Consider the following 576,716-nt stretch of genomic DNA (forward strand, 5'->3'; position numbering starts at 1 on the left):
GGATGTTTAGTACACATACAGAGGTGGCAAGAAATGAACAGCAGTGCCCTGTGAGATCGTTGACCAAACGTTCTAATCTTACACCACGAATACAACATGCACACTGGTGGAGTGTCACTAACATTGCATGATAGTCAATGTTAAACAAGCATTCAAAAATAAACATTATTAACAAATATACACAAGAAATAATACAGTAGACGTGATTTGAGAGAAACTAAATTGAGGTTACATGATTAGTGGAGAGAAAATATGTTAAATGAAAATTGCATGATAAGTATACTTTTATAAGACTGAAGCACAATATTGTATACCATCAGTAAAGCTTGTCTTCTGTTGTACATTTCGCTATTTGAAACATGGCCTTCAGTGCAAAAACTTAGTAGAGAATCATTTTCAAGTAGTCCTCAAGTTAATAATGATAGAAAATTTAGTGGTTCACAAAATTTCTCGAAGAAAAATGTTTCTGCCCAATTTAAGAAATCCACAACACACCCAAGGGATGTTTACTAATATGTTTATTTTGCTTGAAAGTTTGCAGTGTTAAATGCAACCAAACTAACGGAAATTTAAACAAAGTAGTGAAATGCCCCTGATTCAGAACAAAGCCAATGGACTAGGAGTGTGAAAATACCTTTAATGTATACAAAGGACTGAAATGATATTGTAGTTCGGTGTCTGCTTCCCCCCCTCCTTGAACCATCACCTTATCGTGATGGAGGGGTTTGCGTGTCCCAATGATCCTAGGAGCTATGTGGTCCGGGGCTTTATGCCCCTGGTAGGGCCACCCAAGGCAAACTGGTCCTAGGTGAGGGATGAGACAAAGAGCGGTTCAACAAACCTCCAATGAAGAGCAAAAACTCTGGACAACATTTTCCTTTGCCCGGACGCGGGTCACCTGGGCCCCCCTCTGGAGCCAGGCCTGGAGGTGGGGCTCGATGGCGAGCGCCTGGTGGCCGGGCCTGCACCCATGGGGCTCGGCCAGGCACAGCCTGAAGAGGTAATGTGGGTCCTCCTTCCCATGGGCTCACCACCTATGGGAGGGGCCAAGGAGGTTGGGTGCAGTGTGAGTTGGGTGGTGGCCGAAGGCGGGACCTTGGCAGTCTGATCCTCGGCTACAGAAACTGGCTCTTGGGACATGGAATGTCACCTCTCTGAAGGGGAAGGAGCCTGAGCTAGTGCGCGAGGTCAAGAGGTTCCTGGGGGTGGGGAGGGTCCTGACTGTTGTTTGTGCGTATGTGACGAACAGCAGTATGGAGTATCCACACTTTTTGGAGTATCTGGAGGGGGTGCTAGAGGGCATACCTTCTGGGGACTCCCTCGTTCTGCTGGGAGACTTCAATGCTCACGTGGGCAATGACAGTGAGACCTGGAAGGGCGTGATTGGGAGGAATGGCCCCCCCGATCTGAACCCGAGCAGTGTTTTGTTATTGGACTTCTGTGCTCGTCACGGATTGTCCATAACGAACACCATGTTCAAGCATAAGGTTGTTCATATGTGCACTTGGCACCAGGTCACCCTAGGCCTCAGTTTGATGATCGACTTAGTGGTCGTGTCATCGGACTTGCGGCCATTTGTCTTGGACATTTGGGTGAAGAGAGGGGCGGAGCTGTCAACCTTGTGGTGAGTTGGCTTCAATGGTGGGGGAAGATGCCGGCCAGGCCTGGTAGGCCCAAACGTGTTGTGAGGGTCTGCTGGGAATGGCTGGCAGAGTCCCCTGTCAGAAGTAGCTTCAACTCCCACCTTTGGCAGAACTTCGACCATGTCCCGAGGGAGGTGGGGGACATTGAGTCCGAATGGGCCATGTTCCGTGCCTCTATTGTTGAGGCGGCTGACCGGAGCTGTGGTGGTCGGTGGTTGGTGCCTGTCGTAGTGGCAAACCCAGAACCCGTTGGTGAACACCGGCGGTGAGGGATGCAGTCAAGCTGAAGAAGGAGTCCTATAGGATCTTTTTGTCCAGTGGGTCTCTGGAGGCAGCTGATAGGTATCGGCAGGCCAAGTGGAAGGCGGCTTCGGTGGTTGCTGAGGCAAAAACTTGGGCATTAGAGGAGTTTGGAGGACAGCTTTGAGGAGATTCTGGTCCACTGTCCGGCGTCTTAGGAGGAGGAAGCAGTGCAGTGTCAACACTGTATATGGTGGGAATGGTGCGCTGCTGACCTTGACTCGGGACGTTGTGGGTCGGTGGGGGGTGTACTTTGAAGATCTCCTCAATCCCACTAACATGCCTTCCAATGAGGAAGCAGAGCCTGGGGACTCTGAGGTGGGCTCTCCCATCTCTGGGACTGAAGTCACCGAGGTGGTCAAAAAATTCCTTGGTGGCAGGGCCCCGGAGGTGGATGAGATACGCCCAGAGTTCCTCAAGGCTCTGGATGTTGTAGGACTGTCTTGGTTGACACGTCTCTGCAACATCGCATGGACATTGGGGACAGTGCCTCTGGATTGGCAGCCCGGGATGGTGGTGGTCCCCCTCTTTAAAAAGGGGGACCGGAGGGTGTGTTCCAACTACAGAGGGATCACACTCCTCAGCCTCCCTGGAAAAGTCTATTCAGGGGTTCTGGAGAAGAGGGTCCATCGGATAGTCGAATCTCGGATTCAAGAGAAACAGTGTGGTTTTCGTCCTGGTCACGGAACAGTGGACCAGCTCTACACCCTTAGCAGAATCCTGGAGGGTGCATGGGAGTTTGCCCAACCAGTCTACATGTGTTTTGTGGACTTGGAAAAGGCATTTGACCGTGTCCCTTGGGGAATCCTGTAGGGGGTGCTCCGGCAGTATGGGGTGCCGGACCCCCTGATAAGAGCTGTTTGGTCTCTATACAACCGGTGTCAGAGCTTGGTACGCATTGCGGCAGTAAGTCGAGCCCGTTTCCAGTGAGAGTTGGACTCCGCCAGGGCTGCCCTTTGTCACCGATTCTGTTCATAACTTTTATGGACATAATTTGTAAGCGCAGCCAGGGTGTTGAAGGGGTCCGGTTTGGTGGACTCAGGATTGGTCACTACTTTTTGCAGATGATGTTGTCCTGTTTGCTTCATCAGGCCGTGATCTTCAGCTCTCTCTGGAACGGTTCGCAGCTGAGTGTGAAGCGGCTGGGATGAGAATCAGCACCTCCAAATCCGAGACTATGGTCCTCAACCGGAAAAGGGTGGAGTGCCCTCTCAAGGTTGGGGGAGAAATCCTGCCCCAAGTGGAGGAGTTCAAATATCTCGGGGTCTTATTCATGAGTGAGGGAAGAATGGAGCGTGAGATTGACAGTCGGATCGGTGCGGCATCCGCAGTGATGCGGGCTCTGCATCGGTCTGTCATTGTGAAAAAAGAGCTGACCCGTAAGGCAAAGCTCTCAGTTTACCAGTCGATCTACGTTCCTACCCTCACCTATGGTCATGAGCTATGGGTAGTGACCGAAAGAACGAGATCGCGAATACAAGCGGCTGAAATGAGTTTCCTCCACAGGGTGTCTGAGCTTTCCGTTAAAGATAGGGTGACAAGCTCAGTCATCCGGGAGGGGCTCAGATTTGAGCCGCTACTCCTCCGCATCGAGAGGAGTCCGATGAGGTGACTCCGGCACCTGATCAGGATGCCTCCTGGACGCCTCCCTGGTGAGGTGTTCTGGGCACGTCCAACCGGGAGGAGGCCCCGGGGAAGACCCAGGACACACTGGAGGGACTATGTCTCCTGGCTGGCCTGGGAATGCCTTGGGATTCTTCCAGAAGAGCTGGAAGAAGTGGCCAGGGAGAGGGAAGTCTGGGCCTCTCTGCTTAAGCTGCTGCCCCCGCGACCCGATCCTGGATAAGCGGAAGAGGATAGATGGATGGATGGATGTCTGCCTCCCTCTCACACCTGTAGGGTTCAACAAAAGTTTTTAAATGAGCACATGTTACAGATGATTGAGTACAGTTGGAAAAATTAAAAGGCTCTGTCCCCTCTGCACTTAATTAGGATGAAGTGGGTTTAAGAAAAACAATGAAAGCCTTTCATATGCATCATGACATGGCTGCATCTTGTGAGTCCATCACGTTCTTTCATGAACTTGTTTTGGTTGCTGTAGTAGAAAGACTACCACAAAAAGAGATGTCAAAACTGTGTGATGAGGAGAAAAAAATGCTGGGAGGCATGAACTGTTCATGAACTGTGCTCACATGCAATTATTAGACAAACTAGGAAGCATAATTTCACCTCAATGGCTGCTTCACTGCCATTTCTGTGGAAATGTACAATTTATAAGCATAGAGAATAGTTTTAAACAGAAGGGTTTTAACAACCTCTGGCAAATGCAGGCTGTGCACCATGTGTGAATGGCACACACATATATAAAGGGTATGGACTTACAAAGGAGGGCTCATCAAAATGATTTGTGGGCATTTAGGGTACAATGATTAAAAAATAGCTCTGATCACTAAATGTTTAAAAAGAAGGAGATGCCTTCAATGTCATTTCCCCTTCAACTTTTACCCTGCATCTTTCTTTTTGGCTTCTGAAATAATCTGAGAAGCTGTGGTCCCACTGCAAGCTTCTTCCCGTCGGCTGTGTCAGAGTTAAGGCCAGAGAGCACAGGCAGGATCTTGCTTATTCTGCCTTCGCTCCCTCAGTATCGATTTTTCCTTCTTTCTTTTGTTTTTTGGCATGGAAATGCTTCACTGAGTCTTGACTGAGCCAGTGCCCAGTCAGGGAGCAAAGCAGACCTGAGGAATATGAAGCAGGAAAACAAATTACAGAACACTGTAGCTGACTGCGATTAATGATTGCTACCATGTCCGTTGTCACACAAAGCCAATTTTTACACCTCCATCTGCACTCTGAGCTAAATTTTAAACCTCTGACATTTTAATGTGTTGTGCTTTCAGAGGAAAATAAAGTTGACAAGGCACTTACAGATTGTCAGAAGCAGGTTTATTTTGCTTCCATTTTTTTAATCTCATAGTAGAACAGCAGCTGTTAGAAAATGCAGTGCTTCTGGCTTTCCAGCCTGGTTGGTTTTCATCTCCATATTTCTGCTCTGTGTAGTTATATCATTGGGGTGATGACTGTGGAGGTGGCAGGAAATGCAATGTGGCCTTGGGACCTGAAACACCTTGCTTTCAAAGTTCATATCATATAGTCAGCTCGTCCCAGTATGTGACCCTGAGGGAACTGCTTGCCCTACCTGAGCTAAGTATGGAGTGGTCTTCATAGGCTTGCACACATGCTAGTCCACAGCAGATCTCTTTTTGTGTATCTGTTTTTGACTTCCCTGTCACAGACAATCAATGTGGGTGGACAATTGTTAAAAAATCATCTTGAATATGTAGGGGGTGGGTTGGAGAATATGGCCCCACAATGTCAGCACATATACTGATGATATACAAAAACACAATAACAGGAGAGGTGAAAATAAGACTAAAGCTTTAAAGGTAACAGCAAAATCTTAAAAATTCAGTGTAAATAGCAAAAAAATCACAATAGTTAGAGATTGTGAGTGAAGGATATCAGCTCAGTAAGAGCCCTAGTTAAATGGGCTAAAATAGATGACACTTAAGGAGTGTGGCCAAGGGTGGGTTCAAATGCAACCATACTAGATTATCCCTTTCAATGTTGCTCTATTAAACAGAAATGAAAGGTTTAAACATTCTAATCCTCAATACCATAAATAACAAACCACCAGGACCAGATAATATTTATCCTTAAGTACTTACTTAAGGAGATTTGTGAGTACATATATAAACCACTTGATGCATATTTTTAGGAAGTCACTGCACACTGGGGAAAGTCCAAACGACTGGAAAACAGCAACTATTATGCCACCAGTAATGGCGCACTGCACAATAACGTGCCGTGAATACACTTGACTTGAGCATTCACAGTTTTCATACTCCTTCTCTGTACATTTAGCATTCGTTAGCTCGGAGGTTGATGCACTTGCTGTTTCCTGAGCAGCTCTTTTTTCCTCCACCCTAGCGGACGGCTTCATGGCTTCTTTCATCAGCATTTTTTCGTGTTAAAACTGATTAAGTCAGTGTTTGTTTTGCAATTACTTAGTACGTTTTCTTTCATTTTTCACTTATGCTGGCACTTAAGTCTTCAATCTGGCTCAAAAATGATTTAAGATATGAAGAGGTAGGGGAAGTGATGGCGAAGGTGGTAGGGATGAGAACGGTGCCCGTACGCATGCGCCGCATGGCCGCCCTGCTGGCCACTGCTGAGAGATGATTCTACAATAAAATAAAATAAAAAGAGGAATAATCTTGGAGGTCAATCATCTCTCTGAAAGCAGACAGTAGATGTCACATAGTATATGTGTAACAAATTTCAGGTCAATGGTTTGCGAACTGCAGGTGATTTTATTCTGGACAGACAGACAGCCAAAGTGGTGTATTATATATAAAGATTACATAAAAAGGGTGATCAGGCAGATCCAAGGAAATTACAGGCCAGTACACCTTACACAAACACACAGGCAAGTAAAAAGATCTGAAGTTAAATATGAATCTTTTAATGCAGTAGAGCAGGGGTGCACAATGTGTCTATCGCGATTGACTGGTAGATCGGAAAGGGAATGCAGGTAGATTGCGTTGCATTCAAAAAAAATTTTTTTAAACGTTTGTCTATCATATATCCTCCCTATGGCATTTGACACTTGAAATACAGGGTCTGATATCTCTTCTCTTGTAACACACTAGTCATCCTGCACGCACGATCAAACGCGCAAGCTACTGCAAAACTCCAGCTATCTAAGTGATCTAGTTAGCCTTCCAATTTATATTGACTAAAGAAGGGATTTAAAAAATAAATTGTTGGTTATGGGCTGGATGTGGAATTGGAAGAGGATTTTTTTCTGTCACAGTGTCACAATCAAAGTGCGTTTGTCTGATCTGTCAATCTATCATTGCTATTCCAAAGAAGGAAAATGTGGAAAGGCACTTTCGAACTGTTCATAAAAACTATGAAACTGACTTCCTTCCGAAAAGTGATCTGAGAAAGAGAAAGAAGGGGGAACTAAAATCTCAGTTAATCGGACAGCCGTCATTTTTCACTCGGCTGAATTCAAAAACAAATGCCGGCACACCGAAGCATTGTTCCGGGTGAGTCACTCGAACATTAAGCATAAGAAGTCCTTCCAAGATGGAGAGATGATAAAAGATGCCATCGTTGAGACAGCTGGCTAGGGAGAAATTCCTGCTGAGATTTCAAGACCCCTGGCTGGAGAAAAATGAGTTTCTCCTTGTCATTAAACATGCAGAGTACAAGCAACTTAATAACGATCAATGGCTGCTAGACTTGGCATTTTTTTCCGATCTGACCAACATGTTGAATGAGCTTAATTTACAGCTGCAAGCAAAAGAGAAAACCATGGTCAATATGATTAGCTCAGTTTCAAACAAAAAATGCAACATCTGTCCTCAAAGCTGCAGCACCTTGATTTGGGGAACATCCAAAACCTCGCTTCAGAGCTAGAGACGTAATGGAAGGCGTGTGCGCAACTTGACAGCATCCGCTACACAGAGCAGATTGTTGCCCAGTGTAGCGGAGTAAGAGTAGCATTTCTTCTTCACAAATGTACCCAAGTACAAGTAAAAGGTATGGTGCAGTAAAACTACTCTTAGAAGTACAATTTTTTAAAAAAAGTTACTCAAGTAAATGTAACGGAGTAAATGTATGTGCTATGATACTCAGCATATATGTATGTATATATTATATACCTGTATATATATATATATATATATATATATATATATATATATATATATATATATATATATATATATATATATATATATATATATAGCATTTTTAATGCACTGCAGGTAGATCATTCTGACCTGGTCATTTTTAAAAGTAGCTCGCAAGCCGAAAAAGTGTGGGCACCCCTGCAGTAGAGGCTGAAATGAGGAATCAGCATGTACGCATATCTTGACCAAATCAAAATAACAATAATAAACTCTAAAGTGATGTAGTCAAAGAGTCTTTGTACTTAGACAAACTAGTTGCAAGTCTTTTTTGAGTAAAAGTACAATCTTGAATGCAGCACAGCATACGGCATTGGCTTATCAAGTGTTATGTAAGTGACATAATGGGACAGTATTTCTGGGGCCTGTGTCCCTGGTCACTAAGCATCACTAAATGGCAACACAGTCAGAAAATGGGGCTACAGTAAGGAGAAAAAATAAAATAAATACCTGCATTGATGTGGTAAAAAGAAACAGTGAAAACATTCAAAAAATTAAATTCTTTGTGTGGTGTTCCTGCTGTGTTCAGTAAAGGGCAGTATGCATGGTTGAGAGGGAAAAGAGGAGAAACGAGAGAGAGGACTGTTTTAGTTGGTTGAGGTTGAGTTTTTCAATAAAAGCATTTGAACAAAGGAGACTATGTGTTGTTTGAACTGGCTGAATACACAACACTTTGGGTCTCAAAAGCCCCAAAAAACTGTAATAAAGAAAAACTTGTTTCAGCTTAAATAAATGATCAAATTGCAAAATCGTAACTAGATTTCACCTGGATGTTTTTGGTATGTCAACTACTGCTGGCTCCTTTTTAGTATGTTTCATCTGTCGGTCCGTCACACTTTTCTATAAATGAGATGAACACTCTCATTAATGCAGTGTCCTCGTCATTTAAGAGAAGGAGGTGTGCTGTTCAGAAACAATGCCGTGTTGTACTCCTCTTAACCATCCCTTCTTAAAGTGTTCTACTGATTAGAATTAACGGTTAGAACTTGATAACTTGTTAATACCACATAGATATTGTTAGGTTAATTAAGTGCTCTATTGGTAAATGGCACATCAATGATATCAAATTAATAACAAATCAACAAATACACCTCATCCAAGTGTGTTCATGTATACATAAGCATGTCACACAACTCTAATAATGTTTTTTAAATATTATTATTATCATTACCATTGTAGCCTGCCGACTATTAAAATGATGTTTCTGCCTTTCAGATATCTGCTTACCTTCATGGTTGTAGTCCTTGAGGTCCTTTTACTTTCTAACATACTGTTTTAAACTGCCATTTGGATGTAACATTGAAAGATATGAATTTTTTAAAGCCCTTAATTCAAAAAAAAAATATTAATTATGCTTTTATCAAAGGAATCACTGGCATCAGTGGAGGCAAAGAAAGCAAATTTCTTGTAATTGGGCTACACTGATGTCCATTCCTACAAAAGTAATTTACATGCCATTCATTCTTGCAGTAAAATGGACTCTGTATTTCTTTGTAAAGTTCCACTCTTCTGCATTTGCTTTCATGATGTCCTTGCAGGTCAAACACTTCAAATGCACAATAGAGCCTTCCTAACAAGATTATGTGAACAATGCTTTTATCCTTGAATACAGATATTCATTACACTGTTCTGGTGTCAGTTTTTCAGGGAAGTATATCAGAATGACCTACATCTTTAGTTGTTTCAGTACCACGTTACACTAAGGGAAATGTGGAAATTCTGTGGAATGAAAAGAGCTCGATGTGCTCTATTACCATATTGTTTCCCCTTTTTTTCAAATGTGGAAACATTTGATAACAGTTTGTTAATAAAAGAAAAAAACACACTGCTGGCATATGTGCTGTCTGTCAATGGAAATATGCTTTACTTTTTAGTTTATTTCAATAAGAACAGACCACATAACTGCCTACCCTCTGAATAAAACCACATGAAACTGGCCATTTGAGAAGACTGGGTCCACATCCCTTCCTTTTCTTTCTCTTCCTTTGTCCTAGATTTTTCTGAATTTGAATTAAAAATCCAGAAACCATTTCTGTCCCTTTCTTCTAAATGTTTTTGGGGTTCACTCTGCCCTTCAGTTGAGTTGTGTAGTGTATATGGTTCAGCTGACAGGTGTTCGGTGAACGGCCTTTAGCCTGAGTTTGTTTAAGCCGAATAGAAGTGCAATAAATGCTGGGAGAGTCTGAATGGCGGTTGAGCTTTCAGAATTTTTTTGCATAGTCAAGTTATTTATAAACTTGTTAGCACTGCCAGTTAATTTTTCACTATTAATTTAGTGAAGCATAGTGGTTACGATTGCTGCAAACTTCAAACCCTAGGCTATTAATCTTGATTTAGGTGTGGGATGAATGTGCTGCTTGAGACCCTGAGGTTTAATGATGTTTGCAACATTTTTTTCCTTTTGCACATACATTTAGTGTGTTTTGAGAAACTGTAAAATATCAGCACACCCTGCTAGCAAAGATGAGAACCTGTTGCCAGGCAAGCTAGGGTGTCTTATTTATGCATTTTCTGGGTAAAAAGAGAGGGGGAGCTGTCTGACAATATTCTTGACATAGTAAATTCGTCATTAAATACTGGGTTCTTCCCAGACTGTTTTAAGACTGCTGTAGTTAAACCCCTGCTCAAGAAAAATAATCTTGATCCCTCTGCTTTTGAAAATTTTAGACCCATCTCCAACCTGCCCTTCTTAAGTAAAATTCTAGAGAAGGCAGTCATAAATGACCACCTAAATAAACATGCTATTCTTGATAAATTTCAGTCAGGTTTTAGAACAAATCACAGCACAGAAACTGCACTTGTTAAAGTAGTAAATGACTTGCGGGTAAATGCAGACAGAGGCCATTTATCTGTTCTCATCCGCCTCGATCTGAGTGCCGAATTTGACACCATTGATCACATTCTTAGAAATCGCCTTAGTCAATGGGTGGGCCTCTCTGGCAATGTCTTAAATTAGTTTGAATCCTACCTGACAGGGAGAAAATTCTTTGTGAGTTGTGGTAATCACATCTCAAAGACACATGATATCCGATATATTGTTCCACAAGGCTCTATCCTGAGTCTGCTCTTCTCAATCTACATGCTTCCGTTAGGTCAGATTATCTCAGGTTAGAACGTGAGCTGCCACAGCTATGCTGATGACACACAGCTGTACTTATCAATAGCTCCTGATGACCCCGATTCTCTCGATTCACTAACACAATGTCTTACTGGTATTTCTGAATGGATGAATAGTAATTTTCTCAAACTAAATAAAGAGAAAACTGAAACCTTAGTAATTGGCAACAATGGATTCAATGAGGTTATCAGAAATAAACCTGATGCATTAGGATTAAAAGGTAACACGGAAGTAAAAAACTGTTGACTGTAATCTGAATTTTAAATCGCATATTCATCAGACCACTAGGACAGCATTTTTTCACTTAAGAAACATAGCAAAAGTTAGACCTCTTATATCATTGAAAGATGCTGAGAAATTAATTCATGCTTTTGTTTTCAGTCGACTAGATTACTGTAACGCACTCCTCTCAGGACTACCCAAAAAAGACATAAATCACTTGCAACGAGTGCAGAATGCAGCTGCTAGAATCCTAACTGGGAAAAAAAAATCCGAACACATTTCTCCAGTTTTGATGTCACTACACTGGTTACCTGTGTCATTCAGGATTGACTTTAAAATTCTGCTTATGGTTTATAAAGCCTTAAATAATCGCACTTCATCTTATATATCGGGATGCCTGACACATTATATTCCAAATCGTAACCTTAGATCTTCAAATGAATATCTCCTTAGAATTCTAAATAACTAAATAACTAAATAACTATAGGCCTATTTCAAATTTACCATTTCTCTCTAAAATACTAGAGAAAGTAGTCGCCAGTCAGCTTCAGTCACACCTTACGCATTACAATCTATTTGAGAAATTCCAGTCTGGCTTTCGCACTGGCCATAGTACAGAACGGCACTAACACGGGTTGTAAATGACATTCTGATATCCTCTGATGAAGGAAATTCCACTGTAATTATGTTGTTGGACTTAAGTGCAGCGTTTGACACCATTGACCATTCTATTTTACTGCACAGGCTAGAAAACGATGTTGGACTTACAGGCCCCGTGCTCGCTTGGTTCAGTTCTTATTTATCAAATCGATTGCAGTATGTACAGAAATGTGCTGACAGTACTCCATCATTATACACAGAAGTTGAATATGGTGTCCCGCAGGGCTCAGTACTGGGACCTTTACTGTTTTCACTTTACATGCTTCCACTGGGATCTCTCATTAGGAAACATAATGTTAATTTTCACTCGTATGCAGATGACACCCAGTTATACCTTTCATTTAAATCAAATGAAGTTTCTCCGATGTTGTCTTTAATTAGTTGTGTTAGTGAATTAAAGGAATGGATGAATGAGAACTACTTGTCTTTAAATACAGATAAAACAGAGATGTTAATTGTTGGAGGGAATGACGCTGATCACAGCAATATTTTGTCGTCATTTAACTCAGTTGGAATCCCAATTAATTTTACTGAATCAATCAATCAATCTAGGAGTTATCTTTGACTCTAGCATGTCATTTAAAGCGCATATTACAAAGTCGTCCAAAACCTGTTTTTTCCATCTTAAAAATATTAGGAAATTAAGGCGCTTTCTAAATAAACAGGATTGTGAGAAATTAATTCATGCATTTATCTCTAGTAGGATTGACTACTGCAATGCGGTGTTCACTGGCTGTTCAAACTGTTCTCTATACAGCCTCCAGTTAATCCAAAATGCGCTGCAAGAATTATTACAAGAACAAGAAAATATGAACACATAACCCCAGTTCTTAAATCTTTACACTGGCTCCCAGTTAAATTTAGGGCAGATTTCAAAATCCTCCTTTTAACATATAAAGCATTAAACGGCCAAGGTCCGGCTTACTTGTCTGAACTTATCATGACTTACAAACCTGAGCATTACATTAAGATCTCAAGATGCCGGTCTGCTTAGGATTCCAAGGATTAATAAAATAACAGTGGGAGGTCGAGCTTTTAGTTACAGGGCCCCTAAACTGTGGAATGGTCTTCCTGCTTCCATAAGAGATGCCCCTCGGTCTCAGCCTTTAAATCCCGGCTGAAGACTCACTACTTCAGTTTAGCATATCCTGACTAGAGCTGCTGATTAACTGTACATACTGCATCTCTGTTGTTAGTCATTAGCACTATAACATAAGTAACATGATAATTATATTTGAATACTAACCCTCACCTATTCTGTTTCTTTTCTCGGTACCCAAATGTGGCCATTGGTGCCACGGCCCACCTGCCAAGTTGTTTGCCTGCCTATGGTAAAGTCATCCCTGATGGAGGATCACAGGAATCATGGGAAAGAGGGGTCCTTTCATCGGAGCAATGTTTCAGCCGTGGCATGGCCAAATGGAGATGCAGCTAGATGGATGAGGTCTCCAGGACTCTAAAAATATCCAAACCTAATTATGTCATATCATCTACTGTTAAACCGTAATTCTAAAATTTTTATTATGCTGTCTTAAGGAATTGTTCTGTTGTGTATATTGTATTGTATTGACCCCCTACTTTTGACACCTACTGCACGCCCAACCTACCTGGAAAGGGGTCTCTCTTTGAACTGCCTTTCCCGAGGTTTCTTCCATTTTTCCCTACAAGGTTTTATTGGGAGTTTTTCCTTGTCTTCTCAGAGAGTCAAGGCTGGGGGGCTGTCAAAAGGCAGGGCCTGTTAAAGCCCATTGCGGCACTTCCTGTGTGATTTTGGGCTATACAAAAATAAACTGTATTGTATTGTATTGTAATTCCAAAAGCTAAACTTAAAAGAAGTGGTGAGGCGGCCTTCTGCTGTTATGCACCTAAAATCTGGAATAGCCTGCCAATATGAATTCGCCAGGCTGATACAGTAGAGCACTTTAACACACTGCTGAAAACACATTACTTTAACATGGCCTTCTCCTAACTTCACTTTAACTTAATCATGATACTCTTATGTTCAATTCATCACAATAACTATTCATAGTGGCTCTAAAATCCGTACTGACCCCAACTCTCTCTTCTGTTTCTTTTTCCGGTTTCTTTGTGGTGGCGGCCTACGCCACCACCACCTACTCAAAGCTTCATGATGCACCAACATTGATGGACTGAAAGCCAGAAGTCTACGTGACCATCATCATCAGGTCCTTCCATGAGAACCCTAAATACAAAGAGGACTGTTTCATTTATGTTAGGTAGATTGCCCAGAGGGGACTGGGCGGTCTCATGGTCTGGAACCCCTACAGATTTTTTTTTTTTTTTCCAGCCGTCTGGAGTTTTTTTTTGTTTTTTCTGTCCACCCTGGCCATTGGACCTTACTTATTCTATGTTAATTAATGTTGACTTATTTTTATTTTTTATTGTGTCTTCTATTTTTCTATTCTTCATTTTGTAAAGTACTTTGAGCTACATTTTTTTTGTATGAAAATGTGCTATATAAATAAATGTTGTTGTTGTTGTTGTTGTTTCGTCTTTCAAAAAATGACACTTTCAAAGAGCCCTGTCTCTCATCCTTGGGGAAAAAAAATCTTATTCTTCATTTTTGATGTCAATAACTTAATCTGCAACTAAAAAATTGAGCCAGCTAGGAATGTTCACCAGCATCTTGCATGATGATGTATTCCACCCAGGTTGAATGATTCTAATATCACTTCATTTTGATGCAAATAAATATAGTTTGTGAGTAAGCCAGTGTCTCTCTGACTGCTACTAGTGAGCCAGGAGCTTAGATTGTACATTTTTTGTCTAACTGTGGTCACTTAATGGCACAACGGGACAGCTTTGTTTAAAATCCTCTACTTGTGATAAACTGGGTTGAAGTAAAGGAGTGGAAATACGAAACTTTGCTTGTTAGTGAAGCAGCCTGCTAATAGAGGTCTTTAGGGTTAAATACATGGGGTACAATATGGACATTGAGACAGGTAAGAGGTTACAGATAGCTGTTGTATAGTTGGTTTTGACATTTCTTACCCCCTATTAAGAAAAGAACCTAAGAGGTAGGTTGTTCCTTTCATATTAGTTGTAAACCATTGTTGATCTGATAATATGATAAAACATGTAGTCTCTTGAGAAAGCAAAGGGGATAAATCAGCTTCTGTGTAGGAATGTAGTGCTTTGTGGTTGCAACTTTACTTGTGTTAATAGCAGTTACATGGCTGCCAAGATGACCTAGAGGTTAACCTTTTGGCTCGCAGTGCCAGGGACTGATATTTAAATGCCAGCCTAGTGACAGTCTGTATCATGTTTACCCATCCTTATGGACTTCCCCCACATCCCCTGCATGTTAGACTGGATGGCAAAGCTGTACTGGCCTGAAGTGAGTTTGAGTCATGAACTAAATTCAAATATCCTTAGAAACGTTAGTGAATATTTGAGTATCTTACAGACATCAGCTATGCCCACCATGAACACAACAACACACCAAGGCCACTTTCCTCAACATGATGCCCCATATATGTTTAGTTTTGGAAGATTCTATTCTCCCATATGAGCCATGCCATTACGTAACCTTACTGGTGAGTCAAGCGTCATTTCTCACCAGAAGAGATGGCAGTTTTCATGACAATTCAGGATAAATTGGCTGCATATGTAAAAAGCGCCCAGTGAATTAGGACAAGCACATTCCCAGCCAGCAAGCAGACACTTACAATCTCCAACACATTACTTGATGACATCTGGGCAAACATCTGAGAATTGGATTTGTTAATAGCTGGGCAAATTTGCTGTGGTGAAGTAGGTCACCATAACTGATTACCAAAAAAAAAAAAAATGATTAATTAATCAAGTGGAAGGGAAATGCTAATATTTAGCAGTGCAGAGCCCTCAACAGCTCAATTAGCAAGCAATGAAGTGAGCGGCCTGACCTACAATTACAGTATTTAGAGCAATGTCTGGAAACAAATTGTTTGCAAGGTTTTTGAAGGTAAGACTTTCTAGTGACTCAGCCAATCGGGAAAAAGAATTTGAAACTGTTGACAGCCATGGCCTAGATTCTTAACAGTCCCTAGAATATGGACTGCTTAAAATATCCAGCTACTTGCAGGAGGTCTCTAAATCTCTTAATAAATGGGGGCACTGTACAGATATAGTACTCACCTTAACTGAAACAACTTCTCACTCATTGAGCACCTTTGAGAGACGTGGGTGTTTCATGGGTAGTATGATGTTACATTTAGGTGGCATGACACATTTATTTGCTTTATAAACCTACAGCCATTTATTTTCTAACCTGATTGCACACTTTAAGGGTTTCTGGGAGCCAGTGCCCATTTTTGGTGCACCAGGTGGAAGGTGGGAAATAACTCTTAATGTGGCACCAGTCTATTGCAAGACACATGCACACACACACATACGCACACACACACTTTTTTAAAACCGCTTTGTTCAATATAAGATTGTAGGCTTATTAAAAGGGCAGGTTCAGTTATGGGATGCACTCTGGACCACCTGGAAGGAGAAAATGAAAACAATCCTGCATAGCCTCTCTCCGACACACTGATACTGAAGAGTTTCAGCCAATTAAAATTTCAAGTGTGACAGGAAACGCTACTGGGGCTCCTTTATGCAAATGGCAACACGCCTTTATAATACCTCACTGTGAATTTTCAATTTTCTTTCTTTTCAATTTTCTTTATTTTTAGTCATTACGCTGTGTGTAAAAACCATAGTATGTGTGTGTATAGAGTATCTACAGTATCTATCTATAAATGATAAGGCAGGTAGGGCCGACATCCTTTTTTACTCTAGACTAATTTAAAGACACTAACCTCCCTAATACAGAAATACAGAATAGCCCAATAACATATGTATGGACACGTTTAAACTCCCCACAGATACTGGGAAGTGGATCAAACCCAGGGCCCAGTTAAATTGTGGTGGGTAGCTTTGGCTAACATTCAAGGAAACCTACAGTTCGGCACTAGGGAAGGTGTTATCATGATGGCACCCAAGACTTTTATTCAGACAGACCCTCTTCCTTATTAAAGAGAAGCTTGAATGAAAGACACAAGTGGCTTCTCTGGAGCTTGGCTTTCATTTGGGATTTCACTGTGATTTTACTGATTCATCACCCATGTGCAGGTGTCTGAAAAACATTAAAATTGATATACAAGAAGGATGAAATGTGGCCTTGACACCTGCCTTATAAATTTTATATTAAAAAAATGAAAATATGTTATTCTTCTCTCTGGGGGCAGAACTTGGAGACAGAGAAAGTGAGTGAAAGAGAAGTACAAAAACAAATTAAAAGGAAAGCTTTAAAGGAAATGAGTATTATAGTAGGCACATGTCCAAATAGAGTGAAAACAGCCAAAATAACTATCTAGTGCAAATAGGTAAAAGGGTAGCTATAAAAACAATGACATAAGCCTTTAAGGATGTCAAATGATTCAATTCAATGGAGGGTATCTAGCAGGCCTGAAGATCTTTGTGTTACATGGGTAATGGGATGTGATTAATCAGCCCACTTTTCTTTAAAATCTCCTTAACAGAGTGTAACAGCAGTGATACTTTCACTGACAATATAGATCAACTACCTTATGATTAGTGGACTGCTTAACAGGACCTTCACATCTTGTGGGTTGGAGGGACCCAGATAACATTTTTGTACTGCTGTTTTGTATTGAGCACAGGGAGGCATGAGACTCCTATTCTCTCCCACATTTCCTTCATTCAGTCCCTTTACTTTACTCCCTACTTGACAAATTTGAATCGATCTATTCCCCAAGATGGAAAAGGTAGCCCTAGAGATAGCTGGAGCCACCTGTTCCATCTGAAGAGTGTGGCATTTCCAGCAGCACAGGTCATAGTTCATCACTAGTAAGGGAGGCCTGTGCTAATGCCTCTGGGGACTCCCCTGTTTCAGCCAGGGCATGAGCAAGCACAGCTCATTTTTTTCTGTGTGAGCCACAGGGGAGCCCACACTTTGTTCACAGTTCTATTAAATTGTAGTTTCTGAATGAGGAATCACACACCACACAGCAATAAATTTATTGACATCTGTACTCCCTTAGACTCGAAGGAGAACGTTTTGTGACTCTGCCATGGATACCTGCGTATGGGAAATGAGGGACAAGTGATGTGAATAAGGTTCATTTTTTCACCCCCAATTTAGATGCATTTTTATCAGTGAGGACTGTTAAGCCAGGTAGTACCTGTCTTCAAGGGGCAACTGATGTATTCTTTATACTAAGAGACATCACTTTGTACGGCTGAGGGACTGTGTGTCAGAAATGGTGATGTGTAATAATGGGGCACCTCAGGGAACTGTCCTGTCTCCCTTCCTGTTTACCCTCTACACAACAGACTTCCAGTAGTGCTCGCCATTTACAGAAATTCTTAGGTGCGCCTCCATCATAGTTAATACTGGAGACTAGTACAGGAGGCTTGTGGAAGGGTTCATATTGTGGGGAAGAGAGAACCACCTGCAGCTCAGCATCAACAAGACAAAAGAGTTGGTGGTGGACTTCCGGCATACTAAAAAGCCAATGAGACCAGTCACCATTCCTGGGGCTGAAGTGGAAGTGGTGCAGAACCACAAGTACCTGGTGTGATAAATGGCCCATGGTGCTTGCTCATTTTAAATAAGTAATCACTCCCTGTGAGCGCGCTTCACTCTGAGGACGGCTGGGGTGCCTGCCTGATCACAAAGACACGTGCAAGTGAGTGTGTCAGGCAGATGCTTCATTAATTCCTTGGAGGGCACAGTGCATTTGCACCTGAGAGATGGGACCAGTGTGGTCATTGGTCCCGTGAAGGAGCAAAGGATTGGTGCTCTAGGAGCAGATTGTCCCCACTGAATAGATGTGGTGGGGTGGGTGCGATTGAGGTGGTGTCCTCTCTAGGGATCTGAGGTGTGCCAGAGCGAGCATGAAGGAAGACAAGAGGACAACTGACCCTGATCAGTGTGGCCAATGCAACTCGTGGCAGCCAAGGCAGGGGTCGGGTTGGTGAGGGCAATGGCTCCTGAAGTCTCAGCCAGCTGAGTGAGCAGTGGTTGAGCTGGGGAGACGAAGAAGGAGTTGCGCTGGACTCGTCTATGAGTGGAAGGAGCATTGATCCAATTACTGTTGGTTTTTATTCTCATTTTAAGTCTTGCTTTTAAACTCACAGATTTTCACTGTTTTATTGGGTTATTTATTTATTGAACATTTTGAACACTGCACTGTTTTGGGCACTGTTTTTGGATTGTTTTTAATAAAAGCACTGCTACATTTTATGCACCTGCCTCTGGCTATGTGCGTTGTGTCTTCATCCAGTGGCTCATCCCTTACGTAGGTACGCTTTGGTGGTGGAGGGTTCAAGAGGCTCAAGGGATGCAAACGGAAGCGTGGGGCCATCCCACACTATTTCTCCTGGGGGTTCACATAAACAGCAAACTGGACTGGTCTGACAACACAGTGGCACAGTACAAGAAGGGCCAGAGCAAACTGTACTTCCCTAGTAGAATCTAGTCTTTAAATGCATGATGCAAGCTGCTGGAAATGTTCTACCAGTCTGTAATAGCCAGTGTATTGTTCTACCCTGTGATCTCTGGGAAACAACTTGAGCTCAAACACACAAAATGTCTGGTCAAACTTATCAGGACAGCCTGCTCCATCACAGGGCTAACCCTGGACACACTGGAAGCTGTTGAGGAAAAGAGAATGGTGCAAAACTGGATACTGTTTGTATCTAAATTTCTCCTTATAATTTAATTAAGTTTATCATCCTACTTCCTAGCTGTCTTCTGGCTTTTGTGCAGGGCCAGCTGTTAAACAAGCCAATTGCCACATGTTCTGGTGAAGGACGTCTCTGGGAGTGATGTTGACTTGCCACATATCCTCTATGATTCAAGCGAAGTAGCATTTTTTCTGTCTTCCTTGTGGTTGCTTGCCCTGTGGGCTAAGGAATACAGTTGTCGTCACTTCAGATGATATGGCCATACTATCAGAGCCATGCTCTATGAAGTTTCTCATCAATCAGCACCTCACACATGAGTTTCCAGACATCTTCTTTCATAACAAGGTTGAATCTGGTGAGGCACCCATCACAGCATTTGCATCTCCATAACGTGCAGCACATGGTCGTGTTTGGTGGAGGCTGGCCAGCATTCAGCCCCAAACATTGGTGTTTTTTGATTGACAGCTTTTTAGATGTTACATTTGAGACAATTTGGGATCTTGCAGTCACAGAGGACACCAATGACCTGGTACCACTGCAGGCAGGCTGCGTTGACTTGAGCTTGGGTGTCCAGGAGGGTGTCATCATCTGTACAGATGAGAAATCGTATGTATTTAAATTCGGTGACCTTCTTGAGCTTTTGTCTATCAAGTCGGATGTTTTAAGTCCTGCTTGGTTTCCTCTATAAGCACAATGCCATTGGTGTACAGGAGTGCCCACGGATGTCGTGTCTGGAGATCTGTGGCGATCATGTCGATGTATGGATTGAAAAGAATGGGCAATAGTGCTGATCCCTTGTGGACATCCATGTTGATGGTGAAGGGCGGTGAGATGCAGGATTGGACATGAGACTATACTGGTGGCTTCCACATAAAGCAGTTGTTTCCACTTGACACAGGCTGGTACATCATGAGTTTGGACGGCTTGCCATATGAGGTCTCAGGGTACTTGGTTGAATGCCTTCTTTAGGTCTAGAAAGGCCATGTGAAACTGCCTGTTCCTTTCTCTCCATAAGGACCCAAAGGGCATGTATGGCGTCTGTTGTGCCAAAGCTGCTGATGAATCTTTACTGATTGGTTGAGATAGCCATAATGTTCTGTAATCTTCTATCCAGCATGTTTTTGAAAATTTTCATGGTATGACAAAATAACAGAATCAGGCAGGAGTTCACACAATCAACGGTGTCTCCTTTCCCTTTCCATTTCATAATGTTGGTGGACCAGGCCCAGGGGGGTCTTGCCTCTAGCGATGATGCGGTTGAAGACTGTTGCCAGCAGATTTGCACCACTACTGCCAAGTAACTTCCAGACCTCTGCTGGTGTATCATCTGGTCCATTGGCTTTCACGTTTTTCATCTTCCTGACTGCCTGTTCAACATCTTTGGTGGGTTATCTGGGGAACTGGGCCTTCATTTGGGTCAGCTTCTGGGATGGGTGGGTGCAGGAACTCTTCGTTGGAGATCTTCGATAAGTAGGTGTTCCAGCGCTGTAAGATATGAGTTGGGTCCCATATGATTCTCTGATCTTCCACCTTGCATGTCCAATATCTTGGGTTGTTCGGTGACATGTGTTGGCAAGGCAGAACAGATTGTTGCCATTTCTGGGCTTGTCCAGCTGGCTATACAGTTTTTTGTAATGTTTAGCCTTCACTTTGGCCACAGCTTGCTTCACTACTGATTTGAGCATCTTATATCATTGTTGATCATCATTGTATTACGATTGATGCCATTTCTTAAGCACCATTTCCTTCTCTTTGATCCTTACATGTACTTCTTCTCTCCACCACCAGGCCTGTTTGTTGCTAAATCTAATTTTTTCCCAGTTTTGCTACGAGGCTGTTTCTTGGATCTGATCAACGATTTCTGACCAAAGTCCTTCTACAGGCTGGATGGCTCTATCTTGAGAGTTCCAACTATGTTAGTGAACTGGTCTTTCGCCTCTGCTAACTTTCACTACTTGATGCATTACACTCCCGTCTTTAGTACTAGGGTGTTGTACAGTGTTAGCCATTATGAATGTAATGAGCCAATAATAGGTGTCATTTTGCTTGACTTTTCACTACTCCTGTCTTTCAGATTCATGTAGGTCCATCGAGTTTAATCCTTAGGTCAAGAATCAGGAGGTGGTGCTGTGAGGCAACGTTGTCCAACAGGATTACCTTGTGTATCCATTGGCAGCTTGAGGTCATGCCGCTGGACGATGAAGAGTTAATTTGAGTGGACTGTCCACCGCTATTGTATGTTACTAAGTATGACATTCGCTTTTTGTAGAAAGTATTGATGATGACGAGGTAATGGGCCACAGTGCAGTCTAATATCCTATGTTCTTCGTCATTTCATGTGCCAAAACCTTGGTTGCTGTGGTGCTGCATATATCTTGGTCGATGTGCAGTGTCTGTTCAGATTACCACCGATAAGTAAGTGGTCGTCATCAGGTATAGATCCCATTAGTGTATCAACACTTTCCCAGAATTCATCCTTCTTGTCTTCTGAGCAGTTGGTTTGGGGAATATAGCATAAAATAATTCATAGCGTGGATATTCAGCAGTCAAGTTTGATGGTGATGAGATGATCAGAGATTAGTTCCACCATACTGCCCCTGAGGTGTTCGCTGACTACAATTGCCACGCCATTTCAGGTGGCAGTTTGCCTTTTGTAATAAAGCTTGTAAATGTTTCAGATCCTCTTCGCTTTGGAGTCTTTCCATGTCGTTACTTGGATGCAGGCAATGTCCACTTGTCATTTCTTCAGTACTTCAGACAGCTCATGGCTGAAGCTGGTGAGTGATCTGATGTTGGTTGTAGCCAGTCGAAACTGGTAATGATGCTTCTGTTGTTGGTGGTGTTGATTGTCTTGGACTAGGTTCTTCAGACTGTCCCATCCATGGTCAGGTGCTGCTAAGGATATGACCACGTCACTCAGGTGAGGGTAATGCCCTAGCATGACCAGATAAATGATGATTGTCCCATTCCATAAGATGTAATGAAATATTTCTGACCTGTGTGTTGCTGCACCTAATGTCAGACCCCCACCGCGGTAGAGAAGGAATTTAAAAAAGTTTATCTAATCCAATCTAATAATATGTGGTACCCACCATAAATGAATGTGCTGTGGAGCATCATCTGAGAAGTTATTTTTGCTCAGGTAAAAAAATTTCTTATCATGAAATGAAGACCAACATTTGTATTATTTAAAGATCTCCTTTAATAAAACCATGTATACTTTGATTTCTTTGTTCTCTGCTACTTATAAAAAACAGTCTTGAAATTATTACAAGATTTTCAAGGATATTGCATTAGTGATAAAAAGAACCCATTGATCACTTGCTATTCAGTCTCAAAGGCAAAGACAAACTGTCAAATTCTTGGAGTGACTGCGGTTCAGTCTGGAACCTTTCTTGACCCCCAGTTGTTTTTTGAAAGGAATGGCCTTGAACTCCACCCCCTGGCTCCTCCTTCTGGCTACACTTTGTGCCAAGCTCCTCTAATATCGATATGTTGCTGGGCAGCAGTAATTGTGCTGCAGTCACGTGATGGGAGAAGTAAGAGAGATAAAAGAGGGAGTGTGGCCACAGTTCTTTGCTTTAGTAATGTGCTTCTTTTGCCTTTCCAAAAGGCCTTTATGAGCCTAGTGCCTTCTTCTTTAGTTCATTTTAATATTTTGCCTACCTTTTTTGGATTTTCACTTTGGTTGAAAATCTTTGTCACCTGACTTATGTTTTTGATTTCTGCCTGTTCTTGCCTTTTTTGGATACTGGTTTTATTTTTACCTGGTTTTCATGGTTCATGTCTTGCCTGCTTATTCAGATTTGACTTCTTATCAGGGCTCATGTAGCTCTTTCAATGCTTAAAACCCCTCTCAGTCTTCAGATATGGAAGCTATACTGTGAGATCTAAGAATGGGACTAGCCCCCAATTATACCCAACAGGTTATGAGAAAAATAATTTGAGACATGAGAAGCTGTGGAGGGATATGCAGGCAAAAGGAGATGCTGGGGCAGCAGCCAAACCCATTTTTCAACATTTGCTAAGTGCCACACAAAATTCATTCCTCAGCTAATGCCACAGAGAAACTATGGTTTAACACAATGAGTTATTTGATCTTATTTAGCATTCATACATTTTTGAGTTTCCCTTAATAATACTCAATATTTTTAGAGTGCATAGATAAAGGTTAATGGAGAAAGTTTTCTGTTCTGTTTTAATGCTTTACAGAATGCTCCAAACAATGTCCTGAATTGTTTTCTATTAGCAAGCAGTTTACTGCTAAAATATTTATCAGTTAGAAAGATAGCTTACATGTGCAGCAAGCCCTTTAACCCATGCGTCAGTTTACAAAGAGTAATGGGTTGTCCAAATGCACCTACATCTAAAGGTTGGGATCTTTTGTAAGTGATTAATGAGTCATTTAAAGAAAAGCAAGTGATCATGGAGTTAATTTCTCCTTTATTTTATTTGTATTATATAGTTAAGTTTAGTGCACTGTCTTTCTGTATTTGTACTGCATTCAATTTTACACAAATTTTATTCTTTGTTTTTCAAGCAGATGGATTTTTCAGTAACTATTTATTCATTGCATCCATGTACTTGCACAAATCAGGATCAGCAATGGGCACAAAGCAGGAACCAGCACCAGGTTAGATGTCAATACATCACTGGGTCAGTATTGGCACATGTAGAATTTTGATTCACACATCAAGATGACGATTGGCTTATGATAGAGGTCCTCAAGCACATGAGGCAAACACCCAAACACAAACTGAACTGAAACTCCACTCAGATATACTACCTGCCAAAAACATCCCTTGTAGACTTAATAAATGGCTGATTTACAAATGTTTCCAGGTTTAAGTGATTTGGACTGATTGGCAAATCCTTCTACTGTAAGTCTTCTCAAGGATCAAGACTGGAAGTGTCTGGTTTGTAAAAAATCTTCCATGCATTTCCTAAACAATTCAGGGTCGTAGTAGGTGATGCCTCTTCCAGGACATTTAGACGCAATATGAACCAAGCCCAGATGGGGTGCCAGTGAGCCACATTGAACACTTATTCACATATGACCAATTTAGAGCCATTGAGGAACTGAATCTGCATATCTGTAGAATTAAAGTCTTGGGGAAAAAGTGACGCAGATGGGGGTAATATGAAAACTAGAAGACAGATGGGCTGTGAGCAGTGTCAACCACAGTGGTTGATAAAAAAAACAACATTATCAGTAATCCAACAATAGGTAGCTCTGCCTTCCCTTAGATCCAGTTTCCTCAATTCCAGTCCTGCAGTGGATTGCTGTCAATGTGGAGCTTGCACATTGCCCATGTTATTGAAAATATTTCAGTTTTCCTCCCTCATCCCAAAGACATGATTATAAAGATGGCTGGCGACTCCAAATTGTCCATCTGTGAGTGATCATGTAGGTGTATGCTTCAGTAGGCCCTGTCCAGAGTTGTTTTTATGTCCTGTACCTAGTGCTGCTGGGATAGGCTACATCTCCTTGTGACCCTAACACAAAAGAAAAGTTCAGATTATATTTTTGATTTGTGGCAAGCGGCTTGGAGCAGTACCCAGCCGGGATACCTGGAAGGACCGGAAGAGGAACTACGCCTCCTTGAGACCACGAGAGGGCAGCCGCGCTGGTTGGTATAGGGACCACGGGAACACGGCATGGAAGCTCAACCCTATAGGGGCCCGTGGTCACCGCCTGGGTGTGCCCGGATGCCCGAAGAGCTCTGGACGTTGGCACTTCCTCCACACCTGGAAGTGCTGGGGGAAGGAAAACCAGGGACACCCGGAGTGCTTCTTGTGCGGCACTTCTGCCACACCAGGAAGTGCCGCCGGAAGCTTATCAAGAGGCACCTGGAGCACGGCCCGGGTGAAGATAAAAGGAGTCGCCTCCCTCTATTTGTTAGCTGGACTTGGGTGGAAGAGGACGAAGCCTGGAAGAGAGGAGTGGAGGCGGTCAGGAAAAGAGAGGCATTGGAAAAGGCCTGGACTTGAGGGTGATTGGTGCAGGGCCACTGGGTTGTGTGTGCACACTTTGTAAATAGAATTATGAATAAATGTGTGCTTGGGTTTTATAAATCGGTGTCTGCCTGTCTGTGTCCGGGGCTACTTTACACAGATTGTATGGCCCCACAGTGATTTTACTTTGAATCACTTTTTTTGTTATCAGGTAAGAATAAATGCTGCAGCGAGGAAGTCAAAAAGTACTCTGCTGCCGGTTAGAAACGTGCAGATCTGTTGTTCCTTTGCCATTTCTGCATATGCAATTCTCTCCCTATTAAGTGTGATTCTTTGTTAAAAACCATTCACTACACTGATATTTTTTGAAGTGTTTTCTCTCTCTTTCTACAGCTTTCCCTCCCTTAAGGGGCTTTAATCTACTGCTGACTTGAGACAGAATGAAATGGCCACACAGGCCACTAAGCAGCCATGGTTATGGACAGGCATTGACATTTCAGCAGTCTGTGGAAGCAATAAGTGTTGTAAAAGACATAAAAAAGAAAAACATGGCTCGGAGAGCAATAGAGATTTGAAAAAATATTATATATTGTGTAAAACACAAGATATAAAGCTAGCCTTATAAAAAGAAAAGTATATAAATGAACAATGCATGCAAAAAATGTTCGGAAAAACACTACACTAGCAAAAAAAAAACCAAGAGAGATGTGGGATTTTCTACAAAAGAAAAGGACATAACAGTGTGTAATGGGAGAGCAGAATGAAGATGCTTGAAGAGAGCACACCAAGGCAACACAATACTTCTGTCATTATATAGTAGGAAAGTGACAGTCCAATTAAAATGCCATACAAGTCTAATTAGACTCAATTAGAAATCATCAAGGGGATATAATTAAAAGAGTATACATAGTCAAGATCATTAAGCCAAAGGTAGAATAGCCCATTATTATTATTATTATTATTTATTATTATAAGTAGTATTTTTATTAAGCAGGTAAAGCCTTACAGCAGGTGCATCAAAGCCTTGCACCTGAACATCTATAGGTTATTCTGGTTTTCATGACATTTAATTTGAAATGTGGCTAATGAGTTGACCGCTAGCCGTATTTTGTTTCTTTTTTTAAATGACGCAGGAAGTGAAAGGATCCTTTCTTATGAATGCTGAATCTATAGTCTTTAATCAAGTAGAGGGGGGTGTTTGCACAGCCTAATCCAATTTTCTAGTCAATGTGAACACTTCCAAATACACATTATAATATAAAATTCTCACACTTGCTTAAAACAATTTAGGGCCACTAGAGGCTGGATCCCATTTTGACAGAATAAGGTACAAGGCTGGAACAATCCCTGGACAAGCTGTGAGCCCATGACAATCCACCCTCGCAAGCCGATTTGAAAAATGCACAACTGTGGGAATGTGGGAGAAAAAAACGGAGTACACAATTGCAGTCTCACACACACAGCCGTTTAATATCAAAAACTCTATTATGTCATAGCACCTCATGTTAATTAAAACATCATATATCAAACAGAAAAGTACAGTTATGGAATAACATTAGTAAATTCTTTGCATATTCTAAATAAACTATGCACTGTTCCATGCAAAGAAGATATGATGTATGATAATATACGTAACATGTCACTTTCCCACGCAGTTGTGGAAGGTGCATTATGATTCTCAAAACAAAATGAGTTGGTGTGCTAACAATGAAATATAGGGGATACCATGAATGTGTTGCTAGATGGTCTAATACCATCTAATGTTACTCTAAATCCTGCAATAAAAGAATTGGGGTACACAAATGCAATCTCATACAGAGGTGGAAAGAACATGCAAAGCAAACCCCAAGCAAACAACAGCACAGAATTTGATGCTGGATCTGTGTGTAGGGCCGCTACTTCACCTCTACGTGATACAATGAATAAAGCAAATTTAATTGTAGGTAACACACAAAATGTGCCTTGGACTCTAAAAGAGTTATCTGACTGATATTCATTCCTCCATTAGTGAGCCATCTCAGGACAGAGGGGGGCCAAAGACTACCCCAGCCCCTTGGTGTTAGACATGAAGCAGGCCTGGACAGGGTGCCAGCTCCTGTTGATATTATGAATTTACATACACATTTATCTAACCTCTGTTGTGTTTTCTCATCTTTCTGTACAACTGCAAGGCCACTGTTTGCCACTGCTGTGAACACTTAGTCCATTGTTAGCTTTTCTTTGGTTGTAATGGCTTTGCAGTGAGGCGTTTTGTTGGATGTGCTTTATACTCTGTGTAATGGTGTGAAGTGCTTGACTATTGTACTGACAATGTTAACTGAAACTGAGGAAATGTAGCAGATGTTTCCCAGTAGGTTTCTGTTGCATATCTAACCACTAAAGTGGATTTGCTGACAGAATTTTATCATTCATCTGAATAAAAAAAGAAAGAAAGAAAGAAAGAAAGAAAAAATGCCTATCACAGATTTACTGGTTCCCCAAATTAAAACTTAGTTGAGCCTGAAGCAAAGAAAAACATATGTAAATAAACCCACAGAAACTGGCGGAAACGTTTTTTTACCATTCTGTGACATTCAGGCGAAACTGAAATATATTGCATTAAAATGCCTTGAAAAACAGAGAAAGGAAGGGAAATTAAAATACTCATTAAAAAGCAGGAGCTAAAAATTAAGAACACGCTGAGGAATTACTGAAAAGACGGCAGCCTTGGTGTGCTCTGGAGCAATAGCACAGGCTCTCTTCGTTCTTAAAGCTACAGTACAATAAAAGGCAGAGATCAAGCAATGGCTGCCACTCAGACCCTTCCCAGCATACGGGCTATCCACCAATTGCATGGCATGATAATTCTGCAGATAACTCTGCCCCCCTGGTAGTAGTATGGGTAAGGCATGTAGCCTCTGAGGGGCTCGAAGTATCTCTGGCAGAAGCGAACTCCCTGTCGGCAGTACTGGCAGCAGATCCCTCTTTCATCCAGCCTGTGGTCCAGTTCAACACCATTCTCTCTCTGTTAGGGGCAAGAAAAATAAAACAGGCATTAGGATTACCTGCATTTATATAAGAAATGTCTGTTTGTTGACACGATTTTGCCACAGACTCCAGTTACACATTTTCACACCAGAAGTTGGCTATTGCGTATTTTCTGATGTTTTAGATTTTGAACACATATTGAACTTTATTGACCACCGAACCATTAAAGCTAATAAACACAATAATAGAGTGCATATATGGTTAGTTCTAGAAGTTGAATACTACTTTTTTATTTTATTATAAAAGATCAATCAAACATTTAAGCTACAGTACATCAATCACAATCACCACAGAAACCCCATCCTTACCCAGCAGTACAGACAGCCATTTAATATCAAAAAAGTTCATTACATCATAGCGCCTCAAAGTAATTAAAACTCCAGCTATCAAACACAAAAGTACACTTATGGGATAACATTGGTAAGTTCTTTACATATTCTGAATAAACTATGCGCTGTTCCATGCAAAGAAAATATTCATCCATTCATCCATTATCCAACCCACTATATCCTAAATACAGGGTCACGGGGGTCTGGTGGACCCAATCCCAGCCAACACAGGGCACAAGGCAGGAAACAAGCCTCAGGCAGGGTGCCAGCCCACCGCAGGGCACACAAACCCACACAAGAAGCACACACTAGGGACAATTTTAGGATCGCCAATGCACTTAACCTGCATGTCTTTGGACTGTGGGAGGAACCTGGAGCACCCGGAAGAAACCCACGCAGACACAGGGAGAACATGCAAACTCCACGCAGGAAAGCGAACACTAGTCTCCTAACTGCGAGGCAGCGCTACCACTGCGCCACCATGCCGTCCCAAAGAAAATATAATGTATGATAATATAACATGTCACTTTCCCACGGAGGGTGTGGAGAGTGCATTATGCTTCTCAAAAGAAAATGAGTCGGCTTGATAACAATGAAGTATAGGATAGGATAGAATACCATAAATGTTTTGCTAGATGGTCTAATATCATCTAATGGTACTCTGAATCCTGCAATAATAGAATTAGGACTTATTTGAAATTCAATATTACCTGACAGAAAACAAATATCTTCCCCAAAATGGAAGTAATTTAGGACTCTTCTTAAACATAGGACTTAGCAAGGCTGAAGCCTCATGGCATCAGTCATTTGAGCTAGTCTTTGATATATTGTGGATATTTTTTTCTAGAAATATGTCTATGATGTATAGCTTTAAAATTATTTGTAGCATGTTGAGTATAGGCTGATGAAGCACACAAATAATGAATAGCTGAAGTCCACTACTTGCCTAGGATATTAATAGAGAGGTCAGTTTCTGAAAGCATTGCATACCATGACATTAATTTGTAAAAATCTACAAATATTTGCCTCATTACTTGCTAAGCTAACTAGATACCAAATATTACTGCTTAAAAGAGCTCACCTTACTTTGATGGAAGTTTAGAACAATGCACTTTTGAAACCTCCAAGACAGTAAAGCAAAAACAGCGTGGCATCAAAGTCTAGAGGTGGTACAGTGATTAATAAACCCTTAAGATGAACCAAAGAAAGGGTCATATCCATAATTACATCCAGAGAACAAACTGTTCAGGTTGCCTCTATGTAAGCAACATTAACACCAGTCCTTCAATGTGAAGGTTTTAGCATGGAACACCTGCTCTAGGAAGGATGCTGGGGATTATGGTGTCTATAAGAAAGCAGAGTGGGAAAGACATCTAAATACAGTGTGGTGAATCTGCTGGAGAGACATTGCTTAGGGGCAACACATGTGCCAGTATGAAAAATGTTGACTTCATGATATCCTGAAGAGTTTCAGCAGCACATGACTGGCACAAGAAGGTCGGTCTGCAGAAAGAAAGGGAATGTATATTGCAGACATTTAGTTTTAGGTGAAGGCTATCCCAGATGTTTTAGCATTTTATTGTACCCTCTCTAATTTCTCACTAACTAGTGTGTACCATATTTTATGAGTAAATTAAAAAGAAGGTGAAGTGTGGATCGTGAGAGTGCAATTTATCGACTGTATGATGCAATATGCTGTACTACTACGTTTGTGCTTAAATCAGTTTGGTTTATTTCGTTGTCACTATTGCTTTAGAGTGCAATGAAATATGCTTGTTGCTAATGCCACTGGGGCAGAAACATTGAATATGCAGAGGGAATACAAAAAATGTTACAGTGACACAGCACACACACCAATTACCTAACAGTCCAGACTCTTATCATGTGTAGCTCCTGTCTGGTGGGAAGAGCTGGCCACCTCCATTCAAAACTGTGAGTCCCTTAATGTTCAAGAAGTGTTTGAAGACACTCTTGTCTGGTGAATTTCTAAGTGACAGCTGTTAGGTTTTGTAAATCTAGGAATTGTAACTAGCTTATACATTGTTTTGATCTTTCCACTCATGCAAATCAATTTTCTAACATTCTCCTGTTACATTTTTCCTTAAACTGTGCCTAGACTGATGTTACTTGAGTATGTTCACCTCTTTTGTAAGTTGCTTTGGATAAAAGCATTGTAAATGTAAATTTAAGGAAATGAAAAAATAAAGCAGTAAATAAAATTACTGTGCATCTATAATAAATTAAAATAAATAAATATGAGATATTAACATGCAAAGTGTATGCAAGGGAAGCAGTAACAAACAGATAATATATTGTAGGAAGCCAAGTTACTCCAGAGGATTTGTAACAGGAGTGAAGGAGAAGGAAGCCATACTCCTGCTGTCCTTTGCTTACACTTACACCTTATACAGTACAAATACCACACATTGTAACATGAAAAAAGAAACACGACTAAAGGCAGTTCCAAAACCAGCCTCTGCTATAACCTACCCTAGAGAAACACCTACTGCATTTCCCATGTGGTTAGAGTAATTCAGAATATATCTTCTATTAATGGATGTTATACAGGTACAGTAGGAGACCATTCACCAATATGCTTTTTCTGCAAAAAATTACATGTTTTTCTAAAGTATAGAGACAGCAGTCACACTACTATTAACATAATATATGTGCACTTGTTATTAAAATGCTTGTTGGAAGGCATAAATTAAGAATGTAAGGCTAAAAGATTGATCAGGGTATTGAAAAGTTTATAAAGACAGAACACAACTTTTAGCATTTGAGTGAGTTCGGTGCATTGAAAGATCAAATTCTTCTAAGCCAAACTGAACAAATGCTTCCATAATATTCCATCTGAAAACTTCTCTTTGACAGCTGGAGGCAGCACTGGTGACAGAATCTCACAATAAGATTTTCAGATAATGAAGGGAAGTCAACCAATATATTTTTAGTTCATCTGTAAGTCAATTACAGCTATTTAACAGAAGCATGTGCTCCGTGGCAATGAGGAATAAGATGCACAATACCAAGCCTTTAAAACCATAGCATTACCAATTAACCTTAGGCCACATTCACTATTCCTTCAGCTGCAGTGTAATTCACCTTACAACTGTCTATCGTATAGATCCTTCTTGACACAAACTGTCAAAATCGCCCCCTGAATTAGACCTATTACTTGTCAGTGATGCTTTTAAAGTCAGCCATTTTCATTATGCACTCTACTCTACTCTGCTGCACACCTACTGTACTATCATTTTTGGGATGACAATAAATCCTATTTCTTTAAATTTTGTCTGCACTGATTTTTTTCCCGGCTTTGCTTCCACCCCAAAGGCATGTGGTTGAGGTTGACTGGAAACTGTAAATTGGCCCTGTATGAATGGGTGTAGGTGTCTCCATGAGTGGGCTCTGTGATGGGCTCTCAGCATGGACAGATGGTGTTAGATTAATTTTCTGAATACCTCTTTCCAACTCTTCCCACAGATATTTAGCTACAGATTTGTAATGCCTCTGTAATAATCCCAGCACACTGTTGCATTATCCTGCTAAAAATGAAATTGTACACCTGACTAGCAACAACATTCATGCCTTCAAAAATCATCCCACATCATTTTTGTTACAGTCACCTTGTGTTGACAACAATAGACAGAATGGCTTCTCCAAATCCTGGAACTTCTACCAGTGTGCAGGAAGAAGAACTGAGACTTAACTGATCTGGTTCTAGTCCTCCGGCGTTTGCATTTCTTAGCCTAATCAGTAACACTGAGTCATTATTAGAAGTTGGTGGTGGCTCGGATTTTTAGAAAAGCACATGCAGATGCGTATGGTTTCGGCCAGTTTCCTCATAGCACGCCAGAGTGTGTAATTAAACACTTATGCATGTCAACATTTAAAAAGTGAGTCCGAGGAGGACAGTACCAGAAGAAACAACAATTCAATATTGGAGGAGTGAGTAAGTGTGGTGGTGAGGAGGCAGTAGAGTGGTCGGGCCCCGTAAGGGAGCACTCTGGGGGAGTGTCCCTGCTGAACAGTTGTATAGGAGTGGGGACTTGCACTGACCCTCCCATGGATCCAGGAAACATGGGCAGAGTGTAAGGGCTGGCTCAACTGATGCCAATAAGGGTAGGCATGACGGAAGTTGGGAGAAAGTGACCGCAGCTGTTGACGTCATTGCCAGCCTGGTAGTCCTGCTTGGGTGAGCTGGGGAGACGGAGAGACATAGGGTTGTGTCAGACTTGCTGATGAGCCTAACCTAATGCCTTGGACTGTTTCATTTTAAAGTATTATTCATTTTAACCTACATATTGTGCACTGATTTTTTTATTGTATGATTTATTGACCATAGTTATTGTTATCTTCACTGCACTTTATGGTTTGGATTTTGATTTAATAAACATAAACATTTCACTTTGGACAATTAAACCTGGTTGGTGCTCTCACTTGCCGCTGTGATCATCTCGGTTACAAACTACTAGAGGGTCAAGTGAACACATTAGTGATGGGTAAGCATCCTGGACATTGACCACTAACACACTGCAAAACTCATTTGGGCTGTCAGCTTCTATACCGTAGTGGTCATGCCCAGTTCTACTAGGAGCAGCTCTGACCATGATATGAATTAAGGGGCTTAGAAAGTTTGACTATTCATTTAATCATGACTGACGTTTTAAGACTAGCTTCTTTTAGATCTTTTATATTCATTCCTGAGTCAATGTTGATGGTGTCAATCCACTGACCATACCTTATATTACTGCTTTTACTGCTGTCTGAAAATAGATGGATGGTTAGTACAATGTCAGGAGACACACTGACACACTGCTGTTGCCGCAGGGTTTTTGAGACCCAAGTTTGATTTCTAGCAGAGTCATTGCCTTTGTGGAGTTTATATGTTCTGCTCTTTGTCATCATTTTTTTCTCCTGGTACTCTGGATTCTTCTTTAATATTAAAGATGTGCATATTAAATTATTTGGTTACTCTAAATTTGGCCCAAATGAGTCAGTGTGGGTGGGTGTGTGTGTAAACACACCCAATGATGAACTAGCGTTCCATGCAGCAAGGTTTCCTTCCATCCCCAAAGCTGCCAAAACAGATTTTAGTCCCACTGGCCCTGGCCTGGATTAAGCAGGTCCAATAATGGAGGGATGTGTCTTAGGGTTAACACATTTGGCTATAAAGTAGATCTAACTGAGCACTTGCTCTAAGAATACACTCCTGTAGAAATGAGTTCACTGTGCTGACAAATCATGGGCATATACATCCATGTGACCAGTGTATTCACATTTAATTCTTATTGATCTGCAAAGCAGTCTAAGGTCTTATTTGTGGATGACGTACACACTTTCATGGTCTCCCAATGTCTCCATGACCTGTCTTATATAATAATAAATAAATGGCTATATTAATTGACACCACAATGCATTAATGGTTGGTTATATCTCTCTTCTGGCATGGATAATTTGGAAGCTCCGGCTTCATGCACACTACGCTCCAGACTGGCGCTGGGCTCCCATTGACTCTGATCAGTATAAATAAAAAATGGATGGATTTCATGCCACACAAGCTCATTGCAAAGGATTACTATGCACTTTTTCCTCTACTGCTGCATGAATATTTTATTCATGCAGGTGGCAAGCAGCCAAAAAGAAACCCACTGCTATGGCAGCTTTTTCTGCAGGCAGTATGCTTTGAAATGATTCGCAGCTAGTGAGGTTCGGTAAAATAGCACCTTGCCCTGCTGCTTCCTTCTCTTACTTACAAGTCTTACTTTCTACATTTCCTTTTCTTTCTGCCTCTCTGTCTGAGATGTCTGAATCTCTTAGATTGGAGGTACTGCAGTATACATTTTGTGGTAAGTACAGTTGTTTATAATGATATCACAAGGCAGTTTCAAAACAGCTTTTTCGGAAGGTATTATTTTTCTAACTTATTTTTGTCACTGAAATAACATTTGCTGCAATTAATGTGAAATCCTTACACTTCTCACTCTGACTTGCTTCATACAACAGGCACTTGTTGCATGAGGTCAGCTTAAAGACAGCTGCTGTCAGTTTTTGTCATCTCTGCTTGAATGTATGAACAGGCAACCATTTTACAAAGACACTCCAGTGCTATTTCGGTAACTCATTGTAATGCACAAGTTCAAAAACAAGATGTGTGCTGTGCAGTGTAGCACACCAGGGGCCTGTTGGGCTCTTCTTGGTTATTTTTTAGAGACGCTAGGTGAACAGCAATGGATGTCACAGTCTGTTGTTGATACAGATGTTCATAAACCCCAGGAGTATCAGTAGTGGGCAGTGAACAGAGATGGATGTTGTTTTCTGCATGCCTGTTCCCTGGGTAATTTGTGGCCTCTCGAGGTATGGCCAACGCAGCAGAGCAAGTCAGCTTAACCAAAGGAGCCTGTCTGTTTTTTACAATATGTCAGAGCAGCTGCACAACAGGTCACCATTTGCTGCTTCATTTATACTACACTGTATGTGAATGTGTGTGTATGTTCCTATTCAAGTACATGCTCCTTTGTTGCTATTAACAATGTAAACACAAAATAAATAAAATCCTAAAGAAATAATGAAGGTGCAAAAAATTAGGACAATTAGGAAAATAGAAATTCATCAGGGGGACTGGAATACAACAGCAGTACTTATGAGGTACATGCTGAATATTTTAGCCACTCTCACTTTCAAAGACACATCCATTAAGCAACATGAGCATTGCTGTTATAAATCTACTTCCTGAGTTTATTTTTTTTGTCACGTCTTTTCTGTTTCAGGGTCATAAAGATTTATAAAACTTAGGGTTAGATGCCTGAAATGTATGTATGCAAAGGGTGATGAGGGAATTTCAGTAAATTTATGGCACCCCTAACCCATCTCTCTGAAACATTTTGGAGAAACTGGGATGTGATTATACCTTTGATAAAGTAGGGAAATGCAGCCAAACCAGCTAAATGATGACTCACATGTACAGTATAATAATTCATATCACCAGGCAGTTACTAAAATGCGCTTTGACGTGACAAACATTAAACTCAATTAAACAGACTCTGTTTTTGTTGCCTGAAAATGGCAAATGCTGTATGAGGTCTTGCATTTATGCAAGAACTTCCTTGGGTTTTTCCACAGTTTGTATCAGCTATCTCTTTTCACTTCCCAGAATTACAAACAAATGCCATCATTTGTTGTCAATAGTGTCCAAATGAAATGCTGGGTTGCCAGCCTGGTTACCTTATTCAAGCGAAATAACAAGTAGAATCAAAATAACAGGCACACGACGGAACAATAAGGAACAAAAAGCTATGCTAAGCCATTGACTGCAGTTAGAAAGCTCTAGAGAGAAAGGCAGATGGCTCATCTCTCAAATGAAGCGCTTCAATGTGGGTGCACCCTGATTTTATAGCTCATGGACCATAAAGGGGCAGAATCAGTTGCCCTCTGTGGTCATCTTCTCAGAGCTGAGACAAGAGTCAGTGATTGTGTCCCCTAGTGTTCTGGGGTGGTGTTGCTTACCTCTGAGAAGTCCAGAAGGTGACACTCCAATGTGCATGTGTGACACTGAAGTTAAGTGATTCACTCCCTGCATACAGAAAGCTACAGATCTCATCCCCTACAGCCTATTCATAGCCTGAAGTTTTAACACAGTTGACACTACTTGTAGACTATGCAAGCAATCACATTTGAAAGAAATGAGTTTTTAAAGACTGGTAGGCTTTTTATTTTTGCCTGTGATGATGACAAGAATATGAGCCAATTTAGGCTCCTAAAAGCCACTCTCTTGGAATGATGTGCTGAAGTGGGACCAGAATTAGAAAGATAGACGGCCTGAAATTGGACTGTATTAGTTCATATCCGGGTGCTAACAATGGTTGGCTGTCTGAGCAACAGGTCAGGAATATTTCAATTAAGCTTCAGCTTCCTCATTCCTGCATGCTGGAAGCAAACTAATGAGGTACAATATTCAGTTTTTGTATCATGTGGGTCTATTTGTGAATTTGTGAATTTCCCCTTGGGATTAATAAAGTATCTATCTTTCTATCTACAGGCCAACATGAATAGGCAATTTACATTTTTCAATTTTTGCTAATGTAATCAGAGCAATTCAATGAACTCATATTGCAAAAAGGACACCTGGCAAGAATGATGCTGCTTTTATTAACCATAACCAGTCACCTGTTGATGTCAAAATGAGACTGACAAACATTGTGGCTCTGTGGTCTGGGAAAACCCATGATTCATTTATTTTGAGGTGAAGTAGCAGTGGCAGATGACTTTCTTGTAGGTATGGTAACTGGCTGAACCCTCAGTTTTTCATAATGATTATATCATTCATTGTAACAGCAATCATGTGATTACAAGTCTCAAATGACAGTGGCTACCCCCTCAGACACTGGCTCTATACGCCCTTCCCCAACCCCAGAGCACAGAGGACAGGTGCTATAATGCTATGCATGCTCTTACCTACTCAGTTGTGAAGTGCACCATGGGACTCCTCAAATGCAGCTGGCAATGTCTAGATGCGTCAGGTGAGAGGCTGCACAACCAGCCAATAAAGATCTGCCACATCGTGATTGCATATGTAGGAGACTGATTAGCATAGTCCATATTTGGTTGTTTCAGGGTGGCAATTGGGTGAGGTTATAAGGGCATTCACATACACACATTTATAAGATGGTTGTGATTTATAAAAAGTAAATTGTTTACGGGATTTTTAAATGAGTTTTTTTGGCGTATGCATATTTTTACACTAGGATCCACAGAATGTTTTAAAAAAGGAAACCCTTGAAGCCTTTGATGGTAGCACTAAGCACAAAACAGGAAATAAAGACATCTATTTCAGGACAGTGTCATACACACAACGACTCTCACTCACCTACTCACAGCAAACTCATTTATAAAAAGCAGCTAACCTGTCAGGCATTTCTGTCAAAGGTGAGAAAAAGAAAAAGAAAATATCCAGGAAAAACACATGTAAACACATGAAAATAAAATGAGCGATGGCACAGCATCCCTAAACACTTAACCATCATGTCACCAAGTATTAAAATAAAATCTTATCAAACAAACCCTATGGAAAAGAATTTGAGAGTGAAACACTAAAAGGGTTGTTATAAATAAAATAAGATTTGTCGTTACTTAAAGTGGACATTTAAGAAACGATTTGACTAACACACAGCATATTTGTCCAACACAGCATCAGCACCTACTCCCTTCATTCACTGAGTCTAGAAACACTACTACATGTAAATTGTTACTAGTGATGAATGAAACTGGCAAGTTTTGAGTTGTAGAAAGTTTCACGAAACTGATACTAAAATTAATTTCACAGTAAATTGTGAAATGCAAAAGTTATTAAAATTTTTGATGGGGTTCAAAGTTGTTCTTGAAGTAAAGTCTCATTCACACCTCTGTGTTTACTTTTGTTCTTTTCCACAGCTACATAATGTATGTAATCTGTATCACACCTGTCAGATAAATTCTTTTATTCATGACACTGCAGGGAAGCACATAGTTTATTTTTGAAACTATGACTCTCTGCAAATTTTCCAAATGAAGACACACCAAAACACACTACCGTGCACATTACTGTTGTTACTTTGCAAATGCTCTTTCTTGTTCCTTGATTCCTGCATAGGCGGTTGAGGATCTGCACACTACAAGTACTATGGAGTTTATAATGATGGGCATTTCAATGCACTTTACTAATTCACTTCTTTCACCCTACACCTTTATGTGAATGGATCCATTGATTTATTTGGTTTTTCTTATTCATCAGTAGGATCTGGGGATGGTCGCAGTAAGGTATGTGTTCATATGGGCCTTAACCGGCTCTGGGTGCTGTCAATAAGCTATAAAAAGGTGTGCATTAACGTTGAAATCAAATAACTGTTAGAAATTAGAAAAATATTTTTATAAGGTCAAATTTTGTGTAACTAATTTGTTAACTGTGCAAAGAGACATGCATAAATAGGTTTAATACTATAAGTATATTCTATTTAAAATAATTCTACTAACAAATTGTACAAAGCAATTAATTAAGAGGTTCTAATACAAATGTGTTGTTCATGTAATGCACTTGTATAATGAAGAAGAGAATCATTAGTGACAAAGTTCTAGATAAAATAATCGTAAGTGAAGTGAACGAGAATCATGAATCAGATAGACAGTACCTGCTCATGTGCTTTAAACAACTTCCTGTGACACAGAACACGCTGACGCCATCACACATGATCTTCATCAATCTGCTGAATCGATTTGTTTGTGCTTGTGAATCAATTTGTATGACTCATTGAAAACAGTCATGTAAAAAATTCTTTGTAAATTGGACCATCAACTAGGAACTTTGAGTTTCTTCTCTGTCTCTGATGCATCTTTAGGATTGTGATTGCCAAGACTGTCATCATCAAGCACAAAGTGGGAGATCGTGCTAACAGGCGGTTCAAAAAAATGTCTACACGTGATATGAGACTGGTGATTATTTTTTTTAGTACAGATGTTTATTTAAATACTAGAAATGCAGAATTAATGCATATAAATGCTTCTAGAGTGAAACTACTGTAAATGCCTTCCTTTTTGTGTCAATGGCATGAACTTTGCTGGAAGCCAAACACCATTTCTTTTGTGAATTTTGTTGCAAAGCAAAATGCCATGTTTTGCCTGAAATTCAATTTTTCACTCATCACTATTATTACACATGTCTATTATTCTTTCTGCAAAGAAACATTTTGTAACCTTTATGCAAAATTTATACTTAACCTGCATCCATTTGTGCCTTTATGTTTCTTAGTTGAGAAACTAATTTTAAAGTAATGATTCCTTTTCTAATTTTGAACATCTCAGTCATATCACTGTCATGGATATTTGTTATTTCTTTCAGTATTAATTTCATTTGTTTTGATTATTATATCACAGCTCCATTTTGTTTCTACTTTGATATGCTGTTCTCCATTTTGTTAATGGTTTTTATGGTCGCAGTCATGCCTTTTCTTGGTTGTTATTCCTGTTGCTTAGTCATGATGTCATGCCAGTGTTGGTGCACTAATTAAGATGGAGGCATACACCATTTGTTGTCCACGTTTTTTGGATTCTGTATCAAACTTCACAGCAATAGTAGTCTTTATGTAGGAACAAGACCAACATTGCACAGCATATTTCAGATAAACTCTCACAATGTCTTTTTTATAATAATGATAACATTTTTTGACATGAACTAGACACATGAATATAATGTAATCTAACATCCTTAGTCTGAAAATGGATGGGTGTGTTAATAATGAACAGAGAAACTATTGGAGTTTTTATCTCCTGGCAAGTTTGAATTTAGAACTCACTTTGCTTGTGGTTTGCATATTATTGCAATGTTTTTATTCTGTCTATCTATCTATCTATCCATCCATCCATCCCATCAAGGCCAGTTTGGACACAAGCCCTCTGTTTCCCATAGCACAGGCTTTAGGAAGAAACTGCTGTGACTTGCCTATCAGCCATACTGAATAGTGCTAACAGGTAGTAATAAAGCAATAAAACTCCATCTGATAGTTTGAATTTGTGTTGCTGTGGATGACTAACATTTGACCAGTACTTATTTTCATAAAATATATTTTCAATCCTCTTTCCATAACACTGACTCCCTGCCTTTGGCCATAGACATTGAAAGTAAGTGCATTTATATGATCTGCACAATCAATCCAATAAGCTAATTTTGAGCAGGCAATTTGTATTCAGCTATTGAATGGCAAGTTGTCATGATTATCAGTGTACTTGCAATGAAAATTCCTGGCACCATTTTTCCAGGAATGCAGAAAATAATAGCTTTTTATACCTTATTTGTCTGAAGTGTTAATGGTGGCTTTTGTGATTAAAATTACTGACAGTGCGCTGAGATCAAGATCTGGGCTGTTGCAAAACTGTAAATTTATTGATCTCCTGCCACTTGGTTCATATCATGCCAAATGCTGAAAGTATTCTTTATTTTTTTCTGACTCTCATCAGAGAGTTTTGTGTATATTAAGGTCTTCTTGTATACATACGAGCTGAGACCTTTTCTGGGTTTGTAATAATTGTTTAGAGGACTTTGAAACGATTCAACGCATTTAATGATTGCATCTAATTTACACTATGAGTGAAAGCATCAACGTGTATGAGTATTGGGAAATGAGGCTGTTTTTACATAATATTAGAAATGGAACCTGCTATGAACAAATGAATAGTGAATAGTGATTCAGCCACATTATTCAATCCATTATTTCCTTCTGATTTAAAAGATTGCCTTCACATTCAAAGATGCCTGACAATGCTTTAATGTTGCCAGCCATATTTTTATTTAATTTATTTAATATAAAGATCCATTAAATGTTTGAGTCAATGGGTACAGTTGCTTTCCCTATCACTACTTATGTCTCCTGATTCCCTATGGTGGACTCATTCACGTATTGTTTTCTTGTTGAAATGCAGCTTAAATAAACAAATGAGGCACTGGAATGAGCTTTGATACATTAAAGAAATATCCCATCCAAAACTTACTTTTTTAAAACATATGTTTTTAGTGAATCTGTTACAAATTACTTTCTGTTGCCTAATTACAGTTCACATCTTTTGATTTGGCCCCCGTTTCTTGATCCTCATTGGTTTTTGTCACTTTAACTACACTCTTTCATTACGACTTTGATTTCTGATCCTAACCTTGCTCTTTAAATCGCTGTCTTCCTGGTTACAACCCTTTCTTTATTTTGTTTCCACTCTTCATTCTTGTGACCTTTTTTGTGATCTCAATAAAAAAATCAAAAAAGTTTTTCCTCAGCCATTAATACCAACAACAGGGTAGTTAACAGAGAATAAAGGTTACAGTGCAGAAGAATGGTACAAAGTGAAAGAGGCAGCTTCACTGAGGGAGTGGCACCGTTAGTACACACATGGGGCAAGAAATTCATTTTAGACAGGGTAGGTGCATACAGAGAAATTAATCTTGTGCAAAATCTGTGATGATTTTCAGGAACAGAAGACAACATTTTTCTGACAAAATATCAGTTTTAAGAAATATTTGGTCATACCAGAAGCTTAAACATGCTAGGGAAACAAAACAAGCTCACATAAAAGTGTATTCAATAATCTGAATTTTAACCACAGAAATGTGCTGCCAATTGATTGAAGATTTAACTTGGATAAGATGATTTTTAAAAACAACAAAACCCAAGGCAGCTGTGGCTCAGTTTCAATTAGTCAGTTAAGTTATATATATTTAATTAGTCAGTTAAGTTATATATATTTAAAGGACAACAGATTACACTAGAAAATGATTTTGCTTTCTAAACACTTTTAGGTGTATCATATGGATTTTGGCCTGAGTATCACTAAAATCCTGAACAAGGAAGCTGAAGGATTTCAATATTAGGATGTTTCCATGATTAACTGATACTAAGATTAAGGAATTGTCCAGAAATCTGCCATGTCATCAATGACAAGCAAACTGAAAATCTGCTCCTGCGACAGGAGGAAATCACATGGAAAGCATTCAAGGGTGTTGTTGAGAATTTTCCTGGTGACTACAGAGCACCAAACTACATCCCACTGGCTGACATCCTTCGGTCATACAAAACCATTAGGTGCAACACGTTGCTAAACAGTCATTTTCTGCTTCTTTGTTTGGACTTCTTCGCTGCTAAACTTGGTACAGTCAGAGGCGTTTGACCAGGATATTGTAATGATGAAAAAGAGACATGAAGGCAGATGAAATCCATCATTCTGGGACATTGAAAAGAGAAGGATTAGATGCTGAGTACAAATGAAAATCAGCAGTAATACATTGAGCTCAATTGAACTAATGCAATGTGCCAACATCATTAAGTGATTAAACACCCTATTCAAATACCTGTGTGACACAATCAATCTTTAATTATATTTGTGTTAATTTTGAAACTGTCTATAATCACCAAAATTTTTCAAGAAGCAAAACTTTTGAAGAAGAATTGTTGTCTATGTGTTATGTTCTATAAGAAATGTTTGACAGTTTAAGCATGTGTAGATCAAGAGGAAATGGGGCAAACACATTTAAATGTATGATGAATGCATGTATGGTGAATAAAAATGGTTACTTTAGAATAATGTGAAGGTTAGTAAGGCAGTGGGGAAAGGGGAGAATATGGATCTGATCCTGTTCTCCCTTTCTTCTTGTAGTATGTACATGCCTTACAATCCTTTTACTCTAAAAGAAGTTCTTTGGGAACAGCATAGAAGCTAAAATGGAAGTTGGTTTTGGTTACATTTTGCAGAAGTGTCATAAAATATTCCTTAATAAAGAAGCTTTTACATACAAACAACCTACTTGTCTGACTGAAAGTGCAGCAGCCCTCAATATTACTTCAGAAGTGTTATACGACTAGTATCTGAATGCCCTGCTTTTCTCATATGTTTTCCTAAGCTCCTGTGTCTTTGATGGACAGGTTTCTATCTTGCAATTCTGCCAATATACACTCTGACTATCAGAGATTAATAATGACTGGATTGATGTTTTTATTTTCAGAATATAGTTAGAAACCTATGTCGACTTGCCATTTGGATTTTGTTACTGAACATATGTTGGGTTTTCCTTCACTGCTGGCTTGAAAGTCCAGAAAGTCTTCCAAATATGTGGTTCCACAGCCAGCGAAAATGAGTTTAATTTTATTTGCTTTCTGTTTCTGTTGCATTTCTTATTTTCATTTTATCCAAGCTGCCATGAAATAATTTGAATGATTCATGCATTCAAATCATTGTTGCATAGTTTTCAAGAACTAGTAGTTTTTACTTTTGTTTTAAAGTTTGTTTATAATTCTACCATAGCATTATCCATCCATCCATCCATGATCCAACACGCTATATCCTAACTACAGGGTCACGGGGGTCTGCTGGAGCAAATCCCAGACAGCACAGGGTGCAGGGCAGGAAACAAACCCTGGGCAGGGTGCCAGCCCACCACAGCCATAGCATTATATTTTAATATTATTTTTTTTATGGAAATTGCCATTTTAAGTGTGTGGTTTTCATCGACACCACAATTTTGTGTGTTTTTTTTTCTCTAAAATGCCTCATGACTGCTAGTCACATTACACATATGCCATTAGGACAGAGACATCATGGCGACAGTATTATATACAGTAAGATGGCTGTACTGTTTTTAGAAGTGTCCAAACATTGTGAAAATAAAGGGAAGACATTATTGGAGACTTGTGCTTGATCAAAATGCTATAATATTCAGATTTTGGTTTTGACCTAACTTTATAATTGTACCTAAAGATTAGTATAGCTCAGTAAACTTTAGTAATATGTTTTAACTTTTAGTGTAGCAAAGTCAATAATACACACCAAAAAGTAATTTAACAAAAGGTTTCTGTTACTATTCTTACTTGTCTAAGATGACTTTAATTAAAGGTTGTTGTTTGTCATGATAGTCATGTTCAGTATGCATGCGCTGGTGTATAACATTAAAGTGGAAATTTTTTCAAAAAGGATCTAATATGTTGAGGTTAGATTTCAACAATTACTTATACTAGCCATGTGCGCCCAACTACGTTGCGCGTGTTAAAGTTGTCTGTGAAGGGCTCCCTGTTTAAATGTGGCTGCCAGTCGTGAACTGGGCCCTTCGTCGCACAGCATTATGATATTTTATAAGGGAAACAAAATTACAAAAGAAAACCCTTGGACATTGATTAGATAGGAACGGCCTACTCGGAATCACTGTCCGAATAGTAATTATGTGGTGGTGTGGGAGCATTTCTGCTTCTGTCCGTTCACAGTCCATCTTGTTTTCACAATGCTATCGTTTCCTCTCACAATGTCTTCTCAACTTTTCTCCAATCTCGCAGGTTGCTTTGTGGCAATCCAAAGAGTAAGGCAATATACACGGAGCAATGGTTATAAAAGGGGGACACATAGGTATCCAGGCTCTTTAAAGCATAAATAGGGATCACTTCACTGACATTTGAGCAAGCCACGGTACAACTGTGAGACGCGCAGCACTCGCCGGCTACAACATAACGTGCTATTACGTTGTCATTCATTTTACCCACTATCTTTCTTTCATTCATATTTTACGTAGGCACGTACTTTTTATCTTCGGCAATCTCATTCTCTAACCAGGCTTCAGGAGCTAACCAGCGTAACACTGTCCACCACCCCTTTCGTTATTCCGGCACATTGTTGACATTCGTGAGTAACAACAACATACTAAACTGGAAGGTGGTCTACGCATGTGTGGAATTCACGGACAAACAAAGATTAAGATCTAAATGAAGATCTCTTTAGTTAATGTAAAGCACAACAATTTGTTTAGTTTGAATGTCTGTGTTTTGAGGTGTGACTGGAGTACTACAGTCTTCAGTAGTATAAGCCTGGAGGAGATTCTTAATGCAATGCCTATGTTTTAGCTGTCTCTCTACTACCATCTAGTGCTTCTACTTCTAATTCATATGTGGACAAACAAAGATCAAGATCCAAATGAAGATTATATATAGAGACTAGCAAAACACCCGCTTCGCAGCGCCGAAGTACTGCATTAAAATTTTTATTAAGAAGAAAATTTTACCTTTTTAAAGTGAGGGAAAATATTCCAATAATTATTTGTTAAGGATCTCTTTGTATACCATGTTGTCAGTTTGGCCCTCCGGTTGTAACATGACCAAGCTGTGCGCTGAGCTTACTCTTGAGCATGCAACTTACAGTTGGCCATGTGAACAGTAATCTTGTCTCAGATCTCACAGCTTGGATTGCTGCTGTCATAATCGGTTTGAGTTTCATGGTTTGTTTCAATTATGACAGTATTTGCAGGATTTGTTATATTGAAGTGACATTCGGCATCTGTCAAGCGTTGTAAGCACACAACCGGTTTCATCGATAACTTCACATCCAGCTTCTGATAGTTTAAACATTCATAAACATCAAAGTGTCCACTACTGAAATCGTCACCTGTGAATCTAAGATGTTTAAGAGGCATTGGCGGTTGTCGAAAGGTGTAAAATATTTGGTCATTTCGATACACTTGAAAGCGACAACCGAACAATTCAGCGGCAGCCATCAACTCACATGCAGAACCATAGGTGAAGGGCTTAAGCATTTCACTCTTATAGTGCTCTTGTGTAGTATAATTATCTCCTGTACCGTCATCAGTCCACACCTTGAACATGTCCCAGTCATTCAAAACATAAGACACAATGTTCCTCTGGATATCAAGAGTGAGCCTGATATGGCCGTGCAATATGTAACAAAGAGAATGGAAAAGGTAGGTGGTATCTCCGGGCATGGAAACCACTCGGTAAGTGATAGTTCTTTGATCGATAGTGATCATCTCGATAGACATGGTAATGGGGGTTGGAATGATAAAGGAAATGGGTACCTGAGCAATGTAAAGTAAGTGTAAAATACCTATACAATAACTATAATTGTAATAAACAAACAATAAAACAGAGGAGAAGCTGTGGATTAAACAAAAAGGCTGTAGTTATCAGTAGGGAGACGTGAATCCCCGTGGCGAAGCAAGGAAGGGAATGTAGAGACCGGAGCGACGGACGGCCTTATATAGGCAGGCAGCTAACAACGTGGGAGGCATTGTGATGGGGGACCACACACAGTGACAAATGGTGACCGAGCTGCAGGCTCGTATATATGTACGTAAGTAGGATTCAGTTAGCGTTGGGAACCCGTGTACCAAATTTCTTGAAGATGGGCAACAAAGACTGTTGAAAAGTTCAATATGGCGGCCGACAGTGGCATCATACCACGAAATAAGTACGTACATTGGTTTCGGTTAGTGCAGGGAAGCCGCCTACCAAATTTCGAGAAGATGGGGCCATAAATAAGAAAGTTCAACATGGCGGACGTTGTTGACCGTTATGACCATTACGAGTAGAATTTCAAAATGAAACCTGCTTAACTTTTGTAAGTAAGCTGTAAAGAATGGGCCTGCCAAATTTCAGCCTTCTACCTATATGGGAAGTTGGAGAATTAGTGACGTTGGAAAGTTCAATATGGCGGCCAACAGTGGTGTCATACCAACGAAATAAGTATGGACATCGGTTTCCGTTAAAAGTTCAATATGGCGGCTGACAGTGACGTCATACCACCGAAATAAGTATGTACATTGGTTTCGGTTAGCGCAGGGAAGCCGCCTACCAAATTTCGTGAAGATGGGGCCATGAATAAGAAAGTTCAATATGGCGGATGTTGTTGATCGTTATGACCGTTATGCCTAGAATTTCGAAATGAAACCTGCTTAACTTTTGTAAGTAAGCTGTAAGGAATGGGCCTGCCAAATATCAACCTTCTACCTACACGGGAAGTTGGAGAATTAGTGACGTTTGGAAAATTCAATATGGCGGGAGACAGTGGCATCATACCACCGAAATAAGTATGTACATCAGTTTTGGTTAGCGCAGGGAAGCCACCTACCAAATTTTGTGAAGATGGGGTCAGCCTTCTACCTACACGAGAAGTTTGAAAATTGGTGACGTTGGAAATTTCAATATTGCGACCGACAGTGGCGTTATACTATCGAAATAAGTAAGTACATCGGTTTCGGTTAGCGCAGGGAAGCCGCCTACCAAATTTCGTGAAGATGGGGCCATAAATAAGAAAGTTCAACATGGCGGACGTTGTTGACCGTTATGACCATTACGTGTAGAATTTCGAAATGAAACCTGCTTAACTTTTGTAAGTAAGCTGTAAGGAATAAGCCTGCCAAATTTCAGCTTTCTACCTACATGGGAAGTTGGAGAATTAGTGATGAGTCAGTGAGTCAATCAGTCAGTGAGTTAGTCAGTCAGTCAGTCAGTGAGGGCTTTGCCTTTTATTATTATAGATATTTTTTTGTTTGATCACCTTTACCATTTTTCTGCCAATTTTTTGGTTAATACTGCAAATTAATCAGATGCCTATTTTGGCTGCAAAGAACTGATTGGCTGAAGTGAACCCTTGCGGGTTCCACTTATGGTGTCTATTTAGTACCTCTTTTTGGTATTTTTACTTGTAGAATATTTTTTTGTTTACCACATGTGATGTTTAATTTTCTCCAACACTAGAATCACAGCAGGATATCATACCATTATTTTTTTTATGATTTTACCAGCATGTGCACTACCAGGCCCACAATAATTAAACAACCAAGATTTCAAATTACATTTATCAAATCCTCAATGTTATTTTATATATACTTATTTTCTATTACGATAAAAACAATATCTAAGTACAGTTCAAGATTGGTGATTGGTTTGAAACCATAATACTGTATAATTAAAGAGCTTAGTTTTGCAAAATTGGAATAACAATTAGAAATGTGTACTGCGGTGCCTAGGAAAATTCCCATAAAGTAACTGTGGAGCTATTGCCCCTGTATAACATTTTTTTCATGATTAATGATTGATAAGTGGATATCAATATATGTCAAGGTGCAATAATTTGAGCATTTATAAAATTCTAATTATTAGGAACACACAAAAAAAGATCTTAGAATTCCAGTGTATCAACAAAGTTTCTGTTCCATTATCAGCAGGAACAGCAACTACTGTGTGACCTTTATATTTATCAGGAAGGAAAAACACCACATTAATGACAATCAGTATGTCAACCATTCATTTTTGGCACATTAGTTAACCATGCACTGCTCATGCAATGTTAAAACTTTTTATGAAAAAGGCTTTAATATCCCAGATTTATAACAAAGTATTAATTTTTCTGAACTCAGCAACAACGGTTAGGAGTAATGTCTTATATCAGCCAGACATATCCACCCTGAGCTTCATGAGGCTGGCTTAGTATTGAGTGGCCCTACACAAAAAAGGAAAATGGGACCCCTGCTATCTCTATGTATAATGAAAGGCTCAGTTCAGTAGTAGAAAGGTCCTTTGCATCTAACAAAACAATGATAAAAATGTACTTTCCATTTTTTTGTACCATAAAACCAAGTATTTCTATTACCATAGCTAAGTAAAAATAAGAATACATCAAGGCAGAAATCTAATTCATTAGGAGCTGAACGTACACAGCTTTCCCTGAAGACTCAAGTCAGATCTTGTACGGGTAAAGTATAAATGCAGACATAAACCATTAAAACAATAAAGCTGTAATTTATTTTCATTTGCAGGTACACACACAACATTGCATAAATACTAATTTGCTGACATGCTATCACTGCCATGCAGACTAGGAGTTTTATCGTTAATGTTTTACCACTGTAGTGTTCTTAGTTTCAGTGTTATCTATACAACTTATGGAAATCTGTGTGTTACACCGTACATTTTTAAAAAATAAATGAGATAGCTTCCTTCAGAAATACGAGATCTGCAGCAAATGAGTAACAACATCAAAGCAGAAAGGGTGTCCACCACATTAATATCTCACAAATAACTGTGACGTGCCCTTGTGTGTGATTAAGACTGTGTGCTGCCCGGAATGGATTGGCATGCCCATTCAAGGTGAGATCCTGACACTGCTACTGCAATATGGATAAACGATTTGCAAAATGGACAGAAGAATGAATAAGTTTAAAATTACAGTTGTTTGCAAGGTAACCAAAAGTTATCATATTATTCAGGAAGGAACAGTGTGAATGGTGACAGTAAAAAAAGTGCTACACATTGAAGAGTAAGAAAACCAGAGATACAGTATGTCACTTCACATTAAATTTTATAACACCAATGCTTTAGGCAGTCAAGTCATAATGTCGCTCCTGCAAATATGGAGTCCAGGGTTTGCCCCCTGAAGAAGTATCTAATGGTGTCTGTGTGAACTGACTTCTGGACTAGCTACTTCCCCGTTTCATATGTGTCATGTCTCTATGCTAAAGACCCTATAAATAGAGCAGGCAACCTGCTCGCCTGGCAGATCATTGCTCACTGGAAGCTTTTCAGTGTTGGCACATCTTATGAGCTTTGGCTTGGCTGAGAACTCAAAAATAAAGTCATTGCATCTTGCACCCTTATTTGCAGTTTACTCAACCTTCACCATATTATGCCTTCTTGTAAAAATTGCTTGTTTTAAAAGGTTAAATACTCAGAGTGTTACATACAGTACAGGAATAGTAGTCTCAATGTCTTTATGTTTTTACTGGCATCCTAGATTTATTACATCTGTTTTTCTCAAAAAATTTAAATACTTTTTTGGAATGCTCTTTCTTGCAGGTTAGTTTTGTTTTTGTTTACATGATGAGTCTTAGATTAACATAATCATCTCCCACTTTAGTAGATGGGTGACATGGTGGCTCAGTGGTAGTGCTGCTGCCTTGCCGTCAGGACACCCAGATTCACATCCTGGTCCTCCCTGCATGGAGTTTACTTGTTCTCTCCCTGTCTATATGGGTTTCCTCTGAATACTTGGATTTCCTCCCACTGTAATGGACTGGCACCTTGTCTAGGGTTTGTTGCTGCCTTGCACCCTATGGTAGGTGGGTTAGGCTGTGACCCTGGTCTGGATTAAGCAGGTTAGAAAATAACACAACTTTAGTAGTGTGGCCACCAGGGGGTGCCCCAGTTCCCCAAACACCTGACTACAGGCAGGCTTGGATACAAGTGTAAAGCACAAAGAGTTTTTATTGTGTGAAATTCTTCTCTGTAAGCGTTTCCCACACTGCAGCCACCATACAACACAGCACAAAGTAACAATAAAACACTCTGTCTTCTTCTGTCTGACACTGCCTCCTCCACTCCTCCAGAAAACTTTGTCTCCTTACAACTGACTCTGGCTCAATGAGCTATGGCAGGCAGCTCCTTTTATATTATCCATGGAAATACCTCTAGTGTTCCCAAGGCTTGGCCCTGGAGTACTTCTGCGATAGGCTGGAGCTTCACGAAGTAGGGCAACCCCCCCACTCCCCGGCAGAACCCACAGAAACCAAACAAGATGAGCTGACAAACTCCAAGTCCCATGATGCCCTGTGAGAATCTGTGGCAATGCCACAATTCAGGGGGGCTGCCATCTAGCTTCCTGGGGGAGGCAAAACAGTGTGCAAGTTGTCCCCCCTATCCTTCCACATTGTGGGTGTCATGGCCAGGAATTGGGTGCCCTTCCCAGTAGATAACTCCTTATTGAATTATTTACTTTATGAATCATCAAATCAGGAAGGCTAAACTCCACAACCAGAACCATTACTCTGCCAAAAAAATGTCAAACTATGTGAGATCTGCTCTTCACTGGTATTGTCTCTGACATTTTTTTTGATTATTATTTTAATTATTATTTTAATATTGGTGATCTCCAAAGTGGTATGTTACAGCCCAACTGTTATCCATCCCTCGAAAGAAATATCTGGACGGAAGGATGGAATGTGTCAGTTGATCCCCAGGGCATAGAGGAGGAGTCTCCTCTGAACTTTCCAGAGCCTTCTTCAAAGTTAGAAAGCGTGTGGGGGATATAATGCAAATTGAAATACTGAAAATGACTACTCCTTCCAGGACTAACCGAGTCTTCTGTCTGTAGGGGAATTGGGTAAAGGAGTCTTAGAAGGCTGGTAGTACTGGTAGGGAAAGGATGTGTGAAAGGAAGTATTAATCAGCATTTTAATTGGTAATCTGAACAAGTCATACCCTTTCATTGCTGGTCTTCCTAGCCTATGCACTATTTGTCCCAGTCAATTAGATACAAATTGCAATTTCTATGTGTGATTTTATTACTAATCATATTTACTAGTTTGTCTAAACACATTTACTACTATGTTGCTCTCACCCTTTCGTTATGATTTGCAACAAGTGGTTAGTCACATCCTAAGTCCAGTATACCAGTGACATTAGACTTTAATCATCTTTCCTAATTTGCAAACAGATCCTCAGGGTACATCAAATCCACACCATTTAAAATTACATTATTGGAATACTGTTTATAGTCTTCAGTTTGACTTTTAACTACATACTGTAACAAGAATGTAAGTTTAATGGCACTGTGCTCTGTAAAAGAAATTATTTTATAAATCTATTCACATGCATAGGCCAGGCCAAAAGAGGCTCTCAGCATTTAGAAGTTGTCACGCATGTGCGAGTAGGAGGCCGCGGGCGGACCCGAAATCGCTTCGAAGGACGTTTGTCGGTAGGGAATGGCGGGTACTAACCTTTCTGCTCTCTCTTTCAGGAAAAAAGACGCTCCGCCATCATAACCTGACCGCACCACGTCCACTTCCGCCCTTCCTCCGCCATCTTCACTGACGTCACGAATCCCGTCATCCCTCACGCCTCCTTCCCAGCTTTCCTCCACTTCCGGCTCCTCCTATATAAAAATGGCCGCCGGCGCATGTGAAGGCGTCGCGCGCATAAGCAAAGTTTTTGTTTATATCTGTGACCTTGTACGAAAAGAAATTTATTTTGTTTACAGTATACGGGGCCGGAAACCCCAACTCTTTACGCTGTGTTGTCTCTTTTCTTTTTACAAAGTGCTTAGCCAAGCATAGGATAAGATGGACAGAGACAGCTTGAGGAATGCGTAGTCAACCTAAAGAGAGGTGTATGCTATTTTGTCCTCTGTTAGAGATGAAATTGAATCCTTTTCTTTCCTTGTTTGGAAGCCAAGGAAGGGCCTACACGTGAAGAAGGCAGTATAAATACTTGGAGTGCAGCCAAACATTTCAAAGCCAATGGACGAACGAATGGGTGATATCGTCATTTGTCCCGAAAAGCCTTCCAGCGCAACAACGAAAAATGGCAGACTTTAAAGATCAAGATCCCACAAATTGATATTGTCATGCTATTATGGCTTCCTGTCTGTAATGCCACGTAAATCGTCAGTAAAGAAAGCTAAGTTATTTTCTCTTATGTGATTTGTACCGCCATATCACTATGGGAGGGATATCGCCTTTTAATGTCATATCTCTATATTTTTCATTTTTCAACACAGCAATAATGAAGGAACTTATTTCAATTAGGGAGCTATATCACCCCCTAAAGGAAACACATACACCTTAGTTTCAGTTGCCCAGGGTGGCATTTAACCCGTCTTGTTGACTACAGGCCACCAGGCACAGAAAGGCTTAAAAAGCACACACCAAGCACCCTCATTCTAATCACTTGTCCCTTGAGAATTATGTACTAAACAAGCATAGCATTGATTTCATTGATGACACGTTAGTGGTACTGATACTCGCCAAAGACAAGACAACCTACAGGTAGGAAGAAGAGGAGGAGAAGGGTAGATTTCTAAGGGCAGGGGTTTTTCAACCTGTATGCCGTGGCATGCTGTATGGGGGCCATGAACTGTTGCAACTGTAAAAGGCTTGTTAAAATATTAGTAATAAAAATGACAAAAGTAACAAACCCAACATTATACAAATATTCTATACTGTATGCTATGGTCATTTTTAAAAATTATCTAATAAAAATGTGGATTGGCTTAGCATACAGCACAATGAACATTTGCACCTTTTAGCACCATGCATGTGATGTACAGTAGTATACCTGCCAAATTACACAGCACATGCCTAGCTCTGGTTCTCTTGCAAGAAAAGACACATAAGCAGGTCCATCTTCAAGCACAGAAGTCACTTTATTGTCTAATACTGATAACTCAAAACCCAAACCCAAAAAGAGAAAATGTAGAAGTGAGTATCTGGCTCTGGGCTTTACTTGTCAGAACTGGAAATGAGCCAGTGCCTCCATGTAATGTGTGTTCTGAAGTTCTATCAAATGAAGCCTTAAAGTCCAACAAAGTATGGCAACACTTATCGCTGAGTTAATGCCCAAACCTATTTAAAACAAACTTTAAAAAATGCCAGAGAAAGAAAAAAAAACTTTTTATCAATCTGAACAGGAAGAAAACATATTAAAGCATTGAAGCATTTTACCATGTAGCACATATTATAACAAAGGTTGGAAAGTCTTGTACAGTTGGGGAGAATTTGATTTTACCTGCTTGAAAGAATAGGTCTGCAGGCAGTTAAATCGCTTACCACTATCAGACAGCATTGTTAGACAAAGAATTAATGAAATGGGACATAACATAACTCAGCAGCAGTTACTAAGAGTGTGAAAGAGTTGAAATTTGGGCGATTCTATTAATATAACCAACCTTTCCAATCTCCATGAATATGTTAAATATGAAAATAGCAGAAAAGTGTTTTCTGTAAGCCTCTACCCACATTTTCAATACCACAGACATTTGTGGAGTTTTGAAAGAGTTTATTATGTAAAAAAAGATAGAATGGACAAAATGTGTGGGTCTGATGGAGGATGAGCAATGATATGACATTTCAGTGTGCTCCTTACATCTGTCAGAGCTGTGGCCCATCTGTGACATTTGTACACTGCAGTTTACACAAGTAAGCACTGGCTGACACAAAATATTACCCAATCTTAAGAGTGCACTGGTAGCACTAAAGACTAAACTCTAGAGTAATCTTATTGAGGAACCAGTGTTATGTTTGCAATATCTATATTTTGTCACAGCGTGTGCTTGTTTGCCATAAAGTGTTTTGGATTTGAGAAAGATCTTTGAAGTGAATGTGGGTAGTTGAATAAATGCCTCTCTGAGACAAACTTCCTCTCTCTGATCTCTTACTGTACGCAATGGCCAGATGTTCATCTGCAGAGTTCCTCTTTGCATGATCAGCAAGAGTGGTATTTGGGGTGGCAAGTGGGGCAAGTGGGGCAACTGCCCCAGGCCCCACACCTAAGGGAGCCCCACTTTTGAGGTCCATGTGTTCAGTTTGAGCGGATTTGTCAAGTTATATTCTCCAGTTATATTTTGATAAAGTCTGAGTGTTATCTTGCAAAAATTTAGATGAATACTGTAATAAGAAAATCTGGTGTATGTTAACATTATTTTAATTAAATTCTGTGCGCAAGTTTATACGGTCCACACATACCAGTAATAGCGTTTGACGTAACCGCCACCGTGTGGAGTTGGTCAGCCCTAGGCCCCACACACCCCTAAGGCCGCCTCTGATGATCAGCATTTGGTATATGATAAAACGCAAAAACATCCTACTCACTGAATATTCAAGCATATATTTCTCACAAGAAAACCTACATTTGGACCACTGTACTGGTGAATAGGGCCTCCTTTTACACATGAAAATGGCCTCAATCCTTCACAGAAGCTTGGAAACATTCCTTTGAAAGTCTGGTCCATGTTGTCGTGATTTCATCACACAATTCTGCAGATTAGTCAACTCCATATTCATGGTGTGACTATATCACTCTACCAAATCCCAATGGTATTCTATTGCATTCAGGTCTGGTGACTGAAGAGGCCACTGAAGAACACTGAACTCATTGTCATGTTCATGAAACCAGTTTGAGACAACTTTTGCTTTGTGACATGGTGCATTATCATGCTGAAAGTCACCATTAGAAGGTGGATAAATTATCATTATGGAAGGGGATCTGTAGCACATAGTCAGCACATAGTCAGCAATAAAACCCAAATAGGCAGTGGCATTCAAACAATACTTGATTGGAATTAACAGGCCCAAAGTGTGGCACAAAAACATTCCCCACACCATTACATCACAACCACCAGCCTGGACAGTTGATACAAGACAGGTTGGGTGCATGGATTCATGTTGTTGGTGCCAAAGTCTGACCATACCATCTGTGTGCCTCAGCAGAAATTAATATTCATCAGAACAGGCTATATTTTTCCAGTCTTCAGCTGTTCAGGTTTGGTAAGCCTGTGTCCACTTTAACCTCAGCTTTCTGTTTTAGGCTGATGGGCGTTGGACTTGACATGGTCTTTTGCTGTTGTAGCCCATCTGCATCAACGTTCAAGGTGCTTTTCTGCCCACCACTGTTGTATAAAGTGGTTATCTGAGTTACTAATTTTGGTGCTTATTATAAACATTATCTGGAGTTCCTGACCTGAATTTGCCTGAATTTATGTATTGTGCTAGTGTCACAATTAGATAATTGATAGATGACTAAGCAGTACAGCTGTTCCTAAAAAAAATGTTCACTATTGCATAAATAGGCAACGCTGGCCCACCACACTTCTGAACATTTTTCAGTTAATTTTTTTAAAAAGACTAACATTCTGTGTGAGATACCAAGATAATGAGAGCAGCTTTTATGAAATGATTCTATCCATGTCTGTAGCTTGCATATTTGTATTTTCTTAGATTATCCACGTTGACTACTAATGATGTAAGTTTTTAGAATGTTTCCAGATTGTCCTTGCATGAACCACAGAAGTCTTTATGGTTGGTTATGAAGACCCTAATCTGTAAAAGGATAAAAACCTCTGTCTTACTAAATGGTGCATTGATAATAATATGTCTCTCAGGGTTAACAAAACCAGTCAGGTCACATTGGACTTCAGGAGACTTGAGGAACATTAACAAAAATTTTGATAAAAATAATCCTAGTCACCTAATTTCTCCAAGATAACATCAAGTTGAGATCTGAAGGTCCCTAAAGTCCTACACTTCACAACACGGGTTTGTAATTTATTCCAGTTGTCTATGGTTTTCCGTGAGAATGAAAAATCTTCTAACATCTGTGTGAAAATTACCCTTAACACGTTTCCAACTGTGTTCCTGTGTATTTGTTGAACCTATTTTAAAATAACACTGTAATAATCACTTTCATAATTTTAAAAACTTCACTCATGTCATTTCTTAATGTTTGAACTCCTGTTGTCTTTCCTCATGACTCATACCTCTCAGTCCTGGAATCAGATCAGCTTCTCCTCTTGGGACTTTTTCTAGTGCTGAAATGTCTTTTTTTTAGCCTGGAGACTAAAACTGCACACAACTCCAGGTAAGGCCTCAACAGAGCTTCATAAAGCTTAACCATAACTTTCTGTAAAAGTCGTTTAACTCTTTCAGGGCTGATGTCGACTTTTGTCAAAATTCAGGGGTAGAGGACAGTAATCAGCTGTAAATTACAACAGAACTCGCTCTTACGTTTTAGTTCGAAGGGAAGTTACATAGCTTTGTTGATTTGACCTCGATTCCAAACGCATGCGTGAGTAGCGAAGAGCAAACAGCCTCTAAAATGGCATCGATATCTGGTGAGAGACCAAAGCGAATGTGCAAAGCCTGGACATTTTACATAATTTCGTTGAATAGGACTTGTCGGACTCAGAGTTTAATGCAAGTGATCTGGAGATGGATATCGAAAACGAAAGTGAGGTACTGGCATCAGCTGATCATGGTTCTGAACACTTTCATGTAGCTGATGCGCCTATAGCAGTGTTCGCTTGGGAGGACCACCACTTATGATGACAACAGGTACAAACCGTATGCATCACACTGCGACTGCCACCACCAGCCACCTGCTGTGCGAAGACAGCCAGGCATCCGGCCCACCGTGCATTCCTGCTGACCATCGAGGTGCCCTTGTACAGACACTACCGCCAGAGATGCCAAACATGCACCAACAGCAGCCACGGCACATAGCAACAGACGTTTTATCTTGATTTATGTGTAAAAGCATTGCTTTGTGTGCTTTTCAGAACAATGAGATTTTTGGAAAAAATATTCAGCCCTCTTAAAAAGTTAAGATTGAGTGAAGGGAGCCCACTACTTTCAACTTTCCAACAGTTCATTGTTGGTTATTTTTTGGCTCTTGAATGACCTTGGAAGCATAGCAGAGAATTAATTGAGATATAGAAATGTACAAAGATATTGTCACCCAGTTTGTGGGCTACTTTTTAATAAGACACTTGTGAAAATACAACGTGGAGCTACACCAACTACTTGCTGTACTTACTCCAACCGTCCACTCCTTTTCTCACCAGTTGCTCCTCTTTCCTTTTTAATTTATCTCTAAAACATTTTTAACATTACAACATGAAGCACTGCATATACTTCTTTGACTTCTACTTTAAATATCAGGCTATATAACCTAACATTCTGTTGGCTTTCTTAATGGCTTCTGAACACCATCTGGATGCTGAGATTGACAAGTCCACTATGACTCCTAGTTCATTCTCTTAAAGGGTACTTTCAAGTTTCAGATCAACCATTGTGTATTCAAATCTAAAATTTCTACATCCTATGTTTATTACATTAATCTTTTTTTCATTTTATTTCTACATTTCTTTTTGGAGTATGAAAAACATTTCTTTGTATCTGGCACCACTACACTGGATCCATAGTGTTCTGGACATACCTTTTCCTCTTGTGTGCATAAGTGCGGTTTGAACGGTTCAGTTCTGCCTTGTGGTTTGTTTTATACTAGTCATGAAAACTACAAAACAGTTCAAAAACCTACATTGTCAACACTGACTCTCCATCACCTTTTCCAAACTGACAGCCCACCTCCATTTCCAAATCAATTGCTCCAGGTTTTCCACTGCCACAATGTTTTATGAAGCTGTATGGGTAATGCAGGTTTACTTCAGAAACAATATACAGGTAAAATTCCGTTATAACGAATACCTTTACAATGAAATTTTCATTACAACAAAGTATTTTTATGGTCCCGACAGTTTGCCCATATGACGCGAGTCTATAGAAATCTTGTTACTACAAAATACATTCAGCAGATACTTTCATTATAAAGAAGTGCCCAAAAGACCTTGAAATGCCTAAATTAATCATCCACAGAGCAGCTAGTTCTGTGGCCGCAGCTCAGTTGTGCACAATGATCCCCCAAACAAAAACATTGTAATTTTTTTTTCTTTCTTTGAACTTTACTGGTACTGTTTTTTTTTTTTTTTTTGCCTTTTTTGTTTCCTGCAGTTTTCAGTGATATCTTTTGCTTATTGCTCATCAACATTTGAAAAACATCCATTGGAATTTAACTCATTGTCACCGTCCTATAGAAACAGCAGACACGAGAAAACGATAACAGTTCATATTAGAAAAAAAATCTTTACATTTTTGCAGCTCTCGATTGCAGCAAAAAGAAAAAAAGACGTTGCCAGTGAATTCGGAATTTCGCCATCAACTCTGTCAACTTTCTTGAAAGGCCGAGCAAAAAAAGAAGAAAAATCTCGGGTTGCAAACGTATTTGAAAAAGCAGGTTTTATGTGGTTCAGTGATGCTCGTTCAAGATACATTCCTATTAATGCGCCAATCATTCAAAAATTTGTGAGGTTTGTAAACTCTCGTGGGACCTCCCCCAACAAGACAGCATGCTGAAGAGTGTCCCGAAGTCAGATCTCTGCGTCTATAGAAGACTGTTTATCTGTTGCCAGGGCAGCAGCAGGCTCAAAGCTATGCTGCATCTCTCAGCTCTGCTGTGTCTCTCTGCCAAAGGAAACAGAAAAGATATCGGTTGGTGATGCAAGGAAAATTACTTGATCACTGATCTGGCCACGACCCTGCCTGACTGCTGTGTCTGTGTATAGCAGAGTGGCAGATCACGTACAATGAATAAGTGCGCCGTTCCTGTTTCAAGCTGAATAAAGCTGGTTTTGCTAAAGTACTGAGACTAAGCCTTGTGTTTTGGGATGCAAGGCGGGGACTTATAGTGCGACCCCAATCTTTTATGATTTGCTTCTGTGTCGCTTCACTGCAGCACTATGAGCCTGTTGTTGACCTGCCCGGAAGCGGACAAACAATCTTCCACAAATGCTGCAATCACGCTTCAGGGCGCACTTCAGCGTGTTGATCCCGTTGGATGGGAAGTTTGGTGGTCTCAAAGAGTTCGGAAACCTCACAATATGAAGAAAAAAAGGATGATTCGGCTTCTGATTGATAACTGTGCTGCCCACAACATGCTTCCACATTTAGATAATGTTCACATTGAATTCCTCCCACCCAATTGCACAGCAGTGCTTCAGCCATTGGATTTGAGAATCATTCGCACCATGAAAGTGTATTATTGCAAGGAAATACTGGGAAAAATTCTCATCAGCATAACTTGTAGGCAGGAGTAGATTAAAATTAACACGAAAGAAGCTATTAAAATGATTGCAAACGCCTGGGCGCAAGTTAAAGAAAGCACTATAGTAACAAATACAGAATCTCATTTCAACAGAATTTTCATTACAACAACATATTTTTTAGGTCTCTGGGAGTTCATTCTAATGGAATTTTACCTGTAAAATAATTTCTTTTACTTGAAGAGTAAGAAATAAAATACAAAACAAAAGACAAACTTTTCAAAGTACAAAACTACTTTTTCTAACCAAAATTGTTTAACTATTATCGTAGTCAGAATAAAATTGAAAAATCCTTTTAAATAACCAGAGGCAAAACACTAAGATGAAAACTTAGTCAAGACAAAAGACAGAGAGTCAAACCCAGAACGTTGAATACTGAACTTTCCACAAGAACTAGTTCACTGGTCTAATCCACACCTTGGACAAAACAGCTGATGCCACTGCATCATAATTTATCACCTTGTATCAGGAGGATGGTCCCTAGCAATCAGGCAAGGTCCCAGAGGAACTCATTACTTGCTTGCAGCAGCTTTGAACGTGAGGATGTGATGCACTTAGTTATGAAATGAAAAATAATTAAAAACTCTTCCATACAAACAAAGAAAAAAACAATGTACAAACTAATACATAAAAGTAAATTTTGAAAATGTAACCTTTCAAAATATATAACTCTTGTAAACTAAATAAATTTTTCAAAGCACAAAAAAAATCTAAACGAACAAGACATAGTTGAAGGATGGAGTTCTTTTACATGGCCAGTTAATTGATTTTATGACACAATTTAAAGTGTGTGTGACATCTCGTTATTTTGGAAAGGCCATTCTCCATTATCAGCAGTCATATCATTACTTATGCACAACACAAATTACCACTTTACCCAATGAAAAATTGTTTAAAATCTATGAATATTTACAGTATACAGTATATGCTTCTGCCTTTGGTATCACATATTCAATACAGGTAAAATTCCATTATAATGAATATCTTTGTAACAAAATTTTCATTATAATAAAATATTTTTTAGGTCCCTGGGAGTTTGTTGTAATGGAATTTTACCTGTATTTATTGATAACTGGCAAAATACCCACGCTTCGCAGTGGAGAAGTAGTGTGTCAAAGAAGTTATGAAAAAGAAAAGGAAACATTTTAAAAATAACGTAACATGATTGTTAATGTAATTGTTTTGTCACTGTTATGAGTGTTGCTGTCATCAAGGATTTGATTATCATTATTTCTTTCAATCAGGTTCGTATTTGGAGGACGTATTGTGTTCAAGTTACATTCCGTGTATGTCAACCGTTGTAAAGATAACAGGTTTCATTCATTGAAGTGTTCACTACCCAAATTGGTATTTGTGAATCTAAGATGTTTAACAGCCATTCCCGGTATTAACTTGTGGATTTGCCTGCGGATATTGAGCAGCAGCTTGTCTATGAACTTGTGGATTTGCCTGCGAGTATTTAGCGGCAGCATCTCTATTAAGTTGTGATTTTGCCTGCGAGTATTTAGCGACAGCGTGTCTTAACTTGTGGATTTTTCTGCGAGTATTTGGCAGCAGCATCACAAAGTTGTTTTCATCTAGCTGCATCAGAAAATGTACCACAACGTCTGACACGCCTCCTTTTTACTGTTTTCTCACAGCTTGGATTGCTGCTGTCATAATCGGTTTGAGTTTCATGTTTTTTTTTAATTACGTTAGTATTTGCAGGACTTGTGTTGAAGTGACATTCGGCATCTCTCAAGCATTGTAAGCATACAACCGGCTTCATCCATAACTTCACATCCAGTTTTTGAGAGTTGAAACATTCATTAACATCAAAGTGTCCACTATTCAAATTGTCACCTGTGAATCTAAGATGTTTAAGAGGCATTGGCGGTTGTCGAAAGGTGTAAAATATTTGGCCATTTCGGTGCACTTGAAAGCGACAATCGAACAATTCAGCGGCAGTCATCAACTCACATGCAGAACCATAGGTGAAGGGCTTAAGCATTTCACTCTTATAGTCGCCCTGTGTAGTATAATTATCTCCTGTACCGTCATCAGTCCACACCTTGAACCTGTCCCAGTCACTCAATACATAAGACACAATGTTCCTCCGGATATTAAGATTGAGCCTGATATGACCGTGCAATATGCAACACAGAGAATGGAAAAGGCAGGTGGCATTTACGGGCATGGAAACCACTCGGTAAGTGACAGTTCTTTGATCGATGATGATCACCTCGATAGACATGTTAATGGGGGTACGGTTGGAATGATAACGGAAATGGGTACCTGAACAGTAAACTAAGTCTAAAATACCTACACAATAACTATAATCGTAATAAACGAACAATTAAACAGCAGAGAAGCTGTGGATTAAATAAAAAGGCTGCAGTTATCAGCAGGGAGATGTAAATACCGTGGCGAACCAAGGAAGGGAATGAAAAGACCGGAGTGAAGGGCAGCCTTATATGGGCAGGCAGTCAATTAGGTGGGAGGCGTGGGGATGGGGAACGCAATGCCGCCTCACACAGTGACCGAGCTGCAGGCTATGAATGTATATATGTACGTAAGTAGGATTCAGTTATGACCGTTACACATAGAATTTCGAAATGAAACCTGCTTAACTTTTGTAAGTAACCTGTAAGGAATGAGCCTGCTAAATGTCAGCCTTCTACCTACATGGGAAGTTGGAGAATTAGTGATGAGTGAGTGAGTGAGTGAGTGAGTCAGTCAGTGAGTCAGTCAGTGAGTCAGTGAGGGCTTTGCCTTTTATTAGTATAGATGAGATATCTTTTAATACTATCATATGGTGACAAAAAATATAATGATAGCTCTTCATTGTGTGTGTTTTTATTTTTTATACTATTATTCAGGTGAGAGTTTATCATCACTAGGGCTGTATGCCTGACATATTGTGAAACACTGTGTCTCTCCCTTGCTCCTACAATGGTTCGTTCCATATGGCTCAAGTAGTCTTTTTTGTGCTGAGAGTCCTTCCTGCACATTCATGCCACCAGCTCCACCACACTGCTTACTTGGGTTCAGAGGTGAAACTGTTTGTGCTCACTTTCCCCAACTCCATGAGATGAACTGATCCAAGCCAGGATCCTCCCTGTGATCGGCAGCAGCCTTTAGATTTAAGTGGAGGAGCGAGTCTTGAAAGTTCCTCTTTTTAAGTGCTTGATCATCTCACTCCCTCTTTCATTCTTTCTCTGATATTCAGTCACACTCATGCATGCACACAAACACAAACTCCTTTTGTATTGCTCCTCAGGATGGCTCTGCCCTATCTGATAGTATTTTACTGTCTCAGGTCTTTGTGGTCCACCAGAATTTACATGCCAAAAATGCCACTGCTGTGCATCCTTTAAGTTAACCAGTTCTGCAGATTGATAATGCATTTGATTTTTAACAAGTGGAAATTTTAAATTACACCTTTTCTAGTAATAATGCCAGACAGTATCCTAAAATTACTGCCCAGTCCAGGGCAGCAAGATTTAAATCATTACAAGATAAGAAGCAGAGCTTTCAATATACTTGCTTTTGCTGTGAGAGCCAGATTCATATTTTGATGCTGGAAATAAACCTCACTCACTCAGTCTTATGTCAGTACGTTAGATGCAGAGCTGGGCAGGTTTCCTTCAACTCAACATTGAAGCCAGCAGACAGCAGACTGGCCTCTTGGCAGTCAAATGTTTATCAGAAGGGACTCTGATTATTACAGACAGAAGGATGGGCAAAGATGGGCACACAGACAAAACTGAATGGCAGGTTAATTGGCTCTTTGGCTGAACTGTAACTAGAAGAGAAAAGAACAAAGATCTTAGAAGTCAGATAAAAAGGGGAAAGAGCAGATGAACAGATGGAAAATGGGTTGTAGGGCTAGAATGTCCCTAGTAAGTGCTGGCAGCTGTGACGACAGGAGCAAAGCTGTAACAGATTTAAAATGAACTACAAAGGTTTGTTCAGCTTTGCCAAGTGAAAGTTACAAACACCCCCGTTCATTCAGAAATGTCTGTTCATATTCCTCCCACAGCTTCCCCTACACAGTACCTTAAAAGTTTGCAATTTTCTAAACACATGTATGACCAGCACACAGTGACACAGCACAATTTGGAATGCATGTCCAAATTGAGATATGTGAGCAGGTGCTCCACTGGCAAGGGATTGCCAGGAGCATGGGCTCCATCTGGGTGATGAAAGGATGGAGGTTCGACAGAGAGAGCCTGTATGACAAACTGACAATCACTCTGATGGCAGGAGAGGCCATGCACACACCAGCATGGAACACAGGAACCGCAAAGGGTATATTCTACATTTTGACATGTGTCTTAGAAGGTAGCATGAGAGAGAAGTTCATACCTGGGTCACAATGTGCAGGGCTCCACTCAAACATGCCAGAGTTTCTAATAACAGTGAGCTCCTCCTGGTTGATAGGTATCATCAGTACACTGTTAAAATCTGAAGATGCTCCAGCAGGGAGGCTGCCCATTTCAGAATGAGTTCAGGGAAGACTGAGAGGTGGCCACTACTCTTTCATCAATCTAGAGGGCAAACAGTCAACACTGGAAAAATATTGGATAATGCTTTCTCTTTAAGTGAATGAGCAATTGAATGGATTGAATCTTTAAGGAAGAAAAAAGAGGTCAGTGGTGCTTTGGCGACAGGCTGTTCAAATGGATGTTCATCTTTTTTCCCTATAACAAATGCAGGGATGCTACTGACCTCAGCAATACTTCCACAGATTGTTCGGAAGTAACCCCAGAATGAGATTTAAGGCTATCACAATTGAAAGGAAAACTGAGACTGTACCTGGATGGTGATGACTCAAATCATGAGAGGAACAGGGGCCATGGTTGATAGAGACAGAAATGGAAGCTGAAAAGGGGAATACATTTGTGTAGAACTGTGGTGGTCAAGTAGGCAAGCCACACTTTATAGTTAGTCCTAGGGAGGAACAAGGTTAACTGTTTTGATCTTTTCATTTTCCCTGTGTTGTATTTAACAAAGTATCTTTTTATTTATTTGGCCTCTTTAGTGTCTGCCCTGTTTGCCAACCAGGATCCCGAATTGTTTCGTCGTGTAGTGGATGTGGCAACGCACACAAACACAAACGCATCAGTGCATGCTCTCCAACTTGACTTTACTTGGCCTCTTTAGTATTCTTCAGTGTGTAATCTTATGAATGCTAACAAGGTATTAATACAAATGTAACAGGAATTAGTTATAGGTAATTGACAAAGTGTAATTATTTACTAATGGTAAAGTGATTAAAATTGTATGTACTCATGGGTTACAAACTCACAGTATAGGATTTCAGTCATTGGCACATTGTATTGGCATAGTATGTTGAACATAGCATCATTGTTAAGATGTCTGCGAGACCTGCTGAGTACCATTCAGCACAAGGAACAACACCACCTGAGCCGAAGGGAGACTCATTATAGAATCAACCTCACAAAGCACTCTTTGGAGCAACGTAGTTGTCTCAAGCTTTTATTAAATATGCTCCCATGTTTAGCCAAAATCTCATATAGAGTATGAGAGTCATTTTCCTGGATAGTAAGCAGCTTCCTGTTTGACCTCTGTTCTACAACTTTCTCTGGTGAGTCCAACATGACTACCAAGATTGAACTAGTCTGTTTAATCAATTTATTTAGACTGTTGGCATCACCTGTACTAATGCCATTTCCCAGGAACACTACTACACAGAAAAGAGCACTGATCAGTACAGATTGGTAGAAAACATAAAAGGTATGAGTGGTCTGCATACATCAAACCACCACAACCTCCTCAGGAAAAAGAGGCAACTCTGACCCTTGTATAAAAACCTTTGTGTTGGTACTCCCCTCAAGCCCCTCATTCAACTACACCCTGAGGTATTTATGTCTTCACCACCCTCACATGTTCTCTATCAATGAATACTGGGGGAAGAGTGGGTTTGACCCTCCTGAAGTATACGATTATCTCCTTTGTCTTACTGATGTTGAGATACAGGTGGTTCAATTTTCATTCAACAAAGTCTTTCACTGCTGCTGTTAGTTGAGTATATATAAGAAAACATATGACAAAGAGATCTTGTTATAGCATTAAGCCATTCAGCATTTAAGGTTGTATATACTGTATATACTGTATAAGGTGGTATTATATTTTATATATCCATCCATCCATCATCCAACCTGCTATATCCTAACGACAGGGTCACGGGGGTCTGCTGGAGCCAATCCCAGCCAACACAGGGCACAAGGAAGGAAACAACCCCGGGCAGGGCGCCAGCCCACCGCAGACTATATATATATATATATACTGCTCAAAAGAATTAAAGGAACACTTTTTAATCAGAGTATAGCATAAAGTCAATGAAACTTATGGGATATTAATCTGGTCAGTTAAGTAGCAGAGGGGGTTGTTAATCAGTTTCAGCTGCTGTGGTGTTAATGAAATTAACAACAGATGCACGAGAGGGGCAACAATGAGATGACCCCAAAACAGGAATGGTTTAACAGGTGGAGGCCACTGACATTTTTCCCTCCTCATCTTTTCTGACTGTTTCTTCACTAGTTTTGCATTTGGCTACAGTCAGTGTCACTACTGGTAGCATGAGGCGATACCTGGACCCTACAGAGGTTGCACAGGTAGTCCAACTTCTCCAGGATGGCACATCAATACGTGTCATTGCCAGAAGGTTTGCTGTGTCTCCCTGCACAGTCTCAAGGGCATGGAGGAGATTCTAGGAGACAAGCAGTTACTCTAGGAGAGCTGGAGAGGGCCATAGAAGGTCCATAACCCATCAGCAGGACCAGTATCTGCTCCTTTGGGCAAGGAGGAACAGGATGAGCACTGCCAGAGCCCTACAAAATGACCTCCAGCAGGCCACTGGTGTGAATGTCTCTGACCAAACAACCAGAAAGACTTCATGAGGGTGACCCAAGGGCCCCATGTCCTCTAATGGGCCCTGAGCTCACTGCCCAGCAGCATGCAGCTCGATTGGCATTCGCCATAGAATACCAGAATTGGCAGATGCACCACTGGTGCCCTGTGCTTTTACAGATGAGAGCAGGTTCACCCTGAGCACGTGACAGAAGTGAAAGGGTCTGGAGAAGCCATGGAGAACATTATGCTGCCTGTAACATCATTCAGCATGAGCAGTTTGGTGGTGGGTTAATGATTGTCTGGGGAGGCATATCCATGGAGGGTCACACAGACCGCTACAGGCTTGACAAAGGCACCTTGGCTGCCATTAGGTATCAGGATGAAATCCTTGGACCCATTGTCAGACCCTATGCTGGTACAGTGGCTCCTGGTGCATGACAATTCCTGGCCTCATGTGGTGAGAGTATGCAGGCAGTTCCTGGAGGATGAAGGAATTGATACCATTGACTGGCCACCACACTTTCCTGACCTAAATCCAATAGAACACCTCTGGGACATTATGTTTTGGTCCATCCAATGCCACCAGGTTGCACCTCAGACTGTCCAGGAGCTCAGTGATGCCCTGGTCCAGATCTGGGAGGAGATCCCCCACAGCACCATCTGTCACCTCATTAGAAGCATGCACCGATGTTGTCAGACATGTATACAAGAACACAGGGGCCATACAAAGTGCTGCGTACAATTTTGAGTTGCTGCAATTAAATTTTGGCAAAATGGACTAGCCTGCCACATAATTTTTTCACTCTGATTTTTGGGGCGTCTTTGAATTCAGGGCTCTGTAGGTTGATCATTTTCATTTCCATCAAACGATGTGGCATCCTTTCGTTCCTAACACATTACCCAGTCTATATCAGTATAGATATCCAGGAGGATTTCTTTTTCCCATTGAGATCTGATGTGTTTTCAAAGTGTTCCTTTAATTTTTTTGAGCAGTTTTTATATATATATTCAGGGGGAGCAGCCCTAGACAGTGCAATACCTCCCCCTGGATGCTAGATGGCTGCCCCCCCTGGGGTGGATTGGTGCCTCGGTTTCTCACAGGGCTCCCTGAGAATTGGAGTTGGGTGCAGCCCTGTAGGGTCCCGCAGGCACCGCCAGAGGGTGCTGTGTTTGGGACTTCTGAGCCCGTGTGGGCCGCAAATTCATCACACCTAAAAGTGCATCTGGAATTCGGTGATCAAACACTTGGAGCACTTCCAGGTGAACTATAAAAAGAGCCAGTAACCACCACTCAGTGGCCAGTGTCGGGTGGAGGAGGACAAGTTTGCTTGGGAGGAGTGGTGGTGCCAAGGAGAGGAAAATGCTTGTTGTACTGGTGTGATTAGTGCTGGGACTGTGTATTACCTGTAGGTCACGGGGATGACGTGTGTCCACAGGGGAAAAAAATGAATAGTTTATTTTATTCCACATGTGCCTCTGTGTCAATCTATGTCGGGTCAGGTGCTATACTGTGTATATATATATATATATATATAAAGAAAGACACAAACACAGATATATATAAAGCATGCCCCCAACACAGACAGACAGACACCAGAATGTCCAAAATGCACACTTTTATTAAGTACACAGTACCACAATATCAACAGTCTCAGTCTTTCTCTCTCTCTTTCTCTTCACAATGATCTCTTTTCCACTCCTCACAAACTTCGTCTCCTTCCTACCAGCTCTGGGTCAGCTTCTGGAAGGAGGCGCCCCCTTTTATAATAACCCAGATGGGCTCCAGGTGCTCCATCTGATGTCACTTCCTGGTGTGGCGGAAGTGTCATGAGAGCATCCATAAGCACTCCAGGTGTCTCTGGAATTTTTTCCGGCAGCACTTCCTGCTGTGGCGGAAATGCTGCCATCCAAGGTTCCAACCACATCCGGACGCCCCCTGGCAGTAAATCCGTCTTCGCAAAGGGTTGCGCTTTGCAGCTCTGTGACCCCCATGCATTCCAGGGCGGCCGCCCACCTGCGCTCAAGGGAAAATATTGTCCCATTTCTGGTCCCCTGCTTCATCCAGCATCCCGGCGGCGTCTATGACTATATATATATATATATATATATATATGCACATACATACATGTTTTATTTTAAGGTTTGCAGCTCATGAGGCATACAGGAAAGATCTTTTGAAAGGATACTGCTTATATACAAACACAAATTCCAAATAAAGCCCGAAGGCAACAATAGGCCTCCCTTAAAGTGTTTCATGACTTTCTCTATAATATTGGAAATGCTACTTGCTGCCCAGTATCTATGTAGTGCTACTGACCTCTTGACAGAGTGTCTCACAATCTAAATATCTGGCATTCATTTCATGGCCTAACCTTCATGGCCTTATCACTTATGACCTCTCATTGGGCAGGACAACCCTTCCAGCATCTTCTATGCCTTGTGAACCCTGCAACTCTCCTGACACCAAATAGTAATATTAGTTCTTGGATTATTGCATCGCCCAAGGCCAAAGAAAACAAGAAAAAACACAGAGCCAAAATATTCTTCACAGCAGTGCAAAAAAGTTGACTTGCTCTATGTGGTATCATAACCTTAGCAGTAAAGCTGATGTGATTTTTAACAGTTGCCAGAAAAGTACCTTAGCTCTATTGGCTATTTAAATACCATTGCAGCTAGTTGAAAGCATTCCTATGCTTTTTTTTTTTAAATTATGTTTCAATTTTATATTTTCTGCATATATTCCTTTCTTTATACATTCTTTTTTATTTCCCTGTCAATCTACTACTGTTTCCTGGAATCCATTTTATTAGGCATGATAACGTGCATTGAGTTGTGTCATCATTGCAGCAATATTGACAATAAAAGCACACCTGAGGACACTGTTAAGACCACCATGTCTTCTGACTCCTATTGGAAAACAGGGCTCTGTCACTCTAACATTGTTTTTCAGTTTTATTCTTATATTCTTTCATTTTTACCACACTAGGTTTTGATCTTTTGAGTATTAAATATTGTTGTGTCCTGAATCCTGTTTTTTTTCTTCTTTTATCATTTATGTCCACTGTTGAAGCTTAATATTTTCTTTTCTACATATTTTTTGGTTTTCATTTTTATGAAGACAATGTCATTTCAAAACCACCTTTATCTATCATAGCCACCACCATTTTGTGCATATCTTTCATAGCCACAGCCATGTTGTTTAGAACTACATGTTGCATTCCACTTAAACTGGAAAGTCAGAATTTCTGAGTTCCTAGATGGAAATTTCAACCTGAACACCCCCACAAGTTGGATTTCCTACTCAGAAACTCAGGGTTCATCTGTCAAGTTGTAGTTTGTCTGATTTCAGAATATGACGGTGATCTAAAATGTCGATGTACACTGCAAACTTTACTGGAAGCTGTAGTATTATACTGTTTATTAGCACTTCTGTCTATTTGTGTCTCAATAAATTTGTCGTACACACAGTACTGTCCCACTGTCTATCTATGGACATGTAAAATACAGCTAAATGCATTGTTCAGTAGTAGTCTGCGTTCCGAAACAGCAAGCTCAACAAAGGTTTTCTTGGAGTTGTCCAAATTGTTTTTCCAAATGTTTAACTGGAACATTTCCAGTGTTGGTGTGACGTCATTCCCAGCTCTGACATCTCAGTTCTGAGGTAAATGAAATGCATCAACAGTTCTGTGTTATGACACAGAAACCACGTGACTTGTTGCATCATCACTCTTCACCTGTTTATGAGCTTAGCCTGCAGGATCTGCCATTCTAGCCGTGGGTTCATTTAAGAACTAATGTGTTTTTTTTTGGTTAGGGAGCCTCATTTATTAGTTTGGCTTTTTAAACTTTTGTTCCCGGTGGACCACAGATTTTACCTTAATGCTTTATGAAATTTGAAATGAATTTTGTCTATATTGTTACCGAGCCTAGCGTGGCCATACTCTTCAAATTCTTCCTGCTCTATTTACCTTTCATCCTCTGTCCTCTACTTTCCCCTCACCTCCTCCTAGTGATCCATTATGTTTGAAATACGGTATTCACAACAATTTGTATCCGTTTTTGTCATTTTTCAAATCTTAGTGCATTTCATTCAGATGTAGTTGGTTGACAAAGCTCTCATGTCTGATCACATAGGATCAGCTGAGCCAAACAAACCCTTGAGGACTCTACAATATGGTTTCTATCATTGCTACTTTATTTCACTATAGCATTATGGACTTCAAAAGGATTTTATACCAAATAACATTCTATTTTTACTCCCACTTTAATCAAATTTTGCTGGCTCATAAAATGTGATTGTGTAGCTTATGCCATCTCAAGCATAACATTTTTGGGACATCTCAGATTCTGAGAGGTAATATTTCTGCAGCCTGTATACCACATGAGACCTTAAGCTCATAATTTAACACCTTTTTAAAATATAAAGCATTTTAGGATGGGGTTCATGTATGCTGCTAAATAAGCAGAGCAGTGGTGCCACTTATCATAGCTGTTTTATTACGAGAGAGAGATATTATGGGTTTACATGGAAGAAGGATGGATGGATGGATGTTTTTAACAGTTTCTTGAGGGCAGATGCCAAGTGAAGGAATAAAAAGATTCAGGAGACCTTTTTACCTTTTATAGTGTTCTCCGGGCTCTTTTCAGCTAAACACTCAGTGTATTTGGAAACTTCATTTTTAAAAGTTAACTGAAGATCTGACAGGGACAAAGCCTTATGCTACATTTTGGAATGAAAAGGTGATGGACAGTTTGGATTAAAGAGCCACAGGAACTCTTGTGAAGGCTAACTGACACTGATAGAGAAAACACCTTAACAGCAGTGTGAGGCAAACATAAGGTAAAAAAAAACAAACTATTGAAGTTAAAGAATTTAAATAAAGATAAAGTGAATGCAACTGTTAATGCCTGCTTTGCAAGCATGTGGTCACAACTGATTGGCTTTACCTTTTACTCAGCATTACCAGGTTGGCTGTTTTGTATTTTCTATTAAGTACAATGGACATACTGTAGGTATTCAATACATTCCTGGCTATCAGCATCTGAGTATGGCGTTTTGTTGCATGTTGGTCAGACATTGAGGTAAGAACTTTACTGTACTCTACAACTAGAAACTTAATTTTCTTTAAATATGTTACTGCTGGCCATTATGACATATCATTAATATTTAGCTGGATTTAAACTATAACTAGGGGTAGATCAGATAGAGAAGGTACAAAAAGCTTGATTTGTCCTTACAAAAACGTTCCATGGATATCATGATATCCGTCAAAGAATTTGTGCTACATAATCTTGGAATGAATGACTGTGGTACCAAAGTGCTACACCATGTAAACATGTGTAATTGTATAATAGTAACTAGGGGGCTTACCCCCTGCTCGTTTTGCTCGCCAACCTTCCTTTTCTGCGCTACGCGCCAGCCACTTTGCATCTCTGCTGCTCGTGTTGTGAAGGAGATGTGGTCATTCCTCTGAAGCCCACTCTTAAATGGTGATACAAAATAAAGTTTTTTTTTTTTATCTCCTCTTTGCTTGATCAGCTGCTGGCTTGCTGCTGCTGTGCCGTGTGATCTGCATCTCATGCGGTGCTTCGAACATTTAAAAGCCTGTACAGCAGCTGTCTTTGTCATCTACTCTTTGTCTTTTGTTTCCAGCCCCGGGCATAGTTAAGTCACTTGGCATAAAGTCTCATCTCACGGGACGGGAGTTCTTGATATTTTTTAGTTTATAATTTAAAATCAGAATAAGAATCTGAAAATCTAACAACATCACATTAAAGATATATTCTGAAAAGAATGATACGAAACATATATATTGTGAGCTGGAGGGCTAATCGCACCCCAAGAAGATACAGACGCCCCTGGGAAAACCACAACCCCTGAAACACTGACTACCCTCACAATGCTCCTTATCCTTGCGATATAACGCATAATATAAACCTTGCGCGGTACTCCGCCGACTTAAAAGCCTTGTGCAGCGCCTGTCAGTTTTGGAATTGATTGTTTGCTTTTATCTCTCTTTCTCTCTCTCTGACATTCTCTGCTCCTAGCGGAACTGTCATCTCTGACTTGTCATGGAGCACGGCTAAGCTTTTGAAAAAAGAAACAAATGTTTGTTTGCAGTGTTTGAATAAAATTCCTGTTTTCTACAACCACCTGTGTCTCTGTGCAAATCTGTGACCCAAGTGTGACAATATGCAGGTTTTAAAATAAGCCTGATTTAAAATGCGACAAAAAAAGTCACATAAAATCGTTTCACTTTTAGGCTTAGGATTTTATATATATAAAAGTATATAATAGTAACACAAAATAGTAAAATCTGTAACACAAAATTTTTAAATACGTACAAATTAAGGTACTACAATACCAGGGAACGTGTGCATTATGATGTCAGGAAACTAATGTCAGTATTACGCAGACAGAAAAACAGGGAAGGTTCCAACAAGGTCCAACCTTGGAATTCACAACAGTAAGTGTAGAGACCCTCCACCTGTCAGAACAGACAGACTGTTATCAGGTTGAACTTGCTGTAAATGTAATGTAAAGGGAGGTTTACACTACACCGAAAATGGGTAAAGGCTCCACAATTTAAATCAAGGAAATTATGAAAAACTGCCTAATACCAGAATACACCTCAAGTTAGGAAGTAGTTAAAAAAAACATTACTGACATCTAGGAACTGAAAACCATCCCAAAAAATTGCAAAATTGTTATAAACCGAACAATACTTATTTTGGGGCTGCAGGCACTATATTAAAATCACCCTGCAGTTTGTTTACAAGTTTGTGCTCAGATGGACTGTGACAATCTGTAGATAAAATAGATACTGTATTAAGCCCAAGGGGAAATTCACAATGTAAATGTAAACTGTAAATGAACTCTGCTGGAAAACTCTGAGACGAGCAATGCTGAGAGTTGCAACAGGAGAAGCACTGTTTTAATTCAATGTACTTTGTATATTTTCCTTCTTAAATCTAGGCACATTTTGTCTCAAAGTTATCTACGTTAGAATCTTAGATTAAAATGACTAGACATTCAACTCAAATAGTAGATGGGAGAATTTCTTTTTTTAAGGCAGCTTGAGAAAAAAAAAACAGAAAAAACAGATGAAGTACCCTTGACAAGATGAAGTGATTTTCACTTACTTTAGAGATCAAAGCTTTTAGGCAAAGCTGCCCATCACCAGAGTTGCCAGCCAGTTACCTGTGTGTAACATCACAAGTTACAGAATCCCACGTCTGCCTTTTGGCGTAAAGAATATCCCACCCAAGAGACAAAGAGAGACATCAAAAAGACTTTCCATTCCATCCAAGAAAGCCCATTACTTGTATATCAAAGATGCCATCCATACATCAGCCTGACTGTGTAATCTAAAAGCCTCAAAAGATGACTCCTCTTCTGACACAGATGTTACTTTTATCTTTATGGGAAGTATCATCTAAGCTTTTGTGACTTTTAAGCAAGGGTGTATTTTTATTAGGGTTCTACATTAAGACTTTACTATTAGTCACTATTTTCTATCATTTATTTAATTTAGTTCTTTTTTTTTGTCCTATTGTTTTACATTAATTTTGTTTATACACATTGAATGACTGAAGTAATAAAGTAATTTTAGGGCACCTTGTGTGGAGAGATTGTCACTTTCTTTTCCTGAAATTCCAACAGAAGACCATTCCAGTGAGGTTGCGTATCGTTGGTTGGTAAGTGGTATTAGCCAAGTGTGATGTGGCCTATGGTATAAGGGTAGTGGTGTCTCACAGCTACACCAAATTGGGCCATATAAAAAGGAGCCTGCACAACGGGCAGGGAAGAACAAACAGAAAGATTATTTGGCTGGTGCCTTTATTCAAGGCAACTTGCAACATTTATGATACAATTTGTCTCATTTCTTTTGCTTTTCCAACTGGAGCACTGGAAAGTCAAGTGATTTGCTCATGGCCAGTGTCAGTACTGGGACTTGAACCCACAATTTCAGGATTTGAAGTTCCAAGCCTTAACCACTACAATACACTACCTGCCTAAAAGAGCAGAAAGAGAAAGAAATGAGAATGACAACAGAGGTTGAAATAATAAAAAGAATGAAAGACCTGGAGAAGAGAACCAGTGTGGAAGATGCTGTTTTTTGTTTTGGTTTTGTGTTTTGTGTTTTTGTTTTTCATCTTCTCTACAGTGCACAAATGCCTTGCACTACTATCAGACAGGCATGGCTGGACATACCAACTCACACAGTCCCCTGGAATTTACTGGTTTTATACCATCTGAGCTACAGTTCATTGTTCGCTCCCGCAGCCAACACCACAACCACACCCAGGAAGACCCTGTAGCACTGAGCTTGAGTGAGCAAGCTGACCCCAAGAGAGTGCTTTAGAGACAGCGACGTAAGTGAGGAAAGAAGGCAGGGCTCCACGCTAGGCTGACAGCCCACCTAGCCAACCACTGCTACCCAGCTTCTTTCTAGCCAACGTGTGGTCTCTGGAAAACAAACTGGATGAGCTAATAGCCAGGATTACAGCGCAGAGTGCAGAAATAAGAGAGTGCTGCACTCTAATTTTCACAGAGATCTGGCTTTCGGACAGAAAGTCCCAGAATGTGCTGTTCAGCTACAGACTCACACCATGCACCGAGGAGATCGCACTGCAGCCTCCGCTAAGGCTAAAGGGGTGTGTGTGTGTGTGTGTGTTTATTAACAACTCGTTGTGTGGAGATGTATGGACTGCTTATAAGCACTGCTCACAAGATGGGGAGTTTTTATTACTGAAATGCTGACCCTATTACCTACCGAGGGAATTCACTGCTGTATTTTTGGCCGCTGTTTACATTCCCCACAAGCTAACATTGCGGCAGCGCTCGGAAACTCCATGACATCATCAGCACCTTAGAGATCACTCATCCTAATGCTGTTTTTATTGCAGCTGCCGACTTTAATCAGTGCAATTTACGGACTGTACTTCCTAAATACCACCAACACGTGAACATTCCCACCCGTGAGAAGAACACATTGGATCATGTTTACAGCAACCAAACCATCGCAGCAGCCAAGAGGCAGTACAGAGAGAAGCTGGAGGGCTTCTATTCTACTGCTGACTCTGGATGTACATATGTGGCAGGGCCTACAGCACATCACAGACTACAGGACCACCACCAGCACAATCAGCTCCAAAGACAGTCTGCCAGATGATCTCAACACTTTCTATACCCGCTTTGAGACATCTAGCAACAGCACAGAGTGCAGGCACACACACACACCTTGACCACACAACCCCCCTCCCCTCCCCCAATGGTCTCATCAGGTCAGGTACACAAAGAACTAAGGAAGATCAACCCCCATAAGGCAGTTGGACCAGACAACATCCCTGGGTGGGCTCTCAAAGCATGTGCCAATGAACTGGCTGATGTTCTCTGCTCCATCTTCAACCTTTCCCTCAGTCAGCGCATCATTCCGTCCTGCTTTAAGACTACGATCATCATCCTCCTTGCTAAAAAAGCCCACCCACTTGTCTTAATGATTACAAGCCGGTAGCACTCACTCCAATCATCATGAAGTGTTTTGAGACAGTGGTGCTGGCCCACATTCAGAGGAGCATGCCGGACACTCTGGACCCCCTGCAGTATGCCTACTGGCCCAACAGGTCCACCTCAGATGCCATCACAGCCACACTACATTATTCCCTCTCCCATCTGGAAAACAAAGACTCCTACATCAGGATGCTCTTTGTTGACTACTGCTCTGCCTTTAACACGGTTATCTCCCATATATTCACCCATAAACTGTCTGCACTTGCCCTGTACCCCACCCTCTGTGTCTGGCTCCTAGACTTTCTGACTGGCAGGCCCCAGTCTGTCAGGATTGGTAATAGGATTTCAGCCACCATTATCACAAACACAGGCACGCCACAGGGATGTGTCCTCAGCCCCATCCTCTACACCCAGTTCACCCACAACTGTGGCCTGCCACAAAGATAACATCATCCTAAGTTCGCAGACGACACTGCAGTGATTGGACGCATCACTGGCGGGGATGAGGCGGCCTACAGGAGGGAGGTGGACAGTCTGACGTCATGGTGTGAGGACAAAAACTTCAACCTCAACACAGACAAGACGAAGGAGATGATAGTGGACATGAGGAAGGAGAGGAGACCTCACCAACCACTGTTCATCCAAGGGCTTGAAGTGGAGAGGGTGAGCAGCATTAAATACATGGGCGTCTATATCAGTGAGGACCTCACTTGGACACTTAACACCACACAGCTGGTCAAGAGGGCTCAACGGCGGCTGTACTTTCTGAGTAGGCTGAGGAAGTTTGGTATGTCGACTAAGATCCTTTGCAACTTTTACAGCTGCATTGTTGAGAGCATCTTGACCAACTGCATCACTGTGTGGTACGGCAACACTACTGCACAAACGCCTGCAGAGAGTGGTAAAGACTGCTGAGAAGATCACCAGGACCCCATTGCCCTCTCTGCAGAGCATCTACAACTGCAGAGTCCGCAGAAGAACTGCCTTGATCCTCAGGGACCCCACCCATCCCCAACACGAACTGTTCACACTTCTACCCTCAGGCAGGAGGTATAGAAGTATGAAATACAGGACGTCCAGGTTAAAGAACTCTTTCTTTCCCAAGGCCAATGACTCCTGTATAACTGACTGGAGTTTATAACCATGGTTCACCTCATTCTATCTACCTCACACACCTACCTGCACAATTACACTTTATACTTCTATTCTGTTTTTATACTTACGCTGCCTCTGCTACTTATTATCTATCTGCTACTTATTATTTATGTTTATCTTTATATGTTGGTTTTGTCATTTGGTGTGGGCAGCAAAGAAAGAATTTCATTGTACAGGGAAATGTGTTTCCTTACTGTGCATATGACAATAAACTTTGATTTTAACCTTAGTTTTATGGATTATTTATAGCATATTTATGGATTGATTTTAACCTCCACATTCTCATGGATTTTATGGATTGTTTATTTATTTATTGAAGATTATGATGCACTGCACTATTTATTTAAGCACTGTTTGGGTTTTTGTTTTTAATAAATCGATCAATTTTTTGCACCTACCCCTTGCTGCATGTGTGTATGTCCTCATTTGTCTGGCTCATCTTGGTTTGTGCCTATCAACAGTTTGGGCTCGAGAGGTTCTCAGAAGCAAGGAGGGAGTATGGAAATAACCTGGACCGTCACACTAAGGTGTATCATCCTCCATGTGTCTAAGTGACCAAGCCTTTAGGTTTAGGTAATATCCAGGGACACCTGTGTGCTGTTCATGCTAAAGTTAGTGTATCCTTATACAGAGTACTGAGGAGTGGTAGGCTGCATGCATCATTTATATTCAGTACTTAAGTGGATAGAGTCTGTGTGTGCATTTGTTAATCTTAGTGTGGGAGAGCAGGCCAACCCATAACGAACTTGGTAAGCTCCATTAACCATAGCAATACTACACTTGGTGCAGCGACCATGATAATACAAATAGAAAACATTTTAGACAAACTATATAATGCTAAGTTTAATTGGGTATACCATTTGGCACATCTGTGATTTTATTACACATGGGGAAGAGACAAGTAAGTACCAAACTTGCTAGATTCTTTGGATAATTGTATCATCTGCTCTGCTCTTCTTTTTAAGAGTATACGGTACATTACTGGCTAGTGACTATTTAGTATATGTTTATGACAGTTGTTCTCATACTGAGACCTGGGGTTCCCATGTGGCTGCAGGTGTTTGTTCCAGCCAACTTCAGCTTTTAATTGGACTTCTACCCTAATTAAGCAGCAGAGTTGTGTTTCTGGACTACACCATTTATGCTGATTGGTGTGTTTGAAATGCTTCAGAGTAACTATATGTAAATGAAAATAGCTGAAAAAGAAAGCTTTCTTCAGTCTGCCATGCTGCATTAACAAGAGCATGTGGGACTCCACCTGTTGGTGTAAATACAGGACGCCCAAATTTGGGGCTCATATATAATGATGGTTCAAAACTGAAAAAAACAGGAGTTTGCTGATACTTTTCAAATTTGTTTTTTTTTATGTCACACATATGAAAAAAATGTGAATGATTGTATGCGTGACATTTTTTGTTGATTATTTTATAGTACCTGCTGAAGACCGACAGCATTTCACATCTGGGAAACAATGCTCAGTAATGTTAGCAAAAGTGATTTGTTGAGGCTAAAACTATGTGCAAATGCAGTCAAATGCATAATTGCAAAATGAGGAGAGAAACAACAATTCACCCCTGGGTACCAACGTTCAATGATATTGCCTGTGGTGGTAATAGGGGTTCTTTTGTGTAAAAAATAAAAAAGACAAGAAAAATATCAGTCACATTTTCTAAAAAGAATTTCAGAGTTGCAACAAAACTGGCTTTGAACTGCAGCAATTTAGGAAAAGTAAAAGAAGGACAGGAATGTTACATGCACACTATCAAAATCATTAAACATTTTAAAAGAACACGCCAATTAGCTATCACGCTTCTAGTGTTAAAGAAGCAAACTACACAGAAAAAGGAAATTAATAAGAAAGCAAAAAAGAGAGTTAAGCATTTAAACCTATAGCAAAATATAAGCAGATCTAAGTGAGTTATAAATGTAAAAGTCATACTGCTTTTCTGATTGCACAATAAGAGAGGAAAAAAAGCACCACTAATTAAATGAGATAAATGAGTGGTATAATGATGGTGATGATAGTGAAACTGGTTGGAACCAAAACCTGGAAACTCGTGGGGTCTCAGGACTGAGTTTGAGAACCACTGATCTAGCAAATCTGCTGCACTATACTTGGTATATCATTTTCTATTGTTTCTAGATGTGTTTATTTTGTACTACTTATTAAATTTAATATTATATTTTTGAATATCACTTTATTTGAATATATGTTGGGTTTTTAGTTCTTGAAACTTGAAATGTTTATTAAGTAGAACATACAATGAATTCTGATGTGCCTTTTAGTTTTTCCATTCTGGGAGGTAATGAGGCCAGAAATATTGAGAGAAAAAAAAATGTTGGTTTGGGACAAGGAAAATTAGGAATGCCACTACACTGAACAGTTGTCTTGGAAGAACCCAGTGTGGCTGAACTGTTTGATTATTTATTGGTTTATTTATGGGTTTTTACATTGTCCATTTGCTCATCATTGCATGATTTGTTTTTTATACTATGGGACTTATTTATAAATTTGTAAAAGAGATAGCCACAGCTAGGAATTACTCATTCAACACTGTGTAGTCGGCAGGATATACTTATAAATGAAACAGTTTAATGTAATGGTTGTGTATTATATATGGTTGTGCTTTATTCACCAGTGTTGTGTATGTATACTGAATGTACCAGAAATATACAATACATTGCCATATACAATATACACTCACCTAAAGGATTATTAGGAACACCATACTAATACGGTGTTTGACCCCCTTTCGCCTTCAGAACTGCCTTAATTCTACGTGGCATTGATTCAACAAGGTGCTGAAAGCATTCTTTAGAAATGTTGGCCCATATTGATAGGATAGCATCTTGCAGTTGATGGAGATTTGTGGGATGCACATCCAGGGCACGAAGCTCCCGTTCCACCACATCCCAAAGATGCTCTATTGGGTGAGATCTGATGACTTTAGTTTTATGGATTATTTATAGCCATTTTAGTACAGTGAACTCATTGTCATGTTCAAGAAACCAATTTGAAATGATTCGAGCTTTGTGACATGGTGCATTATCCTGCTGGAAGTAGCCATCAGAGGATGGGTACATGGTGGTCATGAAGGGATGGACATGGTCAGAAACAATGCTCAGGTAGCCCGTGGCATTTAAATGATGCCCAATTGGCACTAAGGGGCCTAAAGTGTGCCAAGAAAACATCCCCCACACCATTACACCACCACCAGCCTGCACAGTGGTAACAAGGCATGATGGATCCATGTTCTCATTCTGTTTACGCCAAATTCTGACTCTACCATTTGAATGTCTCAACAGAAATCGAAACTCGTCAGACCAGGCAACATTTTTCCAGTCTTCCAACTGTCCAAGTTTGGTGAGCTTGTGCAAATTGTAGCCTCTTTTTCCTATTTGTAGTGGAGATGAGTGGTGCCCGGTGGGGTCTTCTGCTGTTGTAGCCCATCCGCCTCAAGGTTGTGCGTGTTGTGGCTTCACAAATGCTTTGCTGCATACCTCGGTTGTAACGAGTGGTTATTTCAGTCAAAGTTGCTCTTCTATCAGCTTGAATCAGTCGGCCCATTCTCCTCTGACCTCTAGCATCAACAAGGCATTTTCGCCCACAGGACTGCCACATACTGGATGTTTTTCCCTTTTCACACCATTCTTTGTAAACCCTAGAAATGGTTGTGCGTGAAAATCCCAGTAACTGAGCAGATTGTGAAATACTCAGACCGGCCCGTCTGGCACCAACAACCATGCCACGCTCAAAATTGCTTAAATCACCTTTCTTTCCCATTCTGACATTCAGTTTGGAGTTCAGGAGATTGTCTTGACCAGGACCACACCCCTAAATGCATTGAAGCAACTGCCATGTGATTGGTTGATTAGATAATTGCATTAATGAGAAATTGAACAGGTGTTCCTAATAATCCTTTAGGTGAGTGTATATATATATAACACATAGATAATCATGTCATAAACCATAACATAGACAAAATGACAGAAAGACACATTAATCAATGAATGATTGAAAACATTTGAAAATATATTCCTCAGCATCCACAAGAAGTCAGGGAGGAACAACACCAACACAGGTTTCAGGAGTTTAGAATCACTTTATGAGACTTTATTAACTGCCTTATAATTAAACTTTCACTGTTGTAGCTGTGGGAGACACCTCAGCTTTTAATCACAATCAGACTCCTTTAACTCTTTTACCGTCTGTTTCAGTGTTGTGGCCCACAAGTACTCCACTCTTTCGTTCTTGTTCCCCTCTACTTGCTTGTTCACTCTGTGCTGTTCCCACCCATCATGCTGCTCCTTCTTATCCGCACACATGCCACTCCAACAAAGTGGGTTCTTCTGCTCCCCGCCCCTAAAGCCTAACAAGAGCTCATCCAATCCAGTGCCTTTTAACCTCAATCTTGTCTCTTGTGCTCCTTCCACCCTTCTTCCCTGGACCTCCTCCACTTGCTGAGATGTTTCATTTGTATAACACACTGCATCTTCCGAATGCACAGTCCTCAGTTGCTGTCCAGCCACATGGCCATCTGAATCTCCAGCCTGATCATTGCAATACTGTTAATAAGAGGGCACAATCTGCATCACTAAACTAAGTGGTCTTTTTTGACCAACACTTCCAACTTTGTGGAAGAGTATTCAACATTACCATCCAGACGCGGACAGTGGCTTGGCTGTGTAGATTTCAGAATCACAGATGAAATTGCAAACATAATCTATGCACTGTGGATTCCACTGACAATTACTTTTTGTAGTTCAGTGCTTTTTGCACATTTGTTTTGATATAAATATTATAGAACTGCATGGTTTATTTATTTATAAAATGTTGTTCCACACTTTATCAGAAGTTGTTTTGATACTAATATTTAAGTGTGAATTGTATGAGTGAAATCTGAATCTACTGTCTCCTCATTCATAACAAATTCCAAGACAAAATGGTGTTTCTTGGCTTTTTGAGTCTGTGCCTGTACATGAAAACTGGTGTATATTGTGTGGCCTGGGTTAGACTTGAGATTCCCAGCCTGAATAAGCTTCCCAGTCTGGCCCTGCTGTCGGCATCATAGAAACCAGGATGGATGTGATGTATTGCACTCTTACAAACACACTTACAATCTCACTCATTCATGAAAATATTACAGATATTGAAATGGTGGGGCAATCCAAAACACTGGAAAACGACCCACATAACTGCACACGGAACTGAACCCAGGACTGTAAACATCTGGGTTGTCTGTCCTAACCACTGCTCTCACCATCTTGCTCCTTTAATAAGAAAGTATAGAGAATGGACAAATCAATATCCTGTCATGGCTTTTAACTCATAAAACTCTTAAATTAATAGTTCATTCATTTCCTTTTAATTATAAAAATAACCCACTCTCAAGTGTAGTATATGTAGAAAGAGCACCATTATTTTTACATTTTCCAATCCTTCATCTTCATCTGTTTAGAAGGGGTTTTTGTTGCTTCTCCATGATATTGCAGAATAAAAATTTTAGCAACACGACTTACTACTTTCAGCAGGGGAGTTTGTAAAGTAAAGTTTTTCAATCAGACCAGAGGTCAGTGCTTGCATGCCAGCCATTTTCTCACTTAACCCCTTAATCCAATAGTGGGTCCCTTATGATAACTGATTGTTTTCAGACTCTTACCAGGAGATTATTTTATCCTATCAGCCTACCATCCACAAAATCAGTGATGTCCATTAACCTGCAATCTCTGGCTACATAGGTTAATCTCGGTATCACATGTGGCAGTACAAAAATCATTCAGTATCTGCAAGGATTTTCAGGTTACGCTTTGAACAAATCACTTTTGGGAAAGGAAGACTTCAGATGTTTCAAAGTAAGGTGCATGTTTAACTATTATTATTTGGTGATCATGGTGCACTCTGGACTCGAAACAATAAACATCAAAACTACAGGTCAAGACCAGTGCGCAAGAGATCGTTTCTGACCCATCCTACCTTACATTGTATTTATTTTCATTTATAGAATCAGGAGAACTGCAATGGGCAGCAGACCATCCACCCATTTTCTAGGCTTTCATTGAAGCTGGAACCTATTCCAACCAGCATTGGGCAGAATGGAGGGACAATCCAAGGGCAATGAGTTAGTCCATCACAGGATGAAATCACACACACACACACCAGGGGACAATATAGCATGTGTGGTCTGTGGTTGGCAGACCTTTGAATTCATTTCCCATCATGATTTCATTTTTACTTCAGATATAAAATCACCCCAGTTTTCTGCAACACTCAGTTTGATTTCTGTTTTCAGATACAAATAAACAAAACAAGTGGTGATATTGCAATTGCAGAGCACCATATTATTGAATAACCTCATAAGGAAGTCAAGGTGATATTTCTTTCATTGACAAAATGTAAAAATAAAAACACAGTGCTAATAAAATGCAAAAAATGAAGAATAAATAAAGCACTGTATTTCTGTTCAGCAATAAAACTACATTTTGTGCTTAAAGGAGAGTGTGGAGACTGAACCACTTGTCATATTAAACAATATGGCCTTGGTGAAGAATGGTGCCCTCTCATGTTTTATGTTAGTATAAACTGCTTGATACTTTGAAGTTATTGGTGTCAGGACACACTTTATGTAAATGTCCAAAAGGCACTGAAAGGTCTCATTTTATAGCAAAACCTGCAGAACTGTGTTTAGATCTTATATACAGAAAACACAGGGAAGAGTACAATTAATAAAATAAGACTAATTTATTGATTCTTTTTTCATTTTATCTATGGAAAAGTCGCAAGTTGGATATCATGAAGGCATCTCAAACTCCTCAGCATATTTTCCCCTTTTTATTTATCTTGCAGTCTCTTCCAAATCTGCAAGGGCATTCACATGACGGTCTTTTTATTTCAACAATAAACAACACTGAAAAGTAATAATATTCCTTGTGTGGGGTTTTTATACTGGGTAGTAGAGTTGGGAGGATTACAATCAACCAATACTAGAATCACAATTGAATAAAGTGTAAACCCTATTAAAACAAACTTTAAACGCCATTCACTTGGAATTGGCCATCAATCAATCATGCTATTCTTGATAAACCGGACATTGTGCCATCTTTTATCTAAGTTTTTGTTTATTTTGATGAGCAGTTCGTATTGATGAAACATTAATCTTTGTGGAAATAGATATTTCATGGAAGTAGATATTAGACCTTGGAATGTTTAAGTATTTTGTGATAACATAGTGAAGAACAATAGTGGAAATGAAGGGAAAATCACTGAAGATGAAATCCATAAAGCACCATTTCACACAAAGGGTTGAAGGAGTCCGGAACAAACTAATAAGTCATGAAGTAGAAGTGGAAACTTTGACAACTTTTAAAAAGTATCTGGATGATATATTGGGATACCTGACCAATTGAGTGTGTTAGACCTTAGGTACTCTCCTTTATATGCCACAGTCAAGAGGTGGGCTGCAAAATGTCAGTGTGGTGGGACATGTTTTGAAGATTCCTATTTTGAACTATTCTCTGTAGATCTGTCGATACCTGTAGCTTTTATTGGTGGTCTTCTCTTCACTAAAGGATAAGGTGTTTTTTGCAAATAAATAATTTTTGTCCTCTAAGTATCACCCTAATTTGTTTAATTTATAATTGGCTAATAAGAAAAAATCTGTGTCTTTGCTCCCATACAGTTTGCAAATACCTATTTTGGAGTAGTTAGCTTACAAGTATTTCAGTAAAGTCTAGTATATTTTATAACAATAGTTTTGAACTGAAGTAAATATACACAATCAACGCTTACATGACATAAAGACAGATTTCAGTATATTATGGGTAAATGGTGGTCTAGTTGGAAAAAAGTTGAAGTATAGATGGTGGCAGGGCAACAAGGAACAGGGAAAGTGCCAACTAAAGACCATACAGAAATTTGGAAACCCAAAGTGGCAGATAGAAACAAACATACCTTTCATGTAAGTGTGGGCACCTAAGATCTTGGTGGCCACTCCAGAAGAGGATCCTCTGTGGACATTTATAAGAGACAGAGAATGAGACAGCAAATGTGAGAACATTGGGTGCAGGTGGAGAGGCTTCCACCATTCCCTTATCATAGCTAACGGCAGCAGGCTTCTTTACAGGAGACAGTTGGTGTTCCTTTATTTATGTAAGTGAGGTGAGGTTGGCTAATTACTTTTGGGTGGGTCAAGACTTGCTAGTGCAGTGGTCCCATGCACCAAACACAAACACATTTAGCTGACAGTAAACAGCTTATTTTTAAAATCTGTTAAGCTTTTTATAATAATTCTTTGCATTTATATAGCTCTTTTCTCACTACTCAAAGCACTCAGCAATTGCAGGTTAAGGGCCTTACTCAAGGGCTGAACAGAGCAGAGTCCCCTTTGGCATTTACAGGATTTGAACCGGCAACCTTCCGATTGCCAGTGCAGATCCCTAGCCTCAGAGCCACCACTGTGTGTTTATGTATTAATGCTGCACGTAGTGTTTAATTTATTTGTTTGCTTGGGCTTACATTATTATTATTAGCTTTTAGATTCTGGAAACTGTGTTTTTACGGTAAAGCGCTTAGGTAAACCTGTAGTTCTGTTAAATGTGTTATATAACTAAAACTGACTTGACTAAATTTGGCCACTAAAGGACACTGTGGGCAGTTGTCCCTGGTACTTCATACACTCACCACAATCCTAAATGTGATTCCGGGAACTTCTCTAGGAACTATCTCATGGATAAGACAGGTAGTATTGGTCCCACTAGAATCAGGTGGTAAGTGGCTCACTGGTCTGCCTGAAAAGAGGTCAGCAGAGACAGAAAGAGAGTAAGAATTTGTAGTGTTAAGAGCTGGAAAAGTGGGGAACAAATCCATCTGGCAGACAAGACAACTACTTACAAATGTAGACCCACCTGAGCTGTAAGATTTCTTTGTATCTGATGTTGCATTAAGATGTCATTTTTTTCTTTGTTCCTTGTGTTTGTTATTTAAATAAAGTGATTATCTTAAATTAATGATCTCTGAATTTATGTACTAAGTTTAGATTTATCCTTGACTGTACTCCCTGCCATATAAAGAATGTGGGAGAAATTAATTATTAAAATGTAATAGCACTCTAAAATGTTATTTTTTAGTTCATATCCCCTACATGTTAACAGGACATGTTACAGGAGTACAGTATGTTGTTTATCAAATCTGTACCTTCTTTTGTTTGACCTCAAGGTTGTTTCAGGGCATTTTGTGCTGAAGGAAGTAAACAGCATGATTTTAAGTAAAAAGAAAATTTTGATTCAAGTGATCCTACAGCAAAGGAAATTAATATTCACTCGTGAAGTGTTTACTCAGTGACTCATTATGCTTTTCTCCTTAATGATTAGCAGGGCCTGGCAGAATTGCAGAGAAGTAGGAAAAACAAGTGCAATTATGCTACGCTGAAACTGGCCTCTGTATTTTATACAATAAAAAGGAGTCGTTTCAGCATGAGGCATGTATTTTGTAGCTATCCAAGCAGTTCTTTATGAAATATATAATTGCCGATGAACACAGTCGGCGATGCTACAGGTGCGAGTGACAGAGCATCCGTCTTATTAAACACTAATAGAGTGACATCTGCACTTGTCTATTGTCTCGCTTTCCAGAATGATTAGGATTGCAGCCTTGGGTGAAAAATGAAATCAGGATAATCAAAAGAGAAAAGAGTATTCTCTTTAAAAGCTGGCTTGAATAACAGGAAATGCAATAATGTGCAGTATATATTCAAAAATGCCTTGCAGTGACTGAAAAATAAAAAATGCAATTTTTAGAAAATAAAAAGTAATCGTTTTCCACATCTCCTTCTTCTTTTTGGGCTTATGTTCTGCACTGATGTGCTTTATTTTATGTCAATACTTGCTTTTCCAGCATCGTAGCTGATTCAGAATTATAATGTGGTTTGGGATTGGCCAGTAATATCTAAAGGTAAGGCAACATATGGCAATGTCTGAAGCACTGTTTTATTTGCAATATACCTGAAGATTAAAATATTTAGTCTCTCACAAGCAAAAAGGCACATATAAATGAAGGAAAAAAAGAAAGTGACTACTGTTTTGTAAATTAGTTGAAAGAATTCAGCATTAAAATGTTTTCTTACATGATTTCACTCTAATATGCTTTTTAGATCACTGTTGTGATGGTGCTGTGGTTGGAAGTACTGCAAAAAAGCTCCTGGGTTAATCAGACCTGGTCACTTCTGTGTGGAATTTGCACCTTTTCCATTTGTACACAAGGCACTCTCTACTTTGGTTTCTTTATACGTCTCAAAAAACTGATGTTTTTAATTGGCAATTTTAAATTGGTCTGGGATGAGTCAGTGTGGGTTTGAGTTTCATCAGCTCATCTACTACTGTGTCTTCTACCTTGTGCCTGTTGCTGTCAGATTATGCCCTAGGTACCCATGGCCATATAATGGAAAAAATGGGATTAGTGAATGGTTGAATGCATAGATCAATAATAATTTTACAGTTGCGTATCTGTTACATTTTCTATACACAATAACTCAATTCCTGTTACTGAACTTTTCTATCCAAGTGAAGCAAAGTATTCCTTATGATGACAATAAATATTAAGGCATGGCTTTGTGCTTGAGATCCCCTTCGTCTGTTGTAACATTGAAGAGATTAAATGTACTTGGTCATGCATAGAAAGAGGGATTTTTTTTTTCATTGCTTAAAACAATGACCTTTTAAGTTTTGAGGTATTATAGCATGGATTTGCCCATCTGACAAGTGGTTGCCAAGGAGCAGGAGCGACACCACAGTGACATATGACAGGTGGAGGACTCTTTGAAGGTGAAAGGGAGAAGTAAAGTCCTGCATTAGCAAATGAAGCACTTCTTTGGATGCAGGAAGGGACTTTTCATCAAGAGAATGCTCTGAGAACACCCCAGAGAGAGAGGAACAGATTATGGCACCCCATGAGGAAATCTATTAGATTATTTTAGAGATTAGAGACATTACATACACTGTGAGGGCATATCGCAGTTCATGCGCCATAGTTATAGGGAGTGAGGAATGGTTTAGATGGGAAGTATAAACAGGTAATATTAATAATAATAGTGGCAATAATACTGTATATAATAAGAGCAAGATGTTTAAATAAATACACTAAATAAATAAGAGTAGCAGAAGGCAAATAAATGTAGAAAATAAGAGAAGAAAAAGAATACCTTAATGTACAACGTTCAAAACAGGACTGTACATACTGTATATATCGATTGAATTAAAGACAAGAAAAACACAAAATGTAGATGGCAGTACACATGTAACATACAGTAAAAATAAATATAAATCAGCTGGAGAGTACAGAAGAAAACATCTACAAAGAGGTTACTGAATGTTCAGTGATCTTATAGTCTGGGGGATGAAGCTGTCCCTGAAGTGAGTGGAGCGAGTGGTGAGGCTCCGGTAGCGCTTACGAGAAGGTGTAAGAGAAAACGGGATGAGCTGGATGGTTGTAATCAGAGATGATGGAGTACATGATATGAAGTTGTTGAAGGTCAGCCTCAATGATTTTAGAAGCTGTATGGACAGTCCTTTGGAGGAGTTTGTGATCCTGGCAAGTCAGGTGACCAAACCACACCATGAGGCATCCAGTCAGAACAATTCCAATAGTGCAGCAGTAGAAGATTACTAGTGTTTTGCTTCCTACTCCAAAGCTCTTTAGCCTTTATAGAAATTTGTATTCTCATGAGAAAAGTAGACACTATATTTTACTAAGCATTAAGATGTAAGAGTTAGAATTAAAAATACTTCTGTCTACATATTTTTTTATTATTCTGTATGAGCTAGAAACAACCCATAGTTTATTAAGCCAAAGGTTAGACGTGCAAGAGAGTTGGAGAAAGGTGGGCCCCTCGCTTAGAGAATGTGAACTCTTTGGCTGTATATTATAGGAGCAAGCAAGAACAGTCCTTATCAAACAGATAAGATATACAGAGCGGGGCTTGACACCCCCTTAACTAAGAATTATTGGTGGAATCAATTAGAGGCAGGACTAGAGCAATGGAATGCTAGGAGTCAGATGAGGATGATTGATGACTTGTGTGATAAGAATTGTAATAAATGCTTTTAGTTTTTTGCTCATTATTCCATCTGAGATGAGTCTATATGTGTGCCATACAATAAAGTTTAATTCTGTTCTGAAGTCTCCGAGTGCCTTCATTGGGGCTGAGGACACCCGTGCTGCTAATCTGCTTCAACACCTTCCCCAGAAAAAGAGCATTTTTGAGGATGCAGGTGGTGTTGACAAACTGAGAGAGGCTGCTGGTGATGTGGACACCCAGGGAACTGAAATTGCTAACTGTCTGCACAGGGGAGCCATTGATGTGGAGTGGAGTGTGACTGCCTTTGATCCTTCTGAAGTAAACAATTAAATCCTTTGTTTTGTCAACATTCAGGAAAAGGTTGCTGTTATGGCACCATGCAGTCGTTTCTTTTATCTCCCTTCTGTAGGTAGCCTCATCATTATTGCTGATGAGGCCAATCACAAAGGTGTCATCCCTTCAGGTCAGGGTGTTCTGAGGAGAGGTATCAAAGAAGCCAAAGAGGCCTTTAAAAGGAAAATAAAAGACTACCTCAAAGAGCATAATCCATGGCAGCTGTGGCAAGGATTTCAACATAGTATAAACTGCAAGGGCAGTAACCCCAGGTCGGTCAGTTCCATTGCCTTGCTGACAGAGGAACTGAACCAGGTTTGAGGTATGGATGCCCAACATGACCACACTGTTCATACCATACACCAGAACCCACACACTCATTCTGCAAGAACATGAGGTGAAACATGCTCAAAATGGTGAACCCAAGGAAGACCACTGGCCCTGATGGAGTATCTGGGAATATACTTAAAGCATGTGTGGACCAGCTTGCCTTAATTTTTCTCTGGCATCAGCTACTATTCCACCCTGCCTAAAATCATCAATCATCATTCCTGTCCCTAAAAAAATAGCCACAAGATCTCAAATGATCAGAGACCAGCTGTACTCATGACGGTAGTAATGAAGTGCTTCGAGACATTGGTCTTACAGCACATTAAATCCTGCCTTCCATCCACTTTTGACCAGCATCAGTTTGCTTACAGATCCAAGAGATCCACAGAAGATGCCATTACTTCTGCTCTACATACTGTACAGAGGCATGTAGACCAAAGAGGGAGCTATGTAAGGCTGCTCTTCGTAGACTACAGTTCTGCATTTAATTCATTAATTTCTTGACATACTGGTAATCAAGCTAACAGACAAAGGCACCCCTTTCTCTACCTACACCTGGATAAAGGACTTTCTGACAAGCCATCCACAAAGGGTTAAACTCGGTCCTCATCTTCCCTCTTCTGTTTTGTTTTATGTGTTAAGCTTACTGCTTTACTCTTTGTACACACATAACTGCACTCCAATCCATCCCACAAATACTATCATTAAATTTGCAGATGACGACATTGTAATAGGACTCATATTATAAGGAGCTGAGTCGGCCTACAGAGAAGATGTCCAGAGACTGGCAAAATGATGCTCAGTAAATAACTAAACACTGAACACCACAAAAACCAAGGAACTCATTCTAGACATCAGAAAGCACAGCACAGAACCAGATCCTCTCTACATCAATGAACACCATGTGAAAAGGGGGCAGATCTTCAAATTCTTGGGAGCCCACATTTCAGAGAACCCTTCTTGGTCTGAGAACACCACAGCAATGGTACAACAGAGACTGCACTTTGTGAGAGTGCTCAGGAAAAACAACTTGGAGCAAAACCTGTTGGTGGCTTTTTATTGTTCAACCATCAAGAGCCTCCTCGCATACTGTATCACAGTATAGTATGCTGGAAGTATGGAAACAGACAAGAAGGCTCTCCAGAGAGTCATAAACACAGCACAAAAAAATCACAGGCTGTTGTCTACCCTCTCTGGAAGATATTACCCACTCCTGCCGTCTCAAAAGTGCTACCAACATCATTAAGGATCCTTCACACCCTGGTCAACACCTGTTTGAACTGTTGCTCTCTGGTCAGCAAGTATGGACCGATAGATTCAGAAACAATTTCTATCCAATGGCTATAAATAAAATGAACAAAAATAAGCAAAATAAGACAGTTTAAATAATTTTTGGTTGGTGCTTGGAATAGACTTATACATACTGCTGCTGCTCTCATGTAACTACTCTCCAGTGAAATGGTATTATTTATTGTATTACTACTGGTTTTATTGTTATTTTATCAAATTTCTTTTTAAGTATATTTTTACATATAATATTGTTTTTTTGTTCTTCTTGTTTGGATTATGTGTTGTAGCATTGGTTTGTTTTTTTCACAAAAGTAGTTGCTTTTGTACCCAGTTGGAGAGGCTCTCATAATTTCATTGTAAATGATTTTATAATGACAATAAAGGCTTTCTATTCTATTCTCTTCTATGATACAGTTGCTCTCATGCTTTGCTACACAGTCATACTGTAGATGAATAGATTTTAGAGCAGTGGGCTGAGGTAGCAGCCAATGAACACCATGAACAGTGTGATGGAGTACTTGTTGCCAAGCCTCACTGACTGGGTGTGATGCCCGGGTTGCCCACAGTTGAAATTACCTCGTTCAACCTGGGTCATCGATTGTCACAAAAACCGAGATGGACTGGGCAATGAAGACACAGAGCAGCAAGGGAGGTGCAAACCAAACATAAAGTGCAGTGTCATCTTCATAATAAGCAATCCAAAATAAAAACAGTGATCAAGTGTAGGTTGAAATGCAATTAAATAAATATACCTTAAATAGGTTAAAAGCAAGAATAAAACACAGTCAGTATCTATCCAAAAAAACCCCACAAGTGCATCCCTCTAAAACCAACATCCCTCCTGCTCTCCCTCTATGGTCTGCTGAGTGAGGAGAGATGTTCTCTGCTCCTTTCTCCCACCACCTTTCCTCAGTGTTCTGTGGGGGGCTTCTTGAAATGGCTGGTCCCTCCTGCTCTGTTGATGCTCAGCAGGAGCAAACCTACCCCATGTGTGCCATCTGCTCACTCTATACGGGTCATCATTCCCAATCACTTGCCCCTAGTATTGGCTATGCTACAGTCCAGTTGCTCTTTTCTTTTTCATAAAATGTTCTGATGTTCTCTCCTTTTTTTCTCCATTTATTTTCTGACCAGGCATTTTCATTTTACTGAGGGTGCAGCATCCAATTACGATCCACAGAGTGCTGATGTGGAACCAGTAACCTAATTAAGCAATCAGCTCACCTCAACATTGAACATTCTGTGGCTGCACCCACGAAACCCATAATACACTTTTTCAATTTATTTTGTAAATTTAAAAATCTGTGCACCTGCCATCATTTCCACACATGCATTACCACACTGGGGTCGTTTGTAAGGAAGTTAAACACCCAGCAACAGATGGAGCTGTTCAGACAAATGTTCCTGAGCTACAACTCCACCATGGAGGTCACAATGGTGTTAAAAGTAGAGCCATAGTCAATGAACAGCATCCTGACCTAGGTGTTTTATCTGACCCATTCCCAAGGCCACTAGAGGACACTGAGTCCACAGTAAGGACCCCTGATGCTCCATCTAAGAGACAAAATCCATAGAAGACTGTTTCTCCACTACATCCATGTTAGATTGGTATCTATGTAATCACTGAAATTGTATGAATTATTGTATGTGTGTTTGTAAGCTGCCTTGGATAAACAATTACAAAAAATAATAAATAATGCGGATGTGAGTTGGTCAAAGGTTTGTTGGTGGGTGGGAGAATGGTCAGAATTTTAATGTTACAGAGAGAAAGTGCTTGGTAGTATTTGAGAAGGTTAAAAAAGTAAGGAAACCACCCCACCAGACAGTCAAGCATGCTCACCGTGTTTTGTCTCCTTCCGGTACTACCTTCTGTGCGCCTTATGTTCATCCTTATATTGTGAATATTATAAAACATACATAACTTATAATAATCATGTAGTTGTCTTTGTACTATTTTGGGTTTTTGTGACATACAGTAGTGTTCTTTTTATATATGAGGTGAATTAGCAGAAAGCATTTCCTATGTCTTCTCCAATCATATTTTACTCTGTGCTGAATTATGCAAAAGTGGAAAAACAAATAATTGTGATTACAACCTTTCAACCCTGTCTTTACAACCTTCTGGAGCAACAAAACTTGAAAGATAAGGTGATAGAGGCTAATTGCAAGGCAATTACATAGACAACAGGCACACAAAGGCAGGCCGTGTTCTAAGAAATGTAAACACATCCTTTAAAATGTTTTATTTTTTAAAGGATTTCATTGTTAATGTTATGTTAACAGTCATATCACTTTGCTAGTTTCATGATGTGAAATTTGTGCCCGTCTTCTTACTCCAGCCAACTCATTTAGTCCCGTACACTTGCTCCCGTGCTCACACTGAGTGCTGTTTGCAGCCTGCTTTTGTCATTTTCCTCTACTCTTGACACATTCACAGTTTTTAAGGAGGACATTACTGCAGGAATTGGGTCACAGCTCACTCTTCCTCCTCATAACATGAGTTTCAAGCACAGGGAAAACCCAGAGAATCAGATGAGGAACTCTTGATGCTTTCAAAGCCTTTCCAAGCTGAAGACTGGAAGCCAGCTAAAGAAGAACACACACACTTGAAGGACGTTGGAAACCCAGGGCATGGAGGACACTCAGTGAGGGCAGCCAGGGTACCATGTTGCCCAACCTGTTCTGGTGACATGACTTAAGGGACCAAAGATTAGAGAAATGAAAATAAAACACCCTTGTGTAAAAGGACAATATCGGAACATGCAACTTTGAAATGCATTTGTTTTGTTTATAAAGGTAAGCTATGTAGCTCACTGTGGCCATAATACATAGTACAAAAAAAAAAAACATCCATGTAAATGCCTATCAGAATTTGCACACTCAAGCAGCCCTGGACACAAAAAAGGAAACAGCCTTGGGTGGGATTACAGTTCACCACATTCACCAAATGAACATTCACAAGGGCGCATTCACAAAAAGAAAGCCATTGTTAGAAACTCTGCATAGACATAAACTGAAACCAGGTGCCTGGACATTTGAGACAGCAGCATCTTTATATCCTTAAAAGTGTATTTTTGTGGTAATTTAGGTTTTTGTATGTGCAAAATCTTCTGCCATATAAAAACTGATTTTTCATTGCTTGCATGATGCATTAGTTTTGATTATGTGACCAAGACTGGCTCACCTTTGATGTCACTATGCATTATGTATAAATAGGACAGTGATTACATTTTAAAGTTGTCCCTCAGTGGATACAAAGTCTCAACTTCTTTAGTGTCAGTTAGCTTCATATCTACTGTAAATAGGCAATAGCATCAGGCTTTGAATTTTCTCAATTTGAACTTTACTAACTTTTGATATCAACTTTCATTATCCCCTCTAGTTTTGGTTGCTTATTATTGTTCTGTCTCCTGTCCTTTTACCCATACTTTCTCCTTTTTGACCACATGTGCACAGCATTCAGATCATCTTATTCTTTGTTCAGCAATCCTCGGACACTCTGTTTGTACATAACAAAACTGCACAATGCACCATTCCATAAAAACGTTTTAATCAAGCAAAATTTCACAGTACAGAATTTAAATGGGGTGGTACGCAGGCTAGTGTTGCTGCTTTGCATGCTCAATATTTTCCTTTTAAATTGAACACTTGGCCTTAAATTTTCTTCCTATGCATTTCTTAGTTCCACATGGTCCAGTCTTCTTCACAGTTGTCAAAGGACAACTAAGGACACATGAGCTTTTGTCTTTTTTCACTTGTATGTAACTTTTTAAAGTATATCCATTGGAAGCAGATGTTGCTTCTTTGTACTTTTCACAGAATTAGAATATGCCATTAGGATGACTGGTAATGGGCAAATTGGCCAATCATCATTGGTCAATCGTAGGAAGAGAAGGGTCCAACCAGAAACTAAACTTTTAAAAAATGGTACAGCATCTTAAGAAGCAAGGAAAGTGTGACACTGTGGCTAAATCTAGTGGCCTACGTGAGCAGTAAACACCCATTGATGTCAACAGGACTGTCTACTTCAGTCATCTTCAGCCGGTCAGGTAGTGGGCATGGCTAGACCTGAAGACGCCTACTGCTTACTTACAAAACTAGAGATTCTTACATTGTACTACTTTTGTAGCTTTAATTTTTCTTTTATCCTTTGTAAAGCACATTTAGCCACATTCAAGTGTACATATGGGCTATATATTGAACTCATGGATGGCCAATTTTTTTTTTTCAGTGTTGGCCCAAGGCTGAATATTTTTTCCAAACAACTTGGTTTTCTGAAAAGCACACAAAACAATGGTTTCACAAATAAATCTATCTTCTTATATAATACGTGGGTGTTCATTTGTCTGTCCAGGATTTTAAATCACCTGTAGCTTGCAAACCGTTTGAACTGTTGACCTGAAATTTGGTACACATATACTATGTGACGTCTACTATCCGGTGTCGGGTGATGATTGACCTCCAAAGTTATTTTCTCTTTTTATTTTTATTTTATTGTAGAATCAACTCTCGGCAGCGGCCAGCAGAGTTGATTCTACAATAAATAATGCGTATGGGTGCCGTTCTCATCCCTACCACCTTCGCTGTCACTTCCCTGCCTCTTCATTTCTTAAATCATTTTTTAGGCAGATTGAAGACTTATGTGCCAGCTTAAGTGAAAAATGAAGGAAAACATACTAAGTAATTGAAACACAAACACTGACTTAATCAGTTTTAATGCTAAAAGATGCTGACAAAAGAAGTGAAGAAGCGGGCCGCTAGCATGGAGAAAAGAAGAGCTGCTCAGAAAGCAGCAAGCGCATCAAACTCTGAGCAAACGATTGCTAAACATAGAGAGAAAGATTATGAAAACTATAACTCAAGTGTATTCACTGCACGTTATTGTGCAGTGCGCCATTACTGGTATAAAATATTTATTCATGACAAATGTCACTGTGTCACTATTAAATAGCATAGTCCTGCAAGGTATGGTAACATTAGTAGCAGCCAATGGCGTACACTGCCACATCACACTGTTGGCAGAATCTGTTACACAGGTGTCGTGGTATCAGGCGTCTGTTGCTGCATACTTTGACCACTTTCACCACAAGAGGGCAGCTGGCAGTGGCTGCTGACCACCACAAAGACAGCTGCCCATAGCTCAGGCTGGCGAGAGAGTTTGCAGCAACAGAGGGCTGAAACAGCGGCACCTGTGTAACACGTTCTTCAAGCAGCATACTGCGAGCAAAGCTGAGCTATAACGTAATGGTGTGTTTCATCGACGTTTATAGCTGATTACCCCAGATGTTGACTAATGTTGACATCCGTCTCAACCCTACGTGTCGACATAAGTCAACACCCGCACTCAAAGAGATTACATAGCTACTGTTGATGACATGAAATGGAGAATTTCAGTGCTGTGAGGCAGCAACACCAAATATGTGTCCCAAAATCATTTAGGTTGGATTTTTTATTTCCTTTTTATTGTCAAAAATGTAAATAGATTATGTGTAATGGGCAAATTGTTCCCAGTGCTGACAGCATATGCCCCGGCGCTCACTGTAAGAATTTTACTGGATTACACATTCTGTGAAAAAAGGTGGGTGTCTAGATTTAAAGAAGTTAATGTGTTGCTCATAGATTTTATTTTTTCTGTTTTTGTTTTGTATTTGCAGACCCCTGTGACCCTGTAGTTAGGATGTAGCGTGTTGGATAATCGATGGATTTGTAAGCTTGTGCACAGAGTCCATCTTTAATGGTGACTGGTATATATGAATTTATTAGGTGAAAGGATCTCATCTGAAAAATGTAATGATAATCTAATGTATATTTTGATGACACTGAAATGTATATAGTTTGGTTCAGAAATACATATCAGGATAATTAGAGTGCAGTTTATGCTAAATTGTTTTTATACACAAAATATGTGAATAATAAGTAGTGACAAAAATAGATTATGGACAAAGCAGTGGTAACAATTTTCATTAATCGCTTACTTCAATCCTGGGAATGTAATATTTAAAATCAAAGAAAAAATGGAAAAATATTACTAGTGTTATTCTTAGAACACAAGATTAATATGAAATTGCCTATACTGAAATTCACACAAAGAATGGGCAGAGTTGTTAGTTTCCCTGATCCTGGCTACCAAGACATAAAATATAATAATAAAATGTCCTTGACCTTTTCCTTGTACAAGTGACGCAAATCATTCTTTCCTCTCTCCTTTGACAGCTCTGTTGAGTTGTATTGGGGGGGTCCCCCATCAATTAAAATGAGGTATTCACCTTGAATATAGTGATAATAGCACCATTTTTCTTTGAACATACAAATGAAGACTTTCTTTTCCACCTTTAAAGCCTGTCTTGGCGACCTTGGCGTTAACTGAAGAGGACAATCCTAAACCAATTAGTGGAATAATCATCAGATAACCAGACTTCTTTTATTTGCACTTACGGAAAGGTCTGTAAATTTACACAGGGTGAAGGAAACCCACATAAAAGTAAACTTGCCTAATAGATCATCGTTTTTTATTTTATTTAATGTTATGCTTTTAATTGTCTCTAGCCTATAAAACCTTCATTAGATTAAACTCGGCTAGCTATGAGGCCTTTCATCAAAAGAAGTCACACTCTCGAGAGGAGAATGTGGTCCTGCCTCATTTTCCAGCGAGCAGATGGTGTATTGAGAAGGGAAACACCATTAATACAAAAACAAACGCGAACAAGGAACAAAAAGAACAGGTGCCAGCAAGAGAGTTGTGAGTGCAGAGGGGATTGGCTCTCATCTTTAACTGGCTTAATAACACTGCATTCATGATATTCATTTCTTTCTGGCAATATTACATTGCCTTTCAATGCACTGCAAAATGCATGTACATTAATTATACTAAAACTACAAAGCAAAATGCTTGTGGGGCATGCCAGGTTCATTATGTGCAACAGTAATAAGAAAATCATATACAGTATCTCCAAATGAAGCTACTGTATGTTGCCTCATTGCAGTTTAAGTATAACAACCACTGAAACGAAAATCTTTATTAAGAAGTCTATCAAACACAAGGACAAATTAAAAGCTGTTTAAGCATTCCTTGTTGAAATAAAATAGTATAGATGCTATTGAAGAGGGTGATAATATAATAAACCTTACCGAAGTGATTTTATTTTCCTCATGATCACAAAACACTGTTAAAAGAACAGTACAATAAATCTGTAAAAATGACCACGAAAAGATATACTTACATGATGGATGCTGCATACTATAGTAAAATGATATCATACTTAAAGTTGAAAGCATCTTTAACAAGGAAGACCAACCCAAAGGCAAACCATAGCATTTCCATTTAGACTGAGTGCCTCCTAAACTCCAATATTTGTTCAGAACCTTCATTTTTGCAGTTACACCCTTAGTAAAGATTAGTGACATAATTGATCCAGGCGTACTAAAGTGCATTCTCTCCATTCCAACCAACTATTCCATGTTGAACCAAACAAGCGTTAAATCAGTTAATGTTTCAGATAGCTTTAGTAACCATGCTGATTGATACATGTGCTTTTCAAATTGTTGAACTTCTCTATTATGCGCTTCCATGCTAATAAATAACTGAAGAATAAATAGCAAAAACTGACTCACTCCACTAAGTTGGTAGTTGGGGGCCAACAGAGAGAAAGAGAATCAGAGTGAATCCAGAGCTGAGAACAGAAGTACTGTGGTGTGCCTAGTGGGTGCACTCTTAGAAATAATGGTACTAAAATGAATCTTTATTGGGTTCTGTGGTTCCTTGTGGAACCCTTGCTTGACAAAGAACAGTTTCATTCTAGAAACCTTTCTTTGCATATGGAATTGGTTCTTTGGGCTTTGAATATGTCCCTAATATGTGGACAAAACAGAACTCTTCTGTATAATAAGCTATCTAGCAGGACATTAACAGATCAAGAAAACCTCAACTTAGCCTGGTGCTATGGTATACATCACAAGTCATCTTAATATCATGAACCCACTGGTACAGTATTTTACAAATCGGTTATCATCTATTCATTATTATTACTGTAGCCTGTTACACAGACCTTAAAAAAGATCATTTCTGGAGATTTCATGTGGATGGTTCTTTTGGAAACCAAAAATGGTTCCCCTATGGCATCTGTATGAGGAATCCCTTTGGCACCAAGGTGTGCAGTTAAGCCACCATGCCAGGCAGACAGGGACATGAGATTCATACAGTTGGATCCAAGGTGCTAGCTGTGTTCTGTTTTGTCGTCTCCCTCATGTATCCTTCCTTTCACATTTTATTTTGCTTTTCAGGATTCCAAGCTTTGCTTATTTTCACTGTATTCTAGAAACAGAGTGCTGCCACTAAGGTCCCTCTGGTCATATAATATTCACACTTCTATACTTGGTCACTCTATTCCCAGTTACCCTTCACACAGGCTTTATGATGTGGAAGATCACCAGACTACCTGGAAAAGGCCCAAATGAATGTGACAAGAATGTATAAGTGCTACTCAGATGGTGTGTAGGCCTGTATTTAAACCTAGGACTTGGAACCATGAGACATTAGCATTAACTGTTACAGACTTGTACTACCAGAAATACACTCTATCTAATGTAAAATACTAATACTGCAAGGTCAAAACAATAGTTCAATTTCTTTTTTTTATTAGAATTCCCTCTAGCAATCCCTGGTGCCCATAATTCTATTGCCCCTAAGGAATGAAATCTCAAAGGCAGCTACCCAAGCAACCTGCTCTGTTTGAGAGTCTGCACACCATGTATCAGCAAAAGGTACAGGCCTCCTAGCCCACTGGTGAGTAGTCTTGATTTAACTTGTCAAGGATGGTTTTCTTCTCTCTCTAGTATCTTGGAGTAGTATTGGATGCTTCCACCCAGGCTGTTTACTTGTCACACTTGTGCTAGTATCCCTGTGTCATTACCTTTTGGGGAAAACCACACACACAGCCCTATATGCTGGACCTTCCCTGTGTTTGCCTCTTCCTGTCCACACAGCTCTGTCCTCTGCCATCCTGGAGCTGACCTTGCCCTGGTAACCTCAGTCCAACTGTGCCCCACTCTCATACCTGGTCACACTTAACAGGATGCAAAATTTTATGGGATTTCTCAGTCAGGCAAGAGAGAGAAAGCAACCTCAAGGTCAGAGATATCCATTGTGTAACAGAGATGTTTATCATCCTTGTAAGAAGTAATGGAGGTAACTGAAATTAAAGGAGGTCAGGGCCTCTGTTGAGAACCACAGGTACTATTCATTCAGTCATTTTAACATTTATCTTTTTCAAAAGATACACATTAAATATTAACTTAAAAATGACTTTATGTTATAACAGACATTCTGCATTATAATTTCTTCTTAATGCATACTAAAGTGTTCATGAACAACAACAAAGCTGAAGTGAATATCCCATCAGTTGTAAATAAAAGGTCATTATGTGGCAAAGAACAACAAGACTCCTTATCCATTTAGCTGTCATCTTTATTCATACACAATACAAATATGCCAGGCAGTTTACTCCTTTTTATAACACCTTAAATCAATCCTCCACTTCTGTGTTTGCACCTGTGCTGAAAGAAACTACTTAGAAAATTCAAACTCTTCAAATTATGTAGTCTTCAATTTTGCTGTAAACAATTAGTTAAACTTTTTAAATGAAGCCTTTCTAAACACTGGCACCCCGTCCAATGTTTGCTCTTACTTTGTGCCTGATGCTGCCAAGATAGGTTACGCCCCCTGCAGCCTTGGATGGGTTTAAGCTTTTCAGAAGAAGGACAGATGAATTCTTTTCTAAAAATAAAAAAGCTAATCACTCTGAGCAATATATCTGGCATCTGAGATGGTAGACCAACCAGACTTAGTGCATTTTATCTTGTTCCTCATGTGTTGTCCTTTTCAACTGCTTTGTTTATTTCAATAAATAATATCAATTTTTAAGGTGCCAACTGGTGTGGCTGGCCGTCTGCTCATCTCTCTAGTCTATGTTTTAACTTTGTTTTTATGTTTTATTTCATCCCAACGATCACTGTCCTATGATCGGGACATCCATCCATCCATCCATTTTCCAACCCGCTGATATCTTTATTAAACATATGTTCTGGCCTACTTTCCTCTCAATTTTCATCTTCTGATTGGATTTTTTGTGATCCTCCACCTTTGTTTTATTCATCTCCTGACTTCTTCACCTGGACGCCGGTGTTCACCTGTATCAGTGAGTTAAATGCCCCTCGGAGATGCAACACAGCCGCCGCCGTCGTGGGAAAAGAGCCGGAATTGCTGTTAAAAAACGCCGGCTCAAGTCCCAGAGATTTGTTTCCTGATGCCTGCGAGTTGTCTATGACCCATCATCTCCTGCTCAGGAATCCATCACAGATTCATGGGCGCTGGACATTGAATTTAATTTCTCCATTTCAAGGCGGCATCACTCTTCCTCGGTGTGCTCTCGGGGAATAAACGCTGCTAATCTTCGCACGCTCACCCATGCTCATCCCGCAGTAAACTCTTCTACTTCTATCAAGGCTGCTGTCTTGAATGTGAAATCGGTGTCTAATAAAACTTTTATTCTGCAAGACTTTATTCCTCAAATAATCTGGATTTCTTTTTCATCACTGAGACCTGTATTTTAAATTGTGACTCTTCATGTTTTACTGACTTGGTACCATCAGGTTATTCATTTTTAAACTCTCCGCGGCTGACTCGTCGAGGTGGGGGCATTGCCACTGTTTTTAATAGTATGTTCTTGTATCAGAGCCTTACAAAGGGTCCATTTAGCAGCTTTAAACTGCAACTTTTCAAAGTGTGCAGCTCCCCTTCTTTGTTGTTTGCCGTGGTTTATAGACCTCCTGTAGTTAATGACACTTTCATTTCTGAATTCTCTGATCTCCTGGCTGATATCACCCTCTCCCATGACAAAATATTTATTGTTGGTGATTTCAACATTCACGTTTGTTGTCAATCGAAACCTTTGGTCAAAGACTTTTTATCACTATTGGACTCATTTGATTTTATACAGCATATTAATACGCCAACTCACTCTCTTGGTCACACCCTTGATCTCATTCTTACTCGTGATATTTCAGTGAATATTATTGATTTATGTGATGTTTCTTTCACTGATCACTTTTCTGTAATGATGGATCTGCATATTACTGTTGATCTCCCGACTAATAGCCATCCACCACGCTGCTCGCGCTTTTTAAATTCTTCCATTCTATCCATTATATCTGATTTTAAAACCATTTTCTCTAGTCTTTATATGCATGACCAAAATAATGACATCGATAATTCTGTCGTAAAATTTAATTCCTCCTGTAAAACGGTTTTAGATGCAATTGCTCCACCCAAGATACACAGTAATAAGGTAAGACCTGCTCCCTGGCTAAATGAAACTACGCAATCACTGTGCTGCGCCTGTCGAACTGCTGAACGGCGTTGGAAAAAAGATGGACTGACTATCTCTAAACAGATTTTCAGGACTTCTCTTTTCAATTTCCAGGCTGAAGTTAAGAAATCGAAACATGACTTCTTTGCCGATTTAGTATCCCGTCATTCAAACAATCCTAGGGTTTTATTTAATTCAATTAATGCGGCCATTCACCCTCATTCTAAGATGGGATTAAATAGTACTGTTCATTCAGGTGAGCAGTTTCTATCATTCTTTGTCAGCAAAATTGAAACTATCCGCCATGGCTTTGTTCAAACTGGCTATGAACTTCCTACTGTTAATCATGAAATTGTTCTAGATTCCTTTGATCAAGTCTCACTTTCAATGCTAAAAAGAACTATTGACACCCTTAAACCAGCTTCCAGCCCCCTCGATATTGTACCACCACGTCTCTTAGTGGAAGCCTTTGATATGTTGGGCCCATCTTTACTAGCCATTATAAATGATTCTGTTAATTCGGGGGTTGTGCTCTCATTTTTTAAACATGCTGCAGACAGTCCATCCCCATCTAAAAAAGGCAGCTTTCGTCCAATTTCCCAGCTGCCCTTTTATTATTATTTATAATCAATTGGTCAATCACCTTAACTCCAATAATTTATTTGAGATCTACCAATCTGGTTTTAGGCATTATCATGGTGTTGAAATGGCACTCCTGAAAGTGTTCAACAACATCTCTCTTATTACTGACTCAGGTGATGCAGCAGTCCTTGTCCTCCTTGACCTGTCCGCTGCCTTTGACACCATTGACTATGAAATATTGCTGATGCGGCTCGAACATCTTGTTGGGCTTAAAGGGGCTGATCTTAACTGGTTCAGGTCATATCTAACTGGTAGACACTTTTCAGTGACTTTAAATTCCTCTTTTTCATCTACTGCTAATCTCAAATATGGTGTTCCTCAGGGATCCATTTTGGGTCCTATTTTATTCTATATACCTTCACCCTATTGGAGCGATTTTTAGGAAATGTAACATTTCTTTTCACTGCTATGCTGATGATACTCAGGTTTATATTCCCGTCTGCAACTCTGCAACAAATCAACTCCACAACTGTCTGTCTGAACTAAGATCCTGGATGGCTAATAATTTTCTTGATCTAAATCAAAATAAAACAAAGGTGCTTATAGTGGATCCACCAGCTAAAGCCTTTGGACTTCTCGGCTCTTTCTCTGTCTTTTCCAAACCTCAAGTACGCAGTCTTGGTGTTACCTTTGATAGTAACCTCTCTTTTGAGAAACAAGTAAATTCTGTAGTAAAGAGTTGCTTTTTCCAACTTCGTCTATTAGGTAGGGTAAAGCCTTTTTTATCTTCTAAAGATCTTGAGAAAGCTACACATGCTTTTATTTTCTCTCGCCTCGATTATTGCAATTCGCTGTATTCTGGGATTAACAAATCTCTGATTCACAGGTTACAGCTGGTCCAAAATGCTGCCGCTCGCTTTCTGGTTGGGGCAAGAAAGTATGACTTTGTTTCTCCTATTTTAGCTTCTTTACACTGTCTGCCTGTCAGTTTTCAAATTGATTTTAAAATCTTGCTGCTAGTTTTTAAATCTTTACATGGGCTTGCTCCTGCCTATTTATCTGAACTGTGTGTTTTACACCAGCCATCTAGAGTGCTTAGATCTTCTGGTCAGTTGTCTCTTGTTGTCCCTCGTACCAAATGAAAAACCAAGGGGGACAGGGTCTTTGCAGCTGCTGCCCCTCGCCTGTGGAACTCTCTACCTCATTATATAAAGGAGTCGTCTACAATTGAACTGTTCAAAACAAGATTAAAAACTCACTTCTTTTCACTTGCATTCAGTGATCTTCAGTAATACTGATGTTTTCCTGTTTGTGATCATATAACATTATTTCTATTTATTGTCTATCTAATTTATGTTCATATATTTTATTACTATTTATGTTTTATTGTTTATTGTTTTTGTTTTTTCTTTTATTCTATTATTGTAAAGCACTTTGGCCGCAGCATTACTATGTTGTTTTAAATGTGCTATATAAATAAATTGACATTGACATTGACATCAAGGTGGTACAGTGGTTAGGGCTGTGGCCACCTCGAAGCGGGACAGGCCCACATTTACATCTTCTGTATGTATGGACTTTGAATGCTTTCCACCTGTCTGTATTTATCTGCTCAGGGTACATTCCAAAAGCAAGCATGATACATTCAATGACAACTCTAAACTGGCCAGTGTATACAAGAAAGAGGGAAACTAACACCCTGTCCAACATCAGTTCCTGCCTTGAACTAAAAGTGCTCAGCTACCTTGAATTGCTTAGGATGGGTTTAAAATGACATAGACTGATACAATTGTGCTAACTAAAAACAGACTTGGTTTGCAATATTGAAAGCTACAAAGGTGTAATAGCCAGAATTATTCCAAGCACATGATCATAAATACTGTAAATGCTAGCATCATAATGAAAACAAATATGCATGCAAATAAACTGAATATATGAGATTATTCACTAGAAGGAAGAGTTTTGTGCTGTTTTTTGAGTAGCAAGCAGCTGCGAGTGTAAGTAAATTCCATTTATTTTGGCAGATGAACAACATGTAACAGTAAACATTCATTTTATAGATTATAAAGATGTGTGACATTAATTATGGCATAAGGAAGCTTCATGACAAAAATTCTCATGATGACACTGGAATAATCGAGGAGAGCCTATTACTGTTGTGCAACCAATAAAGGAAATAAAGACAGCCACTGATTGTCTTTTTTATAATTTAACATGAAACATTAATACTTCTTAAAGTGCTTTTTAAAATTCAAATCTCTTTGGCTATACTCTAAGCTATCTATGTTACGTAAATTGTGACTTTCTACCTTGCTTTTTTTCTTGTTCTTGCTGGCTTTAAACACATTGCATGTCTAGATGTTTCCAGAGTTGGCCAACCACATTTCCATCACATACTTGAGTATGTCCTGGGAGAAGCTAGACATTACCATAATTTCAGTGTTACATGTCTGTGATGGGAAAACTTTGATTGAAAAACTAAGTAGGAAGCTGCTAATGGACCAGATGCTAAATCTGATCAAGCTAATTTAATTTATCAAGGACAGTTTCATTCTTTCAGCATTTGTGAAATTTACCTTAAATATTGTGGGGCTTAAAGATCATTTCAATTTCATCTTGACACATAATGATGTTGCATTGAACGACTGACTTGATCCTTCCCCTTTAGATGCATATGTAGTGCCTTTTACAATGAGCTCTATCATAAAGAACTTCCTGTGATCAAAATAATCTTGTGATTTCTAAGCAAAGTTTAAGCGTTTGTTTGATTTATTGTTTCCATTTACCATATTGTATTTTTTTAAACACAAAAACATGTTTGTAAGTAGGAAGTTTTAAAGAATGACTAACCCTAATGGGCGCTGGACAAATCTCTTCAGTACTTTCTGATACTGCCAATGTTTATCTTTATAACTTAACTAGCAGACCACGTGCGCTTGGCTGCAGTCGCTGTAGTTGGAATAATTATGTATCTACATGCGACTTATAGAGCTTCTTTATATACAACATTTTTGATTTGTCCTCCTGGAGCCAAAATATATAAATTTTCTCTATGACTAATTCGTGAACATGCTACATAAAAATAGAAACGGGAAAAATGGCAACACCACCGGGAACAACAGTAAATGAGATAAAGTAAAAGTCTACCAAACACTAAATGAGATAAAGTAAAAAAGGGCAACAGCGCCGGGAATAAACAACAGTAAATGAGATAAAGTAAAAGTCTACTAAAAACTAAAGTACAAAAACGAAATAGAAAGTAACAGTAAACCGCAACACCGTTGGGAACACCGGTACACCACATCTACTAAACACTAAGAAACACTAAGTAGAAACACTAAAGGAAAAAATACTATTCAGTAAGTACTGCGTCTAGTAAACAGTAAATCAGAAGAGAGGACTACACACTAAGGAAAAAGAATGGCAAGACCACGTCAGCTGCAGACCTCAGCTCGGAGCGAAACGAAGTGAATGAAATAAGGTGAATGGGAGGGGAGATGATCACATGACTCTCCCACCTGCCTTAACTCTCCATCCCTCCACAATCACACAAACACAGTCTCTCGGATCCCAACTCTCCATTATGTGTATAGATTTGTGAGCTGACATTTATAAGATTTTTGTGCCATATTCTGAGTATTTCAAAAGACTGAAGACTCAAATGTAAAATGGTATGTGAAATCCCTATCTAGGGTGTAGTAGGATGCTTTGCCTATTTTTTTAACATAGAAATTTGTCCCACATAGATGACAAAGCTAGATTTGTTCCAAAATATGTCTGGAGCAAAAATATTAACATAGCTATTCTATGTTTATTGTAAAAATTCTCAGACACATATTGTGGTTCACTTTGCCCCACCTTCCTTACATTAAATTTAGAATTTCTCTCTTATCATATTCTTTCAATGCATTGTAAACCTGAGAAATTGTTATCTTCCAAAAATAAAACTCAAAACCTTTACTTTTTAAAAAATACAAAGTTGACCTTAATACAGTCCTGGAGTAAACAAACTTTCATGTAATGTTGAAAAATAACACACACCTTTGGGACAAATCAGAAAGCATTGTAAAATTCAGTGTATGTATGTTCAATGTGTGAAAATAACGCAAATGTGCATGGGTAGCCAGAGGTGTCTCATCGCATTTTATGTAAACTGGAATTCTGGCCCTACAACATTTGCATATTATTTCCTTAAAAACATTATGCGTGATGCAAGCTACAAAATTCTAACTGTAACTGTAATGTGATTACAAGAAATTACACTGCAATGCATTGTACTACTTAATTACTGGGAAATGTAATTACTTTGTATCATATTGCACTCAACTCTGTCCTTGACAATGAATTAATTAAAATGCATTAGTGTTATTGGCTGCTGATCATGAAACACAAGAAAAAATAAAATACTTGGTATATCTTAAACTATATAATAAAATGCTAAGGTTTGTGTGTGTCTGGTTCCTCAGAGCAATCCTATTGGTTCGTCTAGCTTTGGTGTGATTGGTCAGTTTGGCTTTGGTGATGTAATCAAAAGAGAAAGTGCAAGTGTGGGACACACGAGGAGGAGTGAAGGTATTGGAGGCACACTGAGTGTCAGCTTCAAAGACAGGAAGTATAAAAGCGAATGGGAAGCAAGCAAGACAACTAGAAGTGACACAATCTGTGAAGCAGGTTTTGCAGAAACACGCTCGACACACTCAAATCATCAGTCAATAGTGGTTCAGTCAGACATAGAGAAAAGGTGCAGAAGGTAAACAATGGGCAAGAGATATTAAATATTTTTAAATTTATCCCATTACCTGCAATGTCCATCCATCCACTATCCAACCTGCTATAACCTAACTACAGGATCACGGGGGTCTGCTGGAGAAAATCCCAGCCAACACAGGGTCCAAGCCAGGAAACAAACCCCGGGCAGGGCGCCAGCCCAACACAGGACACACACACACACACACACACATACTGGTAAATGTGGTTTATGACGAAGCACACACACTAGGGACAATTTAGAATCGCCAATGCACCTAACCTGCATGTCTTTGGACTGTGGGAGGATACCGGAGCACCCAGAGAAAACCCACGCAGACACAGGGAGAACATGCAAACTCCACACAGGGAGGACCCGGAAAGCGAACCCAGGTCTCCTAACTTTGAGGCAGCAGCGCTACCCACCATGCCACCATGCCACCGTGCCACCCTACCTGCAATGTATATATACATATATATATATATATATACACCCCTCTATTATATTAAAAAACTTTTGCGTTGTGTCTGTGATATTCAGCCTTGACCACTTCCCTTCACACCATTCACCCAATCATACTCCTACTGTGCACATCTCTCTCCATTCCACCCCATGACACTCTCAGTTCTAACTTGCTCTTCAATGCAGTCGGTTATAATGGCAAGGCAGAAAAGCAAATGATCTATTCAAGAACATAAAATTTTGGAGTGATAAGAGCTGATAATGAACATTAAAAAAAACCTGCATTTAATAAAAAGAAGAAAAAAGAGAATTGTCCACTGCACGAAAAGAGAAAAATATTCCAAACAATATCCATCCATTCATCCTCTTCCGCTTATCCGAGATCGTGGGGGCAGCAGCTTGAGCAGAGTTGCCCAGACTTTACTCTTCCCGGCCACTTCTTCTAGCCCTTCTGGGGGAATCCCAAGGCGTTCCCAGGCCAGCCGAGAGACATAGTCCTTGCAGTGTGTCCTGGGTCTTCCCTGGGGCCTCCACCCGGTTACACGTGCCCAAAACACTTCACCAGGGTGACGTCCAAGAGGCATCCTGATCAGACGCCTGAGCCACCTCATCTGACTCCTCTTGATGCGAAGGAGAAGCGGCTCTACTCTGAGCCCCTCCCGGATGACCAAGCTTCTCACCCTATCTTTAAGGGAAAGCCCAGACACCCTGCAGAGGAAACTCATTTCAGCTGCTTGTATTCGCGATCTCGTTCTTTCGGTCACTACCCATAGCTCATGACCATAGGTGAGGGAAGGAACGTAGATTGACTTGTAAATTGAGAGCTTTACCTTACAGCTCAGCTCCTTTTTCACCACGACAGACCGGTGCAGACTCTACATCACTGCGGACAACACACCAATCCGCCTGTCGATCTCACACTTCATACATCCCTCACTCGTGAACAAGACCCCGAGATAATTGAACTCCACCACTTGGGGCAGGATCTCGCTCCCAACCCTGAGAGGCCACTCCACACTTTTCTGGCTGAGGACCATGGTCTTGGATTTGGAGGTGCTGATTCCCATCCCAGCCGCTTCACACTCGGCTGTGAACCGATCCAGAGAGAGCTGAAGATCATGGCCTGATGAAGCAAACAGGACAACATCATCTACAAAATGCAGTGACCCAATCCTGAGTCCACCAGACGGGACCCCCTCAACACCCTGGCTTCGCCTAGAAATTCTGTCCATAAAAGTTATGAACAGAATCGGTGACAAAGGGCAGCCCTGGCGGAGTCCAACTCTCACTGGAAATGGGTTCGACTTACTGCAGGCAATGCGGACCAAGCTCTGACACCGGTTGTACAGGGACCGAACAGCCCTTATCAGGGGGTCAGTACCCCATACTCTCGGAGCACCCCCACAGGATTCCCCGAGGGACACGGTCGAATGCCTTTTCCAAGTCCACAAAACACATGTAGAATGGTTGGGCAAACTCCCATGCATCCTCCAGGACCCTGCCAAGGGGGTAGAGCTGGTCCATTGTTCCTCAACCACTACGAAAACCACACTGTTTCTCCTGAAACCAAGGTTCAGCTATCTGATGGACCCTCCTCTCCAAGACCCCTTTATAGACTTTTCCAGGGAGATGTCTCAGGAGGGGGAAGCAGTGCAGTGTAAACACTGTATATGGAGGGGATGGTGCGCTGCTGACCTCAACTCGGGACATTGTGGGTCGGTGGGGGGAGTACTTCAAAGACCTCCTCAATCCCACAAACAAGCCTTCCAATGAGGAAGCAGAGCCTGGGGACTCGGAGGTGGGCTCCCTCATCTCTGGGACTGAGGTCACCAAGGTGGTCAAAAAACTCCTTGGTGGCAGGGCCCTGGGGGTGGATGAGATACGCCCGGAGTTGCTCAAGGCTCTGGATGTTGTTGGACTGTCTTTGTTGACATGCCTCTGCAACATCGCATGGACATCAGGGACAGTGCCTCTGGATTGGCAGACCGGGGTGGTGGTCCCCCTCTTTAAGAAGGGGGGCCGGAGGGTGTGTTCCAACTACAGAGGGATCACACTCCTCAGCCTCCCTGGAAAAGTCTATCCCAAACAATATGTGAACACAAATACAAAAAAGCAACATTTATTGAATGTAAGTTAGAGGATAAAGTAATTCATAATATTGTTTTTGAAGAGGCATTAATGTAAGTTTTTATTTAATTTTATCACACTTTATTATGTTTTACTTTCTAAATTCTACTTTTTACTACATTTGATTTTGATTTGATATTTAAAATAGACAGTTGTAGTGAAATACTCAAGTAAAGGATTTTCTGTGTATAATAACTAAGGACCAAACCGTCTTCCTCTCGTACCCCGCATACTCTTCTACAGTATATGCCATCACTTTAAATACAATCGATTTCTCTAAGGAAGGAGCGCCCTGATGCCCTTCGAGTGGCTCAGCTGCAAGATAGCAGTACCTATTGCACCTTACTATACATAGATAAATATATATTTATTTATAAATATAATATATATAGGGCGGCACAGTGCTGCAGTGGGTAGCGCTGCTGCCTCACAGTTAGCAGACCTGGGTTCGCTTCCCAGGTCCTCCCTGTGTGGACTTTGCATGTTCTCCCCATGTCTGCATGGGTTTCCTCTGGGTGCTCCGGTTTCCTCCCACAGTCCAAAGACATACAGGTTAGGTCCATTGGCGATTCTAAATTGTCCTGTGTGTGTGTGTGTGTGCTCTGTGGTGGGCTGGTGCTGGTGCCTGGGAGGCGGCCGCTTTTATGTTCACCTGGACGTGCTCCAGGTGCATCCTGATGAGCTTCCTGCGGAAGCACTCCGGGTGTCCCTGGTAATCCTTCCGCCAGCACCCCTGGGTGAGGTGGAAGTGCTGACGTCCAGGGCTGCAAAGTCTTCAGGGGCAACCCCTAGCAGTGGCCACGGGCCCCATATAGGGTTGAGCTTCCATGCTCAGTTCCCATGGCCCCCAGACAAACCAGGGCGGCTGCCCTCTCGTGGTCTGGGGGAGGTATAGTCCCTCTCCCGGTCCTTCTCGGCGTCCCGGCTGGGTATAGCCCCCAGCCACCTGCCACAATATATATAGTTGAATTATTCTTCATTATTAAAAGCAAAAAAAAAACAAAAGTAATATATTGTATTTTGTAAAGATTTTTATGTTAAGAAAGAGTATCCTCCAACTACTATTTTGCTTTTGTTTCACTGTATACTTAACAATAATTGCCACTGCAAATGCATATGTAGAGTTGAAGGCCGTTGCATTTTAGTCTGGATTTTCTCTTGTAGCGTGACGACTATAAAATGGCCTGTTACAAGAGCGTGCAAATGTGGGTGTGGGCCAGGGCTGTCCTATGTTTGATTGGGATTCCATCCTGGATAGCTCCAAGCTTCCATGATAGGCACCAGCTTTTTCTTTAAACTGTAAACTGTATTATCAAATATTTTCATTCACCATTACTGTAAGATTTAAAGGCTGAACCTTTATGAAACACATTGATATTTACTATATGGGTGGCAAAAATTGTCATGGTGAGCATAACAGAAACTTAAGGTACTCCAGTTTTCCTCTAACATCCCAAGGAAGTGCAGGGTAGGATGACTGGTAACTCTAAAATACAGTATGACCTGCGATGTATATTGTTTTCTCTTCTGCGTGTATTACATTTGTAAATTATTACAGCTGCCTGCAATAGAAAAATGAGATAGATAAGCATCAATTAAATGTAATGTGTTGTGAAGGAAACTGGGGAATGAAATGTTTTCATTTTCTTTTTTTCTTAATTTAGATGTTATGATTGCTCATCACGAACATCACCAACTGACTTTTTAAAACTTCAGATGTCCTTTTGACAGAGACTGCTATACAGAAATAATATTTTGACTTTTGAGTTACTTTGAAAAGAAAACACCATGTTGTTGAAAGTGAAAAATGGTAGTCACATTCAAGATATTCAGAGAGTTAAATTCCTGTTTGTGACAATTTTTCACTTGGGAGGGTGTGGGCTTAGGGGGCTGTCTCGAAAAAAGGCCCAATCATCTCTAAGGCTTAACTGTAGAATCTAGGTCAAGGACCATGGTGTAATTTCTCTAAAGTGTCTCACTGATAGTTATTCACTTTGAAAGATGTCCAGGACCGCTCTGCAGCTCTACGCTTCAACATGGCAATGATGGCAAAAGGTCAGCTTTATATTTCCAGCAACCTCTGTCACCGCAGCTTTAATGATTATTTATGAAAAGCACACAGCAGGGGAAAATATTTCAAAGTTCTAATACCTCAAGGCAGGCCACAGTGATGAAGGCGACTGAGGGGAATACTTAGCTGTTTTAAAAAAATACACTAAATTTTGTTATTTGTACATTCGTACCAGACCTTTGGCACATAGGGGCACATTCATTGTTTTGCCTTTGTGATTTGTGAATCACAGTGAGGTTTTTCTTCTATGTCAAATGTAATATTTATAATCAAGAAATATCCGAGAAAGAAAAATTGACCTTTTTTTTTTCTTTTTGTCACTTTTGTGGGCAGTATTAGAAAGTGAACATGAAGCCAGGGCAGATTTATAGATATCGAGAATGTAAATGTTTAGACTGCTCTGTGGAGAAGTTTTACTCATCAGCTTACAGAAACAAAAGAACACAACACAAAGGCTTAGCAAGATGTTGACTTTCACTATTTATGAAATGTTCAAGAAGTTCTTAATATTTTCATTTTCGTCAGATGATGGCCGTGTCTAGCAATTTATTTATTATTAATGTACAGTATGTGTGCATGTATTTCTGTTTATCTCAATGTTACATCTTGTTTGCATTCAGTTTGTTTTTTTACTTAGTGCCCAGCGTGACACTGTCACTTCCCCACTGGGTTCAATAATCCTGCAGTTTGAACCCCGAATCCAAAACAACATTAATTTGGTCCACTGAGGAGCTGTGTGTTTTCATGAATTGACTGATGAGTTATTTCATTTGAGATCCTTTCATTCTCTTGTTGCCATTACAACCAACACTAAATGGGCTGAAGCAGTTTTGAAAATGTCTAATTGAATGCATTGACTCAGAAGATCATTTATAAAGAATCTATAATGTCAATCTATGCAGAGAGCATTTTGGGGGGTGGATGTTCAGAATCTGAAAAAGGACACATCCAGCACATGCTTTCTGCTATGCTGACATCTATTTTCTTGTCGCATATTCAAAACACATCAATTAAATTCATGCAAAATGCAGTATGTGAAGTACTAAAAATAGCAGTTTCCAAATCATTTTATTCAGCTTGTTTATTAACACATCTTCATATTTTCTGCCTGAAATGAATGTTTTAATGTCAAATTAAAAGCTGAAAGTGCTACAACTGTTAAAAGAACTTTAAGTAATATTTGCATGTCTATACATTTTCAGATTTTCTGGATGAAATTATTTTTGTCAAAATAAATGGTCAAAATAACAACATATTTACACATGAAAATGTTACTCATATATTCAATTACATGAATATAAGAACAGCGTGGTTAATGTATTCAGTGGTGAAATGGGCATATTTTTTGAAAAACACACCACGATTTAAAGTATAAAGATATGAATCACTTGACTGATTTTGATCTGACATTACAAATAAACAGTACTGAGTGTCTTGGAGTAAATATGAAAAGAATCTTATTGACCCATCTTGCAGTAACCACAATACTGTGATGTAACATAACATTCATTGTTGTCTCTTCAGCAAAATCTTCTCATCTGTCAAACAACTGTTTAAGGTTCCGGCTGAATGAAGACCACAATTGTACTTTAGGTCAAAATCTGTTGATGTCAGTTTTTGTTAATTATTTCTCGTGGTTAGTTCTATCACTGGCGTGTGTACAATTTGTATATTCTTACTTTGTCTATGTGAATCTGTCTCTGTTTTCTTCCTACATCAATAAAACATACCATGTCTGATAAAATTGGCAGTTCTGAATGAGGAAGTGTGAGTATGCCCACTGGTGTTCCAAACTGCACCGACAGCTTCGGGCTATGGCCCCAAGGTGTCTGGAATGGATACTGTAGGGAATTTAGAAAACGGATGGAGGTTTTCTTCAAACATGATTTCACTTCTTAAAATTGTTGTTTGTGATTCACAGGTAAAAAATTGGAATAAGCACATGGGAAAATGAAAGGATGGGCAGACAGATGTAGGCGTTGCCTAGAAGACATTTTTAAACAGACTAATAAAACAAATGGAGCAGACTCCTTTGTGTATAACAAACAGACCTTAGATTATTTTTCAGTAATCCAACACAAACCGGACATTTCCTTAATGTAAACTCTTTCTAGTTTTTTCTGGACTTGTCTATCTAAACCAGAGGTGCTTACATTTGATCCTAGAAGGCAGCAGTGGCTTTGGGTTTTTGTTTCAAGTCATTTATTGCTATTGAAACTATTATTGCCTAAGGGGAATTATTGTGTACAAGTTTAGTTAATTTGCTTGTTAAGATTGTGTATTCATTATGAAGCATCAGTAAACATAAAATATGCGTAAAGAAATGGAGAAAATTGAAGGAGTGAGAATTTCTAACCTGCTCCAGTCTGATATGATCAGAAAAGTTAAAATCTACAATATAAGAATGGCATAATGTGGAAGAATTCAACAGTAAGTTCTGTTGTCAGCAACAATTCCTTCTAATTCAGAAATTGAATTGGAACAAAAACCTGCAGCCACTGTGATCGTCCAGGACCAAACATAAGGACCTAGAAGGGGACATCAAGAAGCATACTTGGGTTTCTGGCACATTAAATGATTTTTATAATTTATTAATAATTAATTATTCTTTAAAATGAGTTAAGTTTAAGTAGAGCGTAACTTCTTTATCCAGTTTTACCAGTTGGTGTTGGATAACTTTGTTTATTACTGTGAGGGACGGCCGGGAACCCTTACACAGACAGTATGCCCATGAAGTGAAAGGATAGGGAAAGGCAGCTTCTGTAGAGCATTGCCTCCCCCAAACTGCCAAGTGGAAGCCCTTCTGGGTTGCAGCGGTGCCATGAATTCCCACAGGGCATCATGGGACTTGAAGTTTGTCGACTCGGCCCTGTTGGGTTCCGTGGGTGCCACCAGAGGGTCCTTTTGGGACTGGGGAATCCTACCTTGTCGGGCTCCCACTTCACCAGGAAGTGCTCCTGGGCCAATTGGGACACCGGAAGTTCTCCCGGGTGCTGCATGAAAGAAGCCGGCTACCTCAGCTCCAGGAGCCAGAGTTGGAAGGAAAGAGGATGAAGGTTGTGAGGAGGTGTGGAGTCAACGGTGGCAGAGAGAGGAAGAAAAAACAATGAGAGTTGCAGAGAGCTGTACTGTGCTTTCTTTATTGCTGTGATTTGTGACTGTGGCTGTGGCATAGGAAATGCTTAAAAGAAGAGTTTCCCACAAACAAAACTCTCTTGTGCTTTTATACTTGTGTCTGAGCCTGTTTGTGTTGGGTGTTTGGGGAGCTTTTGGCAATTTTAGATAAATAAAATAAGTTAAAATGTGTCTTTATTACTTATTCAGATGTCCTTTTTCTAACATTAGACTTTGGTTGAAGATCTGAAAACATTCAGTGTTAAAAATTTGCAATAACATGAAATCAGCAAAGGAGCAAAGACATTTGTTCATGACTATCTTTAAAATGCCTTTATCTATCTAATATTTTGCTGGGTGCTTTGTGGAAAAAAGGTGGAATGTAAAAGACTGATAAAATTCAATCAACTGATAGAATGAGTGAGCAAAATAAAATAGCAGCATTTATTTTTTTTACAAATAAAATTTTTGTTGTAGTTATTCTGTGAACTCAGCCCATTCAGTTTTATTTTCTAAATGGGCTTTGGCCATAATTTTTTTTATATGGGGTCAGGAACTATGCTGGCATCAAGAGCCAGTTCTGGATGGGATGCCATTCCATCATAAGGCACACTCACTCAGCTAATTTAGAGTTTCTTAATAACCTTGCATGTACATTATTGGAATGATGAAGAAAACTGAAATAGACTCATAGGTAAAGTATGAACACCACACGGACAGTAGGCAGGTCGTGAATCGATGATCACTGGAGCTGTTAGGAAGTAGTGCTAGTGGTCATCTGGAAAAGGGGAAAATTCAGGGTGATGACTGAACTTGTGGTACCCAGACTCTTGAAGCACAAGTTCTAATCACCATGCTAACATAATATCTGATTTTAGGTAAACACATGAAAGACATGTGCACTCTTTAAAGCACAATGACTTTTGAACTGTCAGATTACTTCTCCAGGAAGTCTTGCACTGAAGCGTTAAAGTGTTTATATTTATTAACACAAAACATTGTTCCTAACGCAGCACTATTCTTCAGGCTGCTCTGTTACAGTTTACCATACCGTTTTACTCCACAGGAATGCACAGAAGCTCTCCTAGCTACCTAACGCCAGGTTTATTTTACATTAAGGAGACCCCTGTGTTTAATATTTTTAGTAGGTATTATGCTTTGAGCTGTTTTTTTCGCAGTCTTTTTCTCAATGGACTAAGCACAGCAGGGATGACAAACCTGTTAAGATTCTAGAATATTCTGAAGTGATTTTTAATAGTCTATGCTTGAGCTCCTGCTACAAACAGCAGTTTTAGGAGAGAGAAAAAAAAAGGAAGAAGCTTTGATGAGAAAAAAAATCACATCAAGGCTTCAAAAAGCAATATTAATTAACTTGTGTTTTGGATCTAGCCAGTGGAGGCATCAGATAAAATAGATGAAACCTTCACTCTCCATCGTCACTTTCTTTTTATTTTAGAAGCACCAGATTTCCATTTCCAACAACATTGTGTGCCAGCATACATTTGGAATGCAGATGTTTCTTCTTTACAGTGTTTACTGAAAATGTTAAATTTTAACATAGTAGGCTGATGGCCTGTGTGTGTTTTTCTGTGTGTGTGTGTGTGTGTGTGTGTACACATTTGGGGGTTCAGAGCCAGAGGCTGGGCCAGGCAGCAGGTCACTGATTTTGAGTTTGCTATTTAGACTGCACTCGGAGAAGTGAGGTTTCCTCTTGAGATAACAACTACATCCCCAGTTAATGCTGATTTATTTAAAAATTCACTTTTTAATTGGATTTGCTATGCAGGTAGAAAGGGCTCATTAATATGGTAAATGCTCTTTTGTAGCGTATGTGTGAGTGACTGGATTGATTTCTTGAATGCTCATGTTTAAGCCTTTGTGTACAATGCCACATCCAGTGCCAGTCCTCTGTGCAAATTAAGCAATTTCTCTCCAAAAGATTTCGACTCATTAATTAACAAATATAATTCAATAAGATTTGTGTACTCATAGATTTGTGGTCAGCTAAAGACTCAAACTAGAGATGCTCATTCAGCTACTTGGAAATTAGAGGACCCATTAATGTTAACGTGTTAACATCACATCGAACAACATAGCAATTTATGTAATTGCCATTTATTTTTAAATGATTACTGAGTGATGTTGCAACATCAACAAACAAAACCTGTCTGGTTGCTTACTTCTCTTTTTATGTGATCTCATATATCTGTGAGCTGCTAAAAACAATTCAACTTGATCTCTGAAAGAGAGTGGAGGTGAATAACATCCACAAGCAAAGCACTGAATATGAGCAATTAATGGTTACTGAACGGAATGTGCACAAGCCTTATTCACTATCTATCTATCTATCTATCTATCTATCTATCTATCTATCTATCTATCTATCTATCTATCTATCTATCTATCTATCTATCTATCTATCTATCTACAGTTCATTTAAATTAATAATCACCTATATTTTATTCTTCGCTTCATTCATTTTCATAGCCCACTTAATTCAGTTCAGAGTTGATGCGGGCAGAGCCTATCCTGGCAGTATCTAGCATCAGGCATGAACCAGACTTGGAAGAGGTTCAAGTCCAGGGTACATTCATGTGCACACCATCAGTATTTAATATGAAACAATATATTTTGTATAATATCTATTCTTGCATAATTTTGCATTTTTGTTTTTTTTTCAGGCATATGCTCCCTCTATAAGAAAGATTTTAGTCTAATATTCTTCAAAGCAGTAATCCATAGTAACCTCCCAATGTAACAACTGAAATCCGAGCAGAGGACTGCAAAAAATAAAAACAACAGACAGATACCAGGAGGTGAATGTGCTGTAAATCGCATTACACCTACAAAATAGTGGAGCTTAGAGTTGAAGGCAATATTCAGGCACCAGCATGGTGTGATGGGTTAATTTTGCAATGGCCTCATCAAGACTTGAGGATTTAGTTAGATCTTCGCAGTTGGGGTCTTACAAACTGAAGTGAAGTATGCAATTTAACCATAAATCAAATCCATGACAACAAATAAATGATATTGGCTTTTAATATGAAATTTCAGGATGGGCTTATTAGTAGATTCAAATTCTAATTAATGTACATTGAGATGTTGCCTTAAAACTGAATAAAAGAGCAGTTAAGGCAGTTTAGTGGAAAAAATGGATTACTGGCTGCACACATAGATTTTTTTAATCAACATTTACCTAGTAGGCCTCTTTCTGTTTTTTTTTATTTATTAGCACTAGGCTTAAAACACTTAAGGGACTTTTCTTGGAATGCATAATGCTGTGTACATCTCTAATCTTAAAGCAGAATGCAGCTTAGAAAATAGCAGCACAGCGTGTTTTCTGATTTTCTCTTATGCAGATCAGCTTGCCATCACCAGAAATCATTCACTGTTACACTAGTTGAGCCTCAGGAATGTATTTTCTTTCGTTAAATTCATGAGTTTTTTTACCTTGCTGACTTCAGTATTAAAATGTAACCCCTCCACTTGTTTAGTAGAGGTATTTCACATAAAATGAATTTACAAGTAACACAGAAAACATTTGACAATTGGCGCCTTTTAATATATTTTAAATTCAAGTCAGAACCCTGTTGGTGTGGTATATTTCAGCTATAGCATTACTTGTATCTTAAAGTAATGCTTATACCTTTTCATCCATCAGTGCTGACCACTTTCTTATTTATTGAACAAATGGTTCCTCTTTTTCAATTTTTTAGCTTTCTGCCCACCTATTTTTCTCCATCAAGATAACCTTTCTTACATCCTGTGGACCCCAGCCATGCGTTGAACTGCACCCTCTCATTTAACAGTGCTTTTATTTCCTTTTGCATGTATATCATGTTGTAATATCAAAGGCTGCCATATAATTGTGTTTCCTGATGGATTGAGGCATTTGAAATTCACTATAAAGCTAACTAATTTAAAAGTTCAAGTGTGCTGCAAGTTGTCATATCCTTTGCCAACAGAACCCTTGTCTTTCGTGAGAGGACAGAAAAAACTAAAGATCCCAGCATCAATCCTTTAGTGAAACCAGCAGGAGTCCACTTCTGTGCACACATTAGTATTGGAAGATCTCCCCATAGGCCATTACTGCATTTCTTGAAGATTCTCTTAAGGTAGCATGATATTTAAATATAGGTTTTAAGCTATGATAGCTCCCAGTCAAGGCAGCTTATATAGTTTTATGCAGAAATCACTCAAATAATGGCTACTTCTCATTGGGCCGAGAGTTTGACTTGTAAATGAAAAAGCTTTCTCTTCAGTTTCCACCACATTCAGAAAGTAACTTAATGTATTAGATCTGCAGTAAGTGATCACGATGAGGAAGCAGTCTACTTTAGGCTAGTAACCAACACAGAAATGCTTTATAAAAAGAATTTAAGAATTTAATAAGAACAGTTTTTAAATCTTTATCTATGAGGTCCACCAATCCATTTTCTAACCTGCCTATACAGCTGAGGGAAAGGTGAGAACCAGTCCTAGACAGGGTTACATCCATTGCAGAGGGCACTCATATTTAATCAGCTATCAGCACAATTTAGATTTCACCAATTAACCTAACCAGCATGTACTTGGGATATAAATAACAAGAATAGCTGGAGAAAAAAACAAAAACATGTCAACATGTGGAGAGCATGTAGACTCCACATTGACCAGGCTGGCCCTAACACTAACCCTAATCTGATTCCCAGATTTAGGTGCTTTTAGATGCTAAATCACCACAAGTCTTATGAAGTCTTTTGTGGTTATTAAATACCTAAACTGGAAACACTTTGGAATGCAGATTGCATAAGATAACTTTTATTAGGTGTCAGTGGAATTTCTACATTCAGGACCTGATAAGTTGTGCAAAGTAAATAATACGTTTGCTTCAGTGATTTAACTTATTATTAAAATGTTTATAACAACCCTCAGCTTTGTCTGCTTAAACATTTGTCTTTCCAAATATCTATGTTGTTCTGTATTATGATTAATGCAACTACTTATCTTGGAAAATTTTAGTTTTTGTAGTATGTAAAATTGTCTTCATAAAAGCTCTTGAAAGCCTGTTTCCGACTGAAGGGTTAGACCAATTAGTGCTGCAGTGTTCTCTGTGCCCATAGGAATGTGTTTTAGTGTCCAACCAGAACTTTTCAGTTTAATGACGGGGTTTGAAGGTCACCATACATATTAAAATTAGGGCTGCCTGTTGTTGTTGCTATCATTTAATCTTGTGTTTGCACTTCTGCCTCAATCTTTTCCCACCTTTTGCTCACTTAAAGGTAGTTACATTAATCTAGGAAAAAAAGAAAGAAGATCAATATTGGTAAAGTATTATTCAAAAATATATCCTGATTTTCTCTCACCACTAAAGAGAACCGAAAGAGCCAAAAAGGAACCCTACAGAATGTGTGCTCCTTCCACTTCATGGAAAAGAAGCCAGCAATATGCTGCTCCTGTTTAAACGAAGCAAGGAATCCTGGTGCAGAAATAAATAGAATGTATGCAGAAAACTAATATTTCAATTGTTTGCTGTCCTTACGCTGATCAGCAAACACCTGCCTGCATGGTGGTTAGCAATGCTGCCAGATGTTCAGTCATGCAGAGTGTGTAGTCTGTATATTCTTTCCATGTTATTGTGGCTCATCCTTTTTACCTCAAAGCAATTCATCTCAAAACCTGCTTCTGAGCAGCGGGAAGTTATGAGACTCCCATTTTTCTTAGCTTTTAAATGTATATTTCTGTATTTTTCCAGATGATGACAATGTCAAAGGACATCACAATAATCTGATTCACTGGTCACCAGTTACCACAGTTCTGTTTGGTTATGTATTTTTTTTTTTTTATTGTGATGGAACCTTGCTTGAATCTTTTTGGATGGCTTTAGAATATTGAGGTTTCAAACATTAAATTATGAATAAAATTTGTTATATCACAGTATTTATTTTTTGCATCTTCCCACAATGCCATTTCATTTTTTCCATGGATGTCATCATTTTATCTCAATTGCCATTTTGTGATGACATTGACATGATGGTGTAAAGGTCCATCGTTTTACATTTGCAGTATCCGAGACTGAAGTACAAACCTAAAGACTACGGTATGTGTGTTTCACTGTGATTATTCACTCTTTGGCTCCAAGAACTCTGAATGATTTTTTTTAGGGTTTCATTTTGGGCTTGGCTATTTGGAATGTTTGATTTTTTGTTTTATGATCTTTTGTATATTTTTTTTTCACCCATCTCTTTTCCTAATCAATTCTTTAAAATACTGTTTTGTTAATTTTTTGAGACAGTACACCAGCATTAACTGTTTGATTGATTTTTTTATGACACGAAAGGTGTATGAACTTGCATGTTTCTTTAGTTACTATCACAAGAAGGACTGGTATTATTAGTTAGTTAAGTTAATATTTACATTACAGATGTCTATACACATTAAGAAAAATTAATTATGTCCCCACCAAACTTTCCATGTAAAAAATGTGAATGTTAATATATTAATATCTAAAATATTAGTAGGAGAACAGTACCTTAGGATGTCTTTAAGTGGTTACACACAAATAAAGATATGTAAGGGGATGTTATAAGGATATGTTATGTAAGTGCACATTTTATTTATTTATTTATTTATTTATTTATTTATATAAGACTATCTATTTCTAACTTGCTGTTTTTTTCTGATGTAACTCTTCTTTTATATTGTGTAAAACACTTTGAGCTACATTCCTCTTATGAAAACGTGCTATAGAAATAATAATGTTCTTGTTAATATAATAATTACCTATAAATGCAGACTGCATTCTACAACATTATCCAATGTATGTAAGCCTTATTATCAGTGTCTACATCAAGACAGACACTTTAACCTTAATGTCAAATTTGTACTTCTTTTATGACTAAGACTAAATGAGCTGCAGAAAAATATGAAAAGAAATTACAGTAAATATTTTAGTGTAGACAGAATAAAAACATTTTCTTTCACCCAGACAACTGAATTAAGCTTTGTCTTGCCCTTCAGAACTTATAAAATAGTACAGTCAGTAAAAAAGGAAACTTTATTAAGAGAGGTTTTAAACTGTTGGGTCTTGGAAAAAAGGTATGACATGGAAATTGTTTTATTTAGTAAGGAAATAAAAAATGCCTAACAATGATAGGCGTCATAATGCACAAAACATGACTGTGGTGTTATTCCATCCATCCATTATCCTAACTACAGGGTCACAGGGGTCTGCTGGAGCCAATCCCAGCCAACACAGGACACAAGGCAGGAAACAAACCCCAGGCAGGGCACCAGCCCACCGCAGGGTGCGCACACACACACACACACACACCCAGTACACACTAGGGATAATTTAGAATCGCCAATGCACCTAACCTGCATGTCTTTGGACTGTGGGAGGAAACCGGAGTACCCGGAGGAAACCCATGCAGACACGGGGAGAACATGCAAACTCCACGCAGGGAGGACCCAGGAAGTGAACCCCGGTCTCCTAACTGCGAGGCAGCAGTGCTACCCACTGCACGACTGTGATAATAATAATAATAATAATAATAATAATAATAATACATTTTATTTATATAGCACCTTTCCCATGCTCAAGGCACTTACAGAATATAAGAAAGAACGGCAGGGGATACATTATATAGCATAGTATAAACTAAATAAATAAAGAAGATTAAGACAGTAAACTCAGAGAAAGCCTAACAGACAACAGAACTGATGGTCTAGCACACACACACAGGTTACATGAGCATCTTGACAGAGAGGTAAACTGAGAGAAGGGAATGAAGTCAATAGAGCTAAAAGCCTTCCTGAACAGATGAGTTTTGAGTTGTTTTTAAAAGAATTCATGGAGTCAGCTGACCTGATTAATTTGGTAGGTCATTCCAGAGTCTGGGCTATACAGCTGAAGGCCCTGTCACCCATGGAGTGTAGATTAGTGTGGGGCACAACAAGATTGCCAGAATCAGAGGACCTTAGTGGCGGCAGGCACATAATGATGGAGAAGGTCACTGATGTAGTTTGGCGCGAGGTTATTTAAGGCTTTGTAGGTTATTAGTAAGATTTTATATTCGATTCTGTAAGACACAGGGAGCCAGTGAAGACGAGCAGGATGGGTGTGATGTGCTGCTGCTGCTGGTTCGAGTAAGGACTCTTGCAGCTGAGTTTTGAATAAGCTGGAGCTGTGATATAAGATTAGAAGGGGCACCTGCCAGCAGCGAGTTACAATAATCTATGCGGGATGTGATAAAAGCATGGACAAGTTTCTCAGCATTAGAAAAGGAGAGGAAGGAGCGAACACAGGATATGTTACAGAGGTGAAAGTAAGAAAGTTTCTTAATGTGATTTATGTGGGCGGAGTAAGAAAGGGAGGAATCAAAAATGACACCAAGATTCTTTGCAGTAGAGGCAGGTCTGATGAGATCACCACCAAGATGGACTGGGAAGGAGCTCATTTTATTAAGTTGCATTTTAGTCCCAATTTGCAGGAGTTCAGTTTTGTTGCAATTTAATTTTAAAGAGTTCTGCTCCATCCAGGTTTTAATTTCACTAAGGCAGGTTGTGAGCTGAGAAAGCTCTGATGAAGTTCCACTTTTAACATTGAAGTAGAGTTGAGTATCATCTGCATAAAATGATAGCCCAGTCCATAGCTACGAATAATATGGCCAAGGGAAGCATATAAATACAGAAGAGAAGAGGGCCGAGGACAGAGCCCTGAGGAACTCCTTGTGTGACTGGGCCAGCTGGATCTGCTGTTGCCAAGACTAACAAACTCTTGCCTATCAGTCAGATAGGACTTGAACCACTGGAGGGCAGTGCCAGAGATACCCAGCATGTTCTCCATTCTGACAGTAGAATGTCATGTCTGACAGTGTCAAATGCTGCACTGAGGTCTAACAGAATTAATATGCTGGTTTGTCCAGAGTCTGCTGCCATAAGCAAATCATTGGTTACCCGTAGCAGAGCAGTTTCACAGCTGTGCTGCACCCTGAAACCAGACTGAAAGGGTTCCATCAAATTATTAGTGGTTAAGTAATTGGTGAGCTGGGAGGCTACAACACGCTCAAGAGCTTTTGACAGGAAAGGTAAGTGGGAAATAGGCGGAAATTGTTAAGATTGTCAGCATCAAGACCAGACTTTTTAACATTGGGGTTACAGAAGCGATTTTAAAAGTGAGCGCACAGAGCCAGTGTCAAGGGATGAGTTTATTATTGTTGTAACAGTCGGGATTATGGCATGAAGGCAGGATTTAAGTAGTGTGCTGGGGATGGGGTCCAGTACACAAGTAGTCGGCCTCATCTTACAAAGCAGGTCATTAACAAACGCAGATGTGACTGGTGAGAACTTAGAGAAGGAGCTGGATGGAGTGGGAAAACAGGGAGAGATATAAACAGATGATGTATTTATGTTAGTTGAATTATTTAGATCTTTAATTTTGTTACGGAAAAGTGGAGGAAATCCTCACAGACTTCAGTAGAAGAGGTAGTTGGGCCAGATGCAGGTTGAGTAGTTTATTAACTACAGAAAACAAAACCCTTGGGTTATGTGGCCACTTTCTATTATTCTGCCATAGTGGGTGTTCTTAGCAGCAGTTAGTGCTTCTCTGTAAGCTCTTTGGTGGTCAGAGAAAGCCTGGATGTGCACAGTGAGGCCAGTCTTACGTGACATTCTCTCAAGGGTCGGCCAGCTGCTTTCATAGATCACAATTCTGAATTATACCAAGGAGCTGAACGTTTAAAGGAAACCTCCTTATGTTTTAAAGGAGCTGTTTTATCTAATGCTGAATGAAGGGCTGAGTTATAGTGGTCAACAAGACTATCTAGTGTTGACGGAATAGGTGCAGACAGTAAAAGATCAGAAATGGATCCAGAAAGGATAGAGGGACAGATATTTTTAAGGTTTCTGTAAGAAATTTGTCGTTTACAGGTAAGAGGAGGTAAAGGCAGTGAGACAGTGAAAAATACTGCTTTATGGTCAGAGAGTCCCAAATCAGTGCTGTAAATGTTGGCAACAGATAGTCCAGAAGTGCAGATCAGATCCAATATATGACCACCAGAGTGGGTGGGAAAATCAACATGTTGTGTCAAGTCAAAACAGTCCAGTAAGGATAGGAATTCATTTCTCAGTTTAGATGTAGTAGTGTCAATATGGATGTTGAAATCACCAAGAAGGATAATTCTCTGAGAGTAAGAGCTTAGGTGGGTTAAAAGTTCAATCAGATCAGATAAGAAGGATGCATTGTATTTTGGGGGACGATAAAGAACAATGAGTGAGACAGGACCTGTTTCCGTTATTAGTTTAAGAGCCAGGCACTCAAAAGACAGTGGACAGTCAATTGGGATTCGTTTGATATTTAAGTCTGCTCTGATAATTACCTCTAGCCCACCTCCTTGTCTAGAGCTGGAGGTTCTGTATGGAAAGTGAAACCAGGTGGAGTCGCCTCCGTGAGAGACGTCAATTCGTTTGGTTTTTGCCAAGTCTCCGTTAAACACAGTATATCAAGTTTGGTGTCAGTGATGAGTTCTGACAGCACCAATGCTTTGCCATTAAGAGATCTCGAGTTAAACAGTGCAATATTAGTTAATGAGACTTCTTTTTGCACAGAGCCATGATCAGGGTTTATTTCCACACAATGTAAATTTGGCACACTGACACTTCTATTTCCAGGGCCATGAGAAGGAAGGCTTATTCCTGAGCAAATGCTGCTGGTTGTCTTTTCATTTGCAGCCCGGCGGTGGCGGCAACCTGACCCGCGATGTATATATTTCGGGCGCTGCAAAATACCGGCGTCTTTTAGGATGTTCCAGTCAGACCATTTGCTCTGGACAAACTGTTTAATAAGAAGGAGTTTGTCATGAGAGTATTTTAACATGATACTGGGCAATACTTATCTGAAAAGCAGTGGAGAAGCAGCACAGCGGAACCGGTAGGGCAGGCAGGGTGTGCTAGCGTAGATGAGATGAGTGGCAATAGCAAAGCAGCAGAAAGCATAGCAAGAGGAAGTAGCAGGATTTGGAGGTTCCAATACACAGCCACAAACAGTAACGCTTAGTAATTTCATGCATGATCGCCCCGGACCCATACGCCAGGTTAGTATAAACATCAGATCAGATCCCAGTCGTAGAGTACTGTAAAATGAATCGGGAGCAGATGAGCATAGCGAATATAATCACGGAGGCAGATCATCCCGAGGTCATAGATCGCCAGTTACAAAGAAATGTTTGTAGGTCTCGTCCTGCGATCCACAGACTCAGCTGTTCCCAGTCAAAGTAGAGTCCATAAAATCTGTAAATATTAAGCCAAATCCATGCAATTCAAGTTGGCTGTATCCACAAACTATATGTACAATAAAAGAAATAAAACAAACGTGAGAAGTGTAGAATTAAGGCGAATTTTGCGGAAAGTGTTGTTAACGGGGAGGAGCGGCAGCAACTTGCGTGCGCCAGCGTCCCCTCACCTGTCATACTGTGCCGCCACTCTTGGTGTTATTAATTTTTTAATTCAAATGTGGAACAACATGGTGACACAATGGTTACTGTTGTAACCACAAAACTCCAAGGACATTGGACGATCAGACTATATAAGGAGTTATTACATTGTCCTTAGGACCAGGTTGGCTTTCTCTGCAGATTTCGCTTTTCTATCCCAAACACAAGCATAAACACGTATGAGTGATTGTGGGTGTGTGCTTGAGTTTGTTATGGATGGACATTCCATCCATGTTTGTGTTCCGTCTTGTGTCTAGTGTTGTAGGGATAGGCTCCTACACCTTATGATCATAAAATGGAATTCAAACATATGTAGAAAGTGGAAGAAGGCATGAAATTAAAATTTGTGATATTTGTCAATTTATATTTAAGAAAATGATGTTCAATGCAAAATTAAGCCTTTATTTGACAATTAATGGACAATTAGCAAACATGAAATGCAAAAATGGGTGTTAATTTCAAGTCATTTTTTAATAATGCGTTTGGTGCTGTGAGAAATCAATCAGCTCATGATTCAGACTGTTACACAGCAAATGCAAATAGTTTAATGCTAAACTCACTGCCTCTCTTCTTTTCCCTCCTTATATAGTGCTATAAGTGTCTTGATTTGGCTAGGTCTGAGAGAACTAAAGTAAGTTGAATACATTAGGGGTTTTGTGAAAAAGGCAGGGAAAGTCAAGTTTTCATCTGATTTATCTGCAGTCAGGAAGCTGCTGATCTGGATGAAGAGTAGACACCCTGACCAAACTTCATGCAGATAGCTCTGTCTTCTGTATAATCCTGAAAACCCGCAGTATAAAACATCCCCTATGTTCTTCCACATGTTAGAAACTGATGATCCATACAAGCACAGCAAAAGAAAAGACCACAAAATTAAATGTAATCAAGAAGTGGAAAAAGTTTTAAATCCGGAAGACTTAACGATCATTTATCAAATCCAAAGATGCTATACAACACTCATACTCAAAAAGAGAGCAAATGTTTAGAAACTTGAACCAAAACTTCTAGTAAAAAGGCTAACAATTAAGCTTTTCTTCTGGCTACTGACTTAAATAATGTTGCACTAGTGAATTGACATGCTCTGATTTCTGGGATACACGATCTTACCAACCTATGTCTTGATAATGGGACAAAAAAAAAAATCAAAATACACTAAAAAATCCAATATGGTGCTGCCAAATAATACCAATTAAATAAACAACAGCCCAAAATCAGCATACCATCAAGCATCAGGTGACCATCTTGCCTGAAGAAGGGGCCTGAGTTGCCTCGAAAGCTTGCATATTGTAATCTTTTTAGTTAGCCAATAAAAGGTGTCATTTTGCTTGGCTTTTCTCTATGGTCACCAGAAAAAATTCTCAAACTAACAAAAAAATAACACAATAACTGGAATCATAACCCTCTGTTCCTTCTCAACTTCATCTTATGACTGGATGGAAGTGGGACTGTTCTACAAGGTGTCTGTGCAACAAGCATTGCTGTTAGTATACTATACTATTTGAAATTAGAAAAAGTCTAATTCTCACTTAAAACTATTTTAAAACCTAGCAGGATCAATATTTTTTTAGAATAAGCATTTAAATTGGGGAAAATGATTTTCTCAGCCTTTTTTCTACTCTTAAAATTTTACTCTGGCTGTTGGCCTTGTCCTCTTTCTCATGGATGGAGGTTGATTTGAACTTAGTTTTGTCAAGTTTGACTTGCTCGTATGGAATGTTATTTCCTTTTAATAAATTCAACAAAATGTAAAAAAAAAACACAAATGTGCAATATAATATAAAATTAAATGCAAAACCAAATGTTGCTGTATCTTTCTTCCTGTACACCTCTATAAATGGCATGGAAGTTACATAAATGTCTTGCAAAATAAAGTGTCCGCCTTTCTTTAACTAAACACATGTGGTTTAACTTAAAAATCTTTTAAAAGATTCCAGAAGTAAACAAAATTTAAAAAATGGCATAATCAGTGTATAAACAATTCGCTATGCATCTGTACCAACCCGTCATAAACACTGGGGGGGTGATGGGGAATAATTGTAGGATACAACATAGATAATAATACAGCAAAAACATCAACAATAATAATAATGCAGCAATAATCCTCAAATTGGTGTAGCAAAGAAGAAATAGACGTATCAAAGTAACAGCAAATAACTACACTTAGAATTTAAATGCATTGCTAAAATATTAATTTAATTCAATGTATAAGCATTTATGAAATGGGCTTATGTTAAAACTGAACCTAAAATTACACAAATGCCATTGTCTCTTGTTAGCCACCATCAGAGACTTGATATTGCACTCTTCACAGCCTCTCTGGCTCCTGGCACTTTAAAAGCTCTCCATATCTAAAAGACACTGTGCATTAATTGGATGGAAATATTGCATTATTTGCATACATTGCAGAGGAAACAGTAAGTACCATAAATGTTAAGAGATAATCATCATACAGTACTTCAATTTGATTGAATTTTGTGATTACATTAGGCTAATTAGTTTAGCTCAAAGGCCTAAATGTAATTTATAAGGCTACATTTTATATTATTGTTACTATTAGTGTAAGCTACCTGGGAGGCTGATGGATTAAATAGAGAGCTAACCCTACCAATACTTGGTTGTGCTGCTATGCAAAGACAAGTTAATTTTCATTCATGTAACATAGATATTGGAACACAATCATATCCGATTAGAATCACTTGCAAAACAGAACTACAGTCTGAATATCGCCTTAGTGGGTAGTAGAGTCAAACACAGTCAGTTTAGATTTTTCAATGCGTTTTAACCATTGCAACTTTACTCTAGCAATGCTACAGCTGGTTTGCCTCCATTCCTCCCAACCCCCTTAAAGACTGAACCTATATTGATATGTAAAGATCAGGAAAATGAGCACCAGGACCTTGTACTAACGTGTGCCTTCAAAATATAAATGCACTGTTATTGTGATTCCTAGAGTTCACAGTATGGCATTGCAAACTATGTTATGTGAAATTTGAAACTTTTAAAGTGAGAATATTTTTTACAGTGTCTAAAGGTAGTACAGCACTTTTAATTATTAAGGTTCACACTTAACATTTTTGTATTGTCATTTCCTAATGTTAAAAAAAAAAGTGCCATGATAATGCTGCCCTGATGTGTGCCATCCAAGTCAATCACTTTGTCACCTCACCCTACATGCCAGCCCAGATTCCATGCAAAGCCATAACAAAAATAAACAAGAACTTACATAATCATTTACTGGGACATCAACCATGACATCTCTCACTCTACGTTTTCCTTCTTGGTTGGCTTCAGTGCCTTTCTGAAACTGGCTTAAGTCTTCATCGGTGTTGTCCTCATTGGATAGGCTTATGTCTTCAATGTCATGAAAATCAGCATCTATAACAGAAACATGTTGTAATTCTTGTTCTTTTAATTCATGCAATTCACACAAAACGATCAAAGGTTCTAAATGCCAACCCTTTTGTGCCCTGCATCTACCTTTTTGCTCTCTTCCAGGTAATAATAAGATTTCTACCTTAATCAACATTGTCATTTTGCCTATTCTGCATTACGTAATCATTTTAAGCTGGTTGGCCTCACAGCTTTATAGGCTTAGTATCAAATCCAGGGCCTGTGTAGGGTATGCACACTCTTCCTGCTTCCTACCTGATCTGAGGACTAAGCCACCTCAGGAAGTACCCTCAGCTGTGGCCCTATTTGTATATGACATCTGTGTTTGTAGCCCAATCCTTCAGTCTGCTCTTGTGAACCCCAGGTACCTTTATATCTGGACCACCTAAAATTCTACACTGGATGAAGATTAGAGCACAATATCCAGTACAGGAAGGCTGAGTTTTTTTCTGCAGACCATTTTGGTAGCTTGGATAGTGCAGATTCCAGTGTAATAACACTATGCAATCAATTCACATCTTAGCAAATTTAATAGGGCACAGCACACAATAAAACTAAATAATTGCAGAAGCATTCACCTCCTTCATGTCAGTATTTAGTAGATGCACCTTTTGCAAAAATTCTAGCCTTGAGACTGTGTCTCTCTCTAACAACTGTGCACATCTGAACTCTGTCATTTTTCTCCATTCTTTTTTGCCAAACTGTTCAAGCTCTGTCAGTTGCACAAGGATTGAGATGGAACAGCCCTGTTCAAGTCCAGCCACAAATCGATTAGATTGAATACTTTTTATAGCAACTCTATCCATCTGTCGCTCTATTGCCAATACTCTTTTTCTTTTTTGATTGTATCCTGTGAAGTTTTAAATTTCCTACCTGCACACATGCAGAAATGGTTAGGTTTCCTCCACTAATCCAAAGCCATACTGCCAGGGTGTGATGTAAGACAACTTATTTATTTGCACCTAGATGGGCTTTTAATAGTATAGTCCCTACTGCCCAAACATCTGATGGTTCCTTAATTCTGTTCTCTATAAAAGTCATCAACCTTTCCTGTTGTTTACATGAAGTTAAAGTGAATTGCTATTCAAAGTTCATGTTTTCATTAACCATTCTTTGCTTTTCTGAAGTTGTGTTTTAAAAAGCAGTCATGGGGTTCTGGATCCAGTTTTGACCAACCTGGACTTGATCACAGTCAATCAGGCAATAACAGGGAACACCTCAATACTCAACTACAGTGGACCATTCAAAGTCTTTGCTGGCCTTAACAGAAGTTGATTTGAATGTAACATGGAATCAAGGGCAACATGCAAATCCTCACTGGAATTGATCAAGCCAGGCACTGAACCCATGTCTCCATTACTGGGATGCAGCAGCAGTAACCTTTCAGCCCACTTGTCTCAGATGTTGTAATTAGCTGCATTAAATTATGCATTTTTGAATATGAATTGATTAATTCAAGAAATTTATATTATTGTTAATTTTCCTTTTTTCATATGCGTTGCACAGTAAATGTAAAAAGAGCATTTTGTCTATAGGACAAGATGAACAAAGTACCATTTGATCCTTCTTGGCTTTTCCATACTTAGTTCAGTTGCTGTCATGTAGTCTTATTCATTGGTACAAAACTTAGAGTTACACTTGACAATAAACAGCATGGGAAGTGTGTGGCTTAGTTGCCTTAGAAGGAGACAGAGACATAGTACAGACTTTAGATTATAACAAAGTTAAAGCTTATTCAATGTGCAGTAAACAATTAATGACTGGAAAAAGTATAGATTGCTACAACTGACTTAACAATGGAATCAGCTTTACCAACTGAAAGATGTAAGGTTTAAGTAAAATCATTGTCAATAGTAGAAACAATAATTAACAACTATTAATGTGATTGACTTTCACTATGCCATCATCCTTCAAACTACAACAGTCCAAATATTCCATGAATCTGCATTAACTTGTTTATCAGTTATATGGGTTGCTCTAACCCATACCCTCTCACCAAGCCTCTTTAAAGACATCTTCAAGCAGTTGTTCGGTTTCAGTATTGCCTGCTTGTGGCCTTTTTTTTTAAAAGTAGAGCAAACATGTCTCCAAAGATATTAGGGTATATGAATGAGTGAGCCTAATTAGCTTTAGAGATATATGGTATTGAACCACCATGTACTTTTACACCCTGGCCCACTATGTTGAAAATTTGACCAGAAGTTGATATGGGAGTTAGGTCCACAAAGAAGCAGACCAGCATTGTAGTTTCCTCTTGTTGCTTCTGCTTTGTTCATTACAATCCATAAATGTTTAATTATACATTATCAAATGAAGAACCTGGAGTAGCAAAAAATTTCCTTGTACTCTAAGGTCACTCTAAGTGTTATGTGTAGGCACTGAGCAAATAAACAATATTTACAATATGTAAACAGTAGATGTAACCAGTGACACCACTGAGCCCCCAACCTCAGACACAATCACACCCAAACCAGTCGCGGGTTCAAATATGGGCCTTTTATTAAAGTGGCTTCAATTATCTCTAAATCAGCAGTACTTCCAGGGACAGAGCATGGTCCATAGGAAGCACTTCCAGGTCACAAAGGAGGCCCATAAAGTAGGAACCATATCCCCTTGCATGGCTCCACAGAACCAAATAGGGCTGTATTCCAGAACTCCAATTCCCATGATTCCCTGGGGGAATGCCTTGAATGCTGTGGGGGACATAGTACTCAGATGCTGGTGTCTCAAAATACTGGCCACCTTGCTAGGTAAGAATTATCATTCCCATCCAGTCAAAGAGGCTGTCCTTTCACCTTCTTTACTTAAATAAATATATATTTAAATAATTATAAACACATACACCCATCAATACATCATTTTTCAAATCTGCTTATTGTAGGCTGCATCAGGTGTCAGGCAGGTACCAGCCTTGAGCAGGGATTCCACACTCATACTGGAACAATGAAAAATCAGGGTGCTCTGTATTTTAATATTCATTTTATTAAAATTATGTATAACAAAGACACCTGAACCAGTATCAAGGATGACAACAGTTTTTATGAAATTACTCTTTTGCAAAATACCACTGAAAGATGTAATATGAAGATGAATCACTGCCGCTTGGGTGGTACTTTTGTTTTATCATCACTGAATGTTTGCCCAATGCCTCTTCATAAAAATGAAGTGGTCCTTTCATTTTTTGATTTTTCTATTTAGCAAAATTCTGGATTACACTATTTCACACACATTTTAGTCAGAATGTGAATAATTAAATTGAACACTTTTATGAGAGGAAGACATTAAATGTAAATCAATCAATTCTTTAATTTATACAGAAGAATCAAAAGGCTTTTGTCAGTCTAGGCTGAAAAGCAAATTTAAAAACTAAATTATGTTGATTGCATAAGTGGATTGCCCCGCTGACTCAAAAGCTGCACAGTCCAAGGTTGAAATCCTGGCTTTATCAGTATCTTTGCAGAAGTTTATTTTCCCAAGATACTTTAATTTACCTCCCCCAATGTTAAGGTCTGTATTATAAGCTAAATGGTGTTAGTAGGCCCCATATGAGAGTTTGGATGTGTGGAAAAATAAACCTTATGATGAACTAGTAACATCTCTATAGGTTGATTCCTGACTTTTGTCTAATGCAACTGGAATTTAGTTCCACTCCTATAACCCTGAACTGGAACAGGTGAGCTTGAAGATAGACAGATGAATGTTGCTCATGTTCATATCCATAATCATAGATACCAATAGTTAAACAAGCCCACCATAACCTCTCTGCTACTCTCTTATTAGTCTGAACAATTATCTGCTAGCCTTACATTCATTCCATACAGCTTAGTGACCCTCCTTGGGTTACAGGATTCATCTGCTCCACAATGATCCTTAATCTTACACTAAAAATCAAGTCAATCTTTAATCATGCTCACCTTCCTACTCTTACATGAAACAAGCAGAATTTCCAAGAAGACCACCATAATTGAAAGGTGTACCTTAGTTTAGCATCTAGCTGTTTAAATTGGAGTTGCAGGAATGGCAGCTTACCTCCATCTATGTCATTTTTACAATATTCTCAATGCCAAATGGATACAGACCAATTCTGACCAGAAACTTTTCCACATGCCCAAAGGGGTCTCATCATCATCCAGGACATACAGTAAGTACAAACTCATGCAAACGTGTATAAATCTCTAAAAATTGATGCAAATGGGGTTTGGTAAAAAGTGATCCAGACACTACTCAGTCCTTCTGAGAACTTCTTCTTCATCTCCTAGTGTTGAGGCGCCTGGACAGTACAAACAATATTGCCCCATCTATTTGTATTTCTCTGGTTTGGAGTCCCTGCTTGCACACTATTTTTGCAGTGCACACTATGTTTCATATTAGACCATGCAGCACAGACCGTACAGTAGAATTTCCAAGAGAAGGCGGGCTGCCAGTTTGCCAAAGTTTCCAGAACTCTGACAGTGTCTGACTTTGTCTTTTGACTTTGCCTGTTATTACTGACTAGAGATCCCCCAGAGGTTTGTCTGGTATTTTTATTTTCTTTTCCTTCAGTGTCAACTGGCCATAGCTCATCAGTTAATTAGTGGACACATTTTGCTGGGCTGCATTTATGTTAATCACTTTGGAACTGTTTTGTTTTCCTGTGTTTTTCAACAAATCTGTGTCTTTATGTGAACTCATTATGTAAGTAGTGATTTGTTAAGTGTGTAATGGCATTTACCAGTGAACATATTAGAAAGGTCTGAAGCTACACTCACTGAGGTGCTCTATAGAAAAATAAGACTAAATTGAATTAAAAGCACATCTGGGTCAGGTGCTCCATTTCTTTAATCATCCTCATCTTAAAGCTCAGAGACCTTCATCTTGAGATGGTGTGTTAGTTTGTTCCTAAAGCCCTGCTTCCTTGGCCCTTTAAACTCAGCTCTATTGTTTTGAGCCCACCATTGGGACTGAACAATAATGCAATTGTTTTTAAAAACTGCATAACAACATTAATTTCCTTATTGCTATAATTAAAATACAGTATTCTGGTATTAAAATGACATGTTATACACCCTGATACCACACTGCAATAATTTTCTTTCAGCCCTTAACCCTACCTCCTTGGCTGTCTTGAATGTCCTGATTCAATTGCATTCAGTTTTGATGGACAGACTATTATCTGCTAAATGAGAGGAGTGTTTCAACTTTCAAATAGGTCCATATTTCTCTTTCCATGTTTTCCATTTTCTGTATTTCAGAATATTATTTTTGTAATGATGTCTTTGAAGCGTGTGACTATTGGTTTGGTAATTTAGATACATAGCATAATTTCTTTACCAGCTTTATATATTCTGACAGAATAAAGCCTACTCTTCAAAATGATACATAGGCCATGGGTTTTCAATAATAAATATATGGACACTATGGATACTTATTTGAAGACATTAAAAGCGGAGAAAAAGAATTCTGTTTTTTGTACTGCTTCAAAGCAGTAAAACTAGAAATATTTCTTGTAGATATTTCATAACAGTTTTTTTTTTTCTTTTCTGGGTGTTCCTGCCACATTCACTGACATTTTTATAGTGCTTATTCTGACACCTATGAAAATCAGAATAACATTCACAGTGCATTTTTGGTAAACATGTTACTGAATTTTGAGACTTATTCTGCTGCAACATAAGTATAAAACGTGTCTAATTCTACAGGTTTAAAAATTCTGAAAGATAGACATCTGACCTTTATTTTGAGGGTTAGAACATGAATATTGAATAAAGGATGATGACGTTATAGTCAGTTGAATCGAAATAGCAGAAAACAGACATACTGTAAATGAGGCAGAGTTTAAAGGGTTACATCTAAACATTAAATAGAACTGGCCTTGCAATGGCCTCAGTTTTTAGAATTGTTGGGTAAATATTTTGTGCTCAGCTATACAGAATCTATGTAGTATTTTAAATAATTTAAGTCCAGCAGTTATTCTTTCCTAAGTAGCTTCATCTTCTGCTAATGGCATGTTCACAAGTCTTAGGCTTTCCTTCACTTTTATAAAAGTCTGGTAACTTGAAGATATCACTGTGTCTTTGCACACTTCCACATGTGACTTTATTTAACTTTAACTTGAGAGCTGGCTACTGAACATCTGACAGATGTTTTTTATGCTGGATTTAATAAATTACATTTTGTTATTTGTAGGTTAATTTTTCAAATGGTGTCTTGTTTACTTTCTGCTTCAGCCTTTCTAGGATTGACCTCTTATGAGTCCCTAATTTAACCATCAACTAACATTTACTGTATCTACTATCTTTTTATTTAATTTCTTTACACTTTCTAATTTTCCATCTTCTCTATGCTGTTGCTTCTGTGATTTTTAAGCAATGACAAATGAAGATGAACTTAATAACCTGCAGTTTCATTGGCTGACAAAGGGATAGGAAGAATCGCAAAGCAAAATTATAAACACCCTTCAGTCTCTCAGGAAATGAAGGTTGTGTCTGTTTGTAAGTCAAGGCATATAGAAATTATCAGATGACATAACTTTTCCTAATCTGTCTAATGAAATTCAGGACTGTGAAAGACCAGAGAGTCTGTCTTGGTAGCATGAGGTGCGAGGCAGAAACCGACTCTAGTGGAACAAGTCCACTGCACTGGCCACTCATGCACTCACTCACAAAGGTTAGTTCCTGATTCCCAAGTGACCATAACCTGCACACCTTTATCTTGAACCCTAGGAAAAGCTTACACAGATGGCAATCTGATGTGGAATTCGAACCCTGGATGCCTGATCCATGGGGTAGCACTTCTAACCACCATGCTGAAGTAAATATAGCAATTAATAATACTACATAACTTCTGAAAATAAGTATGATGTTATTAATAATTAACTGCTTTGTGATTGTGTATGGCACAAACAGAGCTATATGAAAAATATTCATTTTATTAAAATTACTAGGCTCATGATCCTAGTTGTAAGAGATAATTAGAATGTTTGACTTTCTCTTAGTATTTCTTGTAATTGTTTATTTTTCACACTTAAAAGAGAGGAACTAAGTGTCTTATCATTAATCTTTACACGTTCCATTTCAAAAACCATCCTTTACATCTTACACAGTACACAACTGGAAAAAAAAAAATCTGAAACACTACACAGAATAACTTGAGCAGATTTTTGCCTCAGCGGACTTAATCTTTTTCATTTTTCACATTCACTGAAATCGACTGAAGTGCCGGTTTCCCCAGAAGTTATTTTTTCCTTAACAGTGCTGCATGGTTTAATTATTCCCTGTATGTCATTTCTAATAAAGCTGTAACGGAAAACTGAACGTACTGTGTAGAGGTTCAAGTTTCTGTTTGAACAATTCCAGTCTTAAAAGTTAGTACCCTGGCTCCATTTGCATCATCTCTGGAATTGCTGTCAGTTTTGCTGATATTTTTCAGATCTTTCAGGAAATAAAATGTAAGTTCTTTATTTCTATTAGAATAGACCTGTTGGGAAATAACATAATCTTGGCAAGAAGTACATTTTACACCCCTCTAGAAATGTTTTGAAAAGTTACATAGAGAAATGGTTATTAGTACTTGGGCATATATTAAATAAATATAAAACAATGGTCATAATTGATTTTCTTATCCATTTGTGTATGTAAAGGTTAATGGTGAATAATGAAAAAATATTCATAATGGAAACAGCACTGTACACATGAGAACTGCATTACACAGTTGGCATTGAGTATCTAACAGATGTTTTTTTTTTTTATAAAACGCAATTATTTTTTTCAGATATTAGTGGCCCTGTAATCTTTGCTGTCTTCTTGGGGTGCTGCATATTTTTTAAGTGAAACACCTGGTAACATACTTTACATTCGAGAATCATAATATTCAAATTTGAATACTCTGGTTCAGAGACATTACAGCATCATTGGGTACAAGGGACCAAAATCAGCCTGGATGGCACAATGGTTGACAACAGGGTACCTTAAGCCGAAAAATAAACTAAACACACAATCATTTGGGGATCTGTGAGGAAAATCTGTGTACCCAAATGAAAACCCATGTAGATATGAGCAGAATGTTGAGATTCCCGCCAGACAATGACCGGGTACGGGATTCAAAGCCACAATGCTGGATCCATGAAGCAGCAACATTTCAACATGAAGCAGTGAAAAAAATTTTAATCAAAGTATCAGGAGATTAAATGTGGTCCAAAATTACAAGAAGTGTTGATACAGAACAAACAAACCAATGTTTTGCCAAGCCTGAAACGCAAGAAAAAAATGAACAAATGCTGAATAAAAACAAAGTCATAATTCCAAGATCAGAAAAAGGCAGAGAATCGCATGTAAATTCTATTTATGCAAAATACAGATAAAATACAATCACCCAGTATGTTGCTGTTAATGGTTTTGATGCAAATAAATATGGATTTTAACCTAAAAGCCTCTATCTGACTGCAGTTCTTATGGGCACAAGGGGGCACTCTTATAAAGCTTTCCAATGGCAGCAAACTGGGTTGAAGTAAAGGACTGAAAGCAAAGGCAATACTACAGAGCAACACAGCTGGTTAAAAGAAGTCCCCAGGGTTAAATATGTGGGGTACAGCATGGACAGTGATACAGGTAGTTGGTTTTCACATTTCTTCCTGTTCCACACTGAGAAAAGAACCAAAGAGGTTAGTTGATACCTTTCATGTTAGGTGATTTGAGAAAACAATAAAACAAGTGCCCAATTCTGTTAGAAAATGCTCTGACTCCTACACACCCAGTCACTGAAATATAAGTGTAGCATTTCATGTTTCCTTATTGACATTTTATGATTTTTAATTTTCTTTATTTTTATACTGTTTATTTACACTGCATCATGTGACCGTGATTAGTGTACCGATGATGTCAGTGGAAGTTCTGCTATAAATCTTTTGATGACTCCAAGCAGCATTACCCCTCATTTGGATAAAACTCTAAATACTTAGCAATATTTAGTTTATTAGTTAAGCCAAGTGTTAGGTTTCATTTTGGGCTTTTCAATTTGATTTTTCATTTACCCCGGTATTAATTTGCTTGTGGTCTTTGATTCTTGTCTTGCATTATAATCTCTCAGTTTTTTTCTCTTACTTGGATTAATCTGTGGTAACTGAGTCTTAAAACAATAAGGCTCAGAGAATGGATGGAGGGAGGAATTAATCTGTTTAAACTATTTTTGTGCATTTTTATGTGTCCACACATGACTTTGTGTATACACTTTCAATCAATCAGGCTTGCATTACAGTTAGGAATATACCAGACATGCTATATTTGTATTAATGAATAAAAATGGCAAATTCTTTGGACAAATCTATGACACTGTGTCCACTGCTGTTCAATAGGGAGTGAGTAATGTATCACTCTGCGTTACACTGTGGAGTGTTGACGTCACCTTTGGATGATTGTACTAGTTTGTTTTCAATGTGGCATGGTGCTGCAATGCTTTTACAAGCAAAGATAAATAGACAAAGTTAGGGAGAAGGACAAAGGACCATACCAGAAAAATATTGATAAAGACACAAAGCAAGCCTATTTTAAATAATTTGAATTTAAAGGAAAAAAAAAACAAATGTTTAAAAAAATAATGATAAAGAAGGTGTTTGGCCAAGCATTTTATGATATTCAGCCTTGGCTTCATTCAAGAATTTTCATTTTGGTGCATCACTAATTAAAATAGCTGTGCTTTGAAAATAAATGACTTACTGTAGATGATAACATCCAAATTAACAGCTTAGTATTTCTTAAAGCAGAGTGTTTAGCTATCTATATAATAAAAGCCCAGCGCGGTGTCCGGGTCGGGTCCGCGTTCCTTTTGGCTGTATAGCCGCCCCGTAGAAAAGCCCCAGTCCGTCCCCTCTCAGAATTCCTGCTTACCCCCCTCCGTTCTTTCCCCTTTGCTTTTATTTTTCCTGTTCGAAAATCTTTTCAAAACAAAAGTAAAGAAATAGACAGAGCGTCACATTAACGTCTTCTCCCCTCTGCCTATTAAATAATCAAGAAAATGAAATAAAAAAATCACGAAAGAAACAGAAACCACAACCTACCCTTACAGCGTCCACCGCGCTTCTGGTGTTACAGCCAAACACGTGGTGTATGCAGGTTATGAGGTGTGATGCTAATTAACGCCCGTACTACAACAGATTATATTGTTCATATACTATTTACTATTAACTATTTACAGGGATCAACTCTTTTGGGGAAGTTCATAACAAAAAAAAAAATTCAATTATAAATAACATGTGCGTCTGAGTCGGATGGTTCCCCTGGTCACCAATTCGTGTGTTTCACTATGCCCACTATGCCTTTCCGTCTTCAGCTACCCATGTGCACTTGTACGGAGGAGACCTTACGGAACAATGCGGAAAGCGAAACGCAACTAAACCTGCTGCTGCGAGAGGACACATTACAGCGTGATCACGAAGCAAAGAGGCAAAGGCATGACAGTCGCTCGCAAGAAACGGACACTCAGCATTCACACAGATTAGCTCAACGACGCGTCTCTGCCGCACAACGAAAGGCAACTGAAACCCCTACAGAGAGAGAAGACAGATTACGCCATGATCGCGAAAGAAAGAGGCAAAAGCGTGCCAATGAGACACCCGATGAGAGGTCCTTGCGATTAAGTCCTTCAACTGTGGTCATCCAACACGCAGCGTAGCGCGCGCGCCAAGTTGCTAGTCTGGGAATAAAGAACAATAAAGCAAATACATGACTGCCCAGAGTAGGATGCTGGGATTATTGTTAATCTTATAGTCTGAAATTATTTTGTTTAATATTCAGTAACTAGCCATGTGCGCCCAACTACGCTGCCCGTGTTAAAGTTGTCTGTAAAGGGCTCCCTGTTTAAACGTGGCTGCCAGTCGTGAACTGGACCTTTCGTCGCACAGCATTATAATTTTTTATAAGGGAAACAAAATTACAAAAGAAAACCCTTGGATATTGATTTGATAGGAACGGCCAACTCGGAATCATTGTCCAAATAGTAATTATGTGGTGGTGTAGGAGCATTTCTGCTTCTGTCCATTCACAGTCCGTCTCGTTTTCAGGACGTTGTCGTTTCCTCTCACGATATCTTCTCAACCTTTCTCCAATCTCGCAGGTTGCTTTGTGGCAATCCAAAGAGTAAGGCAATATACACGGAGCAATGGTTATAAAAGGGGGACACATAGGTATCCAGGCTCTTTAAAGCATAAATAGGGATCACTTCACTGACATGTGAGCAAGCCACAGTACAACTGTGAGATGCGCAGCACTCGCCAGCTACAATGTAACAGTAATAATTTCCGGAAGGTGCTGTTACGTTGTCATTCATTGTACCCACTGTCTTTCTTTCACTTATATGTTATGTAGGCACGTACCTTTTATCTTCGGCAATCTCATTCTCTAACCAGGCCTCAGGAGCTAACCAGCGTAACACTGTCCACCACCTCTTTTGTTATTCCGGCACATTGTTGACATCCGTGAGTAACAACAACGTACTAAATTGGAAAGTGGTCTGCGCATGCGTGGAATTCGCGGACAAACAAAGATCAAGATCTAAATGAAGATCTCTTTAGTTAATTTAAAGCACAACAATTTGTTTAGTTTGAATGTCTGTGTTTTGAGGTGTGACTGGAGTACTACAGTCTTCAGTAGTATAAGCCTGGAGGAGATTCTTAATGCAATGCCTATGTTTTAGCTGTCTCTCTACTGCCATCTAGTGCTTCTTCTCCTAATTCATTCGCGGACAAACAAAGATCAAGATCCAAATGAAGATTATATATAGAGATTGCTGCCTGGTACAACATGCAGTGAGTGTTCTGTGAACATCACATTTACATGTTGCCAGACATGCTACTGCCTCCTGCACTACCTGATAACTTATGTCATATCTATTGCTTTTTGTGTGAAGAAATACTTCTTAACATTTGTGTAAAATGTACACATATCAAACTCTTCCATCTCTGCCCCCTGTTCTTTCTGAAGATTTCACTTTAAATTAAAACCTGGCAACTTCTTTTTGACTACCTACATAATTTCAGGCGCTTTCTATGTCATCTCTTAATCACTATTTGTTTAGAGTAAAATGGTTAAACTTTCTTAACCGTGCCTCAGAGCACATCTCCTGCACTTCTGCAAGCAGTCTAGTAATTCTTTTTTGTACTTTCTATGCACTGTTATGTTTTTTTTGTAATATGGGGACTGCACACAATATTCCAGGTGAGCCACCATAAGGGTGCTGCATAGATTCATGGTAAGCAACCTTGACTTCCATACAAGTTGATATTGTGGAATGGGACCCGGACACAGACAGGTGGACAACGTTTGTTCACCCAACAAACCCATTTATTCACCACAACTATATACAATATTTACAAGTCCAGTGCACAACCCAGTGCCCCCAGCACTGATTCCCCAAAAGTCCAGGCCTTTCACACAGTCCTTTAAGCCTTCCTTCTGGCCGCCTCCAGTCCTCTCTCCAGCTCCGTCCTCTTCCACCCAACTTCCGCTCTCGAATGCAGGGAGGTGGCCCCTTTTATACCACCCGAGATGGGCTCCAGCTGCTTCCGGGCACTCCTCCTTGGACACGTCCCCGTGTGGCGGAAGTGCTGGCTGCGCACCCGGAAGCCCTCCGGGTGTCCCCATTCTTCTTCCCCTCAGCACTTCCTGGTGTGGCGGAAGTGCAGGGCTCCAGGGTTCTTCAGGCACCGGGGCGTCGCCTGACGGTGGCCACGGGCCCCTACAGGGTTGGGCTTCCAAGCCCCCTACCCGAGGCCACCAACAAAACCAGGGCGGTTGCCCCCTTGCGGTCGGGAGGAGGCACCAGCCCTCCTCCGGTCCCCTCGGGCGTCCCGGCTGGGTCCACCCCCAGCCGCATGCGACAATATGTAACTAAACATCCTATCATCCTTCTTAATCTCATTGTTTGATTATTATGTTTCTCATTTTTTATGTTCATTATGTTTCTCTAAATATTTTTTCTACTCTCTCTCTCTCTCTCTCTCTCTCTCTCTCTCTCTCTATATATATATATATATATATACCGTATAAAATCCTAAGCCTAAAAGTGCAACGGTGACGTTTTTAATGTCACATTTTTTGTCACACTTTAAATCGGGCTTATTTTAAAACCTACATATATATGTTTGGTAACATTCTTTTCAGAATATATTTATCTTTAATGTGATGTTGTTAGATTTTCAGATTCTTATTCCGTATTTAAATTATAAAGTAAAAAATATCAAGAACTCACATTTTGTGAGATGGTACTTTGTGCCAAAAGATTTAACCACGCCCGGGGCCGGAAATAAGAGACAAAGAGTAGGACAGCTGCTGTACAGGCTTTTAAATGTTGAAGTGCCGCACGAGATGCAGATTACACAGCACAGCAGCAGCAGCAAGCCAGCAGCTGATCGAGCACAGAGGAGGTAAAAAAAAAATGTATCTGTTTCCCATTGTATCACCATTTAAGAGGGGGTTTCGGAGGAGCGACCATGTCTCCTTGGAGTGCGTTCAGCCCCCTCTTCACAATGTGAGCGGCAGAGACACAAAGTGGCTGGCGAGCGAAGCGAGCGGGGGGAACCCCGTAGTTTAATTTATATATACATTAAACTTTATGTGCTACATATCTATCCCAGTCTGAATTCTGTCCTGGTCAATCTGTTATGACTTATGAAATCTGACTATCCACTTAATTTAGTATCATCTAACCCAGCTAGTTACACATTTATATAGATAACTTACATAAATTAAAAATTGTTTATGTATAAACATATCTAATGTATAATAAGACGCTAAGGTGCATGTCCAGTCTCTCATAGCAACTTGATTGGCCAGTTTGGCATTGGTGATACGATGAAAGAGCAAGCACGAGTGTGAGATGCACAAAGAGGAGTACAATGAGAGAATCGCCTTCAAAAACAGAAAGTACAAAACTGGACAGGAGGCAAAAAAAGCTCCCGAGTCTAAGAAGGAAGCTATACGCAAACAGGAAGGGAGATGGAGCGCCACTGAAGAAAGGTTGACACGCACACACGAATACAGTGGGAAGGTGCTGAAAGTACATATACGGCAAGAGATAGCAAATATTTATAAATTGTTCTATTGCCCGTTTTTAACAGGTACAGTCGCTAGTATTTATATAGTTACATATTATAGGCATACACACATTTTAGAATTTTTGCTACCTTCCATTAGTTAGCAATTTCCCCAGTATGCAGTCATTTCCAAAAAAACACACATTAAAGATTGAATTACAATATTTAATAACTAGCGACCTTTACCTTTTTATTTTTATTATTACAATCACTCTGTATACTACAGATGGTTAGTATAACATGAATATTTCCAGTAGATACTTGGATGTTTTCTATATCTTCACAAGTGAATTTATGTATATTTCACAGTATTTCCCTATTATTAATACACTTCACTTCTTATTATACTGTCCTTTAACTGCTAAAATTCTGTAAAATGTCAAAAACACCTGATAAGGTTAAAATTCTTCAGTTTCAGCTTCTTTTGTAACAGACATTTAACATTCACAACTTTCATTTCAACTTTGCTTTCAAGTGCCTAAAAACGCTCTTTAAACTGAAGTTATTTGTGTTGTTGGCATTATTCATTTGATTTTCTTTCTTAATTTACTTCTGAACTCCTTCCTTATCCATTGTGAAGATTATTAAATTTCATTTTACTTTTAAAGCTTCAGGTAAAACTGTCCTGCATTGTATAAATTATATCTTTCTGTACACTCCATTGCTCTTCAACCAACTTCACACCTTCAGATCAAATCAAAAAAAGATGAGAGACTCTCAACGCTTTGAAGCTAAGTCTTTGTTACTCTCCACTTTCAGAAAGCAATAGATTTAAGGCACATTACATTCTGTTTCCTCTGCTACATTTGGCCAAAATGGTCAAGAACAACAATTTTCTGCACCTCAGTTAGCTTTAATCCTTCTGTGACAATCAACTGAGATCTTGACATTTTTGGGTTAATGTCTCTCTGTTATTCAGGAAAAGGAGGGTTTTCGATGGTAAGAAATATAAAAAATAGATAAAGGAAAAACAGTGACTATTTTAGTGGAAGCTGCAAAAGTTCAGTCAGACCTTCTTATTGAAATTCAAATTGATTTACCAAAAATAATGGATTGGGTTGACTCAATGGAGAATACATGGCAGTGTTCTATGATCTATTTTAAGGTTGCATTTTCCCCTAACAAAAGATGACATTTTTTTTCTGACAAGACACTTCACCAATTATCTTTTATGTAAACATTTACTTTGCTGTTTCATGGAGATTAACATTTGGCTCAAATAATTAGTAAAAGAACAGTTAAGGAGGAGGTGAAGTGCATCAGGAATAGTAAAAGGGAATTAAACATACAAACAGTGAAATAGCAGATGATCTATACTTGCACTTTTCTGAGGTCTTCACATCTGTGGAAGCAGATAACCTCCAAGCAATAAAAGGGACTACTAAGGAGGTACTGAGTGATTTGGAAATTGTAGAGTTAGAAGTACCGCTCAGATTAAATAGGCTAAGGTCAAACAAATCACCAGGACCAGATAATATTTACCCTCGAGTTCTTAAGGAGGCTAGTGAATACATACAGTATATAAACCTTTGACACATATTTAGAAAGTCACTATGCACGGAGGAGATTTCCCAAAGAACTGGAAAATGGCAAATATCATCCCATTATATAAAAGGGTGACCGGGCAGATCCAAGCAACTATAGGCCAGTAAGCTTAACATGCCTAACTGGTGAATTTATGGAAGGAGTTATTAACAATAAGATTGAGCAACATATGGCAAGAACAGAAGTTTTACTGAAGAGTCAGCACAGATTCAGAAGAGGGAGGTCCTGTTTTACTAAAATGCTGGAATTCTTGGAGGAAGCAACAAAAGGATATGATCTAAGTAGAGCATATGGTATTTATCTTGACTTTCCGAATGCATTTGATAAGGTGCAACATGAGAGGCAGGGCATCAAACTAAAAAAGTGGGAGTTCAGGGTGTTGTTTGTAGATGGGTGTAGAATTGGCTCAGACACAGGAAGCAGAGGGTGCGAGGAACCTCATCAGAATTGGCTAACGTTTTAAGAGTGGTGTTCCACAGGGGATGGTGTTAGGGCCACTGCTATTTTTAATATATATAATTTATTTGGACAGGAATGTAAGTAACAAGTTGGTTAAGTTTGCAGATGACACCAAGCTAGGTGGTAGATAATCTAGAATAAATTGAATGATTACAGAGGGACTTGGACAGCATACAGGCTTGTGTAGATTTGTGGTACCTGAAATTTAATGTAATTGTAAAGTATTATACGTAGGAAGTAAAAATGTTAGGTTTGAATACACAATGAGAGGTCTGAAAATCGAAAGTACGCTTTATGAGAAGGATTTCGGAGTCATAGTGGGTTCTGTGCTATCAACTTCCAGACAGTGTTCAGAAGCCATTAAGAAGGTTAGGAGAATGTTAGGTTATATAGCACGATCTGTGGAGTACAAGTCCAAGGAGGTTATGCTCAACCTTTATAATGCACTGGTGAGACCACATCTGGAGTACTGTGTGAAGCTTTGGTCTCCAGGCTACAAAAAGGACATAGCAGCACTAGAAAAAGTCCAGAGAAGAGTGACTAGGCTGATTCCAGGGCTACAGGGGATGATTATAAAGAAAAGATTAAAAGAGAATTAAAAGATTAAAAGCCTTTTCTGCTTAAGCAAATAACGACTAAGAGGAGCCATGACTGAAGTGTTTAAAATTCTGAAAGGAATTTGTACAATGGATTGAGGCTGTTATTTTAAAATGAGTTCAACAACCATAACGTGGGGGCACATTTGAAAACTTGATAAGGGTAAATTTTGCACAGACATTCTGAAGTTTTTCTTTATACAGAGAACCATAGACACATGGAATAACCTACCAAGTATTGTGGTAGTCAGTAAGACTTTAGGGACTTTCAAAACTCAACTTGATGTTTTTTTCGAAGAATTAAGTGGATAGGGCTGGCGAGCTTTTACTTGACCTTTTTCTTTCTACCGTTATCTTTTTTTTAGCAGCTTGTGCATTTTATAAGCCCTTGCCTGTAACTACTGTGCATGAATGCTTTCAGCAATCACTGAATTTGTCTTTTTTGTTGGATATGACTATTTTGTTTTGCTGGAAATTTGTGCATTATTTTTATAGACTGTTTATCTCTTTATGACACATTTATTTGCAGATTGTTGTTCTTTATCTCACCAACAAATACTGGATTATGATTCTTCCCGCAATAAACATCGGTGATTTTGGTTTGGTGTGCTTTATCAGTGTTTTGGGGTATCTTAGGCGCTGTTCAGCTACTACTACTACTAGCAGGCATTGACTTAAGACAGTGTATCATGACACAATATTAAAAGAGAACACTATTAAATATCCAAGCAGGAAGTGATAATGAGTGAAATGTCAGAGTCAAAAATCTTCTCCAAAATGGATGCCTCTCATGGGTTTTGGCAAATTAGATTGGATGACTCAAGTGCTAAACTCCTTTTGGGCAGTACTTTTTTCTACATCCTCCATTTGGCATCAGCTCCACTCCAGAGATATTGCATAAGGCAATGGAGCAGACTGTTGAAGGCCTTGAGGGGGTGTATGTTTTTTGTTGATGATATTATTGTTTGGGGTTCATCAGAGCAGAGACGTAATCTTAGATTGGAGAATGCGCTTTAAAAAATTAAAGAGTATGGTCTCAAAATAAATAGAGACAAATGTAAGTTTGCAGTGAAAGAAATGACCTTTCTTGGAGTTAAATTATCAGCTAATGAAGCTGAACCAGACAGAGACAAAGTTCAGGCTATTCAGTTAGGTCCATAGATATTTGGACAGAGACAACTTTTTTCTAATTTTGGTTCTGTACATTACCACAATGAATTTTAATTGAAACAACTCAGATGCAGTTGAAGTGCAGACTTTCAGCTTAAATTCAGTGGGTTGAAGAAAAAGATTGCATAAAAATGTGAAGCAACTAAAGCATTTTTTAACAAAATCCCTTTATTTCAAGGGCTCAGACCAAATATTTATGGACCTAACTGTATTAGAAATGCAGAGGCCCACTGATAAAAAGGGGATACAGTGTACCCTAGGCATACCCAATTATCGGGGGAAAATTTAAATCAAACATGTCTGTAAAGACCACACATTTGAGAGGTCTACTTCAGCAGCAGGCAGAGTTCCAGTGGGATTATGAACATGAGAAAGAATGGGAAGTTTTCTGCATCACTCTGCACTGTCCGTGCAATGCAGCCACAGAGAGCTTAAACAACTCGGCACATCCACAAGGCTTTTACTGGACGTACTTCGTTGTAAACTGAAATATATACAAAAGAAACATACAGGCATTTATATGTGTACAATCAAAGACAATAAAGAATGATTTACAAAGCAGTACATATCAGACAGTGTACATTAAACAATAAAGCTTTAAAAGACACTTACAAGGCGAGTGATTCCCACGGATGAATCAAGACAAAGAGAAGCGCGTAGACAGAGGTTCATATTGCTGCGTACCACAACTAACCAGACCCAGGGGCTTATATACCCTAAGGATACGTTTTGGACGTGACTGAAACAAGAGATAAAGGGGTGCCTACGTGAGAGACATGGGGTGTATTGTATTCAAATGTTTATTATGGGACCTACTTGCATTATGCGAGTTTCATAGATTTTTATAGTACCACTCTGAGTGTGGGACGTGACTGACTGGTGTGTTAATAAATAACAAGATGAAGGGGGAGCACAGCTCAACAAATAACAGTCTCAACTAACAAGATGTTGGGCAGAACAGGAAGGATTGTTAAGCATTCTAGCTGAGGATCCATTATTAATATTTTACTATCCTGAAAGACCAGCAAAGTACTGGTCTACTGATGTTTCACAAAATGGCTTAAGTGCCGTTCTCCTTCAGCAGTATGGGGCAATATTGATGCCCAGTGGCATATGCCTCCCATTTAATGATATCAGATGAATGCCGGTATGCCCAAATAGAGAAGGAGTGCCTGGGTTTAGCTTTTGAGTGTGAGATATTTCATAATGATATCTATGGGCTGTTAGGTGTGATTGTGGAGACTGATCATAAATCATTGCTCACCATTATGAAAAGGAATGACATGATATGTCCCTAAGTATACTGTGGTTCATGATGAGGCTGCAAAGATGTGTTTTATGAGCCCACCTATGTTCCTGGAATGCACATGGTTCTAGCAGATGCTATTTCTCGGACTGTACTTCTGACAGCTGAAACTCAGAATGAATTGGAAAAAGATGTTTCACTCCATGTAGATATGGACTATGATGTTCTGCCAGCATGTCAAAAACAGCTATGGAGACATCTAAGGAGCAGGCCCTATCAAAGGTCATTGAGAACAGTTTTTATCCTATACAAGCAGAGCTGTCAGTTGTGGATGGTTTGCTTCTTTTAGGAGAAAGGATTGTAATATCTACCTCCATGAGGAGTGAAATACTTGCAAGAATACATGAGAGGCACTTAGCTGATGAAAAACCCAAAACGCAAGCAAGAACAGTTCTCTTCTGGCCCAACAAGAATTCTGATATTGATCAGTTGATAAGTAAGTGTAGTACATGTGTGAAATATCACTATAAACAACCAAAAGATATGATGATGATACATGATGAACCTGCAGGGCCTTCCTTTGTAGAAGGTGGAAATAGATCTGTTTCATTTTAATAATAAAGACTACATGCTCATCATTGATTGTTTTTCTAATTACCATGAAACAGAGCTCCTGCCCAACACGTTAACCAGCACCATCATCATGCATATGAATTTCATATTTGCCAGACATGGTATTCCAAAGATAATGGTGTCAGACAACTGGCCTCAGTTTAGTATCCTGGAATTTAAACAGTTTGCATTGTGTTATGAGTTATATAATTTCCAACCCTCTGTATCCTCATTTAAATGGAAAGCTGTCCAGATTATTACAAGTGCTGAAAAAAGCAACACACAGTAATATTGATCTTTATCTTGCAATGTTGGCTTATAGATCAGCTCCAGTTGAGTGTGGGAAGTCACCAGCCGAACTCTTGATGAGATGCAAACTTTGTACAAGACTTCCCAGTAACTGCTGTTACAAAGGATAATACTTACATTGGCCATACAAAAAGCTCTATATGATCGGACAGCTCTGGCCCTGGAGTCACTGTTCAAGAATGATGTGGTCTGGATTTAAGGGTTGAAGAAGACTGCAGTGCTTGAACAAGTAACTTTACGATCATACAAAAGTTCTGACTGAGGAAGGTGATGTTGAAGATATAGCGATATAGAAGAAACTGAAGGAAACTTTGGAGCACAGAGGAGACATGAAGCTTAGTTAATGACCATGGGCAAGTTTGTGATGGGCTCTTTGATAAAAAAGACAGGAACTGCACAGAGTAGTGCACCACTGGAAAGTGGTACAGCAGGTGTGACAAAGCAGCCAGCAGCCACTTTGTGTAGATCCCAGTGTACTAGGAAGTCACCAGAAAGGCTTGATCTTTGATTAAATAAGTAGTAGATTTTACTACAGGTTTTGAATAGTTTTAAAGAAAAATCTTTTCTATTTAACTGTTTCTTGTTTGAATTACCGTAATGGGGAAGATGTAATGATATAAGCAACTATAACTTGTTGATACTACATATGAGTATTGTCGTTACTATTGAGTGTGAAAAGAAGCAAGTAGCAATTCACTTGACACTGTCTTATACACACGATTTAAAACGACTCTGTCCTAGGCATCGAACTGCAACTACTGGTTCCTTTATATGTAAAAATCACCATCAGCTTTCAGTTTCACAGATCAATGTCAAAAAATAATTTTATCTTCCTTTCTTAACAAATTCAAAATGTTTCAATTGCTATCAATATATTTGACAGTTTTCTTCAACCCACTGTACTGCACAATAGCTGGCACCCAATAATATGTATGCATCATTTTCTAATTGATGTTCAGACATGATTCAATTAGTCTTCCTAGACATTTCTTTCAACAAGTAGATTTTTTGAGTTACATTTGCTGATATTCACTTGATCTTTCTCCAACTTCCTTGTCCTGTTCATTATATGAATGTCCCTCTTGAGAACTAGCTGTTTCTTTCAAGAGACTATTTCAACTCATCACAGTGCCATGTTCTATTTGTATGCGATATGACTTTGTTTACACTTCTTTAATGGCAGAAATTTTCTTTGTTTGAAATTTGCCTTGTCTTTGTACATTACTTTATCCCCTTTGCACAGTTCAGGTAAAGCTTTTTAACAATTCAAACAGACTTTCCAACCAGACCACTAGATTGTGAAAAATAAAAAGTAGAAGGAATGTGATTAATTCCGAGAAGCTATTGAAACTTGTATTTGATTATTTGGGACCTTTATCTGTAAAACTTTCTTTGTCACACCATGTCTCAAGAAAATGGACTTCATACACATAATGACATTCTCAGCTATTATTGTACTCAAACTGAATACTTCTGTATACAGGCAGCTGCAATCAGTGTCTATAAGATAATCTTTTTGGTTACAAGTGAAAAGGTCAATGCCAACTGATAACATTTGATAATATCTCTGGGGGGTGCTTGGTGTCATTTTTGTGGGTCACTTGAATTGTTAGGTCGATAATAAATGTGTTAGGCAATTTGACACATTGTCTGTGATGTCCAGGTTTATTCTTGGGTAACATATTATTTTTTGGGCCCTTCTCTTACATTTTTCAACTCTATTGTTACCCTCATGAATTTTTAAATCACTTCGTTTCTATGTGCCCTGTGCAAAAATTGTTTATCTGACCATGTTTATAATACCATCAATAATGGTGAGTTCAACTCAATACTTACAGTATTCACAAGTATCTAAACTGCAGCCTTGTTTCATATTAGGCTTTACTATGACAATGTCAATGAAATGCATTTATGTCTGTTTCCATCATTTGGCAGTATCTGTTATTCAGCTGTACAGTCAATTGACTTTCACTGGTATGCTATACTCATAACAATGTGACATTTCTCAAAACGTGATGTAAGACTTTTCACGTAATCTCAGCCTGGCAGCTTTAGCTCTTCACAAACTATACCTTATTCTGTTTGCTAAGATGTATATTTGGTAGTTTTCTCTAACTTTTGTTTATTACTGACTCCCATTCACATGAGATTTCCCGTTTCCTGATCTATTCTGAGTCAAAAATGTTAGTGCATTACCTTGTGGCCTGCAGCATCTTACTTTCATTTACGCCTTTGATGAGTTATTCACCTTGAAGCTTGTAGCTCCTTGCATTCACTCTTACCATCATTAAATCTCTCTCTCCACAGCCTGGTTAGAATTGTCTCAAGGATGGGGCATACAGGAAAATCATTTTTCAGCTCATCTTGTTGATGAAATATTTTCTTCTTAAATATTTGCTTAAATACTGAAATTGCACATTTTCTTAACTTCAGAAACACAGACTGCAAGTTTCCTTTAATTCCCTGTTATAGAGGCTACTGCAACGAGTTCATCTATCTATCTATCTATCTATCTATCTATCTATCTATCTATCTATCTATCTATCTATCTATCTATCTATCTATCTATCTATCTATCTGTAATCCTTAAAAAGGAATTCATTCATTTAAAACTATACTTTGGATATTGCCAAAACTCCTTAGACACAAAATAAAAATTATACATTTTCTGATGAAACTAAGAGGGCACCTGTATTAGTTAGGTTGAAGTAGTGAAAGAAAATGTCTCACTTCATTGACCTGGGTCTTTGCAAATAGTCTGAATGCCCGCTTATTTAAACTTCTACTAACAGATACAGTAGCAGAGCCAGCAGGAGGCATTTGGGGGCTGGCAGGCTGGTCAGGGTCAGTCAACCAGGGCCCATCCTAATGTGGGGCCCACAAACAGTAAAAAAAGTCTATTTAATAACAGTCTGGTACATCCTAATGTAAAGTCTCATATAAATATTATAAAGTATATTAAATATTATATACTATATTACAGAATACAGTTTCAAAGTTTAAAGGAATACTTCACACAAAAATTATATATTTTTTAAGTTAGTTACGTCATGTTCTTTGGACTTAAAAATATTTGAATGTCATTTTTTCATCCAGAATGAAGAGAAAGAAGTTTATGACATAATTGAACTCAATGGTGTCCATTACTGTACTAGGGCAAATGATGTGAAAAACGTCCATGAAAAATAAATAAATATGTATTAAAAAAATCACATTACTTGTGCCATATAATTGACATGTTTGTTATCTAGTCTTTTACTCAAAATGTGCAGTGAATGGTTTCTTTGCTAAAATACTATTAAATAGTTACCTCCAGAATTTGAATCAGCATGTAAATACACAGTAAAGCCAAAGCCTCACAGGATCTGTCTTTTCCCCTCATTCACTGGTCAAGAATCCTATCTTCAATTCAAATGCACAGTATTATGGAAATATGGCTCTTCTGTTTATCGTTCATGCTGAGTTCTGGAATTAAGTTTTAATATTTTATCAAAAAAGCATGTATTTTGCACATTCTGAGAATAGGTGAGAATTTTGTTTCTTATATCCATAGACATTTTTCACATCTTTTGCTCTTGGGTTCCATTCAAATAAAATTTTTGTTATGAAATTATGAGATTCTGGCCACCATTGCAAACTACAAACTATGCATACTACACAAACTACACATACTATACCACATAATATTTGTCACGTAACATGGATGAATGGATATATTATTACCAGTAGGTCTGTTCTAAATTATTTTAAACAATGCCTAAAGGCTGCCACATATATAAAAGATTTTATCAAAACCAGCATTTTAAAACGATTTCCTCAACTGGCTCATTTTGTAACAAGCACCTGCAAATAATAATCAAACAAATCCATTTCATTCACTACAATGCAACATACTTTAATTAAAATAGTTACAGTAGGATTCAAGTAATTGACATTAAACATGAGGCAGATATCATCTCTGTGTGGGGTGCCAGTAGGCTGCATTATTAAATGCTTTTCTTTTACATATTATGTTAATTTCTTTGAATATTTGTATAAAGAATAGTTGCATAATTTAGAGTAAGTGTTGAGTAATGTATTAGTGTGATGGGCTAATGCCTCAATCAGGGTTAGTTCCTGCCTAAAGCCCACTGCAGCTTGGAAAGGCTCTGCATTCTAGAAACCCTGGAATTGAAATGTAAGACTTGGAAGATGGATGAATCGATACATATAATTATAATTTAATATATAATATATATATATACATATATATAATATATATATATACATACATATATATATATATATATATATATATATATATATATATATATATATATATATATATATATATATATATATATATATATAATTTATGTGCACACTTGAATCATTGTGCACAGGTTTTGATTAATCAGGTTTCCATTACAGTAGCTCTGAAATGTAAAGTAGTTACTTACGGCAGATGGTAGTGCCCAATGAGACACCTGAAGAAGACAGCTTAGTATTTGTTCAAGCAGATTGCTTGGATATGCGGGAGTAAAATAAAGACAAAGAAAATAAATGCTCATTGACTGTAATGGCTATAGGAGGATGATGGGAATAATGTTAATCATACATTCTGAATTTACACAGCTTTACAATATAAACTTTCGAAATGTTAGTCTATTAAAACTCCTGGGGGTTTTATCTTTTTAGAAAAGAAGTTCTTTATTATAAGGTGAGAGTTACTGTATGTGAGGGGAAAAAACTTGAAGGCTCTTTAATTTCTGTGCTGTTACTACAAATGCACTGAAATGTTTTAGAACATTCTAGCACTGTAAAATCTTCAGCAGTTGTGTAGACTATAATATTGGGTTTTGTAATCAAAGTAAATTCTGCAGTCTCAGGCATCAAATTTTAATTTGTGCACCATGGGATACATGGGTGACAAGTTAGAATGTTTGCTTCCTATGTTAGTACAGAGTTTTTGAAAGTACATTGCTTTGCTTCATACTGCATTTCACATTTACATTGTAGTGTATGGCCTGAATTGAGAGTATATTGTTAGAAAAACATTTTGTTATATTTTGTTTTCACTATTTTCATACCTTCTGTAAATTAATGTTGCATTATGCATTATGTAGTCTAGAAACATTGAAATAAGTGATAATATACTATATATTAATGTAAACTGAAAATTAACAAAGGTGTAATTGCTTATTTTGCTACATATATAATTGAGGACTTTGCAGAATTTTGTAATGATTTGAACATATTTCACACTTAATAGAAATTAATTAAAATGTTGAATTTACCACAGAAGTGTATAGACAGTGGAACTATATAAGAAAGTGGGTAGTGCCATCCCATTAATGTTCTATAACTCTGTGGTGGCCTCTGCAAGTTTCTATACTGTAGTGTGCTGGGCTGCTAAAATCACTTCAAGAGAGGCCTGCCAAATCAAGAAACTAATTAAAAAGGCAGGCTCAGTTACGGGGGCTTCTCACGACCTGCTGGAGGTAGTAGTGGAGAAGAGAATGCAGATAAAACTGATGGCCATTATGAACAATTCTGCACATCCTCTCTGTGGCACACTAGCACTGAGTTCTTTGAGCCTATTTTTCATAAGTGTGTCAAGAAATGCTACTGGGGCTCTGTTACTGTGACTGCTCTTTTATCTTTAAGTTAGAAATTATTATTATTTGTTATAATATTTCTTGAGCTTCTGTAAAACGTTTATTATCTATCTATCTATCTATCTATCTATCTATCTATCTATCTATCTATCTATCTATCTATCTATCTATCTATCTATCTATCTATCTATCTATCTATCTATCTATCTATCTATCTGTACAATTCAGCTAAGCCCAAAACCACTTGGCAAGAGAAACAAAGGCAAAAATGAAACATAATTAGCAGACTTTTGCAAGGCAGATGCAAATTTTATGTTAAGGCTACATTTTCTTCAAGCAGTCTGTTTCTTATCAACAATAAAATGAGAGTTTTCATTTCTTATCAGTGTAATACAAATAGGCCAATAGTTACCTAGTGAGGTTATTAGTAGTTTTAAGCTGTTCATTTTCTGCTATTTAATGATTATACACTAAAAGGGCCAAGCATGTAACCAATCTCAAGCATGCATTCTTGGAGACCATCCTGAATGCTCAGATAAGCCAAGTAATACCATCGGCACAGAGGACGGGTTGCTTTCACAAACCATGTCTCTTCTTACCTCAACAATATGGAACCGCTGGCAGTACACAACGCCTTGGCCTGCCCTTTCCGTGAAAGGGCTGATATAACCTGGAAGTTGAGGCTGTTTGGTATTTATGTATATTTTTGTGTTTTATTGTTGGTTTTCCTAATTATGAATAATTATTTGTCATGCTTATTGTTTTTCTAGTTGTGCACTATGTCTTTAAATGTCCTTATGTTCCATGTATTTTGGGGTGAAGCCAAAAGAGGCTCGGCCACCATGTCCTCACAAGATGCCTACTTTTACCTAGTTTTATTGCGGGGGAATAAAAGAGCATTCAGTAGTTTGCTTTTGTTTTTTCCCTTTTTCTTTGTATTTTCTGGTTTGGCTAACTACTGCTTCTGTTTAAGGATTACAGATATTGGACTTGGGTTTTGGGACTTTTTGTCTTCTGGCAACGTCTTTTGCCTCATTTTTGCTCTTTTGCTTGTTCTTGCATTTTTCTTATTTTGTTAATAATTATTATGTTTTATTTAAAGTTTATTTATCTGCCTTTTACACACAGGAATTTTTTTAGATGGTTCTTCCCTCTAGTGGAATGTTTTTGTTAAAAATATTGAGCTTTTCCACTGTAGGCCTGATAGGCTAAGAAGCTGGCCTCTAGTGTGGAGATAAAGCCTAGGAAGGCCTACTGGCCAGCAAAGTCTGTTTTGAGGAGAATCAGCTATTTATTACTATGGGTCAGCCTCCAGTTCACAACGTGAGTGTGACTGGTGTCTTATGTACCAGAGACAGCAGAGGAGACAGGGCTCTCTGAAGATGTAGCTTGTGACACATGTGAGGAGCACGATTTTGTTTTTGTTTTGTGTCCTGCAGGTTGTTTTTGGTGGTAATGAGGCTCGTGAAATGGATTTGTGGCCAGCTTGGCACCCCAAATATTACACCCGTGTCCAGTGATTTTCTCATCTAGAGTTGACAACAAGAATAAACCAAAAAAAAATTAATTTTGATTGTTCTGGTTAGAATATACAGTAACACTTCATGAATTATTGAAATTTTAAGGACTAACTGTAACTCAGCCGTAAACATTTTTTAAAATGCAACATATTAAAGAAAAGTATGTTTTTGAGAGAGAGAACAAAAACTGTGGAATGTTCAACTTCTGCAAAACTTTCCAAAATTACATTCATTTGCACTTGTGATTTCACTGAATAGTATTTTAATGTAGGCACGTCCTGCAATCAAAACATTTTGTTATTACAGTAGTTATCACATATTAAATCACATGTAGACCTTCCAGAACAGCCATGGCAATGTATTTACAAGCTAAGGATTGCCTGAGTATTCTGCACACAATATTGGCCAAACTAGATAAAGGCCGTAATGTTTATTATTTTAATTAATATGGCAAATGTGTATTAGACCATCCCCAAAAGGAAAAAAAGTAATAATCATACTGCATTATCAAACCTGTTTAATCTGGTTCAGCTACCAGAAACCAATTCCAAGTCAGATACCCATAATAATAATAATAATAATAATAATAGAGAAATATCTAACAACCATATGACTCATTTTTTCTTCATACAGAACAATAGAAAGACCACTTGTTTTGGTTGTATCCCACTTTAGAAATTACCTCAAAAGAATTCCACTTTTACGTAATTAGCAAACCTTTGCAAGCCAGATGCAAAATTTATGTTGAAAGATTAAGACTACATTTTCTTCAACTAGTCAGTTTCTTATCAACAACAGAATGAGCGTTTTCAGTTCTTATCAGTGTAATAAATGGGCCAAAAAGGTCAATAGTTTCCCTTGTGAGGTTACTAGTGCAGACAATATTTATTAAAAAAAAAAATCAGTACCAAAGACAAAATACTTTTTATTGCAGTCCATTGCCAGAGACCAGAGTTGTTGCACAAAACAGGATTAAGGAGCCATTCATTTAAAATCCTGACCCACTTTTATTTCATTAATGATGAGGGACCAACATTTACACATACCATGTATTACTTCAGTAAAAAATTATTTTTCAACAGATTCCCTATGTGTGTGTGTGACATGCAACAGTTTGCAAATATAATAATTAAAAAGTTAATAAAAAATGATGTACGAAGAATAAAATTGCACCCTCTTTAAGTCCTTGGTACAGTAAGTGCATTGATGTTCTTGCAGTATGCAGTGCGTTTCTATGGACTTTAATGAAAGTGCTATGAGTTTAAAAAAAATCTTAACTATAAGTTTAATATATGTTTTACTATCTACTTGCCATGGTACCTGTCAAATTGGTTTAAAAATATTTGCTATCTCTTACCCTACTGTACTTTCAGCACCATTCCCCTGTACTTGCGTGCGTCTGAACTTCTCTTCACCAGTGCTTTCTTTCTTGAATGTGTTCCTGTAAAGCCTGATTCTCAGACGCTGTCATTACTTTCGAGGCTTCTTTCTCGCCTCTTGTCTGGTTGTATATTTCCGTCTTTGAAGGCGACTCTCTCAGTGTGTGCCTTTACTCCTCTTTGTGAGTCTCACACTTCCTCTTTCTTCATGTCACCAAACCCAAACTAACCAATCACATCAAAGCTAAACCTATCAGTAAGATCGATCTGTGGGACTCGACACACAGACCTTCGTGTTTTAGCATGTAGTACATTCTACAAAATGGCCATTTTGAACATTTTTCAAAAATTAGAAACACATTTTTGTAATTCATCATATAATTTTTGATTGTAACATACTACAAAAAATAAAATCAATTAAATTTGACACTTTGACAGATTTTTTTGCTAAATACAAACAAAACAATTCCCATTTAAAGTTTTTTGTCTTTTTTTTGCATATGTATGTTTTGCAGTGCACTTGGACATCTGTTGTTTTTTTTATATATAGTGCAACATAATTTCTGTAATACCCTTGTTAAATTACATTATGCACACTTATGAATATATATTTTTTTTAGGTTAAATTTCCATAGATAAGAACAACTGATTCTTTTGTATTCATTTTTCTCACTGTCCAATATATAATACCTTTTCAACAAGGTCCTTGCCTTTTCCACAGTGCATTTAATCTTAATGCTTCTGAAATGCAATTAACATGTAAATCATGCATTAAAGGCAGTGATGACAATGATGACAGATTTTCCTAAAGCTGCCTAATAGAGACCTCAAAAGCCATTAGGCTGACCTTCTTGACAGATATTTAGCTGCTGCTGACTGAATGATGGTGTCACATACAAGGTTTCGGGTTATTGCCCACACCGCTCAGCCTCTTATAAGAATAAGCCTTGTTTACACCTCCCTCTGTGGTTTTTTACTATTAGATATAAATCATCTAATAACTAAATTAAATAAAGGAACGTGGATATGATCTGCGTTTCCATTGAATGTGCAGACTATGGCAGACAGAAAATAGCTGGTATCATCCTTCCTTTTTTCTGCTGGCCCCCTGCTAACCTTTATGTTGTCTCAATATCTTTCAGCATCATCTTTATGTTAGTTTATTTGATCACATATCTCTCCAGTTTGGGCAAGGCATGTGTATTGGGAAAGATTTAAAATAAAAATGTATTTAATTTAATACTGATTGCCTCCTTGCTTTAATAGTCTGCTATTTCCTGTAATTTGATTTTACAAAATCAATAGAAAACTATATAAAAATAGAAAACTGGTGAACTGATGGATAGATGGAAGACCACTCTTGTCACATCACATCATTAATGGCAATAGATACTCAAATATCAAGAACAGAATGTTTATTACAAAATTTAATTACACAACTGAATCATCATTAGGAAAATGGGCAGGTCTTCATTCCTGCAGCAAAACATCTCTTCTCTCCTCCCACCTCTGTCACACATCCACACACCCACCAAAACACAACCATGGCTTCTCTTTCACTTAGCAGTGAGCCTTTAAAACTTTTAGATTTTTTTAAATCATAAAAATCATACCTCCAAGGCAGATTTCATATTAGGTTTTTTTCAGTGAGCTTATGGTTATTCAAGCGACTTTTATTTATCAATTTAGTCTTATGGCTGTGTCCATGTTCATGTTAAATATCCCTGATGGGAGCTATGATGAATAAATATAAATACAATGAAAAAGGAGGTGCAAATAATGGTAGTAGCACTAGGAACCAGATGGACCTAATCTAAAACTGGCTTCTGTCTTGTTTCAATTAAAATTTTTCCAAATATTCCTGGAACCAGTCATGAATTTTTTGGCTCTGATGGTTTCTCCCCTGTGTGTAAAACTCATGCCAACCTAAGAAGGTCTTAATAAGGCCGAATTGATGTCATGATCGCTGATTGATTACAGACTGCACCACCATGCAGGTGAAAATCTTGCACTCTAAGAATTATTACTGCGATCTCTGCTTTTAAACTCTGACTTTAATTTTAACTTGAGTTAGGCCTGCCTTGTACATTACAGGCCTATTATTACTACATACAATACATCCTGGCTGAGGTGGCAGGTGTTGCCTTGCCCGGCTGGGAGACCATGATAATGGACAGTGCAAGCAGATGGAAGATTAGATTGAGGAAGAAGGGTAGCACTCCTTCACACAGCCTTGAGCCTGGCATATAACGACAATATAAGAGATGGACATACACCCCTTGTGGCTTGCATGGTATTCCCTTGACTAGCCAGGAGGCTCAGTGAGGTGGTGGATTGGTGTCCCAGCCTGGATGGGCACTTAATATGGTGGCAGGAGTAGTAAATTGACAAAGAGAGGCTGCCTCAGAAAGATAGTTGTTTCTCCCATATGCAAGATGGCAGTGTTCCTCTGGTGTAGCTCCGTTTTGGATACTTGCAAGGCTGCATGGGACTTGTAGTCCTGGAGGGTAGCCCTGTTGGTTTTCTTACTTTAAAGCAGATCTACTTGAACTGGAATATGCTTACACAGGAAATACTCTACCATTTCTGACATAAAAGCAGCCACTCAGTCATATTCAGGTGATTTAGATTTGATAGGATGGGGACAAAGCGTGCCTGGGAGGAGTGGAGGAATTGAAAGAAAGAGATGACATTGTGTATTGTTTTGTTATTATATTGAGTCTGTAACAATCTGTCTATTTTGGAGTCTTTTAGTTATATAATAAAAGAGTTGCTTTAAAGCCATGACTGGTGTGTATGAAGATATGTCAAAGATTTGGAGCTCTTCTACATCCCCTAGTGGACACAACATATATGTCAACATTTTTAAAACACCTCCATTTGTATTGACATTTATGCAGTTTAAACATTTATGCAAGGTGAATCACCACCATACTTCAAAGTCGTTTCTGTAAATTGCAATAAACCCACAACTGAAAAGCAACAATGGTTTTATTATTAAAATTTGCAATCTGCACACGTATATACTGGGGTGAGCAGTACATCACAGCTGAGTGAATCTGCTTTTATCAAAGATCCCACCTATGTCATGCCACATACTGTCAAAAAATCCTTACAATTGGATATCTGAGTTTCAGACCTTTTCTGTAATTCAAAATAGTCTATGATGGGTCACTTGTACTATATGTCCTATCCATGCATAAAAGGCAAGAAAGATATTGATTATGTGACAGCTTATCTTTAGGCATTTTCTCACACTGTTATGCACAAACCTCTGTGAAACTACATGGGAATTGTTTGTTTGATGTGAAATAAGACTAAAATGTGTACTGGATAAATTTTTTCATCTTAAAAAAAAAAAATAGTTACAGTTGAAGAAGTCCTGGAAATTTTATAGAATGTTAGTGAAACAGAAAATGAAGATCTTGAGTCACAATTTGACTCTTTCGAGAACCCGAGGTACCTGCCAGTACCCCTTCATGTAATCTAGGATGCAAATATACAAGGCTTTCCCATCAATACATGGCATTGGGTATGCATCAAACTTGGAAATCTTAAGCAATTGTCTAAAATCTATACAAAACAGAATGGAGCCATCCAGTTTTAGCACCAGAACAACTGAACTGCGCCGTTTGCTTTGACTTTCATGAATCACACCCAATCTAAGAATGTGCTTCAACTCATCAATTACTACAGTCCTCTTTGCTTCCAGTATACTATACGGGTGTATCTGTACCTTAACATTAGGGTCAGTCACAATCTTGTGTTCAGTAATTTCAGTCCGGCCAGGTAAGGAAAAAAACACATTAGATTTCCTTCCAACCAGTGACAGTAACTCAGCCTTCTGAGTGTCCGTCAAATCATCACCAATACCAACCTCAGTCTGAGAGACTTCAGCGGCATTAGGATCATGTCAATGCTTCAAAAGATTAACACATATGATTTCAACAGGCTTTCTCTGGCCAGGAATCCTAACCTTACTGTTTACAGAACCCATTTGTTTTCTCTGCTACCATAGGACCTAGTCATTTCACCAGAAACATATGTAGGTAAGACAGACAAAACAAGTACCTGATAGTCTTTTATGAAATAGCGCAGTTTACTTTTCTTTTGAAAATTATGTTTTTGTGTCTCCTGTTTGCACTGCTGATGCTCCCCAGCAATAGAGGACAATTTAAAAATTTGTTCCTGGAGTGAAACAACCCAATCGACAAATCTCACCCCATGAGTTTCTGCGTGAAGCCCTATCTATTCTTCATGAAAATGATCCAACAACTGTTGTTGTCACCTCCCAAATAACAGTTCAGCCAGTAGATGCATGAGGAGATTCACAAACAGTGAAAATGCCAAAGGTAAACACTGTGCCCCAGGATTTTGGGTTGTCATGAGCCACACGCTTAACTAATCATTCTGCTTTAAAATCTTGTTAAATCATTCAGTCAGGCTATTCGTCTGAGGATAACAAACAGCAGTGCTCAATTGTTTAATTGCAAGGTTCTCACTAGCAGTTTCATGATGCAGGAAGTAAAGGGAGTACCTTGATCAATTAAAATCCCTCATGCAATGCCAATACTAGTGAAAACCTCAGACAGACCCTTTGCTACAACCTGCTCATCAGCCGTCCACAAAGCGGACACCTTGGGATATTTTGTTGTGTAATCAACCAACACAAGCATATACTGATATCCATTCTTACTCTTGAGAAGTGGACCGACAATTTTTAACCCAACTATCCTGAAAGGGACATCCAAAATAAGCATTAGTGAAAGGGGAACCTTGGCAGATATATGAGAAGAAACAACTTGACAGTCAGGGCAAGTCCTACAAAACTGCTCCACATCTCTGCCCATATTCAGTCAATAGATGACCCCCAAGACGTGTGTGGGCAATTTGCAACACCGTCTTTCTGTGACCGCTTAGGACCACCAACAGTTCGTTCAACCAATTCTCCCGATATGAGATGCCATTCTTAACTAAAAAGTGTGGAGTTTTGAAACTAGGGCCCTCCTGCTCAAATACAAAATCTAAGCTGCAGTCAGCTTGTTGCAAGCATGCAAACTTTCTCTGTGTGTCAGCCTCTGCTTCCTCAGAGCCCAATGCAGTACCCCCCTCTTCCTAGCCATTAGTTCTCCAGTGCCTGCATGAAGTGCAGGGTTGCTCACTTCTGCATCTCTCTCTGAAACTTCTCTCACCACACTGCCATGCCCCACCCGAAGATACGACTTGCCAACCAGCCATGGACCGCACTTTACTATAAGGCCCTTTACCCTCTACTGGATGCCACCAAATTGGGACCCCATCCCTTCTCCAGCTCCCGTAGCCTCTCTCTCCCTCTCCACAGTTCCTCATCTGAGCTCATCAGCTGCTGAGAGCAGATCCACCTCTCAGAGCTCCTTCAGCCCTCCATCCTGCTCTTCTCAAACTAATCAGCAGTCTGGATGCTACCCAACTTATCTTCATCATGCTTTACCTTTCACAACCAGCAATGGATTTCTTTTTTACTTTCCTTCTATTTTTGTTCTCTGTCCCCTATATGCACTAACCTAGTCCCTTTAGCGCATCTGTTTGTGCTCAGCCAGTCCCTCCTGATTATTGCCCAGCTGCTGTCTGGCAATCGACAATTAACATCAGCACCCACCAGCATATGTGCCCCCACACCAACCTGGACAACAATGATGTGCCGCAACCACTAAAATGATTAAAACAAAGTAATAACTGAAATAATTCATACCCTGTCTGACTACAGGGTGGAAAATAAGAAAACCCCCAAAGAGACACAAGGAAAAGGTACAATGGTGTACAGACTCTAACTGGAAGGCATTCAGTGTTAGTGTTCTGGGGTTGTAAGAGAGTGACACTAACCATAGCAGTTTAAGGCCACATATTCTTTATTTACCTGTGGCATTATTTGTACCTGTGATTATCATTTTGAAAATAAATCACAAACAAGCTTAGGAGTCCCATGTTTTGTTTAACAAAAAAGAGAAATAACTTTAAATGGTCACACCAACAAAATTTAATTCATATACAGAAATTCTAACCCATTCAAGAGAGGAGTTTCATACCTTTGAGATACAATGGATGGATCCAGTGAATAGGCATGTTCTTGCAGACCTCAAAAATTTTGGAGTCCAAGAGAAAAGCCCGGTTCTCAATTGGTTCTTCAGCTGGAACCCACACTTCTGAATTGTCCAAGTTCATTTTGGAATTTTCCTCTTCCTGTTAATATTGATACATAAAAGTAAAATATGTAACAGCATAACCATGTTACATATATGAAGCCAAACAAAAAAAAAACTGGTTCACATTGACTTTCTTGTTTTCCCTCAGCGATGATCTATGCAAAACTAAGAACATGAAAAAAAGGAGGCCAAAAATAAATAAAAGTGTTTTCAGGAATTTCTGTATTCCATTACCAATTGTGATGCCCAGGAAACACACTGAGCTATACTGTACAGTATATAATCATATATAATTAGTGCCTCAAAGCTACAGGAACTTGCTAAAAATAAAAACAATAGTCTAACAATGCAGCAGCAAAATATAATGTTTTATATTGAGGGATGCAATGCATTTGGAAGAAATAAAACATTAACCGAGGTTTCCATTCTAACACCTACAAGTGTTTCACCACTTGCTTAAATCAATATTAAGTAAGAGCGTCAACCATAGTATGGATCATGTAATGCATTATAATTGATCCATTATCTGTACATCAGGGTCTTTAGAAATCAACAAAATGTATCCAGACAAAAACAATTTTGTGCCCAAAACATGTTTGAAATGTTAATTTCATGTTAGGAATTGAATGTTCATACTCCTACATATAAGAGTAATATCGGAGGCCCCCATGATCAAATATCATGCCTTTTGATTTGCCAGCACACTTTCTCTGCTCACTTTCCAGAGACATCACTGTTTTTGAACTGCTTTCTGCACCATGCACATCATCAAAGTGATACATTTCTTCTAACTCTATTAAAGATGATACCATGTCCACCTTGACCTTATTATCTCTGTGCCATTTTAAGTGTTGCCATTGTGAGAATTGCTGCAACAACAATAAAAACTTTGACTTTATTCCAATACCAGTTAACATTTTCATTCATACAATTACAGTATGTTTGGCATTATCTACACACACTGAAAAGCTAACATGTCGAAAGTTGATTCTTAATGATTGAGTCAGCATTTATTTAAGAACTCTTGTCATCCAAATTGTAAATACAGCACCCTATACCTCATTTCACCATGTCCCCTTGAAACAGGCGGGGGTTGTATGTGAAAGAAAGCAGGTGAGTTTATCTCATGAGGCAGATGGAGTCCTTTAATACGGGAGTTTCCTCAATCTATTGACCTGGTCAGGAAACACTTTTTAATGAGGTACTGTATAACTGGACTTGATTTACCTAGCATTTTATTATTTTGGCTTACTCTTAGCCTTCACACAAATTTCTGACTAGCTGTCTTTAATTAACTATTTCTGTATAGTTGTGGAGAATTAGGCCATTTAGGCCTACTCCCAGAATTAGGCCAATTAGACTAATTAGGCCTACTCCCAGAATCTTTATTGAAAACCAAATAAGTACATCTACTTGTTGCTGTACATGCATTTTTTGCAAAATTATTATTTTTGAAATAAAGATCAGCCTCCTCTCCTCATTTATTAGATAAGAACATTAGAACAAGCTTGACGAGAGCAGGTCATTCAGTCCAACAAAGTTCGCCAGTGTTGTCCACTTAATTCTTCTAAAAAAGATCAAGTCGAGTTTTGAAAGTCCCTAAAGTCTTACTCTCTACCACAGTACTTGGTAGATTATTCCAAGTGTGATGGTTCTCTGTGTAAAGAAAAACCTCCAAATGTTTGTGCAAAATATACCCTCAACAAGTTTCTGTGTCCCCTTGTTCTTGATGAACTCCTTTTAAAATAACAGTCCACTGTACTAATTCCCTTCATAATTTTAAACACTTCAATCATGTCATGTCTTAATCTTCTTTTGCTTAAACCAAAAAGGCTCATCTCTTTAAATCTTTCTTCATAATTCATCCCCTGTTGTCCTGAAATCAGCCTAGTTGCTCTTCTCTGGACCTTTTCTAGCTGTGCTATGTCCTTCTTGTAGCCTGGATACCAAAACTACATACAGTACTTTAGATGAGGCCTCACATAAGTGTTATAAAGTTTGAGCAAAAAACCTCCTTGGATTTGCACAATACATATTGTGCTATATAACCTAACATTCTGTTAGCCTTCTTAATGGCTTCTGAACACTGTCAGGAAGTCAATAGCTTAGAGTCCACTATGACTCCTAAATCCTTCTCATAAGGTGTCATCTCGATTTTTAGACCTCCCATTGCGTATTCAAACCTAACATTTTTACTTCCTATATGTAATACCTTACATTTACTGAGAATAAATTTCATCTGACACAAATCTGCCCAAGCCTGTATGCTGTCCAAGTTCTTCTATAATGATTCAATGGATTCCAGATCATCCACCAATCCACCAGTCTTGGTATCATCTGCAAAGTTAACCAATTTGTTACTTATATTCCTATCCAAATCATTTATATATATTTAAAATAGCAGAGGCCCTAGCACTGAACCCTGTGGAACACCACTCTTAATATCAGCCAATTCTGATAAGGTTCCTCACATCATCACCCTCTGCTTCCTATGTCTGAGCCAATTCTGCAGCCATCTAAAAACATCACCCTGAACATCCACTTCTTTTAGTTTGATGCCCAACCTCTCATGTGGCACCTTATCAAATGATTTCTGGAAGTGCATATAAATAATATCAAAAGCTCCACTTTGATTGTATCCTTTAGTTGCTTCCTCATAGAATTCCAGCATGCTGGTAAAACATGACCTCCCTCTTTTGAACCCATGTTGACTGTTCAGAAAAACACCTGTAATTGCCATGTGCTGCTCAATCTCATCCTTAATAGTTCCTTCAAACTATTAATTAATTTTCCTGTGATGCACATTAAGCCTACTGGCCTTTAGTTGCTTAGATCTGCCCGATCACCCTTTTTATGTAATGGGATAACATTTGCCATTTTCTAGTCCTTCGGAATTTCCCCAGTGTGCAGTGACTTCATAAAAATATGTGTGAAGGGTTTATATATGTACTCACTAACCTCCTTAAGAACTTGAGGGTAAATATTATATGGTCCTGAGGCCTCATGTATAAACGGTATGTACGCACAGAAATGTTGCGTAAGAACTTTTCCACGTTCAAATCGCGATGTATAAAACCTACACATTTCCATGGTACCTCATACCTTGTTGTATGCAAGTTCTCCGCTCGGTTTTGCAGACTGGCGGCACCCAGCGTCAAAGCAGTGCTACTGTTCCTGTGTGGTTACTCTTTATTTTCCTGACACGGCTTTATAAATATACTGGAACTAACCGCATATTGTTTATTAGTGTAATGCATCTGATTGTAATTAACTTGTAACAATATAATGGTCCAGGGAATAGCCATAGTATTCCAAATACCATAACTGCTTTAGCATTGTTACTCTAACTGCACCTTCTTCTTCTTTCAGCTGCTCCCGTTAGGAGTTGCCACAGCGGATCATCTTTTTCCATATTACTCTCACTGCAGCACTCGGAGTATTTATATCACTGTATCTTCAAACTGTACGTTTTGAAAAATTGGCGCTCTAAGCTTACAGATGGCTTAACATCTATTACAGAGCTGATTGTGTGGGGATCGGTTACTTGGAGAAAGAAAAGCAAGGACTGCAGGGCGGCCATGCCAATATATATTGAATATAAAACAGAAAGAGAAAATAACGACACAGCTAAAAACGCAGCGGCAAATTTCAACAAAAGTTAAACGCTTGTGTCATGAGCACGAGGCGGCTATGCAGTGTCCGCAACGGATGTGGCCATCCACCGTGCATAAGATACCATATTGACATTGAACTTTCTCTATTGGACAGTTCCGCCCATTAGTACTGCTGCAATAAATAATTTCATCGAAGGTCGCACACAATCAATAACATGCTTTAACTATCATCATGAAAATAATATCATGTATACAGTACATCTCAATATTTTAGTTGTTCAGAGAGCTGTAATATCACAGATGTCATGGATTCTGTGTCCAGTTGGAGGAAGAGAGCCGGTTTAAGAAGCACTTAGTGATTCACACACATAGAGCACATAGAAGATCACATACAAAACAAAGCATTTAACGTGCTATACTTTAATTACGATGTGATTTGAGAAACTGGTTAATTAAACAATTTTAAGATGAAGTTTATGATGTTCTATTTTAATGACAAAATAAACTACGTGATTAAAGTGTAAATTTCGAGATTGAAGTTGACATTTCGTGCTTTTTTCCCACGTTTGCCTTTTTTTTTCTCTGTATCCTAATAAGCTTTCATATGACCCTCAGATGGTGGGCTACAACTCGCCTTTTCACGGCAACTTTGATATGTGACTTCTTTTTTATTTCCGGCACTGTGTGATTTTGTGAACACGCTATGTCACTCGATCAACTTCCTTTTGTTGATTATACCACGGTTTAATTAAACAAATAGTATGTATTTCCTTTGCCTCCACTTGGTATTCGCTGAAATTCTTATATTTTACCCCATGCTTTTCCCATTGTCTTTTCATAGAAGGCTGCGCTTAAGGGCGATTTATATTGATTTGCATATTCAAAGAGGCGTAATTCTGGGAGGAGTTGGGGCGTTACATAAAGCACGTACACAAGCGTTACTTTTCACGCTGATCAGGATATATGTAGCGGAAGAACGTAGAAGTTGGAGTACGCACAGATTCCTGCATCTGGATTTTTCTGTGCGTAAGCACATTTCGGCTTTTGTGCTTATGCCATGTTATAGTGCGAATTCTACGCACGGCGTTATACATGAGGCCCCTGGTGATTTGTTTGATTTCAGCCTATTTAATCTGAGCACTACTTCTCCGTCTACAATTTCCAAATCAATCAATACCTCCTTTTGCAATCCCATTTACTGCTGGGAGGTTATCCACTTTCTCACTTGTGAAGACCTCAGAAAAATGCTTATTTGGAGCATCCACTATTTCACTTACTGTATTGTTTTTAAATTCATCTTTACTATTCCTGATTCACTTGACCACCTCCTTGACTATTCTTTTACTAGTAAAATACTGAAAGAATCTCTTTGGGCCATCTTTCGCCTTATCTGCTATATTCCACCCCAACAATCTTTTAGCCTTCCTAATATCCTTTTTAATTGTTGCCACTACATGTGGTAAGTAACATATTAAAAAATCACTTTTAGGTGGAATAATCTTTCAAATTTCACTCAGGTCTCTTCCTGTGAAAAATTGTTATATACAGCTGTGTTTCGCTTAATTATAGCAAATAATTCTGGCCAATGTGTCAGTAGTCGATTTTATTGTTAAGCATGGTGACATACAGTATATTGGGGGCATGCCTCTGTGTCTGATGTTATTTTCACGGTGCTGACTTTGGATACAAGGCACCACATCTGCATTGCTGCATTCCATGTGCAGTGTAGAGAGAAAACCTAGTCACACGTCAGTAGCACACAGGGACATGCCTGTCATTTTAATCTACCCTAAGATAACCTAACCTCAAATAGCCTAATCTAACATTAGCATAATATATGAAACACATAAATTAATAACAATTAATGAAATAATATCATAATAATAATACATTAATAGCAATATTAATACTCTAATATGACCTTGTTTTCATGTATTGTGCCTCTATGGAAGCTCTGTTTTTAAAGAGCTACATCATTAGTCAGGATGTGGTTAATTTCAAAAGTAAGAGTAACTTAACAATTGTTAGAATTTCAGGCTGGAACATACTGTTTAAGAAAAGCGTTAAAGTATAAAAGAGGAATATTTACGTACTGTATTAGAAGAAAAAATCTTTTTTCCTGAATTTTAACTAATTCCTGATATGAACAGTACAATGGTGCAGTGGTTAGCATTGTTGTCTTTTAATCCGTAACCACTTACTGACTGTGTGGTGTTTACATGTTCTTCTTTCTTTTACTTGGGTTTCTCTAGGTGCTAATCTTTTGCTCTTGCATTCCAAAGACAGACATCTAAGGATATTTGATGACTAATTTGAGTAGGAACTGTGAAGGTTTTGTGAAAATTGCAGCTGTGATCTGTTTCCCTCTAGTCTATAATTGGATTAAGGTTTCAAAATGAGATGGATAAAAAGGTCCTACCAAAACAATGATTGAAAAGTGTTAGCATTGTTTGCTTGTTATACATCAGTAAAGTAGTGCCACTCATAATCATAGCAGTCTCCAGTTTATCCATCCACAAAGGGATGGACAGACCTGCTTAATCCACTTCAGGTTCACATTGGTCCAAACCTTATCCTAATAGCACGCCCACACTTCTGTTACTGAGAAATCTGAGATCCCATTACCCACATTTATTGTTAAAAGCATCTTTTCTAATAAAGGTTTCCACTAATCTAGGACTAAGTAACTCACAGCTGCTATAAAGCTACATTCTGAACTACCTCTGTGAAATGCACTATATAATGTAAAGCCTGGATATTCACCAGTATAATAATTATAGTGGAGCTTTCCTCAGAGCTTTTTTCCACAAGATTTAATGTATTTGGGACATAGAGACAGGAGTAAGGTGTACATCAGGTAAACATATTTGTGTTGTCTATTAAATGAAATTAAGTTATGCATTTTAATACATTCTTGTTTACTATGGCAACAGGCACAGTGTGGCATGTTTGTTGAACATGAAAGTATGAGTTTCACAGTATTTTGTAACTAGTATCACTGCTGCACTCATTCACACCCAAACTAACCTGCATAACCTTTGGGATGAATACTGGACAATCAAGCTGTCTTTCCACCTTTCTATCATTTTTCTAATCTTCTTCACAAGTTAAGAGTTGTGGATGGCTAGCAACACTGGACACAAGTTGAAGACAAACCCTTGACAGGTGAAAACTCAATGATAGGATGCACTTTCACGCTGACTTACACACACTCTAACTACTCTACACATCTTAGGGATGAAAGCTGAACTACTTACAGAAACACCTATGTAGATGAGGAAGAACATTCAAGGTCCACACAAACAGTAACCAGGCAGGGGTCTGAAAGCAGTGCTAAGCAACACATCAATGTGCTGTCAGTTTATGTAAACCCATAGTCATTTCAAATACATTTTAAAACATGTTTTAAAGATTGATGGTGGAATGAGAGCTCACTACTTCCCATTTAATTAAGCACAGAAGTGGAAACTGCTGCTAGTAAACATTAAAAAATGAATAGCATAGATTTTTTTTCAGTATAGACTATTCTTAAATTTTTTGGAACCCTACAGAATACTAGAAAAATAACTTTTGAATAAATAACAAAGGAATCAAGAAGAATTTTATCCCAGAGTGAAGCAGTAAAGATGAAGATTGCATAGGCTGTGAGCAGTTTCTGACGGTTGATTTATGCTGTCAGAATTAAGAGTGCACTTTTAAGCTTCCCCTAAATAATTAAAGTACTTTATAATACAGTTCACCCAAAACTCAAAGGAAAAGTGAATGTGGAAAAAAACTAATGACAATGAAAGTGCATTCAGGAATGTTGAAGTGCAAGAAATTAAGTCAAGTACAGGAAATTAACCTCAGACAGGTTTGTGCAATAAATTGTTCCATACTGTATACTTATTCACACGGACTTTTCACGCTCCTTCCTTCTGGCAGACGCTTCCGCAGCATCAGGTCTCGGTCTTCCAGGATGCGTGATAGCTTCTTCCCACAAGCCATAAGACTCATGAACTCACTCCCAGCCATCACACTTCCTCTTCCTACCTCTTCGTCTTTTTCTAGTTCTAACTTTATTTAAAAACTCTTAAACTTTATTTAAATGCATATTGCACATTCTCTAGTTTAAAATGTGTCACTTATTTATTGTCTATTTCATATGCCTATTTATTCTATATCCTCTGTTATGCTGTTCTATGTTTGTCTATACTGGAAACCTGGAGCCACGTCGTCTCGTCTCTCTATGTACCTGTACAGTGTATAGCAGAGATGACAATAAAGTTGACTTTGACTTTGACTTTGACTTTTATTATTTAATGTAATGTTAAACAGGAAGTAGAAAGCATTAGGCTGAAATCCAGTCAGGAGACGGTGCTTTGTGTATATAAAATGAGCACCAGCCCACCCAACATGTTTTGACTTCTAAAATATTTACATCATTCTGACCACAAATCTGGGCTACTTAGTTTAAAATTGGCAACATCACACCTATACAAATCATCTTCTTCTTCTTTTGGCTGCTCCCATTAGGGATTGCGGCAGCGGATCATCTTCTTCCATTTTTTCCTGTCCTGTACATCTTGCTCTGTTATACCCATCACCCGCATTTCCTTTCTCACCACATCTATAAACCTTCTCTTAGGTCTTCCTCTTTTCATCTTGCCTGGTAGCTCTTTAACATCCTTCTCCCAATATACCCACATGTCCAAACCAACGCAATCTCGCCTCTCTGACTTTGTCTCCCAACCGTCGGACCTGAATTGACTCTCTAAAGTACTTGTTTCTAATCCTGTACATCCTCATCATATCCAATGCAAATCTTAGCATCTTTAACTCTGCCACTTCCAGCTCTGTCTCCTGCTTTCTGGTCAGTGCCACCGTCTCCAATTCATATAACAAAGCTGGTCTCACTACCGTCCTTTAGACCTTCTCTTTCACTCTTGCTGATACCCGTCTGTTACAAATTACTCCTGACACTCTTCTCCACCCATTCCATCCTGCCTGCACTCTCTTTTTCACCTCTCTTCCACAATCCCTGTTACTCTGTACTCTGTACTGTACCCTGTTACTCACACCTATGTAAATACATATAGTATATTCACTCAGAAACCTGCGTGAGGGTCACTGGGGACAGAGTCTCACTTGAAAGCTCAGGTGCAAAGGAGAAATCAATCATTGATCGAAGTGCCATTATTAAAATGGCTATAATATAATTTAGAAGGGTAAGGGTCAGAGACTATCTAGGTAGGGAAAGAGTGAATTCTAGATGGGATGCATGCTTAATCATTTAAACATCCACATTCACACAGGGCTAATTTGGAATCATTAATTAACTTAAAGCATACATCTTTGATATATGGGAGAAAAATCCACACACAGGGAGAAAATACCAAATCAACACAGACATGGGATTTGATTTCCTGCATGTTGGATGGATCCAACCCCTGCACCACCATACCACTCATTAGAGAAAGTTATTATATAGAATTGTTAGTGAGTAGAATATTACAAGGTGAAAATGTACCTTTCACAGTATCAACATTGTCTTAGGAATTATAGTACACGAACAATATGGAATTGAATAATCTTGTCAAATTATGTTTTGCTTGTTAATATTAGTTTGTCTTCTCTAATTCAAAAAACTTTATATTATTTGGAATAAAAACATGTAGAGGTGAGCTATTCTTATATGTTTAGAATAAAAGCGTCAGAGCACTACTGATGCAATTGGGTTATAACTGAAAACCACCAAAATTAACTTTTGACTAATCTTCAGTAATGAAAGGTACAAGTTTACAATGATGTTTTTTAAATGTTGAAAGGTTAAGAGCCACACTAATCCACTATTCAGAGTGAACGATGCCAGACCTGCAGGTTCAGATCCCATACTTTCATATTGCACCCTTCCGAAACATATTTAATTTGCCTGATCTTTAACTATTAAAATAAAAACAATGAAAGTTGGAAAAAGATCTGTAATTCAGTGGTTGTCAAACTCAGACCTGGGGACCAACTGTAGCTACAGGATTTTGTCCCAAGTAAAATCTGTTTTTAATAGGACCCCTACCTTAATTAAACAGTCTATTGTTTTCCTGGTTACATTGATTTGGTGTCAATCCAGATATTACAAAATTTGGTTTGTTAATTTTTTTATTGGAATTCAGGAAGCATTTATGTAGAGGGAGAATTTAGTGTTTTTTTGTTTTGGGTTTTATAATTTTAATCATGATTTTCATTCTGCTTTTCTGGGTATTCTGGTTATTTAAACTGTTATTTACTAATGAGCAGATTAGTGGGTCTGACACTTAAATACTGTGGCTGTGGCATTCCAGCTGTTATCCTTAAATGCTATTATTATTCTACAATGAAGAGTGCAAAGTCCACAAAAAGGTCAATCAATAAGAAAATGACTAAAGGCAGTTATTCATTTAAAGCTATGGCAAAATACAAATATTTCTCATAAACGTAAATCTTGTACTTCTGAGCTAATCAAAATGCAGACTAAGAAAATAACTAAAGCCCAGATTATGGGAATAGATAGAGGTAAATGGCTCAATAATTGCGAAGCTGGTTGGAAAGAAAACTTTCATCCACAATGCGCTCCCAGGACTAGGCTTGACAACCACCATTGTAACCAATTCTCATGCGTTCTCGATGATCTAATAATTGCGTTATTCCTGTCAGTGTTTTTAAATAAGATAAACTTTTTTGTCTTCCTGACCAAGAAACACACCCTGTCTGCTAACTCTGTTTGTTGGTAATCTTGCTAATATAAAGAAAAGTGCTACATAAAGAAAAATATGATCGACTTAATATACTGTACTGTCCAAGGGAAAATGGTAAATCCTATTATCAAAGTAAAATGCAGTGCTGCTGCACAGTACAAGTAGTCACCTAATGAGAAAATCGTTCAGTTACTTGCAGCAATTCGTAGCAAATGTCAGCAAACTGCTAGGTGTTGTGGCAATGAGTATTGACTTGAGCTTAGATGTAGAATGTAGCCGACACTGGCAATGTCAGAGAAACATTCAAGGGAATCGGAAAGGTTTATGGCCACAGGCCAGAGTAAACCAACTTTATTTAAACTTGACAATGAAGGAAATGATTATTGATGTCAACAAAAAGATGGAGTGCAAAGTTTTGCACTCTTCAGTGCTTTATATGAGATAGAATATTGTGTCAGCTCAGCATTAAGCGTAGACTAAAGTCTTCTGAGTATGGAAGAACTGGATGTATGGCCAGCTCATAGGAAACTCATCAAAGCTATAGATCTTAAAGGCTCAGGAAATGTACTTTGAAAGTGATTGTGTTGCCCCAGAGCTGATGAAGTGCTGTAAAACACAGTTTGTTCTCTGCATAAACTGTCCTGTTAATGCTAGAAAGAAGGGGGGTTTGGAAAAAAACATGAGAAATGCCAGAATTGTTATGTTATACAAAGCCTAGTGACACAAGTAATTGTAGAAACTACGGAGTGTCACACACAAGCGCATGGGGAGCAGTTTAAGGACCCGAGACGCACAGTGACAATTCGTGCCAGGGGACAACGGCAGCGTACTAACCTTTCTCTTCTTATTTTCTCTGCAAGAATGGTGGAGCCTCTGCCATAATACTGCCCAGACGATCCAAAAAGCCGCAACACTTCCGGGTCCCTTTCTTCCTTCTGGTCCCCATGTGATGATGTCAACCACCCATCCAGCACTATGATTTTCCCAGCATCCCACTGTTTAATTTCCGGTCCATACAAATAAATTGTCTGTCCCCCCATCCTTCTATGTCTTTTGAGTTTTGTAAAGCAAAAAACGATTGACCTTGATTCTGCTACAGTATACGGGGCTAAGAACCCCAAATCTTTGTGCTTTGTCTGTTTCTCTGTTACAAGAGTTAGTTAAAACCTATTATCAACTGCAAGATTTGGGGATATTTCATACAGGTCAGACTTCAGTTAACAGCTGAACAACTCTACTCTGAGATATAGCTGTATGTACTGAACTCATCAAAGTCTTTGACTTGGCTCGCTTACAAAATCTGTGTGCAACAATAGAATAATTGTGAGAATAATAGACCATCTGGCCCATTTACCTAGATTGTCCAATATAACATCATGTTGAGATATGAAGGTCCATAAAGCCCTACTCTTTATTAGACTACTTGGTTTTGAGGCAACTCAGGCCCCTTCTTCAGGCAAAATGTAATCACAAGATGTAATGATTACATCTTGCCTGAAGAAGGGGCCTGGGTTGCCTCGAAAGCTTACATATTGTAATCTTTTTAGTTAGCCAATAAAAGGTGTCATTTCACTTGATTTCTCACTAGATTCAAATCTTCAGCTATTTTTGTAGATGAAATCACCCTTTTGGGATATTTTGGCTCTATTTATTAAAACATACATATAACAACTAAAGGCATCACATTCCATGCAAAGTATGATGGGAAACTGTTAAATCTGCTGTCCAAGAGCAAGAACTAGGGCTCATGTAGGCCTAATGAGGAACTTGCATTTTGAATGTGATATCAGCGGGTATAAATGAACTGCTTCTTTCAGGCCTATAAAGACTTTGAGCTGACCATAATCCTGACAAAAAAACAATTTAATGAAACAGAATGTTAGTATGCCTCCAACTGAAAATCATTCTGCAGTTCATTCTCAATCTTAGTGTGTGCTAAGATGGCAGTGTTATCATCACACCCAGGTAAGACAGTGCATCCAACACTAAAAATGCTAAGTGGGAAAAAACAAAATCGTTTTAGCTTGTGATGCTTTCAAAGAAACCTCAGCATTTGCTTGGCTGAGTTACCAACAGAGAGATCTCCTCACATACTTATATATTGTGCCATGTAATGTTTACCTTGCTAAGGAAATGCTTCCTCCAATAGCTGGGAGGCTTTGACATATTCAAGATAGCTGAATTCCAAAAGCTATAGTTTATTGAGAATTTTTCACTTGATCAGGTTAGTAAGTTGACTAATGTGAACACCAAACATATTTAAGGCGTTGCAGCAAACCTTACCAGGTGAATACTCGATCTGCATAACAACCTCAAAAAAGGAAAAAAGAAGCTTCAGTGTTTGTCTTGAAGAAAGTGCGCTTGCACTCATAGTCAATTATAATCACCTTATAAATCATCTTCCTACCTGTCTCACTATCAGCTTACAGTATAACACTCTTTCATGACTTCTGACAAAAAAGTTATTTTAGCAACCAATATATAACCCACATTTACAAAATAATTACATTTCATGCTATATATCCAAAACATTTACCACTAAATGCAGTTTACACAACTTTGCGAGCCCAATAAGAGTGTGCTCACTTTGTAGGTTTTTGCAGAACTTAATTTTTCCATTTTAGACTGTTCAGCCATACCATAGTTTTATATATATTGTCATATAATGGGCTCTTCAACTTCCTAAAAAAATCAATTTGTCCTCCCAAAGCTGTGAGCTCAGTGGAAGTCATATAATTCAATACAATAATGTTTTGATAAATGACCACCCTATTAGCACATTGCAGTCTTATTATTTTTGCAGTTCTTATTTAAATTTCACCTTGCTTTTTAAAATACTGCCAACATAAAAGATAAATGTGGTTTTGTGTCTGTAGAGTGCATGTAGTTAAGTTATTGAAATCATGAATCCAACCAAATTAATAATTTTTCCCTGTGGTCCATTTTTTAAAATTATTAGTAGTAACCTCTTAGAGCACAAACACAGAGCTTAGGCTGCATTCATTATTTGTACATAGTTATGTAGAACATTAGTGTTTTATTGCCTTTAATAAATTATGTAGGATTACAGAAACATAACAAAACAATAAGTACCCGATTGCTTTCTGTGCACTGCCATCAACTCGGGAGCAGAAGTTTTAGGTGACTTGTTTTTTCCTTCAGCCCAGTAAATGGGCTCCGAAACCATTTTTTTTTTGCCAGAGATCTCATACACCTCCCTAAAAGTTCACTTGTCTCTGTTTTTGACATACGGGGTGTCATCTATGGTACCGCCAACTAAAGCAGTCTCCTGGCAGCCTCATGCCAAGCATGTTTTTAAAGGTCAAGTTGACTGCAATCAGTTCACAAAGTGGAGAGCTTAGCCAAATGATCTGACTTAAAAATTGTCAGTGCTCTCTCTGCTGCCATCTGCATATGAGGTAGATTAACACTAATCTTGACATAAGACCCCAGAACCTTTCTGTCCAAAGTCTATTAACTCAAAAAGGTACAAATATCCAGTCATGCCTACAGAACCAATGAATTATGGGTTTGTTCAAGAATATGATGAGTTTAATCATGTAACATCACATCAGGTTGCTCCCTCCATCTACATCTACATACTGTATATACTAAAAAAATTAAGGAAGCATATCGGATCTCAGTAAACATAATATTCTAATGGAAACGTTTGACTGAGTAATACTGTGGACCTCTTTCAGAACAAAATGATGTAACAAGAGTCAATGGCAACCAAAATCACTGGATTTCACTGGATTCATTAAACCAGAAATAAAAGTCAAAAACCGAAATCAAAGGCTGATCTAACTTTCTTGAATTTCATCACAGCAACTCAAAATGTGACTCCGTAGTAGGAATGCTCCCATGTATGCACTCCTGACAATGTTTGGGTATGCTGGTCATGGAAAAATCCTTCACAAGATTTCAGTGAAAGAACCTCAATGGAAATAGTTATAGTCCCGGACTCATTAATGTGGGGCAGGCACAGTACAGGCGAGAGTGGGATGCTGCATCACCATTACCAAAATACTATTTAACAGACCACCCAGCAGTGTCCCGGGATGTGTGACTTTTGAATCTCAGGCAAAAGAAGGTCAGAAAAGGCTAGCAAGAAGATAAAACCTCCCCCTGGCCAGTGTACAGTTTTCCTAAGAGACGTTATCCTTTAATGGCTGCTGACGGCTCAGTGAGACACTAAGGGCTAACAAATGGAGTGCTAGCCTGCTTGTTTGCAAAGTCTCTGATGTCACAGTTGATTGCAGTGATTGGAAGAGATTCTAGCTGGGAGGTTTAAATCTGTGTAGACCAAAGAGGAGACTCGGAAGAAAAATTACTTTTAACCGAAAAAGAAAAATAGGGAGAAAGGTCGGAGATATGAAAGGAAGTGGTTTGGTGATAATTTGGAAGACACAATTGGATGAGCCATTCCATTAGGCAGACAGGGCTACAAGGCCAGAAAGAAGGCCCAGAGTGTCAGCAGGGTTCACTTTTCCCCCTTTGCTTTGTACTCTGTGTTTTTAGTCATTTACACTTTGTTCCCCTTTTTGAGGTTTATGCCAAACAAGTGCATCATTTTGGTACTTTTGGTTACCTTGTTAATATTTTCGATATAAAAAGACGCCCTTAGATTGCTGACTTTTGTTACAACAGCAACAAATTAATTAATGGAAAGTTTATGAGCAGTAGGTTCTTCTTCTCAGATAAATGGCCAATATCGATTTAGTTGCTTAGTCCTTATTGTGCACACTACTGGTTACATTTAATGACATATACAAACAAAACTACAAAATGACTGAAGATGGTAACAAAATGTGTACTGTATTGCACTGTATTATGCCTCAGCATTAGTAACAGGTAATCACTCATTGTCAAAACTAGTTTTCTTCATTAATAAGTAAAAACGTAACTCACTGGAAGAACATTAGTTGAAGTTCAGTTAAGAACATTTAGGGATGTTTATGTGTACGTTCTTATCTGAAATTGCCACAGCCTAAAGCCTGCCTATAGCATATATGGTATTTGTCATTTTCTTTTTATATGGGAATTTCTTTTTACTGTAAACTAACACATGGTGTAACTTAAATCATGTGATAAGCTGTATACTTTATGTTTCTCACTTTCCTACTAATTTGCAATATGTACAGGATAATTTACTACTTTTTAGAAGTATTTCTTATCAATGTCTATGAATCTAGAAATCTCTTTGTCTAGATTAACTCGAGAAAGTACAACAGAGAGTTCACTTTCTGCACTCCAGTAGAGCTACTGAATAAATAAATATACTGAACCCATTGTACTGTAGATTTACTTCAGAACATTTATTTAAAAATAATTCTTAACAGTGGTTTATATATTTTTCATTACTGCCATGACATTTGAACCATTAACTGACCATTGACCTGAGTAAGGGCATCGTCATTCTGCAATATTTTACTACCAGCAAGCTAAAAATTCTTCTCCATATGAAGAACATGATCACACAAAATGTCTTTGTGCTTATTGACTTTTCCCTTGTTCTCTAATGGAATCAGAAGATCTACTGTACACTGTGCCCGAAAAATAAATCTAATGCTATAACAGAATCATCTGAACCTTCACTGTAGGAAACATAACACGTGCACAACACTTGACTTTTTTCCACTGCTCAGTAGACCTCTTCTTGTGTTCTTTGCATAACTTTACTTCCAATACACCTTTTTTTAAGGATAATAAGGGGTATTTACATAACAAATCAATCCTGACATTTCTCTGTCAAGTCCTGCTTCCCCCTTCTTTGACTTACCTTGCATCTCAAAACAAACTCAAGTTTTCATTTTCTCCCATATTTAACATGGAACGTTTTTTTTTTCTCCAGTTTCCATGTCACCATCACCTTAACAATTCCTTCTTTTAAAGTTCATCAATAAAGCTCTTGCTTCATGTCTCCACAACTCATTCCTCTATCGGAGTCAGAGATAATCTCTTTAGAAACATGCTAGCCAACATAATGAGCAACTTCATTCACTCAGCTTTTGTGTACATGTACTTAAGCATGATGGGATGTCAATTGCTAATGAAAAAATCTATTCACACTTGTCTTTATATTTACACCAATCAAACATACTATATTATAAAATAATTGCTATGAAAGTAAGAATTTGGAACACACACAGGTTTGTTCTCCAACATATTACTGCAAACTATTTGATATGAAATCTTCTTGTGTCAATGTTTCATGGTGTTTTTCACTTTACAATGTATCACCTGCTTCGGTGTAGATTAAAAAGTCAGATGTTTTCAGTAAACAAATGTTTAATAAAAGAAAAGTTATATGCTAATACTGAAGTAGAATCAAAAATACATGCAACAAATTAAAAGCAAATTCTGAAATTCTCTGAATAAGAGTGCCTCGAGGTTTTTGAAATCTTCACGATTCTGACCTTGTTAAATACTTCATACGTTTCAGCAGCAATTTTGTGACAGGCTTAGATAAACTGACTTGAGGTTATGTGGCATCGTTCCCATAAATACTGATATTCCTTCTTAGCCAGACAAGATAATTTTCTTTAATAAACATTTTGCTCCAAAGGAAAACACATTTAATATATATGTTTCCAAGAAAGGTTCAAACTGATAAATTCTATTTCCACAAACAATGAAACAGTTCAGATAGGAGCTTCATGATTCTAGGAGAGGAGCAAGGAGGCACTGAAAAATTAGTGAGCCTTTAGCTATGAAAGGAAGGTCCTCAGTAAATGAACTGAAGCCAATCACAACACCAAATGGAGCATCAAGACGGTGTGATTCATGAAATGGTCCATTTCACTTTCTCTTGCTACATGTAATTCATGGTAGTGAGTGGTGATCAAGTATACTTTAACTTATTGTTTTCTATGTGTGTTCTGCCCAAAGAAGCACTTTATACTATAATGAAATGCTGACGTTTTGGACGTTTTTGGAAATGTTGATGCTAACTCCAGCACTAGCTTATGTAAACTTTCTAATCATGGGTTTTACATAAGACACTGCAATTCTGATTGCTTGGCAATTATTGATTTATAGTATTGCAATTTATGATGCCCACCCTCATCTGTTATGGTATATACTGGAGCACCTGAGCATGCTATCAAATGCAGATGTGTGTGACATGTGTGCATGGGGACTGGGATCTCGCAGGACTTTTCACTGACATTTGGACAAAAATTGTAAGTTGGCATTGACAAATGTGTGACTATAAATTACCAATGAAGTTCCAATAAATATGCTGCGTTATAAAAAGTCATTTAACTATTAAAAATGGTGTCATTTTTTAGCATACTATTTCTAAGGATTCAAGGTATCTTGAGAAAATGGAGTAAGCAGACATGGAAAGGACCGTCAAAACTGGCTAGTATATCACAGTAAGAAGATGGCTAACTCTGACATCTGGAGCAGGTTTTCACTGATTTTAGATTCAGACAGAATGGAGCTGAGCTGAACTCTCTGAGCTGTCTCTCATTGTCCCCAGGCAAACCAAATTGTGTTCTAAAAAGAAGCAATACGAGCTCTCTGCTAACATTAATGTGCACATTGTTTTGAGCCTGTGTGTAAAGACTTTTGTCTCTGTGATTTTGTCATTGGTAAAGGCTTTATACAGCTTTCTTGATACTTTGTTGACATGACTGTAGAAGAAGGCAGATTTATTTTCATTAAGATAACGATTCTTCATTAATAGATTATGAATTATTTTTATTTGTCACTGGGGGATTGGACTGAACTCATTAGAAAACAGTGTTGTGGATAGGAGCTGTTAGGACATATGTGGGAAATAAAAGACAGTCCTGAACACAGATTTAATCTTTATATATAATACGCTACTATGGCTGATCGTTTGTCTGTCCAGGATTTTAAATCACTGGTAGCTCGCAAACTGTTTGAACTATTGACCTGAAATTTGGTACACATATACTACGTGACATCTACTATTCGCTTTCACGGTGATGATTGACCTCCAAGGTTATTCCTCTTTTTATTTTTATTGTAGAATCAACTATCGGCAGCATCACCGTTTTCATCCCTTCCACCTTTACTGTCACTTCCTCTACGTCTTCATATCTTAAATCATTCTTGAGGCAGATTGAAGACTTAAGTGCCAGCTTAAGTGAAAAATTAAGAAAAACATACTAAGTAATTGCAATACAAATGCTGACTTAATCAATTTTAACACAAAAAGATGCCGACGAAAGAAGAGAAGAAGCGGGCCACTAGGGTGGAGAAAAGAAAAGCTGCTCAGGAAGCAGCAAGCACATCAACCTCTGAGCAAACGAATGCTAAGCGTACAGAGAAAGAGGATGAAAACTACGAATGCTCAAATCAAGTGTATTCACTGCACATTATTGTGCAATGCACCGTTACTGGTGTACCTATAATACACATACTGTATGTCACATAACTGCACTGGCACTCACTGTCACTCCGTAACTTTAATTTAATTAGACTTAAATGACTTTCTGTTTGTAGTTTCCATGTTAATTCACCAAGACCATACTGGCTTTATTCATTCTTACCAGGAAACAGACAATTTGAGATGTCTTCTCCATGTCATCGAGCACAGAACCTTGCCCAGGCACCAGCTTTGCTCTCTTTAGATGCTGAAAAGGCATTTGACCAATTGAACTGGTCTTTGCTATGGTAAGTCATGTATCATATGGGGCTTTATGAGGCCTTTAAAACTAATGTCAAGACAATTTACACAACTCAACTCAACTCTTTCACCTTTCTTCCTCAATCTCTCTCACTTCCTCAAGCCTTTAAATATTGCTATTGCAATTCATAAATCAAACCCAATCTCCCAATTTAGCTTTAATGGTACACTCCATACCGATCATATCCTGCTGTTTCTCAGTGACACCCCTTCTGGTCTCTTGTATCTCCTTAACTTATTTTGCTCCTACAAATGTGTATCTGGTTAAAAAATCAGTTGGTTTAAGTTAGATCTTCTTTTCCCTTAATTTGTGCAGTAGTCAAGTCCTGATCTTCCTTAGCAGTTACACTTTCAAAGTGTATTAAATATCTGAGTACTAATTTCTTTTCTTCCCTGTGTGTCATTGTCTCACATTATAAACACTCCTTTAATAATGAAAGTATTCTCTCTTCACTTGGTCCTCTTTACCTCTCTTTTTTTGGTTCAGGCTGGCTATTATAAAAATGAACATTTCCATTCAGTTTAATTTTGTTATGAGTATTCCTCTTTCTCCTTCAATTAAATTTCAGCCTGATGTCAGGGCCCATATTTATCAAGCATTTTAGAGTAAGAAAATGGCCCTAACTAGCTCAAAATTCTCAGTGACACAATTTTGGTACTACTCTTAGCAGTAGTTGTAAAAACAATTGATTAATTTTGCTAACTTAACTAGGATGTAGGAGAGCTTGTGAGCTGTCCTAACTCGCTAGGAGTGACCAGAAAGTGTTGAAGCAGAGATCGACACACACACATCCAGGGAAAGGCAGAATGCTTTGGAAATGCTGGACAACAATTAACTTGTAAAAAGATATTGATATGAGATTGAATAATATTCATAACAAATCTTGTACATTATGTTATCATTAGTAATTTTACATGTAAAATTCACCTTTGCAGTATCAATGATTTGTCACAACCAAGCATTTCTCAAGTTTTGCACAAATCTTTGAATGTGCGCTGACAACGCATGAGGTAAAAATGCAGATTTATACATTTACCCAGCTCTCCACGTGAGGTAATGTTAAAGCAAGAATGCACATTAAGATCATTATCTCAAATGTGGAAGAGAACACATTTGTGAATCACAGGCGATATCATAATACCAGGTGGTCATGGATGCAAATTGTACAGCAGTACCCAGCATATTACCATGAAGATAAACAGGGCTGAAAAAAAGGAAGGCAGAGACTCTCAGCGCATTGGATAAATGCAATCTTGCACAAAAAAGGGTGTTCACGGAGAGAGGTATGGCCCAATGGAAGATGATAGGAACTTTGAAAAATGAAGGCGGCTTCAGAAGCAGAAAAAGAATAGCTGTGGCTAATTTCAGTAAAACTATTGCTTTACGAGGTGTTTTCTGTTGACATAACCACATGGCAGGAGGGCACAAGGCAGGAACATGCCTGGAGGATTCACTGTTAAACGAATATGCCTGTTATCGGGCTTTACTCTCATTCTGTGCACCTGTCTTGGACTTTGCATCACAGTGTTCATTACAATACTCTTTATGATGTTGCAAAGTGGTAACAATTCAGTGCAGTTGAGCACAATATTCTACCTTATTATATTGTCCTTCATCTTCTTCATTATTATTATTATTATTACATTTTTATGCTAGAGTGACTTTTAGAGCAATTCCTAGGAGTAAATCTGAGACAGGCATACATCTCCTCTGTCAAAAATTCTTTAGAATGGTAGAAGGCCTTTGTGACGGTGCAGGTTGGCTCCTTGTTCCCTCCTCATTTTTGGAAGCCTCTTGAACCTGGGACCATCGATATCATATCCAGTGGAGAGCTTGGCAGATGACGACAAAACATACATGAAGCAAGGGGATGGTGAAAAGTGCTCAAGTGCTTTCATTAAAACCAGTTCAAAAATCACAAGTGTTCAAAAGTGCAGTGCTTCAAAAAAGTTGAGTAAATAAATAATCCATAAAAAGAAGGTAACTGTGGAAGTCAAAATTAAAATAAATAAAGTCTCTAAAACGAGGTTAACACCAACCGACAGGAAACTGTCTTCTCCTAAAAGCCACGTGCCTTGTTTCTCAATAGCAGCCGCCCTGCTTATCCCTTACAGGCCTTGAAGGAGAGGAGTCGCTCTACTGACAGACACACAGCTGACCTTCCTCAGGTCCAGGTCCCTGTTGTCCCATGGCTATGGTAAGTCTCCCACCCCAGACCTAGGTTTGGATCCCCAAATGCCATTAGGCTCACATTGGAGCTCTCCTCCCAAGCCTCCTCGACCCCACTGCCTTTCCGCTCTTCTGCAATGAGCCGTTCATGCTCCTGGTCACTCCTACTCCTCAGACATGTTCAGCTGGAGTGACCCAATTTAACCCCTGCAAGTGTTGACCACACACTCCTGTTCAGGGGCTCTCTTCCCAGCTGCCTGCCTTCTCTCTCCTGATCCTGCTCTCTTCAGCTCACTCACATTGGCTCCTTCTGTCTCATGCTTTCTGCTTTCTCTTTCACTTTAACCCCTTATTCTCTTCTCTGCTTGTTTTCTTCCTCTCTCCCCTCCCTCACACTCCTGCTTCCTTTTTAAAATGGGGGGGGGGGCACACTGCTGCATCAATCAACAGCACCAGGTGTCAATTAGGGTCACAGACGATCCTGTACCTGTACTCTAAGTGCAGGACCATCCACACCTGTATCACGTTTGGGAACTGCTCTCGCCATTTTGCCATGCCCCCTCACCCAGTCACCACTCAAAGACGCGAATGCAGCAATCATTTATTTAAAATGCCAATCAGCCGTGGACTTCACTTTACCACAGCCTTCAATTAAACGTTCCAAATTAACACAATATAGGTTGGATAGGGATGTTGCCTTACCAGATTTATAGCTGTATTATGCTTAGATTGATTTGAGGTTGGTTGGAACCCCCCAGTTTTTCTCAATCTAGGCTCCTAAATGAAGTCAAATTGTTTTTACAAGATTTCTCTCACTCTTCCTTTTTACTTCACTACTGACTGGGCCCACTAATTACAAATTAGATTGGATTAGATTATATAAACTTTTTTAATCCCATGAGGAAATTTAGATGCATACATCAGCAGAAACACAAAAACAAGGATACAGATTACTTATAGGAAAAATAATACAGCCAATCAATTTTTCAGTAAATAAATAAATAAACGTATGAGGTCCTACACATTTCTGTCCACCCTGGCCACTGGACCTTACTCTTATTCTATGTTAATTAATGTTGACTTATTTTATTTTCTTACTGTGTCTTTTATTTTTCTATTCTTCATTATGTAAAGCATTTTGAGCTACTGTTTGTATGAAAATGTGCTTTATAAATAAATGTTGTTGTTACACAAAAAAGGAATCAAGAGTGTTCTAAGGCTTAACTCGATTGCTTCACTAAGTACGAGTGGATGTATTTTCAAATACAGACGTTTATCGATTGATCATGAAAAATCCCACCCATCCCCTCCAGGATGCACTCTCTCAGAGCACTTTTAGCCACAGGCTAATTGTACCATGGTGTGCTAAGAAGGGGTCTTTTCTGCCCACTGATATCAAGTAATTCAATGCTTCCTCCAGATGTCCTCTTTTTAAGTTTATTTTGAAATATATGTACAATATGTGAGGTCCGACACAAAAAAAAATAAGATTGTGCCTGAAAATCTTTTTATATAACAATCAAAAAAAGTAGCTATGATCTCCTTCAAATCAGTTCCTTACTGAGTCCACACACAGCTGCATACTATACTGCCAATGTTCAAAGCAATTTCGCAGATCTTTTTCTGAAATGCTGCTGAGGGTCTGCATCGTTTTTGCTTTTACATCTTCTGCTGGCAGAAAATGGATTCCTTTTAGCACCAACTTGTGCCATTATAAAATCTATGCACGCGACATGCACTGCTCAACATTAGCCTCAGTCAATAATTGAAAAATTGTTGTTAACTCACTGTTCACTTTTGCACTCCGACATTTTTCAGATGAGGCCTCCTGGAGGGGATGGAAGGGATTTTTCATGATGGCTTCCTTTTTTGCCACCATCTTCTTTTCCACAACAGCTTCCAGTGTTTGCAGAGTCCACACTGTGATGGAGCAGGCTTTCCTGATACAATTGTTCAGGCATTGTGCTTCTTTTGAGCTTAGGTTGCTGCCCCAGAAGACTGCAGCGTTGAACACCACACTGGCTACTATGGACTGGTAGATCGTTTCCAGCAGCTTGCTGCACACATCAAAAGAGCGGAGTCTCCTTAGCAAGCAGAGTCTGTTCTGGCCCTTCTTGTACAGCACAACTGTGTTGTCAGATCAGTCCAGTTTGTTGTTTACTTGACCCCCCAGGTACTTGCAGCTCTTCACCACTTTCAAGTCATCCCCCTGAATGTTGACTGGTCTCAGAGGCTCTTTGGTATGCCAGAAATCCACCACAAGCTATTTTATGTGAGCTGATGTTGAGCTGCTGGTTGTTGTCCCTGCACCACAAGATGAAGTCTTCCACAACTTTCCTGTACTTTTACTCATCTTCATTATTAATGCAGTCTATAATGGAGGAGTCATCTGAAAATTTCTGTAGATGGCAAGTGTTTGTATTGTGCTGGAAGTCTGTTGTGTAGAGGGTGAACAGGAATGCAGGTGCTGGATGCACTATTAATCCATGCCACAAATAATTCAAACAATATAAGATTAAAATTGGAGGCTTGACATAAATTAAAGGATAGTGAACTAGGAGATTTCCAACAGGACTCTAAGGCCAATTTAGTGGCAATCATGACAAGAGAGAATAGCCTTTCCTGGACACCTGTATATGCACTTAATAGAAGGCATAAGATGGAGAAACATTTAGACCCCTGCCCAAGTCTGTATTCCCTTACTCCCATCTCTCATAATCTAGCTTCCCTCACTGAGGGAAACCCTGTTTCGTTTCTTGTCTGGAGGCACTATCATCACCATGTTTGACATTTTTTAGAAAATTCATATCACTAAGGTCTGAGTTCTCCGTTCTTTCCTCTTCCTTTTTATTTCATCTCCAAATTTGGTCTGTCTTCTCCTCTGCACTCTTAATTTTTGCTCTGCTTTATTTAATCTCTATGGCCTAAAACAAAGCTTGTCTCTGCATTATACACAGTCCTGTAAAAAGACCACTCTTAAAACATTATCAGCTCAGTTGGCTTGGGAGTGCAACTTTCCTTCTCTCATTATTCTTGATCACAGTATGATTTTTAAGAACATTACTTTCGCATCTAAGAACCCTAATTATTAACATACTCAATTAAAATGTGTTCACCACTTATGCTTAGCACTCCACAGTTGCTTTGCTGTGGGCTTTTCAACTGATTCCTTGTGTTCCCTTTTTCTTCTCTAGGTATGGTCTGTGAGTGCCTCCCGGTTATGGTTTTCTCAGAGCATCTCTCATGTACATTTTTGGAGAAAATTTTTCTTTCACCACAAAATCGTATTTCTTTTGAAAACAACTCTGTGGAAACAGGGGAAGTACTCCAGATATCTCAGAAGGTGTTCCTCTCTTTTCGTAGGTGGGCACTGGGAATGACCCATGAAAGACATAACCAATAAGAAAACTGGAGGTACCTGGGAGCAACAACAGGCCAGTGAAATCAAGAACAGCTCTGCCCTTCTGGTCAACTATCACATGCAAAACCTCATAAAAGGAGAAGCTGAATGTAAAGCAGGAAGTTCATTTCATCAAATGAGAAAAAAAGGGAACTTCTTTTGGTACCAGATGATTTTCATGGAAACAGGACCCTCATCATGTAAACCAGGAATCTTTTGCAATTATTAACATTTTTAAAGGGCCAAGTGTCCAGCGTTGTGGAGTCAATGAAAAAACTTTGCCTCCAGAAAAAATAAAAATTTACAACTTGGCAATTTAGGAATGCCAAGTTTCTAGCAGTAGTTTAGTAGGATTAATTATTATTTTAATTAGTTTGTAATTATTAATTTTTAGTACTGTAAATCACAATGCACAACCTTGTCTTATATAGAATTTGGGGAAATGAGGGTGCTAGCTAGTAAAAATATGCAGCGTGACTCAGTATTAAAAGTTATGGGTGTAGGACCTTTTTAGTCACATGTCAGTATGAATTGGCAGTTATCATTGAGAAATATGGAGTGACAAATCACTTATGATGTGTAATAAAAATCCAGCAAAATGTTATTACTTTGAACAAGAACAAAAACCATTATAAAAAAAATCTTGGTAAAGTTTTTAAAAATCCAATCATAACTTTTTTATGTTATTTCCAAGCATCATTTATTGAAATCATATTGAGAAAATGGAGCAGGCAGGTGTCCAAAGGACCATCACAACCAGCCAGTATCAGTCAATAAAAACGACTGAAGTGAGACATCTGGAGCGAGTCTTCAATGGTTTTAATTTTAGATGAAAGTATCTATGCTCTCTGAGCCATTATAATACTCACTGGCCAAACCAAACTGTGTTTCACAGTGAAGCAAAATGTGCTCTTTGCTAACATAAATCAAGAAAAAAACTGCAAGCTTGTGTGCGACGAAGCTTGTACCTGGTAACGGCTTTGCACAGCCTGCTCAATACTGTATTGACAGTGCTGCGAAATACAGCAGATTTGACATACCCATGTGAACAGTGCTTTGAAACACAATGTATGTCAAAGTATAATAACTAGGCACATTTTGTTTTTTCTCGTTTAATTCTGAGCTGCTCCAAAGTGCAGTTGTTACTTTATAAGTAACACTTGACAAGTCTTTGACAAACATGTGTTCAAGATGAGTACGGCATGGGTCACAGTTTCCGTATCAACCTTATGTAAATTAAAGTGAGACTTGTTGCCTCGGCCAAACAAATGCTTTTCAGTAAGTAAAAATGGTCCTTCTTGTCAAAAGCACATGTCTACATTGTAAATTTTAAATCAAAATAACCCATGTGTCCTCATGTACCAAAATGCAGCATTTCTTGCCATTTTTCGAACAAGAGTTCTAAAGAAGCCAAGTTGCCTTGCTCTTTTTTTTTCTCTTCAAGCAGCTTATAGCAGATATTCCTTTGTAAAGTTTAAGCTTCCAGTGTGTCCCTGTTTATTTCATGAAAGTAGAAATCCTCTGTTATCAGATTTTAAATTACTTTGCAGCAAACAGAAGCAGTCGGAGTATTAGTGGGAAAAGGATTAAAAAGCATCCCCGCATACAGCTCTAATGTGCATACGCCATCTCTATACTTTGGAGTTGCACTGGCACTGAAGTTTGAATCATAACGTTATTTGCGTCTTTCTTGCGCTACGTTACTAAAGTCATGTTACATTCCCTGTGCAACTGTTGCATCACAGCTTTGTGTGGGTGTCAACATTGTTGGACTAAATTTAACCAAATTATATTTGCAGTTGGCATGACAGTGTTTTTATTAGTGTATTAGGCACTTAAAAGTGTTTGTTGAAGCAGTTGAGACTCAAATTGTGGAGTCAAATATTAAATTTGGTGTCTCTGACTCTGACTCCAAATTCGATAAAAAAAATAGTCGACTCCACTTCTCCAACTCCACTGTTCTGCATGTACCTTTAGATATAGATTGAGAACTATTGAATTTATGAAGGAAACTACGCCTCTGTTGACCCTAGGGTGTTCTAATAGCCATTTACTACCTCTTGGACTAGTCTACATTATTTTAATAGATCTACTAAAGTTTTATAATGGAAAATCATTTTTATGGTTTTATGCCTTGATTAGTTAGATGTGCCACCATGGTCACTACACATACTGTAAATGGTCAATTTAGATTAAAAACACAGTGGAGTGTATTTGAAGGCTTGATGGGCATTTCTCTTTTCTGTCACAATTTGTAAATGAGATCAAGATCTTGAATTTTATATATGAAAGAAATGCTTGTCTGCGGTGGGTTGGCACCCTGCCCAGGATTGGTTCCTGCCTTGTGCCCTGTGTTGGCTGGGATTGGCACCAGCAGACCCCCGTGACCCTGTGTTCGGATTCAGCGGGTTGGAAAATGGATGGATGGATGGATGGATGGATGGATGGATGGATGAAAATGCTTGTTATATTGTCCAATATAAGTGTTCAAACTATATGCCTATGCGTAAAGAGCTTACATCGAAATCCCTGTCATACTAAGTATTAAGTGCAACGTCTTCTATAAGTCAATCGCCTAATCTATCTTACGATAACCTTCACTCTTTTTGCACTTCATGCTTCCAGTAGTTTTAATGTGATTGACTCGGTAATTACCTATATTTTGTTACTTATTGTCTGTGAACAATGGCATCTGTTCTTTGATGATAAATCATCCTGCAAATTAGAATGCACATTTTTTGAAATATAATTGGCAGAATGTCCTTCTCTTTCAGTCTTTTGAAGAATTTGTCTTTTTGCAATCAATATTGTATATTGTTGTCCAAGTTTATTGCAGGTTTTGAGCTTGCCGGACTGAATGATTTTCGTTAGTCTGTCAACCTCCTGATGGTCTGATGTCAAACCTGCAGTATCTGTTCCATTAAATTGCTTACTGTAGCCAGGAGCCATTTCATGTTTCTTTATCTGAGTTCCATCTAAAAGCAGTTTGCAAGCATAATTTGGTGTTCTGTCATTTTATGAAGTCAAGTTCATGTCATTTTTTTTGATCTGTAGAATTTCTAACGTATCAGATTTTAGCATAGTTTCCTCAGCGACAATTCTGGAATCTCCCTTGAAAAACCATTTATGAATCCTGCCTGAATCTGAGCACATCTCTATCATATTTGATAGTTAAAGCTCCAGCAGACACAGTTTTTCAGAAGATGATTATTCACCACCTCCAATATCAAAGAAATGATGGTAAGCATTGCACTAGAGGCTGGAATGAAAGAGTGGGTTATTGCCCTACACGGAAGTCCAAAAAGCTTCTGAAGAGAAAATGAATTAATAGATTTTTCAAAGTCTCCACAGTGTTGAGAAAAAAAACGCTTGCATTTTGGTTATGTAATTAGCTTGCTTGACAAGCCCCCTGTGTCACTTCTCCAAGGTGCAAAGCCGATACTAGCCCATCTCATTGTCAGGACATCTCTGTCTACTTCTGTTTTTTTTATTAACAATGAAACACTATCTCTCTCATAGCTCTTAGGTTTCATTATTAAATTCAGGGTAAATTCATGTAAAGTAAGTATGCTTGACCTCCGTTAGTGATCAGTCATTTTGATTATTTAGAGGTAATATCAAACTGCCTCAGTGTGAGTAGGAGTGCTTGCACACATTAGAATGAACTAAAATAGATTCATAGTAATATGCTATTTTGTGTGCATTTCTACTTTGGGTGTTCCCTGTTCCTTTAAACCTATAATGAGATTAAGAAAATGTTAAACAGATATACAGTTGGATGTGTGTACCCCACATAGTTTACGAAAGTATTAATATTCTGATTCCCAAACTGAGCTTTTGAGAGAAAATAAATGGTTAAAATTGGGTTGGTGCCATGGATGGAGTTAATGGGGTAGCCAGGGGGCCCTGGCCCACCAATGAATACACTATGTTACTAAAGTAAATCTCAAATAACGGTTAGTTTTTGCTCAAGAATATTTTTAAGGCCACAGCTAATGTAAATGTATTATCAACAAATGCACATGTTGCCCTAAGCAACTCTCTCTTTCACGTCGCCTATCCTTAAAATTGACAGAGAAACTTTCTTAATTACAGGTTAGCGTACTATTTCAGATTTAGCCTGCGAGAGGTTGTTTCATATTGTATATTTTCAGTATCTCCCCCTTTTACACATCAGATGGTCGCCTCTGTCAACAAACATCCTCATTAGTCAGTGCAAACGACTGAAGCAGAAGCACATATGCCGGTGGTTTATGCATGAATGTGCTGCCTATACAAGCAGCAGTGTGGTGGTCTGAGCAAATCTCAAAAACAGGTTCTATACACCGTGTTGCAAAATATTTCAAAAAGAAAAATGTGATGTTTGACTCTTTGATGAAACAAGTAAAGAATTATAAACACTCCAGCTTTTAAATCAGTTAACTAAGTCCCTGAATACAGTGGAATGTTTTCTGACTTGTAAAACAATAGGAAAGTGCTTATTTAACCATAATTAAGATAAGTTGGCATAAAAATTAAAAAAAAAACTATTTTCAGTCATTTAAATATCATTAACGGTATTTGTGTACTTTTCATAATTTCAAAGTTTTAAATGTTAATATAAGTTGGCCATTCTTTATGTTTTACGTTATTTTTATAACATGGTAGGTGATAGTTGTGACTCTAAAAAATGAATTTATTTTTAATAGCTCATCTGGCCCCCGGTGGCACAGTGGGTAGCGCTGCTGCCTCGCAGTTAGGAGACCAGCGTTCGCTTCCCGGGTCCTCCCTGCATGGAGTTTGCATGTTCTCCCTGTGTCTGTGTGGGTTTCCTCTGGGTGCTCCGGTTTCCTCCCACCGTCCAAAGACATGCAAGTTAGGTGCATTTGCTGTTCCTAAATTGTCCCTAGTGTGTGCGCGCCCTGCGGTGGGCTGGCACCCTGCCTGGGGTTTGTTTCCTGCCTTGCACCCTGGGATTGGCTCCCGTGACCCTGTAGTTAGGATATAGCGGGTTGGATAATGGATGGATGGATCTGGCCCCACAAGCCTAATGTCAAACTCTACACATGGTTGATGGAGCTGCAGGACAATGCATTTATGCACTTCATTTAATTTGCAGGAGATGCTTCAAGGATGAAGAAAGACATTAAATATTTTGGAGTTTAAATGTTCAAACACATAATTCTCTGGATCAGATGGAGAAGATTATAAAGAAATATGCAGTACATGCATACAGTCCAACTTGGTTATTCCAGTTCAAGGTCTCAGGGGAAACACGTCTAACAAGGCATCTTTGAAAGCAAGGCAGAAACCAACAGTAGTTATGGCAGTAGTCCATTACAGGACCAGTCCAACAAACACAGCCACACACACACACACACACTGGTCCTGTTTAAAATAACTAGTTAACTTAACCTAATCTTTTGGGAAAATGGGAGGAAAACCTAAGAAATAAGGGGAAACTTGCAGACTCCATTCAGACAACAACCAGTTGCATCATTTGAAACCCAGGGTGGTGGATACATGAGGCCACTATAAGGAAATATAAGGAGAACATATGTTACCCTGGGTAGAATAGTCTAAGGCTTATTGTTTCATTCACAGACATATTCATATAAAAGTGACTACCTTTCTAATAACTAAGAGCCATTCACAAGATGTACATATATCACTAAAAAATTTTTTATACAGCTCAGCTCAAGGTGAAGTCCTTCCTAATACACTTGTCACAACACAGATGGGAAATTTTTACAAGCAGAGGATGGGCAAGTGACATGATTTACACGAGGTTTAATTCAGAGACAGCAGTGGGACTCAGACCGACAATATTACGGTCAAAGAGTAAAACTGCTCTGGCACAAGTCTCCAGTTCCATAACATTTAGAGCTTATTTCATTCTCACTGGGATTTTTTATCCTCACTGCCTGTCTTATTGATTGAGTACATTTTTCAGTGAAAGGTGCTATATTGAAGATGGATTGATTGATTGATAATGAATCACCTGAAGTCAGCCTCACAGCTTGCTGCACAGACCAGGAGTTAAAAATAAAATGACAAATGTATGACAATAGGATATGAGTCAGAATTGAATTTGTGCCTCTTGGATGAAAGTTAACGTGCCTGCAAGCCATCGACAAGTTCCTCTCAGGCCCACACGACAGCACAATGATAAATGATAGTGTACAAATTTGAGCTCATTTACACGCTTTAAACATCCCACCTCCCTGATTCAAAACGCTAGCAAACCTCCATTGATTAAACTAAGTGACAGTGAAACTGTCAGGCTGATTGACTTGTGAGAAAAGCAGCTGTCTTCAATATGCGCACACAGCTTGCACTAATCCTCCCCACTGCCTTTTCATCAGTGCCAGAACACCACCCTTTGCAGCCTTGCTACCTTGCTGAAACGTACGTTGATTGATTTCACAGCTGTGAATTAAGGCTAAACAGCAAAATCTAATTAGGTGGTACAGCACACAAAAATTGGTTGGGACATATGGAGCTAAGAAATAGGCATTTGTTAACATGGATTAAGCACTAAAGATTGCAAGAGAAAAAATGAGGTAAAGATCAGCATCTATGATGTTTCAATAACAGTAGCAAAAACACCAAACTCTTATTTCTTATTTCTCATCTCTATTGCAGAATACAGAATTAGACTCTTGTAAAAGCTTTACTGCTAATGACTTCTATATTTTTCAGCTCACTGCAATAAATGTTATACGTGGCAGGTCACTAAAGAGCAAAAGAAACATCTAATTCACTGCTATTTAATACGAAATGGGTTGTTAAATAAGAAAATAATACAGTGCCTTATAGCTCAAAGAAGAGTCTAAAGAAGGATATTCATTGTAGCTTTCATAAACCATCAAAAAGAAAGGACAGATAAAAGTCAAAGTGTGAAATTTAGGAAGCATCTTTCTAGGGTTTGGTCTAATCCAGGACCAGCTCTGTCTGTCTATCTGTCCTTCTTTTCTTGTCAGATGGCACGTGGAAAGTCAAACTTCACAAAGGGTAGGGGGTGTCGCATGAATGGATTTGAACAGACTACACTATAACTCTCATGATTTTGCTGTATTCTTTTGCTTGTTTAAAACCTAAAAAAAATTACAGATGCAAGCAGATTGTCCTCATTAAATAAAGGTATTTTCATTTCCTGCTGGTCAAAGCCCACCCAAAAGTGATGCATACAGTTGAAGCCACTCAGTTTTGTTCATACAATTTAATGGGCCCAAGTGCAAAAAAACAAATTAGTCCCCCATGCGAAATTCAGTCAGTCAGTCATTGTCCAACACGCTATATCCTAACACAGGCTCACGGGGGTCTGCTGGAGCCAATCCCAGCCAGCACAGTGCACAAGGCAGGAACAAACCTCGGGCAGGGCACCAGCCCACCGCAGGGAACACACACACACCAAGCACACACTAGGGACAATTTAGGATTGCCAATGCACCTAACCTGCATGTCTTTGGACTGTGGGAGGAAACCCACACAGACACAGGGAGAACATGCAATCTCCACACAGGCAGGACCCAGGAAGTGAACCCAGGTCTCCTTACTGCGAGGCAGCAGTGCTACCACTGCGCCACCATAATGCCCATGTGAAATTCAATTAAATCCATTTAAAAATTATCACTATCAATGAGATACATCAAACAGATAAGCAAACTACAAAGTCAATAGTCATAATCAAGTTTGATGTCATTTTGGGAATCATAACACCATTAACCTTTGCATTCTGATGCCAAGTAGGTATGTTAATAATTAACACTTGTGAAATAAACAACAATATGATCACAGTGGGCCCCCAAGCACAATGAACCCCACCCACAGTTCCTATAGTTATGCCATTCAAACCTCTACCCTGACTTGTCTTCAGTATATGTAACTTTTCACTAGAAGAAACAACCATGGCTCAGTCCTCCTTTATCATGATAAGCATTAGTGAAGCAAGCCATCTTCTTAAATAATACTCTACCGTGGCCGTCTGTTTGTCTGTCTAGGATTTCAAATCACCTGTAGCTCACAAACCATTTGACCTGAAATTTGGTACATATACAATGTGACGTCTACTATCAACTTTTGGGGTGATGATTGACCTCCAAGGTTATTCTTTTTTTTTATTTTTATTTTATTTTATTGTAGAATCAACTCTCGGCAGCAGCCAGCAAGGTGGCCGTGCAGTACATGCGTACAGGTGCCAATCTTATCCCTACCACCTTCGCCATCACTTCCCCTACCTCTTCATATCTTAAATCACTCTTGAGGCAGATTGAAGACTTAAGTGCCAGCTTAAAGGAAAAATTAAGGAAAACGTACTAAGTAATTGCAACACAAACACTGACTTAATCAGTTTTAATACGAAGCACCAAGCGCATCAACGTCTGAGCAGACAAATGCTAAACATACAGAGAAAGAGTACGAAAACTATAAGTCAAGTGTATTCACTGCATGTTATCATGCAGTGCCCCTTATTGGTGTTAAATAAACAAGTTTATTACTGCAGTATGTAATCACAAAGTAAAAAGCCAAATAACAATCAAGGTCAAGTAAATATAAAGCAATAATAATTAGCTGGGTATATCTTGAGAATAAATAACTAAAGTTCATTAAACTGATTTGATAATTAAGCAGGGAGTCTTTCAATATGCAGGTCATTATGCACTTGAAATCATTAATATCTAAAGAACGATCAAGTAACACAATAATGTCCAAATCCAACGAGCACTCAATTGTTAAAAATACGTTTCAAAGATTTTAAAATAACATGATAATTTTTCAGATTCTCATCAATGACATATGACGCTTATCAAATAAACCAAAATGAATTTCATATTGTTTACAAATTTAATTCACTTGATTGTAACCATTCTGTAACAAGAAATGGCCAAACTATTTCAACTACCATAGCTGCTTTAGCGTTGTTAGAAGACATTACAAATAGATGAATTAGAAGAAGTGCGTATTTATAGGTGATAATGATGACTGGCTTCTAAGTCGATTTCGATTTCCAAGAGCTATTGAGCTGTGTGCTGAACTGGTGCCGGCTTTACAAAGGCAGACTTTAAGGAATTGTGCTCTACCTGCTCCTTTGCAAGTTTTGTCCGCTCTTGGGTTTTTAGCCACAGGAGTTTTTAACGTGAACTTGCTGACCGATCTGATATTTCACAAACATCACTGAGTTGCGCCATACCAGCTGTATGGGATGGTATTATCTGCTTGTTATCCAGATATATAAGATTTCCTTACACTGTGGATGACCTGGCAAATACGAAAGTGAAATTCGCAGCAATGTCCGGTTTTACTATGTGGTCAACTGAATGCACATTGCTATCGCAGTGATGCTGGACAAGTTATATTAGCCAGGGAAGAATCATTAAAATTTGATCTAGCATTACCTCAAAGAGCCATGTAAAGAGCAGAGAATTGATCCATTGTGGCGCTCTGTGCCAACAATACACTATAAAGGTGCCTTCACCTTATGTAAATAGACAACATTTCTACTCTATTAATGTGCTGCCCTATAGTCCCCAGAAAGTCTGCAAGCATGTAGTGTGCTGCATAATGTGGCACACAATCGTGACTTGCTCGTATCTGAAGAAATGTGCTATGATGAACCTGAACCTGACCCTAACCCCTACCAAATGATCAGCAAAATTGGATAGCGTTACAACTTTGTTTGAATGTAATTAGCAGAATTTAAAAACAGGTAATCAAATGCAGCATTTATTTTTTAACCATATCATATAATTTAGGGTCAGTATTACATAGTACAGCACTTATATTATTTAGTTCATTGACCACATATCTTACAGCATCCATTATTGCATTTTGTGACTCCAGAGCAGCATCTGTCAGCACACAGTCAGATAGTCACCCAGCGGTTTCCAAGGCAGAGGTGTGTGAGCAGCCAGCAGCTGAAGATGTGCTGGGCATAGCAGCATCATTACTGCCTGGAGTTGTGTCCTCAGCACGGAGGTCAGCTTTAATAATAATGTCTGAAACAGAATAAACAGATGGTGGGCTATGACTCAACTTTTCACATCGACTTTGATATCTGACCACTTCTTTTTTATTTCAGGCAACTTTCTGAACTTGAATGATCGAGTGTCTCCACCATACTGTATTACTCCATAATTTCCTTTTGTTGCTTATACCACTGCTTATGCCAACAAGTAGCACGTTTTTCCTTGCCTCTACTTCACATTTGCTGAACGGAAGGGGCTATTTATATTGATTTGCATATTCAAATATGCAAAATTCAGGGAGGAACCAAGGTGGGACTTTGGGATTTATAAAGGGGAAGTGCCTAGAACTTGGCATACACACAGTTTTATGCATCTGGATTTTTTTGTGTGTATTTACATTTCCAGTTTTGTCCCCACACCATATTTTAGTGTGAATTCAATGCATAGAATTATACATGATGCCCCTACTTTCTAACCAAAAGTCAAAAGTCAAGAAACAAGCAAGGATTAGAAAGCCAGTAAGTGCAGAAACAAAAGTAATCACACAAAAAGGATTTAGTTTATCCAATCTCAGATAAAGTAAATTCATACATGGTGATCTAAAATATGTCAAACATCACGCTTTCCCAGAGGCTAATGGGAGAACTGCAATAACAATGGGAAACAGTGCCCAAGCAAAACAAATAAACAAAAAAATGTATAAACTTTTATTTGAACAGATGTAAAAAATCACAAATTAGTTTGACAGGGTACACAACCCTGGAAGTGATATGAACAAAGTCTCTAAAGACTCCTTGAAAGGAATAATAAATTAACAAAAATCATAAATCAGGACACTTTGTATGGCTGTAGCTAAAATTAATACCCAGTCTATGTTTATTTCCAGCCATATGTATAGCATGAAAGCCACAAGACATTTTGTGGTATTAGTTAAAGGGTATTAGAATAGTTGAAGATAGTGACACTTCTAAAGAAGATTTTAATTTGAACTTCTTTGTCCTAGCTTTAACTTTTAAATTTGTGTTTTTGGCTTTGATGGTTCATTGTGTTTATTGGTATTCTAACCCCTGCCTGTTTAAACACCTCTATTTCTCCTGCTCCTATTTGCTTCTGTCCATCTCCTGCTTTTGGCCACTGCTCCTCTCTAGATAACTATACTAACATAATGTTTGAAGCAGTAGCCCCTCCATCTTTTTTATAACACAAGCTATCATGGACTATAATTACCAATGTTTAAGCACATCTTAAAACTGCTAAGGACAAAACATAATAAATCCAGAATGGAGCTCCAATTAGGTTCAGCCTGAAGTGGTTTAGAAAATGAGAATTGAGAAGAGTAATCAGGGCTAAAACACAAGCAAATATTCAAGCAAAAACAGAGTAATCGGCAAAGAAATGTCACATTGGAGGTCCCATGGGTGGTGTTCAGGCCACATTATGATAGTTGTGTTCCTGTGGGTTGAGGGCAGAACAGGGAGCTTCCTAAGATATCACTGACTCAGTGTTGACACATCAGAGTGTGTCTTAAATGTGAATTTGAACAGGGGAAAATGTCTGCAGGAAAACTCAGACACAATAGTTAGAGATGTACAACTTAAACAGGGATGAAGACATGAGTTAAAAATATGGTGTCTCCAGCACATCACTTTATGTACAGAAATCTGTGTTTTTAGTAGTAAAATATTGAAGACTATGTACTTTAAAAACATGTAATTATTACTTCTGTACAGTGAACTCCATTGAAGTTAAAATCTTTTAAGCCATTTTAATACTATCATACATACGGTACATAAAAATATATTTTTATTCATTCCATATACTGTATACAATAAATTCTACAAATTTTGTACAAACAAAATTACTTTACCATTTCAAATTTTAATGACTTTCCTTCAGATATATACACAATTTTAGGAGAATTCATTTAATTAAAAATGCCATTCATTTGAGTGCCACCTATTCCTGTACTGTTTAGGCAAGAATTCAAAAATCATTAGTATGTTGTGTTATTTTTCTTAATTGTACTGTTTTTAATGTTGACATCACAGTTGCCATGATTTTGTGTACTGGTTGTTATGAGCCACATGAGCTATTTCTTACATGATGTTTGACATTATTGCAGCTGGCTATTTAAGATTGAATCACGATCAATGTTTAAAATTCTTCTGAAGAAATCAGTTTCAAAAGCACAACAAATCTCTACAAAATTATTTCAGGCTTTGACCAAAATTTCCTCTTCAATTTAGAATGTACTTTCACCCTTTGAACAAATTAGATCTTTATCTCAGATCTTTAGTGTTTCAGTCCCTCCTTTACCTAGGGTATTCTTTTCGGTTTGTCCTTAAATTTCTGCTGTTGAGATTTCATAGTTCATGTTAATCATTTATTAGCTTGGGGAATGCCAGTGTAAATTTACACATGCCCCTACTAAATATGGAGTCTCCTGTGAGTCTAAAATTCATACATGTTTTTAGAATGTGAAAAGAAACAACAATAGGCATGGAGGTATGGTGTGTGCAAAGTTCACATAGACAGTATTACAACATCAATCCAACCATTCATCCATTTTCCAAACTTGCTTATCCTGGACAAGATTGTGGGAAAGTTAGTGTTATCTAACAAGCATTGAACACAAGGCAGGAACAATTGCTGTACAAGGTGCCAGTCAACTACAGGGTGAACATACACACAAACTCAAACTAGGGCCAACTTGACAACACCAATTTACCAAACTTCATTTATTTGTTCTGTGGAAAGAAACTGGAGAACCAGGAGGAAACTTACACAAATAAATGGAGAACATGCAACTTATACACTGAGAACACACATAATATGAATCTTGGCCTTCTTGGAGTAAGGAACCAGCTTTCCTGTTCCACCTTATATTACAACTTGACATTATAAAACCCATTTCTTTCAATGGAGGTTTCCCTTGTGCTACAAATGGAGTATTTGGTACAAGGCAGGAATTATCCCAAGTCATTTCTGATGCATGCCCATGGAAATTGCCAGCATATAAGTGCCTGTTGGTTGAATCATGCATGCACACAAGCATATATTTAACATGTGGGGGGGAAAACCAATGCAGCCCCGGGGAACATTAGAACATTTGAAAAGTCTAGATGATGTCACAGACACCCACTGTTCCTGCCTGGCCAGGACACCAAGATTATGGAAGGTACTGGGGGAGAGACAGTGGCCAGGGCATTATCTCCTCCAGGTCACTAGATGGCAGCCCCCATGGATTACTCTGGTGCCATGGATTCCCACAGGGTTTCATGGTAGTTGGAGTTCAGGACAGCCCTGTTGGGTTTCAGGGGTGCTGCCAGGGGTTGCTGCAGGGGCTGTGGTGCCCTATTTTGTTGGGCGTCTGCCTTACCCAGAAGTGCTTTCAGACCATGATGTAGGGACTCTGGAAGTACTCCAGGGTACTTGAATAAAAGGAGCCAGCTGCCACTACTCCAGGTGTTAGAGTCGGGAGGGAGGTGGACAAAGCTTGCCAGAGGAGGAATGGAGGCAAAGAAGAAAGAGAGAGAGCACTGTGCTGTATTGTGCTATTGGTGCTTGATTGTACTGTGCTGGTGTGGAGAGCGAGGGAAAGCACTTCCCCATTTGAATAAGACGTGTGCTGTGCTGGGACCTGTGTCCTGGTGTCTGTTTGTGTTGGGTTTGGGTGGCTGGAACAACTCAACCAGGTCACAACGAGAACATGTCATTGAGCCCAACAAAGCTCACTGATTCTTCAAGTCAAATATCATCAAGTTCCCTAAAAATCTTTTGTCTACCACACTACTTGGCAACTTATTCCATTTGTTTACCAACTTATTCCATGTGTATACTCCATACAGACCACAAACCCGATATAGAATTCAAACCAAGGATGATGGGTCTGTGAGTCAGGAGCATCATACACTGCTTTCTTTTATTTTGAGGAACTCAAAGAAATTCACTAGTCTACTTTCCCAAAAAATCTTTTTTTGTACTTCTCCTTATGTCCTCACAGTACGTCTGAAGTATGGCATATGTCCCTTGTCAGTATTTTTCATAAAGCTTGTAGAGGGGCATCAGTTTAGAAAAAGAACTTCAGGCATCAAGGGTACTCCATTCATTATCCCTCGCTCCCAAAGATACCATTACAAAAAAAAAAAAAACACACATAAACCTAATTTGTTTTCTTTGCCCCTAAGTAGTCAAATTTTGGAGGTTTTGTTCCAGAACCCCCTGCGAAAGGTGAAAATCTGCGAAGTAAAAACCATACATTTATATTGTTATTTTATATTGTCATGCTTGGATCACAGATTTGCACAGAGACACAGGAGGTTGTAGAGACAGGGACTTTAAAACACTGCAAACAAACATTTGTCTCTTTTTCAAAAGTTTAAACTGTGCTCCATGACAAGACAGAGATGACAGTTCCTTCTCACAATTAAAAGAATGCAAACATATCTTCCTCTTCAAAGGAGTGCGCGTCAGGAACAGAGAATGTCAGAGAGAGAGAGAGACAGAGAGAGAAATGCAAACAATCAAAAATCAATAAGTGCTTTTAAGTATGCGAAGCACCGGCCAACAAAGCAGCCGCAAGTAAGGGAGCAATGTGAAGGTAGCCTTTCAGCATTTTTTAGAGGAGCGTCCGTATACTCTAGGCCAGTGTGAGAACAGCCCCTCTGCTCACACCCCCTCCGTCAGGAGCAAAGAATGCCAGAGAGAGAGACAGAAAAAAGCAAACAATCAAAAATCAATAGGTGCTGTTAGAGCTTTTAAGTATCGGCACGCGGAAGCATATCGTATATCATTGAGGAGTTTTATTTAATACATAATATGTGCTCTGATTGGGTAGCTTCTCAGCCATCCGCCAATAGCATCCCTTGTATGAAATCAACTGGGCAAACCAACTGAGGAAGCATGTACCATAAATTAAAAGACCCATTGTCCGCAGAAATCTGCGAACCAACGAAAAATCCATGATATATATTTAGATATGCTTACATACAAAATCCGTGATGGAGTGAAGCCGCGAAAGTCGAAGAGCGATATAGTGAGGGATCACTGTACCGCCATCCTATATAGGTGAAGCATGATTACTTGGTGCAATATGTAACTGGCAATGGCCACAGAAACAATAAGCAATATGGCCTCAGCCATCAAAAATTATACAAAATGGGAGTGCTTGTGAAAACCAGCCATGCCCACAATGTATAGATGATATCACTGTCAGGATGAAAAAAAAAATTAAAAGTGTTAATAATGGTTGGACTTCTTCCATAAAGGATGAATACAATATGATGAAGTGCAATAACAAGGATTCTCCATATAAAGGATATTTGTGATTACACGCTCACATAAGTAGTGGACCAGCTACACCTTTGTATATAGGGAACTTGTTTGTTTTGTTAAGCTGGTACGGTTCTTTCCCTCTTGTGACGTCCCTAAGGTCGTTTTCAAGACTCCTCCCCATTATTCACCAAATATTTGGTTAAATACCTTAGGTTTTTGTCTTTTATCTGGATTTGAAAATGGCTTAAAAGTGCCCCTAGGACCACATGTTTGTACTGCATTCAAATGTGCAATTAACACAATTAAATTTACAGATTTACTGAATAATATTCCTAATTCTTAGTCAATCTTAGCGCTTTCCATCTGAATTAGCAATACATTATGTAAAATTAATTTTGCAGGGCAAGTTAACTATACAGAATAATGTGAATATCTACACACTCAGTAATGGGTATCATAATGGTATGATAATGTGGGGTTTGACAAAGCGGGGTTTCGCCCAATTGCACAAGGTCTGACTCACTTTCATAATCATATATTGTTGAAACTATTTCATATCATTACTTTATTTTGATCAGCTCCAGGCCTTGATGAAGAGTGATCAAATAAGAACCAAAATTAGGTAGCAACAAAATGGCACCACTTTAAGATGTATTAATATTCCAAAAATCCTCCACCTGGGCATGGTGACTAATAATACTGTTACATCTATTTGAAATGGTCATTGAATAAACCAGTTCCCATCAAGAACAAAAAAAAAAAAATTAAAGGGAAAGGGGGAATTCAAAGAACAAAACTGCAAGTTTACAAGTGTTTATGAATTGACACTGTTCAACACCAGAAGAAATAAGGCATGTGTGTAGAGCTGTAGTAACTACTGTAGTAACACTGTCCACCCCTAATTAATACATGAAAATATTACTAACACACACACGTTTTATTCTGAACAACTCGCCTAGTGAGAGGGTGGATAGAGGATAGTGCTGCTGAGTCACCCCTTCAAAGTTCTGTTTTCATATATCTATATGGGAATAGCCAAGGGGGAGTTCGTTCTCTGCCTTTTTCTCAGTTTTCTGTGAGTGCTTTGACTTCCTCTAAAAATATGCAGGTCAAGTTGATTGAAAACTCTCAATTATCGCCATCTAAGAGTGTGTGGCTGAACCGTGTTTGTTGAACTGGAGCTGTCTAGGACTGATTTCTGCCTTGTGCCAAGTGCTATAATTATAGACATTAGCTTCCAGTAACTCTGGATTGGAATTACAAATTCAGTTATTTATGTGTGTTTAAGGTTATTCTGCTCCTGATGTACTACTTTGTGAATGTTTTTTAGCAAGCAAACCAAGACAAATTAAGTTTTGTGACTTTGTCTTGCTCTTATAAAGAGTCTATGCCACACAGTTGGCAGTCGCCCCATACAAAATGGCAAATTGACTTCCAAAATGATTTATACACAGAATAAATACAAATTAGTCAAAAACGCAATAAAATGCAGCTGCTGGCAATGCCACACAAGTAGTAACACACTTGCTCGATTATGCTAATGAAGCACAATGCCATTTGGTCCGGCAGAGAATGAAGTTGTTATGGCAGGCATGTGACATTTGTGTTTTCATTGATGGGAGAGCCAGTGGGATCAGGTGCTGCCTTGGCACTGATGTATTGTGCCCAATCCCAATCCTGCCCCCAAGATAAACATGAAAAGACAGCAGCACAGGGAAAGCTCCTCTGTAGTTGTAACACTGAACATTCACTACTGACATAGTTATGAAGAAAAACCCAAGAAGATATCAGCTTCATGTACAATGCAGCCGGAACTGAATTTGTACCTTATACTTTAGTCATGGTCTCTTTATCCATTGCCATTTGAAATAATGACTTCACATGATGTTGACATTAGATAAAGTGACACTTTTTATTGCAGCGGTAAGTGCTTTAATGCTATAAATCTTGTCAAAGTATGAATTTTTACCTTCTTGATTCATTCATGAACAAACTTAAATACTCAACCATTTAATAACAATAATTAATAATGACTCGTTGCCGTACAATATAGTTACTTGTTATTTGTGCTGGTTTTATAGCGTTAAATATATAGAAAGTAAAACAAAACAGACAGTACAATATACTATATTCCATATCAACACTTTACTATATTGAAAGCAGCAAACAAAAAAAATACAAACATAAAATATAAATACAGTATAATTAAGTCTAGAATTGTACTTATGCTTCATCTTTAATTATAAAGTAAAGTACAATTTTGTGGGCTGTGAGTTTAGAACACTAGGGAAAAAGAAGTGTATTAAACTTTTTGATTGACTAGAGTAACAGTTGTAAGAATGAAACAATTGATGTCAGAGTTTCTCATTTTGAGTGACCCGTAACGTTTTCCCAATGGAAATATCTGTGGCTGTGGTCTCCAGTTATATGTCCTGCTTGTTTCTTGATCTAAGCTGTGTATGGGTCCTGCCTGGAGTTAATATTTACTTATCTGCCTCAAATTATTTCTCATTCAAATAGAGAAAAAAGGAGATAAAGGTTCAGGACTGTTTGTCATAATTTGTGATAGTACAGTACAGGTCAAAAATATAACATTGTGGAATGTAAAAACCTTGTGATAGGCGTCAAACAAAATCATTAAAGGCTGACACATTTCATTCTGGTCACTTATCTCTTTTAACCGTCAGAAACTGATGATTTTTAGAATCACAGGCCCGGACCTCAACTTGTGCCAAAGCATGCAGTTTATGTCTTTTTTCATTTTGTTATCTTTATTTATGATCCCTCTTTGGCAGTGACCTTCAGCTCAACCTTTGCCGTTTGCAGTGTTGATAAAAACAGCAATATGGTTGATAATATTATTTGAGTAATGACTTTAAATGAAAATCTGATGCCCTCCATAAAATGAAATGTTATTTGTTCCCCGTTGAACAATATGCTTTGATGCTAAACATGTTTTAGAATTCTGATTGGAGGTAACTTCACATTTTAGTGTTTACTTTTATCTGCTCAAGAATAAGCCATTGCCTGAATACAGTACACTGCAATCTACCAAATCTTCTTTTTTGTTCCAGAAAGGGCTGCCTATTGAATGTAAATGCTGAACTTGAGTAGAATGAAAAATATGAAGATACCAGCAAGCTGTGGTTAAAGAACTTGACCCAGACATGGAAGGTCAAATTCCCATTTTGGCTGATTCTATGGCCTTAACAAAGTCATTTATTGCTTGCAAATTACCCTATGATTTTTGGAAGCTAATATAATAACTATTTATAAAAATGTGAGACTCAAAAGAAGGCAATTTTGTGTATTTTTTGCAAGAATATTTACAGAGATCTCATTGAGATAAGTACATATGTTAGTCAAAAGTTAACTTTATTTAACAATATTTTTGATGGCTATTCTATCCTCTTTCTTTTTCTTTTAACTCCTGCTCCAGTGTGTTATCAGGTCTTGTGATATTCCTTTGTCTTCTCCACGCTCCTCTTATCCTCTTTTAACTTTTTTGCATTCTCTGTCCACTTAGACAAAATCTGTCTCTGTTACTTATGTCTAATTATGAAAGACTGCCTTCAAGTCCCTGCCCATTCAGTCAGTCTGGGGAGATGATCTATCAAACAAGATGGAAGTAAAAAACATAGGGGTAACTGTTGACTGTAATCTGAATTTTAAATCACATATTCATCAGACCACTAAGACAGCATTTTTTCACTTAAGAAACATAGCTAAAGTTAGACCTCTTATATCATTGAAAGATGCGGAGAAATTAATTCACGCTTTTGTTTTCAGTAGACTAGATTACTGTAACGCACTCCTCTCAGGACTACCCAAAAAAGACATAAATCGTTTGAAACGAGTGCAGAATGCAGCTGCTAGAATCCTAACTAGGAAAAGAAAATCCAAACACATTTCTCCAGTTTTAATGTCACTACACTGGTTACCTGTGTCATTCAGGATTGACATTAAAATTCTGCTTATGGTTTATAAAGCCTTAAATAATCTCGCTACATCTTATATATAAGAATGTCTGACACCTTATATTCCAAATTGTAACTTTAGATCTTCAAATGAGTGCCTCCTTATAATTCCAAGAACAAAACTTAAAAGAAGTGGTGAGGCGGCCTTCTGCTGTTATGCACCTAAAATCTGGATTAGCCTGCCAATAGGAATTCGCCAGGCTAATACAGTGGAGCACTTTAAAACACTGCTGAAAACACATTACTTTAACATGGCCTTCTCATAACTTCACTTTAACTTAATACTGATACTCTGTATGTTCAATTCATCATAATAACTATTCATAGTGGCTCCAAAATCCGTACTAACCCCAACTCTCTCTTCTGTTTCTTTTTCCGGTTTCTTTGTGGTGGCGGCCTGCGCCACCACCACCTACTCAAAGCATCATGATGCACCAACATTGATGGACTGAAAGCCAGAAGTCTACGTGACCATCATCATCAAGTCCTTCCATAAGAACCCTAAATACAAAGAGGATTGTTTCATTTATGTTAGGTAGATTGCCCAGAGGGGACTGGGTGGTCTCATGGTCTGGAATCCTTACAGATTTTATTTTTTTCTCCAGCTGTCTGGAGTTTTATTTTGTTTTTTCTGTCCCCCCTGGCCATTGGACCTTACTCTTATTCTAAGTTAATTAATGTTGACTTATTTTGTTTTCTTATTGTGTCTTCTATTTTTCTATTCTTCATTTTGTAAAGCACTTTGAGCTACATTTTTTTATATGAAAATGTGCTATATAAATAAATGTTGTTTTTGTCTGTTCACCTTAATTGGGACCTGATTTTTAAAACATCACTTTTGCTTCTATAAATTAGTGCCATGGGATGAGTGTTTTATTTTGTATTGACATTTTAATGTTTATGTTTGATTTACTGTACTGAATTTCAGGTTTGCATATTTATTTAATACAAATCTGTAGTATTAGAGTATTGTACCATGTTCCATGTTAGCCATTATTAGCTAACTAAAAAGATCTACAATATACAAGCTTTGTTAAATTTATGTGAATTTCTAATTGAATTTTTTGGAGAAGCACAAAGACTCCGCTGATTTGCTATTTCAATTATACAAAAAGTATTTAAAGATAAGCTAATTTTTAATGTAAATGTAAAGAGCAGAATCATTCCTGAACATTTTGCTTATAAATGCAATTTATGATTAATAAGGTTGTTTTTTCATTTTCATTTTTTTTAATTATTGACTGACGTGAAAACTATTTTGTTACAACTTGGGTTCAGTTAGTATTCAGTTAGTATTGTTTTCTCCAAGTTGTCTGACTCGGAGCTCCCACTTCAAAGGATGTTTACATAAAATTTCTGATGGCTTAACTCATATTTCCCATCTGTCCAATAGTATGTGAACACAAAATTAAAACTGAGGGTTGTAACAGAAAGAAGAACAATAGGCTCTTCTCCACCTACTCCACCCTGCCTGCACATAAGAAAGGGCTCAGAGCCGATACCTGATGTAATCCCATCTCCACGTTAAATGCATCTGTCGCTCCTACCGCAGACCTCACCACTTTAACTCTTCCCTCGTATCTATCCTGTACAACTCTTACATACATCTCTGCCACTCTGGACTTCCTCATACAGTACCAGAGCTCCTCTCGAGGCACCCTGTCATATTCTTTCCCCAGGTCCATAAAGACGCAAGACAACTCCTTCTGGCCTGCTCTAAAGTTCTCCATTAACACCCTCAGAGCAAACATCGCAGCTATGGTGTTCTTTCCTGGCATGAAACCATATTACTGCTTGCTAATCATCACCTCCCTTATTTAACCTAACTTCCACTACTTTTTCCCATAACTTCCCTCTATAGTTACTACAGCTCTACACACACCCCTTATTCTTAAAAATGGCACCAGTACACTTCTTCTCCACTCTTCAGGCATCCTCTCTCTTATCAAGATTCCATTAGACAATCTGGTTAAATACTCCTCTGCCATATCTCCTAAACACCCCGTTGCATACACAGTTATGTCATCTGGACCAATAACCTTTCCATTCTTCATCCTCTTCATAGCTGTACTTACTTCCTCCTTGCTAATCCGTTGCACTTCCTAGTTCACTATCACCATATCATCCAACCTTGTCTATCTCTCACTGTCTTCATTCATCAGCCTCTCAAAGTACTCTTTCCCTCTTCTCAACACACCCTCTTCACTTGTGAGTATGTTTCCATCTTTATCCTTTAACCAAACCTAACCTGTTTCACATCTTTCCCAGCTTGGTCCCTCTGTCTAGCCAATCGTTACAGGTCCTTTTCTTCCTCCTTAGTGTCCAACCTCTCATATAAGCTTATCATATGCCATTTCTTTAGTCTTTGTCACCACTCTCTTCACCTATCTTCTTTGCCAACCTCTTCCACTGTATACTCTCCTGTACTTCCCCATTCCACCACCAGGTTTTCTTATCCTCCTTTCCTCCTTACTCTGGCAAGATGTCATGCCAAGCACCCTTCTTGCTGTCACCCTTACTACTTCTGCTGTAGTTGCCCAGCTGTCTGGTTACTCTTCACTACCACCTAGTGCCTGTCTCACCTTCTCTCTGAAGTCAACTTTGCAGTCTTCCTTTTTCAACTTCCACCATTTGATCCTTGGCTCTGCCCTCACTCTCTTCCTGTTCTTGATATCTCACGTCATCCTACAGACCACCATCCTATGCTGTCTAACTATGCTACCTAACCATGTTACACTCTGTTTTCAACAACTATTAACCTTGGTTGTGCTCATCACCAAAAATGTTTTTAAAACTTCTTGTGTATTCTTTTTACAATGGATAATTAGACAGTTTATTTGATTCATTCACTTTTTGAATCTGCTTAGCCCAAATGAAACTTGTGTCTACTAGCAATGGCTGGAGGGTGGAAGCCAGATGTGGACAAGACGCTAGTCCATCGCAGGGCACACTCAGGTATATATCTACCATCATTTACATTAATTTAACATCCAAATCTTTTCGATATTGGTAGAAAGGGGAGTACCTGGAGAAAACTCTCAGGGATTTGAGGAGGAGACATTCAAACTTCAATGAAAAATTAGGAGATGAAAAATCTATCCCCAAACTTATAGTTGACTTTGCCTAACAATGACATAACAACTGTCAACAAAAATTCTTCAGAATAGTGGTGCTCAAAGGAAAACAAAATGGTGTCTCAGGAGAATGCTAAATATTTTAACATTATGAAATATTAATCTAAAACCAAAAAACAAATGTCAGATACAGATTCAGTGGGCTTCTAAATCCTGTTGTACATGTAGAGCTTTAGATCAAAGCCTGTGGAAAACTCAGAAAATTATAAAAAAAGCAGCTGGTCATAACAGTGGGATTCAAAGCCAAGCCTCTTCAGATATGAGGAAGCTGTGCTAACCATTGCACCACCACAACACACTGTGCATACACCCAGTAAATGAATAGTTTTCATTAAAGTCTGTATAGAGTTTGAGACCGCATCTTTATTTAAATAAATTTGATAATTTAATGACTTGATGGCTTTGGTCAACTCCATGATAGTTGATGACACATGATTTTTGACAGTTCATTCAGGAGACCGGATAAAATAAATGCTCTTATTTCTGACCCCAGGAAGGTGAGTGGTTTATAGGCTATAAGTACACCTCTGTCTTTGGTTAAATTGGTCTCAGAAGGAGGTTAACAAGGAGAGTGATGGTCAAGGTAATACAAACAATATATGACATAATGGCAGCAACAATGGGAAACCCATGTGCTTATCCCATTTGGCCAGTGTGTAAGGCAGCTTAGACTCTGCTGCTGATGTGCATTTTAGTGGAGGATATAAGTGAGGGATCTGGAGGACCTACTTAGTATGGGTAAATTTGAGAGGCTAACAAACTGGGTTGGTCCCAAAGCTACAGCAGTTATACCAAAGTTTTATCACTCACTGTGCCAATGCCGCTTCAAACGTAGACAGCATGCTTTGTGTCACAACTTCCACTGGAACTCTATGCCCTCTCTGACATTTGCAATGGCTGCCTACAGCCATACTCTCATTAGGTCTTTTCTCTCTGTCATCTGTACTTCTCCCTTGTGCTTAATTTAAAAGAAGCGGTACTACACGGTCTCAAAGCACCTAAATGCTTCTTGCATGTGAAAAGGCAGAAAAATAATTAAACAGTCAAATATTCAAAAAGGCAACTGCAGTATGACAGCCCCTGCAGCTCCTGTGGCAATATATAATAAATCCTAATATCGAGTTTTATTTAAAACACTCACCAGCTCGACATTTTCAGGAATCTCTGGAGAAGTGACATTAGGCAGAACTTTAGTTTGGGTTCTAATGTAGCATTTTTGATTCTTGGAAAAGCGTATTCCAGTTATTCCCTGAAAGGTAAAAGTGAGAGACGTGGTGTTAATTTTTAGGTCAGAAGGTCTGCTTAGAATCTGTTGTTAAAAATCCTTAAAAAGCTAATTCAGGTTACAAATTTCAGAAAGTGAGGTGAAATATAGTCAGTAAAAGTGAGCCATAAACAAGAAAAATACTGCAGGAACCAAGCCTTCCTTATGTGTCACCTTGTTTTAAGTGTGCAAGTGTATACTGCACATACTGTATTTCCTTTAGTATGGTATGCTTTTTATGAATGATTTTAATTAAAAGGACAAACAGAGACAGTGACTTAGTATTTGACCACACAGTAGAGAACATAAAGGGTTACATATAAATTCCATATTTATTCATCCATATATATCTGAAAATTCTTGTATGTGCTCAGTACCAGTTAGATGATTTTCTCCAGGGCTTAAATATTTCAGATATATTTCTTTTGGTTCCCCGCCAGCTGGAATGCATTTTCATTGCAGCAGTATACAAAAATGTTGGATGCTAAAACGTTTCACTAAATTCTTTTCCAAAGGCATTTTCCATTTTCACTCTCAGACTCTGCTTTTACATTATAAGAGGAACCTATATGTGCATTAGCAAATGTCAGGGATGAAAATACCTGTATATAGAAAGTAAAATAAAAAGATAAACTACTGGATTGCACAATACTAGAACCCCAGCCTGGGAACTGTCTGTTTGCAGTCTGCACGTTCTTCCTGTTTGTACGATGTGACTCCACTTTCATTCCATATCCCAAAAATGAGCAGGTCAGATTTATCCATCCAAGGTTGGCAGTTGATGATGCCATCATAGGGCTCCAAATTCATATGCCCTTAAATTTAATAAAGAGGTAGATAATGGATAGATACAATTTTTAGTATATATGACAAAATGCCACACTTTTTTGCATTCAGGTTTATTCTTGCTTTTTCCTCTTTTAAGATGTGAGTACATATTGCAAAAAAATGGGACCAAGCAAGAACTGTGAATAAAATGACAGCGTATTGCATAGCACACACACATGTATACTGTAGTGGTGTGAAGCCAGGCAAGGTAAAAATATTTTTTGAACTATGGTAGGAAGGCCATACAAACAGGTGATGAAGTTGCAAATAGTACATAGAAAACAAAATGGAATTAAACTAGTGTGAAGTGGGAAGAACAGCAGCTGATCCCCAAGCTGCCATACTTAACATTATAAGAACTATGGAACTGCAAAGGATGCATAAGACAGGTCTGAAAATCGAACGATAAATGGTTCCATTTTGACTATTGTGCTCATGTATACAAATGCTGAAAACCTTTATGCCCAAGTAATATTTGTAATATAGTTTTTTAAAAAAACATGTGGAAGGTGTGTAGGATTTTATATTTTAAAAATTGATATTAGTTATTGTATAAATGCAAGTTGTCTCTTATCTAATTGTAATGGCCTCCAAATAACATAGAACTAAAATTTTTTGCAAACCTACTTAATCCAAGCCATGTTTGCAGGTATTTGGAGCCTTTCCTAGCAGCATCAAATACAACACAGAAGCTTCCCCAGTACAGAATGTCAGTTTATCAGAGGGCAACAAGCTTTCTTGAGGTCAGATTAATAATGAAATCAACATAAAAGGGTTTTTGCAATATGGGAGAAAAACTGTAGTATCTGAAAAAAACAACATGCACACATGGAAGTAACAGGCAAACTCTCCACAGAATCACAATGGTGTTAGGGATTTGGATTTGTGAGGTATCAGTTCTGATTTCTAAAAAGTGGATTTGTTGCAAAAAACACTGCTGGTTTAAATGTTTTAACCTTTTGGATTTTCTAATTATAATTTACAGTTGTGCTTGATGATATTAATCACCTATTTGGCAAATTTTCAAGATCAATATTAAATAAACAAACTAGAATACTTCATTATAAAAAAGATAGATAGATAGATAGATAGATAGATAGATAGATAGATAGATAGATAGATAGATAGATAGATAGATAGATAGATAGATAGATAGATGTCCTTTATTTGTCTCCAAAAGGAAATTAGAACTTTAAAGAAGCTCGCCAAATAAACAAACAGGAATAATATCTCTCTCTCTATTTAAAAATCCAACATCTGTCTGTATGTCTGTCTGCTTTTCATGAAAGAACTACTTAATGGATTTAGGTCAGGTTTTTTTCTATAATTCGCTTGAACATTCCAATTGATTTTACAACCTGTCTCACTGCACTAAGTATCATAGTTTGCTTGTGGTTCTGATTTATTTGTGCAAATCCGAGACAGACGCAGCGGACCGAGGAGAGGGGGGTGGGCCCCTCCTCACTCACGTGCCAGCCTTGGGGTGTATCTTACATCCGCTTAGCTAGTGAACAAGAGAACTACTTAATGGATTTAAATTGGGCTTTTTTCTAGAATTCGCTTGAAAATTCAGGATGATTTTGTGACTTCTCTCATCGCGCTAAGAAACAGTTTGCTTACAGGAGTGATATATTCACGTTATTCCGAGATAGAGGCTGTGGGCTGAGGGGAGGGGGAAGCGTGACGTCAGGAGTAGGGAGCCAGGCAGCGCCCTCCTCACTGACCTGTTTCACTTCTACATGGGTGAGACCACAGGGGATGGCTAGTAAATAATAAAGCAAACAACAACCACCTAAACACACATAAGAACTTCTGGCTTGGATAATGGAGAAATTCTGCAATCAATAACAGGGCTACAGGTGGCAGTAAGATGGTCAGACCTGTCCAGATGTTCAATTGAAGGCGTTAACATTTGAAAAAAGGTCCAGCTTGCTGGGTCCATAAAAGGAATATGCCATTAGATGTTTGTTCATAATTGCTCATTGTTCTGTTGCCAATATACCCTTTTTATCATATATAATATATACATAAATATCATATACATATCATATACATGTATATCATATACAGTTATACTGAGTACAGTTAAAAGATATTTGAGAACTAGATGGAAGCAAGAAGAATAGGTGGAACAACTATAAAGAATACACTTAAGTAATATAATATGAACTAATGTTGGGCTACAAGAGGGGAAAAATATAGGCATTGGATACCTTAAGCTTTCCTTTAGACAAAACATAGCTGATCATGTTTAATTTGATAGCACAACAAACCATACATTTTCTGAACACACTTATTCTAATATTGAAATTTGTGGAGCCAATGCATTTACCCATTTTCGAAGCAATAATGGAGACAAACAAGTTCACTGCAGAGTACACTCTTGCCAATTTAGTGTTGTTCATCAACAAAGCCTGTGTATTTTGGGATTTGGAAATAAAGCAGAGTACCTAAAGTAATCCTGTGTAGATACAGGGAGAATGCAGAAGCATCAAGCAAAGAATGAGCATACTCCAATTTGAATACAGAATTCACTGCTCCACCATACAACAAAAAATGGAAACACACCTGGAAAGCATAAAAGTAATTAACTTTTTATTGTTTTTGCAATTTATGTAGAATAATAGAACTGAACAGTGATCACAGATTTTTTTACAATAAATTATTCATTACTAGTAACAAGTAGTACTGGTCACAGAGTATGAACAGCATTTAGTGTGGAGTGTGGAAATAACTGTGCCAATGATGCCCCCTTCCCTCACCGTACACCTTAGCAGCTTACTATTGTCAGAGCACTGTGTAAAACATAAGAGGTCTTAATTATGAAGCAAGAGGATGGATAACAGACGATGCAAAACATAATACAAAGTAAAACATAAACGGTAAACACTAAGGTGACCACTTTCTGCCTGTTTTCATAAACATGGTGCTGTCGGCCTTTCTGTACATTCTCTAAAGTGACTCTGTCACCATCTGTCTTCTGTCTCCACCTTTGACCACTACTTCACTTTTCCGTGGAGCTGTTGCCTCCTTTATTGCCATTTCAGAGTTTATGTAGTCCAGATACTTGTGGCATTTTATACAACACCTTGAGGAGTACTTATAAGGTCAGTAATTATGCCAAATGGTCAGCTACTATTTTTATTGCTTCCCTTTTTGTTACCATTTCACAGATTTTATCCCTTATGTTACTGATATCCATGTACAATTAAAGAACCAAGTAAACTGCAACTGAGCCATATGAAAAGACCCCTATAAATGTTTCCTGATCATATTTGTTGTGCTCGATAGGGGATGGAGTGAAATTGTCCAGCAGCCCTCCAGTCAGGAACAACCACCCTACCCCTTTTCTCTCCCAACTCATAGTCACCTCTTTGTTTTACCTTCTCATTTCAATAGCTCCTTCTACACCCTCTGCTATCTTCCTAAATGCACAAATACTTATCATGGAATATAATTTTGGTCAGACACGTTTATCTGCCTCACTCTGCTCTGTCTGTGCAACGCGGCCGCAGATAGCCTAACCAACTCGGCACATCCACATAAAAAACGACAAGAGGTGAGCGAGGTTTCTTGAAGGCTTTTACTGGATGTACCTCATTGTAAACTGAAATATATACAAAAGAAACATACAGGTATATACAGGTGTATAACCAAAGACAATAAAGAATGATTTACAAAGCAATACATAGCAGAGAGTATACATTAAACAATGAAGCTTTAAAAGACACTTACAAGGCGAGTGATTTCCACGGATGGATAAAGACAAAGAAAAGTGTGTAGACAGAGGTTCAAATTGCTACGTACCACAACTAACCAGACCTACTGGTTTATATACCTTAGAGATACGCTTCAGACGTGACCGAAACAAGAGATAAAGAGGTGTCTACGTGAGACACATGGGATGTATTGTATTCAAATGTTTATTATGGGACCTACGTGCTTTACGTGAGTTTCATAGACTTTAATAGCACCATTGTGAGTGTGGGACATGACTGACTCGTGTGTTAATAAATGGCAAGATGAAGGGGGAGTACAGCTCAACAAATAACAGTCACAGAGATTAACAAGTAACAAGATGTGGGGCAGAATACACTTGCTATCTGTGGCATGGGATGCTTTAAACTGAAAAGCTTCTGCCTCTTCCACTGGCTCATGTCAGAGGTATCTCTCTTTATATCCTAAACATCCTTTTTGCTCTCTAACTTCTTTTGGGAAAAGCTTTTAATATGAGGAGCATGAACTCTGAAGCATGCTTCTGCACGTTATTTCTTATCATTAAATTTCGTGCAATCCAATAAATGAAAATCTGTTCTAGTGTAATCCAAAAAGTGGTCTACTACATTAACACAAAGTTGTACATTGTACACCTCTCTCTATGACTATTCAAAATGTGTCTTGAGTCAAGGTCTTGCTAGTGAGTACCTACTTCACTTTGACCCAAGTTTTTTTGGTTGTTCCTTGCTTAGACATTAATAGAATCAAATCTTTGCTTATTTATCAGATGGATTTTGTAAAATTAAAATTTTATAATGTACTGTTAAGCACACACATGGAGGGGTGTCATAGCTATTTGAGGTGCTGCCTCACAGCCAAAGCTAATCCGCTTAGTCAATATCTCTGTGGAGCTGACAAGCAGTTCTTGTGTCTGCATGGATTTCCTATGACTACTTCAGCTTCTTTTTGCATCTTAGAGATGGACAGGTTGGGTTAATTTTCATTTCTAAACTGACTGTGTTTCAGTGAGTAGAAGAACATCTTTATGTCTGGTTCTTGTACAGACCAACCCTTCTCAGCATCTCTGTAACTGACAAAGAGGGTTTTTAAAATAAATTGATGTAATTCAGACACTTTGCAGTTGTCTCAACACATCCTGTCAGTATTTTTAATATTCAAAAAATATTCAAGAAAGCCATGTAGTTGGTAGTTAGTGTAAATCTTGATATCACTAATAAAAAAATATTGGAAGTTTTAGTACATGGCTGTGTTTTTCAATTAAACTGTAAAACTTGTTAGTGTAAAAGTGGCACCCACGCTGTTGGCTATGTTTTAGTTATCGATGGAAGTAATTTAACAAGAAGTTCTTAAAAAATCAGAACTAGATTGTGATTCAATGTGCTTGACCTTAAAACTGTCAAGCCGTTGTCTTATATATGTAGGATCGAATTGTACCCTGGAGTTAGCTATTTAAACTATTTGTATCTCATCACCACCAAAAAAAAAAAAAATTAAAATAATTTATCCTTCAAAGTTACATGGTATTGTCATATGCTAGGACTGTGTACATTATGAAGTTGTTTATTATAACCAAAGATGTCCCTATTGTTACTTTTTTTTAAGTATAAGGCAATCAATGAGCGGTGAAGCATCGGTTTCAGATTAGAAGGCAACTACTGACTTTATGGTAATGTAAAATTCAAATTTAACACTACATGTTTTCTTTATGAGCAATAACTTTTTAAAAAGTAAAACAAGTTCGTTGCTTGTTATTCATCATATTCTGTAATAATGTTTATCAAGAAAAGAATATACTGTAGCTAAATTGATAAGAGATAGCTGCACTGTCTTTAAGAGTTACTGTACCTCAGTTGCCTTTTCATAACTGAGGATCAATAATGGTGTGGGTCTCATGTTTTTTTTTCTTAAATAATAAAGCAATGGCTGTCAATGCCTCACATACTGATTTTTTTATAGATATGAACAGTCTAAAATTATTCCTCATTTTCCAAAACACACTTACTGAGTAAGTCTTTCTTACCTTCTGAAAATATTGCTCCTAGTTCTAAACAATGCAAACTCTGCAAGAGGGCAAGGCAATTTTAATAAATTTAATAAAATAACAATAAGAAATAAAAAATGTATATTTTTATACAATAATAGATCCACTTCATTTAAGTAGAACACTTTCTATCTTTGCGGGCTGCCTGACTTATAACAGAAGCTAGAATGGTTCAAACTCCACCACAGAATGCTTCTAAGCATGTAGCTACGTTCTTTCTTTTATACAAATCCCACTAAATCAGGGCTGCCAGCTGTTCATAAATTCAATGAAGCCACGAAATCTGCAAAATCTACATTCAGATTGTCTCTGTGTAAACCTTTTTAGTTATAAAAAAATGTAAAGAAAAACAGACCCAAAATGCTAGGTTCATATCTTAGCCTAAGCACTTTGTCTACGCCAGGGCTCTGTATAGCTTTTCTTTATTTAGTGTTTGTTCCCAAAGCACCAGCAATTGGCTCCAGGATTAATAATAATAATAATTCATTTTATTTAACACTAGAATTCCTACGAGATTACGAAAAAACTCGTAATCTTGGCCCACCTTAAATCCCTTAGCACCTTTACATGTCTCAATCAGCACAAACAGCAAACAGCCTGCTGTGCCATTGTCCAGAAACGGCTCCATAAACTTTATGACCACAGACTTGGAAAGTCTTTGCCTAGGGTTGTAACTCAAAACAAAATTCTCAAAAAAAAGTTGCCAGGTGTCTGAAATTGCAACAAATTTGTTTTGTTTCACATGTTCTGCACGGGTTACTTTGTTGTCAAAGCGCAGAGACATTATATCTTTGATTGCTGGTACAACAAATAGTTCTGAGCAGGCGTCAGCCTCAGCACCAACTGTGGTCATCACTGCTCTTGTGAAAAGAATGGAGATAAATGGCATCAACTCAGAGAGGGAGTTGCAAGTTCTTTGTACCACGTGAACAATGACAGAATGAAACTGAATAATAATTCAAACTGAATAATTTTACAAGTAGCCAAAATTTACACTGGGTGTTGCGGACTCAAATCAAATGTATTTTTCTATTATATTATAGTAATAATAATAGCGGCAGCTCAATACTCGGAGAGGCAAGACTCAAACCTTTGGGTTATAAGGCAGTAGTTTTTACGTCTGCGTCATTCTTGAACATATATCAACTTCAACTAACAACTGAGCTTGGGTTTTTAACTCATTGACCGTAACATGTAAATCAAATGATTTTTTGTTCTTTGGTTATATTCTCGAATAAAAGTGTACATGTTTATTTGATATTTGGACTAAAGTCTTCACACGTTATACACTTCACATCATTATTAGTATAACATGGAAAAAGTTTCTGGTTTAGGTACTGTATGTGTTCAGCATTTCTTGCCTCGCATTTCCTTTCATCCTACACTTACCCAGATCTTTGCAGACAAGGAACACACATGAAATGCATGCATTCCAAATAACGATATGCTGATAAGGTCACATGCAGATAAGGAGCCTTGGCTTGAGCTGAGAGAGTTGAAATCCATCAAGGTGGGGGATGGAACAGTAGGCTGCTTGTGCTGATCGACACATTTACAAAACAAAAGATGCTGATGGAGAGGTGCAAAGGGATTTAAGGTGGGCCGGGATTACAAGTTTTTTCATAGGCTTCAGGGATTGTAGTGTTAACCTTTTTAAACACTCAAGGTCACCTTACAACAACAACAACAACATTTATTTATACAATTTCATACAAATACAAATAATGTAGCTCAAAGTGCGCACAATGAAATTAAACAACAGTAATAAAGATAAAAAAAAACAAAGAGGATGATACAATCAAATAGCAATAACGGTATAGAAGTAGTAGCAAAAATAACTAGCTGTAACAGTGGTAAACTCATAATTTATATGCCAGTTTGAAAACATATGCTTTGAGGACAGTTTTAAAATGTGTTATTGAATCCAATTGATGGATATGAGAGGGAGGAGAATGCCCGAGTTGAGGAGCACTATGAGAGACACTCGAGCTCCGATAAAACAGAGTGTGATGTGTGGTACAGAAAGTAGAGCTGCAGATGAGGATCTGAGGGAGCAAGAAGGAGTGTAAGTTCATAGGAGATCAGTAAGATATGGAGGAGCAAGGATGTAGAGGACTTTAAATGTTAAGAGCAAAATTTTGTATTGTACTCTGTAGTAAACAGGGAGCCAGTGAATTCGGAAGAGAATACGTGTAACATGTTCAGTGGATTTAGGTATTAATCGTAGCAGCAGAATTTTGAATAAGTTGTAAGCGATGGGTAAGTGTTTTAGGGATGCCAGATAGCATTACAGTAATCTATACATGAAGTGACTAAAGCATTAACCAATACTTCAGTACTGTATTGCGTAAGAACAGGTCAAAGTCTAGAAATGTTTCAGAGATGGAAGAAGGCAGTCTGAGAAAAATTACTTATATGGGAAGAAAAACAGAGGGTACTGTTTAGAATGATGCCCAGGCTCTCAACCTGGAAAGAGATGTTTTTGTTAGTGTTTGTAATTAAAATGAATGAATAGTTAACCTTATTGAGTGTAGATTTAGAACCAATGAGGAGCACCTCAGTTTTATTGCTATTTAATAGGATAAAAACTTTATGTCTTAGAGACATGCCATAAGAGTATTTGAAGGGAAAACAAAAGTTATTTAGTGGATAGATAAAGCTTTGTGTCATCAGCATAACAATGAAATTTAATACTATGGTGTCTAAAGATATTACCTATCGGGAAGATATATATGAGAAAAACAAGCGGCCCCAAAACAGAGCCCTGAAGAACTCCCTGAGTAACGACTGCATTCTTAGATTTAAAGCCCTTTACTTGAGCAAACTGTCTCCTGTCAGTGAGGTGGGAAGAAAACCATTAATGGACAAGGCCACAGACTTCAAAACTAGCTAGTCTTTTCAAAAGCATCTGATGGGATATGGTGTCAAATGCAGAGCTGAGGTTAAGAAAGTCCCATGTCAGTTGCCCAGAGAAGATCATTTGTAATTTTGACCAGGGCAATTTATGTGTTGTGTTTAGGATGAAAGCCAGATTGAAACAGTTCAAAAAGGTTATTTTTTGAAAGATGGGATTGAAGTTGGTAGGCAACTATCCTTTCAAGAATTTTTGATATGAATGGAACATTTGAAATAATAATCGATAATTGTTAAGGATATTAAGGTCTAAGCCAGGTTTTTTCAGAGTTGGAGTAACTGAGGCCGTTTTTAATGAGAAGGGAACTGTGCCAGTAGTAAGGGAAGAGTTACCTATAAAAGTTATCTTGAGGGAAATTCATGACAGACAGGACTTAACAAAGCTTGTAGGTATTGGATCCATTTGGCAAGTGGAATAATTAGATTTTGTTATAAGCTCTGTGATATCATTTTCATCTGGTAAACTGAACTCTTGAGAATAAGGTGGTTGGTAAGGAAATATGGGTGATAGTGAAAGTATGTCATTTTCTATAGAGACAGAAGAAGGACGTTAAAAGTGGATTTTTTCACTTTTTGAGTTGAAGAAATCTGAGAAAATACAGCAGTGTTTAACAGTGAAGATATGGTGAACAACATTTTCTGCTAGTGTAATTAGCCTATTTGTTGTGGAAAAAAGAGCTCTAGTATTTTTCCCTCCTGTATTGATAATGTTAGAGTAGTATATGGTTTTGGCAACAGAGAGAGCATTTTTGTATTGTAACATATGATCTGAATACAGTTCTTTATGTACAATAAGACCTGTCTTCTTAGCTTAATGCTCCAACTGTCAGCCCATGGCTTTGAGCTGATGAAATTCAGGTGTGAACCAGGAAGCAATGTGAATAAATAAAATAGTCTGTGTTTCTAAGGGAGCTAGTGTAATGAAGGCAGAAGACAGAGCAACATTGTAATGGTCTACTAATTCTGATGGTGTGGAAGCAGAAGGAGAAACAGGCTGTAATTGCAATAAACTAATAGGCTCTCTGGGTTTCCATGCTTGACATTATGAAATTAAATCACACACTAAACCTTTATTATACAGAGAGGCAGGCTAAAATCAAATGTAATCATTTTGCGATCTAAGATGGGTAATTCAGTAGAGATAAGACTGCATATGATGCCAGAGCAGCAAACTAAGTCTAAAATATGGTGTTTGTTTTGAGTTGAAAAGTTCACGTATTGAATTAAATTAAAACAGTCAAGAATTTCATTAAAATCATTTGTGAGTGCATCAGTTGAGGTGTCAAAGTGTATGTTAAAATCACCCATAAGGATGACATTAGGAGACATTGCACACAAAGTCGTAGTAAAAAGTTCTGGAATACAAACACTTGATAGTTTAGGGGGTGTATATCAGACAGCGATTATAGCAGGTGAAGGCCAGCTAACAGTTCAAAGGAAGGATGCTCTGGGAGAGGTATCAGTGATAGTTTTAGGTGTTTGTGGTGAATTATGGCGAGACTGCCTCCCCTCCCAGAAGAATAGGACTTAGACATGCAGACAAACCCCAGAAGGAGCTCTTGATTTAGATGAAAAATAATCACCCTGTTGCTGCCAAGTCTCCATAAGGCATAAACAGACCATCTTAGTGCCTATAATAAAATCACCACTAAGCAGAGTTTTGTTAGAGGTATATCTGGTGTTAAACAATCCAGACTTCAAAGTGTCTATGGACATATTTTCTGGCAATTTTACCAGAGGAATCAGCATGTTATGATCAACACATTGTGGACTTTAGCATCCTTCAGACCAAAGAGAATTAATAGACTCACTGTTGCTCCTGCTGAGACAAAAACGATGATGAGATCTAAGTGAATGTACTTAGGATGTCAGGGCATGCCGCAGTGCAGCAAGAGATCAGCAGGCAGTTCATAATTTGTTCAAAGCCGATACAATGCATCCGGTGAATATTTTAGTTTTGTAGAAGTGACTGCATTAGATAGCATAGTAGAAATAATACTCCATGACAAGCAATTGAGGTTTATCATAGTAAATTTCCAAAAACCACCCAAGCAAATTTCAGATTGGCAGCAAAGCTATGTACCCCTTGTGTACCTACTCAGCCCAATTAAAATAACACATTAGCCAGTAGACCATCATCACTAGCATTTCCAAAAATACTCAGCAATTGACAAAAGGTAGTTTCCTCCACCTGTTCATCAAAGTTTGATACTTGAGCAGAGAAACAGCAAGAAAGTTTCCACTTACCCACACAGATTGCAGAGAACAGTTCTATGAGGGCTTGTGTTAAGGCCAAAAGAAGCAAGGGACAGGAATGTGTGATATCTGTTTTTAATCCAAGGCGAAGATCAGATGCAAAAGGCAAAAAACAAGTAAAAAGACAAATAGAAAAAATACACAAACAGAGCAATGGCAAACAGCAGCAGACAGAAACACCATCATATTATGATGTTACGGTACCACTGCAGAAGTTAATGAACCACATTAGCCTCTGAATGACTTCTTCTTCCGTCAATGTCGGCTTTCTTTGGATCAAGTATCTTCTAGTTATTCATTTATGACAAGTCATTTCTAGCTAAGGAACTGTAATATTTTTAAGTCATTTTATTGCTTGTTATTTAATTCCATGAATGGTCTTGCCTGGGTTTGCAGTCATAGCCACCTTTCAGTGTAAATGAACGGATGGGCAGCAATGTCATTTCAGAGCACAATACTACTTCCTAGCCCATTCAAAAAGCCATAACACTGCACTGCATTCTCAAGCTCACTCAATCCATTTCAGGATGACAGAGGGACACAGCCTCTCCTAGCAGCACTAGGCACAAGACAGGAAACAACCCTGGACAGTGTAGAAGTCCATCACAAGGCCCTCTGAAAAGAGTAGAAGTCCATCACAAGGCCCTCTGATACATACTTGTACACACTCACATGGGATCACCTTAAAATTGACATACACGTCATTGCAATACTGGAAGAAACCTTACCAATCAGAGGCTTGGGAAGAACATGTAAAATTTCCACAGTCATTAACTGAGCATGAGAGTCAGAACCAGGACATTGCATCTATGAGGCTACAGCATAAGCCACTGAGCTTCTGAAGAAGGAACTGAAAGAAAAGAAATATAGGGACTCAAGAAAACACAAATATTTTCAGCTATGGGCTCCGTGGACTATTATTATGGATAAAAAAGCATCCTGTGTGTTGAGTTTCATTGCAACCCTTTCCTATCAAACACAGTACTCTGATTAAATAAATAAAAAGTGGGGTGAAGAAGGATGGTGTAACAGCCAATAAACTTTGTAAGCTGAGTTTTACATTCATGATGATAATTTATATTCAAGTGAGTTAATTTCTCTTGAGGCAGATTGACACTTAATTGCCCTTTACTCACATTCAGTGCATCTCAGGTACATTAGCAGTGGTGACTGAGATGTGAGGACAGCTTTTTAGCACACTAGTCAGGGTTCAGATCATGTTTCTGCTCTTGTCTGAGTACAGGTTTCATGTTCTTGCCATATCTTTGCTGTTTTTTCCCTGCTACTGACACGTATAAGCCATATGTGGTAGGATGATTTGCAATGTTAAAGTAGGTATGTCTGGAGTTGTGTACAGCACTGGGGTTGAGTTAAGATGGATAACCTGAGAAGTTTTATCATGTATAAAATAAACTGTGTAGCTGACAAATCCAACCATATCGAATCTAATGAAACTTGCACCAAGAGGAATTCATTTTCTGGTGAGTCTCCCAACTCAAACAAGTTTCCAGGATTGTGTGACCAAGTGATATCTGTGCGGGTATTAATTGCATGCATGCACAACCTACAGAAAAGAATTCCCTAGTAACACATTTATATTCTAATTTGCTTGTCAATCTCACCTGAACATGAAACACTTTGCATTAAACATGCATTTGCACCAATGGGTTTATGCTTAATTTGTTTGGGCAAAAACTGTCTCGACTAAAGTGCAGTTGTTACCTGAGAAACAGCAGCTCTTAGATAAGAAGGGGTGATTATTAGAGTTACTCAACCAGAAAATAAAGAAAGGACAGTTCATTACGCGTAAAAGAAACTGGAAAAGGATGTGATTAAAATGTAGGAAGTGTCAGAATAACTCCTTGTCATTTAGCTGATTAAACATACAAACAGAAAGCCTGCATCCCCATTGTACAATTATGTGATTGTAATCAGCTATCTCAGGCTCTTCAGTCTAACCCGTGATGCCGGGTTAAAGATGTTTCATTTTAATCTGTGTCGTATCTCTTATCAGCTGTCAGTTTAGACCTAAGGCAACATATTGAAGAAAGAGTGGCGTGCATTTTGCTTGGATGATATCAATGCAAATTATTCCAACATCTGGTTTATCATATTATAAAAAGGTTGGGCTTCTGAACATCTTCTCCTTTCATGTGCTAATTTAGATTGTGTCTGTCTCACGCCCATGCAGATTATTGAGGCATTTCTGGGTAAATAATCAAGTGTGTTTCAGCAGAGTTCAGTAAAGATTAAAATATATATGTACTGTGTATAAATATATATATATATATATATATATATATATATATATATATATATATATATATATATATATATATATATATATATATATAGCAGTGCACCTCTAGGCAGGTCACCTGCTGGGATTGAGAAGTCAGGGAACTTGAAATAGGCAGCTGTAAAAATAAAACTAAAATGCAACTTGAGGCCTGGCCAACTCATCACAGAATGTCTAAGGCTAAGGCATCTAAAAGCGAGTTACTTTAATGCTTGACATTTGAGAGCTGAAAGATGTAATTCAAAAAAAAAAAAAAAATGTGGATACTGTTTTCATATTTTGGAAAATGAAATATGAAGAAGTCATTATTTGAAGCTGTAGTGAAAGAATTTCATTTAATGGATTTAGGTGATGGATTTTCCATGGTCACACAAAACTCTTTTTTATTAACTTCAACCCAAAATGTTTTTTCATTTTTTTATCATATTAATTTCATTCTGTATTGCATATGCTAGTAAAGACTTAAACTATAGACCATGCTGTTTCTGACAAAAATAGCAAAATGAACATAGTGTAATATTATTGAAGCTTATTAAAAAGGACTTTATTCTTATTAAGTGAGGCTCAATCAGATAGAATATATATGAGCCGTGATCATTCTGTAAGCTCCGCCACACAGAGTTTCGGTTATTCTTCGGAATGACTTAAGGAATGGCTTGGTTTGACTTTAGAGGTGATTATAAAGGCTATAATAGTAGATATCAGTACTGATGAGCCGGCTGGCCCAGTAACATAATGCAGATCAGCAGAACTTTGGATTGGAAAGTTATAAACTAACCACAACCACAAGGTCAAAATCCCAATAAGTAGAACAATTGTGGCCAAATGCTGGCTATGTGAATGCTTTTGTTATCTGTGCATTGTACTCCAATTCTATTAGAAGTAAGTCTTTAGAAGTTCAATTTAGATTGCTCAAAGTCATCCTCCTGTTATAGGATTCATTTAAATTACTAATGAGCACCTAAACAGTTCAAGATAGCTCTTAATAATCCTGTATTTAAGTTGTGCTTAACTAGGTTTGTTTGGGAAAGGTGCTATATAAAATAAACATCAACTAATTAAGAAAAAAACAATGGCATTTGGTTGACAAGCTTCTGATTTTTTTTTTTTTACTAGAGGGCTCAGCAATTCCCCTTGTAAAATGTTTTAGACTGGTGGGGCCTGGCACTGCTTCCTGCACTAATCTAATGAATATCTCGGGTCCTTCGGCTACATTTCGGAAATGCAACAGCCTGCTTGATACATTGCTGCTTCAATTTAGAGTAGCTGGTAGGCTGCCAGCCCTCCACCTCCACAATTTTTGAAAGCCCCATTATAGTATTATACTTCTAATTTATCAAATAGTTGTAGGGCTCAACTTGCTGTAAATATACGTCACAAAATGTGAAACAATTGGGGTACCTAACATGAAATAATTCTCATAGCTGTTCGAATTGTATTATTAAATATTGATAAGGGTTTTGTCAGAATGGTGTTTATGAGAACTATATATGTTTTTTATATTCCAACTTAAAAATAAAATCAGGACTTCATTGGTGGCAGAATGGGGATTGATTATCCACAGAAATGAGGTGTGCCATCTGTAATTTTGCCCATTAAGGCACCCCAATCCTAAACTCTTATGTTCCACTTCTTGTTTTCGAACAGTTTGCTCCTTATGTAATCCTTACACTTTTGTACTTTCTTTCTCTTGGGTTTTCTCATTGTTACTCACAGGTTTTCATTTTTCCCTAGGACGTCCACATTAGCTTAAGAAAATTGAAATGGAGCGGCACTTTGGAACCTGATGTCAGCCCCTATCCCTCCCCATTTTCATTCTCACTATAGTGCCTCAGGATTTCAAAGAGGATTGTTTTAAAGGTGGCTTTACAATATCTAATGACCTGTAACATCCTTTCTTTATAAAAATCAATTTCACTCTTTGCCTTAGGCTAACACTTAGGAGCTTTTTTTTCTTCTTTTTTTATCTTACTCTCTTGTTATGTTCTCGGCAAATAAAAATAATAAGGTTTCCGTGCTTTTCTCTCTCTATCTATCACATTTAATCAAAAAATGCATGGAGCTCTTTATTCACTGCCGCCATTTTCCCCAGTGTCTAGTACTCAACTCATTTTGTTTTTCTTTTTTGTGTGATTGGTGTGATCTTTCACTCAATAGAAGACACAGGGTACAATGAAGGCTTGTAGTCCCAGGACTCCCCGAGGAGTTGGTTTTGCTCTTTTAAGATTAGTTTGAGCTTTCTCAATTGCTCTCAATTCCATGCAGGTTCTTCAGGTTGTTGTTATGATGGACTACAGTAAGAATGTTTTGGTTAATGCTGCTCTGTTCATGAGCTGGACTACATGCACAGTTAAAATTTACAAACATCCTGAATTCCTGTTTTAATTTCATAGCTTGAAATATCTGCTGCATAGAAGCACAGATATGCACCTCACAAAATCACATGAGGGGGCCTGCCAACATTTAAGTGCATTTCCGCAATTGACAGAATTCAGCATTCATTTTATTTGTTTTAATTCAAACTTTGGCATCCCTACAGTTGTGGGTTATTCTGGAGAAGCCAATCAATTCACTGCTCATCTAAGATTTCTTTGTAATTCTCCTGTTGATTAAGGGTTAGCTTTCTGGTGTCTGAACAGTTTTTCGGAACAGATGCTTCTCATAACAGATATTTATTAGATGTTCTTTTTTCAACAGACGCTCTTTTCTAAGAAAAATCTGTTGGAGAAATGAGTTAAGGATTTCTCTGCAGTCATCCTATAGCATCCCGACATGGGTCAACTGATAGTAAGTGTAAATTTGAAAAGGCGTAAATGAAAAGGGCATGAGATATATTTGAGAAAGAGAGAGAAAAAAAAGCCCTAAACATTACAAAGTAATCTGCTTGCAAAAAAAGATAATGATGTGTATCTAGCCACCTGGCTTGGATTTGCAGTTTCTTGCATAATAAAATGCTGACAAATCTGCCTTTGATCAGACCACTTTCTGCAAAAGCTTGTACATTTTACATAGTACATGACTTTTAACAATTAATTAATCTATAGAGCAAGCGTATGTGTGTGTTGGGGTGGCGGCAAATTGAAATGCCATGTTAGTTGTACGTAAAATAATTTCTGTGAAAGGAGTTACTCTATGTTAAAATAAAGAATAAAAATTACAGGTTAAAAATAACCACTGCACTATTAAATGAAGAATCATCAAGGGATATAACTGGTGCTACAGATGGTGTTCTACTGTATACTGAAGACCTTTTTCACATCTTACATCCTCTGGTCAAATTTGACTTGGCTTTTTGTTATAAATCAGTACCACTACCCAAATTTTATCTGTTCAGGATTAAATGTGACTTTTTTTTTGCAATTCTACAATTACCAAACAGTAAAAATAATTTTTAACATCCAATAATTTATGCAGTACCTAAAAATGTTTACCTTGCCATGTCTTTTGGGTCAGTTTTGACCCATCATTAACTTTAAAGGATTTTCCACTGCATTTTGAGTAGTTTGTTCACAATCCATAAAAACATCCTGAATGTCATCTTTTCAGCTGAGAAATGTGAAGGCTTTTAGTAAACTGACCTTACTTTATGAAATGCAGAAATGTTGCACATGTCACATTTTTCTACAACTGCTAAACACTGCTATTTTGTTCAGGTCTATATTGACCCACAGTTGACTCCTCATTACAGGTATACTGAACCCAAAAATGGTATTTTGTTTATATGTTACTTACCCCATGTGGTTTGTAGTGATAGCCAAGAAAATTTTTAAGTCATGTTTTCATGAAAAATAGAGGTAGCAAAGTTTATGATTCAATGGAATGGTATGGTGATCAATGCACAATAGCAAACAATATCAAAACATTAATGAAAAAAATCTCACCTGTCAAGCCAGCCAATTCACTAAAACTCAACATGCAAAATGTTTATATTTTTTGTTAAAATATTGTTAAAACAATACCTCAGTTAAAAGGAGGTAGTTCACATAAAGGAAGCCCGTTCAAATGGGTTCAAACTTTTTTTGCATACCCGCCTCTTTTCCTGATTCATTGGTCAAGCCTTCTGTCTTTGTGGTTTTTAAATTACTAACTTTTTATTGAAAGAACAAAGTTATCTAACACTCCTATCACACATATGAAAAGTATTTGCTCCATAGTTTTACACTTTTAGCAGCAATAATCGCAATTAAATGTTTCATAAAATTTGATATCAGTCATTGATGTCATAGTTGGGGAATTTTAATTTACTGTTTTCTATGGAACTGATTTAATTCAGGCACACTGACTGATTTGCAGGCATCAACTGTTTGTTTCAGGTCCTACCACAGCATCTCTATTGGGTTCATCAGTAACTGATGTTACTGTTGAACAGCAGAAGTCTCTACTTATTGTCAAGTCATGCACACTAGACTGACTGATTGGCTAGAGAGACCTGCAGTTCAATACATTCTTCAGAAAGGTTTAACTGTTGTTGTCACCTGGAAGTCTCATCTAAGGAATGTCATACCACCCATGGACAAGAGTGGGCACAGTCACTAACTATGTTGTCTCCCTTTCCCTCCACAGCTCTGAGAAGATGCCATGTGAGGACAAGTGACTCTGCCCCTCCTGGTCAGAGCTTTATTAAACCCAGGATCCCTGGACAAAGGACATCTATTTCCAAACCAAGCTAACTGTAGGACAAATGTCCCTCCAGAACAAGAACAAGGCTGTTTATTGAGCTTTTAATACACACTGTTTAGATTCTACCTATTTTTTTGTTTTCATTTTTTAAGATTAAACGGGATGACCCAGCTCCTAACTCAAATTTTTGCATCTATGGACTGTGTCATTCCCCTAATCGATGACACTGTGCCCTTGGGGTAATTTTGGCAAATCTTTCACCAGCATTCAAAATGTTCTTCATTTTGAAATAATGGCTTCACTGCAGTGCAGTGGATTCCCAAGGCTTTAGAAGTAGCTTTCAAACCCTTTCCTAGTTTCTAAATTTCAACAACTTTTTTATTGCCACTTACGTCTTGAAATTCCTTTGACTGAGGCATAGAAACCATGTAGTAACTACTTGAAAATATGGAGAAATTTAGATTCAAGAGGACTGCCTACAATCAGGTATAGCTGTTTCAGTCAGCTGAGTCCAATTATAAATTCAATTTGGTCAGCTGTTTGAGGGAGTAACTAAGGGGGCAATTACCTTCTCACAAAGCAATATAGGTCCTGGATAGCTTTATTACTTCAATATACTAAGCATACATTTAGAAATATTATATGTTTACTTTGGTACCCTATATCTAATATTACATTTTGTATAAAAATGTAAAGGCGTTTGCTGCGACAAATATACAAAATATACAAAAATACAAAAACAGAGGATCTTAGGAAGGAAGCAAATACTTTTTCACAACACTGTACTACAGAATAAGATGGCCAATCAATGCAAAACTGGTTTGGGTTGAAACATCTGACATCCAGGGCACCTAAAAGTGTTGTCAGATTCAGGTCAAAAAAGACCTGTAAGGCACAGCATTGATTAAATATTATAAGGCATTCTAAGGGTTAAAGGATACTTTTTATATTTTTGAAGTCAAAGTTATAACTTAATAAACATTATATATTTACATTTTGCTTGTGAATTTGTGTTCCAAAGTCCAGAGTTTTCTATACATTTAAAAAAATACAGTATCTTGCCCGCACTGGTCCTTTACATTGGAATTAATGAGGCACGAAGCACCACCTGAAAACATCTCAATGGTAACTTTACTGCACTGTGTATCATTTCTTATTGCCATCTGACTGTAATCAATGTTCAGTTTATTGTGTTGTATTCTGAATAGATTTCCTGTCATGGACCATGAAAACAGGAGGGAAATGCAGGCAAGGCTCAGGCTACGTTTGACTTATTATACTCTGTGCTTTAATATTTTACATAATCTGAGGAGCAAAATTCACAGCAACAGAGTAAATAAGTGTTCCATTCTACTCTGTACATATCACAATAAATTTGAACTTATTACACTGTAGTACATTTCCTCAAATGAAAACTTTAGAATTTTGAAAAAGCCAATACCATTGGTAATTACTAAATTCACAATACCAATAAAAAAAATCATTGCTATGTGCGGTCTTGGGTGTGATGTATGCATACATGATAAGAAAAATATTGAGGAAACAAAAAATATGTCAATTATGCAATAATGAAAAGTACTACAAAACAGTTATCAGTTTTAAAAAGTAAATGTTCCGTTATATATTGAGGTAGTTCTGCGTTTAATTTATGATGCCAATACAGAGTTGTGATCACAGCAGTTTTAAGTCAACTTTGAATAATTTTTTACTAATCTTTGCAATATTACTATACACTGTCCCTTGTAATAAATGTCATTATTAGGATTTTGTTGCTTATTTTTTTATATATATTTTTTCCTTGACTAAAAATCATCAAGACCTGTTTGGGGGGATTTTGAAAGTCAAGGAACTTTGTGGTCATATTTACTTTTTAACCTGACGTGTTTTTCATTATTTATGTCACTCCCATGACACCGGTTTGTTTTTATTTTGGGTGTCCCATTTTGAGTATTTTTGTTGATTGGTTGCTATGCCATTTCCATTTACTGATTCAAGCAGAAGTGTGCAAAATGACATCTTTGGTTCATAGCTTGAAAAGTCAGAGTCATGCACTTCCCATTTACCACCAACTTGATTCTCCCTGCCTCTTCTGCCAGATTTGCTGGCATTTATTTTGGTTTAGAGTAATTACTACCATAAAGATGAAAGATATATACAAACCTGTTTACTGAGAGAATTACCAAAAAATAGATTAAGCAGAAACAAAAACAAGCTTCCATACATTTAGAAAATAATCAATGAATATAAAAGAAAAATATATAATTCCACTCTATGATTTTTTATAAAGAAGCAGCAATTTTTATAAAAAAAACAATTTTCATAGAAAAAAGTATTATACATAAGGCAAACAACTTCTCAAACCCACTTATTTTAGTTTCTCAATCCCTGGTTTCAGCGTTCTTTCTCAGTTTTTTGATCTTCATTAAAATTTAACAATGTTCTCTGACCACGATTCTTGTTTCACGTCATGAGCTAGTTTGATTTGTCATTTGTCTGTCTGGCTTTGACCTTTTGCTTGCAATTTTGTTTTCGTTGACATCGCCTGATTGCATCTCCATTTAAAAGCTGCTCCCACCTTGCGCATTCAGCACAGTAGGTAGTCCTGTAGCAACCTCTGTATCTACCCTTGCTGCCATGTTTTCCATGGTTCAAGCTTCAGGTTATTAGCATGCTCTTTAAAAGAGATACTTAACACAAAAGATAACCTTAAACGTCCACGTTAAACTGGACTGACCAGAGTGAAACTTTACCAACCTAAAACATGCTTTTTAACTTGCATTTGCCACACAGAGGCCACATATCTACCACAACATGGTAGCATGTAGTGTGTGAGTGTTACTAGTGGTTCCTTCTTCTATATATCGAGAGCCACCCCTTTCTATACGTAGATCACACACAGTGTGTAAGGCCCATGGGGGTGGGGGGATCCACGATTCAGGAGCTCCACTGGACAGCCAATTGGACTACACATTTCTGTCACTTGGCTTCAGTCAGATAGCTCCTCCTACAACCCTAATCTTAACCATACTGTAACCAGTGTATTGCGTAACATCATTGACATATAATGCAAAGCAACAACCTCTTCAATAGAGTGGAGATTTAGAGGTCCACAGCTTGACTCTATTGAAGTTATTGCTCCTTCATGAATCATCAGATTAATGCTCTTGACAGTCTACTGTTGTGATAATTTTCTATGACTTCAAGTCAGCACTGAAAAGAAAAGAAAAGAAAAAAATGAAAGCATGAAAAAGAAACTTATGCTGCATATGCAGGTGTGTTTTGAAATGTAAGTTCTAGTAAGCTAGCTAACATTACATCAGTTGACACTACACTAAAGCTAGTGGTTTACTGGAGTAACAATGGAGTAACTATAAAATTATGTATAATAGTGTTTATCAGATATTATCTGATGTTACAATAACTAGCTGATACATGGTTGAGAGTTATATATTACCATCACCTTGTAGACTTCAGAATTTACAGACATTGTTAAAGGCTGCTAAGGTTAGTCGACATATGAAGTGCTCTAAGTGTGGTTCCATTGAGGACACGCTTGTAAATTTCACAAACACCTATCCTGCACCCTTGCTTACTATTTAGTTATTGGCTGAATTGTGGAAAATCACTGGGCATCACTGGCCTTTGACATATATATATAAAAAATTAGACAATAGTTAAGTTTATTAAATGCTTTAATGTTAATTTTATTTGTAGTTAAGATTACTGATTTAGTTAATGCCTTTTTGTTATCTGCTGTTATTGGAAGGACAAAATGAAGTTTAGATAAATTTATAAGTGTAGGTGATATATATTCACTCATTCTTTTTTTTAAATATCTAAATATTCAGCTTCATTTTGAACCTGCATTTACTGCATTAAGTAAGTTTATTAAGATGTTTAGTAGTAATATTATCAGTTTTTATCTTATTATTATTAGCAGTGCTAGTTCATATATTTAATATTATCTTTATTTGTATTATTAGTACCAGTAGTAGTAGTAGTATTAAAATTGTTGTTGTTGTATCACATGTCACAAGTGATACTGTTGGCTATATCAAGTAACAAAGAGTAACATCACACTAATACCCTGAAACATTTTTAAAATTATTGTCATTATTATTACTAAATAGGCCTTCATTTATAAAGGAAACAAATGACTTGGTATAGCATTGCCATTAAATATCACTGAAGTCCAAACATATGTGTTGCCTTCTGGATTGCAGCAATCCTTCCAGTTACCAGTTTTTCACAACTTATGCTCATCAAGACATACCTAAGCTAATGCATGGCACAAGAACATCTAAGAAGCTTTGCTATCATCAGCAGCAACTCAGACCTAGCACTGAAGCTGTCATGTGATGACCTCATAGATGACTTTGCCCTCATAAAAAGTACGCAACAAAGAGACCAAAGAAACCCCTAAACATTCACTTTCAAGTTGTTATTATTTTAAATGGTATTTGTGTTTGATGTTAAAACTTATAGTTAATTTTGTGATGAGTGCTTCTTTGATTATTTATTGTTTATTTATATATTTATTGTTCAAATTAAAGCTGTTATAAGAAATATTAGTGTGGTGGATTCATAGAGGGGTAGGGTGTTGGTGGTACCCAAGAAGATTCTGCTTAGCACCCCTTTTTGGCTAAGGACAGCACTGAATATACCAGCAGATCAAGATCACATTATCAAGAAAACGTTTTATTCCATTTGTGACTGTGTATTTAGCATGGTGGATTTCAAAAATACAAGGATGTTACTCATGGAAAAAACACAACTGCACTATTTAATAAGGAACTGTACCGTCATAAATTGATCACATTGTAGCCTATAACACTTTATCCACTAGGCCTAATTTATTAGGGTCTTCAGTCCCATGCTGCCTGGAGGAGTGAAACTTGTCCCACACAAAGTACTGCACCAGTCACTTCCTTTAATACATCCTGTGTTTCTGTCTTTCTCTTTCTCCTGGTTTTAATCCTCTTCCAGCCAGACTAGCTCTTGCCCCAGCACTCCTCAATCAGCTGTTTTATAGCACTTAAGTGGCTTTAAACTGATACTTGGAGTCACTTCTTGCCAGCCTTCATGAGACAGTTCTTGACTACTTGACATATTACAGAGTGAGAACATTCCCTTCTGTGTCCAGAGACCATCTACTCTATATCAGCCAGGTGGTGATGCCAAGTTTATTATTTCCTTCCTGGTCCTCTCATCTCCTGCCTAAATCATACCTCCCTTTTTACATGACTTACCCCTGCCCAGTGGCACCCCAGAGCCAGCACACCTCCACAAAGTACTGCACACTAGTAGTGCCTATCCTTCTAGCCTGGTAGGACAATGTAAGCACTTCTAGTAACTCTCTCAGTTTCGTTTTCTTAGAACCTTGCTTTCATCTGCTACTGCCCTCCACCATACATGCCGCCCACCCCATAACCCCATTGCTTACCATGCTAGCTATCAGATTATAGAAATGATTCCTAGCTAATTTGATTTACATTTGTTGCACACTAATGTAGAACACAAAACTAGTTGCTTAGACTGGATTTGTTTTTTTTATATCATTGGTGCACTGTGAAATCTGACATGATCTTTTTTGTTTTACTTACACTTCTTTTCATAGTGAGATTTATGCAAAAGAAGTAGCTTCATTACTTTGTGGCAGCTAATTGGAACGTAAATTGTTCTGCATATCCATTAGATGCTGAATTAAATGATTCAAAAATATTATTAAAGTATCCGCAGGGGCAGTGACCACCAATACAAATGCAGACACTATCACTCCAGGAGCGGCAGTCAATTAAATATCATTTACAGCAGTATAATCTGTTTCTACAGTCTGCTAACCATCTGAATAAACAATACTTTTACCTCAGGACTAAGAGTCTGAAGTATCTTTGCCTGACATACTGATGTCAGATTCTTCATTTTCAGAAGGAAGCCTAGACATGACAGCATGCTATTTAGTTACATATCCACAAATATCAATGTCAACATTGCCATCAGTACAATCATAACTATTCTTTTTGTATGCATTACCCTCCTTAAAATCAAAAGCAGAATATAAGAATTTTGCAGGCTACCTGAGCATGAGAAAAATGCAGTCATCGGAAAGAGTTGAAAATAATCTGACATTTTATCTACTAGAGGACTTCTTATGGTAACACTAATAGTTTAGAACACTATGCAAAGGCTTCCTGAGGCACTTCATTTCTCCCAGACCAAAAGCACAGAAGAATACATCCATTGGGCTAATGGAAACTAAATAAGGCATATATATACTCTAGAAATGTCTCCTGATCATTATTATTTTTGTCAGTTCCACTATGTCAATATACTTTTATCTTGACATGAAGGGCACCTTGTAATTAAGATTGACTGAGAAATATTGGTGCAGAATGGGATTCTACAGTAGTAAGTGCTGCTGTACCATAGTTTGAATATGATTATTGGTGTGGAGTTTGTACAGTTTTTCCATCTGTATGGGCTTTTTTTTTCTGAGCACTCTTGTTTTCCTCTCACTTCACCAAAGCTGTGACAGTTAGTTGTCAATTCCAAATTGGCCCAGTGTGGTTGAGCTTGTGTGGACTCTGCAATGAAGCCCTGTCCAAGGCTATATCCTTCCAGTCCTGCCATAATAGGCTCTAGCACTCTGTGACCATGGCTCGGATTAAACAGGATTGACTGTGTTATGCTATACTAGGGGGTTCCCCCCTGCTCGCTTCGCTCACCAGCCACTTCATGTCTCTGCCGTTCGCGTTGTGAATGGGGGGATGAACGCACCCGAAGGAGATGCAGCCGCTCCTCCGAAACCCCATTGATACAATGGGAAACAAATACAGTTTTTTTTACCTCCTCAGCTGCTGGCTTGCTTCTGCTGCTCTGCCGTGTGATCTGCATCTCGTGTGGCGCTTCAAACATTTAAAAGCCTGTACAGCAGTTGTCCTACTGCTTCTGCTTTATTTCCGGCTCCGAGTGTGGTTAAATCTTTTGGCATAAAGTCCTGATTGCGAGAAGTGAGTTCCTGATATTTTTTAGTTTATATTTTAAAAACAGAATAAGAATCTGAAAATCGAATAACATCACATTAAAGTTCGATAAATTCTGAAAAGAATGATACCAAACATATTTATTTAGGTTTTAAAATGAGCCCTATTTAAAGCGTGACAAAAAATGTGACATAAAAACGTCGTTGTACTTCTGTTGCACTTTTAGGCTTTGGATTTTATAAATAGAGAGTAGATGAAGGAGGATATGTTATACAATTTTGTCCAATTTGTTTCATGAGAAATGAGGAAATTATCCTGTCAGCAAAGGACCGAAAGATTGGACCTACTCCACCACATTCAGTTAAGCTGGTATCATTAATTTATAAAGAATCATTTGTTTGGACCATGGACTGTTGAATAGGCAGAACAAGCTCTACACATACCAATTCAAAGCCCAGATATCCTTAAGTATAACTTCTGCCCCAGTGTTAATGACAGTGTCCAACAATAATATACAATTCTTAAAGCAGCATAATCCAATTAATTTTCTCTTGAGCCTTTCCCTGAAACCTTGGGTTCAAGGCAGAAACACACCCAAAATACATTTTAAAAATAAATTATTCAGATATGCACACCCCCATCTCAAACCATCATTATTGAACACACACTTTGACTTTTTACTAAGAAATGTTCTATACAACAAAAACAAAGTGTTGAAATAAATTCAATTTTGCTTTTCATTTCCAAAAATACCTTTAATTTTATTAGAATGCTGCTGGATTGACCCCTTGACCCACTCCATGCTATTTGAAGTTAGCTTTTTGTCTTTTAAATGAGTCTGCTGAAGAGGAGACTTTATAATATCCATTCTATTCTGGGTAATGCATTGTTAACTGCTGAAGGTATCTAATATTAAAACGTGCATCTGCATCACAATCAGCCTCAGATCTTTGTTCTGTGTTGTTATCAATCAAAGTTCTCAGCACAGAAGAATGAGGTTAGTAAACACTTCTTTATTGGCAAACTATAACTCACATACATTTGTTAAACTGAGATGAAGCTTTGATTAAAATTCTTGTTCTAGCTGCTATTTTTAAGGGAAGCCTTTGTTGTCACAGACGTGAGACTGAAATTCCATGTAGAAATTTTTGGTAAACCTTTTCATAAAGTTTGGCTGTGGCTTCATAGTGTGTTTCGAATGATTAAGTTTATTGTCTGTCTTGAAATAAATAAAAAATGAAACACCACTCTCTCTTACAGAGTGTAGTATTATGTAAAACTCATTTGGAGCAAGTTAAAAGAAATGTACTGTACAGTTAGCACATTTGGGTATATATGATGTGCAGTTCTAATCTGTATAAACAGTAATCATGTATTATTTCTAGACATTTTTGTTCCATATATATCTGTCATATTTATTGCACTTTTGTACTGACTGGGCAGCAGCAGCATTAAAATGAGAATGGAATCAAGGTACATGTTGCCATTTTATTAATGGGCTGATGTTGAAACTGGGAAGACAGTAATTTAATTAAAAAGGCCAGGATGTAAAACCAAAATTGTAAGTCAGAGAATGGAGTGCAGGAGTTGAAACCCAAATATCACCTAACCAGTGCCACAATGTAAATTGAAGTCGTTGTCAATAAAAAAAAAAAGATTTCTTACCAAATATCAAATTGAAACACTAATGAGAATGCTAAGTCTTTTCTTTGTTGTATCCACAACAAAAATGTGAACAACCAGGAAGCATAAAACACTGACTTTTAAACCTGTGAACAAAGGCCTCACACATCACTTACTTCTGGTTGACCTTACCTAGCAACCTTTAACAGAAATATTCCAAAATATTGGTACCCGTAAGATATATGACATGGTGCCACTGGAGAAGACAGTTTGCTTTAAACATTGTTAAAAAATGTGTTGAAACAAACATTACATTTATCCACTGGACTCCTTGGCCTCCACAAATCCCAAAGCAATGTTCAAAATATTTTGTGAGACCAAAGAATAGTTGCAAAAAATGACCTTTTTGAAAACTTCCCTGTTCTGTCTGGTGTCCAGGCACTTTGCCGTCATCTATATCCCTATTCCCTCCATTTTGCTTAACCAAAGGAATCATAGCATTTTATGAGCGGTCACTGTGATGGTGTGGGCCAGCTTCATGCTCCCACCTGTCTTCTGAGAGCCTCTTGAACCCAACACCGTTTGTAATGTAACCAGATGAACTGGCAGATGGGGACAAATCACACCTGTAGCAAGGAGATGGTGTAAAAGTGCAAAAGTGTATTTATTAAAAAGAAAAAAACACAAAAACAAAAAACAGTGTCCATAGTGCGGTGCTCCATAGTTCAATAAATAAATAATCCATAAAAACAATAAGTGACAGCTGGAGGTTAAACTCCCAAATAAAAAAATCCACTAAAACGAGGTTCTAAAAACCTGGTGCCTTCGCCATTCAGCCAGAGCTCCCCTGCTTCTCCCATATGGGCCCTTCAACAGGGAAGTTGTCCCATCTGCAGGTGCAGCTGACTTTCATCCCCTGGCTCCGTACAGCTGATCTGCCGGACTGAGACTCGGGTCCCCAGCAACCAGGGCGTCCACAATGTGGCTCACTCTCCCAAGCCTGCTTGACTCCCACTGCCTTCCACGGACAGCCAACCACCTCCTTGGTCACTCCAGCTCCTCAGAATTGCCCAGCTGGCGCGACCACTTCTTACTGCCTGCGTGTGCACACTTTCAGACAGCTTAGAATTTACTTGTGCAGGATCAACTTTAAAAGACTTTGATATTGTTCTTTCAAGTTCAAGAATAAGGCCTGTTTGCAAGCACCCAACTTGTTCTGTTTTCTTGCAATTCAGAAGCCCAAATGCAGCAATTTCTGATACTCTTTACTGTGGCTAAAGGCCTTGATATTATGCTAGAGCTGAAGAAACAGACTTGTCTTTAAAATGATAAATACAAGATTGGATCAGGAGATGAAGAGCTAACAAATAACAGGTTAAAGTACATAGCAAAGTCAAAACCAGGGATCTATTCCAGACAGAGAGATTAGAAAATGGCCACAGTAGCAGAGTTCAAGTGGAGTATGACACCCTCACTGTAAAAAGCCTGATTAGTTCTCCTTTGGAATGACCAGCTAAAATGGCTACTATTTGTAAAGTGAAGGACCCAGGTTTCCATCTCAGGTGCCTTTCGGTAAGGTGTAGTGGTTAAGACTTTGGACTTCAAACCCAGAGGTTTTTGGTTCAATCCTGCCACTGGCACTGTGTGACAATGAGCAAGTTATTTCACCTGCCTGTGCTCCAACCTGAAAAAAATTTTGGTATGTGAGGAGCAGAAGCAGCAACAGAGTGAGGCAGGTGGTGGAGGAGTGCTTTATTGATGCTTCTGACATGGACTAGAAGTCAAGCCGTCCTACTTGGTAGTCAGACATAGGTGCAGAAGGTATTATGAATAATACATATACGCTACGCCTTTAGTTTAGGTATCAATTCAAGTATGAATTGTTTCCACGTTGTTAAAAAAATACATGTATAAGTCATTTGAAATGTTATGAAACACTGTGAAATAACAGTAACACATTTCAAGAGTCTTATTATTTTTATCCATAATTTAATATTGTTAACAGCATAGTTAAAATGTTTATAGGATGTTAACAGCTGTTTTATAAATCTACAACGTGACCAAATACGTTATTTTTTGCATAATATTGTCACCTTCTATAATTATCAAGGTATATACACACAACAACTTTAATATAACAAACAAGAAATAAATATAATGGTGGCGCAGTGGTAGCACTGCTGCCTCGCAGTTAGGAGACCAGGGTTTGCTTCCTGGATCCTCCCTGCGTGGAGTTTGCATGTTCTCCCCATGTCTGCGTGGGTTTCCTCTCACAGTCCAAATACATGCAGGTTAGGTGCATTGACGATCCTAAATTGTCTCTAGTGTGTGCTGTGTGTGTGTGCATCCTGCGGTAGGCTGGCGCCCTGCCTTGTGCCCTGTGCAAGCTGGAATTGGCTCCAGCGGGCCTCCGTGACCCTGTAGTTAGGATATAGCGGGTTGGATTATGGATTGATGGATATATATTGTCACGCTTGGGTCACAGATTTGCACAGAGACACAAGAGGTTATAGAAAGCAGGAATTTTATTCAAACACTGCAAACAAACATTTGTTTCTTTTTCAAAAGCTTAAACGTGCTCCATGACAAGTCAGAGATGACAGTTCTGCTAGGAGCACGGAATGTCAGAGAGAGAGAGAGAGATAAAAGCAAAACAATCAATTCCAAATCTGACAGGCGCTGCACAAGGCTTTTAAGTAAGCGGAGTACTGCGCGAGGGCTTTATTACGCGTTATACCGCAGGTGAGAAGGATAAGGAGCAATGTGAAAGTAGACTGTGTTTCAGGGGTTTTCCCAGGGGCGTCTGTGTCTTCTTGGGGTGTGATCACCCCTCCAGCTTATACCCTCCCCCTCAGCTTTATTCACATTCTCGTGAATCAAGCGACTCTCTGTACCAGTTTCATATAGTCGTGATAATGCATCTGCGTTGACGTGTTCAGAACCTGGCCAATGTTTTACTGTGAACTTGTAAGGTTGTAAGCCTAGAAACCATCTCATGAGGTGAGAGTTTGTATCTTTCTGTCGGTATAACCATTGAAGTGGAGCATGATCAGTTACCAAAGTGAAGTTTTGTCCCCACAAGTAATAGCGAAGCGCTTCCACAGTCCACCTAATTGCCAAGCATTTTTTCTCAATTGTAGAATATGTTCCCTAGGAAGTAATTTCCTACTCAGATATGTGATTAGATGTTCTTTTCCATCAAAAATCTGTGTCAGGACTGTGCCTACTCCAAATGCACTTGCGCCTGTTTGTAAGACAAAATCCTTTGTGAAAACCGGGTTCCTTAGAACCGGATAAGAAGACAAGGCTTTTCTTAAATCGCTGAAAGAACGTTTGCAATTTTCTGTCCACAAGATAGGTCGGTTTTTCCTACCTCTAGTAAGTTCTGTTAGAGAAGCAGCTCTATGTGCAAAATTTGGTATGAACATTCTGTAGTAACCAGCAAGCCCTAGAAAAGAGCGTACCTGTTTCTGTGTTTTTGGTCTCGGGTTAGCAAGCATTTCTTCTATTTTCCTTAATTGTGGCCTAAGTAAACCCTTGCCCATAGAATAACCTAAGTAAAGAGTCTCGGACATGCCCAGTTTACATTTTTTAGGGTTAGCAGTAATGCCAGCCTGTCTCTAGCTTTCAGGAACAGCTTGAAGCCTCTCTAAGTGTGTTAGCCAAAAATTGCTGAAAATCACGACATCGTCAAGGTAAGCCCCGAAATATTCAGAATGAGGACGCAGGATCTGATCCATCATACGCTGAAAAGTTAGTGGTGCCCCGTGAAGACCAAACGGGATTCTTGTAAATTCATAAAGTCCGTCAGCAGTCGCAAATGGTTTTCTCATAACTGCTAGCCTCTAAAAATACCTGCCAATAACCTTTCGTGAGATCTAGTGTGGAAATATAGCTCGCCTGACCCAGTTTTTCCAACAGTTCAACGACAAAGGGCATCGGATAAGCATCAAATTTAGAGACCTTATTCAAGCGTCTGAAATTGATACAGAAGCAAACCAAATCGTCTTGCTTTGGGACTTACGACCCGGCTGCGCAAGTCACTTTTACTTTACTAATTACACCTAATGTCAGCATCTTTTTTACCTCTTCATGCACAATATTTTGTTGTGTTTCCGGAATCCGGAACGGCCGCATCTGTACACGAACACCAGGTTCAGGGGTGATTTTATGTTTTGTAATGTTAGTCTTGCCAGGTAAGTCTGAGAAGACATCAGTGTTCAGTTCTTTCAAAGATAACAGTTCTGTCTTTTGCGTGTCAGTAAGATCGTTACCAATGGCAACCTCGGTCTGAGAAACTGCAGCCAAGGAAGTGTTAACCTCTTGTCGGTCGTGCCGTTCTTTCAAGAGATTAATGTGTAAAATCTGGAATGGTTTATGCCGGCCTGGTATTCTAATCTTGTAATTTTCTGGACTCATACACTCCTCAATAAGGGCGGGGCCCTGCCATTTAGCTAAGAATTTGTGTGGGTCGGACGGAACCAGTACCAAAACACGATCACCAGGTTTGAATTCATGGAGCTTACAGCGCCTATCGTAAAGACGTTTCTGAGTTTCCTGTTCTCATTGTTGATGCTCCACAGCAATAGAGGAAAGCATGGAAATTCTGTCCTGCAATGAAATTACCCGATCTGCAAAGCTTGGTCCTTGAGCTGTTGCCTCATTTCCTATCCATTCCTCTCGCATAACATCCAGGATGCCTCGCGGCTGTCTGCCGAATAACAACTCAAAATGATTCAAGCCAGTGGACACCTGTGGTGATTCTCGCACCGTGTACATAACAAAAGGAAGGACAGAGTCCCAGGTTGTGGGATCATTATGAGCGACTCCCCTGATCATCTGTTTCAAAGTTTTGTTAAATTGTTCAGTCAAACCATTCGTTTGTGGATGGTAAACAGTGGTACTCAATTTCTTAACAGCAAAGCTATCACACAATTGTTTCATCACGCGAGAAGTAAAAGGAGTGCCTTAATCAGTTAAGATTTCTCTAGGGATGCCAACACGAGTAAAAATATCACACAGAGCTTTACCTACCTCGGGATATTGTGTTGCATAGTCAACCAACACCAGCAAATATTAGTACCCATTCTTAGTCTTAGGCAAAGGGCCTACAATATCTAATCCCACCCGCTGAAAGGGAACTTCTAAAATGGGCATAGGACAAAGGGGAGCTTGAGGAGGCTTATAAGCAGAGATGATCTGGCAGTCAGGACACGAAGTACAAAACCGTTCAACATCTTTTCCCATATTCAGGCAATAAAATCGTTTTAATAACCGTTCTTTTGTCTTATCAGCACCCAGATTTTCCCCCAAGATGTGAGAGAGTGCCAGATGCAAAAGAGTTTCCCTATGTACTTCAGGTACAACCAATTGTTCAATTAATTCCCCCTTTAAATGGTCTGAGATCACTCTTAAAAGGCAACCATCCTTTTCTATAAGGTGATCGCACTGGAAACATCTATGGTCTGCTCTGCTTCCAAAATATCCTCTGCGACATCTACAGTTTCCTTGGCTCGCTGTTGCCACTGTCTCCCCAGAAATAGGCATCTCATCTACGACTGGATTTCCCGGGGTCCTATCTGACCCCATTTGATTTTCAGGTCCTGCAGCTTGTCAATGTTGTAGCTGTCGATCAAAGTGACGAGAATGTCCTGGACGTTCGTTCATAGGTTGCGAAGCAGCACCAAATCCACCACTCTTTCTCCAAGTGGACTGTGAACCCTCCAATCGTCTGGACATAATCATTAATGATTTAATATCATGACACAGAAATTCATCTCGAAGGACTGCAGGTATCCCGGCCAGTAATATATTCAATGACAACTATTTCCATCACGTCTCCTTCAAACCAGCAGTGCACTTTACATATCAAATCTTGAATTTGCGCACAGATTGGGCCATCCATGTTTAGTTTCCAGTCGTTAAGTGCAAAACTTTTAGCCATTTGAAATAAGTCTTCAGCAGCAACCATCTGTTCAACCACTCCTGGTACCACTTGTCACGCTTGGGTCACAGATTTGCACAGAGACACAGGAGGTTGTAGAAAGCCAATATATATATATATATATATATATATATATATATATATATATATATATATATATATATATATATATATATATATATATATATATATATATGCTCGCATTGTGAAGGGGGAGGGGGCGGCTGAATGCACGCTAAGGATATGCCGTCGGATCACCTGCTGTCTTTTTGCTGCTTGCGAGCTGCCTGTTCTGCTTGTCACATGTCATTGTTTTAAGAGCTGGGAACACATGATGCTTGTCTGCCAAAAGCAATCCAACAACTACTAGGTTAGATGTCTGTGGACTTGTTTTAAATGATGGCTCACTGCCTTGTCTCGCGTGGTTAAATCTTTTTCTTGCAGGACGTATAACACTGCTCACGTTGTGAAGGGGGGCAGCTACTATCACGCTGCCCTTCAATCATTTTAAAGCCTGTACAGCCGCTGTCCTTTTTGCTACTTCGTGTCTCTGCTGCTCGTGTTGTGATCGTTTCTCCGTGATCATAAATATACACCTGACCAAATTGTGTTTTCTTTTAAATTATACTTGTTGTTGCTTTAACTGTTGCGGGACCACAGATTCTCATAGCATATGGTCCATTATTGTGTAAATCTACGTTTTGTGTTTTGAATGTTGCGTATGCGAAAAGACTTTGTTTTCTGCTCTTTGCCTTTTATTTCTGACCTCGCTTTGTCCTGTTATTTTTTCAATTACACCTGGTCCTGCGAATTAATTTACTTTTGTTTGCGCTAATGTGATCTTTTAGTCTTCAACATTTCATTTATAACGTATTGTCCTTTATATGCTTTATATGCACTGAGACCCCTGTATCTGTGTGTGCTGCGTGCCTTTACACTTGTGATTTTTTTTGCTGGCCGTGCTCTGATATTGCTTGTAAGTAGGGCATGTCTTGCAAGAATCTCATGTTCTATATCCCCGCGAGACGCTCTGTGGCTATTCTCTTTCTCCTCGCGGGTCTTTTATTTGTCTTCCGTGATCTTAACGTGAAGATCACGTATCATCTCCTAGTCATTCCCTCCCACAGGATTTTTTTTTTATAATAGAGAGATTAGAAATTCTAGTAAACTGGAAAGAATTATGAATTCTTCAAAGACTGCTTACATTTTTGTAGTCATGAATTTCAAGGACTTCCTCAGTGCCATTCCCAGTTTGGAAAATCTCCATCTTGTGCCTGGAGTCAATCTCCATTATTCCATTTCTTTCTTCACCATCAATAAGGACTTTATAATGAAGATCATATACCTAAAAGGAAACACATAATATTTCAAATGTTACTTCACTGTTGTGTTACATTTTCCCAATGATCTTTCCCATGCAGCTTTTGTATTATTTGAATTACAGAAATTCTCTAATTTTGTGATGCCCGCAGCTGGCATTACCTTCTTGAACTCAGGATGTCAATAGTCAATAAACTAAGATAGATTGGGCAATGAAGACACATAGCAACAAGAGGTTGGTGCAAGCAGCGTGTATAATTCTTTTATTCAATCAACAGTATTTCAAAACAGTGCAGTGCAGTCTCAATTAATCAATAAATAAATAATCTTCTGTAAAATCAGAGCAGTTGTGGGGTTTAAAACAGCAAATCCGAGAATAAAACCATTGCCTTTCTTGACAGCCAAGCATATCTTTTTCTCCAGCTCACCTTTTGGGTTTTCCTTCTCTCTGGATCTCGTCTCTAACTACTATGCTACAGTGTCTTATGGGATGCTCAGGAGCTGGACCTTCCTGCCACCTATCCTTCGGTTCAGCAGGACCTCTGGAGCCCTTGATCACATTTGCTCCTTCAAAAAGTTGTGTGAGTGACCCATCTCTGGAGTGCTGTTCTCCCTCAAGGGACCACTGACCGCCTGAATCCTTAGTACCATGCAAGCTCACACTCCCAATTCTGTCTTTCTTGACCCCTGGTTTCTTCTGATCTCCCCCCAACTCTAACTCAGCTCCTTTCCATGCTCCTGTGCAGCATCTTAATTACAAACTGTGGAAAGTCAATGAGGAAACTAGAACCAATTACACAAATGTAATTAGCGCAGTCTCCCCATTAAATACCCCAGAGCTGCATGAGAAAACATACCCAAGTATCCTGATCTGCACCATTTTTATTTAAAAACTAGCACACAGCTATGGACCTCAACAAGCATCACCACAGTGTTACATAGAGGCGAGACAATAATAAGCAGGTTTTTTACGCTAAGAGAGCTTTAAAGATTTCACAACTAAGAAAGGAATAAGAAACCTGAACCAACAAGTAGACAAGTGAAAACTGAAAGCAAACATTGAATTGTTGAGACTATCCATTTTTGGAAAGTTTTCCCTTTGTTTTTTAAGAACATATTTTTGGACAATCACAGAGCACTTGGTTTAAATAAGATTTCATCCATGATGTCACATGAACATGTAATCGTGGATCCTAGCATTATAATGACCGGAAACCAAAATAGTAGAATAATGAAAATATTATCATTACTGTGCGATGTTCAAATGGCAAAATATAAATGAATACAAATTTTTAAATGATAAGATGGCCACTCATTAAAAAGGAGACACTACAGAGATCTAAAGCTGAAGGAGATAAGACACTATTTAATTTCCAGTTCTATTACTAAGTTGTAAATATTTGTACAATATAATTTTTGAAATTGGCAGATGTCTACAAAACTACCAGCTTGATTAACCATGGACATCTTCTTTTAAATCTTCTTTTATACTTTGCTCTGTACTTCAACCAACCCCAATAATCATCAGTTTGCCAGTAACCCAGTACTTGACCATTTTTAAAGAATACAAATTCAGTGTTGGACACATTTTAAGGCAGAGGAACTCTTATCTGTTGCCCAATTCTGTGCGGATAGTCACATATTTCACCTTTCTTCAGCCTGTGCAGTATTCAGTCTAACGGAAGTCAATTAGGATTGTGACATTTAGACATCCCTATAGAGATAAGGTATTTACATGCAATTTAACTATTATTTTCTAAATTTAACCTTCCAGAGATACACTATTTCATCTGTATACAAATTAAAATACTTTGTTAAAAACAATCTGCCTGGCTTTCATAATTTTTCACCCAAATCTATCCCTAAAGTAATATTGACTCCGACAGCACCTGAAGAGTATATAAAAATTGTTAAGCAACTACCCATTAATGAAAATTAAGAAAGATAATTGAATTCAGTTGTAAATGCAATAAATTCTAGTTCAATATGCACCAATCTTGCTATAATTCATCCATCCATTCATCCATTTTTGAAACTTGCTTTATCCTGAGCAGAGTCATGGAGAAGTTGAAGGCTATCCCAGCAAGTACAGGGAGCAAAGCAAGAACATTCTTGGACAGGGTGCTTGCGGGTCCATTGCAGGGTACATGTCATAATTCAATTCATCACTCATAAAAAGGCAGGATCCACCTTGTGAGTGAAGATATCAAGCACCTATATCACACTGTCACATCTTTTGGGAATGTCCAACACTTAAACTATCTCAGATAACCTTGGTTTTAAAATCATTCCAAGCATTTTAAAAGAAACATCTGGAGTGTTATCAGTCAGCCATTTTCTAAACCACCTAGACCTGGCCATGGTTGCAGGGAATACCCGGACACTACCCCAGCTAGTATAGGGCACAAGGCAGGAACAAACCCCCAACAGGGAACCAGTCCATCACAGGGTGAATACACACACACGCCCACCACACACATGGGTCAATTTAGTTTTGATGATCCACCTATCCTGCATGTCTTTGTACAGTGAGAGGAAACTAGAGCACTTGGAGGAAACTGATGCAGACATGAGGCAAACCCTGGTCTGCAAAACCTGGTCACCTTACAGTAAAGCAGCAGTGCTACCATTGTGGCACCAAGCTGCCCGGAGTGTTACCATTTGGGATAAAATCAGTTGTAATGATCTACATTCTACACCACACTACTTGCACAAAGACCTGTTATGCTCACATGGATGAATCCCAGTCCCCTTTTTCAAACTCAATTGGATTTGCAATGATCTACTGTATATTATCTCCGTTTAGAAAAAAGTTCACTTGTCTTCACAAAGATTTGACTAGAATGGTTTCACATGACCTCATTAATGTAATTCCAAAATAAACAAGCTGGGCCGATGCTGAAGCTTTTTATCTAATTTGCTGTTCTATATAAATGTCTACTTTAGATGAGGCTCTGTAATATTATGGCTCTCTTCTCTCACTGGGGGTTAAGTGCCGGTGTTTCATGGAGTGTTTCATACTATTGTACTGGCAATGCTATCTTCATTATGTTATGTTGCGTTTTGTTATTATAGTTTGTTTCTTGATAAAAAAAATAAAATGTTACAATTCACATTTAAATTCTGACAACACAATGAAAACACAGAAAATAATCAAATAAATGAATAAAAGGATGACAAAAATGTTACAAACAATGTTTAAATCCTGGCAGATGTGCATATCAGTGCAGTCACCCACTCAAACTCTATTTTTTATATCACTACCATAAAATGCAAGTAGTATTACAAATAAACATTACTTTCTTTATGAGAAACATACATTATATAATTAAACAGTCAATCAAATGAAATATTGTCCAGTTCTCAATAAAACAAAATAGTTATTTTTATGATTTGTTTCCTAGTGTCTTTTGTATTGTATATGAATTTAGGGCTTAGGGGTTAATATTGCAATTTGAGTTTTTACTGCTGTTTTACCTATATATGCATAACCAGTATTCATAGATTGTACAGTTTATTATATAACTTTCAAACAAATGTGATTATACTGCACATATAGTGCTCTTTGATATGGTGAGTCTCATGAAATGCATTCCATTTACTATGCCACATAATACTGAATTATATTAAAAAAAACAAAATTTTTATTTGATTTATATAGGAATGTCTGTACATATGCAGACTTCCTACATAACAGATGTGCTTGCATGAGTCAAGAGTCATATTCCTCTTGTACAGAAGAAAAATATATATACAGTGGTACCTCGGTATACGTCCTTAATCCGTTCCAGATCCTTTGACTTATACTAAACAGGACATATACCAAATAAAATTTTCCCATAAGAAATAAAGGGAAAATGATTAATTCATTCCCATGAAAAAAAAATCCTATTGCTATTGGCATATTATACATTGATGGGGTTGTTTAAAATAATTTAAATACTGCTTAATATTAAAATACATAAATACAAAAGCAATTTACCTCACTTTACTTTTTAATAACGTTTTTGTTTTTCACAATCATAGATACCGTCATTCTCGGCATATGGTATGTAGCAGCAAAGTCCCGGATATGCATGCCACCTTCATACTTTTCAAAAATCAATTCAAATTTACGCAAAAAAACAGAAAATCACGTTAAAATTCACAGAGAGTTATAGTGCGTACTGACGCTCGTAGGCAGTTGTGGCTTTTTCTTGAGAGAGGTAAAATGGCATACTGATGCTCCTGGGCAGTCGTGGCTTTGTCTCAAGAGAGGTAAACAAGGTTAGCGCGTGGTGTTCTAGCACGCGAGTCATATTCCAAACAAAGATTGTATACCAAGCAAAATTTTTTGCATCCAAACAGGACGTATACCAAGTTGGACTTATTCCAAAGCAGATGTATACCAAGGTACCACTGTATATATACATACAGCACACATGGACTGGGAGGCCAGGGGAAGGAAAAAGGAGGAATAGGAAGGGTATTCCCTACCAGGACATGTTTGGCACATTTACCTGGGAGGCCAAGTGATAGAATCAGGGGAGTTATCCAGCTTAGACTATTTACTCCCCTGATATGGTAGATGGCAGCATCCCTGGGTTAGGATTGTCACACAGGCACTCGTAGGGCTTTTGTGGACTATTATTTGACCCAGAAGTACTTCCAGCAGGCTATGCTCCAGCATCGGAAGTACTCCCAGGTCTGAGAAAAAAAGAGTTGGAGTTGGGTGGAAGGTGGAAAAAGCTCACATGGAGGAGTGGAAGGAGAGGAAAAAGAGAGAAGAAGAATACTTGTTTTAATGTCACTTTGAAGCCTTTTTTTTGTGCATTTGTGTCACTGTGGTTGTGTCTGGGATTTGGGGTGCAGCTATGCCCCCCAGTGGCCACTATATACTATACACCGTACTACATACTATATACCAATGTTTCCCAAACTCGGTCCTGGGGACTCACTGTGGCCGCAGGTTTTTGTTCCTCCCATCTTCTGTTTTTAATTGAATTCCTGGGCTAATTAAGTGAACCAAGTTCTGTGTTTTGGGAACAATATAGAAATTAGAAAACTAAGTTTGGTAATATATATATATATATATATATATATATATATATATATATAGTGGTATATGGCCGGAGGGGGTCTCCTAACAAACTAGAAAAGAGAGCTGAGAGCTCAGAGGCGGTGGGGGGGCCCTCCTCGGAGGATAAAAGGGTGAAGCCAGAGTTTCCCAAGTGCTTGCAGTCTCGCAGAGGGATACAAACAGGGGGGTGGCGGCTATGTTACGAATGCCGCTGGCTGGGCCACGTATAGTGAAGTTGTCCTTGGAGGACAGGGGATAAAAAGCCTTATTTATTTAATGTTCGCCCTAGGTTCTCCCAGTAATATTCAGGATGTTGCCAAGGCCTGACCAATGGACCCTCCTGGAGGAAGACATCCCTCACGAGGCTGGCCGCTTTAAACCATGGTTCTTCGCTGGGGGCGGGGAGTACTGCGGGATATGGCCGACCATTCATCCTGGCCAGTACCCCCAGGCTGCCAGGTGGAGCCCTTCTTACAAAATAGAGGTGCCCCGAGTTCCAGCAGGGCATCATGGACAGTGGAGTTTTTCATCACAGCCCTTTTGAATACCATGGGGACCCCCAGGGGATGCTGCAGGGAAGTATGTCTTAGGCACAGCGACAGAGGAAATGACGTACTTCCAGGATGAAAAAGAAGAGTTTTGATCTGACCCGGAAGTGATAAGAATCACATGGACTGAGAGGAGCAAATACACTTCCGGGTCAGGGACTATAAACGGACTATGGGAAATCCCAGACTGACGAGCTGAGTTGGGTAGCAAAGGGACAACGTGTCTGGGAGTGGAGGATTGATTAATTGTAGTGATTTATTGATTGTATATTGGAGTATTGTGGAGTAGTGGTGCTTTGTGCACTTTATTATTATAATAAATATTCATCTTTGGACTTTTATCTGGTGTCTGGCGTCTGATCTGAGGGTTCAAGTGGATGATCTGTCACAATATATATGGACCTATATATATATTAAAGTGTACCAAGCTGTTATAAGGGAATAATGTATTTTTTTTTCTTTTTAACAGTATTTTCATCATTCTACTTTTCCAGGTGTTCTAATTGTTTAATTAATCCATTAATTACTAATTAGTGGGTCTGACACTAAAGTAGTTGCAGCTTTTCATGATTCAGTATTATTTGCCTGGGTGACTGCTCTGCTCATTTTTAATTGTCATTAATAAGACACAATGAAGGGGGAAAACTGCACAGAGAAAGGGCAAAATATAATGAAATCAACAAAAGAAAGTTAAGCATTTAAATCTATACCATAAGCAGAAATATTTCTAAATCTATACTAATAAAAGGCAAAGCCCTCACTGACTGACTGACTTACTCACTCACTCACTCACTGACTCATCACTAATTCTCCAACTTCCCGTGTAGGTAGAAGGCTGAAATTTGGCAGGCTCATTCCTTACAGCTTACTTACAAAATTTAAGCAGGTTTCATTTAGAAATTCTACGCGTAACGGTCAAAGCAGGTTTCATTTCGAAATTCTACATGTAACGATCTTAACAGTCGACAACGTTCGCCATGTTGAACTTTCTTATTTATTGCCCCATCTTCACAAAATTTGGTAGGCGGCTTCCCTGCGCTAACTGAAACCGATGTACATACTTATTTCGGTGGTATGATGCCACTGTCCAACGGTCTTTGTTACTTATGGGCCTATCTTCAAGAAATTTAGTACGCGGGTTCCCAACGCTAACTGAATCCTACTTACGTACATATATACGTCCATAGCCTGCAGCTCAGTCACTGTGTGAGGCAGCGTTGGGTCCCCCATCCCAACGCCTCCCACGTTGTTGGTTGCCTGCCTATATAAGGCTGTCTGTCACTCCGGTCTCTACTTTCCTTTCCTTGCTTCGCCACGGGATTCACGTCTCTCTGCTGATAACTATAGCCTTTTTATTTAATCCACGGCTTCTCCGTTGTTTTATTGTTCGTTTATTACGATTATAGTTATTGTGTAGGTATTTTAGACTTACTTTACATTGTTCAGGTACCCATTTCCTTTATCGTTCCAACCGTACCCCCATTAACATGTCTATCGAGGTGATCACCATCGATCAAAGAACTGTCACTTACCAAGTGGTTTCCATGCCCGGAGATGGCACCTGCCTTTTCCATTCTCTTTGTTACATATTGCACGTTCATATCAGGCTCTTGATATCCGGATGAACATTGTGTATTTTGTATTGAATGACTGGGAGAGGTTCAAGGTGTGGACTGATGACGGTACAGGAGATAATTATAATACATAGGAGCACTAGAAGAATGAAATGCTTAAGCCCTTCACCTATGGTTCTGCATGTGAGTTGATGGCTGCCGCTGAATTGTTCGGTGGTTGCTTTCAAGTTTACCGAAATGGTCAAATATTTTACACCTTTGGAGAACTGCCAGTGCCTCTTAAACATCTTAGAGTCACTGGTGACAATTTCAGTAGTGGACAGTTTGATTTTTATGAATGTTTAAACTCTCAAAAGCTGGATGCGAAGTTATCGATGAAACCGGTTGTATGCTTACAACGCTTGACAGATGCTGAATATCACTTCAACACAAGTCCTGCAAATACTGTCGTAATTGAAACAAACCATGAAACTCAAACCGATTATGACAGCAGCAATCCAAGCTGTGAGATTTTACACAAGACTACTTTTCACATGGCCAAGTGTATGTTGCATGCTCAAGAGTAAGCTCAGTGCACAGCTTGGTCATATTACAACCGGAGGGCCGAACTGACAATGTGGTATACAAAGAGATCCTTAACAAATAATTATTGGTATATTTTCCCTCAGTTTAAAAAGGTTTAATTTTCTTCTTAATAAAAATTTTAAGGCAGTACTTCGCCGCTGCGAATCGTGGGTATTTTGCTAGTTAAGTATATATGCAACAATTGCTGAAGAAAGGAAAAATGCACAGTATTTTATGCAAAAACGTCGAGAAAAATAATCACACTATGTATTAACACCTAACTACTACCTAACTAAAACAAATTGCATTATGAAAACGATAATAGTTAAAAACAAGTGACTGATGTGCCAAGCAAGCAACTTGAATCCACATGAGTTACACTGAAAAAATAAAGATGAAATTGAAATGTAATTGCAAATGATTAGTCAATCATTCAAAATGAAATCCATATGTCAGGCTGAGAGATAATGGAAGTGTTATTTTGGAAAATCTATCACTTCTTGCAGAATTTACTGGTGTGGAATGATTAATACTGACTGCTGACTGGCTATTGTGAGCTGCACGCATTGATGGCAGTAGCAAAGTTGACTTCTTGCAAATGAATTGTTCCATGCTGATGTTCACTTCATTGCATACAAAAGTATAATACAGAGCTTGCTCTCCACAAAAACATAATGTACATTGAATCATGATGCAGAATCCAACAGGAACAAAGCACACCAAGCAGTAATGTACAATGTATGTATTATCTTATTGAAATGGCAGGACCAGACATACTCACCTACTCAGTAAAAATATTGCATTGATTCTTACTTACCTACCGAGTAAAAATCTCATGTTGACATACGGAAGCATATATGAATATATACTGTATATACAGTATATATAGTGTGACAGATGGCTGGGGCCTTTTTCCAGCCGGGAGGCCATCATAATCAAGGGATCAGGGGAGCAGATATACACAGAGCACTGCCTTCCCCAGAGCACTGGATAGCAACCCTCCTGGGTTGCTGCAGAACCTCGGGCTCTATGGAAGCTCCTTGGCAGCCCTGTTGGATTCTTTGGCAGCTGCCGGGGGGAGATACAGCATCTTACTTTGGACTCTCACCACATCTGGGAGTAATTCCAGACTTCTGTAACAAGCCACCTGGAGCAGGCCCAGGTGCCGCATAAAAGGAACCGCCTGCCTGCATTCGGGGAGCCAGAGTTGGGAGGAAGAGGGACGAAACTTATCAGGAGGAGTGGTGGTGGAAGGGAAGACAAAGGAAGAAAAGACAGAAGACAAAATGCTTGGTGCATCAATTGTGTTTATAGTGCTTTGGACTGCTGGAAAGGTGGGAATCCAAGAAAGGATCCCACTAAAAATAAAAAACTTGTGTCTTTTATATATATATATACTAGCAAAATACCCGCGCTTCGCAGCGGAGAAGTAGTGTGTTAAAGAAGCAATGAAAAGAAAAGGAAACATTTTGAAAATAACGTAACATGATTGTCAATGTAATTGTTTTGTCACTGTTGTGAGTGATGAGTGTTGTTGTCATATATATATATGTATATATATATATATATATTTACACACACACACATAAACATATATATATATACATATCTATACATATACACATATATACATATATATATATACATACATACACACACACATATATAAACATATATATACATATACATACATATCTACATATATACACACACAGCTATTTCAGTATCAGTGCAATACGCTGCTTGTTAAAACGGATGACTCCGCTCTTACGCAAGTCTGCGTGGATATTATGAACTATCGATTTGTTCAAGTTCTATTTAAATTTTAAATAGAAGGAATTTTTATTTAGTCGACAGAAATATCTTTGGTAGGAATGGTAAAAACAGACAGGAATATTATTCTGAATAAATCAACTCAAACCTTAAACAACTTATAATATTTTGCTCTCCATAAAAATATATCCTGTCTAAATTATACAAGTTAGAAATAAAGTAAACGTTAAAAGAACAAACATTCAAATTTCTTTACTCTTATGTAATTTTATATAAAAATAAACTTAGATTTTAAATATCCCAAAAGATTTTGCTCTCCATAAAAATATATCCTGTCAAAATTATACAAATTCAAATATGAACATGCTGCATAACAAAACCTGGAAATATAAATAAAATGTGTTCCTTTCAGCAATAACAAATCAAATCATTCAGTTGTCTTTGCTCATATGTCATTTTAGAGCTGGACGCCTGGCATCTTTTTGGCCACAGGTTCGTTTCTGTTTGCTGTGAGGTTCTGTGTTGTGGAGATTCTCAGGATGGATTGCAGGTGCTCATCAGTGAGGCGACTCCTGTGTGCTGTTTTGTTAGTCTTTATCACTGAGAAGAGCTTCTCACACAGATATGTGCTACCAAACATGCACAAGGTTCGAGCCGCATGTAGACGGACTTTTTTTGTTCTTCAAAGTCACCAAAGCGCCGTGCAAACTCAGTGCGCCAGTTTATCAGCAAAGTGCGATTTGGGAACACCGTAGACGACTTGGTTTAACATTACTTGGCAACAGGGAAAGTGGGGCAAGGTGCAAGGTGCATTTGTGTCTCCCATAAAAGCAGCTTCACTTGAAATCACTTTGTGATTGTGCACGGTTAAAACGTCCGCTGAAGTGTCAGATTCTTATTTAATTATGCTGCTTTCTGTATCTTCTGCATTGCATTCAGGTTACCCTGATGTTTTGTCTCATAGTGCCGTCTTAGATTAAATTCTGTAATTACAGCCACATTAGCTCCACAAATGAGACACACGGGTTCAGTAAACATATACTCAGCCTCCCATCGGTTTTAAAGGCTCTATTTTCAGAATCAACTTTTCTCTTCAGCATCGTGTGAGCTAGCTTCGCAATAACTTGCAGCATCATAAGCTAGACTTGATTAACGCGTAAGTGTCGGCAAGGCAGCTGAAGCGCTGCATTATGGGATCTGTAGTTTATTGTGTTACCAGCGCTTCATATACCCGGCTTTAATAACAATAATACAGTATATAAAATGATCTCGGGCCGGATATAATTACACGCCGGGCCGGATGTGGCCCGCTGCCCTTGAGTTTGACACATATGGACTAAATAGAACTTGAAAAGATATATTTTTTAAATGTGATCGCAATTCAGATAGAGTTGACGCAAGACTACAGCCTGCATGCCTCAATAAGTCATCCTCCCTCGCTCTTACTTTTTACCGTTCATCTAATGAATACACTGAGTATGGCTTTACCAAAACAATCATTGATGGCTAATAAAGTATCCATTATTCGAGTATGTAGATCGGGTTATATATATATACATATATATATATAACCCGCGTGATCGCAGCGAGAAGTAGTGTGTTAAAAAGCTAGAAAAGAAAAGGGAACATTTTAAAAATAACGTAACATGACTGTCAATATACAGTATTTGTTTTGTGAGTGTTACTGAGTGTTGCTGTCATCAAGGATTTGATTATCATTATTTCTTTCAATCAGGTTCGTATTTGTAGGATGTGTTGTGTTCAAGTTACATTCCGTGTTTGTCAATCGCTGTAAAGATGACAGGTTTCATTCATCGATTCGCTTCTTACTGCATCAATAAACAGCTCGTCTTCTTCTTTATCTAAGACCTGACACACTCCATGCACGGGTTTTTTTTACACTGTCTTCCTTTAGCTGGACATTGACTTTTTCCAACGTGTGCTTTGTTTCCACAGTAGCTGGATTTATGAATATGCTTATCAGACGCTTCATATTTTTGCTGCCTTTTCAATTGTGTAATTCGGTTTTGTTCAGCTCTTTGGAACTGTTGCTTTTATCTGTGCACGCGCCAGTTCACGTGAGCCACTCGGTGTACATGCATCGAAGGTTCCCAGCTGTGCTGGTGCCATCTGTGCTATGTCCATGGCTGTATTTAATGTTACCTTAGTCCTGGCACTTAAAACTTTCTCTCGCAGTTTCGCTGAGTTTGTGTCAAACACCACCCTGACCATCTCATCTTCCTCTCCATAAGCACAGTCCTTCACCCGTGAATATTTACCCGTGGCAGTTTGCTATTGGATTGCCGCTGACGGACGGCCTTATATGGGCAGGCACTAAATTACAAACGCCAGCGCAGCCTGTCTATGAACTTAATTTAAAGTGTAGGTTTACATCGTGCTTTGTTTCAAGTAGCAGAACTCATGAATATGGTTGTATATGTCACTCGCCGCTTCTTATTGTTTCACTGCCTTCTCAATTATATAATGCATGTTTTCTTCAGCGCTTTTTGAGGTCTTCCTGGTTTTCTATGTACTGTGTGATTACGTGGGAGGCGTGATGATGTCACACGAAACTTTGACCCCACGGCGTTGAAGCTCATCTCCATTACAGTAAATGGAGAAAACTGCTTCCAGTTATGACCATTACGCGTAGAATTTCGATATAAAACCTGCCCAACTTTTGTAAGGAAGCTGTAAGGAATGAACCTGCCAAATTTCAGCCTTCCACCCACACGGGAAGTTGGAGAATTAGTGATGAGTGAGTGAGTGAGTGAGTGAGTGAGTGAGGGCTTTGCCTTTTATTAGTATAGATATAGTATATATATATATATATATAAAAATATACTCTACAAAAATATAAAGAGTAGACTTGTCAACCTAGACACTGTGTTAGAAATTTGCTGTAAATGGATATTTTTTAAATATTATGTTGGATGATGCATAAGCAGAGATATATTTGTGTTTTCTGAATATAAGATAACAGTGCGTAACGGTCAATGCCGCGTCTCTAAAGAAAAGTCTCTGTAGGTTCTATGCCAACATACTTAATGTTCATTACTGCAATTCCAACTTGCTTACACAAACAGCAGATATTAATGAATGAAGCTGATTTGTTTCCTTTTCCCTTCATTATCCCTTTAGAATATTCAAATGACATTTTCTTTTCCATTTGAATATATTCTGTTGGGATTAGAATTGCTTTCTTTTTTAAAGTTAAAAAATATATGAAAACAGTTTCTCATTAGGTAAAAAATAAACAGAACAGATGCAGAAAAAAGTGAAGAATGTGTCTCTTCATTGAAGTAGCTAGAACTCACCATTGAAGCCAATTAAACTCATTATTTGTAACATTAAAAGCTATAGAATTGAATAATGTGTAGAAAGTAATGTGTGACCCTTTACACATCTTGTAAATTAAATGTAGTTCAATTCCTGACCCATTCGTTCTTCATGTGGAGTTCACACATATTCCCCTTCTGGGGTTTCTCAGTTTACTCTCTAAGATTTGATTACAACAAAAAGTAACTTTAACTTGCAGTGGACTGTCCAGTGTTTGTCAATGCTTCATACCTCATCAAACTAGGATACATAACAACCCCTTTTGTAGTGGAAATACGAGCTCAGGAAGAGAGTGGAATTTAAAATTTTCTTTGGATATGCACAGATATCTCTCATTTGTTTAACTATTCATATCAAAAAACGTGTGGCATATACCAATTTTAAGTGTAAGCAGTTTATTTGTTTTCCAGTAGATGTGTGTAAGATTCCTTTGACAAACCTTTAATAAAAATATCCATTATTTTATAGAACAACTCAAGGTTGTTTGCATGCATAATGATAAATTGTACTATAACTGTCTCCATGCATTTTTTACCTTTGTATCACAGTGAACCCCTGAATCTAAGGCACAACCTAGGCTAGTAACACCTTGTTTAAAATCTGCTTAACTGCTAGGACACAAAGTCTTTCAAGGAGTAGCCAGATTTAGCCATAAAGATGTAACTTGTATTGCTGCTACTTGCATCACCAAGACAAAGTCCCCCAAGGTTTTTATTAATTTTTTTAAACAAAGTCTGTTGTAACAGCATTTAAGGTACAGGGTCTAGAGATGTGACTTTTTCTTTTTTGACCAGTTACTAGATCCCCACTTTGCCTGCTGTTTTTTTTTCTTAACGAATAACTTTTTGATTTAGCAGCTAATTCTTCCTTTCAGCTAATCTACTTATGTAATTAGATTGGTCTGTTCTGAAATATCAAAAAAATGCCAGCAGCCTTAGTAGAAATTTAACAACTGTTTCTTTATTTTATCATGTGAAGAGCCAAACACTGTTTAGTGCAGTCTGGCTCTAATCCCAGACTGTGAGGTTCAGGAGGTTCATCTGAACATGGACAGAGTATGTTCAGTAACTGTTGTCAGAGATGGCTGGGGGGGAGACCCGGCCGGGATGCACAGGCAGACCGAAGGAGGGCTTGCACCTTCCCCAGACCATGTGGGGGCGACCACCTTGGTTGCTTTGGGGACCACAGGTTGGGAGCTTGGAAGCTCAACCTTGTAGGGGCCCGTGGTCGCCACCAGGGGGCACCCCACTGCCTTCAGAGCCCTGGACCTCAGCACTTCTGCCACACTCGGAAGTGCTGAGGGGAAGAGGAACGGGGACACCCAGAGTGCTTCCAGGTGCGCAGCTGGCACTTCCGCCAGGGTAGTGTCAGCGGAGGAGTGTCGGAAAGTACCTGGAGCTCATCCGCGTTGGATATAAGGGGTCATCTCCCTCGATTCGATGGCTGGTCGGGTGGAAGAGGACAGAGCTCGGAGGAGAGGAGTGGAGGCGGACCAGAGACAGGAAAGGCATTGTGAGAAGGCCTGGACTTGAAGGGGTGATTGGTGCTGCAGCACTGGGGTTTGTGCACTCTATTGTACATAATAGTGAAAATAAACGCGTGTGCGGTGAAACATCATGTCTACCTGTCTGTGTCCGGGCTGTACCCCAAACTGTACAAATGCTCAAGTAGTACATAATGTAATCAAGATTAGGTTCAACAACAACAACAGCATTTATTTATATAGCATATTTTCATAAATGAAATTAGCTCAAAGTGCTTTATAATAATAAAGACAAAGCTACAAAAGAGAATAAAGACTAAAGAACAGTTATTTATAAAAGGTAATGTAAAATAAAAAAGAAGCAAAATTTCCAGTTTAATAACAGACTCTACAAATAGATGGGAGAGAGAGAAAACATTAAAAACTCCACTTGGAGGAAGGCTGGAAAAAATTAACTTCCATGTGTTCCAGGACTAAGAGACTGTCCATAATCCTCTGGGCCTTCTACAGGATCACAAGTAACCATTCCTACAGTCCATCAGCATCTGAAACTGGACCCCCAAAATTGCACTCCAAGCTCTGCAGCTAAGCTAAAGAAGGACTTTCTTCGGCCTTGAAGACTGAGCCACAGTAGTTAACATGGATGAAGGCAACTACTAAAAAGTAAGAGGCTTCCTTGAGCATCAGTCTCTGTTATAGTGTTATAATTGGATCTTGTACCATTAGCAGAGCATTCCTATCATATACTACCCTGCTTGATAAGGCCTTACAGGAAAATGTAAAGAAGTCTGTATTGTACTCCCACTTTTACTCAGTTGGAATCTTAAAAAGCTTTATGAAGATTTTGAGGCAAAATCTGAACCTTAAACTTTATTGCAAACCCAACTCCAAAGTAATAGACCAGGGGTCCTCAATCCCAGTCCTGGAGAGCCGCAGTGGCTGCAGGTTTTTGTTCTGACCTGGTTGCTTAATTAGAAAGCAATTCTTGCCAATAAAGCACTAACAAGCTATGAAATTAAATTAACTCTGCTATGTCAGGTCATTCTCATATCCTAGATTTTCTTTCCCTTTCTTTCATGCAAATGATTTGAAGGCTAAAATGGACGAGTAATTCTCAGTCCTTCACTTTTGTCTCTTCATTTTTCTTCCAAGTATTTAATTAAACCCAATAGTGCAGATAAATACACACAGGTGTAAATGTAAATAAGCTAAATGGAGAAATGCTGCTCTCTCTTGTCATTTGCATGTTATTGATAATAAGGAGCAATTAAAATAGCTGTTTAAGACAAAATTAAGCAATAAGGGCTCAAAATCACTAAAGTGAAGCAGAAGTGTTACTTTAGCAATAAGTGCTTTTTATTAAGCAACTGGGTTGGAGCAAAAACCTGCAGCCACTGCGGCTCTCCAGGACCGTGATTGAGGACCCCTGTAATAGACCATTTACTTAATTTCTTTAATTGTTTTAACAAATTCTAAGCACTCATGTATTTCATATGTGGATATTTTGTAAAATAAACACAGATATAAAAATGAATCATAAATAAAATTAATTAATAATGCCAGAAACATATCATAGAGAGCTTTCAATTGCATAGTGTGAAAATATAATGAATGTGCAACTGAAACTGTGCAACAGTGAAACTGAGATGACCGACAAGCAAAGACACAAATAAGAATTGGAGAAGACAGACAAAATTGTGAGATGAAGGCTCAGTGGCAGTAGTCAGAACAGTCAAAATTAAAGTAACAGGCGACACATAAGGATCTGATGATTTTCAGGTGTTATGGCAGTGAGTCAACAGGGTAGGGTATATAAGGTGAAGTGACAGTGCTGTATGCTAAATTCAGTTTCAGTGGCCATGGACATCTGGTTAGTGGCTCATGGTAGGTTCCCTGTTACAGCATACTGTATATTGAATTCTAATCTGTCACTGAGGCATCTAGAAGATTTTATGCTAAGTTTAATGCCCCTCATCTTTGTACCACTAGTTTAAACTGATTCAATAAACCCAATCTAATACCGTGATATCTGATATGGTTTTCTGGACCATTAATGACTATAAGAACATCAGAAAGTGTCAAAAAGGTGAAACAGGCGGTAGAGTGGAGCCTTCAGCATTCAGTATTTTAAACTGGACTGTTCGCCATATTCTTGAAGAAAAAATTTATCCTACATCCTGTAACATACAAATACACCTCATATTGTTAGGAATAACTTAGCTTTGCAACACAGTTTTTTAATGAATTATGAAAACTGGGATTAACCATTTGCAAACTCATTTAGAAGAATGTACAGAAATGTTAATCATGGAGCCCATTTGAAAAATGTTAATTAAAAAAAAATCTGGGTAAATAAAATGCATTTATTACTTATTCCTTTATTCCTTATCTGTTGCTATGAACCAAGTAACTATGTTATCTGACTATTAATACTATCCCTAAAAAAATAATCACACCACCCCGTTATAAAGAAGAATTTATTTCTGTCAGCTTTAATAAAGTTTACACTAAGCATTTACACTAGAAGTGGTATATCTCAGCATTCTAGTCCCTGTTTCGAATGATAACTATTGGTTAATTATCAATATGCTTGCTTTAAACCTTTCTTTTTTAGTACTATTCATGTGAGAAATATGCTTGATTGGAAACAAAAACATTTACAGGCTTTTTTATATGCCTTTGTTATTTGCCTATTTTACGGTTATGATGTCAATATGATAATAATCCTCTTCTTGGGTCCCAGTATAGTACAGATTTTCTTATTTGGGTCTTTAGATTAAAAACATCTTATACATTTTGTGACAAAATGAAGACATCTGATTTTTTCCAGCACTAAACAGTTAAAAGTCTCCAAATAAAAACCAAGCAAAATAATTATTTTGATTATGGCCTGGTGTCAGGAACAATCTTTAATTTGTATTGGAACAATGAATTTTGTGCCATTTGTTAAAATTAAACAGAATGAGACACTTTGACCTATTCATTATTTGCTAGCCAAATGTGCCAAATGTTCTCTTATTTGAAAAGGCAATATTCTTATAAATTCTAGTTAATAAATTCTTGTGCAGAACATTGCAATGAACACAGTCTTACATAGATTTATAACTATATTTTTAAAGTAACAAACATCGATAACATTAAAAGAGATATAAAAAAGAGAATAAAACATGATTTTATTTTTCTTCATAAACATAGTTATCACTTTGTATGCTGGTTAAGATTAGGGTTATGTTAGTTTCTCAAGTTATAATCGTTTATTGCATATATATTGTAGGAATCAGATTATATGCTGTCATTACAGCTTCAATATTAGTTTACAAACACTAACATAATTTCATCATGGATAATAAAAATGCATTGTTTTCATTTGATTCATCAAAATCAATTTGCACCTGACTGGTTGTTAATTTGAAGTATATAAATATTGCGTAATGGTGTGAAAGAATTAATAGGAACAAAAGGAATAAAATGATTGGGTGCCACTTAATATGGCTCGTATGTTGCTTCGCTGCTCCGTTTTATTCTTACATTGCCAGAAATAAGCAGCTGTTGGTTTCGCCACAGCTCATTACCTTTCATCATCATTGTTTTCCTTGTACTGAATGAATAGCTAACATGTTAAACCTCTCATATTTTTATTTATTTTGTAACTCGATTTGGCTTTTTGGCTGCTACTTTCCAGAACTCTTTACTTAATTCAGTTTGACAAGTTATGTCAGTGGACACCTTCAAATCAAATTTAAGGACATGTCTCTTCTCCCTTGCATTTTAATAATCTTTGCCTGTAAATGTATTCCCTATTCTGAGCCTTATATAAGAACTACAGTACTGCTGATCTTTTTTTCCTTGTAATATCTGCTCATGTCTACTTCGGTGCACTTAATATTGTTTAAATATGTTGAAATGTTTTCAGTTTTATCCTGTTGTTTTGAAATGTATTTGTTTGCTTTGTAAAGTAATGGCATGCTGTATGAAGGTTGCACCATAAAGAATGATTGACTCATTCATTCATTAACAGTTTTACATCCAAAAGGTTGGGTTTCATTGTTTGAATAATGTCTACCTGTTCTTTTTATTTTCATTAGACAGACACTAAAATGCTGCTGCCATTTATAGCCATTTGAAACCACAGCTGTGTCAAAATGGAAGACCCTTGATGTCTGAATTTGGCAGAAATATACAACATGCTTTAGGCTGGCTATTGTCTTTGCAATTTTTTCATATGTTACAGCCTTTGGCAATTATTTGTCACTGGAAGTCACATGTAATCTCAATGTAGGAAGTTTGTAATTTCACTGCTTGTGGGGAAATGGTACTGTACTTATTTCAGACTCTTCAGTTTTCTGTGACATTTTTCTTTGTTGCTTTGTTTCTCCTGTAAGCTATGGCATAAAGTACTGTGCAGAAAGTATGTTGTCACCATCTTTGTGTGTTGCTAGACTTTGTTTTTAATTCTTTTCCAAATACTATATGGATACCTTCTGTAATTTCCAGATGTACATTGATCTGCTTGAAACTGTATGAGCAATTATTCCATTTACTGGTTTCTCTGTTTCAAGTTTATTCTATTAAAGACATGCTGTTTTAGGATAAAATTCTGATAATTTCTTGTCATGATAAATTATACATACCTCTGTGTTACATTCCCAATATATCACAAAAATCCTGGGAATGTTCCAGTGGAAAACAATGCACTCCTTCTAAACCTTCAGGGAAGGTGAATTCCAGCTGCTAAATGAGTTAGGTGAAAGGGGACCGCAGGTGACATGTTGTGCAAGTTCATATTTTTTAAAAAGCATTAAAGTATTAAACGTGTGCTTGCCCTCTCCTATCTAGTCATGCTATTTTCTTTTACTCCCATAAACTGACAGTTATTAAAAGAGTAAGGAGAATGTGAAAATATAAAAGGTCTCTTCCGGTTGGCCTAATTTTGGTTACCTTTGTCTACATATTAATCATAAATATATAACATATGTTTGTTATTATTAAAATAAAAAAAAAAAAAACATTAATTATAACATTAATGAGTAAATTGAATCAATACATTACCTGCTACAGTGTTTAAAGTATAAATATTTCAGTGTAATCACAGTTCGTATAGAATATGTATAGCTTAAGTGATTGTTTTTGTAATATTTGCTAGCCAACTGACTTCTAAATTAGCTGCTAAGTGGTCAGCCTGTGTAATTTGAATACTTTAGTGCTTTTGATGGATGAATAGTGGAAAGGAATGTAAGTTAAATAAAAACTCAGATTCCTCAAAGCAGTGTATTTCAGCTTAGCGTTTTAGTGGTGGGACGTGAACACTGGTTTTTACATTCACTTTATTTATTTTGCAGACTCCTTTACCCAAAGTGGCTATCAAATCACAGGTACATAAATACAAATGCAAAAAAGCTACACAAACACTACCGCGTAGGGGCAGAGGTAAGATATCCTGTAAATGTTATCAAACTACTAAGTAATATGTACAATTATTGTAAACAGATCCCATATACCAAATGCACGATATTTCTGCATAATTTAAATAAAAGAGTACAGCAAATAAAAAGACTATCAGACTTCAATAGCTGAAAGATTTAAGGACATCTGAAATGAAATTCAGTCAGTCATTTTCAGAACCACTTTATCCCAAACAGGTTAGCAGGGAGTATCAGAGCCTATCCCAACTGGCTTAGGGTGCAAGGCAGGAACAAGCTTTGGACAGGGTGCTAGTCCATCACTGGGCAAACACACATACACACCCCAACCATACACTGTACTCAATTTACCTGACTTAACCTGCATGTCTTTGGATTGTGGGAGGAAACCCACACAAACACAGGAAGAACATGCAAACTCCATGGACCTGGGACATGAACCCTGGTCTCCTTACTGTGAGGCAGCAGTGCTACCATTGTACCACATGGCATCTGTCTGAAATTAAATTGGCCCCTCTAATTAAAGCAGGGTTCATTAACACTAGAATTACCAGAGCCTACGAATAAACTCGTAGATCCATCCCACCTTAAAATGCTTTGCACTTCTCCGTCAGCATCTTTTGTCCTTTAAATATGTTAATAAGCAGCAAACAGCAAACAGCTTGTTTTCACATCCCCCACCGGTGTACTGTTTTCTCAGCTTAAGTCTGTTTACCTCCGTGTAAGTTGCTTAGAGTTGTATAGAGTGTGAATTCAAGCAAAATGACACCTTTTATTAATACTATATTGTTATTTGGAACACTTGCATTTCATGTGTGTTCCGTGTCTACAGCAATCTATGCACAATTTAACATATTGTTAAAACAGAAACCTTTTTCATGTTTTAGTAATAATTGACAAAATGTAGACATGAAGTGTATGATGTGTGAAGCCTGAAGTCCAAATATCAAAGAAACACTTTCACAAAAGATACAAGTATAACAGAACAAGTGCACTTTTATTCAAGAATATAACCAAAGAAAAAGGAAAACAGCTTATGGTAGGCAGTTGATGCGTGGTGCAATACTAAGAACTGCTGACTCCCAATCAAGAGCTTCTGGGTTCGAGCAGCTTCTCAAGTTTACTGTTTTGAGTAGAGAGCTGCTATTATTATTAATATTATACAATAAAAACATACATTTGATTTACGTCTGTAACAACTGCTGTAAATTTATAGTGCTTGTCAAAGCATTTTTTTTTTCAGTTTTATTCTCTCGGTTGCGTTCACGCTTGCCCCGATCTGACACTGCTGTTTTCAGATAAAGACCCACTATAACAGAGGTGAACTCAGATCAAAGAAAACAGAAGCCCTCCCTGCAAGAAATGTCCACTCACATATAAGAACAATGCAGCTGCACCAGGCGTAAAGGCGTCCAGCATCATCCTGCCAATCACCTGTCCTTCAAAGAAACAGCACGGCTTACAGAGCTTGCCAAAGCTACACCGTCCAGATCTAAACACTAGTGTGGTGTATGTGCCCATAAAAAGTCTAACTGCATTTTCGTACCATTGCTTGCGTACTAAAGTGTCAGCAGGTATTTTTCGTGGCATTACACATGTAATTTGTGAGCATGCCCTTGACGATCAAACAGAGGAAGCTCTGCAATATACTTGTGACTTTATAATTAGAATTATGATAATTAGATAATTAGAACAATCTAGACGAGAACAGGCCATTCAGCCCAACAAAGCTCGCCAGTCCTATTCACTTGCTTCCTCCAAGAAAACATCAAGTCGAGTTTTGAAAGTCCCTAACGTCTTACTGTCTACCACACTACTTGGTAACTTATTCCAAGTGTCTATCGTTCTTTGTGTAAAGAAAAACTTCCTAATGTTTGTGCGAAATTTACCCTTAACAAGTTTCCAACTGTGTCCCCGTGTTCTTGATGAGCTCATTTTAAAATACAAGTCTCGATCCACTGTACTAATTCCCTTCATAATTTTAAACACTTCAATCATGTCACCTCTTAATCTTCTTTTGCTTAAACTGTAAAGGCCCAGCTCTTTTAATCTTTCCTCATAATTCAACCCCTGTAGACCTGGAATCAGCCTAGTCGCTCTTCTCTGGACCTTTTCTAGTGCTGCTATGTCCTTTTGTAGCCTGGAGACCAAAACTGCACACAGTACTCAAGATGAGGCCTCACCAGTGCATTATAAAGGTTGAGCATAACCTCCTTGGACTTGTACTCCACAGATCGTGCTATATAACCTAACATTCTGTTAGCCTTCTTAATGGCTTCTGAACACTGTTTGAAGTTGATAGCTTGGAGTCCACTATGACTCCTAAATCCTTCTCATAAGGTGTACTCTCGATTTTTCGACCGCCCATTGTGTATTCAAACCTAATATTTTTACTTCCTATGTGTAATACTTTACATTTACTGACATTAAATTTCATCTGCCACAAATCTGCCCAAGCCTGTATGCTATCCAAGTCCTTCTGTAATGATATAACGGATTCCAAATTATCTGCTAATCCACCTATCTTGGTATCATCTGCAAACTTAACCAGCTTGTTACTTATATTCCTATCTAAATCATTTATATATATTAAAAATAGCAGCGGCCCTAGCACTGACCCCTGTGGAACACCACTCTTAACATCAGCCAGTTCTGATGAGGTTCCTCGCACCATCACCCTCTGCTTCCTGTGTCTGAGCCAATTCTGCACCCATCTAAAAACATCACCCTGAATTCCCACTTCTTTTAACTTGATGCCCAACCTCTCATGTGGCACCTTATCAAATGCTTTCTGAAAGTCCAGATAAATAATATCATAAGCTCCACTTTGATCGTATCCTTTTGTTGTCTCCTCATAGAATTCCAACATGTTAGTAAAACACGACCTCCCCCTTCTGAATCCATGCTGACTGTTCAGAATAACTCCTGTCCTTGTCATGTGTTGCTCAATCTTATCCTTAATAATTCCTTCCATTAATTTTCCTGTGATGCTTGTTAAGCTTACTGGCCTATAGTTGCTTGGATCTGCCCTGTCACCCTTTTTATATAATGGGATGATATTTGCCATTTTCCAGTCCTTTGGAATCTCTCCAGTGCACAGTGACTTCCTAAAAATACGTGTCAAGGGTTTATATATGTACTCACTAGCCTCCTTAAGAACACGAGGATAAATATTATCTGAAGGAAGGTAATTAAATAAAGTAAAACTAGTAAAACTAAAAAAAAGACACTAACTATACATTTACAGCGGCTGTTACAGATGCAAATCAAATGTATGCTTTTATTGTATAATGTTAACAAGAACAGCTCACTACTCAAAATGTTTATTTTAGGAGACGTTAAGACTCAAACCCAGAACCTTCTGAATTGGAGTCAGCAGCTCTAACTAGTATGCTACCCAAGAAGTCAAGACAACGTGCAACACTAACCTGATTTCTTTTTCTTCGGTTATAGTCTTGGAAAAAAGCACATTTTTTTCTGTTATACTTGTATCTTTTGTGAAAGTGTTTCTTTGATATTTGGAATTCAGGCTTCAAACATTATACACTTCATATCTACATTTTGTCAATTATTACTAAAACATGAAAAATGTTTCTGTTTTAACGATGTGTTTACTGTGCGTAGATCGTTGTAGACACGGAACACACATTAAATGCAAGTAGGCATTACAACTGATACAGGCTTTCATCAGTGGTGTGAGAGCACTAGTGTTGTAATTTCACTAGGCAGGTGATTGACTTTAAATTGAATATTGTGAATAGGATAGTAAAGGATTTCAATGGGAGATGACTGAAAGATGGCTGACTTTACCAAGATAGGTCAGTAAAAAGGAAGGCAAATAATCTGGCGTCCAAGTCAATATCAAAAAGAAATATTCTTAGTGAAATGTTCCAAGCACTGATCAAAACTTAAACTAACAAAACAGGACATGACTAAAGATTGTTTTGTTGCAAATCAAGCACAACCGACGCAGCGATTTTTCTGAAAGGTAGGACAGAGAACATAATGTTAAGGCAATACCATAATGTCACATGCAAAGATGCTGTTGGTCATGTGGCTGCAAAAACTTTCATGTCCCCAAGATCAATATAACACGAAATGGTGTCAGATGACATATTACAAAATAATGATAGAAATTCAAAATCAAAACGACAAAGAATAACAATAAAATAATGTTCAAAAATGGTAACAGATATAAATAAAATTCAGATTAACACAACTAGAGGTCTAATATGAGAGTATGACAAAGTTCCTCTGGGGCTGCAGCATTCATGATAAAATGAAGCAATTTGAAGGCCTGGCCCAGAATTTCTGCTAAAATGGAGAAGAGGATCAATATTTGAATTATTAGCTGTAATAAGAGTGCAGTCAGGTATGGGTGGATGTTGTAAAGGAGTAACCATCAGGAACTGCTCAGTAATGTAAGATAGATAGATAGATAGATAGTGTTGTGATGTGAGATTTTGCACATAACTTGATAAATGTTTTGTATGTCTTTATTTGTAATTTAGGCAAAGCAATGTAATTTAGTGTTACTTTGGTGAGAGGCATTCGTGTTTGCCCCCCAAGCCCCCTCCCACCCCCGTTTATGACTAACTTTATGACAGGATTTGGGGGATGTGTCTTAAACCAGTTTGATGAGTATTTCTCTGCTAAAGTCTTTCAACACTCGCAAGGAAACCAGGTTAGCTTAACATATAGTCTTGGTGGGGTGGTAGGTGTTAAGATGTTCTATTTCCCCCATTGGTCTGAGGTATGGCTGTTTGGAATTGGCTTGTCTCAGAGGCCTTTAAGTACCATGATGTTCTATTGGCTGTAGGGGTTGGACAGAAAACCCATAAAATTGCTTGCTCAACCACATTCTCTCTCTCTCTAACCAACATATGATGAAGAAGCATCTCTCTTGCTAACCTGTGATGATGTAGAAGTATCTGTCTCTTACTAACATCTGAAACACAATGAAGAGCACAGCTCAGCAAACATATTGAACAGAGATGTGGCTGAAAGCTGAGCACCAATGATGCCTTAACTAGAGACATTTTAAGTAACTACAAGTCTGTGTGCCACCTGAGTTACACATCACCATTTTATCAGGTTGTATGGTTGCCAATATTCAAATTTACTTTGCATTTTGTTATTATTTATGAATATTATCAGTAATACATTATTTTATGTGTAACTTAAGTCCTGCTTGTTTTTTTACTACATCTAATTGACTGAGGTTATAGATATAGAAGGGAAGGTGGGGATAAGTTATATACAGTGGTAAGTCTGTGAGATTAGGCATTCTAAAGCTACATATTAATAATACAATAGGGGAAAGTACAGAAATATATATATATATTACTCCACCAAGATAAAACAAATAGATAGATAGATAGATAGATAGATAGATAGATAGATAGATAGATAGATAGATAGATAGAATTTACTAAAGCAAAACCATAGATACAATTTCTTGCTTGTTATTTAATATAATTGAAAGAATTTATAGTTTAAAAACATTTCTCTGTTATAGTTAAGACATTAATTGCTAATTTATTTCAGACCTATCGTTTTTTACAGGCCATACTGCTTACCCAGTCAGACTGCTAGATCCAGCGATTAATTATTTTTTAAATACTCTCTTTTATACATATATCTATGAAACTGCAGATTAATAAAGAGGTGATTTTTGGTCACAAGACTTCCTTTCAGCAGTTTTGAGTACATTTCAAACCTAGATTCTTTAGTTGGGGCTGGTGTTAGCTCAGCGGTATTTTATTACGTGTCCATCCATAGTCTTTAAGGTAGATCACTGATAATTTCTGAGGGTTCAGCATCATTTGCAAAAACTTTCAGTATGGTTTTAGGACATGGTTGAAATCACCTCCTGCTTTTTAATTACAAGACTCTGACGTTCAGTCTTTAATTGCAGTGGACACACCTCACATTGATGGCGACAGAATGCAGTTAACAAATGATTGGAAAAGTGCTTGTATTAGCATTAGCTGTGAATTAGGAGTCGTGCAGAATCAGACACACATGCCAAGTTCCTTCTTTCTGGATGACTGCACAACAGACAGTCCCAAATAAGTTGTACTAAGCTAACACTCTTTGCTGATAACTTGAGTACTGTCCCATGGGATGTAGAGTCAGATCGGGCACCTTAATTCTCAATCATTAAGCTTACACCTCAAAGGACTAGGATGGGGATGGGAAGAGAGAGGGTGTCAGAGGGATTTTTAGTATGTTTTACTGTTCCTTTTTACATAATTTCATTAATATTGTTTTATTAGGATAATTGTTATTATATACAGTTTCAATATTTGATTGGTTCTCCACATGTGACATGATTTCAAAAAACAACTAAGGGAGCTCCATACAAGGTGAGTTATTATTATTTTCATCTGTCTTTTCTGCTTTTTTCTACCTCCGTAGGGTCTTATATTCTTGCACTGTTTGCACATGCAAATGATGTTGAGTGTGTGATTAATAGAGTCTGCAGTATTTGATTAACATAATACTTCATTAATATAATCTTGTGTTATGTCTGCAGAATCTGCCATGATGTTCAAGGCCTCTAAATGCATTTATGGGCTGGTTGCCTTTTTGTGGCCTGGGTTTAATTCTGCTCTTTGGGTAACTCTGCTTTGGTTACAGAGCAAGTGGTCTCTTTGGTTAATATTTTAGTTTGTCTTTTGGAAAGCAGAATGTCTATTAACAGTGGCTCTGATCTCTTGTTTACAAGCTGTCTTTTCAATCTACTACCTGACTGAATAATGCATCAATTTTAGTTTTATTCATTTAATTTAAACTCACCTGACATCAATGCTTTGTTACAGTTTCAAAACTGAGTGAGGAATTAATTTTATTTTACAATTGACTAGCTGATCTAATGACATCCAAGTGCTGCCTTAAGATTTGTTTGGTGAAAGATTTTAATTGAGAAAGATGGTATTTGGATGACACAGGATAGCGGGGAAGCTTTGATCAAACGGCATACACAATATGGCAGTTCTGTTTGCTAATGTTGGCAGGAGTGGTGTGCCATGTAGGTGTAGTTGGTGTCTTGTCAGTAAATTCTTAAGAGGCTACCAAGATGAAAGCAAGGCGATGAAGAACTCTCAGAAAAGACAGCAAATAAAACTAAGGATGCCTGGCATTCCAATGTGGAATGAATTGTCGTGAGTGACTGGCAGAAAGGCAGAGGGACACTACCAGTCCTAAAAGCCACAAGAGGGTGCAGTGATCTATTGACCTCAAGAGCTTTTAGATCCACCCTTGACTTTCTGAATCTAGTAGTGACCTGGAAACACTCTTATGACTAACAGGAGGAGGTGAACTGGATGAAGGATCACCAGTGAGAAAGACTCAAGGCCAAAGTAGACACAGTGATTAAAAACAATGGTAGCTGAGAATATTGTAAGTGCTTTGCAGAAATATAGGAACTGGGAAAGTTATGAAGCCACTAAAGTCTGATAGTTAGAGGAAAAAATCTCTACAAACACAGGGGCAGTAGAGTCTTGGATTTGATGCTTGGAATTCTGCGTATAACCATCTCTTTCCTGCATTTTTTTTGGTATGAAGAGCTCTAAAATCTTGAGATACTTTAGAGTAATCTCTGAATTGCAATGTTTAATACCTTTAATAACATTTTAATCACTATTTTTTCAATAATTTTAACATTTTTCATTACTTTGTACTTTTTATTCTAAGTGCCATGAAGGCATTTATAAGTTGATATTTTATTAAAGTACTAAACAATTTTTATTGTTGCCTACTGCTGTGTATTTTTTACTTTTTATTTGATCCATTTGTATTTCTGGATTTTTAACATTTGAAGTTTCTTTCTTATTTGAAATTGCTTCCAAAGTACTTTCAAAAATGATTAATTTCAAGAAAAAACTGCAAAGAAAATTCTCAACACTGCATTAGAACAGAGAGCTGCACTTTGGCTAAAAGCTGAAGCTGACCAATTGAAATGCTGTACAAGTCTATTTTTAAAGGTTTGCTGTAAAGGCTCATTGAAACTTCAACATGTGGCCTCTGTCCTTTCCTTTTATTTCATGTGCACAGGAGTACTCAGTCTGCTTGATATTATGTACAATAAGTACGGCACACAGCCTATCAGACACAATGCGGCATTCAGGGCTTAAGAACTCAAAAACAGTTGAAACAGAGGCAGGCAGCGCTTTAATGTTTTAATGTTTTATGGAGGCCTCAGTGGAATTGTGATCACTTTTTATAAGATGGCCAAGCCCTCCTGTCACTTTATACAAGACTGAGTGCCAAACAGTGGGAACTGCCATCGCCTGGCCTATGTCAGCAGTACAAATTCAAATTAAAAACAGAGGTCAGTTGCTCATTTATCACCACATAGGCAAAGGGGAGAAAAAAAATTAATGTTGTTGGAGTAAATTATTAATCTTGCTGTGTAGAATGCTTGCGGTGGTCTTTGGATAAGAATGTATGGAACATCTTTCATTCTGATGGCCCTCTAAGTAAAAACATATTGGACAGTTTTAGTCTCTGCAATTTAATTTTTTTTGAGTCTATGGAAAAAAAAATACTTCTTTTAAAAATTCCAGCTCAGTCTCTTTACCACTTTGAAAATCTGACAAGGACAGCAGGAGGAATAACCAGGCTAGAACAAGAAAATGAATTTGTGTATCTTAGTGTTTTTGTGGGGTTCATCTGAGGGGTTCCTGTTTCTTCCCACAGTCCAAAGTACAAAATGTCCTGTATTTAAAACACATTCTTGTTTTAATTTATGATATGGCATTTAGCAGTATATTCATATATTTACCATCATGAGTGCCAGGGCCAGATTTAGACCTTCAGAGACTCTAAGCACTTAAAGGATTTTGGTGTTCTTCATATATATGAGCTGCACCTCACTCTCAGTGGACTACTGAAGCTGACATGACCAAGACAAGAACGATCACATGAGCCTCAGTGGACTGTAGGGCAGTTTCCAGATTCTAATTTTGTTGCATTCCCAAGATCAATATATATCATTAACCTCTATTATTACTATTTTATTATTAATTTTTTATTATTGTATTTAATTTGGGAAACCCTTTTCATGGAACCTGGTTCAGCTACACCATTTGCAGTGTTGCATAATATGATCCAAGGTAAATTTGGCAATGGAACATTTCTGCAGTGCCAATTCCCAAGATGCACTAAGCACATGTTTATTTTACTTGATGGTTAATCCAGCCCTGCTGAGTGCTGGTAAAGTTAGCAGCAGATTACTATAGTATATTCGTTCATTCATTTTCTAACCCACTTAATCCAGATCAGGGTCACGAGGGGACCGGAGCATATCCCAACCAGCATACTGTAGGGCAAAACGCAGCTACAAATAGTGGACAGGGCACCATTCCATCACATAGCGAACACACACACACACAAAGCAAACACACATTAGGACCAATTTAGCATTGTCAATTTACCTATGCTGCATGTCTTTGGACAACTGGAGGAAACCAGAGCACCCACAAAGACACGGGACGTGAACCCTGGTCTTCTAACCCTACACCACCATGCTGCAATACTACAGTTTATTATTTCACAAAATTAATTTTTCATTATGCAAAACTGACTTTTAAAAACATTAAAGAGAGAAATGTAGAGGTATGACTATTGGGTTGCACTTTGGTTAGCACATCCGCCTCACAACCTTAGGAACCCGGGCTGGAATCAAAGTCTGGTTTGCATGTTCTTCCTGAGTTTAGTCGGTTTTGTCTGGGTATTCCAGACTCCTTCCACAGCCCAAAGATGTCAAGTCAGATTATCTGGAGATTCCAGACAGAGTGGGGGGTGTTGCAGTCCTCTTAAGGGGTAGTTTTTGTCTGATTTTGTTCACGATGTCCTGTTATCGTGAAATAAAATTAAACAAAATGGATGAAAATGTAAATGGCTTGACTTCACATTTTATTACCGAAAAAGTCAATCTTATGAAACACTGAAGACCTAAATTCACTCATTTTTCCACTGTGAGGATTTGGAAATTTTCCTCAAAATGAGCAAATGAATAGATGCTGGAAGGCGGCCATAACACCTGTCCATACATTAACAAACTCACCTAATCCAGTTTATGGTTTTAGAGTCATCAGTTACACTTTTTCCTGTAAACAAACTAGTGTTTTGAAGCAATTAAACTTGTGTTTGTTCTGTTCTTTATTCTTATTTCTGTGATGGATAAGTACAACATGCCATAAACCTTTTGTCTTTCAACAAATGATGCTCACGTAAGTTTTATTTTTTGCTAATACATAACAGGTTTCTATATTTTAACCTCATTCCATAAGAAAATACACTTTTTCTCCATTATTTTTAGACTTACTCTCACACATTGTTCATTCTGGTAGTTTGTCTACCGCTTTACTTGTTTCAATTTTTGACCATTATTTTTTATTTAAATATTTTACTGTTATTATGAACGTGTTATTTTATATTCTTTTCTTTGTATGGTTGCTGATATTTTGTGACAGTCTTTGCATGGCCATACCTACTGTTGCTATGCCAAAGTACAGGCATGTGACACTGAAGTCACAAAATGTCTTGTACCATCAGGTTCCACCTATATAAGATGGTGGCACGCTGTACTAAGTATCAAAGCTTTTGGAATGACTTCTGAAAATATTTTAGTTAAAAGGACCTTTTGCTTTTACTGTATATATCAGCTTCTGGTTTTGTGTTTCTGGCTTTGACGTTTAGTTTGTTGTCTCTGTCAATACTCTGACCCCTTCCTGTTCAAACAACTAGATTTCTGTCTGCTTATATTGCCTTCTATCCATGTCTGTTCACATCTTATCTTCATAAATAAACTATTATAAGATATGTCAAAAGGTGAACAATTCCAAAAAAGGACATGAAGATAGTTGTTGATAACTAGTATTAATGTGCACTGTAAAATACACTTTATCAGCTTAGTCAGTCTGGTAAAGTAAATTACTCCTATTCTCTAGAAGCCATCTGTTTTTAGTGAGCAGCGGTCAAATGAACATGCAATGCATCTAATACCGTGGCAACATAAATTAACTCTTTGGTATAAAGGGTTCACCAGGCAATTAAAACAGAGCCTTAAAATAATTTATACACTACTGTAAATACGGTAGATTTCTGCTAACACAGAAAATAAACATTTGTTACACGATGTTGGTCATATAAGGAGATAGCAGAAAAAACAGCTGTCCTTCAAATTAATAAAAAAACATGCTTGACATGAGTTTGAATGTAATGGATTTTTCCCTACCTCCAAGTGGAGTTAGATTTTGCAGATTTAAAGTGATGACCTTTATAACATGAAGCTAAACTCCTAGTAAGTGCATTTAAACTTGACTTTTACAAAAGGACATTTTAATAACAATGTAAGCATCAAATGAGAGGCTTTCTTTTTTCCTCTGAATGACAGAACTTTGTCAAAAATATATATGAAAGTCTGTTAACAGTATGACTAACATTTTGCTCTTTCGATCCAGAAGTGGCATTCAGGAATACTGATGGAATGCATATTACAAACACCTTAATTAATACCTCCAGACCTCTATGTACAAATATAGCAGCTTGGAAAAACATTGCTTAAGCTTGTCTAATACAAACATTATTCTGAAAACTCCAGCTGAATAAAAGAACTAAAAAACTTTATATCTTGAACTTGACAATATTTTGGTAGCATTATGCTAATAGTGAACATGAACAATGCTGAACTCACTCGTCTGGTCTCAACAAAAGCTAAGGTTCTTTTGAAAACAGATCCATTAATATATAGTAGCACATTATTCTGTGTAGTTGGTCCACAGTCTTGATTCTTTCAAAGAGTGGTCTTCATATAAACACCTCTAAGTAAAAAAAATATTAATAAATGCCTACATATCAGAAACAGTGGTTGTATTTGTTCATTTGTTTGATATCACCTTTACCCAAGGCAACTTAGAAGATCAGGATGCATTTCTGTGTAGTAGCTGGTGCGGTGTCCTGTCATGGGGTATGCAGTAAAATCATCAATGCTAAATTAACGCTTGCAAGTGTTTACATGACCTTATTCCAGAAGAAATAGGCCCAAGTAAAGTGTTAATTTAACAGTGGCAATTTTATTGTTCACAGTTAATACTAAAATGGCACAAGACACGGTAGAGAAGGGCTATTCAATTACAAATTCAGTTAGGCCAGAGTTTCAAACCAATAAATTTAGTTGGGTCAGACATTTTCAGTGGCCGGTAAGCAGCAGATAATAACAAATTAATGTATTGATTAGTGATTGTTTCCCTTTTAAATTTGGTCACATCTGTCACAGGCACATCAAAAAGTGCATTAAAAAACAATAAATAACCACAACTGAACAGAATATGAGGTAGTAACAATACTTTTTTCCATTTTTGAAATAAAAAAAAATAAACGTTTATATGACTTAAGCACATCTCAAAGTGCATAAAAACAAAGTAGTGCATAGTATTAGCAATAATATTTGTTTCACTTTTGAAATAAAATAAATATTTTGGTCATAGAATAATAATAATTCTTAATATCCATCCATCCATTATCCAACCTGCTATATCCTAACTACGGGGTCACGGGGGTCTGCTGGAGCCAATTCCTGCCAGCACAGGGCGCAAGGCAGGAAACAAACCCCAGGCAGAGTACCAGCCCACCACAGGGTGCACACACACACCAGGGACAATTTAGAATCGCCAATGCACCTAACCTGCATGTCTTTGGACTGTGGGAGGAAACTGGAGTACCCTAAGGAAACCGATGCAGACACAGGGAGAACATGCAATCACTACGCAGGGAGGCCCCAGGAAGCGAACCCAGGTCTCCTAACTGCAAGGCAGCAGCGCTACCATTGCGTCACCCTATCTTCTGATATAATACGCTACTGTGGCTGTTCGTTTGTCTGTCCAGGATTTTTAATCATGTTTGAACTATTCACCTGAAATTTGGTACAAATATACCACATGAGGTCTACTATCCGCTTTCGAGGTGATGATTGACTTCGAAGGTTAGTCCTCTTTTTATTTTTATTTCTATTTTATTGTAGAATCAACTCTCGGCAGCGGCCAGCAGGGCGGCCATACTGCGCATGTGTTGTCATCCCTACCACCTTCGCTGTCACTTCCCCTACCTCTTCATATCTTAAATCATTCTTGAGGCAGATTGAAGACTTAAGTGCCAGCTTAAGTGAAAAATTAAGGAAAATGCACTAAGTAATTGCATCACAAACACTGACTTATTCAGTTTCAACGTGAAAAGATGCCGACAAAAGAAGAGAAGCAGCAGGCTGCTAGGGTGGAGAAAATAAGAGCTGCTCAGGAAGCAGCAAGCGCATCAACCTCTAAGCAAACTCAAAAAAAGAGTATGAAAACGAGGAATGTTCAAGTCAAGTGTATTCACAGCACGTTATTGTGCAGTGTGCCATTATGGTTCTTAATATTTGCATGGAATTTTTCTCACTACTTAAAATGCTTTTTGCCCCACGCAGAACATGAACCCCTTAATCTTTTTACTATGATGCATCAACACTACGATTGCTCCACAGCAAATATATAATTCAGTCACATCACAGAGTGGATTTAATAGAATAAAAAAGAACTATCAGCGCTATCACAGCTATCAGCGCACAAATTTATAACAAATGATAACAGGAACTAACACGCATGAATACAATGTCTACGGCTCACTGAGACTGAGGGAGCTTAAGATTATTATAAATCACCACATGTATGTTGATATTGTGACGTGTCTTGCTACTTACTGTATGGGCTATTGGGGGGGGTCTTAGGGGGAAGCGCTTTGTGAGGTCTCAGGTCACCTTCTTAGAGAAAGCCGAGTGTCAGGATCAGGGTGAAAAGGGAGTGAATAGTAAAAGAGCAGGAAGAGATTCCCCAGAGAACTAACTCCTTCAATAGGTCATCACAGAATCATAGATTGCGACCACCACTTGCAGACACACTACAATGTGCTGCATTGTGGGTTGAATGTTGCTATGCTATGTTACATTCATGGCCAATACTAGTGTAGGAATTTCTGAAGGCTTGTGAAATGTGTTTTTCACTGCGTTTCTGGTAGGACCACGGGCTGGGTCACTTGGAGGTTGCTTCTGCGCTGAATGGCCAGTTGTAAGGTATAAAAGAAGCTGTTTCCAGGTTTAAGGAAGGTGCCTAAAATTTCTCATCGAGTGGTTTAAAGTGATTTAAAGCTCCTGTCTTATATACAGTGCTGTCATCAGAGATTTTAGTCTTCCATGTCCCTGAATTGGACTAAGTGGTCTTCAGAATAGCTGGCTAGTGACTAGCTGTGTAAAAAGAATTCCAAATGCAAAATGTTAATTTGAAAAATGCTTACTGGTAAATAATAATAATGATAGTAATAGTAATAAGGAGCAGTCCTGTAGGTTGAAGCTAAAGCCCTTGTTTTCAAAAACTGAACTTCAAGCAAAGAGTTTAAAAGAATGGCACATAACCAGTCACTGCGTACACACAGGAGGCTTTTCTCTAATGTTTTTAAGAGGCGTAATCTCATTTTTGATGGCATCTTTGGAATGAGAGGCCCTTCAAGGTAGCTGCCATGCTGTCAGTGATCACAAGGCTAACTAAAAAAAATCTGTCTATAAATTCAACAGGGGAGTTGATTATACTTCACAAAATGCCATGCTGAAACAGGAGTTGAAATAACTGGATGTATGTAAAATGTTACCATTTTGTTGCAATGGGTATTTGAGCAAAAGTTTTGAAATAGTATCTGCTGAGAGCTCAGTTTTTATTATTCTGATGTGGTGCGACAATTGAGTTTTATTTCTAGTGTTACCGTGGTGAACATTAGTAGGGCCTCTGTAAAAAATGCACCTACCATGCACAATATATGCTTTACTTCATAGTAAAATATGTTCAGCCCCAGTTCTATCATTCAGATAAGGAATACAAAATAATAAAACAGCAAAACATTATTTTTCAGAGAAAAATATCCCTTCAAAACACTGTATATTTTAGAGAGAGAGACACTGCTATTAAACAACTAATTTACCTCTGGATCAATAAAGTATCTATCTATCTATCTATCTATCTATCTATCTATCTATCTATCTATCTATCTATCTATCTATCTATCGATTATTTTGTTTCATTTATAATCTGTCACGAAAATTTCAAAGACAGATAAATCCTATCATTTTCAGAATCTGTTGTCTGTTTTTCACTTTTAGGGAGCTGGAGCCGTTAGCTACAGAAATGATAGGCTATGAAAGGTGCCAACTCTGGCTGCCACTATTGGTGATACAGTATACTGTACCAATAGACAGTTAAAGGTGCCACATCTTTAAGATTTGGGTGAAGCTTGGAATACCAAAAAAAAAATATATATAAAAACGACATAAGGTGAGTGTGCTCACCCCACAGACACAGTGCCTTGCCACACACTAAACTCAGCTACATGGTGCTGTGAGACATCAAACTATGTCATTATCTACATATGTAAAAGTCAATGTACAGTATGTGTGTGTTTATGTATGTATGTTCCAGCATCAATTCTGAGTGATTTTCATGAAACTTGGTGCACATGTTTCTCATTGGTCAACTAAAAATACTGTAGGGTGAAATCAACACTAATGCACCCCCTTCTGGGTAGGGTGGGGGGTGATTTTATGGTCTTATATGCATGTTATCATCCAGTTGACATTCGGAATGATCACCAGAGGGCAAACTGGAGTTGACTGCCAGCATTCTTTATGTTTGAGCACCACCGCGCCCCTGTTGCTTTTGAAATTAGAGTTGTCCGGTTCTGAGCGTCAACTGGATGATAGCATGCATACAAGACTGCAAGACAAGCACATTAGTGAGTCTTCATTGTTTGTTAGTTTGTTTTTATTTTTAAAGTTGTGGGTTTTTTTAATTATATGTTTCTCATACAATTAAAATAAAAAACACTTTATTTTCCTCCCGGGCAACGCTGGTTATTTCAGCTTGTATTAAATAAAATGAGCCAAGACGGTTCATGAATTTTTGGTGTTCGATTCAAAAGATTTTGGGACAAAAGATAAATGAGCAAACTGGAGTACTTTCGTATCCAAGGTGGTGTTTTTTGGAATGTCCATATTTAAGTGTACTTGCTTCAGACCAGTATGAGCCCAGCCAATCAATTCTGTCATGTCTGATGATTTGTCTCATCTTTGAGTCTATTTTTTACTTCTTTGTCAGAACACTCTTGACTGCCATCACAGTTTACTTCTGATTCACCCTGGTTGTATTTTTTGTTTCTTTGTACTCCAAAACCTATCTGAGAGTAGTCAAGCAAGTTGTGCAGTTCACAGCAATAAATCATATTGATATATGATACTTGATTGTAAAAGAGCTACTGTACAAAGAGGCTCAGAAAATGTTCTCTTGTTTGACTACATGAGAGCAAAAGCATTTGCTTTAAGTGAATTCCTGCTTAACTCTTTCAGGGCTAATGTTGACTTTTGTCCAAAAGAGGAGTTGACGATGATAATCGACTGTAAACTGTGACAAAACCCACCATTATGTTTTAGTTGGACTCTCACTGCTAGAAGGAAAGTTAGATTCATTGGTTTGACCGAGATTTCCAGTACTCGCGTGAGTAGCAAGGCGCAAACAATGGCAAAAATGGCACTGACATCTGGCGAGAGATCAAAGCGAATGTATAAAGCAAAATACTTTGTGGACAATGTTTTGCCTATTATTATCTCTGTACTGGACTATGTCTTGTTAGATTTTGATACAAGTGACTGAAAACGAATGTGAGGTTCCAGCTTCAGCTGACTGGTCCCACAGCTAATCATTGTACTGACAATGCTCGCCAGGGAGGATTCCCACTTAACAATGATAAGAGGTAGAAACCAGATTGCAATGCACTGCGACTGTGTCCCAGCTACACAAAGACAGCCTGGCGGCAAGTCTGATGCAGCTTCTTGGCAAACTGGCAACCATAGCATGCAGCAACACATGTTTTATGTTGATTTCCGTGTGAAGCCATTGCTTGGAAAAAATATTCAGCCCTCAAAGAGTTAAATATCATTTCTTATAATTAAAGATAATTATTCAATCACCAAGTCACAGCCTAGCTTTCCCATTGTGCCAATATACCACTATGCAGTGTCTGCCCGTTGATGTCAAATGAAGAATGAGTACTGTCTAAGCTGAGAGACATTTGCTTATCACCAAGTGAGTCAGCTAATTTGTCTGTCCAGTGTGGGATTACGTTTTCCCCAATAATCTCACTTGCCTCTATTTATCGACTGAGCTCTTTCTGCACATCACTATGCCTCAGTAAACAGGATGAACCCAAGCTTGAAGTGTCTTATTTCCAGGATGGAAAAACATCTCACTTATTGTACAAAATCTGCTCACATGAAAATGTTAAAAATGTAAAAAAATAAATAAATAAACACTATGGTATCTTATCTAAAAAAGTAAGAAATGTACTTGTAACATTTTAATAAAAAAGTAGAAGGAAAACTGTGCCAGCTTATCTTAAAATTACACCTAATTTTCCATTCTGTTCTCCTATTTATTTTGAACCTGCATTAGCTATATTATTTAAAAAAAATCTTGCAGAGCTTAACAAAGTCAGTGGTATAGTATGTTGATTAGCAGTGGCTTTTGTAGAGGGTGACAGCTCTTACAATGAAACTTTATTTTTTTCTTCATGAGACATTAACGATGACAACTAGTACCTCACCTCCTAGATTGACATGAGTTGTCCTTAATTAATGTGAGAGATTTCCTCCTTCCCTCATCACCCTTTTTGTTCAGCTGGAACAACTGTTTCAGTAAAAAAAAAAAAAATGAAATAACTGCTTTGAAACAAAAAGCCGTTTTCTGAGGGCTATGAAGCCTTAGCATTTGGCCCTGGCAGCTCTTGTAAGCATTGTTAGATGGACTGCCCTTATAGAACTATGGGGGCTCTATATGTCACATGACAGCCCAAGGACATACTGGGAAATCTGCCAGTTTTTTTATTAATATATGATTTATTTCATTTTTTTTTTGGGGAGGTATGGGGTCTTGCTATAAAGATTTACTTCTTAAATCTTTTTTCTTTCTTACATCAGTTTTGCAGTTCCTAGTGTGAAAATTAGATGTCATGCCTTTTAAAATCTATTTTAGTAGGAGATTTGAGTAATTTTTTTATTTAAGTGTCACTGAGTATATTTTAAGTAGCTTAATTCATGTGTGGTTCAGCAGTGTGAATGTACGCAATGTCAGGCCTCTCGAGAGGGTGGTTGATAACTCAGAAAGGATTATTGCAGTTGATGTGCCTGCAGTGGAAAGCATTTAAAAGTATATTTGGATATCTCACTAATGCTTTAAATATCATTAAGGATACAAATTATCCCATATTTGATTTGAGTCTTTATGTTATGTTCTTTGGGATTGTACAAAGCCTCTGGATGCAGCTTTCCCAAAATCTGAATAAAGTTTGCATCTTAAATCAGGATCAGGTTGTTATTAAATGGATGATTCATTTGGTGGTATTCTTTGTATTGCAACATCTCTTATACAGTAAATGTTACGTGAGTTTTCTGTACTGTGCATGTTGACTTCATGTTACTTTAATTGCCATACTTTACGAGTGTATGTGATTGTGTATATGAGTGTGTCATGTAGTGGACTGCAGCCCCTGACTGAGTTTGCTCCTGCCTTGTATTCAGTGCTGTCATCAGAGATTTTATTCTCCCGTGTCTCTGAAATGGACTAAGTGGGCTTCAGAATGGCTGAACAGATTAATGCCTTCACACTTGTGAGAACTCTATTAGAATTGATTTTAAAATTGTGTATTGTACATGGCAACAAAAATATCTGTCTACAGCCTCGATGTGTACTTTGTATGTCTCAGAAGGTGAGCAAAATATTCACAAAAATGTAGGCTTTTATTCTGTCAGTATTTATTCTATTTGCTCATAACCTTAAACCAACCCTAATGATGTATTGTAATAAGGAGCTAAAGGAGCTGAAGCTTCAAATCCTCTGCTTGGTATGCCATTAATTAGTTTTGACAAATTGCAGATATTAGAGATCCATCAGCAATCAGGGCTTAATTAGAGTTAGCAGGCATACAGTAGGTAGCAGGTAAGAATGAGCAGCAGTTTAAGAGGCAGAGGCTTCATTTACACTGCTGGACTAAAAACACAATTTCATGTTTTTTTTCTTACTTTTATTAGCATAGGGGACAAATAGTATTCTCACATGTACATAAGAAATACTCCGAATTGACTTGTAGGCACAAATGAAAGGTCAAACATGTAGCATCACTTATATGACTACAGTAAACTACATGTGGATCCAACACCATAAAGTGTAAGTACTAAATGGTTAAAAAAATATTTTTAACTGGCTGGATTGTGAATACCCCTGCAAAGGAATAAAGGAAAATAGAAAAACACCATAGATACAAATTAGGATAGTGGTGTCTTTGACAAACAAAACAGATAACCTGTCAGTTACAACTGACTTTTTTAAAGCTGTAAATAAGATATCAAAAGATTAAATGCTGTCAAAATCTGCTTGAATATTTTGTTAAGTCAAGTATCTCATACCTTGTATGAAATGCCTTTGTATGAGACCAATACATTTTACATTAGATTTATAAACTAAAAGAAACCAAATGCTTGTTAAAAACTGGGTCTAAAATAAGGCAAGGCAACAACTGACCTTAGGATGAGACACCAATCCATCACAGGGCCCATTCACATATACACCCTTTACTGCAAAAGGCAGATCATAAAAAATGAACAAAAAGACAAGAAGATAAGAGGAAAATGTAGTTAGAGACTAACAAAGTTGTGAAACCTAAAAGTAACATCAAACAAAGTTGCCAAATCCCAATTCATAAAACTTGCAAAGTCTTAACTTCCTAAAAACAATATCAATAGCTACACTAAATGAACCAGCACGATTTCCACAATATTCAGAAATGTGGATGCTGGTAGTAGTTTACCACTATCTTACATACTGAATAGGTTCTGATAACCATTTTGTAACCACTAAACAAACACACAAAATGGCAGTACAAGACAACAATGATAAAAAAATGAAAACTTAACAAGAAGAACTTTTAATGCAAGTAAATTAAGCACAGTATTAAATTCTTTATAATCTAAATCACCCAAATCATGGCATACTGGTGGAATCGCTAGTGCCACAAAATTGTGTGTCCTGTTTTTTACTTTGAAAGGAGATAAGTTGAGATGGATCAAGGCTATGAGATTTAGAGAAGATGACATGTCCTTGCTTTAAGCATCTGAAATGCTGTGTAAACCAAAATACTTGGTTGAAAAATGAGCACCAACTCTTCAGTTTAAGAATCTGAATAATGCTAATTTAAGAGGATTCAGTCACAATTAACCTAACTTGGAGGAATATCCACACACCTACAGAGAGAATGTACAAAATATATACAGACAAAAGTTAGGTATTATTTTCAAAAGTACCATCCTGGTTTCTTGAAGGAGTAATGCTAACCAGTGCTCCACCATGCTGTCCACTGAAAAAAATATTAAATACACTTATATTGTATATTATGTGTAGGTGCTGTAAATAAGTCAATAGAGAACAAAAGAGAGTTGTGGCACCAGATGGTGATCACCATTGAATGTCCAGGTGAATATGACTTTACAAAAAGGAAAATAGATGTTGTCAATTATGTCACACGTAAGGTATGAATGTCAATCTTGTCTCCCTGACTCTTGTATTTACCAAGCTTCTGCTCAACATGTTGTCCTGGCTATGATGTTAAACTGCATCCAGCCTTGCAAGCAGTCCTAGAACTTGCAGGTAAATCATGGGGGTTGGTGCCAGGATTGGCACTCCAGCCACCATAAAAAAAAACTTCACACAGCTCTGAGATGACAGAAAGGACTCCTTTCTGCTCTCCGTGGGAGTAGTTCTGCTGCAGCCACCCATAGGAAGGCTGCATGCATTATGGAGGGGTTGAGGGAAAGCCTTCGGGAGCACCAATCCACAGAATAGTGAAAACTGTCAGAGAATCAATAGAGTCAGGCCTGTCAGGGATCAGAACTGGCATGGTGCTGCGGTTTCGCCTGCTGCACAGCAGCACCCCGGATCCCAATTTGAGACGGCCCATCTGGGTAGGCATGTGGAACGTGCTGAGAGAGACTGAGCAAAGAGTCTGAGTGTCTGGGCTCGCAAGTGTCTTGGATAAAAAACAAGATCCAGGCCTTTAACAACCTCTTAGGCACAACCATCAGCAGCCTGTGTGTCTGTGGAGAGAGTGTTGACCTTGTTGAGAGGTTTACTTACCTTGGCAGTGACATTCATGTCTCTGGTGACTCTTCCTATGAAGTCAGTAGATGGATTGGGAGAGCATGGGGGGGTCATGAAGTCGCTGGAAAGGGGTGTGTGACACTCCATATATTTATGCTAAAGGACAAAGGTCCTAGTCTTTAGAGTCCTGGTGCTTCCTGTCTTACTATATGGTTGCGAGACATGGATGCTATCCAGTAACCTGAGATGAAGATTGGAATCCTTTGGTACTATTTCTCTTCTGAGCATCCTTGGGTACCACTGGTTTGACTTTGTGTCAAATGAGCAGTTACTCATGGCACATTACCTGCATTGTGAGGGAGGGTCAGTTACAGCACTATGGCCATGTGGCACAATTCTCCGAGGGTTAATCCACCTCACAGGATCCTCATTGTTGAGGACCCGAGTGGCTGGACCAGGCCAAGGGGATGCCCATGTAACAACTGGCTGCGGTGGATAAAGGGTAATTTTCAGAGGGTGGAACTGGACCATGTGTCTTCCTGGGGGGTTGCCAACAAGGATCCCAAGCTGTTTCGCCATATGTTGGGAGTGGCAACATGCTGTACCAGTGCATGCTCCCCAACCTATTCTGACCTAACCTGCTCAACACTGACACCTTGTCTGCAGGTCAGGTGCATCTTAAGGAGGTGGAAGAGGCCACATGACCGGCAGAAGTGACACTAGTTTCCCATGGATAAGTCCTCTTCCACTTTAAGGCAAATGGCAACTGGGTTAGTAAGTGATGAATGGCCGGGGACCTTGCCCCACTGGGAGGTCTACAAAGCAGAGGACGGGGAGAGGGGCAATTCCTTCCCCAGGACGCAAGAGGGCAGCCATCCTAGATTCTTTGGGAGCCACAAAGCTGGAAAGCTCAACCCTGTGGGGATCCATGGCCACTGCCAGAGGGTGCCCGAAGGACTATGCAGCCTTAGACCGCAGCACTTCCACCACACCAGGAAGTGCTCACAAACCAGGAAGCATATACGCTTCCGGATGCCCATGCAGCACTTCCACCACACCAGGAAGTGCTGCAGGGAGAATAATCAGTGAACACCTGGAGCATATCTGGGTGCATTATAAAAGGGTCTGCTACACTCCATTCAGGGAGCCAGAGCCAGATGGAAGAGGATGGAGCTTGCAGGACAGGAGTGGAGGTGGTGAAGAAAAGACAGAGAAGGAAAAGATAAAGACTGAGTTTATTTTGCTGGTTTGTGTACTGTGTGTGCAGGAAACAAAAATAAAATGTGTTTGTTGTGTACATCTGGTGTCGTGTTTGTCTGTGTCTGGGCATCTTTCACAAGGTGTTACATTCAAATTCCTCCACCATAGTTTTAACCAACCCCATGTCCATAAGGCATTGACAGTGTGTATAAATAATAACACATGTAAGTTTATTATTATTTTTTTTTATTTTTATAAACCTGGCTTGCAAATATATCTATGGCTAAAGAACAGCATTATTAAATTTTTCTCAGAAATGCATCTTCATCTCAGAGGTTGATTTGTGTCTTATAAGTCAGTATCTCCTATGATCACTTTATAAATAAATATTCCTTTCAACTGCTAATAGCTCTTTGCCATGTTCTGTATCACATTGCAATGTGCCTGTTCTGGAGATTGTTAATTTCTTTTATTTCTTTTTCAAAGAGTCAGTCAGATAACATAAGAAGGTATTGTATTACTGCACGGCTCAGTGGGCCTGTCTCAAGAAAGCAAAGACACCCCTAGACTAAGCAAACCGCAGCTCTATTGTATTTAATTCATACTGTGTGCCTAGAGGTTATTAATAATGAAAGATGTATTTTCCATGTGCCTATAATACACCCATACCACTCAGTGGGGGGAGATCTAATACAGTATACAGACAGCAGTAATACTTAGAATTGAAATAAAACAGGGTTTTCAAGCTTTTCTATGCTTATTTTTCAATACATTAATGATATAAAAACTCATATATACATTTTCCTATGATAGATGATTATAGGAGGAGAATGATGGGTGGATTATTACAGACATAAAACAATATTTTTTATATTACAATCTCTACATGTTAAGCTAAAAAATGTAGTAAAATAATAATCATCTTTCCTTTTAGAATTTTAAATCTGATATACACACTCTTTAGGCAGGAATATGTCTTTCAGAGGTAAGGATCCTCTTCACAATAAGCCAGAGAAGATGCAATACAGAAATCACTGATTATGTCTACAAATTCATAATCAGAGCAAAGCATTTCTATTCCCTCAGTTATTACCTGATTTTGCAGTCTCATATTCTGTGTAAAGCCGATGCAGGAGAATCTATTTGTTGTCATTTGATCCAGTGGATAATTAAGTACCATAATACCAACAATAGACAACAGTCCATTTGATGATTTGTGTTGCAGTTTCAGTAGACTACTATAAGAAGTGATTAACCATTCTCCAAAACTACTTTTCTAATAAGAGAAAATACTTAACAAAGCATCAGATGATTAAGTTTTCATTTAAAAAGTATTTGCTTTGCCATATAAAAAAAATAAATGAAATCAAACGGTGACTGAAATGTTTACAATCACTAATGCCATTACTCATCCAATGGTGCAGTCTAACAAGACATTTTTTCCTTACCACAGCTTGCAATATTTAACAATAGCTGGCATAATACAATGATCCAACTGCAAGTTGTTTTGTCCAAACATGCAAATTCCTGGTCATTTTTAAGGTTCCAAGGGCTTTAGCACTTGGTAATGCATCACTTTATTGTATGAAATTAACACTATGGAGTTTAGCATCTGTACATGAATTTATACAGCAGCAATAACCATCATATTTAGGACTGCTGGAAGCAAATATGGATAGATGGATTAAAATATACACAATTATTTTACATTTTAATTAACCAGTTACAGAAATTTTGCATGAATCTTGACTGTTAATTCTGAGTGATTTTTATAAATATGCTAATAAAGTTTCACGTTTCATAAACTCTTTAATCTATTAATTCAAAGGCAGATAATTTAGCAGTTGTCTGGAGTACTTTACTTTGACCTTATAGAGAAGATAAAGCTCTCAGGTGTAGGCAGGCAAAAACAAGTAGGTGGCAAAACAGAGTGCCAGCCTGGAAGAATTGTGGCCGTGTTGCCTCTTTAAGGCAGGGAAATAGTGAACAGCCTTCAAGGCTCAAGAGTGTAGGGACAGAAGCAAATACTAAAAAGAGCTCTGTCTCTGATACAAAAGGAGGTCCACAAATCAATTCTGGATTTTGACTTTAAGGATGGGATCTAAAGTTACTTGACAACCAGAGGATCATTTAATATAAGATTAGGGTGTCAGTCTAGGCCAAATTGAATAGGATGATAGGACCGACTTATCTCCCACCTAGAATGTTGCTTTGGCCCTCCAACTATGATGTAGACTCATGATGTTGATGGGAAAGCCCGCTGTTTGAACAGGCAACTCGAAACTCCAAGAGGGAGCCCCCACATGTTCAGTATTTTTAACTGTACCACCAGCCTAATCATTTACTTTACCAGCCCTGATGTGAGTATTGGAAAACACTCATGTGTTTGAGAGAAAGAAGATAGCGCTGGAACATAAATGACTTAGTTGTGGTTACATTGAACAAGTGAACAAGCCACCCCAACAAGATGACAAGGCTGACACAGAGAAGCAGCATAACTTTACTTTCTATTCTTCTCATTACCTATTTTGTTTTTGTTCATCCCTCATCTGTGGTGGTTTTATAATAATCTTATCATTTTATATACTTTGAAACCCTTGGTTTTAATCTGGATAAAGATGGCCAGCATAAAATCACCCCACAGAAATACATTATAAATTAGGTAAAAGGTGATTTAAAGATATTGGGATTGTGGCTGCCATCATTTGGGTAACCATTTGCACATTCTACCCAAGTTTAACTGGCACTTCTGTTGGGAACACAATGTTAATATGACTTGATTGGCATGAGTGTACCCCACAATGGACTTGTGGAGACGGCCACTTCCTACCTTACACCTGCTTCTGCCTTTTGTTTTTAGTTGTCTAGATTACTGTAATGCGCTCCTAACAGGACTACCTAAGGAAGACATCAATCGGTTGCAATTAGTGCAGAATGCAGCAGCAAAAATCTAAAAAAGATAAAGAAAATTTGGGGACATCTCATCAGTTTTAATGTTGTTACATTGGTTACCCATGTCATTTAGAATTGAATTAAAATACTACTAATGGTGTATAAAACCTTAAATAATCTTGCCTCCTTCTAAATGTTGGAATAGCTTACCCCATACACTCCAGGTCGTAACATTAGATCTTCTAATGGTGGTCTGCTTATAATTCCAAGAGCCAAGCTTAAAAGAAGTAGTGAGGCAGCCTTTTATTGTTATGCACCTAAAATCTGCAATACTTTAACGACAGACATTTGCCAGGCTAATACTGAGGAACATTTAAAAAAACTTCTAAAATCCCACTATTTTAATTTGACTTTTTTGTAGCTAAATTTAAACTGTACTCTTAATAGACAATATGGGCATAGAACTATCATTTTGTGCAGGGTTTTGCAACCTTTACTAATTTTTACTTTTCTCTGTTTTCTTTTCCATTTACCAGTACCAGATCAAGGCACCATGTAGCCCTCTGTGATGATGGAACGAGGATGGGTACCCCAGCTGCCCACAAGACCAACTTCACCAGTTCCTCTCATATGAGTCCTGAAAGCAGTGAAGCATGATTTTAGCACATTTATGTTAGGTAGAATGCTTAATATGGATTATGCAGTGTTTTGGCCTTAGAACCCCTGCAGATTTTGTTTTTTTTTTCTCCAGCTTAACTAGGTTTTTTTTTTTTTGCTTGATGTTTTCTGTTCTCCAGGCCATCTGTCCTTATCATTGGACTCATCGATAGTGACTTACAACATGATACTATATATAAGGACTCTACTCTTCTAGTAGTTGAATATCTGTTTTATAAGATTGTATAGAATGATTTGCTTTTTTTCTTTGTTACTTATTCATTAACCCTTTCAGCCTTGGAATTTCAGTTTTTATTTGAAAAAACATTTTGCGAGATATTCTTCCTTTGGTGTGTCTAGGATGCTCAAAAATAAAAAAAAATAAAAAAATAAAACATCACCTTTATTATACAATAGCTGCCAAATACTTACATCTTCTTGAGGAAATAAAATTGAAAGTAGAACTACTTACTATGTGGTGTGCACAGTCCGGGAATGTCCATTTTCTCTTCCGTGTTTCATGGACTGTATGCCAGTTCTCCAGTCTGTGCTAATAGTAGCATGTCCCATTTCAACGACTGCAAACGTGCCTCTGCTTTACAAAAACGGCTGCATATTTATGCACTATTTACAGGATGTCCGGGCTGAAAGAGTTAATATTCTAGCCTAATCTTATTTATTTTATTTTCTTGTAACATTCTCTTTAACATCTTGTAAAACACTTTGAGATACATTGTTTGTATGAAAATATGCTATAAATAAATATTGTAGTTGAATATCCTTTGACTCCCTGGAACCCTTTATTGAAAATGCAGGTTTCGAAATAGTGGGATGATTAATTAATATATGTATGTTTGATTGTTTTTAAATAATTTGTGTAAAACATTAGTTTCAGGATTAGACCTTTTAAATAGTTATTAACAGCTTGCATGTTATAAAATTTACAATCTTATAAAAATTAATATAAAGGGTGTAACATAATATAGGCTGGTGAAATTATCCATCACAATCTTGTCCATTTTGGCCCCTAATCCTTCCCTGTTACTAATTGGGTAACTATCTCTCCCACCCCTTGGGATGGCCTGATGTCTGCTGCCATAGACACTCACCTCAACTGGGACATCAGTAGTCTTGACTGCGACGGACAGGGGGAGTGTGGGGACAGAAAACCTTCTGTTTGTTTTGTAGCAATCCCTGCTGACTCATGTTAATTATGCCACAGCTTTGCTCTCGTAATTAACTCAACATGTGCAAACACACACACTTACGTGCAAGCCTGCTGTCCAAGGTGTTTAAGCCATCAGGATGTGCCCTAAAAACTTTAAGATAATGAATAAATTAATTCAACAGCATACACTTAGCCTTTACTTGTAACACCCCTTCACTACTTAATTGCAAGTGTGTTGTGATTGTACTGGAGCAGGAATCGCTGCCATCACATCGCCCAGGTAGGTGCTGCAAATTGGTGGTAGTTGAGGTTACTCCCCTACAGTCTATGTAAAGCACCTGAAGTGTATAGAAAAGTATTATATAAATCTATCTATCTATCTATCTATCTATCTATCTATCTATCTATCTATCTGTCTATAAAAAATAATGAAAACAGTTTAGTAATATATTTCAAGATCCTTTATTATTTTTAATCAAAATTATTTTTTGTTAATAGCATAGCTAGTGAAATACTTATAACCCATTAATTTGTGTATTTGATGAAAATGCCAGACTTCCCAAGGCAGCACAACTGCATATATCACCTTTTTTTCTGGTATTTTGCATTTTCCATTGTATTCCCCTCCTTTGTGAAATTAATCTGTTTTAGTAAACACAACATTTTTGATATTTGTGAACCCTTGGCATTAGTACATGTGTGAAGACATGCCAGAAGAGCATCCCCTAGAGGTAGTAACAAGGTAACTTCTAACAGAAGTGTTAAGCTCAATATATTTGTGAACTCAGAGACACAACGATGTTTACAAAATCATTCTTTAAAGGGCAAGAAAACCTGGTCAATCAGACAAGATAATGGATACATAACCAGAGTGAATAAAATTCTTACATGGGCCACTACTATAAGCTTTACAAATTAAATATATTCAGTTTGGAACCTTGCTAGTTTGTAATTGTCTCTAATTGTATAATCAGTCATGTGTTGGTTTAGGTTATTAAATGACTCCTGAGTTTACAATGTCTACAGGGAAATCTTAAAAAATCCCGCTGAAATGCAACTTGACAGTCCAGTAATAGTCAAGAAAAATCTGGACTCTCCTCATATTTATAGTAATAATAAAGAGAAAGCCTGCCTTTAGAGCATCTGTCTAAGCAGACTCTGTTAGGGACATAGTGACATTGAGTGCCAGTGCCTTATGTTCTATCTATATAAAAAAATATATTAAAAACATTTATAATGCAGAGGTTTGAATATACAGTACTGAACAAAGCGCAGAATGTTTAATGCACAATATTCATCACCAACCTCAATTTATACCCTAGCAGTTTGCAGGCAAATTTATAAGAGAGTCAAAGGCCTTGGGTATCAAAATATTAAAGCAAATGCTCAATCTGAGAATTTATAATCATAAGTGACGATGTAGTGTGAAACTCCATGTCAGGAGTAGGTTAAAAGGCCTTCTGCTGTGGAACAGCTTTGATTCATTTCCTTTACTTAACCAGCCTGCTTTCTTAGCAGGGATTACTCAAAGGTGCACTATCTCAGGATTGGGAAATGCTGGTCTTACATTTTTACTCTTCTATCATTTACAGTAAAATGTTCCTGCTGTAAGATAAGTCATGTCATATGTATTTTAATTGAAATATATATTTTTTCCAGTATTACAAAAAAGATTGAATGAAAGCTTGACAGTAAAAATAAATATGGTAAAAATAAAAAAGGGTAAAGTACAGACCTGTTGTTTCACTTTAAGACTATTTAACTCTCGAATTTCTATAAGCACATTGTACTTGGCAGTTAATTCTTTCCATGGAAACCGTTTAATTTGGCATATCAAGAACGCAAAAATAAGTATAATAGACTCTAACATGTATATTCATATTCTAGTCAAAGTCCATTGTCTGGCTATATTTGTAAAATGAGTTAAGGTGAGGCATATATTTATGTATTTTTTAAATACTGACCCTTCTGTTAATGCTGGCTGAAACGCAAATGTCCCATCTGTCATCTATACTACCTGTCTATTAATTTCTCTGCCTTCGTGAATGAAGAATTTGTTCTTTTTGTGTATGATTAGAAGCCATAACTGCTGTAACTTCATTCTTGGTTGGAACCTTGAATGCAACTTCTTCGGATTTTCTGGTTTAGTGTGGTTTCACAAATGCTTAATCACACATTAGTAAACTGAATGGCTTGTTGAATAAGTGTGCCCATGTATCTATAGTTGAGCTGAGTGGGGTTCACAGACATCGCTGCAGGTCTTATTGCATGAGAGAACACCAGTACTAGTACTCAATAATGTTATAAAGTTGATTCAAAGTTGATTCATTCAACATTGATTAACAATTGTTACAAATCATGACGATGTAGTGGCATCAAAGCCTTAAATTATACATACCTTATCATAAAATGGACTTAAATAAATGTCAACCATCAAGAAACTGTCAAAGTTATTAAAACCACCTTCAGTCATTCTTTTCTAACAAATTTTGAACAGCATGCATTAAAAAAAATCACATTTCATTCTGTTTCATTGTGGCTTATCTCTATGGCACTTAGTAATGGTATGGAGGTTTATGATGGCATTGGCTTTTCAAAAATGTAACATTTTCCTCAAATAAAAAATGTCATGTCAGCAGCTCATTTCAGAGTTATTGTCACGTGATTCCATATGATTCCTACATTATCTGCATTTCTGACCAATACAAAGCACATACAGTATAATATAAATGTCACAAAATAATAGGTAATGGTGGGTGAAACAGACGAGTTTCCGTTTGCATACAGTTTTGCAAAACTGATGATAAGCTTCATTAGAACACTCTAGACGAGAACAGGCCATTCAGCCCAACAAAGCTCGCCATTCCTATCCACCTATTTCTTCCAAAAAGTCTTACTGTGTGCCACACTATTTGGTAACTTATTCCAAGTGTCTATCGTTCTCCCTAACTTCCTAATGGTTTTACGAAATTTACCCGTAACAAATTTCCAACTGTGTCCCCGTGTTCTTGATGAACTCATTTTAAAATAAGTCTCGATCCACTGCACTAATTCTCTTCATAATTTTAAACACTTCAATCATGTCACCTCTTAATCTTCTTTTGCTTAAACTGTAAAGGCTCAGCTCTTTTATTCTTTCCTCATAATTCAACCCCTGTAGCCCTGGAATCAGCCTAGTCGCTCTTCTCTGGACCTTTTCTAGCGCTGCTATGTCCAGTACTCCAGATGAGGCCTCACCAGTGCATTATAAAGGTTGAGCATAACCTCCTTGGACTTGTACTCCACACATCGTGCTATATAACCTAACATTCTGTTAGCCTTCTTAATGGCTTCTGAACACCGTCGGGAAGTCAATAGCTTAGAGTCCACTATGACTCCTAAATCCTACTCATAAGGTGTATTCTCGATTTTTCCAACCGCCCATTGTGTATTCAGACATTTTTAATTCCTATGTGTAATACTTTACATTTACTGACATAAAATTTCATCTGCCATAAATCTGCCCAAGCCTGTATGCTATCCAAGTCCTTCTGTAATGACATAACGGATTCCAAATTATCTGCTAATCCACCTATCTTGGTATCATCTGCAAACTTAACCAGCTTGTTACTTATATTCCTATCTAAATCATTTATATATATTCAAAATAGCAGCGGCCCTAGCTCTGACCCTGTGGAACACCACTCTTAACATCGGCCATTTCTGATGAGGTTCCTCGCACCATCACCCTCTGCTTCCTGTGTCTGAGGCAATTCTGCACCCATCTAAAAACATTACCCTGAACTCCTGCTTCTTTTAGTTTAGATGCCCAACTTCTCATGTGGCACCTTATCAAATGCTTTCTGAAAGTCCAGATAAATAATATCATAAGCTCCACTTTGATCATATCCTTTTGTTGCCTCCTCATAGAATTCCATAGAATTTTGCAACTGTGAAACTCACTTGACAGGGTGTTTTTTTTAGTTTTTAAAGTTTTTGGGAGGGTTGAAAGGCAAAACTGTACATCCCTTTTGGACCTGTATATTTCACAGAAAAGGGCCTAATTGAAAAAAAAAAACAGGGAAAAACTGCCTTTTTGAAACTTAACATGAATAAATGATGAGATACAATGATAAACTCTTAGACTCTTAGTCTGTAATCCAGTGATTACTGATATCTAAATTAGTTCAATTGCACTGTTAGTGCAGTCTTGAATGAGATCCCATATTTGCCAGTATAAAACTTTTTTTGCACTGACAATGATGTCCTCCCATCAGCCCTGGTGCCACCTACTGCCTCATGAGAAATGCAGCCCCTATGTTGGTGCTGGCATTTGAGTTGGCCCCTGATTACAACCTCTCTCACTGATACAGATTAATGGATACATTTTAAGTCGGACCAACAGATAGATGTCAGATTTGCTACCAGATACCTGTGGTAAAGCGCATTAGGGGTCTGCTGCGGTTTAAGTATTTTTAAAAAAAACAGTGTGGCTCAGATTTTGGGGCATAGGTGTGAGCGGCCAAAAAGCCATGTGGTCCTGAATATTTGGTATGAAGAAATGGGCAGATTGCTTGTTAACATGCAAGTGCAATTAGCATTGTGATTCCCCATTGATGCACCATGGATCATTAGTGAAAGCACCTGCATACAAAAGGATAAAAGGGAGCCTCAGTAGGTTAGGAAAAAAATGAAAAGGAGGAACAGCAAATACAAAAGGGAGAAAAAGCAGAATCAGGAGTTCATCTCAATGGAAAAAAAAGGAGGCAACATGGGTGAGTGGCCCTGTAAAGGTAAAGGAGGAACAATGCAAAAGGGGTGGGTCGCTCCTCTTGAGCGACTGTATCCAACAGGGGGCGTTAGCTCCCTGGGAATGAGTTCTTTTGTAATTGAAGTGTATTACATAGCCCAAGTCTATATAGATATAATATAAAGAGGCCATACCTCTCCCTTAGTGATATGGTGGTAAGAAATCACATAGGAGAAATAACTTAGCTTTATTTAATGATGGTTTACGCTGCATAAGAGATGAAGAAAGCAAATGGCAAGAACCCAGTTTGGACGTGGTGGCCCAATATGTAGAATCTGCCATTTTTGCTGTTGCAGTGGAAGGATTTTCAGGATCGGATGATGTTATCTCCTATCCATCCGTCGGCTTCAAAAACAATGTTCCAAGACTTTATACACTTTCTTCACGTGCAGGCCCCCTATTTGGTGAATCATGCCATTCCAAACAAGGCTAAAAGAGGATACAGTTTCATGCTAACTTTGACAGACAAAAATAGTATACAACAATACTCAGTCTGACTGCCCGTTTCCCAGTTGTGTCTATCTGTCTTGTCTTATAATGCTTACCTAGTAGTTCTATATGGTGAACCCCTGTGCTATATCTTGCTCTGGGTCAACTGTGCATGTGAGTAGAAAAAGGCAGATTTAGAAGATATATTAGCACAGAGTACAGTAGCATATTAAACTTATACTCTTATTACAGCGATTAAAGGAGCAGAGGCAACCAAGAGTTACAGGGGTTCTGCCGGACCAAAGGCAGATGGTAGGACAATGCAGACCAGCTCCAAGTGTCCCTGCAGTGACCAACTGAGGTAGCTGGGACAACAGCTGGAGTGGGAACTACATTTGGAGATATAGCTTGAGCAAAGGAGATGAGAGAGAAAGAGGCACTGGAGATAACAGGCAAGAAAGGGACAGTCGATTCTGACACAGGTTTTTATACTTACTTTTTAATGTATTTCGGTAAATAATTTATTGTTTTGTATCTTCATAAGAACATTTATTTTTATTGCTTATGTATTGAAGAATTTTTGTACTCTGTATTTGGACACTACCTGTTTTGATAAACTGCACTACACACTTTCTGTGCCAATATGTGTATGTCCTCATTGCACTAGTCCACCTCAGTTTGATGACTATCGATTTCCTGGGGAACAGAGCAATGCTGGGCTGCGGGCATCCTGGGGTGTCAGAATGGCAGCCAAGTATTCATCTGAACTGTTTCTCTGTACCACTTTATGAAGATGACTTCATACATGGATTAATTGGGAATTATTCCAAGTTCAAGGAATTCAATCATACGTCCCCAAATGTGAGAACACCCTTTACTAACTTATCGAAACATGTTTTATGCCATATATACAGCACATGTTTGAGTGACTACCAGAAAGCATTTTACAGAAAAGTTTACATCAATAAACAGAGTGAAAAATGCACTGCATGCACAAAAAGAAAAAAAATAAACTCCATATATACATTTGTTATCAAACCCATTTAATTCACTTCAGGGTTGTGAGAGCCAAAGCCTATCCTGACAGCATTAGATACAAAGCAAGGACCAGCCCAGGACATGGCACCAGTCCATCACACCCACAATCATGTTGTGTCATCACTTTAGGCTCAACAAGACAAACAAGAAAAACACAGGAGGGAGAATCTGGTGATTGAGTCATGGCAACTGGACTTCTTCCTTGTTAGATAGATACGTTTCATTGCTCATCCAAGCAGCGACTGAGAATCTTCACAGACAGAAGGAAGAAATTATTGACTTAATACTGAGAATTGAAACATGGTACCAAACACAGTCATTTGCAGGGAACAAGTAAGAAAATTAGACGAGGATTTACATGATTACACTGTTGTAAAAATGTTCCAAGTACATTTAAAGGGTTGCAGGCCTTCCATGGACTAAAATAATCCTGATTTATACTATTTAACATCTTTCAATCCCCATACAATGTCTAATGTGATTTGCTAAGCACAGAAGCCAGGTGTTATCCAGTCCTTGTACCACAATTTTTCTGCTTAACAGGGGACAGGTGCTTAAGATAAACAACATGTTTTCAAAGCCCAAGACTTTAAATGCAGGTGTCCCTCAAGGGTGTCTTCTGTCACTGCTTCTCTGTTTTGGTATACAAATGAGAAAAATCACAATCAGAGCCTGTTAAAATGATCCAATATGCGGATATAACAAAACTGACAGGCTTCATCACGTTTAAGGATAAAACAGCTTATAAGGGTAAGATTATGAAAACACATTGGCAAAGGGGTTGGGGAACCACTTGTAAATGATGATTAATAAAACTAAAGGGCTGGTGGTGGTCTTTTAGGGCATAACGGCTTCAGTTGGTACTCTTTAGTGGCCAAGAAGTGGAGACATTGAACACTTCTCATCTTTTATTATCAACATCTGCTACCAACAAAGAAAGCTTATCAGAGGCTTTACTTTCTTAATAGCACAGGAGCTGGAAAAAGTTGTCATGTCTAGGGAAGTACAAGATTATGATTGATGATGCATTGCTATTGCAATTACAGATGTGCAGCAGAGGAGACAGCTGGAAAGTGTTGACAGCAAAGCATATAAAATCATCAGTTATGACTGCTCTACTGTTGCCACTATCTACTCCAACAGATAGAAAGCTCAGAAATTGAACTTATTGGATAAAATGCATGGTGTCTTTTAAAGAATATAATGCAAAAATATATTGACAATGTATTAATGTTATAAAGAATGCCATTGTGGCGCAGTGGATAGTGTTACTACTTCACAGATTTAGTGTCCTAGGCTTGAATTTTGTGTCTGGTCTTTGGCAACAGTCTGCCTGTTCTCCCTCTGTCTGCATGTATTTTCTTCCGATTTAATCCAAAAAATATCCTGGCGCCCTGCCCGGGGTTTCCTGCCTTGCGCCTTGTGTTGGCTGGGATTGGCTCCAGCAGACCCCTGTGACACTGTAGTTTGGATATAGCGGGTTGGATAATGGATGGATGGATTGATATATATTTCCCTGTACTTTGATTTGCCATCTGAGTTTTTATGTTGGTGTACATTATACAATATATAACATATTTTCATGGAAAGGTTCACTTGTTTTGTTGCCAGCTCCAGTAACATACATTGCAGATAAATATTGACATGCTAATAATGTAATGAACTTGACACAATTACACAAAGCAGGAAAATGTTGACCTAAACTTAATAAAAGAGCCTGATGGAATGCTGATCCAATGGCACTCAATACTGACTAGGATAAGTAGTTTTTGAAAGTGAAAATATATCAATAAATTGATGGACAGATGTGATGATATTTCAAGATTTTTAAATGATCAAGAATCATTCATTAACACTCTAAAGAAAGACAAAGATAAAGATATCTCATACTATAATGTCTATCTTCTACATAAAATGTCTCCCTATTCACTCCACTTTCATGAACCACAAATATTTGCTGTATTCAATTTCCTGTTTCTCTGCTGTTTTCATTTTTGTTTCTGGTTATTTTCTTCTCTATTTTCTTCTCATATTTCACATATTTTGAATTGCAGACATACAGGGTTTGACAAATGATAGTAGACCATTCAGTCCAATAAGCTTTCTTGGAAAGCTAACAACTAAGTTGTCTTAGTATCTTATCCACATTAAAATTCCAGATTTTAACATTTAAGATATTGCTCTATTAGTACATAACATACTCTATATGAAAGATACTCTAAAGTAGACTCATTGAAGTGATGCGGAGTTAGGTTATTCAGAACTCAATATTTTTTAAAGAAATACAAGGGGCAAAAATTATATAAGAGCATAAGAGGAATGTAGGAAAATAAAAGTAAAAGAAATATTGCCATAATTCTGAGAAACCTGCCCAAAATCAATAGGAGAGCATAACATACTGGTCACTGATTCAACTGCAATGTTTAACGCATTTCAGATTTTAAAGTTACAGTATATAGTATCTAAACTGAAGTGTATGAACATAAAACATTTTGGAAACAAGGGAAAGTCATTCTGTTCATCCATCTTATCTAAGGCGTCCCAGTGTCTCAGCCATACTTTTTCAGATTTATCAAGGTTCATTTCACCTACTTGACTCAGTAGGTTGTTCAGATTCTTGTGACCTTTTGTATGAGGTAATGCTTCCTGGATTCAGTCCCTTGATTTCCATCAACATATTTCAGTATTTGTTGGAATTAATTAATTTTATCAATGGCTTTAAGAGTTATGAGCACTGGGATTAGGCACCCAAACAGTTTTCTCTTCTCAAGACTAAAGAGGTTAATTCCTTTAACCTGTCAGAGTGGAAGATACCTTTTAATACAATAATTCACACTATAGCTTTTCTCTGCATAACTTCAGGTGCTGCTATGTCTTTTTGTAGTGTGATGGCCAGAACTGCACACGGTACAATCTTACTAATGCATCGTACAATTTGAGCAAAACAGTCCTTATAATAATCTCTAACTCACATAACCCAAATTAAGGTAATCAGCAGGCCCAGAGCCTGTAGAGATAGAGTGAGAATTGTGCGAATGCCACAGAGACAACATCTAGGAATTGGATTCAAACCCAGGATGCTGAATCCATGAAAGAGCCGATTTTCCTCTGTGTCAGCATGCCATCCCCCTGGATTTGTAATCAGCAAATTTTACATTATAACTTAATTACCATTTGGTCCACAAATTGCCTAGACAGCAAAACTGTAATACAAAGGTCTTAGGCATTATTTTCAGAGAATTTCGTAAGTTTACAAAGCATATCAAAGTGCCGGTCCTTATAAATTACAAAAAGTAACAGTCCAGGCACAAATCAACGATGAACCTCACCTCATCTAGAGTATTCTGCTATTTTCTGTATCTATTGTTCAATTTTATGTTTTCCTTCAGGGCTTGACATTAACGATTGCTTGATCATAAATTGCCACTAATTCTGTGTCCATTGATGGCAACCACTTTAGTAATACATCAGTTTATCGGAAGTGGGTTGGAACTATCTAGTTTTTAAAACAATATTGTAACGTGGAAGCCAGTTGTGCACATACAGCAACAGGAAGATTAAAAGTCTCTTTTACTGGTGTAGCAATGTCCTTGTCTTGTAATCTGAGTGACTCAATTTTAAATTCAGCTGAGAAACAAACATGAAGAGCTGAAAAATTCCACAGAACCCATGGCTGCTACAATATGTCTGAGGAGAGGTTAGGAGCACATGGTGACACAGTGCATTGCCGCACCCACCACATGACAAACCAACTCAGGACTCCAGGTTAGGACCTGAGTGCAGCCATGCAATGGGTGACACCTCAGCACCACACTAGTTCAGATGGAGTGGAACCAGTGTGAGGTTTTTTATGATGGCTGGAGTGCCAATTCTGCCACCAACCCCCAAGTTTTTCCCTGCAGGTTAGAGGGCCTACATGCAGGGCTGGATGCAGATTAACGTCATACCCAGGACAGAGCAATTACAAGTTAAGGGCCTTGCTTAAGGGCCCAACAGAATACAGTCACTTTTGGCATTTACAGGATTCGAACTGGAAACCTTCTGATTGCCACCGAAATATCCCTAGCCTCAGAGCCACCACTCCGCCTTAATAATATGTCTGCTGTGTGTAAATTATATTGATTTGTGCAAACATGACAGATATTTTAACTGCAACTTGCAAAAGGAAAAAGTCAGCCATGATGGAACATATTTTATAACACATTTTTAATTAAATCAAAGAGCAGAATACACTGACTTTCAACAACTTTCTTTACATGCTAATAAAAACTGTGTTGTTTTGACACAATTTCTTAACTTTTTTTTCATTGTTCCTTTAAAGTACTACAATATTGATAAAATTCATTAAACACCAATATAATTTTAGTAGTAATAATTATCTTTCATTTTATTTGAATAAAATATGCAAGGATCATGATTTTAGAAAACCCTTAAAAGAACAAGTAAAAGAAATGCTTGAAAAAAACAAAGACGTAAAACAGAAGGTGAGCAGGCTGAGATGACATGCACAAGTGTTTTCAAGGTAAGTGTCTCTAAGTCCTCAAGCTGCAATTCATTCAGGAGAGTTTGGAGCAGTTCTTTAGCATCTCAATGGCAAGGCAGCCTGATGACAAGAGATGAACAACCTTCTGTGTACTGAAAGACCAATAGGGACACTCAAATGCTGCTTTTAGTCAAATTAATTTGTCAGTAATGCAAGTTCAACTGACATCCTTTCAGTTGTTACATTTATCTTACATTAAAATATGCATAGGGTGGTTGCATGCTTTTGTTTGCATAATGTTTGCTGTATAGATTGTGAATTTATCTACATTGTATCTATTAAAATATATACACTTGTACTGTGCTAAAAAATTACATTATTTATAATTTGTTGCAACTTGTAAGTAATCCCTCTATTGGTTGCATCCATGGCTTTATACTTTTAAGACAGCGGAACACTGTCAGAAGTACAAAATCTTTTTCATTTTGTTGAGTTCAGGGCTGGATTACCAAAGACGATTCTAACAGTTAAGGCATGTTGAAGAAGTTTATTTTCATGTGTTGGTGCACACTATCACATGCAAGTGATAAATGACGGATGTATTCTTTAGTCACCTGAAAATTACCATCTTGCGCTTTAAACTTCAACTGCAAGTCAAGATGTGCAAGATGACTATTAAACCCTCGCTCTAATCCTAACCAGGTACATTTAAAACATACCACATGTCACAAGGAATAAGGTTACACAGAGCTGGAAATCAAGCTCCGATCAGCTGTTTTTCTTTTTTAAAGCTGGCAACCAGAACTGGATAGGGAAAATCAAATCCAAACTCTATATAGAAACTTTGTGACAAATTGTGAAACATGCACTCCACATTAAACACAATTTAAATATTTGTTGCAAATTTAAATACTCATATTGTTGTTATAGTCCTAGCCAGACCAAACTGTCCATGTACTTGCACATTTACTCGCATGCACTGATTCAGACAAATACCAGTAACATGTACACTGATGTGCTTGAAACAGTTATGTAGCATAAGAATAACAAGTTTGGCATTAAAAGCGCATGTGTCAGCACCCATTTTGAGTACTACCAGGGTCTTTGAATTGAAAGAGTGGCCACAGGAGAAAGCAGAGCTTGCCGCATATAGAGACATTGAAATGAAGCATCTGTGAAGACGCTTCCAGCCCATGCTGCACAGAGAAGAACTTAGGAAATTAAGAAAGTGTCATAGCAGAGTGGATTCAACTAAAGGCATTTATAGCCAATGCAAAGTGGCATGCTATTGTAAGTGCAAGGAGGTCACCAGGAGAAGTTTGCTTCCATTATGTTGTTACACACCGTGGTTTCAGCTCACCCAGACTCTTCAGCTGAATGTAAGGGGAGAGTCAACAGTCTAAAAAGAATCATGACAGTGTGGAGGTCATCTCTGAATATATAGATGATGGACAGGTTGATGTTGGTGTCACTTGAGAGACCCTCACTCTGTGTTGGCGAGTCAGAGGTGTGATTCAGCACAAAGATCAAGAAGACCAAAAGTTTGAATGAGAGAGGAACGACTGAGAAGTAAATAGTGATTTGTTAAATTCATTTTTGAAAGATTTGTGAACAACATGAAAATAATTGCTCTGCTGGTGATACATTATATATCAGGAACAGAGTACTGACATTCGAGAAGTGTTTTTTTTTCCCTAACATGTTAAGTGATGACACTTCTGTTTGAAATGCTGTAATGCAGCAGGTGAAACAAACATACTAAAAACAATATATTTACATATATATATATATATATATATATATATTAGTGCTGGGCAGCAATTAAAATTTTTAATTGTGATTAATCTCAGACAATCACAACAATCACATTTTATATGCAAAATTCAAAACTCAAAGTAGTGTATTGCGTGTATTTGGTTTGCAACCACTTTAAACAAATAAGGTGCTTTTTAACATCAGTATTCCCTTTACATAGTGGCAGTTAAAGTATTTCTTGTAAATCTCAACTTAAACATTAATGTAATCAAATCAAATATAAAACCAAAGCTATTTGCCACTGCGAGGGCATTAACGTTTTATCTACTTTGTTATCAAAAAACAAGTTACCTTCAGAGTCCAGAGCCACGATCACAGTATTATAACAAGCACCTTCCAAGCAACCTAAATCTGTTTTCTTTTTTATCTGAACAGATACCAAAAGAAACATTTTCTTTTATCAGGGAGCAGCATAAATAGTCTATGTTCGGCAGCAACTCTTTGAGGGCTAATATTTTTTCCAAAAAACTCAGTTTTCTGAAAAGCACACAAAGCAATGGTTTCACACATAAATCAACATAAAACATTTGTTTGCACGGTGGGCTGGCTGCCTGGCTGTCTCTGTGAGACAGGTGCACGGGGGTGGCAGTTACAGTGAGACGCAATATGGTTTGTACCTCCTTTTATTGTGTCTGTCCTCCCTGGCGAACGTTGCCTTAGGTGCATCTGCTACACGAACGTATTCAGCACCACAATCAGCTGATGCCAGTACCTTACTTTCATTTTCGATCTACATTTCCAGATCACTTGCATCAAAATCGGAGTCTGACAAATCAGAATTCAATTCAACGATAATACGAAAAACGTCATCAATGGATTATTTTGCTTTGAGCATTCACTAGCATCTCTCCAAATGCTATTTTAGAAGCTGTCTGCTCTTCACTACTCATGCACACACAGCGAATCAAGGTCAAATCAACAAAGCTAGCTTTCCTTCCAGCAATAGCGTATCAAAAAACGCTGTAACAAGAAAATCACTGATCTCTATCGATTGCTAGAGAGACTGAGGCTCTCAAAATAATAAAATAATAAAAACTGTGTTAATGCGCAATAAAATAATTATTAATTAATTCACGTGTTAATGTGATAATAACGTGTTAACTTGTCCAACCCTAATATATATATATAACAGAATGAATTATTAAACATATGGAAAAGGCAACTCAAGGGTTAACTAAATGTAGCTGAAAGCTTAGGTACGTGAGGTCTGCCTCACCTTAGAGAAACCACCAGCTTGATTTTCCAAGGTTAGAATGAACTAAATGAATAATAATGAACACCCCATTTAGAAAGCAAGGATAAACTAATGGGAAAACCCAAACACTCCTCCAAAAAAGTGGGGCTAAGATCAATAAGAGAATTCGCGGAACACCTCTACCAACAAGGCGGCATAAATGGGAGAGTCAACTGGAGTCAGAGAATACTGGTGGCACTAGTTCATTGGATGGAATAATAAAGTTCAGTATATGCATGTTAAGAGTCAGATGATGTTATATGTTAGATGAGATAATGGTAATAGAAAATTATAAAAGCAGATGAATTGTTTTAATTGATGGCTCACTCCATGCACTGAGACATTTGTGCATATCTCTGTGCAAATAAAAAAAAAAGTTTTCCTTCTCATCTGGACTCTGTGTCTGCCATCTTTGAAGACAGAGGAAAGTATATAAATACAGTATTTGTAAATGTACATATTTCCTGTTTAATATTATAAAAGATAATTCTTTTCTGCTTCTGTAATTTCCATCCTTAAAACATTAAAAGATCATCAAGCAAATTAAAAGGCTCATAGCAGATTTTAAATTTTTCATGCATGTAGGCTAAAAATTCCACAACAGCTGCAGCTGTTTATTCCAGTGTCATCTTCATATTCGTCATGTAATTTTGTGAAGCCCACATAGGGCCTCCTATCACTACTGCTGAGCATATTTATCTATAACATAAAAAACTGAAGCATAAAAACCACATGAAACCACATCACCAGGGTACTAGAAAATCTCATCTAAAGTGCCTTTTTAAAACAAAAAAAAAAAACTTCAAACATACAATGCAGCGATGCTGCGCCAACCAGAAGAAATAGAGCAACTATCCATATATTTCATTAGCTGAAGCATGGAGGTCCAATATTATCCTCTGTAACCTTCATGTGCTTTCAATGTTTTTCATGCAAATCATTTCCTATAATAAATCTTTATTGATTAATAGAGCATTTTAAACAATTAAAAAATAGTGTAGAAACACCAGCTCTACGGCCTAATAATAACCACAATAACGAAATGTTTTACAAGAACCCAACATTGTCTCCAGACAGCCCAATCCTATAAGGTTTAAAGGGATGCTAATTGATGTAAAGTAGAACATGTAGTTGGCAAATGAGGATTACATTAAACAGACCACATACCTTGACAAGTAAAGTACAATAGTAGGGAGGGGACTCTAAAATGGAGCCTGGCAGATGGTCAATGAGGATGCCAAATTCAGTTTGTTTTGTGCCTCACACCACTATATGCATTACAATGAGTAAAGCAACACTTTACATATTTTCTCTGCTTTTCAGTTTATATTCAGCACCTGTAGATGTGTTGCAGAATAGCTCTGGGAATATGAATGGCGCGTGTTCTTTTTTCCAGCATCCTATTCCCTGCCAATGAAAATTTCCAAGAAAAGCACTATAACAGAGTGAAGACTCAAATTTTTTTCTTAACAGTTTTTTAAATAATTGGTATCCATGTGCCTTCACTTCTTCATAATTATGTTTTGGCAAAATTAAAGTAACTTTCTTCTTGTTTCGTTAAATTACTTCACATCCTCTCTTATCTCTGTTTTCAATCTTATCAATTTATAGAAGGAAAAAAAAAATCCTCCTAAAGGCATTTTGATCCAATTAGTTGCCACAATGAACATGTGGTTGCATTATGAATCTTATTTCTTTTATGTCAGCTACTAATTCAAAGAGTGTACTGATTAGTGGTCCTAAAGCATTCTTAATTATGCCAATTGTATCATTGAGTTAGGCACTGCAGTTATTGTATTGAGTAAAGTGGCAGATTATTCTTGGGATTCCAATACTAGATAATATTTATTTAAAAATTAGGCCCAATGTTGCAGAAACAGATCCTGATCCTGGACTGAATGAAGTTAGTTCAGTAGTGGATGGAAGGGAGGTAAATCAGATCTCTGTAAAAAGGTAATAAATTGTATAACTGTGAAGTCTTGGCCTTGTAAACCCTGCAGATTTTGTCATTTTTTTTTTTCTCCATCTTAACTGGAATTTATTTGTTTTTCTGTCCTCCCAGCCAGCAGACCCTATCATCGGATTCATCTTTAGAGAGTTACAATACGATATTGTATATATGGACATAACCCTTCTACTAATTATGTATCTATGTTTTATAAGAGTGTATAGATTTTTTCTTTGTTACTTATTCATTAATATTTTTGTCTTGTAACTTTCTCTTTGATATCTTATAAAGAACTTTAAGCTAAATTATTTGTAAAAAAAAAAAATCTGCTATATAAATAAATGTTGTTGCTGTTGTCCAACAGCAACTTGTAGCAAGTGCAACGTGTGCTATTGTTCCATTGTAGTTTTCTGCTGCTTTTCGTGCATTGCAGGGAAAGTGGACACTGTGAATACACCTTTAAGGGGGACGTCATAACACGGTCAGGATGGTTGGTGCTCAAGACTTAAAAAACTGGAAAAGAAGGGGAGAAAGGGAGACATCTTGTGGTAGAGCAAAGGGAAGCGACAAGTTAGTTGCAAGAAAAATACCTAGAAAAATTTTATTTTTGTTCACTCATCGACATGAGAGAGATGCGTCTCTGAAGATGGACCCTTTTTTCTTTCGTTTCGCTAATGATTCTTTGGACCACTAGGATTGAACTTTTTTGATATCGGCTCGTCGGCCGGCGTATTCCGGTGGGCTTTCTCTTAGCCATAAACAGTAAAAACAGTTAAACTATATGGACCAACTGGTTTCTCCTACTCATTAACATCTCACTCCTAAACCGGGGAAGGTGGTGTTGATTGCTATGTATTTGGGTTTTTTTTTTGTTTTTTTGTCTATATATAAAATATATATGTGTAATTTTTTGTCTCTTCTCTATTTTGTGATATGGCTTGTAGCTTAATGCGGAGCTGGGACATGTGGTGAGGGGTCAAATAAACGGACTAATTCTTGTATAACATTAAGACATTACAGCATGACTTAAAAGAAACACGACACCAAACAAAAACGTCTCTTATTAAACAACAGAGTTTATAAAAATCCACTAGCCAACAGCACTTAACCAAAACCATTGTTCTACATTTCTATAATGATGTAAAGGAGAAAGTTATAAGTATGTAACATGGGCATCCTTGTACATTAAAGTGATCTAAGGTTGCATATTAAGTGTTTGACTCACATGCTTAATTTAACATCTCAGAAAGGCCTGGCAGATACGTTGTATGAGATAAGACTGTTCCATAAAAATGCCACTGCATCTACAGATTTGTTTTCAAATCAAACACCAAAGCACAACCATGTCACTGAAATGGGACTAATCTGTACCGTGAATACTCCCAGCATTACTGATATAGAAGACTTGGTTAAAATATTGAAAACAAATACCAGAATCCCATAGGAATGTCCCCACAATGTCATTCAAAATACAGATGAAAGTTATGACTGAAAAAGTATAACACCAAACTCACGTAATTCTCAAATGTTGTCAAACTCCTTTCTCTTGGTGTAGATTATAGAGAAGTGGAATTTTACAACAGTGGATCTTCTATTCTTGTCAACAGAAGATCTCTCAATAGAATAGATACTCTCTCTCCTTCTACCAAATTCCCAGTGCTAGCTTCCCTGGTCAAATCATTTGTGTGTCTCTGCTATGTCTACTATGTACTCAGTGAGGGATAGTTTTCAACTGTTGGGGATATTAACAAAGCAAAGAAGTCTCAGTTTCACACTAAATTATGAAACTGTCATTTTCTTCAAGTTTTTTACTTAGTCATGTTTACACAAGAAAACATGAAATGTGCCTTCAGTCAAAATATACCATTGTAAATCCCACATAGATCCAGTGAGGAACCACAGGGAATGGACCAGTTAAGCATTCAAGCAGGAAGTATACAGTATAGACAGCTTTTGTTTGAGCAATGCTTCAATGTCCTCAAGTATGCACTAATTTGAATTAATTTTTGTAGTGCGTTGACAATAACAGTCTAAATATAAATCAATATATTAACTCCTAGAATCTTTGTTTAAAAATTGATTATAAAATCAGACCCCGACTTATACGCCCATTCAAAAATGCACCGCTTAAATTTTTTTTACATCTTCTTGCCTCCTCCAATCTCACATCAGTTTCTCAGGCGCATCAAAGTCTGTTGCAGCAGTGCAGTTACCAATTTCTTTCACTACTTCGACGTTTAAATTAAAACCAGCTTCATATTTTCTTCTGATCCAACTCTCCATCGTAGATAAGGGATGATCTTACGATAAAGGTGTATAAGGGTGTGAGATACAAAAAACACAAAACAGTGCAAACGTCACTTCAGAATAGTTTGGGTATTACCGTGTGGTAACGTAGGCACAATAGAGAGAGAGAGGTTAGGAGCACGTGCTGATGAAGGCAGTGTGCTCCGTGGTTACTCTCTCAGGTGGGCGTTAGCATATCATCATTTCTTGGACCAATAGCGTGAGTTTTCTGCATTCGACTTATACAACCAACATTATAAAATAGCAGAAATTATACAGTAAAATCAACTCCCATTTAATCCGTGGGAGAACTTATCCGCAAGTATATATAGTAATTACTTTAAACCTAGTGTAAATGATTTATGTACTTTTAAGAAAATTTCATTTTGTGGAAGTACTGTATTTTGAAACTTGAACTGCAATATGAATTGTTTCATGGGCTAAGGTTATTTTCTTTTGCCTAATGAAAACCATTGCTAACTTGTTCTGATATAAAATGGTTTGCATCCTAGGAGGTGGTTTGAATGATTTTTTAAAATTTTGTCATTGTTGGTTTGACATGAATATATGATATTTAAGGTAGATTAAAAATCTAGTCTTATGATGTGAAAGACTGCATCGGGCTTTCTTTTACTTAAGAGGAGCTGCGGTTGTCTGAATTCTTTTGAAATATAATAAAAAGTAGCTTGTAATGTGTGCTGTGCCTCTATCCATCCATCCATTTTCTAACCTTTTCAAGTTACAGGTCCAGGGTAATAGAGGCCAGGAGCATTTTCAAGAGGTGTTAAGTCATTCCACACTTACCTTTACTTACCCCCATTTAGTTTGAGTTCTACATGTTTCAAGTCAAAGTTATTTTTTCACAAACATTGCTATGTGCATTTGCAAACCTGTACTCTAAAGTTAAGTGTTTTTAATATATTTTTAACTCAGTGGCACTTCATAATAGAGGCAAATGGGACTTGAGGCACAACTGTAAAATAAAAACCTAAAAACTAACCAATGAAGTGACAAAAGTTTCAATATAAGAAAACATGGCTTCTGTGTTTCCAACAAGTTTGTGACAACAAAAGGGATCTGAAAAAAAATATTTTATTGCATATTTCTGAGTACTATTTTTATTTATTGTGATAAGATAGCTTTTTTCTGTTGGCTTGCTCTCAAATCAACAGATAGATAGATAGATAGATAGATAGATACATAGATAGATAGATAGATAGATAGATAGATAGATAGATAGATAGATAGATAGATAGATAGATAGATAGATAGATAGATACTTTATTAACCCCAAGGGGAAATTCACAAAAGAAATGCTTCGCTTTTAGTTTTGCTCCGGCTCTGCTGCCATGATATTGCCTTCTTACCTCGTCAGGTAAATAGAGAACCGCACAGGCGCGGGCACTTGTTCTCAGCGCTTGAAGCTGACTACTAATAGACAAGTCTCGGCATGTAAAAATCCATGTCCAAGTTGTAAAAAGTAGTAAAAAGTGTCCAGGGAACGAGTCCACATAAAAGAAAGTGATAGGAGTGATCAGTGAAATAGAGAAAAATAGAGAAAAAGGTAGAAAGATAAAGTCGTACATGGAGCTGCTGGAAAGGCTGCCACTCCCGGCGGTGCTTGAGTCATATTGATATAAATATAAATACAGAAGTAAATCAAAACAGAACCTACCACGCGCCATTAAAAGTTTGCTATGATTTGGTCTTTCAAAAGGGAATCGTGACCCGACTTGAAAGATTATTGTGAAAGAAGACAAACCCTGAGATGGGGTGCACAGCTAGTCTTCTTTTAAAATGGCTGAATCTCATAATATTAGTGTATTTTGTTCAAAAATGACATGTCTAAACTATTTTACAATGTGTGTGTAATCAAAAGACGTAGATCAATACTCAACAAATGTTTAGGGACAACTGTCTCAAGACGATTTAGGTATGTTTTTAAGCTTTTATATTCCAGTGATGTCAAATGCCTCATTAGCCTCCATTTTAAAGCATCAGTGAGGGCAAGATATATATTTTTTTTAATTAATGGAAAGTGCTTAACTTTAGAACACAGTTTTGTGTGGAAATTGCAATTATTCCATGTTTGGAAAATGCCAAACTTATCATTTAGACTGTAAGATAACCCAGAGACTTAAGTGATCATGGGACAAGACATAAAATCTCCCAATTCTTCACACAACGGCCCTTCAGTTGGAAAGTGAACTGTGATCCAAATTCTGTACGTGCTATGTGTCTGGTGATAATGAGAATAATAAGATTTGTTGATTAAGAAATAAAAATGCGCTCTTTAGGTGTTCAAAAGTACGTTGACATGGTGCATTACATGTTTTCTATACTCTGCCTGAATTGTTTAATAAAATTTACAAGTACTCTGTTGAAGCAAAGGAATCTGTAGCCTTTGTGAAGAGCTTACAGGAAAAGTCTTGGTAGATTAATATTTCAATTTTCTGGCCTTGTAGTCTTTTGTTCCCTTGAAGTTTGCAAAGAATGTCAAAAAGACAAGATAAAGCAATCAAGTTGCGTGGTATTGATGTCATTGAAGATTAGTGGCATCCATCCACATTTATTATACAATATACACTTATGCAGGTTTAAACTTTCAATGTCTCCAAGGTTAAGCAGGAACTCAGTGAATCTATTTTGCAGCTAGTCTACTCAAAAGTTATTACCCTTTGGGATTTTACTAAAAGAATCAAGAATTTTAACCTTTTATCATATCCTTCCATAACTGCAAGTTAATTCATAGCATTTGAAATGGAACAAGGACTCAGTCAACAAAAGGCAAGTTTACTTTTAGATATCATGTAAAGGACATTTTTGTTCATTCTGCTTCTTCTATACAACCTAAAGTGGTGCCTGACCTTCAGCAGATGATACAGATAAATGGGCAGCTGAAAACAAACGCCCTAAAGTCCTTATCGAAGACAGTTGCTCTATGTGGAGTATGCAGATTAATGATTTCCATAAGGCAGGGGATTTTGTTTTCCAAATTACAGGATTCTTAATAGTCTTATTGGGCTTCTAATGAGATCATTTAAAAAGAGCCTTTAGTTTTTCCAAGGGATTGTATGCATGTTTCTAATTCAGTGACACACAATATGTTTTAGGAAACCCATGTGAAGGTGTCAGGCAGTCCATACAATTTACTTTCGAGGCACTGCTTTAAACACAATTGTACAACATTCATCCTATGATTATGCCAATGCCAATGACAGTGGTTAAAAGGTATTTTACATCAAATTTTGAATGAAGTAAAATAAGACAAGTACACTTAAAAAATAAAAATAAAATTAAAAAAGCGTGATTTTCATTTCCCAGAGAGTACTAAAGGGCAGTTTCCAGGTTAAATTTGCAACTCTAAAAATATATCAAAAATGAAGTGAAAAGCTTTAATTGGGCTTATTTATTTGTTGTTGTAAATGCTGAAGATTTAGAACTTGTGTTCACTTAATTTCATATGTAAACTGTGCTTCCTGCTCATTCATTATACCACACAAACTGCATTTCTTTCTGTGCTTGCAAAGCGAGCTTCTTTATTGTTTCTATCCCACATTTCTTCATAAAGAATACAATGCAAATACTTTATATACAAGGCGCAATGAGCAACAGTCTCTTTTATTCATGACTGCCTTTTATTTTCTCAAAAATAAGGAAATTGCAACTAATTAGCCAGTAATGATTAATTCACTTTTAAAAAATAAAACACTCCTGTGATGTTACAAGCTTTGCAAACGTGCAGTAAAAAACAAAGTTCTGTGAGTCTCTTTCAAGTAACTATAAATGATAAATAATGAAGCAATGCAGGCAGACAAATGAAAATGGTGGTCTGGGTTTCTGAAACACAACATCTGGAAAGGTGAAATGTCACTGACCCATAACGTACAGTACATAGCTACATTTTTCATTAAGCATCAGCAGCATGAAAAATAATAAACAAGTTAGGATATAGCAGGTTGGATGATGGATGGATGGATGGATGGTATGATATTGCGGAAAGCCAATACAAAATCACATCTCCCATAAGCCTTATGGTTTATCTTAGATCATCAGTATGAGAAGAGAAGAACACATGTAGTGGGGCTACATAAACATCCTACTGCTGTCCAGATTTCCAGCTCATGTATATATAAACAACATCATTATCTTCAACACTGAGTGCTCAATGGTTTTCTAAAGGATAAAGGCCAATCAATTTTCTGCTTCTCTGTTTTCAGCATTCAGGATGCTGCCATATCTGTATGCTGTGACATAATGCTACCTAATAAGGCATCTTCAATTGTCATCCAAAGACTGAAATCAGAGAGGGTAGTACAGTTGTGACCAAAAGTTTTGAGAATGACACAAGTATTAGTTTTCACAAAGTTTGCTGCTTCAGTATTTTTAGATCTTTTTGTCAGATGTTCCTATAATATACTGAAGTATAATTACAAGCATTTCAAAGGCTTTTATTGACAATTATGTTAAGTTTATGAAAACAGTCAATATTTGCAGTGTTGGCCCTTCTTTTTAAAGACCTCTGCAATTCACCCTGGCATGCTGTCAATCAACATCTCGGCCAAATCCTGACAGTATCCTATTCTTGTATAATCAATGCTTGGAGTTTGTCAGAATTTGTGGGTTTTTGTTTGTCCACCCGGTACGGTGTCCATTTTAGGACATCCTCTTCTCTCAGAGAAAACTCCATCATTCCTACTACCTTCAACAAAATATTCCTCCTCCCTGCGAGGAATCCCCCGTCACACCTCCTCCCGCCTTCCACCACCGTCCGCTCTCAGTTCTCCGATGTCCGTTCTCCGTCATCCGCCTTCAGCTCTCCGTCAACCCCCACAACACACCCGCCCCCCAGCCACAGCATTTACGATAATGAAGTGACGTAATATTCCAGCTCCACCTTCTTCACAAGTTCGTTCGCCGAATTATTTGTCAGTTATATTTACAGTAAGAATTTACAGCACGACTCAAACACGGGAACGAAGGTAAATGATGTTGTTGAGTGACTTTTAATACTGTGTAAGCATACATATTAACACGTGTGCATTAAAACGTGTGCATTTATGGGGTGATTTCTCAGGCTTAAAAGCTCACCTTTTAATAAAAAGTTAAACACAAACTTTTTTCATTCTGAATGGCACAAACCACGTCGGATTTCAGCCATTAAATGCGCAAAAATTTCGGTACAAGACATAAATAAGCGTAACATATTATTAGTTGTATTGTATACTTACAATACATATAGAAACGTGTTAATCGTTAACTAGTAGTATGGGATGGTGTTTTTTGACTCAGCTACAGATGCCGATGAAGACCAGAACTGCTTTGGAAAAATACAAACGCCTTAAGGCCGATCTGGAAGAAGGTAGCGCAGCGCCTTGATTTAAACGATTCCATGTCTTGGTGGGTTTGCGTTGCTTGTTGTCAATATCTTTACACCTGTTTTTAAGGCTTATTGACTGAAAGGGACTTTCATTAAAAAAGTTAGGGCTTTGCTACAGGATACACCCTCCACAAGTCAAGGAAGTAAAAATAAAGGTACTGTATATTTCTGTTTTATTTAAACCTTTTAAGTTTGTATGCATAGCCTCATTTGGCCGTTTTTGTTTTTTTTACTTTCTTCAGTAATATCTATATATATAATTCACTAAGGCAAGACAACCATGAAAAGCACGCCGGAAGGGGCGTGGATTCACTAAGCCGCCGACAAGTGAGACACCTATGGCGCACGCAGGAAGGAGCCACGCCCACCAACTCCAAGACCATTATATATGACGACAACTCGCAGGGCCACGCCCACCAAGTCGGACGCGAGGACACAGAAAAAGTGGCGTCATTTATATTCGTCTGTCGTGGAGGCCACATGCGGTGCAGGTCAGGTTAATGCCATGTTCATGTCATGCACTTCCGAGCTACGTTGACTGTTCATATCTATATATATATAATTCACTAAGGCAAGACAACCATGAAAAGCACGCGTCTTCTTAGATGCTCCTGCAGGAACACGGAAGAAGTTTTCCTGCCCACCAACACTCCTTTTTCACTGGCCCGCGTCTACCCTCGCTCTCTACGCATTCACACTGCCTACCCATGTGCCCTGACGCAAAAACTCACCGACCACCCAGTTAGCCCCTTTCGTCTGTGCAAGGAGTCCACATGCACGTCTTTTTGGTTTCGACACCAACCGCGTACACCATGAAAAACCATGCGAAAGGAACAACGAAGCCCCGCCCACAAACTCTACCCCTCCTCCCACGTGCTCAGGAACGCACCTCAGACCACTGCCCGCCAAATCAAACAGCTCATCAAACACATACTCACTCGCTTTGGTCTGTGCTGCGGTCCAAACCCAGCTGTGAGCCACATTGACTATTCTTTTGCCCTCCATGGCTACCACTTCAAATGTATTTCATGGAAACAACACTTCTTTCAATGTTATAGAAATTCCTGCTTCAGGTAACTGTTTGTTTCTGTCAGTCGGGTTTTTTTGGAGAAATGTCATTGATGAAACTGTTGCTCATAGCAAACTGTTTTACATACTACATACAGCAATTCGCATCCGCGACAAACATGCGTCTTCTTAGATGCTACTGCACTTTGTACACACACCCCGTCCCCGCCGTGGTCGGGTGTCTTGGTGGATTATATATAGAAAGACAGCCAAAACCGCACAGAGCAATGAAAAGTCTACGTGAGTCACAGGTGGGGTTACCACTTTTAATACAAACAAATAAGGGACGCATACTGCAGCGGGGGTCACATTCCTTGGGGGCCAAGACCACGGAACGCAATTTCATTCTCAAATACGGGACGATTCCGTATTTTAAACGACGGGTGGCAACCCTAGCCTCACAGGTGCATCTGCACTGTACAAAGACGACAACATCTCGAGTGACGAGTTGGAGGTGGGCACTTGAGCAGGCGGTGTATACTGAACGAGAAATCAGCAGACTAGCATGACGGAGGGAGCGGAGTGGATGTCGTTCTCCTCTCCTCCCGTTCCACCCTCCGCGCCTGTGCGGATCGTTCCGTGCATTGATTAAAACCCAATGAAGAAAGCATTCTTTAAAAACCAATAAGCTCTGTGCCTTTGTTTCATTACCGTCTCACCTGATTCACCAATGCAGGCACCGCAACAGGCGATCCGGCGTCGTCATTCCCATGACCCGCCGGGCAGCCAACCGGGAACAAAGTCTTTGGGTTCAGGGGGGGGAGTATGGTTACAAAGCTGAAACTTAAAGGAATTGACGGAAGGGCACCACCAGATGTGGAGCCTTTCGCTTCATTTGACTCAACACAGGAAACCTCACCCGGCCCGGACAAGGAGAGGATTGACAGCTCTTTCTCGATTCTGTGGGTGGTGGTGCATGGCAGTTCTTACTTAGTGGAGCGATTTGGATGCTTATTTCCAAAGCGAACGAGACTCCGCCTGCTAAATAGTTACACGACCCAACAGCGGTCGGCGTCCAAATTCTTAGAGGGACAAGTGGCTTTCAGCCATGTGAGATTGAGCATTAACAGATCTGTGATGCACTTGTATGTCCGGTACTGCACGCGCGCTACACTGAATGGATCAGCGTGTGTCTACCCGGCGTGGGTAAGCCGTTGAACCCCATTCGTGATGCAGACCGTGGCTTGCAATTGTTCCCCACGAACGAGAAATTCCCAGTACGTGCGGGTGATACGCTCTCACTGATTACGTTCCTGCCGTTTGTAACCCCCACCACCGGTCGAGTGACTTGGTGGATTATATATAAAAAAAGCACCCAGAACCGCAAAGAACAATGAAAAGTCAACGTGGAAACCGACTGAGGCGGTGTTTGGAAAATTAACAGTCAACGTGACTCACAGGTGCGTGTGGACTGTACACAGACAAAAGCGACTCAGGTAGGGAGTTGGGGGCGGGCACATAAGCGGGCAGTGCGTACTGAACAAGCGCCGTTCAACCCCGTCATTCGCTTTGGAAGGAGAAGGCGCACCTCCGGTTTTCAGTCATGGACAATTGTATGTTGCTTCAGGCGTGCATTGATGCAATGTTACTTTTCTTGGTGGTTTATTAAATTACGGATTTTTCAAATGTTTATTTTTTCCTCTGTGCTTAAAAATCATTTAAAAAGCGGCCTGATTATGCGGCGTATGCTACGCCGTGGGTTGGCTAGTACTATTTAATTTCCCTAAAGAAAAACAACATATGCATTTTACTTTTTTTGTATCTCTTTAGTAATATTTTAGTGTTAAAGGATAACCAGTATTTAAACATTTTATATTACTGTATGCAGTTATTTTACACAATGTTGAAAAATTAATAAGAAAGCTACATATTTTGGCAGTTGCTGCTTTAATTTTCAATGAAATGAAAAAAGCTCTCCAAGAGAAAACAGTTTGCACTATCTAAAAAGGAGAAACCCTCATTTATAAAGGTTTGCTGCAGATGACTTAACTGAAAATACATGTTCCTATGTGTATAATACATATTTATTTATTTGACTTATGCCTTTATCACAGCAACTTGCACCATCTGAGGTGCAATTCGTTGCATTGCTTTTGTTTTTTGCAGCATAGGTAGGTGAAATGACTTCCTCAGGGTCACACAGTGGTGTCAGTACCAGGATTTGAACTGACAAGCTCCGGGTTTGCTGAAATATTACTGAAGAAAGAAAAAAAAAAACTAAAACGGCCAAATGGGGTCATGCATAAAAACTTCCAACCATCCATTATCCAACCCACAATATCCTAAATACAGGAGCCAATCCCAGCCAACACAGAGCGCAAGGCAGGAAACAAACCCCGCGCAAGGTGCCAGCCCTCCGCAGGGCACTACACCCACACACCAGGGACAATTTAGAATCGCCAATGCACCTAACCTGTATGTCTTTGGACTGTGCGAGGAAACCAGAGTACCCGGAGGAAACCCACGCAGACACGGGGAGAAAATGCAAACTCCACGCAGGGAAGCGAACCTGGGTCTCCTAACTGGCACCTTTCACTGCGCCACTGTGCCGCCCCCCATTCAAACTTAAAAGGTTTAAATAAAACAGAAATATATACAGTACCTTTATTTTTACTTCCTTGACTTGTGGAGGGTGTATCCTGTAGCAAAGCCCTAACTTTTTTCATGAAAGCCCCTTTTAGTCAATAAGCCTTAAAAATAGGTGTAAAGATATTGACAACAAGCTATGCAAACCCACCAAGACATGGAATCGTTTAAATCAAGGCGCTGCGCTACCTTCTTCCAGATCGGCCTTAAGGTGTTCGTATTTTTCCAAAGCAGTTCTGGCCTCCATCGGCATCTGTAGCTGAGTCGAAAAACACCATCCCATACTATTAGTTAACGATTAACACGTTTCTATATGTATTGTAAGTATACAATACAACTAATAATATGTTACGCTTATTTATGTCTTGTACTGAAATTTTTGCGCATTTAACGGCTGAAATCCAACGTGGTGTGTGCCTTTCAGAATGAAAAAAGTTTGTGTTTAACTTTTTAATAAAAGATGAGCTTTTAAGCCTGGGAAATCACCTCGTAAATGCACAAGTTTTAATGCAGACGTGTTAATATGTATACTTACACAGTATTAAAAGACACTCAACAAGATCATTTACCTTCGTTCCCGTGTTTGAGTCGTGCTGTAAATTCTTACTGTAAATATAACTGACAAATAATTCGGCGAACGAACTTGTGAAGAAGGTGGAGCTGGAGTATTACGTCACTTCATTAACGAAAATGCCATGATGTGCGGGAGGCGGGGGGAGTGTGGGGGTTGATGGAGAGCTGAAGGCGGATGACGGAGATAGGAGGGTGGATGACGGAAAACTGACAATGGAGAACTGAGAGCAGACGGCGGTGGAAGGAGGGAGGAGGGGTGACGGGGGATTCCTCGCAGGGAGGAGGAATATTTTGTCGGAGGTAGTAGGAATGGAGTTTTCTCGGAGGGAGGAGGATGTCCTAAAATGGACACTGTACACCCGCCTCTTGATGATTGACCACAAGTTCTCAATAGGATTAAGGTCTGGGGAGTCTGGGGAGTCTGTTTTGTTCGCCGAGCCAGTTAGTTATCTGGAAAAGACATTGTTCATCACCAAACTGTTCTTGAATGGTTGGGAGAAGTTACTCTTGGAGAATGTTTTGGTACCATTCTTTATTCATGGCTGTATTCTTCGGCAAAATTGTTAGTGAGCCCACTCCCATGGCTGAGAAGCAACCCCACATATAAATGGTCTCAGCTTTTCTGTTGGCATGATGCAGGGCTGATGGTAGCACTCACCTTTTCTTCTCTGGACAATCTTTTTTCAAGATGTCCCAAACAATCGGAAAGGGGATTCATCAGAGAAAATTACTTTACACCAGTCCTCAGCAGTCCAATCCCTGTACCTTTTGCAGAATATCATTCTGTCCCTGATTTTTTTCTTGGAGAGAAGTGGCTTCTTTGCTGCCCTTCTTGACACCAGCCCATCCTCCAAAAGTCTTCACCTGACTGTGCGTCCAGATGCACTCACACCTGCCTGCTGCCATTCCCAAGCAAGCTCTGCACTTGTGGTGCCCTGATACTGCACCTGACACTTGCTGGACTTTCTTGGGCACCCTGAAGCCTTCTTCACAACAACTGAACCTCTCTATTTTAACTCAATCAGTATGACAGAGTGATCTCCAGTCTTGTTCTTGTCAACACTAGAGAGGATCATTGAAATTATGTCAGCAGGTCTTTTTGTGGAAGGGCTGAAATGCAGTGAAAATTTGTTTTGGGATAAAGTTAATTTTTATGGCAAAGTGGGACTTTGCAGTTAACTGCAATTCATCTGATCACTCTTCATAACATTCTGGAGCATATGCAAATTTCCATCATAAAAACGGAGGCAGCAAACTTTGTGAAAATGAATAGTTGTGTCATTCTCAAAACTTTTGGCCCTGACTGTAGATGTGCTTTTTCCTTCTCCCATTGCACTCACACACTGCTGGTGATGAGTCATCCCCTTCACCTATGCTATGAAGTTGTCCTTTTTATATTTCAGGCAAATGTAAAGTATTACACACAGGAAGTAAAAATGTTAGGTTTGAATACACAATGGGTGGTCGGAAAATCGAGAGTACACCTTATGAGAAGGATTTAGGAGTCATAGTGGACTCTAAGCTATCGACTTCCCGACAGTATTCCGAAGCCATTAAGAAGGCTAACAGAATATTAGGATATATAGCATGATGTGTGGAGTACAAGTCCAAGGAGATTATGCTCAACCTTTATAATGCACTGGTGAGGCCTCATCTGGAGTACTGTATGCAGTTTTGGTCTCCAGGCTACAAAAAAAACATAGCACTAGAAAAGGTCCAGAGAAGAGTCAGTAGGCTGATTCCAGGGCTACAGGGGTTGAATTATGAGTAAAGATTAAAAGAGCTGAGCCTATACAGTTTAAACAAAAGAAGATTAAGAGGTGACATGATAGAAGTGTTTAAAATTATGAACGGAATTGGTACAATAGATTGAGACTGTTATTTTAAAATTAGTTCATCAAGAACACGGGGACACAGTTGGAAACTTGTTAAGAGTAAATTTCGCACAAACATTAGGAAGTTTTTCTTTAAACAAAGAACAATAAACACTTGGAATAAGCTACCAAGTAGTGTGGTAGACATTAAGACGTTAGGGTCTTTCAAAACTCGACTTGATGTTTACTTGGAAGAAATAAGTGGATAGGACTGGTGAGCTTTATAGGACTGAACGGCCTGTTCTCGTCTAGAGTGTTCTAATGTTCTAATGGTGCAGCTGGGAGAGCGCACTGTATTCACGGCAGCAATAATGTGTTGCAATTGAACATACCCAGCGATTAGGCCACCATGTAAGTTTCTTTCCATGCCTCGACTTCAGAGATGAGAACTTCTATCTCACAGTCTTCAAAGTTCATTTTAGAAAATAAGTCTTTGTAATTTTATGACAGGGTTGGGGGAAGTGCCTCAGACAAGTTTGGCAAGTGACTCTCTGAAGGAATCTCTCAATCAGCCATCGCAATGGAGGCCAACTATCTAGCTGGCAAGCTTCACCTTAACACATGGTTTTGGGGGCAGGTGTGAAGGTATTCTTTGCCCCATTGGTCTGAAGTATGGCTGTTTAGAATTGGCTTGTATCAGAAGCCTTTAAGTACCATGATGTCCTATTGGTTGTAGAGTGTAGACAGAGAATTTATAAATTTGTTTGCTTTACCCCTCGCTCTCTCTTATAAATATCTGATGAAAGAGCTTCTCACACACCATGAACTGAAAAGGACAACACTGAAGAGCACAGCTTGGCTTTCATATTGAGACAGGCATGTGGCCTGTTCTGAAGGAAGCTGACAAAAAATAAGGACTTAAGTAGAGACATTTTAAGTAACTAACAAGTTTGTGTATCCCATGAAGCTACACATCTGCATTTATCAGGTTGTATGGTTGCCAATATTCAAATGTACTTTGCATATTGTTATTAATTATGAATATTATCAATAATACCTTATTTAAAGTGTAACTTAACTCCTACTTGTCTTTTACTACACCTAATTGCCTGAGGTTATACATGTAGAAAGGAAGGTGAGGAGAAGTTATCTTATATATAAACGTCTACACGTGGAAGTTTGTGCATCTGTCCGGCCTGGGAGTGAGAGGTGGAGTCAGGGTAAGGACTCCACCTCCGAGGAAACAGAAAACTCACTTAGCTGCTAATAACACAAGTGAGGCCAGCACATCAACAAAACAAAACGTCAGAAGAAAGGAAAAGTCACTTAGCCGCTAACATTGGCTAAGCAGTAACCCTTTTACTTTTCCTCCAGCCGCTAATACACAAGCGAGGTGGGCACATCAACAAAACCAAATCTCCGAAAAAAGGCAAAGTCGCTTAGCCGCTAACATCGGCCAAATGGTATCCGTTTTACTTTTCCTCCCACCACTAATACACAAGCGATGCGAGCACATCAGCAAAAAGATTCCTCCTAGGAGAGAGATGCCCAGAGTAATTCCTTTCAATTATCTGACATCTCTGCATTTAAGTTTATTTTCTGATGATTTCAATAGTTTCTAGGACCACGGCTTTCTACAGCACAGGCTTTACACAGCTAGTATAGTACAATACCTTATAAAAAATGGTAAGTCTGTGAGATTTGAGGCATTCTGACAAAGGCTACATATTAATAATACAGAAAGGAAAAGAAAATATATCACTCTACCAAGACAAAACACTGATGTTTTAACATGAGCATGGCTACATTGTTAATTGCAATGCTGAAATATGATGTCATGAGGTCATGACTTATGACATCATCATGACATGGGTGTTTAAGATGACATCACAAATTGAGCTGCGTCCTATAAAATACTCCCAAAATGTATAGTAAGACAGAGAAACGATCAAAGATCAAGTTTAGGATTTTTGGTTTGACTTCATATTTACCACTTGATTTGTGTTTTGAATTTTAATTTCTTCATAATTATTTTTGGTTACCAACAACTGTGGACTCCTACTTAAACCTTTTCATTCACCTGTCAATTTAACAAAAAAAAATATTTTGCCTATGTGACTGACCAATTCAGATCAGCTACGTGTAACATGGAGATACTTTTCTTGTAAAACGTATAACAAAATCTAAATTCAAGCAATATTAAAAAAATGTTTTCCTTTTTTACCCACTTCGTAATGAATTCAGTGTACCAACAAATGCAGACAGGCATGTACAACAGAGGGAGTTACAGCTGAAGAGAGATAACACTCAAAACTGAACAAATCGCAATGACACCATACTTATTCAAATCAGACATCTGCGATTTTTATCTGGATATTGTCATTTTGAGAAAACAGAGCCTGTTTCAACGAATTTGTTTAAATAATAAATACATAGTAGGCACAGGAAAGGAAAAAAAATGGATTATCTGTGTCCTGTATTCAGAAAGGATGATCTCTGTTGAGGACTGAGAGTTTTCTGCCTTAATATAGCTAGAAAGATTTAAATATTTTTTGGAAGTAATATATATGAAAAATGCTTTATAGAATAAAAAAATAAATAATTTTTTTCTCCACTCTAGGTGACACCCTGTCATCAGGATAATATCAGGGCGAGCCTGTATTTTTCATCTCCTGGCTACTTAGCACACTTAGTCACTAGGCACTGACAGGCTGCTTCATGACTTGCAGGCCGCAGATCACAATCTTGACAAAAGGAAGCGTGCGGACAGTAGCGATTGCTTGGATTTTGAGTTATTTTCCCACATTTTACTCTTTGCACTATCCTCCTTTTTACTTAGCATTGCAACATCCCCACTACATAATAGCCATTGTCATGAATTATTAGAAAGACAAGAACTTGCTAGAAACAGTTATTACTTAAATAAGTCCTGTCTCTCATGGCTAGCACTGCCCATTTCACAAGATAAGCTCTGTGTTCTTATTTATATTGCTGAGTTAAACCGTGACTGGCCCCTATAGTCTTATCTATGGCTATAAAGAACTGGCTCTGATGACCAACAAGGATTTAAAAGTTGAGGGTTACCAACTCCATCGCTGCAAAGAACATAACTGCTATGCTGTTTCTTTTCATGTAACCATTTTAACTCTCACAATGGGATATGAGTTTGAAATTTCTGAGCTTTTAAGACTATCTGGTTACTTTTGGTAGATGACGTGAGGATGAAGGAATGTATACTTTTCTTTATTTTGCTCTGACACCATAGACTCACAATTTGAGAGAAACTTGTACTTTGAATTAAATCAGTCATTTGCAATTTTAGGATATGGTTGCATTGCTGTCTTGTTGCCATATTGTTGATAGTTTAATTTTAATTTGCCATTCCATTTTTTCTCCTATGCTACACCAGTAAGAGATTATTATTATTATTATTATTATTATTATTATTATTATTATTATTGATGTTGTTTTACATTTTTGCACTCCTCACTTGTCCCATTGTTTGAGAAGTTGGTACCATAGAAAAGAAGTTTGGACATCTGTTTAAAATTTGTTTTAATAAGGAAGCATAGGTTTTAGAAACAGTGACAAACAGCCCACACAAACCAAAATTTAAAAAAACAATCAGTTTGAAATTATTAATCTTTATTAATAATTGAATTTTGCAACTCAATATCAGAAACATTGTTCAGTTTTGTTCGTCTTTAATTTTTATTGACTTTGTTATTTTGATTGTAGTAAGTAGTTTAACTTTAAGGCAAAATATTAAAATAGTACTAATATCATTCACTATCTTATTTTTTCATAATGTTTATTTGTTTAATTTTCCAAGAAAAAAGTACATGTGCTAGAGTCGAAAAACACAAGTTAACCAACTAAACCACTAGGCCATGTGGCTGCTGCCTCTCATTAAAAAGTAAAAAAGGAATGAGTCAAATTCATGGCGATGTCTGTAAAGAAACTAGATTATAGTAATATTTTTGGTAGCAACACTTTGCACACATACACAATATTGAGGTAATTATAGATATTTATTTCTTCAGATTGGCAATTTCATATTAAATTTCCTTTAAGCGCTTTCTAAAAAGTAAGTGTTTTTTCAAAGTGGTAGCAAACATGAGTGTTCAGAAAAAATTAAAGCACATCTGTCCTGCCAGAGCTAAATGATTTCTATTTCTGGATCAAAAGATTAAATAGGAACAAAAAGGGAGTACACTCTGGAGTCAAAACCAATTAGACAAACCAATGTCTCTCCAAGCCAGAAATGCAAGACAAGAATCAGAATCATAAGCCAGAATGTAAGTCAAAACACTGAGAATGAAAATCCTGAAAAAACACATGCTAAGTCTTTAGTTTTATCAAAACATGAATAGCAAAACAACACATAATATGACCATTTATAGGACTGCGCTAATGACATCACGCAAGGAAACTCTCAGAGACTTCAGGAATAGTCGATGTGAAAATAAACAAAGATGGCACCGCATATTTATATTTAAAATGGCGCCATCTTCGTGGCATTAAAAAATATAGCATCTTAATCAGGAACCAAGACAGGATAAAATAAATGTTTGATTTGAATTTCTTGACCTCAGAAACCTAACAATAGCCACCAAGGAGTCCCAAAATATTCCTCAAGAAACCCCAAAGGATAATACATAGCACCAATCATAACGTTTTGTGAATTTATGAAATTAATATAGTCAAATAATATGCCTCAAAATATTTTTTAAAAGAATCATAGCAAACATCTAGCAACTGTAAAATTCTCTATTAAATGTATTTAAACATGTATAGTGAAATGTTAATTGAAGCAATCATATCATTCATAAACGATGCATCAAGAGTGTCACCCTTTGGTTTTATTTGCTAGCCAATTATGTAACGTAATAGTCAAGTGTTAGTGTGTCAAAATGACTATATATATGATTATGAGTCTAAACCAACTCTAGTCAAGCTCCAGTTTCAATCCAAAGAAAAAATCTGGCAGTCAAGAGAGCAGTAGTCTAAACAATGCATGAAAATAAGTCTTGTGGATTCTCCAGCATGGAGGACACAACTCCAATTGGAGACTATTTCCATACACAGCAGAACATAAGTTGTTAGAGGTGTAGCAGCTCTTGTAGTTCCATTATTTTATTAAAAAAAAAATTTGTTAGCACCATACTTTCTAAGCATTTACAGTCTGATAAATAATGTACAGTTAAAAGAGATAATTCTCTGAAAATAGAAAAGGCTGAATACTAACCTAGGGAATTGTTTCTCTTTTAGAAGTAAGTCTATCTGCAACTTGTTAAGTATTGTTGAAGTAATGTTGAATGCAATTAATTTTTCAGATAACAAGTCTGATAGCATGCTAGTAAATAAATAATAGCCTCCTGCTGGTACCTTTTCATACTGCTTATTGCCTGGAAGATATTGTGTGTCAAGAATTCAGAGATGTTGCATCCTTGTTAGATAAGCTTGATTTGCTTCTTGTCAAACAAACAGGAGGTGGAAGGTACAGTAGCCTGAATTAGTTGTTAGCATGTTATTAAAAACAAATATGAAAAGTCAAAATACACCCACATACAGTTCTAGAGCTACATGAAAAAGAAAAGTAGCTAAGAAAAAGGCATGTTTAAGTCTATAAAAATAGAAGAATAGAAGAAGGGAATCAAAGAAATGTGTACCCATTATGTTGAAAATGACTTGTCCTTGGTGCCAATTGTTCAGGCATATAATTTGCTATTTTGTATTAAATACTGTAGCTGGGTAAGTGAATTAGATAGTTGACAATAAAGTGTACTGAACAGTCACCTTTTGCAATTGTTATTGAGTTGCCCATATTCTTTCTGGGCGGCACGGTGGCGCAGTGGTAGCGCTGCTGCCTTCGCTTCCCGGGTCCTCCCTGCGTGGAGTTTGCATGTTCTCCCCGTGTCTGCGTGGGTTTCCTCCGGGCACTCCGGTTTCCTCCCACAATCCAAAGACATGCAGGTTAGGTGGATTGGCGATTCTAAATTGGCCCTAGTGTGTGCTTGGTGTGTTTGTGTGTGTCCTGCGGTGGGTTGGCACCCTGCCCAGGATTAGTTCCTGCCTTGTGCCCTGTGTTGGCTGGGATTGGCTCCAGCAGACCCCCGTGACCCTGTATTTGGATTCAGCGGGTTAGAAAATGGATGGATGGATATTCTTTCTTCACTTATTAGGCAAATCTAACTATTGCTGGTTTTTCATATTTAACTGTGGTCCTGTGACAACTAAAGCTCATAGCGCACAGGAAGTCTGACAACACTTAATGCACTGAAGATATAATTCCTTGTCTTAATTTAAAGAGAGTGAAGCAAAGCTCAACAGAATAATAAGGAGAAGCAAGGTGGTGCTCTAGTATGTGTAGACATTACAGACCTTGGACTCACAGATTCATGGAGCACCTGGGGTGTGAAATTTCTGTGTAAAGTTTAATTTAATTCTTATTTCCACTATAAAAACATGATTATCAAATTGGGTTTTTTTCTGTTAATTGCCATGGTGTTTGCAAACCTGTGTCTATATTCACTGGGGTCTGTATTGACTGGGCAGGTCAAAAATGGAAACTGCAGATGTATAATGCTGTGTGTTACTTAAGTCTACAATGGCCAGGAAGGAGTGCAGGCCACATGCATAACTGTGATTTATGAAGGACTTTATGTCCTGAAAAAGGCAATGAGGAAAAACAAATGGACTTTTCAGAGAAAGGATCATGTCTGAATTTTCATGAACAAAGAAAATCTGCATACAAAACCATCAGGTCTGTTACTTATGTTCTGGCATAAATAAATAACAACATGAGCCAGTTAGCTGAAACACTGTGCAGCTCAGTGACAGATGAATCCATAACTCTTTATATCTATCTCTATAAAAATCCATGCCTTTTTAAAATGCCAGTGCATTTTACTGATTGGGGAAAAGAAGAGAAACTCACTAATTCAAATTGTTCAGTGCTAACACCATGCTTAAAAACGTTTATTTTTCTGATTCACATCATTTTCATCCTTTGGAGAGGTGATCCATAAGCGGTTCTAGGTTTGTTCCAAAGATAATTTTAGGTTGTGGAGCAAGTAATCATTCTGTTTTATCATAATCATGGACAGACAAGCACAGGTCAAGCAAAGACATTTTTAATTAAAAAAAAAAACAAAGCACTAAACTAAACTCAAAGGTTTATTTCAAGATCAAAGTTCAGGAGCAAAGACAACCTAATTAAAATACTCAGACATATTTCTTGTTTTATAACTTTACACCTGCAGCCCTTAAATATCCACTGACTATGTGTTCAATCAAAAAAAGTAAGAAAAGAATTGTAAATAATACTTTTCAACTTTGAAATGTATAATTCATTTTGACTTTCGATTGTAGTTAGCATTCTGGTTTTGGTGAAAGATCTTATGACGATATGTGTATTAGACCCTTACCTGTTCCTAATGATTCTTAAGAAAATGTTTTCTCTAGTCTGGGGACAACTCTTTAAAACGTTTGTATTGAATAGCAACAAAATCCTCTGCTGCAAAGGCTATGCTCACAGGACTTTATCCTAAAACACCCGACACCAACTCCTCCAGTTTGTGCACTTTAAATTGTCGAGGTTTCTGGAAGAGAGCAAAAGAAACTGAACAAAAGTGTTGATGCTGAGAGAAAATAGAAAGCTTAATTGGCTATTATCGGTTCACTAGCACAAGGTACCAGAAGCTTAGTGATTTCTTTGTACTTTGTAATGAAGGCTGCAACAGAAGAGACAGACAGACCCACGTACACACCTAGCCCACTGCAGCTACTTGGCTCCAAGTGTTTCAGAAGTGCTTCTGTCTGGTACAATATCATTCTGTCTTTTTACCTACTGTATCACAATATGGCATAATAAGAGCAAACAGAGCATAGATAAGCATTGCGGTCTATGGATATTAAAGTGCTGTAGCTATATTCTGGCATAGCATGTTTACATTTCCAATTAGTGAGTAATTTTAACTTTAGTTATTCATTTAGACATGCAATCAGAAGGTGGATGTTGAGTGGCCATGTTTGTGGTTCTACTTGTGTCGATAGCACATTTACTGATTTAAGTGTTTTGAGTGCTGAAATCTGCATCTTCTGTGGCTCATTGTTATCTTCTTTCACATTTCTTCTCCTTTTCATAGGGTATGACACATTGTTTACTTCAAATGCATATTTTTCAATTCATATTTTCTCAAACATAGCCAGAATTTCTTTCAGCATTACAATTTTTTATTAGATGTTTCAACTATAGACAGTTCATCATAATCAGAAGCTTGCTCTCTGTAGGATCAGGTTAATGAGAGCACCACTGCTCTTTGCAGCTTAAAATCACTGTCCCTACGTTGAGCGTTCCATTCATGAGGCATAAGTTTGATTTACAATTCCCCAACCAGTTTTAAGCAAAATTCAGTCATGGTTGTCTCCAGACATGCTGTATATATTATAAGTTTGGCTCAGCAAGACCAATGCTCTAAAACACTATCACATCATGTCACCCAGAAATATACATTTTAAAGTGAGACATAAAGTTATCGGTTAATCACCTGTAATTTTCGACCGTAGAACAAGAGTAGCACTTAAAATAAACTGAAACTCTAGACTGGTGGTTCTCTAGTTCAGTCCTTTGGGTCCACCCTGGGTGCAGGTTTCTATTCCAACCTCATTACATTTAAAATAAACTTTACATTTTTGCCATAGCTTTAAATACTTAACTGTGTTTGGTAATTTTTATATTAATTCACCTTTATCTGACGTGGTTGCGCCTCTAATTGTATCCTAAAATTGACAATTATCAAAAAGTGGACACAACAACAAACCGTCTATTTCAATGTATTCCCCACAAGTGTGCTTATAGTAAAGAATGGCTGAAATATCTAGAACAGAATGAAAGCCAGCAGATAATGATGACAATTTTAAAAACTAACATGTACACATAAATACTTGATTCCGTCAAATAAAAAAATGAGCAAATACAGTTTTGGGATTTGACATCTAAACAAACTGAATGGTAAAAAAACAGCTTATTTAAGATAAAAATGAAAATAAAAATTGATTAGGATGAAAACCAGCAGCCACAGTGGGTCCCAAGAATCTGTTTGAGCAGCAATGCACGAGACAATTTGCAATTACTTGTAAACATTCCCATATTTATTTATTTTTTTGTACCAAGAAGCATTTCTAGTATTAACATGCTATCTACAATAGTCTTTGTTCAGTAAATACCTTCTGTGCATGCTTTACATAATACATATTACAATAATGTTTACTTATTATTCATTGAGGAAAAGAATCCTTCTGTAAACAGTTCACACCTTTATTGTACACAGGATAGATACCTGATTATGAACTTATAATTTTCTTTCAGCTGACTAGAAAATGTGTACAAATGCAGCACAGCAAAGTCATGACCCTCCTTATGGTATAGGGATTAGAGAAGAGGCACCTTCACAGTAAATAAATCTCTTACAGTGTCAAAGGCTTTGTGATTTATAAAATCTTTAATTTAACACACAAAGTGTACTTTAACTAAGTTAATTTAGTACAAAAATATACTTTAATCAGCTGTTAAGGGATTTCTACTGTGGCATTTAAAAGTTCTTGTGGCTTTCTTTTCTTTTTCTTTGATATACGCCTCTACCTTCTCTGTTTTTCCTTTCTGATACCGTTAATAAAGCTAACCTCCTGTCACAGATATTTTTTACTGTTACTGTATTAACATAGATTACTTGAACTGTAGGTTAGCTAATTTCCTCAACACTCCTACACAAATTTCAAGTAATTAGCAAACAACCTAATAAAGCAAACAGCATTTTGACATAATTTAATGAACAAGATATCTTGCAACTATGAATATTAATGCACTGAGTTCACTGCTTTACAAGTGGATGTGTCAGTCTTCTTAAAGCAAGAGTTTAAATCTGTGTCACTACATTTTTGAATAAACACAACCGTACTATGCATTCATAGGAGTGCAGTTATCTTACTGGGGAGAGTAATATAAATACATTAAAGCACCTCGGCCTCTGGATTCAGGCTTTGTTGTTTGAAATTTTCCTTTTCTTCCATGTTCCTTTGCACTTCCTCCAGAGCCTGGTGTTATTCCAGTATGAACCAATGCTGATGAGTCAATTGATGACACTAATGGTGCTTATTTGTGACCTGAAATATGCTGATATCATTTCCAAGGAACTTTCTGCCATTGTCTAATGTGCAGTCATTGATTTTTCTACATAATCTGAAGGGCAGGCAAGAAAACAGAATGGAGTTAGAACATTCTAGTAAAAATACAGCTGACTAGATGAAAAAAGATGAAGGCATCAAGTCATTAAAATGTGGCACATTTTACGTGGCCTAAAGTGTAAAGTGCCACTGGAATCAGGGTGTTATGGTGCCCGGATTGCACAAGGCTGGTATCTTCTCCTTAAACCCAGGACTTCAATAGCCATGTACCAAGAAAGGACTGGGTAATGAGGGTACCAAACAATACAGGTAGTTGTAAAAGTGCTTAGTGTATTTGTTCATACAATATTCTCCAACAATAAATAAATAGTGGCATGTTCTTCATAAATAAATGATTAAAAATAAAAACAAGATAAATTCAATCAATGAATAATTCCAAGGATTAAAAAAAAAAATAAATGTGGACTGCAAAAATACACAGGCTGGAGATCTTCCCATTCACCGAGTCGACCCACCTGGGCTCGTTGCATCCTTGCAGCCAATGGATGATCACCTTAATCAGTGATCCAGTGTATCCCATGCTTACATCCTTTGGTGCTCTAGGGATCTAAAGCTCATTGGGCTTCTGTTAGCCTTTTCTCATTGCCTCAGCAAAGAAGTATTATTTTAAAAAGTCTGATCTACAGCATAGATTCTGGCTGTCTAAAAAAGCAAACAACATACATTTGGAGAACTAAAACAATGCCATACTAAATCACACATTTCAGATATTACTGGTTTGTGGAAAACACGACTAAGAGATTACATGCTTTCTAATCTTAATGCAGTTTATTTACTTATTTTTTCTTACAGGCGTGTTTCAGAAATGAGTTGTGATCACCCTATATAATTAATCATGAAATACAGCTTAACAATTTCAACATTCTGGTATTATTCCTTTAAATTTTTTCATCTTTGTATAAAATTAACTTTCACTCTTTTTTCGCATTGGTGCAACCTGTGTTAGATATTATCGTAATGCTCTCTTTGTTTAATTTACTTGTATAATGATGCCTGTCATAGTAAAGCATTGCCAGAAAAGACTATTTCAAAAGCATAAGGAGTAAAGGAGTAAAATGAAATACTCTGAAAAAACATGTACCAAATGATGCCTGAAAATTTCATCATAAAATTGAAGCCTTTCCACTCATAATTTATTTGGAGTTTAGAGTATGGCATATTTTGTTAAGTGCATTCTGTCATTTAGGAAAGACCTCAGTCAGTACAGATCATTGATAAAATATGGTGTTTAACTGAAAATGAAAAAGCAGCAATGAAAACTTCAATTGGCATATTTCACTTTTGCTGCACGGTCTAGTATCCATCCATCCATCCAGTTTCCAACCCGCTGAATCCGAACACAGGGTCACGGGGGTCTACTGGAGCCAATCCCAGCCAACACAGGGCACAAGGCAGGAAACAATCCCAGGCAGGGTACCAACCCACCGCAGGGCACACACACACACCCACACACACACTAGGGCCAATTTAGAATCGCCAATCTACCTAACCTGCATGTCTTTGGACTGTGGGAGGAAACCGGAGCGCCCGGAGGAAACCCACGCAGGGGAGAACATCCTAACGCAGTAAACAATTTAAAGTTCGATTGAGAGCTGGATAAGTTTCTGTGGGAATTTTCATGTTATCATTTTTCTCCCTCAGTTTAAGCAACTGCTGTCATCTAGATTGGTGATTTTAAATAGCATATGTGTGAACTTGTTCTTGCCCTGCTATAAAGTGGACTGCCTTTCCTGTCTTACATGTTAAGTAGAAAGGACGACATCATATGTGCATTCACACAGAATATATAAATATTTTCAATAGGATACAATCATTATTAAATTACATTGCTAGTAACTCCTTTGTTTTTCAGTCTTTACCTACTAGCACAGGAACATACTTGTTACTTTTCATAATCATTGTCTTTCTGGTCAGCTAAACAGGTTTCATTGGCAGGTATTGTCTAATTTTCTTTTCTCTAATGGATTGAGTAATACGTGAGTTTCACTTAACTAGAAAGCAGTTCTTTTGGGAAAGTTATGTCTATTTGTCCAAGTGGGCGGGGGCACAATGCTTCCATGTGGACAGTGCACAGCTTGTAGGCAATACAAAGGAAGCACCCAAGCCAAAGGAAGCCATCAACTATATATCACAAGCCGTCTAAAGTGAAACCTAACTAATGTTATATACCAGCAATATCTATTCAGCTTATAACACTTCTAACAAACCAGGCTGTAACAATTAATGCATCCTCAACCAGAATTAAAAAAGACAAAAAAGCAGTCACTCATTCTTTTCTACTACATAGAAATTTGGGTAACAGTTTAGTTTAGGTACTGCAAAAATGCACTCTTGTGTAACAAGACCTTAAGAAGGCTTCACTGGTGTTCATAACACTTAGAAAGCATCATTAAAGAGGTTATTCACCAATGTAATGTAAACAAATAAAAAAACTTCATTTTGGAGCAGCCAGAGGTGGCTTGAGTGAGCCATATGTCTACTGATATTGCATACTTCAATTTGTAAATCCTTCATATTTATAAGCAATTTTACCAGCATATCAAATGCCACACTGCACAGATAAGAACAGTTGTCACTTTGTTGATGATTTGGAAGTGTTATGGACACCAAAAAAGCCTTTGTTAAGATCTCGTTATGTAACAGTAAATAAGTAATGGATGCATTTTTGCAGTGCCTAAACTAAAGTTTTATCAAAATCTGAAATTTGGTGTATTCTTTGAGGTTTTTCAAAATATAAAATTGTATTAGAAAAATGTTTAAGCTCTTCAATATTAACACTTATAAAAAACAGCATGCAACAGCAAAAACCTAACCTCTTCTTTTTTCTTTGCAGCATTGAAGTAACGCTCATTGAAAAAAAATAGAAAAACCAGAAGTATGTGGCTGTTAACAATAGAAACCCTGAAACCTACAACAAAATGTCAGCCACAGGCAGCCATCCCCTACCAACACAGTTGAAGTTCTCCCAGCTCAAATCTTGTTTATCTGGGTGTGAGGTGCCTGGAGTTGTATAGGGTAAATAATATATCGTTATTTGGAACACACGCATTTCATGTGTGTTTCATGTCTACAATGATCTGGGTAAATATATGATGACAGGAAATGCGAGGCAAGAAATGTTGTTATAGTACTAATGACAACATGTTGACATGAAGTGTATAATGTGTGAAGACTGGAGTCCAAATATCAAATAAACACTTTCACAAAAGGTATAGGTATAACAAAACAAGTGCTTGCCCACCTAATTTAAGTCCTCTCCCTTCCATGACTGTTGCGCCATAATTGTTGAATAGCAACAAACATGGATGGAAAGAAGAACAAGTGGCAGAACTTCACTAATTCCTGACACATTGCACTTGAGCAATGGTTAACTTGAATAACCATACCATTGAATGGAGGGCTACCTTCTTAACTGCCACAGTAATTTGTGCAATGCTGTGCTCCATTTTGTATTATATTTTCTAAAGATAAATAGTTTTGGTAATGTGTTTTCAGTATTCTTAGTTTTAAAAAGCATAATAGTTACTGGCCAGCTGGAGACTTTCTCTGTGAAGAAAGCTGTCTCACCAGCTCTGGTCAATTTAATAATAATAATAATACATTTTATTTATATTCTTGATGACATATGGAGTATTTACTGTTGAAATTGTTCTAACAACAGATGTAAACTTTGTTTACCCCTGCTAACACAGCAGACATTGTACAAACCTGACATGTCAGCCAAGTCACCAAACACCTTATGACCAGCAGTTAATTTGTTACCCCATAATAATGCATCAAAGCTGCAGCATGAGGAACAAACAGTGGGAAAGACAAGCAGACAGTACTGGTCTTCTGCCTAGTTTATAATCACGTACAGTGCAGGAGCAAACAGTGTACAACAAGGGGGACAAAGTGAACATGTAGCATGCTTGAAACTGCGTCTTCCACACTACCCACAGTATATTTAATTGTTTTAAGGTTGAATTTTACCAGTATGTTATTATCCAGTAAAATTACCAATGGTGTATTGTCAATTTGAGTGTGCTTTGACTGTACTGTAGAACTGCTGGTAAATGGTGTTTTAGCATAAAACTTGACTGCAGTTCTTTGGAAAGGTCAACTCAGTAGCGAAGCTTCTATCTGAATATCACATGCTCACTAATAATGATTTTCGGCTCTGCATTTGTGGCCCTGGCTGTTTTAGGATTATATTTGATACCTTAACAATAGCTGCATAGTGCCTAGAAAATGCTTAGCTCAGTAGAATACAACAAAGAAATCCAACTGTGCTGCATTAATTCTAAAGCTTACTATCTGATTATAAACAAGTGGTCCCTTAGGACATGTTATACAAAACATGTCCGGCTTGTGTAACCCTCCCTGAGGCTGCTGTTTTCAGAGTTATGAAATACGTTTGGGGGGACGCAGTTGAACATAAGCTAGACAGAGAAACTGCAGGTACTTTAATTAAATGCTGCACTAACTCAGTAATGCAATTTATGTTTTCATAGTTTGGAAGGACTTGCTGCCCACCTGCATAAAAATGATCCACTTAAGAACAGTGTAGATATATTAATTTCAATAGTTCTTTTCTGACATTTTGTAAAAAATTGTAACTTCACTCAGCTCAATTTATTTTAAAGTAGTCAAAGTACCTGTCAGTATATTTTATTATTTGTTATGGTAAGAAAGCAATTATTTACTGTATGTGTTTTTTAAAAGTACACCCTTTGTCAATGATGGCCGAAATCCAACTGTCCCATCCATCATTGGCACTACCTCTTTGATAACTATTAATTTCTCTGCTCTCTTGAGTAGAGTTTATGTTCTTTTTGTGTATGAATGGATTCCATAATTGCATAACTCCTTTCTGGGTTGCAACCAGGAAGGCTACGTCTTTGTATTTCCTAAATTAGCATGTTTTCATAAATAGATGTTTAATCCCACATTTAATAATCTGGATGGCTTGTTAAATATTTGAATTCATAGACCATGGAAAGCATCTATAGTAGATGCCGTCGAGAAGGAGTGTGGTTCAGACACTGCTGCAGGTCTCCTTATTATTACAGGAGACATCACCAGTGGTGGTATTCAACAATAACAAAAAAAGGTTGGCTCACCATGTCTTTCATGCTTAGCTCTTGGAAAAATAATCAGATCACTATTAAAAGATATAAGGTTATAACTTAGAATATAACAGGACAGGCATCCAAAACATAGGAAGGAGCAAGATTATTAACAGCTTTATATACCACTAGGGGGCTTACCCCTGCTCGCTTCACATGCCAACCCCCCTTTTTCTGCGCTACACACCAGCCACTTTGTGTCTCTGCTGCTCGTATTGTGATGAGGGGTGATTAACGCACCCTAAGGAGATGCTGTTGCTCCTCCGAAACCCCCTCTTAAACAGTGATACAATTGGAAACAAATAGTTTTTTTTTTTTTACCTCCTCTTTGCTTGATCAGCTGTTGGCTTGATCTGCATCTCGTGTGGCACTTCGAACATTTAAAAGCCTGTACAGCAGCTGCCTTTGTCATCTACTCTTTGTCTGTTATTTTCAGCCCTTGAGCATGGTTAAATCTGTTGGCACCAAATCTCATCTCTTGGGACATGAGTTCTTGATTTTTTTTGTTTATAATTTAAAAACGGAATAAGAATCTGAAAATCTAACAATATCACATTACAGTCTGATAAATTTGGAAAAGAATGATACCAAACATATATACAGTAATCCCTTGCGGTTCACTTTTCGCGGATTCATGACTTTGCGGGTTTTTAAATACTGTATAGTAGTAGTTTTTCCTAGTCTAAGAATAAGAAAACAAGTTCAGTGCGTTGTAACACGGGCTGTGATTGGTACATGGGAGGAAGACGACAAATCACAGCTTCCCGCTTTCTAATCAGGCCGTGATTGGTGCTTTGACTGATCCCCAGATCCCACAGCATCTCCCCTTGTCTCTCTATCGCGGCCATTTCGCTTCAAGCTTTCTCGCCGAGCTGGAGATCAAAACTGCACCGGTATTCAAAGAGACAGCTTACAATGCCACTGCACACCACACAAACTGCTATATAACCTTAAACACTCATGTTACAGTTATGGATCTAATAGAAGAAGAGATACTACAGGACAAAACAAACTTCATATTAAAATATCATTTCAACGTAAAACCACCTGACAGTTGTTTAGTTTTTTTGTCCTGCTTGGACAAATCAACCACTATTACCAAACACTGTTTATACTGCATATCATTACATTATACAGCTGGAAAAGATGCAATATTAAGAAATACCTTCTGCCACAAAGATTATATCTTAAACTAGCAGCTCTGCAAACCAATAATTATATATCTTTTATGATATAGTTTTAGCCATTTTGAATTATGACAGCATAAATTAAAATGAATTATGACAACATAAATTAATATCATAATTAAAAAACTGCAGTCCCTTTTTCATTGACTTGGTATTCTGCCCAATAGTGACTTTTTATACATCTGGGAGCAAATGAGGTTAGCTTTATATATTTACAACTCATCACTATCACTATAGTAATTGATTTTTTTCTTATTGATATGTAAAACATTTGGTAGCAGTATTCCATTCACTTATCCATCCATTTTTGAAGGAATCCAGTTCAAGTTCATGAATAATGAAGCCTATAAAAACAACATAAGATGCCAGGAAAAAAAACATCATATAATGGGTTGCCAATCCGTCGTTGGCATATGCAAAAACAAACCCAAAATCCATTGGGCAAGTTTGGAATTGACAATTAATCTAAAAGACAGATGATCAGAATGCATAAGGAGAGCAGAGCTCTCACGGCTAATAAAACACAAACACAGGAAGAATGTGTAAACTATATACAATTGGCAACCACTGCATCATTGTAAAAAGAGAGAAAGGAAATCTGAATATTGGCAGCACTATAAACACAGATGCCAATTAGATGATTGTAATTGATTTTCACACCATTTGATCGCAGAATTCAAGGTGAATGATGTATAAAAATAGTAAAACTGAAGACATTTTAAAACTCCCAAGTGAACGAAAATGATTTTATTCAGTACTAACAACCTTCTATAAGTGTGTTTTAGTCGCATTTTGATTGTGTTGAGAAAAAGTAGTAGTAGTTGTAAGATTCTTACTTGTGTGTTTGACTAACAAGAAACACATCACCATTCTATGTCATGGTAAACAAGAATGTATAAAACACACACCTTTACATTATTTAATAGAGATCATAAATCAGCTTCTATATACAGTGGTGTGAAAAACTATTTGCCCCCTTCCTGATTTCTTATTCTTTTGCATGTTTGTCACACAAAATGTTTCTGATCATCAAACACATTTAACCATTAGTCAAATATAACAGAAGTAAACACAAAATGCAGTTTTTAAATGATGGTTTTTATTATTTAGGGAGAAAAAAAAAATCAAAACCTACATGGCCCTGTGTGAAAAAGTAATTGCCCCCTTGTTAAAAAATAACCTAACTGTGGTGTATCACACCTGAGTTCAATTTCCGTAGCCACCCCCAGGCCTGATTACTGCCACACCTGTTTCAATCAAGAAATCACTTAAATAGGAGCTGCCTGACACAGAGAAGTAGACCAAAAGCACCTCAAAAGCTAGACATCATGCCAAGATCCAAAGAAATTCAGGAACAAATGAGAACAGAAGTAATTGAGATCTATCAGTCTGGTAAAGGTTATAAAGCCATTTCTAAAGCTTTGGGACTCCAGCGAACCACAGTGAGAGCCATTATCCACAAATGGCAAAAACATAGAACAGTGCTGAACCTTCCCAGGAGTGGCTGGCCGACCAAAATTACCCCAGGAGCGCAGAGACGACTCATCCGAGAGGTCACAAAAGACCCCAGGACAACGTCTAAAGAACTGCAGGCCTCACTTGCCTCAATTAAGGTCAGTGTTCACGACTCCACCATAAGAAAGAGACTGGGCAAAACGGCCTGCATGGCCGATTTCCAAGACGCAAACCACTGTTAAGCAAAAGAACATTAGGACTCGTCTCAATTTTGCTAAGAAACATCTCAATGATTGCCAAGACTTTTTGGAAAATACCTTGTGGACTGATGAGACAAAAGTTGAACTTTTTGGGAGGCAAATGTCCTGTTACATCTGGTGTAAAAGGAACACAGCATTTCAGAAAAAGAACATCATACCAACAGTAAAATATGGTGGTGGTAGTGTGATGGTCTGGGGTTGTTTTGTTGCTTCAGGACCTGGAAGGCTTGCTGTGATAGATGGAACCATGAATTCTACTGTCTACCAAAAAATCCTGAAGGAGATTGTCCAGCCATCTGTTCGTCAACTCAAGCTGAAGCGATCTTGGGTGCTGCAACAGGACAATGACCCAAAACACACCAGCAAATCCACCTCTGAATGGCTGAAGAAAAACAAAATGAAGACTTTGGAGTGGCCTAGTCAAAGTCCTGACCTGAATCCAATTGAGATGCTATGGCATGACCTTAAAAAGGCGGTTCATACTAGAAACCCTCAAATAAAGCTGAATTACAACAATTCTGCAAAGATGAGTGGGCCAAAATTCCTCCAGAGCGCTGTAAAAGACTCCTTGCAAGTTATCGCAAACGCTTGATTGCAGTTATTGCTGCTAAGGGTGGCCCAACCAGTTATTAGGTTCAGGGGGCAATTACTTTTTCACACAGGGCCATGTAGGTTTGGATTTTTTTTCTCCTAAATAATAAAACCATCATTTAAAAACTGCATTTTGTGTTTACTTGTGTTATATTTGACTAATGGTTAAATGTGTTTGATGATCAGAAACATTTTGTGTGACAAACATGCAAAAGAATAAGAAATCAGGAAGGGGGCAAATAGTTTTTTACACCACTGTATATAATTCACTAAGGCAAGACAACCATGGAAAGCACGCTGGAAGGGGTGTGGATTCACTAAGCCACCGACAAGTGAGACACCTATGGCGCACGGAGGAAAGAGCCACGCCCACCAACTCCAAGACCATTGGATACGACGACAACTTGCAGGGCCACGCCCACCAACTCGGATGCGACGACACAGAAAAAATGGCGTCATTTATATTCGTCTGTCGTAGAGGCCACATGCAGTGCAGGTCAGGTTAATGTCATGTGCATGTCATGCACATCCGGGCTACGGTGAATCGCCATATGCAGCGTGTGAAACGGTTTGCGAGGGGTATCCCATGGGATCCTTAAAACAATCCTTTACAACTGAGGATGAAGCACAATGAAGTAAGCAGTCTTTAAAAACCAACTTTTCAGTTATGACGCACGACCGCGTGCACCATAGCAAACTGTTTTACACGCTACATACAGCTATTCGCTTCCGCGACAAACATGTGTCTTCTTAGATGCTCCTACAGGAACACGGAAGACGTTTTCCTGCCCACCAACGCACCTTTTTCACCGGCCGGAGTCTACCCTCCCTCTCTAGACATTCACACTGCCTGCCCATTTGCCCGGATGCAAAAACTCACCGACCACCCAGTTAGTCCCTTTCGTCTGTGATAAGAGTCTGCATGCACGTCTGAGCCACGCGGCGTTTGTTATGCCGCAGGTTCACTATTGTGTTGTACTGTATTTTGCTCTCTCCAGAGTTCCATCTTTTCATTCACTTACTGTTGCATTCTTACAGCAACCCGTTTTAGACATCCGTGTCTTTCCAGAAGTGTTTAGCATTCAATAAATAATTATGCATGACATTGACCGTGTGTCTACCCAGCGCAGAGAGGCGTGGGTAAGCCGTTGAACCCCATTCGGGCTGCAAGCCGTGGAATTCCCACTCATTACGTCCCTACCCTTTGTGCACACCCCCCTCCTACCGTGGTCGGGTATCTTGGTGGATTATATATAGAAAAGCAACCAAAACCGAGGGGTATCCCATGGGGTCCTTAAAACATTCCTTTACAATTGAGGTTAAAATACAATGAAGTAGGCAGTCTTTAAAAACCGAGTTTTCGGTTACGACGCACGCCCGCAGGCACCATAGCAAACTGTTTACACGCTACATGCAGCAATTCGCATTCGTGACAAATATGCGTCTTCTTAGATGCTCCTGCACTTTGTTCACACCCCTTTTGCTACTACCGTGATCGGGTGTCTTTGTTGGATTATATATATAAAGGCAGCCAAAACCGCACAAAGCAATGAAAAGTCTACAGTTCCATTTTTTCATTCTCTTTCTGTTGTATCCTCAAACCCTCCCTTTTTAGACAACTGTGTCTTTCCAGAAGTGTTCAACCATCTATAAATAATTATGCGGCATTTGTTATGCCGCGGGTTCACTATTGTGTTGTATTTTGCTCTCTCCAGAGTTCCATCTTTTCATTCACTTACTGTTGTATTCTCACAGCAACCCGTTTTAGACAACCGTGTCTTTCCAGAAGTGTTTAGCATTCAATAAATAGTTATGCATGACATTGAGCGTGTGTCTACCCGGCGTGGGTAAGCCGTTGAACCCCATTCGGGGTGCAAACTGTGGAATTCCCACTAAGTGCGACTCATACGCTCCCACTCATTACGTCCCTACCCTTTGTACACACCCCCCTCCCACCTCGCTACTACCGTGGTCGGGTGTCTTGGTGGATTATATATAGAATAGCAGCAAAAACCGCACAGAGCAATGAAAAGTCTACGTCACTTACAGGTACATCTGGACTATGTAAAGACGGCAACTCAAGTAACGAGTTGGAGGTGGGCACATGAGCGGGCAGTGCATACTGAACGAGAAATCAGCAGACTAGCATGACGGACAGAGCTGAATGGACGTCATTCTCCTTTCCTCCCGTTCCACACTCCGCGCCGTGCACCCCCATCCTTCCGTCTGGCAGGAGAAGGTGCGAGGACGGTGCACCAGTTTTCAGTCACGGACGATTGTGTGTTGGTTCGTTCCATGCATTGTTACAATGTTGCTTTTCTTGCTGATTTATTACTTTACCGATTTTTCAAATGTTAATTTTCTCCCTCTGCTTCAAAATCATTAAAAAACCGGCCTGATTATGCGGCGTATGGTACGCCGCGGGTTGGCTAGTAACTGATAATACTCCTGTTAAAATACCACTTGTTTAGTTATGGTGCAAGTTTCTGAAACCTTGTGAAAAAACCCTTAGATGAGTTTCTAAAGTGTCTTGGCCCAACCATGTCATAGACATGTTTACTTGCTTTTTTAGTTCCAGCCTACCTCTCTGAATTGCCTACTGGCAAAAGAGCTAGTGAGCTAGTGTGATAATGGTGTTAAATGGACTAGGAGTGGTGAAATGCAGTTGTCAGAAACAAGAGTGCAAAACCATAACGAAAGTCTTGATAATAACTGTCAAAAGCCAGTAAGCAAAAAATGAGTTTTCACCAGCACCAGGACAGTAATATCATAAACCAGGTTGAGAAATGGAATGCTATGACTTGTTAACCAGAAAGCTTTAAATAATACAAACAGAAGAATGAGCTCCTTTGGGGTTGTAATCTCAGAGTGTCATAACATAGTGTCAAACTAAATAAAGAGAAAACTGAAATCTTAGTAATTGGCAATAATGGATTCAATGAGGTTATCAGAAATAAACTTGATGCACTAGGATTAAAAGTTAAGACGGAAGTGAAAAACTTAGGGGTAACTGTTGACTGTAATCTGAATTTTAAATCACATATTAATCAGATCCCTAAGACAGCATTTTTTCACTTAAGAAACATAGCAAAAGTTAGACCTCTTATATCATTGAAAGATACTGAGAAATTAATTCACGCTTTTGTTTTCAGTCGGCTAGATTACTGTAACGCACTCCACTCAGGACTACCCAAAAAAGACATAAATCACTTGCAACGAGTGCAGAATGCAGCTCCTAGAATCCTAACTAGGAAAACAAAATCTGAACACATCTCTCCAGTTTTGATGTCACTACACTGGTTGTCTGTGTCATTCAGGATTGACTTTAAAATACTGCTTATGGTTTATAAAGCCTTAAATAATCTCGCTCCATCTTATATATCGGAATGCCTGACACCCTATATTCCAAATCGTAACCTTAGATCTTCAAATGAATGTCTCCTTATAATTCCAAAAGCTAAACTTAAAAGAAGTGGTGAGGCGGCCTTCTGCTGTTATGCACCTAAAATCTGGAATAGCCTGCCAATAGGAATTCGCCAGGCTAATACAGTAGAGCACTTTAACACACTGCTGAAAACACATTACTTTAACATGGCCTTCTCATAACTTCACTTTAACTTAATACTGATACTCTGTATGTTCAATTCATCACAATAACTATTCATAGTGGCTCTAAAATCCGTACTGAACCCCAACTCTCTCTTCTGTTTCTTTTTCCGGTTTCTTTGTGGTGGCGGCCTGCGCCACCTCCACCTACTCAAAGCATCATGATGCACCAACATTGATGGACTGAAAGCCAGAAGTCTACGTGACCATCATCATCAAGTCCTTCCATGAAAACCCTAAATACAAAGAGGACTGTTTGACTTATGTTAGGTAGATTGCCCAGAGGGGACTGGGCGGTCTCTTGGTCTCGAACCCCTACAGATTTTATTTTTTTTTCTCCAGCTTTTGGAGTTTTTTCTTTGTTTTTTCTGTCTACCCTGGCCATCGGACCTTACTTATTCTATGTTAATTAATGTTGACTTATGTTTATTTTTTATTGTGTCTTCTATTTTTGTATTCATTTTGTAAAGCACTTTGAGCTACATTTTTTTTGTATGAATGTGTGCTATATAAATAAATGTTGATTGATTGATTGATTGATAACATGGTGCCTTGCATCCTAACACCACAGTAATAAAATGCTAACGCTACAAAATGGCAATTCAGTGCACTTAAATTTAGATGACAAAATATTTATAGTAATCTCATCCATCCATCTATCCATTCATTCATCCATCCATCCATTATCCAAATTACAAGGTCACGGGGGTCTGCTGGAGCCAATCCCAGCAAACTATTATTAATATTGAAACATTCTTTTGGGTTAGAACTATCAATTGATCTGTAACGGTAACGGGAAAAATTATTTTACACAAAAATATATTCTAACAAGGTGTCCCAATTTGCATCATGAGCATAAACTCCTGTAAAGAGGAGAGGAATATATAGAGTATGGTTTAAATGTCATGGTAAGACAGTTTTGTTGGTTAAGACTCCTTTGTCTTAAATCTTCAGACTGGGAATTTGTATTTATGAAAGGTGTAACAAAACAAAAATGCATTTACCAAAATCGGTGAATAGGAAAAACACATGATTTAAGATTTATTCAGATTTCCTGCTGTGGAGCATAGGAAATCTGTATGATGTGCATAAAAGTGATGATGAAAGCACAATAGTTTTATTCAAGTCAGCAAGTCTAATGTATTTAAAATCTGCCAATCCATATATGGTATAGATCTGCATTTTTTTAGGATGACAGCACTTATTTAAAAATATAGTACTTGGCTTAAAAGAGACTCCCCACTGAGTCTTTCAAGCAGCCTTAAAAACTTTAACCCTAACCTTTTCACTTTAGCAGAGCACAAGCATCCTTCATAAATTCCCTAGAAATGTCTCTGAATTATATTTCAAAGAAAGGCAACCAACTGTTAAAGAATTTATGCACTATAAAAATATGCCTTACCATTCTGAAGTCCTATAAACCCCTGGAATCTGGAAATTCATCCAGAGAGAAAAATCTACAATACTTTTGAATATCAGCTTATGATGTATTAAAAATAAAATGTTGAAACTTGGGTGGTATAGTGACATAGTGACACTGTGGTTTGCACTGCTACTTCAAAGCTCCAGGAGACTGCTCTCATATTCCAGTTTTAGTCACTGTCTGTGGCAGAGACACTCTGTGTCTGCATGGTTTTTTCTTAATTCTGGGAACTCCGGTTTTCCTATCACATCTCAAACATAAGCAGGTTAAGTTAACTGTAGATTCAGAAGTGTATCAGTGTAAGAGAGTTTCACTTTGTGCACGTGCATGTCCTGAGATAGACTGGTGGCCTTCCTTGTGTTTTTATGGCTGAATCTCTGGACCTGAGTTACAACTTTTAAATATGGATGGAGAGATGAATGTTGGAATCGTTTTGTTCTGAGAAAGAAATTATGATAATGTGTACTGATAAGAGGCTTGATCAGTTATCAATAAGGGGGGGTTAAAGACAGGACATCTTACATATTTTTTTAAATATAAAGGCTTCTGAATAAGAAAAGTAAAAAGCAAATGGATTGAAATGTACATTTATTACTGAATAATATCATCCAGTAAAATATTCCTCCAGCATAGAAATGGGTCTTGACTTTTTACATTGTGCTTTTAGATTCATTTTATCAGTTGCTTAATTTCAGAGGATAGATAGATAGATAGATAGATAGATAGATAGATAGATAGATAGATAGATAGATAGATAGATAGATAGATAGATAGATAGATAGATAGATAGACAGACACAACTTTATTAGTCCAAAGGAGAACATTTCTAAATCAGAATAACAATTTAGAAACTGTAGTACAGCAGAAATAAAAAATAACCTTTACAGGACATACAAGATATGGTAAAAAAGCAACACTTAAAATATCAGAGGTCTAAAATAACGAAGTACCACTATATCGTTACTTCACTTAAGTACATTTTTCAGCTATTTGTACTTTATACTTGATTTAGTGCTACTTTTAATTTACTCCCACCTCATTTTTAGGTTAAATAGTGTACTTGTTACTTTATTTTATTTTCCAGCAAGGCATTACTCTTTAAACAAACCAAACTATTATAAATTCATGAAAGCAAACATCCCACCATTGCAGAACCAATTTCAGTGTAGGTTTGGGTGTGGAGCATGCATACAGTAATAGGACCAGGGGGGTTTCTAGAAATTGCTTTTCTCAGAATTGTGGTCCCCCTTTGGGGTATTCAGTTTGATGGGCATCCTTTGTTGTGGAGGTCTGCTTTGGCCTTTGGAGTTTCTAGTACAATGGGCACCTTTGGGCTGTTAAGTGGGGAAGAAGAGGAATTTTGAATTGCTGGCGTGAGTCTGGAAGATAACGTTGATTTCTGTGAGACTCCCGAAACCACTGGCATACTTGGGATGTCTGTAAAAAAGAAGTATCAGGTGTGTTGTCAAACTAGGTTATAGTTCAGTGTTTCTCAGACATGGCCAACAGAATGCCATAAATCATTCAAAAATAAAAGTGCAATAGTGCACCTTCCACTGCTCCTTTGGCAGGTTGTTCCCATGCTTCCTGTACTCCGTTAAGACAAGAAAACTGAATGTTCACTTTCCCATGGTGAATTTTAAACAGCACGTAAAGATGTCTCTGCTTTCAAGAAGTTGAAGGAAGCATTTCTTTTCCCTTTTCCCAAACTACTGTATTTTATATGGAGTCCCTGAAGTCTTTTTATCTTGTGCATACAAGTTTTTATGGGCACAAGTAATATCTTGAGATGACAAGTTATATATTGTGCAGACAATTTCCATATATTTTATGCAGAAGATATTGAGGAGGATTTTTACAAGACCAATTCCTAAAATGCTAGAGTGAGCCCTGCTGTAAATGTTGCTAGTTAACTGGGGAAGACAGACTTGGGGTTTCACCAAGATATCATAACCTGCAAGAGAGGAAGGGGAGATGTGAAGGTTTGCTGTCCCTTGTTATATGAGTGCTAATAAAAGCTGTGTCAGATGTCCTTCAAGTGGAGATATGTGTTTTTGTTGATACATTATGGAATTTGAGCTTCGGGAAAGCTAACAGACTGCTGCCTTGCCAACCAGAATCTACTAGATCCACAATGACTAAGGTAAAAATATAGGTGGCTTATTAAGTGATATTCTAGTTTTGTGGGCAAGGATGAACTTTGAGTAGTGGTATATTTTGTCTTGGTGAATTATTAAGTAATTACTGCACATCTATCTTTCACTGACCTGCAAACTGTGTAACTTTTGTTTTCTCTGAGCTGTCCTTTTCTTAGTACTTTACACAGTTAAGGAGAAAGCATTTAATTTTAACAGAAGTGACCCATGTCGAGTGCTTTAGGAGAACACTGACTTGCATGTTTGTAACTGCCATTGTATTATGTTGCATTGAAGCTCAAATATTCTATTGTAATGTTAATGCAAGTTGGTTTAATGCTTGTATGTGTGAAAAATGTTACTCTGTAGAATTTAAATTATCTATAGGTGTGCATTAAATTTAAGGACACAACCAACTGGTATACTCCTGGCTATGCTGGAGAATTAATAATATGCCTTTAGTTTAATAATGTTAATTCTATAGTTTACGTGATTTCTTGAGCGGGTCATTTAAAGATAAAATTAGGTACCCATTAGAGCAAAGGAAACTACAGCTTTCTTGAAGGAACTCTTGTTAAAGATAAACAACAATTCCTAAATAATTTCATTACTGTTTAATGGAATGATTACCCTTCTAAAATCCATCTTTACTTCAGTAAAATGTAATAACCCCTATCTGTGTTGATTTTTCACACACAATTTTTCTTTTACATTGTGAATCTTTTCAAGTGATAAAGTTGTAATTCCTGTTTTTGTATTTTATTTTACTATTTTTCCCACTGCAGTACGGATGCCGGGTATCTCAATCCTATATAAAATAGTGTAAGTCATATCCACACTCACTGGTACCACACCTCATGTCATCACCATGACACTGACTGCATTTATGAACCGATCAAACACAGGAATGATTGCATTTGCATGATTCATTATTCTGTTGTGCACTTCTGCATGTAGCAAAAGTATTATGTGAGTGTTGTTTAAAAAGAAAATACAATAGATGTATTGTGCACTTGGAGCCTTGCACCTCCTCATTATTAAAAAACTTTTACTTTTGGTACTTGAGTATCTTTGAAAGCAAATACTTTAATTTTTTTAAACTTTTTTAACTGAAATACTTCTTACTTCAGTGACATTAAAATTAGATGAACTACTTCAACTTTTACTCAAGAATTATTCATTGTAAATGGTAAAAGCTTTTTTTGTTTTGGATTTTGAGGGGTATATACACTCACCTAAAGGATTATTAGGAACACCATACTAATACGGTGTTTGACTCCCTTTCGCCTTCAGAACTGCCTTAATTCTACGTGGCATTGATTCAACAAGGTGCTGAAAGCATTCTTTAGAAATGTTGGCCCATATTGATAGGATAGCATCTTGCACTTGATGGAGATTTGTGGGATGCACATCCAGGGCACGAAGCTCCCGTTCCACCACATCCCAAAGATGCTCTATTGGGTTGAGATCTGGTGACTGTGGGGGCCATTTTAGTACAGTGAACTCATTGTCTTGTTCAAGAAACCAATTTGAAATGATTCGAGCTTTGTGACATGGTGCATTATCCTGCTGGAAGTAGCCATCAGAGGATGGGTACATGGTGGTCATGAAGGGATGGACATGGTCAGAAACAATGCTCAGGTAGCCCGTGGCATTTAAACGATGCCCAATTGGCACTAAGGGGCCTAAAGTGTGCCAAGAAAATATCCCCCACACCCTTACACCACCACCACCAGCCTGCACAGTGGTACCAAGGCATGATGGATCCATGTTCTCATTCTGTTTATGCCAAATTCTGACTCTACCATTTGAATGTCTCAACAGAAATCGAGACTCATCAGACCAGGCAACATTTTTCCAGTCTTCAACTGTCCAATTTTGGTGAGCTTGGGCAAATTGTAGCCTCTTTTTCCTATTTGTAGTGGAGATGAGTGGTACCCAGTGGGTTCTTCTGCTGTTGTAGCCCATCCGCCTCAAGGTTGTGCGTGTTGTGGCTTCACAAATGCTTTGCTGCATACCTCGGTTGTAACGAGTGGTTATTTCAATCAAAGTTGCTCTTCTATCAGCTTGAATCAGTCGGCCCATTCTCCTCTGACCTCTAGCATCAACAAGGCATTTTCGCCCACAGGACTGCCGCATACTGGATGTTTTTCCCTTTTCACACTATTTTTTGTAAACCCTAGAAATGGTTGTGTGTGAAAATCCCAGTAACTGAGCAGATTGTGAAATACTCAGACCGGCCCGTCTGGCACCAACAACCATGCCACGCTCAAAATTGCTTAAATCACCTTTCTTTGCCATTCCGACATTCAGTTTGGAGTTCAGGAGATTGTCTTGACCAGGACCACACCCCTAAATGCATTGAAGCAACTGCCATGTGATTGGTTGATTAGATAATTGCATTAATGAGAAATTGAACAGGTGTTCCTAATAATCCTTTAGGTGAGTGTATAAGTAATTATAAGTAGTTATTTTTTGAGGGTGAGAAGCACACAACATTTACAGTTTTTTAAACATATACAAACCGCACAGTAAGGAAATGGCATATTTAGTATAATGTTGCATTTTTTATTTTTTCCTAATGTAATGTGTATTCATTATCACAGTCAAAGTGTTTGCACAACATAAACACAGCTGAAAAAGATGCCATGCCTTTGGGGGAGTGGAATGTCCGTGTTTAATAGTATTTTGACATGTGAGCGGACTAGAGTACACATGCAGATTTAGCCTTGGGTCTTTTGTTGATCTCTGGGCTTTTTAGCCGCAGCCAAATGACTTACTTGGCACTTAAAAAAAGATGTCCAAAGATTGGGGGAAATGTTCTAAAAAGCATTCTTATGTTGATACAAATATTCAGCAGTGGAAGGGTGTTGTAGTTGACCCTTTTTCATCACCCAATTCAACAACATTTATTTTTCTAGCACATTTTCTTACAAGGAGTGCAGTAAAAAGTGCTTTACAAAATGTCAAAGAAAAGTTGCAAGAAATAAATAAATTAGAAACAGATGAGAATAAGAATAAATAAATGACATGCCAAAAAAAGTAAATAAGTATAAATCAAAATAAATAAATAAATGAAATAACACAGATATACAAGGAAAAGAAAAAGTAAGTAGAATCCTTATATAGAGATTTCTTTTCAAGTCTGTAATGATAAGTTGGATGCTATCATCAGATGGCCGGGGAGGACTAAAAAAAAAATAAATACAAACTCCAAGGGCAAGATATGGGAGAAAAACAAATCTGCAGGAAATCTGAGAACAAACCACCGCCCAGCTCCCTCTGGACATTTTATCTAACATAAATGTGCTTAAGCTATTCAGATTGCTTTTTAAGCTTCGTCCTAGATGATTTGATTAGGGGGTATCATCAACAGTCGGAGAATCTGCTTTTAGTCCAGCATCACAGGCAGCTGCACAGTACTTTGATCAGTTGGTGAAGGCACAAAAATTATTTACAATATTTGCCCAATAAACTGTATAATTCTCTATATGCACTTTCTTCTCTCTCTTCAGCTCGGTAGCCACACAATTCCCACATATTCCCAGTTTTATAAAATCTTCTGTGCCTGAAATTCACCTGTAGTCTTGTTTTAGTTCATCTCTGGATGTTAATATTTTAAAGGTCCTTACATTGTAGCCTAAATAGCATAGTACAAGATAAAATACTTCTATGTGTGCATACATACAGTACAAGATACTGTAAATCTATGGTAAAATATGTAAATATAACTAATTAACATATGCCCACATAAAACCATAACAACAAGATACTCAACATTTGCACAGTACTGGAGTAAGGTACAGTATTTGATGGACTCAATCAATGACAGTGCAATTCATTTTAAAGCATCTTCCAAGGTAATAGAGAATAGAATTAAAAATTTTGCATCACTCACCTTTGTTGTACCTTCTGTATTTATTACAAGAATGGGCATATTTTACATAATATGAAAATGCATTAAATAATATAACAGTGTTTCTAGATTTAATATTATGGCAGGGTTGGAGCCTAACCTTGTAGCTTAAACCACAAGGGAAAATGAATCCTGAATGGGGTGCCAGGCCATTAGAAGCATTTTACAATTTTCTATAGGAATTTTACTTTTAATATTTTGTTCAGTATTCCCATGCTTTTTTAAATGATTTTCAAAAATGAAATAAATAGAAAGTGTTAAATAGCAATAGTAATTTTGACAGGAATATACAATCCATGTTGCAAAGTGCCAGAAGTTGTGCCAGCAATAATCATGGCAATTTTCTTCCTTTGCCATGGTCAGAACTATGGACGCTCATGATCTCTATGAGATATCTCAGAGATTGATGTTTGCATCAAACCTTTGATGAGAATCTGTTTTATTGACAGTTTTCATATCTGTCTTCCAACTGATTCTACACTCCATCTGAAAGAGTTCAGTGTACATATTACATGTAAATCACTAGAGAGCTATACTACATGAAAGCGAAACACTGGGAAGGAAAAGTTGCTTGTTTTTCCATTATACCTAGACCCGGGGTCCCCAACTCTGGTTCTGCAGGACCCCAGTGGCTGCAGGTTTTCATTCTAGCCCTTAATTAAAGTACTGTTTTTGCTGCTAATTAACTTCTTTTGAATTAATTTTAATTGACTTGTCTTTTAACATTTGGTCCCATGAATTTCTTCATTGTTTTTCAGAATTGCTTCATTTCCTTCCTTAAATGGCACCCAAACAGAAATGAAATGTGAAGTATGTGAGCCATAAGAAGGCCATCTAAGTCAGGGCCCCAGACTTAAACCCGTTCTTTAATTCAACGGCTTGTTGCTGCTATCATTGTGCAATAGCGTACATTTCTGAAATTGTTGATTTTCTCTTTTCTAAGAGAATTGCTAAAATGTTTAGGGGACCTGAGCAGATCAACATTCCTGAGACCTTCATCTTTCTTTATTTTCAAATATTGCATGATGGTCGTGTTTTTTGCTCATTTTGTATGTCATTATTGTTTGGCTGCTAATTAAGGAAAAAGAAACAATTAAAGGGCCTGAGTATTCAAGGATAAGTCAAATAAAATGAATTCAAAAGAAGTTAATTACGAGCAAAAACAGGTCACTAATTTAGAAAAGAGTTAGAATAAAAACCTGCAGCCACTGTGGCCTCCCAGTAGCTGGGGACCCTTGACTTAAACAATGTATGCAGCTAGAAAGGTGAAAGTAACTTTGGTCACGTACTCTGGAAAATTATATATGACTTGCAAAAAATAATCATGAGACAAACTAATTAAAGCAAATAACATAAGAATTGAATGGGTTATTTGCACAAGGACTGCAGACAAAAATACTCTAGTGACAGAGCAAAATTAGAAAAGGAAATTAATGAGAGGTGCAATAAATTTCAAGAGTGTGCCATAAAAAAGAAGTTGGTGCTCCATTATTAGTATTTTAATCAGCATATTGTTCAATGTGCAGGTGTGATGGGATTAATTAAAGAGAACCCTAGTGGGCCCTGCTGTCTCTCTGTATGTGGTGGGAACACCAACCCTCTTAATCAATCAAAGAGGAACCTATTTTGCACAAATTGCTATTGAGGCTTCATTTTGTTCATTTTGTTTTAGGCCCATTTGATATTGGTAGATAACTGAAGACTGACTGACACATAACATTAGAATTATTGTGTTTTCCAAGAAAGTCCCCATTTTGGAACCTATTTACATCATAACCAAATAACAACTTTAAGAATAAACTGAATACACAAGTCTAATCTTTAGATTACAGTTAACCTAAACCTTCAAAGTGATATTCATACTCTTGAAATTATTTGTGGGTGAGAGGAATTTGTACTTTCCAATTCGATTATTTAACATTTAAAAAAGCATTTTAAAGGGATCTCAAAGAGTTTTATCAGTACTGGTCCATGTGATATGCTGCTCTTCCACACAGTCACTACAGATAGGGAATGAAATTATTTACTACACTGCAGGAATAAAACCAGCACCTCACAGTTTGCTGTCAACTGTAGAACATGTAATGCAGCTAGAAACAAGGTGAATGGACTGCCTACAGTGAAAACTGATACTGACCAGTATTAAATATTAATAGTTAAATAAATTGAACCTTATGGTTTAACCTTCACTGGACCAGTAAGCCCACTGTATTTTAGCATCAAAGCCATTTGCTATCCCTGCAATGAAACACATCAAACCTGTCAGTAAGTAAGACAACATAAAAAGCTATTTTTCATTTAAAGCAGACTTTACATTCAAATGCCTGTTTATTTGCAAAGAATGAAGTCAGTCACCATTACTATTGATTTACCAAGGCCTTGTTCTTTTTCATACATTGACAACTGCTGCACGATGCTACTTCTGAGTCAGCGGTGTTCAGAATTTGTCAATAAAACAGTGGGCTGTCTGCAACCTTTGTCCCATGTAGTCGTTTAACTGGGGAGTCATTTTACAGCCTCACAGCTGTATTTCAGCTTCATAAAAAATAAAGGTGCTGCCCTGACCTTAAGGGGGGCTCTCATTCATTCCTTCCTCATTCCCTAGACATCTTTGAATGTAAAACTTGCTTTGTTCTAAATCAGTAAAAAAGCCTTTTTCTTCTTTTTCAATGTAGGCTAAAAGTAACATTAAACTGAAGAATGTTTTTGCCTTTTAGTAGACTTTTAAGGTGTGTAGAATAAAGAAAAAAATTTGTTCTACCTTGAGAGGATGAAAGAGCATTTTTTCTTAATGTACCTGTCTTTTTATAGTCAAAACTAAAGATTCAAAACCTTAGTAACTGTTAAACTCTCAATAAATAAGACAGATGTAAAAAAGTGTTTATTGGTCTTCTTGGTTCCTAGTTTCAGAATTACAGCAGAGATTTAAATCTGGGTTAAAGTGCTTTGCATTTAAGATGTGCTTCCTGCTTATCTTACCACAAATAACTGTTTCTTTTGCTGTGACTTATTTAAATTCTTCTGTTCTGCATAAAATAGCCAATTTTAGAAATACACCAAGGCGCAATGAGCAACACTCTCTCTGCTCTCCATAACCTGGTTGCCTTTTATAAAACTATTTCAGCAAGGCAGACGCTTTTGTAAAGACAAACTTGCCTTTAATAAATAGAATGCAGCTCCATGAGCTGAAATGAATTATAAATGTACAGTGTCAGGAGTATAATTCCTATTTTAGGGACTAATATAAAAGGAACTTGGAAAGATTTTGTAGGTGGAACATGTAGTTTTCTTATGTACATATTATATTAATTTTACATGTTCTGTTTTTTTCTTCTATTTTTATTTTTATTGTTATTACAATGCTGTTACATCATTATCATCTTTAAGATATCTTTGTATCAATATGTAGCCATATTGTGTTTAAGAATAGTGCCAGTTAACAGGCATGTGATGGATGTCATTACGAATGATGTCTCTACTACTTTGGTATTTAAGATAGTGTTGTGATAGATGAGACATCTTAGTTCTGATATTTAAACTCTAAAAAGAGAAATCAGTGATTTAGTTATGTACGACACAAGTGGCCATTGCCCATTCTGCTAGGCTTTAGTGGCACACCAGTCCTGTTAAGAAAGCAGATTTAACAGGGATGCAGACATCCAGCTGCACCTACCACTGCTTGTGTTTCAGACTGAATGAGTGAAATCCAGCTTGTACCAAGATCTGCCTGAATTTCATCTGATAACAAAGGTGTAAACCAGAATTTCTCTGACATCTCTCCAGAGCTCCTCTTCAGACCTCTTGTGCTAGAAGGTGTGAAATGGACTAATAAGAACAAAGACCTATAAGTCAAAGGATAATAACTAGGAAGCACAGAATAACTCACCTATTAGAAGACACTGATTTTGTAAATGAAAGGGTCTTTAATCCAATCAGGAGAAAGTTAAAACTTCCTTTATAAACCAGCTGCACCTTACAGGGTTGGCAGATAATGGTAAGTTAAGAGAGGTTAATGAATTTTCTCAGGGAACCCGCTGAAATTTCCTCAGGAAAGAAGAACTCTCCAAATGACTGCACATCTCTGAAACCAGCTCTCTGAACCTAAAAGCTATGAGCCACTTTTCCTTGGAAACGCTGAAGCCAATAAATTCTTCTCTTTGCGAGTCTGAAAGCTGTAATCCAGTCTTCCGAACCAAAGCTGTATGCCAGCATTCTGAAAAGGCCTAAGAAGCAGTTGCAGATGACATAGCAAAGGGCCTAACTGAGCAAAGACCTGCATACCATAGAGAAGGGATCAGGAAGCAAAGCGAAAGAATGTACTCCAATGCATTAGGAATCCCTTCAGTTGAACCCAGATTAACAACACAGCAACATCTCCACACAACATCTGATATCATCTTTAAACAGCCAGCCTATATATATATATATATATATATATATATATATATACATTAATCCCTCGCTATATCGAGCTTCGACTTTCGCGGCTTCACTCCATCGCAGATTTTAAATGTAAGCATATCTAAATATATATCACGGATTTTTCGCTGGTTCGCGGATTTCTGAGGACAATGGGTCTTTTAATTTAAAGTAAATGCTTCCTCAGTTTGTTTGCCCAGTTGATTTCATACAAGGGACGCTATTGGCGGATGGCTTAGAAGCTACCCAATCAGAGCATGTATTACATATTAACTAAAACTCCTCAATGATATACGATGTGCTTCCCGAGCGGATTGTTTGCTTTTCTCGGTCTTTCTCTGACATTCTCTGCGCCTGACGGAGGGGGTGTGAGCAGAGGGGCTGTTTGCCTAGAAGATATGGACGCTACTCTAAGAAATGCCGCTTTATCGCGGTGGCCCAAAAGCACGTATTGATTTTTTGATTGTTTGCTTTAATCTCGCTCTCTCTCTCTGACGTTCTCTGCTCCTGACGGAGGGGGTGTGAGCAGAGCACAGTTTAAACTTTTGACTAAAGGGTGTTATTTCATGTCTAGAGGGATCTAATAATGTTAACAGGGTGGGAGAGTTTCTAAGGGCTTAAAATATATAAAAATAACCATACAAACATATGGTTTCTACTTCGCGGATTTTCACCTATCGCGGGGGGGTCTGGAACGCAACCCCCGCGATCGAGGAGGGATTACTGTATATATATTCATTTGTCATACTTCTATAATCCTTGTGTTTATTATGTTTATTGTGTGTTTTATTGCATTATTCTGTTACTTAAAATGAGCGTGCTTCAGGAGTCTTGATATAAGTCTAAAGGCCAAGGAACTGTTTCCTACAACAGTACCTAACAGTAGGTAAGGTAATAAAATATTTGGTTAATTACCAGTATTGCCAACAGTAAGACTGATGAAGATTTAACAAATTTAAAATTCATGCAGTTCCTACACTGAAATTAACTGTTCCTGGGTGGGCAAGTTAAAATCTCTTTTTCAGATCCTACAGTTAGTTAGTTAAGATTACGATCCCCTGAATTAAATTTTAACTTTGACATTTACTGCTTCTTTTTGTAGCTTTACTAGTCATTATTTCTTACATTCCTCTGTATTTTAACCTTTTTGCCTTTGCCTTGATATTGCCGTTGTTTACTATTGTTATATTGTTTCAACTCCTGAGCAATGCCTTTTACTGTTTCTGCCTCTACTTCTTGTGTTTTCCAACAACATTCCTACAGACGAAACATATTTATCTGTTTTCTCCAGAATCTGGATGTGGGTGACCTGGAAAAAGACTTGAGTCTGTCTCCCACAGTTCTTGTGCTGACATTGCTTCCAGGATCAGTTTGGAACTCTTTTGTGAATGATGCTATAGGCCATTTTTCCACTCGATACACTTCAGGACTAGGCAGCCCCATTCTCTGAGATTGTGTCGTCTACCAATTTATGGCCGAGCTATTGTTGCTCCTGGACACCTCCACTTCACAATAATAGAACATACAGTTGACCAGGGCATATCTAGCAGAGCATAAATTTTACCTAATGACTTGTGGTAAGGGTGTCATCTAATGACAGTGCCTCATTTGAAGTCACTGACCTTTGGCAGTGTTTGTCAAAGAAGACTGTATGCCTCTGTGCTTGATTTTATGCCCCTTTTTTCTGTGGTGGGGATCTGTGCTATCACCACCTTATCTAGGCACCATGCAGCCCCCTGAGATGATGGAATGAAGGTGGGTGTCTCAGCTGCCCACGATGTGAATCATAAAATCTATGTGGTGTTATTTAGGAATAATTATGTTAGGTAGAATGCCCAGTGGCCTTGGAACCCCTGTAGATTTTTTTTTCTCTAGCTTAACTGGATATTTTTTGGTTTTTTTTGCTTTTTACTGACCACCTGACCTTAATTTGCTGTGTTTTTATTTATTGTTTAATATTATTGCTTATTTTTACTTGCTTTCTCTTCTTGTAACTTTATTTTTGTCATCTTGTGAAGCACTTTGGGCCACATTGCTGTTTAAAAATTACTTTATAAAAGAAGGTTGTGGTTAAGAATGGGTGAGCCTGAAACACCTGAACTCAATATTCTGGATGGCAGTCCACATATGTATGTATGTGTTCTTGCGATTCCAGATGCCAAGACCTGGGTATATTTAAGTTGTGCTGTTGCTCTTGTGGTGATTGTGTGTGTGTGTGTTTGCCATTTTCCTCCTAGCATTTCAATTTTTTTCTTTGTTAGCATTACCACATATTTTGGTGCCAAATTCTAGAATTTTAAAGCTAAAATAATGCAAAAAATAGTATGTATTTGTGATATGTTTTTAATATTTTGAATTGTGTTTACTGTCACTAAATTGTTTACAAATATGTAAAATAAAGACTTATTTCAATTTGTTCATCCATCCATCCATTTTCTAACCCGCTGAATCCGAATACAGGGTCACGGGGGTCTGCTGGAGCCAATCCCAGCCAACACAGGACACAAGGCAGGAACCAATCCTGGGCAGGGTGAATTTGTTCACCCTTATTTCATAATCTTCACTGGTTCATTAGTTTTTGTCTTTTTTTTTCAGTCCATCAGAGGAAATGTTTTTGCCTATTCCCACACTCGGGTAACAAATTCCCTTATCTAAACTGTTGGCTGCTTATCTGAAATACAAATTCTCTTTAATGCCTTGGTATTTTGGTAAATTAGTGCACTGGTTTGTCCCTGAACTACAAAGAAAAGTAAACCACAACTCAGCTCTTATCTGAAATGTTAATTTGTTATCTCTGGAAACTCAAATCCTAGACTGACATTTAGTTTTGGCCATTATATATATCCTCGGTACAAACTGTCAGTCAATGAATTCTCAAAACTTATTGTACAGAGTAGTATTAAGATCCAGATTAGATTCTGAAATCTGTTATACTGGCTGTGAAGTATTTTACTTTTTCTTGTGTACGGTAGTATGTAGAATAGAGAAACTTTGATTCTTAAAACTTTTATTTTCCTTACAACCAGTTAAATAAAAAATTAAATTATGTTTTCAGTCCTGAATAGCTGCTATTTAATTTCATAAACGGCATGGTATTTCAAATAGGTGAATAATGCTTATTTCATGGCATCATAGAAAGCTGCTGATGACATTAGCCTTTGATATGCAAACAATGCTCACTCTTGCACTCATCAAGTTTAGTATTTGTGCAATATGTTGCAATACCATAACGAATAAAGAACAATCTTCTGTGCTTTGAATAGATACTATAAATAAACTTTCACTTTAGAGGGATAGTTTGGAATTTTATTAAGGACATTTTATTTCCCAAAACATAATCAAAATGCAGAATTGTGCTATAGATTATTTAATGAAAATGTGAACTATAGGGATTGGTTAGTCTATTCAAATCATTTACATTAATAAAAAAAAGAACAAAATGCTGTTTACTTGCAATGCTGAATTTGCTCATTTTCCTTGGTCTTCTTTGGAATATAAGAAGAAATATGCTACACCAAAGAGTGGGTTACTTAAAAGAAGACAATGATCAAACACTTTCTGCTCAAGGACTGTGTGCTGCTGCTTAACTGACTAGGGTTAGACAACTGGAATAGTGCCAGTTGACCTTATCCCATTGTTGTCATCTTGGGACCACGTGCAGCCCACTATCATCCAGGAGGTTAGCAGATGTCCTTATAACCATTCATGTTGAAACACCTGCCCTGCAGCATTTGGGGTAAACATTATGTATCACTTGCCAGACTGGAACTCTGTTTCTCTCTCTCAGACGGGTGTCTCTTCCTTCCAGTACACTAAGTACACACACATGGCATCTGTTGCTCAAGCAGCTCCTTTCCTTACACATTAGCATGATGATGTGCATCACCATTGTCAGTATGTATTTTTTCACTTTTCCTTCACTTTGCTTAACCCTGCCCCTGTCACAAGGGACCCATTCCTGCTTGGCTTCCTCCTTCCCAGCAGGTACCCCACCACAGCAGATATCTATCTAATTTCAAACTTTCAATAAGTGCTAAATTAGTATTATTATAAAGACATGTCCCATTGTTTTGATTTGTAACTGTCCATTTTTACAAAACTCAGGAGCTGATCAGAAACAAATTCAATAATGTTTATGTTGTTTTAATATAAGACACACTTGTGTATTGTTTACCTTAAAATTAAACACATAGCATTACTTTAAAAAAATGACATTAGAAAGCAATGTTAATGCTCTCTAAGTAAAAGAGATCACATATAAGAAACCTCTATGAATTTCACATATTTGCTTAAAATTCTCTTGGAACTGTGCAGACAAGTTCTAATTAATATTATTTCTGCTGCATATGAAACATAAGCTCATTATTCTTGAGGAGACAGAACCTGATAGCATTATAGGATAGTAACTAGCCAAAAAGTCTTTAATTATATTTATTTTCAAGGTTTTGCCATCTAAACCATCAAGTATTAATTCCAAAATCTGAATAATATCTTGTGTTATTTAATAAGCAAACCTGTAGCACTTTGGAATATGACTGAATACAGTATTTAGGGTTTTATTCTGTGCTTACAATATACAGTACATACAGTACAATTGATTGTTAATCGAAACATAATGTATTAGCATCAAAGATTGCCTTAAGATATAGTCAGCAGCAGAAAAGATTGTACTTATTTACCTAACAACCCACGCATTAGTGGCAGCAGTAGAACTGTAAAACTAAAGAAGCTTTAGTCACTATGCCACCCATAAAAAAAAAAAATCAGAATAACATGCACAATAAACTAAAGTGTGTAAGAGCATATTTCAACAAGAGGAGACAATACAGTTCAGCATGCCTCATCAATTCCTATTCACGTAACGTTTGCGAGATGTTGTCTATCTACATTTGAAGGTTCCCACAGTGTTACTATCAACTTTATTCCTTGACAGATTATTCAATGTAGCTAAGGCTTTTTCTATGAAGAAGCACTTTTGAATGCTTCTTCAAATTTAAGATCAAACAGCTTTCATCTGTGCCCCCCAGGTTCTTGTTGAAGAACTTATTTTAAAGAAACAGCTGTCTTACCCTGTTAATTCCCTTCATAATTTTAAACAATCGTGGCATGTCACCTCTCAATCTCCATTAGTGTAAACTGAAAAAATACAGCTAGTTTAACGTTTCCTCATATCCTGTAGTTCTCAAATCATTGTAATCGCCATCCTACTAACATTTTTAGCACTGTCATGTTCTTGCAAACAGTATCCCCGAAGTGGCCTCACAAGAGCACAAATTAAGAGTATCTTCTCTTGACTTGTACCTAACATAAAGTACTAACCAAGCCAATAACCTGTTGTTCTTTTTAATCACTTCTGTACACTGTCTGGTTGTAAACATTAATAACATCACTAGGACTTCAAAATTCTTCTGTTATTGTTCGGGTTCCAGACCCGGCCTTGTGTAACTATTTTTGGTATTTTATGTTTGCCCTGGGTATGAAGTTAAACTGCATCCGGCCCTGCAAGCAGGAAATCATGGGGGTTGGTGGCAGGATTGGTACTCCAGCCACAGTAAAAAAACTTCGCAAAGCTCCGAGACTACAGAAAAGAACTCCTTTTTGCTCTCCATGGGAGTAGCTCTGCTGCAGCTGTCCAAAGGAAGGCTGCTTGCATCATGAAGGGGATGAGGGAAAGCCTCGGGAGCCCCATCCCTGGAAGAGTCAAAACAGTTGGAGAGCCAATAGGGTCAGGTCTGTTGGGGATCGGAACTGGTGTGGTGCTGAGGCGTTGCCCGCTGTACGGCAGCACCCGGGTCCTAATTTGAGGTGGCCCATATGGGTGGGCACAAGGAACATCTTGTCTCTCCGGCAAGATGATCATCTTCCTCTGCTGTCGGAGGAGCTGCGTAAACTCCGCATTTCAGTGGCAGCACTCTCTGAGGTGCGCAGACCGGGGACTGGCCAGATCTCTGTAGGTGGATACATTTTTTATTGGTCTGGTTGTTCTGATGGCTCTCATACTCAGGGAGTATGTGTTGCTGTAGCGGATTGGCTTCTTCCGATGGTGTCCGATGTCACTCCTTTCAACGAGAGTATTATGAGACTCAGATTACGGCACTTCCTGGGTACCTTGTCTGTTGTCTCAGTGTATGCTCCGACCGCGGTGAGTGATGTCTCGGCGAGGGAGACATTTTATTTGCAGCTTCGCTTGGTGGTTGATGGGTGCCCACGAGGTGACACTCCTCTGGTCATGGGTGACTTCAATGCAGCCACTGGCACTGACATGGCTGGCTATGAGGATTGTCTCGTTCCCCATGGGTCTGGTGACCGTGTTGAAAGTGGCATCATGTTCCTTGACTTTGCAAAAGGTCAGGGGCTGCGAATCGCTGGATCCTGGTTCCAGTGCCCAGAACCGCATTGTTGGACTTGGTACTCCAATACTGGTGGTGTGGTGAAGGAGATTGATCGCATCCTCGTGGGCAGAGGCTAGAGGCTCTTGCAAAACTGCAGGGTCTACAGAAGTGCCCAATTTGTAAATTCTGTCCACAGACTTGTTGTTGCTACTCTTAGGATCCAGCTTAGGTCCAGTAGGTTACCACCTACTAGGAAAATGATGGCTGGACTTGGCCAGACTCCAAGACTAGGCTGTTTCTAATGAGTTTGCATGCAGCTTGTTTGAGAAACTTTCAGATTTGGGTATGACTGCCAATAATAATGTGATGTTGGAGACCTTCCGTGACAAGACCCTGAAGGTTGCTGAGGGTTGTGTTGGTGTTACCGGTGTTCCCAGAAGGAGGTGTTTCATCTTGTAGGGCACCTTGCATATCATCGAGAGGAGTTGCAGCGCATGGCTCAATGGCAACTCTTGTCTGTACCGGGAACTGAGAAGGACGGCTGCAAGGGCTCTGAGGCCAGATAAAAAGGCATTTGTTAGAGGAATCTGTGAGCAAGTGACACACCATCTGTGGTCTACCGACCCACGTTCTGCTTACAGAGGAATCAAAGCATTAAGCACATCTGAATCTGTTCCTCTGAGAGTCGTATTCAGGACAGTTGATGGAACGGTCTTTATGGATGACACTGCAGTTGTGACCTGCTGGGCTGGCTACTTTGAGCAGTTGTTCAAAGCTGATTCTCCAGCTAGGACGCTGAATATCTCTGAGTCCACGGTTCTTGCGGCTGATCCTCCAATTAGCTGTGAACCACCCAATCTTACTGAGATTGCACTGGTGGTGAACCAGCTGAGGGGGGAAAAGGCTGCAGGGATCTGTGGTATCCGGGGTGAACTTCTTCAGGATGGTGGTAATGTTGTCCCCCTGGCATTGCAAGCAATCTTTGCTTCCATTTGGGAGACTGGCATCATCCCAACTGACTGGAAAATGGGACTTGTCGTCACTATCTGGAAAGGGAAGGGTGATCGCCTGGATTGCAGAAACTACTCGATTTTTACAAAGCTTTCGACTCAGTTAATCGAGCTGCCCTGTGGGACATCCTGAGGGTTCGCAGGATCCCCTCGAGGTTGTTGGATATCATGGCCGGCCTATACACTGGTACTGTGAGTGCTGTGCAGAGTGGAGGCAGGACCTCTGCGTTTTTCCCAGTTGATTCTGGGGTTCGTCGGGGGTGTGTTCTTGCTCCTACTCTGTTCAATGAATGTATGGACTTGGTGATGGGCAAGGTCGTGGTGTCTAGTGACTGTGGGGCATCTGTTGGTGAAGAAAGATTCACAGATCTTGACTTTGCTGATGATGCTATGATTTTCGCAGAGTGAATGGAGGTTGTGATCGGGGTGCTCAAGAGACTGAGCGAGGAGTCTGGGCTTGCAAGTGTCCTGGATAAAAACCAAGATCAAGACCTTTATTGACCTCTTGGGCACAGCCATCAGCAGTGTGTCTGTTTCCGGAGAGAGTGTTGAGAGGTTTACTTACCTTGGGAGTGACATTCATGTCTCTGGTGATTCTTCCTATGAAGTCAGTAGATGGAGTGGGAGAGCATGGGGGGTCATGAGGTCACTGGAAAGGGGTGTGAGGTGCTCCCAATATCTGTGCAAAAAGACAAAGGTCCAAGTCTTTAGAGTCCTGGTGCTTCCTGTCTTGCTATATGGTTGTGAGACATGGATGCTATCCAGTGACCTGAGATGAAGACTGGACTCCTTTGGTACTGTGTCTCTCCAGAAAATCCTTGGGTACCGTTGGTTTGACTTTGTGTCGATTGATTGGTTGCTCATGGAATCCGGAATGAGGCACATTACCTGCATCGTGAAGGAACGTCAGTTACGGTACTATTGCCATGTGGCACGTTTCCCTGAGGGTGATCCAGCTTGTAAGATCCTTATTGTTGGGGACCCAAGTAGCTGGACAAGGCCAAGGGATCGCCCACATAACAACTGGCTGCGGTAGATACAGGGTAATTTCCAGAGGGTGGGACTAAACCGTGTGTCTGCCTGGGGGGCTGCAAACAGGGATCCCGAGTTGTTTCATTGTGTAGTGGGTGCAGCAATGTACAGTACCGATGCATGCTCCCCAACTTACTTCTTATGTATAAACATGGAAATTTATATTCAACTTCATTTAAAACCAGGTTATCTTGGTAAATCAGAATTAAATCATTATCCGTCTGGATCAATTTTACTAACTGTATGATATCCAAGTTTAATGTAATTGAATTAAATCAGGTTGTGTTTGACATCTTGTTAGATGGCTTACATAAATTAAGAAGAGCAGCATGTTGCATCTATTCTGTACGTAAAGGAAAGGAGAAGTGAGGAGGAAAATGTGGTGGGGCACTGGGCAAGAACTTTAATTTTTCCCATCTTTGTTAAAGTAATATTTCTTAAACTGTTTAAGTTCTAATGTACAAGTCTATAGTACTAGGGTGTTGTACTGTGCTAGCCATTACGAGGCAACTCTGGCCCCTTCTTCAGGCAAGATGTAATACCGAAACTGGAGTTCCCTGTGTTTATATACACACACTAGGACAAGAACCAACATTGGTAAATCTTTAAATGAAAAATGTTAAATGTAAAAAATTAATAGATTCATTCAGGCTAAGATTAATTTAACAAGAGAGAGAAGAACAATGTATGGTTAAGGTCTTTGGATAAGATAACTGTCCAACAAAGTCCTTTGAAGTTTGTAATGAGTTTTTTAAAACAATATGGGTCTGTAGACAGGTTATCTGTGTCAGTCTGGGAGATGCAAACAGTCCTTATATCTGCCCATAAAACTCTTGTCTTTATTCAACCCATGTTCTGATGTATTCAATTTTAACATGAGTTTAACTTCCTATTCTTTTCTCTCTTGCTGTGTTTTGAAGTTGCACATAAGCACTGTGACTTTAAAGTCCCTCTCACAGTGTCCATGGCTGTTGAAGTGGGCCGCTACTGGAACATCTGTGTTGCCATGTTTAATGTGGAATCTGTGTAAATTCATTCTCTGGCAGAGTGTTTGTCCAGTTTCTGCCACATACAGTGCAGTATCAGGACATTTCATGCAGAGAATTAGGTAGACAACATTAGATGATCTGCAGGAAAATGATCCATTTATGTGATGTTCAAGTCGGCAGTGTGGTACAACTATACAGTCTGTATTGTAAATGTGGGCACACATTTTACATCTTTCCTGTAGGCAGGGAGGTGTACAAGTCTATAAAATTTTCTTTTTTTTTTTACAGATCAAGTTCAAAAATTTTATTCACATTTAGTTGTGAGAAATTTGGGAAGTTTGAGCCGGCAAAGTACAAGATAAAGTGAGAAGATTTAGAGTGACAGAAAATGATTAAGTTGGCTAGCTTCTAGTTCTCTGACACTGTCATTAGGCGCACTCAAGAAGTGTGAAAATTTCTATCCACATATAATAAAATCTGAAAAGGACATAACTTAAAACTCAAATTGGTGAGAATGTTCATCCAACTAAAGGCACATAGAAGAATGAAAAACAGCTGAAGTCCAGTTATTCTGAAAATGTAATCAGCAATTGAAAGTTAACAGTTGATTCATTGACACTAAGCAGTTGCATGATGTCCTCAAATGTAAATTAAAAAAGTTCAACAAACATCAACTTAAGTGAATGCTAACCAGCAAATGTGAGGAGAGTGTTAGTAGTGTAGCTCATACCTTTTTTTTCATAGAAACACTTAGCAGCATCAAGTGGAGAGGCACCAATCATAGAACTACTACTACAGCAGCTTTAAAGGAGCCCACAAGTGCACAGAATAATAGGTATCAGCTGTGCTAATATAATTGCAAAGGTTTCTCTAATAACCAATTAGCATTAACACAAACTATTTAAAGATAAGCTAAGGGAGCTGAACATTAGGACACTGAAGGAATGGCTGCTGAAAATTGGATTTTTAGTCATATGTGAATAATAAATTAAAACTGGTGGTATCTATACTAATAAAAGGCAAAGCCCTAACTGACTCACTGAAGGCTGAAATTTGGCAGGCTAATTCCTTACAGGTTACTTACAAAAGTTAAGCGGGTTTCATTTTGAAATTCTATGCGTAACGGTCATAACTGAATCCTACTTACGTACATATATACATTCATAGCCTGCAACTCGGTCGCCGTGTAAGGCGCCGTTGCATCCCCCATCCCCACGCCTCCCACGTAATGGGCTGCCTGCCCATATAAGGCCGTCCGTCGCTCCGGTATCTTCATTCAATTCATTGCTTCGCCACGGTATTTATGTCTCCCTGCTGATAACTGCAGCCTTTTTATTTAATCCACGGCTTCTCTGCTGTTTTATTTAGTCGTTTATTATGATTATAGTTATTGTGTAGGTATTTTAGACTTAGTTTACTGTTCAGGTACCCATTTCCTTTACCGGTCCAACCATACCCCCCATTAACATATCTATCGAGATGATCACCATCGATCAAAGAACTGTCACTTACTGAGTGGTTTCCATGCCCGGAGATGCCGCCTGCCTTTTCCATTCTCTGTGTTACATATTGCACGGCCATATCAGGCTCACTCTTGATATCCGGAGGAACATTGTGTCTTATGTATTGAATGACTGGGACAGGTTCAAGGTGTGGACTGATGACGGTACAGGAGATAATTATACTACATAGGAGCACTATAAGAGTGAACCTGATTGAAAGAAGTAATGATAATCAAATCCTTAATGACAGCAACACTCATAACAGTGACAAAACAATTACATTGACAATCATGTAACGTTATTTTCAAAATGTTTCCTTTTTTTTTCATAACTTCTTTAACACACTACTTCTCCGCTGCAAAGCACGGGTATTTTGCTAGTATATATATACTATCAAAATCCCCGCTATTCGCAGCGTCGAAGTACTGCCTTAAAATTTTTATTAAGAAGAAAATTAAACCTTTTTAAACTGAGGGAAAATATACCAATAATTATTTGTTAAGGATCTCTTTGTATACCACATTGTCAGTTCGGCCCTCCGGTTGTAATATGACCAAGCTGTGCACTGAGCTTACTCTTGAGCATGCAACGTACAGTTGGCCATGTGAACAGTAATCTTGTCTCAAATCTCACAGCTTGGATTGCTGCTTTCATAATTGGTTTGAGTTTCATGGTTTGTTTCAATTACAACAGTATTTGCAGGACTTGTGCTGAAGTGACATTCGGCATCTGTCAATCGTTGTAAGCACACAACCAGTTTCATTGATAACTCCACATCCAGCTTTTGAGAGTTTAAACATTCATAAACATCAAAGTGTCCACTATTGAAATCATCACCTGTGAAACTAAAATGTTTAAGAGGCATTGGCGGTTGTCGAAAGGTGTAAAATATTTGGCCATTTCGGTACACTTGAAAGCAACCACCGAACAATTCAGCGGCAGCCATCAACTCACATGCAGAACCATGGGTGAAGGGCTTAAGTATTTCACTCTTATGGTGCTCCTGTGTAGTATAATTATCTCCTGTACCGTCATCAGTCCACACCTTGAACCTGTCCCAGTCATTCAATACATAAGACACAATGTTCCTCCGGTTATCAAGAGTGAGCCTGATATGGCCGTGCAATATGTAACAAAGAAAATGGAAAAGGTAGGTGCCATCTCCGGCCATGGAAACCACTTGGTAAGTGACAGTTCTTTGATCGATGGTGATCACCTCGATAGACATATTAATGGGGGTACGGTTGGAACGATAAAGGAAACGGTACCTAAACAATATAAAGTAAGTCTAAAATACCTAAACAATAACTACAATCATAATAAACGAACAATAAAACAGCTGAGAAGCCGTGGATTAAATAAAAAGGCTGTAGTTATCAGCAGGGAGACGTGAATCCCGTGGCGAAGCAAGGAAGGGAATGTAGAGACTGGAGCGACGGACGGCCTTATATAGGCAGGCAGCCAACAACGTGGGAGGCGTTGGGATGGGTGACCCAACGCCGCCTCACAGGGTGACTGAGCTGCAGGCTATGGACGTATATATGTACATAAGTAGGTTTCAGTTAGCGTTGGGAACCCGCGTACCAAATTTCTTAAAGATGGGCCCATAATTAACAAAGACTGTTGGAAAGTTCAATATGGCGGCTGATAGTGGCGTCATACCACCAAAATAAAGACGGACATTGGTTTCGGTTAGTGCAGGGAAGCCACCTACCAAATTTCGTGCCGATGGGGCCATAAATAAGAACGTTCAACATGGCAGACGTTGTCGACCATTATGACCGCTACGCGTAGAATTTCTTTCTTTTGTAAGTAAGCTGTAAGGAATGAGCCTGCCAAATTTCAGCCTTCTACCTACATGGGAAGTGAGAGAATTAGTGACATTGGAAAGTTCAATATGGCGGCCAACAGTGGCGTCAAACCACCAAAATAAGTACGTACATCGGTTTCGGTTAGCGCAGGGACACCGCCTACCAAATTTCGTGAAGATGAAGTCAGCCTTCTACCTACACGGGAAGTTGGAGAATTAGTGACGTTGGAAAGCTCAATATGGCGGCCGACAATGGCGTCATACCACCGAAATAAGTACATACATTGGTTTTGGCTAGCACAGGGAAGCCACCTACCAAATTTCGTGAAGATGGAGCCATAAACAAGAAAGTTCAACATGGCAGACGTTGTTGACCGTTATGACCGTTACGTGTAGAATTTCGAAATGAAATCTGCTTAACTTTTGTAAGTAAGCTGTATGGAATAAGCCTATCAAATTTCAGCCTTCTACCTACACGGAAAGTTGGAGAATTAGTGATGAGTGAATGAGTGAATGAGTGAGTGAGTGAGTGAGTGAGTGAGTGAGTGAGTGAGTCAGTTAGTCAGTGAGGGCCTTGCCTTTTATTAGTATAATAGCAAAATACCCGTGCTTCGCAGCGGAGAAGTAGTGTGTTAAAGAAGTAATGAAAAAGAAAAGGAAACATTTTGAAAATAACGTTACATGATTGTCAATGTAATTGTTTTGTCACTGTTATGAGTGTTGCTGTCATTAAGGATTTGATTATCATTATTTCTTTCAATCAGGTTCACTCTTATAGTGCTCCTATGTAGTATAATTATCTCCTGTACCGTCATTAGTCCACATCTTGAAATTGTCCTAGTTATTCAATACATAAGACACAGTGTTCCTCCGATATATATATATATACACACACACACACACACACACATATAAACATATATATACACATCATATATATATACAGTATATATATACATATACATACATATATACATATATATACACATATACAAATATAGACACACACACACACATATATACATATACATATCTACACATATACTGTATATACACATATATACACAAATCTACATATATATCTACATATACAGTATATATTAGGGGTGGGACTCGATTAAAAAAATTAATCTAATTAATTACAGGCTGTGTAATAATTAATCTTGATTAATCGTATGTAATCACACATGAAAATTTGCCCCAAATCGCAAATGTTTTTTTTTTAATTTAAAAGGGTTTTAGTGGGCTTACAGAATCAAATAATAGACATGGACATGAATATTGTAAACTCAAGCTCTTTTAATTTCTGAAAAAAAAAATGCTTTTAAACTGCATTTTAATTCAAAACAGAAACAAAAATATCATCCCTGGCTAAAATTGGGCAGACTTAAAAATGAAGTGGTATTTTAAGTAATTTAAGTACATTTTCAGAATGGTATTGTCTTTAAATAATAATAACCAAAATTTCAACATAAAGTGCAGTTTTTCTTCTTAAAAAAGTCAGAAACATAAAAGGTAATTTGACCAGCTTACTCTTTAAACTCTGAGTAACCTTAGCCAAAATTATTTTGTACATTGGGCTAAAACAGTGTGATCATTGAACATTTTGTAATTAGATATAATTAGAATCACGGAACGGTCACGGAAGTCCAATGATCCCCAGTAAGAGCCACAAAGTCCGCTTTCTGTAATGCATCTAATTTTGCTTGCTTTTCAGTGTGCACAAATCCATGCTTTTATCAAGGCATCCGTCGGGTAGTCTTTTGAAATGAAATTTTCCTCCGATCCGTCGTAGGAACGCGCTTTATTCCGACTCTAACATTTTTGTTACTCTGATGTGTGCATCAATGTAATCAATGTACCAGGAAATCATTCTTTGATAAAAGTTCCCCTTTGTTTGGAATTGAAAGTGTGATTAAATGCGTTATTTTTTTTAACGCGTTATGGAGTACATGTATCGAAGCTTCTCAGCTGTGCTTGTGCTAAGAAAAGGAAACATTTTAAAAATAACGTAACATGATTCTGCGTTAACCGCATATTTTGTCATAGGGGATGCGAGGGTAAAATGAATTGTGAAGCGCACGTACATACTCAGTGCATCCCCTCTCGGGAATCGAGATATACATATATATACCTGCGTTTCGCAGCGGAGAAGTAGTGTGTTAAAGAAGTTATGAAAAAGAAAAGGGAACATTTTAAAAATAACGTAACATGATTGTCAATATACAGTAATTGTTTTGTGAGTGTTATGAGTGTTGCTTTCATCAAGGATTTGATTATCATTATTTCTTTCAATCAGGTTCGTATTTGTAGGATGTGTTGTGTTCAAGTTACATTCCGTGTTTGTCAATCGTTGTAAAGATAACAGGTTTCATTCATCGATTCGTTTCTTACTGCATCAATAAACAGCTCGTCTTCCTCTTTATCTGAGACGTAACACACTGCATCTTCCTAGAGATTCATGGATTGGATTTGTGTAAATGTTAATGTCAATTCAATAAAATTGGGTTAACTTTACCGACACAACATTGTGACACATTTTGGACTTGTTGCAATGAATATTAGTTCTTAAGCAGCAGAAATCTGAGGACAGTATTTGCCTACCTTGTGATTATTAAGTTTGGTGCCTAGAAGATTTACTTTTCTTTACTGTCTTTCAACTATCTGTTAGGAAGACTTGAATGGTTAAAAAACAACTCAAAACTCATCTGTTCAGGAAGGCTTTTAGCTTTACCTGACTTTTTTAACCTTCTCTCAGTCTACCTCAATGTCAAGATGTTCATGTAACCTGTGTGTGTGTTCTTGACCATCAATTACGAGGTGTGGCAGAAAAGTAATGAGACTGGCAACACTGCAAGCGATCTGGCAACGCTGCGCTGTTGTCCTTGATAGAGCACATGTATCAGTACCCTCCCATAGCTCAGTGCGAGTTTCAACTCCTTCCGTTAACTACGTGATTTTTGTGACTGCTATTAGCGAAGTTTGTGTTTTTGGTTGTGTGTCACGCAAAATGGAACAGCGGAATTTGGAGCAACGTTGTGCCATTAAACGGCAAGTGTGACGTTTTAAAAGTTAAAACAGGCCTATGGGGAACATTCTTTATCCCAAGCTCAAGTTTTTCGCTGGCACAAATCATTTTTGGAAGGCAGAAAACACGTTGAAGATGAACACCGTTCAGGGAGGACTTCAACTTCAAAAACCAATGAAAACATTGAACGTGTGAACACTCTTATGAGATCAGACCGTCATTTAACATTTAGAATGTTGAGTGAACAATTAAATTTGAACAGATTTACCGTTCATCAAATTTTGACTGAACATTTGCACATGCGAAAGGTCTGTGCCAAAATGGTGCCGAAAAACTGCCCTCTCCATAACAGAATTTTTGACCTCAAAAGGCATCCCTGTGGTTCCCCAGCCCCCTTATTCACCTGACCTCAGTCCGTGTGACTTTTTCCTTTTTCCTAAACAGAAAAATGTCCTCAATGGACGTCATTTCGGGACTTTAGAAAACATCCAAAAGAGTGTACGGACATGCTGAAGACCATACCAGTTGAAGACTTCCAGCGCTGCTACCAACAGTGGGAACAACGTCTCCATAGGTGTGTAGCTGCCCAAGGGTACTACTTTGAAGGGGATAACATTGATGTTTGAAAAAAATAAAAACTTTTGTAAATAAAAAATCGGTCTCATTACTTTTCTGCCATACCTCGTATGTTGTCTGTTAGGTTTTTCTCTGAACTTACTATCTTATTCTTTTCTGGTTTAGTAAAATGCTATATACTGTATACCCTCTCGTTCTTAAACTCTGTAAAGCGCCTTGAGCATTGGAAAGGCGCTATATAAATAAAATGTATTATTATTATTATTGTATTTAGCGGGACATTGACTTTTTCCACCGTGTGCTTTGTTTCCACAGTAGCTGCACTTATGAATATGCTTGTATGTATCATACGCTTCATATTTTTTTGCTGCCTTCTCAATTGTGTAATTCGGTTTTTGTTCAGCACTCTTTGGAACTGTTGCTTTTGGTCTGTGCACTGCGTCAATTCACGTGAGCCGCTCAGTGTACATGCATCGAAGTTTCCCAGCTGTGCTGGGGCCATCTCGTACGATGTTCATGGCTGTATTTAATGTTAGCTAAGACCCGGCACTTAAAAGTTTCTGTCGCAGTTTCACTGAGTTTGTGCCAAACACCACCCTGACCATCTCATCTTCCTCTGCATAAGCACAGTCCTTCACACGTGAATATTTAGTGGCAGTGTTTCTATTGGATTGCCGCTGACGGACGGCCTTATATGGGCAGGCACTAAATTACGTGGGAGGCATAACTCCGCCTCCCACGGGCATCGAGCAGAAGTCTATTATAGTATATGGACGAAAAAATAGGTTCCAGTTATGACCATTACGCGTAGAATTTCGAAATGAAACCTGCCCAACTTTTGTAAGTAAGCTGTAAGGAATGAGCCTGCCAAATTTCAGCCTTCTACCTACATGAAAAGTGTAGGTAGAAGGGCTTTGTGAGGGTGAGGCCTTTGCCTTTTATTAGTATATATATATATATATATATATATATATATATATATATATATATATATATATACTGCTCAAAAGAATTAAAGGAACACTTTTAATCAGAGTATAGCATCAAGTCAATGAAACTTATGGGATATTAATCTGGTCAGCTAAGTAGCAGAGGGGGTTGTTAATCAGTTTCAGCTGCTGTGGTGTTAATGAAATTAACAACAGATGCACTAGAGGGGCAACAATGAGATGACCCTCAAAACAGGAATGGTTTAACAGGTGGAGGCCACTGACATTTTTCCCTCCTCATCTTTTCTGACTGTTTCTTCACTAGTTTTGCATTTGGCTACAGTCAGTGTCACTACTGGTAGCATGAGGCGTTACCTGGACCCTACAGAGGTTGCACAGGTAGTCCAACTTCTCCAGGATGGCACATCAATACGTGTCAATGCCAGAAAGTTTGCTGTGTCTCCCTGCACAGTCTCAAGGGCATGGAGGAGATTCTAGGAGACAAGCAGTTACTCTAGGAGAGCTGGAGAGGGCCATAGAAGGTCCATAACCCATCAGCAGGACCAGTATCTGCTCCTTTGGGCAAGGAGGAACAGGATGAGCACTGCCAGAGCCCTACAAAATGACCTCCAGCAGGCCACTGGTGTGAATGTCTCTGACCAAACAACCAGAAAGACTTCATGAGGGTGACCCAAGGGCCCCATGTCCTCTAATGGGCCCTGAGCTCACTGCCCAGCAGCATGCAGCTCGATTGGCATTCGCCATAGAATACCAGAATTGGCAGATGCACCACTGGTGCCCTGTGCTTTTTACAGATGAGAGCAGGTTCACCCTGAGCACGTGACAGAAGTGAAAGGGTCTGGAGAAGCCATGGAGAACATTATGCTGCCTGTAACATCATTCAGCATGAGCAGTTTGGTGGTGGGTTAATGATTGTCTGGGGAGGCATATCCATGGAGGGTCACACAGACCGCTACAGGCTTGACAAAGGCACCTTGGCTGCCATTAGGTATCAGGATGAAATCCTTGGACCCATTGTCAGACCCTATGCTGGGACAGTGGCTCCTGGTGCACGACAATTCCTGGCCTCATGTGGTGAGAGTATGCAGGCAGTTCCTGGAGGATGAAGGAATTGATACCATTGACTGGCCACCACACTTTCCTGACCTAAATCCAATAGAACACCTCTGGGACATTATGTTTTGGTCCATCCAATGCCACCAGGTTGCACCTCAGACTGTCCAGGAGCTCAGTGATGCCCTGGTCCAGATCTGGGAGGAGATCCCCACAACACCATCTGTCATCTCATTAGAAGCATGCACCGATGTTGTCAGGCATGTATACAAGAACACAGGGGCCGTACAAAGTGCTGTGTACAATTTTGAGTTGCTGCAATTAAGTTTTGGCAAAATGGACTAGCCTGCCACATCATTTTTTCACTCTGATTTTTGGGGCGTCTTTGAATTCAGGGCTCTGTAGGTTGATCATTTTCATTTCCATCAAATGATGTGGCATCCTTTCGTTCCTAACACATTACCCAGTCTATATCAGTATAGATATCCAGGAGGATTTCTTTTTCCCATTGAGATCTGATGTGTTTTCAAAGTGTTCCTTTAATTTTTTTGAGCAGTTTATATATACACACACACACAAGGTGAGACACAAAAATAACAGGATTGGTAAAAAAAAATATTTGTTGATGAATTATGGCATTCTAAACATTGTCACTTTCTATATACTCCCCTCCCAATCTCTACACCACTCCATACGTATCTTCCATTGATTGAAACAGAGCTGGAAGTCTTCTTCTTCTGATTTTCGGGAACAAAAAAAAAATCACAGGGAGATAAATTGGGCGAATAGGGAGGATGATTGAGGACAGAAATGTTTTTGTCAGTCAAAAACTGCTTTACGGAAAAAGCATTGTTTGCGGGAGTGTTGTCTTGGTGAAGCACAAGCCCCCCCCCCCGACCTTGGCGTTGAATGTCTTCCACATTTTTTTGTCCTACCTTGAAACATCTGTGCCACTAAAAAACTTGTGTGAGAGACAAACTGTTATCAACATACATTGTTTTAATCATTTCATAAGTTTCTGTGGCTGTTTTGTTCAAATTCGCGAGAAATTTGATGTTGATTCACTGTTCGGTTTTTTCACCCTACATAGCGGCAACTCATGTAGCAATTGTTGTGCAAATACTGGCAGGGCTACGTGTGTGTGTGTCTCTCGCGTGCATGTGTGTGTGTGTGTGCGTGTGTTTCTCACGTGTGCCTGTGTGTGCGTGTGTGTGTGTCTCTCATGCGTGCCTGTGTGTGTGTGTGTGTCTATCTCGCATGCCTGTGTGTGTGTCTTGATTAATGAAAACATTCTTGGCAAATGCTTTCACTCTCGCTGAAATTGTTGGTGGACGGGGCTCTGTCGTACATATCCCATGGTCTGTCTTGCGTGCCATGGTCGACCGCTTAGTGAATTGTTAGTGGGCGGGGTTCTTTGAGTTGGCAGGCGTGGCTCTGTCTTGCGTGCGTCTTGCTTGCCATGACTTGCGTGCATCTTGCTTGCCATGGACTTAGTGAATTATATATATAGACAGTGGTACACAAAAGCATTTAAATGGCTGAATACTTGCATACAAATTTGTATTCAATCACAATAATGAACAGTAGCTGTTCTTCCTATAAGGAATCAACTAACACTTTCTAAAGATACCAGCATGAACATTATCAGGAACATGGCTTTTAAAATTACATTGTGAAAAAAGGCTTAATAATGAATTACTATTCATTGGCTACCTCATGATGTAACAAAAGTTTTTAAAATATCAGTGCCGCAAATACACCAGTTGAAATGAAATACACATTCATGACATTTCAACTACATCTTACACTGTTCTTATGAATCACAACAATAATGTGAAGTGGCTATAAAATGTATAAATGCAATGTAGAATAATGTTATTTTTTTATTTAAATTCTCAGAAACAATGTATAATTTGATACCAGGAGACTAATACTATAAAACTTATATAGGACTCACTTTACAGCCCTGAAGATTTCATTTGAAATGCTCAAACATAACAGCGGTAACAAATGAGGTGAGGGCTGAAGGTACAACTTGCATCCCCAAATGAATGGCTTATTACAGCATTTGTGATGTTTCTGAGGAAAAGGCTAAGTAAGCAATATATAATTTATATGTAATAAACTGGTTTATTTGCAATGTTCTGGGGGCTAACCAGGTGGTATGATTCACTTTTAAATAATGCATTGGTTGAGAAAAATATCTGAAAGTGCTGTAGAAATGAAAGAAGTCTTGCAATAATAATAATAATATGGAATAATTAAAAATGGAGATTATTAGAGAAAATATATTGAGAAAACCATGTTGTAGAAGTTGCATTGTGAATAACAAAGACAACTTTTTAATGTTTTAACCATCTGAACTAAATCCTTGAATACTGTATATAGTGATCTGAAACATCATATTAAGATGGCCTGGCTTCTCTTGCATTTGTTTTAAATATCCTGTTTACTTTCCAAAAACAAAATGAAAATTGTGTAAAATGTACCCCGAAATCCATGTCACTATTTGCTTCTTGCAAATCAGCATTACCTTCTTTTGGCATTGAATGTCATTTCCCAACTTCAGTTACTGCCTCACAGGAGATAATAACCTGCTTCTGACCAGGACATTGACAGGCAGGCAAGTGCTTCACCTGGACGAAAGTATTCTCATTTCATCTTGGTTTAACTGGTGAAGGTTATGTTTTACTTGTCGAAAGGGGCTCCGTTTGCTTGGGAACTCTTCATTTCTTTCTAACAATGTCATTTTATCATTCCTTGCTACACTCAGCTTTGACAATGCTATGCAAAAGTGTATCCAGGTAGCAGAATTTATGGTGCCCTTTGCATAATTTACATCATCTGCACGGTGATATCTAATCAACACTGTTCCAAATGGCATCATATGTCATTTCTCAACGCACTGGGGCTTGCGCGAGCAATTGTGAGATCTAAAGGGAAAACCAGACGGTCTGTGCTTAGGATGATAAAAGATTGCCGCTTTTGTTAAACAGACATGGATATTGCCAACTGAAATATCACCACCTTCCTAGAAAAATTATCAAGTATGGAAGAGTGAGAAAAAAATAAGTTTTCTTACATGAAAAAGTCTTTTGCTTTTTATGACAGACGTGTTTTCAGTCAAATGCAGGGTGCAAAATGTAAAAGGCAACGTTAGACTAAACTCTCAGTGCAAATCATTAACTGTAATAACTTCTCTGCTACAAACAGAATGTTCAAGTATTTTAGCAAAGCAACTTAATGATTAATTTATATCTGTAGTCCGAGATGATTTTCAGTAGATGTCATGCAAAATAAATAAATAAGAAAAAGAGTGACACTCAGTATGGGCAGATAATCTGATATTCATATTTAATTGCTACCTATTGAGTCTTTGCCAGCAATGCCAAGCTCATAGATGTGGCATGCTGATGACTTCAATAGACTGCAGAACCTTTCTTCTTAAAGGATTCTTTATCTTATGGCAGTGAGAGTAAATTGGCTTTCAGGTGCCACATACATTGTGACTGGCAGATTGCATGGAACAGAGAAGGTACTTCGTCTGTCTTATTGTAGCTGGAGTTGTAGAATTGTCACAGGTACAGAGTACAGTGAAATTCTTACTTGCATATGACATGCCACTCTCCAGTGCCATGATAAACATGAATGTTTTCAAATGTATAACTTTTTTTTAGAATATATTTTTGTTACTGGTGGTAGTGTGACCACTGATAAAACAGTACAGTTTTCATTAATTTAATTAACTATTTTTCTTTAATTTGATTAACTATTTTTCATTAATTTGATTAAATATAACTATTCCATGGATTGCCTACAAACAAACCAGACATATAAAATAATAATAATATATAATTGACAAAGTTTTATCTAAATCTACTTCTGATACTGTAGTTCCTAATTCTCTTTGTCTCTTCAATTAAGCCTGCTTTACTGACTCAGACATCCCCCTCACACGTCTTCAACATCTCTGTTTTCCCCTTACTCTCATGCACAGTGTCCAAGAATGGCTCTAAGAGACATGTACACTCCTAACATTCAACATACTGCTACCTTCCCTTTGGAATTCCATACGATCAGAAATGAAAAGGAATTATAAATAAGTCGGGCTTCCCATCCAGTAACATTCATGGCTGTGGTATGTTATCAAAGCAAAACTTGATCTAGCCCACTTAATCAAAGCCAATCTTGCTTACATTGGGCACAAGTCAAGAAGCAATTCTAGTGCCATGTATCACTGTGGTGGCAGGATCAAACAGAACACATGGTATTAACTCAGAAAAAGATAAAGGCAGCCTCGTCCACTTTTGTTTTGTCTTAATTAAGCAGCTTAGTGGCTGCCAAAATTAAGAGAATGTCTTAGATGTGACATGAAATAAAAGCAAAACTCTAATACCATTCCAATATCATTCTACTTATTTATTAATCCTCCTTGGAAAAATTGTTCACAGTAAATAAGGGATTACTTTGTGCAGGCTGGGTTTTAGCCTCTGTGTCGGTATATAATAACACCTTTTATTCTTTATGTCATTTCTATTCTCTGAACATCCCAAATTGCAGTTCTCTGGTGTATATGGAACACTGTTGTGTAAATTATTATGACATTTAAGTTTTAGGCATACTCATATTAACACACCCTTAGTTATTCACTTGTGGCTAATTTACAGTATAGCCTAACACTAATATTTTGGGAAGTATCTATAGAAATAAAATCCAGGCAGATAACGTTGGAGAACGTGTGAGATATGAGAGAAGAATCAATTGACAAATGTTAATCAACCAGATTGATCAGTGAATTAACACTAGAATTCCTGAAGCCTACGAAAAAACTTGTAACTCTGACATCAGTGTCTTTTGTTTTGTAAATGCGTCGTTCAGCACAAGCAGCAAGCTGCCTGCTATTCCCATCACACTCCTTGATGGAGCTCAGCTCTCCCAGCTCAAGCCAAGGCTCCTTATCTGCGTGTGAGGTTCTTGGAGTTGTATAGGGTAAATAATACAGTATATCATTATTTGGAATACATGCATTTCATGCGTGTTCTGTGTCTATAAAGTCCTGGGTAAGTGTAGGATGAAAGGAAATAAAAGTGAGGCAATAAATGCTAAAGACAAACCTAAAGCAAAAACTTTTTCCATGCTATATTAATAATGACGAGAAGTGTATAATGTGTGAAGACTTTAGTCCAAATATCAAATAAACACGTGCGCTTTTATTCAATAGTAAAACCAAAGAAAAAAAAAAGCATTTGATTTACATGTAGCTGTCAATGATTTTAAAACTCAAGCTCAAATGTCAATTGACAGGGAATTTACAAATATTCATGAATGGTGCCAAGATAAGAACTGCTGCCTTATAATCCGAAAGTCCTGGGTTTTAAGATTGGGTGCTTCGTGCTTTGAGTAGTGAGCTGCTATTATTATTATTATTATTATTTCTACAATATAATAAAAACATACATTTTATTTGAGTCTGTAACACGCAGTGTAAATTTTCGCCACTTGTAAAAGTAAGCTGTTGTTTATTATTATTTACTTTTATTCTCTCAGTAGTGTTCACGTGGCACAATGAACTTGCCTCTCCCTCTTTGAGTCAGTGGCATTTTTCTCCATTCTTTTCACAAGAGCAGTGCTGTGGCTGATGCCTGCTCAGAAATGTTTGTTGTTCCGGCAATCAAAGATACAATATCCCGTGATCGCTATCAGACTGAAAAAGTAGACAGAACGGTGTTATGGTGCATGATACTGAAAATGAAGACAGAGCGGAGTACAGGTTGTTAGCTTACTCAGCTCGCTGTTAGGCTCTTTTCTGTGTCCTCTGCAATGTCATAGGGAAAAACCTTACTCTTTCTAGTATGATAGTAGGTGTTGAAGTTCTCTTCTTGTAATGCTGCTTCTCAGTCTTCTAAGACTGCTCTCAGTCACTGGCACAGAGCCTGGCTTGGAAAAATGGATCTTAGACCTAGTTCAGAGTGTCCAGCTTGAAGGCACTTTGGCAGGATTTCTAAAATATTGGGTCATGCCTTTGGGTTACGACCTAAAATGTGTAGCCTTTTAGTCACAAGTCATTGTTGTATAAAATGGGAACGGGTGATTTGCGAAGTGCGTTGCGGTGGGTTGCTGCGGGTTGAATAAATCAACATTGCTCCAAAGAATGTTCTTGACTCAACCTACACCCTAATGCTCTGACAACTCGCGATGATCATTGTGGCATTTAAAAAGTGATAGGATTCAAAGACAATAAATAAGGGCAAGACTGAACCATGCCAAAAAGTAGCTTAGCAGTTTCCAAGCCAAGGACAGTTTGCGAGAGTGGGTGCCTTCTCATTCCAAAGAGAGTTGATCATCAGCTTTCAGTTCCCCCAAAGAGACAGAAGAGATGAATGCACCTAGCTGTAAAAGAAGATTTAACCTTTGCTGATTGAGGTGTGTTTTTTTGTACATCCTATCCAGCCAAGGGTCAGTTTGAGGTTGTAAGCCTACAATGAATATCCATTTAGGTGCTTCTTCTAAAATCCAAATGAGTCCCTCAAACATGTCAGGTCACCTTTGATTTATGCCTTTGTTATCAGATGAAGTGCAGAGAGCTGACCAAACTGTTGGTAAAGCTGCAGTTTAGCTAGGCACTTCAGTGTTCACTCTGGAATGCGGGTGCCAGTGCAGATGGCTTTCTGCAACCCTGTTAAGTCTGCTGTCTTAAGAAGCCTTATGGGCTTCTACAATTCTAGCAAAATCGGCAATACCTTCTGTATCATACACTGGGAGAACATGCAAACTCCACACGGATAGTAACAGCACTACCCAATGTTCCAGAGGACCATCCACTAATAAATCAGTGTCCTCAAATCTGCTAAATATGAGTGAGCTTAATGAATTATCTCTCAAATAACTATACTAGAATAAATGGAACGGCTACTTGACCAATGCATTACTTTGTTTTTCTTCTACAAGTCATGTGAAAGTCACAAAAAACACAATATACCTAATGTCCATGACAGATTATTTTGCTGTGTTTGAAAATAAAATAAACTGTTTCTATTTGATGGTTAGAAAAAGCATCATGTACATATAAAATATATCTAAGAAATTACGGTACACAAAAAAGAGTTTCTGAACTGCAGAGTGCTGCTGTCTTACACAGAGCTCTATTATTATATTGACAAGAAAGTCTAACATTTCTTCTCAGACACCTCTGAATAATCTGTTTTTAAAATAGATAAATCATTACACTGTGTCTAGTCCATAATTAGAGCAACAATTCTTAAGACAGCAGGACACACCAGACAGAAAATAACAAAAAGCAAATTTTCATTAACATAAAAACTAATAAATACCTTGTATGTTGAGTACTAGAGATGTTTGAATTCTGCTGAATCCTCTTAATTCTTCTGGCTCGGTAAGGATTCTAATTTATATTTATAACTTTGCATATCTCCTGTTCTACTAAATATTGAATAAGTCACTAAATATTCATTATACTAAAGATGACATTATTATAATAACATGTCTTTGTCATTTTACTCATTTTCAGGCATTTAAATTCACAACATCAGCCAGATATTCCCAATGAATTGCAGTACCTCAGCAGTTTCACTTAACATGTTCTAAACAATAATGCTGTTGGTTGAAAATAATGAATTACTTTAAAAAGTTAAACTGCAAAATACTTTTTTAAAATCAGAATAATAGCTTAAGACAATATGATCACATCTTTTAAAATTAGGTTAGGAATCTGACTAGAAAAAGGCAATCTGAGCTTACCACAGAGAAAAAGTACAATATTTTTTAATTTAAAAATCAAAAATGTTTTGATGTGTGCTTGGTGTGTAGGTGTGTGTGTGTGTGTGCACGCCCTGCGGTGGGCTGCCACCCTGCCTGGGGTTTGTTTCCTGCCTTGTGCCCCCTGTTGGCTGGGATTGGCTCCAGCAGACCCCCGTGACCCTGTAGTTAGGATGTAGCGGGTTGGATAATGGATGGATAATTAAAAATAAAGGTTATGCCACCTTAATAATGCATTATATGTTCAAAACACAGAGATATTTTTAAAAATACAATGTATAATGAAACATTTGTGTAGTAAATTTGCTTTCTGAATAATTAAGCAATTTTCGTAAAACATATTTATTATGTGATCGGTAATATTGTATATAAAATATTACAAATACATAAAATATACATTTGAAGAAAGATAGTCATCATTCCATTAATTTTCATAATTCATATTATACAATATAGAGTTGCAGAGATCCATTTCCATTCCCAGCAACACTGAGGACAAGGTAGGAAGCAGCTTTGGATGGGACAGCAGTCCCTTTCAAGGTACGGTGAAAGCAAGCTGATTTAGTGATGCCAATTAATGCACATTTTGGGAAGAAAAGCATAGAACATCCAGACAGTCCACTTGGGTACAGAGAGAGCATGCAGACTCCATTCTGAGAGTGACCAGACTGTAAATGGAACCTGAATATCTGGAGCTGTCAGGAAAAAAATATTTCCTACTTCACTAATGCAACAATGAAACAGTTCACTTTAAAAGAAAATCCCCTAACCTCATAAGACACATGCTTTTTAGCATTTTGGAGGTGTTTTCTAAACAGAATGGAGCAACCCTATTACTGTATTTATTTTAAAAGGAAAATTATATACATATTGTCACACATGTGCGATTAGGAGGGAGCTGAATGGACCAACTGAAGGTAATTACCCGCCAGACCAGGAGGTGGTGGGGTGCGCTAAACATTGTTCTGTTATCTCTGCAGGCCAAATATGGGAAAACCTGCTTGATTTAACAACAATGCCACTTCCGATGCCAAGCAAGATGTCACTTCCGGTTTCCGGCCTCAGATGACATCACTTCCGGTCTCACCCTTTATAACTGCCATCTTCTCCACCACTATTTCAGTTCAGTCTGGAGCTCAATCTACGCACATCAGTGCTTACTTAAAAACCCTTTTGCAGTCAGGTACAATATACAGGTGGCTGCCCCAAACCTTTCCAGTGTGTTGAAACTCATTCTTTCACTCTCTCTCCCTATATATATATATATATATATATATATATACATCACACATATATATCACCTTACATTTGGTCGGGTTGGGATATAAACCCAGAAAGGTATACATCTTTTTCCTGAAGTTAAGTAATCCTAACTCTTCAATGTGGGTAATGACATTATTTGCATGTTCTCCAACTCTGCGATGGCCGCTGCGATATTTTACACTGTGGATTGTTGGGCTGGTAAACAGTTTCGGAACCCACTCTAGACCCCCGGAGTAAGTGACGGAAGAGTGAATGAAAAAAAACTGGTGGCCATTGTGAACAATGCTGCATGTCCTCTCTCTAACACATTAATATCAAGTACTTTCAGTCAATCAATTGTTCAGCAGAAGTATGTCAAATACGCCTTTATAATGCCTCACTGTGACTGTGATTACTGTTTTTATCTTTAAGCCAAATCAAAGTTTTCTTTTTTCATTTTAGCTTTACTTCCTTTTAGTTTTTTTTGTGTGTGCCTTTCTTTGTTATAATGTGTTTGTACATATTTATTTATTTACTTATTTACTGAGATTTGTCCTATCTATCTATCTATCTATCTATCTATCTATCTATCTATCTATCTATCTATCTATCTATCTATCTATCTAATTTTCATTACTTACACTAAGCAACTAAAAAGTGAGGCTTGCTTTTAGAAATGTAAATAATGCTCATACCATTCAGAATATAAAAACAAAGAAGACAGAAACCAGCATAGAGAAAGGCCTCATGTACAATTAACCAACAGAATGAAGCCCAATAAAAATAAGATGCTATCACACTCAGAGGTTGAATAAAGCTCCTAGGTGGTTACTGTATGCAAGATCACATTCATTTGGCCTGGGGGAAAAGATGTGGTAAATTCTTTATCTTCCTCTGCTTCTGTAAGAACATATGCTAGCTAGTAATTAAAAGGGGTTCCCAAGTGATTCTCGTGTCATATTGAAATACAATTCACTGAACAAATTGCCTTTCCATAGCTATTTATGCAAAGTGAAATATGAGAAACCACCTGACAGCCCCTGCTTATGGTGTGTAATGTGTGTCACAGATGAGTGGATGGATGAAAGGGCTGTAGGGCAGGGTGATTTCCAGCAAAAGTGAGACTAACTTAGGGGTTTGTTTGCTTGCAATTGCTTTGACGGGTGCTAAACCTTTTTATAGTGAGTGAGCACATAATAGATTGAAAGTGCAAAAGCATTACAAATTTATATTAAGATATTTAAAACCTTAGTATTTCATAAATTGCCTTAAGATTTCTTTTTTCTTTAAACAGCCATACTGGAAACTGCAAAACAACTAAACTTTAATTCTATATGTACTCTCTGACCTGCATTTGCAAGACTTTCAGCTATTATTTGGTGCAGCAGTTGGTGTTCCTTACCATTAATCAGTCATCATTAATAAGGCCAAGGCTGCATGCATTATAAATTCCTTTTTTCCTTTTCTTGTTCCCCTGATGTATATTTCAAGGTACTTTTCACAAACAAATTTCTAAAATTAAAGTTTCCCATCTGAGACATTGGAGATAATTGCAGGATGGAATAGAGTGATTTATTGTTTGAGCAGGAAAGGGCCATTGCCTTCACAAATGTGTTTATTAGCAGTCTGAAGATCAAATTATGCCAGTGGCCCTCTATTTAAATTCACTACCAGTTTTACTTTGCCCATCAATGCATTACCATGTGTGAATGAGAGAACTTTATTGGAGTGGAAGTAATAAAGCCCATACACCTCAATCATAAAATATTTACAGAGGACAAGGAACAGAGCAAGATTATTAATTCTGCAGAAAAGATGTGGACAAGTGGCTCTTTGGGTAAAAGTTTTAATGTACAGGTTAAAATATGAAATAGCTTCAGGATACCTCTGTAGGATATTACCTTTTTTATTAATAATTTCTGATGTTGATAATGAAGATAGAAAGTCGACAAGAAGTTTAGTAGACAAGAGCATAATATGAAAGTGCCATATGTTAAAGATACTCAAAACCTCTCAGTAGGGTAGGATATCACCTTCTTTCTTAATAAACTTCAATGTTAATATCACGGCTGGACATTTACAGACATTGTGATGCAAGTCTGATACACAGGGAGGAAAGAAGAACCATTCAAAGGATGCATTTATTAAGAGTGGTGTTAGATATCCCATAGCACCTCTACACATGGCACCCTCCACCACTCTAAGACTACTTGGAATAGGCACAGTAGCCTGCATGTATGATTAATGCGTTGTGTAGTTAATCTAAGCTTAGCTATCTTAGGATTCAGGTTGTGTTCTTTTTGGACCGTTTGCACTTGTTTTTATGACTGATGATATATTTTTTACTGTTATCATCCATCCATCCATCCATCCATTTTCCAACCCGTTGAATCCAAAAACAGGGTCACGGGGGTCTGCTGGAGCCAATCCCAGCCAACACAGGGCTCAAGGCAGGAACCAATCCCAGGCAGGGTGCCAACCCACCGCAGACTGTTATCATGGATATGTCATTTTGTGACGTGTTTTCCTTGTTCACAAGAACACCCCTGATTGTCATGTGATCTGCTGGTGGCATGACCTGGTATATTAACCTGTAAGCCCTCTTTAAGATGGCATCATGCTATGCTTAACATCCATGGCATTTGGATTCAATGAAATAGGGTCAATTCGGAACAAGTGATGACTTTGCAACATTTATTTTCAGTTATGTGCTTTGATTTTGATGATTGGTTTTGATTGATTGCTTTGATTTTTTGCTATCCTTTTTTAACTACAATTCGGCTTATCTTTCATTAATTCAGTCGAATTTTTACTTTCCACCATTTAAAATGGGTCTGGGCATTAGTCTTTCTTGAGGTCCTCTTAATACGTTGTACCAAGTAGTCAAATTTATACTGATGGCAGCATTTATTTTTAATATTGGAATCAGCAGATTGAGTGAAATTAGGGAAAACCAGAAAGTCTCAGCCAGGACAGCAGCAATCTTATAAAGCAAGCTCAACATGTAAGACATAGTCAAAGCCTGGAGTGAGAAGATCAAAAGCCAGAATAATATATGTAATCAGACCAAAATTAGAGACATAAGTCACAGTCAGGGACAGAAAAGGTTTTGAAACCAAACAGCCTTTCAAGGAACAAATAAACAGAATGCTGAGTGTTTTAGTTGAATCCAAACGTGAACATATAGAAAGTGTACAACACTAACGTTCACACCTTTGACACACACATCCAGTTGACCTTACCCAGCATCAACATAGCAACCATAGACAAAAAGCCTCAAAATGGTGGTACCCATAAAACAAAAACAAGATGACATCATAGGAGGACACAAACAATTATTAACATAAGTTAAAACACATTGAAACCAAAAATAAATATGACCATTGGATTCCCAGGTCTCAAAACCTTCCCTAAACTATATATAGATTACAGTCACAGGAAACCCTCAGAAAAATTAAAAACAAGAGTGAAATTATGACAGCTGTTTGAAATGTCACAATGTACCTGCTCATATTTTCTGCTTTGGACTACTTGGTCTTCTGTACCTTTTCAAAGAATGACCAGCGTCAATGGGATGATTTACCTTCTTATATAAGAGATGCCCCTCCAGGCTAAAGACTCACTACTTCAGTCTAGCCTACCCTCATTAGGGTTGCTGATTACCTGTGCAAACCGCATCTTTTTGTTAGCTATATGTAGCTATTGTATTATACAATAATTATAAATCATTACTAGCATTCCTCTATTCTATTTTTCTTGTCAGTATCCTGCTGTGACACTTGGTTCCTCTGTTCTACATTCAAACGTTTGTTTTTTTTTGCCTTTGGGAAGGCCTGTGATACTGAGGGTATGGGAAATAACAGATGGAAACATTTGATCATCATATTAAATGGTCTAGCACAGACTCTGCTATACAATCTCCAGGAAAGGTTTGGTGGCCAGTTGGTGTAGGTCTCCAGGACGGTGACTGTGTTTGACTTTGTCTGTTGTCTCTGTTGGACCCCACAGAGGTGTATTATCTCCAGGGATGCTGCTGATTGGAATTTTTTGCTTTCCTCTCCGCCATCAGCTGGCCATAGTTCAACAATTATGTTATTGGAGAGATATTGTTAGGTTCCATATATGTTTTTATATGTATTTATTATATACTTCACATTTTGTAAAGTTTAATATTGCATTTACTGTACTTCTGAACTTATAACAGCACTCTAAGACTGCACTCAGTGAAGAGCATTATTCAAAAATAAACTGAATTGAACTGAAGTGAATTACAGTTGCCCATACAACTCACTAACTGCTCAAAGTAAGAGGTTTTAAAAATAGTGGCAGATATGAGAAGTACAAAGATGTAAATGCTTAAAAATATTAGAAAAGAGAAAAATAAGAAAGATACCGACAGCTTGTTTCACACCAATTACTGCTTGCATAGGTTCTATCTTCCTCTGGAACTAAATTAAATAAGCCAATGAAAGAACATCTTTGATGTGTCTAATTGGCAGGATTTAGGTGGCACATAAAATTAAAAGAAATAGCATATTTATATAATGTAAATTTTACTAGTTGAAGTCTTAATTAAGACTATTAGGATCTTGATTTATTTTGAATTTTAATAGATTTTCCAATGAGTTTTTGTACATTCTTTTTTAGAAATGGGGGGTTTGAACTTTGTACAGTTCAATTCTCACAACTTTTATTCCATAAAAACAGATTTGATAGAGTTGGAATATTTATGCATCTTACCACAACTCGATTTTGTATTCTTAAAGGCACAGCCATTTTTGCCTTAGTATCTAACTCGAGTTGCCAGAAGTTTGAGGCATGTAAAAAGGTCAGGAGCTCCATTTGAGATTATGGTCAGAAACAAATTCTTTTTGAGTAATTCAGTGTACTTGCTGGAAAATGTAACCATTGCTAGGTAGGTTGTTCAGCTTTCATTTTTGCTTGTGTTTAGAACTTGCTAAAAAATTGGACTGATTTTTGGTTCACAGACTTTGGCACATATTTTGACAATTCTATCGTCTTCCATTCTGCTGTCAATAAAACCAATTGTCTCTTGTTTTCAGAGATTAGTCCAAGTACAATGATGGGAAACATTAAAGAGAAACAGCACATTACAAAAAAATAAACCCTGTAGACCAAAGAGTAGATGTCTGCTGTGATGGACGGCACACAAGGTGCAAGGTTCCTTAATTGGATAGGATTCAAACCCTTCAGAGGTACAAGAAAGAAGGCAAGGATCTTCCTGCCTCGGCCGGGGGACACGCAGAAAATGCCAGTGGGAAAAAGTGGGTACACTGTCATCCTGGTAGGGTGAGACTGAGGAACAATTCCTGGACGGGAGGCCTGTGTGTTGGAAGGATGGGGAAGACAACTTGTCAGGGCTACATACTCCCCTGAAATGCTACATGGCAACATTTCTGGGCAACGCTACCTGCACAGACACATGCAAGGCATGATGGGAACTGTAGTCCCATCGGTTAGCCTTGTTGGGCTTCGTGGGTGCCATTACCATTATTCAGGCCCTTTAGTTGTCTCCAACTCGCACGTGTGTGACAGTGTTAAATGAGACAGCATATGCTAGTGTATAATATGCAGTCATTATGCGATTAACAGCGAGATCATTTCATCAAATCAGTAAAACAAAACAACATGAAAAAATAATGGCAGGATTATCAAAAATGTTTTTAAAAATATAGTAAATGTTGGATGGACAGTGCACCTTGTGATAGGCAGCACTCTGAAAGTGCAACACTTAGCACATATTTCAGTTACAAATTGGCGTTCTTTCTGTGTACAGGATATGCCACAAGAAGTAACATGTTCATGTCTTTTTTCATTCCTAGTTTTTGTATAGGAAGCATATGCTGCAAGCAAATTATACCGTATTGTAGAATTTTCTTAATATTAGAATTACATTTTTTCCTTGAGCAAGCTGTATGCATAAAAATCTTTTATTTATGCAAGAACGTACAAGAGGCTCCAGACAAACTTTTTGAGCAGAAGTAATTTGAGTGTTGTATAACCTAAATTAGCAACAATTTTTAAAAAGTTAGTCATTCAGAAACCTGCCACAATATCCATTTTTGTTTGACACATACATTGTTGCATTCTATATATTTGCTATCTAAGACTAACTATGAGTTATGATTTTAAGGCTTCTGGCATTATAAATCATATGTGTGTACCTCCTGGACTTGTTGGCTTCCATTTATTTGGTAATATACATTTGTATGTTGTCTTTACTGTCCGCCTTATTGGTTATTGCAGGCACCACCATTTTGTCTCTGATAGCAATGACAATCTGTTGCAACTATATGACCTAAAGCAGTTGCGCCATGTGACATAATCTTGAAGAGTGCATCTAAAATATCCAAGTTATAGAATGTCTGGTTAGTTCTAAAGGATCTTTTTGGAGTCAGGCCTGCACTTGGTTTTTCAACTTTAATTTTGTTGTACAAATTGGGCTTGGTTATTTTAGGTGCTTTAGTCACCTAGTTTTGAGCTTTGAATCTTATTTTGAGTACACCTTTTCTAAGTACACTTCCTTATTCATTTGAAACATTTTTCTGTCTTCATCAGTTGTGGCAGAATGGCTTCAGACTCTTAGTTAGAGGTGTGGTCTCCTTACTGCTTTTAAAATGACATGGTTATATGGTGTAAAAATATCCAAATTTTTAGAATATGGTGTAGACTAGTTGTAGAATGACACTTATGTGGCTTTCCACTATTTGGCTAAAGGGAAATTTAGAGAAATTATTGTTTTCTTGTCAGTCAATGTTAAAAGACTCTACAGTGTTGGAACCAAGGCTGGAGGCACAGTAGGTGTGCAACGGTAGTATTAAGCCAATTTTATACGTATTTTTTTACATAGGAAGAGACACCAGAGACATGAATGTCGCTCCCGAGGTAAGTAAACGTCTCGACGAAGTCGACATTCTCTCTGCAGACAGACACACTGCTGATGGCTGTGCCCAAGAGGTTATTAAAGGCCTGGATCTGGGTTTTTATCCAGAACACTCACAAGCCCTGACATTCAGACTCCTCGCTCAGTTTCTTGAGAGCCCCGATCAGAGCCTCCACTGACACTGCGAAGATCACAGCATCGTTGGCCAAGTCAAGTTCAGTGAATCTTTCATCACCAACAGATGCTCCACAGCTGCTGAACCCCACAACCCTGCCCAGCACCCAGTCCGTGCAAGCACTGAAAGAAGCAGAAGCAAGAACACACCCCTGACGAACCCCAGAATCAACTGGATAAAACAGAGTTGCTGCCTCCACTCTGCACTACACTGACTGTACCAGTTGTGAACATTGCCCCGGACACAGACAGGCAGACACGCTCATGGCCCCAAACACAAGTTTATTTTTCATCTCTTCACAACAGTCAATGCTCACCAGCCCCAATACCCCTCAGTCCAGGCCAACACAATGCCTTCTCTCTTCTTATTTCTTCAGGCCACCTCCTACCTTCTCCAGACCTTGTCCTATCTTCCATCCGACTCTTGTCCCTTCTGAAGGGAGGCGGCCCCTTTAAATAAGCACCCGTGTGTGCTCCAGGTTTGTTCCTGGCAATCTCCCACAAACACGCCCCAGTGTGGCGGAAGTGCCGGCTGTCTTCCCTGAAGCACTCCGGGTGTCCCTGTTTCTCTTCCTCCCAGCACTTCCTGGTGTGGCGGAAGTGCTGAGGTATAGGGTCTTCCTGGTATTTGGGTCCCCCTGGCGGTAACCCCAGGTCCCTACAGGGTCGAGCTTCCCAGCTATTTACCCGAGGCCTCCAGGGTGGTCGTCCCCTCGAGGTTTGGAGGAGGCACAAGCCCTCCTCCTGTCTTCTCATTCGTCCCGGCTGGGTACCACCTCCATCCGGGTATGACACAGTTTACAGGCTGGCCATGATATCCAGCAACTTTGAGGAGATCCCAAAAATTGTCAGGATTTCCCACAGGGCTGCTTGATCAACTGAGTTGAACCCGTTATGAAAATCAACAAAGACTGCAAAGAAACTGCCGATATTCTCATTTGAAAACCCTCAGTGCCAAGATGCGGTTGATGGTAGACTTTTTAGGCTGTCACACACGTGCGCATGGGGGACAGTTTGCAGGTTCAAATATTGATATTTCTCACTTAATCGTCTCTCCTCTTGTTCCTCTGCAATTCAACCAAAGACCTGGCCTCTTGATGACATTACCACCGATCCATCCACTGATGATGTCACTGGCACGGATGACATCATTTCCCATTCCCAGAATCCACTCTACCGTCACATCAGTTCCTGTTCCAGCCATCTTGACTCCACCTTTTCCTTTTTTCCCCACCATATTTAAGCCCAGTAATTTTCCTGTTAGTCAGTTCCATGGGAACCAACACAATCCTCATACTCAGCCCTGTCAACAGATTCTAATTGTAATGTTTATTTTATCTTTTGAAATTAATTTAACAGGTTGATTTTGAAATATGCTGTTGCTTTCTTTATATATGTGACACCTTTGCATTTGGTCACAAGACCAAGGTCATTGCACTGTTTACAACACGTGAAGTGACGATATAAATATGGGGGCAACATTATATTACGTTATCCTTTAGTGGATACAAAATCTGCCTTCTTCATAGAGATAGTTAGCTTCATCCCAAGTAGGCCTTAACGGTACAATTTGTGTTCAGGTTACCACCTATTTCTACATTTGACTTTCATTTTTGTCTTGACCTTGTGGATTCTCTGTACTCAGTTTTATTTTCCTTTCCTGGTATTCTCACCCTTGTTTCCCGGTTTTATTGCACTAACAATAATACTTGCAGCTTGCATGTCCACACCAGCAACAAACAACTTGGAAAATCAGGGAATCTACACCTCCCTGTGCTCACAGCTCTCATGATTGACACCTTATAGATTTTTTTGTGACAATGGCTTTGATCCCGGTAAAGGTCTGGATTATAAGTGTGTTTTATCCTTGCCCTGATTTTGTATCATACATGTTTTGTTTTGTCCTTTCATTGATTATGAGTTCTACTTGTTCACCAATAAACTAGTACTTGTGAACATTTGTCTTTAGTTGCATGCAGTACTTCACTTTTTATCTGACCACCATTTTGCCAAGTGTTAGGGTACTTTACCCGTTCTACTGAAAAGTGATATCAACAATCTAGCAACGTGTTTCTTAAACTTTTCTTTCTCATGACCATAATCTTTCCATCCTTAGTGTCTATGGCGACTGTCCAGTTTGAATTACTACTGACTGCCATAGCGGAGCAATGACGATTACTTGAAGTACCCGCTGTAACGCATCACAAGACAATTCACAAATCATATATTACCCTTTCCTACTGAATGCAAAAGGTGAGGCACAGCTCTGCGAGATTCCAAAGGTGGCAATCCCCAGCCTATTTTGGGTCGTGATCCATAGTTTAAGAAACTATGATCTAGCATGTATAACACAAAAAATATTTTATTCTTAATTGTAGACTTCTAGGTGAATTTTGACACATGTAGTCTTCTGTTTTTGTGTTATCATTTTGCATTATAACTTATCTTTGAATTTTTTGAATATTTTTCTTGTTCTTTGGGCTTTGATGATTAATGAATTCATATACCTTTTTGCTATGTTTTCAGCCATCTGTATTTGAACACTTTCCTTTTTACTAATAATTTAATTCTATTAAAATACGTATTTTTTCTTTGCCTGATCCCTGAATTTTGATTGCTTCTTTTATCATTGCTTTCCTCTTACCATTTATCCAAAATGGCTATTTGAATCCATCTTGTTAATATATTTCATACGACCAGCTGTGCATAGTGGGGTGCATCTTCACTATCTTCCTGCACAGCAATTATTCCACATGACAGGAATCAGTTTTACAGGCTTATCTGTGCAATGAGAGCATGGCTGAAAAATGCTAATCTCCTTCATTTGTTAAGTTGGGTCACTTAGATATGTCCATCTTTTTCTTGTCACATCTAAATCAGGGACTCATGAAAGAAATGCAAAGTCATTGCAGGACCAAGCACCCAGAGTGGGATGTGAACAAGGCTCTACAAGAGCTTAGGGTTTCTACTATGTAGTACTATGTTGCCACTGTCCATCAACATGTGGGGTAGGGCAGCTACTACAATAATAAGCAGGAATGGAGAAAAATAATCTTACAAAAACCTTCCTTTTCCAGTTTAATGAAGCATGTCTTTTATTCACTGAGATCTGGGATCTTAAAAAATTACCAAAAGACAAAACTTCTCAACAACTGCATGAACATGCAAGGAGTGTGTCACAGGGAGTGGCAAATCAGAGTTCTTTCCTCTCTTTTTTTAGACTGTGTGTTACTTTTTTTTAATTGTGTTTGGGCTGGTCACAAGTGGCTTTCCAAGACTTGAGGCAAATGTTTTTGTTTTCTGTTGTTTAATGCTAGGCTAACCAGCCATGAAAACAAAGCAGGACTCATAACCAGCAAGCCTTACAGAAACACATTATCCAAGGAGAAAACACAACTTACAATTAGAGACAAATAAGGGTCAAAGCAAACATTCATAAACCTTGATTTGCAGCCCCATCAATATTCTGCCATTAGGTGTGCGTTGGCAGGCCAAATGGAAAGGGGAGATGAACAGGACATGAAACAAAGTTGAGGACAAAGCCAGAAAGACTGAGAAATTTGCGTCAAAAAGCAAGAATCTCAGATGAAGAACAGAGGCACAAATTCATCAACTTGAATCACTAAGAATTTGTATGTAAACATTTATTTTTTTTTACTTAATGATGTCACAATGAGTGACAACTGGGGCCATGCTGCTAGCAATGGCTCATCACACCGCAGCAACAAACTTTCCAAAATAACGACAATCACAGGAAAAACAATAAATAATTTGAACTTTTTACCTGAAGTGAAAAACAAGAAACTAATAGGTCAGACAACAAAATGTTCTCTGACCTTAAAAATCATCAGAATTCCATAAAATACGGTCAGAAGAAACATTTAATGGGCAAATAATTAATAACTATGGCACTCCAAAGTCAGAAAAACTATACCAACTAATGGCGGTATTCCAATTGGAATATATGCTAACTCTGAATGAATTTAAAATAAAAATCAAAGTTAAGATTCCTCCTGATTGAGTTGATGAGCTGCACAAACTATCAGCTGGTTTGTTGTGTCTAGTAGCTGCTCAGACAAACACCTACAAGTAGACGCTTGGGCATACTTCACTATATGAGAAATAGAGAAAAATGGCTACCAAAAAGTTGCTGTCTGTAATGATAGTAATAACAATTCTTCACATTTATATAGTGTATTTTTCACTACTCAGAGCAATTTAAATACTGAGTGGAGAGCCACTTCAACCACCACTAATGTGTAGTATCCACCTAAATGATGTGATGGCAGACATTTGTGCACCATTACACTCACTACACATGAGCTGTTAGGTAGTGAAGGGGAGAGACGGACAGACAATTAATGACAGGGGATGATTATGGGGCCAGAATAACTAAGCCATGGAGGGCAATTTAGCCTGGACATCAGGATACACTCTACTCTTTACAAGAATGTCCAAGGATCTTTTATGACCACCGAGAGTCAGGACTTCGATTTTATGTTTGTCGATAGCACAGTGTCCCATCATTGCACTGAGGCATTGGGACTTTCAGAAAACAGGGTGAGCGTCCCTTGCTGGCCTTGCCAACACCTCTTCCAGAAGCAACCCATGTTATTTCCTAGATGGTCTCCCATCTAAGACCAAACATGCTTAGTGTCAAGTGGATAATCTGATCTGCAGTGCATGTGGTATGGTCCTTTAAGACCAAACTCTGAGGTCCCCAGGGAGACTCTTCTTTCCCAAGATTACAAAAAACAGGCTGTAGCCAACAACAGAACAAGCTCATCTAAACAGAGCAGCCACCATTGAGCAAAACAGATAACCCTCACAGACAATATGGCTCTTGCTCGGCAGAGAGGGTGTGCAATAAACAAAACAAATCAAAAGACTTTTATCTTGGTTTCTGGTACCCCTATTCAGTCCACAGTTCTGGTCCCTAGTCTTAAATCAATTAAAAGATGTTTTGCCCAACCTTAAAGCAAACAGACCTACCTCACAAACAAAATAAAAAACAAAACACTGAGCTTGTTTAACACAATGCTATCTTGGATCATGATCATGTGACACTATTTTGTGTTATTCCCCTTTTCCAAATCATGGTAACATCTCAGCATTCAATTGCAGAAGTTGTGCTGATGACATTTAATTGACAACAGGTTTAAAGGTCATCCTAAATGATGCTTTGGCTTTAGACTTTAGGATCCCAAAGGTCTGTTGGCACTTTTTTCCCTACAATTTATTTCTTTTTGATCTCCTGGCATTTGATTTTGTGCTTCTTTTCTTGGTTTCTGATTCCCGTTTTGTGCTATATACAGTATTCTGATGATTTGGTTGGCTGTAGTTTTTGGCTTTTGCCTTTTTCTGACTAAGTGCTTCGCGTGGTCAGGTTCCTTTTCAGTGCCCTCACTGATGGGACAGTGCTGAATTTAAAAGATGTTTTTTTTGTGATTTTTGGATTTTTTGATCCCTTGCTGTTTTTTTTAATTAACCTTCTGGACTGTGTATTTGGACATTTCCTCTGCTTTGCCTATTTTGAAGGCATTATCTTCTGTGCCTTTGGGCTCCTCAGAGCTTATTTTTGTTCAACAGAACTTTTGTTAAAATAAATCTTTTATTTATTCTTTGGTGCCTTCTTTAGTGAAAGGGGGTATGACGGTTACCCCCTTTAGTGAGCATTTTGAGCATTTTTTGTGACTTTGTGCTTGGGAACTTTTTATTTCATAACAATACCATTGATAGAGTAGTAATTTTTTTATAAAATGAATTATTTCTCGGCATCAGTCATTTAAATTGAAACTAGAGTATCATTTTATTTTGTTTGGGGGGTGCGGTATGTGTTTTAATTCAGATACTTCTACTTGAAGTTAACCTCCTTTAATTTTTACAACTTTCTTTTTTATTCTGAGAAGTCTGAATTTTTATTTTTTTCCTTTGTTCACTAACGTTTCCTCTTGTGGATCTCATTTTTTCCCATGCAGGCAATCCTAGACTGCACCAGTTCGAGAAAAATAAACTGGCATGCCATCTTAAGACCTTGTTACATTAGACACCTTTTCCACCAGTTTTCATTTGTAAACTTCACTTACATATCTTAGAGAGCTGGAGGCAGTTGGCAGTGCGCTGCCATGAAACCAGTGACGTAATGTGACAAGGCAAGCAACTCACTCCAGCTAGTCCATGACGCTCTCTGATCTGATTTTGTCTTTCATCGTGTCAGGTGCTGTGTGCATGAGAGCTGACAACCAATGAATGCTCATCCAGAACTACAACTGATGTAATGCAGCAAAGAAGAATAACGAATGTGGGTTTTTTGGATCTCAAAAACAGAAGTGAAGTTCATCTATCTGATGTTTCGTGTTTTGTGTACCTTGACACAATGGAAAATTAAAAACTAAAGGGCAGAGATTATGCCTGAGCTTGTTGTACCCGTTAAACCTCCATACAGCACAAGCTCTCAATAGACGGCACGCTATAGGCTGTTATAGCTATTTTAGGGCTGATTTTTTTTCCTTTTCTCCCCAGGCAGAATATTTTCTGAAAAGTACGCACAGCAATAGTTTCTCACATAAATGGCCATAAAACATCTGTTGTTGGTTCTATAGCCTCTCTCATTGCATGTTTGACATCTCTGGTGGCTGCAGCTGTGTGTGCAAGCGGTGGCAGTCACAGTTTGACACAATCTGGTTTGTACCCCTTCTCATCATAAGTGGTGGTCCTCACAGGCGAACGTTGCCATAGGCGCATCAGCTACATGAACGTTTTCAGCACCATGACCAGCTGATGCTGGTGTGTCACTTTTGTTTTCGATCTTCAGATCACTTACACCAAAATTGGAGTCCAACAAGTCAAAGTCCAATTCAGAATAATAAAATGTACATAAAACGTCGTCCACAGAGTATTTTGATCTGTGCATGCACTTTGCTGTCTCACCAGACATCGATGCCATTTTTGCCAGTGTTTGCTTGATACTACTCACGCATACACAGGGATTTGACACCAAATCAATGTGCCTCACATTTCTCCAAGCAAAGAGAGTCCACCTTTACTGTAATGGCGAGTTTTGTCAATGTTTACATCTGATTATTGCCCTCAACCCTTCACGTCAACAAGTCGACATCCGCCCTGAAAGAGTTAAAAGGAATAAGAAAGGCTGTCCTGGAAGGCTGGCACACAGTCATTTAATTTGACATGCCCAGTTCTATTTTGTTTTTGACAATTACAGTTGTATAAACTGATATGGTTAGTCAAAGGATCAGCGAATGTTGTCTGCATGTCTGACACTCCCAATGATTAATGTTGTGCATTCTAATGATGCTGTAATAGTGGGCAGGCGCAATAGAGTGTGTTGTAAAAGAGTGCTTTTACATATACAGTGGATTACATTGTTTTTTGACATTGATCAACAAAAAAAAAAGGCTCTCTAATGTCAAAGTAAAAACAGATCTTTGTAACGTGGTGTAAATTAATTACAAATACTATATAAAACACAAAATACTTGATCAGATAAATATTCATCCCCTTTAATATGACACACATAAATCATCACCAGTGCAGCCAACTAGTTTTAGAAGTCACCTAATTAGATCAATGGAGATCACCTTCCTAGGGTTTCAGTTGTATAAACACACCTTATCTAAGATGTCCAACTTGTGGTGAGTAAGTATCAGGTTAGTGAACCAACGCAATGAAGACAAAAGAACAATCCAAGGAAATCTGTGAAAAGGTAAAAAGCACAAGTCAGAGGATGGGATGGAGTCAAGAAAATATCCAAGTGACTGAATATCCCTTGGAGTCTAGTTAAATCGATCTGTAAGAAATGGAAGGAGTATGGCAGAACTGTAAATCTGGCAAGAGCAGGCCATCCACTAAAACTGAATGATTGTGCAAACTTTGACTAATGATGGAGGCCACTGTGAAATGTCTGATAATACTGAAGGACTAACAAGCCAGAGACTGTTGCAGGGAACTTCTCTAGTTATAGCTTTATGAGAGACTGGCAAAGAGAAACCACTGTTAAAAATAAAAATGCACATGACATCAGAATACAGTTTGAAACAAGGCACATGGAAGATTCTGAAATCAGCTGGAAGAAGGTTCTATTTTCTAAAGAGATCAAAAATGAGATCTTTTTGGCCATCGGACTAATGTGTGCACACTGCACATTATTGTAAACACAGTATTTCTATGGGTCAGCACGACAGTGGTAGCATCATGCTGTGGGGATGCTTCTCTGCAGCAAGCCCTGGAAGGTTTTTGAGGGCAGAGGGGAAATTATGCAGCAAATTACAGGGAATACTGGAGAAAAACCTGATGCACTATGCAGAAAACCTGCACTTTGGGAGAAGATTTGAATTCCTGGAAAACAACAAACCCAAACATATGCTTTAATGGATTAAAAACAACAATGTTAATATTCGAGTCAGAGTCCAGATCTCAATTCAATTGAGAATTTGTGGCTGGACTTGAAATAGGCAGTTCACTTATGATCCTCATGCAGCTTGACAGAGCATGAGCAGTTTCGCAAAAAATGAGAAAAATGTCAGCATCCACATGTGCAAGCTTGACAAAGACCTGCACACACAGACTCGAGGCTGTAATGGCTGCTGAGGGCACATCCACTAAGTACTGACTTGAAGGGTTTAAATACCTATGCAATCAATTATTTTGTGTTTTATGTTCGTAATTAATTTATATCACTTTGCAAACTATTGTTTTAACTTTGAAATTACAGTCTTTTTCTGTTGATCACTGTCACAAAAGCCAAATTCAATCTATGGTGATTCAATGTTGTATTTTAATAAAATTTGAAAACTTCCAAGGGGATGGGAATACCTTTTGTGGGCACTGCATGTGATGCATACCCTAAACAACAGTTTTTTTAAAATAAGGAGGTGCAAAGGCAGCACAGTGGCACAGTAGTTACTAGTGACAGTCCATGTCTGGGTGGCATTGTCACTGTGTGTCTATGTGGTTTTCTTCACATTGCAAAGAAAGTTCTTGTTAAGTTAACTGCTGATTGAATGATCCAACTTGAATGAGTACTGAATTGTATGTGACTGCACTTTGTAATGTGTTGCTGCTTTGCATTCAATGCTGCCAGATAGGTTTTCAGTTCCTTGCAACCCTAAAACTTGTTCATTTGGTTTAATAAACAGACTAATGAATAGGAGGAGTTGGAAGCAGTGCATCATAACAAATAAATGTGAAAGATAGGTAAAAAGATGAAGCAGTGTATGTGTCATTAATCACATTTATTTGAACATTACAGCATGAACACCATAAAAATCATTCATTTTAGTATCATTAATAGCACTTTTTATTGATTACCATGGTGAGTCAGCTATTCCATTTCCTATGTGGTTAAATATGTTTCAAAATAATCTAAATAATAGATGTGCATAGTAATAAAACCTTTTTTGTTTGCGTGTTCATGGAACATAGAAAAAGATGCTTTTCTAACTGGTGATAAAGCACAGGATGTATGCATCATAGCGCTATTGATGCTTTATATAAACATATTGTTCCAAAAGTTAACATGGTTTAAAATGTCACCAATTTAGAATCCAAACACATTGCTCACTGTGTTAATTAGTTTATAGCTGTACTGTGGGATCAGCAATCTATGACCGAACTCTGAGATTTACTTAAGTCCAAATTTACATTAGATAAAGCCATGTATTTGGGTGTACAGACTAAACAACACTGGTAAACCTTCCAAAAGCACTGGAGCTATGTGTGCAGCTTTAAAAGAATTAAGTTAAAATACTGTACAATGGGAAGGAAATCAGAGCTTGCTTCCCACTACCACTACAGCTATTCCCCCTACAAAGGGAGGACCTGCTGATTTTGAAACCTTGATATTTCTACTACAGCTGCAGCTCGGCATCCATATTAACATCACGACTTTGTATGACTTTGTGGCAACACTTTTTATCACATTATAAATCACTTGTGGCATCACCAAATATCAAAGGTACAAGTAACTCCTTTGGCTTTTTTCTTAATGATGAGAGGAAGACATATCAAAACTAGCTATGTTACCTGTAACCTTTCACCTGTCTCACTGTCCCTATTGTACCCTACATTTTCAACCGTAGGGGCCTATATCAGCAAGATGCTTCACTGACTGGAATTCTTTTATTTTCACTTCTTTACTTCAACCCAGGTTATCAACAACAGAGGATTTACAAAGTGTCCCTTGTACCCCTAAGGCACCCTTGCTAGACAAGGAATATTTAATCTTAGCAATCACCCTTACTAACAGTAATAATCACACAAAAACTAACTTTAAGCTTTCACCTAAAACTCATATTTACTTATTTAATAACCAATAGCAGCAAATATTAGCAATACAAAGAATTACACAACCTGGGTAGGTTAATATAGTTTACATTTAGTTCCAGATGACATTTCCCAGATGGTGCAATTCCTTAGTTACACATTATATATCCTTAAAGGAATACTCAACCAAAAACTGTTCTTGTTATGTTATTGGCAATCCTAAATTGGCCCTAGTGTGTGCACCCTGTGATGAACCGGTTCTCTGTCCAGGGTTTGTTTCTTGCCTTGCACCATAAGCTTGCAGTGATAGACTCCAGCAGACCCCCACGACCCTGTTCAGGACAAAGCAAGTTGACTGAACTACTATGTGAATATTGCAGTAATGGCTTAGAAATATTGATAGTCTTGTGTTTTCATGCAGAAAAGAGATTAAAAAAATTATGACATAATAGACAGCAATAATGGCCATTGCTCTATAACAGCAAACAATGTGAAAAACATCTATAGAAAAAAGAAGAAGAAAAAGTCACTTTATTTGCGTGGCATAATCCATATGTCTGTTATGAAGCCGTATGCTCAAAATTTGTAAAAAGCAGACTTTTTTTGCAATAATAATGTTAAATAGTAACTTCCGGAATACTCACTGTCAGGGATGCCAGGGGCAACGACCCGGCCGGGACGCCTTGAGGGACCAGAAGAGGGTCTACGCCCACCCTGGATCACGTAGGGGCTGCCATCCTGGTTGCTTTGGGGACCACGGGTAGAGGGCTTGGAAGCCCAACCCTGTAGGGACCCGTGGTCACTGCCAGGGGGCGTCCCAATGCTTTGGGGACCCTGGACCTCAGCACTTCCGCCACACCAGGAAGTGCTGGGGGGAAGAAGAGAAGGGACACCTGGAGAGCTTCCGGGAGAACAGCCGGCATTTCCACCACACTGGGACGTGTCCAGGGAGGAATGCCGGGAAACACCTGGAGCTCATCCGGGATGAAATAAAAGGGGCCGTCTCCCTTCATTCGAGGCTGGAGTCGGGTGGAAGCAGGACGAGGCAGGAGAAGAGAGAGAGAGAGGAGGCGGCCCGAAGGAGAAGGCATTGTGTGTTGGCCAGGACTTTGGGGTTTGTGTGCACTTGTGAACATTGTATATATTTGTAAATAAACGTGTGGTGGTGGAAAACAACATGTCTGCCTGTCTGTGTCCGGGCCGCGTCCACATCACTGTACACATCCTACACAGTAAACTAAACTCTAATGGGAATGACTTTTTGAATTGCAGCTCACCTCTCCCCTTCATTTGTTGGTCAAGAGTACTAACTTTTTGCACGTTTTGAACATACAACTGGATAACAGACTTATGGATTATGCAACACGAGTAACGTGAGATTTTCTTTGTTTATTCATAGACGTTTTTCACATTGTTTGCCATTACATAACAATAGTCACTATTGGCTTCTACTATGTCATAATCTTTTTTCTGTCCTTTCTGCATGAAAACATGAAACTACTGCAAAGTACATGGCGTAAATGATATATAAAAATATATATATATCATTTTTGGGAGTAGCATATCTTTAAGCAAAAATGAAAAGAAATCTTTCTTACTAGAGAAAGAGGTACTTTTCAATTGCTCATGAAAGTATCTGTGGCTCCCCTTAGAAGTGTCCACAATTGAGTTTGCAATAAACCACCAACTGAACTGAACTGAGGGAAAACATTCTAATAAAAGACAGCCATTCTCTCTTTGCCACCTTACACATACAATCAGCTCACACGCTGGACTTCTTTCTGTTAGCAAAGTGGCTAACATTTTCTCAAAATACCGTAAAATTGTTCTAATTCTTTATCAGCAAGTCAAGGTCAATTCCCATGAGAATCAAAAGATGATCTTTCTAACATAACAAAATACTTTACCAGAATACACAGCTCTTCTATTCAGCATGTCTGGAATTTCAGGCTTCAGCCTTTTACCTGAAATCTGTCATTTGAAAATGTTAAAGCACCTTCCACACAAACACTAACATGTAACATGCAGGAACATTTTCTGTGGGACGTAATAGTTTTCAAACATTTGATACACAAAGTATTAAAAACAGAGCTGACTAAACTGTATACCAATGATGAGAAGTTTCCAATAGACAACATCCTCTGTAGAGTGCAAGTTGAGGCATGATAAATTTTCCATACTAGAGGTAATGGTAGATATAAGCTCTTCTGTGTTTATTCTACCAGAAAACCTGCACCACCAGCATTCTTCTGCATGCTAAATTACTCATCCATGTTTGAAACTAAATACGTCCTCTGAAGAGAATGCTCCACTTTTTTGAGTGTGTACAAGTAAATGCCTCCCCTGATGGTACTTCAAACCAATCCACAGTAAAAAAGGCTCTGATTTCTTAGAAACTGACATAAAGAAAGGACCCCTTTGCTAAACTGAAGGAGAAAGTGCTATTGCTAGTTCAAATATTTCCTCATAAAGTGTGTGACTGAATGTGTACATAAAATAAAAAGTGAACACCATTCATTGTGTTTTAGAATGACATAAATGAATAAAATAATGCATTCCAATAAGCTGTTGTATAAAAGAATAAAAAGAGTAAACTGCACGTGCACTGCTCATGCTAAGTAGTGCCCACCTTTCATTACTTCACTATTTTCAGTTTTAGTTGTCCACCATAGAAATACCATCTACATTCAAAAAAAAAAAATTATTCAAAGGCTGTTTATCATTTATTCTATACATTTCCATTCAATCAAACAGCGTTGGATGGTGTTACATCATCTTAAAGTACAATTATTGATAGAACTACAGTAACTTCAAACATATCAATATTCAATATATTACTGATCAAAACTAACTTATCTTTTTTTAACCTAAGCATGTTTATTATATCTTAAGGAAATTAGTTAATTCACCATGGTTAGGATATAGCAGGTTGGATAATGGATGGATGGATGGATAACTTCAGTAATTAATAAAAAAAAAACTATTTCTAATATAATTTACTGAGAATATTTGAAAGCTAACTAGTGATACTGGGTGTAAGTAATATTCAAATAGTCTTTTATAACATTATAACATCAACACAAGCACTTAAAATATAAAAGACTTTCACCATTTATTTTGGATGATTGCACCTTTTATGTAATCTTAAACTACGTAATTCTGCTGTATAGGAGACAGAAAAGATACATACTTTGTGATGTAGGATAGGCAAAAAATTTGCCAATGTAGTACTTGGGTGTTGTACTGTGTTAGCCATTATGAATGTAGAGAAAAGCCAAGCAAAATGACACCTTTTATTGGCTAACTAAAAAGATTACAATATGCAAGCTTTCAAGGCAACTCAGGCCCCTTCTTCAGGCAAGATGTAATACAGAAACTGGAGTTCCCTGTGTTTATATACACTCTAGGTCAAGAAAGAACGTTGGTAAATCTTTAAATGAGAAATCTTAAATGTAAAAAGTTAATAGATTCATTCAGGCTAGGGTTAATTTAACAAGAGAGAGAAGATCATTGTATGGTCAAGATCTTTGGATAAGATCTGCCCAACAAAGTCTTTTGAAGTTTGTAATGAGTTTTTCAAAACATTGTGGATCTGTAGTCAGGTTGTCTATGTCATTCTGAGAGATTTAAACACTCATATCTGGCCATAAAACTCTTGTCTTTATTCATGTAATGTTGTAATGTATTAAATTTTAGTATGAGTTTAACTTCCCATTCTTTTCTCTCTTGCTGTATTTTGAAGTTGCCCATAAGCACTGTGACTTTAAAATACCTCTCACAGTGTCCATGGTTGTTGAACTAGGCTGCTACTGGAACATCTGTGTTGCCATGTTTAATGTGGAACCTGTGTAAATTCATGCTCTGGCAGAGTGTTTGTCCAGTTTCTCCCACATAGAGTGCAGTTTCAGGACATTTTAGAACATTAGAACATTAGAATACTCTAGACGAGAACAGGCCATTCAGCCCAACAAAGCTCGCCAGTCCTATCCACTTATTTCCTCCAAGAAAACATCAAGTTGAGTTTTGAAAGTCCCTAACGTCTTACTGTCTACCACACTACTTGGTAGCTTATTCCAAGTGTCTATCATTCTTTGTGTAAAGAAAAACTTCCTAATGTTTGTGCGAAATTTACCCTTAACAAGTTTCCAACTGTGTCCCCGTGTTCTTGATGAACTCATTTTAAAATCCAAGTCTCGATCCACTGTACTAATTCCCTTCATAAATTTAAACACTTTAATCATGTCACCTCTTAATCTTCTTTTGCTTAAACTGTAAAGGCTCAGCTCTTTTAATCTTTCCTCATAATTCAACCCCTGTAGCCCTGGAATTAGCCAAGTCGCTCTTCCCTGGACCTTTTCTAGTGCTGCTAGGTCCTTTTTGTAGCCTGGAGACCAAAACTGCACACAGTACTCAAGATGAGGCCTCACCAGTGCATTATAAAGGTTGAGCATAACCTCCTTGGACTTGTACTCCACAGATCGTGCTATATATCCTAACATTCTGTTAGCCTTCTTAATGGCTTCTGAACACTGTCGGGAAGTCGATAGCTTAGAGTCGACTATGACTCCTAAATCCTTTTCATAAGATGTACTCTCGATTTTCAGACCGTCAATTGTGTATTCAAACCTAATATTTTTACTTCCTATGTGTAATACTTTACATTTACTGACATTAAATTTCATCTGCCACAAATCTGCCCAAGCCTGTATGCTATCCAAGTCCTTCTGTAATGATATAACAGATTCCAAATTATCTGCTAATCCACCTATCTTGGTATCATCTGCAAACTTAACCAGCTTGTTACTTATATTCCTATCTAAATCATTTATATATATTAAAAATAGCAGCGCCCTAGCACTGACCCCTGTGGAACACCACTCTTAACATGGCCAGTTCTGACAAGGTTCCTAGCACCATCACCCTCTGCTTCCTGTGCCTGAGCCAATTCTGCACCCATCTAAAAACATCACCCTGAACCCCACTTCTTTTAACTTGATGCCCAACCTCTCATGTGGCACCTTATCAAATGCTTTCTGAAAGTCCAGATAAATAATATCATAAGCTCCACTTTGATCGTATCCTTTTGTTGCCTCCTCATAGAATTCCAACATGTTAGTAAAACATGACCTCCCTCTTCTGAACCCATGCTGACTGTTCAGAATAACTCCTGTCCTTGCCATGTGTTGCTCAATCTTATCCTTAATAATTCCTTCCATTAATTTTCCTGTGATGCATGTTAAGCTTACTGGCCTATAGTTGCTTGGATCTGCCCTGTCACCCTTTTTATATAATGGGATGATATTTGCCATTTTCCAGTCCTTCGGAATCTCTCAGTGCGCAGTGACTTCCTAAAAATATGTGTCAAGGGTTTATATATGTACTCACTAGCCTCCTTAAGAACACAAGGATAAATATTATCTGGTCCTGGTGATTTGTTTGATTTCATCTTATTTAATCTGAGCAGCACTTCTCCCTCTACAATTTCCAAATCCCTCAGTACCTCCTTAGTAGTTGTGTTTACCTCTGGGAGGTTATCCACTTGCTCACTTGTAAACACCTCAGAAAAATGTAAGTTTAGGGCATCTGCTATTTCATCGTCTGTATCTTTTAATTCCCCTTTACTATTCCTGATGAACTTGACCTCCTCCTTAACTGTTCTTTTACTACTAAAATACTGAAAGAATCTCTTGGGGTCTTCTTTCACCTTATCTGCTATATTCCTCTCCAACTGTCTTATAGCCTCCCTGATATCCTTCTTAATGGTTGCCCTCATGTTCTCATACGTGCTACGATTCACTTTGCAGTCATTAGTCTTATATGCCTTATACAGCAGTTTTTTCCTTTGCAACTTCTTTTTTAAATCTTTATTAATCCACCGTGGAGTTTTTTTAGTTTCCTATTAATTCCAAATTTAGGTATGTATCTGTCCTGCATTACATGTAAAACATTTTTAAACCTGTTCCACTGCTCCTCGACTGTCTCCACATTTAAAAGCTTATCCCTGTCTATCCTACTTAGACTTCATCGCATCTGCTCAAAATTAGCCCTACCAAAGTTTAACTTAATAATTTTAGTCTTTGCATCTGCACTCTTACAAAATACTGAGAATTGTATTACATTATGGTCACTTGACCCTAGTGGTTCAATCACCTCTACACCCTCAATTCTATCCTGATTATTACAGAATACTAAATCCAGACAGGCTTCACCCCATGTTGGTGCTCTAACATGCTGTGTTAAAAAACAGTCGCTGATTACTTCTAAAAATTCTTATGCGCTTCAATCTCCCTAATGATTGAGTCCCCAACTATCACTACCTCTCTCTTTATGGGAACTGGTTTTGAGGTGGCCCGTTTGGGCTCCTCAACCTTGCCTACCACCTCAGAATTATCAGAGTCACCATCCAGCTCCGCAAGGACATGATAATGGTTAGACACTTCTAATTCTGGGGTTGATGCCCCCGGACAGTGTGCACCCTTTACCTTACGCCTTGTGACCGTGACCCACCTTTTCCTACCTGTCTGGTCTGGAATCTCCTCCCGCACCACCTTGGGGGTGCACACTATCTCTCTTAAGGACACCTGGGCCAAGTCCGCCAATTCTCTATTACAACGCAGGTCAGTCAACTCCTCCTCCAGTTCAGTGACCCTGAGCTCCAGGTGCTGGATCAGCTGGCATCTCTTGCAGATGTAGCCCTCATAGACAACTGGCTCTTCCAAACCATCATCTAAAAAGTCCAACATCCAACAGGACTTGTATTGCACTGGCCTCATTATTAAAATTTCATGCAGAGAATTAAGTAGACCATATTAGATGATCTGCAGGAAAATGATCCCTTTATGTGATGTTCAAGTTGGAAGTGTGGTATAACTATACAGTCTGTATTATAAATGTAGGCACACATTTTACATCTTTCCTGTAGGCAGGGAGATGTGCCATTTTCTGTCGGTTCATTTAGGGAGCTTCGGACAATTAGTTGATGAAGGTTTGGTGGTTGTCTGTATGCCAGGGGGGAGGTTCAGGAAAAACATTTTTCAGTGTTTGGTCATTGTTTAGCATTGGCTGAAGTTCTTTTATAATTTTTCGAAGTGTTTGAAGATGTGAGTTGTAGGTGAAATAAAGGGGGATGTGGTTGTCTTGTTGTCTTTGTTTTTATATTCCAGAAGGTTGTCTCTGGGTATGGCAGTAGCTCTTCTTATCTGAGTGTTTGTTGTTTTGGGGGTGCAACCTTGCCTGATGAAATCTTGTCTGAGCTCCTGCAGTTGTTTATTCCAGGTCTGTTGGGTCTGAGCAAATACGATTGTACCGTATTGCTTGGCTGAAAATAATGGAGCGACTTACATGCAGTGGAAGCTATCACTTCTTAGGTAGGTCCGTCTTTCTGTTGGATTGTGAAAATCATAAGTTACAAGGGTGTTGTCTTTCAGTTGAACGGTGGTGTCAAGGAAGCTGACTTCTGCTTTTGAGTAATTCAGCTTCAGCTTTATGGTGGGGTGAAAAGAATTATATTAATTATGAAAATGGGGGAGGTCTTTCTCACTGGCAGTCCAGATTATGAAGGTGTCATCTATGTAACGGAGATACATTGGTTTTTACGATGCACATTGACGTAAAATCTTTCTCCAATTTTGCCATAAACAGGTTTGCATATTGAGGTGCAAACCGACAGCCCATGGCAGTCCCCATTTGTTGCAAGTAGCAATCTTGTCCAAAAGAGAATAGAATTTCTATTACTGACTTTGTGGGTAAATCATGTTGTCTGAGGTACGTTTCACATGCCAATATGCCATCATCATGGGGTATGTTTGTGTAAAGTGCCTCAACATCATTTGTGGCCAGTAAGGTTCCCTCAGGTAAGAGGCCTAAAGTAGACAATTTTTTAAGAAGTCAGTGGTGTCCTGGATGTAGCTGGTTGTATTATGGGCAAGGGATTTAAGGATGTGCTCCACCAAACTTGAAACATTTTCTGTAATGGAGCCAATTCCTGAAATTATAGGTCTTCCTGGGTTTTCTTCTTTGTGGATTTTAGAAAGCATGTAGAAGTAATGCATTTTGGGGTTCTCAGGAATTAAACTGTTTACATGATCCCTTATGTCAAGAGGAAAGCTACTTACTATCTTTTTTAGTTCCTTTTTGTAGAGATCTGTTGGGTCTTCTTGCAGTTTGTAATAATGCATAGTATTGGACAATTGTCTTTGTGCCTCCTGTATATAATCTGATGTGTTCATGATGACTAAAGCACCCCCTTTGTCTGCTGGTTTGATAATAATTTCTGTATTTTCCCTTAGTGAATGTATAGCTCTCCGCTTATCTCCAGTAATGTTTTCTATCCAATTTTGCTGCCTGTTTAAGATTCCTGTTTTCACTCTCTGTCAGAAGCAGTCTATATAATTATCGAGGGTGCAGTTTCTGCCAGCTTCTGGCGTCCATGTGCATTTATTGGTGGGGTTGTTGTAACTGCTTGTTGTTGGTTCCTGTGTGTTACTGTTTTCTTTCTTGTGGAAAAATTCCAATGTATCAAAAAAAAAGTATCATAAATTAGCATTATCGGCCACACCAAACCCACGGCACTTGGAAAATATCAATTTACTAAACATTTTTACCTTAATGCATCAAAAGGGACAGGTCTTTATGCAAATATAGGATAATAACATAAATTAAAGTTGTTTATTTTAAGTTAAATCAACTTAATTCAACTGTGTAGAGGGAAAATGAGCATTGAATATTTTGAGTATTAAAAAGAGTTAATTTTGAGTACGATTAACTTAAAATAGGTGACTAAAGATAACAATCCCTGAGGCTGATTATGCTTCTGTTGAAAGAAAAGCATTTAATGATTTTGTTTCAACCTGAGTTAATTGTGTTAATATGACATCTCCGAGAATTATGCTAATGCAACTAGAAAAAGCTATGTTAAAGTGAATGACACTGTTAGTTAATTTTTCTGAGTGTACACAACATCAGCTTCTACTAAATTCTTAAAACAGGAATGGAACTGCATTCATGATCCATAGCAATGAGGGTTTGGTCCTCTTCAACACTGTCGTTGTTTAACCCTGCCATTCAGTAAGTGACAGCCATCACCTTATTAAGTGTATAGAACTTTTCTTATTTTATGAGTATAATATTTGCAAAGATCTCAAACTTTCACTCTACAAACTTTTAAAGCCAAACAGAAAATTAATATTAGTATTTTTACAAGCAACACTTAAATTCAGACTACTATTTCAGATGATGGATTTCAAGCCAGTACAGCATAGTCTGTGTGTATACGTGTGCACAATGGATTGATGTTTTGTCCAGGGTTGCTTCCTGTTTTGTGCCCATATTGATGAGCTTTCTGTGACCTTGGAGAGAAATAAAGCAGGTTCAGAAAATGGATACATGGCACTATCAAACTAAATATGTTTCTATGGCTGTTTTTAGTAAATTACTGTCAGACTGTGCCAATGTAGCAGAACTGTGCAAAGAGAATAGAGTTTCAACTGACATAAATTGTAAATCGACTGACGAGTCTGTGTAGCTTTAAAATAGCTCTTAGTGAAAGCCCTACATTATTTGTTTTCCATCCATAACTCCATGTCTGTGCTAGCATACGCATGTTTGACTAGATGTTGTGGAGGTGTTCTCACAAAACTTTGCCTGGATTATTCAGAAATAGTTGTATTTACATTTCTTACACTAACGTCTCCTCAAAGAAGGTACTCCATCTGAGAAGGTGGAAGAGAGTGAGGGGAAGAGAAGCACAAGAATGCATTAGGCTATGGCAAAATGAAGGACTTATCTTTGATGGAGATGCCTAATCAACCTTAATAAAAGTACAAGTGTCTGTGTGTTTGTCTGTGTATCTGTGTGTCAGTTCAGGGCTACGTCTCTTTTACATGACAATTCTTATGGGATATGTAAAAGGAACAACTGTCCCTCACTGCAAATTTCGGAATAGCACTTGGCTAAACTTGGGTCAAATAAAATGTTGCCATAATCCCATCCCACACATTAGTTGTGAAAGTTGTTAGGTTGAGGCCACACCAACTATAGGGTGATAGCTTGATTACACTATGGTTAAGATTAGGGATGAGGGAGGATGTGGGAAGATCTGACTCAAAAAATGAGAACTGTTGAGTAAACCAAGTTATATCAATACGCCATTTTCATCATTTGCATGTAGGTCACATGTTTCCTGTATAGCATGGAGCTTGGCAGGACCGATGAACCTATGGACATCTGTAAATTACAGGTGGAGGTAAATGTTTACCATGTCCCCATTTAGACACAACTCATTCCACATGCTGCAGTGAGAACCTTCTCAAAAGCAGAGCTAATGTTTGCAAATGGACTCTGCTGAAATGAAAAATGCAATGCATTCAGTTACTGCAAATGTTTGTGATTTACCATCTGTTGGAATGACAAATCAAGTACACCTTTTTAGTACATGCATTGCAAAATACATTCCAAATAGATGGTACACTGCAAATGTTAAGGCTGAAGACACTGAGGTCTATGTTGATTATTTAGATTTCATCTCATCTCATGGATAGCACAACCCGTACTCTTTATAAACCAACAAGTAATACCTGAGCTACTAAATTCCAAAGGAGCAGGATATTCAATAATGCCATTTGCCAGACTATAGTACAATTATTGTGCTTCTTCTACAAGTTATAGTATGTAATTATGTTCATAAGTAAAACTGGTTTATTTTTACTGGTATTTCTCCTAATAGTGCAGATAAGTATACAATAATTGAATCTGAGCAAATGATTTTAGATGCACTTATGGTCATAGTGGTCACTGTCCACATAAAGATAGTGTACAGAAGAGATTAAGAATTCTAATAGGTGTCATAATATACCTTATTTATGATTTATGCAATCTGCGTTGGGCTAGCCGCCTGCCCGGGGTTTCTTTCCTGTCTTGCGCACTGTGTTGGCCGGGATTGGCTCCAGCAGACCCCCGTGACCCTGTAGTTAGGATATAGCAGGTTGGATAATGGATGGATGGATGGATTATTTATGCTGTGCTAATTAGGGGTCTCATGAACGCAATCGCTGTGCAGCCATGGTGTGAGTTAGGATTATCCTTCATGAATAAATAAATAAACCATATTTAAGGCTAGTATATATCAAGTAGGCCAGGTTCTTGTTTTTTTTTGGTTTCTATCTACTGTTTGCTTTTCCTTTGACTTTGAGTTTTGGCTTGCCCCAGTGCTTTGGTTGATCAATATATTTTTGATCTTCAATTTTTGACCTTGACTGGCTCTGACTACATATCTGATTAATGTTATTATCTCCTGGTCCATTCACCACTCACAATAAACCCAGAGACTCTGTCTCATCACAATAGAATGTTGGATTACACAGCATGGCGTGTAGATTACAAGTTAATGGCAAGTTATTCCTAATTAACTAATGGGATATCATGTGCAGTTTTGGTCCTTGTATTATAAAAAGGCATATTGTAACAGTGTAAAGTCCAAAGAAGATTAAGAAGATTAATTCTAGGAGTGTTGTGTATAAACTATGAGAAAAGATTGAATGAACATAATATTTAAAGTTTATGAAAACAAAGATCAAGAGGTGAGAGAGAGAGGTAAGGAGCTGATACAACGCATTGCCACACTGCCACATGACAAACCAACTCAGGATCCCAGATTAGGGCCCAAGTGCAGCAAGAGGTAACATTTTAGAAATTTTAAAAATTGTAAAGGGAATTAGTTGGGCTGATGACATGTGATACATTAAAGAGTTTTTAACTGGAACAAGGTAAATTTTAAAGAAATATTTGAAATTTGTTTAGAGAGTCATAGACAAATGAAATAAGTGTTTTGGGGAAAGTCAGGATAATAGGGATTGATGGGCTAAATTGGGATAAATGGCCTCTTATTCTTATGCTGTTGTTTTTGTATGTGATTGAATTTTCAGAATTCCTCTGCCACAGAGTTTTGATGCAGAACAGAACCCAATCTTGCATTTCCTAGGTTGTTTTCATAAAATCATTGATGACCCATCCATCCATCCATTATCCAACCCGCTATATCCTAACTACAAGGTCACGGGAGTCTGCTGGAGCCAATCTCAGCCAACACAGGGCGCAAAGCAGGAAACAAACCCTGGGCAGGGCACCAGCCCAATGCAGGGTGAACACACACACACACACCCACACACCAAGCACACACTAGGGACAATTTAGGATGCCAATGCGCCTAACCTGCATTAGTTTTATTCTCACTAGTTACTGACACTTAAAAATTAGCACCTTACTTTCATGTCACGTATGACCTGGCCATACACAGGTGCATTTTCAACTCAACTTACTACTCAATACCTTTCACAACAAACTAAACTTTTAAACATAGTGTTTAGTCAACTAAATGACAGAAAGGAGACCAATGGAACATCTGCACTTCTTGAACTGTTTCATGGTCCAATGGCAAACCAACTGCAGTGATGGTACCTTTAAGAAATATAAGGAGTTATGCTTTTACAGTGAGTAGTCAATACCATTGTGTTCTTGAACAGACAAAGAATCACTGGCACTTACTGCATTAAGGATGTTTCTTGTACAGTAGCTCAACAGGCTAAACTAATAATTTTTCCATACCAGTCAATACTGGACTGATAAGCACAGCGTCATAAGTGTGGGCTCAGGAGGAGATCTGTTAAACAATTAGTAGACACCTTAGAAAGTATAACAACAGAACTACCAGTATGGTATAACATTCATGGAATATTATATTTCAGTGGCCACTATAAGGTTCCCTGTTAACATTCCAGTAACTGCTCTGAGCTGATATTTATATTTTTCTTAAAATGAAGAAACATAAGAAAACATATTTGAAGGTCAGTTTCTAGTTCACATCATTGTTAAGTGTGCAGATTACAAAGAGATTCGTATAGTACTTGCTGATCATGGCACCTGAGTGTGGCGACATGTTGCATGTTAAATTTGCTCAAGTGTTTACTGACTCTTAGGTAAATGGTAGTGTAAAACAATATAACTATATTCTGCAACAGTGTAACAGTGCTATGATTCACAATGGCTTTTGAAATGTAGAAGTTATTGTAAAAGGCGCTATATAGCTCCTGACCCGGCACAGACTTACGCAGAGGCACGTGTAAAACAAACAGGCTTTTATTAGTTTTCTTCAGCCGTGGGGCACGTCTTCCCCGTGTCCCACAGGCCCAACACAGTTCCAAAAGCACAAAACAAAGCTCAAACAACCCTTCCTCGCTCCACCACTCCTCCCAGACAACCTCGTCCTCTTCCTCCTGATTCTGGCCACGAATGAAGGGAGGCTGGTCCATTTTATAGCCCACCCGGAAGTGTTCCAAGTGCTTGATCAGCTGGCCCTGATTGCACCTCCGGGTGGGTGCTCATAACTCGTCCAACCTGGTTGTTGGCTCTCGGCAGCACCCCCTAGCGGCCACCCCATCTCCCAACCAGGCTGTGGAGGACTCCATGTCCCATGGAGCCACGTGGGAGACTGGGAAACGAATAATGACCGGGGAGGCTGCCACCAAGCGTCCCAGGGGAGGTATTGAGCTGTCCATGGTGGCTCCCCCGGAACATATGCAGCAGGGGCGTCCCGGCCAGGCATGGTACCCGGCTATCCGTCACATCATGTATACCTTCAGTAACAGAATTCCTATAAAATACCACAGCAACAGTACAAGCTATCACTGAAGTTTCCACATTTGAAAAGAGCCACAAAAGGAAAATGTATGAAAAAATAAAACTAGCACCCAGCACTCAAATAACTAAAACACTACAGAAGCTGTCCTAACCTCATGTGTATTGTCACACACATAGTGACAGTGGAATTCTTACGTATTTGCTAACATGTATCATGCCACAACTCTGGAATGCCATGATCAGCAAATATCATTACTCAAAAATGTTTTCCTTGAAACATTTGAATTTAAGCACACTGCCATAGTAAACCTTTGGAGAAGTAAAGAAAACATCCAAAAAGAGATTTGAAATGATAGTCATGATCAAGGAGAAGGATATAGTGTGTTATAAAATGTGTACACTTTTGAAAATTCACAGAACAAAGGTCTTTGGAAAAGAACATTGAACCTTTCTTACACAGTGGTGGAAAAATGAAACACATCTCATCTACCTATAATTTCCCAGAGGAGATATTAACTAAAGAAACTCTAGACACATCAAATAAACAGATCAGTGATACCACAATTGTAATTTAAACAGTGTTGTTAGGCTATAGAAGAACAAAAGTTAATGTATGCAATCTGAAGTGTCTTCTTGAAGCACATACAGTACTTACATACTGTATACTATTAGTAATTTGGGCTTGCATTCTGCAAACCATTTATTTTTTCTTGTGGAAAGGATAATACAGTTATCATGACAGTACATATAGGAACAAATACATTTATAGAATATCAATGATGTACTTATGACTAGGAGTGAAACTTTTAAGTTCTAAATTACATAATCATGAAGTCACAAGTCAGACCTGTGAACTAATAAAAAAAACAATGCAGGACAGACAAAGATGGTGATGTTTATGATTTCTTAAGAAACATTATTAATAGAATCAGTTTACATTAAAGAATACAGAAGGTGAAAATGGAAAATTCAAGGGAAATCAAAAGATATTATGTTTCTAGACAATAAAACAATATAAAATAAATTCTGATCTTAATACATATAATACATAGGAAAAGCAAAGACTGAATTTCTTCAATGCCATAGACGTACAATCAGACATGCTATTCTGCAACCACCCTAGACTGACACTAAGATCACTCTTCCCAGATAAAATTCAAAGCATCATTGTGGTTTTCCGTGATTTTTTCACAACTAGATTAACTTTTTGGTGAGGTTGGATTTTTGAGGGCCTCAGGGCCATAAGTACAATCCATTAGTTAAAACCATTTTCCTTATACTGTTCGCAAATAGTAAAGAATATTTTGGGAGCCAGCCAGTCAATTAGGCATTCAATCATGGATATGTACCTTTATTCCTCTGCATATAGTTTTGTATATGAAAGATAACTCACATCAAGTTAACAAAAAAAAAAAAAATACAAAAGGGGCACGAACCACAATGCCTCTGACTTGCAGTTGTTACAGGCTGCAGTATGGGCTATTCTGCAATTATTTTAGACTGGCACTAAGATCACCCTTTCTGACTAATGTGAAAATCTATTGTGATCAAACAGACAAGCAGTAAGCAAGAAAAAAACTACAAAAAATTTGGATCATGAAAGAAAATTGTTACTAGATGCCAGAGGAGCTTCATGAACAGCGAACAGGAGAAAGGGCAACACTGTGTCGCAGGAGGTCAGGTCGTCCTGAGCCACCCGCTGAATCATCTGCTTTAAAGTCTTGTTATATCTTTCAGTCAGGCCATTTGTCTGGGGATGATAAACAGTGGTGCTGAACTGTTTAATTGCAAGGCTCTCACATAGCTGCTTCATGACACGGGAAATAAAGGACATACCCTGATCAGTTAAAGTGTTGGGAGTGAATGCTTCTGACAGAGCCTATGCAACAGTTGGGGCATCAGCCTTTCACAAAGGAGGCCACCTCAGGATATCTTGTTGCATAATCAACCAACACGAGCATATACTGATAACCATTCTTTCTCTTGGGAAGCAGGCCAACAACAATGTCTAACCCAACTCTCTTGAAAGGGATGTCCAAAATAGGCATCAGTGAAAGGTGGGCCAGAGCGGCTCAATGAGCGGAAACATCTTGATAGAAAGACTTACAAAACTGCTCCAAATCTTTGCCCATATTCAGTCAATAAAAGCATTTCAAAATACGATCCCTCTTATTTTCCACACTGGCAGCGGACAACCAGTCGCTGGCTGTGTTAACCGATTGTCAGCTCACAATGCAGTTGGGGTCTCAAACATCTCACAATCTCAAAAAATAAATAAGAATTGTTACCTAAACACTGTCTCAAACTCTTTTGCCCTGGCATACTGAACATTATTTTTTGTGGATTTGTACTGTTGTAAGCAGTACAATTATTTCTACTTTAGGTGTTATATTTCTTATCAGCCTCATCATGAATGACAGAAGAGTATAAAGTGATACACTAGATTCTGCAATTATCCTTTTACGTAACATAGAAAGTATAGTTAATAGAGCCCCATCTTTGAATAAAAACACATATACAGTATATATAACTAAAATTATAAGATAGTATTAATAGAATCTAATTGGAGTAAAGGGAATGTATCTGTGCAGCAGAGTACATGGTCATTGACAATATCTGAAATGACATCCCATTTTAAATGAAGTCATCTCCAATACTGTAAATGTAGCTATCTGGAGCAAAAGTGACTCTCAGTTCCAAGAGCAGTGCTACACTTTTAAGCCTGAATGTCACCTTGGATAAAGTGACCACAATTTTAAAATGCCAAATTAAAACACACTAGGATGCTAGGGTGCTAGAGTTTGTAGATAGAAGTTTTGATCCTCAGGGGACTCCCACCTACATCTTTCAGACAAATTGTTTAAATTTCTGTGAATTGAAGATGGGATGTGGCTTTGAATGGCTGTTTTTCCTATTCCAGTATTTCCCTCCGAAAGACAAAAGGGCACAAAGCAGGATCCAATCTTCAAAAATGTACTAAGCCGTTGCAAGGAACAGCAATAGCCTATTATGGTTTAACCATCATAACTGGCCATTTTCTGCTGTTAGTTTAACTGTTAAGCAGCATTGCTCCATATTAGCATATCAGCAACAGCTGAGCAAACCCAAAGGCAATCTGTTCTGGCAGGACATCAACCAGGTCACAAAGTTTAACTGTCCGCTGTGTTTTCTTGCAGATGACATTATTAGTCTTCTAGGCTCAGAAGACATTTGGCCCAAAACTTCTTAATAGGATTGATTATGCAGTAGATAATTTATAAAGATTCGTGTCTGGCAATGGTACTGATTAACAGTTCCAACATGTGCCCTATCTACCAGCAGCTATGATAATTCTTTGCCCCTACATAACTGTGGAAAATATTTATAACTCACTGCAGCAGATCCCATTTAACTGATATAATTACCACAGATAAAGGAAAAATACAAAAGCTATTATAGTGTACCAGTCTCAGCATTTAGTGAGCCCACTCCATTTGGATCCTCTTAACTCACTAACACATTAGCTCACTGTGATAAAGAAATGCTTCAACAATTCTAGAGAATAGTGCCTCTTATGCAAAGCAGGAATGGCCTCTATGATATTTCCTGCAATGCAATATATCATTAATTATGCTCCGTACCATCATGAAGAATATAATAGGATGCAATTACAAGAAATAAACTGAATAAAACAACAAGTGAGGTATTAGTTGCCACAGCTGCCGTTTAAACTGAGGCACATACTTCACACTCACACTGACTACAGTAGAGCACCATGTGCCACTTGGAAAGTGTTTTAGATGTGGCTGCTCTGTTCCCACATGCAGAAAGTCTGTCTTGGGCTGAAAAAAGGGACGCATTGTGGCCTCCACATCATTTGTAAATTGGGATACACTTATTACAAGGGAGGCCTAAATATCAATAAGACGGACAGAGCTGAAGGACAATCTCAGTTTGAAGCACAGCGGCAGAGAGCAGACAGCTTATAACAGGAGCGGTCACAGATGGATGGAGACTACACAGCACAGGGGTGGGCTCACAGATGTACAAACTAACACAGTTTACTTGGGAAAAGGGCTGAGCAACAAGCACTGACACTAATAAAAAAAGAAAACCACAGCGGGGAAAACAAGAAGACGGCTCACCATGTCCAAGGAACAAGGAAAGTAAATGTGTGCAAATCGGAAGGAAGGCTACCGTAGGAAGAGAAATGCAAATGCAATGAGACAAAGCATGTATACCATGAGGCTAATCACACATTCTGCTTGCTCATCCATGACTGTATGTGCCCACTTATTTTTTTCCTCCTCATTGGTTCTTTTGGCAGGGAGTATTATTCACACTTCAGTTTGTTATACACAGCAAATTGGCAACACATTTCTATTAGATAACATTCAACTACCTGTTAAGCAGGCCTCAGCTCCTTGAGAGTCCATCGGTAAGAAAGCATGTAAAAACCAGAAATTGCACAAGATGGAACATTGAGAGGCAAAAGCAAACCCTAAGAAAATCAATCTACAAACCTGAAATAGTCAAAAAAAGCCAGAAAAGCATTCTTAAAATGAAATCTGCAATATCCAGTCAACACACTAAATTTGCATACATCCTATTGCTTGCAGTGATCTGAGCAAGCAAGTAGCCCGCGAAGAGGAGGGATGAATGTCAGATTTAATTAGTATGGGAGTCTTCAGCTGTGTGTGCTCTGTGCATGAGGCGAGCCTAAAAAAGACATTTCCAGCGAGGGTGAAACTAATTGCACTTCTGCTTTGCTCTTTTCAAGGATTTGCAACAGGGCATCGATTGCAGTGTGTGGCGTTTTTCATTTAAAAGCTGTGCGGGTGAAACAAGCATTCATTTAACTACTCAGTGGGGAAGGGAAGAGGATGGAGGGTGGGGGGTGGTGGGTTAGTGCAGGTGGTTCCAGGATGATCACTTAAAATAAAAAATAAAAAAAAAGTATAGCCAGGAGGAGATCAAGGTGACTTATCTAGGTAGGTGAGTTCATAGCTGGATGTGGTGCTCCGTTGCCAGTTTCAACAAGATGCTCACCGACCATTCCTCTTTATGCACTCGAGAGTGTTCAAAATATGAAAATCAATCAGCTGGGGATCGCATGTGTTGCCAAGGATTAGCTGTTACCACCGATAGAGTGTAACTTTCAAGCGTTGTGTTACTATAAATAATCTCCTAAATAATAAACCTTAAACCGCTTAAAAGCTTTTACCTTAAACAAGAAATGGGCTCTTGGAAAGACTTTTTTTTTATTTGTTCAAAATCAGCCCTCATCTTCAAGAAGGCAGGTCAGAGGCTCGGGATGCTTCAATATATGATTTGCCCTGCTGGAATATAAATAAAAGAACAAAGCTCTCCACTGTTTATCTGTTTGGAGCATGACCATGTCAATATAATACATATATAACTGCCTCTTGAATTTCTTTTTACCCTGAATCTTTTCTTTTTTTTTCTTTTCCAACAAAAGATTAGAGCACATGTCTCCACTGATCAATAACAATGGTGTCATTAAATACTACAGGGGAGCTTCCCAGGTGAGCTACATAACCTTCATATGAATCTTTAATAAAACAGAGACAAAAAGAAATTTATTGAAAGTGAATGCCTGCGAAATGTACTCGGTGCACTGGTGACTGCTGATTTCTTCTAGAAAATATCTTAGTATTCTTATACATTTTTGCACAGATCTGAATACATACTGTACTCTGTTCATATTGCTATGAAGCTTAGATGTGTGTACTGTATGTGAATGCCTGCAACTGAATATAGGCCTGTTTCTTTAAAAACACCTTACATTTCTAGTTAAGCAAAAAGAAAAATGTTCAAGGGAATGCTAAAATGCTATGCTATCCTGTGCTTTTTTTCACCAAATAAAGAAACCCAGTCACTTAAATCATGTGAACAATTGTTGAGTTGCCAATCTGCTGGACACAGAGTCAGTATACATACAGTATTGGTTGAATGCCTACAAACTGACCAATCACAAGACCTCTCTGCATGACCATAAGCAATTCACATTGCCTGGCTGTGTTCTAAACAAGTTCTTTAGGAATCATTTCTTACTTATACAGCTGCTTTTCATGGAAAATGATTTCTTTTGATACAGAGAATGATGAGCAAACGTTGAGACCATCTTAGAGTATGAAGTTCACTACTTCAGGTGCTAAAAAGTGCTGTTAGGAAGTGGGTGGACGAATGCACATACATCATGTTTTGCAAAAGAAGTATTAAAGGGGTGCAGTCAGGGCTGCTGTATGTTGGAGGTAACTGCTACAAACATACTGTATATGGAGTTTGCACCTCTTCTATGTGAATTTATGACATTTCTCCAAATACCTGTTTAGGTAACTGATAACTCTAAACTGGTCTAGTATTAGTGTGTGTGTGTGTGTGTGTGTGTGTGTACGTTAGGCTCACTAGACATCCTGTTTGAGTCCCATTATATGCATTGCACCTGGAATTAAATGAAATTGCTTGTTTTTTATTTAGTAAATACCCATGAAATTGTAAGCAGTCCCCGCTGCTTTGTTTTAATCTACGTCTACCATATTCACTGAAATAATGAGTTGTGTCCAGTTTTGGAACGCTAAAAATCTTATCAGCCTAGTATATGTAGGTTTGTGCTTGAAAGTGATGGATTGGGAAGAGTGCTCCATCCAGTCTTGTTGGAAATAATCTAAGTTCATAAATAGATGTGTTTGGGTTCCAGAAATTATTTTTAGATGTTGGTAGTGATTGGTTGGGAAGAGAAGCCAATGAACCACCAGCACAAGCTAATGCAGGTTTTTGCAGGAAGGGAAAGCATGTAGTAATTATTGGAGGGAATGCTGCTGATCACAACAATATTTGATCATTATTTTACCCTGTAGGAATCACCATTATTTTTACAGAACTAGCCTGCAATCTAGGTGTTGTCTCATAATAGCATGTCATTTAAAGCATGAATTACAAAACTGTCCAAAACATGCTTTTGTCCATATTAAAAATGTTGAAAAATTAAGGCATTATCTAAAAATGTAGGATACTAAGAAATTAAGTCACGCTTTTATATCTAGTAGGATCAACTACTTCAATGTGGTGTTCACTAGCAGCTCAAATCGTTCTTTATACAGCTTTCAGTTAATCCAAAATGCCGTTGCTAGAGTCATTACAAGAACAAAAAAGTACAAAAACATAACTCCGGTTCTTACAATGATGCCCCATTAAATGTAGGGCAGATTCCTCCTTGTAACATATAAAACCTTAAATAACAAAGGCCCTGCTTACTTATCTGAGCTTATCATTACTTACAAACAATTACACATCACATTAAGATCTCAAACTGTTGATGTGCCTGTGATTCCAAGGATTAATAAAATAACAGTTGAAGGTCGAGTTTTTAGCTACAGATCCCACAGCTATGGTCTGCCTGCCCCTTCAGTTTTAGCTTTTAAATCCAGGCTGAAGACTCACTACTTCAGTGTAGCATACCCTGACTAAAGTTGCTATTTGGTGGTGCATACTGCATTTCTGTTATTAGTCATGTAGAGAAAAGCCAAGCAAAATGACACCTTTTATTGGCTAACTTCAAGGATTACAATATGCAAGGCAAGATGTAATTAATACTAAAATACATATAATACAGTATTTATAAACTATAACTAAACCTCCTCTATTCTGTTTCTTTTCTTGGTATCCTCATGTGACACTTGGTGGCACAGCTCTACTGCCAAGTTGTTTGCCTGCCTATGGATAAGTTATCTCAGGTAAGGAGCACTGGAATCATCAGGTAGAAATGTCCTTTCATCAGAGTGGCCTCAGCTGTAGAATGGCCAGTAGTGGGGAGGCAGCTAGTAGGCCGAGGTCTCCAGGACTATGACTATGTCTGGTTCTTTGGACTCCTTTTGTACAATTTGGCCATGTATCTATAATTAACTGCTGGACATATAGTGTTGTTATTAATTTATGTTAATTAGTTTCTACTCCGTTGTTGATGTATTTTAAGAAATCTATATCCTTATATGCGACAGTTCTGTATTTAGTGAGTGGTATAATTTATAATTGCAATTTTCCTTGAAAGTGTTTGCGGCACTCAGGTCCTGCATCTGGTAATGAGTGCTGTCCAAAAAGAAAGTATACTAGTTTGTACCATTGTATTGTATTTCTAAGGTGGCAATGATAGATTGGCCATCTAGCTCTTTGAAGAGGATTACCTGTGCACTGTTTTGTATATTGTATTTACACAGTTTTTTTTAGATACCCATTACATGCACAACCTACCTAGAAGGGGGCCACTCCCAGAATTTCCTTTCTCAAGAAGATTTTTCCATTGTTTTTGCCCCTACAAGGTTTTTATTTGGGAAGAGGGGGTTCTTGTCTTCTTAGAGAATTGAGGCTGGGGGGGCTTTAAAAAAAACAGCGCAAGTTAAATCCTTGTGTGATTCTGGGCTATACAAGAAATAAATTATTGTTCTGAGGCATAGGCATAAACTTTGAGTAGATCAGTTGCCATTATTAACAATTATTTAGCCTATTATGTAACATCTGGTATCTGAATTATGCACTTTTTATCACATATGTTATGTATAAGGCATATAAAAACTTCTGTATTAACCGCCAAGACTCTGAAACAGTCTGGAGTAGTATAGTATAAGTGCCTCCCTTCTGCAGAAGTAAAGAATTTTGATTCATGGTTAAAATCTCCCAGTCACTATCAAACAGGGCTGAAACTGATTGCACTTCACTTTATTAAATCTCACCAAGTGGCCTTATTATGTACTACAGAAAAGTTCCAGAACATTCTTATGAAGTTTGGGTTACATAATATTGATAGGGTTATTCGTCATTAAGATTTAACATTAACCATCTTTCAAATGTCAAATTAGCATTGTTTTACAGCAATTTATTCTGTCAAGGACTATGATGATTCTTGTGTCCTCAGATGTCTATGGTGGCATGGGATCTCAGTACACAAGGCCAGCACATGCAAAAGCTGGCTGTCAACATTGTGGTGGATGGTTTCATGATTTGTCTTCAAAACGATTTCCATTTACTTACTATAGATCAGTGGTGGCGAACTCAGAGCCCTCTCAGTGGGCACGCGCGCCGTCGCCCGAGCACAGAGTTCGTTACTATAAAGCCAGAGGAATGCGGGGCCGGGCTGCTCCCCTCACCGCTCCCCCTCTTCACGCGCTCCGGAGGACTTTTCTCAAATCACCCGCCCCTCTGCCAAGCAGCCCAATGGGAGCGCGTCCTTCCTCTTCTGTCTGGGGTAAGGCGGGCGGCACAAATGCTGCTTGAGGGTGCGGCACGGACTGCAGCCTTTTGAGTCTGTGATTCCCGTGGTGGGGTTGGAGGGGATGTGGTATAGCGGGTCCACAGCTCAAAATTGAAAAGGCCAGTTTTAACAGATAACTGCCGCACTCGGCTTAAAGGGGGTTATGGTAGAGTGGCCGGAGCGGTTTCCGGGAGCTTTGTGATGCGGGCAGTCCTCGCTTAAGCGCACAGGTGAGGAGTCGTCCGCATCTGTAATTATTGCCGGGAGTTGCTAATCGCCACACCTGATCCACGACCCGTAATATATAATGGAAGCTTTGGGGGCGGAGCTTAATAGGGAAGACTTGCGTGAAACACTTGAGAGGATCGAAGGGATGACAAAGGACAGCACAGTTAGTTATGAAAATGAAATCCTTAAAGTGTGGAATTCTCTGCCAAATAATCTTAAGTCAATGAAGGCACTTGAGATTGCTTTCCTTACTTTGTTTGGAACATCTTATGCTTGTGCAGCTGTTTTTAGCTTTGAATTAAATCAAATCTGACACCAGAAACAGACTAACAGATGACCTGAGTGCTGCATGTGTTGCTCTCAAGCTTACAAAGTATGAGCCAAGGTTAGACAAATTATCAGCATGCATACAACAGCAAAAAGCACGTTAATTGTTCAAAAGCATATCGAATGCAAACTTTTACCTTTCAACAAAAAGTTGTTTGTATCATTGAAAGCTCCGCTATTATGTTTTTCTTTTAAGACAAAAGATGTTAATGTATGAGTGGCTTTTCTAAACTAAAAGCTCAGTAGATAGACAGAGCATCAGTATTGGCAGTTCAGTCCAATTTATCATCCAGCTGCACTCCCAGGTATTTATAGGTCTGTACCCTCTGCACACACTTACCTCTGATGATCACGGGGTCCATGAGGGGCCTGGGCCTCCTAAAATCCACCACCAGCTCCTTGGTTATGCTGGTGTTCAGTTTTAGGTGGTATTCAGGTTAAATTGTCATGTTGGCACTTTGCGATAAATAAGTGGGTTTTGGATTGCAGTTTGGGCACTTGGTTTCTAAATGGTTCACCATCACTGCTATAGATGTTTTTTTCTTTTTGACTGTTTGAAATGTGTGCTTATGTGTTTGAATGTTGTAAAGTTTTATGCATGTGTTAGCCTGCTGAACCTGTAATTTAGTGAACAGCACTGCACTGAATTTTTACCAATGACCATTATGAACTGCAGTGCCCAGTGTTTGTAGAAGTGACATTCACCTTAATTATGAGTGGAATTACTGAGCTGTTAATTACAAGTGATTACCGCAGAATGGCCTAATGAATGACTTGTAGTTTTTAAAAATCCTCTTCTCAGCTATACACTTAGCCTTGACTCTTTGGTCAGGACCATTTTTACAATTTATGAAGTAAATTTGTATGTGCCTTCACAAACTTTCCCCACAGCACCAGAAGTGCAGTAAAATGACTTTAACACACCCAGTAGGCACATTTTTTATTGCGGCATAGCATGAGTCATAAAAGCTAGGTATCAAATTCTAGCTATGCATTTTTTTTTCTTACAAGACTGAGCTCAGGGAGTTGTAAGGCAGTGGCGAATTAGGCAGATGTCTTTCATTGGGAAGCAGTCAATAGTTACTGCTGGAGCTGTAAGATTATCAAGCAGGTCTGCGAATGAAAAAAAAAAACTTAAACGCATTGGGGCAAATTTGGTGAATATACTTCAGTCATGTTGCTCAAGCATACAGCAATCACAGCAGGTGAAATAAATATTTTTGATCACTTCATGCAATGTCCAGATGTGCTATATTTAGGACAGATTGCTTTAATTTTACTTGTGCATTATTACCAGTGTTTGCACTAGCTCTTTAAGCCATTGGGAAGTGACATACTGAAAAGTGTTTGCCACTCTAACTAATTGAAGTCAGCCAGTTTTATTGTCATCAGAACAAATATGCCTCAGGCATATAATGAGTTTTGGGTCCGTATTTTTTTTTTCTTTAAAGACCAGTGAAATCTACTGAAATACTGTTCCGTAATGAAGAAAAAAAATTGAAATAATAATATTTTTACCACCAGTCCAATACAGACAGCTTGGATCAGTGTCAAAAAACTGTGCTATCTGCAGCAGAAATATGTCTAATAAACTGGAAGCTGACAAATCAAATAATACATGTGTCAGCAGCCTGAGCTGAATGTTTTTGTTCTTCAGCAATAGATTGCTAACTTAATTAAGCTTATTTAACTTAGCAGACATATCTAACACACAGACTGTCAAGTAAATTATTTATCTTTTATGTAGAGGGGTCTCATTAAAACAATATTGTTTACTTTCCAAAGTCCAAGGCAACCTCAACTGAATTCCTATCAATATCATGACTTCACATCTGTACAAAGTAATCTGGGAAAGCCCTTGGTTGTCATTGCTATAGTAAGTATGACCCTGGACTTTTTAAATATGTATGTGGCTGGGAATTTGATTGGAAAAGACAAGAATCAGTTTATTCTTGAGTCAGCTAGAATGGCGCCATGCTGATTCACATTTGTCAGTGTGATTCTATAAGTTCATGATCTATGGTTAATCTGCTTGTAGACCTGCTATATTTCTTTATAACAAAAATGAATTGAATAATAATAAAAGAAGGAAGATCACATTTCTGTTCCTACTGATAAGACAAATGACTTACATTTTGCCAAAGGCACTTTGGAATAAAAGCTGCAATTAGATGCGAGCTCCTTTTGGAACTGAGTCCTACATGTATTGGCCAATTTTTCTCTTAATTTAAAGCTATGAAAAAATATTACAGCAGTGTAAGCTTTTTCACATCTAAGAAAGAGATATGTAACTGTTTGAAAAATATCACAACCACTTTAATTTTAGGGCTGAAAGTTCTCTTTGCAAGATCTTTACTAGTTGAAGCGTTTTGGGAAAAGGATAAGCAAACATTTTATTGTAGCACCATCGCCAGGTATCCGTATGAAGTGGCTGTTTTAGGGAGCTTGTTATCCTAAAAAGGACTGCTCACTAGATGCCATTACATGGAATTCACATGCAACTTTGCAGGCTTACCATTATTATAGGCACCCCTGCAGCTGGCTGAGAAGCTGCTTATTTACATGATGGGATGCCAGCTCACAGTGGTGGTGACTCATCCCCAGGTTGATGCAACCTGTCTGCTACAATATTAATGAAAGATAAGGATTCTTTGCATCTCGAAATAAGTTCATTAACACTCCAAATAATGTGTTCTAAATGCAAAGGCTCTAAAAGTAAACTGTCTTAATGGCATCCCATTACAGCTGCAATAATGCAAAGGCAAATATTTTTTCAAAGAATGATTTTTAAGGCACATGAGAGTACCTAAGGATTATTGTGAGTCACAAAAAATGGCAAGGATCAAAACCAAAATATTACAAAATAAAAAAAAAACAAGTGTAAAGTTATAGGGAGAAACGAAAAGAGCAAGTCATTCAAGGAAGTCCAAACCCAAAATAAACCTCACCGCTTGTTTTGAGAGCTAAGCTAAAGAAAGGAAGAATGCATCACCGTTTTATTTAGCGAGAGATAAAAGCAGTGTGTGATTGCTGCCATATTTATACCGTCCCTGGAGACGATGATCACGGTCACGTGACAAAAACCAAAATAATAGAAAAAAGAAAACAGAAAAAAAAAGATAAAATAGTAATGAAAATAAATATTAAAACCAAAAAGTAATGCTAAAAATGAATTATCCATTAGAGAAAAATACAGAAAGGTTACAAAAAAGCCGTGTACCAGATAGAAAAACAATCTAAAAGGCTTTGCACAAAGTGCCTAATAAGATTTTTTTTTCCGGTCTGGTTTGGTGTGGCAGCTCACCCACTTGCTCTTCTCTCAATTGCCATCATAGCACCTGATCACTTTTTTTTTTTTGCTCTCTTGTGTATCAAGATAAGTCAAACGGCATATCATATGTGGGAGTATTCTTATACCAGTGAGTCAGAAGGCAATGGATGAAAAAATATGAAGTGATTTCAAAGCATACATAAGTAATTCTTATGAAGACAAAAAATGAAACAACACATGTTCCTGAAACCATGTTGTAAGTTCTTCAGAGCCTTTTTTTTTACTCATTGTAAAGGGGCAGGCGTCTTGAGAATAAGCTGGTATGCCTATCCTCTATTTTGTTGAAGAACATCAATTGATGCATTTTTACATCACTTATGAAAGCAATCAAGCCACCAGAAGCCTATATTCATTACATTTAAAGTACATGATATTGCAAATCATGAGTTTTAACCTGTCTACTAACACATTTAGTAGCATTCTGTTATTACTGTTCTTTAAAATTTAATTCACTCTTTAAAAAGTTCCAGCTTTCAAATCAGTTGTCATCAATTGCGCCCAAATGTTATTGCATACAATATCTAACTTGTTAATTTTAGTTTTAACTACCCTTTGTCCTGACATTGAATGTATTCCAGCCTTTTTTACTTTGGTATCTGATTTCATAAATTTTTATAATGATCCAAGGCTGACCCAGGTTACTCTTTGTCCTTGTTCTTTGAAAGTGATTTCAAAGCGTTCATAAGTAATTCTTATAAACACCAAAATTAATCAAAATATGTTCCTGACCGTGGCCTATTGTAAGATCTTAATGGCTTTTTCTTATTCAATGTGAAGGGTCAGATTTCCTGGGAAGTAGCTGGTTTACGTATTTTCTAATGTACTGAAGAATTGTCCTCCTGAGTAGCATACATTCAGAATCACGTAAAGGAATCCTTTTGTTAACACCTTGTACAATGCCACAGTCTATCACCACCTTGTGACTCTGATTTTCTCAAGAGTGTGGGTCTTACTATTTCCATGTAGATCTTTGGGGCTGATTTCCAAACTTATGATACTGTTTTGAATTACAAGTCATTAATCATGAGGTTTTTCAGTGTAAAAAAACGAGCCGTTGGAAGTCTGCTTCTTATAGGTGCAAATGCAGTTTAAGGCTAGGTGATGCTGGTATGTGCATATGCATAAAAAGCAAGTGGAATATTGACAAGCAACTTTAGATGAACATGATACAGTAAATGCTGTTATGACTTACTAATATTTTGTTTCACTTTTTTTACTTTCCTTATGTGTATTTTTCTCTATGTTTCATATTGTTTTCAGATGCCAGTGGTTTGCATCCTGCTAAGGGGTGCTGCCTATATGCATGCATATGATAATGAAAAAGAAGTTATATGAAGGATAAATGTTCAAATTCACAATAGTGAGTTATGAATTAAACAATTTATAAAACTGCGGTGGGTTGGTACCCTGCCTGGGGTTTGTTTCCTGCCCTGTGCCCTTTGTTGGCTGGGATCCTGTAGTTAGGATATAGTGTGTTGGGTAATGGATGGATGGATGGACAGTTTATAAAATAATAGCTTGAACTGCAGGTATTTAATACAAAAATCTGAATTGTGAATTCAATTTTCAGATGGAATGTCATTAAACCCCACTGATTAAACAGCCAGCCATCAGGATATCTGGACTAACAAAACAAATAGCAGTGCCAACTTTTAGGTATTGAATTAAACCCTGCATTGATTGACGCCTTGTATCTTTCAGATCACTCTTTTAGACAGGTCTTAAAACAGATTGCTAAACATATTTTTGTAATTTATTTGCCTGGGGTAATTAGGATCAGAAGGAGCATCAGCATGGGAAAGGAATTCATGAAATTTAAACATGGCAGTGATTTTAAAATCACAGATTATTCATGTAATCCTTGTGAAGAAAGGTCTTTTTAAGTAGGATGCACGCTCTGCATAGACAAGGAGAACAAAAAAGAAGAAGAAGATCATCACCCAGACACGACATCTGAATTCCCAAAGACACTGGGAAAACATCTGTGGACTGGACAAAAATCTGAGGTAGATATGCAGCCAAATTTGAAAACACATGTCTTCCATCATCTGTATTTTTGCATGCCGTAAGTATGTTTTAATAAGACTCTATTGAAATACTTTATATTTCCTAACCTTTTAAGACTCTTTGCAAATATATTCCCTATCTTTGCTACCGTTGGTTTTATTAATTGTGCTTTCTAGTAATATTAACCTTATAGTGTTTGATTGAGTCAAGTTGTATTGTTCAGGAGCACCTTGGTTCCAACAGGGCTTAGTATCTGAGAAGCAATGCCTCCAATAGAAAGCAGCACAGATGCAGTTGCAATTTATAATACACTAGATAAACCTAACACTAATACAAAAAGCATAGTTAACAGTAAGTAAAATGTAGGTGAAGCATAATAACATACAAGGAACTTCCATGATAGCATAGTGATAAAAGCATCTGGTGTAGGTGATTGCCATATTCCCACTGAGATTAGCAGCTAAGGAAAAGAAATTTCCCAAAAGTAGCACCCCGATGAGCAGGCATCTGCTTTGGTGAGTGACACAGCTTTATCTTAGGTCTGGAGACAATCGTTTGGTCTACTTCAGCTGAGCTAGTAAGTCTTTTGGCTTGAAGAAACTGTCCATGTGCAAATTAAGCTGTACATGTGAGGCACTATAAAGCAGCTATATAAAGTACAGGTAAATTTCGACGATAAAACTGCATCTGACATCACATGGTAAGGTTGCATGTTCATGGTATCTGTAATCTCTGAAAGCACTTGCACTTTCTTTCACACAGAATAATGATTCCAGTTCAGGTGCATTACATTCATTTGGTCAGCAATGGCTACATTTTTTAATTCCAGCAAATTTTCCAAATAATAACTTAATAATAATAAAAACTTTAAAACTCCAGAAAAAAAGAAGTTTTCAGAGTGTGGCGTGGCAGAAAGGAAGCTTTAACAAGCCCATGAATTAAATAAAGTGTTTCAGTAACAGGAGGAATTGACTTCTAACTAAAAAAACTATGGCATGAAACTGCTAGCTCTCCAGGAATTGAGTTTGAGTCAGCATGTTATTTGGTCATCTTTCAGCTACACAGCTCAGTGTTGTTTGACTGCTGGTTAATGAAAACAAGTGTTCTGCATCTTTAAAAGTAAACCAATTAAAATTAAAGCATTATCAGAAGTAATTTGATACAAATTAAGAAAGTGGCTGGAAAGAAAACCTGCAGTCCAGTCCTCCTGTCACTGCAGGTCCTCTGGGATCAAAGTTTGCCAGCCTTGCTCTAGTGCAAGAAAACTAGTTCTTTTGTTAGTTTATTTTCAGGTTTTTTTAGGTGTGTTGCACAAAATATCTACTGCAATTTTCATGTCTGTTATGTCTGTCTTTCCACATGAAACAAATTGGCACCGTGAATGACAGATTTGGTTGAAATCTGCCACATTTTCATTATTCCTTAAGGAAATGTTTTGGGAAAGAAATTCATTGAGCTATCTTGAATAGAGTGTGCAGAATATTCAAAGTCTGAAATTTCGATATCTTCCTTTGAAAAGCAGAGAAACATTCTGCAGGACTTCAATTATCCATCCATCCATTTTCTAACCCGCTGAATCCGAACACAGGGTCACGGGGGTCTGCTGGAGCCAATTCCAGCCAACACAGGGCACAAGGCAGGAACCAATCCCGGGCAGGGTACCAACCCACCACAGGACACACATAAACACACCCACACACCAAGCACACACTAGGGCCAATTTAGAATCGCCAATGCACCTAACCTGCATGTCTTTGGACTGTGGGAGGAAACCCACGCAGACACGAGGAGAACATGCAAACTCCACGCAGGGAGGACCCGGGAAGCAAACCCGGGTCTCCTAACTGCGAGGCAGCAGCGCTACTGACTTCAATTATGGATTTGTTTATTGTTTCAACTTTGCCTTGCGGGGGGTCTCTTTAATTTATATAGTTTGTATATTTTCCTCTATTACTCATTTGTCAAGTACGCCTTTTTTTGGCAAAGTTCCTCACTTCCTTTTCATTATGGTCTGAAGCAGCCAACAATTTTACCTTGAGACCTCCACAGAGATATTAACTCTCCATCAGGTATATCTTTTTAAAAAATGTTATATTTAAGAAATTTGGACTATAGTTTGTCAAAGGTCCTCTACACCCAACAACTAACAGCACAGCATCAATCGATTCATTTTTTCATCACTTAAACTGGAACTTGTTCTTTATGAAAGCTATTGAGCTACCAGAAGCCTATCCACATTACAGTTCCAGTTTATTTTTCAGTTTATTAACACACTTAATAGCATTCTGTTATAGCTGATATTTTTGAATATGATTCACCGTTACAAAAATTTTTAATAAAGAAGAATATGATAATTCACTCTTTGATAAGGTAATGGAAAAAATTTGAAATGCTCCAAATTTTAAATCAGCTAAATCAGTCATTGAAAGTGCCTGAATGTTAGGCCATGCATACATTTCCTGACTTGTAAATTTTGCTTTTGACTACCTTTTATTCTGACAAAATTAATCTAGCCTTTTTTCTTAAATGTTTATAAGGATCCAAGCTCGACCCTAGTTATCTTTGTCTTTGCTCTATAAAAGTGTACTCCGTGCTGTAGGACAAAGTGGGCAATGTCCATTTTGCTAGGCCTTAGGGGCACACAAGGCCTATAAAGACAGCTGATTTAGCAGACCTCCAACTGCAGAAAACCTTCAACTTAGATTCCCAAGCTACATTCCAGAAACCGGCTGAACTGTTCATAACAGGATCTTCTTGAACTTCATCTGATAACAAAAGTGTAAATCAGAGGTGAGCTGCCATCATTGTCGAGGCCCCTTCTACAGCAATCTGAAATTTTGTTCCTGAAAAAACTGATGCTTTAATCCACAAAGTCGCAAAGAAGACAGAAGAAGGAGAGCAGGGAAGGCAAAGCATACTATGGACAAGGGATCATGAAGCAAAAAGAAAGAGTGCACTCCAACACATGAAGAATCCACCCCTTGAACTTGGATCAACAACAAAGCAACAATTACACACAACATCGGATATCATCCATAAAGACTTGGTATTGTAAAATTAATTATCTGTAGCAAGATACAGTTAGGTCCATAAATATTTGGACAGAGACAACTTTTTTCTAATTTAGGTTCTGTACATTACCACAATGAATTTTAAATGAAACAACTCAGATGCAGTTCAAGTGCAGACTTTCAGCTTTAATTCAGTGGGTTGAACAAAAAGATTGCATAAAAATGTAAGGGAACTAAAGAATTTTTTTTTAATACAATCCCTTCATTTCAGGGGCTCAACAGTAATTGGACAATTGACTCAAAGGCTATTTCAGAGGCAGGTGTGGGCAAGTCCATCATTACATCATTATCAATTAAGCAGATAAAAGGCCTGGAGTTGATTTGAGGTGTGGTGCTTGCATGTGGAAGATTTTGCTGTGAACAGACAACATGCGGTCAAAGGAGCTCTCCATGCAGGTGAAAGAAGCCATCCTTAAGCTGCAAAAACAGAAAAAACCCATCCGAGAAATTGCTACAATATTACGAGTGGCAAAATCTACACTTTGGTACATCCTGAGAAAGAAAGCAAGCACTGGTGAACTTGGCAACGCAAAAAGAGCTGAACGTCCATGGAAGAAAACAGTGGTGGATGATCGCAGAATCATTTCCATGGTGAAGAGAAACCCCTTCACAACAGCCAACCAAGTGAACAACACTCTCCAGGGGGTAGGCGTATCGATATCCAAGTCTACCATAAAGAGAAGACTGCATGAAAGTAAATACAGAGGGTGCACTGCAAGGTGCAAACCACACATAAGCCTCAAGAACATCTAAAAAAGCCAGCACAGTTCTGGAAAAACATTCTTTAGACAGATGAAACCAAGATCAACCTCTACCAGAATGATGGCAAGAAAAAAGTATGGAGAAGGCGTGGAACGGTTTATTATCCAAAGCATACCACATCATCTGTAAAACACGGTGGCGGCAGTGTGATGGCTTGGGCGTGCATGGCTGCCAGTGGCACTGGGACACTAGTGTTTACTGATGATGTGACACAGGACAGAAGTAGCCGAGTGATTTCTGAGGTGTTCAGAGACATACTGTCTGCTCAAATCCAGCTAAATGCAGTCAAATTGATTGGGCGGCGTTTCATGATACAGATGGACAATAACACAAAACATACAGCCAAAGCAACCCAGGAGTTTATTAAAGCAAAGAAGTGGAAAATTCTTGAATGGCCAAGTCAGTCACCTGATCTTAACCCAATTGAGCATGCATTTCACTTCTTGAAGACTAAACTTCGGACAGAAAGGCCCACAAACAAACAGTAACTGAAAGCCACTGCAGTAAAGGCCTGGCAGAGAATTAAAAAGGAGGAAACCCAGCATCTGGTGATGTCCAGGAGTTCAAGACTTCAGGCTGTCATTGCCAGCAAAGGGTTTTCAAACAAGTATTAGAAATGAACATTTTATTTCCAGTTATTTAATTTGTCCAATTACTTTTGAGCCCCTGAAATAAAGGGATTGTGTTAAAAATGCTTTAGTTGCCTCACATTTTTATGCAATTGTTTTGTTCACCCCACTGAATTAAAGCTAAAAGTCTGCACTTCAACTGCATCTGAGTTATTTCATTTAAAATTTATTGTGGTAGTGTACAGAACCAAAATTAGAAAAAAGTTGTCTCTGTCCAAATATTTATGGACCTAACTGTAAATTACAACTCTAAATAACCAGTACACAACCAGTCTACATGTTATATGTTTGTCTGCATAGTCTGTCTTGTGTCTAGTTTTATATGTCAATGTATTTATGCATTTATCATAACTCCATAATCCTTGTGTTTATTAATAGATTGCATTATTTTGTTCTTTAAAACGAGAGTGCCTCAGTTACCTTGCTATAAGTCTAAAGGATGGAGAACTGCTACCTACAACAAAGAAAGGTAATGTAAATAAAGTAGGAGCCTTGCCAAGTATTTGGTTAATTACCAGTATTGCCGAAGGTAAGACGGATGATTAATTAACCAACTTAAAATTCACTCGATTCTTACAATGCTTAATCACAGGCATTTTTGATCCTACTCTAAAGGAAACATTTAATCAATCACAATAAAACTAGCTGGTGACATCATAAAATATGGATATTTCATATAGAGCAAGCTTCTCTAATTTGGTTTTCTGACTGGAACCCATTTGCCTTAGACCTGACAGTTATCTCTAACTTTTGGTGACACAGTGTAATCAATGGTGTTGATCTTTAATGATTCTATGCACCTATATTGTATTTAGTCATCCTTATTGTTTCCAAGCAGCAGTGTCTTCTATAAGAAATCTTTTGAATGGTGAAGCTCAACTATTGTGTCTTCCTTTAAATTATGGATTATTCTAGAATTCATTTATTGTAAATTTGATCTGATCTAAGCAGAATTTTTTTTAATGTTACAGTTTCAGTTCTTGGAGACATACAATATGCATAAAGAAAACATAATTCCTTAAAATGGTATCTTAAGAACAAGCGATTGTAATTTGCACAATATTTCTTATAATTCATAACTATATAGCTTAACTGACATACAGGTGGCTTACCACTGATTAGAAGGCATATTATGCTAAGTGCAAATCTAAAACAAAGCTTCCAAAACTATCATTGTCTGTGTCCAAAAGCCGTTCAGTCATTGCAAGGTGGAGGCTTTTTATTTTGATGTAGTTGCAGGCATTCGGTCTCCTAGAGCAATACTTTCAGTTATATCACCTTAGTACATATAGTCTTCCTTGAGACTTAAGACAGCATTCTTTAAACTGAAAAGATACAAAGACAGAGGGAATTTTTGAATAAATATGTCTAAAGCTGGGTCAGCAAGGGTTTTTAATCTTTATCAGTGTTCTATCAAAACGATATTTGCTACTGAGCATCCAAATTCCTACCTCTATCTGTGTTGTCACATTGTCATTATATTAGATTATCCTGTCAGCCACAGGGATCTCAATTCTGAAGAGATCAAAGATGCTAAATAATAGAAACCAACCACCTCAGATCTTCTCAGCCTCTAGCCAGAGAAAGACCTCTGTTTGACACTTTTCAGCTGAGCAGCTGGATATGTCATTGAAGCAATGTCACAAATATTCTCAACCAACAAGGACCCAGTGAGGTTTTGACAAATTCCACTAGAAAAGGTACTCACATATTAGCTTATAAATAGGCCTTATCCTGACATAATAAGAAAATGCTCCCCGGTACAAAAAAAAAAAAACTTGCAAGCTGCTTGATAGTGAAGCAAAATTGCAGCAGCTCATGCAGTATATGGAAGCATTAATATGATCTGTGGGATAAAGAAGCCCAGTATAAAGGCTAGGCATACGGCATCTCTTGTGTCGCCCCCATCTTCTTTTTAAGTATAATTTCTTATATTTCTCACTGATTGTATTGTCCATCACTCCCTCTTCTCTCTCAATTTCTCTCGTTACTCGCTACTCTGTTACCCTGTTCCTGTTTCTTTCTTTCTTTGCATTATTCTGCCTCTCTTTTATTTAACATTATTTCTTCTGTATTTTTCTCTATTACACTTTCGTCCTAAGTTTGAATATTTTCACCCTGTTCTATTCTTTCATCTCTTATTTTATTAATTGTGTCTTCTTTTTTCTCCCTTTATTTCTTTGCTGCCTTTTGCTACTTTGTATGACTAGCCCAGATTGATATTTATGTTCTAATGCAGAGTGTCTTCGCACCTTGTCAATGTGTTTCTTTTTGTCAGTTTCTTCTTCTCTGTGTCATCCAAGTGTATAATGAGGAGGATGGCCATAACACAATTCACAGGCATAAAGAAAGGAAAAGCTTGAATAAGGCATTCTTAATCAAATAAACGCTGAAATGCATTGAAACTACTCATTGAAGTGTTGGTTAGAATAATCTCCGTGCATTAAACCATTTGTCAGTGATTTACAGATTTAATTTTTCTAACTAATGATCATGCAATCTTACTAGAGTATTGCCTTTTTTAATTATGTATTAATCTTTAACTGGGGTCGTTCCCAGCTCTCTCTTTTGATCGACTTTCTACATATATTATGACTATGAAAGCTAATGATTTTTTCATTGATTCTTTGAATTATTTGACAATCAAGCAATGCACTCTAACATATAAAGGGAAATTCTCCTCTCATTTATTAATCTACATGAACAAGAATAGAAGGCATTAACTCAGATTCCTGTGGGTGCAGTGGCTTCCTTACCAGCTGATGAAGATATGAATAAGACATGTTATTTGTTCAGATTTAAATATTCCTAGAAGTTCTTCAGATTAATATTACAAGGAAAAGAAAAAAAAATAATATTACACCCTGGTTTCAGGTTATGACTCCTGTTCAATGTGGGCAAAACAAAACAGAAACAGCAACACTTGCTATTTGATTTTGGTTCCCTCTCTAAAATGTTCCTCACATGAACCCAACAGACAAATAGTAATGAACAGTTTTTATTTATGAAACTAATAGATCATTTGACCAGTAGGTAAATTCATGTGCCAATAGGGTAGAGAAGTGATTTTCACTGCTGCTTCTCAGATACATCCTCCTGGGTTTAAATCCTGTCAGTGGCCGTGTGGAGCTTGCACAATGTCTCCTTGTCTGTGTGGATTTGCCTCTCATTTCCCCTTACGTGTGACTAACTCGCAATTCTAGATTTGTCCCTTGTGTTAGAATTGGATGAAAAAGGTTTGTAAATGTTTTGTTATGTTGTTTTATAAAGTCAACTAAATTACTTAGTGGGTGGACTCCACATGACTAGGCATTGTTAGTATGGCCACAAGTGCAAAATAGGATTGCAGAATTTGAAAGCTGATAACCGAAGAAAGGTCAAGCAAAGCGATGATGTGGGTCCTGCTCCATACTTCCGCTTTCGTCTTGGGATCCTCTCCAACCCAACACCGTCGTTAATGTAACCTCTGGTCTGTAAGTTGTAAGCTGGTCTGATGGGGACAAATCAAACTGAGTAAGGGGATGGTGCAAAAGGTTCAAGTGCTTTTATTAAAATCAATCAAAAAAAAAAATCAGTGTCTAAATGAATACTGCAGTTTTCACAGGATTCCAATAAATAAATAATCCATAAAAAGGTAAAAATCTCAAATGTTTTAAACAAGGCTAAAACACGAGAAAAACCTGCAGTAGTCATTGGGGCTCACTAGCCAAACACAACCCCTTTCCAGCGTCTCCAGCTCACCCAAGGTTTGTTCAGCTGAAGAGACTCTCGCTCTCGCAGCCTCTTTCGTTTTTTCTTTTCCCTTTTTATCCTCCCCTTCTCCTGTGCCGGCCTGTACTTATAGGCTCTGTGGGCACAGTGCCTCGATCACACACTGCAGGAAGCCGATTAAGCAATTGTGAACAATCACACCATCATGTGCAGGTGCGACTCACCCTGATTGCCCCATCAACTCCTCGCTGCTGCACGATCGCACCCACGGAGACTGACCCGGCCAAATGGATTATTTAAAAACTGGTCTTCATTCAGAACCGTGGACCTGCTATACCACAAGAGCTTGCCTTATAGTGTAGACAAATCCTGGTACAAAATATTTTGTATTGTCTTTATACAGCATTGGCAAACAAAAAGTGATTTTTGTTATTATTGATCTTGTTTGTGTGGTTTTTTTTTACTTTAAAAATACTACATATTTTAGTTATACATTTAAATATTTTAATGTCCTTCCTAATATTACATTACAATTTTTTGTGAAAACATATTACTGTTGGGTGTTTTGGAATATTTTGCTAATGTATATTTATGTTACTGCTTCTGTATATAGAAGAATTAGGAAAAACATAAGAAAAAAAGTTGGGAACTCCAGATGCTTCAGAGTGTGCTCTTCTCTTTTTTGAGGGACTGGCAGAATGCTCACCTTGGATGTACCAGAGAGGCTGTCAGGCCTAGAAAGGTCATCAGAATTGAGAAAACTGCCTCTACCAGATAGCTGGCCCCAGAAAAATATAAAAGGAGCATAAGACAGAGAATCACCAGTTTACATTTGGTTATAAGAGGGGGAAGAGGAATTCCAAGGCTGCTAAAGGGCATATTGACTGGCAAGTAACCTTGACATCTAAAGTGGTGAGAAAGAGCAGGCTGGTGACTTGCCTGGCCTACCTGTATACTCTTAACGTTGGATTATACTTTAATAAATCCCTGCCTTGTTAACTGGGCAGAGCCTCTAACTCTGAAAATTATAGAAAAAAATATTTACATATTGTGCTGTTGTGTTTTTACTTTTAGAAACACTCCTACTTGCCTTAGATGGAAGATCTATTCAAAAGTTTGTGTACTGGCTGGGAAAGAATGACTTGTTTCTTCTAGGTAAGGGCTGAGCATTTGCTCCAAGCATATCTGGAATGTTTAAGTATTATTTTTGTGACAATTTGCCCTATCTGACATTTAATATGGGCACTGAAATCTTGCAGCTGGGAATAGTGGGAGAAGGATATTAAACCTTAAGGATGGAGCTGACAGGTAAGGAAAAGGAGGAAGGCCTAAGGGACGTTTTATGGATGTGTTGAGAGAGGACATGAAGGTGTTGGGTGTAATGGAGCAAGATTCAGAGGACAGAAAGATATAGAAAAAGATGATCTGTGGTGGCAACCCCTAACAGGAGCAGCCGAAAGAAGAAGAAGAGTCTGAAATCTTATAGCTGTGGAGGTAGTGCATTGTATTGCGAACTATGCACCAGCATCTTGTGGCTTTTCTGCACTGTGTGGTGTAGATGTAATTCCACTACAAAAGAAAGAAGAACACATTTCAATGCAATGGATCAAGCATTAGACAATGTGACATGTATTGGCTTTAAATATCCCTGTAATGTGATTATACTTTATGCCTGAAGAGAATTTTATTTTGACTAAGTTTGATTTTGCCCCTTTCCCCTTTCTGGGGAAGACAAATCACTAAATGAGACACGGCTTATACCTTTGAAGTTCCACACAATTTTCTAAAGTTCACAAAAGCATCTTGTAAACCAGTTCCAGACGTGGTGAAATATAAAAGATGTATGAAGGGCAATTACTCCAACCTTGACAACTCTTCCTTATAAGGATGATGATGTTAAACCTCTACTGCTCACTACAACATCTGTTGAACAGGATATTTCTATCATCATATCGTTTTAAATGATCATTTGTTTATATTTATATGCTAATGTGAGTGTTAATAAAATCAACCAAATATCTACAAGTGTGTGTATGAAACATACATTTGTAAAACACTAAAACATATGATATTGAATGATTGAATGTAAAATTTGCCAAGTATCTTTAAAAACAGGCAACTGCTTTCTTTTTGGCGCTTAGCTGTCCAGTCACACCTCAACCTTAGAGCTGACAGCTTCTGTTTTTATTCAGTTGCTGTGAGGAAAAGAGAGAAAGGGAACGAAGACCAAGCCCAGAAGAAGGGTAGAAAGCTGTAAACCAAATTCTCAAAGTCTACCTCTGTAACACAGACAACACACACATATATATACTGTATATACACTAGACATCCATTGTGGCTTCGCCCTCGAAAATAGCGAAACAGGACAGTGAGGAGGGCCCTGCCCGTCTCATCACTCCTGACGTCACTCTTCCACCTCCCCTCAGCCTGCAGCCTCTGTCTCGGATTAGCGAGAATTGATCACTCCTGCAAGCGAACTATGATTTTTAGCGTGATGAGAGAAGCTGCAAAATCAACCGGTATGTTCAAGCAAAATATAGAAAAAAAAGATAAGTAGCTTTCTTGTTCTCTAACTAAGAGGTAAGGTTATGCCCCGAAGCAGACGCGTGCATCTCTCTCTGTATACTTGTATATGGTTGAGATGACAATAAAGTTCACTTTGACTTTGACTTTGATATAACCAGATCTCTGTCTCTGATACTATTATTAAAGTTTTCTTTTGAGTTTCTCAAGTCTATGAGCATCATTTCTGTATGCCTCTGGGAGAGTCACCCAAATTGGTGAATCTGTTGAGCACCAGGGCTGAAAGCACTGTACACTGAACTCCATCAGCAGAAAAAGCTCCATACCGTACAATAATAATAATAATAATAATAATAATAATAATAATAATAATAATGGGAAGAGGTAAGTCAAGTCTAAATATTTTGAATTTACAAATTAAGGCTGACACCCTGAGGAAGGCTATGACAAAGTTGATGAGCATAGTGCTTAGTTATTTGGTGAGGCCTGTGGCTACATTTTATTGTTTGTTTAATATCTTCAGATTAATTGTTTGAAGAAATCTAGTGTTCTAATCAGGAAAGGTGGATGTACTGTATATGCAATGTGTGATATTTTAATAATTACTCAACAGTTCAGCAGTCATTGAAGGAAACACACAAGTACAAATGGGAAGTTTAGAAATATTAGTGAAATTAAAAGTTTAAAACATACAAAAAAGAATAAGCTGTAGCTTGATAAGTTATGCTATTTAGTTATTCAAAAGTAAGGCTAAGCTGGCAACCTTGTGTACAAAGTCCATTTCTTTATCTGTTAGGCCGCTTTGGCTGCCTATAACCAGATATGATGCAGTAGATATTTGCTTACAGTTAAATGTATAAATATTCAAACTCCCCTGTTCTCTTGCTGGCTGTTACACATCATTTTCTGTTTTGTTACCATAAGCTTTCATGCCTTTGTTGGCAATTACATTAGTTAACTGAACATTTGGAAATGTTGTATCTTACACCTGCATAATTTGTGGAGAGCAACAGAAACATTTAGAGTAAAGTGTAAGTGTCTGACATGTGGAACTGAGCCAGTCAGAAAAGCACCTACAGTAAACAGTTGTAGGCTATACCATATGTGTCAGCCTGATCAGACGCCTTCTGTTTTTTTTACTCCTCTTCAGTATGATATGGAGGTGGAAACATTGCATAAGAGTCTGTAAGGCCAAGGCTCAGAGGAGGGTTTAGGAAAGGCTGGCAAATGCATAAATGAAAACTGAGAGCATGTGTGCCCATACTGTGTGAGTGAGTCCATAGTCAACAAAAGCAATGAGCTTTGACTGAACATGTGTGAAAGATAGAGCAGATGGGGGCAAATCTAGTCTAATATATATATATATATATATATATATATATATATATATATATATATATATATATATATATATATATATATATATAAACTAAAAAATGTTAACATCGGTATAGAGCCAAGAGGCCAAACTCTTATGGCTGAGAAACCTTTGCCTGAAGCATACTAAATAAAAATATGAAAATAGTTGCAAATGAAATTGCTAGTTTAAAGAGCAATTAGAGTAATGTAATTAATATACCCAATTTACATAATAATAAAAAAAAATGTTTTTCTTAGCTATAGTGCATGCAATCATTTTAAAAGATGTTCCTTATATTGTAATGATGAAAAATATTCCTTATACTGTAGTAGTGTTTGCACTAAAATAACATACTTAAATATGAAAAAGTAATGCAGCAGTCCCAAAATGCAACAAATAATTATATCTATATATAAACATTCATATATATATGTATATAAATTGTCTCTAATATTGCTTGTACTAGACAATATATTTAAGATTATCAAAGTTAAACCTTTTCAATTGAACTTCATTCATAAAAAAGCCTTAACCCACCTTTTTTGCAGCATCTTTTTAGACACGCTTGACCACTAACCTCAAAAAGGAAATATATTCAATCTACAGAAGGGTACTTCATTATGAAACTTACATTATGAATCTTCTGCTTTTGTGTTCTAAGACAGCATATTTATTATAATAATTACATGATATTGGTAATGTATTGTTTGTCTGTTATTTAATAATAGCTTTGGAATGAAGACAAATTGTCTGATAATCCACTTTAATTGCATTATTTCTGTCTATGAATTGTCTTTCCAGGTAAACACCAATCTTAGCAGTATTGGGTGCAAGACTTTCTTTTTGCCACTCTGGAATTTAGTTTTATTTTTTTCATATTTAGTACAGAAGAGAGTAATGTAAAGGGGTCTACTGTATAATGACATTTTAGGTATCTGTAAATATGATATGATCATCTCCAGTCTATGTGCTATAAATACATTGATTGCAAACAAATATGGTTTTCATTAAAATCTTGAAATATTAATAACCCTATTGATTTTGAACAAAACTGGTTCACTGTGACTTTTGTTATGCTAAACACAACATAGTTTTTTTTGCCATAAGTGAATATAAGTGTTGCTCCTCTTAAATGTTTCTAATAAAAGTTGCACGAAATTAAATGTTCCACAAACGTCCCTTAAAACATCTCTGTACGTTTCAAAGCATTTCCGGTATACCGTCATTTTGCTACATTTTCCCATCTGTGGTGCTGTGTCTGTTTCTGAGAAAAATATTTTAAATTAAAACAAGAAAAAAAACCTATGAGTAGTATTTATTTGATTTTTTTTTTAATTGTTGATCCTTTATGATCAACAGAAGGCATTGTTAAATCAGAAGACCTAACATCCTTCTTAAGTACTGATGTTGGCATTGTTGTTCATAAATTTGGAGCAAGGGATATAGATATGCTGTCAATGAATGTAATCAGAAAATGATAAAGTTTGTGTGATGCCATAGTTTTATATACTGTGCAATATTGCTTCTATAAACTGGACTGAACACTTGCAGTAAGAGAAGAAATTATGAATGGATGAACCATCCATTCATCTATTTTCTAAGCCAGATTAGATCAATGTAAAGCCTAGGGATCCTGAACCTATTTTGGCAGCATCAGAATGGGAAACTCATTTTTGAAAGCATAATTTAGAAAACAGATCTTTGGGAGATATATGAAGAAACCCATTAATGCCACTTTGTATATGCTATTCAATTTATAGAAAACCACATGAAAAAAACACGTACAATTGAAATAATTAAGCACATAAAGAGTTGCGCTGTTCAACTAACCCTTAGCAGGAAATATTTCAACTTTTGTTTGGTTCACAGAATGATAATGAAAGTTTTTAAGGAAATGTTTAACTTGACCTTAAAACAAGAGGCAACACTATCAAAATATCAGTGCAGAACAGATTTCAATAAAACAAAAAAGTGTCAAACATTCAAAAATGGCAAATGAATGGTGCGGTAAGTTCGGTGGAGAAATGCATGCTTCTTACCTTTGCTGCACTTGGAATCCAGAAATGCTTGACGCTAAAGATAATAAGTACAAGGGTGAGACCCACTAGAGTCACCATCAGAGCCGCTAACTGGTACTCCCTATGTTTGATACGCTGTTGCTTTGTTGTTTCAACCTAAAATAATAAGAAAGCCATCCTCAGTAAAAAAAAAAAATGTAAATAAACTTATTTGTTGACTAATGAATACATTTATCCTTCGGTCACAGAATGGTGAACTGGCTGATTGTTTTACTCCAACAAATTACATTAACTGCTCTACATTTACTCTACACTCACTCCTTAGAAGAGCTGCTAAACACAGGACTGCTTGGTTAAAAATAAATTAAACTTGATACATAACAACCCTTTCAAAATATTATAACACAACATAAAATTCTTAAACCCACTTAATCGTATTCAGGGCCACAGTGATGTCTACCTTGTCACAAATGGGTACAAGGCAGGAAACAGCCCATTGCAAAACCCATTCAACATATTCACACTTACACAGGGCCAATTTGAAATTATCATACAGACTTACTTGAGCATATGAAAGGAAAAACATTAACCATAAGAAAGCCCCCAGTAGCAACAGATTGTGCAAACGCTGCTAAAAGAACATCTGGTCACAAGACCTGAACCCAGGATGCTGATTCAATGAGGTGACAAGGTTTCCATTGTGCCACTTTGCCACCTTCATAATATTCACTATGAGATTCTAATTTAGAGTACTGATGGTGTATTTTGCACATAAGTTACTCCTACTGCAAGCTGCCGGTTCTCTGATAATGAATGTAAATCCTGCCCTCTCCGAAATGCAGAAAAAGCCCAGTCAGTTGGTGGGAGTAAATTGGAAAATTATATGTTTTATCTTTTAAAATACATTTTTGCCTATTTAATTTTTTCAACTGCTGGAACTTATTTATAACCAAAACAAAAAAAAAACAAAACAAACATATGCAAATGGCACAGTATGGGAATATGATGCATATTGAGGAATATGAATAATTAATCAAAAATTGTTTAAAGTTGTGCCAGTCAGTTTAAAAAAAAATGTATATCTTTAAGATTGGAGATGAAACTATCTATGCACAACAGAGCGACTTAACTTTAATACAGTATATGTTTAATTTGCAAATACTGAGAAGCTTAAGAATGAGTTATTTTTTTCCTAGGATCCTGTATTGCTATACCATTGTCTGTGTTTCAGCTCTTTGAGCACATGCATACTGAAATATCTCCATTTAGATCTCATTTAGCCTAATTATTGAATTGTCATATTGTCAAAATGAGAATCATTAAAATTTGCCTGAAGAAAAAAATATATATACTGCACATATATTGTGGTGCGGGTGGCATGGTGGCGCAGTGGGTAGCGCTGCTGCCTCGCAGTTATGAGACTTGGGTTCACTTCCCGGGTCCTCCCTGCGTGGAGTTTGCATGTTCTCCCTGTGTCTGCGTGGATTTACTCTGGGTGCTCCGGTTTCCACCCACAGTCCAAAGACATGCAGGTTAGGTGAACTGGCGATCCTAAATTATCTCTAGTGTGTGCTTGGAGTGTGCGTGCCCTGTGGCGGGTTGGCACCCTGCCTGGGGTTTGTTTATTACCTTGTGCCCTGTGTTGGCTGGGTTTTTCCCTGGCAGATCCCCCGTGACCCTATAGTTAGGATATGGCCGGTTGGATGATAGATGGATGGATATATTGTGGACCACCAGGGGGCATGCCAGCAACCGAAACACCTGACACAACAGACACAAGTGCCATAAATTAGAAGGCTTTTACGTCGTGGGAAATGCTTTTCAGTCATTTCCTACTGGCACTAATAACAGTACAGACCAGGAATACAGCACACAGAACTTCTTCTTCTTTCTCTCTTTCTTTCCTTCCTTCCTTACTTCCTTCACATTAACTCCTCCACAGGCCTTCTCCTGACTCTGGCTTTTCTCTGTGAGGCATCTGGCTCTCTTCTAAGCCACACCCAGGAGTGACCCAGATGGGTCATTAGTAATGTCTGGAATCACTCCCAGATGAGGTGAAGGCCCCATATAACAAGGCTCTCCATAGCAGCCCCCGAGGAAACCCAACAGGGCTGCATCAAATTCTAACTCTCAGCGTGCCTTGTGGGAATCCGTGGTGCCACAGCCATCTAGTGTCCTGGGGAAGGTAATACCTTATGGATGCTCTCCAGTCCCCTATTCCTTTCAACATGCTGGTGTCCTGGCCTGGTAATGGCCCTGGTCGCCATCAATAACCAAGAACAACAATTGCCGTGTATTCTAAAACTGTTTTAAAAGATTTAATGAGAAAGGATCAAATACAACCATCCAAGGCCCATAATATTACTTTTCATGTATTTCTTTGTAGACTGTTATTTTAAGATCTTAAATAACAACAAAATAGCCCAATTGTTTTTCAGTATTTAAATTCAACATTTTAGGACAGTTGCCAGTATAAATTAGCAACTGTATAATGCAGAAAACCACTTAAATGAGTAAGTAATTAAACAACAGAGACAGTAGTGATGTTAGATTGCCTCAAAATCCTGTTGTTAGTTTCAGTATTTTTTCTTAATGTGTTTTCCAGTGTTACATTTGTGCCTTGAAGTGTTCCTGTTCTTTAATATGCATGCAGTTACTACATATTTCAAAAATGAAGACATCATGCCCTATACTAAGAAGCAGCTAATTTAAAACAATAAAAGCCAATGCAATGGGCTGTTCCTTTGTTATGTGGACTCCTTTTCATCCATTTGCCATGCACCATGGAGTTACAACCAATATGGATTCTTCAGAAGAAATTCTATTTGACAATGAAAACAGCTGATTTTATAGGAGCAATTCACTTATTTGCCAAGACATTTGATCACTAAAGGAAAATGTCTATTGTCACACACGCGCATGGGAGGCAGTCTAAGTGCTTAGGTGGGTGTAAGGTGCAGAGCCAAGGGCTGATGAACAATACTAATGCCGTTTCTCCCTCTTCCACAGACCACCAGACAGAAAGTCCAGCTAAGACTGTAAATACTGTATGTACCGTTCTTCAATATTTCGGGGAATAATACAATTAATTTTCTGGCTATAATATTTTATATAGACACTCCATTTTGTGTGTTTTACTAGTAAATGTTACATTTTATCTTAATTACAACAAACCCGTTATACTGTATTGTAAAATACATTAAAAATATGAAAGTCAAGACTTGTGCAGCATTTCCGACCAGTACTCCAAGATATAAAGCCATTCTAAATCGGTTAAACCTGTTTTCATCTTCAACAATGTCAAAATTTGACAAATGTTATCATAACTATTTTATTTTGCTCTTTGTACTTACAAAAACAGTACATCTATTGATTACTAGAGCATAGCCATTATTCTGTGACAATCAAGTGATTAGCAAAGTAAAATGCGCAAAATCAAGAATCCAAAATGTAAAAACCAGAAGCTGCTCAAGGGAACCTTCATGGAATTTGTTATTATTGCTTGAATCCACAAACAACTTGGATCTCATTTCATTTTGGTAGTCTGGTAACTTGTATTCAGTTTCTGTGAAAAGCCAAAACATGTAGCAAGTAAAAATGTTAAGTAGGAAAACACAATGAGAGCGTTCACCTTATGAAAAGGACTTAGGAGTCGTACTGGATTTAACACTATCAACTGCCAGATGGTGTTCAGAAGCCATTAAGAAGGCAAACAAAATGTCAGGTTAAATAGCACAATGTGTAGAATACAAGCCTATCCTAAAGCTTTATAACACACTGGTGAGGCCTCATATGGAGTATTGCAAACAGGTTTACTTTCGAGGTTACAAAAAGGAGACAACAGTGGGAAAAGTCCAGAGAAGAGCAACGATTCTAGGGCTACAAAGGATGAATTATGAGGAAGGATTAAAAAAGTTGAGCCTTTTCAGTTTAAGCAAAAGGAAATTAAGAGGAGACATGATTGAAGCGCTTAATTTATGAAGAGAATTAGTACAGTAGATCGACTGTTATTTTAAAATAAGAACACAGCAAGTCAATTGGAAACTTGTTAAGGGTAAATTTCACAGAGACATTAGGAAGTTTTTCTTTACACAGGGAACCATAAACACTTGGAATAAGCTACCAAGTAGTAGTAGTGTGATAGACATTAAGACTTCATGGACTTTCAAAACTCAAAAGTCTTGATGTTTTTATAGAAGAATTAAGTGGATAGGACTGGCGAGCTTTGTTGGGCTGAATGGCCTGTTCTCATGTAGATTGTTCTGATGTTCTTACTTAATATTTGTTCCATTCACTGCGCACTTATTGATAATGTTCAGGGCCTTTTTAATAACATTAGTATTTCTCTGTTATTTTTCTGATGTGAGTATAAAAATCTTCATAAAATTTAAACTTCAAAAGGAATGTGTTAGAAACACAATTTTTTTATTTTATTTTGGACATTTACAGCTTCTTTGAAATGTTGGTATTATTTTATTATCGTAGTGGTGATGTGCCACCATCTTGTTTAAAGCAACAACACCCATAGCTGGTCATGTGGTTTTCATGACATCAATATGTTTTGACAGCACCCTAATCTTATATGCTTCAACACTTTGACCATTTCCTTCTTCAAACAAATCTCAATATTTCTTATTGCTTTTCCGGTTGAGGCTTTGGTTTTGTCTTAAAGTACAATGGCGTATCAGATCTCTGCCTGTATTAAGATTAAGGAGGTTTGGCCCTTCAAGAAAAGAGCTTCTGAGAAAAGAGTGAATGGCAAATAAAACAGGACACTATTCTCTCAGAAAACAGGTGGGTTATGAGACCATTGCAGAGCTCAATTTCACACATACATGCACTCATTCATGTGGGGGCAATTAAGAATTATGGAACATGCATATTTTTGGGGTGGGAGAAGGAACAGAGAAACCAAAAAACTCATCTGGATGGCAGGGAACCAGGCAAATGTTTTAATGATATTGACAGGAGGCTGGAAATCCAACTCAGGACTAATCAACTGCAAGCCAATAGTACTAAGTATACATTTTCCACTAATATTTATTCATCTGTTTTCTGAACCTATTTTCTGTGTCATGAGGAGCCAGAGCCTGATCTGTCCGTATTATGTATAAGGGCATCTGAGCCAAAATATGTGGATAGATAGATAGATAGATAGATAGATAGATAGATAGATAGATAGATAGATAGATAGATAGATAGATAGATAGATAGATAGATAGATAGATAGATAGATAGATAGATAGATAATTTATCAATCTTAAATATGTAGCCATCTACAGCAGTCATATATATACAAAACCATACAAAATGCATTTCATTCTGAACAGTGATTCAAAAAAGAGTAATTAACTAAATAAAATATGTACACTGTCTACTTAAAATGAACCTATTAAACTAGACTACATCAGACTAAACATTCTAGAACCATTTTTGGAGTACTTGAGTTAATTATAGTGCCCAAATTAAGCCCTTGTAGACAAAGAGAGAATCTTTAAACTAACCTTCCTTCTCCACCAATACATATTTTTTAAATATTTTGCCTCTTTATAACTGGTTACACCTCCTCACAAGTGGTTAAGGTTAAGCCTGGTTTAAAATTACTTGTATTCCATTTTCGTGGCAGGCGTATAATTAACCAGTATTACCATGCTTGCTGTTATGAAAGAACATTGTGTTTGAAAAAGTGTTATACTCTCCTGTATGTTCTATTTGCAATTTTGTGATACCACTCTGTGCAAGAACTTCAGTGAAATTTTAATCACATACTGAAGTAAATATTGGTAAATTTGTAACCAAGTGCTAATGTTTTTGTTTCTCCTGAAAGTCCAAACCACTAAATCTACTGATATAATCTCTGTGCAGATCTGACTGGAGCCTACTCACAATATTGCATATTGTACAGTGCTATACTAAAACAAAATGTGATCTTTAAAACTATATATCTTCTTCTTTAGACAAGCAAAATAATCTATTTACTTACTGCACAGTATATATTTCTTATAACTTAACCGAGGAGCTCAATAAAACAAGTAAAATATAATAGGTTAGAAAAATGATAACTGGAAAATGTGCAAAATCATCTATCACACCTTTGTAAGAACATATGCACTCTACATCTATTCACCAGCATCCTCCACTGTCTGCACACACTCATATACACACACATACTACCCACTTGCTTAGCTAGTAATCATTTGAACATGGCAGCATAGGTAAATATCCAACCATTCATTTTCCAACCCGCTGAATCCGAACACAGGGTCACAGGGGTCTGCTGGAGCCAATCCCAGCCAACACAGGGCACAAGGCAGGAACCAATCCCGGGCAGGGTGCCAACCCACCACAGGACACAAGCAAACACACCCCCACACACTAGGGCCAATTTAGAATCGCCAATCCACCTAGCCTGCAAGTCTTTGGACTGTGGGAGGAAACCCACGCAGACACGGGGAGAACATGCAAACTTCACGCAGGAAGGACCCAGGAAGCGAACCCGGGTCTCCTAACTGGGAGGCAGCAGCGCTACCACTGCCCCATCATAGGTAAATAGGTAAATAAAAAGCAAAACAAGACAGTTATAACAAATTGAAAGGAACCAAACAAATAAACACTTGGCCATTTGCTGAAAATGACCACATTTTAAATGCAGCCATTAACTTCTTAAACTGTACATAAGCAAGCACATATAAGTTTCACAACATCTTCATTTTTCTGAGACTGTACGAGGGTTGTACAGGCGATGGAATTCTCTTAAGGGTTCTGGTGTACTTAGACACCAAAGGACATCCAGTAAGAAGGCACTCATGTCTGGTGTCCTTGATGCCAAAGTAAGATCACATCTGGCTCTGGAGGCGACTTTAGGGCTTGGCCAGAAGTGACCCAAGGACAGGGTCTACAGCTGTCTTTAGAGAAAGACAGAGTCATTAGGAGGTGGATTACAGGAGGGCCATATTGTTCTCTGAGGAAGCTACATCAATTAAGCCATGATATTTGTTAAACAGCAATGCAAACAAGTATGGATACGCCCAGGCTTTGTTGTATTACAACTGTTTTTAAATTTTTATTCAATGAAGGAATCTATTAATTTTTTACATTTAAGATTTCTCACTTAAAGATTTGCCAATGTTGTTTCTTGTCCTAGTGTGCATATAGGGAACTCCAGTTTCTGTATTACATCTTGCCTGAAGAAGGGGCCTGAGTTGCCTTGAAAGATTGCATATTGTAATCTTTTTAGTTAGCCAATAAAAGGTGTCATTTTGCTTGACTTTTCTCTGCATTCATAATGGCTAACAAGGTACAATACCCTCGTACTTTAGTAAGCCAGAAATTTGTTTCATATTTTCCTCCTTGGCATTTTTCAGGGTGAAAGTGTGGATAACAAAAAGGTCATTGTTTGAATTGATATACGCAGTACAGACTTTAACAAAAGTTTAGTGGCCATTATGCTTACCATAAAGTACATTATTTTGTTTATAATGTTTAATCTTACTGATGTCCTCTAGTGCTGAAGAAAGAACTTAAAAGCCACAGTGCAGGGTCTTAAAGCAATATTCCAGGAAGCAACATTAAAAAAATGCATGAAAAAAATCTTGTATTACTCATGTTGCATAATTCACATGTCAAGTCATCCAGTCATATGCTCACATCATCCCAAATACATGTATTTTTCTGAAAAATATTGTTAAATACACCACCTCCAGAAAATACTTGTGAATGAAACATAGATGTGCTCGAGCATTTGAACTGTAGACCCACCAACTGTTGTTACATTAATATTCTTTTGTGCCTTAGCAAAAGCCAGTAAAAATGAATGAAAAGGATCAAGAGATGAAAAAACAAGCAAGAGCTGTTACCAAACAAATCAAACATTAAAGACCATAATCCCAAAAACAAGTTTGTTTACCTGGAAAAGTTTAGTGATCAGAATGAATCACACAGCAGGTACTATTTGTGTCCAAACTCAGATGAGTTAAGAAATATCATTTTAGGTGGAGTATTCCTACAAAATTTAAAATGAATTATATCCAGTTTCAGAGTAAATACCTGTTATTCAGCTTTTCCATGATAGCCAGTGTTATTGGCTTTTTTTCTCAGTTAGGTCGGTGGTCAAAAATAAAATATGTCACAGTGAATTATTTAAAATTAGCTAAATAATTTATGTGGAGGTTTGCGTACAGTTTTTGACTGTTTTTTTTTTTCAGGAAAGGTTTCATGGCAAAGTGCTAGAATGTTATGATCTAGCCAGCTTGAAAAGTAAAAAATAGTAATTATATATATATATATATTGTCACAAGAACGAGACATGGACAGATAAAGAGTTGGGGCAGCCACCCGTATATTGTGGTATCCTGGCTGCAAAGTCGTTTTCTTATTGAAATACAGAGCACTGAAGTGCATACAACCGAGTCCAAAACAAGACTGAGGAAACAAAGGAAAAGGGGCAGGTTTTAAAGGGGGAGACAGGAAGTGAGGTCGTATGGATCTGGCACGTGGTCTTCCACCATTGGCTCGTAGCGGAGGTGACATCAGAGGGACTGGAGCTGGTGTGGCCGACTTCCATTGGCTCAGTCCCGGAAGTGATGTCAGGAGAGCCAGGTGAAATCCCCCGGGAATGGTCTACAGGCAAGGGAGAAAAAGAGTCAGTGCACTCTGCCACACCCGGCATGCCTCCGAACTGCCTTCACTCAAGCCCTTTAGCTGCCTCCCATGCGCACGTGTGTGACAAGATATATATATATATATATATATATATAGCCTGCTATCTTGCTAAAGCAGAGGTTTAAATAATTAGATGCTGTCCATTGTGTATTTTCATAATCCAAAGCCAACTTCAATAAACTAGTAAATCTTCTAAATATAAGAACCATTGCAGTATTTCATGGGTAAGTTGAATATTTTGGTCAAGTTCAGTAATTCTTTTAAATGAAAGTGGTAAGTATACTGGATACGGCAAAATTCTTTACCTGGAAAAACCAGTCAGCAATGAAATATGGCAAGCCACTCAGTCTTATTGTGCTTTACCCCCTAAAGCAATCACTCTGGACATGGTGTATCTGTCTCTTCTAAATACATAGCCATTCAAAAAAAACAAGTGAATGTCCTATACTTAATCGAAAATGCAACCATACTCTTTTCCCTTTCAAGGTCTTGCTTTGTATTCTGTCAGAGCTAAAGAATCAAGGAATTATTTTCTCATTCCTCCAAAAACTAAAACTCTAACTCTTTCTGTCCAAGACACATCTGTCTTTTCCATTCCCCTCTCCAAGACATTCCTTCTTTATAGACCAGTCTGCTAATTGCTCTCAGCTGCAAAATACATTCTTTCTTTTTTTTTTTTTACTAATCTGTTCATTCTTTAGTTTCCCCGATCTCTCTTTTATTTGGCACAGTGCCCAATATTTCCTTTATCTAACATTCTGCTGAATTTAGTACTAAATACAGTAAAATAAAAAATGATAAAACATACTTATTTGTGTTCACTAAATGTAGCATTGTATTCAGTTTTTCAAATATATATTAAAAGCAGTCAAATCCAGTAATTCTTTGGATTAAACAAATTCAGCTATGCCAAGAAAATATTATTAATTTATTTCAATGATTAAGTCCCAATCTTGGACAGATGCTGTGGCTTTTCATTTCAGCCGCTGTCTTAATTATTACCCACGTTACACCCATCAATGGAACACACTTCTTTTGTGTTATTTTGTATTTTAAATTTCGTACCTTTATTATAATTTTTTTCAATAAACAGCCATAAAACAATAATGAAAACCTCCTTCTGCCCCTTTCAGTATGAGTCCTGATCTAAACACTGGACTACTATTGATTGGATTTATCTTGAGTAGCAGCCAATGTTTGATACACCCGCAGCTCAATTTTGTGTACAATGTTGTTGCTACTGAAAGATTTTCACTGGCTTGTCTGGCAATGATCATTAAGCCAAGTTCAAAGTGAATTACATTTTTAGTCTTGTCCATTCTTGCTCATTCTCCTTCAGATTGGTACACATGCATGCTGTTTCTTTATATAAATTACATTATCTTAGTAGTCTTTGAATAACAAAGGTGGACCTAAGTAAATGAAGACTCGATATAGTGTTCATTTTCTTAAGTTTAGTAAACTCATTACATTATCATTTTAGCTGAGACAATTTTCAGCTTGTAGAAATAAATATACTGTATGTGCACCAACAGTCAAGATATTCTTTAAAGTAATTTCTTGAATAGAAAAAACAGGTCATTGTCTGTCATAGTTTCTCCGTTCATTATAAAGAACTAGCAATAAAATCCACCTAATAGTAATGTTAGCTTTTGTTACCTGTTATGAAACAGTCAATAATGATGTCTAACGTTTGAACAGTTTATCGTGCATATTGATAGAAGGTGCATAATCCCATGACCTGGGGTTAGAATAAGGTCACTGTCCCTCTTGTGTGTTGTAAAAGGCAACTAAAGGAAGTTGGGAGTGGCTGTAAAAATTTTTGCCCCATTATCCCTTTTAAGATGGCCATTAAACTGGCACAGAATAAGCGAGACAAAACGAAACTGATATAAAAAAAAGAAAAATACAATAAACACCAAGCTGTTCCTGATTTTGTTTTTCAAATATACACAAATGTAAATATATGCATTGCCTATAAAAAGTATTCACTCTCTTGAAAATTTTCACATTTTATTGTTATACAACATTGAATCACAGTAGATCTAATTTGGTGTTTTCACACTGATCAACAGAAAAAGACTGTTTAATGTTAATGAGAAAGCATATCTCTGCAATGTGGTCCAAATTAATTACAAATACAAAGCAGAAAGTAATTAATCATATAAGCATTCACCCCTTACACACCACTGGAACAGCAAGATAGTTTTGGAAGTCTCATAGTTAGCTAAATGGAGATCACCTGTCTAGTCAAGGGGTTTCTATAGATTGTAGTATAAATATGTCTTATCAGGGAGTTCCAACTTGTGGTGAGTCAGTATGGTGGTCAACCTACACAATGAAGAATAACAGAACACTCCAAACAACGTTTTGAAAAGATGATTGGATACAAGAAAATATCAAAGCCACTGAATTTCTCTTGCAGTCCCTTTACATCAATCATTAAAAAATGAAAACTGATCAATCATGTAATAAGAAGATGAATGAGAGATTCCACCAATAGACCTCTGATAACTCGGAGAGATTTACAAGCCACAGTGACTCAGATTGGAGAGAATGGGCAGACAACAACTGTTGCCCAGGTGCTTCACCAGTTGTAGTTTTATGGGAGGGTGTTAAAGAGAAGTGGTAAGAGGTAAACAGAAAGAGTCCTCAGCTGATGTCACCAGAAATCATGAATAATCCACTGCATCCACTGAACAGTGTCATTTCCAGGCAGAGGAGTAGCTTCAGTGACAGACTGAGGAGATCGTTCCTCCCCCACACTATGCGACTCTTCAATTCCACCCGGGGGAGTAAATGCTAACATTAATTTTATTTTAATTTTTTTCATTTTTATTACTATTTAATTTAATATTGTTTCTTTGTATCAGTATACTGCTGCTGGATTATGTGAATTTCCCCTTGGGATTAATAAAGTATCTATCTATCTATCTATCTATCTATCTATCTATCTATCTATCTATCTATCTATCTATCTATCTATCTATCTATCTATCTATCTATCTATCTATCTATCTATCTATCTAGGAAGCACAGTATTCAGAGACGGTTCTCTTATTAGCTCCTGCTGCAAGCATACCACTTTTGAGCCAGACATTTCAGGTTTGTGACTAACAACTAGCAATTCGTCACAGAGGAAATCTGCAAACTGAGATGCTTTGTGATGTGAGTTCATAGCCATACACTACTGTTAAAAAAACAAACACATGACATCTTGGTTAGCGCACATGGACAATTTGGAAGATGGCTGGAAGAAAGTTCCATAGTCTGATCAAATTAAAATTAAGATTTTTTGATCAAAATCCAAATGCCATTATGAAAAACAAAGCATTCCCACCACGAAGCATGACAGTGACAGCATGATACTGTGAGGATGCTTCTCTGCAGCAGGCCCTAGAAGGCTGGTAAGGTTAGAAGGTGAAATGAATGCAGAAAAATAGAAGGAACTATTGGGTGAAACACGATGCACTCTGTATCAGTCCTGTAGCATGACAGAAGATTTATTATAACAGCAAGACAACAACCCCAAGTATAAGGCCATAGCTAATCACGAATAACTTAAAAACAACAATGTTACCATCCTGGAGTGGCCAAGTCAGAGTCCTGATCTCAATTAATTAATTGAGATTTTGTTGCTGGACTTGAAACAGGCAGTTTCCTCACAATACTCATGCAATATAACAGAGCTTATGGAGTTTTGCAAAGCAGAATCCATCCAAACTTTCACATAATTATATTTACATTTTTTGACTTGGCAGACACTTTTATCCAAAGCAACTTATAAAAGAGGTAAACATAATCAAGTAACTTTAGGCTAGCAACTGTAGTAGGACAGGTAACAAAAAGTTGATTGCCACAAGCGGAAAAGATGTAATAAGTAATAAATAACTAAGTGCAGAGAACAATTTGCAGAGCACAAGTAGAAATCACTAAATGCAGCTCACACCTGAAGACACTTACCTCTCCCAAAACAGACACCTAGGACCCCAGGATAAATGGAATACTTATTAATATAAATGTTGTGACTAAGAAGTATTGTTTCACACTGATATATGTCTCCTAACTTTACCACAACCACTTCCCTCAGGTTGCACTTGCCTCTGCTGTTTTTCACTACAATGCAGCCTTTTTTTTACAAATCTTTTTTAACGTTAAGAGTTCATGATTTACTGTGGCTATATAAGAGGTCAAGTCCAAGATTCCTTGTTTCATGCTGTATAATTGGGGAAAAAAAACCAAATCAGATTACAGGTTATTTGTCAGTGAATAACTACAACAACTGATGACCTTGCCAGGAACTTCTGGATGTTAGTCTGCAGCATCTAGATATCAATCTTTGTGTAATATTTCAATCTTTCCTTCATAGCTTCAGTATGTGTATGTGTATTTATTCCAAGCAGTATGTCATGAATGATTAATTCAAGGCAGAAAATAAATAAATATTCAAAGAATAAGCCTTTCTCATTTTTATGAAGTGTAACCTTTTTTTTCATTTGAAAGGCATCTTGAATGTTTATTTTATAATTTACATTACAATTATAGCTTTTTATTTCCAGAGTGCAGGTTTTCTGAGCAGGAGTTAATGCTTTGTGCTCTACAATGGATTTACTATTATATCATTCCTGTAAAAAAGCTACTGAACCTATAACTTTATAGTGCAAATCAAACCCTGTCAGATGCCCTTTAAAGGCTCATTACTATCCCAGAGTGGATTCCATTAGTTTACAGAGGAGAGATCCATTCATCTTGAAAATTCCAGTCCATGCTTGGTTGCAATCATCTGTGCGGCCGTTCCAAATGATTTAGCTTGATTGCTCCCATGAATGGAGCACAACAGTGTTTAGAAACAAGTAAAATAGAAGAAACACTAATGTAACATCTATTTATCCTTCTCCTAGAAAATGTCCTACAATGTTGACTTCACTGAGCAAAGTGAATCATAGAAATGGCAAAGACACATTTTGCATTGCAAATCAGTTGTAAGAGCATACTTGTGGACCAACACACACAAGCACATGTAGATGTAGAGAGTAATAGAAGATACAATCACACATACTTTATATTTAACTTGCTGACCCTAGTATAGACTTACCTTCCACAATAACATGCAGGAAGAAAAGTAACAGTTTGGCTGAAAAAAACACTTTTAGGTTTGTCTCAGGCCTTTTAACCTTCACATATAGCAAAAAGTCTACAGTGGTAAAAGTTTATATTATTCAAGTCATTCTCGTAAGATATACAGTTTCACGTAATCAGACTAATTCTTAATTCCTACAATATTCTTTTTAAACAAAGTATCAACACACATCTGATTAATTGTTTAGTTAACTGTGCACTAGGTTTCTCACAGTGAGAGTGGCATTAATCAGGGTACAGACATTACTGACAGCTTGAAAAAATCCTTTTCATGGCAGAGCTGCATTTCCACAAATGAAAGAATTTAAGCAAAAATAGCAATGACAAGAGAAGCTTTGTGTCCTATGGTTTTATAGCTGCTACCACTGAACAATTCTGAGTCTGGTGATTGTTAAAGATTTATTCTCTACTTTGCTCTTATTGTAAAAGCGAAAATTAGATGTCAGTGAAATATTTCCACCACAGCCAGCACATTTCTGGGTAAATCAGTAATCTTTTCATTATCTGGAACGTGAAATAATAAGTGTTGTCATCTGCAAACTGAAACTCGCTTCACCAATAACTCTCTGAAGAGCAACGAAAGCATGATATTAAATTTTTGAGTTTTGGAATAATACATGAAATGTGTCTGTTTGTTCTGTCCTAATCATATCATTGTTGGTCTGATTTAATGACCCAGTACCATATATTCCATAACCTGGAGAAGAAAAAGCACTTCACAGCTGCTTACAACTAAAGTATTTATACTGTCTTGAGAGAAAGGTGATGTTTAGTATATTTAGAAATTTATATCAATTGTATATTTCTGTACACGTTTCACTTATGGATTGTGGAAGGTCTGATTTACAGTATGTGTGAAATTTATTTCAGCTATCATATTTGAGCTCTTTCACATATGCTTCCCCTTTCTACAAGGTGTTAGAAACAACTAATTTGGAAAAAAATGCAATGTATGTAGCTTGTTACAGTCTTGTAGGAAAAAGAATGCATGTCTGTTTTTTTAGGATATTGTTAGTATGGTGTAATTCATACATTTTGTTCATTTTTCTTCTCTTCATTGTTTTATGGAATTGTGTGGCATGAGATTTGTGTAATCTTAACATTATTTCAACTGTTTTTCAGCATTCATCTAGCTATTCATGTATTTTATTTAGCTGATTTTTCCAAAACAGCGTCATGGTAGCATCAGGATAAACCAATCTAGGATGTGGCACCAGTTCATTTCTGTGCGACCTTCCTCGCGCCATAGTGAAAACATTGGAGTGTGGAGTGTAAACACCACACCAAGAGTAACAGGTCCTCAATTCTAATCTAGTCTTCTGGAATAGTAGGGCAGTAGTGCTAATCACTTTAGCAATGTGACACTCCCATTAACCAAAATTTCAGTTGATACTGTCATGTTATGATAGGAAAAAGTAGTCTAAAAATTCCAATAGTTTGCCTTTTTTGATTTAAAAGTTATAGCAAGCATAAGCCTATACTGAAAACACTGCCTGAAAAGCAGGGATCTTCTATGTCATGGTCAAGAAGGATAAGAATGTTAATGATAATAATTCAACCATGAAATGACAGGCTTTCTAAGAGAGACACCAAAAGGATAACCTGGAAAAAAGTTCATATATATTTTAATAAGGTAAGACAATCACCATATCCAAAGCAGAACCAAAATTCATTCTTAAATGAAAACAGAAATCTTAAATCCTGAAGTCTGTCTCACCCTTGCCCTGCATAAGTTCTAAGTTGATGTTTTTAGATTTTTCAAAACAAAGTTTGTTTTGCATGCCATTGTCTTTATAAAGGTTGCATGACAATGTCACATGTCACAAGACCAGCAATAGATGATATAAATAAGTACAATATGGCAGAAACCCCGAAATATGGACATGATATGACACTGCCCGATTAGGAACACCAGAGTCAAAATGCTAACAAGAACAATAATAATACTGATGTGCTAACACAAAAAAGTTCTCTCTCCACTAAAAAGCACAATATGGTGTACTTGCCATGAGTTGTCAATTATCCTATCAATAACAGTTCTGAGAGGCTAGTGGATTCCCCTATATACTCTGCACAGTTACTGGGCTAGGAAGCAAATTAAAGACTTCGGAGATTGGTGGCAGGTGTGCTTAACAATTAGTAGTGTCTTTAATGTTCATTATGTGAAGCTTAGTTATTAAGAAATTTTGTTTACTAGGCACAGGATATCACTAAAGTGACACTGAAATGGATACAGACCTGAAATAAAGTTAAACAAAAATAGTACCCTAAAATGAAAGAATATGGAACACCTCATAGAGTGTCCGACTCACAGAAATTGGAATTCAGTGTAATTCCCAAATTGGTGGTCCCCGATTTCTTCCCACTGTTTAAAGACAGTATGGTAAATAAACTGATAACTCCAGAAAATGGCCTGTTGTCCTGTCCATGCCTTGCATCATTTCTGGAAACAGTCTCCAGTTCTGTGCAGCTATGGACAGGAAAATAACGCACATCAGGAATGAAATAAAAAAAATCTGGTGTGGCCCGCACATGTTGAACATATTTGCAATTCGTGCAAAATTGAATCTGCAGTAAAATTTAGAGTTTCACTTTTTAAAAACAACTTACCTGAATGCACTAATGAAATCAAATGGCTTGGGTTTGTGGAGACCGATAAGCCGCTGGTGGGATCCTGGCTTGGATCAGCTTACAGAGTTGAGTAAAGTGAATGTGATTGATGTGAGTGATGGTGTTATCTCTGGGCGCCAAATAAATGGTCTAAGGTGGAATCAGCAGTGTGAATGAGCAGACAGGCAGTGCACGCATATAAATGATGAGAGTGTGTGATAAATGATGAAAGAGCATGGAAAGAACTGTAGGTAATCGGTTGGCATTAGAGGATGGCAGAGGAAATAGACTAATGTTTCCACTGTGGAATGAGCCTTAGGGAACAATATTATTTGTTTTCAACCCCAAAAACCTTTAAAAATCCCCATCAATTCATTTTAGTGGATTTCACATTTCACCATTGCAAAATTGCATATAGAACAAAATTTTTTTCATGAAAATAATACTTCCTTTAAGTGTGAAATATAAAGTAATAAGGTATTTGATAAAATAATATGACACTTAAAGATACAAAATGCGGACATCATGAGGTACAGAATAATGGTGCAAAGAGATAGTTATGAAAAACTTTATCAAAGACCTTGATTTTATATTGGAAATATACTGTACATGTTTGAAAATTATTGGCCATTGTTACAGAGATGCACATCCAAATGTTAACTATACAGTATATCTTGCTGGGTCAATATCCGTTGTCAAGCCTAAGAATAGTTCCAAAAGTCAAAAAGATCAAATCACAGGGTCTTTAAATAGAAAATCTTCTTCTTCTTCTTTCGGCTGCTCCCATTAGGGGTTGCCACAGTGGATCATCTTGTTCCATATCTTCCTATCCTCTACATCTTACTCTGTGACACCCACTACCATCTTGTCCTCTCTCACCACATCCATGAACCTCCTCTCAGGCCTTCCTCTTATCCTCTCATTAAACAAAAATGCACTCACCACAATAAGGCTTTTTCTGCAAATTATGATGACCAGGAAGTCTTTGTTCTGACTTATTATTGCCAAAGTCACTTTCTGTCATCCGAGCCTAGCAAATTTGTAGTTACAGAAGCAAAGTGGCAGTGCCCAAAATAAAACAATATGGCATATTGGGAAAGCATTAAAATATTTTAACGTGCTTACACAAAAAAAAAAATATCATAATTTCACATAATTCCAAACTACGAAATCGAAAAGAAAATCCATGAAAATATGTCACATAGTGTGAAATCAAAATTTAATACAAAACCAAATTATAACAAGAACAGAAAAGTAAAACTAAATAAAATATGTATAAGTCTCATTTTGTGCTCTGCATTGTGAAAATAATCTCAAGACTCAGTTTGTTTTCAAAAATAACTTTAAAGTATTAAAAGGGAGCTTGGTAAGCCTTCCAGGTCAAATTCGTCTTTTGCACTCATTTTATTAGATACAGTAAAATTCAAATGCATGTTCATCTGAGATGTACTCCTACAGCTATGTGGACACACTGACCTCCACAATGTTGATGTTTTCTTTCATTTTATTAGTTCTGTTATCTGTGTATATGCTGGAAATAAGACATGCCATATTCAGTGGATTTCAGCTGTGGCGCTGGCTCCTTGAAGCTGACACATGTGGGATTAATGGAAAAATATTAAGTTATGAGTGCTCCTGTGAATTGCACGATTCAGCAAATGGTGAAAAAGCAGCATGCTACTGGTTCTGTGAACAATGCACTTAAACCAAGAAACTCTTCCACTTGCATTCCAAATGTTGATCTGACACTGTTAATCATATGAAAACAAGTCCTCAAATATTGACACGACGATTATTACAAAAGACAAGTGTGTCACATTGGTCGTCTGAGCCTAAATACCATTATTTGTGAGCCACATTTTCATTATCCACCTGATATAAGCTTACATTTATATTCATATTCATAGTATGCCATAATCTTGCCTTTGGTGAAGTTCAAGTTTAAAGTTTATTGTCATGTGCACAGTAAGGAAATACTGTACAATTAAATTCTTTCTTTGCAGTCCATTCCAAATGACAAAACCAACGTATATAAGATAAACATAAATAATAAGTAGCAGATAGATAATAAGTGACAGAGGCAGCATAAAGTATAAAAACAGAATAGAAATATAAAGTGTAATGTGCAGGTAGGTGTGTGATGGACAAGTCAAATACAGTTGTGTGAGGTAGACAGAATGAGGTGAACCATGGTTATAAACTCCAGTCAAGTGTGGTTCAAAATATAAAAAATAGAATTAAAAAAAAAAATTAATTAAAGATTGTAATCTGAGATATTGGTGATTTTGAGTATTTCAATCATCTTACATCTATCCATCCATTATTATAACCTGCTTATCCCAGCAATCATCAGGCGCACGGAAGAAACAATACCTAAACAGGGTGCTAGTCCATCGCAGGGAGAACACAGACACACACACATAATAATAATAATAATAATAATAAGTCCTTACTTTTATATAGCATTATTGTCACTACTCAATCACCACCAATGTGCAGCATCCACCATTTTGCACAAGTATGCTCACCACACATTAGCTGTTAGGTGGTGAATGGGTGAGAGATAGTTAGCCAATCAGAGAAAGGGTAAGATTAGGGGGCCTGAATGACAAGGCCGTGATGGGCAGTTTAGTCAGGATATTGGGATATACCTTACTGTTTATAAAGGATGTCAAAGGATCTTTTATGACCACAGGACTTCAAACGTGGTTAGCTTCAGGTGGATTACCTGCTCTAAAGTGAATGTGGTATGGCTGTTACTAAAAAATTAGAATATGAAAAACCATCTTATATTTTCTTATTTCACCACTACAAAAATGTTTTCCTTTGATGGCTCTGTTGTTGCTCTGTTGTCCTTGCCTTTATGAAAATCCTTTGTTCATAGACCTTCAATTGGACATAAGAAACAGAGGTAATGCACACACATAACTTGTATAAACTATAATAAAGTAAGTTATTTATGTTGATGTTAATATCTTCTGAAAAGAACTGGTATCTAATGCAGGGTGAGTTCCAATATGGAACCTGAAGCGGCCAGGACAGACTTCAGCACTCTGTCACTTCAAAGTGGATTGAGCAAGTTGTGGACTATATAAATATAGTATTGATAATTTTCTATATCAAATATGAAACATTACTTACTTATGTTTTCATAACTGTTCACATACTGTACCCATATTATGTTCTTTTGACCCTGTCTCTTGGTGCCTGATAAAAAAAATGATTGACAGCAAATTTAATTTGTTTGCTATTTATTAAAAATACAAGAAATGAGTACAAATGTTCAACAAGGTATTTCATATTTTGGTGCCTAATGCAAAGACATTGCCATTGTGTTTCAGTTTTGCATGTGTAACAAGTTTGTTGGTTAAAGTATTTGTTCATTAAAATATAATAATATAATAAAATATATATAATAAAATAAAGAATTTTGAATGTAAACTGTGAGAATTAAACCTTATGAAACTGCGAGGTATGGCTGTGTCTTACATTAATGATGCTGGCTTTACACTCTGCCATGGTCTTTCTGACAATGATTTAATTATCATTATCAAAAGGCTCACTACATAGCACAGGCCATTCTACTCCATTACGCCCAACTAGGAATGAATGGCTTCTGTGAAACATATGAGTCAGTAACTTAAATATGAAAAACATAAGATGTAACTCTTCTTGCAGCCATTAAGAGAGAATAAAAACCTTCTGTGCCTTTCCAGTACATTATATCAATCCACTGAGTTTTTGAAAATACATGTTCAGTTCTTACCTTCATCGCTTATGCCAAGCTAAGAAACAGTTCTGGATGGATTGTTGTTTCTTCTCTGGACATATCTAAATGTATTTTTCCTATGCCACTTAAGAGTTTCCAGTCTACCTGTCAATATTTCTTTGAATAATAAGAGGTAACCAACATAAATATGGGGGCAGCATACAAACTCCACCCATCAGGCTTACCAGCTGTCAGTGAAACTGGGGTTCAAAGTATGTTGAAAAAGAAAAATTAGTGGTTTCCCCCCCATGCCGTACCAGTTCATTAAAATGTTCTTTCTGGAATGACGCACTGTCCAGGGCTGGGTACTGGCCTTCAATCAGTTCTATACACACATTCACAGAATGGGCATAATTGAATTCCCACTGTTAAGGATACAGTAAATCTCCTTAGTCCACACTAACATGAACAGAAGACCAAAATGAATAAAACCATTTGCTTTCAATTGGACAAGTGTGGACTTTTTAAACAGCACATCGTTTGTTCCCTCATCCTCCAACTAATCCAACAGGTTAAGCAAGCAGGAGATGCAAGAGATAACTATTTGTGAAATGCCCTTTTTATTTTTCATAAATAGAAAGATGTCACAGACAGGGAGAGAACACCATGTCCAAGCAAATGACAGATACGCCAAGTTGGAATATTGAAGGCACCTGTATTTAGTGTGTATATCTACAGGGGAAAAAAAGCATGAGGAACTGTTGTTACTCATGGTATGTTTTTTTGCAATTTGGGGTGTAAAATATAATTTTTCACCATCACATCAGCAATGTAATTTTCTGAGCCCTTTTTGTTTGAGTTTCTGTTTTTTTGTTTGACTAACTACTCAAAGTATTCATTACAGTATCTGAGTCAAATCTCATAACAAATTGAGATCGCAGTTAAATATGTTTCCTTTATCTTAAGAAGTCTCATTGGCCTATTTCATATCAGAGCTGTTAAGGAGTATTGCATGTTATTTTTTTTTCAACATAGAATAACAATAATAATAATAATGACAGTAGATGAAGACTGAAGTTGGAAATGCAGCTGCCTCACTGATTCAGCATGCTGGGTTCGATGTCTGCGTCCAGATGTTGTTTGTGTGGAGTTTTCCTCATGTCAGCCACCCCCCACCATGAAAATGCCACTGCCCCCCAACTAAGTTTGTTCTGGTACTGACCCTACCATGTGAATGTGTATTTTCTTCCGTTCAAAGGAAAACTCTGCCACTTTTATTTCAAATCACAAAGCCAGCTATTAGAACAATAATGAATTTGTTTCATATTTCTAAAATGACCAATGAAATTGGCACCACTAACCCAGGACAAACAGTACAGTAATCCCCCACCTATCTCGGAAGTTACGTTCCAGACCCACCCGTGATAGGTGAAAATCTGCGATATAGAAAGGCCACATTTTTTTTAATAGTTTAAGCCTTAAAATACCCATCCCACACGCTTTAAACACATGTAAACTTATTAAAACACACTTTGTAAACACTTATGATATGTGGATGTCGGGCTAAGGATATGAGTAACATCTCTCTATCATAAAACATTTTAACTTCACGCAAGACAAGGCAGTGAGACAGGATAAGAGCTGCTGTAGAGACTTTTAAATGATTGACACGCAGAGTGACAAGCTGAAAAACAAGCAGTACAGAGTCAGCACAAAGTCCACTTCTCCTTAGTGTGCATTCAGCTCCCCCCTTCCCAAGACGAAGTGGCAGGAGCGTAGCACGCCTCTTTTTGAGCAAAGCGATCATGACCAGATCTCCTTAGCGCTTGTTTAGCCGTCACCCCCAAACACACACATACCCACCCACTCTCCTCCTCCAACTCCTTCAGAACGCGCAGAGCAAACAGAACAGGCATGCATCTTGGCAGAAGCAGCACAAAGCCAGTAGATGATCTGTCCACTTCTGCTTAGCGTTCATTCAGCTCCCCGCCCATCACAAAGTGAGCAGCAGAGACGTGAAGTGGAAAAAGGACAGCTGCTGTACAGGCTTTTAAGAGATTGATGCAAAGCGCAACAAGCACAACACACGGCTTGCCAACAGCAGCAGCAAAACACCAGCTAAACCGATCGTATCTCTTTAGCGTGTGTTCAGACCCCCCTTTCACAACGCGAGCAGTGTTATAAGTGCAGCGAGAAAGATATTTAACCATGCCCGGGGCCGGAAATAAAGGACAAACACTGTTTTTACAAAATATTTAAAGTAAAAATGAAAATATTACATATGTAACTATTCCCATGAAAATAACAATCTCATTAAATTGTTTATTTAGTAAACCAAACGAGGGGGTGGGCGAACGAAGCGATCAGGGGGCAGAGCCCCCAGTAATAATAATAATATTAATAAATCCGCGATGTATTGGGGGCGCGATAGCTGAACCGCAATAGAGCGGAGGAGTACTCTATTTAGCAAAAACAACCCCTTCTCCCATGTTTTTGTCTCATATGCCACCTTGTGGAAGTACCGACACCAGGACACCAATCCCTATCAGGCAGAAAACTGGGCTGTGGCTGATGGGAGAACACTTTAATCCAGCACACCACACACAACGTTTAAATAGGAACCCCTTGGATAAAAAAAAAAATTGCTTCCCCACAGGATTACAGTTTGTGTTTAAAAGTACATCTCTTTGGTTCTTAGAGAGTTATGTTTAGCTGTGTTGCACTTCCAAAACACAAAAGTCCAAAATGGGTGTACAGTGTTGCTATATCCTTAGGGAGACATGTTCTTTTCTTTTCAGCCTCCCCAAATTCTTTAGAAACCCCTCGTAGTAAGTTTTGCAATTTCAAAAATTGTAGTCAAAAAGTTTTTTAGTGTCAATTTTGTACTGTACTCCATATTATGTGGTTTATTTTATCATGTCATATTTTACATAAAATTCAGGTCATGGACATCCCATCCCAACTTCATCTTTTTTTTTTTTATTCGATGCACATGGGACACACACCTAGTTCCCACAAACACTTTTATTACAAGATGTAGTTTTGCTACCTAAATTTAAAGTATTGCTTATATATGTAACTGAAGCTGAACATTCAAATCAAAAGACTCTCAATTGTTGCATTGTACAACTGTAATTTGTGCATTTTTTAAATGGCTGTACTGTACATTACTTACTGTAAGCAAACTCAGTCCATTTTTTTAATGGGATAACAAGGCACTTTAAATTTCCCTCATATAATTTAATTTAAATTATACTGTAATTAGCTTGGTCTTTACTAATCACATTTCATTGTCTTTTTAATAAACCTCAGGACTCAGTCTTTATGTTTTGTTTTTAGCAAATGGATGACACAATGAAGCTTTAAAATTGCCAAAAAAAATCTGCTACCTATTAATGCAACGTAGCTCAGCTACTGTTTCAGTTAGCTTTAAATATTAGAAGCATGTGTGGGAAGGCCCCCTACACTATTTTATTATTTCTGTGGAATGCAGTGCTGAAATAATACCAGTGAGCCGATTCTTTAAACAGAGGAATGGTGCCAAATTACTAATAAACTTGAGAAGTTTGGTGAGGTCATACATGTGTGAGTGCACTTGCATTAAAGAATGGTTTCCTCTTATCCTTCCATTCCTTTTTTATATATTGTAGGTTTAAGGGCCATTACTGCCACGTGTACAGAGAAAACCTACTCTCACTGGTTTTCAAGACAAACGCAGGGAGAACGTGCAAACTCCAGGAAGAAATGGGCAAGATCAGGACTCAAACCCAGTGCGCTTGATCAAATATGTCAGCAAAACGTATTCAGGGAAAAAAAGTTAGAAACCAAATAAGAGTAGAGATATAAAATTAAAAACATGTGACTGTAACAGAGTGTATTTAGTGCTGATTATTTTTAAATTGTACATTTTTAGTGTTAGAAAAGTAGCAAGCCTTACAGAAATGTGGGTTGACTTCATAGAGTCAATCTACTTAAATTATATGATAACTTGTTAAGAAACATCTGCTTTCTGAATAAGCAGTTACTATAGGTTTTTAATTCTGAAACTGAATTCTTTGCTATTTTCAAGTAAATTTGTATTATTTCTGGTTTAGGGTAATAGTTTATCTTTATAGAGTACAAACTTGCAGCTTATATAAGTCAATTAGAAAACTTTTCAACTGTGATACAGAATCTGAAAAGATATCACCTGTTTCAATTAACTGTACACAGCTCAGCCTTTTGGCATATATGAATGTTATTTTTAAAAGCACTTGTTAAATTAATTTTCCTCTTTAAAAATTTCACATTTGAAAAATGTTTTCAGTTCTGTCGAGTTTAACAGATAATTATTTCTCTGAGCAGAAGAGCAGTTAGTCTGATTGAGCTGATTTTGTAAATGATTACCAAATACCAAGTGGTGCATTTGCTCCCATCAAATATAAACTTTAATATTTCAAATAATTGTGTCAACACTATTTTGATGTGTTTTAAATACCTGTCAAGTCATATTTTATTTTAATACTTGATCTGCATTCATTTACTAATGTCTTTGATTATTCCAAGGTAAATCAGTCCTCTGAAAAAAATATTTATTTTAATGTTGAAAAGCTTTATCATATCTAGGTTTAATACAATGAAGAGTAAAAAAAACTTAATAATAAATTGTTAGCATTTCTAAGTGTCACATATTGCATAATAAGTTTAAAATACATATTTTAATCTTGGCAAGAAAATACATTTTGATTTTTTTTTTACTTTATCTTCAGTTTACAAATGTATGTTTTGTTTAAAAATTCTCAAGTCAAAATGTTCATTTTAGATTTAACTATAATAATATATATCTATATTTTCAAAGATATCTCAACAGAAAAGGCACTCACATCTTTCCAGAGAGACTGCTGGCTAGTAGATTTATAGCTGCCTTCCATTCTTTCTGCTGAGAGACTTCACTAATAGGCACATTAAGCACACTGGTCTGCTTTTGTTGAACTGACAAAGTATTAAACTTCATTCCTCAGGTAATCTGGATTATAGCTTAGTGGGAGGACCCATGACAGTAAATGGCAGCTCTCCTAAACTTCACATCTTGGTAGTAAACTTGCTTTGTGACGTATTGCTTTTAATGAAATCCAGAGGCTGCATTTTAATGGAATACTGGTACAGTATTAAATTAGAAGCTAGTATACTAATTTTCTACTTAATTCTGTATTGCTTATTCTCCTATAATATTTATAATCTTCCCAATTTATATATTCACAGAAATATACCAAAATTTCTTGTGATATGGGCAATTTGTATTTGTACCAAGTGGACAATTTCTAGCTTCTTTTTTGATATTTGGTCAATTCTGTGGTCTTTGGAGCTTTGATGTTTTATGCTTTCCTGGGAGTGATCTCTGCCCATTTTCGTTACTTTTGCCCTTTTGTCTTCTGATTTCATTTCTTTTTACACAGCCTTCCTATCATGTCAGCACAATAGAAATGTTGGTTAAAGTTATAGATTAAATTGTAAATTCAAATTCAAAATAAATGGCAAAAAATAAGCAGGACAGATTCTGGATTAACAAAATAATAAAGTTGGTAACAATCATTGTTGAATTTGGGGAACGTTTAGTGAGCAGCCAAAATGTTAGAGTCTTCTCTTAGAGCCTGTTGCAGAGTGTTTTGAAAGAGAGAGGTGACCACCCAATTCAATAGCATTTTAATAAACATAAGTCACTGATAAAGTATCAAAACTAGGACACTGGGGAAAGGCTAACAAGTGATTTTGCCAAATTTAACCATTTTTGGCTGGGTGATCATCCTTCCTTAAAAACTAGTCCTTTTCTTAAATGAATATTGCTACCCACAGATAATAGAATAAATAAATTTAAACATATTTGATATCTTTTCCCCTATGTACGTATGGTGCCTTTGTGTCTAAACCTCTCTTGGCTGGTGCTTCCTCTCTAGAGAACATTCCTGTAAACCCTGCTTCTCAGACTTTGTCAATTTGAGGTGCCATGTTCCCTCGTCCGCTTTTATACTTCTCATCGTTGAAGGACAATCTCAGCATGATTCCCATGCCTTTACTCTTTCTTGTGGGTCTCACATTCGTACTTCCTCCAAATATCATTCAAAAGTCAAACTGACCAATCACACCAAAGCTAACCTGACCAATCAAGTTTCTCAGAGTAACTGAACACACACAGACATTAACGTTTTATTATATAGTTAAGGAAACCTAAATAGTAATAGTCTGTTGAAGGCTGGTAATAATATATATTGTAATGACTGGGCTGGGGATTCTGAGGTCCAATTGGCTGGACAGCCACTGAGCACTGTGATTTCTGAAGTAACAGTGCATTATGCAAATGGCAATGAGTGGAAGGAGTGCTAGAGGCATGATAAAGGGGGACAGGTGCCAAAACAGAGGGGACTATCCCCAGTGTTAGTGATGGAGAGCACAAAGCTTCAGCACCATAGAGAAGAGAAGAGAAATTAGGCAGGTCCAACAGAGATTAAAAAAAGTTAAAGCATTTTACACAACAAGAATAGCTGGAGTGCACTTGTAAAACAAGAAACTCCTCAAACATACACATTGCGTTGTTCCACCCTGTCTGGTTGTGAAGTTTTTCCAGTTTTTCTTCAGATGTAATCAGCTGAAATGCAACAAAAGACCTAAAATGATGAAAAGATAAACAGTAACCTACCAAGTAAATTAAGCCTTGAAAACTGAAGCAAACAATTTGCACAGGTGTCCAAACCTCTGTTGATTGCTTAAAAACCCTCTGTCTGGCTTAAAGCAGAGTTGGAACACACTATGACATACTAGTACGGTGTCCTAAACAATCCAAAGGCAATCTGCGGTCACAGAGTTGCATGACAGACAGGAAGATGAGTCCAAGTTTTCAAATAAAATACAAGTACTTTACTACTGTATAGAAAAGGCAGATACAGTTTCAAGACTTCATTCAAAATAGGAGCTGTTAGGAGCTGTGACATGGGCGATCGTCCTTCTTTAGCTCCCATCTTCAGGTTCAAAGAACAACAGTTGCTCAGAATCACTGCTGTGTCTGGAGAAGACAGATCAGGATAGTGTGAGGAAGAGCAGATCAAAGCCCTGTGTTAAATGTTAAACATTGTGCGACAAGCATAATATCAGTAACTCTGATCCTGCAGAGGGCAACCAATTGCTTTTCCCTTGGTTTATTGTATACCAGACGTAACAGAGCAGCTACAGAGCTGTCTTTGCTCCGCTGCCATTAGACATGCCATATTGCCAGTTGCCCTGGTCACAATATACTATACATATTTTCCCTATATCCATTATAACGAAATTTCCTGTATAACGAAATAATTTTATAGCCCCGTGAGTTTCATTATAATGGGATTCCCCCTGCATTTTAAAACTACCTGGCCAGTAGAAACTGAAACTTGCTTTTTTCAACCACTGTTAAGCTATGCTTGAAGCTGTTGTGCTGTCAAGCACCTGTCACGCAAGCTAGTGACCCTCAGAAACTTGTCTTCTGATTGGGTTGTAATTTTGGGTCTGCCAGATATCTTCCTATCAGAGTTTCTTCAAGTTTCCATTTGGTTTTGGATTGACTAGGACACCGTACTCACTGACACTGATATTTTTTTTCAATTCTCTAAATGAAAGGCCTACACTTCTAAGGGTAATAATGTTATGTTTCATTCCATTTGTTAATTGCCATTTTCTTGCCACTATCACTGGAATATTGTCCAAGTAATACGGTGTAGTAACGCCGTCTGTTCCAACTCTGCTTTAAGACAGACGGAGGGTTTTTAAGTAATCAACAGAGGTTGGGACACCTGTGCAAATTGTTTGCTTCAACTTCCATCCATCCATCCATTTTCTAACTCGCTGAATCCGAATACAGGGTCACGGGGGTCTGCTGGAGCCAATCCCAGCCAACACAGGGCACAAGGCAGGAACCAATCCTGAGCAGGGTGCCAACCCACCGCAGGACTTGCTTCAACTTGCAAGGCTTAATTTACTTTATTGTTGCAGAACATCTGTAGATTGCATCTTATTAGTTATTCCCTGAAGAAGACCCATTTGTAATATACAGAAATTCCCTTTGAATCAGTTTTTGCTAACCTAAACTTTAAATGTAAACCTCTGTCAGTTTATTTGCTTACCTTTTCACCATTTTAGATCATTCATTGCATTTCAACTGATTAAATTTGAAGAAAAAATGGAAAAAGTAAGGTAATCTGAAAGTTTTTACCAGTAGGGTATATATATATATATATATATATATAACACTGTACTCCCAGAGGTCACTCACATAATGGTCAGAAACACATAACCTCCTGATGTTTTTAGTATTTAAGGTCCCTGCTGTGTTATTTGGTAATGATCCCATCCTGGGAAGCCACCTGAAGTTTTACAACCTGCACACTTTCTTCAGTGTAGGGGAACTTTTACTTCTTGTCATTATCATTAAGAGTAAGATGTTGGCTACACAGCTGTCTTAAATTAAACTGCTAGCTAAACATCAGAATATTGAATAGAATAATTAAATGAAAAGGGAAATGAATTATTATGGGTTATTTAAATGTATACAGGGCAGAAGAGTGATTTATGATCTGAATCGTCTCAGCCAGCTGAAGTGTGCAAAACAAAGACATGTAATCTTTTTGTAATTTTTACCAATATGGTACAGTAAGCAAACAACCAGCAACTTTTTCCCTACCACTGCTGATCCAAATGACTTGCAGTCATTAAATACTAAACACTGTACATAGTCATTAAATACTAAATATGCTAAATCATTATAAATGTTATGAATAAGAGCCAAGATGGAGGTGGAGAAAATGAGGGCCAAAAAGAGACTGAAAAAGACCTGGTTGGAGGTGGGGTCTGATGATATGAAAAGAATAGGCCTGACCTCAGAGAGTGGGGGAAGATGTTTTGTAGGCAACTGGCTGGGTGAAAATTTATATCTACTTTGCGTGCTAATATTTATATAGAAATTGTTAACAGAAAAATGATGAAAAGATTATACCTTTAGCTTGTAAGGATTAATGAAAACAAATTCTGTAGTAACCAGTTACAATAAAAAAAAAAAAAAACATTTTTTACTAAATCTATTTTAATTTGGCCCAGTGCCAATTTACAAGCTACACACATTTATAAAAATGACATGGTTTAAATTAAAGACCAAAAATACACATTGGATATGTACACCGTATACCTGAAAACTTTTTTACCCTTTAGTTGTACTATTACTATTACGTGTCAAATCTGCAAAGAAAAAATATAAAGGTTTCAAAAACTAGTTGGGCTCCTGCTTATGTGAAGATTTGTTTTGTTACCTTGGTGGAGTGTAAAGATGTTGGTCAAGATTTTTTCTTGTACCAGTAGACTTCAGACAGGCACACTAAGCTTACAGTAAGAAAGTCTGTCCCTTCTTACTGTATCTGTCCATTAATAATAGTGGACCAAGGATGAAACTAGTAAGCTAATGATTAGGCTGTCAGTGGATGACAGGAAAAAATGGTCTAATCAGAATTTACATAAAATAAGCCACAGAGGCATGTAGTCAGATTAAAACCTGTTTTTGCACTATTTTGTACTTTATGTTAATAGCATTTTTATTATTATTTTATTTTATGTTATGTTGTTTGTTTTTTACTGGCAATCTCCTGTCCTTTTCAGGTATTCAAAACACCTCCCGAATCACAGGGTATAATACCAAACATTTAATAATGTTGTCACTCTTGTGACATCACTAAAGTGTGGTTCCAATGGCTTGGTGGCTATTTTTGGACACTAAAATAACTTTTCTGATACTTTGGAACTGCCAGACTTAATTAATTTCTGGAAACTTCAAGCACTTTTCCTATGTGTGAGCATTACGCATGTTACTGTCTTTAGTATTTTCAGAGCACTTTTTTGTACTCCTGTTTGTTTGTTATGTCACCTTACGTTTTTTATTACTTTGCTGTTTTCACCCAGTAGGGCTTACTTAAAGCAGGCAGATGCCTTTCTGATCACACAGTGTCCAGGGTTCAAGCAAGCTTGACATAGTTGACCTGTTTAGCTTCCTGTGTTTCAGGCTAGTGTTCAGATTTTGCAGCATATGCTTTTTCCTGAGTTTTTTGTCTAGCTGGACAATGCATTGGCATGATTTGTGTTTAGAAATATACTGTATATTTTTATAATTTCTACATGCCAGCTGGTCATGATACTGGCAGTCTAGCATATCCCCGGCCATTTTACATACTACAGTGCAGGCTAATGTCCATGATTCTTTGTTATCACTTAATTATGCATTAATGGAACCTATTTTTCTTTTGCTAGAACAGTAACAGTGCAGTTATTCATATTTTTCTCCCTAATCAATATCTAATTTAACAGAACATGATTTGTCAAAAAGCACATTTTATTTATATTTCATCATTTATAGACTTATTATTTCAAAAGCACAACTTTTTTTCATAAAACATGTTTTTTTCATAAATCATGTCATTTTTTTAAATTTCTAGGGCAGTTTATTGTGCAATCAACTTTAATATAGAAAACTCTAATAATGACAAGATTGTCCATTAAGCAGTGACTATTTACATTTTATTTGCATTTCCATTCAAAATGTAACAAATAGAGATGTGCTGTGATTTTAAATTTGAATTCTAATTTAAAGGCATCTTACACACATTAGAAAAACCATAAACAAGTACACTTTTATTGTTATTTTGTTTTTATTAGTTTCTAAATATGATATACACAAAATTAGTGTAAATAAATATTACAGGAAAAAGTAACTACTACAATGGCATCTAAATAATTGCAAGCTTAAAGTGGGGAACTGCAAATATTGGGAGTGTCTTACGGGTGTTGAGTTGACTGAAAATACTGGCAAGGTTTTAGGTTTTACAAAGACACTAATACAGTTCTAATAACTAATAAACTTCTGACACCAGTTCTCACCTGGATAAAACTTACTCCACCCCTTCTGCTTCCTCTCCGACATAACCAGCCTCAATACACAGAGTTGGGGTTCATTATGGACTGAGCTTCCAACAAGGACACACCCCAGCTCTCTCTGGAAGCTGTTCACGAGCTACAGAAGCCATAAAAAATTCACGTGTTGTTTCAACTTTCTTTTTGTTTTTTCTACTTATCCAACCCAGACATTAAATGGTGTATCCCCTGGATCCCTAACACTTCATTTTGTCTCTTTCTGATTTGTTCACAATATATACAGTAAAGGTAGATTGCAAATGGAATACTTTTTACAAATGAGTGTTATGAAGGATTTGCTTATTTTCCATTTAGGGTATACCAGCCCGGACAGGATAACAGTTTAGCATGTGATACATTGATTTGATACACTTAAAATGTTTCTGGGTGTGTATGCTGGGTCACTCGATGTAAAAACCACAACAGAACACTAAATCATTATTAAGAAGTTTATTCCTATTCCTATTCCTATTTGTTCACCTAATCTTGAAGTCTCAGTTACTGTGTTCCTCTTCTCAATTTTAATACCGTCTGTTTAGTTAAATGTTTGGATTGTTTTCATCTAGTTATAAGAAATGCAAATCCATTCAGAATGCTGTTTCTGTTGTAGCATGTCCTAGAAAAAACATCTAATAATTATAAAGTTCTTTTGAATGAAACCACAGTACACACTTATTAATACAGTACATGCTTTGATACTATAATTTAATTGAGCCTCTCATCTTGCAGTTCTATTTAAAAAATGATTTTGACAGTTTAAATAGAATCTCAAGACAGACAATTGTACTTTTCTAATTGTACAAAATGTTTCAGACATTTCAAAATAAAACAAATGAAAATAAAATACACTGGTAAGAGTCAGAAACTAGTGAACACAAGACTACCACAGCTATGCAGATGACACACAGCTTTACTCATCTATAGCACCTAATGACCCTGATACTCTGGACTGTCTGATCCATTGTCTTACTTGTGTTTAGGAATAGATGAGTAGTAACCTTTTCAAGTTCATTCATTCAATTTTTCAAGTTAATAAGGATAAAATGGAAATCTTAGTGGATGATAAAAATGGAAATAATGAGAGAATCATTAAAACCCCAGTAAACTTGATCCCTTAACATTAAAACTCACAGCGGAGTTAAAGAATTTAGGGGTAATCATGGACTGTGACCAAAACTTTAAATCACACATTAACAATATGACTAGGGCTGGGCAGTCCTTTGGCCTTGAAACCTCTGCAGATTTTGTGTTTTTTTCTCTCCTCCCAGTCATCTGACCTTATCATCATACTCTTCTTTAAAATCTTAGAATCCATCTCTATATACGAGGTGTGATCAAAAAATACAGCGAATGTTTAAAAAAGAAACATTTATTGCAGTAAAAGATTTACAACTACTAGTCACCTCCACTTCTAATGCACTTATCCCAATGCTCCTGCCACTTTGCTAAGCAGTTCTGGAAGTTTTCTTTCGAGAGTGTCTTTAGTTGGGATGTCATGGCTGCCTGGATGTCCTCAATTGATAGAAATTGTTTGCCTTTCATGGTCATTTTCAATTTAGGGAACAGCCAGAAGTCGCATGGTGCCAGATCCGGTAAATAAGGTGGATGTGGACACATCATAATGTTTTTATTAAAGCGTGTATTTACATATGATGACGATATCATTTTTAAGATGAAATGCAGCAAAATTTGTTTATTATATTATACAGATAAAGCTTTAACTTCATTGAAATAATCTATTCTGATAATAATTAAACATGTGAGGACACGGTATCGCAGAACTAGCAAGGAGCTGGCGCTCCGTTCACAGATTGTTCCTGCCTCGCACTGTATTCTTGCTGGGGCTGGCACGACACTGGAAGGATAGATGAACAGAATAATTAAACATGAACTATGAAGATATTTCAATGTTCCTTAAAGGTTTTGAAGAATCAGCGTTCTAAGCTTACAGATGGCTTTACATCTATTACAGAGCTGATTATGTGGCGATTGGGTATTTGGAGAAAGAAAAGGAAGGACAGGAATTGGGGGTTAGTACGTTTGAAAGAGACAATACTGCTGCAATAAATTATTTCATTGAAGGTCATGCACGGTGCAGCAAGCATCTTGCGGGAGGCATGAACAATCACTGTGCTAACGTGTTCCCATGTTTAATAACATGCTTTAACTCCTATTATCATGAAAATGATATCAAGTATACATCTCAGTATTTTAATTATTCAGAGAGCTGTAATATATTAAGAATGTAATGGATTCTGTGTCCTGTCGGAAGGAAGAGAAAGCCCGTTTAAAAAGCATATAGTGATTCACACACTTACAGCACATAATAGAACACATATAAAACAAAGCATTTAACATGCTACATTAGTTACGATGGTATTTGAGAAACTAATAAATTACACAATTTAAAGATGAAGTTTATGATGTTTTACATTATTGACAAAATAAACTACGTGATTAAAGTTGACATTTCATGCTTTTTTCCCACAGTGTGCCTATTTTTTTCTCTGCACCCTAATAAGCTTTCATATGACACTCACAGCGACTTTGATATCTGACTTCTTTTTATTTCAACTGAACAACTTTGTGAACTTGAGCTTTTGAGTTTCTCTGACACTCTATGTCATCCGATCAACTTCCTTTTGCTGTTTACACCACTGTTTAAACCAACAAATAGTATGTTTTTCCTTATCTCCACTTGGTATTTGCTGAAATTCTTCTATTTCCCCTCGTGCTTTTGCCATTTTCATTTCACAGAACGCTGAGCTTAAGGGCTATTTATATTGATTTGCATATTCAAAGAGGCGTAATTCTGGGAGGAGTTTGGGTGGGGCAGCAGGCGCACGCATGTGCGTTACTTTTCACGCTGACAGGGATTTATAGAGCGGAAGAACATGGAAGCTGATGAACGCACAGATTTATGCATCTGGATTTTTTTGTGCATACAAACATTTCCGCGTTTGTCCTTATGCCATGTTTTAGTGTGAATTCTATGCACACGTTATGCATGAAGTCCCAGGTCTCCACTTAGCTAGCGATACCTGTTTGTTTGTTGATTTTTAAAGTTTGTCCTGTTTCACTACTACCGCGGGGGATGACTAGTATTATATATAAGGACTCTACTTTTTTACAATCTATACTAATAAAAGGCAAAGCCCTCACTGACTCACTGACTGACTCACTCACTGACTCATCACTAATTCTCCAACTTCCCGTGTACGTAGAAGGCTGAAATTTGGCAGGCTCATTCCTTACAGCTTACTTACAAAAGTTGGGCAGGTTTCATTTCGAAATTCTATGCGTAATGGTCATAACTGGAACCTATTTTTTCATCCATATACTATAATAGACTTCTGCTCGATGCCCGTGGGAGGCGGAGGTACGCCTCCCACGTAATTTAGTGCCTGTCCATATAAGGCCATCCGTCAGCGGCAATCTAATAGAAACACTTCCTCTAAATATTCACGGGTGATGGACTGTGCTTATGCAGAGGAAGATGAGATGGTCAGGGTGTTGTTTGGCTCAAACTCAGCGAAACTGAGAGAGAAACTTTTAAGTGCCGGGTCTTAGCTAACATTAAATACAGCCGTGGGGTGGAAAAAATCAATGTCCCGCTAAAGGAAGACAGTGTAAAAAAAACCCCTTGCATGCAGTGTGTCATGTCTCAGATAAAGAGGAAGACAAGCTGTTTATTGATGCAGTAAGAAACGAATCGATGAATGAAACCTGTTATCTTTACAACGATTGACAAACACGGAATGTAACTTGAACACAACACATCCACACAAGAAATAATGATAATCAAATCCTTGATGACAGCAACACTCATAACACTCACAAAACAATTACTGTATATTGACAATCATGTCACGTTATTTTTAAAATGTTCCCTTTTCTTTTTCATAACTTCTTTAACACACTACTTCTCCGGTGCGAAGCGCGGTATATATATACATATATATATGTATATATACTGCTCAAAAAAATTAAAGGAACACTTTTTAATGAGAGTATAGCATCAAGTCAATGAAATTTCTGGGATACTGATCTGTTCAGTTAAGTAGCAGAGGAGGTTGTTAATCAGATTCAGCTGCTTTGGTGTTAATGAAACTAACAACAGATGCACTAGAGGGGCAACAAGGAGATGGACCCCCAAAACAGGAATAGTTTAACAGGTGGAGGCCACTGACATTTTTCCCTCCTCATCTTTTCTGACTGTTTTTCACTAGTTTCACATTTGGCTACAGTCAGTGTCACTACTGGTACCATGAGGTGATACCTGGACCCTACAGAAGTTGCACAGGTAGTCCAACTTCTCCAGAATGGCACATCAATATGTACCATTGCCAGAAGGTTTGCTGTGTCTTCTAGGACAGTCTCAAGGGCATGGAGGAGATTCCAGGAGACAAGCAGTTACTGTAGAAGAGCTAGACAGGGCCATAGAAGGTTCTTAACCCATTAGCAGGACCGGTATCTGCTCCTTTGGGAAAAGCAAAACAGGATGAGCACTGTCAGAGCCCTACAAAATGACCTCCAACAGGCCACTGGTGTGAATGTCTCTGACCAAACAACCAGAAAGACTTCATGAGGGTGACCCAAGGGCCCCATGTCCTCTACTGGGCCCTGAGCTCACTGCCAGGCAGCATGCAGCTCGATTGGCATTCACCATAAAATACCAGAATTGGCAGATGCACCACTGGTGCCCTGTGCTTTTCACAAATGAGAGAAGGTTCACCCTGAGCATGTGACAGAAGTGAAAGGGTCTGGAGAAGCCATGGAGAACATTCAGCATGAGCACTTTGGTGGTGGGTTAATGATTGTCTGGGGAGGCATATCCATGGAGGGTCACACAGATCGCTACAGGCTTGACAAAGGCACCTTGGCTGCCATTAGGTATCAGGATGAAATCCTTGGACCCATTGTCAGACCCTATGCTGGTACAGTGGCTCCTGGTGCACGACAATTCCTGGCCTCATGTGGTGAGAGTATGCAGGCAGTTCCTGGAGGATGAAGGAATTGATACCATTGACTGGCCTCCACACTTTCCTGACCTAAATCCAATAGAACACCTTTGGGACATTATGTTTTGGTCCATCCAATGCCACCAGGTTGCACCTCAGACTGTCCAGGAGCTCAGTGATGCCCTGGTCGAGATCTGGGAGGAGATCTCCCACAACTCCATCTGTCATCTCATTAGGAGCATGCACTGATATTGTCAGGCATGTATACAAGAACACCGGGGCCATACAAACTACTGCGTACAATTTTGAGTTGCTGCAATTAAATTTTGGCAAAATGGACTAGCCTGCCACATAATTTTTTCACTTTGATTTTTGGGGTGTCTTTGAATTCAGGGCTCTGTAGGTTGATCATTTTCATTTCCATCAAACGATGTGACATCCTTTCATTCCTAACACATTACCCAGTCTATATCAGTATAGATATCCAGGAGGATTTCTTTTTCCCATTGAGATCTGATGTGTTTTCAAAGTGTTCCTTTAATTTTTTTTCGCAGTTTATATACCCCGATCTACAAACTCTCAAATAGACAAACCACACGCTGTGGTGCAATGGTAGAGGCTTCTCCTCTAGCACCAAGTTCGATTCCCGAGAGGGGGTGCACTGAGTATGTACGCGTGCTTCCCGATTTATTTTACCCTCACATCCCCTTGGTTTGAAACGTATGAAAAAATATGCAGTTAACGCAGAAAGACAGATCACCAATTGAAGCTTTATGAATAATGAATACTTTATTCGCCATCAATGATTGTTTTGGTAAAGCCATACTCAGTGTATTCATTAGATGAACGGTAAAAAAGTAAGAGCGATGGGAGGGTCACTTATTGAGGCACGCAGGCGAAACCATAATAGCACGCGGACACGATGCATCGGTGCGCGTCAACTCGATCTGAATTGTGCGATCACATTCGAAAAAATATATATTTTCAAGTTCTATTTAGTCGACATAAATATCTTTGGTTGGAATGTAAGGCGAATTTAATCTTTACATTTGTATGGTGAAGAAAAATGTATGCAATGATGCCTACATTTAACTTACATTCCTACCAAAGATATTTATGTCGACTGAATAAAAATTCCTTCTATTTAAAATTTAAATAGAACTTGAACAGATACGATAGTTCATAATATCCACGCAGACTTGCACGTAAGAGCTGGAGTCATCCGTTTTAACAAACAGCGTATTGCACTGATACGAAATAGCCTGCCCATTTAATTATTTAGGAATGGATAAATAAATTAAGATTTTGTACAAATAATGTTTTTCATTTTTCTTTCTTGATGGATTCTGGCACCCCCAGCAACAGTTGCTCGCACACCAAAGAGTGTGTGTATATATATATATATATATATATATATATATGTGTGTGTGTGTGTATGTATATATGTAGATATGTATATATATATGTTTATACATGTGTGTGTATGTATATATATATATGTATTTGTGTGTATATATGTGTGTGTATGTATGTATGTGTGTATGTATATGTATATGTGTATATGTAGATATATATGTTTATATGTGTGTGTGTATATATATATATATATATATATATATATATATATATATGACAGCAACACTCATCACTCACAACAGTGACAAAACAATTACATTGACAATCATGTTATGTTATTTTCAAAATGTTTTCTTTTTCATTAGTTTTTTAACACACTACTTCTCCGCTGCGAAGCGTGGGTATTTTGCTAGTTGTATATATATTTTATGTAACCTCATATTGATTTTTTTATTACTTATTCATTACTATTCTTACCTAATTTAATTTCTTTTTCTTTTCTTGTAACTATTTCTTTGGCATCTTGTAAAGCACTTTGAGCTATATTCTGTGCATGAAAATGTGCCAAGAAATAAATGTTCTTGTAGTAGTGTAAAAGAGTTCATTCCCTCACCCACAACCACTCCTTAATAAACAGGAAGAAATTTTTAGCATTAGAAAATGAAGTTTTAAGATCGTGACACATTTACCGATCCTTTCCTGACACTGCAATGTGTTGTATAAAAATAAAAAAGAAATGGACAACAAAATTAAAAGTAATATCTGTCTGCATCCACCCCAAGTCCATCATTATGCGTGCCCATACACCCAGCTCCTGTCTTAGTCTCTTACTGTTCAGCTCATACTGCATAGTAGTTATGTGATGTAGGAGCTGGGGACAGAATAGCTAGATAGTGGTTTGCTTGATTATTTTGCTTCTTACCTCTGCAACAGCTCATCTATCGCTCTCGTTATATATCAGTTAGTACATTTGTCTTCTAGTACAGCTTATTGCTTTTGACCTGTGGGTTGTTTCATGGATTTTATGTGTACTGGCTATTCATTTTGAGTCCTGTTTAGATTTCTGTCTTTCTGACCTTTGATAGTTTTTAGTGCTATTTTTGGATTTGCATGTCTGTAAATTTGCATGTAAGATTTTTCAAATTGTCTGTTTTATTGCTGTATCATCCAGTTTTGCAGTATAACTTTGGTCCAAAATGCCAGTTGAGCATTACAGAGGAGTGTCTCATATTGTGATCATCCAGCCTGCTATTTCCTGGTTTAAGTTGTTGCCAGTGGACCAAACAGTGTAATTGCCCACCTCCGTGGGTGGTGAGTGGTCACAAACTTGACAATTTTTACAGACAGTGGTCACAACTCGTTGATTTCCACAAGATACACAAATATTTATTACTCACCTGAAAAATATAAAGACATTTATGTAGTTCTTAGTTGTTATATATCACATGCTATTATGCTTCAATCATCACGTCCATGCATCTTTTACATCCCTGGCACGATTTTATATAATGCAGATTTTTCCATTTTATGTAATGCATTTTCTGGGCCCTGGACACTCCCAAATTTTTGGACAGTGAATTAGTATTGTTTTAGATTTTTTAACCTAATGTGATTGGACAGTTGTCATTGTATCATTTCATTCTCACGTCAATGGTTCACAGTTCACACCCACCATTAAGGTAACTACAGATGAGTGAGAGCAACTTTAGGGAGATGGCAACTTCAAGTGGAACTTCAGATATTAAAGAAAATGTGGTTGTTTCTTTAATGAAGCACCCCTCCATAAAGTGTTCACTTGAAGAAAAAATAAGATAAAGGAGCTTGGGCCAGACCAAACTGACTTAAGAATTCAGCAACAGGCAAGGAGGATGAGCTTCCACACAGAATTTTTCTCTCACATGCTCCGCAGGAGGTCAAGACCTGTGTGAGGAGGACAGGTCTCCCTGGAAAAGCTGGCATTAAAGCAGCTCCGTGACAGCCATGTTAGAGCACTTCAGACATATTTCCTGGCTGCTAGTATCCATCTGCCCTGGGTGTGTGGTCACCAGCAAGCTTTACAGGGCTGGTGGAGAGTGGGCATGCAAATTACCTCTGAGGCAAAGAGGGGTAGGCAAGGGGCAAAGCAGCTTGGAGATGCCACCAAAGTGTTCACTAAATATCATGCCAGTTGAGCAAGTGTATGAGATATACTGTATATGTTGTCACAAATGTGCGCATGGGAGGCAGTTAAAGGACTCAAATTAAGTTAATTCTACACCAGACCAGGGGATGGCAGGGTGCACTGATCCTTTCATCGGCAGACCACCCACAGAAAATTGCACCTGGGATTCGATAACATCACGGGCCCCATGACATCACTTCCAGTTCCAACCCCCTGAAGACACAATTTCCGGTTCCGGGCCCGAGGATGTCACTTCCGGTTCCTGCCCCAATGACATCACTTCCACTGCCTAACTTTAAAACCTCCATGTTTCTGGACTGAAATCTGTATAACTTTGAACCACAACCTTCACCTTTTGGCAGCCAGTTTCAAGTATACAGATGGCTGCTCCCAAACCTCTTTCTGTGTGTACAATGTGTTTGTGGTTAGTAAAATAGTGGCATACTTTGGGATGATTTTGATTACAAAAAAAAGGTTATTGAAAGATTATGGAGAAGGGGGAGGGGACATTATGGTGTGGGTTTTGGCAGAATGGGGAACTGAACAATTTGGTAAATGATTGGCCAATTTAAAGAAAAGGTTAGTATAAATTTTGGGTGTTAGGTGCACCTGTTCCTTTACATATCTGTAGGGCATGTTATGGGGAAAAATAAGGGGACTGTCAATGTCACGGACTGAAGTTTTGGAGCACAGTAGGAATGGGAAAGCTAGCGTCAGATTGGGCAGCATGATGGAAAGGTTATAATACATTTTAACCAGAATTTGTTCTATAGGTCTGGTACTGGACAGGCCAAGATATGCATGACACCCATGATGAGGACCACGAGAGCATGTAAAAAGACCAGATGGCTAGATAGATATGAAAGGTATTATATAACAGATAGTCAGATGCAAAAGATAGTATATAATAGATAAGTGCTGCTTTAGTTTGTCCTCCCATAAACTGCATCCTTCTCAAATTTTTTTCACCAACTGCCACTGCCTTCTTTTGTTCTCTTACTTCCATAACCAAGGTGGCTTATTAGAAAGACTTCAAAGTGAAGCATTAAAGTGATTTTAAATGTTCTTTCATTCAATATAGATTAACATTCTGTAAACTAGGTTTTTTAATATGCCAAAAGCAGAAACAAAGCAAATGGACATGACAGTCCTTAACCATAAAACCTGGATGGGGTGTGAGTTGATTTTTACTGATAGATATGTCATTTCATTTTCCAACCTGCTTAATCCAGACCTGAGTCACCGGGGTGGTGGAGCCTATCTCAGGGAGCATAGGGCACAAGGCAGGAACAAACCCTGGACAGGGCAACAGTCCATCGAAAGGCGAACACACACACACACCAAACATGCACTAGAGCCAATTTAGTATTGCCATTTCAGGTAATCTGCATGTCTTTGGACAGTGGAAGAAAATCAAAGCACCTAGAGGAAACTCATGCAAGGGGAGAACATGCAAACTCCACTGATAAAAATGATTTTTACTATTTGATTACATAGTGATTATATGACTTGTCTCCTTGTCAACTGTTAACTTTTGCCTTCAGCAGTCTTAGAAAGCATTTTAATTAAAGCCTTCTTATCTGTAATCCAGTCCCTGCTACAGACATTAGCACAAGGACAAGTATTGATAAAGAGAAACAGTATTATCTAGTATAATGAAATCCTGACTCCAAGGGTCTTGTTTCTAAGTATCTAGCAAGGATATGAGAAGTGAAACTAATCATAAACTTCAGTAATTGACAAGTGTATTGAACAGTCGTCTCTTTTCCATGTACTGACTGATTCCACGTACGCATCAATAGCTTTGTGAATTTGATAATGTCAGTAGGTAGCAACTCTTCTTCCTAGAAGTTTATCTTAGTCCACTTGGAATTTCATTTCATGGCTTCATTTAAAACACCGCTGTGTTTCCCTTCACCTTCTTTTCTCTCATAGATTAAACTCTTTGCCCCCCAAAACTAATACACTAATGCATGCCATCCAGGTAAAGAAATTATAAGGACTGCCTCTGAGATGGCATTGCAATACTTCTCTTTAATAACTCAGTATTGCTTCAGGCTTCAAAATTGCACAAAAAACACCAAGAAAGATGCTTGAAAACAGACTTTACTCTTAAATTAGAAGCAACATGTAGAGCCTTTATGAAACACAGAGCAAACTTGACAATCTCACCAATTGTTTGGCTTCCGTCATGGATTCTCTGGAATTAAATGAATTTAAAGGTATCTTTTTCAGGGCTATCAAGTTGCAGTGACACACACTGAAACAAAAGCAGATTTCCTATTGAATAAAACATCCATCCATCCATCCATTTTCTAACCCGCTGAATCCGAATACAGGGTCACGGGGGTCTGCTGGAGCCAATCCCAGCCAACACAGGGCACAAGGCAGGAACCAATCCCGGGCAGCGTGCCAACCCACCGCAGTGAATAAAACAGGTTATTGGATAAATCAATTAAAATTGAAAGATTTCTATCACCAGGACATATGCAAGTATTCATCCCCTTGGAAGTTTTCATATTTTGTTGTTTAACAGCATTGAATCAAAATGGATTTAATGTGACTTTTTTGACACTGATCAACAATAAAAAACTGCATAATGTTGAAGTGAAATCCGATGTCTGCAAAGTGATTTAAATTAATTACAAATATAAAACACAACATAATTGATTGCTTAAGTATTTAGTAGAGGCACCTTTGACAGCCATGATAGCCTTAAGTCTGATTGCAAGGTCTCTGTCAACTTTGCACATGTGACCATTGCAGTTTTTCCCCTTCTTCTATGAGATAATACTTAATCTCTGCCATGTTACATATGGATTGTGAGAGAACAGCCTGTTTTCATGTTTAACCACAAATTCTCATTTGGATTGAGGTCTGGACTCTGATTTGGCCACTCCAGGTGTCTCAAGTATAATGCAGTGCATAGAATTCACACTAAAACATGGTGTACAGACAAAAACTAAAATGTGCATACGCACAAAAAAATCCAGATGCATAAAACTGTGTGTATGTCAAGTTCCACACACTTCCCCTGTATAAATCCCAATGAACGTGAAATTTAAGGCACTTGCAGGTTCCTACAGCCTCACCCGACTCCTCCCAGAATTTAGTAAATTTTAATATGCAAATCAATATTAATATCAACTTCTGTTTGGAGTTTTGTTGAAAGACAATGGCAAAATCACATGGAAAAAAGAATTTCAGCAAATGCGAAGTGGAGGCAAGGAAAAATATACAATTTGTTGGCTTAAGCAGTGGTATAAGCAAGAAAAGGAAGTTATGGAGTGATACAGCGTGGTGGAGACATTAGTAAATTCAAACTCAGAAAATTGCACAATTCCCGAAATAAAAAAGAAGCGGTCAGATATCAAAGTCAACGTGAAAAATGCGAGTCGCAGCCCACCATCTGTTTATTAGGTTTCAGACAATATTACACACACTGACCCTCGTGCCCATGACGTGAATCCATGCGGTGGTGGTGCCGCATGGATTCACGTCATGGGCACGGGGGTCAGTGATGCACACCTCTGCATCAGAAACTGCTGGGTGACTTTCTGGATGTGTGCTGACGGACGCTGTTCTGGAGTCACAAAATGTAATAGTGAATGCTGTAAGAGATGTGGCAATTGAACTAAGTGCTGTACTATGTGATTTTGACAACAATTTAAATGAACTGGTTAAAAAACAAATGCTGCATCTGATTAGCTGTTTTTACATTCTGCTGATTACATTCATAGAAAGTTGTAATGCTGTCCGATTTGGCTGATCATTTGGTGGGTCAGGGTTCATCATACCACATTAAATTAAATTTGTAAACGATATGCAATTCATTTTGGTGTATTTGATAAATCCCATTTCATTGATGAGAATATGCAAAAGAAAAGTAAATGACACAGAAACAGAAGCACTGCTTTGACACTGTCTGCTTCCAGGCTGCCAGTAGAAACGTGCGTGTGCAAGGTAGGGGTACTGTGAAAATGTGCATGACTTTATGCCAACTTTAGGTTTTATACATCTCTAAGTGTTTGAGGAAACTGGCATATGCAGGCCCCAGGACATTAACATTGTTGTTATTTAAGCCATTCCTGTGCAACTTTAGCTTTATACTTGAGGTAATTTTCTTGCTGTTAATCTTCTTTCAAGATACAATTTTCTTGCAGACTGCATCAGGATTTCCTCCAGGATTTTCCAACATTTTGCTGCATTAATTTTACTCTCTACCCTCACAAGCACTTCAGGGCCTCCTTCAGAGAATCATCCCCATGCCAACACTATGCTTCATAGTGGGTATGGTGTGTTTTTTGACAATCTGTAGTGCTTGGATCACTCCAAACATGGTGTTTAGTCTAACAGACAAAAAGTTCTACTATGAGTCTCTCATGTCTTCTGACAAACAGTCACTGAGTGGTCATGTGGGTTTTTTAACAGTACAACTGCAACTGTTGATGCACCAGGACAACAGTTACTATTGTCTACACAGTCTCACCAATCTGATTCACTTTTGCTTGTATCATAGGTCTCTTACTGGTCTCCCTCATTAGTCTTCTTACATGATCACTCAGTTCTTCTGCTAATGATTGATTTAACTGGAATCCAAGAGATCTTGTGTGACTTGGAGATTTTCTTGTATCCAATTCCTGACTTTTGTTTTTCAATCACCTTTCCACGTATTTGCTTGAAGTGTTCTATTGTCTTTATTGTTTAGGTTTGGCTGTGATACTAACCCTGTATAACTTCTAGATATGGAGCATTTATACTATAGTCAAATGAAACCCCTTGACAACTGGCAGATGATCTAAATATTGAACTAATTATAGGGTTTCTAAAACCAATTGGCAGCACCTGAAATGACTGAAGTGTGTCGTATTAAACAGGGTGAAAACTTTTGTGATTAATCATTTTATGTTTTATATTTGTAATTAATGCTGATCCTATTGCAGAGATTGAATTTATGTTAATCAATGTCAAAAAAGCCAATTTAATTCCGCTACAATTCAATGTTGTTGTAGCAATAAAATGTGAAAACTTCCATGGAATTTTAATACTTGTTATTGGTACTGTTGATGCACTATGTTTACAGTATGGTTTGGCAAGATGATTATAACCATAAAGATTTTTACAGAAGCATGGAAAAGATATTTTCTCAATAAAGAATTAAAACCTTTTCTAACCAACATTTAGGAAAGCTATGTTCACAAGCTACTGTTAAAATACATTTTAGAAACAAAGCTTGATTATACAAATCATCAGTTTCTTTCAGTAATCTATCCATTTTTTAAACCTTCTTATCCAGAGTAGGACCGTGGGGAAGCTGGACCCTATCCCGGCAAGCATTGGGCAGAAGAACGGAACAAACCCTGGACCTTGTGTAATGTCCATAAGAGTAAATGCTACCCAACAATGCCTGAACTACTCTGGTAATCACCGCAGTTAACATAAGAAATTTGTGCATTACTGGAATGATATCTGGTTTACTGTTTGCATTCAGGAAAACAATTATGTGTTACATCACTTCAAGTACCCAGGGGATTTCTGCTTAATTAATTTCTATTTTATTCTATTACTGTTCTTTTCTTAATCCCTAGTCCTAATCAGCCAAACAAAAATTAGCCATATTTTTGATTTCATCCTACACTGCATCCAAACCCAGAATGTATTCCATCGACTTATATATGATATATATTATTTATGGATAGTGTACAGCACATGAGCATAACAGTACAACAGGATTATGTTCCCTGTAACATATCAATAAAAGATCTATATGCAAGATATGAATGGCTCACTACCCTGTGTTTAATTGTACTGTAAGTATCCCAATTTTACTAATGATTCTGGTGTATAGTTTATAAAAAGCACCTCACAATAAGTATGTGGACTATTGGCTTCAACTTTGGAACAATATTCTTGTGCAACTCCTATGCATTGCAACAAAATTATTCTCTAGTGTTGTGTCTTTCCTTTTGAAGCTCCTGATACAATGTCATTTTCTGCTGTTTCCAATACAGTGCCTCTTCATTGTAATTCCTTCATTGTATAATTTCTCTTCAGTGGCTGGCAGCATCTGTAAGTACTTCACTTTATGAGTTTAAATTTGAATTTACTTGTCTCAACTAGAGATATAGCACTGCAGAAAAAAGTGATACATACAATGAAGAACCATTAAAGTTAAAATTATTTTATCATTCACTTTGTCTTTTATGCTTCCATAATTAGACAATCTCTATTTATTACCTTTTTTAATTGTTCAGTTTTGTTGAAAATTAACCATAACTAAACTTGCCTTTCATGAGATAATGTCTTTTATTCACTTTATTTTTATGGCACTCTGTTGACTTCCTATTCTTCAGTCTGTTCATTATTCTTTTGTCACAATAAAGTTGAACTTGGCAGCAAAAGGTGAAAATAAGACCTGCAGAAAAGATGACATACCAGTTAATCAAAAGCACTTGTTTATTAAACAGAAGTAAAACTGACCTTCTTGAAGTATATCATTTATATACCGGAAAAACACTGCAAAGTCCACATACATAATGAGTGACTAAATATTCAGTTCTGGCATGGATTAAATGAATGCAGAGCAACAGACATGTTAAATTGAACTAATAGTACACATTATATGACTTAAGGCGTGGGCTTTAAGTCAATACTTTGTTCTCATTCTACTTTCTAAATCTGGCAGATACTGAGAGGTTATTCTTGCCATCAAAATGAGGTATTGCTCTGCAAGCAAATGTGTGTGAACTCTTTCTTTGTTAAGTAAATGACCTGCTCATAGTACAGTACTATGACAGAACTTTTGAACTGCCCTGACAGCATTCATAGCTGTTAAAAGAAAAACTGATTGATATGGCAAGCGTGTGTACAACAGCCACAAAGACAATAGAACAAGCTGCCTTGAAGCTGCAAATGAACATCAATTTACTCTGACAATGTTTATTCCATGCCTTCAAATTTTAAAGTTAAAATGAGACAGTGAGATATTTGCAGTAATCAGCAGGACATGTGATGAGACGTTCTACAAAAAAGAACTGGATTTACTGGGATGATTTAGAATTTTAAACAGTTTGGGATCTTTTTACATTGTTTACTGTGCAATAACAATACTGTATAGTTACAATAACGAGAACAATACTGCACTATTACAATAAATCTGAAATTTACCTTCATGTACGGGATTGATCTCTAAATATCGAATGATTTGTTTAAGTTTTGAACTCATTCAACACCAGAAATGGAGTCAGAGCACCTGAAAGGGATGGTAATCTCACAGACCCACTTATACACACTCATTCCTACAGGTCCAATTATAAACATTCACTCCCAGCATTCATGTTGTTGGATATTGGGGTAAACTTGAAATGCCTCTAGAAACCAACTAGGACGGGAGATGAATATGCAAACCCCATACAAACTTTTACAAAAGTTTTACCCCCTGGTTACCTGAGCTGTAAGCCAGCAGTGTTGAGCACTGTACCACAATGCTGCTTTTCTGACTAATAAATATGGATGTTATATGTGATTTTATTTGGACAACTTTGGTTAATTTTCTAGTATACAGTACATAGCCCTTTTCAAAATGAAGATCCAGCAGAGAATACAACAGGGTATTGAACACAATAATGATCCTCCTACTGCACAGCACAAACAAAACTGTACTGTGCAATACTATACAAACAGAAAAGGACAACAGGGCACAGAGGTCTCATAAAAAAATCAGTTGCACTAACATCATCCAGAACATACAAATTGAGTTTCCGTTCTTTCAAGTTTTTGGCTGTACCATCCATCTAAAGTAACATTTATTCATGATCTCTTACTAAACAAAAATGGTATTAAAGGGCTTTTAAAACTGGGAGACCCTCTAGCTATAGCATAGCATAGAAAATAAAAATTCACTGTTCAGAAGCAATCCTTCCACTATTTTATTTAAAAGCAAATCCAAAAATTTTCTAACATTACATTTCTTTTTTAAAGAGAGTGACTAATGATGCAGTGCAGCACTTTCGCCAAATGCCAGATAATTCTTATAAGTTAATGTGGACTTTAATTAAGAACCTTTTATAAATATGTCTCAAGCTTGATGGCTAAAAAAGTGGCGTAGGCTTTAGTCTTGATGCTTCATAGCTCAGCAGACCCATGTTTGAATCCTGTCCTAGTCACTGGCCTTGTAGTGTTCAGATGTTGTCCTCATGTCCTGGTGTGTTTTCTGGTTTTCTCTCACATGTCAAACATATGTACTAGAAGGTAGGCTAACTGACAGCATTAATTTTCCTCCACACGTGTGAGTGCTGACATTTCCAGTGTGTGTTGTGATGCTGCTGGGTTGGGCCTAGCTCTTCTGAACCATATAATGAAAAGATGAGTTTTGGAAATGGATGGATGATTAACAGACCACCACAATAAGGCACGCATTATTTATGAATTAATTAGGAAGTCCTTGGGTCTAAACAACACAGCAGGATTCTTTCAAAAATCCATCTCCTTTTATCTCTCCAGCAGTTTCAGCACAGTCTTGCCGAAGTCTAGTTTATACATTTCTGAATAAGTTCTATTAGTTTCCTAATTTCTACCTAGATTTATATGTGTGTTTAAACTGAAATCCCTGCGCAATTATTAGCTTGTTAATATGTTCGTTTTTGACACTCACGTCCTAGGACAGAAAGCAGCATATCTAAGCTTACATTTTATAGGAAATAATTAAATAGCATATAAAAGTGTTACAGAGCTTTAGAAGCGTGCAGAACTTTTCTTTATCAAGACAGTTAATTGACTTGTGGGTTAAGGTTACAACAAGGATGTGAACATAAAGTTCATAATTTGACATAAGGTGAGATGGCTGTAATGGAAAACCTGATCTCCAGTACAGATGGACAAATCTAATGTTAGAAGATGTTTTCATTTAACTATCTCTCTATTTTTTATTTTTATTTATGGAGTATTCTAGACCAGTGTTGACCAACAGCTGGCCCACACACAGTATCGGTCTTTTGACTATTTTTGTCGGTCTGTGATAACGATAATTAGTGAATTCCCTGGTCATGTTTTTTAGCCAATGTGAACACTTTTCACATAACATCTCAGAACAAAAGATTATTACTTAATGATCTATCTGGATTCTTGAAACTCCAAGGAGGACCCACATTTTCTGATCTAGCTAAGTAAGCAGCCATAACACATGCACTACGGAACAGGTAATCCACCTGAAGCTAAGCATGATTGGGCCTGGCCAGTACTTGAATGGGAGATCATCTAGGAAAAGCTAGGGTTGCTTCTGGAAGAGGTGTATTGGTGAGTGTGGATCCAAATGAACCTGTGTAGGGATGGGAGCACGGTGCTGCAAAAACTTTGTTGTTCTTTGGATGAGACTCTCTCTGTTCATAAAAGATCCCTGGGTATGACTTGTAAAGTGTACGGTTTTCCATGATGTCCTGGATAAATTGTCCATCACATCCTGGTCATTCTGGCCTCCAAATAACCCAATGTCTCTAATTAGCCAAGAATCTCTTTCACATCTTTACCACCTAATGTGTGGTGAGCATACTGGTGCAAAATGGTTGCCATCGCATCATCCAGGTGGATGTCAAACATTGGTGGTGGTTGAAGTGGCTCCCTCCTCACTATATAAAGCACTTTGAATGTCTTGAAAAGTGCTATATAAATGCAATTTCTTCTTCTTCTTAACATTATGATATCTGGAAGCCCAAATCTCTCAGGTGAACCCTGCTCTCCAATCTAATATTAATAAATATGGGCTTAAAAAAAGGGCACTTACGTATATTTGTTACCGCTAAAGTGCAGAAATCAGTTATTCTACAGATTATCTAGGTAATGTTCAGATTAACTAGGGTGATCCGTTAAAGTGCCGAAAATTGTTTAATTTCTCGAATTACCTAGGTAATCTGCACATTACCTACTAGGCACTCGTTAAAGTGAAAATAAGATCTTTGCTGGAACAACAGCAATGGTTCTGTATGCTTAAATTAACATAATGTTATAATATTTATTTATTTTTTGATATCTAAAGAATCAAGTTAATACAATCAAACAATCAACAAATTAGTTGATAGAATCAATCATCAATCAATTAAAAAACTATAATACAAAGAATGAAAAGGTTTAAAATATTATTACAATTAAGGAAATGAATTTGCAAAACATATGATAAAATTATGCTTACTTATTAGTGCAATCTAAAGATTGGTGACACTTTGAATTACATAGCAATTGGTTTTTGCGACAAGCACAACTATTTGTGGTACATTTAGATTTGAAGTCACATTTTCTGAAACCCTGCCCAGTACCAAGGGAGTGTTTTATTGCTGTTTGACGTAAAGATATTTCTACAGCAGGGACATCTCTCTTTGCAAACAGTGAATTCAGATTTTGCATACAATTGTTTTAAAATACCCATTTTTTTTTTTTAAAAGCCAACCGTTTGGCTTGCTCTCTCTCTCAAGGGTGGGGATCGATCTGTTCTTAGCATAATTTTTTTTTCTTTTTTTTTGTAAAATACATTGATTGTTTAAAAAAAAAAAATAAAATACCCATTTTAGTACCAAGTATATAAAAGCCATCCTCTGTTTTACTAAGAACCACAGCTAAAATCAAGCAGGTATCAGTTTTTGCTCTGTCTACTTCAGGTACTTTAATTCTCATAGTGACACCTTCATCGACATTTGGGTGCTTTGCATTAGAAACTGCTAACATTTTCTTTGCTTGCTTTTCTAAACCTTTCTTGGCTTCATCACACTGTATTTTCTGATCCATATTCTTTTTATAGATGTTGCACAATACATTCTTACCATACCCTGCCTCTTTAGGATCTATTTCACCCCAAATTACGTGACAAACATATCACACGATTTACACTTGTGAGCACCTGATGCTGCTTTTGAGCAAACAATACAGACCATGTCTTGTATAGTCCTCTTTACAGGCTCTGTACGAAACAGTGATGGCGATTCTGCTGAAGTTGAGGGTAACTCAGTGATGACTTCTTCAACATGCAGAGGTGATTCCTTGGAGGTGCAGGGTAACTGAATATTCTTCATAACTATATCCTCAATCAATATACTATAGATAAATTCTTGTATTTCTATAGGTGATTCTGTAGAAGCAGGAGATAACGGAATGTCCTCTTGAGTAAGATTTGACTGTGATCCCATATTCACAGTCTGTTGTGAATCTTCTTATTTTTCAAGGTCTTCTTCAGTATTTATCGAATGTAATATACTTTGTGGTATAATAGAAGAAGACAATCCCACTTTTACGGGACAACCGAACATGGCTTCATATGGACTTCTTTTAATTGCAGAATGATAGCCACGATTCTTCATGAATTGCACAAATCGTACGCCCTCACTCCATTTGATAGTTTGGTTATCAGCCATCCAAGTAGTGAGCATGTTTTCAATGTCTTGATTCGCTCATTCCACGCTTCCTTGACTTTGGCTGTGTCTAGGTTTGCAATTAACCATTTTGATTTCTGGCCACAACTGTGTTACACATTCTAAGATTTTATTACAAAATTTGCGTCCGTTATCAGAATACAAAATACTTGAAGCGCCAAAAAGGAGAAAAATATCAAGCAAGATATAAGCTACTTCATCTGCCCGTTTTGATGTGAGTGGCTTCAATACAACAAATTTTGTTAAGTGGTCTTGGTATACGAGAAGAAACTTAAACTTTCCATCTGGTTGAGACTGGTAATCGATGAGATCCACCTGGCATCTGCTATTGAAATGTGATGAAATAATCAGCTTTACAACAAACCCTTTTTTCGCACTTTTTTGTTTTTGTTGACAAGGTTCGCATAAATCCAAAAATATTTTTATTTGGGCTTGGGTTATGTTTTCATAAAGTGTGTTTAATTGCTTGATCATTCTGTCTCTTCCACAGTGGCCAATTGACAAATGAGTAGAATACAATATGTCAAACAATTCTTCGGCATTAACAAACTTTTTCACACTTTCTCGCGCATCTGACAACGGCTCAATGAGTTTTTCACAGCCTTGTACAGTCAACACATCATACCTTTGAATTATTCGATAATCTCGAGATGATTCTTTCTTCTTGGAAACTTTTATTCACTTTACATCTTCAATTATGGAATCATACTTTCGTTTTGTCATTAAAACACTATTATATTTTGAATCTTCGCTAAAGAGGTTTGCTAAGAATCTTTTCTTCATTTTACTCACCAATTCGGTGCTTGCTTGTATACTAGGAGTTAAATTTATCTACTTTAAAAGAAATCACGACACAAATTCACATGCTAACAGGCAGAAATGAATTTGAAAACAGAATTAGCTTTGCTACACACTGGCAGCCAACGCAAATTATGAGAAATAAAAACAACCGGCGACGACAAGACACTGGCGAAACCAAACTAAAAGTGGAGGGAGGGGGGAAGGAGTAGGGAAATGAAATGAGAGAAACAAACTTTTGAACTTTAACAATACGGAAGCCTTTAATTTGCTCATTACCTAGGTAAAATGCGGAAAACTCTTGATTACGCACGTTAACGGAGCAAACCAGTTAATCTGCAGATTAGCTAGGTAATGTGCACATTAACGGCTTTCGAGCTTTAGCGGTAACATATTCACTACAGGTGCTGGTTGGACAAATTATGATAGAGAGTAATTAGTAAATAGTTAATTATACACATTCCTCCACCCTGTCTGCACAGGTTTTTAAGTCAGCTGCTGGTCCACAAGTCAAAACATTCAAAAACCACTTTCTAAACTAAGTAGAAGAGTAAATCAGTAAATAATTCATTACCTTTTTTCTAGGAGCCCATTCAGCAAGATTGTCTTGTTTTCAAGAATTTCTATACGGTTCACCACCCAGCAATATGGCAACAATCTCATTTCGGTACATCTGGACATCACCAGATAGCTTTCTTATTTCTTTTATATAAGTTTTGATAAACATGTCCCATCATTTTTAGTCTCTCCCATTGTTAAAAGACACTGTGATAATCTGCCTTTGGTCTTTGCTGTACTGAAAATTTAGGTGAAAACGGGTGTTCAAGGTTGTAATTTAGCATAGAAAAGTCAGGTGATGATTTCATGTTTGTAGTCAACAAAACCAAAAATAGCTGTCAGAACCATATACCGAATATGAAACAGGGGATCACAGACAAAATAACAGTTGCAAATGCTGTAAATGCTAGGTCTTTCATGGAAGAGTCCTATAGCTCCCATTAACACTAAAGAGAAGTGGTTTTCAGTGAGAGAAAGCTCATAAAAGCGTGGTGAAGATGGCATAGAATATTACCAACACCAAGCTGTCTTCTGTTCAGAAAATACTGTACATAACTCCCATGCAGTACAGGACCACTGACACTCTCACCAGAAGTTGTCCTTAGGTCATAAGGATAGCTGTTCAAAATAACAAATACTCTATATGTTCCTGAATGTAAGGTTACTGAACAGTAACTCCTAATAATAAATATCGTATTGTAATGCAAAGAATAAAATCTAAGCAAGTGAAAAGTCAATCCATTGACTCTGGTTTTCCTTATTGTTAGATTTATTGACTTATTAAGGAATTTGTCTTTGATTATTTAACTTATTTTAAGAAAACTTGTGAAGTAAATGCTTATCCCATTTGTAGAATTTTTTTGCTACATAAAATGGCAGTTTTGCTTTAATTAAAAAAAAAATGTCTTTGCACAATGCCCGTGGCAATAAACGTAAATTAGAACTTGAACTTGACTGGGTAAAACAGACAATCTTGGATTAGAACCATAGGGCACAGTAACAGAAAAATCATTCATGCAGGTAAAATTTAGGGACAACAGTCAATTTAGTACACATATTTTAAAATGAAACGGTAGCACAAATAATGTCATATGTCTGACCTGATAATCACATGTAGGTGCAACAAGCTGAAAAAGCAAAATTGCCAACCACTCCACCACCATGCCTGCTTTTAGAAATTTAATTTTAAGTAAGGTGTTCGATGTCTGCTGGTTATGAGATCTTAAAAAAGAAGCAATTCTCAGTATCATCACCGTGTCAGTGGACAACAATTTGACGTATTCTGATTTTCCAACAGTGATTCCCAAACTTCTTCCTTCATATTTATGACAATTTACCTGCATATGTGTCATCTTGATTCCTATAATATACTGCTTCCTATCTGATGATACTACTTGAAACTACTTGCTTCAACTTTGCAGAGCATTTTGTTGCTGAATACTTAATAAACATATTGTATTTTAAAAATGGGACGACAGTGAGCTTCAAAACCAGGATGTAAGGTTTTTAAATAACCTGTTCGTACTATTTATTATGAGGAAAGAAACATTTGCAGAGCATGGAATTTTAAAAAGTATGGAAAGCATTAAAAACCCTTTAGTTGTGCATTTGTGAGATGTGTTTAAATGAGAACTTGACAAAGAGGTTGCATGAATTGTACATTAAGACAGGCTGAATGAGAAATCTGCACTTAGTTAAACCAGAAAAGTTTAAAAGGAGGATGGCTGTCTAGTTAATCAGCCTGCTAATGCTTTTCATTTTCTGATCATTATGAAAGGAGCAGTTTCAGAAAGAACAGTTCAACCATGTCGAATTTCTTTTTTTTTGTGTGTGTGCCAGGGGAAGTTCTTCTTCCTGTGTTTCAGATAATAGCACTGTATTTGCACAATGATGAACTTTACTGTTAATGACAAGCAAAATCTGCACAAAAAAATGACAAGAAAAAAGTCTGTGGTTTTATTTTTTTTATCAGAACTGATTCACAATAAGCTTCAAATAATGGTTGACATTTGTAAGTGTATATAAAGTCCTCTTTACCAATTCATTTTGAAATGAGAAGAAAATGGACATTTTAAACCTTGCTCCGTTTAACATGCATTAGCTGCCAGATAACCTAACTTCAGGAACGCAAATACAGTTCTTGCAATTTAATAAAATGCCATAGCAAGGAACTCGTTTAAAATAAAAGAAATTGTTCCTGCAGCTTCTTGGATGCTATACCCTCTCTACTCTCTGTGTGTATTATTAATTCATTAGCACTTGCCTTGTTATTAGATTTAGATGAGGTGCTTGCTTCCAGCATCCCACACCTTGAAGGTGGTGTCTCCTTACTGCACAGCATTCAGTGCCCGTGCCTTAATATTGCTGACAGAGCTACGGCTCAGAGAAGTGGATAGCTAGAAAAACTGAGATGGGACGGAGAAGTGGAACATAATTATTTTTAGGAGATGGGGGCATTTTCATTGACACAGTTGGTTTTCCAGTCTAAAATCAGTCAGTATGCATTCATTTTCACACAATACATCTGACTGCAATCTAACAATAATGTAGTGCTTGCTGTTTTTTAGAAGCAAAAGACCACAGTGACACCAACTGATGACAGGCATTTGAATCTGCATATGTTCTAAATGTATGATTTCAATTTCATCTTTCTGGCTGTACTGTTTATGACTCAATGATAAAACCTATTTTGATATGTTTGTTGACTGAACTCTGAGTCCGGATACCATGTGGAGACTTATAATCTTGAATGGAAGCAGTCTGTAAAAACACAAAATACTTTAATACAAATAGGAAGAAAATTATATTAAATTTGTGCAACAGGAATTATTTTTCATCCTAACATCTTGCTCTGTGTTTCGATTACCTTGAAAATACAGAGGTAATTTGTATCTCTAGCACCAGAAGACTACTCAATTACTACTATCCATGCTGTGTAAAATGTTACGGCAGACAAGATAATCGAAAGCTAACCTTTTCTTTGCTTTCATTTTCCTACATTGATAATCTAATGACTATTGTCAGTGATACTATTATCTTGCATCAAATGAATTTCCCCTTTAGGCGGTGCAACTTTGGTCACAAATGTTGCTATTGTATAGAGTGATTCTTAGGGTCACATGTTAAGAGAGCCACCTGTACAGCAAACATTTATCGAGCCTGCTAAATCCAGTACAAGATCATGTTCGCCAGAGCCTATCTTGGCAGCATCATACACAATGCAGCACTGGGTGGGGCACCTGCTCACTCTGGTTACATTGATTTGTAAACCCACACTTAGTTATACCTGCGTAGGTTAGAGCTGTTGGTTAATCTAATACTGTAAGTGTGTCCTTGGTGTGGGGGAGTAAAATTGAAATACTGAAAACCATGCAAACAACACAAAGACAGGGCCCGGTTGAAATTTAAAGCTAGGGGTCTGTTCCTTTGAGGCAACATAACTAACTGCTGTGCTACCATATTCCCCTTAGTGGAACTGTTACTTTTGTAATCACTCCATATTTACAGGCAGTATGATTATCTTCAATTCTTCTCTTTAAAATAACATTTTATCTTTATTGGTTTTTAGGACATTGTAGGCCGATATCCCAACTGCCCAGAAGGAGAAGTTTTATTGGGCTGTCTATTGTACAGGCTATTTTTATAATGGTTTCTTCTTAGGCTGGGTGTGCCGTGTTTGTTCTTGGAGCTGGTGGCACAGTACAACAAGTTTATACTTCAACTGACTTACTGTGGCCAAGTCATCACTTAGGAGACATCTGGGGAGCTTTCTGGTTTAGAACCTGTTTTATTGGTGTATTGTGTTATTCTGTTCTGAAATATCATTGGTTTGCTCAGATTACATCGTCACTAGTAGAGCAAGAGGGCAAATCTGTTGTTGAGAAAAAACATTCTGGACAATTAAGATGTCAGAGCCCTGATTGGTAGATGTTTTGTCAGTGTAGTGTATACTGTATGTTCATCACTAACGTGGAGAACACAACAAGAACATATTTTAAACCTTTATAATTATTACACCTTTGACTTTGACTTGCCTGTTCACAGGTTATTGGAACTCTGAAATGTAAAAAACATTTTGTCTGACTTACAAATCAGACCGCAAATTAAGATCTCATGATTCCAAGGATTAATAAAATAACAGTGGGAGGTCAAGCTTTTAGTTACAGAGCCCCTAAATTTTGGAATGGTCTGCCTGCTACTATAAGAGATGCCCCTTCGGTCTCAGCTTTTAAATCCCAGCTGAAGACTGACTACTTCAGTTTAGCATATCCTGACTAGAGCTGCTGATCAACTGTACATACTGCATCTCTGTTGTTAGTCATTAGCACTAAAACATAAGTAACATGATAGTTATAATTTGTTACTAACCCATACCTATTCTGTTTCTCTTCTCGGTACTCAAATGTGGCACTTAGTGCCACGGCCCACCTGCCAAGTTGTTTGCCTGCCTAAGGTAAAGTCATCCCTGATGGAGTATCGCAGGAATAATGGGAAAGAGGGGTCCTTTCATCGGATTGGCTGGACAAGCAATGTTTCAGCTGTGGAATGGCCAAATGGGGGAGGCAGCTTGATGGCTAAGGTCTCCAGGACTCTTAACAAATCCAAATCATATTATGTGATATCATCTACTGTTAAATTCTGGTCCGTACTTGTATTTTTTTTTATTTTTATACTGTATTGAGGATTTGTTCTGATCTGTGTATTGTATTGTATTGACCCCCTTCTTTTTAACATCCACTGTACGCCCAACCTACCTGGAAAGAGGTCTCTTTTTGAACTGCCTTTCCCAAGGTTTCTTCCATTTTTTCCCTACAAGGGTTTTTTTGGTAGTTTTTCCTTGTCCTCTTAGAGAGTCAAGGCTGGGAGGCTGTCAAGAGGCAGGGCCTGTTAGAGCCCATTGTGGCATTTCTTGTGTGATTTTGGGCTATACAAAAATAAACTGTATTGTATTGTATTTTCTCCTAATCAATCTTGAGTCTTATTTTCTTTTTAGGTCACACAGTGAATAGCTACATAACTCTGTATGGTTGGCTTCAAATCCTGATTGCTGTTTGTGTGTAGTCCTTGCTGTGTCTTGAAGGCTTTTTCTCTGGTGACAATTTCCTGCTTTGCGCACAATCTTCTGGGAAAGGTTAATACTGTACTTCATTTATTATTATTTACATGTGCCTCCTTGTCTCGGGTTAAGCTAGCTGGGATAGGCAGCAGTGGAGGCTTAAGTCCATTCCCGTAACAATAAACAACATGGAAGCTGAATATACTGCAATGTGATCTTATCTTTCTGAAAAACTAACTTTGTAGAAATTGCTAGCAGGATTCAAAAATGAATAGTTCCAAAACTTCAGCAAACTGCGCATACTTTCTAAGTTAATTCTGTTTACTTTAACACAGAAATGTGGCTTTTCTTCTGTTTAAGTGAATTGTTTGAACTCATAAATATGTAAAGGGGAATATTCTTGCAGACATAAATTTCATTATGCCAAATGAAATCAAGCTTCAGGAGTGACACAAGCACTACAACAAATTCTGCGGGGGTAGGATTTATTTAAATTGCATAAAATATTTGTCAATCACAGTCTACTCATCTAAGCACATACATACAATTGAATGTCATCAATCAACCTGGGCACCTACTTTCCATAAAGAAAAAGGAAAAAACTTAAATCAGCCTAAAAGTTTTCCTTTAAATTATATTAAATAATCAAATACATAATGTAGCTACACTAATAATCGCATCACTGCAGGAACTGTAACAAATACTCACACACTAGCATATCATAAGTAGTAACCAATATAACTTGCAGTAAATATACATACATACTGAGGTATATTTGGTCTAATACATTGCAGGTTTTACACTATCCACACACTAGTCTACTGCTTTACTTCTAGGAGAGCAAATGTGTCTTTCAGCAATATTGAAGATAAGGTGTGTAGCAATCCATTGCAATGAGGACAATTTAGGAACAGCAATGAAATTTCTTTATGACTGCCAGTCCTGTAAGTATTTCCAAAGTAGCCTGTGGACATTTAAAAAGTCAAACAAAACAATCTAAGAAAAATGTCTGTTTTTACATTATTTAATTGCCAAGAAAGAAATCCATTAGTTTTTCAAGGACAATCAACTTTCCTTTTGCTAGCAATAATTAGGTTCATAAACTACAGTACACAGAAAACGACACGTTTACATTCATATTCTGCTTATTAAAGAACAGTAAATTCTTTATGACGAATAGTTTAAGATTTTATTTCACCTGTTGCAAGTTTTATGAAATACAATACATCAACAAGAAAGACATCTTTATTTTAATGTCATTGTCAGATCTTCTTTACTCGTTTACAAGCTGACTTGTGAGCAAAAACTTGCCAAAGAGACAGATCTCCTGAAAAGAAGGTTACACAAATTTAGAATTACATGCAAGACCACTTTAATTTACTTTTAAATATTAAATATGTGACATTTGATGCAGAGTACTATTTAAGGGGAACATTATGAAATGAGGCAATTTAATTATATAAAGCTGAAGTTGAAGTGCAATGCAAGATCATTAAACTCCAATCAGGAAATATTATCTGCCATTTGAGCAATGCTTTTATGTAGAGCTTCTTCACTTATTCATGTGAATCCCATGTATTGTTCCAGTTTCATTTTACTTAATTATTTTACTTTAAAAGAAAATGTTATCAATTTTTTAAAATTAATGTTCCAGGAGGTAGAGTTTAGCTTTTGCAGTTCTTAGCGGTCATTGGTAATGCAAGTTAACTAATGTGTTCATGGAAACAATGTGTAGTTGATACATTATGGGTTTGCCACCTTATAATATCACCAAAATTAATGATTTCCACAATAAAATGAAGGTATTGTTTCAAATTCCAATTAATGTTGTGCAGGATTTATTTTTAATAACAAAAGAAACTGCAACTGTCAAGATGAAAAAAAAACAAGTATGTCAGAGGTTGGCTTTTATCTAAAGCTTTCTTTAATCATTAGTATCTCTCAGTGCAATTCCATCCATAAAGATCAACAGTAAAGGCAATAATAACCCATACGTCCATCCATTGTCTAACCTGTTTATCCAGTACACAATCTAATATTAGATTATGTTTAAAATATTATTAAAGCTATTTTGAATCTAAGTCAAGATTTAACCTTTGGAACAATTTCTGTTTGAGCAACTTATCTTAGTCTCTAACAGTTAATCTGTTATTCTAGAAATATAAGACAATTTTAACATTGAAAGGAAGCATCAAATAAGGGAATTTTACCACCGTCTGGTAAGCTTACACATTCGCCCCTCCATCTCCATTTCTTAATGACATGATAGTAATTATTCTCAGGAAGCACATCTAAGCATTCAGTTTCAGATTAGAATTCTTTAACCAGGTGTGAATTATAGGAAAGACATCTCATCTGTCTTCAACTACAAAATATACTTTATACACAAATACACACACACACACACGAATGCTTATATATATATTGTGGTAGATAGGGGGCTCTCTCGCTCCCTTGAACCCCTGTCCACGACTCCAGACACCAGGAGTCCAAATTCTGACTTTAATTGCCACAGTGCACAAAGCACCCTCTCCTCCACAATACTCATATAATAATCACTAATCACAAACAATAAACAATCCTCCACTCCCAGGCGCATTGCCACCCTTCCACCCAGCTCAGCTCGCTGTCTGGGAGCTCCCACAGTCCTTTTATATTCCCTGACCTGGAAGTGTTCTCAATCCCCAGTCCATGTGATTCTCAATCACTTCCGGGTCAGGTTAAAGTTCTTTTCTTCACCCCGGAAGCCCGTCGCTCTTCCTATGACGAACCTCCGGATCATAGGGCACGAAGAAATCTTCGGTCCTCCCTGCAGCTCCCTCTTGTGGCCCCCATGGCATCCAGCAGGGCGGTGCATAAAAACTACATTGTCCATGATGTCCTGCTGGTCTTCTGGAGACCTCCATGCTGCAAGGAGGACTCCACCTGGCGGCTTGGGGGTATTGGCCGGGATAGACGACCAGCCATCCTCCACAGTATATATATATATATATATACCTTTGTATATATATATATAACCAGATACATACATATGGTTCAGCCACAGAGCTAACAGACTTTCAAACAGCAATGAAATATGAAAGAAGCACAGGGTAGCATGTAAGGCAGTTATTGCATGTTGTTTGTAGGCTTTAAAGCCATCTCATTTATGTGCTGCTCTGTTCTCCTTCTGTCCTGTCCAGACAACCTCCTAAAGCCACTAGTCCTGTCTCTCTTCAGTGGAGCACTCTCGAAGAAGACGTCTTTGAGTTCTTTTCATCCCCAAGTTGATGTTCTCTGCGAACATGACGTTAATGTTTTATGTCTTTCATGTAGACTTGAACTTGCCTATGTGTTCTGATTGCTTGTGCTTTTCAGGTTTTCTTTTTCTTTGCCCAGTAATAGGTTATATAGTAGACTAATTTGTGAAGCCATTTATAGTTGAACTTTAATATTTGTCAGGTTATCCCCCTAATTGGTGTAGCACACAAAAATTAAAGCAACTCTTTGAAAACACATCAGATCTCAAAGGGTAAAAAAATCATGCTGGATATGTATACTGATATGGACTGGGTAATGCGTTAGGAACGATAGGATGTCACATCGTTTGATGGAAATTAAAATTATCAACATACAGAGGGTTGAATTCAAAGTGAAAAAATGATGCGGCATTTTGCCGAAATTTCATTGCAGCAACTCGAAATCATCATCAGGAGTTTGTATGGCCCCCACGTGCTTGTGTGCATGCCTGACAACATCGGGGCATGCTCCTAATGAAATGGTGTCCTGGAGGATCTCCTCCCAGATCTGGACCAGGGAATCACTGAGCTTCTGGACAGTCTGAGGTGCAACTTGGCAGTGTCGGATGGACCAAAACATAATGTCCCAACGGTGTTGTATTAGATATAGGTCAGGCGAGTGTGGGGGCCAGTCAATGGTATCAATTCTTTCATCCTCCAGGAACTGCCTGCATACTCTTGCCACATGAGCCCGAGCATTGTCATGCACCAGGAGGAACCCAGGACCCACTGCAGCTGCATAGTCTGACAATGGGTCCAAGGATTTCATCCTGATACCTAATGGCAGTCAAGGTGCCATTGTCTAGCCTGCAGAGCAGAGGTTCTCAATCACAGTCCTGGAGGGCCGCAGTGGCTGCAGGTTTTTGCTCCAACCCAACTGGTTAATAAGAAGTACTTATTGCTCAAGTAACACTGCTCCTTAACTTTAGTTGTCTCGCTCGTTAAGATTTTGAATCCTTATTGCTTATTTTAGTCTTAAACAGCTGTATTCTTGGATTTTAATTGCTCCTAATTAGCAATATCATGCAAATGACAAAAGAAACCAGCATTTCTCCATTTAGTTTTTTTCCATTTACACCTGTGTGTATTTATAATGCACTATTGGGTTTAATTAAATACTTGAAAGGAAAATGAACAGAAAAAAGTAAAAGACTGAGAATTACTCATCCATTTTAGCCTTCAAATCATTTGGATGAAATCCTTAGAAATGGAAAGGAAATCTAGGATATGAGAATGACCTGACATAGCAGAGTTAAAGCACTAACAAGCCATGAAATTAAATTATTGGCAAGAATTGCTTTCTAATTAAGCAACTGGATTAGAACAAAAACCTGCAGCCGCTATGGCCCTTCAGGACTGTGATTGAGGACCCCTGCTGTAGAGGTCTGTGTGTCCCTCCATGGAAATGCCTCACCAGACCATCACTAACCCACCACCAAACCGGTCATGCTGAACGATGTTACAGGCAGCATAGCATTCTCCATTGCTTCTCCAGACCTTTTCAAGTGTGTCACATGTGCTCAGGGTAAACCTGCTCTCATCTATGAAAAGCACAGGGCACCAGTGGTGGATCTGACAATTCTGGTATTCTATGGCAAATGCCAATCAAGCTCCACAGTGCCGGGCAGTGAGCATAGGGCCCACTAGAGGACGTTGGGCCCTCAGGCCACCCTCATGAAGTCTGTTTCTGTTTGTTTGGTTAGAGACATTCACACCAGTGGCCTGCTGGAGGTCATTTTGTAGGGCTTTCGTAGTGCTCATCCTGTTCCTCCTAACCCGGTCCTGCTGATGAGTTAGGGACCTTTTACAGCCCTGTCCAGCTCTCCTAGAGTAACTGCCTGTCTCCTGGAATCTCCTCCATGCCCTTGAGACTGTGCTGGGAGCAAATCTTCTGGCAATGGCACATATTGATGTGCCATCCTGCAGAAGTTGGACTATCTGTGCAACCTCTGTAGTGTCCAGATATCGTCTCATGCTACCAATAGTGACACTGTCCGCAACCCAATGCAAAACTAGTGAAAAAACAGTCAGAAAAGATGAGGAGGGAAAAATGTCAGGCCTCCACCTGTTAAACCAAACTGATTAACAATCCTCTATGCTACTTAAATGACCAGATCAATATCCCAGAAGTTTCATTGACTTCATGCTATACTGTGATTAAAAGTGCTCCTTTAATTATTTTGAGCAGTATACATATTTATATGAGAGACAGAGATAGTCACACATGCACGTTGGAGGATCTAATGTAATCACAGGCTCAATCAAGGTATGTGATAACTCACTGGGGTGAGAAGGGTATGGACGCTCATGTTCATTTCTCCGTCTCCCTCCACTGCACTGAAAAACCACCTAGTGAAGGCACTTAGCCCCACTCCTTCTGGTTTCCACACTATTAGAAGCCCAGCTACTGAGAAAGAGGTGTCATTTGCCACTTAAAGCAACCTTTTGGACGGAGCTTGCTTTTTGGACAGTCCAAGAGAGTGTTTGGTTTTTCTTATTGTGCCCAAGTGGTGTTTTTTTGCCACCTAAAGGTCTGATTTTTGCTTGGACATTTGTATTAAATGGGATGACCCAGCTGATGTATCAACTTTTCATTGTTGCTCGACCAAGATAGAGAAAGATGAAAACTTACAGTGAAGGCCCTATGCTCCAACCAGAGCAAAGAGGAATAACTAAATAACTAACTGTCTAGTGCAGATGGAGATGAGATTCCTTTAGTAGATATAGAGGAGCTTTCCATGGTTTATTCAGACCAGGCCCCTGAGCTGATGAAAGGGTCAGGGACCTAGGTTGCATTGGCTTGTACACAGGTGGAATTTATGCGGTTGCAATGGGAGAACACTACCTTGGAGTTTACATTCAAATTTAAATTTCAAAATCAGCATTGAAATATTTCCATTAATAAATGTGATAAGTAAACACTTAAGCTTTCTCACATGTTAGTGCTTTAAATTAAGAAAAAAAACACTGTGACATCATTTTATACGTTCAAAAGAGAAAATCCTCAATGATAAAACTTACAAAATGAAGAACATAATACTATTTGTTTTCTGGAAAACAACACTGCAAAAAATGAAATCTAAGCCAAGTGAAAAGTATTTAAATCATGACATTAAATCTAGTTTTTCCTTATTGTTAGAATTATTGACTTATCCAAAAATTTGTATTCATGATTATTTACCTTACTCTAAGAAATCTTGTCAAGGAAATTTTGTTTACCCCTTTGGCAGATTTTTTGCTAAATACAAGCAAAATAACTCCCATTTAAGTTTTTTGTCTAGTTTTTGCATATGCATTGTTTGTAGTGAAGAAGTTCTCAGACTGAACTTAAAACAGCGTTTTGTTATGTTTATTTGTCTGTTTTGCATCACATGTATGATGATGATATATAGTCACACCCCGAACCAGGAGTTAGCAACATTGCACTCATCTCCCCCTCTTGTGTCCTCAGATTCATTTCATGACAAATTTCAAACAGAAGCATGGAGGGTATTGCTTTAGATTATTTCAACCTCAATTATTACGCATATGGTGTTATTTTTGATCTTTTACTAGGGATGTAACCCTCTTTCGATTTCTCTCAGAGGGAAAATTAAAATCTCTATTATAATTGAGAATATTTAGACTTTAAATTATTAAATTGAATTAAAAATGTTAATATTTCAAATATATAACACTATTCTTGTTTATACTTTGTGAATTAAATCTTATTTCTTATGAATACCCTGAATTAGTGAGGCTTACACTAATTCAGAATTTTTCATTTTGGATTTCATATTTTGGTTTCATGTGCTCATTTGATTAAACTTAATAATTTCAGAATTTCTTGAGTAGTTTTTTTTGTTATTAATTACAGAATATTTGTTTATTAGATTTTGTGCATTGTTTTGGCTTTAAAATAATTTTATTAGGTATTTACAGTCTTTTTTAACTGTGATTATATTTATTATAAATTTCCATTCCCTTTCGCAGCTATATTCATAATGAATGTCTTTATTAAATAATTACTATTTTAATTTGAGACGTCAAATGGAGATGTGGGTGGTCCAAAGGAGCAAATGTTGACCCTGACATCCTCCTTATATTACCAAGCACACAAAGAAATTCTACTACTAATGATTCTGATTACTGTGATTACTTAAAGTTTTAAACCATACTGAGAAAAAAGAAAATTGCAGAGGTGTGATATTTGTATTATTTGCTGTATTTGTGTTCAGATTTATCTGATAGAAAACAGTAGTAGAAATAAAGCATATTGAACAAGTGTAAAAATCCTCTGGAGTTAAAAATAAATAATCAACATTTTTGAATTTACTACTTTTTTATGCTTACTACATGCGTCAACGCTCCTGACCAGTACAGTGCGCTGTTATATATGTAGATATCCAAAGAAAGTACAGCTGAAAGCAGAACACATCTGGCTGCAAAGAAGTCAAATATTTTTCATCCTTTATTCTAATAAATTCAAGGATGTGAACACTATACAGTAAATATTTATGAAGTAAAGTAAGCAAGGTTGGAAAATATATTCAAAACTTTAAAAGGAAACTGGAAATATAAAAATTGATACGTCTACCCATATTTCAGGGGCAATGATGTGAATGATGTGGCAATACTGCTCTGCACATCCACTATGGAAGCCCCCTTGACCCTGGAACTAAGGCTAAAATGAGGTTTGGGAGGGGGCTGACCACTACCAGCAAGCCAGCTGAATTGAGAATCAAGAGGTGAGATGCTCAAGACCATACCAGAATGGAAAGGACAGGCCACATCTTGAAGAGACAGAAAAGAAGTACGCTGCGGTATTATTAGGGAAGTGCAATCTGAACAGTAAGTCCTAGTTTGACAATGTAATTTTGTTACTTTTTATTCAGTTGATGTTTTGTGCCCATCCTTGATTCATTATTCCCATTCATATTTTGTTTCAAGTAAACAATCTTACTCTGCCTACTGAATGTGGCTAACATCAGCCATAGACAATTCATACAAGAAAATTCAATGAGGGATACGGAAATTGCATTAAAGAGCTGAAGGCTGAAAGAGAATTATTTTGATTCATGTTATAGTGTAGGTTTTTTTAAGGAGATTGTGAATAAACAAGTATATTGCAGAATTACAAAACTTTACATTATTCAACTCCTGTACACCTACTTAAGTTTATTTGTCTTCATTGAGAGCATAAAACATTTAAGTTCAGGTTGATAGAATGAGGTGCTGGAAGATTGTCTCCCTGTTGAGTTGATTTGCTGCTAATGTTACCATTTTACATAACAAGCCCACAGTATGCTATTGTCTGTCTAAAGATTCAGTTCTCATTTAAAAACAGAGAGCATGAAAAAGATATAAAAACTGAGTAACGAAAGAAGTCAGTCATCAAAGCTAGTAAGATGAGCAGAGCATACAGTATGTTAGATGGGCTTCTATAACTTGTAGACACTTGTTTTCACTATATGATATACTACAGGCCCTGGTGCCCTATCCTGGTGTTATTACCGCCTTGCACCTGATGATTGCTGGGATAGGCTTCTGCTGCCATGCTATCCTTCCTAGGAAAAGCGAGTTAGGAAAATTGAGGATGGTACAGTACAGAGAACCAAACACACTTATTAGCTTTAGGGCTCATTTATACTTCACGCGACACGACTCATGCTGCAGCGGACGCTCCTGCTACGCAAGCGTTGAAGTGTTTATACTTGCGCGCGTACTTTACGTAAATCTGGAGGAGTCCACCAGGTGGCAGTGTGAGATATTATCACGGTGAGAACATGTTTGGCTTCTTTGTGTTGTGAATTGCCTAAAACACCTATTAAATTCCGATAACACCTTACCGCAATATCTGTGAAAAGGATGTTTATTGATTAAATCCATCAATCCAGGGATGTGTCCATTCCAACAAGCATTGGGCACGACTGAGAAACAATCCCTGGACGAGGTCTCCGCTCATCGCAAGGTGAATACAAGCACACACATACACTAGCGTCATTTTAGCGGCACCAAATCCCCAAATCTGCTTATCTTTGGAAGGAAACCGGAGCACAGTGTGGAATACAAGCAGGAAATACCAGCAACGTAACTCCCTGCGAGACAGCAGTGCTATTGCTCCACCACCGTGTCACCCCCATGTGTGTAATTATTAACAGTATTCATTATTTAAATGAAATTATATGTAAAATGTAACATACACACTTTAATGCATTTCATCATGAAAGTGATATCAAGTATGAATCTAAAGATTCTAAATGTGCAGAGAGTTGGAATATCATACATTTAATGTGTTCTGTGTGGTGATCTTTTGCTGCTTGCCGCAGCTGTCAGGTCCAAGAAGCTCGTAGCGATTAAAAACTGGGATGACGTTTACGACGGTCTGCTTTAATGATAAAGTAAACTACGAGGTTAAAGTGGACAATTCGAGATTAAAGCGAAATTTCCACTTTAATCACAAAATACACGCTTTCACCGTGTCCTTTATTTTTCTCAGTGGTTCAAATATAACGCTATACATTATGTTGCTGTTGTTAAGTTGCAAAAATAAAAAATTAAAAAGACGACACAAAAGATGGTATGTGAGACTTTTAAAATGTATCGTGTCATTACATTCGGGAACTATCTACATGTGACAGAAAGCCTCTATGCCGATCCTACGGGATGGATGCTTCGATGTGGTGAAGCAAAATGCCGACATACAAATGCATTCGTGGTGCTTTTATATTCAAGCGTCGCATATTCCCGATCGTAATGACACGATACATTTTAAAAGTCTCAGTGCCTATTTTATTTTTTTGCAACTTCACATCGGCAACATAATGTATAGCGCTGTATTTGAGCCACTGAGAAAAAAATAAAAGACACGGTGAAAACGTATTTTGATTAAAGTGGAAATTTCGCTTTAATCTCAAATGTCCACTTTAACCTCGTAGTTTACTTTATTATTAAAGCAGACCATCGTAAACGTCATCCCAGTTTTTCATCGCTATGAGCTTCTTGTACCTGACAGCAGGTAAAGTAAAAAAATAAAAAATAGACGGCACAAAAGATGGTATGTGAGACTTTTAAAATGTATCGTGTCATTACGATCGGGAATATGCAACGCTTGAATATAAAAGCACCACGAATGCATCTGTATGTCGGCATTTTGCTTCAACACTTTGAACCATTCATCAAACAGCAAAGCGCGCACATCGATCCCCAAAGGATCTCCATAGAGGCTTACTGTCACATGTAGATAGTAAACAGAGACTCTGACGTCACGTTCCGACTTTTAGCACACTGCGCCCCCCGACTTTTGCTGGTACTGCAACTCGCGCACGCGTCGCGTTAATTTCTGAGGACCTGCTCAGAGGACGCGTGAAATGAACGTTGGGAACGCGTGGCAGCCATGATGCGGACGCGTACGCGTTCTGAGCGTGAAGTATAAATGAGCCCTTAGAGTGACTTCATTTAGCTGTGACAATCTAAGCAATCTTATATTCCTGTAGATGCCACACAGGCTGGATGGGCATCCCTATAGATAGATAGATAGATAGATAGATAGATAGATAGATAGATAGATAGATAGATAGATAGATAGATAGATAGATAGATAGATACTTTATTAATCTCCAAGGGAAAATTCACATACTCCAGCAGTAGCATACTGATAAAAACAATATTAATTAAAGAGCAATAAAAGCCCAGTGCAAATTAAAAAAAATTCAAGGAGAGTGTGAGGCAGGTATAACAGTCTATAATCTGAAGTGTTAACGTTTTCCCCCTCAGGCGGAATGGAAGAGTCGCATAGTGTGGGAGAGGAATGATCTCCTCAGTCTGTCGGTGGAGCGGGACAGTGACAGCAATCTGTTGCTAAAGCTGCTCCTCTGTCTGGTGAAGATACTGTTCAGTGGATGCATTAGATTCTCCAAGATTGACAGCAGCCTGCTCAGCGCCCGTTGCTCCGCCACAGATGCCAAACTGTCTAGCTCCGTGCCTACAATAGAGCCTACCTTCCTTATCAGTTTGTCCAGGCGTGAGGTGACCCACTACTTAATGCTGCCTCCCCAGCTCACCACTAAGTAGGAGAGAGCACTCGCCACAACTGTCTGATAGAACATCTGCAGCATCTTATTGCAGATGTTGAAGGACACCAGCCTTCTAAGGAAGTATAGTCAGCTCTGTCCTCTCTTGCATAGAGCATCAAAATTGGCAGAACAGTCCAATTTATCATCCAGCTGCACTCCCAGGTATTCATAGGTCTGTACCCTCTGCACACAGTCACCTCTGATAATCACAGGGTCCGCGAGGGGCCTGGGCCTCCTAAAATCCACCACCAGCTCCTTGGTTTTGCTGGTGTTCAGGTGTAGGTGGTTTGAGTCACACCATTTAAAAAGTCCTTGATTAGGTTCCTATACTCCTCCTCCTGCCCACTCCTGATGCAGCCCACGATAGCAGTGTTGTCAGCGAACTTTTACACGTGCTAGGACTCCGAGCTGTATTGGAAGTCCGATGTATATACTATACATTTATTTTACTGTACTTGTAAAAGTTACCTTTTTTCACTTTTATTCTCTCACTCAAGATCACAATACATACTATCGCCCTAGGGATCTGACGCTGTTAGTTATTATTTGAAACTGGGAATAACTGTAGATGTGAGTAGTGTTTTGAGGCAATAGAACTGGACATTCTCTGATCTGGAGGGATAAAAGCTGACACACAAACGCTGGTGAATCTGCCTTCTTTGTATCTCACCGTCATTTTACTTTTTTTTATTCAGTTTTATTGAGTGTTCCTGCTGCACTGAATAAGCTCACGCCTTCTGGTGCACAATGTAGACGCAGCATGGAGAAAAAAAAGAAAGAGACAAATATATGGGATATTGGGTATAAAATTAATCAGAAAACATCATCGCACTAATACAATATTATTTGAAAACAAGCAGCGTCAGATCGGGTGTGAATTTAGAGTCAGATCAGGAGAGGCGGGGTGTTAGAGCATGATCGTGATTGAGAGAATAAAACTGAAGCTTATTCAGTGCAGCCCCCCAGTTTTATTGTCTGACTCACGTTCATGCTTCCAGACACACACACACACCCCCTTCTCATCTGATGCCGTTTTCAGATAAAGACGTGGTACGTGTTTTGTTACCACCCCTTTTTATTTGAAAACCGTGTCAGATCTTGTGCGCGAACGAGACTGGGAAAACTGTGGATATGGATGTGAGTGTTGTGCGTGACTGAGAATGACTGTGGATGTGAATTTTTTTTATTCAGTTTTATTCTTGAGTGTTCCTGCTCACGTTGAATTAGTATGCACCTTCTGATTCTTGATGTCATGCTTCTACCTGTATCTTGCACTTGTGCTTCATGTATAATGCCGTGCACAGAATTCACACTAAAACATGGCATACAGACAAAACTGGAAATGTGCATACACACAAAAAAGTGCAGATGCATAAAACTATATATATGTATAAGTTCCAAGCACTTCCCTTTATAAATCCCAATGAACATGAAATTTACTGCCAGTGCACATTCCTACAGCCCCTCCCTGACTCCTCCCAGAATTTTGCATATTTGAATATGCAAATCAATATAAATTGCCCCATCTGTTCAGTGTATAGCGAATGGAAAAAGAAGAATTTCAGCGAGCAAAGTGGAGGCAAGGAAAAACATACTATATGTTGACTTATGCAGTGGTATAAACAACAAAATGATGTTGATGGACTGTGGTGGAGTCAGTTGAATATTCAAGTTCAGGAAATTGCACAGTGCCCAAAATAAAAGAGAGGTAAGATATCAAAATCGACATGAAAAGACGAGTCACAGCTCACAGTCCGTTCATTCTGTTTCAGACAATATTACAAAAGTGGACCGCCATGCTGAGGTGTGCCTCTAGGTGGTGATGGTGCTGCTGTGCTGCATCTGATTACCTGTTTTTACATTCTGCTAATTACATTCAAGGAAAGTTGTAATGATGTCTGACTTGGCTGATCATTTGGTGGGTCAGGGTCAGGTTCATCACACCACATCTCTTTAGATATGGGCAAGCCACAATTGTGTGTCATATTATGCACCACGCACAGTGTGACACAATTTCTGGGGACTATAGAGCAACACATTAATAGAGTTGGAATGCTTTCTATTTGAATAAGCAAAATCATTCTCTGAAGGTGCCTTTATAGTACTGTATAGCATTGGCACTGAGCGCCAGAACAGATAGATTCTCTGCTCTTTACATGGCTCTTTGAGGTGACTCGCTATCCTTTTGCTGCTCAAGTTGGAAAAAGCACCTATGACTGTGCGAAGTTGCTGTTTTTATAGGCTCTCCTACTATAGATGATGTATTGGCAGCTTATTCTTTTGGTGATTCATTCCTGGCTGATATACTGTAACTTATCCAGCACTTTACAATTACAATGTGCATACTGTTACCCACTGCAATTGCATTTGGAAAACCAGATGTTGCTGCAAATTGCGCTTTGATGTCTCCCAGTTCATCCACAGGGTAAGGAAATCTTATATATCTGGATGATAAGTGGATAATACCAACCTATACAATTGACATGGCGCGATTCAGTGATGTTTGTGAAGTACCCGATCGGTCACCAAGTTCACACTGAAAAACTCCTGTGGCTAAAAACCTGAGAGTGGACATAACTTGCAAAGAAGTAGGTAGAGCACAGTTCCTCAAAGTCTGCATTTGTAAAGCCGGCACACACAGCTCCAAGAGGATACCTCTTGGAAATCAAAGTCAACTTAGAAGCCAGTTATAATCATCTTTAAATACATACTCTCTTCTAATTCTTCCATTTGCAGTGCCTTCTAATAATGCCTTAGCAGCTATGGTAGCTATGGAATAGTTTTGCCATTCTGCGCATCATTACTGTATATTGTTATAGAATTATTACAGTCAAGTGAATAAAATTTGTAAACAATATGCATTTAATTTTAGTGTATTTGATAAATCCAGCGTTATGGATCCGAATATGAAACAGAAAGGGAAACCGTATAGAAATAGTAGCACTGCTTTGATGCTGGGTTCCGCCCATTTTCAAAACCGAGCAGAAAAATGTGAGGCTGCCATGGAAATGTGTGTGGCTTTACATAAAGTTTAGTTTTCATACATCTTGAAGTGAGAGTAGAAACTCTCGTATGCAACATTTTTGTGTGTATGCACTGTTTATACATGATGCCCCTGTGTTTTGTTTTGCATATTTTGGCATTTCTTTGTTCTATTTTTCTTTCCTTTAGCTAATTGTATTAATGATCTTTTTTAATCCTTTTTTTGTTAGTATAATTAATAATAATATGTTTTCTTTTAATTATACAATGTTTATGTATTTTCGATGGTAGAGGGACCAGGTCGCTAATTAATCAACAGGACCCAGGTGCCAGAATTCAACTTCTCTGTAGTACCTGGGAACTTTATAAGAAAAAACCTGCTGCCATTTCAATTTGAAGTAGCATTAAAATATTTTTTGATGACCTGCTCTCTCTCTCTCTCTCTCTTTCTCTCTCACTCTCTCTCTCACTTAGAATAGTTTTATTTTGTAGTCTCCATTCATTTAGGAATTTTTGGCATTTTGGTTTTGTTTCTTTACTTACTTGAATTTACATTTGGTCTTTGGTATAATTAACTCTTATTATTATTAACTCTTTTTATATTTAATATTTTTGAAATTTAGGGATTCAACTTTCTTTCAGCTTTGTGTAATTTTCAACTTGGATCCTAGGATTTTAAATTCACTTTTACTTTGAAAACAATAAAAATAGCAAATTTAACTGAATATATAAGACTAGGGCTGGGTTTTGACAGTCCCTACCTTTTTGCCATTGCTTTTGCACTGATACCACAACACATGTCATTATCACAAATCACTTACAGGAATAGACTCATAGGTGATGGTCTTGCTTCCTGTGATAACTTATTTTTTTAGCTATGTCCTTTGGTCAGCTTTCTTTGCCCTTTACAATAAGAATGAAGTAGATCAAATACAGTAATCCCTCCTCGATCGCGGGGGTATGCTCCAGAACCCCGCGATAGACAAAATCCAAGTAGAAACCATATGTTTGTGTAGTTATTTTTATATATTTTAAGCCCTTATAAACTCTCCCACACTGTTAACATTATTAGAGCCCTCTAGACATGAAATAACACCCTTTAGTCAAAAGTTTAAACTGCCCTCCATGACAAGACAGAGATGACAGTTCTTTCTCACAATTAAAATAATGCAAATAGATCTTCTTCTCTTCAGGAGCAGAGAATTTCAGAGGGAGAGAGAGAGAGAGCGCTCGCAAAGAAAAGCAAACAATCAAAAAATCAATACTTGTGCTTTTAAGTTTGCGCGCATTTTTAGAGGAGCGTTAGTATCTTCTAAGCAAACAGCCTCTGTGCAAACAGCCCCTCTGCTCACATCTCCTCCGCCAGGCGCAGAGAACGTCAGAGAGAGAGAGCGAGATTAAAGCAACAATCAAAAAATCAATACGTGTGCTTTTGTGCTTTTAAATATGCCGAGCACCTCAATAAAGCGGCATTTTTTTAGAGGAGCGTCAGTATCTTTTAAGCAAACAGCCTCTGTGCAAACAGCCCCTCCGTCAGGCGCAGAGAATGTCAGAGAGGGTGAGAGAGAGGCAGAGACAAGCAAACAATGAAGCTCCGCGCGGGATGCATATCTTATAGCATTGGGGAGTTTTAGTTAATATGTAATACATGCTCTGATTGGGTAGCTTCTAAGCCATCCGCCAACAGCGTCCCTTGTATGAAATCAACAGGGCAAACAAACTGAGGAAGCGTGTAGCATAAATTAAAAGACCCACTGTCTGCAGAAATCCGCGAACCAGCGAAAAATCTGTGATATATATTTAGATGTGCTTACATTTAAAATCCGCGATAGAGTGAAACCGCGAAAGTCGAAGCGCGATATAGCGAGGGATTACTGTATTCTATTATAATCAAAAGAAATTCCTGAATATGCTGATGGTGCCTAAAGGATAAAAAAAGTAATGTCTGGGGCTACAGTAAATACTAGTCACAGCCATATTGTCAACACACAACGAAGGTTTTGGCTTAAACTCTTGACAAATATTCTATATGTGCACAAGTTGAAAGTGAGAATTTTTAGCTACCAAGGGCTGCTTTTTAAAGAAAGAACCTCAGATCATAGCTTAAACAAGAATGTGGTAGTGTTAAGGTTTAATTATGCTTGTCTGCTCCAGGGCACAGACAGCCTGCACCACTGATGAAACTGTGAATCCTTCTCTGCTTGACAAAATCCTTAAATGAATTATTATTAAGTCAAGAATTAGTTTTTCTCATTGCAGAGTGGGCAGCAGCACCAGGGACTATGGAGGTGGTTTGGGAGTGGGTGACTTCACTATTATTTTTTCTTCACATTACTTTATAATTAATATGCTTGCATAAATGACATCAGAGTGAAAAGATTATCAATTCCATAAAGCATAATTATGACTGTTGACCTTTTATGTAGCTTATAGTATATGCTTGATTTATTTCATTGACGGTGGTCATTTTTTAATTGAATTTAATTTAACATCACATGAGGGGGTACCTAATTTATGTTTTGCAATAGGGCCTTTTAAATTCTGCTATTACTACTATTAATAAAATTATTTGACAGCAATATTACCGTGTTTTAAATAGGTGAGGCACAACCTAATCATGACAAATATTAAGTGAAGCAGAAAAGGGTAAAAGTTATCTAAAAGATACCTGATACAACATTTGCTTGCCCTTCTAAAATTCAAGTTTCCACAACATTTAAAAATATGTGAAGTTAATTAATGTCTCTTATTAATGTAGCTGGACTGCTTTGGTTAATTACAGTCTAAATGTGCCAATTCTAATATTTTAATACAAAAAAAATGCCATTAAAATGGCTGTGCAATCAAAATTCTTAGGCTTTTACTACAAAATGTTACATAAGACACTGAAGATTATGGGCCAACAACATAAGCAGAATTAATGTGATAATAATGATGACAAGGATAGGCTGATAAAGACCATAATACAAAGTTGTCTGCCTTCATAGAGTCAGACTGAGGCTTAACATTAAAAGGTTGCTCTTTAAAGCAACCATTGAAAACATTGAATCATTGAAATATTTTGTCAGCCTGTGGCTTATAATCTGATTTGAAGTAAGCGAGGGCGACCATGGAATGAAATTTGTTGGGTTTGTCACTGTGCGAGAGACACAAATCATCATTTTGTGATTGCAAGCATTTGGCTTAAAAACCACTGTGGCCTTTAACTCACAGATGGTTTATGTATAGATCAACACTTTGGGACTCTATTTAATATTTTCATTGATAATTCAATGTAAGTTTATGCACATTCTCTTTTTTTCTCTAACACATTATAATCTGAAATTAATTTGGAATCAGAGGTCTGATGAGATGTATCTATCTCTAGGAAAAATGGATACAGTACAGACAAACACTCTTGGCATGATCAAGTGTTTTCCACATATTTTCATGATTAAAGCTTTAGAGCAAAGCTTGCAATCATTAGAAGAATTAGCCAACTAACATCAAAGTGTTCAAAATCCCACATGAGGATATTGGCAAAAGTACGTACCAAGAGTGAAAGAGAGATTCCATTCCATCAGAGAGACTCCAGCTTGAACTCAGAGACACCATCTATGTGTCTTGGATTCTGGATTACAACATGTGCTGCAGCAGTAAGACTTTTTTTTTTTAGTATCCTTGCAGTGACAGCAGAAATAACACCACAGCAGGGCACACCACTGGCATTTCACACTCTGGTCGGGTGTCCAGACCCCTTAACATATTTAAGCTGTGATGTAGTAACATACTGTATTACAGTTACTTCTGAACCATATTTTTGTATTCTTTTATTTGTAAATTATTGTTGCTGCACAGTAAATTATTGTTGCTGTTACATATGAATGTTAAAAAGAAATATACATATATACATATTTAAGAAATAAACACCAGGGGCCTCATGCATAACACTGTGCGTAGAATTCACACTTTAACCTGACGTAAGCACAAAAGCCGAAATGTACTTACGCAGAGAAAAATCTAGATGCAGGAATCTGTGCATTCACCAACTTCCACGTTCTTCCGCTACATAAATCCTGGTCAGCGTGAAAAGTAACCTTGTGCACGCGCCTGCTGTCCCACCCCAACTCCTCCCAGAATTACGCCTCTTTCAATATGCAAATCAATATAAATAGCCCTTAAGCTCAGCTTTCTGTGAAAAGACAATGGGAAAAGCAAGAGGTGGAAAATGGAAGAATTTCAGCGAATACAAAGTGGAGGCAAAGAAAAACATACTATTTGTTGGTTTAAACAGTGGTATAAACAACAAAAGGAAGCTGATCGAGCAACATAGTGTGTCGGAGAAACTCGAAAGCTCAAGTTCACAAAGTTGCACAGTGCCCGAAATAAAAAAGAAATTGTTGCATATCAAAGTCGCCATGAAAAGGCGAGTCGTAGCCCACCGTCTGAGTGTCATATGAAAGCTTATTAGGGTACAGAGAAAAAAAAGGCACACAGTGGGGAAAAAGCATGAAATGTCAACTTCAATCTCGAAATTTCCACTTTACTCACATAGTTTATTTTGTCATTAAAACATCATAAACTTCATCTTAAAATTGTTTAATTAACTAGTTAAGTAGTACGTTAAATGCTTTGTTTTATATGTGTTCCTCTATGTGCTCTATGTGTATGAATCACTACGTGCTTCTTAAGCTTTCTCTAACTCCAAGACACAGAATCCATTACATTCTTGATATTACAGCTCTCTGAATAACTAAAATACTGAGATGTATACGTGATCTCATTTTCATGATGATAGGAGTTAAAGCATGTTATTAAACATGGGAACACGGTGGCGCAGTGATTGTGCGCGACCTTCGATGAAATAATTTATTGCAGCAGTACTCAGAGGCGGCTCTAGGCTCATGGCGGCCCTGGGCAGAGAAAGAATCGGTGGCTCCTTCGCCCGCCAATGTCAATATGGTATCTTATGCACGGTGGATGGCCACGTCTGTTGTGGACACTGCATAGCCACCTCGTGCTCATGACACAAGCGTTTAACTTTTGCTGAAATTTGCCGCTGCGTTTTTAGCTGTGTCGTTATTTTCTCTTTCTGTTTTATATACAATATATATTGGCGTGGCGGCCCCTGGGATTTGGCGGCCCTGTGCAGGTGCACAGTTTGCACATGCCTAAGGCCACCCCTGCAGTACTGTCTCTTTCAAACGTACTAACCTCCAATTCCTGTCCTTCCTTTTCTTTCTCCAAGTAACTGATCGGCACACAACCAGCTCTGTAATGGACGTTAAGCCATCTGTAAGCTTATAACGCCTATTCTTCAAAACTTTTAAGGAACATTGAAATATCTTCCTGCTACATTTTTAATTATTCTATCCTTCACGCCAGTCCCAGTGAAGCATGCAGGGCGTGGCAGGAACAATCCATGAGCAGAGCACCAGATCCTTGCTAGCGTAGCAACACCGTCTCCTTTAATTATTAACAATATAGATTATTTAAATGAAGTTAAAGTTTCATCTGTATAATATAATAAACATATTTTGCTGCATTTCATCTTAAAAATTATATTGTCATCATATGTAAATGCGTGCATTATAAAGTGGCTCAGGTTGTGCAATATTATAACTGTAGTGCAAGTTTACAGTGAGGTGATTGTACTTATAAGTATAAACAGTTCTACAAGGAGCAGTTGATGGACTAATTGAGTACATTTAGAGCTCTTGGGATGAAACTCTTTCTGAACTGTGAGGTCCGTACAGGAAAAGTTTGAAGCGTTTGCCGTGTGAGAAGCAGTTGAAATAGGAAGCATGGCTGAGGCAGCGTGTGCTTGATGCTGTATACCGATAATTCTCTTTCTGATCAGCTTCTTCGAGTGATGGAGTGAGAGTAATATGGAGAAAGATGATCCACTGTGGCAACCCCTAACAGGAGCAGCTGAAAGAAGAAAAAGAAGGTGCAGTTAGAGTAACAATGCTAAAGCAGCTATGGTTTTTAGAATAGTTTGACTATTCCGTGGACCATTATATTTTTACAGGTTAATTACAATCAGATGCATTAAACTAATAAACAATATGCAGTTAATTTCAGTGTATTTATAAAGCCGTGTCAGGAAAAGAAAGGATAACCACACAGGAACAGTAGCACTGCTTTGACGCTGGGTGCCGGCAGTCTGCAAAACCGAGCGCAGAACTTGCGTACAACAGGGTATGAGGTACCGTGGAAATGTGCATGGCTTTACACCAAGTTTAGGTTTTATACATCGCGATTTAAGCGTGGAAATGTTCTTACACAACAATTCTGTGCATACGCACTGTTTATACTGTACATGAGGCCCCAGATCCTTTTGCAACAACATAGCCTATTCTTTGCAGCCTTGCTGTCTAGTATGAAAAGCAAAAATAATTTAAGTTGCCAGCAGTACTAACTTCAATAATACATTTGATAGCTGTTGCTAATTTTGTTCAGAAATTAAACATGTTGGAGATGTTAGATAACAGACTGGCGTAGCTCATGTGTGATGCCATCAGTCCATATCAGCTCCCCAGCACATGAGTCTGTGTGTTCATCTACTAGTAATTACCATGACTCACTTCATACTGAACAAATGGCTATTCTTGTTATTTGCAGGTGTCCTGGGTATGATGTTAAACTACATCTGGCCCTTCAAGCGGTCCTCTGACTTCCAGGGAAATCACGGGGATTGGATGCAGTATTGGCCACTGTAAAAAAAAAATTCACACCGACAGGACCCCTTTCTGCTCTTGGCATGAGTAGCTCTGCTGCAGCTGCCTATAGGAAGGCTGCTCACATTATGAAGGAGATGGGGGAAACCCCTCGGGTGCCTCATCCCCAGAAGAGTCAAACCCATCAGACAGCCAATGGGGTCAGGCTTGTCGGGGATCAGAACTGGTGTGGTACTGAGGTGTCACCCGCTGCATTAAAGCACTCGGGTCCCAATTTGACGGTAGGCACATGGAACGTCTTTTTTCTCCGGCATGATGATCATCTTCCTCTGCTTCCGAAGGAGCTTTGTAAACTCTGTATTTCAGTTGTGGTACTCTCTGAGGTGTGCAAACCTGGGACTGGCTAGATCTCTGTAGGTGGGTACAACTTTTATTGGTCTGATTGCTCTGATGGATGTTATACTCAGGAAGCAGCTGTTCCTGTGGTGGATCAGCTTCTTTCAAAGGTGTCCGATGACACTCCTTTCAAGCATATTATGAGACTTAGATTAAGGCACTCTCAGGGTGCCTTGTCTGTTTTCTCAGTGTATGCTCCAACTGTGGTAAGTGATGTCTCGGTGACTGAGACATTTTATTCACAACACTCGGTGATTGATGGGTGCCCGTGAAGTGACGCTCCTCTGGTTATGGGTGACTTCAATGTGACCACTGGCACTGACAGAGCTGAATATGAGGATTGTGTTGGTCCCCGTGGGTGAAAGTGGCTCCATGTTCCATGACTTTGCAAAAGGTCAGGGGCTGTGGATCACTGGATTCTGGTTCCAATGCCCTGAGCCACTTTGTTATACCTGGTACTACAATACTGGATGTGCAGTGAAGGAAATTGATCACATCTTTGTGGGCAGATGCTGGAGGCTCTTACCAAACAGCAGGGTCTACAGAAGTGCCCAGTTTGTGTATTTTGACCACCGACTTGTTGTTGCTACTCTGTAGATCCAGCTTAGGCCCAATAGGCTATCACCTACAAGAAAAATGACAATGGACCTGACCAGACTCCAAGATCAGACTGTTTCTAACAAGTTTGCACACTGTTTGTGTGAGGAACTTACAGACATGGGTGTGACTGCCAGTCCTAATGTGATGTGGGAGACCTTCCATGACAAGACCCTGCAGGTTGCTGAGGGTCTTGTTGCTGTTATCTGTGCTCCCAGAAGGAGATGTTTCATCTTGCAGGGCACCCTAGATATCATTGTCATCCCAATCTGGAAAGGTAAGGATGATTGCATGGATTGTGCCAACTACAGAGGGATAACACTGGTACTGGGTAAGGTCCTTTCTAGTGTCATCCTCAATAGGATCCATGACCAATTGCTCACATACCAGCAACTGGAGAAATCTTGTTTTACACCTTGTGATAAAAATCAGACAGTAGACAGAAAAAGATTTGGGGATGGCCAACCTGTATACTGCAAAAATGGTGAAAAAATAAAAAAACACGGTTTACAGAGTGAGTTCAAATTGGAATTGACTAACAGGTAAATTACTGGGCTTAAATATAACAGAAAAAAGGAAAAGGTAAAGTCAAGATGGCTGGAACATGAACTGATGTAGCGATAGAGTGGATTCTGGGAATGGGAAATGACATCATCCGTGTTGGCTGGAAGTGACATCATCAGAGGGAGGATTGGTGGTGATGTCATCAAGAGGCCAGGTCTTTGGGTGAACTGCAGATGAACAAGAGGAGAGAGGATTAAGTGAGAGCTGATAAATATCAATATTTGAACCTGCAAACTGTCCCCACTACACTCGTGTGTGACAGCCTAAAAATTCTACCATTGACATGGCACTGAGGGTTCTCAAGTGCGAATATCGGCAGAGTTTCTTTGCAGCCTTTGACGATTTTCATAACGGGTTCAACTCTGTTCAATCAGCACTGTGGGACATCCTGAGAATTTGCGGGATCCCCACACTGTTGCTGGATATCATGGCTTGCCTGTGCACTGGTACTGTGAGTGCTGTGCAGAGTGGAGGTAGAAGCTCTGTGTGTTTCACAGTTGATTCTGGGGTTTGTCAGAGGAGTGTTCTTGCGTCTACTTCTTTCAATACTTCTTTCAATGCTTGTATGGACTGGGTGTTGGGTAGGGTTGTGGGGCATCTGTTGGTGAAGGGAGATTCACTGAACTTGACTTTGCCGAATAATGCTGTGATGTTTGCAGAGTTGATGGAGGCTCTGATCGGGGCTCTCAAGAGACTAAATGAGGAGTCTAAGTGTCTGAGCTTGTGAGTGTCCTGGATAAAAGCCAAGATCCAAGCCTTTAATGACCTCTTGGATGCAGTCATCAGCTGTATGTCTGCCTGCGGAGAGAGTGTCAACCTTGTCGAGAGGTTTTCTTACCTCGCGAGTAACATTCATGTCTCAGGTCACTCTTCCTATGATGTCAGTAGACAGACAGAGAGAGCATGGGAGTTCTTGAGGGCGCTGGAAAGGGGTGTGTGGTGCTCCAGATATCTTTTCAAAAGGGCAAAGGTCCAAGTTTTTAAAGTCCTGGTGCTTCCAGTTTTGCTATATGGTTGGGAGACATGGATGCTATCCAGTGACTTGAGACAAAGACTGGGCTCCTTTGGTACTGTGTCTCTTAGGAAAATCCTTGGAAACTGCTGATTTGACTTTGTGTCAAATGAGTAATTGCTTATTGAATCCCAAATGAGGCACATTACCTGCATTTTGAAGGACCGTCAGTTTAGGCACTACGGCCATGTGGTGTGATTCCCCAAGGGTGATCCAACTCGCAGGATCCTCATTGTTGAGGACCCAAGTGGCTGGACCAGGCCAAAGGGATGGCCACGTAACACCTGGCTGTGACAGATAGATGGTCATTTCAGGAGGGTGGGACTGGACTGCATGTCTGTCTGGGGGATGGCCAACCAGGATCCTGAGCTGTTTTGTCATGTGTTGGGTACAAGTGCATGCTCCCCAACCTGACCTGACCTGACCCTTCTTACCAATAGAAAGTCATTCAGAATGCTGGCTTTACATTTCTGAGGACTTCAATGATAATTTTAAATATGTACTATCAAGTATGCTATAATTTTGTAAAGGAAAGGTCTGTGCATTTTACTTTTATGCTATACTAATCTTAAACATGAAAAATAAGAAAGTAAAATCCCCGAAAGTGCATTAAAATTTAACCACGGCAATAATCAACAATAAGTGAGAACAGCAATAGAGTAAAGTAACCAGATCTCATTTGTAGAAAATGTGATTTTATTTGTGCCATTTCTTTTGCAGAAAAAAATTGAGGTTGTGCGGGAGACATAAAAGAACTTCAGCAGATCATCAGATGATCCTATTCACTGACATCAGACGTGACAAAACATCATTTTGCTTATTATATCAAAGAAATTAGAATGTGATTGGACATTTAGCCAATTTAGCATCTCATTTTTAAAATCCTAGGAGAAAAGCAGTGAAATAGATATTATACCTCACACTAATTAGCTTGCTAATTAAAGATTTGTAGAGAAATTGCACCTATTTTTTTGATAAAAGATTTGAATCAATGTTCATAATATAAAAGGATTTGTCCATCTTCTGAGGTAGCTGAAATTAAAAAGAAATGAAACAGACATGTGTATAAAATTGTAAGCATAGACAATATATAGGGAAAAATGTTCAGGCTGTTTTTGCTTAGGACGTACTAATGCAGGAGAACATACAGCAAATAGTAGAGGTCAAAGAAGGCAATATTATCATACTGTATTGTTAAATATCTGAGACTGTGTTCTCTTTTCGTATAACTCATAAGTATTAATTTCAAGATGTTTTGGATGTGCAATTTTTGGTGTTTACCTAGTAAAAGTAGGATAGGAAGAAATTTGAATAAGATGAGGTTGGATTTTAATGAACAGTCCATGCTACAGTTACTTTGAAAGTCACTTGACTGAATGCTTAGACTACTACAACATTATTTTTGATTCTGAATCATAACTGTATTTTTTTTAATTTGTACAATTAAAATGATTATATAACCAAAGTTGATTAAGTACACAAGTTTAATAAGGAGATATGTTTCACGTAAACATTTATATATGTAAATATTTAAAATAATGTATACACTACTCTGAAATCATTAGAATTGTGAGGAATTCACATGGAATAATACATACTATAGCCAAAAGCCAATCAGTTCTTGGAGGTCTCGAGTTAAGCATTTTCTGTTATGGCTAGGAAGTTTTTAATACTTTAATTTACACATAAAAGCATCTATCAGTTGATAAAATTTAATTTAAAACAAATAACTGCACTCAACTACAAAACAGTGTTCAGAAGCCATTACGAAGGCTAACAGAATGTTAGGTTATATAGCGCCCTGATCTGTAGAGTACAAGTCCAAGAAGGTTCTACTCAAACTTTATAATGCACTGGTGAGGCCTCATCTGGAGTACTGTGTACAGCTTTGGTCACCAGGCTATAAAAAGGACATAGCAGTGTTAGAAAAGGTCCAGCAAAGAGTGACTAAGCTGTCTTCAGGTCTTTAGGGGAAGAACTATGAGGAAAGATTAAAAAAGCTGAACCTTTTCAGTTTAAGCAAAAAAAGATTAAGGGAGACATGACTGAAGTGTTTAAAATTATAAAGGGAATTAATACAGTGGACTGAGACTGTTATTTTAAAGTTGAGTTCTTCAAGAACAAGGGGATACAGTTGGAAACATGTAAAGGCTAAATTTTGCACAAACATTATGAAGTTTTTCTTTACACAGAGAACTATAGCCGCTTGGAATAAACTACCAAGTAGTGTGGTAGACAGTAGGACTTTAGGAACTTTCAAAACTTGACTTGATGTTATTTTAGAAGAATTAAGTAAATAGGACTAATGAGCTTTGTTGGGCTGAATGGCCTGTTCTATCGATTCAATCTATTCTATCTTGTCAATTGTTATAATGTTTTAATGTTCTAAAATTATCATTTAATATATTTTACATTAGGGACCTGAATGCTTACCTCATTTATTTCTGCATTTTAAAACAGACTGTTTTACTATTTTATCCATCCATCCATTCTCTAACCCGCTGAATCCGAATACAGGGTCACGGGGGTCTGCTGGAGCCAATCCCAGCCAACACAGGGCACAAGGCAGGAACCAATCCTGGGCAGGGTGCCAACCCACCGCAGGACACACACAAACACACCCACACACCAAGCACACACTAGGGCCAATTTAGAATCGCAAATCCACCTAACCTGCATGTCTTTGGATTGTGGGAGGAAACCGGAGTGCCGGAGGAAACCCACGCAGACACGGGGTGAACATGCAAACTCCACGCAGGGAGGACCCGGGAAGCGAACCCGGGTCTCCTAACTGCGAGGCATACTATTTTATCATTTTTCAATAATTATTGCATTACTTCACAAAGGTATTGTATTACCTCACAAAAAATGTGCTTGTTGTGGTTGGTATCCTTGTGAGATTGCATGCTCCAAACATCCTATGACAACTAGTGAGGAATAGATTATGGATGTACATAGCATGCAGTCAAGTTATTAGAAATAAATAGAAGTCACAGGTATATATTTAATTCTGCATGTGCTGAAGGGTATATTTGATGTGCCCAGTTTGGGGTCACACAGAGCCAGTGATCATTCCAGCAGCACTGTGTGAATGGCAAGAAGCAAACATGCTGGACACCAGTCCTTTCCAGTAACATAGCGAAGCAGAAGAGTGTGCTGAAAGCAATCCACTAACATAAACCTATAAATAGAATATCAGTTTAGTTTTAAGTCAATTATTTGCTGCAGATATTTTGAAACAGTGTGATCTGCTGGTGCAGTGACTAGTGTTCATACCACGATTGGGGGCTCATATTGGGGATGGAAAAAGGTGATGGATGTTACTTACTTTACAGCAAATGAAGGAATAAATGTTCTTTGCCATTTGAGAAGAATTCCTGACACATTTCCAGTTTTCAAAGATCTTTGGATTGGATACCCATGTGCAGGGAGAGGTTAAGCACACACATAGCATGCAATTAAATGACATGCTGGGGAGAACATGCAAACCCCATGAGTCAGGGATGCTGGCTCTGTGCTACTGCTCTGCCTATGTTAAAATGTCTGTACTAAATTTATTGAACATTGATCTGATTAAAACCAAATGTCCCATTAATTCTTATTCAGTTCTTGTGATTTGCTTGCAGGCAATTAACTTCTCCCTCTGTTTATCTGTAAGCATTTATTAACTTACAGATTAATTTTACATCAGTAGTGGTCCTAATGGAAAAATCAAATAAAAATAGAGGTGTTTATACTCCATAAAGGTGTTTAATTTCCATATGTTATCCATCCATTCACATCCAGGACTGAAAAAGCACAAAAGCTTTTCCTGGGCAGCAAGACAGGAAACAGTAGACAAGGTGACCTTCTGCCATACGTCACACCTCAGATACACTCAAACTAGATATTAACTAACCAAGAAAAGGGATTACATTTTGCCTGAAGAAGGGGCCAGAGTTGCCTCGAAAGCTTGCATATTGTAATCTTTTTAGTTAGCCAATAAAAGGTGTATTTTGTTTGGCTTTTCTCTACAAGAAAAGAGGAAACATCAGTTGGATCAGTATGGACAACAGTGGAAAGAAATGGAATTTGTATTCTTATGATATATTCATAGGATTTCCAAACTCAAAACATATTAGCAGTTAGTTCATTTTGACTCATTCCACATTAACACTGGATAGATATAAGGGACTGGGGCTAAAAAAAACACTACATTTTACTGCATTTCCACTAAAAAAAACTGAGATTAAAATGGAGATTTATGGTGTTAAAAAATTGGTCAACCACTACATGTTTAATATACAAGAAAACATTTTAGCACACATTAAGCCTGTCAGAACACTTTGCCAAAAGGCTTAGTCAGCTGTTGCAGTTTATATAAATTGTAGCAATTACTACAATATTTTGCCTGGGTAATTCAAGCAGGCCTCCTGAAAAATAATGCTTCATCAGCAGTGAAATATGTGAAACCAAAATCCCAAAGCAGTTGGAGGTGTGATGAAAATAGTAGTACACAAAAATGAACATATCTCTGTACTGACTTTTTTTTCCCTTTAACACTATATTTTAGTTACAAAACAAAAACTGTTCTTTCAGTGAAATTAAAAGCCTGTATTTGGTAAATTAACATGATCATTCTTTATAGCTTTGAGATAAACATTATTACGGTCTTTGGATGATTCTGCTTGCAATGAGACCTTTAAGCTGTTGCTGAATATTTCTCATAAATCCTTAAGGTACAACTGTACTTAACTCAGCCTAACAAAATGTTCTTTTCAGCAAGGAATGAAGGTACTATATACTGCACAAATAAATTCCTATACAATTATATAATTTTAAAAAATAGAATTAAAACTAAAATATCACTTTTAGCGTCTAGTGTAATTTAAAAGATTGGACTATTGACTTGACTGTGATGGATGTATGAATGACAGATGCATTCAAGGTGTAGGTGGGATTACATCAGGGATCAGCTCTGAGCTCTTTCTTACTGTATTTGCAATGGTGATGGACACGTTGATAGGTGAGGTTTTACAGGAGTCCCTGTGGTCTATGATGTTTGCTGATGACATTGTGATCTGTAGCAAGAGTAGGGAACAGGTTGAGGAGACCCTGGAGAGGTGGAGATATGCTCTAGAGAGGAGAGGAATGAAGGTCAGTAAGAACAAGACAGAATACGTGTGTGTAAATGAGAGGGAGGTCAGTGGAATGGTGAGGATGGAAGGAGTAGAGTTGGCAAAGGTGGATGAATTTATATACTTGGGATCAACAGTATAAAGTAATGGGGATTGTGGAAGAAAGGTGAAAAAGAGTGCAGGCAGGGTGGAATGGGTGGAGAAGAGTGTCAGGAGTACTTTGTGACAGGTGGGTATCAGCAAGAGTGAAAGGGAAGGTCTACAGGACGGTAGTGAGACCAGCTATGTTATATGGGATGGAGACAGTGGCACTGACCAGAAAGCAGGAGACAGAGCTGGAGGTGGCAGAGTTAAAGATGCTAAGATTTGCATTGGGTGTGACGAGGATGGATAGGATTAGAAATGAGTACATTAGAGGGTCAGCTCAAGTTGGACGGTTGGAAGACAAAGTCAGGGAGGCGAGATTGGGTTCTTTTGGACATGTACAGAGGAGAGATGTGGAGTATATTGGGAGAAGGATGCTAAGGATAGAGATGCCAGGGAAGAGGAAAAGAGGAAGGCCTAAGCGAAGGTTTATGGATGTGGTGTGAGAGGACATGCAGGTTAATGGAAACAGCTGAAAGAAGAAGAAGGACTACTAACTTGACTACACATTCAGTTTTGCCTCTTTTATGAAGGAATATCTGTGCCACAGGCTAGAATCCCAAACAGAATTAAATCCTTCCTTGCATATAATTTATCAGGATATACACTTCAAGATAAACATTCATTCTATAAAGCTATTGTCCATTATTGACATGTGTTGTAAGTTATCAGTTGCCTGACCTTTTCAGCTACAGAATTTGTAGTAGGCTGCTAGAACCTGAAATAAATAATAATCTGAGCTATTGTTTCTTCCAAAATTTCCAGAGCCATTTTTGTTAACGTACTAGCAACAAAAGCAGCACAGAATTTGAGTGACAAAAGGGAAAACAATTAGTTTAAAAAAGAATAAAGAAGAGTAGCTTAAATTATAACTGACAAGCCATGACATTTTATTTATTTTATTTTTGCAACCACTGTGTGTTAAGGTATTTGCAAATACAAGTTTATGCTTTGTTTAGACAGACATACTTTTTACTAATGCAGTCTGACTTACAGCAGATTCAAAAACTAATGCTAAATCTTCACAATTGAGTTCATAAGAACAGTTTGAATGCTAAAATACTGTATTATGAAATCCTTTACAAAGTAATCAGTAGCATTTAAACATTCATATCAATGACAGATATATGCAGAGTAATCAAGAAGCAACGATAATTTCTTAAACTATCTGAAATAGTATACTAAATACTCTCACTAATCATTTTGGAAATATGTCATGCTGCAGCTTAAACATCTATATAAATTTCATACCTTTGTTTTATTCAATTCTCCTAATATAACATACACTTTTTGTGGTAGTTATGTTTTATTTATTCACTTTTTCTTTTCTCAAACAGTGCATTAATATCATACATGTTCAAAGCTGTTTAAGTTCACTAACTGACCTTTAATAAAAATGTAGGATTCTTTTCACTAATTAAAGTAAAACGAGAAGCCAATATAATTTTGGAACACATTTTTTTTGCATTTTAAAAGGCTTAAGCCTTGATTGATAATTCAGTTTTTACAAATTGTATGGGTTGACAATACATCTAGTTGTGTGTTATATGTGTGTGTGTGTGTGCAACATTTATCAAACAATTAATCTACTATACAAAAAGAAATTGTGCAAATTGTACCTACAAAGAGAAAAAGCTTTTGAGAGGAGTTGGGGAACAAGGCCCATAAAATCAGCCTAATAATGTAATTATTTAAAAATGTTCTGACATTAGCAGGCAAAAAAAAAAATGAAGGAATAATAGCCGGTCCAGTTTCCATGCTTGATTGACTTCCAAATGAAAGTGTGGCATTAAGTATTTAATTGTAAATTAAGCTTGAGGGGACATAAGGTTTAATTACTGGTGAATTGGTAAATTAGTTACTTTTGTTATTAATGGTTGTTTCATTGATTAATTACTTTGCTAATGGAGTACACACAGGTTAGGAAAAAGGATACATAAACAACATCAGCAAAACTCGTCTCACAGAGAATCTGTCTGGAAATTATACTTTTAATTCACAAATATCAAGGAAACAAAAGTCATAAAAATCTAAAGTAATATCATTAGCATCTGTTGTGAACTGAGTTATGAATCCTGGAGACCTAATTTTAGATGTATTATTTGTTATAGTTATACTGCTGATACCATTTTATGTTGCAGTTTTATGGAGGGTGGCTAGCATTTTGTGCACTGCAAAAAATGAAATCTAAGTTTTCTGCCTCACTCCGTGCTGTCTGTGCAGTGTGACCATCAATTGTATTGAATTTTCTTCTTCTGGTTTGTTGACCATAGGCTGTTTTCAGACCTTGGTAATGCCTCATTCTTCTTCTTTTTTCACTCCTATTGGTCTCTCCTTCAAATGTCTTATACTAATGAGTATCACGTGGCAGACCCTTTTGAGACATGTTGTCAGTGGATGTCTAGCTTTGCCATTGTGCAGTTGGCAGCTTATGGTATTTTGATAGACGCTGCACTTAGCCTGCCTTGTATTGCATGCTGATTTCACTTGTTTTAGCATGTTTTTGGGTAACATCCATTATGTGGAAGTTGCATGAAAAAATAAGCAGAGAAAAAGAAGACAACCATCTTTGTCAGTTTTTACTCAAGTGCTGTACCATTCAGCCATCGTTAAAGCTATTTGGTGTTTTCAGTTCTGGTAACACAGGTAGCCAAAATTCTGACTTTTAAAGCAATCTTCCAAATATGGTGAGAGTTCTAAAACACTTTACAGAATTCAACAAATTTTTTATTTATTGAATTTCACAAATTTTTATTTTTAAAAATTCAATTTGTGCTCCAAATTAATTTATCTGTGGTTGCTTATTTCACATACACTTCCAAAAAACTAAAATATAAACCCCGAATTTCAGGAGAAAATGACTTAATATTAGTGAAATTATCTGTCTATGCAGCAAGATAATTTTACTTGCCAAGATATCTTAAAATAAGTTAGTTCCAGTCTAGAAATAAAAAAGCTCTGATAGGTGTTCAAAGGTTTGAAATGAGTAGAAAATGCTGTTTTTTAGAACAAATTACTTGAGATTAGACTTTCTACAGTGGAAATACACTGAATATTAGAAAATCTATATATATAATTCACTAAGGCAAGACAACCAAGAAAAGCACGCCGGAAGGGGTGTGGATTCACTAAGCCGCCGACAAGTGAGACACCTATGGCGCACACAGGAAGGAGCCATGACCACAAACTCCAAGACCATTGGATACGACGACAACTCGCAGGGCCACGCCCACCAACTCGGACGCGACGACACAGAAAAAATGGTGTCATTTATGTTCGTCTGTCGTAGAGGCCACATGCACTGTAAGTCAGGTTAATGTCATGTACCTCCGAGCTACGTTGACTGTTCATAGAAGCATGTTTCTCGTGGAGGTGAATCGCCATATGCAGCGTGTGAAACGGTTTGCGAGGGGTATCCCATGGGATCCTTAAAACAATCCTTTAAAACTGAGGTTAAAGCATAATGAAGGAATCAGTCTTTAAAAACCAATAAGCCCTGTGCCTCTGTTTCATTACCATCTCACCTGCTTCACCAATGCAGGTCCTGCAACAGTCGAGACGGTCTGTCGGCAGCTGACCTTCTCTGTGCCTGACCGGTTCACACAGAGGCAGCGCAAGAGAAAGCCGCGCCAGAGACAGACAGAGGTACACACACAGGCAGCTGGTGGGCGGCTCTCCGTGAGTTTCTCTTGCAAGCGGACACATGACCAGGCGGTGTGTATGCTTCGAGAACGAGGTTGGACACGGCTTGCGACCGGGCACATGAGCAGGCAGTGTGTATGCTTCGAGTGCGAGGGTGGACGCGACATGACCATCTAGGAAAAATCATGTCGCGGATGTGATTCGCTGTATGCAGTGTGTAAAACAGTTTGTTTGTCGCAGATGTAATTCGCTGTATGCAGTGTGTAAAACAGTTTGTTTGTCACAGATGTGAATCGCTGTATGCGGCGTGTAGAACAGTTTGCGAGGGGTGTCCCTGTGTCTTTCCAGAAGTGTTCAACCATCAATAAATAATTATGCGGCGTTTGTTATGCCGCGGGTTCACTATTGTGTTGTATTTTGCTCTCTCCAGAGTTCCATCTTTTCATTCACTTACTGTTGTATTCTCACACTAACCTGTTTTAGACAACCGTTTCTTTCCAGAAGTGTTTACCAATCAATAAATAATTATGCATGAGATCGAGCGTGTGTCTAGGCGTGGGTAAGCCGTTGAACCCCATTCGGGCTGCAAACCGTGGAATTGCCACTAAGTGCGACTCATACGCTCCCACAGTTTTCGTCCCTACCCTTTGTACACACCCCACTCCCACACGTTGACTGTTAATAGAGGCATGTGTAATAGAGGTGAATCGCCATATGCTGTGTGTAAAACTGCGAAGGGTATCCCATGGGATCATTAAAACATTCCTTTACAACTGAGGTTAAAACACAATGAGGTGAGCAGTCTTTAAAAAACGAGTTTTCGGTTACAACGCACGACCGCGTGCAGCATAGCAAAGTGTTGTACACGCTACATACAGCAATTCACATCCGCGACAAACATGCGTCTTCTTAGATGCTCCTGCACTTTGTACACACCCCCCTCCAATTTCACTACGCCGCATGGACGATTGTGTGTTGGTTCATTCCGTGCATTGTTACAATGTTGCTTTTCTTGCTGATTTATTACATTACCGATTTTGCAAATGTTAAATTTTCTCCCTGTGCTTAAAAATTATTAAATAACCGGCCTGATTATGCGGCGTATGGTACGCCACGGGTTGGCTAGTAATTTTTAATTCAGTTATTTTGCATTCTTAATTTTAGCACACTGAACAATGAAGGCCAAGAAACAAGGGAATAAATCACTAATATAAGTGGAAAATTCTTAATACCAGTGGAGAAAGAAAGTCTTGTTACTTGAAACAAGTTAACTCATCTTGAAATAGGAAGTCCAATATTTAATCTCAGAGCATATATCTTAAAACAGGAAAATTATTTTACAAAAATCATAAATAAGAAAAAAATATACGATTATTAAGAAATAAATGCTTGAAATAAGCAAAATCATATGCCAATGGGGTGAGATATATTGACTTGGATTTTTAAAAAATCCTGAAATTAGTTAGTTTTAACACGTACTAAGCTATATTTGCATGATATATACAACAAATTTCAGTCCACCTACAAAAAAATAAGGTAAAAGTAGCACAGTGCTTTAAATTTAGGATGGTCTTCATTTCAAATTGAAACCAAATATTTTAGCAGAGGTTTGAATTAGGAATTCATTCCTACATTCAAGACACATAATTAAGATTTCCTTATTATATGTTGGCTTCCTGAATACATAAAATAACTTACAATAAAGACATAATCATTAGCACTGCTCTTTATTTAAGTATTACATCAGTATCCAACAGCACTACTGCTGTGTTTACAATACAGAAACAGAGAAAAACATAAGCACATGAAAATTAGTTGACACAGGAAGATTACCTTGTATATAACACAAACGTCATATCCATATCATTATTGTACATTGTAGTTCAGGACTGTCTCATGTTGTCAGAGTCAGAAATGCATAACGTAAACTTAATTACATAAACAAAATTTTAACAGTGGATAACTTTGCCAAAAAACAGGACAAAGAAAATACAACCTAACATGTTAAATTCCACAAAAAAATCAAATTATTTATAATTTATCTAATTGATTTTCAAATATTATGGTAATTATATACAGTACATCATAGACATGCATTTCCTGTTCTACGTTTGGCTCACACAATTTTACTTCTAGCATATTTGTATTTTCCCTTCAAATTGTGTCCAGTAATATTTCAGTTTGAATTGCAGAGAGGACAGACGCAATGCACTTAGGATATGTTAGATGTAGTGCATAATAGTACGCCATAAGGTACAGGATACCTTTCTGCAACATTTCTTGAGGGAAGTTGTCACAGGCTCACTTCCAATAGCCAGCATGCAGTTATCTTGGTCCACAATAAGGGCAGCACTACTCAGTGGTCGGTCTTTGCTGCAGAAAGGCCTCAGGATTCTTGGAGGTTTTCAATACAAACAAAAACCAACAAAGAAAACAGGTTGAATTTATTTTATCCTCTGTAGTCCTATACAGATTTATTATACATTTACCTATTTATAATACTGAATTAATGTGCTAATTTTAACAGAAGCAGTTATACACAGCTTGTAATTGAAATAGCAAAGAAATCACTAAAAATTCAAGATTGTTATATTCTGTTGAGCCCTTTTAATCAAAGCATTTAATGTATAATATCATTCCTGTAGCTAACATTAAAAACAACCCTGAAAATCGCTGCCAGTCACAGATGGATATAATTGCAGTAACTGTCTTTATTTTTTCTTTAAACAATGTAAAAATGCAAAGTTTTACCTTAAGGACATGAACTTATCCCTCATGTTTTGTTTCCCAGCTTTTTTGGGGGTAGAGAAAGTGAAGGAAACATGGATGGCAGAGCTCTAAACATGGCAATGGCATTTTTCACTAATAAAAAAAATAATAATAATTCTTATTAAATATCTTTCTCATTAAATTCTAATATAACTCAAACATTCTCCTTTTAATGAAAACAATATACAGCAAGTTTTAAATTAAGAATGGTTTATAACAAAAATTATATGATGTTGGGTATTATTTTTACCTACTAATATGCTAGAACATTAATAAACAATTGAAAAGATCCTTACATAGATCATATTTAAAGTTTTAAGTATTCTTTAAAATATTCCTTCATTATTTACACCTAATAAAGGATAGTGTCAGTCAGTTTATTATTCTGTTGTGTCTTAAAAAGACAAAACTTTTTACAATGCTAATAAATGGCTTTTTAAAAACATAATTAAAGGCAAAGATTTATTTCAGAATAACACAGTACAACTTTCTAATACAATGAAGAAAAGGGAACTTGGAATTCACAAATCAACAGTTACTGACAAAGAGGGCAGCAATAATATTTTGCATGACAATTTCTCAAAGTTTGGCTTACTATAATATAGACTAGGTCTTTATGGAAAAAATGGCATAATAAAAGTGCAACCCTTTGAGCATCAACTGCAAAATATCATAACTTTAAACAACTTCAATTTGTCTTTCATTTAGGCCAATCATGCTGCAGCACTGAGTAAAGTGCATAACTAACTATAAAATGAGTTTGAATAAAATATGTATGACAAATTTTACGCTCATCATGTACTGTATATGTGGAGGCTTCAGGATCTTCTTCATTGCACCATAAAACAGTGCTTTTCCATAAAAACTGGTCCATCTGCTCTTAACTTCTGTGATGTAGTTTAGATATTCCAACTAAGAATACAAAACATTTGACCCATTACCTATAAAATAAGCACACTCTTCAAAGTCAGCACATATTTTGTTTTAAGAGACCATTTTCAAATGTTTCAGTCAAATGTCTGTGTTTTATGTACTTACACGATCCAGTTCTTTAAAGCATTTTTAAGCCTCCCATATCATCTATAAATGACCTCTGTGCATTAAATTCATGATCAAGGAGCTGGGTAACTGCAAATTTATTTGACTTTGGCTTCTTGTAAAGGTCCTGCAGGGTTTTGTAGTGCCTGGCCTGTATTTGGTGGCTGTCAACTATTGTGTCAACAGCTGCAAAAACATATAAATGAATAATCAGATCACTTGTGTTTTGTAAACAGTCTGAACTAAGATGGGATATGACCATCTCTATTGTGCACTTACCAGATGGTTCACATTCTCTCTGCTGTAACTTCTTGGGTACGACTAGAAGGTGACACATTAACAAGTGTCGCTGAAGCAATAGAATTTCCTGATGATGCAATGGAATCGGCCTCGCCTGAATTCTTGACTTCAGCAGCATCAGGCTTGTCAGTGATGACGCCGAGACATCTCTTTATTTATTTGAGGCATACAGCCCTGTCGCTTCTGAGGTGCGCAGATATTCTGCAGCCTTTTCAGGAGTTGTTTAAACACAGGTTCCTGTAATGAGATTACACTCTTTTAAAAAGTGTGCAAGTGAATACAAGGTGTGACTGCTCAGTCTAAAACCCCTATAAAAACAACTTACTTACACTCCCCCTTGAATTTTGATCTTCAGCTGCACGTAGCATTGGATAATACTTGACTATACTTTTTGCCATTGAAGAAACCTCATGTTTGGAGGTATATTTGTCTTCCTTTGTTGTGGTCACTGTATTTCTGATTAATCTACAGCACAGATCCTTTGAAAGAATACAATGATCCTCTTTCCCTATGTGCTGCAGTTCAAAGTAATGTTTTCTGACCTGCTCCAACTCACTGTCACCATGAAGTATGTATTCTGGGCTTGGTAGTTGAATGATTTTAGAGGGGCTGGCCTTTCTTAAAAGTTTTCTGGAACATCCTTGCTCACAGGATTGAGGGGTAGGTGAAAGACTGGCATTTTTTAGAGTATTGCATTCAGAAGAGGAGGGAGATGTGCAGCTGTCTGGTAAGTTACCTTGCTGCACAGAAAACTGCAGCTCCTGTTAAGAAAAATGTGTTTCTTGTCTGAACAAGTGTATCATACTGAGGTTTTAGGCAAGTACAGATATCCTACAGATGTGTATTTACCGTATTGCCTGATCAAGGACACGATACATACAACTTACTAAGTTCATTTGTGAGTGTATAAAATTAGCAATTGCGTTAACATTTCACTTAGACTGGGGCCTTCACCTATGCAATTAAAGTAATAAAGAGCACTGTCTCACTCAGGGCTGGCTCTAGAATATAGGTGAAGCTGTACAAGGTGCGCCCAAACCTTCGACTTTTTTTATATGATGCGCTCACGTATGGTATTGATATCGAAGTTAAGGAGGATGGGTGTCCCCCTTGCAGTTTCAAGTGCAGCGATCTTTTTATATTCGGACAATTGTGGATACCTCAAAATCGATAAGAATTTTAAAATACTGGCCTGTAAATTTTAAAGTTTTTCTTTAAAGGTATCTCAAATAGAAGCGACTTGGGTCGTGTTCGTTTTTACTACAGGTAATAGCATGAGGCGCATGTAATGCAGTTAGAACTTGGCACATTTTTAAAAGATAGATTTCAATTTATTTTTAAGCAAGCAGAAGTCTGTATCAGAATGTCTTTAACAACTTTTTTCATAAATCACTGTAACAAATAAATAAATCAATGACATTTAACCAACATTTATTTCATAATAACTCTTTGTATATATGAAATCTAACAATGATGGCGCTCGATAAAAGGAGCTTGGTGTTGCTGTGCAGCCTCAAACCACTCAATAATGCCTAAAATGGCAAGAGAAGCGTTAAACGTACCAATATGTTTGAATGCAAGAACTGCGTGCAGTGAAAGTTATAATTCAGGCCAGTGTTTGCTGGATAAATTGTAAAGGTGAAAACCGAAAATGAAAAATAAATATTTATAACATAAACACTTGCATTTATTTTTTAAATTTTATATAATGGTTACACAAAGCTAGCTTGCCCCACTACTTTTGAAAAACATAGCTAAGTTTCGAAAAAAGAAACCATAAAAAGCAAGAATTTTCACAAAAACTAAGCCAAAATGTAAGTCAAAGAGTGGAAAAAGGGACAGAAAAAAGTGTGTCATCAGAATTCAATCTAAGAATTAAAGGAAATAGTGCTTGCTACACATTTTAGGCTGTATAAACAAACTTGGACAAATTAGGAAATGTCCATTGCTGACCTACATGCTGTTAAGACACTTGCACCTGTGAGCTCATCAGATAGTAGTTCCACCATGAGTCGAGGGTTGATGCTGTTGTCTAATGCTTCTCATCCTCTCTCCCTGAAAGATCTGATAATAGGCAGCACCAGTGACGTCACAAACCCGAGTTTGGTTTTTAATTTTAAGGGGTTCCACTGCCATGTTGAGTTGGTCTGACTGTTGATTCATGTCTGAAAACATGTTTATTGTTAAAACTGTTTATTTTGTTTGTTTTTGTCATCAAATATATGGGATTCGCCATATGGTATCCCAATTCTTCATCTTCTCTGTTTGTTTTTGTAACAATAAATATGATGCTGTGAAGTCATACATTGCACACTTCCTGTTGATCTTGCTGACCCACTGCCTAGCAACTGACAGAACAAAACTGTCAAAATCATAAAGAAAAAAAAAATGGCGCTATAGGAAAGTAGTTCATTATTATTATTATTAACATAGCAAAAATGCTTCAGATCCAAGAATAAATGCCATGACTACATTCATTGACCCCAGATTCCAAAAAAGCAGTATTTCAAATGTTTTTGAGGTCAAGGAACAGCTATAAAAAATCAAAAGCTAAGAGAAGGTTTATGGATGTGGTGAGAGAAAACATGTAGGTGACAGGTATGAGAGAACAAGATGCAGAAGACAGAAAGATATGGAAGAAGATGATCCGCTGTGACAACCCCTAACGGGACCAGCTGAAAGAAGAAGAAGATCCAGATCATAACACATCCAAAACTCCAAAACTAATGATAAAAGTACAGATCGTTTGCCTTGCTCATTGCCAACGAACTCTGTCTTGATCAAATGCACACAATTAATCGATCAGTCTTAGCTAAAGTTACAAAAATGCAATCAGGTTATGCAAATGCTGGTTATTTTATTGTAACAAAACCAATATTCCACAATTCAGACCAATAAAATAACAGTACATTATATTTAGTCAATGTTGTTAGCATCTCTATATTGCAGCTACAGTCTGTAAATATCTGTCAAAAGACTTTTCAAGACTTGAGCATTCCTCTTTTGAGTTTAAAGATCAAGTCTTAATTAATGTGTAACTCTTTTATATGAAACGTTATTGATAAGTGTCTATTACATAACATTTTTTGAGTTTGTGATAAATGCACACAGAAAATCCCAGAACATTTAACAGCATTTTCAAGGCTGATCTGCTCTTCTCAGAGATCATTACATTCCACTTTACTAATTCCTATATGACTACATAAGGGCAATATGGGAAAACAAAGAAGATGGGAAAAGTACTTTAAATTAATGTGGCTATAAAACAGATTTCATGAAGATCAAAATGAATAAACACATCTGTCATAAAAGCTGGAGTGATAATTATACTTGAAACAATATTAAATATTTATGGAATTTTCAAGATTCTTCCACAACAAATGTTATGTGTAGTATAAAAGCAATTTCTTGTCTATCAATATTTATTTAATAAATCGGCTGAAACATGCTCCAGAGAATGGCTTTGAAAGTATTTCCTTATTTGATTTAAACCAGTCTAATCTAAATAAGACTAAAAAGAAATTAAACTTTATTATGAAAACAGAAAAAATGCCATTTTATCCACCCACGCATATTAGTTGCTCTAGGTTAATTAATTTCATTGCCCTAAAAATAAAATATATGAATGACAAATGCAAGCTTAAGGATTGGATTCCCATGGTCCTCATGTTAAGTTTATTTACCTTGCTGACAAAAAGTGAAATATATGCATTTAAACAAGTAAACAGAGAAATGAAACAACCTTGTAGTTTTTTATTTATTAAAGCATTTTCAATAACTAGTACATTTTGAGCAATTATTCAATGCAGGTGAGTACTTTTGGCACTTTTATTGTTCACTATGAATATTTTTTGTGAATTTCTCATAACCTCCTTTGCTTTAAAAAGTAGGTACATCAGAATAATGAAGCCAAAACTCCAAATGGACTTTTGAATACTTGAGATAAGCTGATTTATGTTTTTTATTATTTTGTTCAATTTATAGTAAAATAAGTTATGTAGTATGTGATGCAAATATAATGAATATTTAATACCTCACTGAGATTTATACTTTTAAGGCTTACGCAAAAATATACTGCACAGTACAGTAGTAGTTTTTGCTATATTTCCATAGGTTGCAAATGGATTTGGGTTGCATGTAAGTCGCCATATGAGCTGCAGACCAAAGACCTTTTCAATTCTAAAGATCCAGGGAGAAACCAGCAAATAAGATTAGATTTGTATTCCAGGCAATTTTGGTAAAAGACATGTGAATAAAATGGTCCAACCACCGTCTGTTGCTGCTATCTGTGTTGCAGGAAATAATTACGCCACCCAGTCTTTGGATCATTTTTCAAACCAAGCCAACCTGACACTGCTGAAGAGTCAGAGAGAAAATTCAGCAAAGAGAAGAAGCTTGAGCCCATTCCTATAGTACCAGAACCAGTCTCTTGTTTCGAAGTTGATGATGATAATGACAAGTGCATTGTATCTGCAGCTTCTTGTACGCTCCAAGTTATTTCAGCATTGAACGCTAAAGTAAGTACAATTTTTCTTTGATGTCTGAGTGTTTTGTCCTCTGCCACCAGTTTTAAGGTGTGTTGTTTGGTTATTTGGCTCAAAATAAAGTAACCTGTTTTTGAGAAGCATTTACCCTATGCAAAATACAGATGTCGTTAAACAAATTGACTTAGTGCTAACATTTGGGGACAGAAGCAAAGCTGGGCTACAACTATGTGAGTCTTTGTTTTATGTGCACATATTCAGTTATATCCCACATCAGACACCATCCATCACACCAACAAACTCCAGGCAGAATTCTTGGCTGCATTTTCTCAGTAGCTGTTTAAAAAAAAAATCTAAATTTTGGTTGAGGGTATCTGACAGCCTGTGTCTGTTTAGACTAAAATAACTGAAGCCAACAAGGATGCATGTTGAACCGGAAAAATGTTAAATAAAACTGCTAAATTTTAGAGATCATTGAACTTTTAAAATCATATATTATACTCTTTAGAAAAGTAGTGCATTGTTTTAAAAAACAAGACAGCACTCTGCTCTATGCCGAAGTGGATTCAGCCAAAATATCAGCTCTCCAGTTGTACTTGTAATAGGAGCAAGATAATGATTGCTCGTCTTTTCTCCTGAGAATTTTTTTCAGTTGCCAATGAATCTTAAAGACTGGATAGGTTATTGTAGCCACAAAGGCATAATTGACTTCAGCCTTCAGCTTGGGAAAAGTCATTAGTTTTCTATGGAATCTAGTAATGATGGCCTGCAGTAGCTGAGAGCAGTAGCACAGGTTCACTGCTTGCAACGCCTGTCAATTTGAACAGTGGTATTGACTCCAACTCTGATAATCAATTACAGTTCAGTACTCAAGCAGAAAATTAAACCTTATTTTGTTAATTTTAGGAGCCTGGAGTGTCTTTTCAACTAGGAAAGGTTTTCGTGTGTATCATTTAGCAGATTCAAACCATTAGAGAGCAAATTATTCATAAGAGCTGGTCATCAACTGTGTTTTCAGGGTTGCTTATTTGACAAGAAAGTAAAATCATCAAATGTCACATTTAGTCAATTAAAAGACAATTGCTCCCAAAATTAGTATTTAGTAGTAGAAGTAGAAGCCCAAAACCTGCTTTGTTCGTAGTCATCTTGTTTCCAGTCATATACTTTAATTGGACTCTCTTTAGTTGGTTACTCATTGAAGCTGTCAAAGCCAGCATCTGTGACATAATTAGAGCAGAAACATTCTGTATGTCACCTTGTGAACAGTTTGTTCCTGCCTTGCAATGTATACTAGTTGGGATCGGGTCCAACACCCCTGGGAACCTTGTCTGGATTAAGCAGGTTAGAACATGGCATGACATGACAAAACATTCTCTATGAGCTTGATCATATACAGTATATCAGGCTTTGCTTTTGTCAAATGGTGTACTTGTCTCATGAAGACACCCAGTATGATATGCTACAGAATTCCTTTTTTTTTCTCTCACAGAGTAAAACTTTTGTAAGTCTGCATGAAGTTTCTCTGAGTTTTCCTCCCACATTTCAAAGACTTATCATACAAGCGTGAGCAAATGCTGGCATGTGAGTGAATGTGTACTGCCATGGAGAGGTCTTCCATCCAGAGTTGGTTTCTGCCTTTGACCTGAGGCTACCAAAGCACTATATATTTTGACACTCTGCAAATTGAAGATTTCGACCACAGAAAAACATGTGTGGATTGGATTGACACAGAACAGAAGAGATTTCAAACCTATGGGGTTTGATAATGTTTCCTTGGTAACTGAAATTTAGCATTACTATGCAATAATATAAGTTCACTAAACATGTAAAAGTTAAAGTGCTCTAGTGGTTTGGCACTGTTGCTATGTAAGTATATTTTATTGCTCACATGTCAATATTCATGTATTTTTAACATTTCCTCAATTATTTAGAGAATCCTCTACCTATTAATTATGGACTGCTGGCCAGTTTAGGTCACTTTGTGGAAATTACATTATTAGCAGTAGTAGTTGTAGTAGTATAGCATTACTATACTTTACTTATCAGACACATTTATCCTGGTTAGCTTTCAAAACCAAATAAATATGCAATGATCTCACTAAGAGTGATTGGAAAGTTAACAAGCAATAGATGAATAAATATATAGTAGAGTGCAAGTAGAGTGGTGGAACATCTAGTTTAGAGGCTTGATAAAAACTAGAACAAATTCAAAATCAAAACAGCTTGATGGTTGATTAATTTAGTACAACTGCAGATTAGAGGAAAAAGACAAAGGGTTAGAAAGGTTGACTAATTCCAAGATGCTTTTTAAAAGCTGTGTCGCCATGAACCTTATTTTTTTTATATGCTCTATTATTTCCATGTAATATTTTTACATTACTGTATATGTTGTTTTCTGGAAATTTATGTATTTTTTGATCATTATTAGTGACATAATTGTATTGCCATCTTTGGACATTATTTTATAGATAGATAGATAGATAGATAGATAGATAGATAGATAGATAAGGAACAATATCATAGATAGATAGATAGATAGATAGATAGATAGATAGATAGATAGATAGATAGATAGATAGATAGATAGATAGATAGATAGATAGATAGATAGACACTTTATTAATCCCAAGGGGAAATTCACATACTCCAGCAGCAGCATACTGATAAAGAACAATGTTAAATTAAAGAGTGATAACAACGAAGGTATAACAGACAGACAATAATTTTGTATAATATTAACGTTTTGCTTCAGTCCATGCAAGATTTCTCAGCTGCAGCCATATAATTTATTTATCTCATAGGTGATTTCTACCACATGACCTAACATAATTGTGAATATTTAAGATGTCAGCACAGCATGCAGAGTATCCTAACTTTGGGATTTCAACATAAAACTTTGTGTGAGCTTGTTTTGATTTGGTGTTTTGATTCGTTCCTTGTTTTCAGGTTCTTGACTTAAATATATTGCCTGGGTTTTGTTCACAACCATCATTGAATTAATGTTAATGAAACTTCCATCTCTTTTCTGAAAACAAGAATGCCTTCTCCCTTCAGCAAGAAACAACTCTTTCCTTTCTTTATCCAGACATTTTCATAGCAATTCTTGTTCATATTTCTCATCAGTCTGTTCATTACAGAGGTGACTGAAAATCAGCAGGATGCTATATTGACTCAAAAAAATATCCGCAACAGTATTTTACAGTATAAGACCAGAAAATAAGATATACTCAAATGCACACAAATTTCATAGGAAAAAAAAAACAATCCACCATAATGCCCAATACAAATCAAAAAATCTTTGACCACCCATAAAAACTAACATGGCATTGTTGAAAGACAAATAAATTATTTAACACTGATTAATACATTATATTTACAAAACTGAACCTTTAAAAACTCTAAATAGGAATAGCAATAATTGAAAAAAGACATATAGGAAGGCTAAGAGAAATTAAAAACAAAACAAATTATAACAAATAGGTGCAGTTTGGATTGTTTTGTGAAGCTCAAGCCATGCTTTGGGAGGGAAAACTAAGAAGTGTTTTTTGGTTTTAGCACATCTTCCATGAGAAGGGACAATCAGAAAATAGGCCAGAGCAGAACGGGAGACTTCATCTAGGTTAAGCAGTTTGGCTAGGTGGAGAAGTCACCTTGTGACCCTGTATACTAAAGTGTACTTTGTATTTCATTTATTTTACTCCTAAGTTGGTCTTCATGACTGTTTTAACCTTGACACTCCACATGCTGAGCAAAGCTAATGGTAATCTCATTTGACTTATATTTATACATTATTACCTTATAGTAAACTGCGGTGGGCTGGCGCCCAGCCCGGGATTTGTTCCTGCCTTGCGCCCTGTGTTGGCTGGGATTGGCTCCAGCAGACCAACCTGACCCTGTGTAAGGATATAGCGGGTTGAACAAAGACTGACTGACCTCATAGTAAAATATTTAAACCTATTACTAACAGGGACAGAACATGGAAACATCTCACAGTAGGTAGCTAAACCCAAAATTCCAGAATCACAATCTTATGGAGATGCAGAAATTTGGGGTTCAGTTAACTGCTCTGAGGTGATGAAAATCACTACAGTGACAGAAGCAACAATTTCTAACTTAGACTAAGAAACATTTTGACATAAATTATACAGGAAATTAGCTAAACAACCACATTAAAAATATAATCTATCTAGTCCACTAGCAAATTTTTCTTCAAAACTGTGCTTTGCTTAATAGCCCCATTTCAAGATGGCGTTAGTGGAACAGATCTGGAAAGTATTGTCCAGTTATGTACAGTGTTTTTAGACCTTTATTAGAACAACATATACAGTGATGTGAAAAACTATTTGCCCCCTTCCTGATTTCTTATTCTTTTGCATGTTTGTCACACAAAATGTTTCTGATTTAACCATTAGTCAAATATAACACAAGTAAACACAAAATGCAGTTTTTAAATGATGGTTTTTATTATTTAGGGAGAAAAAAATCCAAACCTACATGGCCCTGTGTGAAAAAGTAATTGCCCCTTGTTAAAAATCACCTAACTGTGGTGTATCACACCTGAGTTCAATTTCCGTAGCCACCCCCAGGCCTGATTACTGCCACACCTGTTTCAATCAAGAAATCACTTAAATAGGAGCTGCCTGACACAGAGAAGTAGACCAAAAGCACCTCAAAAGCTAGACATCATGCCAAGATCCAAAGAAATTCAGGAACAAATGAGAACAGAATTAATTGAGATCTATCAGTCTGGTAAAGGTTATAAAGCCATTTCTAAAGCTTTGGGACTCCAGCGAACCACAGTGAGAGCCATTATCCACAAATGGCAAAAACATGGAACAGTGATGAACCTTCCCAGGAGTGGCCGGCTGACCAAAATTACCCCAAGAGCGCAGAGACGACTCATCCGAGAGGTCACAAAGACCCCAGGACAACGTCTAAAGAACTGCAGGCCTCACTTGCCTCAATTAAGGTCAGTGTTCACGACTCCACCATAAGAAAGAGACTGGGCAAAAACGGCCTGCATGGCAGATTTCCAAGACGCAAACCACTGTTAAGCAAAAAGAACATTAGGGCTCGTCTCAATTTTGCTAAGAAACATCTCAATGATTGCCAAGACTTTTGGGAAAATACCTTGTGGACTGATGAGACAAAAGTTGAACTTTTTGGAAGGCAAATGTCCCGTTACATCTGGCGTAAAAGGAACACAGCATTTCAGAAAAATAACATCATACCAACAGTAAAATATGGTGGTGGTAGTGTGATGGACTGGGGTTGTTTTGCTGCTTCAGGACCTGGAAGGCTTGCTGTGATAGATGGAACCATGAATTCTACTGTCTACCAAAAAATCCTGAAGGAGAATGTCCGGCCATCTGTTCGTCAACTCAAGCTGAAGCGATCTTGGGTGCTGCAACAGGACAATGACCCAAAACACACCAGCAAATCCACCTCTGAATGGCTGAAGAAAAACAAAATGAAGACTTTGGAGTGGCCTAGTCAAAGTCCTGACCTAAATCCAATTGAGATGCTATGGCATGACCTTAAAAAGGCGCTTCATGCTAGAAATCCCTCAAATAAAGCTGAATTACAACAATTCTGCAAAGATGAGTGGGCCAAAATTCCTCCAGAGCGCTGTAAAAGACTCATTGCAAGTTATCGCAAACGCTTGATTGCAGTTATTGCTGCTAAGGGTAACCCAACCAGTTATTAGGTTCACGGGGCTATTACTTTTTCACACAGGGCCATGTAGGTTTGGATTTTTTCTCCTAAATAATAAAACCATCATTTAAAAACTGCATTTTGTGTTTACTTGTGTTATATTTGACTAATGGTTAAATGTGTTTGATGATCAGAAACATTTTGTGTGACAAACATGCAAAAGAATAAGAAATCAGGAAGGGAGCAAATAGTTTTTCACACCACTGTATTAAAATCATGTGATAACACACAACTTAGAAACATTAGGGTGCCATCTTGTATTCAAATGAAGTTCACAGAGAAGGATTTCTAATTAAAGGTGAAAAAAAGCATGGAATAAAAAGAGGTAGCTGATAACAAAAACATGAAAACAATATGTACTGTCAAAAAGGAAGAGAAAATCCACAACAATCTGTATGGCATTTTAAACTCAGTCTTAATAAATTTTCAAAGTCTGCCAAATTGTTATATACATTTATCAGTCCTGGTGAATGTTCCAGGCAAAACTCAAGCATCTAAACCTGAGCTAATGAAGCACAGCAGCAGTTAACAAACTACGTTTACCATTTTGGAGAAAAATCATATGAACTCCCTGATTATAGTGATGGGCAACTTTAATAATGCAAACCTAACCATCGAGCTCCACAGATACAAACAGTTTGTTAAATGCCCCACCAGGGACAGGAAGACTATGGTCACTGCTACTGCGCTATAAAAGATGCGTACCGGGCTTTGCCATGCGCCCTGCTGGGTAATTGTGACCATGTTTTGCTACAGTTGCTACCCACTTATAAGCAAATGCTAAAATTCGTAAGAAAACCAGTAAGAAAATCTGTATGTCCATGGACTGATGAGTCAGTTGAATCATTGCAAGATTGTTTGGACTGGACTGATTAGGATATTTTTAAAATTCTTGTGAAAACATTCATGAGCTGACTGACACTGTTACTTATTATATCAGCTTTGCCGAAGATGTTTGCATTCCCATCAAAACCATTGTGATTTACAACATTAGAAAGTTGTGGTTAACCAAAGAACTCATCTATTTAGTAAAAGAAAAGACCCATAAAACTGGTGATAAGGATGCCTATAGACAGGCCAATAACAGGCTAAACAATGCAAGCAGATATGCCAAATGGAAACACAGAAATAAACTGGCGCTTCAGTTTTCAGCAAACAATAGTTATTCTGTATGGAGAAGCCTTAAGTCTGTTACAAATTACAAAAATACATCTCCCAGAGTTTACTCTGATATCTACCTCCCTGATAAACTTAACAAGTTATACAGCAGATTTGAACAACTAGGTGCTGAGAATCAACAATCCCTCTATTCCGCTAATTCTGAAGTGCTTTTGACACCAGCCACTTCTTTGCAAAAGCCTCACCCCGTTCTATCTTCTCTATCAAAGAATACAATGTCTGGAAGCTTTTTGCAATACAGAACTGTAAAACGTTAGCCGGTCTTGATTCTGTCTTACCTTGCCTCCTCTCTTCATAGACACCTTTAACCAGTGTCTTGCATAGTGTGCCGTACCAGATTCATTTAAATGTTCTGTTATTGCTCCTGTCCACGAAAGAGATAAAATAAGCTGTATCGATGATTACAGACCATTTGCTCTTACATCAGTTCTGTTGAAAATAGTTGAATGGCTTGTTCTATCCTATTTGAAGTCTGTTACTGAAACTGATCTTGAACCCTCTTCAGTTTGAATATCAAGCAAATAGATCTGAGGATGATGCTATCAACATGGTCCTTCACTTTGTGCAGGAGCATCTAGACTGTAAATGAACTCATACCAGAATACTGTTTGTAGACTTTAGTTCAGATTTTAACAGAACCATCCCTGAACTGTTGTTCACTAAACCTCTACGGACTAAACTGAATCATTCCATCTGTAATGGATTTACAGTTTTCTGACAAACCAGAAATAATATGTCCGTGTGGGCTCCCTCCTCTCAGACTGTCTAAATATTAGCACAGATGACCCTCAAGGCTGTGTACTTCATCCCTACTTTATGCTCTGTACACCGATGACCATAGGTCCATTGATCCTTCATTTAAAATGTTCACTGATGACACCACCATTATTGGTATAATTACTAATGACAATGAAACAGCTTATAGAAAAGAAGTGTCTCATCTTGTGGTCGTTGACTTTCACAAACAGCAATTATAACTTCTCCCACTAGAAATTAATGATTCTGCAGTCAATATGGTGGAATCCTTAACATTTTTGGGCACAACTCACCTAGGACATGAACACCACCTCTCACTAAGAAGGTTCAGCAGCGGTTGTATGTCTTAGTCCCAATAAAGACAATAAATATTTTACAAAGCCAGAATTGAAAGTATAATCCCATTCTCCATTGTTGTCTGCTTTGGTTCAGCAACAGCACTCTCCAATAATAAATTGCAGTGTGTTGTAATGTCTGCTGAGAAAGTAATTGGCTGTGCTCTTCCATCTGTTGTAGACCTGTATACATCTCTTGTCACTAACCATGTCAATAGGAACACAACAGACTCATCTCACTCAGCTTATCACTTATTCCAAAAACTCACCTCTGGTAGACACTTAACGCTTAACAACAACAACATTTATTTATATAGCACATTTTTATACAAAAAAAATGTAGCTCAAAGTGCTTTACAAAATGAAGAATAGAAAAATAGAAGACACAATAAAAAATAAAAATAAGTCAACATTAATTAACATAGAATAAGTAAGGTCCGATGGCCAGGGTGGACAGAAAAAAACAAAAAAAACTCCAGACGGCTGGAGAAAAAAAATAAAATCTGTAGGGGTTCCAGACCAAGAGACCGCCCAGTCCCCTCTGGGCAATCTACCTAACATAAATCAAACAGTCCTCTTTGTATTTAGGGTTCTCATGGAAGGACTTGATGATGATGGTCATGTAGGCTTCTGGCTTTCAGTCCATCAATGTTGGAGCATCATGATGCTTTGAGTAGGTGGTGGTGGCGCAGGCTGCCTCCACAAAGAAACCGGAAAAAGAAACAGAAGAGAGAGTAGGGGTCAGTACGGATTTTAGAGCCACTATGAATAGTTATTATGATGAATTGAACATACACATTATCAGGATTTAGTTAAAGTGAAGTTAGGAGAAAGTCATGTTAAAGTAATGTGTTTTCAGCAGTTTTTAAAAGTGCTAAACTGTATTAGCCTGGCAATTTTCCTATTGGCAGGCTATTCCAGATTTTAGGTGCATAACAGCAGAAGGCCGCCTCACCACTTCTTTTAAGTTTAGCTTTTGGAATTCTAAGGAGACACTCATTTGAGGATCTAAAGTTAAGATTTGGAATATAGGGTGTCAGACATTCCGATATATAAGATGGAGCGCGATTATTTAAGGCTTTATAAACCATAAGCAGATTATGTCAACAGCAGCTCTTACTTTAGAATTAAAGTTTTCCACTTTACTATTTACATTATCCTCGCTATTATAGTTGGCATTATAAACGGACTGATTACTTAGAATAGTTGTAAGTTTTAAAGCTGCTGATGAGTCAAAGAAGCGTTTTTTAACAATATGCTTCTCATGAATGTTTTCTATCATTATTTCTATATTAAATAGTAGAAGGAAATGGTCTGATAGACCAATACCAATGATCTGCTTCACATCAACTTTTAGTCCTTTGGTAATCACTAAGTCTAACGTATGACCTGCTTTATGTGTAGGTTGATTAACGAGCTGTCTCAAATCAAAAGAGTCCAGGAGGTTCATGAATTCTTTTACTTTTTGGTCACACTGATTGTCGATATGAAAGTTAAAGTCGCCGACTATTAGGAGTGTTTCATAGTTCGTAATTAAAATTGACATTAAGTTAGAGAATTCCTCAAAGAAAGACGCATTATATTTAGCAGGTCTATACACGGATAATACTAGAACGTGAGAATCTCCATGAATAACAACTGTGAGATACTCAAAGGACTTAAATTTACCAAAACTAACATCTTTACATTTTAACCGGCTCGAGTAAATGTTTGCCAAGCCGCCCCCCTTTTTTCCCTGGCTGTCTACACGAGTAAAACTGTAATCCGGACCCGCAGATTCGATTAAAACAGCCGCGCCGTCTGAGTTAAGCCACGTTTCACTTAGTGCAATAAAATCAATGTTTCTATCACTAATAAGATCGTTCATAAAAAATGTCTTGTTAGTTAAAGCTCTAACATTTAATAGTGCCATATTTAATGTTTCGGAGGGGCAGAGCTGAATTCTATGAGCGTTATTGGTATTTGGAACAAAAACTAAGTTATTTTTGTTAACGCCGCTCTGTGTGTATTTTTTATGTAATCTACAATCTGTTTTTATAGTTTTAATTAAAATTTTAATTAAATTTAAATTAACAGACACCTTAATAGTTTCTTTCCCAGAGCCATAGCCCTCTCAAACCAGTAATTTATCCTGTGTTCTTTGTATACTCCCGCATTCTGTCATATACTGTATGAAAGTATGGTGTGTACAGCATATGTACATGTATGTGTGTGCACATGCATTCACAAAACATACTCACAATTTCACTTGCACATCTCCTTTGTAATTGTACTTTTCTGCCCATATGTATGATGTTTTTCTTTTTAACTTATGCTATTGATGTTATTTAAATGTTGAGATGTTGTGTTCTGTTGCAAGCAGCTCCTAATCTGCCAAATTAAATTCCTGTACTGGTGAATAAAAGTGAATCTGATTCTGATAATTGAAGATCACTTTCTTCTGACCCCCAGGATTAATAAGTGCATTATGACATTTATCACTGGGGCATATGCACTAGCATCTTTCCTTATGATGCTAGACCTAAAGGATAAATTCAACTTATAAAGAAGAAGACTGGCATTACCAGACTTACCATTTCTGGAGTTTACTCTTTCAGCTCCAGAGAGCTGGTGCCACTAAAATTATTTTTGAATCAATAATTGTTTTACAGGTTGTCTTTCTGCAATCAAAATGACTTTTACATCTGGGCTGAGTTGATATTTGTTTGAAATTGAAATGTATTCACACTATTATGTAACTTTAACTCTTTCTGTCATTGCATAATTTAATCAGGAACTCTTATTTTTCTTACTAAGCTGTACCTATGCTAAACTGAAGAAAGCATCAATTTTGGAAAACCCTGTATTAAATTATTCAGTTTTGGTCATTGAAGTCATCAATGTATTTTTAGTCTTGGCCAATGCCCTTAAAAACACAATATCTTGCATTTTTACAAACTCCTTTGTTTAATACTAGGTCACATCATGACAGAAGCAACCAAAGGCAGGAAACTCATTGTAGATTCATCACAGCTACTCCAACAAATACAGGATCATTTTTAATGTAATCTAATAAATTATATTTAAAATGATCCTGTGTTGGTTGAATTAGCTGTGATGGATATACACCTAGTTTCATGCTTTTGGTTGTAGATACATGATAGATAATTTTAGCTTTACCAATAAACGTAACTGTCTTTTTTTGGACTGCACGAGGAAAGTACTTCACAATTCATCATTAATTGTGCACTAACCAGTAGTATACACAAATACTTCTCTATATGCAATCCAAATATTATATTAATAATAATAATAGATTTATATAGTGCCTTTCCCATGCTCAAGGCGCTTCACAGAGTCTTAGAAAAAACAGCAGGGTATATGTAACATGTTTTTCTGAATAGAACAATGAAACAAGTAACAAAGCATTAACACTGGAATTAGCGAGACTACGAGAAAAATCGTAAATCCGGCCCACCTTAAATCTGTTTGCACCTCTCCGTCAGCGTCTTTTCTCCTGTAAATGTGTCTTTAACAGCAAGCAGCATGCTATCCCAACCCCCAACCACTGCAGTTCAATTCACAAAGTAGTTTGTCAGTGCTCAGCGTTTATCTTCGAGTGAAGTGCTGGAGCTTTATAGGGTAAAAAAGTACATTGTCATTTGGAATACATACATTTCATGTGTGTTCAGTGTCATCAACAATCTCTGTAAAAACATTAACACAGAAATGTTTTTCATGTTTTAGTAATAATTGACAAAATGTAGACATGAAATGTTTAATGTGTGAAGCCTGAAATACAAATATGAAGTAAACACTTTCACAAAAGGTATAAGTATAACAAAACAAGTGCACTTTTATTCAGGAATTTAACCAAAGAAAAAAGAAAGCAGATTATGGTAGGTGGTTGTTATGACAGCTTGCGTGGTGCAATGCTAAGAACTGCTGCCTTCCAATCAGGAGGTTGCGGTTTCGATATCAGCTGCTTCCCAAATTTACCATTTTGAGTATTGAGCTGCTCTTATTGTTTATATCATACAATAAAAACATACATTTGATTTGTGTCTCTAAATTTATAGTACTCAAAGTTTTTTTTTCAGTTTTATTCTCTCACTCACGTTCAAGCTTCCACACCAAAAAATCTGACGTCGTTTTCAGATACAGATGTGGTACAAACTTGTTTTGTTACACCCCTTCTTTAACTGAAAACTGTGTCAGATCTTGTGCGTGACTGAGAATGACTGTGGATGTGAATTTGTTTTTAATTCAGTTTTATTCTTGAGTGTTCCTCCTCACGCTGAATTAGTATGCGCCAAAGTGTCAAAGTTAGTGTCTTTTTTTTTGTTTTATTCTCTCACCTCCCTGCCCCCCCAAATCCCCGATCTGATGCTGTTTTACAAGGAATTCTCAGATGTGGCGGAATTCTATTGTTAATTTTAAAGAGTTCTACTCCATCCAGGTTTTAATTTCACCGAGTCAAGTTGTGAGCTGAGAAAACTCTAATGAAGTTGCACTTTTGACATTGAAATAGAGTTGAGAGTCATCTGCAAAAAAATGATAACCCAGTCCATAGCTACGTATAAAATGGTCAAGGAGAAGCATATAAATGCAGAAGAGAAGATGGCCGAGGGCAGAGCCCTTAAGAACTCCTTGTGTGACTGGCACTGAGCTGGATCTGCTGCTGCCAAGACTAAAAAACTCTTGCCTATCAGTCAGATAGGACTTGAACCACTGGAGGGCAGTGCCAGAGATACCCAGCAAGTCCATTCTGGACAGTAGACTGTCATGTCTGACAGTGTCAAATACTGCACTGAGGTCTAAAAGAATTAATATGCTGATTTGTCTACAGTCTGCTGTCATAAGCAAATCATTGGTTACCCGAAGAAGAGCGGTTTCACAGCTGTGCTATGACCTAAAACAAGACTGAAAGGGTTCCATCAAATTATTAGGGGTTAAGTAATTGGTGAGCTGGGAGGCTACAACACGCTCAAGAACAAGTGGGAACAGGCAGGAAAAGTGTTAAGATTGTCACCATCAAGACCAGACTTTTTTAACATGGGGGTTACAGAAGCAATTTTAAAAGTAGGTGGCACAAACCCAGTGTCGAGGGATGTATTGATTATTGTCGTAACAGTCGGGATTATGGCATGAAGGCAGGATTTAATAAGTGTGGTGGGGATGGGATCCAGTACAAAAGTAGTTGGCCTCATCTTACAAAGCAGGTCATTAACAAATGCCAATGTGACTGGTGAAAATTTAGAAAAGAAGCTAGATAGAGTGGGATGACAGGGAAGGATATAAATGGATGATGGATTTATGTTAGTTGACTTATTTAGATCTTTAATTTTATTGCAGAAAAAGTGGAGGAATTTTTCACAGAGGAGGTAATTGGTCCAGATGCAGGTTGAAGTAATTTATTAACTACAGAGAACAAAACCCTTGGGTTATCATGGCCACTTTCTATTATTTTACCATAATGTGTGTTCTTGGCTGCAGTTAGTGCACCCCTGTAAGCCCTTTGATGGTCAGAGAAAGCCTGGATGTGAACAGTGAAGCCTGTCTTACGTGACATTCTCTCAAGGCGTCAGACAGTTGCTTTCATAGATTGTAGCTCTGAATTATACCATGGAGCTGAATGCTTAAAGGAAACCTCCTTTTGTTTTAAAGGAGCTGTTTTATCCGGTGCTGAATGAAAGGCTGAGTTATAGTGGTCAACAGACTGTCTAGTGTTGATGGAATAGCTGAAGACAGAAACAGATCAGAAATGGATCCAGCAAGAACAGACGGGCAGATATTTTCACGGTTTCAGAAAGAAATTTGACATTTACAGGTAAGAGCAGGGAGAGGTAATGAGACAGTGAAAAGCACTGCTTTATGGTCAGAGAGTCCCAAATCACTGCTATAAGTGTTGCCGACAGATAATCCAGAGGTGCAGATCAGGTCCAGTATATGACCACCAGAGTGGGTGGGGAAATCAACATGCTGCACCAAGTCAAAACAGTTCAGTATGGATAGGAATTAATTTCTCAGTTTACATGTAGTAATGTCAATATGGTTGTTGAACTAGCCGAGAAGAATGACTCTCTGGGAAAGTGAACTTAAGTGGGTTAATAATTCAGTCAGATCAGATAAAAAAGACGCATTGTAATTTGGGGGATGGTAGACAGCAATAAGTGAGACAGGACTGGATTTTGTTATTACTGTAGCTTAAGAGCCAGATACTCGAAAGGCCATGGACTGTCAATGGGGATTCTTTTGATGTTTAACTTCGATCTAGCAATTAGACAAGAATACACAACTAAAGGCACTATACGTGCAAAGTATGCAATGCCTTGAAATGCTAGTCAGGTGGGACTAAAACAAAAATTCTCACACGAAAAGGATATGAGAAGTTTCCACCTCTTCACATTTATTCATATTAAGTTCTTGAATAGATGATTGATATTGTCATGAATTAATAATTTGTCCTTTTTTTGGTAAAAGAAATTGTCCTTTGGGTTTACTACATTTTTATGCAGGTTTTGAAACTTTTATTTTTATTTTCATTTATAATACTTTACCATTTTATGTAGAATTTACTGCAAAAACATTTTGTATTTTGTGTATGTCAGACATCATGACATCTTGGATGCAGTAAATAAGGCAGCATTGCGCTGAAGACTTTGTCCTGGTTAAATTGACCCACTTCATCAGTATTCAATACATATTCCATACATAATACAATTATGGTTTCTCAAAGACCACCTTTCAATGTGCATTTCCTATATAGATTATACAGCTTAACACTAGAATTACCAGAGCCTACGAAAAAAACTCATAGATCCGTCCCACCTTAAATCGCTTCGCACTTCTCCGTCAGCATCTTTTGTTCTGTAAATGTGTGGATAAGCACCAAACAGCAAGCAGCCTGCTATCCCATCCCCCACCACCACACAGTTTTCTCAGCTCAAGTCTGTTTACCTGCTTGTCAGTTGCTTAGAGTTGTATTAAGTGAGAAATCAAGCAAAATGACACCTTTTATAAATACTATTTCGTTATTTGGAACACTTGCATTTCATGTGTGTTCCGTGTCTACAACGATCTATGTAAACACATCGTTAAAACAAAAATGTTTTCATGTTTTAGTAATAATTGTGAAAATGTAGACATGAAGTGTATAATGTGTGAAGCCTGAATTCCAAATATCAAAGATACACTTTCACAAAAGGTACAAATATAACAGAACAAATGCACTTTTATTCAAAAATATAACTGCAGAAAAAGAACCCGCGTTAGGGTGCGACATTGACACGCATTTGCTTTTTCATAGGCTCTTGTAATTGTAATGTTAAATACCATTATAGCGAATACCAAAATAACACAATTTTCAGAATAACAAATAATTTTTGTGGGCCCGAATGAATGAATGAATCTCGTTTTAACAAAATTGTAAGTCTCAGTATAATGACATTTTTTCAACCAAAAAAGGGCACCGAACATAATAATGTGATGCAAAAAATACTTATTGCCACTCCAACACTTTCTATGCCATGTCTCGGGAACCTTGAAACATGCTGTCTCAAAGAATCTGTTGCGAAATTTCCGGTCTCTGCCAGTCTTGGCAAGGCTTGGTGAGTGTGTGGGCGCAACATCATACACATAGCTGAAGTCTGAGTCAGTGCTCCACTGAGTGTCCACGTGGGTAGTTGTGTTGTGTATGGATACAGTACTCTTTGGGTTTCATAACATGTCTCAAAGTTTTCTTTGAGATGAACAAAAAAAAAGTTTATGCTGAAAGAAAAATTAACAATCCTGGAAAAAGTTGATTCTGGATGGAAGAAAAATGACGTGACGAAAGCATATTTTGGAATCGCGCCTTAATCTTCATCTAATATCTCGTTTTCATTCTGAATTCTCGTACCTGTATTTCTATAAAGTAAAAAGTCACATCTAATGTCTCATTTTCAAATATAAAATCTTTTGCAGTTTATGAAGCTCTGTTTTTTATGCAGGTATTGTCAAGCTTGAGTCACATAGCTGCACAAGAGACAGGAAGATAAGTCCAGGTTTTCATGGAAAATACAGGTACTTTATTACTGAATAGAGAAGGCAGGTACAGTCTCAAGACTTAATTCAGAATAAGAGCTGTTAGGAACCACAGTATGGGCAATCATCTTGCTTTAGCACACATCTTCAGATCAGAAGAACACCAACGGCACAGAATCAACATTGTTTGCAGACGCGGTCTGATAAAGACATATCAGGACAGTATGAGGAAGAGCAGATCAAAGCCCTATGTTTAATGTTAAATATAGTGCATCAAGCATGTAAAATAGTAAACCTGATCCTGAAGTGGACAATCAATTGCATTGACCTTAGTTTACTGTTTACCAGACTCACCAGAGCAGCTACGGAGCTGTCCCTGTGTTCCTGACGTTAGAAAAGGCCAATTGCCAACGACCCCAGTCACAATACTATATGTATTTTCCCAATATTTGTTATAACAAAATATTTTGTATGGTCCTGTATATAATCTAGTTAGATTACATTTACACCTGGAAATAATATGCATCTCTTGTGTCCTTAGGCATTTATCTGCTTACTACAGCTACTAACCTTTACTTGGAAGTGAAAATAGCTGATTGTAATGACCCAACCAGAACAAGTGAAAAGAGGGTGACATGCCACACTGTGAAGGAATTTGGTGTTTTAGTAAGATGGCAAAAATGTGACAGTCTCATGAAGGAGCTGGTAGCATGACTGCACATAAAGAAAATGTGTCAGTAATTGTTTCTTCATATATTCTGGCTCATGTTTGATATATAAAGTGTTAGTGTTGGTTGTCAATAAAATTTAGTTTTGAACTCATGTCCTACACTAAGGATTCTTCAATACATTTTCTTAGATGTTGTGTTTTGGAAAAGTATTTAGAACAATCAGTTTTGCTTTGATTTAAAATACTTTGAGTTTAAATTAGCATTTCGGATGTTTATTTGACTTACTGGTTTGAACTCTTGACTTAGTGTTTCTACAACAATTTGTGCCTCTTTCATCTGCTGGCCCTTTTCTTAAAAATCTTTTTGCAAACGATTTCAAGGCAGAAGCCCCAACAAGCTCAAGCTTTGTAAAATTAAGTTTGGGACCACTTATTCTTTGACTTGGATGGGTATGTGGAGGCAGTCCTAAACTATTTTAAGTCCAGCCTCTGTATTGTTTTCTGATGAGTAATATTGAGGAAATTTTCATAAGGAGCACAAGGCTTTTTTTATTTAGAACATAAAGCTCAGGAGCACCTTGGGCTGCCTGACGCTGTATTATAAAAATTGTTGAAGGGCTTAAGTGATTGTACTTCTGCAGACCCTCAAAAGACGATCCACACATCCACACTAGATGTGTTTTCTGTAGTATATATATATATATATATATATAGTGGAGGCTGGCCTGGACACAGACAGGCAGACATGTTCATTTTTCCCACCACACATTTATTTACAGCTATATACAATGTCTATAAGTGCCACACAAACCCCACAAGTCCCCAAAGTACTGGCCACAACAATGCCTTTCTTCCTCTTCAGGCCGCCTCCTTGCCTCCTCCAGCAAGCTCAGTCCACTCTGCTCCCGACTCTCGCCCCAAATGAAGGGAGGCAGCCCCTTTTATCCACACCCAGATGTGCTCCAGGTGCTTCCCAGCAATCTCCCACCGACACGCCCCCATGTGGCGGAAGTGCTGGCTGTAACACGAAAAGCACTCCGGTTGTCCCTGCTCCTCTTCCCCCTAGCACTTTCTGGTGTGGTGGAAGTGCTGAGGTCCAGGGCTCCAAAGGCATGGGGGCGGCCCCTGGCGGTGACCACAGGCCCCTACAGGGTGAAGCTTCAAAGGAACCAGGGCGGTCTCCCCCAGATGGTCTGAGGAAGGTGCAAGCCCTCCTCCGGTCCTCCTGGGTGTCCCGGCCGGGTCGCCACCCCAGCCACCTCTGACAGTGCCCCACCGCCAGCGAAGACCACTCGGGAGGAACAGCACGTCCTGCAAGGGCAGCTGACCCCCAAAGCGGGTCCTACTCCTGAGACGCCGGGGTCCAGCTCGGCACTCCAGGGCCTGCTCCTTCGGCACCCTCTCTGAGGTTGTCATGCCCCTTTGGTTGGAGCCACTCGCACCCTCATAGCCTCTGCCAGCTGTGGCAGCACCCCCTCGCCAGCGGAAAGTCCTCCTGTCAGACGGCCTTTCCCATGAGGGCAGGTTCCCAACGAAGCGGGTCCTACTGCTCGTCCAGGGTCCGGTCCTGTAACAAACAGAAACAAGGGGGCAGAGCCGCTGCCTGGACACCCTTCCCTGGTGTCCCTCTGTGCCGCGCACTGGCAGCGCTCCCCCCTCTGACCGGCACCCCGGCACTTGCCTGTTCGGCACCCCCACCTTGGGTTCCGTGTCCCTCCTGTCGATGAAACAGACAGGACCGCCTGCAGTCCTTTCCTTTATTGCGTAAAATGATTGATTTACTATTCATATATAACAGCAACGCTTCATTTTCAACAGCCATTACTTCAGTGTCTAGAATGGCAAACTGTCTTTGTTCATCCTTAATTAATGATGTTTAAATGCTAATTGGTTATTACAGACAACTATGTAATTAGCATTAGTTCTGATGAAACTTTAAATTCTGTTTAATAAAGAAATTAAATTGACTTTGATTGTAAGGTAGAAGCTTCCCTTCAGTTCAATTCTGTGATCAAAAAAGACTAAAGCAAAACAACTTTCCCAAGAAATATGTTGGTCTGTTGTTGTTTTGTAAAATAAAGATTATTCAATGTGACAGACTCTCACAATAATTCAAGATTTTGTATAAAGTTGTCCACTACTGTCCTGAGAGAAGGGGGTAAACTGGATCTAACTAGGATAGAAAAAGAAGCGGAAGGCCAAGATTCATAACTACACAAGAGGATATGTAAGTAGATCAGAGTCTGTAGTTTGAGAAACAGATGCCTTACAGGTCCTCAGTTGGCTGCTTCCTTAAATACTGTACACAGTACAACTGCAACAGAGAATAGAAAAGGTTAAAACTGGCATAAGGATATGGAAATTGGATGGTAGATATCTGGGTGATTCACTGACTTTTCCACATTTTATCATTTTCTTTTGATTTGCCTGATTCAGATATGGCTTTTTCTTCAACACTCTAAGACCAGCATTCTAGAGTCGTCTTTTTACTGTTATACTATTTAAGAAAGTATCTAACTGAGAGCATATTTATGCATTTGTTTCTCAGACTACATACTTTGATATCCTTATCCTCTTGTGCAGTTTGAATTTGTGCCTTCAATTTCTTTTTCTGTCCTGGTTAAGTTCAGTTCGCACTCTTCTCCATATACTGCGTGAATCTCACTGTGCTGTGTGCACATTATAGTAAACATTAACATGAAATAGACACTTTTTGGTCATAACTGGTCAATTCTTACTCCTTGAACTTCATTGGCAAGGTTGAACTTCATTGATAGGAAGAAGAGTGGCCAAACAACAGAAAGAATATGTGAAGCACAGAGTGTTAGGGTGCACATGACTACAGCAAGATAAAGGAAGTCCGGCATCTCTAACAGATGTGTCTGCATTAACAATTATAGTGAGTTTGTGCTGCAGTAACTACATCATCTCACCTTATGTTGGGGAAACTTAAAACAACATTCTTGGTATGTTGTATTGGTCCATGTTTCTTGCAGTTTTTCTGTGAAAGTAGTCTGTTAATCAATAGTGTATCCCTGTTGTAAAGGAACAAATCTTTGTTTTCCTGATTCTGTGTGGCATATGAAATTCAAATTACCCAGAAACAATGCTTCTAAAGCTGTGATGCTGGAGATAGTAAGCAGCTTCAGGTTTTCACGAGTTGCAACTTCATATTGATTCAGATCTCCAACATATCACACTTATCATATTAAGACAACCCTGAGCAAGCTGAAGAAAGCCTTAACAATCTATCTATCTATCTATCTATCTATCTATCTATCTATCTATCTATCTATCTATCTATTTATTATCTATCTATCTATCTATCTATCTATCTATCTATTTATCTATCTATCAATAAGACGGTTCAATGCACATATTTTTATTTAGTTCTACACTGCTCTTTTTAATGCTGTATTACTGCACTATTATACTGTATGTTTTACAGTGAACAGGGGGAGTTTTATGTCACCCTTTTTGTCACACCATATTTCTTTTATTAATTGAAAAAATGGGAAGGCATTCATCAATAAGACTGTGATATAGGAAAATGAATGGAAATGAGAAAGAGGCCGAAGGCATCATTTCATTTGTTAATTGGAATGCAGGCTTACTGTCTTTGCAGAGCAAAAACTGATATCTTTGACTTAGTATTGTCCTCACATAAGTGCGGAAATCAGACAATAGTAAAGTATAACTAAATGAGAAAAAAAATATCTAAAGTTTATTAAAAATGAAAACCCACAACAGCCAATACTGTTAAAGGAGGCATTTAATATAAACTGTTACCTTATGGTATGAGAATATATTTCAGAAGTTGCTCAGCGTATGTGAAATTTTCAGATAACGTTTTCAGAAATGAAGAATCTAGAGGTTTTCTGTTAAGCTCCATGTCTGACTAGTGATTCTTACTGATAATGGAACTAGCAAGACATGATGGTGCCATGTAACACTACACATGATTTTGATACAGTATCTCTATAGTTTATTAATCAATGTACAAATCTTTATGCTTAGACATTTATTAAAACTATTGTTCAGTATCACACTGTTTTTGTTCGTTGTTTGTTTTTACATCACAGTGCACAGTAAACTCTCCAGGGCTAAATGAAATCTCTTAGCATTCATATAAATAGAAATTGTGGATCCATATACCCACTTACAGTATTCATAGTTCTGATTACACTTCTTTTTTTTTTTTTTAGATTTTAAAATTCATTTTTCTATGTGTACACAGTTAAGATGAAGGACCTGGGAAAGTCAGAGCAAGCCTCCTTCATACAGCTATTCTTCACAAAGCTAATGATCGAGCAGTCATTGAAAGATTAGATTTGGGGAAATTCTGCACAGTAAGAGCTTAGTTATTAATTTTAGATGATAAAAATCACACTGTATAATCAAGCTCTTTTTAATGTATATTCCCATTTTTATAGTGTGCTGTAATATGACAGAAACTACACATGTCAGGTTTCCCTTTGAGTTCTTCTTTTTTACAGTTGTTGGCGGCGACGATAAAGGGAAGTCCCCTGGCTAAATGACTAAAATAGGTTTAGTGGTAATTTTGGGACTAGCACAGAGGCACAATTGCCACATTATTCATGATCCTCAGCTTGGAAGAAAACCACAAAATAGTGCCTTGATAGTTACTGTAGCACTGCTAGTCACAATTCATTGGCTCAAACTTGAATCTTCATGCATTGCTTCCTGCAATCCAAATACATGGTTGGCCTCTCACCATTCTTCTGTACTGTACTTGTGTATCAGGTAAAGTACACATACCAGCCACAAAGAATTTTTTTTTTTGCTGAGAGGTTTGACTTCAGTTCATTTCAACCCTAAATGGCATAAAGCAGTACAACTTAAAAACGTTTTGTTGTTTTGGTGCATGACAGGCTAATCCTGTACTAGGCTGGATGATTGAGTCTATTCTTTAACCATTGTGTATGCACTGACTTTTGAAAATTCTTACAATAATAAAGCTTCAAATATTATCTTAAAGCATCATTCTGAGCTTTCTTATTTTTGCCACTACTAGGAGATGAATAACAGCTGCGAGGAAGGTCTGCTGTATTCATTGCCCTGTTAGCCTTGGACTTACTCAGAATGGGAAACATTTTGTTTGATATGGCAAATAAAAATAATGACAGCCACATTGATTTGTTAACACAATAAAACGTTCAAATGTTGATTGTCATACTGGTTAAACACGCCGGCGTCATTTTACAGCACCTCCCTTGGATATGAGGATCCCATGGTGGCTTCCTGGCATTTGTTCAGGTAATTTTATGAGATATTCTTGAGGCAGTTCACTCTAGGCCTCCTGTAGGAAATGCCACAACTGTTGAGCACAAGAGGCTTGTTTACGTTATTTCATCCCCAGCAAATTCAACAGGGAAATTAGTAATGCTGCTCAGAAAAATCAAGTGCCTTTTAAAAGGAGAACTCGGTAAAAGGTAAACAGCTCCCTGATGAAAACACCAAGCTATTATAGTCTCACAATGCAAGGGAGGGTTGTCCTTCAAAGACGCAGTGAGAGAAAAAGAGTTTTAGCAACGTGGAGCTTTCCACCCCAAGTGACTGCTCTGCAACTCTGAAAAAACACAAGGACATAAAATGAAGGCAGCCCGCTTCCCATAACACAGAGCTTTAATCTGTATGATAATCAATCATGCTTTATTTAATCAAGAGCTTTTCTTGTAAATAACCATACTAAAATACATTGCATGCACAGTGCCATGTAAGTGAGAGGTGTATTTTGTACAAAGGACTTGCCCAGCATAGCATAGGGCAAGTGGGATTTGAAACAGACACTTTGGAATCTGAGATCCAAATCTAAGCTGCTACACTACACTGCTTACCTAATGACTGACCATTATCTGATCATTTTTTTTCATTTTTAAGCTACTTGGAACATCTATGGGTTTCACCCTCTAATGTCTGATAAAAATTAACTCTTGATAACCATTACATCTGTATAACATTTTCAAAGTTTTACTCTTGTACTGAATTGCTTTTCTTTCTTTAAACAAAAAACACAAAGGCAGAGGTTTGACAAGCAGTCAGTCCCACCGTCAGCAATTCATCATCTCCAATCACTCAGTTAATCAACAAGATTTTCTGCACCAGAAAATGTGTTTGGAGGCTACATCATGGAAACACGGTCCTAGATGAAGCATTCTTTTGTTAAGCAATTTGACTTTAAATCAAGCTTGATTCTTCCTGATTGGAGATAAAAAGGAAACAGAGTAGAAGAAAGAGCAGTAACTTCTGCATGCATGAATGCCAAGTTCTGCAGATTAGACTGTCACAATTTAACATTAAGCATTTAACAGCATTATGCATTTTCCTTTTCAGTTTATTTATAGTTCTGCATAGTGGTGGGGAAGTTAAAATTATTACCTCACAAAACTTAAACCCAGCATCAGATTGAAACCTGTTCTATGTGGTATTTGAATATTCTACCTATGCTATTTGTTTATTTAGGGAACTCTAGTTTTAGAGTTCAAAGGTGTCTTTATTGGGTTGATGGATGACTTTAAACAGAAATATTGTTAGTGTATGAGTATTTCAGTGGACTGATGTCCCAACCAGAGTTATTCCTACTTTTTCACCTCATTTTACAGATGGGCTGTAGTACATCCCCACCCCCAAAACTATAGGATGACTGCCTTACTAGTATTGAGTTGAATAAGGAGGACTATGTCAATGATGTAGGCTGTCACCTTTTAATAATGGGTTTGTTCATTCGTTTATATAAACAAGAAAGGGATGAAATTTGTAGTTTGGCCGAGAAAAACTTTAATTTCATGTTTTCATGCATAATGAGTGAAAACAGCTTATGATATGATGGACAGTAACAGTGACAAGTTCTGTCCAGTGACAAACGTTGTGAAAATCTTCATGGAAAAAAAGAAATTAAATCCTAAAGAGACCTATGTCACATAATACACATGCCCATTATGGTTTTGTACGTTGAGAACAAAAAAAAGTGTGTTTTTTTGCTAAAATATAATTGACAGTTACTTCTGGAAAGCTCACTGTTGAAGACCATCTCTGCCATTGAAGATCCATCTCTCCCCCTCATTCATTGGTCAAGAGTTCTGCCATCAATTCATATACATATTATTAAGGTAATGATATCTTTCCTGTTGATCTTCAATGCTGAGTTCTCCTGAAGTAATTCTTAATAATATTTTAGCAAAAAAACACACATTTTGAACATATGAATGGAAAACAAACATGTAGATTATGCAAAACGAGAATTTCTTTTCTTTTTTTCTTTCGAAAATTGTTACATTAGAATAATCTAGAGGAGAACAGGCCATTTAGCCCAACAAAGCTCACCTCTCCTATCCACTCAATTCTTCTAAAAAACATTGAAAGTCCCTAAAGTCTTACTGTCTACCACAGTACTTGGTAGCTTATTCCAGGTGTCTATGGATCTCTGTAAAAAGGAAAACTTCCTAATGTTTGTATGAAATTTACCCTTAACAGGTTTCCAACTGCCCCTTCTTGAATCGTCACCTTATCGTGGTGGAGGGATTTGCGTGTCCCAATGATCCTAGGAGCTATGTTGTCCGGGGCTTTATGCCCCTGGTAGGGCCACCCAAGGCAAACTGGTCCTAGGTGAGGGATGAGACAAAGAGCGATTCAACAAACCTCCGATGAAGAACAAAAACCTTGGACGACGTTTTCCCTTGCCTGGACACGGGTCACTGGGGCCCCCTCTGGAGCCAGGCCTAGGGGTGGGGCTCGATGGCGAGTGCCTGGTGGCTGGGCCTGCACCCATGGGGCTCGGCCAGGCACAGCCTGAAGAGGTAACGTGGGTCCTCCTTCCCATGTGCTCACCACCTATGGGAGGGGCCAATGAGGTTGGGTGCAGTGTGAGTTGGGTGGTGGCCACAGGCGGGGACCTTGGCGGTCTGATCCTCGGCTACAGAAACTGGCTCTTGGGACATGGAATGTCACCTCTCTGAAGGAGAAGGAGCCTGAGATAGTGCGCTAGGTCGAGAGGTTCCGGCTAGATATAGTCGGACTCACCTCGACGCACAGCTTGGACTCTGGAACCAATCTCCTTGAGAAGGGCTGGACTCTCTACCACTCTGGAGTTGCCCCTAGTGAGAGGCCTCGAGCAGGTGTGGGCATACTTATTGCCCCCTGATTTGGAGCCTGTGCATTAGGGTTTACCCCGGTGGATGAGAGGGTGGCCTCCCTCTGCCTTTGGGTGGGGGGAAGGGTCTTGACTGTTGTTTGTGCGTATGCGCCGAACAGCAGTTTGGAATATTCACCCTTTTTGGAGTCCCTGGAGGGGGTGCTAGAGGGCATACCTTCTGGGGATTCCCTCGTTTTGCTGTGAGACTTCAATGCTCACGTGGGCAATGACAGTGAGACCTGGAAGGGCGTGATTGGGAGGAATGGCCCCCCCGATCTGAACCCGAGCGGTGTTTTGTTATTGGACTTCTGTGCTCGTCATGGATTGTCCATAACGAACACCATGTTCAAGCATAAGGGTGTTCATATGTGCACTTGGCACCAGGACACCCTAGGCCTCAGGTCGATGATCGACTTTGTGGTCGTGTCGCCGGACTTGCGCCATATGTCTTGGACACTCGGGTGAAGAGAGGGGCGGAGCTGTCAACTGATCACCACCTGGTGGTGAGTTGGCTTCGATGGTGGGGGAAGATGCCGGTCAGACCTGGTAGGCCCAAACGTGTTGTGAGGGTCTGCTGGGAACGGCTGGCAGAGTCCCCTGTCAGAAGTAGCTTCAACTCCCACCTCCGGCAGAACTTCAACCACGTCCTGAGGGAGGTGGGGGACATTGAGTCCGAATGGGCCATGTTCCGTGCCTCTATTGTTGAGGTGGCTGACCGGAGCTGTGGCCGCAAGGTGGTTGGTGCCTGTCGTGGAGATTCTGGTCCACCGTCCTGTGTCTCAGGAGGGGGAAGCAGTGCAGTGTCAACACCGTATATGGTGGGGATGGTGCGCTGATGACCTCGACTCGGGACGTTGTGGGTCGGTGGGGGGAGTACTTCGAAGTACTTCACATTAGCACGATAGAAATGGAAAAGGTCAATAAACAGAAGCTAGTAAAATGTTCTGCCCTATCAGAATTACACACTGACCTTCATACTAGTGAAAAAGGAGAACATTCCAAGGCAAGAGGATATTGCAAGATGGTCTTACCTCAATGATGTGTATCTACCTTATATTGAAGCAGAATTGGGCTTGTTAGTAGGTACAAATGTCACTAAAATCATGGATCCATGGCAAGTCATACACAGTACAGGTGAAAGTCCTTATGCTGTGAAGATGGCTCTTGCATGGACTGTCAATGGTCTGCTACGGGGTCAGATAATGAAAAACTACAAAGGTATAAAGTCAATCATGCATCTATAATGGAAATAGAACAAATGTTACATCAGTAATACAATGCAGACTTTCAAGAGCACATAGGAAATGTCACAGGAAGACATTAAATTCATAAGCATAATTAAACAGTCTGTAAAATTGGTGGACGGACTTTATTGCATAAATCTTCCATTGAAAGATAAGACACTTAAAATGCAAAATAACCATTGTATTGCAGAACAGCATGCTATTGACCTCAAAAGGAAACTTAAAAAGAACGCAGCATTCCATGAAGATTACAAAATTTTCATTAAAGATATATTAGATAAGGGATTTGCTGTTAAGGTACCCACAGAACAGTTGTCACTTAAAGAAAACATAGTGCGGTACATTCCTTACCATACAGAGTATTATCTGAAAAACTAAATTAGAGTGGTTTTTGATTGTACAGTCAATTACCAAGGGATATCACTGAATGAAGAATTATTGAAAGGACCTGACCTAGCTAATACCCTCTCACTGGAGTTATTACAAGATTTAGAGAGGATCCAGTAGCATTAATTGCAGATATTAAATCGATGTTCTACCACGATGAAGACAATGATCTTTGTCTTTTTCTGTTGTGGCCAGAAGGTAATGTGAATGATGGACTAGATGAATACAAATTGGCAGTACATCTGTTCAAAGCTACATCCTCACCACATTGTGCTTCTTACACTGTACAAATAACAGCTAAGAAACACAGCTTCTGAAAAAGCAATTAACACCGTGCTTCACAATTTCTATGTGGATGACTGTCTAAAGTCAGTTGTAACAGAAGAACAAGCCATACATTTGGCAAGAAATCTAAAGACCCTGAGTCTCAGAGGAGGATTTCATCTGACCAAATAGGTGAGTAACAGCAGAGCAGACTTGTTGTCCATACCATAATAAGACAGAACAATTGAGCAAAAGGACTTAGACTTTGCCATAATTTGTCACCAGTGGAGCAAGCTCCTGGTATTCAATGGTGTACATAAACTGATAGATTCAAGTTCTAGATAAAGTTAAAAGATATGCCTGTCACACCAGTTATATTGCCTGCTAAGCTTATTTAATAATAATAAATTTTATTTATTTTAAGGGACCCATGTAAAGAGAAATATGGATGGGATTAAGCAGAAGTTAAGTACAGTATGTCCAGCAATGGAGGAAATGGATAGACAATTTGCAGGTACTTGCAGTTTATAATTTAAGCAGGTACATCAAACCCACAGGGTTTGGACACATAAAGTCTGCACAAATGCATCATTTTGGAGATGCCTCTGATGATGTTTATGTCACTGTTTCTTATCTTCTCCTAATTGTCAAAGAACACAAGATACATTATTAAGTTTTAGTGGGCATATCAAGAGTAGCACCACTGAAAAGTGTCACTATACCAAGGTTAGAATTAACAGCAGCTATTGTGGCAGTCAAAATGCCAGATGCCAAAGTTCCAGTCAAACAAACTTTTTCTGCTCCAAGAAACCCAACTAATTGAAATGATAGATCTTAAATTTTGTGTGCTTAAATTGTGTTTGTGTTTTTACATTTAGTGTTTATGAATAAGTTAAGTCTCTTACCTGAGTAATGTTGTAGTAATTGTCTCTGCCATAAGCATAAACAATTAGGGGTCAGTTGTTAGAAAAGAGGCAACTACACTCAATTTTTTGTTAATAAACTATCAATTTATAAAGATGTATCATTTTTTTTGTTTACAATCCATAGCTTTAACAATTTCCCTGTTTTGTTAGGAATTTTCAGACATTTGCAATATAAACCCTGTCCCAGAAAGGTAGCAGTTTGGGGACTTGATATTCTGGATTGAGCCTCTTCTGGGTTGGTCAGTGAAGTTCCTGGTCTGCTTTTGTGCCTTATTTTAGAGGCCCCATCACAATTTCACCATTTCTGGAGTTGCACTTTGCAGCACTCAGGTCTACTCAGTAGTTCCAGGTTAGGCTGTTCATTTCACAATAAGTACATCTGTGGCAGGGTAGAGGTCCTCCTTTCTGGCTTCTCAACAGTGAACTGAAATCTGAGTTTCTGGTCTCCCTTTTTATCTGTAGTGCTGGGGTCACATGGGGATAAAGGGGTTCTAATGTCCTAATGGGGCAGCTGTTGGGCTCCTCAGTCCCAATGACCCTCATTTGTGAGTCCTACTGATGTGCTTTTCCATTCCTCATCTTGGAAAAGACTAGAACATACTCTGAGGCATCAGGAGTTCCTAATAACTTCTGGGGACTCACCCTGTTTTTCTGATTTTGAAATAATGGGGAAATGGATTGAACATGGAATTTTTTAAGCCTCTGTCTACCAAGTTAACCTCTTCACCAATGTACATCTCTGTACCTAAAATGACCCTCCAGTGAGGCTTTGCCCCAATTCTGGTTTCAGTGGCATTAGGCTAGAGCTTCTCCTAGGGGACTCTGGTGATATTCTTGTTCCTAGTAAGCTCTTAATAGACAGGCACTTGTGAATATGATATTAAAACACGTGCGTTATTGAAATGAAAGATCTTAAGATATTAGACATGATTAAATATACAGCGTGCATGGACAGAAATTAAAGCACAAGTAATGCTTGTTCAAAGCAAAAACTAAGAGAGAATTAATTGGATCCCTACTGAGTGTCTAGGTAGTATGGTAGGCTCCACTATTAAAAATGGAAAAATAAAATATTTAGGAAATATTTCTGCAATTGTAAAGTATGCTGAAGTATGAAATCTTTTACAGATATAAATGTATGATGTAAAAAGCCAATAAGTAACAGAAAAAATATATCACTTTGCCATTTACTGTAGCTGGTCAGAAGAAAGTGATTTTACTTTCCTTAATATCTAGCCATTAGCTAAAAAAATATTTTCTAGAAAATCTCAAACTGACTTTTCTCTGCAGGAGTTTTCATTCACTTGGTACTGGGTCAAACCTGTTGTGTTGTTAATTCCAGCCGTAGTCTTTAGTATCCTGTTCATTCTCATTTTGTTATCAGTTAATTCAGAAACTGAATTATCAGAATGACCGCACTGTTTTTTAGTTATTTTTATAATACAACATTTACAAGAAATAAAAGTGTGCATGTGAGCTCTTAAAGATATTTCACACTGGGTATGATAATTTATTAGGCTCAAATATCATATACCAGGATAATTTAATGAAGTAGGAAGAAAAATATAAAGCACTACAACACAGGTGGATGGAAGCTGTTTAGTCCCATTTTACAAAAAAGCAAGGAGCATCTGAAGTACTCCACCCATACGGTGTGTCTCTGTAACTGCTTACGGCTCTCTCTGAATGCTTACACGTGTCACTGGGTTACTTATTAAGGACCTGTTTCTACAATATTGCCACATTAATTGTGAATTCCTGTGGAAAAAAATAGCATTTAATGATCCACGCAATGCTTTCATATTAGAAAAAGAGAGAGTTAAGCTTTTAATGAAGGCTTAATTTCAGTAGCAGGCATGTAAGGAAATGTGAAACACATCATTAATTAGGACCACTTTTAATAAACTCAACTTAAGGAATCAAGAAGTAATATGGGCTCGTAATTGGTTACATTAAATCATTTTAATCTTAGAAAAGTTACATTTAAAGTCAGCAGCCTGTTCAAATGGCCATAAGTTAAATGGTGTAAATCAGTGAGCTTAAAAATAAAATGGCAAGAGTTGGGTCACAATATCAAAAAACAAAAATCAGAAAAAGGGATTTCTCTCTCTCTCTCTCTGTATCTATACTGACAAACAACAGAGCCCGATGTATATCTTATGAGTCCCGATTTAAGGGTCCACAGAGGGAAGGGAGAGGATGTAAAGTTCTTTTTGCTTCTGTGCATATTGTGGATACATCTGAAGACCTGGACATCACTCCTGCCCGGACCACCCTCAAAAATTGCAACTTTTTTAGCAGCAGGATATAGAAACCACTGCTGGAAGTGGTCATGATTTCTTGGGCAAATATTCTCCTGAAAGCACATCCACTTTCAAGACAGACACACACACACATACATAATTCCAAATATGGTATTTTTGGACTCAGAAAGGTCTGAAACATTGAAATTCATCAAAATCTCGAAATGGAACATTTGGGTGATTCCAATAGTTCCCCTATACCTAGTATATTAGAAAGTAAAAAAAAAAAGCAATTCAGAGGATTGAGTATTAATAAAAAGCCAATTAAAATGAAGGGAAAAGCAGCCGAAATTGGTCACCGTTTAAGAAAATGGCAAGGAGGAAAAGATGGACATCTAAGGTCTATAGAGATAACTAATAAACATGAACGAGTAATAAAAAAATATTATTTAAATCTGCGGTGGGCTGGCGCCCTGCCTGGGGTTTGTTTCCTGCCTTGTGCCCTGTGTTGGCTGGGATTGGCTCCAGCAGACCCCCGTGACCCTGTAGTTAGGATATAGCGGGTTGGAAGACGGATGGATGGAATATTTTTTAAATGATACACTTCAAACATTATTTGAGTTACATCTATTTTACTTTGTAATGAGCATGTTCTGAAAGTAAGACAGAATAAGGCAATTAACAGCTATAAAATCACCAATAAACCGATTTAAAAAATGAATGCCCAACAAGGGCTGCTGAAGAAATTGTGTTATTGCTATGTCACATTTCAAAATGATTTTTGTATCAAAATGTCACAAAACATTTTTCTTATGAAATGATCAAGGATTACCTATTGCTAATATCTGAAAAACACCAGCATGGCAGCAGAGTGGTTAGCACTGTTGCTTCACACAACAGATAGATAGATAGATAGATAGATAGATAGATAGATAGATAGATAGATAGATAGATAGATAGATAGATAGATAGATAGATAGATAGATAGATAGATAGATAGATAGATAGATAGATGCTTTTTTAATCCCAAGGGGAAATTCACATAATTCAGCAGCAGTATACTGATACAAAGAAACAATATTAAATAGTAATAAAAATAAAAATAAAATTAATGTTCGCATTTACTCCCCCAGGTGGAATTGAAGAGTCGCATAGTGTGGGGGAGGAACGATCTCCTCAGTCTGTCAGTGGAGCAGGACAGTGACAAAAGTCTGTCACTGAAGCTACTCCTCTGCCTGGAAATGACACTGTTCAGTGGATGCAGTGGATTATTCATGATTGACAGGAGTTTGCTTAGTGCCCGTCGCTCTGCCTCAGATGTTAAACTGTCCAACTTTAATCCTACAATAGAGCCTGCCTTCTTAACAAGTTTGTCCAGGCGTGAGGCGTCTTTCATCTTTATGCTGCCACCCCAGCACACCACCGGGTAGAAGAGGGCATCAGACATCCTAGAGGTTTTTATTCTAGTCCTGGTTATTGTTCAGTTGGAGTTTGTATATTCAGCCAGTACCAATGTGACTTTTCATCCTTATTTTTTATCCTACATCCTCAAGCACACGCAGGAAATGTTAACTGACATCTCTGTATGATGCAGGTATGTGTGGGCCTGCCATGGGACTAGTGCCTTGTCCAAGCTTCCAAGTCTGTTTACTGCCTTTCACTTAATGTTTCTGTGGCTACTCATGACCCTAAAATGGAATGAGCAGGGTTGAGAATGCTACGTTATTTTTTTAACGTGACAAGAACATGCAGTTTATATGACACCAAGAGCTTAAATTGAATTGTTTTTTCTTTACATTTTTTGAATAAAGCCAAACAGCACTGGTAATGTTTTTGTTAAGATGTCTGAAACCCGCTAGCATCATCAGTGGATTAGTAAAACTGGTCATAAATGAGAGGTTCGTCTGGTGTACAGCAGACCAAGGTAGTACAGTACTAAGAGTCACGGAGAAAAGGATGAGATAGAAAACCAGAAATAGATACGTTCCTTATCACTGAATTGTTTTGCTTCTATGGTGTAACTACTTTACTTTTATCCCACAGAATTACCACATTTCTATTAAAAAAAAACGGAAAGACTAAACCAAAAATAGTAAAGTACACATAAAAATATACACATTGGGACACTTAAAGTATCTGGCTTTCTTGTTATGCTTGCAATATGCATCTGCCTTTTGTTGATGGTTTTCTGGGGAAACTAAAATGACCTGCTTCTGCTTAAATCCAGTATGGCTGCAGCATTCTCCCAGGACCTCTGCAAATTATTACCTTTACTGCACCATAGTGATCCCTTCTGGTGAGAAGTGAAGCGATATTTACTGGCAATTGCTTGGGAAGGATAAAAAAATCAGCTTACACTGTAATATAATTAATTGTATAATAAAATGTACATAAAATTAGTATCCTCAATCCTGAAGGAAATGTCACCACTAGCGAGGTTTTCTAAATTAAAAAGTGACATATAATTAAAATGATCTGTCATTT

General features: G+C 38.0%; 1 protein-coding gene across 1 annotated transcript; it reads right to left on the reverse strand.

Moving 5' to 3' along the window:
• Positions 1-26,798: 26,798 nt before the first annotated feature.
• Positions 26,799-471,065, reverse strand: tnmd (tenomodulin). Its single transcript, XM_039766000.1, has 7 exons — positions 470,927-471,065; positions 445,967-446,101; positions 247,630-247,770; positions 213,058-213,165; positions 164,912-165,065; positions 130,185-130,336; positions 26,799-28,359 (listed from the first exon to the last, which is right to left on the reverse strand). Exons 1-7 carry the CDS (start codon positions 470,972-470,974, stop codon positions 28,150-28,152), a joined length of 948 nt encoding a protein of 315 aa, XP_039621934.1. The 5' UTR covers positions 470,975-471,065; the 3' UTR covers positions 26,799-28,149.
• Between the last annotated feature and the right edge of the window lie 105,651 nt (positions 471,066-576,716).

The sequence above is a fragment of the Polypterus senegalus genome, chromosome 10 (genome assembly GCF_016835505.1).
Source record: "Polypterus senegalus isolate Bchr_013 chromosome 10, ASM1683550v1, whole genome shotgun sequence".
Classification (NCBI taxonomy): Eukaryota; Metazoa; Chordata; class Cladistia; order Polypteriformes; family Polypteridae; genus Polypterus; species Polypterus senegalus.

Excerpts from the sequence above, each read along its gene's own strand:
- tnmd (XM_039766000.1), bottom strand. The coding sequence starts at position 470,974 with ATGGAAGGCAGCTATAAATCTACTAGCCAGCAGTCTCTCTGGAAAGAT. Across the intron at positions 446,102-470,926 it reads AGCAGTCTCTCTGGAAAGAT|GTTGAAACAACAAAGCAACA; the intron begins GTGAGTGCCTTT and ends TTATTATTTTAG. Across the intron at positions 130,337-164,911 it reads CCATCCATTGTATCTCAAAG|ATGCTGATTTTCATGACATT; the intron begins GTATGAAACTCC and ends TTTCTGTTATAG.